The 476,807-nt window shown below is 29.9% G+C and overlaps 12 protein-coding genes, 1 long non-coding RNA gene and 1 pseudogene across 15 annotated transcripts; 5 read left to right on the top strand and 9 right to left on the bottom strand.

The window, feature by feature from the left end:
* Positions 1 to 4,525: 4,525 nt before the first annotated feature.
* Positions 4,526 to 6,801, bottom strand: LOC142229590 (vanin-like protein 1). Its single transcript, XM_075300159.1, has 4 exons — positions 6,660 to 6,801; positions 5,740 to 6,388; positions 4,833 to 5,526; positions 4,526 to 4,765 (listed from the first exon to the last, which is right to left on the bottom strand). Exons 1-4 carry the CDS (start codon positions 6,717 to 6,719, stop codon positions 4,582 to 4,584), a joined length of 1,587 nt encoding a protein of 528 aa, XP_075156274.1. The 5' UTR covers positions 6,720 to 6,801; the 3' UTR covers positions 4,526 to 4,581.
* A 33,536-nt stretch (positions 6,802 to 40,337) lies between these two features.
* On the bottom strand, positions 40,338 to 45,919 carry Btnd (Biotinidase). The gene is made up of 4 exons (XM_075298816.1): positions 45,784 to 45,919; positions 44,484 to 45,117; positions 43,719 to 44,424; positions 40,338 to 40,780 (listed from the first exon to the last, which is right to left on the bottom strand). The coding sequence occupies exons 1-4, from the start codon at positions 45,853 to 45,855 to the stop codon at positions 40,537 to 40,539; spliced, it is 1,656 nt and encodes a 551-aa protein (XP_075154931.1). The 5' UTR covers positions 45,856 to 45,919; the 3' UTR covers positions 40,338 to 40,536.
* Positions 45,920 to 53,764: 7,845 nt separating this feature from the next.
* Nsun2 (tRNA (cytosine(34)-C(5))-methyltransferase Nsun2) lies at positions 53,765 to 59,120 on the bottom strand. The gene is made up of 7 exons (XM_075298815.1): positions 58,964 to 59,120; positions 58,215 to 58,907; positions 58,009 to 58,151; positions 57,606 to 57,941; positions 56,912 to 57,546; positions 54,094 to 54,243; positions 53,765 to 54,031 (listed from the first exon to the last, which is right to left on the bottom strand). Exons 1-7 carry the CDS (start codon positions 59,021 to 59,023, stop codon positions 53,889 to 53,891), a joined length of 2,160 nt encoding a protein of 719 aa, XP_075154930.1. The 5' UTR covers positions 59,024 to 59,120; the 3' UTR covers positions 53,765 to 53,888.
* A 2,171-nt stretch (positions 59,121 to 61,291) lies between these two features.
* LOC142229209 (cytochrome b5-like) lies at positions 61,292 to 62,435 on the top strand (annotated as a pseudogene).
* A 9,720-nt stretch (positions 62,436 to 72,155) lies between these two features.
* Tip60 (Histone acetyltransferase Tip60) lies at positions 72,156 to 74,224 on the top strand. 2 transcript variants are annotated; one of them, XM_075300203.1, is made up of 7 exons: positions 72,156 to 72,313; positions 72,374 to 72,500; positions 72,569 to 72,810; positions 72,871 to 73,113; positions 73,163 to 73,743; positions 73,803 to 74,015; positions 74,105 to 74,224. In XM_075300203.1, coding segments are annotated over exons 1-7 (1,461 nt in total). In that variant the 5' UTR covers positions 72,156 to 72,259; the 3' UTR covers positions 74,106 to 74,224. The 2 variants fall into 2 exon arrangements, with proteins under 2 accessions (XP_075156318.1, XP_075156319.1); XM_075300204.1 differs by lacking the exon at positions 74,105 to 74,224 and having other exon boundaries at positions 73,172 to 73,743; positions 73,803 to 74,019.
* A 1-nt stretch (position 74,225) lies between these two features.
* dgt4 (dim gamma-tubulin 4) lies at positions 74,226 to 74,998 on the bottom strand. Its single transcript, XM_075300205.1, has one exon. It carries the CDS (start codon positions 74,895 to 74,897, stop codon positions 74,286 to 74,288), a length of 612 nt encoding a protein of 203 aa, XP_075156320.1. The 5' UTR covers positions 74,898 to 74,998; the 3' UTR covers positions 74,226 to 74,285.
* A 318-nt stretch (positions 74,999 to 75,316) lies between these two features.
* On the bottom strand, positions 75,317 to 75,777 carry LOC142231858 (uncharacterized). Its single transcript, XR_012720945.1, has 2 exons — positions 75,588 to 75,777; positions 75,317 to 75,530 (listed from the first exon to the last, which is right to left on the bottom strand). It is a non-coding gene; the product is annotated as an uncharacterized LOC142231858 (long non-coding RNA).
* A 1,663-nt stretch (positions 75,778 to 77,440) lies between these two features.
* On the bottom strand, positions 77,441 to 78,420 carry LOC142230288 (uncharacterized). 2 transcript variants are annotated; one of them, XM_075300940.1, is made up of 3 exons: positions 78,264 to 78,420; positions 77,908 to 78,201; positions 77,441 to 77,849 (listed from the first exon to the last, which is right to left on the bottom strand). In XM_075300940.1, the coding sequence occupies exons 1-3, from the start codon at positions 78,313 to 78,315 to the stop codon at positions 77,581 to 77,583; spliced, it is 615 nt and encodes a 204-aa protein (XP_075157055.1). In that variant the 5' UTR covers positions 78,316 to 78,420; the 3' UTR covers positions 77,441 to 77,580. The 2 variants fall into 2 exon arrangements, with proteins under 2 accessions (XP_075157055.1, XP_075157056.1); XM_075300941.1 differs by having other exon boundaries at positions 77,908 to 78,195; positions 78,264 to 78,401.
* A 652-nt stretch (positions 78,421 to 79,072) lies between these two features.
* Positions 79,073 to 83,001, top strand: LOC142229243 (uncharacterized). The gene is made up of 3 exons (XM_075299782.1): positions 79,073 to 79,493; positions 79,552 to 79,708; positions 82,553 to 83,001. The coding sequence occupies exons 1-3, from the start codon at positions 79,361 to 79,363 to the stop codon at positions 82,923 to 82,925; spliced, it is 663 nt and encodes a 220-aa protein (XP_075155897.1). The 5' UTR covers positions 79,073 to 79,360; the 3' UTR covers positions 82,926 to 83,001.
* A 2,911-nt stretch (positions 83,002 to 85,912) lies between these two features.
* On the top strand, positions 85,913 to 87,125 carry eIF3g1 (eukaryotic translation initiation factor 3 subunit g1). The gene is made up of 2 exons (XM_075299598.1): positions 85,913 to 86,045; positions 86,116 to 87,125. Exon 2 carries the CDS (start codon positions 86,116 to 86,118, stop codon positions 86,923 to 86,925), a length of 810 nt encoding a protein of 269 aa, XP_075155713.1. The 5' UTR covers positions 85,913 to 86,045; the 3' UTR covers positions 86,926 to 87,125.
* Positions 87,126 to 91,959: 4,834 nt separating this feature from the next.
* On the top strand, positions 91,960 to 461,126 carry Pde9 (phosphodiesterase 9). The gene is made up of 12 exons (XM_075299122.1): positions 91,960 to 92,109; positions 97,344 to 97,748; positions 128,026 to 128,099; positions 174,267 to 174,356; positions 305,997 to 307,849; positions 397,486 to 397,811; positions 428,237 to 428,388; positions 429,083 to 429,190; positions 455,273 to 455,399; positions 455,612 to 455,907; positions 455,963 to 456,338; positions 456,411 to 461,126. The coding sequence occupies exons 5-12, from the start codon at positions 306,160 to 306,162 to the stop codon at positions 457,824 to 457,826; spliced, it is 4,491 nt and encodes a 1,496-aa protein (XP_075155237.1). The 5' UTR covers positions 91,960 to 92,109; positions 97,344 to 97,748; positions 128,026 to 128,099; positions 174,267 to 174,356; positions 305,997 to 306,159; the 3' UTR covers positions 457,827 to 461,126.
* Positions 252,933 to 254,172, bottom strand: LOC142230746 (uncharacterized). Its single transcript, XM_075301375.1, has 2 exons — positions 253,255 to 254,172; positions 252,933 to 253,067 (listed from the first exon to the last, which is right to left on the bottom strand). The coding sequence occupies exons 1-2, from the start codon at positions 254,170 to 254,172 to the stop codon at positions 252,933 to 252,935; spliced, it is 1,053 nt and encodes a 350-aa protein (XP_075157490.1).
* LOC142230745 (uncharacterized) lies at positions 254,369 to 258,580 on the bottom strand. The gene has a single exon (XM_075301374.1). It carries the CDS (start codon positions 258,578 to 258,580, stop codon positions 254,369 to 254,371), a length of 4,212 nt encoding a protein of 1,403 aa, XP_075157489.1.
* Positions 439,887 to 442,322, bottom strand: Nep6 (Neprilysin 6). The gene has a single exon (XM_075299668.1). The coding sequence runs from the start codon at positions 442,176 to 442,178 to the stop codon at positions 440,055 to 440,057; it is 2,124 nt and encodes a 707-aa protein (XP_075155783.1). The 5' UTR covers positions 442,179 to 442,322; the 3' UTR covers positions 439,887 to 440,054.
* Positions 461,127 to 476,807: the final 15,681 nt, after the last annotated feature.

Genomic DNA, 476,807 nt, shown 5'->3' with positions numbered 1-476,807 from the left:
GTGCCTAACTCAACACTTTCGTTGTCTAAAGAAAACTAAGTTATGAATTAAAAACTGGGAGATTTTGAATTCCATTGCTTTCAAAGAAAGAGCGAAGGAGAGAGATTTTACTTTTTCTCTCTTTTTGATTATAATTAAACTAATCGCATTGTATAATCAAACAGTTCACAAAGGGATTTATCTATAGTGTTGTTGAAGACATACAACATTTTGTAGCATATTTTTAGGCTCATCGATATTATGATCATTGAATATTCGTGTTATCTTTGTCAAATATGAAACATCACCATTATTAAATTGAATTTTGAAACCAATGCCAATATATAGTAAAGACAATCAAGTTTTTAGTAGGGCATACACAATTGTAATCATTATTATCACATTATCTTCGTTTGAGGTTTATTAAGGCTCTATTATTAACTGATTAACGAAATGATCAACGACTATGAAAATAAAAATAATTTAAGCTATAAAAGTGGAATTTATTAGTTCCTCTTGAAGAAATGCTTTTTAAAATCAAACTCTAATATTATGTATAGGACAATTTTCCAAATAGAAACCACGCAGTGGAGGTTTATCTCCTCTAAGTAATTATTTTCAGATTTTCAGATTCTTTAAATGGATCTCGTATACTAGAGTATCGATAGAGAATAATAGTCTTTTACAATAGAACCCATAATGAACATTAAACTTTTACAGATCAAAAGTGAAACCACCCAGCAAAAAAATTTGGAAGTTCTCCCAAAGGCACAACTTTAAAATCACTTCCAGAAGATGCATTCCCAATGATGTTCTTTATTTTAACTACCCAGGAAGTTCTTTTAATTCAATTTTTTATAACTTGGTTTTTTCATACTTTTAATGGATAATTTTAACTTTTTTTTTCAAATAGGTTAAAAACAGAGTAAGAATTCATAAAATGGTAAAATCTTTTAAATTTTGTCGAAAAAAATGCTAAATCCAATCTGAAAAACACTGTGAATTTTTGAAAATATTTAAGGTCAAACGTTTCAGACAAGCGTTAGAATCCATTAAAAATTATAAAAAATTATAAAAATTATTTATTTGGCAAAATGACGAAGAATTTTTTAATTTACATCCAAAACATTGAATTCGGATCACATCTAAATAAGTGATGCAAATTCAGTGCAACGGATGTTGAAATGGAGGACTTCCGCCCTATGACAAGCCCATGTTAAATTCATCGCTTCTGCGTCAATTTTGCACCACTTCCGGATCCAGGAAGAACATTTTCAGTAGTTTTTTGGCGACGTTTTTTTTGCTGGGCAGCGTAGCCTTCGATTGGAACCGAAACGAACTATCAGAACATAATGACGACGCAGCTGTAGCGAATGACCGCAAACCCAGTAAGCCAAGGACATTCCAGTTATTTTAGAACTTCACAACAGATACAGTGATAACAGTTTTTACACAGATGTATAAAGGTTGGAAGAGAAGACTAACTGGAAGACCACGATTCTGCCGAAAGAATATAAACTGTGGACATTAGAGTACGATTGCGAACGAAAATAGTCCACAAACTGGTATTATTAGCCAGGGAGTAAATCGAGATAAACTTAGAAGTCCATAGAGTTCACGCCGTCTGCAATAAAGATAAAGATTTGGTTCCCTACGAACTACACACACGTAGTAAAACGGTCAAAAGAGAGAACACGAACGAGATGAAGCCCTAGATCAATAGTTTCTATAGAAATAAAATTTTGATAAAATTTTCTATAGAAATAAAATGTTGACAAAAATTTTTTATTGAAATAAAATTTTGGCAAAATTTTTTATAGAAATAAAATTTTGCCAAAATTCTTTATTGAAATAAAATTTTGACAAAATTTTCTATAGAAATAAAATGTTGGCAAAATTTTCTATAGAAATAAAATTTTGGCAATATTTTCTATAGAAATAAAATTTTGACAAAATTTTCTATAGAAATAAAATTTTGGCAATATTTTCTATAGAAATAACATTTTGACAAAATTTTCTATAGAAATAAAATTTTGACAAAATTTTCTATAGAAATAAAATTTTGACAAAATTTTCTATAGAAATAAAATTTTGACAAAATTTTCTATAGAAATAAAATGTTGGCAAATTTTCTATAGAAATAAAATTTTGGCAAAATTTTCTATAGGAATAACATTTTGGCAAAATTTTCTATAGAAATAAAATTTTGACAAAATTTTTTATAGAAATAAAATTTTGGCAAAATTTTCTATAGAAATAAAATTTAAACAACATTTTCTATAGAAATAAAATTTTGACAAAATTTTCTATAGAAATAAAATTTTGACAAAATTTTCTATAGAAATAAAATTTTGGCAATATTTTCTATAGAAATAAAATTTTGACAAAATTTTCTATAGAAATAAAATTTTGACAAAATTTTCTAGAGAAATAAAATTTTGACAAAATTTTGTATAGAAATAAAATTTTGACAAAATTTCCTATAGAAATAAAATTTTGGCAATTTTTTTTTATAGAAATAAAATTTTACAAAATTTTCTATAGAAATAAAATTTTGACAAAAATTTTTTATTGAAATAAAATTTTGGCAAAATTTTTTATAGAAATAAAATTTTGCCAAAATTCTTTATTGAAATAAAATTTTAACAAAATTTTCTATAGAAATAAAATTTTGGCAATATTTTCTATAGAAATAAAATTTTGGCAATTTTTTTTTATAGAAATAAAATTTTAGCAAAATTTTCTATAGAAATAAAATTTTGGCACAATTTTCTATAGAAATAAAATTTTGACAAAATTTTCTATAGAAATAAAATTTTGGCAATTTTTTTTTATAGAAATAAAATTTTGGCAAAATTTTCTATAGAAATAAAATTTTGGCACAATTTTCTATAGAAATAAAATTTATACAACTTTTTCTATAGAAATAAAATTTTGACAACATTTTCTATAGAAATAAAATTTTGACAAAATTTTCTATGGAAATAAAATTTTGACAAAATTTCCCAAAGAAATGAAATTTTGACAAACTTCCTATAGAAATGAAATTTTAGAACTTCACAACAGATACAGTGATAACAGTTTTTACACAGATGTATAAAGGTTGGAAGAGAAGACAAACTGGAAGACCACGATTCTGCCGAAAGAATATAAACTGTGGACATTAGAGTACGATTGCGAACGAATATAGTCCACAAACTGGTATTATTAGCCAGGGACTAAATTGAAGCAAACTTAGAATTCCATAGAGTTCACGCCGTCTGCAATAAAGATATTTTGTTCCTTACGTACTATACACACGTAGTAAAACGGTCAACAGGGAAAACACGAACGAGATGAAGCCCTAGATCAATAGTTTCTATAGAAATAAAATTTTACAAAATTTTCTATAGAAATAAAATTTTGACAAAAATTTTTTATTGAAATAAAATTTTGGCAAAATTTTTTATAGAAATAAAATTTTGACAAAATTTTCTATAGAAATAAAATTTTGGCAATATTTTCTATAGAAATAAAATTTTGACAAAATTTTCTATAGAAATAAAATTTTGACAAAATTTTCTAGAGAAATAAAATTTTGACAAAATTTTGTATAGAAATAAAATTTTGACAAAATTTTCTATAGAAATAAAATTTTGGCAAAATTTTCTATAGAAATAAAATTTTGGCACAATTTTCTATAGAAATAAAATTTATACAACTTTTTCTATAGAAATAAAATTTTGACAACATTTTCTATAGAAATAAAATTTTGACAAAATTTTCTATGGAAATAAAATTTTGACAAAATTTCCCAAAGAAATGAAATTTTGACAAACTTCCTATAGAAATGAAATTTTGACAAAATTTTCTAAAGAAATAAAATTTTTACAACATTTTCTGTATAAATAAAATTTTGACAAAATTTTCCATAGAAACAAAATTTTGACTAAATGTTCTATACAATTTTGACAAAATTTCCTAAAGAAATACAATATTTACAAATTTTGCTGTAGAAATAAATTTTTGACAAAATTTTGTAAAGAAATACAATTTTTACAAGATTTCCCATAGTAATGAAATTTTGAAAAAATTTTCTATAGAAATAAAATTTTGGCAAAATTTTCTATAGAAATGAAATTTTGAAAAAATTTTCTATAGACAGAAAATTTTGAAAAAATTTTCTATAGACAGAAAATTTTGAAAAAATTTTCTATAGACAGAAAATTTTGGCAAAATTTTCTATAGAAATAAATTTTAGGCAAAATTTTTGATAGAAATAAAATTTTTGGCAAAATTTTCTATAGAAATAAAATTTTGGCAAAATTTTCTGTAGAAATAAATGTTGGCAAAATTTTCTGTAGGCATAACACTTTGACAAAATTTTCTATAGAAATAAAATTTTAACAAAATGTCCTATAAAAATAAAATTAAAGCATATTTGAAACTGAACAGGTCCTGGGAACTTTTCATGTTACCTCAGAGTTACTCGAAAAAAGTCCCAATTTTTCTTCATCAGTTTCTTTTCATCCTTTTCTCTTATACCTACCAGCTAATTTAATTACGATTGTTTTTCCACATTTATTACAGTTCTCCTATATCTACTTACTAACTAATTTATGACTACAAATATAGATTTACTAATAGGATAATTAAACCACATAAAGACGAAAGAGTCAGAGAAGAAGCTGCATCACCATTACCATCATCATTTAAGCCATCACCATCATAGTAGTTGCCATAAATAGAAAAGGCCAATAGATTGCTAGTTGAGGTATTCAAACTATAGCGGACATTAATTTTATTACTGAAATGAAAAAGACCGAAACCGTTATTTAATTCTTCGAAGATCAAGGACTTCATTAAATACTCACTTTTTCGATAAAACCTCAGACCATTCAAATTCACCGACGGGAACAGGCATAAGATCATCTGCCTTTAAACTATTGGGCATTAATAGAAAACCATCGGTTTTGGGAAAGCTGGCCGTAATAGTGACATTCTCAAATGTGATGTCAGCATCAATGTCATAAACTTTACCACAATCTTTAATATCTTGGCCTATACAACTAATTAGGGCACAATTCATCAATTCATTAGTTTCAGCAGCCACCTCATTGCGAAGACCCTTATAGGCGCCCAGGCGATAGTAATAATGATGTGAGTCTGCTTTAAGGTCCACCGATTGCCAGTGTAGATCGAAGGAACAGCAAAAAGAGGAATTTGAAAAACATAGATCTTGAGATAAATTGGTGCCATTTGTAAGATCCACTAAGACACTCGCATAGTTTTCCAGATAATCCCGTTTAAGATAAATATTGGGTTTTGATAACTTAGCTGAGCCCTTGGGTATGGATCTTTTCACACGTTTCAAGGGATTTGTATATTTGGGTACTCGGGCCACGTAAAGATTTCTCTGGCCAAGACCCTGATTCATAACAGCCACTAGAATGCCATTACGACCATTGTATATACCTGACCCCGTACTACCCACCACGGGATCTGAAGCTCCTGCCGCCAATAGATTGACATCATTTCCATAGGCCCAGGCCTGATGCACTTGAACCGCTGCAAAAGATACAATACAATGTTGCTATCAGTACTTGCATTGTCACGTTTTAAGAAGTATTAGAGCGATATGTTATCATCGTTTGACCACGAAAACATAGGCTATTTTCAGGGCCTTTTTGCGATAAGCTCCTGATCATAAATTTTAGATAGATTTATTCTAAGATTCTTGTTTATATGGAATGTCTCTAATTGTTGGTGCTTATTACTCACCCGTTAGGAAGGGTAACTGCGAGAACCACATTGTGGGAAATATGAAATCTTTAATGCCATATTTATCGACCATTTCCTGGGCGGGGGAGTAGAATAGTATATCAAAGCAAATGAAATGACCAAAACGTACTCCAAAATCGGTATCGAACCAACCATACTCGGGCACAAATGTGGAATTTTTATTCTCGCCATATAAATGGACTTTTCGATAGCGGGATATTACCGCCCCTTGGCGATCAAAGACCACATTGGTATTGTAAATATTCAAACCAGAGCTAGCACAAGGTCTTGGATCTTCAGGCACCATGGAACATAATTCTTTTTCCGTTAAATTAATCACTATGTACTTGGAATATTTTCGAGCTGCACAAGATATCTGCTTCATCACCTCATCGTATTCCCCTTCCTCCTCGGAGTCACAGGGTATAATCATTTCGGTTTGGGGATTTGGTACAAAAGTCATTTGATCTCTATTATTCAAAGTACTCTCTGGAAAGATTATAATATCCAGAGATTGGGCTTCTTCTCGCTCCAATATTTCCATATATCCTTGTAAATTATCTTTGACCCGATTTTCACTGGACAAGGCGGCCGAAGGTCTAAATTCCACAACCCCTGCATTATAGTATAAATCTGTTGGTATACTAGCCTAAAACAATAAAAATCCATAAAAATGCCATTAAGTTTTATTCTCCCTCTTTTTTATGGGAACAATAATCCGATAACCGTATTGATGTCTAGTTATCAACTCAAAACAATGTTTGCAAAATTTTTTGTTTTTGTTTTGCCTTCATGATTTTGCCAATTTGCAGAAAGTCTCATGAGAGGGGAAGAGCGAGAGAGAGTTGAAGAGTTGAATAACCTTATCCGATTCAGAGAAAGTAAAAACAAAAAACTAAAACAATATTCAATAATCTAACCTGTGTTGCGAGATCGAGAAGAATAAACGCGCACAAACCAAAAAGAACCGATCGCCACATTTTCACACTTTTCACACAGAACCCGTCTATATCGTATCGAGGCAAAAATATAATTGACTGCTAATGGGCTATTGTTAACAAATTTAAATCCCCTATGTCCAAAGCTTTTTGGTTTACCAGGCGATTATTACCAATACTAATCTTATCTATTTGGAACGAATATTGAAAGGTAACCGTTAAATCTCTATTGTTATAAAATACATAAAATCAAAGCATACTTTTAGGCTTTATGTGTTTTAGAGTAAAGGGAAGCTATGATATATTCTGCTCTCTAGCAAAACGAAAGAGATGAAGAGTTCAAGATAAAAATCCATAGTGGTAAATATTAGATACATAAGCTCTTCTCGCTTACTTTTTTAACAATATAAAAATCCGTTAGCAATAAACCTCCATAATGGATGTTTGGTAATGACGCCTTAAAATTTAAAATTAAAATTTTAACAAAATTTTCCATAGAAATAAAATTTTGTCAAAATTTTCTATAGAAATAAAATTTTGACAAAAAATTCTATTGAAATAAAATTTTGACAAAAAATTCTGTTGACATAAAATTTTGACAGATTTTCTATAGAAATAAAATGTTGACAACATTTTCTATAGAAATAAAATTTTGACAAAATTTACTATTGAAATAATATTTTGACAAATTTTTCTATTCAAATAAAATTTTGAAAAAAAATCTATAGAAATAAAATTTTGACAAAATTAACTATTGAAATAAAATTTTGACAAAATTTTCTATTGAAATAAAATTTTGACAAAATTTTCTATAGAAATAAAATTTTGAAAAAAAAATCTATAGAAATAAAATTTTGAAAAAAAAAATTCTATAGAAATAATATTTTGAAAAAATTTTCTATAGATATAAAATTTGGACAAAATTTTCTATAGGAATAAAATTTTGAAAAAAAAAATCCTATAGAAAAAAAATTTTAAAAAAATCTTAAGAAGTAAAATTTTGACAAAATTTTCTATAGAAATAAAATTTTGACAAAATTTTCCATAGAACTAAATTTTGACAAAATTTTCTATAGCAATAAAATTTTGACAAAATTTTCTATAGCAATAAAATTTTGACAAAATTTTCTACAGAAGTTTAGGTTAGGTTAGGTGGCAACCCGATGTATCAGGCTCACTTAGACTATTCAGTCCATTGTGATACCACATTGGTGAACTTCTCTCTTATCACTGAGTGCTGCCCGATTCCATGTTAAGCTCAATGACCAGGGACCTCCTTTTTATAGCCGAGTCCGAACGGCGTTCCACATTGCAGTGAAACCACATAGAGAAGCTTTGAAACCCTCAGAAATGTCACCAGCATTAGTGAGGTGGGATAATCCACCGCTGAAAAACTTTTTGGTGTTCGGTAGAAGCAGGAATCGAACCCACGAAATTGTGTATGGAAGGCGCGCATGCTAACCATTGCACCACGGTGGCTCCCAAAAAAAAAAAATAATTTTGACAAAATTTACTATTGAAATAAAATTTTGACAACATTTTCAATAGAAATAAAATTTAAAAAAAATCTATAGAAATAAAATTTTGACAAAATTTTCTATTAAAATAAAATTTTGACAAAATTTTCTATAGAAATAAAGTTTTGAAAAAAAAACTTTAGAAATAATATTTTGAAAAAAGATCTATAGAAATAAAATTTCGAAAAAAATTTCTATAGATATAAAATTTGGACAAAATTTTCTATAGGAATAAAATTTTGAAAAAAAATTCCTATAGAAATAAAATTAAAAAAAATCTTATAGAAGTAAAATTTTGACAAAATTTTCTATAGAAATAAAATTTTGACAAAATTATCCATAGAACAAAATTTTGACAAAATTTTCTATAGAAATAAATTTTGACAAAATTTTCCATAGAACTAAATTTTGACAAAATCTTCCATAGAACTAAATTTTGACAAAATTTTCTTAGAAATAAAATTTTGACAAAATTGTCTACAGAAATAAAATGTTGAAAAATGTTTCTATAGAAATAATATTTTGACTCAATTTTCTATAGAAATAAAATTTTGACAAAATTTTCTATAGAAATAAAATTTTGACAAAATTTTCTATGGAAATAAAATTTGGACAAAATTATCTACAGAAATAAAATTTTAGAAAAATTTTTAATATAGAAATAAAATTTTGGAAATTCTTTTATATAGAAATAAAATTTTGACAAAATTTTCTATAGAAATAAAATTTTGAAAAATTTTTCTGTAGAAATAAAATGTTGCCAAAATTTTCTTTAGAAATAAAATTTTGACAAAAATTTTTATAGAAATAAAAATATTGACAAAATTTTCTATAGAAATAAAATTTTAACAAAATTTTCTACAGAAGTAAAATGTTGAAAAAATTTTCTGTAGAAATAATATTTTGACTCAATTTCTATAGAAATAGGACGGCCTTAGTTGGAACTTTCTCCTATGGACAGAGTGCAAAATGTGCTATTTCAAACACAAAGTGGTATGGATGGCAGGGTAAGAGATTTTCTCCTATAGATAGATCCAAACCCCCCAGTGCCATATTTGGACTTCCGCAAAACTTTTCTTTACTTCGGAAACATCCATCCCAAAACATAGAAACGGGCAACACTCATTGCAACGAGAGAAGTTCACCACCTCTAACACCCGGACTACAATGGACTGCATAGTCTATGTAAGTCTAAAAGCCAAAGTCGTTGGGACCTATTAGCTTCTCTTCACCAACGATTCCCTCCTTCCGCTATTCCATAGGTTCCATAGTCCAGGTCTCAGGAAACTGTATTAAAGTTTTTTTACGTTTAGTTGTTGTGATATTGAAAGTTCCTGCAATGTCAAGGACAGTTACCTGAGCCAACCTAACTGCTAGGTAGCCAACGATTTTCGTGTCAGATTTATTGCCCTCAATTAACATAAAACTTAGCATGAGTAGATAACTTTCTAACACCATTATGGCGATAACATAAACTCTTATAGAGCTCACTCTATAGCGATCGTTGCTTATCGTCTACTACCACAGATTTTTATTGATTTATAGACGCAGTCCCCTTCTACCCTGTTGGGCACTCCTGAGTATTATGATTGTTTTGAATAGATTTTGCACTTTTGGAATAAAAGTTGGGCCATTTACATTTATGAGTCTCATAACGAAAATTTCTTTAGTAGGAATTTCCATGCCTTCCGTAGCCTGGCCACACCCCTATATTCTTCTAGGGAATATTTTGATTTTATTTTAATTCACCTAATCTAATTCTATTCTATTCGTTATGAAATGGGTGTGGACTATGGAATGGATGCTTTAACACCCACCCACCCATCCTTCCTTCCATCCTTAGTAATATATGAATTTAACAACTTAACATTTGATGCCGTTCACTGTTATTTGACTCTGGGGAGCCACTATTTAAGGCCATTAGGATGTGCGTTTAGCTAAGTGGTTGTCTATGCGTTTCATGTCTGCTTAGTGGATGAGTGGCAAACAAATGGCCATTCAAACGTTTGTACACCGTTAAGTGTCTGTATAGACAGCAAAACACAAAAAAATGGCCAAATTGACAAAAACCTCCCTCACCCCAGCCATCCGAAAAATTGGGATTGGTCAAAGGCATCTCACTCTATACGCCTCAGTGCCATTGTCACCAAGAAGCAATGTTAATTATCTATGCCCTGACTTGTTATCCACTTGCCAGTATCAACTTCGTTGAATGTAAACTGGCTATCCAACACCCAAATATGACTACTGGACCATGTTTAATACCCCTCATCGTCTCCCAAAACATAACATAACAATAACAAAACGCTTTATCCTTCATCCTTGGAATATGTGTGGATGAAATACAATACCATCATGTATTCGATGTCAAGAGGATGTGTTATTTAGCTAGATTAGATTTAGGCACTTTCCTAGAGACTGGAGACCATTGACATAAACATGCTTTTTTATTGTCTATGCTTGGCTATTTGCTAAGTTATCAGTTAATGTCCATGATTTTATGATTAATGATGGGGAAATGTGTATGGTTTTATTTACAAAACATGCGATAGCAAAAGAATTTGGCAAGTTCGATGTTTTGAGGACCATTGTAATAAGAAATTTTGGAGGAATAAAATTTATGAATTTGATCGAGATATAATAACTTCGATCATAAAAGTTATTTAAAGTGTACGGATCCTCAGAATTTGATTCTGTAGGAGGAAATTTCACGAAAAATTTGTCCATAAATATATATAGGCCCGCCGAGCGCCCTAATCGACTTCTGGAGATTCCTGCAGGAGAAAAGTTATTACGAGCCGGTTGAAATTTGGTATGTGGTCCCCAGATTTGACTTCTTGATCCTCCTGTAGGAGCAAATTTCACGAAAAAAATTTGTCCATAACTATATATAGGCCCCATATAAACCGACCGTCCTAATCGACTTCTGGAATCTCCTGGAGGAGAAAAGTTATTACGAGGCGGTTGAAATTTGGTATGCGGTCCCCAGATTTGACTTCTTGATCCTACTGTAGGAGCAAATTTCACGAAAAAATTTGTCCGTAAATATATATAGCCCCACATAATCGACTTTTGGAGTCTACTGGAGGAGAAAAGTTATTACGAGCCGGTTGAAATTTGGTATGTGGTGTTAGGTTAGGTTAGGTTATGTGGCAGTCCTATGTATAAGGCTCACTTAGACTATTCAGTCCATTGTGATACCACATTGGTGAACTTCTCTCTTATCACTGAGTGCTGCCCGATTCAATGTCACCAGCATTACTGAGGTGGGATAATCCACCGCTGAAAATCTTTTTGGTGTTCGGTCGAAGCAGGAATCGAACCCACGACCTTGTGTATGCAAGGCGAGCATGCTAACCATTGCACCACGGTGACTCCCTATGTGGTGTTGATCACTTCTGACCGTTTTTTTGTCGATTGTTTAATTGAATTTCATCAGTTTTTCACAGTAAAGTATAGAATCAATCGTTTGAGCCACTCGTTCGTTTAATCGTAACATTCCGAATCGCCTCTGGTTTTATCTGACCATAAGTGTCCGTCCGTTCGCAGGTATCTCCATTTAATGCGCGCACAAAATAGATCGATATGTTTAACTAATCCGCTAAGTATCACCTCTGGATCCATTTTTCTCTGCCAGTTCATCCATTCGTGGTCCCTCCGTTTAATATTCACACGATAGTCCGTCCGTTCGTAGGTATCTCCGTTTAATGTTCGCACTGTAGAGATTTGTATTTTTAACTTATCCTCTAGTAATCACTTTGCTCTAGCAGTCCCTCCATTCAACGGTCTCTCCGTTTAACCCTCTAATGCCCCAATTTTTTGCCAGCTGATTAAATTTTCAATGTTAACGACACAAAATCAAGAGAACTAAGCAAGAAAAATTTAAACGGTAAAATTCAGCATATGCTGCAAAGCCTCTTGAATAGTTTCAAATAAGTTTTCTTTTTATTTTGCCCATTTTTGTTGTCTTAAAGCTAAAAGCTTCCTTATTAAATGAAGCCCGCCTAAAGGCGGGCTTGGGCATTAGAGGGTTAATATAAGTTAAGTTAGTTAAGTGTCCGTCCGTTCGTGGGTATCTCCGATTAATGTTCACACGATAGAGATTTATATTTTTAACTGATCCTTTAATACTCACCTGCGGGTCCATATTGCTCTAGCAGTCCCTCCATTCAACGTTCTCTCCATTTTATATTCACGCGATAGTTAGTTAAGTGTCCGTCCGTTCGTAGGTCTCTCCGTTTAATGTTCGCACGATAGAGATTGATTTTTCGACTAATGCGTTAAAACTCATCCAAAAGTGTCAGTCCGTTCATAGATCTCTCCATTTAATGTTAGCACGAAAGAGATCGATAGTTTCAATTGGTCTGCTAAGAGTCACCTGTGGGTCCCTTCAACGGTCTCTTCGTTTAATATTCGGGAAATGGATAGTTAAGTGTCCGTCTGTTCGTGGATATCTCCGATTAATATTCACACGATAGAGATCTATATTTTTAACTGATCCTTTAATACTCACCTGCGAGTCCATATTGCTCTAGCAGTCCCTCCATTCAACGGTCTCTCCATTTAATATTCATAGTTAGTTAAGTGTCCGTCCGTTCGTAGGTCTCTCCGTTTAATGTTCGCACGATAGAGATTGATTTTTCGACTAATGCATTAAGACTCATTCAAAAGTGTCAGTCCGTTCATAGATCTCTCCATTTAATGTTAGCACGAAAGAGATCGATAGTTTCAATTGGTCCGCTAAGAGTCACCTGTGGGTCCCTTCAACGGTCTCTTCGTTTAATATTCGGGAAATGCATAGTTAAGTGTCTGTCTGTCCGTGGGTTTCTCGTTCGCACGATAGAGATCGATATTTTTAACTGATACGCTAAGAATCACCTGTGGGTCCATTTTGTCCTGACAGTCCGTCCATTCAACGGTCTCTGCGTTTAATATGTGAGATAGATAGTTAATTTTGCAAGATTTTTCTCTCTGTGCTCTAAGAATCGACCGTAAGTGCCAGTCCGTTCGTTGGGTACTCTATTTAATGTTGGCACGATCAGTATTTTTGACTGATCCGCTAAAAATAACGTTTAAAACTCACACGATAAGTAGTTTTTTGTGGGTTCTTCTTGCTCTGGCAGTCCGCCCATTAAACGGTCTTCGTTTAATATTCCCGAGATGGATGATTAAGTGTCCGTCCGTACGTAGGATTCTCCATTTAATGTTAACTGATCCGCTACGAATTACGTGTGTGTTGATCTTGCCCTGCCAATTCGTCCATTCAACGGTCTCTCCGTTTAATATTCGCACAATAAGTAGTTTCCTGTGGATGCATCTTGCTCTGATAGTCCGTCCATTAAACGATCTCTTTGTTCAATATTCGCACGATAGGTACCCTATGGGAAATTGATGCGAATTGCCACTGACGGACATATCCGCTACGAATGACGTGTGGGTTGATCTTGGCCTGGCAGTTCGTCCATTCAACGGTCTCTCCGTTTAATATTCTCACAATAAGTACATTCCTGTGGATGTAGCTTGCTCTGATAGTCCGTCCATTAAACGATCTCTTCTTTCAATATTCGCACGATAGGTACCCTACGGGAAATTGATGCGAATTACCACTGATGGACATATCACGGGACGGGAACCGGTGCTCCAGTTTGTCGCAATTTTTAAATAGTCATAATTTATTGATTGTACGAAAGTTTTTCACTTCTGATGCGATTCGTGCCAAAAAGGAAACAGATTCCCAATAGTTTATCCGAGACTGGTTCATGAGTACTTGTCTATGGGGTGCTCCTACTAAATTGTTACACGACGTGTCCTTTAGGATGAGTCCAAGACGTGTCGTAAAGTGTAAATTTACCCCATCAATGACAAACCCATGTTAAAGTGACGGATCCCTTCCATACGTTTTGACCAGAACTGGGACTGGTACATACAAAACAGGGGCTAGTCCTGTACCGGTCCTGTGGATGATCCATTTTCCGTAGGGTAGTTAAGTGTCTGTCCATTCGTAGGTCTCTCCATTTAATCCGCTAAGAACCACCTGGGTGCCCATCTTGCCCTGTCAGTTTGTTCATTCAACGGTCTCTCTGCTTAATATTCGCGCCATGGGTAGTTAAGTGTTCGTCCATTCGTAGGTTTCGTTCGGTTTTTCGACTGATATGCTAAGAATCTGCCGTAAGTGTCCGTCCGTTCGTAGATTTCTGCATCTCATGTTAGTGCGATAAAGATCGATATTTGTAACTAATCCGCTACGAATGAGGTGTGGGTTCATCTTGTCCTGGCAGTTAGTCGAGTTAAGTGTCCGTCCGTTCGTAGGTTTCTCCATTTAATGATCGCAAGACGTAGATCAGTATTTTGAACTGATTCGCTAAGAATCACGTGTGGGTTCATCTTGTCCTGGCATTCAACGGTCTCTATGTTTAATATTCGTTCATTCGTAGGGTTTTTATTTAATGTTCGAACGACTGAAAGTGATATTTTAATCCGATCCGCTAAGAATCACCTGTGGGTCTATCTTGCCCTGACAGTCTGTTCATTAAACGGTCTCTCCGTAAAGCACTCGCCCGATGAATATCACATCACTCCTTGCTAACTTGTTTCGAGATGGAGGAACTCTACGAGTAAGATAGTTTAATAGGACAAGCGAAAAAAAACGCGAGTCGTGTGACATTCCTAAGCCTTTTCCACCAGTGCGTGATACAAAACTTAACATACCAATATTGCATACAGAGATGCAATTGCTAATTTCAAATACTTTCACCATACTTTTTCAGTTCACTGTATCGCATATAAACAGCTCTATGGATAGCATTTTCTCCCCCGAATTTTATTTCTTAAACACAGTTGTTTTTATTTATCTTTACTCCCCCCTATCCCATTCAAATATATGCCACAAGGGGCTAACACTCCATCAAAAGAGGAAGAACAAACAAATTGCAAAATATCCTAGATTTTTGTGGTCCCCCTATATTTCCTTTAAACGAGGAAACTGTCCTAGATTTATTTGTTAATATCCCAAAAAAAAAAAAACACCGAAATCTGGTTCAGATTTATGATGGCATACCAAGTCATTTTACAATAACCCATTTTTCCGATTCATCATTCATAGCACCCATTCCAAAACGGCTGACTGTCCGTCCTTCTTTCACATAAAAGTCACGAGAAAAAAAAACTGAACACTGAATTATTACCATTTATGGCAATTTCCATCAATTCAATTTAACTTGAATGATATCCACCATCCACATTGTTGCAGGGAGAATACTTAAATGGCAACGTCTGAATGACGGAAATGAAAATGTTGCGTCTGAAAAGAAATCGTAATCACATCATCATTGTTTGGATAAGTGGAAAATTCAATTTGCATACAGAAGATACCGCAGACTGAAAAACTCTACGGACGCGTAGACGGACGGATATACTAACAGCTAGTAACAAAATGTTTTCAAAAGATGGAAAGGACTGAGACATCTAGCGAGTCAACCAAACAAACAACCATTACCAACAACTATAGATTGGTGGTATTCTATAGGAGATTCCTTTGGCAGGCAAATGAAATTGCTATCGTTAAACCGCAACATCACCACTACTCTGGCATTTACACCCTCTTTCAATATGACTTTTATGCTATGGCCCTCCAACTGGCTGTGGATCTCTGGAAGTTAAGAAATATTGCAATGCTCCACCATATTGGTGGCATTCTCAGTCCCAGTTTCACTATTTGTGTCGGTCGGTGCATAACAATCCAAATGTAATTTGCCCTGCATTCTTGAAAACCAGGACCAACTACAAGCGCAGCGCCACTATTTAATGGCCGTAAGCAAAACCATCAGCATCACTCATAATACAGTGAGGAAAACAAATTCTAGAAAAAGCATCCTCGACAGCATCATAGTAAACAGTCCTGGTTGCCATCTATGCAATGCAGTTTCCTCAATGCATCTGTGGATAGTGCGAGTGGTCGCGTGTATGATGTGTTTGCCATTGGCATTTCATTGGATTGCATTGCTCAGAAATACGAAATGGGGGGAAAACACAAATATAAATAGAACTACTCGATATACGAGGGAGGTTACAGAAGTTTCTGTTATTGCTAGTAAGCAAAAACGACGAGGGTTCGAAATGTTCCACTTCCGGAAACGGCATCTATCTGTGGGAATCGGAAACCCATTAATGTTGTGGCGATCCATGATATGAAGCCATGTAAAGCCTGCAGTATACTCTAATGTGTGTTGGATAAGGATTACATTAGAAGTGAAAGTCGAGATTTGACTCCCCATGTTCCATCTTTGGTTTGTATCGGGAATAAAGTCAGGTATAGGAATGTGCAATACATAACTCATCAAGGAGCTAATAAAAGAAAAATCCTCCACGAACGAACGACATTTGCTACAGTCCCCGACCCTAGCATATCAAATTGATGTGTTATCATCTTTTTTTGTGTTGTGATTTTGGTACTACAGCTCAGATCGAGGTACTCTGTGGCAAAGGAGGGATTCGCTCAAAATAATCTGGTGGTAAGTTGGGTAGATATGGCTAGCATGACAAATGTCGTTTGGCCCTTGATTACAGATGGGACATATTTTAGCCACACTGCCATCAATCACTGATAAATATAAATTGAGGCGGCTGCACTAACCAGACCTTACTTGGGCCAAAACGTCTTTGGTCTGCCGTGGTAGGTCTCTATCCTCAGGTGCTAAGGGCTGTGGTCCGACTCCGAGATCAGTATCCTCATGAATTCTATTTAGACCTGCCTTGTATGCTGCCAGATCTAGAGACTGTTGCTGGATGACTCGCTCTAAGAAGTGTAGATCAACCCTTACATTATTGGGCTGTGGTTGTCTTTCCTCAAGATAGTGATAGGGATGGTTACTGCACTGACTACACAACAACATCTACCTACGAACCTACCATTGACCGGCCAATTATGTGCCGAGATCAGTATCCTCATGAATTTTGTTTAGGCCTGCTTTGTATGCTGCCAGATCTAGAGACTCTCTTGCTGGATGACTTGCTCTAAAAATTGTAGATCAACCCTTACATTATTGGGCAGTGGTTGTCTTTCCACAAGATAGAGATTGGGATGGTTAGGTTAGGTTATGTGGCAGCCCGATGTATCAGGCTCACTTAGACTATTCAGTCCATTGTGATACCACAGTGGTGAACTTCTGTCTTTTGGGATGGTTACTGCAATAACAACGCAACAACATGTGATTGTGTCTACTTACGAACCTACCATTGACCGGCCAATTACCTTATAGGGAGTCAACAAGGCTACTTTGTCCGCTGCCGGGAAGCGTCTTGAGAACCGCGGAGCTTACCACAAATTGCAGTAGCGAGTGAAAAAGACCTAAAAAGTCTGTGGAAAATGAGACCGAGAATCTTAGTCGAGATTGTACAGTGTCAGAGATATCACCCCACCTTGGGGAACTTTTTGTTTCTCTCTACAATGATTCGACCTTCTGTGTCTAAATTCCTCGTTCGACTGATGCCCGCACAAAATATTAATAACCCAATATTTGGTTCCTGCCGTGTTTAAGACCTTCGATAGGCCAAGAGCAAGCATGAAGACCTCCTGTGAAGCGGCTTGAATAGATTGATTCCTCCGTTTATGTATGCTGTAGGGGCATGCAAAGCTCTTTATGTGCCGAGAACTTATCCGTTTTGGTGGTAGGCAGCTGGAAAATGTTCCACTAGACTGGGGAGGAGTAATGCCTCAAATATCTTGGCGACTGTTGAGAGAAGATAGATCGGTCTGTACGATTCACCCTTGCTCGAGTGTTTGCATCAATTACCCTACCAAGGTAAAATGAGTGATTCCAGGTAAAAATTGAGGAGTCTGGCCAAGTATTCCACTACCAGTATTTCCAGATTTTTTCCATTGAATTTGGATTGGGCCCAGCACTTTGGATGCCTTTGCGCTGTTCCTCAACCACAACGGCGGTGAGTTCTGAGCACCTCGATAGTACCCATGGGTTTGACTCATTGGTCACCGGCTGCCACATCAGCGAGTTGCTTCACTTAAATTATGGATTGCTATTCAAAGTGGCTCCCACAACTGTGGTGCGATCGTGTGGCTCCGGAGAGTATATCAAACTCCCTCAGATTTTAACATTAATAAGGGGAACTTTAGACTTAACTGGCAAGCAGAGCCTGGCATATACCTATATAGTCCTCATGGACTAAACTTAGGTTCCCTAACTGTTGAGTTATGGTTAAACCCTGATAGGAGAGGACTCTGAAGCACAGATGGAACATCGTCTTATACGAGGATGTGAATTTTAAATGTCAATATCACAGAAGTGGTACATCGCCATGGAAAACAATTCGCCACCTTGAAGATCTCAAAGAAGATGGTACTCCTCAAGTTACTGATACCATTACCGGGCCCCAAAGGCTCCAGAACGATGAGCTTCGACGAAATCTAAGCTTTGATATTGAATCACAGGATTTATTTCGAGTTCCTTACCTGAGTTCTTGAAAATATTCCTAATGCAGGCAAGGATTAGAGTGAAAATGGAAGATCATCTCACATCACTCTCATGTCCCTAGCAAATTATATCTGAGGACGCAGGACGAATGTCGGGGGCTCCCAACTTGTCTAAGTGATACCGCATAATGTGTCACGCTATTCAGTCTCTAGGCAACAATATCAATAAATGTACGGAAGCTTTATAATTTTGGTCCTTCGACAACGAAGGATATATTCCAAATTTATTGTTGTACCCTCTTTACAGCCTCCCTATGCTCGAAATGTCATTACAAAAACTTGCATTTAACGTGCTATTTATGTTCTATCCTCTTCTCTTCAACACTCTATCCTCTCTGCTTTCGCGGATAGCACTTGTTCCATTACCATCATATTGTTGTGTGGTATCTTGCTGCCATGGCATATGGGTTTCCTCGAATGGTAAATTCATATTTATCGTCTTCATGGATTTGTAGTGGTACAAATGGTTAGAAATTTGTTTACGACAGCAACCAGTAGCAACAATCGTTACTCAAGTGCACGGGCAAATTTCCCCATTTCCCTTGCATGTGTGGTAAATGACAAGCAAACTTTGGAATGTGAACACCTGGGCTACACCGTTTTGCCCATGCCAAAGGCACCAAAATCTATCACAAAGTGCCATATAATGATGTGTCTACGATGTGGGTTTCCTGCAAGCCACTTCACAAAATACAAGACAGAGTCTATACAAGAAATTTGCATTTGCACTGGCACTTGGCTCCCAGAGACAAAAGTACGATCACAACGAAGAGGCTCAAGGTTGGTTGCAAAACTTATGCACTTGGATTTTCCGGTTAGTATGTCCTCCAAAAAACGAAACAAACAACAACGAACTATCCATGCAATGAATGGAACATATACATACCCCCATATACCCCGCGGAATTCACGTAGTCCATAAAGGACTTTGAATGAAGGAAGCCAAAGTTTCACATAAATATTATGATGAAGAGTAGTCCTGTGAGTGTATTTCCTTGTAATTTCAGTATTAAATTTGCATTTCTCCCGTTGCCATTTGTTTGTTTATGCCACCATTAAAGTGCCATGAACATGAGTTTTATGAAGTAATAATTTCCATATGAACTCTTTCGACTCCATATCTTCAGATTTTTTTTTTTTTTTGCAACAAACCCAAAAGGAGATGGATACAATTCACCAAATAAACCAATTTCAATCACTAAAGGAGAATAAGCTCTGATGGTAATAAATCTGAGAATTATACGAAACGCAAGGCCAATAAAGGGAATTTAAATAAGGAAATCGTTATTTCGTAAAAAGGCAGATTTAGGGAAGAAGTAATGTAGGCACAGGAAAGATAGCAAGCGAATTTATTTTCCGCTATTAAAGAGTATCTTTATCACAGATATTTCAAGGATAACTCGCATCTTGAGAATATTGAGCCATCTTCGATACGCTTCGATTTTAGAAGTGGCAAAAATATCTGTGTTTTTTAACCATTCTAGGAGTTTTATTGTCCAAGAGCAAGAAATGTGGGAAACAATAAAAGTTGATAGAACCCGGTTAACAAAGAGGGACATTTGCTAGTTACGGCTGCTCACACCTTTGTCATCGCCGCGTAACTGGAAAACTACTCAAGGAGAGTTAGACGACAGTCAGGACGATCCTGGGAATAACGACCGGGAACCTAGAATTGAGAGCACATATGTACCGAATAGAAGCAGCGGAGGATGGTGCATGTAAGGCGTGTTTTGAGGATGATGGGACCTGGAAACACTAGGAGCAGCAGTAGATGGTGCATGTAGAGCGTTTTATGAGGATGATGAGACCTTGGAAACCTACTTTTGTCACTACCCTGCCTTTAATAGGCAAAAATTTAATCATATCGGTGAAAAGGTGATGTGGGACCTGGTCACGGTTTCCACAGTTGGTACAATTCTACCAAAAATGGTTTGATTGATTGGTAGAATTCTTGATGTTTTGGTAGATTTTGCTAAATTTTCTATCGAAATTAAATTTTTAAAAACAATGTATAGAATAAAATTTTGAGAAAATTCTCTATAAAAAAATTTGAGAACATTTTCTATAGAAATAAATTTTTGAAAAAAATCTCTATAAAAAAACAAAATTTTTTGAGAAAATTTTCTATAGAAATAAAATTTTGAAAAAAAATTCTATAGAAATAAAATTTCGACAAAATTTTCTATAAAATAAAATTTTGAAAAAAAATTTCTATAGAAATAAATGTTTGAGAAAATTTTCTATAGAAATAAAATTTTGAGAAATTTTTCTATAGAAATAAAATTTTGACAAAATTTTCTATAGAAATAAAATTTTGGCAAAATTTTCTATAGAAATAAATGTTTGACAAAATTTTCTATAGAAATAAAATTTTGAGAAATTTTTCTATAGAAATAAAATTTTGACAGAAATAAAATTTTGGCAAAATTTTCTATAGAAATAAATGTTTGACAAAATTTTCTAAATAAATAAATGTTTCACAAAATTTTCTATAGAAATAAAATTTTGAGAAATTTTTCTATAGAAATAAAATTTTGACAAAATTTTTTATAGAAATAAAATTTTGAGAAAATTTTCTATAGAAAAAAAATTTTGGCAAAATTTTCTATAGAAATAAAATTTTGTAAAAATTTTCTGGAGAAACAAAATTTTGAGAAAATTCTCTATAGGAATAAAATTTTGAGAAAATTTTATATAGAAATAAAATATTCTATAGAAATAAATGTTTGACAAAATTTTCTATAGAAATAAAATTTTGAGAAATTTTTCTATAGAAATAAAATATTGACAAAATTTTTTATAGAAATAAAATTTTGAGAAAATTTTCTATAGAAATAAAATTTTGACAAAATTTTCTATAGAAATAAAATGTTGATAAAATTTTCTATATAAATAAAATTTTGAGAAAATTCTCTACAGAAATAAAAATTTTGACAAAATTTTGGCAAAATTTGCTATAAAATAAAATTTTGAAAAAATTTTCTATAGAAATAAAATTTTGAGAAAATTTTCAATAGAAATTAAATTTTGACAAAATTTTCTATAGAAATAATATTTTGGCAAAATTTTCTATAGAAACAAATGTTTGACAAAATTTTTTATAGAAATAAAATTTTGAGAAATTTTTCTACAGAAATAATATTTTGAGAAAATTTTCTAAAGAAAAAAATTTTGAGAAATTTTTCTATAGAAATGAAATTTTGAGAACATTTTCTATAGAAATAAAATTTTGCGAAACATTTTAATAGGAAACAAATTTTTTATAAAAAAAATGTTGACAAAAATTTTCTAAATTCTTCAAATTTTGCAAATTAAGATTTTTTTGTTTGGTAGTTTTTGGTAAAATTTTCTCAAAATTTTGGTAGATTATTTTTGGCACGATTGGCAACCGTGGACCTGGTCCAGCTTGGAAACAGGGACTGAAAATAAATTAGGCAATTCTTTAGAGACACAAGTTTCCTGGAATAAAAGAAGAATACGATGGATGAAAGCAATTAGAGGGCATAACATACCTAATACTGACAAGACTACCGCCATGAGACAGGGCAACCTGAATCCTCTTTTCAACATATCCCAACCTAAATTCAATAGATCAAAATACTTTTTTAAGCTTGTAAATAATCAAATGGACTGTCGCCGGAATACATCTATCAACTGTTAAACGAGCAATTTTAAAATGATAGGAAGCTGAACCTGCTTGCAATACAAGCAGTTTCAGCTTGCAATAAGTCATGCATATGGCTCTCAGTGTTATATCTTTAATTGTATTTGGAAAAATTTCCCCTACTACATTAAATGCACCATTTTTATCCTCTTCTAAACAGCATAAAATACTGTTTATAGTAACATTCCAAAATATTTCTCAGTTCTCCATTTGATATCTCCAATTGTATGTAGAAAATTTGCCATGACTTCTTGTGATAATCTCTCACATATTATTTCCTTATTGAATAATAGTATTTTTTATCAATAAGCATATAATTTACATTTTTTAAGGATATATATTTTTTGAAACTCTTGCTCAATTCCTTTTGATTTGGTTTTTTTGATTTGCTACATCAATATTAATTTTCGTTTTCAATATAATCTAAACATAAATCACAAATCCAATGGACCATACGAAAAATTTAAATTAAAATTTTCTATCTACAAATCATTGCCCTGAGGTCTATCTTCATTTTCCATCGAATACAAATGAATGTTGTTTGTTTCCTATTTCTCAAACGAAAAAAAAAACACAAAAATATCTCGAACCTATGAAGATGTTTTTCTTTTATTTTTTTTTTCACATCCCAAATAAAATATTATACGAAAACTTTCGATGATTTATTGATATAATTTCCAGTGGCCACTGGGCGTATGATTAATTTAAATATAAATAACTCATGTGTACCAAAGGTTGTATGAGTGTTCGTTTTTTTTTTTTATTATAAACAGTCATACGCTCCATGGGTCTTCTATTATACGATGACGGATTTTGTTTATTGGTCGAAACCTTCAGTACACACATATCCCCATTTATACGTCTAAGAAAATCTCTAGTCTATGAAATTAGCCTTGCCTTATTTTCATATGCAAGACATAACTTATTCCTTTTTTTATTACCTTAGGTGGGTTGATGTGTTGAAATTTAGCTTGACTATAGTATGTAAATATATGAGTATTTTTTGGTCATGGTTAGAGGTCATCACTTTAATCAATTTCGTTTTTTATGGATTTTGATGTCTTACTTGGGGCAATATTAGAGCGACTTTTTCCTTTATCGCAACACATAATAAATTATTTTGTATTTTTATGTTTCTTCTACAAAAACCCTGATAATAGAAAATTTTCCTTCACCGGATGCCTAAAAGATATATAATATCTATTTTAGAATATAGTAGTAAGCTTAGGAGGATATAATTTTTTTGCTAAGGTCATAAAAGACCAAAATAAAATTGTAGTCGTCGCCGTTGGACTTGTTATACGATGTTTTATAGCTCTAAGTTTCACCATAAGTTCCTAAGTCAAAAACAAAATTTTGGTAATTTTTTTATTAGAGTCAACTGGAAGCAAATCACACCAAATCAGAGGTATGGTGGTTTTATTTGTTATAAATTCCAATAAAGTAACTGGGCTCTCAAAGTGTTAAGGGACCTGATTGGCATTAACCAATCTTCTTTTTTTGTAAATCTCTGTAAAATATTTATAACTTTGATGTTAGTTTATTTATTTTTTTAAATTTAATGTACTTTAAATTAGGAATTAGAACACGTTTGCCACAAATGGTAGAATTCTACCAAAAATGGTAGATCTTTTACTGTTTGGTAGATTGGAAGAATACTTGATATTTTGGTAGATTTTGCGAAATTTTCTATATAAAAAAATAATTTTAGCAAAATTTTCTATTGAAATAAAATTTAGACAAAATTTTCATTAGAATTAAAATTTTAACAAAATTTACTAAAGAAATTAAATTTTGACAAAATTTTCTATAGAAATAAAATTTTGACAACATTTTCTATAGAAATTAAATTTTGACAAAATTTTATTTACAAATAAAATATTGACAAAATTGTCTACAGAAATTAAATTTTGACAAAATTTTCTACAGAAATAAAATTTTGACAAAATTTTCTATAGAAATAAAAATTTGACAAAATTATCTATAGAAATAAAATTTTCATACAATTTTCAATAGAAATAACATTTTTGAGAAAATTTTCTAGAAGAATAATATTTTGACAAAATTTTCTATAAAAATAAAATTTTGACAAAATTTTCCATAGAAATAAAATTTTTAGAAATTTTTCTATAGAAATAAAATTTTGAAAAATTTTTCTATAGAAATACAATTTTGACAAAATTTTCTATAGAAATAAAATTTTGACAAAAATTTCATTAGAAATAAAATTTTGACAAAATTTTCTATAAGAATAATATTTTGACCAAATTTCCTATACAAATAAAATTTTGACAAAATTTTCTATAGAAATAACATTTTTAGAAAATTTTCTATAGAAATTAAATGTTGACAAAATTTTCTATAAAAATAAAATTTTGAGAAATTTTCCCAGAGAAATAAAATATTGACAAAATTTTCTATAGAAATACAATTTTAACAGCATTTTCTATAGAAATAAAATTTTGACACAATTTTCTATAGAAATAAAATTTTGACAAAATTTTCTATAGAAATAAAATTTTGAGAAAATTTTCTATAAAAATAAATGTTTGAGAAAATTTTCTATAGAAATAAAATTGTGAGAAAATTTCCTATAGAAATAAAATTTTGACAAAAATTTTCTATAAAAATAATTTTTTGAGAAAATTTTCTATAGAAATAAAATTTTGACAAAATTATCTATAGAAATAAAATTTTCATACAATTTTCAATAGAAATAACATTTTTGAGAAAATTTTCTAGAAGAATAATATTTTGACAAAATTTTCTATAAAAATAAAATTTTGACAAAATTTTCCATAGAAATAAAATTTTTAGAAATTTTTCTATAGAAATAAAATTTTGAAAAATTTTTCTATAGAAATACAATTTTGACAAAATTTTCTATAGAAATAAACTTTTGACAAAATTTTCATTAGAAATAAAATTTTGACAAAATTTTCTATAAGAATAATATTTTGACCAAATTTCCTATACAAATAAAATTTTGACAAAATTTTCTATAGAAATAACATTTTTAGAAAATTCTCTATAGAAATTAAATGTTGACAAAATTTTCTATAGAAATAAAATTTTGAGAAATTTTCCCAGAGAAATAAAATATTGACAAAATTTTCTATAGAAATACAATTTTAACAGCATTTTCTATAGAAATAAAATTTTGACACAATTTTCTATAGAAATAAAATTTTGACAAAATTTTCTATAGAAATAAAACTTTGAGAAATTTTTCTATAAAAATAAATGTTTGAGAAAATTTTCTATAGAAATAAAATTGTGAGAAAATTTCCTATAGAAATAAAATTTTGACAAAAATTTTCTATAAAAATAAATTTTTGAGAAAATTTTCTATAGAAATAAAATTTTGACAAAATTTTCTATGGAAATAAAATTTTGATAAAATTTTCTATAGACAAAATTTTCTATAGAAATAAAATGTTGAAAAAAATTTTAATAGAAATAAAATTTTGACAAAATTATCTATAGAAATAAAATTTTGACAAAATTTTCTATAGAAATAAAATTTTGACAAAATTTTCCATAGAAATAAAATATTGACAAAATTTTCTATAGAAATAAAATTTTGAGAAAATTTTGTATAGAAATAACATTTTGAGAAAATTTTCTATAAGAATAATATTTTGACCAAATTTCCTATACAAATAAAATTTTGACAAAATTTTCTATAGAAATAACATTTTTAGAAAATTTTCTATTGAAATAAAATGTTTACAAAATTTTCTATAGAAATAAAATTTTGAGAAATTTTCCCAGAGAAATAAAATATTGACAAAATTTTCTATAGAAATAAAATTTTGAGAAAATTTTCTATAAAAATAAATTTTTGAAAAAATTTTCTATAGAAATAAAATTTTGAGAAAATTTCCTATAGAAATAAAATTTTGACAAAATTTTTCTATAAAAATAAATTTTTGAGAAAATTTTCTATAGAAATAAAATTTTGACAAAATTTTCTATAGAAATAAAATTTTGACAAAATTTTCAAAAAAGTTTCTATAGAAATAAAATTTTGACAAATTTTTCTATAGAAATAAAATTTTGAGAAAATTGTCTATAAAAATAAATTTTTGAAAAAATTTTCTATAGAAATAAAATTTTGAGAAAATTTCCTATAGAAATAAAATTTTGACAAAATTTTTCTATAAAAATAAATTTTTGAGAAAATTTTCTATAGAAATAAAATTTTGACAAAATTCTTCTATAGAAATAAAATTTTGACAAAATTTTCAAAAAAGTTTCTATAGAAATAAAATTTTGACAAATTTTTCTATAGAAATAAAATTTTGAGAAAATTTTCTATAAAAATAAATTTTTGAACAAATCTTCTATAGAAATAAAATTTTGAGAAAATTTCCTATAGAAATAAAATTTTGACAAAATTTTTCTATAAAAATAAATTTTTGAGAAAATTTTCTATAGAAATAAAATTTTGACAAAATTCTTCTATATAAATAAAATTTTGACAAAATTTTCAAAAAAGTTTCTATAGAAATAAAATTTTGACAAATTTTTCTATAAAAATAAAATTTTGACAAAATTTTTCTATAGAAATTAAAATTTTGGCAATTTTTTTTATAATTCAATTTAAGGTCAAGAAAAATCAACTTTTTGATTTTTTTTTTTTTTGTTTTTGTTTCAAAATTTGAAAAGTCGAATTTCGACTATTGGGTTTTTGTAACAGTCGGGTTGGGTTTTTGTATGTTAACTCTTAAACTATCTGATTTTTAAAAAGAAATTTAGAAAGTATACTGAAAAAGCAGTGAACCCACTAATAATTTTTAGAAAATTTTAACTAAGCAGTATTATAAACGCTGACATCACAAAAATAAGTAAATATTTTTCGACAAATTCAAGAAAATTTATTATTTATTCTACTTTTCGATTTTCAAAATATTAAAAATTGGACCTTCGACCATTCGTTTTTTTTTTTGTGCAAGTTGAATTTTTCCACTTTTCGATTTTTTACAAAATAAAAAACAGATTTTTCGACTTTTTAAATTTGAAAAAATTTAAATTCAAAAATATTTGAGGAAAATTTTACCAAAAATCTACCAAATAAAAAAATTTTATTATAATTATATATTTTTTTTAAATTAATATTTTTATTATAATTTCGTTTTGTTACTGCAGTATATGTTTCAGTTCGGGCGAATGAACTTTTCCACAGCGTTTAGTATAGATCTGGCTTGGAGAGATAACTCAATTTTGTTCCCTTTATGCTAACTTCTTATGGAGAAAACATTTGGGAATTTTCTTCTTACAAATTGAGAATCATCTTAACTCCCACTAAGAGTTTTTATTCTAATTATAATTTTTATTATTGTACATTCACATTTTTTCCACATTTAAATTTTTTGAGGCACAACAATTGTTCGTAAAAATTATGCAATTTCAGGTTCTTTCGAACAAACATTTTTTTATAATTACCCAGCAAAAAAATTTGAAGTTTTTCTAAAGGCACTACTTTAAAAGCACTTTCAAAAATGTTCTCCCAAAGATGTTCTTTATTTTAATTACACAGGAAGTTCTCGCTTTTTTCATATATTTAATAAAAAATTTTAAATTATATTGTTTTAACAAGGTTGAAAAGAGAGTAAGAATTAATAAAATGGTACAAATTATTGAAATGTTGACGAAAAAATCTAAATCCATTCTAGAAAAATTGCACATTGTAGAAAATATGTGAGGTCAAACTTTTAGATAAGCGTTAGATTGCATTAAAAATCATACAAAATTTTAAAAATTATTTTATTTATTTTTATAATTCACATCCGAAACATTAAATTCGGACTACACCTTAAGAAGTGATGCAGATTCAGTGCAACGGCAGTTTAAATGGTGGACATCCGTTCTATGACAAGCCCATGTTAAATTCATCGCTTCTGCGCCAATTTTGCACCACTTCCGGATCCAAAAAGCACATTTTCACTACTTTTTTGGCGACGCTTTTTTTGCTGGGTACTAGAAAATTTTGACAAAACTGCAAAATAAGATTTTTTATTTTTTTATTTATTATAAATTGTAATTTTAATAAAGATTTTAATAAATAAATAAATAAAATCTTATTTTGCAGTTTTCGATCAAATTTTTCTGGTTATTATAAAAAATGTAGCTATTGAATTTATAGAAAATTTGGCTAAAATTTAATTTTTTATTGACAATTTCATCAACATATTATTGCTATAGATAACATTCCTCCCAAATACGCCTATTATAACCTCCAGTTCACATCCAATTAGCATCCAAAAATCTTTTGAGAATTCTCCTACTCCAATTACATTACAGTGTTAATATTTTTCTTGGCCTACGGTTGTAACCATTTCTCTTTGTATCCTAAATGTTTTTATGCTCCTGAACGCCTCTCTCTTTGTTTGTTTAAGATCTACTAAAACAATGTTCTTAAACATTTTATAGTTCATCTTAAGGCTGGGTTTATATTCTGCCTCATTATATAGCCAATGATAATTTCATTCCAAAAATTCACCTACCAAATTATTGTCTTGCTGACTTGACCCCCCATCCAAAAGTAAAAAGGAAACTTTTTTTATGGGCTTTTCTTTTCATAACATTTTCACTGATTACAGGCAATTATATTTGAATAGCAGTGAAGTAAGAAACATTGCCAGTTTATTATAATAAAAAAAGACATTTTGATTTACTTTTTTTATGGTAAAGCCCCTTTTGTCTTGTTTACCCAGGCCAGGACCATTGAAGTGTTGGCCTTTCAAATGACAGAATATGCATAAAATGCCTATTACAGCAATATGACACACAGAAAAAAATATCACCAAAATATTTCCAATTAAAGAGTTAATTGAATTTGAAATTTTCTTCAATTAATAAATTAATTGGTACAATTAACTTTTTAATCGAGATAGAAACATTAAGTTAATTAAGTCAATGATTGAAAATTTTGAAATTTTTAATTAAAAAATTAATTGATACAATTAACTTTTAATCAAATTCGGAAGACTAAGTCAGTTTATGATGTTGATGAACATTTTTTTAAATTTTTAATTAATTTTTTTTCAAACAATCAATTGTTAATCCAAATAAAAATTCTAAGCCAACTCAGAATTTAATTGAAAATAGTTACCTTTTTTTAATTAATAAATTAATTGAGTTTTGCAATCAACATCAATTAAATTTTTAATTGAATCAATTAAAAAATTAATTGAAATATGGCAATGAAATCAATTAATTTTTTAATCAAGAATTTTTCCTATGCCCAATTAAAACTGTGATTGATACTATCATTTTCGTGATTGAAGACATTTCAATTAAAAAATTAATTGGATCAATTAATTTCGTGATTGAATCAGAAAAAAAATTTTTTGTGTGCACCATGACACAAAGACATTACACTCAGTTGTCTAAGGATAACAATCGACAAATTAACGCACGCACACCCACACAATCACAATTTTATGGTGTATACACACACACACAAACACATGAGCAAAATATAATATTAATCGAAATTAAGAAAATTCGTATACCATAAAATGGTGAAATTTAATCACATATTCCAGGTATTTTTATGGGGAAAATTTAACCAAAAAATTTTGTTTTTTGCTTTTCCAAAAGATCACCGAAAAATTTTCCACACAAAATGTTTGCTATTAAGGCCATGACAGGTCACGTTTTAATGGTACAATCGCGGGAGCTGGCCTTTTGCATACTAGTCACACTTATTACCATGAATATTTACATGGCCATGGTTGCTTTTGGCGTTCATCTGCTCAACCGTGTTCACTAACCTTCCTGGATGGTAAATAGCCTACGACGTGATACCATAGCTATGGCTTTATTACAATAAAACTGGGTATTCTAATGCGACACCTAGTCTTTTGTAAGGGATTGTATGTGACATTCTATATCTGGAAAACAATTAAAATTTTATTATATTACAAAAACAATCTACTTTGCAACAAAGGTTAAGGGGCCTAGTTGTGTTGGGATCAATATTTACTACAGGAAGGCTAAATTTGCAAAATATGCCTCCCCAACTTTGGTAGTTATTGTCTATAGAAATAAAATTTTGACAAAATTTTCTATAGAAATAAAATTTTAACAAAATTTTCCATAGAAATAAAATTTTGGCACAATATTCTATAGAAATAAAATTTTTACAAAAATTACTATAAAATAAAATTTTATCAAAATTTTCTATAGAAATAAAATTTTGACAAAATTTTCTATAGAAATAAAATTTTGACAAAATTTTCTATGAAAATAAAATTTTGACAAAATTTTCTAAGGAAATAAAATTTTGACAAAATTTTCTAGAGAAAATTTTCCGAGAGAAGATGTTGTCAAAATGTTATTTCTATTCAAAATTTTGTCAAAATTTTATTCCTAGAGAATATTTTATCAAAATTTTATTTCTATAGACAATTTTGTACAATTTTATTCCTCGAATAGATTTTGTCAACATTTTATTCATAGAGAATATTTTGTCAAAATTTTATTTCTATAGAAAATGTTGTCAAAATTTTATTTCTATAGAAAATTTGTCAAAATTTTATTTCTGTAGAAAATTTTGTCAAAATTTTATTTCTATAGAAAATTTTGTCAAAATTTTATGTCTGTAGAAAATTTTGTCAAAATTTTATTTCTATAGAAAATTTTGTCAAAATTTTATTTCTATAGAAAATTTTGTCAAAATTTTATTTCTATAGAAAATTTTGTCAAAATTTTATTTCTATAGAAAATTTTGTCAAATTTTTATTTCTATAGAAATTTTTTTCAAATTTCTATAGAAAATTTTTTCAAATTTCTATAGAAAATTTTGCAAAAAAATTTATTTCTATAGAATATTTTGTCAAAGTTTTATTTGTTTAGAATTTTTTTTTTTCAAATTTTTATAGAAAATTTTGTAAAAATTGTATTTCTGTAAAAAATTTTGTCAAAATTTTATTTCTGTAGAAAATTTTTTCAAAATTTATTTCTATAGAAAATTTTGTCAAACCTTTATTTCTATAGAAAATTTTGTCAAAATTTTATTTCTATAGAAAATTTTGTCAACATTTTATTTCTATAGAAAATTTTGTAAAATACAATTTTGTCAAAATTTTGTTTGCCAACATTTTATTTCTATAGAAAATTTTGTCATAATTTTATTTCTATAGGAAATTTTGTCAACATTTTATTTCTATAGAAAATTTTGTCAACATTATATTTTATGAAAATTTGGCAAAATTTTATTTCTATAGAAAATTTTGTCAAAATTTTATTTCTGTAGAAAATTTTGTCAAAATTTTATTTCTATAGAAAATTTTTCCAAAATTTTATTTCTATAGAAATTTTGGCAAAATTTTATTTCTATAGAAAATTTTGTCAAAATTTTATTTCTGTAGAAAATTTTGTCAATTTATTTCTATGGAAAATTTTGTCAAAGTTTTATTTGTATAGGAATTTTTTCCAAATTTCTATAGAAAATTTTGTCAAAATTTTAATTCTATAGAAAATTTTGTCAAAATTTTATTTCTATAGATAATTTTGTCAAAATTTTATTTCTATAGAAAATTTTATTTTTATAGAAAATTTTATCAAATTGTTATTTCTATAGAAAATTTTGTCAAAATTTTTTTCCAATAGAACATTTCGTCAAAATTTTATTTCTATAGAAAATTTTGTCAAAATTTTATTTCTATAGAAAATTTTGTCAAAATGTTCTTTCTATAGAAAATGTTGTCAAAATTTTATTTCTAGCGAAGATTTTGTCAAAATTTTATTTCTATAGAAAATGTTGTCACAATTTTATTTCTATAGAAAATTTTGTCAAAATTTTATTTCTATAGAAAATTTTGTCAAAATGTTATTTCTATAGAATATTTTGTCAAAATTTTATTTCTAACGAAGATTTTGTTTAAATTTTATTTCGAATGAAAATTTTTTCAAAATTTTATTTCTATAGAAAATTTTGTCAAAATTTTATTTCTCTAGAAAACTTTTTCAAAATTTTATTCCTAGAGAATATTTTGTCAAAATATTATTCGTAGAAAAAATGTTGTCAAAATTTTATTTCGATAGAAAATTATGTCAAAATTGAAAATTTATTTACCTCTTATGTGGAGAGGAATCTACCAAAACCGTTATCAATCCATGTCCTGACGTATTCCATTGAACATGGAATGACTCATTTGTTAGCTATACTATATGAGTATTAGTGAATGAATCTTACAACAACAAAACCAACTTTCTGTCAGGATGTAAGTTATACGCTTACTTGCCATTGCAAGGATTTAAATAACGACCAAAAAAAGAATAAGGACAACACGTCGATGGCAATCAAACAAGAAAAACCATCTGCCCCCCACAAAACGTGAGAAATCACATTTAAAGGACCGAAACGGAAATTAAATTTCTTTTATGCTATGAAATTGTATAACAAAAAGGATTCCCCATTTCCACTTGTTGCCCCCACCAACACAAAAAAACCCTATCGTTATTCCTAATGGTCGAGAATATAAGTGTCGATATATTTGTTGTCATCAAGATGTTTTTTGTAGAAAAACTTTTTTTTTTGTTTATTTGGGACCCAAATAAACAAATATTTTTTTGTCTTCGATTTCATTTACAAAATGTTAGCTGAAAGCTTAAGCAAAAAAGACTGAAAAAAATTATCGATTATTTCCTAATTTTATACAAATTTCCAAAAATGGTGACGACGACGACCCATATAACAAATTGTTTCCTTTAAATCTATAGATGTTTTTTTTTTTTGATCCAAGAACAAGAACAGGACAGTTTTTTTTTTGGTGATTTAAATTTTCTACTAACGTGACTTCGGGCATGTCTCCTTTTTTGGTGTCACCAAAAACATGGGTCATTTCCCTAGGGTCAAGGGGTTTATGGATATGAAAGTGAGATGTGAATAACATCAAAGATAAGAAGCAAATGCTTTTACTTGTATTGGGCTAATGAAGAAAATTAAAACAAAATAAATTCAAGGATAAAATTAAAAATAAACGGAGTAGTCACAATGCTATACAAGGTAGTGAATTGGATTTACATACAATGCTTCGGAATAGGAGTTCTGTATTAAATTTTTAACACGATTCGATTCAATTCATTCAGAATACTTCTATCATATGGTAGATGGCATTTTTTTTAATTTCACCATAAGATGGCCATGGGGGTAATAAGCTTGCCATTCCGTTTGTAACACATCGAAATATCGATTTCCGACAATATAAAGTATATATATTCTTGATCAGGGAGAAATTCTAAGACGATATAACGATGTCCGTTTGTCTGTCTGTCTGTTGTAATCACGCTACAGTCTTCAATAATGAAGCAATCGTGCTGAAATTTTGCACAAACTCGTATTTTGTCTGCAGGCAGGTCAAGTTCGAAGTTGGGCTATATCGGTCCAGGTTTTGATTTAGTCCCCATATAAACCAACCTCCCGATTTGGGGTATTGAGCTTATAGAAATCGTAGTTTTTATCCAATTTGCCTGAAATTTGAAATCTAGGGGTATTTTATGACCATAAAGAGGTGTGCCAAAAATGGAGAGTATCGGTCCATGTTTTGGTATAGCCCCCATATAGACCGATCTCCCGATTTTACTTCTTGGGCTTATAGAAACCGCAGTTTTTATTAAATTTACCTGAAATTGGAAATCTAGAGGTATTGTAGGACCACAAATACGTGTGCCAAAAATTGTGAGTATCGGCCCATATTTTGGTATAGCCCCCATATAAAACGACCTCCCGATTTGGGGTCTTGGGCTTATAGAAACCGTACTTTTTATCCAATTTGTCTGAAATTGGAAATCTAGAGGTATTTTAGGACCATAAAGAGGTGTGCCGAAAATGGTGAGTATCGGTCCATATTTTGGTATAGCCCCCCATATAGACCGATTTCCCGATTTTACTTCTTGTGCTTCTAGAATCAGAAGTATTTATCCTATTTGCCTGAAATTGGAAATCTAGAGGTATTTTCTGGTCATAAAGAGGTGTGCCGAAAACGGTGAGTATCGGTCCATATTTTAGTATAGCCCCCATAAGAACGATCTCCCGATTTAACTCCTTGGGTTTCTAGAAACCGTAGTTTTTATCTGATTTGCCTGAAATTGTAAATATTCTGGTATTTTAGGCTCACAAAAACGTGTATCGGATTAAGTTTTTATCGGTCCATTTGGTAATGCCTCCATATAGACCGACTTCACTTCTTGAGGGTGTAGAAGGCGCACTGATCATGAAAATTGCTTGAAACTCAATGTAAAATTTCCAGATTTTATTTCTACAGATTTAAGATTTCAAATCAAGACGTTATTTTATAATTTTCTTGCACACTTACAAGAGATGTTAATGATTCCTCTAAAACTCAAACAAAAATGGTTCTTATAAATCCAGAATCTGATATAGTCCTCATAAGTGAAATCTTTAAATTTAACTTCGGGAAGTGTCCTCAAGTCCTCAAGCCCTCCTGAAATTTCAAAGGAAATCCTAATATATGGTTCATGGTGGTGGGTATTTAAGATTCGGCCCGGCCGAACTTAGTACTGTATATACTTGTTTCACCATAAGATGGTCATGGGGGTAATAAGCTTGCCATTCGGTTTGTAATACATCGAAGACCATCTAAGGATGTCCGTCTGATCGTTTGTCTGCCTGTTGCAGTCTCGCTTCAGCCTTCCGTAATGAAGCTATCGTACTGTAAATTTTCTATAGAAATAAAATTTTGATCAAATTTTCACAAAATTTTCTATAGAAATAAAATTTGTCAACATTTTTTTGACAAACTTGTCTATAGAACTAAAATTTTTACAAAATTTTCTATAGAGATAAAATTTTTACAAAATTTTCTATAGAGATACAATTTTGACAAAATTTTCTATAGAGATAAAATTTTGACAAAATTTTCTATAGAGATAAAATTTTGACAAAATTTTCTATAGAGATAAAATTTTGACAAAATTTTCTATAGAGATAAAATTTTGACAAAATTTTCTATAGAGATAAAATTTTGACAAAATTTTATTTACAAATAAAATATTAACAAAAATGTCTATAGAAATAAAATTTTACCAAAATTGTCTACAGATATACAAGTTTGACAACATTTTCTATAGAAATAAAATTTTGTCAAAATTTTCTATAGAAATGAAATTTTAACAAACTTGTCTATAGAAATAAAGTTTTGACAAAATTTTCTTTAGAAATAAAATTTTGATAAAATTTTCTATAGAAATAAAATTTTAACAAAATTTTCTATAGGAATAAAATTTTGACAAAATTTTATTTACAAATCAAATATAGACAAATCTGTCTATGAAAATAAAATTTTGACAAAATTTTCTATAGAAATAAAATTTTGATAAAATTTTATATAGAAATGAAATTTTGCTAAACTTTTCTTTAGAAATGAAATTTTGACAAACTTGTCTATAGAAATAAAATTTTGACAAATTTTTCTATAGAAATAAAAAAATTGTCTATATAAATCAAATTTTGACAAAATTTTATTTAAAAATAAAATTTTACACTAAATTTCCTAAAGAAATAAAATATTGACAAAATTGTCTATAGAAATAAAATTTTGACAAAAATTTCTATAAAAATAAAATTTTGACCAAATTTTCTATAGAAATAAAATTTTGACAAAATTTTCTATAGAAATAAAATTTTGACAAAATTTTCTATAGAAATAAAATTTTGACAAAATTTTCTATAGAAATAAAAATTTGACAAAATTTTCTTTAGAAATAAAATTTTGACAAAATTTTCTATAGAAATAAAATTTTGACAAAATTTTCTATAGAAATCAAATTTTAACAAAATTTTCTTTAGAAATGAAATTTTGACAAACTTGTCTATAAAAATAAAATTTTGACAAAATTTTCTATAGAAATGAAATTTTGTCAAAATTTTCTATAGAAATTAAATTTTGTTAAGCTTTTCTTTAGAAATGAAATTTTGACAAACTTGTCTATAGAAATAAAATTTTGACAAATTTTTCTATAGAAAAAAGTTGTATAATGATAAAATTTTATTTACAAATAAAATATAGACAAATCTGTCTATGGAAATAAAATTTTGACAAAATTTTCTATAGAAATAAAATTTTGATAAAATTGTATATAGAAATGAAATTTTGTTAAACTTTTCTTTAGAAATTAAATTTTGACAAACATGTCTATAGAAATAAAATTTTGACAAATTTTTCTATAGAAAAAAGTTTTATAATGATAAAATTTTATATAGAATGAAATTTTGTTAAAATTTTCTTTAGAAATGAAATTTTAACAAACTTGTCTATAGAAATAAAATTTTGACAAATTTTTCTATAGAAATAAAAAAATTGTCTATATAAATAAAATTTTGACAAAATTTTATTTAAAAATAAAATTTTACACTAAATTTCTTAAAGAAATAAAATATTGACAAAATTGTCTATAGAAATAAAATTTTGACAAAAATTTCTATAGAAATAAAATTTTGACCAAATTTTCTCTAGAAATAAAATTTTGTCAAAATTTTCTATAGAAATAAAATGTTGACAAAATTGTCTATAGAAATAAAATTTTGATTTTGATTGTCTATAGAAATAAATTTTTGTCAAATTTTTCTATAGAAATAAAATGTTGGCCTTATATATATTTTTTTATTAATCATGGACATTCGTTCTTATTTTCTTACTCTACATCTTTGTGATTACATTGATCCATTTCAAGTCGCTGTAAATTAAAAATTAGTCTATTTGCTTATTTAATTTATTTTTAATTAATATTAAACAAAAAAAAACCCATAAAACTGTCCAATTAATAAACTTAAGTTTATCAATTCACAATTGAAAAGAAAAAAACATGTGAAATCGAAAAGAACTATCCGAAAATATTAAACATAACTAAATATTAAAGTATTTTTTTATTAACATTTATCATGTCCATTTAAATACATTTTAGTACAGGTGATGATGTAATTTCTTATTAAGCTTATCATTTCTAGTTTTTTATGGTGTTATAAAAATATAAAATGTCCAAAATATTGCAATAAATTCTTAAATGTGCATCAAAGCTGACAAATATATTTTGAAAACAAAAGACTGAAATATAAAGTCAACAAAATCTATTAATACAATAAAAATTACATCAATATTATAGTTAATGCTCAATACCTCTATTGAAATTATGCCTAAAACCAAACTAGTTTGCTTTTGTCTATACGAGCCTATGAAACATGAGCCTAAACCACATATCTAAAAACGCATAACCCAAATGATGTTAGGAGGGTATTTGATATGCCTGTGTTAACCACATTTTAAGTATAAATTTCACATTCATAATCCATGCTGAAATAATGGTATTTTAATGTACTTATACTAATATATCAATAGGATGATACAGCTAGTATTTGGTCTAGAGGTGATATGGGTTTTTAAGTGCATTACGAGTATGTGCGGCCCATGGGTTGTATGAGTTATTTTTATTGATTTTATATACGCTACCCGTGCCCAGTTTTTACCCAGTTTGTTATGTATACTAAATATATAGAATATGTATGGTAGATGTTCCCAATACATTTTAATTTTAAAGGTGTTAGAGATTCAAATAAGTTTCCAAACACACAGCGAGAAAGGGGATGGGCCAAAATTATCTAAGATTTACAAGATGTGATTAACATCGACTAACAGTGGAAGGATAAAATATCAAAGGAGCGAAATTCGTAATAAGTACCTATTGCTATCTTTTAAATTATACAAGCAATAAAAATGCGTCTGATAATTTTCATGGTTGAAATCTCTCAAATACAAATTTTAAAAACATTTTCTTCCTTTTATAATGAAATTCTAAAGAAATTTTCATTTCAAATTTTCTATTCGAATAATTTTTTTTGATTCGAACAAAATTTTTCTTTGGGCCATTTGAATGGCTGACTGGCTGGCTTTGAGGAGTTAGTCAAACAAACACACAACCCACTCATACATAAATTGGAAAATCAAATATTCAACAAAATGGTTTTTGGCTGTAAAAAATCCTCTCATCATTAAACAATCGAATGACCAGTATTTGTTTTGGATCGATTTCGTTGCTGTTGTTGTTGGTATTTTATGTCCAACAAAAGTTATGATATGAGCATGAACATCCGTATCCGTTTAAAGTATGACCATATGAGGCTTTAAAACGGTATTGTCTATAGCATCATGCTTGTTGCTGGTCCCGTTGGCCATGCTACATATTTATGGAAGAAGTTATCCAGGCACCATGAGGTTTCAAAGTGAACACACAAAAAAAGAAAAAAACGACGAATGGATAGGCCTACAATACAGCATACACTAAACTCACATACGTTATGTTTAAGTGAAAATCATCGGTACACATCTCCCACACCCCCCTAAAACACGTTGAAGGTTCTTCTTCTCCGTTGCTCTGTTGTTGGCTCTCTGTTGGCTTTATCTCAACAAAAATTCCTTGTTGTTGATATTATTGTAGGCTTTTATGCGAATATTTCAGAGTATTTAAACTGTGATATAAAAGTACTCAACAACAGGGCATCATACGCACATACATACACACTTGCACATACACAACACACTCATAACACCAAACCCAGGCTCGACGACCTAGTTTGTATTGAAAGAATTTCCTTCGTGCTTTGGTCGTAGCTTTGCAATGCCATATGCTAACGTGTGTTGGAGTTCGAGTGTGCGTGTGCTAGTATACATGTGCTTTTTGGTGTGTGTGTGTGTTTGAGTATGATGGGATATTTTGTGACAGGCCTTTAATATGTACAAAGGAACAACAACAAGAAAAGAAAAACATAAACAGGAAGAAGAAGAGCCTACATTCAGACAGACATGCCAAACAAAGTTTTTTTGTTTTTGTTTTTGTAACAAAAGCATCCTTCAGGAGCAACAATGGAGCTGATGTTTGAGGGCACACACAATCAGCCAGAATGAGGTACCTGTTGGAAATTTAATGGTACTTCAAATTATTATCTCATTCACATATTTTTGGAGACTACAAGAGAGCAGCATATCTATCAATCTTTCTCTCTATCTTGATTAACATACTCTCTCAATCTTTGATGTTGAGAATTTTCATTAGAGTTGTTTTTATTTTTCTCTTCTCTCTTAGAGATATGAGTAAAACGCATGCCTTGGAAAAGCTACAAGTTAATTAGTCCCCATAAAAGAAGCAACAGTCTGGCCATATCTCTCTCACGCAAACTGCAAGAGAGGTGAAGTGTGAGAGCAAGACAAGGACTTTCTTTACCACGTTACCTGGTGGATATTCCTCTTCGTTGTTGTTGTTGTTGTTTTTATAGACTTTGTTCATTTCTGGCGGCCGCCAAGCATTAATGATGCTGTTGCTGGTGGTGGTCCTGTTGTCTAGTAACATACCCGTTGCACATTAATTATTAATAATGGACTTGGTAAAAACAACAATGGCTGCTATGTTAGTCCACAAGAGGCAACTATAGCAACAATTTATTCTTTCATGAAGGTACAATAAAACTGTTGCAATCTTTGTTGTTGCTGTTCGCATGCCTCGCTTCCTGTTAGCTGCTGTTTGGTTCAACATGAGGTTAACATTGATTTCCAGCTTTATCATAACACCAGCAAAACTTATCTTTGTACATTGGGATATAACGAATATTTGAGTATAACGGACTCAAAGGTCACCGCCACTATCAATTTACTATAAGTTTTTGCTGTAAGTAAAACTTGACGACATATAGATAGCGTTGGTGATTGGTACATAATTAAGATAGAGAATAATTGTGAAATTAAATAAATTTGCGATAGATTGAATGCAAATAAATAATTTAAAAATGAATGAAATACAAATAAATGTTCTTTTTTTGTTGTTTTCGTAACGAACAAAATATATATGCGGTTCCATACCAAATATGTTTCACTTTCACTACATCCCATCCCAATAACATTATCTTAATACTACCTCAAAAGTATGAAATTCCCTTACTCACACACTCATACATCCATTCATTGGTATACAACATTTCAAGGTACAAGGATAAGAATATCCAATTTATTAACACGTGAATTTATAAGAGTTTTACATGACTATACGTTATGTCTATACGCCCACCCATTTGACCCACCCACTCGAGTGGAACCTTGTACAAGACCCCCAAAAACACTGGTAGTGATCCAACGTGAGTTTAATACAAAGAAGAAAGAAAATAATAATTATTCAATTAATATTTTAATAAGAATGCCAGTACTACAGCAGGCAGGACATTCACCAAAAAGCTGGCGCTGACTGAAGTCACGGCATTTGTGGTTGTATTCAAGGCAAGCATTGGCGGCTGTGCCATCATCATAGCTGTATCGAGATTATGGCTATTTTTTATGGTGCTATAGTAATTGGCCCAGATGCCAAAGGTTAAGAGATTCTGTTGCGGTGTTGTTAGATTTATTTCCACACGAGTTGAACCATTTCTGTAACAAAGAGGAATTATGGTAAGAAATAGAATTCATATAATCACACAAAACACTGCTAGTTAAAATCGAGCCAACGAAACACTTTCATAAATACAATGAAAAAGTTCCTTATTTTTAATTGTTTTTTTTTTTTATTAAAATAATGAATTATTTCATACTATTAGTGAAAATTTTCATTGTGCTAATAAAAATTTCACCTTATGGGAATGAACATTTTTCGTTGTCTCAATTTTAATAAAATTGTCTTGGTGTGTAGAAAATAATAACATTGTCCAGTTTTATTGTATATACTGAAATGGAAATTAAATTAAAATAAAAGAAATTATATTAAATGCAATATAATTAATTCAAATTCAATTATATCAGATTAAATAAAATTACAATTAATTAAAATTAATTTAAACTAAAATTACGATAAATTAATTTATTTAAATTAAAACTTAATAAAAGCAAATTTTCGATGATTGCACAAAAAAAATGTTGTTTTGGTTTCGTTAATTTAGTGATTTTTATTAAATAACGAAACATTTCATGCTAATTATGAACATTTTCATTGACCTAATTTACCGTAAGTTAACGAAATAACTATGGATCGAATGTGGGTGAGAGGACGGGATTGGGCGTATATGTGGAAATCCTTTTCCAATTACCGGACCACAGCACAATCCTGCAGGCAGAAGTGTGTGTCATAGCACGAGGCCACAAAACGTCAACTTTTTCACGCATTGCCAGAGGGCAATGAAGACAATAGCAGGCATTACGGTTCGATAGCCAACCGTATTGGAATGCAAAAGAATGATCAACGAATACTCGGAATACGACAGGATCCGCATTATATGGGGGGGCCAGAATAAGAAGAACATAAATACAAATAAACTGGTGAAAAGAGCTACGACACATAGGGAAGTCAACTTAGAGAACCCAAAGCCAATAGGGGCAACGCGGGCCCAGTTGGATAAATGGACACAGGAGAGACATAAAGCGATGTGGACCAATGGAAGGGTGGAAGGACGACGAAAATACTATGGGGTGACCCACACAAAAGTCTTAAGACTACTCCAGGGGAGTAGTACTATAGTCAGGGGGATCGTAATGACCGGAAACCTAGAATAGAGAGCACATCTATACCGAATAAGAGCAGCAGAGGATGATCTATGTAAGGCGGGTTTCGAGAATGAAGAGACCTTGGAACACTGCCTTTGCCACTGCCCTGAACCATATGGGTAAAGAGGTGATTAAGGACCTGGCCCTAACCAGGTATTGGAAACAAATTAAGGAATTCGTTAGACACACTGAATAAAAGAAAATTACGATGGGAAGAAGAATTTAGACCGTGTACTGACATAGATGTATGTCAGACGACACTAGACTAGGCAGCCTGAATTCAACCTAAGGTAACCTAACCTAACAAAGAATTGTCATTGGCTTAATTTGAAATGAAATTTTCTTTGTTTAGGAAAGAATATTTTCGTATAAAATTCAATTGAAAGTGAATTAATTTATTTTAAATAAAATAAATTATATTAAGTTAATTTTAATTAATTAAAATTGCGTAATATAAGGCCAAATAATATTAAAAAATAATAAAAACTAAAATTACCATAAATTAATTTTTTTTATATTTAAACTCAATAAAAACAAGTTTTCGTTTGAATACATAGAAAAAATATTTTTTTGGTTTCAAGCACAATATTAATTGATCCAAATAATTTTTAATTAAAGTTGACAATATAAAAAATTAATAATAATTAAAAAAATTACAATTGGCAATTAACTTTCATAAAAAACAGACTAAACTCTCTCTAAATTTTTTTATTTGTTAAAAAAAAAATAATATCCCCGTTGAAGACTAACGATATTAGTCGAAATATTGGATAATAAATTTAATAATTAATCAAAAATTGTAAAAACGAATTTTTATTAAAAGGACCTCAAGCCGAAATAATAATATAACAAATAATTAAAAAATTAAATTAATCAAATAATTTTTAAATGAATTCGGTTTTAATTAAGAAAATAGTTCACTAATGGCAATTAACATTAATAAAAAAACAGACGTAAACTCTCTCTATACTTTTGCTTATTTGTTAAAAAAAATTAATATCCCCATCGAAGACCAACGATGTTAGTCGAAATATTGGATAATAAATTTAATAATTAATCAAAAATCGTAAAATCGCATTTTTAATAAATAATAACATAACAAATAATTAACAATTAAAAATAATCAAATAATTTTTGTAAATTAAATTGGTTTTAATAATCAAAATCAATAATGGCAATTAACTGTCATTAAAAATTGATATAAACTCTCTACATTTTTTTTATTTGTTAAAAAAATGAATATCCCCGTCGAAGACTAACAATGTTAGTCGAAATATTGGACAATAAATTTAATAATTAATCAAAAATTGTAAAAACGAATTTTTGTTGAAAGGACCTCAAGCCGAAATAATAATATAAAAAATAATTTAAAATAATCAAATAATTTTTGTAAATTAAATTGGGTTTAAAAACCAAAATAATTCAATAATGGCAATTAACTTTCATAAAAAACACATGTTTGTTTGTTAAAAAAAATGAACATCCCCGTCGAAGACTAACAATGTTAGTCGAAATATTGGACAATAAATTTAATAATTAATCAAAAATTGTAAAAAACGAATTTTTATTGAAAGGACCTCAAGCCGAAATAATAATATAAAAAATAATTGAAAATTTAAATTAATCAAAAATTATTTTTTATTACTGAGTTTTTTTGTAACTGAATTTTTTGTTATTTTATTAACAAAATAATTCAATGAATTAAACATTTAAATGTTTTTATTATTTTTTTTTTTTCAAATTGAATTAAAGTATTTTTTATATATTTTCTGTGTATTCTATCTCAATGGTTTTTTTAATTTGTCTTTTAACAAAATATTAAGTTACTCACCTCTTTTCCTCCAACCAGGTATAACTATCAATGGTCAATGGCATCATTAAACCATCGACAGTGCTGGGCATTATCAAACGCCTTTTGGCCTCAACAAAATTACCCACAATTTTTATAGAATTGAAATAGTACTTATTTCCAACACGTACTGACTCCGGAAAGATATGACCACAAGTGTACAGTTCCGCTCCTGTACAGGCAATCAAAGCACAAACACTTTGATTGCTATTATCTATGCGTTGGAATGTCGTTTGGTTGCCACTGTATGCAGCCACACGATATTGATAGTTCTGATGGGCTGGTAAATCTTGAATTTTAGTGCGTTCTATGTTGAAATTACAACAGAAATTATTGTGGCAGATGGTTTCATTGAAGCGCGTTAATGTGTCATTTAGCAATTTCGTGCTGAAAATATCCACATTATAATCTCGTAGCAAAGAGAGTTTTGTAAAACGGGGTGTTTCCACTTTTGGTTCGAATAATGGTTTGAAAGTCACTGGATTTTGTTGAATTTGTCGCACATTACGTTTTGGTACTTTAGCTATTAGCAGTTTCGTTGTAGGTTCCTCATGGATAACAGCAGTTAGACGTCCAAAACGTCCAGCATATATACCCGAACCGGTATTTTGTTCTTGGGGATAACTGCCATCGGCCGCCAAGAGATTAACATTGTTGGCATAAGCCCAGCCTTCTTGAAGTTGAACGGCTAAAAGGAGAAATGTGCAAAAAAAAAAATCGAAATATTATCGAAACTCAAACGCTTACCTGTTAAAAATGGCAATTCCGAAAACCAATATGTGGGATATATAATATCGGTGATATTCATTTTCTCTACCAAAATTTGAGCTGGTTCATAGAATAACATATCGAAGCATATAAAATGGCCAAATGTAACACCAAAATCTGTAGTAAATGTAGCTAAATCGGGATTCTCCATAACATTTGTAGACCGCCATTCATAGCGATACAAATGAGTCTTGCGATAACGTGATATAACACGACCCTCACGATCGAAAACCACATTTGTATTATAGGTCTTTAGGCCATTGGTACAGCTGCCGTCTGTTGGCCAACATTTCACTTTCTCCACTACGTTTATGACCACATAAAGTTTTCGACTACGTGCCGAGCATGAAAGCTCTGTCAGAAACCAATCATAATTTGCCATTGCACATGGTGAAATTTTCTCCTTAGGATCTGGTACATAGGTCATCATATCATGATCATTCAAAACGAATTCGGGAAAAACTAAAATATCCAAATCATAAGTTCCATCCGATTCTATGATGGCCTTCATGCGTGATAAATTATCCTTAAGTCGCGCTTTTGCGGAACCCTCTTTGGCTGGTATAAATTCGACAACGCCAGCATTGTATGTGGGATCACTGGGTAGAGATATCTGGAAGGGAAGAAAACAAATTGAACACAGCACTGTCAATACATATCTCTACAGGGTGGCTGATATGTAATGCAAGAAATAAACCTATAGATTTTGCTCATTTTTTTTTTGTTAATTTTATTGTTCAACATCAGCAAATGTCGGAAATAAGATGAAATTTTAGAATCAATTTAGATTTGTTCGAATTGGAACGAATTATGGCCTACAAACAAGGTTGCCAAAGTTGCTAGAATTCTACCAAAAATCATAGATTTTTTACTGTTTGGTAGAATTTTTGATGTTCTGGTAGATTTTGCAAAATTTTCTATAGAAATAAAATTTTGCCAAAATTTTCTATAGAAATAAAATTTTGCAAAATCTACCAAAACATCAAAAATTCTACCAATCTACCAAACAGTAACAAATTTACGATTTTTGGTAGAATTCTACCAACTGTGACAACCTTGTTTGTAGGCCTACTATAGAAATAAAATTTTGCCAAAATTTTCTATAGAAATAAATTTTTTTCAAAAATTTTCTATAGAAATAAAATTTTGGCAACATTTTCTATAGAAATAAAATTTTGCCAAAATTTTCTATGGAAATAAAATTTTACAAAAAAGTCATTGTGGTTTTTTACATGACACTGGTTTGTTACACTTTATCGTATATTGCACCGTTATTTACCTGATACGAATTTATTATGAAGCTTCCAATGACACATACTATAAATATAGAATTTAAAATATACCCTGCCATTTTACTCGACAGCGAAAACGCAACTAAACCCACTTGGCAGCATTCGGTTCATAGAATACTTTTCCTTTCAAACCTACCTTTGAGATAAGTACTGAACATATAATAAAATATATCTTTTATAAGTAGACCAATTAAAACTGAAATGTTAACACACTTACCTATTTGAGCTTATTAAAATATATTTTGTAGGGAATTTACTGATAATGGAAAGAGTTTAAATATCATAGAACATCAATCCAACGAAAGACATATTGTTATAAAGGTTGGTTAAAATTTCAAGGGCCGATGTTGATTTTGAATAAAACACAAACTATTTAGGATATTATTGTAATTTTATTTTATTATGATATATTGGTATTACTCAATTATGTATGGAACAAAATATCGGCCAAATGGGCGCCGCGACCTCGGTGGCACACCTTCATCCGATGGTCCAAATTTTCGATGACGCTGAGGCATAATGGAGGTTCTATGCCGTTAATGTGCCGAATTATCTCATCCTTTAGCTCTTGAATTGTTGCTGGCTTATCGACGTACACCTTTTCTTTCAAATAACCCCAAAGAAAAAAGTCCAACGATGTCAAATCACATGATCTCGGCGGCCAATTGACATCGACATTACGTGAGATAACACGGCCATTGAATTTGTTGCGCAAAAGAGCCATTGTTTCGTTAGCTGTGTGGAAAGTGGCACCGACCTGCTGAAACCACATATCGTCCACATCCATATCTTCCAATGCGGGCCATAAAAAGTTCGTTATCATCTCACGATAGCTAACACCATTCACAGTAACTGCCTGACCGGCCTCATTTTGAAAAAAATACGGCCCGATGATGCCGCCAGCCCATAAACCGCACCAAACAGTCACTCTTTGTGGGTGCATTGGTTTTTCGATAATCACTTTTGGATTCTCATTCGCCCAAATGCGGCAATTCTGTTTATTGACGAATCCACTGAGGTGATGTGCCTCATCACTGAAGATGATTTTCTTCGAAAATTGATCATCCATTGCCATTTCTTGGAACCATTTGACACGTTGTTGGATTTTGTATCTCTCCATGGTTCAAATTGAGTAAGTCTGAAATAGAGAAATGTCAAATAAAATTCGGAAAAAAACTTGGCGTTTAGGTGTGGTTCACATTCAACATCGGCCCTTACAATTTAACCACCCTTTATAAAATATTTAAACTTTTTTATTAACAACTGTGGAATATCAACGCTCACAATAAATTTTTACTGTTCGGTAGATTGGTAGACTTCTTGATGTACCGGTGGATTTTGCAAAATATTCCTCTCCAACTAAATGAAATTTTTTATAGAAATAAAATTTTGACAAAATTTTCTATAGAAGTAAAATCTTGAAAAAATTTTCTATAGGCATACAATTTTTACACGATTTTCTATAGAAATAAAATTTTGACAAAATTTTCTATAGAAATAAATTCTTGACAAAATTGTCTATAAAAATAAAATTTTGACAAAATTTTCTATAGAAATAAAATTTTGACAAAATTTTCTATAGAAATAAAATTTTGACAAAATTGTCTATAGTAATGAAATTTTGACAAAAGTTTCTATAGAAATAAAATTTTGACAAAATTTTCTATAGAAATAAAATTTTTACAAAATTTTCTATAGAAATAAAATTTTGACAAAATTTTCTATAGAAATAAAATTTTGACAAAATTTTCTATAGAAATAAAATGTTGACAAAATTTTTTATAGAAATAAAATTTTGACAAAATTTTCTATAGAAATAAAATTTTGACAAAATTTTAAGTTTGACAAAAATATCTATAGAAATAAAATTTTGACAAAATTTTAAGTTTGACAAAAATATCTATAGAAATAAAATTTTGACAAAATTTTCTACAGAAATAAAATTTTGTCAAAATTTTCTATAGAAATAAAATTTACACAAAATTTTCTATCAAAATAAAATTTTAACAAAATTTTCTACAGAAATAAAATTTTGGCACAATTTTCTATTGAAACAAAATTTTGTGCTGTATTTTTTTTATATTTTGGTCAAACGATCATCATCTTTTGGGCAATATTTTTATGTTTTAAATTATCGCCCTAAGGATTACAAAAAACTGAAAAAAGTTTTTCTACATTCCAGTCCTCTAATATTTTTATGTTGTTCCCTCAAACTAAAACTTTTGTATTTGTTTCAATCAAACTAAAATCTAGTTATAAAAAAAATAACTTTTATACCATTCCTGTATAAAATTTCTGCTCATATTTTTTTTTGTACTGGTATAATAATTTTTAGTTATCCAACAATTGAAAATGTGAATTAGGTTCAATTGGAATTTAATATTCCATGTTTATATATCTCTTTATTAGTTTCTATATATGCAGGTGTTTTCAAATATTCAAAGCAAATGTTATTAATTGTGATAAATATATAATATCATATTTTTAGTATAGTATGGGTTCAATGAAATAACTTTAGGTAATGATCCCAGGCAAATGTGACAACAAAATGTTCAGATTTCATAAAAAAAATACGGAAGCTATAATTAACGTGACAATGATGGAACAGTGTTGGGGAAGACCTAAACAGTAATAGCGTTTTTTACAAAAAAAAGGGCATTCTTAGATCGTCTTACAATTTTACGCTTATCAAAAATATACATACTTTTATAACCTCAAATATATGTCTTGTTACAATCGGAATCCCAATCGGCAAACTGGATAAAATTTTATTTCTATAGAATATTTTGTCAAGATTTTATTTCTATAGAAAATTTGTTCAAAATTGTATTTCTATAGAAATTTTTGTCAAAATTGTATTCCTATAGAAAATTTTGTCAAAATTTTATGTGTATAGAAATAAAAATTTGACAAAATTTTATTTCTGTAAAAAATATTGTCAAAATTTTATTTCTATACAATTTTGTCAAAATCTTATTTCTAGAGAAAATTTTGCAAAATTTTATTTCTATAGCTAATTTTGTCAAAATGTTATATCTATAGAAAATTTTGTCAAAATTTTATTTCTACAAAAAAAAATTGCCAAAATTTTATTTCTACAGAAAATTTTGTCAAAATGTTATTTCTATACAAAATTTTGTAAAAAATTTTACTTTCATAAAAAATTTGTCAAAATTTTATTTCTGTGCAATTTTGTCAAAATTTAGTTTTCTAGAGAAAATTTGGTCAAAATTTAATTTCTATAGAAAATTTTGTCAAAATTTTATTTCTATAGGAAATTTTTATTTCTATAGAAAATTTTGTCAAAATTTTATTTCTATAGAAAATTTTGCCAAAATTTTATTTGTATAGAAAATTTTGTCAAACTTTTATTTGTATAGAAAATTTTATTTCTACAGAAAATTTTGTCAACATTTTATGTCTATACAAAATTTTGTCAAAATTTTATTTGTATAGAACATTTTGTCAAAACTTCACTTCTATAGAAAATTTTGTGAAAATTTTATTTCTACAGAAAATTTTGTCAAAATTTTGTTTCTATAGAAAAGTTTGTCAAAATTTTATTTCTATAGAAAATTTTGTCTAACATTTTTTATATAGAAAATTTTGGTAAATTTTTATGTCTATAGAAAATTTTGTCAAAATTTTATTTCTATTAAAAATTTTTAACATTTTATTCCTAGAAAAAAAAATTTGTCAAAATTTTATTTCTATAAAGCAGACTCTATTTTATTTCTATAGAAAATTTTGTCAAAATCTTTTTTCTATAGAAAATTTGGTCAAAATTTTATTTCTATAGAAATTTTTGTCAAAATTGTATTTCTATAGAAAATTTTGTCAAAGTTTTATGTGTATAGAAATAAAAATTTGACAAAATTTTATTTCTATAAAAAATAATGTCAAAATTTTATTTCTTAAAAAAAATCTTATTTCTAGAGAAAATTTTGCAAAATTTTATTTCTATAGAAAATTTTGTCCAAATTTTATTTCTATTAAAAATTTTGTCAAAATTTTATTTCTACAAAAAAATTTTTCAAAATTTTATTTCTAGAGAAAATTTTGTAAAAAATTTTACATCCATAAAAAATTTGTCAAAATTTTATTTCTGTACAATTTGGTCAAAATCCTATTTCAATAGAAAATTTTGTCAAAATTTTATTTCTGTAGAAAATTTTGTCCAAATTTTAGTTCTATAGAAAATTTTGTCAAAATTTTATTTCTATAGAAAATTTTGTCAAAATTTAATTTCAATAGAAAATTTTGTCAACATTGTATTTTATTCGTTTTTTTTTTTGTTATTGTTGTTTTTTTTCTTTGCTTTTGATTTCAGCTTAAAACCATGCATTGACGAAACTACAAGTGTAGCTTAACCGACAGAGGAAAGGAATGTTTGTCAAATTTATTTTGAAACAAGTGAAGAAAGTCTAAAGTCGGGCGGGGCCGACTATATTATACCCTGCACCACTTTGTAGATCTAAATTTTCGATACCATATCACATCCGTCAAATGTGTTGGGTGCTATATATAAAGGTTTGTCCAAAATACATACATTTAAATATCACTCGGTTTGGACAGAATTTGATAGACTTTTACAAAATCTATAGACGCAAAATTTAAGTTGGCTAATGCACTAGGGTGGAACACAATTTTAGTAAAAAAATATGGGAAACATTTAATTCTGAAGCAATTTTAAGGAAACTTCGCAAAAGTTTATTTATGATTTATCGCTCGATATATATGTATTAGAAGTTTAGGAAAATTAGAGTCATTTTTCGTCAACTTTTCGACTAAGCAGTGGCGATTTAACAAGGAAAATGTTGGTATTTTGACCATTTTTGTCGAAATCAGAAAAACATATGGGAGCTATATCTAAATCTGAACCGATGTCAACCAAATTTGGCAAGCATAGCTACAATGCTAATTCTACTCCCTGTGCAAAATTTCAACTAAATCGGAGCAAAAAATTGGCCTCTGTGGTCATTTGAGTGTAAATCGGGCGAAAGCTATATATGGGAGCTATATCTAAATCTGAACCGATTTCAACCAAATTTGGCACACATAGCTACAATGCTAATTCTACTCCCTGTGCAAAATTTCAACTAAATCGGAGCAAAAAATTGGCCTCTGTGCTCATTTGAGTGTAAATCGGGCGAAAGCTATATATGGGAGCTATATCTAAATCTGAACCGATTTCAACCAAATTTGACACGCATAGCTATAATGCTAATTCTACTCCCTGTGCAAAATTTCAACTAAATCGGAGCAAAAAATTGGCCTCTGTGTACAAAGGAGTGTAAATCGGGCGAAAGCTATATATGGGAGCTATATCTAAATCTGAACCGATTTGGCTGATATTTTGCAAGTTTTTCGAGACTCGTAAAATATTCGGATGTACGGAATTTGAGGAAGATCGGTTGATATACACGCCAATTATGACCAGATCGATGAAAAATATATATGGCAGCTATATCTAAATCTGAACCGATTTTTTCCAAAATCAATAGGGATCGTCTTTGAGCCGAAACAGGACCCTATACCAAATTTTAGGACAATCGGACTAAAACTGCGAGCTGTACTTTGCACACAACTCGACTCAGAATTTAATTCTAAGACGATCGGTATACTAAAAGAAGGGTCTCAGACTTTTCCTTCTTGGCGTTACATACAAATGCACAAACTTATTATACCCTGTACCACAGTAGTGGTGAAGGGTATAAAAAAGAGGAAGCACGCTCAAAATAAACCCAGCCTTTGAGTGCAGTTGGCTTGATGATTTGACGGTGGCAAAGGATAAGAGATATGTTTGTACGAATTTCGGCATAAGCCGGCTATCGTGTAAATCTTTTTTCGGAAGGTTCAAGTGTGGTTCACTTTTGGGTTTATTGAACTGCCTGAATTTATTCTGATAATTGGTTGATAGTTTTGCTGCAAGTAGAGGATGCTGATGAGGAATGTGATAATTCCGAAACGTGCGTCCATCCAACCATCTTGCAGTCTATAGGGCTTTGCCCAAATAAATTTGACAAACATTCTTTTCCTCTGATGGTTAAGCTATACTTGTAGTTTAGTCAATGCATGGTTTTAAGCTGAAATCAAAAGCAAAAATGTTATTTCTATAGAAAATTTTGTAAAAATTTTATTTGTATAGAAAATTTTGTATAAATTTTATTTATACAGAACATTTTGTCAAAATTTTATGTCTATAGAAAATTTTGTCAAAATTTTATGTCTATAAAAAAAATTGTCAAAATTTTATTTCTATAAAAAATGTTGTCAAAATATTATTTCTTGAGGAAATTTTGTCAAAAATTTATTTCTATAAAAAATGTAAAAATTTTATTTCTATAGATTTTTTTTTTAATTTTATTTCTATAGAAAATTTTGTCAACATTTTATTTCTATACAATTTTTTTTTCAAAATTTTATTTCTATAGAAAATTATGTCAAAATTTTATTCTACTCTACTTCCTAGTCTACTTTCTAGCCATCTGTATGATATCTCTAATTTTTATAAGGTCGAAATCTTTTAACTCGATTGTTTTGCAAATAAAATGGCAAAATGAAATGACTGATTAAACCAACCATCCTATGACGGACGTTTATAAAGATATATGGTAAAATTAAAAAGATTGTTACCGACATTGGGATTAAGTTTAATACTAAACTAAATAAATAAAACATCTCATACCTCAATTCTATTATCTTGAGGCAGATCTAAATAACAATTATTATTTACTTTGTCGGCAAATTCAGTCTCTTGAACTGGTAAAACATTTAAGATTAAAAATTATTGTGAAATTCACCAGCTTAAGTTTAATGTTATGACAATGCGCCTGAAATCATGACATCTTAAAAGACAAATTATTTGATAATTGAAAAAAAAAAAAACAATAATAACAGCAACAAATATCAAGAGATAAAAATAATCTTTATCGGAATATATGAGATATATGTGTTTGCATTTTTTAGGGCACAGTCTCGGCGAAAAAAGGAAAAGATTTTTCTTTATATTATTAGAGGAGAGACCTTCCAGTAATAAATCCCAAATTACAGCTACGTGTTTTACAACGACTTCTTCTTTTTTTCGTTTGCCCTTCGTGTTGATGTTTCTTTTTTCTTTCCCTATTTTGTTCGCACCGGAAAGCAAGCAACAGTTCTGTATTATTTCCGTTTTAATGATTGCTTGTCTTCCGGCTATTTTGTTCGGCACACTAACAAATTCTCCCAAACTGACAGACGTACATACAGACAGATAGTAACATTCAAGATTACATTCGTTGTATGGAAGTGAAAATGTTTGGAATCAAACAAGCATATGGCACATAAAGACAGCAACAGCTCATCCACATAGCCAGCATCTTGTGTATGTTTCCTCTCCCTACGACCTCTTCAGCTATTGTCTATTACATTACAAGTCACGTAAATGCAATTTTCTCACTCACATCTAACATACATATGCTCACTTGACTAGGGTTGTTGCTATTGCTAAACTATATGTAGCTGTGTGTGGGTATTTCCAAAGTATTGCTAAAATGGAATCATGCTTTCAACGGAAATAGGAAAATAACTTTGCTATAAACCTTATATCTGTGACTCAAACAGAAAATTCACGTATGATACACATCATACACCTAATTGCCAGGAAACTCACAAACTTTGACGCCATGCACAAACACACACACACATATCGTTCACCTTGCTATGGTGTTAAATCGTCTATTAACAAAGTTATTTTCGAGCTGTTACTACTTATTGATGGTTTATTTAACAAACTTACCTTTTTCTAAATTTATTTTTGATTGATCGATCAATATGGATAGGTAGCCTTTAATAGCTTTCGAGTAAAATTGGAATTTTGTTCATTAGTATTTTGCAATGAAAACGGATATATTTCATGAAATTGGGATGATCCAAGAGATTGGGCCAAAAAGTTACCTTGATCTAATAAATGGAAAATTTAGCAGAAAATTACTTTCGGATATTGAGTTTTATTGAAATTGTTGCCATGATACACAATACAAATGTATCAAGTCTAAATTAAATTAAAAAAAGAAAATATAGAATATAAATTAAACATAAATCCATTTTTAAATTATTCCACTATTGTTGCTTCATTTAGATTATTCTCAACATCTTGTAAGGCCTCTTCAGCCGCTATGGCTACATCTTCTGAAGTTTCTTCAGCGGCGGCCAAAGCTGCAGCAGCCTCCCTAGCCTTTTCGTATTTGTTAACCTCTGTAAAAATAACGAAATCAAATCAATGTCAGGTTTATTTTACAATGTCTTCCAAAACTTACCGAATTTACTAATATCGGCCCCTAATAAACGCAAAATGTGCAAAGTTTCACTGCTATCAACATAAGCACGCAGACTCGAGGTTCCACGCCAACCCACAATGTGCAAAGTGAAACGGTCATCGACATATCTCAATATACAACTACCAACACCTGCAAGAATTAAAAAAAAAAAAGAATTTAAAAACAAAAGAAAATTCTAAATAAATACAGGTTTAAGTCCTAAATAGATTGACTAGAAGATTATTAAAATTTTTGGGGTTTTATAGAAAAATAAAACAATTCTAAGGTCGCTTACAAGGACTAGAAAAATTTGTCGTCACTTATGTCTTCTTTCTTCAAACAACCAAAAATTTTACCAGAAATCGACCAAATCTATAAGGTCTGATTTCTTGTGCCCGCTTAACCCTTGTGCGAATTGCAGTTTTTTGTTTTCCAAAGCACTCAACTTGAAATTGAAAAGACAGGGAAAAATGTTAAAAATTAAAGAGGGGTTCTTCCTGATGTGATGCGAGTGAGTGACTATTTGTGGCAGTTATTTCGAAATGTGGGGACCTTATAGAAGAGACATCTGGAAAGATATCTAGAGATACGATCTAAACTGGGAAATGGCCTTCACACCTACCGATCAGGTTCGTGAGTGCATTGTTTTGGAAATCTAACCCAGAATTTTTTTTCTGGCGGCAGTCTGATGTGATGCAAGTGGCTATTTGTTGCATTTATTTCGAAATGTGAGGACCTTATAGAAGAGACATCTAGAGATACAACAGCTGGTAGAATTCAACCAACAGTGGTAGATTTTTTACTGTTTGGTAGATTGGTGGAATTCTTGATGTTTTAGGTTTTGCAAAATATTCCTATTCGCAAATTTTTAATAGAAATAACATTTTGACAAAATTTTCTATAGAAATAAAATTTTGACAAAATTTTCTATAGAAATAAAATTTTGACAAAATTTTCTACAAAAATAAAATTTTGACAACATTTTCTATAGAAGTAAAATTTCGACAAAAGTTTCTATAGAAATAAAATTTTGACAAAATTTTCTATAGAAATAAAATTTTGACAAAATTTTCTATAGAAATAAAATTTTGACAAAATTTTTTATAGAAATAAAATTTTGACAAAATTTTCTATAGAAATAAAATTTTGACAAAATTTTCTATAGAAATAAAATTTTGACAAAATTTTCTATAGAAATAAAAATTTGACAAAATTTTCTATAGAAATACAATTTTGACAAAATTTACTATAGAAATAAAATTTTGACAAAATTTTTTATAGAAATAAAATTTTGACAAAATTTTCTATAGAAATAAAATTTTGACAAAATTTTCTATAGAAATAAAATTTTGACAAAATTTTCTATAGAAATGAAATTTTGACAAAATTTTCTATAGAAATAAAATTTTGACAAAATTTTCTATAGAAATAAAATTTTGACAAAATTTTCTATAGAAGTAAAATTTTGACAAAATTTTCTATGGAAATAAAATTTTGACAAAATTTACAGAAATAACATTTTGACAAAATTTTCTACAGAAAAAAAATTTTGGTAAAATTTTCTATAGAAATAAAATTTTGACAAAACTTTTTATAGAAATAATTGTGTCTTAAAAAAGATTTTTTTTATTTGATAGGTTTTTGGTAAAATATTCTCCAAATTTTGGTACATAATTTTTGGCTCTTGTGGCAACCGTGTTAGTATTCCCACCTTGCATACAAAGGATCATGGATTTAATGACAAATTGAAGCGAACACCAAAAATTCCACGGGTAGATTATCCCCTCTCAGTAATACTGGTGACATTCCTGAGTGTTCCAAAGCTTCTATGTTTTTTTTTCGGATATTAAAACTGCGTTCGGACTCCACTATCAAAAGAAGGTCCCTTGTACTAGAGCTATACATAGAAGCGTGCAGCACCCATTGATAAAAGAGAAATTCACCACCTGTGGTGCCACAATGGAAAGAATACTTTAATTGAGCCTACAATAACAGGCTACCACCATACTTAAATTAACCTAAGATCCACCAAATGGATCGGTTTCCCATGTTTCAATATCAACACAACCTTGCCTCATGTGCGGAAAGCATTTAAAATATGAGCTAGGTATTCAGCACCATTTTTTTCAATACAGTTGGACGAAACATTAGCCACATAAAAGTTAATTACGAGGGAGACAGAACTTTACCATGAGGCAGCAATTTTTTTGGTTCCACCCTACTTGATAGTACGACTCATAGTGTCAAAGTCAAGAATAAAGTCGTTTTGCTATTCAGTCCCTCTCCCAATATTGGCTGTTGATTTATATAAAGCATGGTAGTTACCCCAGCGAAAACTATGATGATCCGTCAAAGAGAGGTATTTAGCAAATCTGTCACCAGAATTTTCGTTATAGGAGATGGAAGAGTAAATAACAACTGTTTTAGATGTACCAAGGCATCCAAACTATGATTCCGGAATCTGAAATCATTTCCTCCAATATACTAGATCAATATTACTTTGAAATTTGCATTCCAAACGAAATGCGAGCAATGCTGCTGGTAGAACGCTCCTGGTGGTGGGCCGAATACACTTGTCACGGTAAACTTCCAGGTGATATATACCATTCGGCTAACATATTAACAAAACAAAACTTTCTCGTAGACAATCCCCATCGAATTATAAACCCTATTTTTTGACTGATTTTGGTTTTTCAATAAAAATTAAACAAAAATAATAGACCTTTTCTCTGTGCATCCAAAATAGGTTTGACGGGTTGGAGGAAAGATTCAAAAAGAGGATACAGGTTTAATTTAATTTAAAAAAATTTTAACTCACCTAACTCTTTGCATCTTTGCTGCGTGGCTTCCTTAAGCTCTGTTGTTGATGGTGGTTTTGTGGGATCCGTGCAATTTAACTGCAATATTAAATCGTCTTTTTCAACTTCAATACGCCGACTGGCTCCCACAAAGGCATTTGTGGTTTGCAAACCCTCTTGGGCCAGACGGAATGGATGGTTAGTATGACGATTTTCACAACGCACAAAGGACTTAACTCCAGTATTGATTATTTTGATATTTGATTCGTTGAGTAGGACAAGATCTCTTATCAATTCCGAGCAATAGTAAATATTTTTCTTTTTCTCAGTAATGCAACGTGTCAATAGACAACGGCTATTTAAAGCTTCGTCTAAATCATAGAATTTCTTAATTGCCTCCCAATCGGCATCGTTTTCTTCAAAAAATACATAGGGATCTTCCTTATAGCCATGGAGACGTCTACGCTTACGTTGAGGGCCCCAAGGTACAGATTTTTCTTCGATAGGTTTGCCTTCGTCATCCACTTTGACTTCGGGTTTGGGTTTTTCCTCCAAATCCTTAACATCGTTCTTCTCAAAGGGTAGTTGGCATTTTTTGTGCAAAACAGCCACGAAGAAACCACCAGAATCTTGGAGATGAGGCAATATACGTATACTGCAAAAAATAAAAATGGCTTTATGTGGATTTCGCACAAATTCCCTGCTTATATTTACCATTTGTCCAAACCCAATTTATCCATTTCCTCTTTAGGCATAGGAAACATGTTTGGCCTTATAATAGTATGATATTTCTCAGGAACTTCATCAAAACTTGAGTAGATCTCATCTACTTCCTTAGAAGCTAATTTCCATTGGGTCATTCCAGGTTTGTACTTTAAGCCAGGAACCAAATGGGAAGCATCAACAAGTTCCAAGGCTCCCTTTGAGTCGGCCACAATTCGTTGCAATACAGCTTCGTTTTCTATGGGATTCAATGAGCAAGTGGAGTAAACCAAACGTCCACCCACTTCTAGCATTTCAGCTCCACGGCGAGTAATACGATATTGAACACTAAATTTAAAGAAAAAGAGATATATTTGAAAAATTCATTTACTTTAAAGCACAAAACTTATTTTACCCATGCAAGTTGTAGGCTTGCCCTAAATTCCATTTTCCCCAAATATCAGGATTTTTACGTAAGGTACCATCCCCTGAACAAGGAACATCGCAGAGAATTTTATCGAATTTTTGTATAGACTTGGAACCATCTGGCTCAGTTTTCTATATAAAATAAAAAGGTTAGTAGCAAGAGGCATTAGTACTTTATCGTTACACAGAACTCACCAACAAATTTGGGAAAAATGCACTGTCATGATTTGTTACCACAAAACATGGAGAATTCATACGTTTTGCCTGGTGCACAAGCATATAACAACGATTGTTGTCCACATCATTGGCCAAAACAAAGCCCGGAGGAATCTTATAATTTTCCGGCTCTGCGTGTAAGGCCTCAATGAGTTGTGCTGTCTTTGAGCCTGGAGCGGCACACATGTCAAGAACCTTATCTGTAGGCTTAACATCTAACACTAATGGTGGAATCATTGACACAGCCTCTTGGCGGCTAATGGCACCAGCATTTGTCTCATTGATAAGAAAGTTGTGCAAACGATACAAAGGCTCTGAGCGGCGTATATCCTTACGTGTTAGATCCAACTGATATGCCATTCCATTGGGATACCAAGGTAAACATATGGGTTTTTCCACTTCGTCTACTGTTTTTCCACGTAACTCAGCCACACCCCTTACATATTCCGTGAATAATTCATTACGAATTATATCAATCAATGCCTTTGCCTCACCTTTGAAACCTGTAACACGGAACGTAGCAGGCAGATTGGCACGTATGGAAGTCAAGAATTGTTGCCACTCGTCTTCGTCTGCACATATATCTTGCATTTTGTAATATTTTAGAAATGCCGCATTATCCCGTATAATTTCTTCATAGGGTTCATGTTGTCTCTCTGCCGGTTTGTCTTTCTGTGGGTAAAAGAATCTTTTAATAAAAACAAAACATTTTCACTTCATCAACTTACATTTTCCCGCCTTTGACGCTTTTTAGCTGCAAAAGGATTTGCTTTACCTTTACGACCCATTACAAAAGATAATTACAAAACTATGGAAAGAATAAAATGGTCAGTGGAAATCGCTTTAGTTCCAAAATTAAAATTTACAATAAACAATAACACGTGTTAGAAAAAGAGTTACCACACTTTAAGAGCACATATAACAGAGATGGGAAAACGGTAATTTCGTAAATAGTAACTGAATGGCCAAACATTTGCAGATATTCTATGTCACCCTGCAACTTCCTTATCAATGCAACCAAAATCAAATATTTTGCCATGTTTAATTGAAATTCCAAATTTTCAATGCATATATTGCTCAAATAATAACAAATAGGTGCTAGATCAATTATATAATTATATACAGCGTGCTTACTTTTAATTTTATCACTGCAACAATCGCCAACTGTGATAGTATTTTGCCACCACTATTCGCATGAAAGTATTTTGCTATCACTATTGTTACAAGAGGCATTTTATAATATTTTGTGAAACACCAAGCACAACTAGCTTCTAATAATTTATTTAAATAAAAAGTGCTGAAAACATAAAAAAAAAAAAAAAAAAAAAAAAAAAAAAATGCCTGAGTGAAGACGTATTTTTTGTCGGCGGATCATCTTTTGCTAATTAATCCATATTTCTGCAAAAATTCAATTGCAAACCTTCATATTTTATTCAAACAAGTTCCGGAGTTTTAATTTTGAGTGTTTTTCCCAATATTTTTGGAAACTTTTATGCTGTCAAAAACTTTGCCGGTTGCTGTTACATTGTCACCACCAATCGCCTTTGCTACAGCAAGAATTGGTTTATTTTTTTTATTGGAGTCGAAAACAACTTGAGTCATAACAATAAATAAGCCGGATATATTTGTGCATTTTCCATTGCTGGTATTGTCTTTTCCTGATTACGCGTTTCTATTTGCTACTGTTGACTGGTTGACGAATATTGAGGTTAGGTGTGCAAGATCACTGTCCATACTCATGGCTGATAAACAAAAGAACACTAAAATGCCGTCCAAGTGCATTATTTGCAGTAACAACTTGTGTAAGTCGAAGGGAAGTGTGAAATGCCGTTGCTGTGCTCAGTGGGCACATACAACCTGCACCGATCTCACCAGTGAGCAGCAAGACATTCTAATTGCTAATACGGCTCTTTCTTATGTTTGTCCATCCTGTGGTAAACAAGAAACTAATACAACAATTTCTACGAACGATACATCATTGAGTGATGAAGTCAAGAGTTTAAAGAAGATGATGCAAGATTTCATCACTAGAGCTAATGAGGAGCGCAACAGGGTTGATGAGGCCATGGATGCTATTGTGAGTATGAGGAAAGATATGGATGCTCTCGTTAAGGATATAAAATTTGAAGTTTCTGAATGTCGCAAGGAAATTAGTCATGTGGAGGCTGCTACTTCCAATCAATTTTCCTTAATGCAATTGGAGATTAATTCACTCCAACGAAAACTAAATCGAGGTGATGTCATTATAAGTGGTATGCCGAAAGGATTGACCAATCTAGTTGATCCCATTATTCAACTGGGAGATTTCCTTAACATATCGATCTCCAAGCATGATATCTGCGGTGTGCATTATATCAATGGAATGAAGTCTATCCTAGTTAAATTCAACAACTATTTCATGCGGGATGACGTAATTAAATTCTATTTTCAAGCTATTAAGACTAAACCACTAATGGTATCTCACTTGATAAAGTCGAATGTGGATAGCGTTAACAATAGTGTTGATATACATACGAGGGTATACTTAAATGAACACTTCACACCTGCTGCTGGAAAATTGAATGCACTATGCAAGAAACTTCTAAATAAAAAGTTAATATTCAAGTTCAAGGTACTTAATTATGACAACCCTAAAGCCAAGTTGTTGATGCCGGATGGTAAAGAATTGTATCTGAATGCTTTGGAATGCCAAGACATTCTCAATAAGGATAATGTAGCTTCCAAATAACATCTAGACTAAAACGCTTTCTGATTCCCTTATTAATTTTGAATTTTTGATCTCATGTATAGTTAATTTTTCTTTTTTTCCACTTTGTGGTAAATTCTATATATTTCTATCCAGAAGGAATGATATTATTATATATATATATAAAAATAGAATTACAATCTGATTAATATTGACTTGTAAATTTGTTTGAATTCAACTTGCTTTTGGTTTCAGCTTTAATAGGGCTGTTTTCTTTTTGCACTGATAACCAGTGCTAAAATAAAACGCAAAAAAAATTTCAGTTCAAATTTCGATTTTTATTGGCAACACTTGGTCGTCAAATGTCAAAATCACAGTTATTGTTTACAAATAAAAATAGGGGGTATACATTTAATAATCAATTTATAGAAATAAGTGTACCAAAAACGAAAGAGTGATTATTAATTTTAAAGGATTTGCTGCTTGCCTTTCAAAAACAAATGACTGCTGGCAACAGCTACGTGCGTGGAAACAGATTCAGTGCGTCATGTTTATCAACCAAACGCGTGGAAATATGGGAATTTGCTCAAGTGGTGGATTTACAAGTGGCTAATACCACAAGCATGTGTGGTATAGAAATGGATATGCCAATTGCATCAAAATCACAAAAGCCTAGTTAACGTAGAATTACAGACTTCGGCCAGCCATCACAAGAGGGAGAGAATATACAGGAAATATAATTCAACTTAATACCACAGGAAATATAATTCAACTTAATACCATGTCATCGCAAAATGTAAAATAATTTACCCACGCCGAAGTTGCCAAAAATATTACAAAAGAAAAGAATTGGTTCATAATCCACAACAACGTGTATGACGTGACCCCTTTTCTCAATGAGCATCCTGGTGGTGAAGAAGTCTTGATCGAACAAGCTGGTAAAGATGCTACAGAAAATTTCGAAGAAGTTGGTCACAGTTCATATGCCCGTGAAATGATGCAACAGTACAAAATCGGTTAACTGGTTGCTGAAGAGCGTACAAATGTTCCAGAAAAATCCGAACCCACATGGAATACTGAGCAAAAGAACGAGGAATCGTAATGAAGTCATGGCTGATGCCTTTTGTCTTGGGTTTAATAGCCACCTTGGTTTATAAGTTTTTCTTTGGAACGAAATACCAATAATTGTAGGCAGAGAAAAACATCACCACCACCAGCCACAAACAAATATCTCAAGTTTATTTGTATATTTGGTTGAGAAAGGGATTTCTTGCTGTTTTAGACCATAAAACAAGTCATACAAAAAACAAAAACAAAACATATACAGTGACTCACAAAAATATTCTTTTTTATATCTTGAAATCGCAAACCGCTTAACATTTATATGAAAAAGTTTTATTAAAATGTTTCCATGGATATACATAACAGCAAAACGTAAACAAAAATCGTGAAATTAATTTTATTGTATTATTTTTAATCATTAAATCAAAAAACTACAAAAAAAGCTCACAAAAGTATTCGTCGTATCAGTAATCACATTGTATGAGACATTATTTTGGTCCACTTAGTATTTGGAATAGTACCCTTTGTTAGCGCAAATGGCTTCCAGTCGTCTTGGCATCGACACGTTTCTTGAGAGATTTTGCCCCATTCTTCTTGTAACACTTTTTTAAGGGCTGTCCAAGATGAAATTTGGTTTTGTCCGATCCACGGTTCCAAATGAGATCCTAGTTTTCAATGGGGTTGCTACCTGGGCTTTGTGGTTGCGTTTTGAGATATTTAGTGTTGTGAAGGAGCCATATTTTCACATCCCAGGCCGTGTGTTTGAGGTGTTTGCTTGTTGGAACAAGGAGTCTTTATCACGAAATCCCATTTTAGAGGCGCTGGAGTGAAGATTTTCTTTCAAAATTTTTAAATATGTTAAAAAACATTTAGGCGTTCATGGTTCCATCAATAAAAAATAAGTTTCATTACACTTGTTTTTACATTTTTTATTTTCAAGGTTTCCCTAAGCTTTCGCCGTGAAAATAAAAAATGTCGAAAAGTGTAAGACAAAAGTTTTTATTATTTTAAAATGTATTAAGAAAATGCAACCATTAAAAAAATTAGATTTATTTTAGTTATCGGAATTATTATTTCTTCAGCAAATTAACTTAACTTTATTCATTTTTGGATTATGTTTGTATAATTAATCCTCTAATGCCCCAATTTTTTGGCCATCTGAATAAATATTTAATGTTAACGACACAAAAGCAAGAAAACTAAACAAGAAAATTTTATAGGTAAAATTCAGTATATGCTGCAAAGCCTTTTGAACAGTTCCAACTGTTTTCTTTTTATTTTACCCATTTTTATTGTGTTAAGGTGTGTTTTACTAAAAGCTTCCTTATTTATTGAAGCCCGCCTAAAGGCGGGATTGGGCATTAGAGGGTTAACTAAAGAATAGAAAAATTATACACAAATGAAGCGTAAATATCTAAAAAATTCATGAAAATTTTAAATTTTACCGCAAAATCCAAACCAAAATCATACTGTCTTGGTGAATATTTTCTAAATAATGATGAAGAAGGCAATTTTATTATATACTATTCCAAATGCTATTTTTATACCCTCCACCATAAGATGGTGGTTTTTTAAGTTTGTCATTCCGTTTGTAACAGATCGAAAAATTGCTCTAAGACCCCATAAAGAATAGGGTGGTTAAGTTTTCAAGGGCCGATGTTGATTTTGAATAAAACACAAACTATTTAGGACATTATTGTAATTTTATTTTATTATGATATATTCGTATTACTCAATTATGTATGGAACAAACTATAGGCCAAATAGACGCCGCGACCTCGGTGGCACACCTCCATCCGATGGTCCAAATTTTCGATGACGCTGGGGCATAATTGAGGTTCTATGCCGTTAATGTGCCGAATTATCTCGTCCTTTAGCTATTGAATTGTTGCTGGCTTATCGACGTACACCTTTTCTTTCAAATAACCACAAAGAAAAAAGTCCAACGGTGTCAAATCACATGATCTTGGCGGTCAATTGACATTGCCATTACGTGAGATAACACGGACATTAAATTTGTTGCGCAAAAGAGCCATTGTTTCGTTAGCTGTGGGGCAAATTCGGGCCATACAAAGTTCGTTATCATCTTACGATAGCGAACACCATTCACAGTAACTGCCTGACCGGCCTCATTTTGGAAAAAATACGACCCGATGATGGTCGGTCCGTCTGTTGAAATCACGCCAACTTCCGTTCGAAACAAGCTATCGACTTGAAACTTGGCACAAGAAGTTGTTATTGATATAGGTCGTATCTTATTGGAAAAGGGCCATATCGCATTACTTTACGTATAGCCCCCATATAAACCGATCCCCAGATTTGACCTTCGGAGACTCTTGGAGGGGCAAAATTCATCCGATCCGGTTGAAATTTGGTACGTGGTGTTAGTATGTGGTTTCTAACAACCATACAAAAATTGGTCCATATCGGTATTGGGCGGGGCCGACTATATCATACCCTAAACCACCCCATGCGAATTAGTAAACATAAGCAAGGGTATCATTGGTATAGGTTTGGGAGATGAACCGAATTTCCTTATTTATGAAAATTATGCAGTATACACTCAAAAAAAGGCATGTCCTGTTACAAAGATTTTGTCTTTACTTTAAAAATTTACTTTTTCCCTTTCCTTTTTTTCCTTTTTTTTTAAATCCGAGCCAAAGAAGCGGAGAATACTAGTAAGGATATTTTTAAGACACATTTTTTTTTAAATTTCGGTTTTGTGTACTTCTTTCTAGGAAGCGAATTTTAAGTTTTCATTTTTTCAGCTTTTGTTCTCTATATGCTATTAAAATCCTTTACAACGAGTTAACAACTTTATTTTCCAAATTCAGACTCGACTTCCAGTATACTCATAGAAAAGGTCTGCTAAAAACAGCAGTAGATGTCTGCTGTTATATTTTTGTACTTCACGGCCTAATGAACAATAATTTATAAAATTTTTATACCCTGCGCCACACTGTTGAACAGGGTATTATAAGTTAGTGCATATGTTTGCAACACCCAGAAGGAGACGAGATAGACACATGGTGTCTTTGGCAAAAATGCTTAGGGTGGGCTCCTGAGTCGATATAGCCATGTCCGTCTGTCCGTGAACACATTTTTGTAATCAAAGTCTAGGTCGCAATTTAAGCCCAATCGACTTCAAATTTGGCACAAGTATGTGTTTTGGGTCGGAATAGAACCCTATTGATTTTGGAAGAAATCGGTTCAGATTTAGATATAGCTCCCATATATATCTTTCGTCCACTTATACGGCCCTAGAAGCCAGATTTTAACCCAAATTTGGTAGAAATTTTGCACTAGGAGTACAATTGGTAGTATAGTCAAATGTGCCAAATTTTATTGAAGTCGGTTCAGATTTAGATATAGCTTCCATATATATCTTTCGTCCGATATGCACTTATATGGATTCAGCCTGAGTTTTACCCTGATTTGGTTGAAATTTTGCTCAAACATAACGCTTGGCCATATAGTCACGAGTGCAAAATTTGATTGAAATCGATTCAAATTTAGATATAGCACCGATATATATCTTTCGTCCGATTTAGACTCATATGACAACAGAGGCCAAAGTTTACTACCGATTTTTGTGAAGTTTTGCACAGAGAGTAGAATTAACATTCTAGCAATGCTTGGTAAATTTGATTGAAATCGATTCAGATTTAGGTGTCGTTATGTGTGTTGAATTTGGTTAAAATCTTTAATATTTTAGATATTTAAGTGTGTTAAGTTTGATCTGATTTGGTTCAGATTTAGATAAAACCCCCATATATTCGTGTTTCCAGTTATTACAAATATGACCAAAATTCCCACACTTTAGACAAAACTCTGTGATGATTTCCTCATATCTTAGTCATATCCTGTAGTGCCAGATTTTCCACAGATCAGTTGATTTTTAAATAAGGCTCCAAGTCGCTCGACTTGACCAAATAATATGTTACAACCCACACTTGACCACATATCTTGGCGAGATCTACCAATATCCTTTTAAAATCGCCACTGGTGAGTAGCAAAAATTGCAAATATTACTAAAATTTTCCTATATTTGGTATACATATGTATCGCCTGATAAATCATAAATGTCCTTTTGTACACTTGCATTAAAATTTCTCTCGCTTCATATTTCCCATATTTTTTACTAACATTGTGTTTCATCCCATGGTGATAGCCGATTTTAATTCTAGTGTTTTTGTACAAATATTCTCTTCATTATAAGTATTTGTATCTGGAAATGCAAACCTTTGCATAGCTCCCAGCAAATTTGAAGTAGTTAAGGTGGTAACACAAATGTTGGTATACATATTGGTGAAGGGTATAATATAGTCGGCCCAGCCCGACTTTAGACTTTACTTACTTGTTTTTTACTAACATTGTGTTCCACCTAACATTGTGTTCCACCCCAGGGCATTAGCCGACATAAATTTTAAGTCAATAGAATTTTGGTCTTAAATATATTGTCGGTTCAGATTTAAATGCATGTATATGGGAACATAAATCTTTATATATACCACTCAAAAAATTTGAAGGAATTCAGATGGTGTCGAAAATGTAGATCACAAAGTGGTGCAGGGTATAATATAGTCGGCCCTGTCCGACTATAGACTTTCCTTACTTGCTTTTCTATAGAAAAATTTGTCAAAATTTTATTTCTATAGAAAATTTTCTCAAAATTTAGCATATTTATTGAAAATGTATTTCTATAGTAAATTTTCATATAATGTTATTTCGTGCTGATGGTCACTGATTCTTAAAAAACCTCTAATATAAATCTTTCGACCGATTATAAATTCAATTTTGCGAAATTGCCTAAAAATGTATACCCTGCGTCGCACTCTTTATAGAAGTATTACAATATACATTGTCCAAATCGAGTGAGGTAAATAGCAACATAAACCTTTATAAAAAGCACTCAACAAAATTGAAGGATTGAGATTTTATCAAAATGTGGATCTAAATACAAAGTTGTGTATATTATAGTCTGCCCCGCCAGACTTCAGATTTTCTTATTATTATTTTTTTTTTTTATTTTTGACTAAAATTATGTTTCGTCCCATAAAGTTAGATTCAAATATTAAGTACATAGATTTTGTTGAAGTGTATACAATTTTGTCTAAATCGGTGCAGATTCAAATTCATGCATATGGGAATATCAACCTTTATATAGCTCGCAACAAACTTGAGATGGTATCAATGAATTTGGTCCACAATGAAGGGTATAATACATTATTTTGTTTTTAAACATAGGAACGACATTGGCCTGAATTCGAAACATAGAGTACAAGTACACACACTTTTTCATTAGAAATAAGTTGTTTTAGCACACTATACGAGTGCTGGAGATCATGATCGCACTGAATAATCCATGTAGACGGTATTTCCCGTGATTGTTATGGTAATATTACATGGGACAAACTGTTTTTGAAGATTTCCAAAAGCATAGTGCCCTCTATACTCTATAAATCGGAGCCATAACATGTCCAAAAAACGACCCCCAGACCATAATATTACCCCCACCATTGTTGAAGGAACTGTTTTTATTTCTTGGATTAAGACTTTTCTTTGGATCTTCGTACTAAACTTCCACCACCCGAGCCATGCAATTTAAACTTTGATTTGTAGGAAAATAAAACACATTTCACTGATTCTCATGCCATTTAAGGTGTTTTTGTAAAAATTTAAGGCGCGGTTAAATTTTTTCGAACTCCATAATTATTGTGAGTCTCACGAAATACAGAGAAGGCCTTTGACGAAATGTCCAAATGAAATCGTCACTTCCGTGAGAGTTCCTTTATTGGAAGTTGTTAGAGACGCTACATTTAAAGTTGGGCCACTAGATATTTCTACATAATTCGATACATATTCCTGTTTTTGTTGCAGTGAAACAAAATTTAAACAAATACTTCTGTTTTGTTTATTTACATTTGCTTTTGTTTCTTCTTCTTTTCAGTATGTGACATTCACTTGAGATGTGTTCCTCCCCAGTATTTTAGTTAGTTGCCAATTCATATTTTGACAACTACAAAATTCGCATATAATGGTGACTCTGGTGCGACTTGCACTGATAGTTGCACTGGATAGAACACCAGTGCAACGATTGCCATACAAAAGTTCTATCCAGTGCAAAAAGAAAACAGCCCTAATATTTAAATGTAAATTGTAATGTTGATGAAACAAACGTAGTGCCTATTCATATACTTATTTAAAGAAGTTACTTCAATATACATCGTTATACTATATATCTTGTTAGGATGATTCGTCGATATAATTATGAGCATAATAATTATTTAATTATCGTTATAATATGCGAATAATATGTATTGATTTTTACAATAGCTTTTTTAACCCCCTTGCCATAACATTATATCCAACTTATGATGTCTTTTAATGATAATTTAGGACCCATAGTAAGCAATTCTAGTCAAATTAAACATATTTTTACCCCTTATCTAACAAAACTCAAAGTAGGACACCTCAATTGTCGGAGTTTAAGGGCTGACTCAAAGTTAAATGAGTTGAGACAAATAGTCGGAACAGGTTTGATTGATATACTTGCGGTATCTGAGACGTGGTTTACTGCCGACACTCTTGACAGTGCTGTTATGATGGCTGGATATAAACTCTGCCGTAATGACAGGTTACTTGGGCGAGGTGGTGGTGTGGCCTTTTATATTTCTAATAATATTACCTTTAGGCCTGTTACGGTTATTTCTAATTCTGAGTGTGAGTCGTTGTTTATTGAATTGCATGTTCAGGATAGGAAAGTCCTTATTGGAGTAGTATACTTGCCTAGGGGTAATCTGGATATTTTTGAGAATTCTCATAGAGACCTTTTACTTTCGTATTCTAGTATCCTCGTAGCTGGTGATTTCAACTGCAATCTTTTTAACACAGTTAGATCGAGTTGTCTTCGTTCTTTGTGTTCACGGTTGCACTTGATGGTGACCCATAATTCGAGACCTACACATTTTGATCTTAGAACACGATCAACTTCTTTGATAGATTATTTTCTCTCGAGTGGAATCTCTGTTCTAGACTGTAATCAGACCCAATGTCCATCTATTTCAGACCACTCCCTTATTCTGGCCTCCTTTTCGATTGATGTTCCACATACAGCAGACTTCTTTGAATATAGGGACTTTAGAAATATCAATTGGGATGATTTGCTTACTTATATTGACGACTTTGATTCCTCTACGATTCTTTGTCTTGATGACATTGATTCGAAATGTGATGCTATTTGCAATTTACTTTGTGATCTTTTCTCTTTCGTTCCAATTGTGCGTAAACGTGTGGTATACAAGAATGATGCATGGATGAGGCGTAGCAATATCATTTTAGCTCAATCGTTTAGAGATTTGGCCTATAGAGCCTTTCTAAATGACCGTTCTGAGACCAATTGGAGGACTTACTGCAAACTTCGGAATAGAGCTAAGGGTATTATTCGCAAGGAGAGACGGACATTTTATACGGGTCTTTTTGGCGGCGAGAATTCGGCAAGATTTTGGAATATTTTACGCACGTCTGGCTGTGTTGGTTCGAGTCATAGGGATATTGCGTATGACGCTGATGAAATTAATGAATATTTCGCGGGTAATAACATTGATTTTCAAGACGATCAGGAGTTGGAGTCCTTTCCTGATTCTCTTAATGATTTTTCTTTCCGTTGCGTTTATGAAGATGAGGTTTATGACGCGTTGCGTAAAGTTAGGTCAAAATCATTAGGTGTGGATGGAATTCCGATATATTTTATTAAATTAATATTTCCATACGTTTCTTCTTACATTTTGGATTTATTTAATATGGTTTTTACTAGGTCTGTCTTTCCTTTAGCTTGGAAGACTGGACGTGTGGTCCCAATTCCTAAGGGTAGTCATATTCGAGGACCTGAAGATCTTAGGCCTATTACTATTGTTCCTGCTCTTTCGAAAGTATTCGAGAACCTTATGAAAGATCAGATTTTGGAATCTACTGGGTCGAAGATATATGAGTTGCAACATGCCTTCCGTGCCAATCGTTCTACGACGTCTTTGCTTCTCCAACTAACTGATACTATTCGTGAGAATGTTAATAGTAATATACCCAATGTGCTGGTTTCACTTGACCTTTCTAAGGCATTCAATTCTGTCAACTTTATGTGCATGGTTTCCAAACTGAGACATGAATTTGGTTTTTCATTCCAAGCTTGTAGACTTGTTTTTTCTTACCTCTCCGGTCGGTGCCAATTTGTTGCCCTAAGGGGTTCTCAGTCCGGAGTACTTCCCCTCCATTCTGGTGTCCCTCAGGGTTCCGTTTTAGGGCCCATTTTGTTCCTTTTGTATGTTAATGATCTGGCTCGGATGGTAAACTCACCTATGTGTCAAGCTTTTCTATTTGCCGATGATGTGTTCCTACTTTTTAAATGTGAACGTTCTGATTTATTTAGATTTCAGTATGATATTAGCGACACTTTGACTCGTTTTCTTGAATGGTCTGAACTTAACTCGCTTTGTGTGAATCGATCTAAAACTAAAGCCCTCTCTTTTGGTTTAAATGAGCTGTTTCTTCATGACTTTACAATTTCTTTAGGAAATACTCCAATTGATTTTGTTGATCATCATAGATGTCTTGGTGTTGTTCTTGATACGAGGTTGAACTTTGACCATCATGTCAATTTGGTATCTGGGCGTGTTTGGGCAGCATTGCGACGTATATATGCTGCTAACATATATTTACCTCTTCATGTCAGATTTAGGGTGGCGAAATCTCTCCTAATGAGTCACATAATATATGGCTTGGAGATTGTTTCGGGTTGCGGTTCGAATGTTATGAACAGGATCAGGGTAATTGTTAACACGGTCGTTCGTTTTGTCTATAATGTGGGTAGAAGGGAGCATATCACAAGTCATGTTAAGCGTTTTCTCGGTTGTTCCTTTGCTGATTTTGTGAGATTTAGAAATTTATCTTTTTTCTATAAAATAGTCAGGACGGGAGGTCCTCGTTCTCTATGTGGGAAATTTAAATTTTCGAGATCCACGAGGAACCCTCAAATTTTGATTAATAGGGTTGCTAGATCACTCTATGCAAGGGCCTATGTCGTTAGAATTGCACGTAGTTGGAACTGTTTGCCTTACGATCTACGAGTATTTTCTCACTCTAATAACGTGTTTCGCATTAAACTGTTGAATTATTATTTGAATGACATTTGATAACTTTTATTTCAATTTTACGAATATTTGCTTACTATAGGTACCTTATATCTCTAATATTTACTGCTATTTTTTTTTTTCTTTGTTTGTTATGGCTGGGGGTTCTGCTATTCTGCTACTGTTAATTATTATTGTTAATATTAGAATCAATTATTAGTCCGTTGTATACTCAGGTTTAAGAATACTATGTAATATATTTATTGGCCGCGAAGGCTTTTGTATTACATGTCTAATAAATGAAATGAAATGAAAAAATGAAATGAAGTGCTGAAAACATAGTTATTTCGCTTAAAATTGTGAAAGGTATATTGGTGAACAATTTCTGACTTTCCAAATGGAATAAAGGATAGTTTTTCAAATATTTTTCCAGACACACTGCCTCTATTGGGAATAAAAGCACTGGCTGATAGACGCTACAACATGTAACTTGTAACTCAAATTCAATCTTTTATTAATGCATACAAATATGTTAAATGTGATGTGATAGTCGTATAAATGTTATATTTATTAGAATTTATAATGTTTAATAAAATTAATAAACATCTAAACAATCGTGTTTTACTTGACCACAATGATTCTTTTACAACTATCTTAAAATGCACTTTGTCTGATTGTGTGAAGGGGCTCTTATTGGCGTCCTTCTAAATGTATCCAGGGCACCTAAAAATTGCACTCTTGCGATAATTTTTTGTAGTAACTTGGCGTGGTACAACTTCTCAATAGTGACGGAGCTTTTCCGAGGAGTTTTGGATATCGTATACGACGTAGTGTGGATTCTCAGAAGCGCCCCCAAATTCAAAAAATGTTGGCAGAGTATGATATACACGAAAAGTCATACAAGTACAAAATGAACGTCGCATTACCAATATAAAAAAAATCGTGGAATTCCAATCGCATTCCTAGAACTATGTATTTTCAATATTCTGTTTAACCGATGTCACCTTGTCTGAAAATGCACAATAATTAATTATTTGGCAACAATACTATGGAATACATCACAGCTGACGGGATTCATAAGAAAACAATCGCATCAAACAGAGCAAAAATTCTGGAAATTTTATAAATATTAAAATATAATTGCAATTAAAATGAAGCAAAAAACAGACATAGACGAAGATGTATCATCTATATGCGAATCCACAGTAAGTAACAAAGAAGAATACTTAAATAGCAAATTTTCATCGAGCCTTTTTGCAAACTAGGCATCTTTGACGGAAGGATGTAGACTTTCAGTAAGAATGCATAAAACAGACGACTGGCCCTTGGCGGAAATAGTCAGTATTAAGGATCACGATGGCAAAAGGCAATTTTATGTCCATTACGTTGATTGTAAGTTTTTTTTTTTTGTACAATATAAATATAAAACAGATGCTCCTACACCTTCTCTTCCTTAATAGTCAACAAACGCTTAGATGAATGGGTAACTGAAGAGGATCTGGACACGCGTAAAGTTCAATTTCCACGACGGGATGGTACACAGACAGGAGCCAGTACTGGTGTTACAACACCAAAAAAACTACTTTCAGTTACGGGTAGTGTTTCACGCCCCACTTCCCCTCAACCAACGGTGGGTGAACTGGTGAATGGAAACGCTGTATTGGCCGCAGCTTTACAAAAGAAAATTAACCGTAAAAGAAAGGTATGCCAACTAAAATAGTATCATATGGAATTGAATTTCATGAAATTTCCTTTATTTCAGATAATTCCCACGCCCTTACCTCCTGCCCCCGTAGTCCCCGTCCCTGAACCTGCCACTGTTCCACCCGTCGTTGTCCCGGCCAGTGAGGAAGTTTCTCAAGATGGTAAAAGTGCTACACCAAGACAATCCGGAAGTATGGTAAGCATACACCAGGACGATGTTGTAACACGTATGAAAAATATCGAAATGATTGAATTGGGCAAACATCGAATAAAGCCTTGGTACTTTTCACCGTATCCTCAGGTAAATTTACACATGCAGGATACATATGAAAATTTTTATGTTCATTTAGCATTTACAGGAAATTTGTCAAATGCCCTGCATCTACATTTGTGAATTTTGTCTCAAATATCGCAAAAGTAGAAAATGTTTGGAGCGACATTTGATCAAATGTAATCTGCGACATCCACCTGGCAATGAGATATATCGTAAAAATACAATATCCTTCTTCGAAATAGATGGTCGCAAAAACAAAGTATATGCTCAGAATTTGTGTCTATTGGCGAAACTTTTCCTCGATCATAAAACTTTGTATTACGACACGGATCCCTTTTTGTTCTATGTCATGACCGAATATGATAGTAGAGGCTTTCACATAGTAGGATACTTCTCAAAAGAAAAAGAAAGCACCGAAGATTATAATGTAGCGTGTATTCTTACGATGCCACCATATCAGCGCAAAGGATATGGCAAATTATTAATTGAGTTTAGTTATGAGTTATCAAAATTCGAAGGAAAAACAGGATCTCCAGAAAAGCCGCTTTCAGATTTGGGATTACTTTCGTACCGCTCATATTGGGCCCAAACCATACTGGAGATATTTATTAGTCAGAAACCCACCAGTGATGGTGAGAAGCCTACCATAACCATTAAGTAAGTTCGAATGATATACTTAGTAAGACATATTCTTACTAAATTTTAAATCTATACAGTGATATTTGCGAAGTGACCTCGATCAAAAAGGAGGATGTAATCTCTACCTTACAAAATCTCAACCTCATCAACTACTATAAAGGCCAGTACATTGTATGTATAAATCGTGATACAATAGACCAGCACAAAAAGGCCATGGACAAGAGAAAAATTCGCATAGACTCGAAATGTCTTCATTGGACGCCCAAAGATTGGTCGAAGCGATCAAAGTGGTAAATGTTTTTGAATCCCCCCATAACCTTACAAAACCCACCATTTTAGAATTCATGTATTTTTTATTTCTCTAAATCTCATTAAACAGAAGACAAAATGACATTTCCCTCCCTTCATATAGAAATCGAGTAGTGCACATATTCCAGAATGGTGAACTGTCTTTCATTCTCCAGAACCCGTTATTCGTCAATAAAAAATTAAAGCCCTACTTATAACTTGTTTTAATTTCTATTTATTAAAAAATAACAAAAGTACTAGAAACTGTGACTTTAATTTTCCATATCATTCATTTGGGCCAATTTAGGGAAATTATCCATATCCAATTCATAAGCAAAGAGGTCAAGACCTTGGTTGGTGCCACTATCCAAAGCTGCCTCAACGGCTTCAATAGAGGTCTGTATAGTTCTGGTGGCAGTTTTCAGTTCGGTCATTTCAGCCCGCAGCTTCTCCAGATTATCATGTTTCTCATGCGAATTCAAGAATTTCTTAAATTTTTCCAATTCTTGTTCGTCTATGTAGCCCGTGGCACAGCCACTACTTAATTTCTCTTTAATATTTCCCATATCCTTCATTGCCGTTGATAATTCGATTTGTTCTTGTCCATAGTTTAGGGCTCTCCTGGTAAGAGCCTTTTTCACTAAATCTACATATTTCGAATATAAACTAAAATACTCATGGCGAAGTTTTTGGAATGATTTGTAAGCCTCATCAATTTTTTGATTAATGGCATTTTCATTGTCCATCTTCCTCTTTAAAGCATCTAAATACAAAAGCATGTTTATATCATCCAAATTATGATGATGAGATGCTGATGTGGTCGCTTGAGGTTGTGATGTACTCTGTTTGGATTTTGTTGGAGTCAGAGGAGCTGCAAATGACATTTTTCGATATTTTGGTAAACGCGGGATGGATGTTCAAAATGTTTTATTTTGTATGAATAGCTGTGAATATGACAACCCTGTACAAGATGCGTTTAGTTGTGAATATGACAACTCTGTACAAAATGTAAACAAACGCCGTGTGCCAAATGTTGTGTCTATAACTACCCTGCCAACATTTTTTGAATTTGGGGACTCTTTTGAGAATCCCCACTACGTCGAAAACAATCATATACGACATCAAAAACTCGTCGGAAAAGCGCCGTCACTATTGAGAAGTTGTACCACGCCAAGTTACTACAAAAATGTTTCGCATGAGTGCAATTATTAGGTGCCTTTATAGATCAATTTAGAACGACGCCAATAAGGGACCCTCCAAACAATCAGAAAAAGTGCATTTTAAGATAGTTGTAAAAGAATCATTGTGGTCGAGTAAAACACGTTTGTTTAGATATTTATTAATTTGATTAAACATTTACAAATTCTTAAAAATATAACATTTATACCACTATCACATTACATTTAACATAATTTTTGCCATTAATGATGATGTTGAGTTACAAGTAGCGAGTTACATGTTGCTGCGTCTATCAACCAGTGTTTTTATTCCATGGAGGCAGCGTGTCTGTAAAATATCTGAAAAACAATCACTTTATTCCATTTGGAAAATCACCAAATTGTTCACCAATATACCTTTCACAATTTTAAGCGTATAATCTATGTTTTCAGAACTTTATTTTCGTTTTTATTTAATTAAAATATAACAAGCTGGTTGCGCTTGGCGTTTCACAAAAAAATGGCTTTTTAACAGTAGGGATGGCAAATTACTTGCATGTACTTTTTGATGTACCTTTTCATGATGGTTGAAGTGACATTTACGAGTCTGTGGTAACGATGAGGTTGAAATTGAACTTTGAAATGCTGGCAGGGTATGTGATGTCGCGACTACTTTCAAAAGTCCTAACTAAACACCAATTATATCGATGGGATTTTTTGTATCAGTAATCAGTTACTATCCACGACCTTCGGAAGTGTAAAGATACAACGTTTAAATTTGTATAAAAAATGCGAATGGCAATAAAAGTGATGCGTCTTAAATATACGACATTAACGGACCATTTAAACTTGAACATGTAAGTGAATCCAATATACTTCATAATCGAATGATATCAAAAATTGCTTTCAAATAAATGAATGGGCGGAATTTCTTTTAATGCCAATAACACAGTTTTGCCATGTATTTCTTATGGGAACAAAATGTATATAATCCATACAGCAATGCAATTCCTATGGAAATTCCAGCTGGAGGTATGTGGTCTTTATATGAAAATTTTCGCATGATATATTCACGTCCTTAACGAATTTCTAGGGAATAGGAGGGATATTTTGTCTTCGAGTAGTAAATATATACATTATAGAGCATTTCTGTTTACAGAAACAATTTTAGCGCAACACAATGCCCCCAAAAAGAATTGAGGTTAGGTACAATATAACTTAATAAGAGTTATTAGAGTGCACGATTTACTTTAATTTACCGAATTTTATACTGCAGAAAGCTTTAGAAATAAAATCTTGAGAAGAGTTTATATGCAAGCTATTACATATTGTGGTTGTATTTGTATGGTTTTCTGTGAATCTGAATAGTTTCAATAATCAAACTTCACATACAGAAATGATTGCCAATAACCATATCCTCAATTTATGGCCCAAGAACTCCTTCACTAGGGTGCCATTCAATGTGGTTATATGACCCAAAAGCACAACACTCTAATTCCTAACCGCTGAACTAATGGGCGTGAATGCAACTGAAATTTAGTATTTTCTGCAATTGCCAATGTAGTCCTACAATGGACTGATTAGTATGTGCTAACCTGATATATCCGGCTCGTATACGTATTACCTAGGTCACACGAAAACTGGCTAATGATGTAGCCGCTTTGAGTTGTTTGTACCAAAAATTTAGGAAAATATATTCCAAAGGGAGTTTTTGCAGTCCTTAGCCTAGGAGGTGCTCCTTTAAGGATCGTGGCTCAGGTGTATTAGGAATTATAGGAACCTATCTCATTGCAGCTAATACCCATCCCCATGAGGCTCGAAATCTACAAAAAGTGAATGCGAAAATCATTTTTTATAAGGCAAATGAAATCTAGTTAGAGTGGATTTTAGAAGTGTAATGATATATAAACTAACAATTACCACCCGAGACAAAAACAACTACAATATGCTGATATTTCCAAATAGCCAGGACATTGTCTAAACTGTTGTAGAGGTATTTTTGAAACAAATTAAGAGGCAACATGTTTATAACCCAAAGCCAAAGGAAGCAGTCTTCCTTTGGCTGCCTTGCATATGGTACTTGGAATGAGAGGGCTATCCAGTCACTAAATAATTTTACTCTGTGGCGGTCAAAAAGTAATCCAGAGGAGATAAAATCAATCTCGAATAATTAGCATTTTGGGTTCTTTAATCCATTTAATAAGTCGAAGTAGGACATATTCCGCCTCCTGATTTCAAGTCGTATTTCTCAGAATATACACATTTTAAAATTTATATTAATTACTAAAAAACTACATGTTTTAATGGCTGCTTTTATAATATAAAGTAGTTTACAATAAAAAAAGACACTAATCTACAAAGAGGATAAAATAATAAATAGACAAACGAAGAGTTTATATAAAGTACACATTTAGAAATCCTCAAAATCGGGCAAAGGCGATGACGGTGGAAGCATCAATGGTGATGGAGCACTAAAGATGTCATCTTCCGGATCAATGATTTGAGTGGTAGGGAATAACTTTGAATCATCAAAATCTGGTATATCACATCCAGAATCGTCGAAATAATAATGTTCTTTACTATCGTTCTCGCTTTCTTCATTCAGAAAACTGTCTTGTGTAATGTTACCAATTAAAGAATCATCAAACATATCCATTTCTGCCCATATTTCACGATCACCTAGATAAAAGACCATAGATATGAAAATGGGGAAGTAAATGTGCTACTATTTACTTACTCTTGTACGGCTTGGTGCAGCAACTCGGAGCATAATCGAAATATTTTAACATTTCAATCTCGGCATCTTCATTCAACAAACCAGCTGTGTGTTTAGTATGTGGCGATTTGATTTTGTTTTTGGGCCCTTGCTGTGTAGGTTTCAACATGCATTTCGACTTTATGATGCTTGGTTCATCGTACTTCAAAGATTTTGGCTGCAATTGATTATGAATGACATTTTTCAATTCGCCAAATACAGCCTTTTTTGCAGTGTGTTTCCGAGCTGTATCATTTTTAGATCCATGGGCTGTGACTTAAAACATTCAGAAATGAAAACCTAAAGGACAGCAATATTTCTATTCACCGCTAACTTACCTTGACCTTGATTTTCGTTATTGATATAAAAATCAGTTCTTAAACTCGCCATATTGGTCTATGCTCTTCAAAATCTATTGCTTAAATAATGTTTAAAGGCGGTCTCTATGGCGCTTTTTTGTTATTTTTCTCTATCCTAATTCAAAAGCGTTCCATCGTCTCCCTCACCACCAGGGCTGCCAATTATGCCGATTTATCGGCATTTTGGCGATTTTTTACTTACAAAATGGACAACTCCGATTTTTTACCGATTTTAAGGTAAGTACTATGTTCACTTTTCGCGAGTTCAATATAAACCAGACAAATTTACTCAATTGATTCGTAGTTTCTTGTTCCTCTAGATTTCGACAAGACTTTACAGGAATTACAATACATGTATTATAGGCCTTATTAGGCTTCCTATGTATTGATGTTTGAAATAAATTGAAATTGAATAAGTTTGTTTTCATTTATAATTTTGGTTATTTAAGGCCGGTATGCACCTCTAGCGAAAAATTTCATTCCCATAAGAAATGCATTGCTATTTATGCTAACGAAATTTTCGGTAGCGTTCAATTTCGTAAGCTGGTACGCACCCCTAATGAAAATAACAGGGTTGTCGAAAGCATATTTTGGCAGCAAACATTTAATTTATTACAATCATTGGGTGCGTAAAAGTTTTAAAAGGTCTGTAAGTAATAAACAATTTATTTGAGGAATATTTGGGACATATATTAACAATTTTTAAAAGCGATTAGCTGGTTTAAAATTTGTGTACACATCCCTATTTTATGTTGTAGACTTAGTGTGTAAATATAACCATAGCGATAGGCGGTAGGCGAACACTTATTTACGTGTATTTCTTATGGGAAGCCCAAAATCCACGACGGAATACCGTGACGGCTAGCGGCGTGTCGCCAAATTAAAATCTATTCTAATTTCATGGCGACAAGTAAGATTATGTTGCCACATGATCAAAAAAAAAAGTAAGTGCTACCAACATTTATATGTCATAATATCGACGTTTATAACGTCAATATTGTTTGAAAAATAACAGCGTCAACATAGTTAGACTCAAAAACAAAACATTTAAACGTGTAAATATAGTTTATTGAAACATGGACGAAGAAAAATTAATTGAAGCGGTGAAAAAATATCCGATTTTGTTTGACTTACAATGCAGGGAGTATAAAAATACTCAGAAGAAAGAAGATGTATGGAAGGGGATTTCGAATGAAATTGGCTGGAGTAGTAAGTTTTTTAACGAAATTTGTTTCATATTTTTATCAAATTTTCTTATTTTTAACAGCGGAGTTGTGCAAGAAAAAATGGAAAAACCTTCGTGATACCTACAAAAAAACGAAGCAACGTCTAAACATGCCATCCGGCAGCGGAGCTGAAGTTAAACGTACATGGAAATATTTCGAAAATATGAGTTTCCTGGATAACGTAAAAAGCAACCGCAGGTAATAATAAATCACATTTTAGTGACGTGAATCAATGTCAGTGGTAAGAACTAGGAAGAGATTGTATTGATTCTAAAAACTGAACATAGTGCTTACGTTTAGAGTTAAGGGAATCTAACTCTTGAACTGAAGTCAACTCGTCCTAAAACAAGTGAGTAAAGTAGATAGTCGCACGGGCCGACTATATTATACCCTAAACCACTGCTTCTGAACTAAAAATCCAAACATTTGAAAGGTATTATTAAATTAAGTTTTAGACGATGTAGCTGATGCTTCATACTTGCATATTTTATGTCCATTTTTAAGAACATTTTGGCGGTACATATTTATGGAAACTTTATCTAAATCAAAACCGACATATGTCTGATATTTTCCAATAAGATCAATAATAGTGTTTCACAGAGGTTGGTGATGGCAACAATCTATGTTTTTTGTTTCGCTTTGTATTGTATAAATATCCAACAGAAAAATGACTTCATTAGAAGCAGCAATTTTGGCAATGGCTCGAATATACAGGCAACAGGCATTAGATTCATGAAGGGCTACAATTTCAGATGCCACATATAAATAATTATTTTAATGCTGCACAGCATTAGGAACACACTTAATATCCACCAACATAAAGTTTTATTTGAAACATTTCGAAACAGGGTTTTTTATTTAATTATTTTTATACCCTGCGCCACACTGTGCAACAGGTATTATAAGTTAGTGCATATGTTTGTAACACCCAGAAGGAGACGAGATAGACACATGGTGTCTTTGGCAATAATGCTCATGGTGGGTCCTTGAGTCGATATAACCATGTCCGTCTGTCTGTGGACACATTTTTGTGATCAAAGTCTAGGTCGCAATTTAAGTCCAATCGCCTTCAAATTTGGCACATGTTCCTTATTTGGGTCAGAATAGAACCCTATTGATTTTGGAAGAAATCTGTTCAGATTTAGATATAGCTCCCATATATATCTTTCGCCCGATATGCACTAATATGGACCCAGCAGCCAGAGCTTTATACCGATTTGCTTGAAATTTTGTACAAACATAACACTTAGTCGTATAGTCAAGTGTGCAAAATTTGATTGAAATCGGTTCAGATTTAGATATAGCTCCCATATATATCTTTCGCCCTATATGGACAAATATGGTTCTAAAAGCCAGAGTTTTGGCCCAATTTGTTTGAATTTTTGCACTAGGAGTGCAATTAGTAGTGCAGTTAAGTGTGCAAATTTTGATTGAAATCGGTTCAGATTTAGATATAACTCCCATATATATCTTTCGCCCGATATGGACTAATATGGTTCTAATAGCCAGAGTTTTGGCCCAATTTGGTTGAAATTTTGCACAGGAAGTAGATTTAACACTGTAGCTATGCGTGCCAAATTTGATTTAAATCGGTTCAGATTTATATATAGCTCCCATATATAGCTTTCGCCCGATTTACACTCATATGACCACAGAGGCCAATTTTTTACTCCGATTTAGTTGAAATTTTGCAGAGGGAGTAGAATTATCATTGTAGCTATGCGTGCCCAATTTGGTTGAAATCGGTTCAGATTTAGATATAGCTCCCATACATATGTTTTTCTGATTTCGACAAAAATGGTAAAAATACCAACATTTTCCTTGTAAAATCGCCACTGCTTAGTCGAAAAGTTGTAAAAATGACTCTAATTTTCCTAAACTTCTAATACATATATATCGAGCGATAAATCATAAATAAACTTTTGCGAAGTTTCCTTAAAATTGCTTCAGATTTAAATGTTTCCCATATTTTTTTTTACTAAATGCTCCACCCTAGTGCATTAGCCAACTTAAATTTTGAGTCTATAGATTTTGTAATAGTCTATCAAATTCTGTCCAAATCGAGTGATATTTAAATGTATGTATTTGGGACAAACCTTTATATATAGCACCCAACACATTTGACGGATGTGATATGGTATCAAAAATTTAGATCTACAAAGTGGTGCAGGGTATAATATAGTCGGCCCCGCCCGACTTTAGCCTTTCCTTACTTGTTTTTTTTTCAATTTTATTTTAAGAAGATATAGCTATATACGTATGTCGGTAGACTTCACCCTCGAAGAAGAGAAGTCACACCAGACAATTTTGTGACATAGCACTCAACTTTACTTAAACAGATTCTTGAGAGGTTTGTGTTGGGCCCATAAAATCTAATTAGTGTTATTTTGTTGGTATCGTCTTATCATACCCACAACCATAAGATGGGGGGTATATTAACTTTGTCATTCCGTTTGTAACACATCAAAATATTGGTCTCAGATTAACAGAATGGTGCAGTGTATAATATTTTCGGCCCCTACCTACTTTAAACTTACTGTTTTTTTTTATAAATTGTGGGATCACACTCGAGTTCCATTTCATAAAAATTTTTCAGCAATAAGGTGGGTACTAAGTTCGAGTTTAGCCGCTAAAATCGCTAAAGTGAAATCTAAATCAGTAAGAAAAAGGCATAAAATTATACATATTTGTTGCAATTTTTTTTTTGTAACTTGATGGGGAAAAGCCGAAAGCAAATTTTCACAAAGTTTGTATTCCATAAAATGGATTATTAAAGAAAAGTAATCATGAAAAAATGACGATTTTAGCGGCTAAATTCGAACTTAATACCCACCTATAAGAACAAATATTTTGTCGAATACCAAGTTAATAATAACGCTGGGAGCAGAGTCAAGCTTATTTGGCTTGATTTAAAAGCTTTTCATGAGACTTGGATTCGGTGGTCACGGACAAATTTCATACCCATTTTTAGTACCAAAAATCTATATTTCTACGATTATACAATTTTTAGAAATAACTTATATATCTTTTTTCCTTTCGCAGGACAATTGGAAATATATTTGATGAGACTTTGGAATTAAATGAAAGTTATGAGGAAATCTCACCTCTGGACGATTATGACAAATCGATGTCTAACGATGAGGATTACAAATACCCACAACAAAAACGTAAGCGGGAAGACGATTTCCCTTCCATTTTGACTACGTTACGGAAAACAGCAGATCAAATAGCTAATACGACTACCAATAAGACATCGACTGAATGCCTTTTTGAATCCCTTCATCTGTCAATAAAAAATGCAAATTTGAGTTTGGAACAGACGAGTGAATTGGAAGATAAAATATTTGTTTTTGTAAAAAATGAGTTGGCAGATATACGACAACAACGTCTGATATTCAATAATACATATAATTAAATACAATAATTTGAATATTGTAAAGTAGATACTTTTACTTTTTATTAAAACAATAAATATTATAATTTTTGTTAAATGAATTGTTTTATTAGCGGGATAGGAAAGCTTTTAAAGTATCTCTCAGAGAGAATGCATCTGAAGATGATCTGTTCGCGTAAGTTGGAGTATATGATCTTAGAGTATTCCCAGTGTTCTCATAGCCGACTTCAGGATTGTAGCTTCCATCTTTTCTTGCAATAAGAAAATTATGCAGTGCTACTGTTGCCAGAACGATTTTATCGGCACTTTTGGGAGCGCTATTGATTGTAGTATGCAGAACACGCCATTTATTAGATAATATTGAATATTCTTCTATCTTCAGATAAATTATGGCCTGGATAGGGCGCATAAGATTAGTTTTGAGGGGAAACGCATTATCTCCAACGAAGTAGTAGGCAAACTCAATTATTGAATCTGGTAAATTTTGTGCCGGTGGAATGTTCAACACGTTATTTAATATTTTTTCCCAAATGCACTTCTGGCAAATACACCTCCATCACTTTGACTACCTAAGGCGCCCACATCAACAAAAGTAAATGAAAAATTTGCGTCACAGCACGCCATAAGTACAATGCTAAAGTGATTTTTGTAATTGAAATACAAGGATCCACTACAGTTTGGACCTATAATCTTTACATGTTTTCCGTCTATGGCTCCCAAGCAGTGTGGCATTCCCGTTTGTTGATTGAATTCCTCTGCAATCTTGTACCAGGTATTTAAATTTGGCGGGGAAACATAAATCCGGTTTAGTTCGTCCCATAAAACATCACAAGTTTCATAAACAATTTTTCTTACAGTGCACAATCTCATTTTGTGTGACCAAGCCAAGAAATTGAATGAACACCCATGTGCCAGATACCTAAATGGTAAGAAAAATAAGGTCGGATAAAACTATTTATATCTTTGCACCTAATGATGCCAAAACAAAGCTTTTGTTTGGCTGAAACAAATAAAGAATATTGGGTTGTTATTGTAAAACAAAACACATCTCTAATATATATTAGGGATACGTTTCAAAATCTGAAGTTTTCTCAAATCTCAATAGATTCTACGAACATTTGATGATTGGAGTACATAAAAACATTTGTAGTTACAAAACCGATGGTTAACTTTTTCGAACATAACAATTTCACAAATTATAGCAGAAAACACCAAATATCATTACTTGAGAACTCCTTTTTAAGGATACATTATGGTGTAATAACTAAATTCATAATGAGGAATTACTTACAGAATGGTTAATGATAAACGTGTTTCTGGGTCGATAGGTTTTCTATGTGAGTGTTTCTGTAGGCGCGTATGAATAATGTTCAATAGAGCATCAAAAGACGAGACACTCATTCTTGCTGCTTTGAAAAAATGTTCCATGTCACGGTCTTTTAATTGTTTCATGCAAGTTATAAAAAAACCAAATTCATCACGTTGCAAATTAACTGGTCGAACCCACCACCTTCTTTTGTTTGCCTGGAATATTCATTCAGAAATGTTCAATTAGTTATAATTATTACAGCGGTAACTTTCATAAGTCAACTTTCAATTTAGTCTAGTTTCCGGATTCTTCCGCGCCTTGTTCACAACCAGTCATTGTATTGCTTTATGTAGCAACCAGTATAAAGGGCGAAAGTTACTGGAATAATTGTTTAAAAAAGCAAATCAATATGTAATGTTGGCTCCGTTGGCTCTTCTTTAAATCATCTAAATAATCCCCGTATGTTGTCATCTGTACGTATATAAAAACTTACCGTTTTAATTGATTTGTATACATGTTCAGCAATCAATGCTATACATGTTATGTTCCACAATTTTAATAAAATTTTCTCGAACATTCCGATGTGTATATTATAAAAAACGTAAACAAATGAATGTAAACAAAAATAAAAAATCGCCGCCAAGCTTATTGTATTTGGCCGTCGCGGAAAAATCCTTCGCCTATCGCCTATCGCTATGGTTGTATTTACACACTTAAATAAATATTTGCTACCGAAAATTTCGCTAGATGTGCATACCGGCCTTTAAGGAAAAGTAATCGCAAAAATAAAGTGGTTTTCAACTACAAAACCGAACATATTACCTACCCTTAGGTTCGAGTTCAGCCGCTAAAATCGCTAAAGTGAAAACTAAATCAGTAAGAAAAATGCATGAAATTATACATATTTGTTGCAAATTTTATTGTAACTTGATGGGGAAAAGCCCAAAGCAAATTTTCACAAAGTTTGTATTCCTTAAAATGGATTAATTCAGAAAAGTAGTCGTGAAAAATGACAATTTTAGCGGCTAAAGGTGGGTACTATGTTCGGGTTTCGAGTTGAAAATCACTTTATTTTCGCGATTACTTTTCCTGAAATAATCAAAATTATAAATTAAAACCAAAACATTCCTGTAAAGTCTTGCCGAAATCTAGGGGAACAAGAAACTGCGCATCAATTGAAGTAATTTATCTGCTTCATATTGAACTGTTTTAATAAAGTAACCGCGAAAATTTCAACTCGAAAAGAGAACATAGTACTTACCTTAAAGGTTGGTATTATGCGCTTTACAGACTTACAGTGTGTCGGATCGATACGCCTTGTCGGCGATGACTAAATAATCGGTAAATCCCATAAACATGCAGCAGTATCGATTATGCCTTCGGACTTAACTTATAATGTGCACAATATATGGGATATGTTCGACACGAGCACTGTCGTCCGGATCGATACGCCTTGTCGGCGATGACTAAACAATCGGTAAATCCCATAAACATGCAGCAGTATCGATTATGCCTTCGGACTTAACTTATAATGTGCACAATATATGGGATATGTTCGACACGAGCACTGTCGTCCGGAATAACTGATAGTCTGTAAAGCGCATTAAGTGCGAGTTGCGTGCACATTGTTCATGTGTACGCAGCGTAAAATGACGGCGCATTTAGTTGTAATCTAGCTTGATTACATCAAAAACGAAGGCGCAATACAATTTTACTTCAACTTTGGACTCTGATTGACATTTTCTTTCTTTTTGCAAATTATCCATAATTTTGCCCTCGTGGATTTGTGATTTTTGTGTATAAAATACTATAATAAATACAAGATTCTTAAGGTATGTGCAAAATAATATAGATCTCCTGAAAAATTTGTTTAATATGCTTGATTTTCTGTAATGCGTGTAGATGCCACCAGTAGACATTAAATCTTCTTGGGCCGATGAGGTAGAGATTGACTACGGCGGTCTGCCACCACCAACTGAAGTGATCGAAAATGGCTTCAAATATGTGACGGAGTATAAATACAATAAGGATGACAAAAAAACAAAAGTGGTGCGTACATACAAAATCACAAAAGAGGTGGTGCCCAAGACAGTGGCCAAACGTCGAACATGGGCTAAGTTTGGCGAGTCAAAGAACGATAAACCCGGCCCTAATTCTCAAACAACCATGGTTTCCGAAGAAATATTTATGCAAATCTTAAACACCAAGGAGGAAGAGAAGAGTAGCGATCAACTATTGGATTTGAGTAAGAATATTGCCAAATGTCGTATCTGTAACGGTGAGCATTGGTCCGTTAATTGTCCCTACAAGGGAACCTCCATGGATACAAACCTTATGGAAAAGAAGGCTTCGGCTGCTGCAGCTGCCGCTACGGAAGCTCCCAAGCCTGGCAAATATGTACCTCCATTCCTCAAGGATAGCCAAAAAGGAGGCATGGGTGGTTTGCGCGGCCGTGATGACTCAGCAGCTATTCGTATTTCCAACTTGTCCGAGTCCATGACAGAACAAGATTTAGAAGAACTCATCAAACGTATTGGACAACATATCAAAATGTATTTGGCTCGCGACAAAAATACCGGCCTATGCAAAGGTTTTGCTTATGTTCATTTCCGCCAACGTAAAGATGCTGCTGCTGCAATTGAAATTCTCAACGGTCATGGTTATGATCATTTGATTCTTAGCGCTGAATGGTCCAAGCCCCAAAACAACTGATACACCGTAAGAGAATCCACAAATAGCACTAACAGTAAATAAAATAGAACAAGAGAAGTAGAGTGTTTTTTTACATTTATGAACTTTGAAAAGCGAAACCGTTGAGCATTTTTCGAAAATGGAAGCATGTATTGATGTAGCAGTCGAAAAGAAATACTACAGTTTAGAATATAGGGTTACAATAAAATCCGGTAACCGAATATGATCCTTGGTTTTTATTATGTACAATGATGGTTTAAATTGTGGTAATGTATGCGCATATCTCAAATATAATTTTATAGATATAGGAGATATGGGGTTTAATGATAAGTTCTAATGAAGGAAGCAATTTATATTATACCTCATTCACATTACACTTCCAAAATGCACCAGATTTCAACTGTCATTTGTCTTATGAAAAGGATTAATGTGAATGGGCTGAAGTCAACCTCCCATTATTATTTCATGTCAACGAAATGTCATCGAGTCTAGGAAAAAAAAAAAACGCCTGACGTGATACTAATTATACTCTATAAGAAAAATCTTTATGCCGAGCATCTTGTTGATCAAACTTTGTAAATACTTGTCTGCCCCTTAAAAATATAACCCTTAAATAAAAATATTTACTTTTCTGTTAGTTGTGGGATTGAATCCTAATCAATTTACCATAATGCCTCCTAGGTAGGGGTTTTTTCCCCGGGAACGGGATCCCGGGAATTCGCTTTTCTACTCCCGCTTTCCCGGGAATTAAGTGCGGGAATTCCCGGGAATTTTTCAATTCTTTATATAAAATGGAGGGATAAATACTACAAAAAAAAAAAAAACATTATTTTTAGTGCCATTGGGTAAATCATCATTCTTATTACACTTCCAAAATCTACTTCAACAATTTTTAACTGTATTTTTCTTTGTAAATAAGGGATTTCAAAACCATTTTTAGTAGATTGAGAGTCTAATGTGAATGGGGTTTAAGTTAGCCTAAGTATAGAGGAATATACAAAATACTTTAATTGTTTTTGGTACTTTTTTTTAGATAAAATAAACTAAGAAATGAAATAATTCAAGTAAAAATATCCAATTACTTTGGAAATTGCATTCTCCTGTTTGAATAAGGTACCAAGTAGTAATAGTTGTTTTGTCTCACATACATAGTTCTAGGCAATGTCCTAACGGACACCCAATTGTTTAAAAGAAGGTTGCTCTTCCTAATTTAGTATCGTCATATTTCTGTAAACCGACATTCCAATAGACTGGTAGACTAAGTAAACCTTTATAAACACTGGGTTATATAACCTTATATAGCCACATTTGCAATTGCATATGTCAAGTTATGGATGGAAAAGATTCAAGGCATTGGTTACGAAACATTTAATATTTCTAAATTAATTGATTCAAAAGTAACACTGAAAACAAACTGGGTTTCAGGTTGTAAAATGTACATAGTACTTACATTAAGTATACGAAAGCACCAATAATGCACCGAAAATATTTTCTTTTATATCCATTTTTAGGGAAAATAACACGCCATAATTTCCGAAATCGGATTGAAATTCAATTCACAAAGTAAAAATATCTTTTTTTTTTTTAATGATATTTTAAAGAAAAACAAATTTTGTATATATCATTACCCCCATGTAAGAATTTAATATACATTGGGAAATATTGGACAATTAAATAAAACAAAATACTATTCATTTGAAAAAAGAACCAAAAAAAATTCATTTATGTACTAACGTATTTCCTTAAATGCAAAGACACTTCAACTTATTTAGCAACGATAGTCTCTAATCTGTTTTATTTGGTGGTAATAACGAAAATTTTTAAAGTCGAAAAAATGTTATCTGTCAAAATTCTCGTTTTTGGAAAAATAAAACTATATTTTTCATCAAATCATAAAAAAGGTGAAAAAGATTCCTTAAAATTCAAACATTTTACCAATATTTCGTTCTAAGGGTATTAAACATCATTTTTACCTTATTACTTTGCTTTTAAAATTCTTATACCTCACGTAACGCCCATTAATGTCCTTATTTTACAATTTCCGTTAGAGTGAGAACGCACGACCGGCTATTTTCAATCCATCTCTTTTTCACAACCAGCTATACTTCCATTTATAGAAATAGGTTGAAGTGAATGTAGTGGTGCATCCGGCAGAGATGAGCAAATCTATTTACTCATACCATAATTAGTACTTTCTGAGACGAGTAAAAGCGAGTAGGAATAATTGTACGGTTTAGTTGAGTGAATATGGGTTATAATCGCATCGCAAACACGGTTGCCGCTCGAGCCAAAAATAATCTACCAAAATTTGGAGAAAATTTTACCAAAAAAGACAAAATTTTATTTCTATAGAAAATTTTTGCAAAATTGTATTTCTATAGAAAATTTTGTTAACATTTTTATTTCTATAGAAAATTTTTTCAAAAATATTATTTCTAGAAAATTTTCACAAAAATTTTATTTCTAGAAAATTTTGTCAAAATTTTATTTCTATAGAAAATTTTTCCAAAATTTTATTTCTATGGAAAATTTTGTAAAAATTTATTTCTATAGAAAATGTTGTCAATATTTTATTTCTATAGAAAATTTAGTCAAAATTTTATTTCTATTGAAAATTTTGTCAAAATGTTTATTTCTAGAAAATGTTTTAAAAAATTTTATTTCTATAAAATTTTTGTCAAAATTTTACTTCTATAGAAAATTTTGTCAATATTTTATATCTATAGAAAATTTTATCAAAATTTTATTTCTATTGAAAATTTTTTCAAAAATGTTATTTTTAGAATTTTTTTTCAAAATTTTTATTTCTATAAAAAATCTTATCAACATTTTATTTCCATAGAAATTTTCTAAAAAATGTTAATTCTATAGAAAATTTTTCAAAAATTGTATTTCTATAGAAAATTTAGCCAAAATTTTATTTCTATAGAAAATTATTGAAAATTTTTTCAAAAATATGGAAAATGTTTTAAAAACTTATTTCTATAGAAAATTTTGTCAACATTTTATTTCTATTGAAATTTTTTTCAAAAATATTATTTCTAGAAAATTTTCTCAAAAATGTTATTTCTAGAAAATTTTATCAAAATTTTATTTCTATAGAAAATGTTGTCAAAATTTTATTTCTATTGAAAATTTTTTCAAAATTTTTATTTCTGTAAAAAATTTTGTCAACATTTTATTTCTATAGAAATTTTCTAAAAAATGTTAATTCTATAGAAAATTTTTCAAAAATTGTATTTCTATAGAAAATTTTGTCAAAATTTTATTTCTATAGAACAATTTGTCAAAATTTTATTTCTATGGAAAATGTTTTAAAAACTTATTTCTATAGAAAATTTTGTCAATATTTTATTTCTATAAAAAATTTTGTCAAAATTTCATTTCTATTGAACATTTTTTCAAAAATGTTAGTTCTAGAATATTTTGTCAAAATTTTACTTCTATAGAAAATTTTTTCAAAATTTTATTTCTATGGAAAATGTTGTAAAAATCTATTTCTATTGAAAATTTTTTCAAAAATTTTATTTTTAGAAAATTTTTTCAAAATTTTTATTTCTATAAAAAATTTTGTCAACATTTTATTTCTATAGAAATTTTCTAAAAAAATGTTAATTCTATAGAAAATTTTTCAAAAATTGTATTTCTATAGAAAATTTAGCCAAAATTTTATTTCTATAGAAAATTTTACTTCTATAGAAAATTTTGTCAAAATTTTATTTCTATCGAAATTTTTTGTAAAAAATTTATTTTTTGTAAAAAATTTATTTTTATCGAAAATTGTGTACAAATTTATTTCTGAGGGAACACAGTTCTGGGAAGACAAGTTAATTCAAGAGACAATTCAAAGTGTTATTTCTATAGAAAATTTTGTCAACATTTTATTTCTATAGAAAATTTTGTCAAAATTTTATCTCTATAGAAAATTTTGTAAAACTTTTATTTCTTTAGAAAATTTTATAAACATTTTATTTCTATAGAACAATTTGTCATAATGTTATTTCAAAAAATAATATTTGTCAAAATTTTATCTCTATAGAAAATTTTGTCAAACTTTTATTTCTTTAGAAACTTGTATAAACATTTTATTTCTATAGAACAATTTGTCATAATGTTTTTTCAAAAAATAACATTTGTCAAAATTTTATTTCTATAGAAAATTTTGTCAAAATTTTATTTCTATACAAAATTTTGTCAAAATTTTATTTCTATAGACATTTTGTGAAGTACCTCCTAATTGGAGAGGAATTCTACCAATATAACAAACAGTAAAAAATCTACCATTTTTGGTAGAAATCTAACTGTGACAGCCGTGATTTCAAACCCAAATTCTTTTTCAAGTTGAATTTTTGTGCCTTGGAACCAAAACAAAAAAAAAAAATATTTTTCTCTCTACATACGGTAACTACATCTGAAAAACATATGCCTTTTTTATTTTTACACAATAAATAAAAGTTTATCCAAAAACGTATTTAAATGATATGGATTTATACAAAGGAAATATGAAAGTAAAAAAATTAAAAAAAGAAACACACAAATATTGTCAATATGAAGAAAAACTATGATATGTCCCACATACGCTCTCCATAACTTTCAGTAACGTTAGCTTTCTAGGGTCTAACTCCCGCTAGAAGAATAATCGGTTTTGTGGATATTTGTATTATATTATATATATTTTTTTATTTATTTACGACAATACAATAAGCCAGAAAGGCCAATAATAGCGCATTGCCTCTATAACTAATTAATTATATAAAGTCTAAAATAAATTTACTATTTAATTAAAGAAAAATATGAATGAATTTTTAGAAAAAGTGTAGTGCAAACGAAATAGGCAAATATAAAGCAAATAAACAAATAATCTGTGGAATTTGAATTTTAGTTTTATAGTTCTAGCAATTCCACCATCTATAGTTTTTTCCCAAAACACTGTGCCCTGCTACTTGCACATTGTACATTTTTTGGTACTATTCATTATATTTCCATCTCCGTTGTTCATACATTTTCATTTGTTCATATTTTCATGTTAATCGTCCAATCGAAACAGTACTTCGAACGTGTTCGAACGGTTAAACGGAGAAATTAAGAATTTCGGTGCGCGGTCGGCTTTCGTATTAAGAAAAAAGAACTAATAACTAAAACAAGTAGTGGTAGTGTTAAAAACAAAATTAACAAATTATGAAAATTAAACAATAACACCCAAGGGTATTTATCAATGAAACAAGATAGAGCGAGATTGAAGAAGTTTAATTGAATATAATATTCAACGATTTTTTATGTAAACGTTGCCCATTTTGTTCATAAGAAGTGTGTGTTCGGTGCATCAGAATTCGTTTTTTTGCTTTATGATACATGCATAAGATCCATGAACATTGGTTGGTTGGTTCAACGACTACTCTATACAAGTGCGTGAACGTCAAATGGATGGGGGTGGTGGTTAGGGAGAGTGCGTGTTTTGTGTGATTGTCACCAAAATGAAAGAAATATAAAATAAACAAAAAGTTTATCAATGAAAATACAAAGAAAAAAATGTGCATGTTAAAAAAAGAAAGATAGACAGACAAACATGGTGTGAAATAAAAACAAGCCCCAATTGTTGTTGTCATTTTGTGTGAGATGGAGAGAGTGTGGCAGTAGGGTGTTAGGGAGCGTACTGAAGTGGGTAGAGAACCTAGTGTATGAGACAACTGAAGCACTCTCAAGAATATTATCAATTAAGAAGCTGCTGCCAGTGGCATTAAGAGCGCAGTAGCTGAGCCAAGCAGCTGATTGGATTTATAAATGATTATTAGTTGATTATTAAACTCACTATGCAAATGTCAAGAAGCCCAAAGGGCGGTAATGTATTAAATTTTTGATAAGAAAACAAAGTTTCGTTAAATAGTTCTAGTTACTTTTCCTAATAAATTTTGTTATTGTTTCTTATGAATAGAGGACATTTTTTTAATAGTAAAAACAAGAAACAATTTTGAATATTAAAAATATTTAAATAATTTTATGACACGTTGTCTTTTTTAATTGCCAGGTATATGGATATAATTAATTGATTACGATATGAATATTAATTCTTTATATTTGTTTTCACAGAATTGAAATTTTAAATTATTGAAATTGAAATTATGGAACTAAAAAATATAAATAAAATAATGGAGGTATTTACATAAAAGTATACATCAAAAAAAAAAAAAAAATCCGTAGTTAAACTAATACTAAATTTAACTCACTTTTATTGGAAAACAATTATTTGTTTGAAGTTAAATTTAATTATTTTTTTTCTCGAAATTTTCCACAGTCCAATGATAATTTCCTTTTTTAAGTATGCCTCAAACATTTTATGAACTAAACGTGGGCATAAAGTTCAATGACCGTATACATAAGTTCCATATGAACTAAGGCAATAGAAAATGTGTATATGATTCCCAAAAATAGTAAGAATGAACTACTGTATGGTTAAAATGATCTTGATTTGGCTCTAATGATTTTTTCTTTACTTTTACTTCATTTTTTCTTTTATGACAGAGTGTACTTTCGTGAGTTGTAGTTAAAAAAGTACACACAAAATAATTTTTTTCTGATTCAATCACAGAAATGATAGTAACAATTAAAAATTAATGGAAAGTCAATTAAAAAAGTAATTGATCCAATTAAAAAAAAATTTGTGATTGATTTTTCTTTCAATTAAAAAATAAATTTATAATCGAATATTTTTTAAAACTCAATTAAAATGTTAATTGGAAAAATTTTCGTTAAATTTTTTTTTTCTATCTAGGACATTACATTTTCCAACGCTTTGTGGAAATCTCAAAATGTGGAGTATAATTTAGTTTAATTTTCGCACAACATAGTTCATTTTTGCTATAAAACTGTTTAGTTTTTTTTTTGGTTTATATTTGAAGATATTTTATTAAATTTCCCTAAAATTAGAATAAATAAACTTTCGAATTGAGTTAATTGATTTATTGAATTATCTATATAGTATGAAATAGATAATTTCCTCAGGGACAAACGAACCTTCGGAACTGAATAGCTTTAGAAGTCAAATTTAGGACCGGCTTATATGGTGGCCACATAAAGGGCCATTCAAGGGCCGATGTTGATTTTGAATAAAACACAAACTATTTAGGAAATTATTGTAATTTTATTTTATTATAATATATTTGTATTACTCAATTATGTATGGAACAAAATATCGGCCAAATGGGCGCCCCGACCTCGGTGGCACACCTTCATCCGATGGTCCAAATTTTCGATGACGCTGAGGCATAATAGAGGTTCTATGCCGTTAATGTGCCGAATTATCTCATCCTTTAGCTCTTGAATTATTGCTGGCTTATCGACGTATACCTTTTCTTTCAAATAACCCCAAAGAAAAAAGTCCAACGATGTCAAATCACATGATACTGGCGGCCAATTGACATCGCCATTACGTGAGATAACACGGCCATTGAATTTGTTGCGAAAAAGAACCATTGTTTCGTTAGCTGTGTGTCCTGCTGAAACCACATATCGTCCACATCCATATCTTCCAATTCGGGCCATAAAAAGTTCGTTATCATCTCACGATAGCGAACACCATTCACAGTAACTGCCTGACCGGCTTCATTTTGGAAAAAATACGGTCCGATGATGCCGCCAGCCCATAAACCGCACCAAACAGTCACTCTTTGTGGGTGCATTGGTTTTACGATAATCACTCTTGGATTCTCATTCGCCCAAATGCGGCAATTCTGTTTATTGACGAATCCACTGAGGTGAAAATGTGCCTCATCACTGAAGACGAAGGTGTACGATATGCATTTTGATTTGAACGCCCATTTTCATAATAAGTCTGGATAACTTTAACACGTTGTTTGATTGTGTATCTCTCCATGGTTCAAACTGAGTAAGTCTGAAATAGAGAAATGTCAAATAAAATTCGGAAAAAACTTGGCGTTTAGGTGTGGTTCACATTCAACATCGGCCCTTACAATTTATAAATATGGATCGATATGAACCAATTTTTGAATGGTTATTAAATGACCTATACTGACATTATATACCAAACTTTAACAGGATCGGATGAATTTTGCTTCTCCAGGAGGTTTCAGTGGGGTAATCTAAAGGGGGAGGGGCTCGATTTATAAAGGGGCTATATATAATTATGGGAAGACATGGACCAATTTGACATCATCAAATATTAACCGGAAATTCGATACTCCACGAGGCTCCAGAAGTGAAATCTGTGGGTTTGTTTGTATGGGGACATTATATAATTATGGTCCGATGTGGACCAATTTTTGCAAGGGTTTTATGAGGTATATGGATCGATGGTATTAATTTTTGTATGGTTGTTAGCATTTCTGAAACAATTCCTGCTTCGACCGAACACCAAAAAGTTTTTCAGCGGTGGATTATCCCACCTCAGTAATGCTGGTGACATTTCTGAGGGTTTCAAAGCTTCTCTAAGTGGTTTCACTGCAATGTGGAACGCCGTTCGGACTCGGCTATAAAAAGGAGGTCCCTTGTCATTGAGTTTAACATGGAATCGGGCAGCACTCAGTGATAAGAGAGAAGTTCACCAATGAGGTATCACAATGGACTGAATAGTCTATGTGAGCCTGATACATCGGGCTGCCACCTAACCTAACTATGGGAGCTATATATAATTATGATCCGATATGGACCAATTTTTTGCATGGTTGTTAGAAGACCTATACTGACATCACGTATCAAATTTCAATCGGATGCGAGGAAATTTGCTTCTCCAAGAGGCTCTAGGAGCGATATCTAGGGGTCTGTTTATAAGGGACTATACCTAAAAGTGGACCGATATGGCCCATTTGTAATACCAATCAACCTACATCAATAACAACTACTGTGCCAAGTTTCCAATGGTTTCCTTAGGAAGTTAGCGTGATTTTAACAGACAGACGGACATCGCTGGTTCGACTCAGGTTTCTACTAAGACAAAGGATGTGTACATGGGGTCTAAAACCATTATTTCGATGCGTTATAAACGGCAAAGTTAGTATACTCCCATCCTATACTCAAAAACGTTAACTTGGTTCCAAAGGTCTTGACTTGAGTATTGAATCCTAGTCAAAGATTCAACTTCTTTAAAATACTGGGGACAAGTCTCAAGGAAAAACTTTGAAACTTGTCGACTCGCCAAATTTGATCTCTCCGGCCCCCATTTTTTCGGGTAGACGAACGATTTGCATTAAAATATTGGGATAATTACAAAAAAAATATATATATTGGGTACCTGAATGAGTCTATTATGTTTAGCAGTATTGTCATACCGATAATTTCAGATTGACATTTCCATCATTGACAATAGATGTTAAACGCGAATAATCGTGCACTAAAGGCCGGTATGCACAATGAAATTTTCGGACCCATAAGAATTTGAGGCTTCCATCCAGAGAAGGAATAAGATCACACCAAACTTGTTTGTAGAGCACAATGTTATTTTTGGACGGCGAATAATGATAACGTTGTCCAAACCAAGTTATTTTATCGATAATTATGGTATCTGATTTTGGCAACCATGTATATTTTGGCCGAGAAAACAACATTTTTTGCTACACAAATGTTCCATGTTCACCATAAAAAAATTTTGCTCTTAAAACATATTTCGTCAAAAAATTATCGAAAAATTCTTTGTGCTTTTTGTAGTTCTTCCAAAATATGTTTCTAATCTCCAGTTGACATGATTTCAAAATCATATCTGTTTGCCTGCCCATTAAAATAATGGATAAACGTTTTCTGTAGTACCACTTTAAAGCATCCCTCTTAAAATTATTCTACCAAAAACAAAACAAAAAAAATCAACAGATGATTATTTGATTTTTGGTCATTTTTTATTTACTAGGCAAACACTAGCAATTGGGTATCGGTTTGTGGTAGATCATAGTATTTCGAAAAACCATTTCTCTATCTTCCAAAAAAACAACAAACAAACTCTGCGTATCTATACTCAGATCAACCTCCCTAAGGCGGGCGGCGACAATCGGCGTGAACGCATCAATAAATTTTACTTTTAATGGCATTTTATTCATTTCTCGTTTTTTTTTTTGTATTTTTTTTTATTTGAATGCCAATGCCAATTTGTTTGTTATTGCTAAAGTTAGGATGCTTTGCTTGTTGTAGGGGGCTGCTATCGCTGGCGTTTTTTCTCTGTTTCTTTCATTTTCATAAATGATTCCTATACATATTTCAATGTTTAAAGGCGCCTTTGATCTAGAAAATGATTAAGGAAATTCATTTATGGAAATCATCAACACCATTGGGATTTATATGGCACTGAAAAACAAAAAATACAAATAAAAATCCACCTCCCCTTATCCTATGAAAGAAAATCTATCTATCCGTGTCTATAGCAGATTTACTGAGAGGACGATACGCAAATTCTTTTTGTATAAATTATAAAATTTGAACCTATGATTGTCTGTTTCCAGAGAAATAAATGAATATAAAATTACGTGTGAAAAATCCAAAAATTTTCGAGTGGATCCAGATTCATGGTGTCGTGTCGGACAGAGTGTGCTGTTTAATATACAGAAGACAAGCGAAAACTACATCATATAGTGTGGGCATTTTCTGCGTTAAAATGCATTAAATTCTGACCGGGTACATTGAATAACCATTAAAAATTGTGACTACAACACAACAAGTTTTCCATAAATTCACTAAATACTCAAAACACCATATACGTATCGGAACAAGTTGAATTTTAACAGAAATCCCAGTTACATTGGCATACATTTGCATTCAGTTTAAGGGAACGAAGGAAGAGCATCATCGCAACAATCAGCATCAGCAGTAAATTTAAATGAATGGAACCTTTTTGTTCTTCACTTAAGGTAAGTCTCTACTTTCTGTGGTAACAGGCCTACATACATACATACGTATATAAAATATTTTATAAATACACAAATTGTAAATTCATTTGTGTCTACAAGGAAAGATTTTCATTTCGTAACACTGAGAATTACAATACAGATAAATTTATTCAAAATTTATTTAAAAATGCATTGGTAAACCAATGGACCGATAAAAAATGATAAAAACGAAAACATTTCTGGGAAGACAAGTAAATTCAAGAGAAAACTCCAAATTTTATTTCTATAGAAAAATTTGTCAAAATTTTATTTCTTTAGAAAATTTTTGTCAAAATTTTATTTCTTTAGAAAATTTTGTCTAAATTTTATTTCTATTGAAAATTTTGTCAAAATTTTATATATAGAATTTTTTTGCAAAAATTGTATTTTTATCGAAAATTTTGTAAAATTTTTTTCTGAGGGAAGACAGTTCTGGAAAGACAAGTTAATTCAAGAGGCAATTCAAAATTTTATTTCTATAGAAAATTTTGTCAAAATTTTATTTCTAAAGAAAATTTTGTCAAAATTTCCTTTCTTTAGAAAATTTTGTCAAAATGTTCTTTCTTTAGAAAATGTTATCAAAGTTTATTTCTTTGGAAAATTTTTGTCAAAATTTTATTTCATTAGAAAATTTTTGTCAAAATTTTATTTCATTAGAAAATTTTTGTCAAAATTTTATTTCTATAGAAAATTTTTCTCAATTTTTTTTTGTATAGAAAATTTTGTCAAATTTTTTTTGTATAGAATATTTTGTCAAAATTTTATTTCTATAGAAAATTTTGTCAAAATTTTATTTCTATAGAAAATGTTATCAAAATTTTATTTCGATAGAAAATTTTGTCAAAATTTTATTTTTATAGAAAATTTTGCCAAAATTTTATTTCTATAGAAAATATTGTCAAAATTTTATTTCTAAAGAAAATTTTGTCAAAATTTTATTTGTTTGGAAAATTTTTGTCAAAATTTTATGTCATTAGAAAATTTTTGGCAAAATTTTATTTCTATAGAAAATTTTTGTCAATTTTTTTTGTATAGAAAATTTTGTCAAAATTTTATTTCTATAGAAAATTTTGTCAAAATTTTATTTCTACCGAAAAATTTTTAAAAAATTTTTTTGTGTACAAAATTTTGTCAAAATTTTATTTGTGTACAAAATTTTGTCAAAATTTTATTTCTTTAGAAAATTTTTGTAAAAATTTTATTTCTGTAGAAAATTTTGTCAAAATTTTATTTCTATAGAAAAGTTTGTCAAAATTTTACTTCTTTAGAAAATTGTGTCAACATTTTATTTCTATAGAAAATTTTGTCAAAATTTTATTTCTATAGAAAATTTTATCAATATTTTATTTCTTTAGAAAATTTTTGTCAAAATCTTATTTCTATAGAAAATTTTGTAAAAATTTTATTTCTATAGAAAATTTTGTCAAAATTTTAGTTCTAGAGAAAATTTTGTCAAAATTTTATTTCTATAGAAAATTTTGTCTAAATTTGATTTCTATAGAAAATTTTTCTCAAAAATTTTTTTCTATAGAAAATTTTGTCAAAATTTTATTTCTATAGAAAATTTTGTCAAAATTTTATTTCTATAGAACAATTTGTCAAAATTTTATTTCTTTAGAAAATTTTTGTAAAAATTTTATTTCTATAGAAAATTTTGTCAACATTGTATTTCTATAGAAAATTTTGTCAAAATGTGATTTTTATAAAAAAATTTGTCAAAATTTTGTTTCTTTAGAAAATTTTGTCTAAATTTTATTTCTATAGAAAATTTTGTCAAAATTTTATTTCTATAGAAAATTTTGTCAAAATTTTATATCTATAGAAAATTTTGTCAAAATTTTATTTCTATAGAACATTTTGTCAAAATTTTATTTCTATAGAAAAGTTTGTCAAAATTTTATTTCTATTGAAATTTTTTCAAAATTTTATTTCTATAGTACAATTTGTCAAAATTTTATTTCTATAGAAAATTTTGTCAAAATTTTATATCTATAGAAAATTTTGTCAAAATTTTATTTCTATTGAAAATTTTATCAAAATTTTATTTTTATAGAAAATTTTGCCAAAATTTTATTTCTATAGAAAATATTGTCAAAATTTTATTTCTACCGAAAAATTTTTAAAAAATTTATTTGTGTTTTTGTCAAAATTTTATTTCTATAGAAAATTTTGTCAAAATTTTATTTCTATAGAAAATTTTGTCAAAATGTTATTTCTATAGAATAATTTGTCAAAATTTTATTTCTATAGAAAATTTTGTCAAAATTTTATATCTATAGAAAATTTTGTCAAAATTTTATATCTATAGAAAATTTTGTCAAAATTTTATTTTTATAGAACATTTTGTCAAAATTTTATTTCTATAGAAAATTTTGCCAAAATTTTATTTCTATAGAAAATTGTGTCAAAATTTTATCTCTATAGAAAGGTTTGTTAAACTTTTAATTCTATAGAAAATTTTGTCAAAATGTTATTTCTATAGAAAAGTTTGTCAAAATTTTATTTCTATAGAAAATTTTGTTAAAGTTTAATTTCTATATAAATGCCAGAAAACGGAGGCTTCCGTTTTATGCCATTCATAGAGTAGCAACCTACTTAGTGAAGGGTTATATGAACACGGAACTATGTCGAATTTAATGTTGAATTGAGAAAAGTCCTATCCCGACACCTACCATCTTGCCACGGTTTTATCGGCGGTCCAAGTATGCCAAGTTGAAAGAGACTGTTGTGAAATAAATCTCTGCTTTGCAAAATATTTGTGGTCTGGGTGAATATTTGTTGTACAATTTGTATTGCTAAGAAATAAAATGTTTGTAACACCATGTTATAGCAGGCCTAGTTTCGCAATGATAGTGAAGTTCCGTTAAGATTTTTCTTAATACTACATCTTAACAGAAAATATAGAGTATCGAAAAAATCAAAAGAAAGACCAGCTTTGTATTCTATAAAATAATTAATAAAGTATGGCAAAAAATATTCCATTTTAATTCGCATAAGATATAAATATAGTGAATTACAAAATGCCTCCAAAGTCCTTGACTGTCACAGACAATCCATCATATTTGTGTTTCCTAATTTGTGTAAATAATTTAAACTTTCAATTAGATCAATATTGATGTTGCTCTTGAATAACTACAACTAGCTTTCCACATGTTGTTAAGACATTGCCATATTGACATAACGTTTTTACACCTGTCTTAGGTTATTTGCTCTTCTCTAATCTTATCACACCAGTTAGAGTAGAGTTATTAATTTTGTTTTAGTTTTTGTTTTTTAATATATTTTTTTCGCTTGATTTTTTTTGCTTTTGCTATACACTTGATACTTGAGAGAATATAAAACAAAAATTTAAATGGGTCTCGGAAATAACACATTTCTTTGTGATAAGAATAAGGCACAAATGCTTGCCCAAGTAGACTGGCAGAGTGGATGGTTGGATGAATGGTCAAACGGAAGGACGGACACATTGATAGAGAGACAATCCGAATGTTAAGGCAACGATGTCTTCCTCATAGATATAGTAGACTCGTGTATATCTGAAGGCATTTATTATAATAATAATGCTTCCATAAATAATTGTATACGAGCCATTTCTTGTTTAATTAACATTAATGTGAAATTGAAAAAAAAAAAAAAAAACATCTCTAGGTCAGAGTCCGAAATTGCAATTAATCAAAATTCTGTTGTAGATTATGATGTGCAAAATATCGTAAATCGTAAGTTCTTGGAGTTTCGGTCGAACGAAAGTTCCTCATATAAGAAATCGATCTTAGGAGTCATTTTCTGAACAAACTAATCACAATATCGAGCAATCGTGAATGGAGAAAAAATCATCTTATTAAAATTTAATCTGACTATACAGGATTAACAGCAGTGCTAAGATGGTCTATATAGCTCATAAAGATATTGTAGGTTGTACGAAAAAATAAGGCTATCCATTCAAACGCCCTATCTGTTCTTTAATCTCACGGCAATCTGATGATGATTTTAGGCGCCATTTCCCTTTATCCATTGCTATTTACTCTAGCAGTGCTAAAGTGCAACTAGAAAAAATGAAATTGATGGTAATAACAGCAAAGAAATATGACAACAAAATAGCAGCTTTAATCACCATCACCAGCACAAGAGGAAAATCAACACCATAATAATAGCAGTCGTATCAAGAAAAAAAATCATTACGTTTAATCACATGTTTACCCATGTTATTCTCACTCCAATGCCAAAGTGTAGGATTAGAGCCAAAGAGCAAGAAGGATGAGAGGGGGTTTGTTGTCGTTGAAGCTATAGTTACTGTTGTTGTTTGATGGACGAGTCTCATTTGATAATATAATTAAATACTCGCTGTATATGCGACAAAAAAATAAAACAACAACAATAACACACATTAAAACACAATACCTAGCAAAAACATGTGAACACATACGCACAAACACATTCTTTAATATCAATACAGGGTGGTGGCATTCGACATAGGTAATATACCCCAACAAAAATATTTGAAAACAAATGAGATATCAAGACCAAAACAAAACTCAAACAACAACAATTTGCATTTTTATTTAATGCTATCATCCCCCCAACACCCTCTGGTGTTTCATGAGAAAAATACTCAGGGCAGTGACGTTCCATTCGCACTCGTCAGCTATTCATCACTTGTATGTGGTAGATCACTGGTCCCATCTAATATATGGGATTCTCTCCGAGGCTAATACAAAGACAGCATCTGTCGAATTTATTGAGCTTAATGAATGCATGAGAGAAGAATAATGAGAGTAATATGAATATCTCCCATTTACTCTCTATTAATGATTTAGCTTATAAGTCGAGCCTTCAATGAGATGCAAATTTTATTGTGTGACGTGTGGGACTTTTGTAAATCAATTTGATTAATTCTGATTTTTTCATTAGGTAGTTTGCAGAATGCTGGTTTTCTTGTTCTGTATGGAGAATGGAAATACATAAACGACGAATAAAAATATAAAATTCTTTGAGATAATTGTAAAGTCTGAAAGAAATAACATAATTTCACTTGTTGTGAATACCATACCATCAGCGTTGCCAGAATTGTTTCACTAAAAACCGCTAGATTTTCTTCAAAAAAAGCAAAAAAGGCCCAGAAAAAAATAATAGATATTTTTAATAGCAAAAGCCACGAAGGAAATTATTTTAGTGTTTGGATTGAGCTTTGAAATATGTGTAAACCTTATTCTGGCAGCAAGGGAAACACGTCGAAAATAAAAAAATAGACTAAAAACCCCTAAAACGGTCATGAAATTATTTTTTCATGGTTATTTTAAAAAAGCTAGATCTTGCGGGGTGAAAAACAAATTGGCAACGCTGCATACCATAGGTCGGATTTCTCTTAGTAGGGTAAACAACATTTGTATGTGCTATACAGAATATCGTTGCACAAGTGTTCTATGCAGAATATCTCAGTACTGAAAATCTTGACGGCATTGCCAGCTTGAATTTTAATAATAGGGCTGTTTTCTTTTTGCACTGGATACAACATTTGTATGGGCTATCCAGAACATCGTTGCACTGGTGTTCTATCCAGAACATCTTGTCAGTGCAAGTCGCGCCGATCTTGCCAGATTGTGTTTTGATAAATTGACGCTTCATCGATTCACAATAGCACTTTATTGTGACTAATTTATCGAAAAACATGTAATTCAAAGTGGTATAGTGTCATAAAAAATCGCAGCAGTAAATATTTATTACTAATTGCAGCATTTCATACATTAAAAATGCAAGATTTCACTTCTTTTCTGTGATTGTTTTTAAACAGCTGATGGCAGTGTTGCATATTTTTGGAGATGTCCAGGATAAACGAGTACTCTGTTTTCTTTTAGTCCTTCACGGCTTAGGGTATCCAGTGCTAAAAGAAAACAGCCCTAATGTGGAATTTTCTCCATTCGCAATAGATATCTATAGTGCATAATGTGATCAAAAAATTAAAAAATAATTCCAAAGACAAATTTTTAATAAATTTTTATATTAAAAAATTGAAAATTTAACTTACTTTCTGTGATTGTATTTAAACAGTTGATGGTTTTGGCTTCTGTTCGTTCTGGATAAACAAGTTCAAGTATTTTATTTTAGTCCATCATGATTAGTCCAGTACTAAAAGAAAACAAACTTTATGTAACGCCTAATAGTGCATTATCCACCACCAATAATGGCTTACATATTTAACCAGTGTTAAATATTTTACAACATCACATCGAATAAAACAAGACGACTCTCCACATTGATATAAACTATCATATATAAACTCAATTAATTTACGATATTTTGCACAAATGTGTTAATTATCTAGATACGTGAGTTAGAAAACCTGTTTGCAATAAATATATTTATGACGAAGAATTAATTTAATATGGGGCGAAAATGTGGAATTAGTTAGAGAGTTTGGAAACCAAATGGATGCATAATATTTATAGCAACCAAAAATGATTATTTTTAGAGATTAAGGCAAGGTTCAATTAAGGGTAAGCCTAGTAAACAGTATCAGCTACTTTAGTGTATTCACAATAAACAAAAGCACGTGAATAGCTGTGCGAATTGTGTTTGGATAGTTGCTACCTGAGTTTTACGGTAGCTCTCAAATTAACAATAAAGTCCATACATTTTGGTGTTATTGTGAATAGCACAAAAAATGTAGGATTAGAAAAACCGCAGAGAAAAACATTCACAGTTTTTAGAAAAATATGGATTTACCATGACGGAATGTTTACATTTGAAATAAAAGTATTGAAAAAGATTTCACCGTAACTTCCATTCACAATAAAGTAAAAATTAGAATAATGACCAACTATTTCAATGCCTGACATAAAAATTATTTATGACGCATTTATTTTGTGTTTACTTTTATCTTTATAAAGACCTCGTGTGTAAGCGATATTACAATGAACAGCTGATGACTCTTGTATTTCGATTATCTATTGTGCCCTTCACAATTGTTTTATTGTGAATGACATTCATGCTCTAGTACTGAATTTGGTTATCCATTAATGACTGGTTGGATTCAACATTAAAGATAACACGTGTGATAAACTTGTTTAGTGTTTAAAACAAACCTGTTCTCCTCCGAATTTTCAAATCGACCTTTAGTAAACTAAATGCGAATAGTTTACTGATTTACGACACATACTGTGTTTTTGAGGCATTTCATTTTTTGTTTGTTTTATGTTTTCTTCAATTTTTTTTTTGGCAAATGTTCAGAGAAATTAACATTAGTTTGACAAATTGAAATGATTAACATTTAATTTAATTCATGGTGTTTAATATTCGTCTGCCAGTGGAAAAATCAAGAATGTGGCGTAGTTTATTCGTGCCGCCAGAAGTGAGTGCAGATTATTTGTTTTCATGTTTTTTTTTATATCTCAAAATACTGAAATACTTCACAAGTGCTGGCCTCTCATATGTTATCAATAGTGAACTATGTGACCGTCACACAGTACACTTAAAATTCTGATGATTGAATGTAAAGTAAGGGCTTTAGGACAAAGCGGGTACTTAGTGGGAAAAACAATTCAGAGCTTAATGTCTTGTAAGAGGAACTTGTGTTCCATCTTATACATTAAACGATTTATGTAAGACTCTATTTAGTAACTTTTAGTGATATGAAAACAATTCAAAACAATTCAAACTATGCAATGGGCAGCAGTCGAAATGTGTTGGGGGTATTGTAGTTTTTTTTGGGCTAGGGAAAATATCCCGGAATGCTTCCACTCAATTACGTCTGGTGGTGCCTATTTATGACCAATGTTAATTGACTAATAGATTGGAGAATGTGGAATATTTGTGGTCAAACTCACAGCTTTGGAATTGTGAAATCTCACAGTTTGTTGGTTTACTTTCATTGTCGCTGTGTCTGTCGTTTCTTCATTGAATTGATCTCATGTTGCACTTTGCGTACATCCGGCTATTAATTCAAATTATACTCGCATCGTTGTTTGTATTATTACTCCGATAATAAATGGAGAGTACAAAGAGAGAAGAAAAAAATATAGGGCCTTGTCAATGAGAATCGGGCAGCACTCATTGCTAAGAGTATAATTCACCACCTGTGGTGAATTATACTCTACGTTCGCACTAGACACGAAATCCTCGTGAAGGAGGATTTTGGCCGAAATCATCCTAGATCTCAGTAGATTTGGAATAGGCAAATATCAGCTGGCTCGTAGAGGATTTCAATAAAATCACTTTCAAAATCCCCTTTACTGCCTTAGTACTAAAAATGGTTTTAGTACTAAAATGATTTTAGTACTAAAAATGGTTTTAGTACTAAAAATGCGTTTTTTGCAACCCTGCCCCAATTTTCCTTGTAGACGAATGTGTATATGCGTGTCCACATACGGGTTTGTATTGATATATTTACAAACAGCTGTTAAATCCTCAAATCTACGAAATCTCGTTATTTTGCCAGTCCGAACACTTGAGATTTGTAAAGAGATTTTGGTTCTAAATAGCGAGATTTCGTGTCTATTGCGAACGTAGTATTACAATGGTCTGAAGTGAGCCTAAAATATCGGGCTGCCACCTAACATACGGTTAAAACTTTAAGTATAAGACTATAGTATTTTCACCGCGACCATAATCTTTCCGCGATCACAATGCCCACTAAAAATAATATGAACAGTAGGGCTGTTTTCTTTTAGCACTGGATGCAATATTTGTATGGGCTATCCAGAACATCGTTGCACTGGTGTCCTATCCAGAACATCTCATCAGTGCAAGTCGCGCCGATATTGCCAGATTGTATTTTGATAAAGAGACGCTTCTTCGATTCACAATAGCAATTTATTGTGACTAATTTATGGAAAAACATGTAATTCAAAGTGGTAAAGTGTCATAAATAATCCCAGCAGTAAATATTTATTACTACTTGGGCACTTGATACATTAAAAATGCAAAATTTCACCTCTTTTTTGTGATTGTTTTTAAACAGCTGATGACAGTGTTGCATATTTTTGGAGATATCCTGGATAAACGAGTACTCTGTTTTCCTTCACGGCTTAGGGTATCCAGTGCTAAAAGAAAGCAGCCCTAATATTGGAAATGTTATAGTCTCAAATAAAATAATTTTTCCTAATATTGCGGTTGAGGGGATTTTTTCCACCTAATAACGCATGCCCTCGTCCTAATTGTTGTGATTGGAGAGACTTTTTCCAAGTAAAATCGTGTACAAGCCACTCATAAGGATGTATCGGTGATGTCCTTGCTACGTTTGATTCATGTATGCTTGAGACCTTTTAGTGTGCTATGAGAACCAGATTGATGACTAGGAGTTGGAAAATTTTTCCACGGGCTTGGGAATTGGTCTGGTCCGCTCATAAGGATATATCGGCAATATTCTCGTATCGATTGATTCTTGTTGGGAATTGGTATGGTCCGCTCATAAGGATGTATCGACGATGTCCTCGTATCGATTGATTATTGTATGTTCTAGAGCTGTGGTTATGCTATGTGATTGATGACTAGGAGTTGGAAAAATTTTCCACTGGCTTGGTATATCGGCGATGTCCTCGTATCCATTGACTCTGGTGTACTCTAGAGCTGTTGTTGTGCTATGAGATTTTCGAAAACCAGATTCATGACTAGAAGTTGAAAAAATTGTCCACAAGAGTGGGAATTAGACTACAGTATTCACTTTGTTGTTGCTTTAGCATTGAAATCACTATAGGTCTAGATGTCGGGTATTAGGACTCCATTCCATTTAAATCCAAATATTTCAGCTATCCAATATGTCAGCTGTGCGGTTCAGTCGATGCCATGAAGGCTTAAACGTTTCAGCGAAATTCGTCGGTGTAATTGTGTAAATGCCATTGGTTCGTAGACCGCGACGTTCAGAACCCAGGTTGATGGCCAGATCTTGGAAATTTTCCCTCAGAATGAAGACAAGTAGTGTTCTAAGTGTCTTGGGTGCTGATATCTAGGATATGTTTAAAGAATGACAAAATCTTTAGACCTTAGGTACAAGGACCTATTTCAGCGTTCACAAAATCTTTTTGGTACCTTTTGAGTAAAAAAGTCGAGTAGATCCCCCGGTAGGAACCTCCGCAAAGTGATCAGAATGTCATCGTAACATGCGAGAGAAAGGATATCATCCAATTTTCCGTGGGTGCTGTTTCATGACATATGTAACATCAGTTGTGCTAAATTGTGGATTCTAATCGGTTCAGATGTTACGACCCGACTAATATCATTCTTTGCCGGCCTAAAATTCTAGCACATCTCTTGAAAATTCTGGAGTACCTCTTCTAATTTGTAGTAAAAGTGAATAGTAATCTCTTTAGCTTTCTACCGACGTTCGAAATGTCTCCAATTTAGTAATACCAGACGTTTTGAGGCCTTGATCCTGTCTGCAAGGCCTTGGCTGGAAATTAGATTCTCACTTGAAGAATTCAAACAGTTGACGGCTTCTGATGTGTCGCTAGTACCTCTCAGCTTTAGTTCATTGATTGGTATTTCGTAACGCCAAAAGCTAGGAGGCCAAATATAGGACCCTGCAATTCCACTCCAATAATTTAAAGTTTAATGTAGTTCCAATTACCCGTTGGCAAAGCTTTCTAGTTCTTAGGTTTTACCTCGATGAGGCTAAATTCTCTGGATGGATTGTAAGTAGGAATTTTCTTGACACTTCTCTATGTAGATAATAAATATTATTTATCTTCATAATAGAAGCACCGCCTTTTTGTTATTTCAACTAAAAAAACACATTCACCCGCAAATTACGAAAATTAAACGTATAGCGATTTTCCCATTTATATGCTACAAACGAACCTTTGAAATTTATGCACAAGAACACAAATGTAATATAAGGTCTGGCTACCTATGTTGCTGGCGTTTATTGTTTACAGCCCATATAAATGTCTGGTTTGCCGGCCGTCTGTCTTTCTTGGTGATTTACTTTGCCCGCAGTACTGTCTTCCCCCCAAACATACTTCTTTTTCGTGGGGTCTGGTATATGCATTAATTTTTCGCCTAATTGTAAATAATGAATTCGCGAGCGTCATCTAAATGAAAGCGCGTTTAGCAACAGCATGTTTATGGATGTTAATTATTAGATAATTAATAGTTGGGAGGCCTCTCTAGCCTCGCTTGCTTCTCTGTGGGTGCCTCCATACCCCCTATGGCCAAATCGATTTGAAATTGGGTACTAATGCAACAATAGAATTAATAGACAACATAGCTATTGTGGCGACATGGTCTTTTGGGTGCAACTTCAATTGCTTCAATTGTGCTGTGGAATAGATTTCTGTAGAGGCACCACCATCAACATCACAAACCAAAGGAGAAAAAGTCGTAACGCATGTTGTGTTATTAAACATTTTTTTTTTCATCTTATTGTTTTACAGCTATTGTCAATTACTGGATAAGTATACAGACACATACATACTTGCATGGAAATGTTATAGTAAATGTGCTAGTAGCTAAATTATGAGGCCTTTAGTTGGGGATAATAGGTTGCTACATACACACCCATGAAAACATCAATGTTTCTTTTGATTTGTATTTGGAATGAGGATAATGGAGATTTGGAGAAAATCCAAGAACATAATATATTGAAGAAAATGTCTTTAAGTCTGGTTGCATTAAACAGGTGGCAACACTATTATTTGATGGTTCGGTATAATCACAATACTGAACACAAAATCAGCGTTGCCACAATGAATTTTTATTTTGGACCAACGTTTTTCCAAAATTGAATCAAAATTCGTACCAGCGGACTATTTTTCCAAATTACATTAATATAATTTAAAAGTTAAAATTTTTCGATAAAAAATTTTGTCAAATTTTTATTTTTATATATTTTTATGGAAAATTTTGTCCAAATTTTAATTCCATAGAAAATTTTGTCAGAATTTTATTTCTATAAAAAATTTTTTCCAAATTTTATTTCTTTATGAAATTTTGTCAAAATTCCATTTCTATAGAAAATTTAGCCAAAATTTTATTTCTAATTTGTCAGAATTTTATTTCTATATAAGATTTTGTCCAAATTTTATTTCTATAGAATTTTTTTCAAAATCTCATTTCTTTATGAAATTTAGCCAAAATTTTATTTCTATAGAAAATTTAGCCAAAATTTTATTTCTATAGAAAATTTAGCCAAAATTGTATTTCTATAGAATATTTTGTCAAACTTTTATTTCTATAGAAAGTTATCGCAAATTTTTTTCTATATAAAATTTTGTCAAAATTTCATTTCTTTATGAAATTTTGTCAAAATTCTATTTCTATAAAAAATGTAGCCAAAATTTTATTTCTAATTTGTCAGAATTTTATTTCTACATAAAATTTTTTCCAATATTTATTTCTATATAAGATTGTTTCCAAATTTTATTTCTATAGAAAATTTCGTCAAAATTTTATTTAGCCAAAATTTTATTTCTATAGAATATTTTTTATAGAAAATGTAGCCAAAATTGTATTTCTATAGAATATTTTGTCAAACTTTTATTTCTATAGAAAGTTATCGCAAAATTTTTTCTATATAAAATTTTGTCAAAATTTCATTTCTTTAGGAAATTTTGTCAAAATTACATTTCTATAAAAAATGTAGCCAAAATTTTATTTCTAATTTGTCAGAATTTTATTTCTATAGAAAATTTTTTCCAAATTTTATTTCTATAGAAAATTTTGTCCAAATTTTATTTCTATAGAAAATTTTGTCCAATTTTTATTTCTATAGAAAATGTTGTCCAATTTTTATTTCTATTGAAAGTGATCGCAAAAATTGTTTTTTTCCATATAAAAAATTTTGTTAAAATTTCATTTCTTTATGAAATTTTGTCCAAATTTCATTTCTCTAGAAAATTTAGCCAAAATTTCAATTTTATAGAAAATTAAGCCAAAATTTTATTTATATAGAAAATTTTGATAAAATTTTATTTCTATAGAATATTTTGTCAAACTTTTATTTCTATAGAAAGTTATCGCAAAATTTTTTCTATATAAAATTTTGTCAAACTTTCATTTCTTTAGGAAATTTTGTCAAAATTCCTCTCTATTTTATTTCTATTTTGTCAGAATTTTATTTTTATATAAAATTTTGTCCAAATTTTATATAAGATTTTGTCCAAATTTTATTTCTATAGAAAATTTTGTCAACATTTCATTTCTTTAAGAAATTTTGTCAAAATTCCATTTCTATAGAAAATTTAGCCAAAATATTATTTCTATAGAAAATTTTTTCAAACTTTTATTTCTATAGAAAGTTATTGCAATTTTTTATACCCTGCGCCACACTGTGGAACAGGGTATTATAAGTTAGTGCATATGTTTGTAACACCCAGAAGGAGACGAAATAGACACATGGTCTCTTTGGCAATAATGCTCAGGGTGGGTCCCTGAGTCGATATAACCATGTCCGTCTGTCCGTCCGTCTTTCTGTGAACACATTTTTGTGATCAAAGTCAAGGTCGCAATTTAAGTCCAATCGCCTTCAAATTTGGCACATGTTCCTAATTTGGGTCAGAATAGAACCCTATTGATTTTGGAAGAAATCGGTTCAAATTTAGATATAGCTCCCATATATATTTTTCGACCGATATCGACTTATATGGCCCCAGAAGCCAGATTTTTGGCCGAATTTGGTTGAAATTTTGCATTAGGAGTACAATTAATAGTATAGTCAAGTGTGCAAAATTTGATTGAAATCGGTTCAGATTTAGATATAGCTCCCATATATATCTTTCGCCCGATATGAACTAATATGGTCCTAAAAGCCAGAGTTTTGGCCCAATTTGGTTGAAATTTTGCACAGGGAGTAAATTTAGCATTGTAGCTATGCGCGCTAAATTTGGTTGAAATCGATTCAGATTTAGATATAGCTCCAATATATATCTTTCGCCCGATATATACTTATATGGACCCGGAAGCCAGAGTTTTATCCCGATTAGCTTGAAATTTTGCACAAGGAGTACAATTGGTAGTATAGTCATGTGTGACAAATTTGATTGAAATCGGTTCAGATTTAGATATAGCTTCCATATATATTTTTCGCCCGATATGGACTTATATGGCCCCAGAAGCCAGAGTTTTGGCCCAATTTGTTTGAAATTTTGCACTAGGAATACAATTAGTAATATAGTAATGATTGCCAAATTTGATTGAAATCGGTTCAGATTTAGATATAGCTCCCATATATATGTTTTTCTGATTTCGACAAAAATGGTCAAAATACAAACATTTTCCTGGTAAAATCGCCACTGCTTAGTCGAAAAGTTGTAAAAATGACTCTAATTTTCCTAAACTTCTAATACATATATATCGAGCGATAAATCATAAATAAACTTTTGCGAAGTTTCCTTAAAATTGCTTCAGATTTAAATGTTTCCCATATTTTTTTACTAAAATTGTGTTCCACCCTAGTGCATTAGCCAACTTAAATTTTGAGTCTATAGATTTTGTAAAAGTCTATCAAATTCTGTCCAAATCGAGTGATATTTAAATGTATGTATTTGGGACAAACCTTTATATATAGCACCCAACACATTTGACGGATGTGATATGGTATCGAAAATTTAGATCTAAAAGTGGTGCAGGGTATAGTATAGTCGGCCCCGCCCGACTTTAGACTTTCCTTACTTGTTTCTATATAAAATTTTGTCAAAATTTCATTTCTTTAGGAAATTTTGTCAAAATTCCATTTCTATAGAAAATTTATCCAAATTTTATTTCTAATTTGTCAGAATTTTATTTCTATATAAAATTTAGCCAAAATTTTATTTCTATAGAAAATTATGTTAAAATTTTATTTCTATAGAATTTTTTGTCAAAATTTTATTTATACAGAAAAATTACCGATGTGACGAAAATGGAAAATCAACCAAATTCCCCAAAAAGCGAGATTCCAGATTTCGTAGAAGTGTGGTCGCATTAAACTGGTAGTAACGCTATTATTAGATGGTTGGGTGTATTCACAATAGTGAATAGAAAATGCCCTTAACACTACGTTCAAATTATGCTAGAAATTTGAATTTGTAAGTCACCAAAAAGCGAGATTCCAGATTTCATAGTGTGAACGTAGTATAACATAGGATGACCATCAATTTGGAATTATCTACATGGGTCTGATCTCATAAATGAATTTAGTGGCGTTTTCTAATCTGCTGTCATAATGTATAATGAAATTTGATATGGTACAGAAGATACTTCCTGGAGGCTTAGAAAATAGTGATTAGGTTTTTAATACTGGTGATAAAGTTTGCACAGAAAAAAAAAATAATTAGCTCCCACAGACCTTTTCCAGGTGCAAATCGACTGGTGATATAAGAAGTTAAGATTAATGTCAAAATTGATCAGAGAAAATTAGCCACGCTTGCTGGTCCGACTTCTTTTCATAAAATTTCAAAAAGCAAGGCCTTCCCAATAGTATCACTGCACTATTGCATATCATCACTGAATATTCTGACTTTTCGCTTACATACTACTCAAACAAACTTATGTCCCTCTGGGATAAGTTTTGCGAGGACGATTAAAGAGTAGAAAATTATTTGCTTTAATGCAACCACATATTTATTTACACTCATATGGAGCATGGTATTTGAGAATTCTCCATGTATGTGTGTATGTATCTCAATATTGCACATTTTTCTGCTCATTTCGTTGACCACTGCCTTACATTAAAGATTAATGACCAGCTAGCTTTATTCTTTGGATGACGACAGCAAAAGCAGCAATAGAGACATGGACAAGCATAGGGAAGATGCAACGAGAGTAGAGACACAGAGAGGGAGATTGGGAGAGTGAGAGAGACCAAGCACATTGCTGCACTACATGACAATGTTATTACAATCAACATTTTACTGGACTAAACAACTCTGCTGCATGCAGGCAGGGTATATGTGTTGCAGTAACGTGCATTCGAATGACTAACCCCACCTCCGTTTTATTCTTTCGTTGATGTGCTTTCAAGTTTCTTGATGTTGATGTAGCACTGCATGTGCTTTTATAATGTTTGAAGAAGTTGTTTTCTTCTTATTTATGCAGGCAGTTGTCTTGTTATTCCAAATACATGGAAGCTCCCATGTACACTGGGGGAAATTACTTGAAGTTACTATAAGTTCAATTTAAGAAACTTAAATGGGGAAGAAATTGCAAAATACTTATTTTTTGTACCTAATACAATGCCTTTGGGAGAGGTGCCCGTAGATATTACCAATGTCAAGAAATTGCAAGAAGGATGCATATATGTGTATACCGAAAATCTTAAAAAGTAGAGCACAAATTTTATCTGTGGGTTTGAAGATAGTTTGTTTGAAGTAAGTGGCGTGCGAATCACGATTAAATTCGTAGACTTTGTACTGTGGATATGAACCCCCAAACCTATATATTGTTCACAAGCAGAGTCAAAGAAAACTCGTAAAAAATTGTGAGTAAGCTAAACGAAAATTAGATTTGTTGTGAGTACAAAAGTTAGCCGATAGATAGCAATGCAACCCATAGATTAAAGATTTAAATATATGAGCCTGTTTTCTCCGCGAAAAAATGTGTCAGTTCCAAAAATTATTTTCTGACATTTCGGTTTGTGTTTTTTTTTTGTAAAGAGTCAGTTCCAAACGTTAATTTTCCGCCAGTTGCTTATGTGTTGTCCATAAAGAGCAATGCTGCTCAAAATTAAATTTCGTATTTTCGTGGTTTTGGTCACAATTTTTTATTCAAATATAAACTTTTAATATAAACTTTTAATTTATCTATAAATCCTCTGGTGCATCATAAACGTTCTAATTTTGTGTAAAATTGGCAAACTACAAAAAGGAAAACGAAAGAGAACGTAAGCGTGCTCTTATTTTCTTTGTTTATTCTTAATCTTCGGAACTGCCAAACATCGTTTGACAACGATGGATCAAACATCACTAAGTTTTTTGTCTCGCATAATTTTGCTCTCTCATAGAAATTTTTGCAGTGTTGCCAACTACTGAGATGTCAATACAAAAGTCACCAAGTCTTTGTCTCACATAATTTTGCTCTCTGAGAGAAATCTGTATGCAGCATAATTTGCAGTGTTGACAACTATTGCGAAGCAAAAATAGCTAGATCAAATAACATGTAAAATATAGCCAAAATTATTGTGCTTTCGGATTTATATCGAATTTTACTATTTTAAACAAGAAAGTCTTCATTGTTGGTGTTACTCTGAGAATCATTAGTTTCAATATTTTTAAGTTAAATTTTGGATATAGAGTACGGATGGAAACGTAATAAATTTGATCAAACTCAAGTATGAGTTTCAATAGGATCGGATCAAATATAGGGCCCTCATAGTTCTAAGAAGTCAAATCGGGAGATTGGTTTGTATAGGGCCTATTATAATTATAGGCTAGGCTTAAACTAATTTTTGCATGATACCGGGTACTAATATCATAAGCCGAATTTTAAGCGGCTCGATGGAAAAGCGGCCCTTTGAGGCTCAAGAAGTCAAATATGGATAAAAAAATCATTTTGCGGACTCGGCAATTATGGCTGTCTCATTTTGAGAAGAGAATTTAGCTTCCAGGTCTCACAGCCAATTTTTTTTTGGTATTTCGGTTCATCGCCAACTATTAAGTTGGCTCATCTTAACTGAAATATAGCCGCCAATTAATCGAAATATATTTTTTTAAATATGAAAAATGCTTAAAAAATGTCTCGCTTTCAGCCAAAAAATCAAATCGTTTGCCCAAACTTATTTAAAACTTCGTTTCTATAATAATATTGCAGAAATCAAGCTTTCCAGACATGAACAAAATTTATATTTAATTGTAAGATATGTTGTAGAATTAATCCCATAGCGAGTCGGAAATAATTTAGTTTGATTTTTAATGGATAATTTGACGACACCGATTAGACATGTCTGGGTCTGATCAACCGCCGCCGTTCGTGTTAGCTACCACAAAACATGGGTTAATTTTTTTCAGAATTTGGAGGCAATTTTTAGATTTTTTGAGTGTGGTCAAGAATACGTCGTTAGGTTTAGGAAAAGAAGAAATTTTTCATATAAAAAATTTCGTTTTTTTTTCAGGATTGGCATGGAATTTTCAATTTTGTGGGAGGGCTCAGGAATTAATCTCCGTTTCGCTCTACGACATTTAGCTTAGCAGTGTTGAGCACAAGAAGCTTTTCATATAAAAAATGGGAATTTTTCAGGTTTAGGATGGAATTTTCGATTTGTTTTCATCGTTGATAAATACTTGCTGCAGCGTTTTATATTAGAGTTGCCAATCAAATGTAAACATCAACATCTCTTTTCACTCTTTTTGAATCATGCATGCAAATCCCAATTTAAAATTTCCATAGTGTATGCATAAACATTGGCTCTCATATATTAAAGTATTCATGCTTATAAAGTGGACTTATCATAGGCATGCCCAAGAGTGCTTCCACTCAAACATTATCTCCATTTGGCGTCTTAAAACTGCATTCCACTGAGTGCTTGTTTGTGTTTGAGTGAGAGAGGTTAGTTCATAAAAAAACGCAAACAGCAGCACCGGTAGCAGTTGCAGTTGCAGCGGAACATCAACTCAAGAGCTTGGTCAACGAACGATCTTGACCTCAGACATGAAACTGGCTTGAAGAAGGGTTTACCTCAAACATTTTGCCTTGGTAAGCAGGGGGAGAAAGAAAAACAAAAACTTGACTTGGTTGGACCAGTTTCCACTGAAGCTTTGACACTGCCACCACCACCACCACTAGTAGTAGCAGCATCATCAGCAGAAAGCGGCAACATGGTTGTTATTGCAGTTGGGACACAGAAACTATGCTACTGCCTTCACCTAAACTACCACTTACCATTGTTGTTGTGCATATTTGCCACAATATATATTTTTCTAGTTAATGCAACAGCAACAACAACATCCACTGTTACAACAAAAAGTTGTTTAGGAATCCCGTCATTATTTGTTTCCTATAGCCAAAGATCGATCGTTGCACTTGTTCCACCACTTGGCCATCGAATCAAATCGAAGGAATACCAAACTGGTTGTTAGCAATTGCATTTTCTTAAGGCTTTGCTGCACTCATTTCTTTGGCTTGCTTGCTACTAGGTTCTAGCATTTGGAGAACTCCTTTTTCTAGAAGACCATTCTAGAATATACCCCTCGCTAGTTGCCCGCATTAAGGTCGTCTGGCAAACGGACATATCCCCATGATCACCATCATCATCATCTTTAGCAATAACAACTAACAAGACACAATCCAAACAACCTGTCAGAATATATTTAGGAATGTATGCAGCTCACATCTAATATGGTTGATACTTTTGGTTTGATAGTTCTCCTTTTATGGAAAATTCTTTTTGTTAGAAAGGCAATGATTATTTTCCTTAGGAATCGGAAGGAATTTTAAAAGTCTCTTGACCTTTGGGCAAAAATTATGGAATGAGAGTTTCAATTGAAAATAAAGATGGATATCCTATTCTTTATAATTTCTAGTTAGAATCTGAGCTAAAGGAATCCAAAAGATAATTGGGAAGAGGGCTGATTTGGCCCATACTTGACCTCGATTCAAGCGGTGTAGAATTCTAGTCTACCTTGAATTTGAAATCGATTAGTTTATCCGCGATTTTTCTCCTTCTCGGAGTTCGGACGGCATTTCATAATGAGGTGAAATCATTTAGAGAAGCTTTGAAACACCAACATTATTGAAAGGAGATAATCCACTGCTAAAAAACTTGTTGGTGTTTGGTCGAAACTGGGATTGAAGCTATGACACCCTGTATACAAGGTGGGTATGCTAACCATTGCCTCCAAAAGTAGCAATGAACAGTAGTTTGTTCTCCTTACAAGAAAGTAGATTAGGTAGGGTATGTTTGGCTCCCTGTGGCTACTAACATACGCAGATCGTCAGAGGACATTAAGATACCCTGAATGATTGATAATTGGTAACAATGCTATAGTGACTCTCTATTCAATTCATTGACTCAACTACATTCAGGGTCAGTATAAACTGCCAACAAGGTACCTGTGGCATGTGGTAGCTTCTAGAACCATGATGGTCAAGGATATACAATGGTACAACCGTGAGGTTGTGAATGTGAGGTTTCAGAGCCTGAGGAATTTCTTTCTTAAGCCATTCTTGGTCGACACCTTCCGATCCTGTTAAAATGTCCATGGTCTGCGGTCGAAGTTTTTATGTGACCAGGACTTCTGTACTGTCCTTTTGCCTAGAGATGATCAGCGCTTTGATATTGTTTAGTGCCAACCTTACTCTTCAAAATGATCCAGACGCCAAAGTCCAACGGCTTGAGATCCAGAGATTTTGGTGGCCATTGTAAGGTAGAAATGAAGCGATGAACCTCCTTTTTAAGCCATTCTTAGTTGCTGAGTGTGTTGGTGCTGAGTCCTGTTGAAATGTCCATGGTCAGAGGCCAAAATGTTTGTCTTCTCTGGGCTTCTCTTTAGCACATTCTCTATAGGACATTTTCCCAATAATATTCAGAATTTATTTTGAGCGTACTGTTGATGAATACAAGCGGCGAGCCAGCATCGGTCGTTACAGCGGCCCACATCATTATCATTGGCAGCGTTTGAGTTCTAGTGTAGTGTAGAGCTGACCTTAACCCTATAACCGATTTGTTCACAAATTGCTCAATTTGGAGTAGCCTCTCATCGCAGAAAACTAAATTCGATAACTGGCCACTTTCGTGCCCATAAAAGTTGTCCAATCTAATTTTTTTTAGACGTCGCTGATCTCTGATTTCAGTCGCCACCGATCATTTATTTCAGTCGAAGCCGCCGCCGAATATGTCAATTCATCTCGACTCAAATTTTTTAATCAAACATATAAATTTAAATAAGAAAAATTTATTAATAATTATTTTATTAATTATAATTTTTGTATTTTTTGCCCAAATTTTAAAGCTTCCACCCACAATCAATCAATTTCAAGCTGGTATAATAGTTTTGCAAAAATTTAGCTCAGAAAATTTTAACGTAATGTAAATTTGATTGTATGAGATTAGTTGTACAACTAATCTCATTACCATTCGAATAACTTCAAATTGATTTTATAATGGATAATTGTCTGCCGCCGAATGGACAAATTTATATCGGCTTAACCGTCAAGACGAAGGCAAAAATTTAGAGTCAGTCGCCGCCAACAAAAATGGGTCGGCTTCATTCTCTGTGTGTGTACTGAGTGGGATGTTGCTGAGTCATCTTGGAATGTCCATGATCTGGCGCCGAAATGTTTGTTTGTCTAGGACTTCAATACAGTCTTTAGGACATTTATCCATTAATATTCGGTATTTATTTTGACCTCACGATCAATCAATACACTATTACATTTAAATTCCATCACCGATAATTTTACTTCTGAATGAATTAGATCAAAATGCTTTTGTATCCTTATCAAGGATAAAACGAGCTGTCACTGGAATAAATCTATCAGTTGTCAGAAGAATTTATCAGTTGTCAGAAGAGCGTTTTACATATCAGACACACTGTAAATGTTTTAAAAGTTATGCCAACACACACAAAAAAATAATTTTTGGATTCAATCACGAAATTAATTGATCCAATTAATTTTGAATTGAAATGCCTTCAATCACAGATATGATAGCATCAATCACCGGAATCAATTAAAAAATTAATTGATCCGATTAAAAAAGTAATTGCTATTATTAATTCTTGTGATTAATTTTTGTTTTAGTTAAAGAATTTGTTGAATCAATTTAATTATTTTTTGAATATTTTTGAATATTCAATTAAAATTTTAATTGAAAATATTTTGGTGAAATTAAAAAAATAAAGAAGTTTCCATAAGAAATTACAAACTACCAAACTGCAAAAAAGCTACCAGTTTGTGGCAACCGTGGTGGCAATACCATACCGCAAACTACAGTTGAATTCAACTTTCCCTAAGCCTATAATTTTAGTAGAAACATAATATTGGGTATACAATTTAAAAAAAATATAAATCCCCTCTACTATAAGAATGGCGAAGAAATAAGATTTCCAATTACTTAGCAATTGTTCTGGATTGTTTATATGCAAGCTCTATCTTTAAACCAAACCAGCAAGCTATCTCACAGTAAGCATTTGATTGTCTATGAATGTTTCTCTCTCTATTCATTTCAAACAATCTCTGTGATTACGTTGTAATGAAAAGGTGTGTGTGTGCGTGCGTGTGTGTTTTTTACTTACATCTTCATGGGTATTTGTTGTGAGGCTCTCGCTCTATAGCATTGGTCACTCTCTGTATATGGAAGAGCTTGCATTGTTAAGTGTATTTGATAAACAATAAAATTCCTATATTGCCAACAAGAAGAAGAAGAATTCTTAATGGAGAATTAAATGTAGAATGAAAATAAAATAAAAAAACCCAAAAAGGCAGGCAATCAAGTACTACAAACACATATTTTATTACATAAATTCCAAATACTTGACGACTGCATGTTGCCACTCGTAGGTATGTGGCAACGCATAACAAAAGTGCGTTGCTATGTGCTATGTGTTTTTGTTGTAATTGGCCTGAGATGGTGTTATCGTTGTATCATTCCCAAACAAGTTGAGCACGCGCTCTTTGTAACGTTTGGTTGCTTCTTTTTGTTTTTCTTTTTGCCATTACTGTCGTTAAAGGTGATTTTTTATACAAGAACCTAGCAATTTAGTTGTTTAATGAGAAGTAACATATGAAAAAAAAAAAAATAAAACGTTTTGGCAGCATTAAAAGTCGAGTTTTGTGGACTTTGAACATAAACTTGGAGGGGTGAATAAACAAGGAAAAATACGTAGTTTTCATATATTGCAAAGATTATTGTATATTAACCTTTAAATGTGTAGTGTATCATTTAAGATACAACCAGAACAAAATTCTTACGTATTAAAATTTTTAGCGGATTCTATGAAATCAAGTTTCGTGTATTTATTACATCATAACGCTATTTGTAAAAATAGGGTTTTCCGGAAAATTTGTTGTACTTCTGAGGAATCTGCAGTCAAAAATAAAACTAAAATTTTGATCAAAAATTGAAAAAAACTACAAATTGGAAGTTAAATAATATTTACCAGAGATAAAAGTAATTTTGATACAAAAAAAACTGTGTATTATAAATATATCTCTATTCTCTACTAAAATCGAATTGTTTATTTGTAAATAAAAACTTAGTTTACTTCACACCGTATATTTTAAGATACAATCACTATTTTTTCAAAAAACAAAAAAAACACAATTTTTTTTTTGAAAAAAACACATTTTTTTTTTTTGAAAAAAAATATATGCAGATGTTCTTTATTTACTATTTTGCACAATAGAATATATTTTTTTTCGAAGAAATCGGTGACCTTGTGCATTTAAGGGTTAAATTTGTTATGCTCATTTTTTTGAGGATATTTCCTCATTGATGTCAGGACATTTTTGTTCATATGGGAAATATTTTTTAAATGTAATTTGTCCATCGGTGTAGCTCTACATATTGTACTTTCTTTGTAAAGAAGGTCAATTAATTCCCTTTTCAATTCACCCCATTATAGATTAATTTCAATTTGTTTTGCTTTCCTAGTTTGTAGCAAAAAAAAAATGTTAGGTCCAACCAATCTCTGGGTCACAATCATTTGAATTCCCCAACAAATTTCACTCGCCATTAGTATTTCCATTGAGTTTAGTTCTAACGATTATTTAACTTTCCAATTTGAACTTTAGACAAAGATGCTTGGCATTAGGTTTGTTTTTTTCTTCCCCCCATCTCCTATGCGTATCAACGTAATATACCCATCATTTTGCCATGACAAATGTTTGCCCTGTTGTCATACATTCTTACTTACATCCACATAGGAACTTGGATCCTATTACTATGTGGTTCATTTGGATTTTTCAATTGATTTGTATTTTGTTGTAGTTTTTTATGTGCTTACTTGATTCCGCGCTAATATTTGCATAGTCGACATTGGTATTTGTCAAACAAGAGAGCAAATAGGGAACAGACTACAAGCATGCAAATGGAGAATTTGAAGTATGTATGTAGATCGCTTCAGACACATGAGCAATTCCCCATGGTTAGAGGGGAAAAAAGGGAATTAAATGTAAGGACACAGTTTAGGATTCATAATATAAAGGTGACAAAAATTAGTGCCATAGTGAAATATGGCCCTACAAACGGAGAACATGAGCAATTTCCTATGAATAGGGGGATTAGGGAACCACTTGTGAGGACACAAAGTAGGATTCATAATACCAAGGTACCAAATATTGCAATTATTTTTTTTTTTTTGAAAATTCGTACGTAATTTGGTTCCATTATATCCGGAAGAAAATGTGAATTTCTATAGTAAGACAATCAGAAATAATAATTTTGTAACATTTCGTACGATATTTGGTACTTTTATAACCGGGGAAATTATGTCACTACAAACGGACAATGAACTACGCATGTAGATTGCTTTAGACACATGGACAATTTCCCATGGATAAGGAAACCATTTATAAGGCCATAAAGTAGGATCCTTAATATAAAGGTACTAAATGGTACCAAATATAATAATGCAATTTCTTTTTCGTACTGAATTTGGTACAACTATACGATGGCGAAAAATGTCTCCCAATAGTCAACCAATCTGAATAGTACATTTTTGTGTCGTATCCATTAAACGTCTTACTGGTATTGATCATTTTTATACCCTCCACCATAGGATGGGGGGTATATTAACTTTGTCATTCCGTTTGTAACACATCAAAATATTGCTCTAAGACCCCATAAAGTATACACAGTCTTACACAAGTGTACATACGGTTTAAGAAATTGTATTTTCTTTAATTAATAAAATATAATAAAATATGGATATATATGCTTTAGATTTTGTAAATTAATTTGAAAAACAAAGTATTTGTAAATTTTTAAGAAGATTTTTTAGTCTGGATTATAAACAACAACAAGAAACATCTTTAGTTATAAGGTAAAAACCTCAAGGGTATGTAAACTTATGTGAGACTGTGTATATATTCTGGGTCGTGGTGTAATTCTGAGTCGATCTGAGCATGTCCGTCCGTCCGTCCGTCTGTTGAAATCACGCTAACTTCCGAACGAAACAAGCTATCGACTTGAAACTTCGCACAAGTAGTTGTTATTGATGTAGGTCGGATGGTATTGCAAATGGGCCATATCGGTCCACTTTTACGTATAGCCCCCATATAAACGGACCCCCAAATTTGGCTTGCGAGGCCTCTAAGAGAAGCAAATTTCATCCGATCCGGCTGAAATTTGGTACATGGTGTTAGTATATGGTCTCTAACAACCATGCAAAAATTGGTCCACATCGGTCCATAACTATATATAGCCCCCATATAAACCGATCCCCCGATTTGGCTTGCGAGGCCTCTAAGAGAAGCAAATTTCATCCGATCCGGCTGAAATTTGGTACATGGTGTTAGTATATGGTATCTAACAATCATGCAAAAATTGGTCCACATCGGTCCATAATTATATATAACCCCCATATAAACCGATCCCCAGATTTGCCTTGCGGAGCCTCAAAGAGAAGCAAATTTCATCCGATCCGGCTGAAATTTGGTACATGGTGTTAGTATATTGTCTCTAACAACCATGCAAAAATTGGTCCACATCGGTCCATAACTATATATAGCCCCCATATAAACCGATCCCCCGATTTGGCTTGCGAGGCCTCTAAGAGAAGCAAATTTCATCCGATCCGGCTGAAATTTGGTACATGGTGTTAGTATATGGTATCTAACAATCATGCAAAAATTGGTCCACATCGGTCCATAATTATATATAACCCCCATATAAACCGATCCCCAGATTTGCCTTGCGGAGCCTCAAAGAGAAGCAAATTTCATCCGATCCGGCTGAAATTTGGTACATGGTGTTAGTATATTGTCTCTAACAACCATGCAAAAATTGGTCGAAATCGGTCCATAATTATATATAGCCCCCATATGAACCGATCCCCAGATTTGACCTCCGGAGCCCCTTGGAAGAGCAAAATTCATCCGATTCGGTTGAAATTTGGTACGTGATGTTAGTATGTGGTATCCAACAACCATGCAGGAATTGGTCCATATCGGTCCATAATTATATATAGCTCCCATATAAATCGATCCACAGATTTGTCCTCCGGAGCCTCTTGGAGGAGCAAAATTCATCCGATCCGGTTGAAATTTGCAACGTGCTGTTAGTATAAGGCCGCTAATAACCATGCCAAAATTGGTCCATATTGGTCTATAGTTATATATAGCCGATCCCCATCATACAAAAATAGGTCCATATCGGTTCATAATCATGGTTGCCACTCGAGCCAAAAATTTTCCAAATTTTATTTCTATAGAAAATTTTGTCAAAATTTTATTTCTATAGAAAATTTTTTCCCAATTTTATTTCTATAGAAAATTTTTTCCAAATTTTACTTCTATAGAAAATGTTGTCAAAATTTTATTTTGTCAAAATTTTATTTCTATAGAAACTTTAAACTTAATTATATACGTATTTAATCGGCCTTTTTTAGTTTAATATATACCATAGTAATTCGATTGTGGATGACAGTCTTCAGTAGATGTTTCTACGCAATCCATGGTGGAGGGTACATAAGGTTCGGCCTGGCCGAACTTGCGGCCCTATATACTTGTTGTACCATAATATAGTGATATGTGGAAGTCTAGTACCATAGTGAATTATGGCCCTAACAAATGGAGGATTTGGTGTATGGATAAGATGGATTAAGAAACCACTTGTAAGGACACAAAGTAGGATCCATAATATAAAGGTACCAAATGTAGTAATATTTTAATTTGACATTTCGTACGGAATTTCATACTATTATAGCCGTGGACATTTTTTCTTTCTGAACGTCGTAATGATATTGATAATTTGTATACCACAATACACTGATACTCTAAAAATTTGGTACCATAATCGAAAATTTAGTACCATAGAAATCTACATGCATGTAGATTTCTTGAGAAACATTAGCAATTCGCCATGGATAAGGTAGATTAGCGAACCACTTGTAAAGACACAAAGTAGTGTTCATAAAGTAAAGGTACCAAATGGTACCAAATATAGTAATAATAATTGTTTGACAATTTGTTCCTAATTTGGTACTATTATAAGCTGTGGAAAAACGCATTTTTATAGGTAGCCAATCTGTGTAAAACCTTTTTGTATCGTATCCATTCAACGCCGTACTGCTAGTGATAAATTTTATACCATAATACACTGATCATCAGAAATTTAGTAACTACAAACGGATATTAGGACAGAGGAACTTGTAAGGACACAAAGTAGCATTCATGTAAAGATACCAAGTGGTACCATATATAGTAATAACATTTTTTTTAACAATTCGTACGTAATTTGGTACTATTATATGCTGGGGAAAAAGTGCCTTTCTCTAGTTGGCCAATCTGAATAGTACCTTCACCGTACTGGTACTGAAAAGTTGTATACCTCAAAACGCTGATCATCCTCAGACACATGACCAATTCCCCATGTATAAGATGGTCTTAAAATTAAAAAAAAAACAAACTTTATTATCTCACATTTAAATTCCATTAGAGAAAATTCTTCTTCCACTTAGTTTTCATATGACTCATATACAGGAGACCTTAAGCTTCATCCATGTATGTGGGTAGACGTAATTGGAAACTCGTATCTATTCATTGGTTTACCCGTATATTCCAGAAACCAAAATCATTCATTACTAAAGCGCCTTCATTGAAATTGAAACGAAGGGCAAGGTGTTATTATCATCATGTGTATAAAATGGAGGATTGCATTGCCTGCTTGTGGAAGATAGAAACATTAGGTATTCCTATATTTGTTTCATGGGTATGTACACGCACACACGCAGACATCTTACATTTTGTACACATACATACATATATAGCATAGCATTTCTATAGATAGTAGCTGTAATAACATTTATATTGAAGTAACATTTATACCTGTTTGTCAATTATTCAATTTGGTGAAATTTCTCAACAAAAAAACCTCGAGACATTGCATACAGAGATTTTTCTTGACATCCGTATGTGCCCAAACGAGAATGAAGATATTGGTAAATGTTCGTCTATATACGTATATATGAGCTGTATGTAAGTGACGATTAAAATATATATGTACTTTTATCGGTTGCACACTGTAAAATATTTGAAAATTACGTAATAGCTTTGTTGGCCCCGCGTTGGGCGCCAACAAGATAATTTACATAATAACACCCTTTAGACATGTTCTAACAGATTTAAAAAAAGCAAAGGAAGAAACATTGTGGGCCCAAGTTGGGCGCCAATATGATTAGGTCTAAAAGTTTTAAAAAGCAGGATAAAACTTTGTGGCCCTCACCTTGGGCGCCAATGCCACACGCTTTTAAAAAGCCCGCATTGAAATAAGATCTCGCCTTCTGGGTTCATGTGGCCATTCGTCTATCCATGTATTTTAATTTACCAAAACTTCCTCCTCGCCCTCCTCTAAAACTAATGAATTTCATCTCTAAACTTTACAGAAAAAAACACAAAAATTTCCTATTAAAGTTTGAATAGAGTTTTAAAAACTATTCAATTAAAAATTTAATTGATTCAACAAATTTTTTTAATTGAAACAAAAATCAATCACAAAAATTAATTGTATCAATTAATTTTTTAATTGACTTTCAATTAATTTTTTTAGTGGATACTATCATTTCTGTGATTTAAGACATTTCAATTAAAAAATTAATTGGATCAATTAATTTCTTGATTGAATCAGAAAAAATTTTTTTTTGTGTGTTCGACTGAGATCGAAAATTTTTAAAGGCAGCACATTGTAAAATATTTCAAAATTATATTAAAAAGGATTAGGGAAAGCATAAAACTTGTGGGTCACACATTGGGAGACAATAAGATAATTGACACTACAACACGTTTATAATTAGGATTTAATAACTTTAAAAATTAGGAAAATATTTACGAAAATATAACCCTGGCCGTCCTTCCTCAGTCCATGTATTTTTGTGCTTTCCTGATACAGATGGAATTCTGTTCTGGATATTGTGGAAACTTTATACAGAGATTTTATTTGAAGTAAAGACGAACGTTACTATATTTGACACAAAACGACTTCCCACTGGAGAGCAGTACTTTGGTTCCCAGCATCGAACTAGGGTGACTAAAACCTTGGCGATGCATTCGTCGATCCACGTATACTATGATTCTAAAACCTTCTTTTCACCCATCTTTAATCTTTCTGCAAAATGAATGAATGTCGTCTAGGTCTTGGACTGATGATGAATACTTTTATAGACAGCACGATTTAAAATGTTCAAAAATTACAGGATTAACAAAAATCATGAAACTTTATGGGCCCCACGTTGGGCGCCAATAGAATAACTTACATTACAACACAATTTTAATCATTGTCCAATATTTTAAAAAAAGCAAAAATATGTCGTAAAAAATATAGCCCTGGACGGCCGTCCGTCTGTTCGTGTATTTTTGTGCTTTCCTGATACAGATGGAATTCTGTTCTGGATATTGTGGAAACTTTGTACAGAGATTTTATTTGAAGTAAAGACGAACGTCACTATATTTGACACAAAACGACTTCCCACTGGAGAACAGCACTTTGGTTCCCCGCATCGAAAAAGGATCCCGTTGTTTGGGGTGAATAAAACCTTGGCGGTTCATTCGTCTATCCACGTATATTATGACTCTAAACCCTTCTTCACATCCATCCTTAATCCCTCTGCAAAATGAATGAATTTCGTCTAGGTCTCGGACTGATGATGAAAACTTTTATAGGCAGTACAATTTATTAACTAAATTATTAATAATTATTAATTAAAAATGTCAGAAATAACGAAAAGCATGGAATTTATGAGCCCCACGTTGGGCGCCAATAAGATAATTTACATTACATCACTATTATAATGGTTTAAAATAAATAAAATATTTTGTCCGTCCGTCCAAAAGTTTTAAAAAGCAGAAAGATTTTTGAGACAATATTCCAGGCTGTCAGTCCGGCCGTCTGTCCACATATTTATTTGCTTCCAAGGTACAGGTCGTATTTTTTCCTGGTTTGGAGTGTGAGTATTTATTTTTTTATTGATAAAATCGCTCACATAACCAGTAACAAATTATTTACCGAGTTGGGCGCCACTTGTTTATGTTCAGCAATCCCTGCTAAGAAAATTCGCCAAACTAAACAGAGAAATGATATCATATTTGATGTTTTTGGAACTTATCTTAAAATACAGTCTAATATGAAAGATTTATGTAAGCCCATTTATGTAAGCCCATTTTAAATTAATAATATAATTTATGTTTTTTTTTCTTTCTTTTTCAGATTTTATGTACATGAGTTGTTTAATAATGCCAATGGATCCTAATTTAAACTATAAAAAGATCTAGAAGTGAGAGGTAAGAACAAATTCCAGATATAATTCTTATTTATAAATTTTATGTGGTCGTCTTTATCTTTCTTAATTTTGTTTTTTTTTAATATATGATGCAATTAAAATACTAAAAAAGACTTCTTCTTCAAGAATTTAAAATCATATTAATCTCAAAGATATTTAGCATAATTTTGCAAAATCAAAAAAACATAACCACAGTCTAGGTTGGGCGCCAATTCCAGTATATTGTAAATTACAATTTTGGATCCCTAGTTATTCAATGTCTATTGCTATCAATTCCATACACTGATTGACATTTTTTTAATATATGGATAGTACGGGGGAGGGGAATTTTGTAGAAAAATTTTGAATAGGATTCTACAATAATTTGTGTTCTTATTCGAACCTATTCAAATTCTTCTCAGTGTTTAATCATTGTACACAATGAAAACATACTTTTACCGAAACGAAAGTTTACACAAAAAATAAAGAAAAAACTGATCACATTTTTAATATTTAATTAAGCTTAATTGTTTTAAAAAGTTTTCGTTAATATGTACACAGAACAAAAATATCACCAAAACATTTCAAATTAAAAAGTTGATTGAAATTGACAAATTTTTCAATTAATAAATTAATTGATACAATCAATTTTTTAATCAAGATAAAAACATTAAGTTAATTAAGTCATTTTTTTAAAGATTTTAATTTAAAAAATTAATTGTTACAATTAATTTTTAAATCAAACTCGGAAGACTAAGTTAGTTAATAAAAGTGATGGATTTTTCTTATTTTTAATTAAAAATTAATTTCAAAAAATCAATTTTTAATCAAACTAAAAGCACTAAGTCATTTAAGAAAGTGAATGAAACACTAAGTCAGTTAAGAAAATGCCATCAATATCAATTATTTTTTAATTGAAACAATTAAAATCAATTAAAAAATTAATTGAAATTTGATGTTTGTGTGAATAAATATTTTTCGTTTGGTTTTTCTTCTTGTTATGAATTTAAATTTTATTCTGTACCTATTTAATTTTTGCCCTGTATTTATTGGAAGCAGAATCACAAATAAGATTTACCCCTAGTCTAGCACTGTGTGTTTCCGATATATTTCCCTTCATTTTATTTATTTGATTTTTTACCTCTACTTATTAAAATTTTGCCCAGGGTTTCAATAACTATCTATAGTCTAGCACTGTGTATTTTCAATATTTGTTCTTCTTTTTATGAATGTGAATTGTTTTCTGTACTTATTAAAATTTTGCCGAGTGTTGCAATGGCCTAGAACCAAAATTCACCGACAAGATTTACCCCTAGTCTAGCACTGTGTGATTCGGATATATTTCCCTTCATTTTATGAATTTGATTTTTTTTCTGTACTTATTAAAATTTTGTCCAGTGTTTCAATGACTATGCCTATATACGCGAAATCACAGACAAGATTGACGTATAGTTTAGTACTTTGTGTGCTTGAAGATATCTTTTCGTTTGTGCGTATGTATGAGACTGTTAATAAATGTGTGATAAAAAAGGAAATACAGAAGGCAAGATGTACTATAAAGATAGGCAAGCAAGCATGATGGAAGGCAGACAGACGGACGGACGAATGAAAGGACAGACAAAAACCCATGAATGGAGCTATAAGCAGAGGTATAGGCAGACAGACGGACAGACGGAAAGATGGAATGACAATCTTATTTTTCGCATTAAGAGTAGTTTGTATTTAATTTGAGATTTGTGGCTTAACAGTGTCGTAGGGAGGGAGAGGGCTATGGCATGACGACTTGGGTTTTAGATGCAGTACAAAGGCAAAACAATTCTATGTACGTATTATTATGCCTACCCGGGAAATAAATGTGGTTCAATTGAGTTAAGTAAAATACTTTAATTAAGTAGGGTGGTAGCGGTGCCAGGTAAGGTTAGACTATCGATTATTATTCTTCAATGTTATGTCCAAGTAAAGCTTCTTAGAGGTCTTTAAAGACTACAACAAGAACAAACATCCATTTTCTATTCACGATTTACTCTAATCTTCTTTTTTGCATTTGTATAGGCCATGTGGTGGCTCGCATGTGGCCTGGAATAAAGAATAGCATTTTTTTATCTTCTTTCTACAACGATACCTTTTCGAAGCTAAAGTTTCTCAGTTGACATCACTCCCAAACAGGGATGGAAAATAGAATTTTTAAGAAAGTACAAAAAAGGTATTTTTTTAGCGAAAAAGTACTTTTCAGTAAATTTCAACAAAAATTCCATTAGAAGATTATTGTCAAGGTCTCCTTTAGACTGAATTTTGACAAAATTTTCCATAGATATAAAATTTTGAAAAAAAAAATCTATTTTGACAAAATTTTTTATAGATATAAAATTTTGAAAAAAAAAAATTCTATTTTGACAAAATTATCTATAAACAAAATTGGCAAAATTTTCTATTGAATTTAATCACGATTGCCACAGTTGGTAGAATTTGTGGTACTTCATAAATTTTCTATAGATAAATAAAACTAAAATTGTAAAAAAATTTTCTATAGAAATAACATTTTGATAAAATTTTCTATAGAAATAAACTTTTGACAAAATGTTCTATATATTTAAAATTATGACAAAATTTTCTATAAAACTAAAATTTTGACAAAATGTTCTATAGAAATAAACATTTGACAAAATTTCCCATAGAAATAAACATTTGATAAAATATCCTATAGAAATAAAATTTTGACTACATTTTCTATAGAAATAAAATTTTGACAAAATCTTCTATAGAAATAAAATTTTTACTAAATTTTATATAGAAATAAAGTTTTGACAAAAGTTTCTATAGAAATAAAATTTTGACAAAATTTTCTATAGACATAAAATTTTGACGAAATCTTCTATAGAAATAATACTTTGACAAAATTTTATATAGAAATAAAATTTTGACGAAATCTTCTATAAAATAACATTTTGACAAAATTTTATATAGAAATAAAATTTTGACAAAATTTTATATAGAAATAAAGTTTTGACAAAATTTTATGTAGAAATAAAATTTTGATAAAATTTTCCATAAAAATAAAATTTTGACAAAATTTTCTATACAAATAAAATGTTGACAAAATTTTCTATAGAAATAAAATTTTGTCAAAATTTTCTATAAAAATAAAATTTTGACAAAATTTCGTATAGAAATAAACATTTGACAAAATTTTCTATAGAAATAAACATTTGACAAAATTTTCTATAGAAATAACATTTTGACAAATTTTTCTATAGAAATAAAGTTTTGACAAATTTTTCTATAGAAATATAATTTTGACAAAATTTCCTATAGAAACAAAAATGTTGACAAAATTTCCTATAGAAATAAACATTTCACAAAATTTCGTATAGAAATAAACATTTGACAAATTTTTTTATAGAAATAAAATTTGACAAAATTTTCTATAGAAATAATATTTTGACAAATTTTTCTATAGAAATAAAATTTTGACAAAGTTTTCTATAGAAATAAAATTTTGACAAAGTTTTCTATAGAAATAATATTTTGACAAATTTTTCTATAGAAATAAAATTTTGACAAATTTTTCTATAGAAATAAAATCTTGACAAAATTTTCTATAAAAATAAAATGTTGACAAAATTTTCTAAAAAATAAAATTTTGTCAAAATTTTCTATAGAAATAAACATATGATAAAATTTCCTATAGAAATAAAATTTTGACAAAATTTCCTATAGAAACAAAAATGTTGACAAAATTTCCTATAGAAATAAACATTTGACAAAATTTCGTATAGAAATAAACATTTGACAAAATTTTCTATAGAAATAAACATTTGACAAAATTTTCTATAGAAATAAACATTTGACAAAATTTTCTATAGAAATAACATTTTGACAAATTTTTCTTTAGAAATAAAGTTTTGACAAAAGTTTCTATAAAAATAAAATTTTGACAACATTTTCTTAAAAAATAAAATTTTGACAAAATTTTCTATAAAAATAAAATTTTGACAAAATTTTCAATAAAAATAAAATGTTGACAAAATTTTCTATAGAAATAAAATTTTGACAAAATTTTCTAAAAAATAAAATTTTGCCAAATTTTCTATAGAAATAAACATTTGACAAAATTTTCTATAGAAATAACATTTTGACAAATTTTTCTATAGAAATAAAATTTTGACAAATTTTTCTATAGAAATAAAATTTTGACAAAATCATCTATAGACATAAAATTTTGACAAAGTTTTATATAGAAATAAAATTTTGTCAAACTTTTCTATAAAAATAAAATTTTGACAAAATTTTCTATAAAAATAAAATGTTGACAAAATTTTCTATAGCAATAAAATTTTATATAGTTATAACGTTTTCACTAATTTTTATATAGAAATAACATTTTGACAACATTTTCTATAGAAATAACATTTTGACAAAATTTTCTATAGATATAAACATTTGACAAAATTTCCTATATAAAAATAAACATTTGACAAAATTTTCTATAGAAATAAAATTTTGGCAAAATTTTCTATAGAAACAAAATGTTGACAAAAGTTTCTATAAAAATAAAATTTTGATAAAATTTTCGATAAAAATAAAATGTTGACAAAATTTTCTATAAAAATAAAATTTTGACAAAATTTTCTATAAAAATAAAATTTTGATAAAATTTTCTATAAAAATTAAAATTTTGACAACATTTTCTTAAAAAATAAAATTTTGACAAAATTTTCTATAAAAATAAAATTTTGACAAAATTTTCAATAAAAATAAAATGTTGACAAAATTTTCTATAGAAATAAAATTTTGACAAAATTTGCTAAAAAATAAAATTTTGCCAAATTTTCTATAAGAATAAAATTTTGACAACATTTTCTTAAAAAATAAAATTTTGACAAAATTTTCTATAAAAATAAAATTTTGACAAAATTTTCAATAAAAATTAAAGTTGACAAAATTTTTTATAGAAATAAAATTTTGACAAAATTTTCTAAAAAATGAAATTTTGCCAAATTTTCTATAGAAATAAACATTTGACAAAATTTTCTATAGAAATAACATTTTGACAAAATTTTCTATAGATATAAACATTTGACAAAATTTCCTATATAAAAATAAACATTTGACAAAATTTTCTATAGAAATAAAATTTTGGCAAAATTTTCTATAGAAACAAAATGTTGACAAAACTTTCTATAAAAATAAAATTTTGATAAAATTTTCGATAAAAATAAAATGTTGACAAAATTTTCTATAGAAATAAAATTTTGACAAATTTTTCTATAGAAATAAAATTTTGACAAAATTTTCTATAAAAATAAAATATTGACAAAATTTTCTATAGAAATAAAATTTTGACAAAATTTTCTATAAAAATAAAATTTTGGCAAAATTTTCTATAGAAATAAAATATTGACAAAATTTTCTATAGAAATAAAATTTTGACAAAATTTTCGATAGAAATAAAATTTTGACAAAATTTTCTATAGAAATAAAATGTTGAAAAAAAAAAAAATAAAATAAAATTTTGACAAAATTGTCTGTAGTACTGTGAAAAGTAACTATAGTACTGCATTTTCCATCTCTGCCCTCAACGTATTTTGTTGTTGTTGTTGTTGAGCTTACGTTCTGCTGTCAATTTCAATTTAGCACAAAAACGTTTTGAATTGAAATCAAATTGTCTCACTTGGTCTAGTATCGGGGGTTGGCAGCAGCAGTGGCGGTGGTCAATAGATAAGTTATTTGGTATTCATCAATCATGGGAAGCAAGTTTCACGCCTCGCAAGTTACTGGGTAAATAGAGAAGCTTATAAAAGTGTGCGATGGGTCTTCAAGTTTTATGGCCCTCATTAAAAGTGACACTTAAACGAAAAATAAAAAAATAAAGCTACACTAAAAACCGTTAAGGCATTAAATGCTTATTTCACCACTTTTGCAACCACTCACAATTGTTGGTTGTTTTATACACAAAACAAATAAAACCCTAAGACCCCACAAATCAAGACTATTAGTAATGGAATTTACTAGAGAGCACTTCATTCATACATTTTGATTTTGTCAATAATTTTGCCCAATGACCATTACCTCCAGGCATTTCTGGTGTGATCTTCAGAATAAGGCATGTTGGCATTTGAGCTGATATTCCAAACAACAAACAAAAACAAAAATGATGTCGATCAAATCAAAAACAGTCACACATTGGACTTGCAGCAAATAAATCGCCTTTCCTATAAGGTAGTCTAGAGTTGACTAGACAACGAACATTTGAATGAGACGCCTGACTTGCATATATATATATATTATTTTACAGTGTGTAGCGAAAATTTGTTAGCATGTGATTTTAAATTATCATAGATTAACATAAATTAATGGTAATACTTGTTCGGCATTTCTTTGAAAAAAAAAAACGCAATGTAATGCAAATAAATAAAGAAAAGTGAAAAAGGGCTATAGTCGATAATGCTGGAATGGTATTCCTAAACCAACAACGAAGTAAGAGTACTACAGACTTAGCCATATCTATGTACTTAGCCATATCTATGTACACTTCATTAGGATATTCTAAATTTGGGCAGAAAAAATTCAAAAAATATTGTACTTGGGATCAGTGGATTTGGTTAGGAATTTCCACAAATATGGGGATTTTTTCGAGAAATTGGTTTAATCTTGTTTAACAAAATTTTATTTCTATAGAAAGTTTTGTCAAAATTTCTATAGGGCTTTGCCCAAATAAATTTGACAAACATTCTTTTCCTCTGTTGGTTAAGCTACTCTTGTAGTTTAGTCAATGTATGGTTTTAAGCTGAAATAAAAAAACAACAACAATGCTTAAAGAACAAAACCAACAATAACAAAACAAAACAAATGGAAAAAGAAGAGGAGGCACGCTCAAAATAAACCCAGCCATGTGAATTCAAATCGATGATTTGACAGTGGCATAGGAAAAGAGATATGTTCGTTTCGAATTTATTTGGCATAAGCCGGCTATCAATGTAAAACCTTTTTTCGGAGGGTTCAAGTGTGGTTTTTGTTGGGTTTAATAAACTGCCTGAATTTATTCTGATAATTGGTTGATAGTTTTGCTGCAAGTAGAGGATGCTGATGAGGAATGTGGTAATTCCGAAACGTGCGTCCATCCAACCATCTTGCAGTCTATAGGGCTTTGCCCAAATAAATTTGACAAACATTCTTTTCCTCTGTTGGTTAAGCTACTCTTGTAGTTTAGTCAATGTATGGTTTTAAGCTGAAATAAAAAAACAACAACAATGCTTAAAGAAGAAAACCAACAATAACAAAACAAAACAAATGGAAAAAGAAGAGGAGGCACGCTCAAAATAAACCCAGCCATGTGAATTCAAATCGATGATTTGACAGTGGCATAGGAAAAGAGATATGTTTGTTTCGAATTTATTTGGCATAAGCCGGCTATCAATGTAAAACCTTTTTTCGGAGGGTTCAAGTGTGGTTTTTGTTGGGTTTAATAAACTGCCTGAATTTATTCTGATAATTGGTTGATAGTTTTGCTGCAAGTAGAGGATGCTGATGAGGAATGTGGTAATTCCGAAACGTGCGTCCATCCAACCATCTTGCAGTCTATAGGGCTTTGCCCAAATAAATTTGACAAACATTCTTTTCCTCTGTTGGTTAAGCTACTCTTGTAGTTTAGTCAATGTATGGTTTTAAGCTGAAATAAAAAAACAACAACAATGCTTAAAGAACAAAACCAACAATAACAAAACAAAACAAATGGAAAATTTTATTCCTATAGATTTTTTTTTCAAAATTTTATTTTTATAGAAAATTTGGTCACAATTTTATTTCTATAGAAAAATTTTATATTTATAGAAACTTTTGTCAAAATTTTATTTCTATAGAAAATTTTATCATAATTTTATAGAAAAACAGACAACGAAGTAACAAGACAGCGGAGAAAATCCTTGAAAACGGTTCCGACGAAGTCAACCGAAATATCGGAAAATAAAAAAACAAGAAAACAACAATTTCAAGTTTTATTTATAGACCTATAGCCGAGATTATGAGATAAAAAATCATAAAAATTAAAATAAAAAGGTCAAAAATATCAACAACAAACATAATTTTATTTCTATAGAAAATTTTGTCACAATCTTATTCCTATAGAAAATTTTGTCAAAATTTTATTCCTATAGAAAATTTCGTAAAAAAAATTTTCTATAAAAGTTTTGTCAAAATTTTATTTCTATAGGCAATTTTGTCTAAATGTTATTTCTATATAGAAAATTTTGTCAACATTTTATTCCTATAGAAAATTTTGTCAAAATTGTATTCTTGTAGAAAATTTTGTCAAAATTTTATTCCTATAGAAAATTTTGTCAAAATTTTATTTCTTTAAAAAATTTTGTAACAATTTTATTTTTATAGAAAATTTTGTCACAATTTTATTCCTATAGAGAATTTTGTAAATTTTTGTTTTCAATAGAAAGTTTTGTCAAAATTTTATTTCTATAGACAATTTAGTCAAAATGTTATTTCTATATTGAAAATTTTGTCAAAGTTTTATTTCTTATAGAAAATTTTGTCAAAATTTTATTTCTATAGAAACAATTTTAAATTGCATTTCTATATAGAAAATTTTGTCAAAATTTGATTTCTATATAGGAAATTTTCTCAAAATTTTATTTCTATATAGTAAATTTTGTCAACATTCTATTTCTATATAAAATGTTTTGTAATTTGTTTAATTTTTTTCAAAATTTTATGTCTATAGAAAATTTTGTCAAAATTTTATTCCTATAGAAAACTATGTAAAATTTTTTTTTCTATAGAAGTTTTGTCAAATTTTTATTTCTATATAGAAACTTTTTTATTTCTATAGAAAATTTTGTCACAAGTTTATTTCTATAGAAAATTTTGTCACAATCTTATTCCTATAGAAAATTTTGTCACAATTTTATTTCTATTATTTTATCATTATTTTGTAACTATTTTATTGATCAATCCAAATATGTTTAAAGAGTATAATTTTACTTTTTCACTAGGAACGTGGAACATTTTTGTTTTTTATTTATTTTTTTTTATTGAAAGTCTTTATTTCATTAATAATATATACAACATTTTGCCGTCTCTGCGCCTTATAGGCCTTTGTAGACATAATATGTTTGATGAAATCACATGTATAATTTCTGAAAAATAACATGGTTTTGACAAACATGTTACATGTTCCCTGTGATAAAGTAAAATTATGCTTTTGAAACTGTTTGGGGTGATCATATTCCTTTTCTGTGTGTATGCGCGATAACTTCCTCATTAAATAGGTTTGTTAATTAAATATGAAAAAAAACAAGTATATACGGCCGTAATTTCGGCCAGGCCGAAGCTTATGTACCCTCCATCATGGATTGCGTAGAAACTTCATCTAAACACTGCCATCCACAATCGAATTACTTAAGTTGCGGTAACGCTTGCCGATGGCAAGGTATCTTAAAACATCCTAACACCATCTTCTAAATTGTATGTAAGTCCATACGTGGTATATATTAAATCAAAAAAAAAAGATCGATCCAATACGTATATAATTCAGTTTGACAAAGTAGACATAAAATTTTGACAAAATTTTCTACAGAAATAAAATTTTAACAAAATTTTCTATAGAAATAAAATTTTCACAAAATTTTCTATAGAAATAAACTTTTGACAAAATTTTCTATAGAAATAAAATCTTGGTAGGTTATTTTTGGCTCGAGTGGCAACCATGATTATGAACCGAATAAAATTTGAACAAAATTTTCTATAGAAATAAAATTTTGATAAAATTTTGACAATGATGAAAATTTTATTATGAACCGAATAAAATTTTAACAAAATTTTCTGTAGAAATAAAATTTTGACAAAATTTTCTATAGAAATAAAATTTTGACAAAATTTTCTATAGAAATAAAATTTTGGTAGATTATTTTTGGCTCTAGTGGCAACCATGATTATGAACCGATATGGACCAATTTTGGTATGGTTGTTAGCGACCATATACTAACACCACGTGCCTAATTTGAACCGGATCGGATGAATTTTGCTCCTCCAAGAGGCTCCGGAGGTCAAATCTGGAGAATGTTTTTATGGGGGCTATATATAATTATGGACCGATATGGACCAATTCTGGCACGGTTGTTAAAGATCATATACTAACACCATGTTCCAAATTACAACCGGATTGGATGAAATTTGCTTCTCTTGGAGACTTCGCAAGCCAAATCTGGGGATCGGTTTATATGGGGGCTATATATAATTATGAACGGATGTGGACCAATTTTTGCATGGTTGTTAGAGACCATATACCAATATCATGTTCCAAATTACAACCGGATTGGATGAAATTTGCTTCTCTTGGAGACTTCGCAAGCCAAATCTGGGGATGGGTTTATATGGGCGCCATATATAATTATGGACCGATGTGGACCAATTTTTGCATGGTTGTTAGAGACCATATACTAATACCATGTACCAAATTTCAGCCGGATCGGATGCAATTTGCTCCTCTTTGAGGCTTCGCAAGCCAAATCTGGAGATCAGTTTATATGGGGTCTATATATAAATATGGACCGATGTGGACCAATTTTTGCATGATTGTTAGAGACCATATACCAACACCATGTACCAAATTTCAGCCGGATCGGATGAAATATGCTTCTCTTAGAGGCTCCACAAGCCAAATCTGGGGATCGGTTTATATGGGGGCTATATATAATTAAGGACCGATATGGACCAATTTGTCCATGGTTGTTAGAGACCATATACCAACATCATGTACCAAATTTCAGCCGGATCGGATGAAATTTGCTTCTCTTAGAGCAATCGCAAGCCAAATTTGGGGGTCCGTTTATATGGGGGCTATACGTAAAAGTGGACTGATATGGACCAATTTTTGCATGGTTGTTAGAGACCATATACTAACACCATGTACCAAATTTCAGCCGGATCGGATGAAATTTGCTTCTCTTAGAGCAATCGCAAGCCAAATTTGGGGGTCCGTTTATATGGGGGCTATACGTAAAAGTGGACCGATATGGACCAATTTTTGCATGGTTGTTAGAGATCATATACTTACACCATGTACCAAATTTCAGCCGGATCGGATGAAATTTGCTTCTCTTAGAGCAATCGCAAGCCAAATTTGGGGGTCCGTTTATATGGGGGCTATACGTAAAAGTGGACCGATATGGCCTATTTGCAATACCATCCGACCTACATCAATAACAACTACTTGTGCCAAGTTTCAAGTCGATAGCTTGTTTCGTTCGGAAGTTAGCGTGATTTCAACAGACGGACGGACGGACGGACATGCTCAGATCGACTCAGAATTTCACCACGACCCAGAATATATATACTTTATTGGTTCTTAGAGCAATATTTCGATGTGTTACAAACGGAATGACAAAGTTAATATACCCCCATCCTATGATGGAGGGTATAAAAAGAAATTAAAAAAAAAAAAACATAGCAGTAGGTCGCAAACGTTTAATTATGACATTAAACGTTTGCACACTTGATCAGGTCTATGATGGGGTTTAAACCAAAGAGTAGTCAAATTATTACAATGTCATAGTAAATTTACATCAATTCATTTAAGGATTTTATTAGGATAATACTAGGGTCCATATGAATATTAATTTTAATTAAATTACTCATACGCACAGATGTCCCAAAGTAGGTGTATTCTTTACTTAACTTTATTTTATATATTAGACAATGAAAAACTTGTACACATGATCGGAAACACAATAGGTTTAGAATAGAAGAACAACTAATGCGCAACAATTTTATAGTATGTGCATATCATTAGATTACTCATACGCACTGATGTCCCAAAGTAGGTATATTCTTTAAATAACTTTATTTTATATATTAGACAATGAAAAACTTGTACACATGATCGGAAACACAATAGGGTTAGAATAGAAGAAAAACTAAAGCGCAACAATTTTATAGTATGTGCATATCACATCGTTTGATGATTTAGGTTTCATATGAGTGTTAGTTTTTATTAGGTATGTTCCAACAAAGGTATAATTTCCATGTATTCTTAATTTATACATGTTTAAACATTCTACTATCAATATTTGCACATTATATCAAAACTACGATCAATTTTTAACCGGAGAGAAAACAAGAACATTTAATTACTTTTGTGGGTAATATTAGGGCCCATATGAATAATAATATTAATTAGGTTACTCATACGCACTACGGTCTCAGTTAAGGTATATTTTAATTTTATATATTAGACATTGAAACGTTTGCACACAAAACCAGAATCACAACTGGGTTTGAACTAAGGAGAAACTACAGCATTATAATTTTATAGTATTCCAATATCAATTAATTTAAAGATTTTATGTGGATTGTACTAGGGTACGTAGAAATATTAGTTTTAATAAGGTTACTCATACGCATAGAGGTTCCAATAAAGGCATATTTTCTATGGATTTTTAATTTCAATATTAGGCAATAAAAAGTTTGCACATTTTATCAAAACCATAATCAATTGTTAACTGGAAATAATCCAAAGCTAGATAATTTTATGGAATTTGGATATCAATTAATTTAAGGATTTTATGGAAGCAATAACTCGTACGTAAAGATATTCCAAAGAAGATTAATTTTATTTTACATTTTTAGACTAGAAATGGTTTCCACATTTTATGAGAAATTGTCTTCCCTCTTTTTAAAAACTGTTTTATTTTATAACCTTTCTGGTATGTTAATTCAATATAAATGTCGTCCTTTCATATTCCATATTTTCTCTTGATTATTATTTTTTGTTTTTCGTATTTCTTCCATTTGTTCTTTAAGTGCTAAATAATTTGTTTTTATTTTATTTTTATTTCATATAAAATTATAATGATCATTTAAAATTATGCTGAGTATATTAGGTTTTTAGTTGCGAAATGCTTTAGAAAAATTGCCAACACAACTTTGTGTCTCCACACAGCTTTTAATTTGTTGCCACAGGAAGAGAGTTGGTCTCTTTCTAATCGAAGTTTATGACTTTTGCATTTGGTACACCATCGAGGAAAGTATTGTGGCTAACTGCTTCAAACATAATTGAAAAAGATTTCAAGGCAAAATGGCCCAGTACACATACAATACAACTTGTTGCAACAATATGCTTCATGAATTTATATGGGTCACAAGAGATGCGAGGGAGATGGTGGGGAATGGGGGTAAGGGGAAGGATTTTGTGAAAGTCTTTGCGTACAGGGACCATTGGACACAAAATAGAAATACCACGACTGCCACCGCCACCACCATCACCATGACTAAGAAATGAGTTTGTGGCATTCATTCCACATTGTAGGATTAAATGCGGAAGCAACTTGCACACACATTGCTGAATGTGCTAAGGATTCGAGACAGCACGGTACACAGACATGGACACATTTACACTTTAGAACATTGCATATTTGCTGAAAGGGTAATAAAAAAAATACTAAAGCCATAAAACAGTAACTGAGAAAAAAATGGTATCAGCGTATATTGCTGGCAGCCAACAACAAAGTTGCAACTAAATGACAATGTGGCAGGGAAAACGGCATTGGATTGCCTGGAATGTTATGGAGGGGCGCGAAAGGCAGACAGGTGGGCTACTGCTATTCTATCTTTGAGCGAACATATAAAGCAAAAAGTTTTCATTTTTCGTTATGCATTTGGTTCGAAGTGGTATTCCTTTCTTCTGCTTCATTGTTCTGTTTTTTGTAGTATTGAAATATCACAATGCCAATATAGAATACTGGAGACATTGTTGCATCCAGATATAGATAAAAATGAAGAAGACAAAAAATGAGAACACATTCTTTCAATGGGGTAATGCCATTTTCATGGATCTCATAAATTCCAAAAGAATTTTAAAAGAATATCACCACGACGCCCCAAGTGGAAAAACATGGTAAATTAAAGACTTGACTTTGCCCTTGAATGTTGGTTGGCGTTGGTTTACTTAAAAAAAGGTTGCAAGAAGAACGCTATAGATCTTATATAAAGGGACAAGATTTTTTAATGGCAAAGTTATAATTACATTTGCCACTGAATATGAATGGAAAAAGTTAAAAGGGAACAAAAGTGATGTGAAGGCTATGATAAATAATCTTAAAGTTGAACATTCATAAAACGTTTGCACACTTTATCAAACCCTAGTATAATGGAAAAGTGGATAGACATATACCAATAGTTTTATAGTATATGTCTATCAATTTATTTAAGGGTTTTGTTATAGGCAGTACTAAGGAACGTATGAATAATATTAATTTTATCTGGATTACTTATACGCATAGATGTTTCAAAGATTTTGAACTGAAACAAAATTATGACATGATAATTTTATAGTATTGAAATATTAATTAGTTTTTGCTGGATTGTTTCAATATAAAATTTTATTTCTATAGAAAACTTTCCCAAAATTTTATTTCTATAGAAAATTTTGCCAAAATTTTATTTCAATAGAAAATTTTGCCAAAATTTTAATTCTATAGAAAATTTTGCCAAAATTTTATTTCTATAGAAAATTTTGCCAATATTTTATTTCTATAGAAAATTATGCCAAAATTTTAATTCTATAGAAAATGTTGCCAACATTTTATTTCTATAGAAAATGTTGTCAAAATTTTATTTCTATAGAAAATTTTGTCAAAATTTTATTTCTATAAAAAATTTTGTCAAAATTTTATTTCTATAGAAAATTTTGTCAAAATTTTATTTCTATAGAAATGTTTACCAAAATTTTATTTCTATAGAGAATTTTCTCAAAATTTTATTTCTATAGAAAATTTTGCCAAAATTTTATTTCCATAGAAAATTTCGCCAATATTTTATTTCTATAGAAATTTTTTTCAAAATGTTATTTCTATAGAAAATGTTTCCAAAATTTTATTTATAAAGAAAATTTTGTCAAAATTTTATTTATAAAGAAAATTTTATCAAAATTTTGTTTCCATAGAAAATTTTGCCAAAATTTTAATTTTGTAGATTATTTTGCCTACATTTTATTTCTATAGAAAATTTTGTCAAAACTTTATTTCTATAGAAAATTTTGCCAAAATTTTATTTCCATAGAAAATTTTGCCAATATTTTATTTTTATAGAAAAATTTGCCAAACTTTCCCAAAAATTTTATTTCTATAAAAAATTTTGCCAAAATTTTATTTCTATAAAAAGTTTGCCAAATTTTTATTTCTAAAGAAAATGTTGCCAAAATTTTATTTCTATAGAAAATTTTGTTAAATTATTTTTTCTATAGAAAATTTTGTCAAATTATGTTTTCTATAGACAATTTTGCCAAAATTTTATTTCTATAGAAAATTGTGCCAAAATTTTATTTCTATAGTAAATTTTGTCAAAATTTTATTTCTATAGAAAATTTTGCCAATATTTTATTTCAATAGAAAATTTTGCCAAAATTGTAATTTTGTAGATTATTTTGCCTAAATTTTATTTCTATAGAAAATTTTGTCAAATTATTTTTTTATAGAAAATTTTGTCGAAATTTTATTTCTATAGAAAATTTTGTCAAAATTTTATTTCTATTGAAAATTTTGTCAAAATTTTATTTCTATTGAAAATTTTGTCAAAATTTTATTTTTATAGAAAATTTTGTCAAAATTTTATTTTTATAGAAAATTTTGTCAAAATTTTATTTCTACAGAACATTTTGCCAATATTTTATTTCTATTGACAATTTTGCCAAAATTTTAATTCTATAGAAAATGTTGCCAACATTTTATTTCTATAGAAAATTTTGCCAAAATTTTATTTCTATAGAAATTTTTACCAAAATTTTATTTCTATAGAAAAATTTGACAAAATTTTTATGCTATAGAAAATTTTGCCAAAATTTTATTTCTATAGAAAATTTTGACATTTTATTTCTATAGAAAGTTTTGTCAAAATTTTACTTCTATAGAAAATTTTGTCAAAATTTTATTTCTATAGAAAATTGTGTCAAAATTTTATTTCTATAGAAAATTTTGTCAAAATTTTATTTCCATAGAAAATTTTGCCAACATTTTATTTCTATAAGAAATATGCCAAATTTTTATTTCCATAGAAAATTTTGCCAAAATTTTATTTCTATAGAAAATGTTGCCAAAATTTTATTTCTATAAAAAATATGCCAAAATTGTAATTTTGTAGATTATTTTGCCTACATTTTATTTCTATAGAAAATTTTGTCAAAATTTTATTTCTATAGAAAATTTTGCCAAAATTTTATTTCCATAGAAAATTTTGCCAATATTTTATTTTTATAGCAAAATTTGCCAAACTTTCCCAAAAATTTTATTTCTATAAAAAATTTTGCCAAAATTTTATTTCTATAAAAAGTTTGCCAAATTTTTATTTCTAAAGAAAATGTTGCCAAAATTTTATTTCTATAGAAAATTTTGTTAAATTATTTTTTCTATAGAAAATTTTGTCAAATTATGTTTTCTATAGAAAATTTTGCCAAAATTTTATTTCTATAGAAAATTATGCCAAAATTTTAATTCTATAGAAAATGTTGCCAACATTTTATTTCTATAGAAAATGTTGTCAAAATTTTATTTCTATAGAAAATTTTGTCAAAATTTTATTTCTATAAAAAATTTTGTCAAAATTTTATTTCTATAGAAAATTTTGTCAAAATTTTATTTCTATAGAAATGTTTACCAAAATTTTATTTCTATAGAGAATTTTCTCAAAATTTTATTTCTATAGAAAATTTTGCCAAAATTTTATTTCCATAGAAAATTTCGCCAATATTTTATTTCTATAGAAATTTTTTTCAAAATGTTATTTCTATAGAAAATGTTTCCAAAATTTTATTTATAAAGAAAATTTTGTCAAAATTTTATTTATAAAGAAAATTTTATCAAAATTTTGTTTCCATAGAAAATTTTGCCAAAATTTTAATTTTGTAGATTATTTTGCCTACATTTTATTTCTATAGAAAATTTTGTCAAAACTTTATTTCTATAGAAAATTTTGCCAAAATTTTATTTCCATAGAAAATTTTGCCAATATTTTATTTTTATAGAAAAATTTGCCAAACTTTCCCAAAAATTTTATTTCTATAAAAAATTTTGCCAAAATTTTATTTCTATAAAAAGTTTGCCAAATTTTTATTTCTAAAGAAAATGTTGCCAAAATTTTATTTCTATAGAAAATTTTGTTAAATTATTTTTTCTATAGAAAATTTTGTCAAATTATGTTTTCTATAGACAATTTTGCCAAAATTTTATTTCTATAGAAAATTGTGCCAAAATTTTATTTCTATAGTAAATTTTGTCAAAATTTTATTTCTATAGAAAATTTTGCCAATATTTTATTTCAATAGAAAATTTTGCCAAAATTGTAATTTTGTAGATTATTTTGCCTAAATTTTATTTCTATAGAAAATTTTGTCAAATTATTTTTTTATAGAAAATTTTGTCGAAATTTTAAATTTTATTTCTATAGAAAATTTTGTCAAATTATTTTTTTATAGAAAATTTTGTCGAAATTTTATTTCTATAGAAAATTTTGTCAAAATTTTATTTCTATTGAAAATTTTGTCAAAATTTTATTTCTATTGAAAATTTTGTCAAAATTTTATTTTTATAGAAAATTTTGTCAAAATTTTATTTTTATAGAAAATTTTGTCAAAATTTTATTTCTACAGAACATTTTGCCAATATTTTATTTCTATTGACAATTTTGCCAAAATTTTAATTCTATAGAAAATGTTGCCAACATTTTATTTCTATAGAAAATTTTGCCAAAATTTTATTTCTATAGAAATTTTTACCAAAATTTTATTTCTATAGAAAAATTTGACAAAATTTTTATGCTATAGAAAATTTTGCCAAAATTTTATTTCTATAGAAAATTTTGACATTTTATTTCTATAGAAAGTTTTGTCAAAATTTTACTTCTATAGAAAATTTTGTCAAAATTTTATTTCTATAGAAAATTGTGTCAAAATTTTATTTCTATAGAAAATTTTGTCAAAATTTTATTTCCATAGAAAATTTTGCCAACATTTTATTTCTATAAGAAATATGCCAAATTTTTATTTCCATAGAAAATTTTGCCAAAATTTTATTTCTATAGAAAATGTTGCCAAAATTTTATTTCTATAAAAAATATGCCAAAATTGTAATTTTGTAGATTATTTTGCCTACATTTTATTTCTATAGAAAATTTTGTCAAAATTTTATTTCTATAGAAAATTTTGCCAAAATTTTATTTCCATAGAAAATTTTGCCAATATTTTATTTTTATAGCAAAATTTGCCAAACTTTCCCAAAAATTTTATTTCTATAAAAAATTTTGCCAAAATTTTATTTCTATAAAAAGTTTGCCAAATTTTTATTTCTAAAGAAAATGTTGCCAAAATTTTATTTCTATAGAAAATTTTGTTAAATTATTTTTTCTATAGAAAATTTTGTCAAATTATGTTTTCTATAGACAATTTTGCCAAAATTTTATTTCTATAGAAAATTGTGCCAAAATTTTATTTCTATAGTAAATTTTGTCAAAATTTTATTTCTATAGAAAATTTTGCCAATATTTTATTTCAATAGAAAATTTTGCCAAAATTGTAATTTTGTAGATTATTTTGCCTAAATTTTATTTCTATAGAAAATTTTGTCAAATTATTTTTTTTATAGAAAATTTTGTCGAAATTTTATTTCTATAGAAAATTTTGTCAAAATTTTATTTCTATTGAAAATTTTGTCAAAATTTTATTTCTATTGAAAATTTTGTCAAAATTTTATTTTTATAGAAAATTTTGTCAAAATTTTATTTTTATAGAAAATTTTGTCAAAATTTTATTTCTACAGAACATTTTGCCAATATTTTATTTCTATTGACAATTTTGCCAAAATTTTAATTCTATAGAAAATGTTGCCAACATTTTATTTCTATAGAAAATTTTGCCAAAATTTTATTTCTATAGAAATTTTTACTAAAATTTTATTTCTATAGAAAAATTTGACAAAATTTTTATGCTATAGAAAATTTTGCCAAAATTTTATTTCTATAGAAAATTTTGACAACATTTTATTTCTATAGAAAGTTTTGTCAAAATTTTACTTCTATAGAAAATTTTGTCAAAATTTTATTTCTATAGAAAATTGTGTCAAAATTTTATTTCTATAGAAAATTTTGTCAAAATTTTATTTCCATAGAAAATTTTGCCAACATTTTATTTCTATAAGAAATATGCCAAATTTTTATTTCCATAGAAAATTTTGCCAAAATTTTATTTCGTTTTGTTATTGTTGGTTTTGTTCTTTAAGCATTGTTGTTGTTTTTTATTTCAGCTTAAAACCATACATTGACTAAACTACAAGAGTAGCTTAACCAACAGAGGAAAAGAATGTTTGTCAAATTTATTTGGGCAAAGCCCTATGGACTGCAAGATGGTTGGATGGACGCACGTTTCGGAATACCACATTCCTCATCAGCATCCTCTACTTGCAGCAAAACTATCAACCAATTATCAGAGTAAATTCAGGCAGTTTATTAAACCCAACAAAAACCACACTTGAACCCTCCGAAAAAAGGTTTTACATTGATAGCCGGCTTATGCCGAAATAAATTCGAAACAAACATATCTCTTTTCCTATGCCACTGTCAAATCATCGATTTGAATTCACATGGCTGGGTTTATTTTGAGCGTGCCTCCTCTTCTTTTTCCATTTGTTTTGTTTTGTTATTGTTGGTTTTGTTCTTTAAGCATTGTTGTTGTTTTTTATTTCAGCTTAAAACCATACATTGACTAAACTACAAGAGTAGCTTAACCAACAGAGGAAAAGAATGTTTGTCAAATTTATTTGGGCAAAGCCCTATGGACTGCAAGATGGTTGGATGGACGCACGTTTCGGAATACCAACCATCTTGCAGTCCATAGGGCTTTGCCCAAATAAATTTGACAAACATTCTTTTCCTCTGTTGGTTAAGCTACTCTTGTAGTTTAGTCAATGTATGGTTTTAAGCTGAAATAAAAAACAACAACAAAATTTTATTTCTATAGAAAATGTTGCCAAAATTTTATTTCTATAAAAAATATGCCAAATTTTTATTTCCACAGAAAATTTTGCCAAAATTTTATCTCTATAGAAAATTTGTTGAGTGAAATATTCTAACAATCTACCAAACAGTAAAAAATCTACCATTGTTGGTAGAATTCTACCAACTATTGCAACCGTGATTGCTGTTCCACGAAAGCTATTTTGTTTATAACTTCTTATTTTATAAATCACAAAATGAAACGTTTGCACACGTAATCAGAATCACAATAGGTTTTGAACTGAAGAAAAACTATATCATGACAATTCTATAATATTCGAATATCAACTCTTCAAAGAATTTTATGTGGATATTATTAGGATTCATGAGACCCTTTATTTTAATTAAAGGGTAATACGGTCAAAATTTGGTCAATATAAACTTGACGTATTTCTTTCAATTTTGCATTAAAAAACCTGAACACCCCTCATTTTGAAGGTGTGTGTGTGTAGAATGTTGCTCCTATTTTGATTTTGGAATTGACTCTTCAGTTGTCAAAATGCCGTCCAAGCAAGAAGAGCAGCGTATCAAAATTTTGCTCGCGCATCGCGAAAATCCCAGCTACTCGCACGCAAAGCTGGCACAATCGCTAAAAGTTGCCAAATCAACCGTTACAAATGTAATTAAAGTGTTTGGGGAACGTTTGTCGACAGCCAGGAAGTCTGGATCGGGGGGAAATCGAAAACCGGAAGCCGCTGAGACGACAAAGAGAGTTGCCGGTAGTTTCAAGCGAAACCCTAACCTCTCTCTCAGAGATGCCGCAAATAAGCTGGGTGTATCGTCTACAACCGTGCATCGAGCCAAAAAACGAGCCGGACTATCGACTTACAAGAAGGTAGTGACTCCAAATCGCGATGATAAACAAAATAGGACGGCCAAAGCGCGATCCCAGAGGCTATACACGACGATGCTGACGAAGTTTGACTGCGTGGTAATGGACGACGAAACCTACGTCAAAGCCGACTACAAGCAGCTTCCGGGACAGGAGTTTTATACGGCAAAAGGAAGGGGAAAGGTAGCAGATATTTTCAAGCACATAAAACTGTCAATGTTCGCAAAGAAATATCTGGTTTGGCAAGTCATCTGTACCTGTGGCTTGAAAAGCAGCATTTTCATAGCTTTCGGGATTGTCAACCAAGAAATTTACGTGAAAGAGTGTTTGAATAAACGTCTGCTGCCTTTCCTGAAGAAACACGGTTGTTCCGTACTGTTTTAGCCGGATTTGGCATCTTGCCATTACGGTAAAAAGGCCATGGAGTGGTACGCCGCCAACAACGTGCAGGTGGTTCCCAAGGACAAGAACCCTCCCAACACGCCAGAGCTCCGCCCAATTGAGAAATACTGGGCTATTGTCAAGCGGAACCTAAAGAAGACCAAAAAGACTGCTAAGGACGAGCAGCAGTTCAAGGCAAACTGGCTTTCTGCGGCGAAGAAGGTGGACAAGGTGGCTGTACAAAATCTAATGGCAGGTGTCAAGCGTGAGGCCCGGCAATTCGGGTTTGGAAAAGCGAAAGCCTAACTGAATATTTTTCCTGAATTTTATACTAATTGAACTTGAAAAAGAAATTTAATTTGATTTTTTAAATAAACGATTTCACCGATTTACACGCGTTTTCCCTTGACCAAATTTTGACCGTATCACCCTTTACATCGAGTTGAGATGATTTAGTTTGACGGTTTCCATGGAAACTCGAAATTCCCATTTACTCCAAATTCAAATATACACACAGTTTGTTCAAATAAATACCGCGATCAAAAAGGAAAAACATTTTTTAAGTTATTTTTACATCCCTATGTTTTTCAAAGCCTTTGTTTATTCGTTTTTTCTATGAAATTTATTTTAATAATTTGCCATATATTGTGAAAAGAGTATGTTCAGTTAGAGCATATTTCAAAATAGGGGCGTTTACATTATAAAAATGACGTGTTTTAGAGGAAAACTTGTGTTTTGAACTTGATTTTTTGTATGGGGAAAACGACTCGTTTTGAAATTCTTATAAAGGGAAAATATTTCAAACCCCAAAACATGCTTGGTGAGAACGCCATATTAGTGTTGAGAAATCAATTCATTGGAAAATTTTATATTTGGTTGTACTATGGGCCGTATGAATAATAAAAATGTATTTATGTTATTCATACTTCCAGGTGTCCCGAAGTGGGGAGAATTTGGAAAAATATTTATACTACGTAAATTATTTGTAAATTTTAGCTAAATACCAAAAATTACAAAACTTTGTATCAAGAAAATCTATAAAAATAAAAAATAACAGCAAACCTTTGATTAGAAATTTTTATAAAAAATCTATATTCTATGAAAATATCAATTTCCATTATTTTACTATTTTTTGTTTTTTTTGTACTAAATATGACCTCTTGCAATTAATTAAAATTACCCAAATGCCTTCAACCATTTAATATGCTAATGACAACAATTAATTATTTAAAATCATGGCGTTTTTATTGGTGTCGTTAATTGGCAATGGCGGAAAAATAAAAAAATAAAAAAATTTATGTCCTCCAATTTATATTTTGACCACTACCAACAGTTTCTTTTACAGCCAAATGACATGATGCCATGCTCACTTGCAAAACCATAAATTGATGCATTAATATTGTCAAAGCCAATGCAAAAAAGCTTTAAGTTGTGTGTGTGTTTTTTTTATAAAAATATAGGTTTAGCTGGCAGGAGAATGAAACAATCTAAAAATTGCGATAAAAAATTAATTTAATTGCCAGCTCCATGTTTCTACAGGAGTGACGTCAATATTTTTTGCTGGGTGCCACAACTAAGTGGTAAAGCTAATGAATGCTAGTTCGTTTGCCTTCTTTACATAGAAACGATGGCATAACACTAAGAATACCAACAAAACTTAAAACATAGTGATGATTAATCACTGCATTGTGTGAATACCAGCAAAATGGTATTTTTGTTTAAATGGTAGTCCCTAAAACTAAGGCAATATTTTCTAATGGGCCTCAGCCAATGATAATGACAACAAACAATGTTAGCATGGCATTGCCTTCGACAACATACTCAACACTTTGGGTTAATTAATTATATTTCATTAACCAACCATCCCTCCCACCCTAGCTCGAAATATTTAAGACATCGGGTAATCAACAGGTTTCCCAGGGTAGAAACACACACTAAATTATTTACTATGGCCTAAGTACCATGTTTATCGTTTCGAGTCAGTTATGCCTCTAACGAAAAACAAAAACCAACAAACAAACAGCTTATTAACCAGCCAATGCGACAAATATAGAAATTTCCCCTAAGCTTTAGGCAGGTGATATCATTTTATCATAATCAAAACATGATCCTTACATGTGCAAAGTCTTATCAGCTTAACTTTTTTTCTGGTTATTTTGTTTAAGATCCATGACCATTTGTTATAATGGGAGTGGAAAAGACACAGAGGGTTTTGGGTTTAATTCGCAGGGGTAATAAATTCGTGATTTAACAAAAAATAATCAAGAAACCAGGGGTTGTATGATTGATATTAATTTAATTAATATTACTTATCCACCATATAGGTCACTGGACCAAGATCATCTCTCTAGGGTAGATATCTATTTTTTTTTTTCATTTCAATCAACAAATGACCATGCGAAGGTTGTCATAAAATAGAATTGGACTGAAAAAGCCATACAAAATACCATTCATTGCAAAATCCTACTTAGATTTCAATTAAGAAATTTCACTTTCCATTCTTATATTAAGTCAGTAACAGCAACAAGTTGTTTTTCCCCCTGCCATTCATTTGTTATTGCTGTTTTCCTTATTCGCCTTGGCAGTGATTACAATTATAGGTCGTTTCCTATGCCAAGGATGGAATGGGGCAATTCCATTTATTCATTCATTCACCTCCAAAAAAAGAAAAAAAAAAAACACACACAGAGAAAAACAAAACACAATTATAATATTTTGCGGATAAACAAAGGTTAAATGACCGAAAAACGTAGAAGAAAAGAACTATAATTTCCGCCTTATTACATCTCATTAATGGGAATCATGGCATTCGTAATGATTCTGAGGTGATGGCTATTATGTTGGTTTTCCAGGCCAGTCCAGTCCAAGTAAACAACTTGGAGTGAAGTTCCAATCGGCATAGATGAAGCTACTATACCTTACAAAATCGATTATGTTAATGGAGACAGACGAACGAACAGAAGGCTCGACGAACAAACGGAGGGACAAATGGATAGAGGGACAGAAAGAGAAACGTACAGACAGACGAACAGACAGATCGGGGACCCAATGACGTCGATATGGACACACAAACATACATAGAGACGGATAACCAGAAGGAAAGGATAGAGAGACATACAGGATGACATCTGGACAAACAGATGGACAGAGAAACAGACAGACAGAAATGCGGAATGGATAGATAGATGCGCGGACGGACAATTGTCCATACACACAAAAAATTTTTTTCTGATTCAATCACGAAATTAATTGATCCAATTAATTTTTAATTGAAATGTCTTCAATCACAGAAATGATAATCCCCCATGTTCCGAAATTCGGAATCGCAAATCGCAAAAGTTTGTTTGGCAATAATTTCTTAACTCTGAAAATTTTATACTTAAATCTTGTCAATATATTTCTCTTTAATAAGAAGTTCAAATTAAAATTGTATTTGAGTCCGAGAGTATCTTTATTTTTACGTTACAAGAAAAATAAATTCTTGCGATTTGCGATTCCGATTTTTGGAACATGGGGGAATATCAATTAAAAAATTAATTGAAGGTCAATTAAAAAGTTAATTGATCCAATTAAAAAATTAATTGATACTATTATTTTCGTGATTGATTTTTGTTTCAATTAAAAAATTTGTTGAATCAATTAAATTTTTAATTGAATATTTTTTAAAACTCAATTAAATTTTTAATTGGAAAAATTTTCGTGAAATTTTTTTGTGTGTACAGACAGACAAATAGACAGACAGATTGACATCCAAACGGACTGACAAAAATACCGACCGGCGGCTTGACGTATAAACGGACAGACAGATGGACAAACAGACGGAAAGACTGACGGACAGACAGACCGACAGAATGACGTCCAGATAGACACACAAGCACACAGACAGACGGACAAACATATGGAAAGAAGGTTAAAGAGATATACAGGAAGGCATCTGAACAAAAAGAGGACAGGCCGAGAGACAAACGTACCGACAGACGGACATACAGACAGATTTAATGACGTCCATATGGATAGTGCGACATACGGGGAGACATCTGGACAAACAGACGGGCAGAAGACAGACATACCGACAGAATAACGTCAAAATGCACAGGCAAACATACAGACAGACAAACAGATAGAAAGAAGGATAAAGCGAAAAACAGGCATAGTGCTAGAGGACAGAAAGACCGACAGACAAACGTACCGACAGTCGGGCACACAGACCAACAAAATGACGGTATGGATAGATATATGAGCGGACGGATATACACCCACCTAGACGGACAAATAGACTGACAGATTGGCATCCAGAATAAAGTCCAGATGGACTCAAAAACATACAGACAGGCGGACAACCAGATGAAAAGAAGTATAGAGAGACATAGAGGAAGACATCTGGAAAAACAGGCGGACAGAGGATAGACAAATAGACCGTACAGACAGACCGGCAGTCCGACAGAATGACGGTATGGATAAATAGATGAGCGGACGGACATACACCCATAAAGACGGACAAATAGACCAACAGAATGACGTCCAGATGGACTGACAAAAACACAGACAATCGGCTTGAAGTATAAATGGAAAGACAGATCGACAGAATGTCGGAATGGATAGATAGATGAGCGAACGGACATACGTCCATACAGATGGACATACAAACACACAGACATACGGACAAACAAATGAAAAGAAGGATAGAGGGACATATAGGAGGACATCTGAAGAAACAGACGGACAGACAGACAGACAGACAATCATGGAGACAGAGGAACACAAAGACCGATAGAACGACGTATCGATAGACAGACAATCATACAGACAGACGGACAAACAAATAGAACGAAGGATAAAGCGCCATACAGGGGTCATGTGGATAAACAGACAGGCAGAGAACAGACAGACGGACCCACAGACCGACAAAATGACTTCCAGATGGACAGACAAACATACATACAGATGGACAAACAGATGAAAAGATGGATATTGAAACGTCATCTGGGCTAACAGAGGGACAGATGATAGACAGACCGACAGAATAACGTCAAAATGCACAGGCAAACATACAGACAGACGGACAAACAGATGCAAACAAGGACAGAGAGACAAACAGACGTACAGAGTAGATGAGTGGACGGACATTTGTCCATACAGACAGACAAATAGACCGACAGATGGACATCCAAACGGACTGTCAAAAATACCGACCGGCGGCTTGACGTATAAACGAACAGACAGATAGACAAACAGACGGAAAGACAGACGGACACACAGACCGACAGAATGACGTCCAGTTGAACGGCCAGACGGATAAACAGATGGAATGAATGATAGGGCGGCATACAGGGAGACATCTACAAACAGACGGATAGATGACAGACAGACCGACAGAATAACGTCAAAATTCACAGGCAAACATACAGACAGACGGACAAACAGATGGAAAGAAGGATAGAGAGACATACAGGGAGACATCTGGACAAACAGACGGACGGAGGACATACCTATGGACAACGTACAGACGGACGGACACACAGACCGACGAAATGACGACCAGATGGACAGACAAACATACAAACTGACGGACAAACAGATGAAAGGAAGGATAGAGAGACATACAGGGAGACATCTGCACAAACAGACGGACCGAGGACGGACAGAACGACAGAATAACGTCAAGATACACAGGCAAACATACAGACAGACAGACAGACAAACAGATGGAAAGAAGGATAGAGAGACATACAGGCAGACATCTGGACAAACAGACGGGCACAGGACATACCTACAGATAGACGGACACACAGACCGACAGAATGACGTCCAGTTGGACAGTCAGACGGACACACAGGTGGAATGAATGATAGGGTGGCATACAGGGAGACATCTGGATAAACAGAGGGACAGATGACAGACTGATCGACAGAATAACGTCAAAATTCACAGGCAAACATACAGACAGACGGGCAAACAGATGGAAAGAAGGATAGAGATACATACAGGGAGACATCTGGACAAACAGACGGACCGAGGACGGACAGAATAACGTCAAGATACACAGCAAACATACAGACAAACAGATGGAAAGAAGAATAGATAGACAAACAGACGTACAGGGGACAGACAGACAGACGGACACACGGACACACAGACCGACAGGATGACGTTCAGTTGGACAGCCAGACGGACAAACAGATGAAAGGAAGGATAGAGAGACATACAGGGAGACATCTGCACAAACAGACGGACGGAGGACAGACAGACAGAACGACAGAATAACGTCAAGATACACAGGCAAACATACAGACAGACAGACAAAGAGATGGAAAGAAGAATAGAGAGACAAACAGACGTACAGAGGACAGACAGACGGACACACAGACCGACAGAATGACGTCCAGTTGGACAGCCAGACGGACAAACAGGTGGAATGAATGATAGGGCGGCATACAGGGGGACATCTGGAGAAACAGAGGGACAGAGGACAGCCATACATAAGGTAAAAGAGCCACCGTGGTGCAATGGTTAGCATGCCCGCCTTGCATACACAAGGTTGTGGGTTCGATCCTTCTTCGACCAAATTCCAAAAAGTTTTTTCAGCGGTGGATTATCCCACCTCAGTAATGCTGGTGACATTTCTGAGGGCTTCAAAGCTTCTCTAAGTGGTTTCACTGCAATGTGGAACGCCGTTCGGACTCGGCTATAAAGAGGAGGTCCCTTGTCATTGAGCTTACCATGGAATCGGGCAGCACTCAGTGATAAGAGAGATGTTCACCAATGTGGTATCACAATGGACTGAATAGTCTAAGTGAACCTGATACATCGGGCTGCCACCTAACCTAACCTAAGGTAAAAGAAAGTGATACGTCCATTCAGATTGACAAACAGTCCAGATGTACTGACAAAAATACCGACAGACAGACGAGCAAACATATAGACAGACACACCAGGAGACATTTTGACAAACAGATGGACAGACGGGGAAGATATAATCAAATGGATAGATTGATAGGAAGGTGGGTATACAGACGGACGGACAAGCAGACCGACGATGACGAACAATCAAGATGGACTATATTATGGGAGATTTTTCGAAAACAAAACTTAGAAGGCTTAGTCTATTCCATTTTGGAAAATTGGGCCGGTGAATTCCGATGCCATCAATAGTCATGCTAACGGTTGCATCAAAGTAACCCCCAAGTTTTTAGCCATTTCGGTGATTTGTTACAAACGACATGGCGAATGGACTATACCTTCATGTTCCCTATTCCATGGTGGCAAGAAAGACCAACAAATTATTGACAACCACACCAAAAGCCAAATAAGTCCAAAGGAATAAAACATCAACATAAGGTCATAGCATGATGGTCTAATGGTCGGGCCATTTGTATGTCATCTTGGTAAATATTTTGAATCTTGGTATACGTTTCTTCATTTATCCAACTGTCTGTCCATTGGCTTGACCGTCCCTCCGCCCGTCCATCCTTGAATCTGAGACGTATTGTGAGATTTTCTCATTAATTTTAAGAGTCCTTCGTTTACCCTTACTTCTAGGTGGATTTGTATTTCGGACTTGTTTTTCTGCTGTAAGTTCTGTTTTTGTGTGTGTTTTGGTCAGGTCATTTATTGTATTTTTCTACCACGCAATTGAAAGATTATGCATGAGGGCAGAACATTGGTCAAAAAGCGTCAAAGCGGCCAGGGATGGATAAGATGAAGAAGATGCACATTAAAAACAGAACAATGTAAACCTGAAATGTATGCAAGGAATTGGCGGATTTGTAGGTTTGAAGACAAAGAGCCTTTGTTCCGATTTAATTGTGCGGAAATTAAGTTCTCCAGCATTATGAGTTTTGCATGCCCCGCTTTCCTACGATGATTTTTGATTTCAAAAGTGTTACAGACAGTTACAATGCCTGTAGTACTCTTTCATGCAGGACCTCTTGGTTTATACTATGCCGTCTTTCTCTCCCTCTCCCTCTCCCTCTCCCTCTCGTTAAGGTCTTTTGTTTGTTCCATGAGTCATTCATTTTGTTGTAGCTGCTATCATTTTCTGCTCTGCATATTTATCCATTGGATGAATATTAAAAATTATTTTTATTTTTCTTCTTTTTTTGTGGCGTTTTTTCTTCTTGTCTTCCAAATGTTTCAAAGGATATCTGTCAAGTCTGTTCTCCTTTCACCAGGATTCTATTTCTTATTGGCTTTTGTAACTGGTCTGGTTTTTTTGTTGGCCGTCATCATCAGCATTCTCATTGTAAATGTCGGTGACTTTTTCACTGCAAGCCAACCCATTATCCTGTTTTATTTAAAAAACAAAAAATTTCGTTGATTGTAGCCTTTGAATAGCGGAAAAAGTTTCGCATATAAAAAAAGAGAAGGAATATTTTGGATTAAAAAAAAGTGATTCGGTCTATTATTGTGACCAGTTAAAAAAAAAGGTTTCCCAAACTAATTTTCTAAACTTTTTGTGCAAATACACCTCAGGTGTTGCAAATCCATGTAAAACTTCTGGTGAGAATTTACATATTGGGAATTTATAAATATTGTCCTCCAACAGGAAAATAAATTCTCATGGACAATGGAGAGAATTTATTTGAAAAATGTTGAAAAGTTCTCTTTTTGTAGTAGCAGAAATTCTGATAGGGTCAAAGATCAGCCAGACAGATGGACAGACAGTGAAACAAATCAATGGATAGATAAACAGGCGAACCGATATACAGATGGACGGACAGATTGGCAGGCATATGGACAAATAGATCGAAAGAAAGATAAATGGACACACAGGAAGGCATCTGGATAAAAAGACGGAACGACAAAAGTACAGATGGGCGGACAAACTAACTGACAGATTGACATCCAGATGGACCAACAAACATACAGACAGACGGACAAACAGATGGAAAGAAGGATAGAAAGAGATACAGGGAGACATCTGGACAAAAAATGGACAATTTTTGAAGTACCTCTTTGTAAAAGAAAATTTTGTCAAAATTTTATTTCTATAGAAAATTTTGTCAAAAATTTTATTTTCATGGAAAAATTTTATCAAAATTTTATTTCTATAGAAAATTATGTCAAAATTTTATTTTTATGGAATATATAGTCAAAATTTTATTTCTATAGAAAACTAACTGACAGATTGACATCCAGATGGACCAACAAACATACAGACAGATGGAAAGAAGGATAGAAAGAGATACAGGGAGACATCTGGGCAAAAAATGGGCAATTTTTGAAGTACCTCTTTGTAAAAGAAAATTTTGTCAAAATTTTATTTCTATAGAAAATTATGTCAAAATTTTATTTTTATGGAATATATAGTCAAAATTTTATTTCTATAGAAAATATTGTCAAAATTTTATTTCTATAGAAAATTTTGTCAAAATTTTGTCATGGAAAAATTTTGTCAAAATTTTAGTTCTTTAGATAATTTTGTCAAAAATTTTATTTCCATGGAAAATTTTTGTCAAAATATTTTCTATAAAAAATTTTTTCAAAATTTTATTTCTATAGAAAATTTTGTCAAAAATTTTATTTCTATGGAAAAATTTTGTCATAATTTTATTTCTATAGAAAATTTTGTCAAAATTTTATTTTTATAGAAAATTATGTCAAAATTTTATTTCTATAGAAAATGTTGTCAAAATTTTATTTCTATAGAAAATTATGTCAAAATTTTATTTCTATAGAAAATATTGTCAAAATTTTATTTCTATAGAATATTGTGTCAAAATTTTATTTCTATAGAATATTTTGTCAAAATTTTATTTGTATAGAAAATTTTGTCAAAATTTTATTTCTATAGAAAATTTTGTCAAAATTTTATTTCTATAGAAAATTTTGTCAAAATTTTATTTCTGTAGAAAATTTTGTCAAAAATTTATTTCTATAGAAAATTTTGTCAAAATTTTATTTCTATGGAAAATTTTGTCAAAATTTTATTTCTATAGAAAATTTTGTCAAAATTTTATTTCTATAGAAAATTATGTCAAAATTTTATTTCTATAGAAAATATTGTCAAAATTTTATTTCTATAGAAAATTTTGTCAAAATTTTATTTCCATGGAAAAAGTTGTCAAAATTTTATTTTTATAGAAAATTTTGTCAAAATTTTATTTCCATGGAGAATTATGTCAAAATTTTATTTTTATAGAAAATTTTGTCAAAATTTTATTTCCACGGAAAAATTTTGTCAAAATTTTATTTCTTTAGATAATTTTGTCAAAAATTTTATTTCCATGGAAAATTTTTGTCAAAATATTTTCTATAAAAAATTTTGTCAAAATTTTATTTCTATAGAAAATTTTGTCAAAAATTTATTTCCATGGAAAAATTTTGTCAAAATTTTATTTCTATAGAAAATTTTATTTTTATAGAAAATATTGTCAAAATTTTATATTTTTTTTATAGAAAATATTGTCAATATTTTATTTCTTTAGAATATTTTGTCAAAATTTTATTTCTATAGAAAATTTTGTCAGAATTTTATTTCCATGGCAAAATTTTGTCAATATTTTATTTCTATAGAAAATTTTATTTCTATAGAAAATTTTATTTCTATAGAAAATTTTATTTCTATAGAACAATTTGTCAAAATTTTTCAAAATTTTATTTCTCTACAAAATTTTTTCACAATTTTATTCCTGTAGAAAATTTTGTTTAAATTTTATATCTCTAGAATATTTTATCAACGTTTTATTTCCACGGAAATTTTTGTATATATTTTTTTCTATAGAAAATTTTGTCAAAATTTTATTTCTATAGAAAATTATGTCAAAATTTTATTTCTATAAAAAAATTTGCCAAAATTTTATTTCTATAGAAAATTTTGTCAAAAGTGTATGTCTATAGAAAATTTTGTTAAAAATTTATTTCTATAGAAAATTTTGTAAACATTTTTTTCGTTAGAAAATTTTGTCAACATTTTATTTCAATGGAAAAATTTTGTCAGAATTTTGGTTCAATGGCAAAATTTTGTCAAAATTTTGATATCTATAGAAAATTATGTCAACATTTTGTCAAAATTGTATTTCTATAGAAAATTTTGTCAAATTTTTATTTCTATAGAAAATTTTGTCAAAATTTTATTTCTATAGAAAATTATGTCAAAATTTTATTTTTATAGAAAATATTGTCAACATTTTATTTCTCTACAAAATTTTTTCAAAATTTTATTTCTATAGAAAATTATGTCAAAATTTTATTTCTATAGAAAATATTGTCAAAATTTTATTTGTTTAGAAAATTTTGCCAAAATTTTATTTTTATAGAATATTTTGTCAAAATTTTATTTGTTTAGAAAATTTTGTCAAAATTTTGTTTCTATAGAAAATTTTGTCAAACTTTTATTTCTATAGAAAATTTTGTCAAAATTTTATTTCTATAGAAAATTTTGTCAAAATTTTATTTCTATAGAAAATTATGTCAAAATTGTATATTTATAGAAAATATTGTCAAAATTTTATTTCTATAGAAAATTTTGACAAAATGTTTATAGAAAATATTGTCAAAATTTTATTTCATTTTATTTTCATGGAAAAATTTTGTCAGAATTTTAGTTCCATGGCAGAATTTTGTCAAAATTTTGATATCTTTAGAAAATTATGTCAACATTTTGTCAAAATTGTATTTCTATAGAAAATTTGTCAAAATTTTATTTCCATTAAAATGTTGTCAAAATTTTATTTCTATAGAAAATATTGTCGAAATTTTATATCTATAGAAAATTTTGTCAACATTTTATTTTTATAGACTTTATAATATTTCTTTTGGTAAAATTTTCTTCTTTTTCACTTTTCAGAAATTATTCCCCAAGTTGGTACTTGAAATCAATTCAAGCTCACTTTCACATTTCCCCACCAATATTACAGTTTTCGATATTTTTCTCTCAAATAACTCACAGTTTCCGGAAAGAATAAAAGCATCAAAGCATTTCCAGGAAATATCTCTCGTTTTCAATTAGTCCATGATATTTTTATCAATATGCACATAATTTTTTTCGTAAAATTTTAAGGAGAGTTTATTAATATCTAGGGTTAAAATTCAATTAATTTCCTTGCATTATATTTACTAAGACCCGGGGGAGGGGCGTGGGAAAACAGTATGTCAATGTATTGCCTTGCTACTGACAACTGCATGATATTGATTCTATAATTAACATTGACGATGACAACCATTTTGCGATGGTCCCACTCATTCTCGATGGCCATCTAAAGAGATCCTTGACTCTTGTTTTTCTCTGTTTCCCATAAATTATCGATTCATATTTTTGATAGATTGATTTAATTAAGTCAGTTTTTATTTTCGCATGCAGTTTGTCAGGCTACAGTCTGGTGAAAATTGCCATAATTTGATGTAAAGGTCATTTGCTTCACAAAAACACTTTGGAACGTCTCCCACATACATATGAGAGACAAAATTTGAATCCTAAGATAACTCCATCCATCATCATGTTATGGAAAACAAGATTTGTTCTCTTTTTAATCTATGGCCTTTGCAGACAGTTAGACAGACCGACAGACAGACATTCATGTCTTTGTATCTTCCTCCAGGGGATATTGTCATATCCACCCTGATTAGCCGTTAGCATAGAGGGCAAATGAAAGAAAAATGATGACTCTCGGAAAAAAATTATGACCTTTGAATTATAATACCCATGTCTCAATGGTTTTTTCCCCATAGCTATAGCATTGAGCATAAAAAAGGGAGTGGCCAAAGGGCGAAGAAGCAAAAAAATATCAAGAATATCAGATTCACCAAGGACATGCAAATGTTATTGATTTGTCATTTAAATTTACCAGATTTATTTATTCAAGCGAACCTTTAACCCGCATCAACATTATACCCAACATCATCATCGTCATCATGAATATTCCAGGCATCCTTTAGTTCCCCTTCCAACCAGCCTATCATTTAGGCTTTTGTATTAACATTTTCATGTCAGTCATCCGTAGGCATTCATTGATATCTGCAAATAAATTTTCTGTCTGTCTGTCGGTTCGTGTGTCCGTCTTTCTGGGGATATAAAAATTGTTAACATATTCCATTGTACATTTCCAGCAATTTTATTGACATTTGTATTACCAACAATTGACAGATGGGTTAAAACATGGTTAAGTCAGCTCATCACTATTCAGCTCAGTGAGGCGAAGGCATTAATAACTAGGCCACGAAAAAGGAGTACATATTTTTTGAAAAAAATTTAACCGAATAAGTAACCTACAATTTTTATACTTTAAACCATCATAAAATCAGGGTATAATGAAAATCTAAGTGAACATATGCCAAGCAAAAATATCCTCCATTTAAATTACTGATCTATTTAAAATCACTATTACTGCAGGGAATCACAAAAAAAGTTGCATAAAAGCTGTCTTTCGTAATTAAAAAGTTTCTATAGAAATAAAATTTTGAGCAACATTTTTATAGAAATAAAATTTTGACAAAATTTTCTATAGAAATAAAATTTTACGAAAATTTTCTATAGAAATAAAATTTTGACAAAATTTTCTATAGAAATAAAATGTGAGAAAATTTTCTATAGAAATAAACTTTTGACAAAATTTTCTACAGAAATAAAATTTTCTATAGCAATAAAATTTTGTGAAAATTTCCATAGAAATAGAATAATGACAAATTTTTCTATAGAAATAAAATTTTCTTTAGAAATAAAATTTTGACACAATTTTCTATAGAAATAAAATTGTGAGAAAATTTTCTATAGAAACCAAAATTTTGACAACATTTTCTATAGAAATAAAATTTTCTATAGCAATAAAATTTTGTGAAATTTTCCATAGAAATAGAATATTGACAAATTTTTCTATAGAAATAAAATTTTCTATAGAAATAAAATTTTGACAAAATTTTTCTATAGAAATAAAATTTTGACAAAATTTTCTATAGAAATAAAATTGTGAGAAAATTTTCTATAGGAACCAAAATTTTGCCAAATTTTCTATAGAAATAAAATTTTCTATAGCAATAAAATTTTGTGAAAATTTCCATAGAAATAGAATATTGACAAATTTTTCTGTAGAAATAAAATTTTCTATAGAAATAAAATTTTGGCAAAATTTTTCTATAGAAATAAAATTTTGACAAAATTTTCTATAGAAATAAAATTGTGAGAAAATTTTCTATAGAAATAAAATTTTCTATAGCAATAAAATTTTGTGAAAATTTCCATAGAAATAGAATATTGACAAATTTTTCTATAGAAATAAAATTTTATATAGAAATAAAATTTTGACAACATTTTTCTATAGAAATAAAATTTTGACAAAATTTTCTATAGAAATAAAATTGTGAGAAAATTTTCTATAGAAACCAAAATTTTGACAAAATTTTCTATAGAAATAAAATTTTCTATAGCAATAAAATTTTGTGAAAATTTCCATAGAAATAGAACATTGACAAATTTTTCTATAGAAATAAAATTTTCTATAGAAATAAAATTTTGACAACATTTTCTATAGAAATCAAAATTTTGACAAAATTTTCTACAGAAATAAAATTTTCACAAAAATTTTCTATAGAAATAACATTTTGACAACATTTTCTATATAAATAAAATTTTGCGAACATTTTATATAGAAATACAATTTTGACAACATTTTTCTATAGAAATAAAATGTTGATAAAATTTTCTATAGCAATAAAATTTTGCGAAAATTTCCATAGAAATAGAATACTGACAAATTTTTCTGTAGAAATAAAATTTTGCGAAAATTTTCTATAGAAACCAAAATTTTGACAAAATTTTCTATAGAATAAAATTTTGATAAAATTTTCTATAGAAATAAAATTTTGACAAAATTTTCTATAGAAATAAAATTTTGACAAAATTTTCTATAGAAATAAAATTTTGACAAAATTTTCCAAAGAAATAAAATATTTAGCAGCATTTTCTATAGAAATTAAATTTTGAGAAAATTTTCTATAGAAATAAAGTTTTGCGAAAATTTTCTATAGAAACCAAAATTTTGACAAAATTTTCTATAGAATAAAATTTTGATAAAATTTTCTATAGAATTAAAATTTTGAGGAAATTTTATATAGAAATAAAATGTTGCGAAAATTTCCATAGAAATAGACAAAATTTTCTATAGAAATCAAAATTTTGACAAACAAAAAATTCTAAAGAAATCAAAATTTTGAGAAAATCTTTCTTAGAAATAAAATTTTGACTCAATTTTCCATAGAAATACAATTTTGACAAAATTTTCTATAGAAATAAAATTTTGAAAAAAAAAAAATTCTATAGAAATCAACATTTTGAGAAAATTTTTCTTAGAAATAAAATTTTGACAAAATTTTCTATATAAAAAAATTTTGACAAATTTTTCTTAGAAATAAAATTTTCACAAAAAATTTCTATAAATATCAAAATTTTGAAGAAATGTTCTATAGAAATCAACATTTTGACAAAATTTTCTATAGAAATAAAATTTTGACAACATTTTTTATAGAAATAAAGTTTTGAGAAAATTTTCTGTAGAAATAAAATTTTAATAAATTTTTTTATAGAAATAACTTTTTGGTAAATTTTTTATAGAAATAAAATTTTTGCAAAATTTTCTATAGAAATCAAAAATCTTACAAAATTTTCTATAGAAATCAAAATTTTGACAAAATGTTCTATAGAAATTAAAATTGTGACAAAATTTTCTATAGAAATAAAATTTTTATAAAAATTCCCATAGAAATACAATTTTGACATAATTCTCCATGGAAATAAAATTTTGACAAAATTTTGTATACAAATCAAAATTTTCTATAGAAATAAATTTTATCAAAATTTTCTATAGAAATAAAATTTTTACAAAAATTCCCATAGAAATAAAATTTTGACATAATTCTCCATGGAAATAAATTTTTGACAAAATTTTCTTTAGCAATAATTTTTTTACAAAATTTTTTTTAGAAATAAAATTTTGAGAAATTTTCTATGGAAATAAAATTTTGAGAAAATTTTATATAGAAATAAAATTTTGATAAAATTGCGATAGAAATAAAATTTTGAGAAAATTTTCTATAGAAATAAGATTTTGAGAAAATTTTTAAAGAATATAAAATAAAATTTTGACAAAATTTTTTATAGAAATAAAATTAAGCCAAAATTTTCTATAGAAATACACTTTTGACAAAATTTTCTGTAGAAATAAAATTTTGACCAAATTTTCTATAGAAATAAAATATTGATCAAATTTTCTATAGAAATAAATTTTTGACAAAATTTTCTTTAGAAATAAAGTGTTGAAAAAATTTTCTATAGAAATAAAATTTTGACGGAATTTTCTATAGAAATAAAATTTTGAGAAAATTTTTAAAGTATAAAAAGAATTTTTTGACATTTTCTATATAAATAAAATTATGACAAAATTTTCTATAAAAATAAAATTTTGAGAAAAATTTCTATAGAAATAAAATTTTCAAAATCATCAGTCTATCTTGCTGTCATTGCATCTAAGACAATAGATGCAATGACAGTAAGATAGACTGCACCACGGGAGCCACCGTGGTGCAATGGTTAGCATGCCCCCCTTGCATACACAAGGTCGTGGGTTCGATTCCTGCTTCGACCGAATACCGAAAAGTTTTTCAGCGGTGGATTATCCCACCTCAGTAATGCTGGTGATATTTCTGAGGGTTTCAAAGCTTCTCTAAGTGGTTTCACTGCAATGTGGAACGGCGCGCCGTTTGGACTCGGCTATAAAAAGGAGGTGCCTTGTCATTGAGCTTAACATGGAATCGGGCAGCACTCAGTGATAAGAGAGAAGTTCACCAATGTGGTATCACAATGCACTGAATAGTCTAATTGAGCCTGATACATCGGGCTGCCACCTAACCTAACCTATCTAAGACAATATCGATTACCATTTAGTTTATATAGTCACCATGTTTTTTTATGTCCGTCTTTCACTTTTATTTTCACCCCTTTCACCTTTCTAATTTTGCTTCCTTTGGCATTTTTTCAACCTTTGTTTTTTTACCAACTTTTCAACCTCTGCTATTCCTCACTTATACTCAGATTGTATCGTATTTTTCTTTTAAATAAAAACTTTGCATTCATTCCATAAATTCATTTTTATTTTTGTCCAATCTATTTGGAAAGTTTAGGTGTCAATTTCCATAAAATTCTCCTAATCGATGATTAAGTTTGCATATAACTCAATTTTATTTCAATTTATTTATTTATATATTTTTTTTTTTTGAAAAGGATACAAAGAAAGTAAAACTAATTTTCAGCCCAAAAATAAGAAGGGTAACTGAGGAGAACGATTTCAATGTCATTCAAGTTTCGGTAGCCATTGCTGTCAGCTGTTTGTGAGCAACAATATCTTTGTGAGAATTACAGGATTTAACTTGGTGACCGTTTCATGAGATTAGCCTAAAGGCATATGTCTTTATCCATGGCAAGGGAAGGAGGGCGGTAGACAGCCCTTTAAACAGGCAAGAGAAATGACAAATGGACTGTTGTCAACACTGTCATCATCAAAGACCGCATCAAGGGAATTTAAAATGTTTTTCTACTCCCATCTTGTAGATCCTTGTCAATTTGTTGTTGCGCTTTTGTTTGGTCTGTGATAAATTGTTTAGTAATAAATTGACCATGTTCTTTAGATTTCCCAGTGTCACTAGAATTCTTGGTCTTGGCTTGTTCTTTTTTGTTGTTTTTGCTTGGCCCACAAAAAGGCTTTCGAACAGATTGCATGTGGCAATTGTTTCCGTGGTATTATCGCGGAGCTAAGAAACAGGAAACTTAGACTAATTTGTTATCCTTACAAAGATATATACAACTCAACATCCTTTCCAATTTAGGATTGAAAATCAAGGAGAATGAAGGTAATGAAATTTTGTGTACATGTATGTGTGTGTCTGTGTTTCAGTGTTTAGTTTTTTAGCGTGTATGGCATACTAATCAGTGTAGGAAAATTTTCCAGGCTCTAAGAAGCATGTAATCTATAACCTAAGGAAACAACAACAACAACAATAACATCAACAAAACCTAAATTCATTGAAATGAGTGTTGTTGTTATTGTTGAACATGCTGTTTTTATACCATGTTTCGCTCTGTGTTATATTGTATTGTCTCGGGCTTCTTTCGACTAGAAATTCCCCGTGGGCATAAGAAACTTTATCATCCTGTCACCTAACAACTCAAAATGCTATTTTGTTTCTTAGCTTTGACTCCCTCGAAAAACTCCTACGGCGATTTCCCGCTGCCCTTTACAGAAGGTCTAGGGAATTTTTGCCTTTTTTTCTTAGGCTATATGGTAGCCATGGTTTCGTGGCACAGTGGTATTGAGGAATAAAATTTAAAATTTTTTGTTTTAATATCAAAATCATTTGGATGGTCGTTTCTGCATATCCTTATGGGGTTATCCTGGTTTCCTACAAGTTCCGTATAATCGCCTCATTTCACCAATCTCATAATACCAACAAAAAGAATTTGGTCGGTATTACTAGATGGGTGAATTCTGGAGGAATTTCTAAGTATTTCAGTCTTGTAAGTGGCGTGGGACTCTGTTTGGACTCTCCACTAAGAAATAATTCACTTCCATATTAAATGAAAACAGAATCAGAAGATACCACTTTGTGGATCGCGATATCCTGGAAGTCATTACTACTAACGCCCTGGCGTTATGGATATGGGTTCCATGAAAATTAGCCTCAAAATAAAATACAATTGTGATCAACTTTTCAATAGAAATAAAATTTTGACAAAATTTCTATAGAATTAAAATTTTAACAAAATTTTCCATAGAAATAAAATTTTGACAAAATTTTCTATAGAAATAAAGTTTTGACAAAATTTTATATCGAAAACTAATTTTGACAACATTTACTGTAGAAATAAAATTTTGACCAAATTTTCTATAGAAATAAAATTTTAACAAAATTTTCCATAGAAATAAAATTTTAACAAAATTTTCCATAGAAATAAAATTTTGACAAAATTTTCTAAAGAAATAAAATTTTGACAAAATTTTCAAAAGAAATAAAATTTTGACAAAATTTTCTATAGAAATAAAAATTTGACAAAATTTTCTATAGAAAAAAAATTTTGACAAATTTTTCTATAGAAAAAAAATTTTGACAAAATTTTCTATAGAAATAACATTTTGACACAATTTTCTATAGAAATAAAATTTTGACATAATGTTCTATAGAAATAAAATTTTAACATAATATTGTATAGAAATAAAATTTTGACAAAATTTGCTATAGAAATAAAATTTTGACAAAATTTTCTATAGAAATAAAATTTTGACAAAATTTTCTATAAAAATAAAATTTTGGCAAAATTTTTTATAGAACTAAAATTTTGGCAAAATTTTCTATAGAAATAAAATTTTGACATAATTTTCTATAGAAATAAAATTTTGACATAATTTTCTATAGAAATAAAGTTTTGACAAAATTTTCTATAGAAATAAAATTTTGACAAAATTTTCTATAGAAATAAAATTTTAACATAACGTTCTATAGAAATAAAATTTTGACAAAATTTTCAAAAGAAATAAAATTTTGACAAAATTTTCTATAGAAATAAAATTTTAACAAAATTTTCCATAGATATAAAATTTTGACATAATTTTCTATAGAAATAAAATTCTGACAAAATTTTCTAAAGAAATAAAATTTTGACAAAATTTTCTATAGAAATAAAATTTTGACATAATTTTCTATAGAAATAAAATTTTGACATAATATTCTATAGAAATAATATTTTGACAAAATTTTCAAAAGAAATAAAATTTTGACAAAATTATAGCAAAAAAATAAAATTTTGACAAAATTTTCAAAAGAAATAAAATTTTGACATAATTTTCTATAGAAATAAAATTTTGACATAATTTTCTATAGAAATAAAATTTTGACAAAATTTTCTAAAAAAATAAAATTTTGACAAAATTTTCTATAGAAATAAAATTTTGACACAATTTTCTATAGAAATAAAATTTTGACAACATTTTCAAAAGAAATAAAATTTTGACAAAATTATAGTAAAAAAAACTTTGACAAAATTTTCAAAAGAAATAAAATTTTGACAAAATTTTCAAAAGAAATAAAATTTTGGCAAAATTTTCTACAGAAATAAAATTTTGGCAAAATTTTCTACAAAAATAAAATTTTGGCAAAATTTTCTATAGAAATAAAATTTTGGCAAAATTTTCTATAGAAATAAAATTCTGACAAAATTTTGTAAGGAAATAAAATTTTGACAAAATTTTCTATAGAAATAAAATTTTGACATAATTTTCTATAGAAATAAAATTCTGACAAAATTTTGTAAGGAAATAAAATGTTGACATAATTTTCTATAGAAATATAATTTTGACATAATTTTCTATAGAAATAAAATTTGGACATAATTTTCTATAGAAATAAAATTTTGACATAATTTTCTATAGAAATAAAATTTTGACATAATTTTCTATAGAAATAAAATTTTGACAAGATTTTCTAAAGAAATGAAATTTTGACAAAATTTTCTATAGAAATAAAATTGTAACATAATATTTTGAAATAGAAATAAAATTTTGACATAATATTCGATAGAAATAAAATTTTGACAAAATTTTCTATAGAAATAAAATTTTCACATAATTTTCTATAAAAATAAAATTTTGACAAAATTTACTATAGAACTCAAAATTTTGAGAAAATTGAAATAAAATTTTGAGTTTTAAAGCTTGTTAGATTTTTAGTAAATTTTTCTTCACATTTTGGTAGATTATTTTTGGCACGAATGGCAACAGTAAGTAGGACCCCAAAAAATTATGTTGAAAACAACAACACCAAATTTTCTTGTTGTTTTGGCCACTAATTTAATTTTATTTTTTGACCCGGGTTGTCTTATGAAAGTAAGCCCCAATATGAAGAATTCAAATTTAAAATAAGTGGGGCCTATTTTCGCATTATGGAATTTGACAAAGGTGACAAGTATACACACTTTGTTTTTGTTCTGAATAGCATTGGTGGTTAAGTGGTCAGCTTTTGGCAGGGGTTTTAAGGCCTTCTCCTATGGACAGAGTCGAAAGAAATTCGTACTCAGGAATATTTATATGGCGTGTTGGGAGGGTTCTTGTCCTTGGGAACCACCTGCACGTTGTTGGCGGCGTACCACTCCATGGCCTTTTTACCGTAATGGTAAGATGCCAAATTCGGCCAAAACAGTACGGAACAACCGTGTTTCTTCAGGAAAGGCAGCAGACGTTTATTCAAACACTCTTTCACGTAAATTTCTTGGTTGACAGTCCCGGAAGCTATGAAAATGCTGCTTTTCAAGCCACAGGTACAGATGGCTTGCCAAACCAGATATTTCTTTGCGAACTTTGACAGTTTTATGTGCTTGAAAATATCTGCTACCTTTCCCCTTCCTTTTGCCGTATAAAACTCCTGTCCCGGAAGCTGCTTGTAGTCGGCTTTCACGCAGGTTTCGTCATCCATTACCACGCAGTCAAACTTCGTCAGCATCGTCGTGTACAGCCTCCGGGATCGCGCTTTGGCCGTCATATTTTGTTTATCATCGCGATTTGGAGTCACTAACTTCTTGTAAGTCGATAGTCCGACTCGTTTTTTGGCTCGATGCGCTATTGTAGACGATACACCTAGCTTATTTGCGGCATCTCGGAGAGAGAGGTTAGGGTGTCGCTTGAAACTACCGGCAACTCTCTTTGTCGTCTCAGCGGCTTCCGGTTTACGATTTCCCCCCGATCCAGACTTCCTGGCTGTCGACAAATGTTCCCCAAACACTTTAATTACATTTGTAACGGTTGATTTGGCAACTTTTAGCGATTTTGCCAGCTTTGCGTGCGAGTAGCTCGGATTTTCGCGATTCGCGAGCAACATTTTGATACGCTGCTCCTCTTGCTTGGACGGCATTTTGACAATTGAAGAGTGAATTCCAAAATCAAAATAGGAGCAACATTCTACACATACACACCTTCAAGATGAGGGGTGTTCAGGTTTTTTAAATGCAAAATTGAAAGAAATACGTCAAGTTTATATTGACCAAATTTTGACCGTATCACCCTTTATTACGATTTATTTTCATTAGTTAGGGTTCATTTCTTTTAAATCGAAAATGAGCCCTAATTTTAGTTTTGGGTCGATTTTCATGTTTCAGTTACATTTTGTAGGGGGTCATGTTCATTATTCATAGACCTATATTAATATTCATTATTCATAGCCCAACATTTGTGGCCCTATATCATTTGGGTCGGGTTGGATTGGAGTAGCCGTTATATGCTTCACCAACTAACTCTAAAGCGTATATTTGATTTTTAATTTGGGATTGAACCACAACCCTTTATATGCAAGGCGGACATGCTAACCGTTGCACCATGGTAGTTCCCATAGACAAATATGTTATTACATTTTTAGTATTATCCCTCTTGAGGTTTAGAACTGTTCCTTGTTTCAAAATAGGGCTATTTTTGGTAACTAAACCAACATTTTTGGCATTTACTTTAGCTATTGCTCATAGTTACCAACTTTAATTCAAATTCCTTGTATCTGTTTAGAGAAGTAGCTCTGACAATAAAGTAGTTTTTCTTTCTGAATTATAATTAAACTTTTGTGAAAATACTTAAATCTCTTCCTTGACCGATTATTTCTCCTAAAACATGTCCACAAAAAAAAAATATTCGTTTTTTCAAACGACTCTGTCTTTTCTGCCTATAAGACAATCCTAGGGCCTATTTGTTAATCATTGTCTGATAATTATTGCAATATGGTTTCCTCACACATGGCACGAAGCTAGATGCTCAGCTAACATCAATCTACTCTTATATATTTTTTTAATATTTCATAAATAAACAATATCTTCGTCACTTATGTATTTCATTTTGCTTTTGAATCTTAATACCACTGTTCAATTTAGATCCTACCGTAAAATAAAAGCCAAATATATTAAAAGATATAATGAAATGTTGAAAGTTTTAGGACCATCATAACATCATCAAAAACACTAAAAGATATCCAATCAGTGAGACTAAGACAACATACAAACTTTACGTCTTACTGACCATATAGTCGTGTTGAATATTCGTCCGTCTGTCTGTTCGTCCATCTATCTATCCATCTCAACCACTATGGGTAAGATGAAATATGTACATTATCATTATAAGCACTTATATGCAAATAAATGCTTTCGTTAAAAGCCCTAAAATATGCTTCATTGTTCGTTCGTTATTATTATGATGTTAGCATCCATTATAAAGACTACCACCACACGCACTAACACTTGGGGTGTGAGAATGAATGAATGTTCGATATACAAGCTCTCACACACAGAGATACATACTCTCCGTAAAGCAAACCATTTTTCTACGCTAGTTGGAAAGTGTAGTGTGTGTGCGTGTGTGGCGAGCGCCAAGAGTGGAGAGTGTGATATTCTCTTCCTCTCTTCTTTTTTTGGTTTTGGTTTAAGCTTACACACCACACACACACACTGACACGCTCTTACTTAGCTTGCCCAAGAAAAGGAAGGAAGCACAGACAAACAGACCATGCATTGAATTTTGACGTTACTGTCGAAAACAATAAACTGTTTGTTTGTAACTCTCGGTTAATACAAATGCTAGGATGCCTATGTATGTGTGTTGAGATGTTTTTTTTTTTGTTTACTTATTAACGTATGAGTGTTCATGTGAATGTGTCTGCTGCTTGTGTATTTCCTCTTGTCATGTGGATATGAATGATTGCTTGTTGTTGTTGTTTTTTATTTTCTGTTATTGTTGTTGTTTTTCTTAAACATTTAAACGTTTTACAAAGCCATTGCTCAGAAGCAGAACGGCATAAACAAGCAGAATGTAAGAATAATAATGAATCAAAAAACGAAAGAAAAAAATTATAATAAAAAAATAAAATTACAATTATTATGAGGCTGTTATTGAAGTTTATTAGATCATGATGTTTATGTTGCCAGAAAGCATGGAAGGCAAACACATGGAATAGCTACTGCCATGGGCCATTCAAAATCTTTAGGCATTAAGAGGGCACGGAAAATTCAACGAATTACTGAGAGTTCAATGCCGTCATGGGAAACAAAGAAAATGGGCTTTTTATTATTTTCAACTTGACTTTTTTCAAGCTTCAAGTAACATTTAATAAAGCAAAGAATTAAAGGAATTGAAATTTAGCCAAACAAAATGTTTCAACTTTTAAGCTGAAATTCTTGAGGAATACTATAACAAAAAAGTAGGCGAAAATATAAGCCATTACCATGGGGAAAAACATTCCAAAGTAACTTGTTGAAAACACTTCTACCTATACGAGATAAGAAAACTTTAGAAACTTAACCCATATAGGTCATTAGCTTTATTTAGTGTTGTCATTTTACCCCATAGCTTTTACTTGAACTACTCCCACAATGGTTTTCTATTATAGCCCTCATAACTTCCCACGAAAGTGGTATATGATACTCCGTAAGTGCATACATTTTACCAAGCATTCTTTTAATATAGTCCATGAATTAATTTCCATTTCATTTTCGAAGGCAAAGTTAGAAGAGACTCGTCCGCAGAGAGTATACCAAAATGAGAGTATTAAGTTTTTGTGTATAACTATTAATGAGAATAGCAGAGAGAAAGGGAGAGAGAGAGCGAGAGAGACGATGTTATTTCGAATAAGAGTAGAGAAGCTCTCCATTAGGAAAGGACCAAAAGCTTTTTATACAAATGGCTATAAACAAGGCAAAAATTTAGTAGGGTTGCCAAGTAGAACTTAGGAAATTGGGGCAATTTTTTATTGCTTAATAATTCGAAAAGGCTAGTTTCCTACAAATATTGAGTTTTTTAACATAGCTTAAAATTGTTATTGGATTTCTGTAGAATTAAATAATTTTAGTTGGCATACCTGCACTCTATTGATATAGAATGATAAAAAAAATTCCTCTTAATATTAAACCCTTAAAATTTTTTATACTTTCAGATTTATATTTGTCTCAAAATGCTTTATTGAAGTAATGAATGAATTGATGGGTGTAATATTTGATATATACTGAATTGTTTTGCTAAAAAGGTAAGTCCATTTAATTATTATCATATAGTAAACCCATATATGGTTAGGTTAAAGGGTGATACGGTCAAAATTTGGTCAATATAAACTTGACGTATTTCTTTCAATTTTGCATTTAAAAAACCTGAATACCCCTCATTTTGAAGGTGTGTGTGTGTGTAGAATGTTGCTCCTATTTTGATTTTGGAATTCACTCTTCAGTTGTCAAAATGCCGTCCAAGCAAGAAGAGCAGCGTATCAAAATTTTGCTCGCGCATCGCGAAAATCCGAGCTACACGCACGCAAAGCTGGCAAAATCGCTAAAAGTTGCCAAATCAACCGTTACAAATGTAATTAAAGTGTTTGGGGAACGTTTGTCAACAGCCAGGAAGTCTGGATCGAGGGAAATCGAAAACTGGAAGCCGCTGAGACGACAAAGAGAGTTGCCGGTAGTTTCAAGCGAAACCCTAACCTCTCTCTCCGAGATGCCGCAAATAAGCTGGGTGTATCGTCTACAACCGTGCATCGAGCCAAAAAACGAGCCGGACTATCGACTTACAAGAAGGTAGTGACTCCAAATCGCGATGATAAACAAAATACGATGGGCAAAGCGCGATCCCGGAGGATGTACACGACGATGCTGACGAAGTTTGACTGCGTGGTAATGGATGACGAAACCTACGTGAAAGCCGACTACAAGCAGCTTCCGGGACAGGAGTTTTATACGGCAAAAGGAAGGGGAAAGGTAGCAGATATTTTCGCAAAGAAATATCTGGTTTGGCAAGCCATCTGTACCTGTGGCTTGAAAAGCAGCATTTTCATAGCTTCCGGGACTGTCAACCAAGAAATTTACGTGAAAGAGTGTTTGAATAAACGTCTGCTGCCTTTCCTGAAGAAACACGGTTGTTCCGTACTGTTTTGGCCGGATTTGGCATCTTACCATTACGGTAAAAAGACCATGGAGTGGTACGCCGCCAACAACGTGCAGGTGGTTCCCAAGGACAAGAACCCTCCCAACACGCCAGAGCTCCGCCCAATTGAGAAATACTGGGCTATTGTCAAGCGGAACCTAAAGAAGACCAAAAAGACTGCTAAGGACGAGCAGCAGTTCAAGGCAAACTGGCTTTCTGCGGCGAAGAAGGTGGACAAGGTGGCTGTACAAAATCTGATGGCAGGTATCAAGCGTGAGGCCCGGCAATTCGCATTTGGAAAAGCGAAAGCCTAACTGAATATTTTTCCTGAATTTTATACTAATTGAACTTGAAAAAGAAATTTAATTTGATTTTTTAAATAAACGATTTCACCGATTTACACGCGTTTTCCCTTGACCAAATTTTGACCGTATCACCCTTTAGGTTAGGTGGCAGCAATTAGACTATTCAGTCCATTGTGATACAACATTGATGAACTTCTCTCTTATCACAGAGTGCTGCCCGATTCCATGTTAAGCTCAATGACAAGGGACCTCATTTTTATAGCCGAGTCCGAACGGCGTTCCACATTGCAGTGAAACCACTTAGAGAAGTTTTGAGACCCTCAGAAATGTCACCAGCATTACTGAGGTGGGATAATCCACTGCTGAAAAACTTTTTGGTGTTCGGTCGAAGCAGGAATCGAACCCACGGCCTTGTGGTTGCAAGGCGGGCATGCTCACCATTACACCACGGTGGCTCCCATATATAAAATATGCAAGAAATCGTCCAAGTTGCTCTTGAGGGAATTTTTACTCACGAAAGGGAAAAGTATGAGTCACAGCATTTCTCCTTAGTTATGATTTACCAACATTTTCGTAAATCACAAGCATCGTGAGTGTAATTAAAATCGTGGGGGCGATGAAAATCGTTATAATTTCCAACAATATGGCGGATAACCAGGAGTTCCCCGTCCAATTAGTTTTGTTATCATGGTCATTTCATCATTTAAATCATTTTTGTATCTTCCCCAAGTAGGGAGTTTTTTTCTTCAATTCACTATTGTCTTCACTGATTCGATTGTTCCCTTGTCTCCAGTGTGTTACCGTACACGTTTCGGTTACAGAAACACCCAGAAAGTGTTTTCATATGTCGTCATACTCGGCTCTGGAATAATCTTGTTTCGCTTGTTGTCCGTGAGCAAATGGTGCACCAATTGGGCGGACAACTTATTCCTATACAAATTTCGTGCAGAAAATTACACTCCCGATCATTTGGAATGACTATTGTACAATGATTTTACCATACGCTAAAAATATACGGCCTCGTATTAGACAGCCCCTGGGATAGGTTAGGTTAGGTATAGTGACAGCCCATTATTTAGGATCAGTCCATTGTGGTACCACAGTAGGTCAATTAGAACTTCCCCTGGGAGCTAAATAAATACAATTTTGATAAGATTTAAATTTAAGAACAAAATTAAAAAAAAAAAAAAAACTTCTAGGCCATTTAAATCTTAGATTAGGTTGGGTATAGTGGCAGCCTGATATTTCAGGCTCATTTAGTCTATTCAGTGATACCACAGTCGTGTACTTCTCTCTTAGCAATGAGTGTTGCTCGATTTTATGTTTAGCTCAATCATAAGGGACCTCCTTTTTATACCAAGTCCAATGCGTTCCACAGTGCGGTGATGATTTGAAACCTAAAGAAATGTCACCAGCATTACTGACAGAGGATAATCCACCGCTGCACTCTCTTTGTTATTTGGGCGAAACTGGTCGTATTGAACCCATGACTCTTTCGGGTTTTATTTTTATGGATGATTAAAACTTTTCCAAACTAAACTCACTAAAACTGTAGTGAAGCAGGTCGTATGAGTATTATTATTTTAATGTAGTTTATATACCTGGGTTCGTATAAGTAATAATGTTAATAGAAATTACTTATATGTCAGAGAGAAAGAGATGGAAAAACACCTTTTTGAATATTTTAAAATAAATTTTTGTTTTAATATTTGTCTCCAATTTCCGGTATTCGTTTTTAAATTAAAATTAATGATGATTAAAAATCTTTTTTCCGATTGCCTTTTTTATTTTTAAGGGTGATGAAAACTTATTTAAATATTAGTGAGGTAGATCGTATGACTATTATTATTAAAATGTCTTCTAAATACCAGGGCTCGTATAAGTGATAATATTAAATGCAACTACTAATATTCCAGAGAGAAGAAGATGGAAATTCTTCTTTTCGAATATATTATTATTTTTTTTAAGTTTTAAATTTCGGCTTTGCTTTTTATATTTAAGTATGTTACAAAATTTTCCAAACGTTAGTGGACCAGGCTGTATGAGAATTATTATTTCAATATTCTTACATAAAAATTTCCTTTAAAGATAAAATTGAATTTTGATAATAATAATATTCAGAAATAATTTGATGTTATTTTTATACCCTCCACCATAGGATGGGGGGTATATTAACTTTGTCATTCCGTTTGTAAAACATCGAAATATTGCTCTAAGACCCCATAAAATATATATATTCTGGGTCGTGGAGAAATTTTGAGTCGATTTAAGCATGTCCGTTCGTCCGTCTGTTGAAATCACGCAAACTTCCGAACGAAACAAGCTATCAAATTGAAACTTGGCACAAGTACTTGTTATTGATGTAGGTATTGCTAATGGGCCATAACGGACCACTTTTACGTATAGCCCCCATATAAACCGGACCCCAGATTTGGCTTGCGGAGCCTCTTGGACGAGCAAAATTCATCCGATCCGGTTGAAATTTGTTAAGTGGTCTTAGTATATGGTCTCTAACAACCATGCAAAAATTGGTCCATATTGGTCCCTAATGTATAGCCCCCATATAAATCGATCCCCAGATTTGACCTCCCGAGCCTCTTGTAGAAGCAAACTTCATCTTATCCGGTTGAAATTTGGTACGTGGTGTTAGTATGTGGTCTCTAACAACCATGCAAAAATTGGTCTAAATCGGTCCATAATTATATATAGCCACCATATAAACCGATCCCCAGATTTGGCTTGCGGAGCCTCTAAGAGAAGCAAATTCCATCCGATCCGGCTGAAATTTGATACATGGTGTAGCTATATGGTCTCTAACAACTATGCAAAAATTGGTCCACATCGGTCCATAATTATATATAGCCCCCATACACACAAATTTTTTTTCTGATTCAATCACGAAATTAATTTATCCAATTAATTTTTAATTGAAATGTCTTCAATCACAGAAATGATAGTATCAATTAAAAAATTAATTGAAGGTCAATTAAAAAGTTAATTGATCCAATTAAAAAATTAACTGATACTATTATTTTTGTGATTGATTTTTGTTTTAATAAAAAAATTTGTTGAATCAATTAGATTTTTAATTGAATATTTTTTAAAACTCAATTAAAATTTTAATTGGAAAAATTTTCGTGAAATTTTTTTTTTGTGTGTATAAACCGTTCCCCAGATTTGATCTCCGGAGCCTCTTGGAGAAGCAAATTTCATCCGATTCGGCTGAAATTTGGAACGTGGTGTTAGTATATGGCCGCTAATAACCATGCCAAAATTGGTCCATAACGGTCTATAGTAATATATAGCCGATCCCAAATCACACAAAAATTGGTCCATATCAGTTCAGTTCATAATCATGGTTGCCACTCGAGCCAAAAATAATCTACCAAAATTTTATTTCTATAGAAAATTTTGTCAAAATTTTATTTCTATAGAAAATTTTGTCAAAATTTCATTTCTATAGAAAATTTTGTCAAAATTGTATTTCTATAGAAAATTCTGTCAATATTTTATTTCTATAAAATATTTTTTCAAAATTTTATTTCTATAGAAAATTTTGTCAAAATTTTATTTCTATAGAAAATTTTGTCCAAATTTTACTTCTATAGAAAATGTTGTCAAAATTTTATTTTGTCAAAATTTTATTTCTATAGAAACGTTTGTCAAAATTTTATTTCTATAAAAAATTTTGTCAAACTTAATTATATACGCATTTAGTCGACCTTTTTTAGTTTAATATATACCACGTATCGACTACCTTGCAATTTAGAAGACGGTGTAAGGAAGTTTTAAGATACCTTGCCATCGGCAAGTGTTACCGCAACCCAAGTAATTCGATTGTGGATGACAGTCTTCAGTACGCAATCCATGGTGGGGGGTACATAAGCTTCGGCCAGGCCCAACTTACGGCCGTATATACTTGTTTTGTCTAATATATACCACGTATGAACTAACTTAAAATTTAGAAGACGATGTCAAGAAGAATTATTATAACTTAGCATCGGTAAGAATTACCACAACCCAAGTAATTTGATTGTGGATGACAGTCTTTCGTAGAAGTTTCTACGCGATCCATGGTGGAGGGTATATAAGATTTGGCCTGGCCGAACTTACGATCGTATATATTTCTATACTTGTTTTGTCTAATATATACCACGTATGAACTAACTTAAAATTTATAAGACGATGTCAAGAAGAGCTATGATACCTTGGCATCGGTAAGTATTACCACAACCCAAGTAATTCGATTGTGGATGACAGTCTTTCGTAGAAATTTCTACGCGATCCATGGTGGAGGGTACATAAGATTTGGCCTGGCCGAATTTACGGTCGTATATATTTCTATACTTGTTTTGTCTAATATATACCACGTATGAACTAACTTAAAATTTATAAGACGATGTCAAGAAGAGTTATGATACCTTGGCATCGGTAAGTATTACCACAACCCAAGTAATTCGATTGTGGATGACAGTCTTTCGTAGAAGTTTCTACGCGATCCATGGTGGAGGGTACATAAGATTTGGCCTGGCCGAACTTACGGTCGTATATATTTGTTATTTTTAATTTTCGGTTTTATATTTTGGATTTATGAGTATTATCATATCAATATCTTCTATATACATGGTATCGTATAGGTAATAATGTTATTTAAAATTATTTATACGTCAGAGAGAAAGAGATGCAAATATTTTTTTGTTTAATTTTACTTAAAAATATTTTTACGGTTACCATTTTTATTTTTAAAGGTGATTTTAACTTCTCCAAATGTTGGTGAGGCAGGTCGTATGAGTATTATTATATCAATAACTTGTATATACCTGGTGTCGTATAAGTAATAATATTAATTAAAATTACTTATACGTTAGAGAGAAAGAGATAGAAAAGCTTATTTTCGAATATTTTTTTATTCATAATTTTTGATTTTATTTTTCGTGTGTCGGATTTTAATTTTAAATGTTTGACTTTATTTTTAGGGTGGCGGATTTTAATTTTAAAAATGATTAAAAATTCTCCATACGTTAGTGAGGCAGGTCGTATGAGTATTATTATATCAATAACTTGTATATACCTGGTATCGTATAAGTAATAATATTAATTGAAATTACTTATACGTCAGAGATAAAGAGAATGTTTGTTTTTTGAATATTTTAAAATATTTGTCTATTCTTTTATATTTCATACGAGAATACGATGATGACACGAGAGAAATAATGTTTCAATTCATATAACAATTGAAAAGTTATATCTTTTTTAGTTACGCTCACTCTCCCTCTCTCTCTCTCTCTCTTCGAATATGTTTCTCATTATTCATTTGTATTCATTGTGCAACATCAGGGCATATTAACCAAATATTGGTTGCTCATTTGTTGAATGTGCCAATAGCCAACAAAAACCGAAAAAAGCTTTCCCATATTTCCTTGGAGGGTTCTTCACACCTATCTATATCCATGTGCGAGCACTCCAAAGCTCCTCTCATACAACACACCATGGAGTAAGGACCAGCATATGAATTCGCTAAAGCTTTCATTTGTCAACCAGTTGGAATTCATCTACAGTATAGAACAGTACTATCTCTCCGAAAAACGCTAGATAATACAAACAAAAAAAACGCGGCCGTAATTAAAAATCCATATTTAAAATACAAACAGACATAGTTTTGGATGAAACAAAACAAAAAAAAATCCAAAATCTATACACAAAAAAATATGAGAAACTATAAAAGGCTAGAAAATCAAATGTGGTTTAATAGAATCCCAATGTGAGTGTGTGTGAGAAGTATGTGCGAGAGAGTGTTGGTTAGAAGTATGGGTGAATTTATGTAAATCCCAAGTGAAAGGATTATTTGCGAAGCATTCTTATCGTTTGTCGGTTATTTGAAGAAAACTTCTCGTACGTAGTAGTAAGGTGCATCGAACCTATAAGCTTTGGCTTTTGTGGTGTTGTTGTTGGTGCTGCTGCTGCTGCTGTGCATTAGTTTCTGTGTTGGTAGTTGGTGCTCATAACACAGTGATTGCTGGTCATTGTGCATGGCTGATGACTAAAATATAGGTTAAAATAACAGTAAATATTGGCTTTCTGTCAGCCACAAACGGAAATACACCAACACACTCATACGCATACACTACTACATCCGTGCGCTTCTTTATAAAACTAAACCATCTGAGTAAAAGTGACCACTAACACAGTGGGCATTAGTAACCTAAATACAGGCGGAGGCATAAAAATAAAAATCATAACAGCAACGTCATTTCAATTCAATCAAAAGTGATTACTTAGCCTTATTCAGTGCGCGTCATCATTGTCCTGCGGTAGGCTATAGAACAGAAGTGAAAGAACAAAAAAAAAAAAACAGAAAATAGAAAATACTGAAAAACGTGTTCCGTGTTCGTGCTACAATCATTTCAAAAGTAGTTAGCACTCCGGGCCATGTATTGTGTGGTGTCTCTGGAAATGTGTCATTTTGTTTTCATTCAAACTACTAGACTGGGTTGCTAGCAAAAACGAAATAGAAAATCAAATAACGTGAAATACCAAACTGAACTAGAAAGTGTGGTTGATTGTCATTCCCTGGATCTTTGGCGCGTAGAACTTTGTCGTACATGCTACTCTCTAGACTCGCCTGTTTACAGTGGAAAACACGCATCTAGGCTTCACTCGCCTTTGTGAACGTCTAACATTCAAACAAAAACCTAAAGTTTCGTGTTATTCACTTATGCCCGTTCTATATTTAAATGATGGTGATGGTGATGTTGTTGGCCTAAGGACAAAAATAACCGGAAATCCATACTGAAAAATACTCGAGACCATTTTATCGCTAGCAAATTGTAGTGTATGAGTGTGTCATCCACCTTTGTCATTAACTTTGATTTAAATTCGTCTCTTAAGAAAAATAAAGGAAAATATAGTAGCAGAAATTTGCAGATTTTATAAAAGTAAGAGCAATTTTGTTTATGTTTGTAATAATTTAATAGATTTAAAACTAGTATATACGACCGTAAGTTCGGCCAAGCCGAATCTTATGTACCCTCCACCATGGATTGCGTAGAAACTTCTACGAAAGAGTGTCATCCACAAATTTCAACTCACTCGGATGAAATTTGTTCCTCCAAGAGGCTCCAAAACCAAATCTCGGGATCGGTTTATATGGGGGCTATAAATGATTATGGACTGATATGGACCACTTTTGCCATGGTTGTTAAATATCATATACTACCACCACATACCAAATTTCAACCAGATCGGATGAATTTTGCTTCTCCAAAAGGCGCCGGAGGTCAAATCTGGCGATCGGTTTATATGTGAGCTATACATAATTATGGACTGATAGGAACCAATTCCTGCATGGTTGTTGGATACCATATACAAACATCACGCACCAAATTTTAACCGAATGGGAAAAATTTTGCTCTTCCAAGGTGCCCCGGAGGTCAAATCTGGGGATCGGTTTATATGGGCCTATATATAATAATGGACCGATATCGACCAATTTTTGCATGGGTGTTTGAGGCTATATATTAACATCACGTACCAAATTTCAACTGAATCAGATGAATTTTGGTCTTCCAAGAGGCTCCGGAGGTCAAATCTGGTGATCGGTTTATATGGGGGCTATATATAATTATGGACCGATGTGGACCAATTTTTGCATGGTTGTTAGAGACCATTTACTAACACCATGTACCAAATTTCAGCCGGATCGGATGAAACTTGCTTCTCTTAGAGGCCTCGCAATCCAAATTTGGGGGTCCGTTTATATGGGGGCTATACGTAAAAGTGGACCGATATGGCCCATTTGCAATACCATCCGACCTACATCAATAACAACTATTTACTTGTGCCAAGTTTCAAGTCGATAGCTTATTTCGTTCGGAAGTTAGCGTGATTTCAACAGACGGACGGACGGACATGCTCAGATCGACTCAGAATTTCACCACGACCCAGAATATATACACTTTATGGGGACTTAGATCAATATTTCGATGTGTTACAAACGGAATGACAATGTTAATATACCCCCATCCTATGCACTATGGGGCCAATGGTCAGTTTTTGAGGCAATAAATCACAGGAAACAGCTAGACCTTTAAAATGTCGTACAGATGATTATAATGTATTCTTAAGACTTCAGTAAAAAAATTAAGACATTCGGGCAGTGCCACGCCCATTTCCAGTACTGGTATTAAAGTGCTTCTCCAGGTGGAGACCCCTGGAAAATAATTCTTGAAATTTAGCGATAGCACTGCTCTGAAATGAAATCCTGTTTTAGACGAAATCAGCTGATCCTTATGTAAAAGGATCTCCTGAAACAGAATGACTGCCCATTTTGTCCCATCATGCCTAGTTTTCGAGATATCCCTGAAACAAATTTTTTCTGACATTTTTCATAAATAAAGAAGATATCTCGAAAACTAGATGTGATAGGGCAAAACGGGAAGTAAATTCGGATTCAGGAGATCATTTTACATAAGGATCTGCTAGTTTGGTCTAAAGAAGGGCTCAAAAGATGATTTTTGCAGAACAGTGTAATTGCATCATTCTGTGGGTGATAACATTTATTTATCAACTAGCTCTAACGGCCATTTTCATGTAGCTCCGTTAGGCTTTAACTGCCAGTTAACAGAAAGTAAATTGCAAATATCTTCTCTCCGGTTAACTTTAACTGAACATTTTTCGTCAGTTAAGTTCCTAACTGGCCTATGGAATATAAAGGCAAGATTACAGCTGCGTCTATAATACGGTTTAAAAGTTGGTTAGTTAACGGAACACTAACGGAGCTTTATGAAAATGAGGGTAAATTGCAAACTAATTTATATTAATACATTTCAAAAAATTACTTTTAAAATGAATCAATTTCTTGGTGTGAGTGTTTAAAACATACTGGGTGTTTGGATACAATATTCAAAATTTAATCAATCTAAAAATAGAGAATTTTGTTAATACTCGTATATACAAAATAATTGGCTTTTGTACAAAATTCTTACTTGAAAATTTTCTGTTTCATCAACTTCTAATTCAAAATTAAAATGAAATGGATCCTCTTCGTAATCTTCAGAATCTGAAACATCTTTATTTATAGCTGCACTTGACGTACTTGGCAGTTGATACTCAGGCATATCCGGAATTTTTAAAAGAGAAATAACATCTCTTGGAAGCTGCAAACTTCTCTTTTTTGAAAGACGATTTTTCAGATATATACTTGATAATAACGGGTCTGAAGAATCCAGGGCCCTGTTAAAAATATCCATTATATTATGCTCCCTAGAATCCTTTCGTGCATGCTCAATGCGGTCCTTTTTGTAAAATTTATTTCTCGCCTCAGATGCATTTTCACCACCACATCCGAGAGGTACGATTGACGCTTGCAATATTTGGAAAGAATGTGCTAAAATTTTATGCAAAGTCGCTGACATTGGGTACCACTCGTAATGTTTAAAATATATCTCTGCAGTTTTATAGCAAAATTGTTGCAAGTGGTCGGCACTTATTTCAAATTCAGAGTTAATTGTGATAAGAATTGTATGTAAATGTTTTAAAAGTTCGATATTAAAGTTGGTTATAGAAGAAAGTAATTCCGGATTAAAAAATGATTTTCGTGCCGCATTACCGACATTCGTGCACCCGCTCCTATTGCTTTTCGGCTTGTGGACATGAAGGCCCATTTTTTGCCAAAATTGTTCTTGAATTTCGCGCTTTCTCTTTAGCATAAGGACTTTCTCCTCAGCACTCCGAATTTGCCATTTTTTAATATTAAGTCTATATGAAAGATTAAGGACAAATTCAAAACATCGAATCCAGGCGTGTAATGGGCTTATATCACATTTTAATGCATTCGATTTGGGCTGAAACACCGATGAGCTTAAATTTTTTATTGACAAAAACTGTTTTGGATTTCCACCACATATCGGACACGACTGAGTACCCTTTGTTTCCGTAAGTACGTTCAAAATTATTAATTTGTTTTTTCACTGTCGTCATAGAGTTTTCATAGACACGTCTGTTGAATTTCGCGGAAATCCAGTTGGTAACATTAATGGGTTTGCTATCATTTTCCAACCAAAAGTTAAATATATCCAAATTTTTAAGTTTTACGTTATCTGAAAATAGATTTTTATAAAATGGTGCAGATTGGAGCAGCTAATTTTTCCAAAACCTAATAAAGGGTGATTCTTTTGAGGTTAGGATTTTCATGCATTAGTATTTGACAGATCACGTGGGATTTCAGACATGGTGTCAAAGAGAAAGATGCTCAGTATGCTTTGACATTTCATCATGAATAGACTTACTAACGAGCAACGCTTGCAAATCATTGAATTTTATTACCAAAATCAGTGTTCGGTTCGAAATGTGTTTATCGACAAATTTTGTTCAGCGATGAGGCTCATTTCTGGTTGAATGGTTACGTAAATAAGCAAAATTGCCGCATTTGGAGTGAAGAGCAACCAGAAGCCGTTCAAGAACTGCCCATGCATCCCGAAAAATGCACTGTTTGGTGTGGTTTGTACGCTGGTGGAATCATTGGACCGTATTTTTTCAAAGATGCTGTTGGACGCAACGTTACGGTGAATGGCGATCGCTATCGTTCGATGCTAACAAACTTTTTGTTGCCAAAAATGGAAGAACTGAACTTGGTTGACATGTGGTTTCAACAAGATGGCGCTACATGCCACACAGCTCGCGATTCTATGGCCATTTTGAGGGAAAACTTCGGAGAACAATTCATCTCAAGAAATGGACCGGTAAGTTGGCCACCAAGATCATGCGATTTGATGCCTTTAGACTATTTTTTGTGGGGCTACGTCAAGTCTAAAGTCTACAGAAATAAGCCAGCAACTATTCCAGCTTTGGAAGACAACATTTCCGAAGAAATTCGGGCTATTCCGGCCGAAATGCTCGAAAAAGTTGCCCAAAATTGGACTTTCCGAATGGACCACCTAAGACGCAGCCGCGGTCAACATTTAAATGAAATTATCTTCAAAAAGTAAATGTCATGGACCAATCTAACGTTTCAAATAAAGAACCGATGAGATTTTGCAAATTTTATGCGTTTTTTTTTTTTAAAAAGTTATCAAGCTCTTAACAAATCACCCTTTAGTACACATTATTACCTTTCTCCACACATAAATTTTTTCACGGATACGCTCGGATAAAGAAAGTTCTACTCCACAGAACATATGGACGACAACAAAAACTACACAAAATAGACAGCACATGTGACACAAAAAACTATTCATCAAATCAATTTTTTTTTCTTAATTTAATCACATGTTGCTTTACATACCTTTACAAGTGTATTCCATTTTACAAAATTTTTATAATTTTAAAATTTTTTGCTTGACGGCCAAAATGACTTTGTTGTTTGTTTATTGTTGAATATCAGAAAATGTAGCAAAACAAAATATGGCAACTTTGACTGCTCGGCATGTCATCATGAGGTGTTACCTGATTTTAATATTTGATATTTGGGTGTTTCAATGTGTTTTATGTAAAATTCCGTTATTATTATTTTTAAATAGTTGACTTAAAAAATTGACTTTTTGCCTCAAAGACCTGTCATTGGCCCCACAGTGCTATGGTGGAGGGTATAAAAAATTATGCCAAAATTTTATTTCTATAGAAAATTTTGTCAAAATTTTATTTCTACAAAAAATTTTGTCGAAATTTTATATCTATAAAAAAATTTCCCAACATTTTATTTCTATAGAAAATTTTGCCAACATTTTATTTCAATAGAATTTTTTACAATTTTATTTCTATATGAAAGTTTTTTCAATATTTTATTTCTATAGAAAATTTTGGCATAATTTTATTTCTATAGAAAATTTTGTCAAAATTTTATTTCTACAAAAAATTTTGTCGAAATTTTATATCTATAAAAAAATTTCCCAACATTTTATTTCTATAGAAAATTTTGCCTACATTTTATTTCAATAGAATTTTTTACAATTTTATTTCTATATGAAAGTTTTTTCAATATTTTATTTCTATAGAAAATTTTGGCATAATTTTATTTCTATAGAAAATTTTGTCAATTTAAATCCGCTCTACTGCCACTACTTTCAGTCTGAATGTAGTAGGCAAAATTTTGTCATTGGCATATAGAATCTTTCAATCCCAGCGTCTTGGACAATTTTCTCATATATTAAAAATTAAATGTTTTGTGTTTTCTTGGAATTTATAGAATATGTCTTCATTTATTTTGGAGTATAGTCATAAATTAATTTTTTTTAATACAGATGCATATATTATAAATAGAGTGCGTATAAGTAATATTAATTATTAACACAAAACAATAATTCATATTACATCGAAATTCATGATTTTATTTGAAAAATACTTTTTAATTAACATTTCAAAATTCATATCACAAATTTCTTCATTTACGAGAACATTATTCCAAATTATTACGATTCCTTAGCATATAGAATATTTGTTCATTTATTTTTGGGTAAATCAAAAAATTTTAATAAGATATCTATGGTGCGTATAAATAATATTAAATATTAACACAAAACAATAATTAAAATTACGTCTAGACTTATGTTTTGTTTAGAGTTTTCAATTGTTTTCACTTTTATTCTGCAAAATTTCATTCGATTACCAAAGGCATTTAAATGAAATGAATCTTTGAAAAACAACTAAATCAGTTTTTGAGGTTTAATAACCTTAGGCGGTGTCCTTACATCTTAAATGTCTGGATATATTTATTTGTTTAAAGAAAAAAATAAATGACTATATGATATATTTCAAATAATTCGAATAAAATGTGATTTATAGAAATACGTGCTTTGGTTGCATAAAATTCCAATAAATCTGAACATAAAATAAAATGAACCTTAGAGGGGCATAGGGTGATAGATTTTATAGCTTCATATATTTATAATGGCTTTAATTGCCTAGGTGGGTTATGAATAGTAGTCGTATGAGTTATATTAAATCCGATTGAACCACGGTAGCGTATGAGTAATAAGGTTTGTTTGGGCGTATGAGTTATAATTATTAATAAATGCATTTAAATAAAGCTAAAGCTAATATTTTGGATATCTTGGATTAAATTTGCAATTATTTGGCAATCTTGGATTAACCAAGATATCAATTTACTTTGGTTTAATATATTAAGTTTTTCTTATTTCATATTTATGCCCTACTATCGTTTCCTTGCTTTGGAAAAATCTTTTCGATTTTTTTGTATAATTTTTTATTTTTACAAACTTGTTTTTATCAATTCTGTCTAGGGTTATGTACGGTTGTCGTATGAGTTATATTAAATCCGATTGAACCATGGTAGCGTATGAGTAATAAGGTTTGTTCGGGCGTATGAGTTATAATGATTAATAAATACATTTAAATAAAGCTAAAGCTAATATTTTGTAAGCCAAATAATTGTAAATTTAATCCAAGATATCAATTTCTTTTTGTTTAATGTATTAAGTTTTTCTTATTTCATTTTAAGGCTCTTCTATCGATTGCTTGCTTGGGAAAAACCTTTTTAGATTTTTTTGTATCATATTTTATCCCTTCAAGCTTGCGTTTTTCAATTCTGTCTAATTTGAAATTCTTAAAACAAAAAATAAATGTTTTCAAATCCCCAAAGGCTCTTTGGATAGGGTCATTTGTCCAACATCATTTTTTAAGGTTTGTTTGTTTTGCTATAAAAAAAAATCACCAATCTTCTTACTCCAGATACATTTTGGTAACTTTCTTTGTTAAATACCAGTTCAAAAGATGAATGACAGTGGAATTATATTTAAGAAAATATATTCGCCCCAATAAATTTGAATTTTGTATAATAATTTTAGTATGCCCTTAGGGAAGGGCTAAAGCTATTGGCAGTTTAATCTCCTTTTTAATTTGCTTGCTTCCCGGTCTCTCTGGGTCATAAAGCTCTTGGTATGTGATTAAAGTTAAGGCAGGCTGGTGCAGCCTTAGGTTATGGGATTTTATGACCACATTACTTGTTACTTTATGCTTGCCAACGGAATGGAATGCATCATAAAACTGGCCCCAGGAATGAATGCCTTTGGCCCCATTTTCTTGCAGTTTGACTTTTTGGTCACGCCTTTTGCCATGATTTCTATCAAGTGCTCGGGACAGGATGATTTCGTTTTTGTTTTGTTCTTCTGTACAAGGTATTTTACCTTTTATGGTTATGTTCATTGTTGCTGTTTTTTTCTCCCATTTTCTTATATTCCAAGTAGGTTAAAACAGCAGGAATGAGAGGCCAAAAGTTGGTGAATTAGTTTATTGATGTGATGCTGTTTATGTTTCATATGTTATGGGCCAATATCAGTTATTTGTACAACATCGACCTCCTGGTAGTGTGTCGGAGGAGTATTGTGGTTATTACTTAAATACTTGATCTAATAGGCTCAAGCTTTAGGTTATAGGTCATATAGCCTACAATATGCCAGTTTTTTTGTTGGCCACATACCGTGCATTTTATTATGTCTATGTATATTTGTTTGTCAGCATTTTGTTTGTTTGCTTTTATACAGGAGTTTTATGGATAAGGAAAATCAAGAAAAAAAAAAAAACAAAAGAAAAACTCCAAAAACAAAGAACATACCTGTTTATGAAAATGAAAGAAAACGAAAAAAAACTTCTAATTACTTTAGCCTTCAATTTTGAATATAGCTGCAGGACACATGTAAAACAACAACTTGTAGTTAATAAAATTTAGGCCTACGATGGACAGAATCAATTATAAATATAATTGATTTTTCTGAGGCTTTATTAAGATTTTGGGTCATTAGGTAAGAGGAAAATATTAGATAAAATCGATTATATTTGAATTGTTGTATGTTAAATAAATATAATGAAATATTTTTTTATTTACAACGGTTGATTTTCTAGAAAATTTGGCAAAAATTATTTCTCTAAAAAATTTTGTACAAATTTTATTTCGCTTGAAAATTTTGCCAAAATTTTATTTTTATAGACAATTTTTCCAAAATTTTATTTTTAAAGAAAATTTTGCCAACATTTTATTTCTATGGAAAATTTTGCCAAAATTTTATTTCTAAGGAAAATTTTGCCAAAATTTTATTTCTATGCAACATTTTGCCAACATTCTATTTCTATGGAAAATTTTCCCAAAAATTTTATTTCTATGGGAAAGTTTGCCAAAATTTTATTTCTATAGAAAATTTTGTCGAAGTTCTAGAAAATTTTTTGTCTAGAAAATTTTGTCCAAATTTTATTTTCCTAGAAAATTTTTCCAAAAGTTTATTTCTATAGATAGTTTTTCCAAAATTTTATTTCTATGGAAAATTTTGCCAACTTTTTATTTCTCTAGAAAAATTTACCAAAATTTAAGATCTCTAGAAAATTTAGCCAAAATTTTATTATACAAAATTTTTATATTTCTAGAAAATTTTACCAAAATTTTAGATCTCTAGAAAATTTTAGATCTCTAGAAAATTTTGCCAGAATTTTATTTCTATAGACTATTTTGCCAAAATGTTATTTATGGAGAAAATTTTGCCAAATTTTTATTTCTATAGAAAATTTTGCAAAATTTTATTTCTGTAAAAAATTTTGCCAAAATTTTATTTCTATACAAAATTTTTGCAAAATTTTATTTCTATGGAAAATTTTGCCAAAATTTTATTTCTATTATAGAAAATTTTGCCAAAATTTTATTTCTATAGAAAATTTTGTTAAATTTTTTTTTTGTCTAGAACATTTTGCCAAAATTTTATTTTTATGGAAAAAATTGCCAAAATTTTATTTCTATAGACAATTTTGGCAAAATTTTATCTCTACAGAAAATTTTGCCAAAATTTTGCAAAAATTTTATTTCTATAAACAATTTTCCAAAATTATATTTCTATGGAAAAATTTGCCAAAATGTTATTTCTATAGAATAGTTTGCCAACATTTTATTTCTATAGAAAAATTTGTCGAAGTTTTATTTCTCTAGAAAATTTTGCCAAAATTATATTTCTATGAAAAATTTTGTCGAAGTTTTATTTCTGTAAAAAATTTTGCCAAAATTTTATTTATCTAGAACATTTTGCCAAAATTATATTTCTATGAAAAATTTTGCCAAATTTTTATTTCTCTAGAAAAATTTGTCCAAATTTTATTTCTCTAGAAAGTTTTGCCAAAATTTTATTTTTCTAGAAAATTGTACCAAAATGTTATTTCTATAGAAAATGTTGCCAAAATTGTATTATCTAGAAAGTGTTGCCAAAATGATATTTCTATGAAAAATTTTGCCAAATTTTATTTCTATGGAAAATTTTGCCATTATATTTCTCTAGAAAATTTTACCAAAATTTTAGAACTCTAGAAAATTTTGCCAAAATTTTATTTTTATGGAAAATTTTGCCAATAATTTATTTCTTTAGAAAATTTTTTTTAAATTTTAAAGTTTTATTTATCTAGAAAATTTTGCCAAAATTTTATTTATCTAGAAAATTTTGCCGAAATTATATTCCTATGAAAAATTTTGTCAAGATTTTATTTTTCTAGAAAATTTTTCCAAAATTTTTGTTATCTAGAAAATTTTTCCAACATTTTTGTTATCTAGAAAATTTTGCCAAAATTATATTTTTTTATGAAAAATTTTGCCAAAATTTTATTTATATAGAAAATTTTGCCAAAATTTTATTTATCTAGAAAATTTTGCCGAAATTATATTTCGTTATTGTTGTTTTTGATCTCAGCTTAAAGCTATGCATTGACTAAACTACAAGTGTAGCTTAACCAACAGAGGAAAAGTATGCTTGTCAAATTTATTTGGGCAAAGCCCTATAGACTGCAAGATGGTTGGATGTACAGCTGTTTCGGAATTACCACATTCCTCATCAGCATCCTCTACTTGCAGCAAAACTATCAACCAATTATCAGAATAAATTCGGGTAATTCACTCAACCCAAAGTGAACTGCACTTGAACCTTCCGAAAAAAGTAGCCGACTATCAAGGCTACTTCCTAAACAAATTTGCAAGCATATCTCTTTTCCTTTTTTCGGAAGGTTCAAGTGCAGTTCACTTTGGGTTGAGTGAATTACCCGAATTTATTCTGATAATTGGTTGATAGTTTTGCTGCAAGTAGAGGATGCTGATGAGGAATGTGGTAATTCCGAAACAGCTGTACATCCAACCATCTTGCAGTCTATAGGGCTTTGCCCAAATAAATTTGACAAGCATACTTTTCCTCTGTTGGTTAAGCTACACTTGTAGTTTAGTCAATGCATGGCTTTAAGCTGAGATCAAAAACAACAATAACGATTGAAGAGAAGCCAACAATAACAAACAAAAAAAATTTATTTCTATAGAAAATTTTACCAAAATTTTATTTCTGTAAAAAATTTTTCCAAAATTTTATCTCTATAGAAAATTTTGTCGAAGTTTTATTTCTCTAGAAAACTTTGTCAAAATTTTATTTATCTAGAAAATTTTGCCAAAATTATATTTCTATGAAAAATTTTGCCAAAATTTTATTTCTCTAGAAAATTTTGTCCAAATTTTATTTCTCTAGAAAATTTTGCCAAAATTTTATTTATCTAGAAAATTTTGCCGAAATTATATTTATATGAAAAATTTTGTCAAAATTTTATTTTTCTAGAAAATTTTTCCAAAATTTTTGTTATCTAGAAAATTTTTCCAACATTTTTGTTATCTAGAAAATTTTGCCAAAATTATATTTTTATGAAAAATTTTGCCAAAATTTTATTTCTATAGAAAATTTTGCCAAAAATTTATTTATCTAGAAAATTTTGCCAACATTATATTTCTATGAAAAATTTTGCAAAAATTATATTTCTATGAAAAATTTTGTCAAAATTTTATTTCTATAGAAAAGTTTGCTAAAATTCTATTTCTATGGAAAATTTGCCAAAATTTTATTTTTCTAGAAAATTGTACAAAAATGTTATTTCTATAGAAAATTTTGCCAAAATTTTATTTATTTAGAAAATGTTGCCAAAATTTTATTTATCTAGAAAATGTTGCCAAAATGATATTTCTATGAAAAATTTAGCCAAAATTTTATTTGTATGAAAAATTTTGCCAAATTTTATTTCTATGGGAAATGTTGCCAACATTTTATTTCTATAGAAAAGTTTGCCAAAATTTTATTTCTATGGAAATATTTGTCAACATTTTATTTCTCTAGAAAATTTTGTCCAAATTTTATTTCTCTAGAAAATTGTGCCAAATTTTTATTTATCTATAAAATTTTGCCGAAATTATATAAAATTTTATTTTTCTAGAAAAATTTTATTTTTCTAGAAAAATTTAATTTTTCTAGAAAATTTTGCCAAAATTTTATTTATCTAGAAAATTTTGTCAAAAATTTTATTTCTATAGAAAATTTTGCCAAAATTTTATTTATCTAGAAAATTTTGCCGAAATTATATTCCTATGAAAAATTTTGTCAAAATTTTATTTTTCTAGAAAATGTTGCCAAAATTTTATTTATCTAGATAATTTTGTCAAAATTATATTTCTATGAAAAATTTTGCCAAAATTTTAGTTTTAAAGACAATATTGCTGAAGCTTTTTTTCTATAGACATTTTTGCAAAAATTTTATTTCTCTAGAAAATTTTGCCAAAATTTTAATTCTCTACAAAATTTTACCAAAATTTTAAATCTCTAGAAAAATTTGTCATAATTTTATTTCTATAGAAAATGTTGCCATAATTTATTTGTATAGAATTTTATAAAAAGATTGTCAAAATTTCATTTCTAATGAAAACTTTCTTAAAATTTTATTTCTATACAAAATTTAAGTTCCTCTTAGTTGGAGAGGTATATCTCGCAAAATCTACCAAAACATTAAGAATTTGTCCAATCTACGAAACAGTAAAAAATCTACCTTTTGTGGTAGAATGGTATAGTATTTGTAGTAATGCATAAAGTTAACCAACATCTGTCCCTCAGTACTACCGTACTGTCACTTTTGTCTAAAATTTGTCATTTTTTAAACGATAATAATTTTGTATCACAAAATGTCCTACTTTTAACATTTTTGTGCCATCTTTCTGGCACAAAGACTTCACACAATAAAAAAAATTGGCAAAAAAATTATCAAAAAGTAAAACAGTCATTCCATACAGACAGTTTCCATCATGTCATCAAGCAATTCTCTTTGAAAAGGGTTGATCGGATAGGGAAATCTGTTTGCCTACTATTACGAACTTAGATATTAGCATACTTTTAGGCGGATACATATATAAATGGCATACGTGGCACAATTTTAAAAAAGAGTATCATAAAATGATAAAAGTCTTTTGTGCTACCTTTTTTTTGGCTTTTATTGGACATATGAAAAAAAACTGTCTAATGGTGAAAAAATGTTTGTCTACTTTCAGGAAGAAAAATATTAGCATACTTTAATGTGCAAAAAAATTTGACAAATTGGCAAAGGCTATTTTGCCTTACGTTGGATATGTGAAAAATGACAAATTTTTCACAACTACCATACTGATTTTGGTAAACTTTTGTCATTACAGAATCCTTGCCTGTTTCTATAAAATTATTTAGTTAGGAAAACTAAATACCATTGTAGTACCGCCATGACCTTTCCAATTTAAATTTCATTATCAAAATCAGTTAGCATAGTTTGAATCTGTCAACATCCCCTGATAATGCAGAATTTTACCTTGGTATTTCACTTAATTGTTTATCAGTATTAATTTTTTTTGATGGCCAAAAAAAACTCCGTATGTGAATTTGTTTTTTGTTTTCTGTTTATTTTTTACATTTTCCCTTGACAACCATAGGAATGTCAACAGGTATTTTTCCCAGATTATGGCCAATTAAAATTTATGTAATTGTGCCACTGCTGTCTACTTTGAAGGCGAAAAACAAAAATATCGAATTAATTTTCATTTTATCATAGGGGTGGCATAAGTATTGCTTGACTGACTTCAATTCAACAATTCGCAATGCAAAATAACATTTGCTGAAGCCATGATGATGGCTCATCAAAGCAAAAAAGCGCGTTCATGTAAATTTTCATTTGAAATAAAAAAAAAAACAATTTAAATGAAAAAGAAGCGAAACAAAATGTTTGGAGGAAATTTCAAAAAAATTCCCCGAATGCAAATTTGTTTTATGGTTAATGTCTTTTGTTCTGTTTTTGTATGTTTTTATGTAAATATTTTGTACACTTGTAGTAGAGTCAGTCATTTATTTTATTTTTTTTGTTTTGTAACGTTTCATTTCTGGTTGTCATTGCTGCTGTTATTGTTGTTGTTATTGTCACATTATTTCCTCCTCCTTGGGCTCTCATAAATGAGAAGATGTCCTGGAGGGCGAAGACAAATTCACACAAGATTGATGCCGTGCAACAAAAACTTTGGCAGCCTTTTAAATTCGTATAGGAATTGATTGCAAATACACATTCGTAAGCATATATAAGTGGCGGAGTGTGTGTGTGTGCATTCCCCGTTACATTTGTAAATTTTATAAGCAATAATATTTAGATTTATTTGCATACAAAAGACCTATTCTCTCTCTCTCCCATATACTCAGTCGCCTTATATTTAAAACAGCATTCCCTTCACACACACACCACTATACGTATTTAAAGGCATATACGTAAACATTGTAGGCTTTGACAAAAAGGACACAAAAGCGGATATATTTTTATTACGGTACAGTGATTTTTAGTTGTTTTGTTATTTATGGGACGAAATGGGTACAGTGGGATGTAAAAAATATTCGTTAAAAATCTAAAAGAAATTGAAGGAAAAATGTGAAACTGAAAAGAAATAATAAGAAAATAAAAACAAAATTAAAAAAAAAGAAAAATTGGAAAATAAAATATTAAAAAAAAAATTTATAATTTTTTTATATTTTCGTTTCTACTATAAAAAAACTAGCTACACTGGTTATTGATTAAAATTCTTTTAAAAATTGATTTTCTAAGCAACTCAAGAAAACTTGCTAAACAAATATTAAAAAAAAATTAAATATGAAAATAAAATATAAAAAATAATAATACAAATAGAAGAACTTAGAAGAACTAGTAAGAGAGAAGTTCACCAATGTGGTATCACAATGGACTGAATAGTCTAAGTGAGCCTGATACATCGGGCTGCCACCTAACCTAACTTAACCTAGTGTTGTTTTATTTATTCATATTTTACTATAATTTAAAAAAGTTGCTAAACATTAAAAACACTAGCTTTAAAGTTTATTGGCTTATTTGGCGTATAGCATCAATGGTTTTTGAAACAACAACTGATTTTTGATAACCTTCATGAAATTCGTCTTGAAGTCATTTACGAGCTCGGTTGAATTCACCGATAAAAACTGATCCTGGATGCAACAAAAATGGAGTTAAGTTCATCGATGCACTGTTGTTGAGTTAATCCACTTCGAAAGTTGTAAAAAACTAATCGCACGAAAACGTTCACTATTTAATTCCACATTTTTGGGCGAGACGAATCTCTTAAGTTGCTGCAAACTACACTTAAATGTCCAAACGTTTTGTCCTCAAAAATGTCAAGTTTTACGATAGAGCTGTCAGTTGGTAGATTGCAACACTATGGTTGTCCAATCCCGAAATATTAACGGCAGCCTCGTATACTTCTTCATTTTTCTACTATAAGAAATTCTGGTATCATTTCTGAGAAATTAATAAGAGATAAAAAAGAAGTTCCTTTTGCACTCCGATCGACGCTTTGGTTCATATTGCTCAGCATGCACGGTTGCCACAGTTGGTAGATTTCCACCAAAAATGGTAGATTTTTTACTGTTTGGTAGATTTGTAGAATTATTGATTTTTTTTTTAAGATTTTGCGAAACAATCTCTCTCCAACTAAGAGGCACTTCAATTCTTAAAAGAAATACATTTTTGACAAAATTTTCTATAAAAAAAAAATTTGACAATATTTTCTATAGAAATAAAATTTTGAAAATATTTTCTATAGAAATAAAATTTTGAGAAAATTTTCTATAGAAATAAAATTTTGAGAAAATTTTCTATAGAAATAAAATTTTGACAAAATTTTCTTTAGAAATAAAATTTTTACAAAATTTTCTCTAAAAAAATAAAATATTGACAAAATTTTCTATAAAAATAAAAATTTAGCAAAATTTTCTATAGAAATAAAATTTTTAAAAATTTTTCTATATAAATAACATTTTAAAAAATTTTTCTATACAAATAAAATTTTTAAAAATTTTTCTATATAAATAAAATTTTGAGAAAATTTTATATAGAAATAAAATTTTGACAAAATTTTCTATAGAAATAAACTTTTGACAAAATTTTCTATAGAAATAAAAATTGACAAAATTTTATATTGAAAGGAACGTTTGACAAAATTTTCTATAAATAAAAGTTTGACAAAAAATTGGGATATGCAAAAAATTTGGGATTTTGTAATTTGATAGATTTGTGGCAAAAGTTTCTTCAAATTAAATTAAAATTTTAAACAAAATTTTCTATAGAAGTAAAATTTTGACAAAATTTTCTATAGAAATAAAATATTGACAAAATTTTCTATAGAAATAAAATTTTGACAAGATTTTCTACAGAAATAAAATGTTCACAAGATTTTCTCTAGAAATAAAATTTTAACAAAATTTTCTATAAAAATAAAAATTTTTAACAAAATTTTCTATAGAAAATAAAATTTTTACAAAATTTTCTATAGAAATAAAATTTTGACATAATTTTCTACAGAAATGAAATGTTCACAAGATTTTCTCTAGAAATAAAATTTTAACAAAATTTTCTATAAAAATAAAAATTTTTAACAAAATTTGCTATAGAAAATAAAATTTTGTCAAAAATTTCTATAGGAATACAAATTTGACAAAATTTTCTATAGAAATAAAATTTTGAGAAAATTTTCTATAGAAATCAAATATTGACAAAATTTTCTATAGAAATAAAATTTTGACAAAATTTTCTATAGAAATAAAATTTTGACAAAATTTTCTATAGAAATAAAATTTTGACAAAATTTTCTATAGAAATGAAAGTTTGACAAAATTTTTGATAGAAATAAAATTTTGACAAAATTTTCTATAGAAATAAAAGTTTGACAAAAAATTGGAATATGGAAAAAATTTGGGATTTTGTAATTCGATAGATTTGTGGCAAATTTTTCTTCTGTAAATATAAAATTTTGACAAAGTTTTCTATAAATATAAAATTTTGACAAAGTTTTCTATAGCAATAAAATTTTAACAAAATTTTCAATAGAAATAAAATATTGACAAAATTTTCAATAGAAATAAAATTTTGAGAAAATTTTCTATAGAAATAAAATTTTGACAAAATTTTCTATAGAAATAAAATTTTGGCAAAATTTTTCTACATATTTTCTATAAATAAAATTTTGACAACATTTTCTATAGAAATAAAATTTTGGCAAAATTTTTCTACATATTTTCTATAAAGAAATAAAATTTTGGCAAAATTTTTCTACAAATTTTCTATAAATAAAATTTTGACAAAATTTTCTATAGAAATGAAAGTTTGACAAAAAATTGGGATATGGAAAAATTTGGGATTTTGTAATTTGATAGATTTGTGGCAAAATTTTCTTCAAATTTTGGTAGATTATTTTTGGCACGAGTGGCATGGCCTCTATGGGCCTTGCGTTGTCTGTGTCTCCTAGTAAGGTGATTACCCTTTATGTGGTCCCTTATCCAATCTCCCATGGTATGGTTAGGTTATGTGGCGGCCCGATGTATCAGGCTCACTTAGACTATTCAGTCCATTGGGATACCACATGGGTGAACTTCTCTCTTATCACTGAGTGCTGCCCGATTCCATGTTAAGCTCAATGAAAAGGGACCTCCTTTTTATAGCCGAGTCCGAACGGCGTTCCACATTGCAGTGAAACCACTTAGAGAAACTTTGAAACCCTCAGAAATGTCACCAGCATTACTGAGGTGGGATAATCCACCGCTGAAAACCTTTTTGGTGTTCGGTCGTAGCAGGAATCGAATCCACGACCTTGTGTATGTAAGGCGGGCATGCTAACCATTGCACCACGGTGGATCCCAAATTTTCTATAAAAATAAAATTTTGACAAAATTTTCTATAGAAATAAAAGTTTGACAAAAAATTGGGATATGGAAAAAATTTGGGATTTTGTAATTTGATAGATTTGTGGCAAAATTTTCTTCAAATTTTTCTATAAAAATAAAATGTTGACAAAGTTTTCTATAGAAATAAAATTTTAACAAAATTTTCTATAGAAATAAAATTTTGACAAAATTGTGTATAGAAATAAAATTTGGACAAAATTTTCTATAGAAATAAAAATTGACAAAATTTTCTTTAGAAATAAAATTTTGACAAAAATTTCTATAGAAATACAAATTTGAAAAAATTTTCTATAGAAATAAAATTTTTATACGATTTTCTATAGAAATAAAATTTTGACAAAATTTTCTACAGAAATAAAATTTGGACAAAATTTTCTATAAAATAAAAATTGACAAAATTTTCTACAGAAATAAAATTTGGACAAAATTTTCTATAGAAATAAAAATTGACAAAATTTTCTATAGAAATAAAATTTTTACAAGATTTTCTATATAAATAAAATGTTGAGAAAAATAAAATTTTGACAAAATTTTCTTTAGAAATAAAATTTTCTACAGAAATAAAATGTTGACTAGTTTTTCTATAAAAATAACATTTTGAGAAAAGTTTCGATAGAACTAAAATTTTGAGAAAGTTTTCTATAGAAAAAAAATTGACATAATTTTCTATAGACATAAAATTTTGACATTTTCTATAGAAATAAAATTTTGACAAAATTTTCTATAATAAAATTTTCTATAAATAAAATTTTGACAAAATTTTCTATAGAAATAAAATTTTGATAAAAATTTTCTATAAAAATAAAATTTTGACAAAAAATTGGGATATGGAAAAAATTTGGGATTTTGTAATTTGATAGATTTGTGGCAAAATTTTCTTCAAATTTTGGTAGATTATTTTTGGCACGAGTGGCAAGCGTGTCCGCATGGTCTCTATGGGCCTTGCGTTGTCTAAGTCTCCTAATAAGGTGATTACCCTTTATGTGGTCCCTTATCCAATCTCCCATGGTATACAAATCCTGCTCTATCATGAGTACTCCTTGATCTTGCCTTTGGATTCCTTTACGCGGCCTTTGTCAGATATATGAGTCCCGACCACACATACCGTTACAGGTGATTGTTTGAACGTTTATTACATTTATGATAATAAAATTTCTTTCCAACAAAATGTTAATATAATAATTCAATATTAATTCAGTATCCCTAAAAGTATGCTGTACTTTCAATTATTAACATACTTCACCTTAACTTCAAAAAGCAATTTTGATTGAAAAATCCCTTAAACAATTAATTAATGTTATTCCTTGAAAATTTTTGAATCACTTATCAACCTTTATTGTCTTTCGATTATGGAGAAAAAAAAATCAAAATTCATCCTTTGGCATTTCTTGAATGAATTCATCATGGTCCCCTTGCGAAGCTTCTCTTTCATGGCCTGAATGCATTCTCTTCTTCTTTTTTACTCCTCGGAAAGAGACTAATAAATTCATTTTTTTTTCATTTGAAATTCCATGGCAACAAATATTTAACCAATAACATCTCTCAATATCATAACTGCAAAAGATTTCCCCCCAGAAGAATAGCAAAAATGAAAAATTCCCAGAATACTGATTCAGTTGCCATAAGACAAAAAAACAAAACAAAAAGAAAATCTGAAATTTTAACAAAATATGATCGATGAAAATGTTACGACCAGAAATGCTTGTTGCTTGATTGTCCCACTCCATTCCAATCTGGCCATACATATCATTCAAAGGTACTTTCATTGTTCCTTTTTTGCGGGGGGAGGAAGGACATCACAGAGAAACGAGACTCAGTGAACCCATTGGAATGTTTCTTGATTATAGCCTTTGGCATTGTCATGTGTCATATCATAGTCCTGTCATGCCAAAGCACTGCCGTTATTGCCTTCATTTAGGAGGGTTTTTGTGTGTTGAAATTAGTTTTTTTCGATTTGTTTAACTTTCATCATGAAATTCTGCTCATAGCTCTCTACATTCTCTGTTAGATCCTTGAAATTGTCAGGAATTTGGTATTTTTCTGTTAATTGCTTGAAATGTTTTTGTGAAATAATTATGCTTATTAAGCTCAGTTTTGTTTGTTTGCAATTGAAGTAGGGGAAAAATGGCAAACGGGAAAAGAGAACTTTCTCAGTATATGTCATATGGGGTCATATTATTAGTTAGATGGAAAGAAAAACATAAGAATCTAAGGTATATGACTGACTATTCTAGACCTCAAAGATGGAATTTTAGGGGCTAACGAAGACATAGGACATCTTATAGTTCAATAAACAATTTTCTCTTAAACGGAATGGTATCATAATGGAATATCTTCATTTTCCCCTGATTTATATCAGGGGAATCATTTTATTGTCTGTGAATACCAAACCTCTTATTTGAAATCCGTGAACATTTCTTATTTACTGATTCTTGTCCTTATGGTAACAATTTTTATTTATTTTTTTTAATTTTACAAAACTTTTCTACTTCAAGGCCAGATGTAAAAATTGACACAATTTGGACCCTAAAAGTATGATTCTAACATATATTCTCGTCGGTACTATTGAATATTTATTAACTATGGCAAAGCTTTACTCTATGATAAATCTTAATCGCATTGTATTCTCGCTTATTATTTCAATTTGGTTAGCTTTATTGTTCTAGAAAATAATCGCCCTTAGATCTGTGGCTAATTTTAGCAAACTGCCACTTATAAATTTTAAAAACATTTTCTATAGAAAATAAATTCTAACTAGATTGCAAATAAAGTTTGATTTGAGTTGAGTTTGAAAAAAAAAATAAAATAGAAACCCTTGACAAAATTTTCTATAGAAGTAAAATTTTGACAAAATTTTCTATGAAATAAAATTTTGCCAAAATTTTCTATAGAAATAAAATCTTAACAAAATTTTTTATAGACATAACATTTTGACAAAATTTTCTATAGAAAATAAATTTTGACAAAATTTTCTTTAGAAATAACATTTTGACAAAAATTTCTATAGAAATAAAATTTTGACAAAATTTTCTATAGAAATAAAATGTTGACAAAGTTTTCTATAGAAATAAAATTTTGACAAAGTTTTCTACAGAAATAAAATTTTGACAAAGTTTTCTATTGAAATACAATTTTGACAACATTTTCTAAAGAAATAAAATGTTGACAAAATTTTCTATAGAAATAAAATGTTGACAAAATTTGCTATAGAAATAAAATGTTGGCAAACGTTTCTATAGAAATAAAATTTTGACAAACGTTGCTATAGAAATACAATTTTGACAAACGTTTCTACAGAAATGAAATTTTGACACAATTTTATGTAGAAATAAAATTTTGAAAAAATTTTCTAACAAAAAAAATATTTACAAAATTTTCTATAGAAATAAATTTTTAACAAAATTTTCTATAGATATAAAGTTTTGACAACATTTTAGATAGAAATAAAATTTTGGCAAATTTTTTTATAGAAATAAAATTTTGACAAAATTTTCTATAGAAATAAAATGTTGATAAAGTTTTCTATACAAATAAAATTTTGACAAAATTTTCTACAGGAATACTATTTTGACAAAATTTTCTATAGAAATACAAATTTGAAAAATTTCTCGAAATAAAATTTTAACAAAATTTTCTATAAAAATAAAATTTTGACAAACATTTCTACAGAAATAAAATTTTGACAGAATTTAATGTAGAAATAAAATTTTGACAAAATTTTCTAACGAAAAAAAATTGTACAAAATTTTCTATAGAAATAAATTTTTAACAAAATTTTCTATAGACATAAAATTTTGACAAACGTTTCTACAGAAATAAAATGTTGACAAAATTTTCTAAAGAAAAACATTTTTTACAAAATTTTCTATAGAAATAACATTTTGAAAAAAATTTCTATAGAAATAAAATTTTGACAAAATTTTCTATAGAAACAAAATTTTGACAAAGTTTTCTATAGAAAAAAAAATTTTACAAAATTTTCTATAGAAATAAAATGTTGGCAAAATTTTATATAGAAATAAAATTTTAACAAAATTTTTTATAGACATAAAATTTTGACAAAATTTTCTATAGAAATAAAATTTTGACAAAATTTTCTATAGAAATAAAATTTTAACAAAATTTTCAATAGAAATAAAATTTTGACAAAATTTTCTATAGAAATAAAATTTTGACAAAATTTTCTATAGAAATAAAATTTTAACAAAATTTTCTATAGAATTAAAATTTTGACAAAATTTTCTATAGAAATAAAATTTTGGCAAAATTTTCTATAGAAATAAAATTTTGGCAAAATTTTCTATAGAAATAAAATTTTGGCAAAATTTTCTTTAGAAATACAATTTTGACAAAATTTTTCTATAGAAATTTAGAAATGCAATTTTGACAAAAATTTCTATAGAAATACAATTTTAACAAAATTTTTATAGACATAAAATTTTGACAAAATTTTCTATAGAAATAAAAGTTTGACAAAATTTTCTATGGAAATAAAATGTTGACAACATTTTCTATAGAAATAAAATGTTGACAAAATTTTCTATAGAAATAAAATTTTGACATACGTTTCTACAGAAATAAAATTTTGACAAAATTTTCTAACGAAAAAAATTTGTGCAAAATTTTCTATAGACATAAAATTTTGACAAAATTTTCTATAAAAATAAAATTTTGAAAAAATTTTCTATACAAATAAAATTTTGACAAAATTTTCTACAGGAATACTATTTTGACAAAATTTTCTATAGAAATACAAATTTGAAAAATTTCTCGAAATAAAATTTTAACAAAATTTTCTATAAAAATAAAATTTTGACAAACATTTCTACAGAAATAAAATTTTGACAAAATTCAATGTAGAAATAAAATTTTGACAAAATTTTCTAACGAAAAAAAATTGTACAAAATTTTCTATAGAAATAAATTTTTAACAAAATTTTCTATAGACATAAAATTTTGACAAACGTTTCTACAGAAATAAAATGTTGACAAAATTTTCTAAAGAAAAACATTTTTTACAAAATTTTCTATAGAAATAACATTTTGACAAAAATTTCTATAGAAATAAAATTTTGACAAAATTTTCTATAGAAACAAAATTTTGACAAAGTTTTCTATAGAAAAAATAATTTTACAAAATTTTCTATAGAAATAAAATGTTGGCAAAATTTTATATAGAAATAAAATTTTAACAAAATTTTTATAGACATAAAATTTTGACAAAATTTTCTATAGAAATAAAATTTTGACAAAATTTTCTATAGAAATAAAATTTTATCAAAATTTTCAATAGAAATAAAATTTTGACAAAATTTTCTATAGAAATAAAATTTTGACAACATTTTCTATAGAATTAAAATTTTAACAAAATTTTCTATAGAATTAAAATTTTGACAAAATTTTCTATAGAAATAAAATTTTGGCAAAATTTTCTATAGAAATAAAATTTTGGCAAAATTTTCTTTAGAAATACAATTTTGACAAAATTTTTCTATAGAAATTTAGAAATGCAATTTTGACAAAAATTTCTATAGAAATACAATTTTAACAAAATTTTTATAGACATAAAATTTTGACAAAATTTTCTATAGAAATAAAATTTTGACAAAATTTTCTATGGAAATAAAATGTTGACAACATTTTCTATAGAAATAAAATGTTGACAAAATTTTCTATAGAAATAAAATTTTGACATACGTTTCTACAGAAATAAAATTTTGACAAAATTTTCTAACGAAAAAAATTTGTACAAAATTTTCTATAGACATAAAATTTTGACAAAATTTTCTATAAAAATAAAATTTTGAAAAAATTTTCTATACAAATAAAATTTTGACAAAATTTTCTATAGAAATAAAATTTTGACAAAATTTTCTATAAAAATAAAATTTTGACAAAATTTTTCTATAGAAATTTAGAAATGCAATTTTGACAAAATGTTCTATAGAAATACAATTTTGAAAATTTTTCTATTTTAACTAAATTTTTTATAGACATAAAATCTTGACAAAATTTTCTATAGAAATAAAATTTTGACAAGTTTTCTACAGAAATAAAATTTTGATAAAATTTTCTATGGAATAAAATTTTGATAAAATTTTCTATGGAATAAAATTTTGACAAAATTTTCTATAGAAATAAAATTTTGACAAACGTTTCTACAGAAATAAAATTTTGCCAAATTTTCTATAGAAATAAATTTTTAACAAAATTTTCTATATACCTAAAATTTTGTCAAAATTTTTGATAGAAATAAAATTTTGACAAATTTTTCTATAGAAAAAAAAAATTAACAAAATTTTCTATAGAAATAAAATTTTGACAAAATTTTCTATAGAAATCAAATGTTGACAAAATTTTCTATAGAAATAAAATTTTGACAAAATTTTCTATAGAAATAAAATTTTGACAAAATTTTCTATAGAAATAAAATTTTGACAAAATTTTGTATAGAAATAAAATTTTGACAAAGTTTTCTATAGAAATAAAATTTTGACAAAATTTTCAATAGAAATGAAATAAAGTCGTTGTGAAATTTTGGTAGATTATTTTTGGCACGAGTGGCAACCGTGATCCATAACCTAGCTAGTTTATGGTATAAAACTTTTTCCAATTATATACAACGGCCAATTATATACAACTAACTTTCGGAAAAAGTTTTATACCATAAACTAGCTAGGTTATGGATCACGGTTGCCACTCGTGCCAAAAATAATCTACCAAAATATCACAACGAATTTATTTCATTTCATTTCATTTCATATATATATATATATATATATATATATATATATATATATATATATATATATATATATATATATATATATATATATATATATATATATATATATATATATATATATATATATATATATATATATATATATTGGCTCTACTAACAGTATGCTATAAAATTTTGATAAATTAAAATATCTTTTACAGAGCTATACTCTTTGATAAAATCTAAACTCTTTGTATTTCCAATATATATATATATATATTATATAGAGCCAATATATATATATATATATATATATATATATATATATATATATATATATATATTGGCTCTACTAACAGTATGCTATAAAATTTTGATAAATTAAAATATCTTTTACAGAGCTATACTCTTTGATAAAATCTAAACTCTTTGTATTTCCTCTATTTCTAGTTGCTTATTTTTCCATTTCTAAATTATAAAATCGTTTATACTAACAAAAGTATATGTCGATATATGTACCTTATACACAGAGTTCTATATAAATTTATTGAATTGCTTTTGTGGTTAGTCTCCTAGTTCGTTTATTTGCAATGCCATCAATGGTGAATGAATATGAATGATAATTTGCACCAATTGTTTTTTTTTGCTGTCTCTGATTTTCCCTTTGCATTGACGTGCAAAAGTTAATTGAGATTATTTTTTCCACTCACACCACATAAAATGTCTGGTGCAGACAGAAGAAAGGATTTCTATAAAAATGAAATGGAGCGTTTGATTTCATAATTTTGTTATCCTACTCAATTCTCTTTTTTGATATTTCGATTGAGGAATTAAGAGAAGCAGATGACAGAAGGGCTTAACTTAGTTTCTTGTTTGTGGGTCCTGGTTATTGTTAATCAAGAGTTCTTATAAATATGCACATATATTGGCATATTAATATGGATTTAGTATACAGAACCACAAGCAGTGTAGAATCCTTTCGTATTTTTTTTTTATTTTTTCCCATACTGTGAAATGAAATTCTCAAAAGAAAATTGAAAATTGATTTATCAGATATGACAAATATGACGGGTGAATTTAATCAATCAATCAGCATTAATTTGTTTACATTTCGCTTTATTAAATATCAATAACAATTTGGTTTTTTTTTTGTCCATATCCAATATAAAAACACGCACTATGAATAGATATATGTATATGGTAAATATACTATGCTATAGGAAAAAAATATTTTTTGTTATTATAACTCAATGCCAATAGATAGGCTATGAAAAGAAAAGGCCTTGCTATAGAAAAAAAAAACTAATAAAAATTATGACAAATCTATTTATACAAATTTGAATAAATACATGTTTACTGCTTATGCTAAAGTTTCTTTTTAATACCTCAGCCTGGAAGTATGCTACACATATTAAGAAAAATATCTTTCATATAATTTCATATAAAAGCTCTGAATAGTAAAGGAATGGAAATTGAAAAAAAATATTAGAAATGAATTTATACAAATTTTTGTTTATGAATAAATACTTATTGCTTATGCTATAGTTTCTATATAATACGTTAGCCTGTGAGTAGCATACTCTATATTTCAAAAAATGTCTTTCATATGATTCTGTAAAATATTTCGAAAATTGATAATTAAAAACCAATTAATATAATTTTGCCATCTTTATTGGCTGTAAGATCCTTGAGATATGCTTTAAATTATAATAAAAATTCTTCCCTTGAAATATGCAATTGATTTGACATTATAAATATGGAAATATTTTTAAATATATATGTATGCTTTCATTTGCCATATATTTCTGCATGGAATGCCATACGAAAGATTAAATAGTTTTCCCAGAAATATCTAATTGATTTGAGGAAAACCTAAGAATTTTATGACAATAAAAATGTTTAATAAATCGAAAAATCTACTTTCAATATCCTTAATGACAACATTTAGTATATCCTTTTGCTGTATATAGTTTTAGTTTAATATTTAATACGATTCTAGGAATTTCTATAGCAACACCCTAAAATATGCAATATATAGTTTCCTTAAAATATGCAATATATTCTTCATTGTTTATTATATACCTTTATTTAAAGGCCTTTCAAAGGCTATCTGCCTAGCTATGCCATGGAATATCATAACTCATGCTCACTCTCATGTTCTAGATTTTCGAACATAAATCAATACAAGCCTATTTAAATGGTTACAGTAACCTATCACAACGTTATAATGGTTGGATACACCATGTGAAGGGCATAGCAAAGAACCACTCATGATGACACCATAAAATATAAAAGTAAATGGATTCTAGTAGGGATAATATCACATTTGATGGATGATAGGCAACAAGGACTAAAGAGTATATTTTAGAGTTTATTAATATTGCAGTACATAAATATGTAGGGTGATTTATTAATAAGGCATATAAATATTTTTTATTTTATTGGATACTTCGTGGTTAGTACCTATATTAAAATGCTTTAAATGAAAAAGCCACAACATTGTGGTTATTTAGAAATTTATGAATACAATTTTAAAAATAAGTAATAGGCAAATGCAATTTAGTAAATTAAATTAATAAAAAAATAATATAAAAAATAAACTATAATCAAATATAAAAAAAGTAAAATAAAAAGAAAATAAAATAAAATAAAATAAAAATAGAACAAAATTTATATAAAAGAGATTAAAACGAAATAAAATAAAATAGAATAAAATAAAGTAAAGTAAAATAAAACTAAAATTAAATTAAATAAGTAAAATATATATAAAATAAAATTAAAATTAAATAGAATAAAAAAATTAAAATGAAATGAAACGAAATAAAATAAAAACTAAAATTAAATAAAATTAAATTGCAATAAAATTGAGGTAAATAAAAAAAAATAAAATGAAATAAATTGATATAAAATAAAATTAAAAGAGTAAAATTAATATAAAATAAAATTAAAATTACATAAAATAAAATAAAACCAAATGAAAGTAATAAAATGAAACGGAATGAAATAAAATGAAACAAAACGAAATAAAATAAAATAAAATAAAACGAAATGAAATAAAATAAAAATTAACAAAATTTAGGTAACATTAAATTAAACAAGTATATACAGCAGTAAATTCGGCCGGGACGAATCTTATATAACCACCACCATGAACCAAATATTAGGGTTTCCTTTGAAATTTTAGGAGGGCTTGAGGACACTTCCCGAAGATAAATTTAAAGATTTCACCTATGAGGACTATAGCAGATTCTGGATTTATAAGAACCGTGTTTGTTTGAGTTTTAGAGGAGTCATTAACATCTCTTGTAAGTGTGCAAGAAAATTATAAAATAACGTCTTGATTTGAAATCTTAAATCTGTAGATTTTCACCCGAGAAGTAAAATCTGGAAATTTTACATTGAGTTTCAAGCAATTTTCATGATCAGTGCGCCTTATATACTCTCAAGAAGTGAAGTCGGTCTATATGGAGGCATTACCAAATGGACCGATTAAAACTTAATCCGATACACGTTTTTGTGAGCCTAAAATACCAGAATATTTACAATTTCAGACAAATCGGATAAAAACTACGGTTTCTAGAAACCGTAAATCGGTAGATCTTCTTATGGGGGCTATACTAAAATATGGACCGATACTCAACGGTTTCGGCACACCTCTTTATGGCCCGAAAATACCTCTAGATTTTCAATTTCAGGCAACTTGGATAAAAACTTCGGATTCTAGAAGCCCAAGAAGTAAAATCGGGATATCGGTCTATATGGGGGCTATACCAAAACATAGACCGATACTCACCATTTTTGGCACACCTTTTGATGGCCCTCAAGTACCTCTAGCTTTTCAATTTCAGGGAAATTCGATAAAAAACTACGGTTTCTATAAGCCCAAGAAGTAAAATCGGTAGATCGGTCTATATGGGGGCTATACCAAAATATGGACCGCTACTCACAATTTTTGGCACACGTATTTGTGGTCCTACAATACCTCTAGATTTCCAATTTCAGGTAAATTGAATAAAAACTGCGGTTTCTATAAGCCCAAGAAGTAAAATCGGGAGATCGGTCAATATGAAGGCTATACCAAAACAGGGACCGATACTCACCATTTTTGGCACACCTCTTTATGGTAATAAAATACCTCTAGATTTCAAATATCAGGCAAATTGGATAAAAACTACGATTTCTATAAGCCCAAGACCCCAAATCGGGAGATCGGTTTATATGGGGACTATATCAAAACCTGGACCGATATAGCCCATCTTCGAACGTGACCTGCCTGCAGACAAAAGACGAGTCTGTGCAAAATTTCAGCACGATTGCTTCATTATTGAAGACTGTAGCGTGATTACAACAGACAGACAGCCAGACAGACAGACAGAGTACAGACGGACATCGTTATATCGTCTTAGAATTTCTCCCTGATCAAGAATATATATACTTTATATAGTCGGAAATCGATATTTCGTTGTGTTACAAACGGAATGACAAACTTATTATACCCCCGTCACCATTCTATGGTGGTGGGTATAAAAAGATACATAAAAAATAAAATAAAATGAAATTGCAATAAAATTGATGTAAATAAAAAACAAAATAAAATAAAATTAAATTAAAAAAAATAATAACAATAAAATAAAATAAAATAAAATAAAATAAAATAAAATAAAAGTAAAATTAAAATAAAATTAAAATTATATAAGTAAAATTTATATAAAATCAAATCAAATAAAATTAAAATGAAATAAAGTAAAAAAAAAATAAAATGAAATGAAAGTAAATAAAATGAAACGGAATGAAATAAAATGAAACAAAATGACATAAAATAAAAACTAAAATTAAATAAAATTAAATTGCAATGAAATTTAAGTAAATAAAAAATAAAATAAATTGCTATAAAATAAAATTAAATTAAAAAAGTAAAATTTATATAAAATAAAGTAAAGTAAAATAAAACGAAATGAAAAAAAAATAAGGAACATTAAATTGAAAATGACACATAAAAAATAAAGTAAAAAACAAAGTAAAAAAAAAAAATAAAATGAAATAAAATTCAAGTAAATAAAAAATAAAATAAAATAAAATAAAATAGAATGACATAAAATAAAGTAAAATTAAACTAAAATTAAATTAAATAAGTATATAAATTTATAAAAAAATAAAATGAAATAAAATAAAAAAAAAATTAAAATGAAACAAAATGAAATGAAATAAAATAAAATAAAAACTATAATTAATATTAAATTGCAATAAAATTGAAGTAAATAAAAATGAAATAAAATAAAAAAAAAAAATAAAATAAAATAAAATAAAATAAAATAAATTAAAATAAAAGTAAAATTAAAATTTATATACAATCAAATAAAATTAAAATGAAATAAATTAAAACAAAAATAAAATAAAATGAAACGGAATGGAATGGAATAAAATGAAACAAAACGAAATGAAATAAGACAAAATTTAAAATAAAATAATACGAAACGAAATGAAACAAAAATAAACAAAATTTAAATAACATTAAATTTAAAAATGATACATAAAAAATAAAATGGTATTTTATTTAATAATAAGACAAATAAATTAAAATAAAATTAAATTAAAATAAACAAAATAAGAAAATAAAATAAACTAAAGTGGTACTTATTTTGATAATAAATATAATTAAATAAAAATAACTAAACTTTAAATAAAATGAAACAAAAATAAAGTAAAATTAGATTAAAATAAAAAACAAATAAAATAATAATGTTATTTAATAATAATAGTAAGGTTTTATAAAAAATTGTAATAAATAATTATGTTATTTTATTTTGTATTTTTTAAATATTATTTTATTCGTTTTGTTTAGTTATTGTTGGTTTACTCTTCAATCATTATTGTTGTTTTTGATTTCAGCTTCGTTTTTTTTTAGTTTAATTTTATTTTAAGTTTGTTTTAGTTTATTTAAATTTTAGTTCTTTTACTTTAATTAATTTTTTTTATTTGAGTTAATTTATTTTATTATAAAATGGAATACATTTTATTTTATTTTTTTTATTTATTTTATATTAATTTGAGTGTAATTTAATGTTATGTTATTTTTGTTTTATTTATTCTTTTATTTTAATTATTTAAACTAAAATGCTATTTCATCTAATTAAATTTTAGTTGGCTTCAGTTATGTTGTTTGTTTGTCCATAACAGGTTTCATCCTTTTTAATTCGTTTTGGCAGTTTTCACAAAAAATTGTATTTGTAGCTTTTAGTATCTTCAGAAGTTTGAGAAGAAAGTTGGTATATCTATTTCCTCTATCGATAAATCTTCTTTTTTTGTTGTTTGCTTAACAATATGCAAGTCAATTTTCTTTCTAAACAAAGGATTTCTGTTTTTAAACTTTTCGATTTATTTTGCTAACATGTCCTGGAAAATATTTCATAATGGTTTAGTTTTCTAAGGATTTTGTTGTTTTCATACCAGCATGATTTGCTGGAGTATAGGTATATGCCAATTTATTTTTCTTATTTTTAAGAAAGTTTCTTTTTTATAGACAATCTTAATTGGTGTAGTAACAGAAAAAAGTTTTTTTTCTTGATATGAGCTAAAGATTCCATGGTGAGCATGGGCTTAAGTTCAATAGTTGGTTATGGAAAAAGGAACATTTAATTGAATATAAGAAGTGGGAAATTTAAAATTGAAAAGATTTTTTTTTTGAGACTATAGAATTCCAGGTATTTTTAATGGAAGTTATAACTGTGGTTGGCATATTTTCTACAATCACCAGTTAAATATTACATGAAATATAAATATAAAATATAATATTGAAGATAGAAAAGAAAACTTTAAAAGATTTTTTTTATACAATAATGGTTATAATAAAATTATATAAAATGTCCGAAATTTTTTTTCGTTTCTTTAATATGTTATATATTGTCTAGAAAATGGATATGAAAGGGAAAAGTGTATTGTAAAGAAAAAAATTGCAAAAAAATGTAAAATATTTTTTTTTTATAAAATAAATGTTTTCTAAGACCCTTCCTTACTATTAGCCCCATATTCTCTATACGCTAATGTATATCGATTATGGTAACCACAATTTATAACCTCATCGTTGTTCATGATTCATGAACATCCTGAAAAATGCTGTTGTCATTTCAAAAGGTATTTAACGAAAATTTAATCAAGTTCCGAACATACCGACATATTGATATTCACTTACATGCATATGGCGTGAATGCACCTCAAAGGAGAATATGCACATCAACAAAATTTTTGCTATTCCACAAACTGTCGGTAGCAATAATTTTTGTTTATTTATAGTTGAGCTGTAGTGTGTGAAACACATTGGGTGGTTTTTCATAGTTGTGTTGTGTGTAGGATTTGTATTGTTTTGCTTGTGTGTGTGTCATGGACAACCACGTATTACAAATTTCGTGATTCCATTACATACGAAGGATTGTGGAGGGATATAGTTTTAGTTTTACATTTCTTTTTTGTGTTCTTTGTGGTAGATTCTGGTTTATTCATAATACTTGAATTGGGTTAAAATGTTAGACAGTTCAAGAAATAACTGCGAAAGTAGGAATAAAGTTTAATAATTATTGTGGAAATCTTAAAGTATACCTCTAGTGTAAGGATAAACCCTAAATGAGTAGTGTAGGGTACATAGGCCACAGGGCTTAGCCTTAATCTTTCCAGCATCAACTACAAATTCAAAATTCCTATGCCATCTGAAAAAAATTCTTTATCCACCCCATGTTGATTGATTGTAAATAGTAAATTATTTATTGGTTCTAGTTCTTTTGTCTGTGTCAATTAATGTGGTACTAAATTTGGTACCAAGATCTTGTTTTTAAGATCTTTTGACAGACTTTTGGTTCGGTGTCTATTAATATGGTATTAAATTTATTACTAAGATTAAAATCCTAAGCTCCTTTGGAACTATTTTCGTACACTGTCTTTTAATATGGGACTAAATTTAGTACCAATATCTTGTTTCTAAGCTCCTTAGGTATCATTTGCTTTATATTTGCTGCACTAATAATTTTTCAGCATTTTTTAATGTAATTTCAAAACATCTCTCACAAATTTTATTACTAAAATTTGGTTTTTGAGTTTTTTTGGTACATTGTGGCTACTAATATGGCACTAAATTTAGTACCACTATATTTCACAAATTTTATTATAAAGGTTTTGGTTTTTAAGCTCGTTTGGTACTCTTTTGGTACATTGTGCCAATTAATATAGCACTAAATTTAGTACCAATATCTTGTTTGTAAGCTCCTTAGCTATGATTTGCTTTATTTTTGCCGCACTAATAATTTTTTTGCATTTTTTTATTTATTTTCAAAACATCTTTCACAAATTTTATTACTAAGATTTGGTTTTTGAGCTTTTTTGGTACATTGTGCCTATTAATATGGCATTAAATTTAGTAGCAATATTTTGTTTCTAAGCTCTTTAGCTATCATTTGCTTTATTTTCAGCATTTTTTTATTTAATTTTAAAACATCTTTCACAAATTTTATTATTAAGGTTTTGGTTTTTAAGCTCGTTTGGTACTCTTTTGGTACATTGTGCCTATTAATATGGCACTAAATTTAGTAGCAATATCTTGTTTCTAAGATCCTTAGCTATCATTTGCTTTATATTTGCTGCACTAATAATTTTTCTGTAATTTTTTTATTTATTTTCAAGACATCTTTCACTAATTTTATTATCAAGATTTGGGTTTTAAGCTCCTTTGGTACTCTTTTGGTACAGTGTGCCTATTAATATAACACTAAATTTGGTAGCAATATCTTGTTTGTAAGCTCCTTAGCTATCATTTGCTTTATTTTTGCTGGATTAATAATTTTTACAAAAAAAAAAAAAAACAAACTTCCACTATAGCAATAGAACATGTTCCCAAAAAGCAGTACAAAATTTAGAACTAATAAGGTGAATTCAACTTTTTTAACTATATCCCCCTTATTGTTTTTCGTTTTAGGTAAAAAGGCTAATTGGTTTTCTATTTGTAAGTATTTCGTATATTTTTATAGAAATTTAAATTAACTCATTAAAGATTTTTTAATCTATCATTTGTATAATAAGTAAAGTAGAGGTGGTACAAAATTTGGTAAAAATATTAATTTTGTACGATTTTGATAATGAAAAATATTGCGGTAGAAAGTCCGTACTATTCTGAATTAATAGTTACAGATTTGTAAATCCAATTTCGTGTCGAATTGGTACTCGGAGAAAAAATATGATCATCAGTATCATTTTCGAAGAGCAAAATAATGTGATACACCCAGAAAAAAGCGGCTCTAATGCCAACTGAACTTTATTTTAAGTCATGAAGATTAGTTGATTTTAGTTACATTTTGCACAATATGAGTAAATGTTTCTTATTTGAATAATTATTTGCTAACTTTAATGACGTGAACTAAAAATAAGAAAAAAAGTTGTATACAAATATAGTGCACAATTTTACTAAAAAATAAAATAGTTCATATTTTCCTAAAATGGCAGAAGTTTGCTTAAATTGAGTTCATAAGACACATATCCTAGATGGTTATGGTGATCATATCCATACCAAAACGAGTTTACTACGATTTAAGGATTTTGACATTTCGTTAGGGTTTTTGCTATTTATTTTGAGCCAAAGATGCTGTTTCTATAAAATAAGGACTTGTTTTTGAGAGCTATCTAGCTATAAACCTTAGTGTGGAAAGTGCGTATCCTCAAACTTAGTTTCCATATTTTTCATTTTAGGTCGAAATTTTAACAAATAACTCAAAGTAAAAAAATGTTTTCTTAATTACAAAAAAAAAAAACTCAAAAGAAGTCCTAGCCTATATTTGAAACTTTTTTATTTTTTATTCCAAAATTAAATATCTCAGTTAATTTAAGCTTTGCCTTATTTTAAAGACATACGACTTTAATCGAGGGACTCAAATTCCTCACAATGGTCTGAATAGTCTAACGGAGCCTGAAAAAACGGACTGCCACCTTCAAATATTTTTAAAGCAAAAATTAAGGCAGACACACAACTTTACCCGAGGCACACAAATTTAGAAGATTCGTGTTCTACATCGAAATAATCCTCTTTTTCCAAAAAGTAAAGAAATTTGTCCGTAATAGTGTGGAAAGTGCGTATCCTCAAATTTAGTTTCCATATTTTTCATTTTAGGTCAAAATTTTAACAAATACCTGAAAGTAAAAAAAATGTTTTCTTAATTAAAACCAAAAAAAAAAATACTCAAAAGAAGTCTTAGCCTATATTTGAAACTTTTTTTTTTGATTTTTTATTCCAAAATTAAATATCTCAGTTAATTTAAGCTTTGCTTTATTTGAAAGACATAGGATTTTAATCGAGTTACACAAATTTCTCACAATGGTCTGAATGGTTCAACGGAGCCTGAAAACACGGGCTGCCTCCTACAACTATTTTTAAAGCAAAGATTAAGACAGACATACAACTTTACCCGAGGGACACAAATGTAGACGATTCTTCTTCTACATCGAAATAATCCTCGTTTTCCAAAAAGTATTAGCCTATATCTGAATATTTTTTTATCCCAAAATTAAATATCTCAGTTAATATAAGCTTTGCTTTATTTGAAAGACATACGACTTTAATCGAGTTACTCAAATTTCTCACAATGGTCTGAATGGTTCAACGGAGCCTGAGAACACGGGCTGGTCCCTTAAAATTTTTTAAAGCAAATATTAAGACAGTCATACAACTTTACCCGAGGGACACAAATGTTCTACATTGAAATAATCCTCGTTTTCCAAAATTTTTAAAACAAACCTTATGAACTTTCTTTTTATTAAAATTGGTTTATTTTACAGAATTTTGTCCGTTTTTTTTCTTTGTACCTGTTGCTTACTTGGTATACAATTTTCACAAACCCTTCATATAAAACCTATTTTCATTCTTAATTGTGAGATTTACTTTACAACCTGTTAATCACTTACAGAATTTATAATAAAGAAATTCCCAAAAAAGTTATTTTCTTTAGCAATATTGAGTTACGAAAAAACTGTATGCCTCTTAAAAACCCTTAATTCAGCTAAATTTTAATTAACCAGCACTTTCTAAAATTAACTTCGTTTATCGCGTTGATTTTTTTCACATTAAACCAAAAAAAAACTTATTAAAGATTTAAAATTAATTAAATATTTCCCGGTTACGCCTCACATTAACAGTTTCCTCTCCAAAAAACCGCTAAAGTGTGCATATGTGTGTTATTAAGTGTGCATATTGTGTGGTATTTGTATACATGTGTGTGTGTGTGTGGATGTATGTGGGTGTGTGAGTAAATGTGACAAAGTTTTCACATGTGGCTTTTAAAGTTAATGAATTTCAAAAGTTGTTTAATTGTCTGTTAGCATTATGTTACGCCTTGCATTTTAGGAGAGCTAAAGAGTGTAGGAGGAGAGTATTATTATACGTGCCTTAAAATGCGTGGTATGCCTTCTCATATAGTGGTTGAGAGATCTATAATGGAGAGAGTATATGGGTGAGATTATTTTTATATGGAATTTAAAGCACGTTAAATGATTTGGAGTGATAGAGATTTGTGATCACAAATTGTTTTCACATTTAGGAAATTTATATTTTTTGTGATTATTGGATAAAAATACAGGTTTTATATTAACATTTTAGGGGGGTTTTGTAATATTTTGTAGGAAAAATATTGTGATCATGTGGCTTTTAAAGTTAATGAATTTCAAAAGTTGTTTAATTGTCTGTTAGCATTATGTTATGCCTTTGCATTTTAGGAGAGCTAAAGAGTGTAGGATAGTATTATTATACGAGCCTTAAAATGCATGGTATGCCTTCTTATATGGTGGTTGAGAAAGCTATAATGGAAAGAGTATGTGGGTGAGATTATTTTTATATGGAATTTAAAGCACGTTAAATGATTTTGAGGGAGAGAGATTTGTGATCAATATTTTAAAATTTAGGAAATTTCAATTTTTATTATTATTGGATAGAAATACAGGTTTTACAGTAATCCCTCGATTACGTCGTGATTGGTTCCGGAATTTGACGACGTTAATCGAAACTACGTAAACCGAATTAAAAATTGCTCATAGTTACTCCTAAGTCCATTTATGTATGTATGTGCGTGTACATAAGAAAAAACTTCAAAAATAAAGGTAATTTAGTAATTTCGGTAAGAATTTCAGAAAACATGTTTCGATTCCATCATTATCGTTGATACATATTTTACATATGGAAGGCGTTTCTCATAAAGTGGGCAAAAAATCGACGACGTAAATCGAATGGCGACGTAAATCGAAGTTTGATGGAACAAACAATTTGACGACGTAAATCGAAACAACGTAAATCGAGACGACGTAAATCGAGGGATTACTGTATATTACAATTTTGAGTGGTATTTGTAATATTTTGTAAGAAAATATTGGGATCGAAATCGTTGTGATCATGTGGCTTTTAAAGTTAATGAATTTCAAAAGTTGTTTAATTGTCTGTTAGCATTATGTTACGCCTTGTGTTTTAGAAGAGCTAAAGAGTGTAGGATAGTATTATTATACGTGTCTTAAAATGCGAGGTATGCCTTCCCATGTGGTGGTTGAGAAAGCTAAAATGGAGAGAGTATATGGGTGAGATTATTTGTATGAAATTTAAAACATGTTAAATGATTTGGAGGGAGAGAGATTTGTGATCAGTTTTTTAAAATTTAGGAAATTTCTATTTTTTATTATTATTGGATAGAAATACAGGTTTTATATTAAAATTTTGAGTGGATTTTGTAATATTTTGTAAGAAAAATATTGTGATCGAAATCGTTGTGATCATGTGGCTTTTAAAGTTAATGAATTTCAAAAGTTGTTTAATTGTCTGTTAGCATTATGTTACGCCTTTGCATTTTAGGAGAGCTAAAGAGTATAGGAGAGTATTATTATATGTGCCTTAAAATGCGAGGTATTCCTTCCCATATGGTGGTTGAGAACGCTATAATGGAGAGAGTATATGGGTGAGATTATTTGTATGAAATTTAAAACATATTAAATGATTTGGAGGGAGAGAGATTTGTGATAATTTTTAAAAATTTAGGAAATTTCTATTTTTTATTATTATTGGATAGAAATACAGGTTTTATATTAAAATTTTGATAAACTTTCGTAATAGTTTGCAGGAAAAATATTATGATTGAGAGGCTTGGGGTAGTCTTTGGCCGTCAGTAACATTCGCATAAGCTCATTTGTATATTTTCCGACATCTCTCTCAATCTGAGTAGAACTCTAAGGGGATCTGGTGGCTGACATTTGAATCTGATTGAGTTCTACCTAGTGCAGAAGAGTATTACGCCCCAAAGCGTTCAATAATTTATACTGGATTATTATTTACTTTAAGTTATTATTGCTTAAAATTCATTATATATTAATTTTTATTCATTATTTATTATTAATTTGACAATATGAGACCTTATGTATCATATTAATTTATTTAAAAATATATATTTCATTAAAATAAACTTGTTTTAGTTAAGGTATTGTGTGAATAAGGACACATTGCTGCCTTGGGCCAACAACAGATGTTGAGGTTTGATCATTAGATTTGTTTTTATGGCATATGATTAATTCCAATAAAACGTGAAGCTTGCATGTGTATATAAAAAGTGAGTTGGAGTTAATTGTTTTATGGCATATAGAGATGATATTAATAATTTGTTATTCATAAATTCATTTGTTATAAAAGACAAACTAATGTATATGCAAATTAGTAAGGGATATACAAAACAAAAAAAAAAATGCGAATAATAATAACAATTTATGTATTCATTACCTAATAATTAACTATATTAATTTAACATAAATTCATAATCCTGCCATCAGGATTTCAGAGCATTGAAATTTATATGAGAATAAGAAAAAAACACATATAAGCTATAGCTAAATAGGATTAGCATATTCTTTAGACTAATTTGTGTAGCAGTGTAGAAAATACTACAGTGGCTTGGAAACTATGGAGCATGCCGGAAAAAACAATGGAAGTTGCTCTAAAGGCACAACTTTAAAAGCAGTTCCAATAATACCATCCCAAAGATGTTTTTTTTATTTTAACTACACAGGAAGTTTTTTTAATTATATTTGTTATAACTCGCTTTTTTCATAGTATTAATGGGTAACTTCAGAAAAATTGTGAATTTTTGAAAATATTTGAAGTCAAACTTTTCAGACAAACGTTTAGAATCCATTAAAAATCACAAAAAAATTTTAACAATTATTTATTTGGTAAAATATCACAAAATTTTTTAATTCACATCGAAAACACTGAATTCCGATCACACCTTAAGAAGTGATGCAAATTCAGGGCAACGGTTGTTGAAATGGTGGACATCCATTCTATACCAGCAAAAAAAATTGGAAGTTCTTCTTTAAAAGCACTTCCATAAATGTCCTCCCAAAGAAGTTCTTTATTTTAACTGCACAGGAAGTTCATTTGAGTCAATTATTTTATAATCCTCTCTTTCCATATTTTTAATGAAAATTTAAAATTTTTTGCTTCAAATAAATTAAAAATAGATTAAGAATTAATAAAATTGTAAAGATTATTTAAATTTTTGCCGGAAAAATGCCAAATCCATTATAGAAAATTTGCGAATTCTTGAAAATATTTTTTCATCAAACTTTTCAGACAAACGTTGGAATGCATCAAAATTAATAAAAAAAAATATAAAAATTACTTATTTGGTAAAATATTACAACATTTTTTAATTCACATCAAAAAACCCTGTATTCCGATCCCACCTTAAGAAGTGATGAAAATTCAATGCAACGGCTGTTGAAATGGTGGACATTCATTGCTTCTGCGGCAATTTTGCACCACTTCCGGATTCAAAAAGAACATTTGCACTACATTTTTGGCGAGTCTTTTTTTACTGGGATGTTAAAATTCTCGTAATCGGCTTAAAACTTTTCATTAGAATGGAAGTCTTGAAAATAAAGTGAGTCCATCAGGGCCTTAGATGGGACTAAGTCAATCACTAAGAATGAAACTCTTCTGAAGCCTAACAATTTCCAATCAAATGAAGTTTTATCTCCTTTAAAGAGCTCTCTAATTAAAGACAGATAGAACTATTGTGGGCTTGTGCGACATATATTTCGACTTATTGTACTCCTATATATACCAAAAAAATTAAATTTAGGATTTCTTAGACCAGTTCAGTTGATAATGTTTCTTTAAATCGTGAAATTTCTTCTCAATCGGTTCCACAGACTTTCTATACTATTATTAATAAAAATATCAATAAAAGTTTGAATTTTTCCCGTAAAATAAATTCCATTTATTTATTAAATTATTATTTTAATAAAATCATTTTCAATCAGTCAATCAGCTTTTACGTCTTTCCTATTGAGGTGGCGTATGAGTAATATTAATAAAGATAAATATAAATAAATGTCAATAGTTTTTTTAAGCTTGAGATCGTAGTTATCCTTTATTTATTTTTAATTTATCATTCCTGATATTTCGCTATTTCACTGAATTACTTCTCGTCTGCTTTATCTACTGCACTGATAAAGCAGCAATATCGAATGCCTCTGAAGAAGCAATTCAGTGAAATTGCGAAATATCAGGAATGATGAAATAAAATTAAATAAAGGATAACTACGATCTCAAGCTTAAAAAAACTAGTGACATTTATTGAAAGAAAAAGATCGAATAAAAAAAATATATTTGTCCCTTAAACTAATCCCAATTATTTATTAAATTGTTAATTTTACTCAAATCTCTTCATACAGTATCTATTCCGTTTTGGTGGCGTATGAGTAATATAATAAAGTTTGCGTATAATTAATATTAATTAGAATTTTTATAGTTTTCCCTTAAATTAATTCCATTTATTTAGGAAATTATTAATTTTAATATTAATTTAGTTATTAATGTAAAGTCTTTGCAACTATGAAAAAGTTGTGTATGAGTAATATTAATAGATGCATGACCAATAATGGCGTATGATTAATATTTATTTGAAGTTTTTTTTTTCTGTTTTCCCCTTAAACTAATCCCATTTAAATATTATATTTATTATAGTAATTTTAATAATTTTTTGCATTTTATATACAATCAGCTTTTAAGTCTTTTTTTACTCTGAAAAGGCTTATAAATCGTAGTAATAATTTTATATCGTGTGAGTAAAATTAAGGATATCTATGTTCGGTTGATTCGGTGTTTTATTTTTCTCTGAGACTTTTCAATTGGTTCCAAGGATTTTTTACAATCCGCTTTTATGTCTTTAGCTTTCTGAAGAGGTTTAAAAACAGTCATCGAATAAAAACGGAAAGTGAACAACTTTTTCTGTTTTAGTCGCGGATGAGTAATATTAAAACAATGTGGCGTATGATTAATATCAATATAAAGATTTAAAATTTCCCTTAAACTTGTCGCACTTATTTATTAATTTATTAATTATAACCAACACCATAGAATGATGAGAAATTCTAAGGCGATATAACGTCTTAATGTTCTTCTATCCGTCTGTGTGTCTGTCTGTCTTAATAAAATATTTATACACTTCACTACTACTGTGGTACAGGGTATAATAAGTTTGTGCATTTGTATGTAACGCCAAAAAGGAGTAATCATAGACCAACCTTTTAGTATGCGGATCGGCTTAGAATTAAATTCTGAGTCGATTTAGCGATGTCCGTCTGTCTGTCTGTCCGTCTGTCTGTCCGTCTGTCTGTCCGTCTGTCTGTCTGTCTGTTGATGTATTTTTGTGTGCAAAGTACAGCTCGCAGTTTTAGTCCGATTGTCCTAAAATTTGGTATAGGGTCCTGTTTCGGCTCAAAGACGATCCCTATTGATTTTGGAAAAAATCGGTTCAGATTTAGATATAGCTGCCATATATATTTTTCGCCGATCTGGTCATAATTGGCGTGTATATCAACCGATCTTCCTCAAATTCCGTACATCCGAATATTTTATGGGTCTCGAAAAACTTGCAAAATACCAGCCAAATCGGTTCAGATTTAGATATAGCTCTCATATATAGCTTTCGCCCGATTTACACTCATTTGCCCAAAGAGGCCAATTTTTAACTCCGATTTGGTTGAAATTTTGCACAGAGAGTAGAATTAGCATTGTTGCTATGCGTGCCAAATTTGGTTGAAATCGGTTCAGATTTAGATATAGCTCCCATATATATGTTTTTCTGATTTCGACAAAAATGGTCAAAAAACCAACAATTTCCTTGTAAAATCGCCACTGCTTAGTCGCAAAGTTGTAAAAATGACTCTAATTTTCCTAAACTTCTAATACATATATATCGAGCGATAAATCATAAATAAACTTTTGCAAAGTTTCCTTAAAATTGCTTCAGATTTAAACGTTTCCCATAGTTTTTTTACTAACATTGTGTTCCACCCTAGTGCATTAGCCGACTTAAATTTTGAGTCTATAGATTTTTTAAGGAAACTTTTGCAAAGTTTCCTTAAAATTGCTTCAGATTTAAACGTTTCCCACATTTTTTTTACTAACATTGTGTTCCACCCTAGTGCATTAGCCGACTTAAATTTTGAGTCTATAGATTTTGTAGAAGTCTATCAAATTCTTCCAGATCGAGTGATATTTAAATGTATGTAGTTGGGACAAACCTTTATATATAGCCCCCAACACATTTGACGGATGTGATATGGTATCGAAAATTTAGATCTACAAAGTGGTGCAGGGTATAATATAGTCGGCCCCGCCCGACTTTAGACTTTCCTTACTGGTTTTTTACTAACATTGTGTTCCACCTCAGCGCATTAGCCGACTTAAATGTGAAATCTATAAGTATTGCAGAACTCTGTACAGATCTGCTCAGATATACAGAATATATGTGTATGGATTCATATATACACATTGGACGGATTTGATATGGTATCGAAAATGTGGACTTACAAAGTGGTGAAGGGTATAATATAGTCGGCCCCGCCCGACTTTAGACTTTACTTGTTTTTTTTTTATGAATTTCATTTTTCGTCTATGCTACTCTTAAGGGACTTATAAATAGCTATCGTAGTATTAATTTCTTATCCATTGATTAACGTTCTATTATCTTTGTGGGGGGCGTATGAGTATTATGACAAATGCTGGCGTATGATTAATATCAATAAGTGTATGATTAATAATAACGTATGATTAATATTAATATGAATTTTTATTATTTTGCTTAAACTAATTGCATTTATTTATTAAATAATGCATTTTAATAAAATATTTTCTTTTTATAACACAAAAATTCAAATGCTCAAAAAATAAGAAAAACATTTATTAATTTATGTTTCATCTTTTTTTTTTTTAATTTTCAATTTCATCTCAATTGTACTATCATTACTACACGACTCGTATCCATTATTATACATTACCATTATATTTCATCATATTGTTGTTTGTATAAATTCCATTGTTAAATATTTGCTATAATAACTACTATTATGAAATGCCAATAACATTTTGAATATAACCGCAGCATTTGCATGACATTGTTGTGAATGCCATGGATATATTGTTTTTATGATAAAAGTTAATTGAATTTATTTAAATATAACGGTATACATTGGATTACGCATCTGGTTTTATGGGGATTATTGCAAGGACATTTGACCCCATAAAGTTTAATAGAATAAAAAAATTAACTTAGTATTTTGCCAAGGGGCCATAAGAAATAAAATAGATTTTTTTAAATTTGTTTTTAATATTTCAAATTTAAAAAGAGTTTATGTTGTATAGAAAATTTCAATATTCTTGTAGTTACCCAGCAAAAAAAGCTTCGCCAAAAAAGTAATGAAAATGTTCTTTTTGGATCCGGAAATTCTTATTTGATTTAAAAAAAATATTCATTAAGAAAATACTAAATTAAAAAGTTTAAAATAAAATTCTTGAAAATACTTTGCACACGTTTATATAGTTCTTGGTTTCTCCACATAAAAGAAAATATCACTAGAATTTTTAATTAAAATTTTTAATTGATTTAAAAAATATTAAATTAAAATCTTTAAAATAAAATTATTGACAAAATTATTGATTATATTTTTTTTTATTTTTCCACACAGAAGAAAATATCACAAACAATTTTTCAATTAAAATTTTTATATGATTTTCAAGAATATTCAATAAGAAAATATTCAATTTAAAATTGGGCCTCTTTTAATTAAATCAGAAAGATGAGTTAGTTTGTAAGTGTCAATTAAACCATAGTTAAATCTACTTACAAAAAAAAAAAAACTTTGAACATAGGAAAGGACAACTCGCCCCCGCCCCCCTTGAAGGACACTTGATATCATGAAATGTGTCTACAATAAATCTCATTAACCAACCATTCAGCCAAGTGTAATTATTGGGTCCAATTGGTTGTGGCCAATATTTCAACTTGACCGACTACATATTGCTCTCGAGAATAAATATTAAATATTTCTTTGCCTTGTGGGTTAAAGTGATTCGGGCGTTTGATCTATACACATATATTCTTAAAATTACACATAACATATGTTATGCGTATGTGTATCTGTGTGTGTGTGTGAGTGGGATTATTTTCCAAGAATTCTGGAGCAATCACTTTGAAACTCTCAAATGAAATGCCATAGTTTAATTAAGCATTTTCACTCAACATTAAAAGCAATCGAGTGTATGTAAACGTTAATGCCTTGCAGTTATTTCTGACCTCCAGTCTTCTTATAATAATCCCTACTCCCCCCATACACCCCCAATTTATGCGTGTATATAAATAGCTCGCTGAATTGCCTGTACGTTGTGGAGATGAGTATTAACGTGTTTACCATCAATAATACTCTCTTAAAGCTGCCCAATTAATTGATGCAATTCACACACAAACACACAGACACACACTCTCATATATTCATAAATGGATATACACAATAATGGCTGATGCTCTTAATGAATATGGTGATGACGATGATGATGGTGGTGGTGGTAGTAATGATGATGTTTATTATTATTGGACTCTGGCCAATAGCTAGTCCAATACCTACGTAACATATTCATATTAAGGAAATGTTGTCATCAATTAATTACGACGCTTGTAGTGTTTTTGTTTTTGTTTTTTATACAAAAAGCTAACGGCTTAACATAAATTAAAGGACTTGGGTTTTTTTATGTAAATGTATAAGGTCATTTGGTGGGCTATTAAAATATATGTATTTGTATAAGGATTTAAAATTATTGATGATGTATGTTACGCGTTCATTGTCGCATTATGTTGTCACCATCGATTGAGAAGTATTTTGGAATTGTGGAAGGAAATATCCTTAGCAATTATTTTGTGGCCAATAAGGATTTATATTATGGTTTTATTTATTTTAATAAATAACCTAGCAAAAAATGAGATTCAAAGAAGTCGTTGTATTTTATATATTTCATGTTTTATTTTATAACTACCGAAGGAGCTAATCTAAATCTAAAATGAGTTCTGAGACGTAGCAAAATATTAATAGAAAATATGTGAGATATTAAAATCTAAGGCTATGTTCATGTAATTTCACAAAAACTCATTTATGATATATCGTGCAATACGCATGCATTAGAACTATAGGTAGACGTAAGGCATTTGATTGGCAGTGGCGATTTTACAAAGCTATATTTCGCCAATATAGGGACAAATTGAGGGTTTTAGGGTCATTGTTGTCCAAATTGGGACACCAAAGTAGACCCAATTCGGGGCACTTAAATGGAATTTTAAACTAACTCTCAATTTAAAAGATGCTAAATGCAAAAATTTCTACCAAATTTTCCAAAATCGGGCGCATATGGGAGCTATATCCAAATCTGAACCAATTTCATCCAAAATGTGTAGGGTTCTATTCTGCCGATTGGACTAAAACTGCGACCTAGACTTAAGATAAACATAAATAAAAATAAAAAAATGTGTTCACCGACAGACGGACATGGCTAGATCGACTCAGGGGCTGAGCATTATTGTCAAAGACACAATGTGTGTCGTCTTCTTCTGGGTGTTGTAAACATATGCACTAACTTAGAATACGCTGTTCCAGAGAGTGGTACAAGGTATAAAAATGTATAGAGGATCCCGGGTATGAAACTTTATTTTTTTTTGGCTGGGAATAAAAGCTAATAAATTGAGTTAAAATTAAATTATTATTAAATTAAAATTATGCAAATTTGACCCAAATAATAATTAACTAAAGAATCAAGACTTATGTTATATTAATAAATTTAATTCATAATAAAACAAGTAAGGAAAGTCTAAAGTCGGGAGGGCCGACTGTATTATACCCTGCACCACTTTGTAGATCCAAATTTTCGATACCATATCACATCCGTCAAATGTGTTGGGTACTATATATAAAGGTTTGTCTCAAATACATACATTTAAATATCACTCGATGTGGACAGAATTTGATAGACTTTTACAAAATCTATAGACTAAAAATTTAAGTTGGCAATGGACTAGGGTGGAACACAATTTTAGTAAAAAAATATGGGAAACATTTAAATCTGAAGCAATTTTAAGGAAACTTCGCAAAAGTTTATTTATGATTTATCGCTCGATATATATGTATTAGAAGTTTAGGAAAATTAGAGTCATTTTTACAACTTTTCGACTAAGCAGTGGCGATTTAACAAGGAAAATGTTGGTATTTTGACCATTTTTGTCGAAATCAGAAAAACATATATATGGGAGCTATATCTTGGGCCAAAACTCTGGCTTCTGGGGCCATATAAGTCTATATCGGGCGAAAAATATATATGGAAGCTATATCTAAATCTGAACCGATTTCAATCAAATTTGGCATACATGACTATACTACCAATTGTACTCCTTGTGCAAAATTTCAAGCCAATCGGGATAAAACTCTGGCTTCTGGGTCCATATAAGTGCATATCGGGCGAAAGATATATATGGGAGCTATATCTAAATCTGAATCGATTTCAATCAAATTTTGCACACTTAACTATACTACTAAGTGTTATGTGTGTACAAAATTTCCAGCAAATCGGTATAAAACTCTGGCTGCTGGGTCCATATTAGTGCATATCGGGCGAAAGATATATATGGGAGCTATATCTAAATCTGAACCGATTTCAATCAAATTTGGCACAAATGACTATATTACTAATTGTACTCCTAGTGCAAAATTTCAACCAAATTGGGCCAAAACTCTGGCTTCTGGGGTCATATAAGTCTATATCGGGCGAAAAATATATATGGAAGCTATATCTAAATCTGAACCGATTTCAATCAAATTTGGCACACATGACTATACTACCAATAGTACTCCTTGTGCAAAATTTCAACCAAATTCGGTCAAAAATCTGGCTTCTGGGGCCATATAAGTCCATATCGGGCGAAAGATATATATGGGAACTATATCTAAATCTCAACCGATTTCAATCAAATTTTGCACATTTGACTATACGACTAAGTGTTATGTGTGTACAAAATTTCAAGCAAATCGGTATAAAACTCTGGCTGCTGGGTCCATATTAGTGCATATCGGGCGAAAGATATATATGGGAGCTATATCTAAATCTGAACCGATTTCTTCCAAAATCAATAGGGTTCTATTCTGACCCAAATTAGGACGATGTGCCAAATTTGAAGGCGATTGGACTTAAATTGCGATTTAGACTTTGATCACAAAAATGTGTTCACAGACAGACGGACGGACAGACGGACATGGTTATATCGACTCAGGGACCCACCCTGAGCATTATTGGCAAAGATACCATGTGTCTATCTCATCTCCTTCTGGGTGTTACAAACATATGCACTAACTTATAATACCGTGTTCCACAGTGTAGCGCAGGGTATAAATAAATGGAAATTAATTTCAGAAATTATTATTATTAAATTAAATTATATGAATAAATTAAAATAATAAAATATATTAAAAATTTTTATAATGTAACATTTTTTCAAATTAAAATAATTTAATTGAACTTGATTTATTTTAATTAAACACAATCTGTTTGCTGGGAATGTAAAACAAAATGAAAGTATGTATATGATAAATATTTAATTTAAATTATTATTAATTAAAATTCAACTTGAAAAAAAATTAACTAAACAATAACGATTTATATTAGAATCTATTAATTTTAATTAAAAATACAAGCAATTGGAATCAAACAAAAAAAAAATAAAAACAAAAATAAATAAATAGGTAATTAGTTCCGATTAAAATAGAAGATTATTCTTTTTAAATTAATTAATTAAATTAATTAATATTATAATTAGTTATTAAGTTTTTCTTTTTATCTATGTTATACAATATTTTTGTAGCTTTATTGTAAGTTATGTTAAATTAGCCACCTGGCTTCAAATTACAAAATAAAGTCAAATTAACTTAATTTAAATTTAAATATTTATTAATTTAAATCAACGAAAAAATAAGTTCAATTAAATTAGGTTCAAATATTTTTAAGTAAGTTTAATTAAACAAATTAAAATTAATATAGTAATACAATAAATTAAACATATTATTTCAATTCAATTAATTTAATTGAACTTTATTTTATTTGAAATAAACTTTATTTTTTTGTTCAATTTAAATTCTTTAGATTCTTTATTTACTAATAAAAAAAAAATATTATTCAATTTAAAATTAATTTAATTTATTTATCATTTGTTGTTACTAGCAACTAAAATTAATAGATCATAGTAAATATCACAATGGACTGAATAGTCTAAGTGAGCCTTAAACTAAATCGGGCTGCCAATTTAACCTAATAGATCATAATACAAAGTTTTATTGAAATATTTTTTAAGTTAAATTTAAGTTAATTTAATAATAATTATTTTTTAGATTTATTCCATTTGTTTTTATTATTTATTAAGATTAATAACTCATAATATGAATTCCTGGTTTCGCTTAAATTAATTAAATTAACTTCATTTCCATTATATCATAAATTTTCATTAAGCATTTAAATAATGAATTTTATTTTTATTATAATTTATATTTGCCTGAAAACATCAAACACTTTTAACTACGAAATCAGTGATTCTATCTATCTTTTACTGTTGAATAGATAACATTATTTAATTTACTTAATAGCTTTTTTATTATTTTAGAAAATTTGTTTCACTCGTTAAATTAAATTTAAAATAAATTATCACAAAATAAATCGAAAATAAACTAAATTAAATTCAAAGATGGTGCGGCTTATATTTTCAACATATATGGATACTCGCAGATATTCCTTTTGTATGGGATGCATTAAATCCTATGTACTCCTTTCCACCATGACTGTAGGGGGTTTGCTATGGCAAAGTGTAAGCATGGTTTTGTTGTTACTTTACTCTCAATGTGAGGTCCAAATAACAAAAGTGATTGGTTTTTATGATTTAATATTTGCACATGCCATATAGATTCCAGGGATACTGTTATTTCTATTCTATATCCTGACTATGTAGGTGTATGAGAAATCTCACAATAGGATGGTATTGAAAATGTTTCTTTAATATCCTTGAACATACGCGCACACATGCATGTGCTATTATTCTCACTTATACTTTTACCAATACTATTCGAATAGCTATTATTTTGCATTCCATGCTTAGATCCTTTTAGCCTTACTCCTTACCATGTATTGTTGTACAATTCATACTTACTACATAGTGTTTTTTAAGCCTCGAACTATACAAGAAAATTTTATTTAAAATTTTATGTTAGTGTTTTTTTTTATGGGAAAAATTTTGTATTTCTCGATTGAAAAGTGACAATGCCATAAGAATGTCATTCATTCGATTTAGTTGAGTGTATATGTAAATTTGGTCTTGTATTAAGAATATTGAAAGCCATAGACTTAAGGATTTTATTAAATGTTATAGTCCTTGAACGGAAAGATACATAATGTAGTGGTGGGGTTTGAAGAGATTTTAGAAGCTCTGCTGTAGATTTCATATCAACTTAACAGGTATTCTTCAACTAAATCCCTTCACATCATCATTTTTACTCTCAAGGATTTCTTTGGAAGCAATTAAAAAGTTTTTGATCTTTCATTTTTCATTAAAATTCTAATAAATATGATGTCGGATTAATTAACTTGAAAGGAAATTCATGGTAAATTAAAACCCCATATACCAACTGAAGAGCCGTACTCACTTTTAAAATGAATTAACAATTAAAGAATTGTGGTTGTGGTTAAGATTAATGATGTTGGCAAGTATTTAACGTACAAATGTTGTCGATATTACTTAGTTACAAATATAAGTGGTCGAGTGGCTTATGGCCTAAAATTCCCAATTTCCGATAATAAGAAAATTATATTGAAGTGTATATAGGTAATTCAAATTATATTTATAACATTACTATCGTTATGAGTAACTTAAACTCTTATAGAAACAGAGAGCTAAAGTTTGTCTTGTATATGAGTCCACCCAATTCAAAGATCCTGAATTTTGCCAATTCAGGATCTCGGTCTCGCAAAAATTCTCACCTAAAGCATTCTACAATTCAAATTATTATTTGTATTAATTTTCTTTATTTAATATATTTTTCGACGTCAGGGAATCAGGTGGCGTATGAATATTTTTAAATAATGGCCGCCATTGCGTATGACTAATGTGAATATAATATTACTTATTATATCCTCCACCATAGGATGGGGGTATATTAACTTTGTCATTCCGTTTGTAACACATCGAAATATTGCTCTAAGACCCCATAAAGTATATATATATATATATATATATATATATATATATATATATATATATATATATATATATATATATATATATATATATATATATATATATATATATATATATATATATATATATATATATATATATATATATATATATATATATATATATATATATATATTCTGGGTCGTAGTGAAATTCTAAGTCGATCTGAGCTTACCCGTCCGTCCGTCTGTTGTAATCACGCTAACTTCCGAACGAAACAAGCTATCGACTTGAAACTTGGCACAAGTAGTTGTTATTGATATGGGTCGGATGGTATTGCAAATGGGCCATATCGGAGCCCCAAATTTGGCTTGCGGAGCCTCAAAGAGATCAACTTTCATCCGATCCGGCTGAAATGTGGTACATGGTGTTAGTATATGGTCTCTAACAACCATGCAAAAATTGGTTCACATCGGTCCATAATTATATATAGCCCCCATATAAACCGATCCCCCGATTTGGCTTGCAGAGCCTCTAAGAGAAGCAAATTTCATCCGATCCAGCTGAAATTGGGTACATAGTGTTAGTATAACAACCATGCAAAAATTGGTTCACATCGGTCCATAATTATATATAGCCCCCATATAAATCGATCCCCCGATTTGGCTTGCGGAGCCTCTAAAAGAAGCAAATTTCATCCGATCCGGCTTAAATTTGGTACATGATGTTAGTATATGGTCTCTAATGACCATGCAAAAATTGGTCCACAGCGGTCCATAATTATATATAGCCCCCATATAAACCGATCCCCCGATTTGGCTTGCGAGGCATCGAAGAGAAGCAAATTTCATCCGATCCGTCTGAAATTTGGTACATGATGTTAGTATATGGTCTCTAATGACCATGCACAAATTGGTCGATATCGGTCCATAATCATATATTGGCCCCATATAAACCGATCCCCAGATTTGACCACCGGAGCCCCTTGGAAGAGCAAAATTCTCCCCACTCGGTTGAAATTTGGTACCTGATGTTAGTATATGATATCCAACAACCATGCAGGATTTGGACAATTTAGAAAACGATGTTAAGAAGACAATTTAGAAAACGATGTTAAGAAGTTATAAGATATCACAACCCAAGTAATTCGATTGTGGATGACAGTCTTTCGTAGAAGTTTCTACGCAATCCATGGTGGAGGGTACATAATATTCGGCCTGGCCGAACTTACGGCCGTATATACTTGTTGTAATTATTTTTTGCCAATTCAGGATCTCGGTCTCGCGAAAATTCTCACCTAAAGCATTCTACAATTCAAATTATTATTTGTATTAATTTTCTTTATTTAATATATTTTTCGACGTCAGGGAATCAGGTGGCGTATGATTATTTTTAAATAATGGCCCCCTCTGCGTATGACTAATATTAATATAATATTACTTATACCATATAGCTTTGTATGGAGTATAAAATCTATGAAATAATAATAATCTATAAATTATTAATAAATAAAATAACTAAGTTTCATTATGAATATTCTTAAATAATGGCCCATTGCCTTTGCTTAATTTATTCCAAAATGATTTCTTCTGAAATACAGAAGGAAAATGTGCTGTTTTACGGATATACGTTCTGTGTGAAATTCAGACGCTTATGATTTGAAGTTTAAGACATTTGTATAAGTAATTTTAATACAATAGTATACTGAAATACAAAAGAATTTATTGACTCCTAGGCCTACTTTATGAGTCCAGCAAAAAAGCGCAGTCCAAAAAATGCAATTCGATTTGTATTTATTTTGCATCCGGAAGTGTTGCAAAATTGGCTCAAGAGCTTTGATTGTTAAAGGACAGAAGTCATCTTTGTAAGCATCCGTTACATTGGTTTTGCATTAGGTTCTCAGATGCGATGTCACTTCATTATTTCGGATTTCTATAAAAAGAAAAAAAAAGAAAAATTTCGTACCTTTATCGACTCTTGGTTCTTTATCGCGAATATCACCTCAAGAGAACTTCTTATGAATTTAAAATTAAGTCGATCTCTAGTACACCATTTGTGGATGTACATTAAAAGTAATGACTTAGGATTATCTTCCAAATTGTTTGCTAAGAGCCATTTTTAAATTTTGAGCTATGTTGCGTATGACTAATTTTAATATGAAAGAATTTGAACTTAAGACTCTAGCAGTGAAAGCTTACAATTATATTAATAATTTTATTCTAAATCTACTTAATCAATAAATAAAATAATTTAAACTGACTTCGAGGATCGTTTATTTTGATTTTTTATTTATTAAACCCAATTGCTTATTTAGTGGGTCTATAAAGGAAACCCCGATTTGAAATTTGAATAAAGTCTTTTTCAATTTAATGGAAAAATTTACTTTTTTAATTAATTCAAGATGCACAAAATTATTTTTAAATGATAAACAATTCTGTGCATTTTAAAACAGTTGCAAAAAGATTTGCTTATTTGTAATAGTAAGGTGGTGTATGATTTATTTTAAATTATGGCCTATGTAGAGTATGGATATTTTTAAATCTGAACCCATATGGCGTATGACTAATTTTAATATAAAATAATTTAAACTGACTTCGATGTTCGTTTATCTTGCCTCTCTTTATTTATTTTCCACAACTTTCCATGTTATGAATTGTTTCTTCAGATGATCTATAACGGAAAATCTGAATTATTTCATTAATTCAAGTTGCATAAAAATATTTTTAAATTATGGCCTATGTTGCGTATGACAAATTTCAATACAAAATTATACTAAAACACACACAAATTGATCTCCATCAACTTACAGACTTATATTGTAAGCCTTTCAAATACATCTGATTTTTGATACATATTAGCCTGAAATTAGAAAAAAATCAAAATAGTTTTAAAACAAAGTTGGCGTATGATTATTTTCAAACAATGACCTATGTTGCGTATGCCTATTTTTAATTTTGGTTCTCTTTGCGTATGACTATTTTCAATATAAAATAATAAAAAAAATATTTTTAAATGATGCGTAGGACTTATGTAAGTACAAAATTATACTGAAACACAAACAAATTTATCTCCATCGACTTGCAGACTTTTTATGACCCATTGAAGTGGATGTGATTTGTTATACAAAAAGCCTGAAGTTAGAAAAAATCAACCTATTTTTAAGTTATTTCGTTTTTTTAAGTTTGATTATTTTCAAACTATGGCCTATGTTGCGTATGACTATTTTTAATTTTGGCCCATGTCGCGTATGATTATTTTGAATATACAATATTTTAAACAGAGCTCCAAAGATTCTCCATGTATATTTTTTAGTCTATGGGTTTCTTTAGTTTAAAATCAAATGTTTGCATTTTTAAAAAGGTTTTCTTACTCTATCTAACATTATATTAACTTGAAAGCCTTGTTATTTTATCTATCCCTGCTTTCAATGACCTTTTTTCTTGACAACTCCTTACACTATCCTTGGCCAGAAGCCCATTTAATCATTTGGCAGATTCGTTTTTTTCTACTTGCGAAATATGAAAAGTGTTGATATTGTCACGATTAAGACATCATGGTTCACCTTAAGTGTAAATGGTAATGCATTTTAAATATAAAAATTTTTCTTGCCAACCAATAAGGACTCTTGGGATTACTCAGAAGGATGTGTCTAGGTTTCAATGGGAAATTTTATCAGCAAGTATCCTAGAAAAAATGAAGCAAAAAGTTTCGTAAACATTTTGCTTTATGCGATAATACAGAAACCTTGAAGGAGTAGGTAAGGAGATCGAAAGGAATTGAATTGCAAAAGTTGTTCACTAAATGTTGACTGCTATTTGATGACTTCATTATTTATCTAGAAGTACGGAGCAGTCATCAGTTGTAGTAAACATATAAAGGATCAAACCATAGCAAACCAATGATGTTGCTTGTTGCCCTTCCACGCTTGGTGTGGGAATGATTAGAGATAGAGAATTACTTTTGATTATATTTTCAGCTTCCCATGAACCATAGGAGGGGTATTGTAAATTTGAAATAGTGGAGCTTTAAAGAAAGCTCTCCGGAATGGGCGAAAGCCTCATGGCTAAAGGATTTCTAAAAACTCCCACTTTTCGTGAGTTGGAAACTTTTTCGTGAGTGGGAAACTTATATTAAAGTGCATATAGGTAATTCAATTTGTATTCTTACCCTTAGTTTTGTTTTGAGTGACTTAGACTTTAACAGAAATAATAAAGAAAGAGTTAAAGTCGGGGGTTTCTATGAATCCACCAAGTCAATGAAAATTTCCATTTAACATCAACTTTTTTTTTAATTTTATCTGCCAATTTTGGATCTTTGTACGTCTATCTACCATAAAAGCATCTAATGTTTTTTATTCATTTTCATTGTTATATATTTATTTTTCGTATGTAAAGACTCAGGTTGCGTATGATTATTTTTAAATGATGGCCCTCTCTGCGTATGACTAATTTTAATATAATATAACTTATACAACATAGCCTTGTAACATATGAAGAATATACTTCGTAGGTGTAACAACATGTAATTAAACATGGACCCGTATGAATATTTTTAAATAATAGATAAAGTCGGGATTGCAAATTTGAAACAGTGAGATTTTATGGAAACTCTGGGGACTGGGAATGTCATCGAAAGTGACAAAAGAATTAAGAAGTTTTTCAGTGGTGAAGTGTATTTCGATTTCTTTTAAAAATTTTCACAGATCTATGTGACTGGCTTTACCGTACATATCTCTTTTTATTGGCATCCCTTATCATTTGATATTTTGGAAGTATTTTAGCTGAATGACAGACAACCACTCAGATAGGCAGGCAGAAGAGTAAAATGTTGTCGTTATATTTCTTCTGCAACCTTTCTTTTATTCTTCTTCGTTACAAATGTCCAAGAATGGCATTTTCTGATGGAAAAATCCTTACAACATTATTTTCTCCTCTATACTCTATGTCATGAGTTTCATTTCGCTTGATGCCTTATGGTAATTTTTTTTTCTTGGGGATTTTCCATTTTACATTTGTATGAATTTTTAATGGAAAAACAAAAGGAATTCAAAACATACGAATAAAAGTCTGAAATAGAATATATATTTTTGAGTTGTGTTTCTGATGTGATGCCCAATGTATTTTATTACTCTGACAAATTGAAGGCCTGTTGTGTTTAGATGAAATTCAAATTAATGTAAATAATGCAAAAATACAAAAAATTGAAAGTCATGGGAGATTTTTCAATATATATGCTGTCAATAAAAAGTATAAAATTCTCGAAGCACCTTTGGATATTAAGACAAAATATTTAAAACGAATTTCATTTAATAAAAGTTAACATTTTTTGGTGTATACATTTATAAATTAGTTTTACTGTATACAAAAGGATTTTACAATGTGATTTTTTTTTTGAAATTTAAATAACAACCAGTTTATGTTATCTAAATATATCAGAGAAATGGGTTTTTGTGTTTTTACTAGATATAAAAATAGCTTAAGTAGCAGGCAATCGTAAGCGACATGGATATGTTCGAATTGTATGGCAAGAGATTTTAAATAGTGAGATCATGAATGACAAGGGACCTCCTTTTTATAGCCGAGTCCGAACGGCGTTCCACATTGCAGTGAAACCACTTAGAGAAGCTTTGAAACCCTCAGAAATGTCACCAGCAGTACTGAGGTGGGATAATCCACCGCTGAAAAACTTTTTGGTGTTCGGTCGAAGCAGGAATCGAACCCAAGACCTTGTGTATGCAAGGCGGGCATGCTAACCATTGCACCACGGTGGCTCCCCTATAGCACCTAAAATATATTAGATTAACTCCTATATATATGCTATAATTTTGCTAAATATTACTAAATAATTGTGAGAATGTGTTTTTTTCCTACCATGAGGTCGTGCTCTCTATTTCCATCAACATAAAGGTGGGATTTATTGTTCTAACACCTATATCTTTTGAATTTTTATTCACATTTGTTATTTCTTCAATCATTGTATTTTCTTTTCAATATCACCGAAACAACACAAAATGAAATTATGAGTTATTTACAAAGCCTAAAAGTATGCAATATTTTAAGAGAAAGAAACTACATAAAAAAGTTTTACACATATACTCTGAATTTTTTTTTTGCAATTTCTTGTGTTTGTATGGAATATTTTGATTATTTCCTTACCATTTTTATTGATATTTTTTAAAGCCTCAAAGTATACAATATTTTGTACGTCATAAAAATACAAATAAATTTTATGGTAGCTATTCTTCGGTTTTTACATAACAAATGTATAAAAACAAAACTTTTTAAATGCTTACAGTTACTACATATTTTTATGTTTGGAAATAACAGTCAATTAGGAAATTTATTTATTGAAGGGAAATTTCAAACTGTTCAGTTTTTTGAACACATGGAAAAATAGACCACAAAAATAAAAATTAAAATGGTTTATGCAACATATAATAAAATAATTTCGTTTTCAGAGGTGAAATTAAATTGTGAATTTTTATGAACAATTTTTATTTCATTAAGCAATTTACAATTATATATTTTTTTATAAAGGCCTAAAAGTATGCACTATTTTAAGAAACTATTTTATTGTTTTAATATAGGAAATATTTTGAATACTTCATGTTTTATTGTTGATTATCGTACCATTTTTATTGATATTTGTTAAAGCCCCAAAGTATGCAATATTTTCTACTCCATAAAAATGCAAATATATGCCATTCTTACTAATCTTCGTTTTTGCCTAGCAAAAAAACTTTTAAAATGCTTACAATAGCTACAATTTTTTTATGTTTGTAAATAACAGTCAATTAAGAAATTTATTTATTGAAGGGAAATTCCAAACTGTGCAGGGGATTGAACACTTTTGGGCCATATTTTTATGTTTTTGCATAACAACAAATAAATACTAATAAAGTTACTGGTTTCATAGAAGTTTCTCAGTTTTTCTACAAGTCTAGATTTACAGTGATTCCTATAAAATTAAAAAAAAAAAAACATCCTTATCTGATATCAAATTGACCGTAATTTTTTATGTATATTTGTTATTTCTTCATTTATTGTATTTTATTTTCGTTATTTTGGAAACAAAACAATTTGCAATTATGAGTTATTTACAATGGCCTAAAAGTATGCAACATTTTAAGAGAAAAAAATATAAAAAAATTTTAAACATATACTCGTAAAATTTAATTTTAAAATTTCTTGTTTTGTTAACATAAATGGAATATTTTGAATATTTTCATATAATTTTTATTGAAATTTTTAAGGCCTCAAAGTATGCAATATTTTGTATGCCATAAAAATGCAAGTAAATGTTATGGTTGCTAATCTTCTGTTTTTTGCAAAAATAAATACATAAAAAACTTTTAAAATGCTTACAATTACTAAATTTTTATATTTTTGGAAATAACAATCAATTAAGAGATTTATTTATTGAAAGGAAATTTCCGAGCCTTTAGGGGTTTGAAAAAATTTTTTCCATGTTTTTTGTTTCTCCGTGACACCAACTAAATACTAAATTTGGGAAGTTAATAAAGAAAGCTGTTGTGTTCATAGAAGGTTATCAGTGTTTTTTTAAGACTAGATAAGAAAAACTACAAAGTGCAAAATAAACCACAAAAATAGAAATTTAAATTATTTATATAAAATTAAAAATCCTTATCTGAAATCAAATTGACTCTTTGTGAATTTTTATGTATATTTGTCATTTCTTTATTTATTGTATTTTTTTCGTTGTCTTTGAAATAAAACAATTTACAATTATGAGTTATTTACAATGGCCTAAAAGTATGCAATATTTCAAGAGTGAAAAAATATTGAATAAAATAAGTTTTACATATATATTAGTAAAATTTGATTTTACAATTTCTTGTGTTTATATGTTATGAAATATTTTGAATATTTTCATATAATGATGCATAATGCAATATTTTGTATGCCATAAAAATTCAAAAATAAATGGTATGGTTGCTATTCTTCTGTTTTTTGCAAAAACAAAATTCATAACAAACTTTGAAAATGCTTACAAATACTACATATTTTTTATGTTTGGAAATTACAGTCAATTAAGAAATTTATTTATCGTAGGGAAATTCCAAAGTGTTTAGTCTTGTGAACACTTTGGGCTACATTCCTAATTTTGGGAGGTTAATAAATAAAGGTTCTCTTTTCATGGAAGGTTCATATTTTTTTTTTTTGTAAAAACCGAAAGAAAACCACTTGAAGTAGTTTATACACCATTTACTAATTTCGTGAATGTTTGTGAATTGTTTTTTTTTTTTTTTTTAATCTATTTATTACAATTAACTTAAGATTATTAATTGGAAGAAAGGTTGTTCCTTCATTAATTGTATTTTTTTCGATATTAAAACATGCAATGCAAATTTCAGTTATTTATAAATTCCTAAAAGTATGCAATATTTTTATAGAAAAAAAACATATATTCAGAAATGCTTGCATAATCTATTTAAAAAACATTTTTAATTTATAAATAGAGGCCTAAAAATATGCAATATTTTAATCAAAAAAATGTTAAGATATGTCTATAGGCTTTGATAATATATTTTAAAATTTTTTTTACAAATTTATTTTTTAATAAAATGTGTATGGATATTTCTCTGTCATTTCTCGATTTAAGTCCTTTTGCTTTTCGTGCCAAACTAACCTCATTTGTTTTCAAACTCTTTATGTTCTGGTCTGTTGCTCTTTCCATTTATTTTTGGTTTTCATTTTAAACTTTTGTATTATACACATTTTTTTGGAAGGGAATAGCATATGGCATTTGAAAATTCTACCTCAGACATTACGGGAAAGACACCAGAAGAGTTTACTCTACCCAAAAACAACAAAGAGTTAAGTCTATTCTTGTTGGAAACCCCATATTTTGCATACTAACTTAAACATCAAGTCAACATCAGAATATGAATTAAACAAATGTATGCATATACAGATGTATTATTAAGGGATTAAGAATTGTAAGGAAGGATTGTAAGTTGAATTTTAATGCTTCATACCAAAAAAGGAAATGGAAAATTTCTGTAAAGGATTTAAGTCACAAAGGCTTGTGGTATGGTAAGAGCCAATGTTTTACGTTTCTAGGACACCATGCAATATTTATGATTAATGTTTATTTGTTAATGTAGGAATTAATGGAATTGAGTTTTGATAAGCTTTAGTTAAGGAGTAAGTATAAAGTTAAAATTTGTAAATTAAATATTGGTTTTTATATTTGTGATCCTTTCTATTTTTGTTTAGAAATAAAAAGTTTTTCTGTTATAGAAAAGTTTGATATATTTGAATACTTTCAGACGGCTCATATTTCTGTGGATAAAATGTGGTATCGCAAGAGAATTTAGGCTTTTACGTGAGTAAACCTTTCTTATATTAAGGAAAGGCTTAGAAATATTTGCATACTTTCAGGCGGAACATAATATCAAATAAGGTTAGGTTAGGTTAGGTGTCAGCCCGATGTATCAGGCTCACTTAGACTATTCAGTCCATTGTGATACCACATTGGTGAATTTCTGTCTTATCACTGAATGCTGCCCGATTCCATGTTAAGCTCAATGACAAGGGACCTCCTATTTATAGCCGAGTCCGAACGGCGTTCCACATTGCAGTGAAACCACTTAGAGAAGCTTTGAAATCCTCAGAAATGTCACCAGCATTACTGAGGTGGGATAATCCACCGCTAAAAAACTTTTTGGTGTTCGGTCGAAGCAGGAATCGAACCCACGACCTTGTGTATGCAAGGCGGGCATGCACCACGGTGGCTCCCTGATATCACATAAGGAGACACGGATAAAATCTGGTATCGTAACCACGATTGTAGTTAGTAGAATTCTATCAAAAAAAATTTGTAAATTTTGCAAAATATTTCCCTCCAATTAAGAGGTACTGCACAAATTTTCTATAAATATAAAATTTTCTATAAAAATAAAATTTGCTATAAAAATGAAATTTTAATAAAATTTTCTAAAGAAATAAAAGTTTGACAAACGTTTCCATAGAAATAAAATTTAGACAAAATTTTCTTAAGAAATAAAAGTTCGACAAAATCTTCTATAGAAATAAAATTTCTATAAATATTAAATTTTTATAAATTTTTCTATAAAAATAAAATTTAAACAAAATTTTCTATAGAAATAAAATTTTGACAAAATTTTCTATAGAAATTAAATTTTTAACAAAATTTTTTATAGAAATAAAATGTTGACAAAATATTCTATAGAAATAAAATTTTGACAACATTTTCTATAGAAATAAAATTTGTACGAAATAAAATTTTCTATAGAAAAAAAAAAGTGTTGACAAAATTATCTATAGAAATAAAATTTTGACAAAAATTTCTATAGAAATAAAATTTTTACTAAATTTTCTATAGAAATAAAATTTTGATAAAATTTACTATGTAGATTTTGGAAAACATTCCTCTCCAAGTAAGAGGTACTTCACAAATTTTCTATAAATATTAAATTTTTATAAATTTTTCTATAAAAATAAAATTTAAACAAAATTTTCAAAATTCAAAATTTTATTCCTATAAAATTTTGACAAAATTTTCTATAGAAATTAAATTTTTAACAAAATTTTTTTATAGAAATAAAATGTTGACAAAATATTCTATAGAAATAAAATTTTGACAAAATTTATAATTTGTACTAAATTTTCTATAGAAATAAAATTTTCTATAGAAAAACAATTGTTGACAAAATTATCTATAGAAATAAAATTTTGACAAAATTTTCTACAGAAATAAAATTTTAATAAAATTTTCTCTAGAAATAAAATTTTGATAAAATTTTCTATGTAGATTTTGGAAAATATTCCTCTCCAATTAAGAGGTACTTCACAAATTTTCTATACATATTAAACTTTTATAAATGTTTCTATAAAAATAAAATTTTAACAAAATTTTCTCTAGAAATAAAATTTTAACAAAATTTTCTATAGAAATAAAATTTTAACAAAATTTTCTATAGAAATAAAATTTTAACAAAATTTTCTATAGAAATAAAATTTTGACAAAATTTTCTAAAGAAAAAAAATTTGACAAATTTTCTATATAAATAAAATTTGACAAATTTTCTATAGAAATAAAATTTGACAAATTTTCTATAGATATAAAATTTTGATTAAACTTTCTATAAAAGCAAAATTTGACATAATAATCTATAGAAATAAAATTTTGACAAAATTCTCTATAGAAATAAAATTTTAACAACATTTTCATAGAAAAAAAATTGTTGACTAAATGTTCTATAAAAAAAATCTTTTGACAAAATTTTCTGTAGAAAAAAAAATTTTACAAAATTTTGTATAGAAATAAAATTTTGACAACAATTTCTATAGAAATAAAATTTTTACAAAATTTTCTATAGAACAAAAATTTTGACAAAATTTTCTATTGAAATAAAATTTTCAATAGAAATAAAATTTTGACAAAATTTTCTATAGATATAAAATTTTGACAAAATTTTCTATAGAAAAAAAATTTGACAAATTTTCTTAGAAAAAAAAATTTGACAAATTTTCTACAGAAATAAAATTTGACAAATTTTCTATAGAAATAAAATTTTGATAAAACTTCTATAGAAATAAAATTTTGAAAAAAAGTTTATAGAAATAAAATTTTGAAAAAAAGTTTATAGAAATAAAATTTTGACAAAATTTTTATAGAAATAAAATTTTGGCAAAATTTTCTATAGAAATAAAATTTTGAAAATTGTTTGCTACAAATAAAATGTTAATAAAAATTTCTATGGAAATAAAATTTTGACAAAATTCTATATAGAAATAAAATTTTGACAAAATTTTCATAGAAAAAAAATTTTGACAAAATTTTCTATGGAAATAAAATTTTGATAAACAATTCTTTGGGAATAAAATTTGATAAAGTTCTCTATAGAAATAAAATTTTGACAACAATTTCTATAGAAATAAAATTTTTACAAAATTTTCTATAGAAATAAAATTTTGACAAAATTTTTTAATTGAAATAAAATTTTCAATAGAAATAAAATTTTGACAAAATTTTCTATAGAAATAAAATTTTGACAAAATTTTCTATAGAACTAAAATTTTGACAAAATTTTCTATAGATATAAAATTTTGACAAAATTTTCTATAGAAAAAAAAAATTTGACAAATATGTCAAATTTAAATAAAAATAGAAATAAAATTTTGATAAAATTTTCTATTGAAATAAAATTTTCAATAGAAATAAAATTTTGACAACATTTTCTATAGATATAAAATTTTGACAAAATTTTCTATAGAAAAAAAATTTGACAAATTTTCTTAGAAAAAAAATTTGACAAATTTTCTATAGAAATAAAATTTGACAAATTTTCTATAGAAATAAAATTTTGATAAAATTTTGATAAAACTTCTATAGAAATAAAATTTTGAAAAAAAGTTTATAGAAATAAAATTTTGAAAAAAAGTTTATAGAAATAAAATTTTGACAAAATTTTCTATAGAAATAAAATTTTGAAAATTTTTTGCTACAAATAAAATGTTAATAAAAATTTCTATGGAAATAAAATTTTGAAAAAATTTTCTATGGAAATAAATATTTGGCAAAATTCTTTATAGAAATAAAATTTTGATAAACATTTCTATGGGAATAAAATTTGATAAAATTTTCTATAGAGATATAATTTTGACAAAATTTTCTTAGAAATAAAATTTTGACAAAATTTTGTTAAGGAATAACATTTAGACAAAATTTTCTATAGAAATAAAATTTTGAAAAAAATTCTCTACAAATAAAATTTTGATGAACATTTCTATGGAAATAATATTTTGACAAAGTTTTCTATAGAAAATATTTGTTTTTGACAAAATTTTCTATAGAAAATTTTTTTTTTGACAAATTTTTCTATAGAATTAAAATTTTGCTAATATTTCTATAGAAATAAAATTTTGCTAACATTTCTATCGAAATGAAATTTTGATAAATGTTGACAAAATTTTCTATAGAAATAAAACTTCGACAAGATTTTCTATAGAAATAAAATGTTGACAAAATGTTCTTGACATATCAAGAATGCAGACCTCCTCACCACATTATGCTAAGATTCAAGAATAAAAAAAAAAATAAAAATCTATATTGATTTATAAAGGGTGATTCTTTTGAGGTTAGGATTTTCATGCATTAGTATTTGACAGATCACGTGGGATTTCAGACATGGTGTCAAAGAGAAAGATGCTCAGTATGCTTTGACATTTCATCATGAATAGACTTACTAACGAGCAACGCTTGCAAATCATTGAATTTTATTACCAAAATCAGTGTTCGGTTCATTTCATCATTGAATTTTATTACCAAAATCAGTGTTCGGTTCATTTCTGGTTGAATGGCTACGTAAATAAGCAAAATTGCCGCATTTGGAGTGAAGAGCAACCAGAAGCCGTTCAAGAACTGCCCATGCATCCCGAAAAATGCACTGTTTGGTGTGGTTTGTACGCTGATGGAATCATTGGACCGTATTTTTCAAAGATGCTGTTGGACGCAACGTTACGGTGAATGGCGATCGCTATCGTTCGATGCTAACAAACTTTTTGTTGCCAAAAATGGAAGAACTGAACTTGGTTGACATGTGGTTTCAACAAGATGGCGCTACATGCCACACAGCTCGCGATTCTATGGCCATTTTGAGGGAAAACTTCGGAGAACAATTCATCTCAAGAAATGGACCGGTAAGTTGGCCACCAAGATCATGCGATTTGACGCCTTTAGACTATTTTTTGTGGGGCTACGTCAAGTCTAAAGTCTACAGAAATAAGCCAGAAACTATTCCAGCTTTGGAAGACAACATTTCCGAAGAAATTCGGGCTATTCCTGCCGAAATGCTCGAAAAAGTTGCCCAAAATTGGACTTTCCGAATGGACCACCTAAGACGCAGCGGCGGTCAACATTTAAATGAAATTATCTTCAAAAAGTAAATGTCATGGACCAATCTAACGTTTCAAATAAAGAACCGATGAGATTTTGCAAATTTTATGCGTTTTTTTAAAAAAAAAAGTTATCAAGCTCTTAACAAATCACCCTTTATAAGCTCTTTGTCTAGATATTGCTTATTTGGGCTCTAAACAATTTTCTGGGATAATTTTTAATTTAATCTAAAAAATCCTATTTTAATATTTTCATTTCTTTTTTATTTACAGGTAAAAAAAGGTCAATCCCTTTGCCATTTGTAAGTATTTTGTAAAGTGTTATTTATCTCTTGGTTTCGTAAAATATTTTTTGCTTTATAAAAACCATCATAAATCTACATTTGGGAATCCTTAAAGGTTTCATTTCCTTTCTTTTCCTTGTTTGAGTTTCTAGCTGCTTTCTTGGGGTTTGTTAGTAGCCAAATTATATATTTTTGTTTGGAATTTCTTGGAATATCATATAGTTTACCCCCAAAATGTTAACTGTCTGTATGGATATTAATAAATTATTTCATATCATGCTGGTTTGTTATTCGTTTTGCATTTGATGATTCATTCCAAGTCATTAAGGCTAAGTGGCTTATATATTGAAATGTCATTCAAACTAGCTTCAGAAATTTACAAAATAATATAAAAATCCAAACGACATTTATATGTTAAAGGGAAGCTTATATGAAGGGTAAATTGAAAAATCTTGAAAAATTACAATGACTGCATAGATTTTTTACCTAGAAAATTGAACAATGAAATTGCTTTTGAAGACATTTGCATAAAATTGGAGTTTGTTATTATTTTTGGGTTTGTTCTTTTGCAAAAACACAAAGGAATCAAGATAATCTATTCAAAACAATCGACAAATAATTTTCTTTTCATCAATTTGAAGTTAATAAGCTTTATTTAGTTTCTTTCTCTCTTTTTCTTTTTCATTGTCTTGTGTAAATTGTTTGGTTTGTAAATCCTTTATGATATTGTTATGGGCTACAAAGAACTGCATATCTGTAAAGGTCGATATCCTTTTTATTTGTAAAGTTGAAATTGAACTCAAAGTAACCACAAGTATATTTTGTATGCTTTGTTGGGGGAAAAATTTGTATTGATGTATGTGAAGATAAAATGAACTTTAAAACGTCCCTTGCAGAGTATTTAGTTGAGACATAAACCAACGAACCAATTTAATGTTCTTTGTTTAACTCTATAGTTTTATTTATTTTTCCTATATGAGAGGAAATTCTAAATCACACTTGATTTGAAAATTAAATTAAACCGATTCGATTGATATTAGATCAAATTTTATAAATTCGATAATTATTATCTTGTATTGATGTAAAATACATCCTAGAAGTATGCTTTAAATTTAGCATCGAAATATTACCAACCATGGTCCAAGATAATTTAATATTTAATATATAAGTCTGATCACTTCAAAGACTCCGTCTATTGTCTTTGATATTTGACAATGCCTCGGATATTAATGCGGAAATTAATAAGGTCATCCCCTCTCAGATAGAAAACGATAAGGTTTATGTGAAAATCTTGAGGTTTTTTATTGCTTTTAAATTGGCGGACCTGATAATTAAAAATTTAATTGTATATCAACTGATACTACTTCTGAAAGTGCAATATTTTAAAACATTATTTTAAGAATGGCGCCTAAAAATATGCTAAATAATATGTTTTTAAAACTCTCCCAAAAGTATGCTATATTGGCATAATGTTTTTAATTACTGTAACTTTTATAAAACAAAATTATAAAAAATTGTAACAACAAAAGATTGCAAAATAAATGAAATCTAGAGATTTATTTATTTATTTACATGATATATTTCATAAAATAAATGTATGAAATATGGTTAACAGGCAATGGAAATCTAGAGGTGTTTTAATCCTTTGTTAAAAAAATCTAAAAAAAATCTGTTTGGAATCCTTATTATGGAATACATTTCCAAAGACTTGAAAAATCCTTATCAATTAAAACTGCATTGTAATATTGGATTAGTGTGGAAAATGTATAAACAAAAATTTTTGGAAAATAGCCTAAAAGTATACTCAATATAAGGCTATCAAAATTTTCCCAAAAGTGGATTTTAATTACTATAATAATAGTAAATTGCAAAATAAATAAAATCTATAAGTTTGTTATATCTTTTGTGAAAATCTAGAGGTTTATAAGTGTTTTTCAAGTGGTAGATAAAACAATTACAATATAACATTATCCAATATTGCTGTCCAAAATTTATAGATGTTTTTACGAATGGAGCCTAACAATAAACTCAATATAAGGTTTTCAAAACTCTCCCAAAAATAGACAATATTGGTAAATATAAAGCTTTTAATACATATGGCCTTTATAAATAATTTTATATTTTATATTTTCTGTTTTTTTTTTTTTTTTAATAAAGATAAATTCTAAAATAACGAAAATTAAAATAAAAAAATTAAAACTGAATTGTATCTCATCCAATATTACAGTGGAAAATGTGTAGAAATGAAATTATCTATGAATCGATCCTAAAAGTATGCTCAATATTAGGGTTTTCAAAACTCTCCCAAAAGTAGGCAATATTGATATAAAGCTTTTAAATGTTATGAATAATTTTATAACATTTTTCAATTCAAATAAACTCTAGAGGCTTCTTAATACTTTTCAAGTGGAAGAAATAATAATTAAAACTGAATTGTACATCATCCAATATTATTGTTGAAAATTTCTTAAAAAAATATTTTACGAGAGTATTTTTAAAGTATATCCAATATTAAATTATTCATTAATATCTCCAAAGTAGGTAATATTAGTGTACAGATTTTCATTACTAAGGCCTCTTTAAGCAATTTAATAAAATTTTTTATTGTTACTACAAAATTTTATGAAATTAGTCTGTAAAATAAACTCTAGTGGTTTCTTAATCATTTTCAAGTGAAAAGAAATAATAATTAAAATTGCATTGTTTATCATCCAATATTACTGGGGAAAATGTATAGAAAAACTCTTCATGATTGAAGCCTAAAAGTATACTCAATATTCGGGTTTCAAAACACTCCAAAAAGTATGCAATATTGGTATAATTTCATAAAATTTTGTAGTAACAATAGTCTGTAAAATAAATAAACTTTAGTGGCTTCTTAATCCTTTTCAAGTGGAAAGAAATAATAATTGAAAATGAAATGTTTATCATCTAATATTACTGTGGAAAATGTATAGCGAAAAATGCTTATGACTGAAACCTAAAAGTATACTCAATATAATTTTTTCAAAACGCTCGCAAAAGTATGCAATATTGGTATAAAGCTTGGAATTATTATGGCCTACTAGAAATAATTTTATACAAAATTTTTAATAATACTAAATTGAGGTTTACTTTTTCAAGTGAGAGAAAAAAAGATGAAAATTTAAGTGTTTACCATGCAATATTACTGTGTAAAATGTATAAAAGTTTTGTTGTTGTTATGAATGGAGCCTAAAAGTATGCTCAATATTAGATTTTCAAAACACTCCCAAAAGTAGGCAATATTGGTATAAAACTTGAAACTACTATGAACTTCTGTGAATAATTTTATCTAAATTTTTAAAATAATAAATTGTAAAATAAATAAATAATTAAAAAAAATTAACAAAAAAATATTTATTGTATAATTATTTATAAAAATTATTTTTTTAATATATATATATATATATTTAAAAAGTAATTTTTTATAATAATTTTCATTATTTATAAAGAAAACTTGGTTATCAAAATATTGCGTATAAAAGCCTTCTATTTTTGTCTTGTTTTTTTTTTCGTCTAAAATACCTCAATTTATTTTCTATGTGTATATAACCTCAAATTTGCTCTTTGTTGCTGTTGCTTTCATTTTACATTTACTTTGGACCCTTTTATCCTTTTGTCTCTTATGGTTTTTGTAAAAGGGGGTTCATGACTACCTCTCAGGTATAGTGTGTATGGTTTGCTTTACGTTAGTAGCATCGAAAACGATCGATATGGATGCTTACCCTTTGATGGTGAATAAACTTTATGAGACCAATCACCAATGCCATAGGAAAAGGCAATGCCACCAGTGGCAACCACAACACATTGTCATTGACAATATATGGTATTTTTGTTGTTGGAATGTTTTACGTATATTCTTGCGTATTTATAAAAATAAAATTTTATTTTTATCTCAACAAATAATCAATAAAAAGCAGGAAAGCAAAAAAAAAAAAAAAACACACATAAAAGCCAATTGGGGTTAAAGGACCTCTTTGCCAGACAAAAAGCAAACCCATATGGGAATAATTTAATTGAAATTAAGAAAAGGTTAATTACAAATGTCATAGATATTCCACATAGTGAAAAGGGAGAATAGAAAGGAAAGTTGTTTATACTGAAGAAGGAAATGTATTATTTTCTTTCATATAAAGCCCGAACAAAGAAAACAAACACATATACCCAACAAAAGACGCACAAAGTTATGTACTTCAAAGGACATAAATTGTCTCATAAAGTCTGTTATGAATGCAAGGACATTTGTATATGTCTTTAGTTTAGGTACTTAGAACACTGAGAAAATAAGTAGAGGGTATATAAAATATTTCGTTTGCAAAATTTTAGCCTAATATTTTTTTAATATTTCTGAGAGCCTACTTCTAGGTATGGTAAGGTTTTTTTTATACTTTGCATTATAAAACAATTAATAAAAATTTTTATTAATAATAAATAAATTGTAAAAAAAATAAAATCTAAAAGTTTATTAATTTTTTTCAAGTGGAGAAAATTGCAATTAAAACTGAATTTTACATTATCCAATAGTACTGTGGAAATAAAACAAAAAAATATTGTCTATGTTTTGTTTATAGATGAAGCCTAAAAGTATGCTCAGTATTTTATTTTTGAAAACCCTCCCAATAGTATGTACTGCGGAAATTAAACAAAATATATTGTTTGTTTTTTTTTTTTATAGATGAAGTCTAAAAGTATGCTCAGTATTAGATTTTTGAAATCCCTCCCAAAACACTGAGAAAATAAATATATATATAAAATCTAAAAGTTTATTAATTTTTTTCAAGTGGAGGAAATTGTAATTAAAACTAAAAAAAATTGTAATAAAACTTTTGCATTATCCAATAGTACTGCGGAAATAAAAAAAATATTGTTTCTGTTTTTTTTATAGATGAAGCCTAAAAGTATGCTCAGTATTTGATTTTTGAAAACCCTCCCAATAGCACTGCGGAAATTAAACAAAATATATTGTTTATGTTTTGTTTATAGATGAAGCCTAAAAGTATGCTCAGTAGCCTAAAAGTATGCTCAGTATAATATTGTTTATGTTTTTTTTTTTATAGATGAAGCCTAAAAGTATGCTCAGTATTAGATTTTTGAAAACCCTCCCAAAACACTGAGAAAATAAATAGAAAGTCTATGAAATATTTCATTTGCAAAACCTTAGCTCTTAATAATTTTTAAAAATTTCTACTAGGCTACTTTTTGATACCATAAGGATTTTTATATTTTATATTACGAAATAATTTTATCAAGATTTTTTTATAATAAAAACTTGTAAATTAATAAAATTTAGAGATTTTTAAATCCTTTTCATGTGGAAGAAATAGTAATTGGAAGTAAATTAGACATCATCTAATAATAATGTGGTAAATTATGTTTGTTTTTATGAACGAAGTCTAAAAGTATGCTCAGTATTAAAATTTTTGGAAAACCCTCCAAAAACACTGAAAATAAATAGCGCGTCTATGAACTATTTCACTTGCAAAAACTGAGCTTTTAATAATTTTTAAAATTTTCTAAGATGCTACTTTTTTCGTTATGGTATATAAGGATTTTTATACTTTATATTACTAAATAATTTTATCAAAAATTTTTATAAAAATAAATTAAAAAATAAATCTAGAGTTTTAGTAATCCTGACAGAAATTGTAATTAAAACTTAATTGTACAAAGAAAAAAATTTCACGAAAATGTTTCCAATTGAAATCTTAATTGAGTTTTAAAAAATATTCAATTAAAAATTGATATAAATTGAATCGTAAAAATTTTTACTTGAAATAAAAATCAATCATAAAAATTAATAGTATAAATTAATTTTTTAATTGGATCAATTAATTTTTTAATTGACTGCCAATTAATTTTTTAATTGATTCTTTCATTTCTGTGATTGAAGACATTTCAATTAAAAAATTAATTGGATCAGTTAATTTCGTGTCGAATCAGAATGAATAATACTGGGGCTTTATGCTGTAGTCAGGGGGCTACGTAAGAAGAAGAGGGGCTCCAACACACTGGCTGACTATGATGATGGAGCTGGATGTGACGGGTTGTCTGTTGTTGTTGTGGACTGTATTTCTATTTCGCAGAGATCTTCTAATCTCACCAGAGCAAACGATTGGCTATAGGAGACAAGAGGGGTTACTTGTGGAATAGAGTCTCACAGGGAATTCAATCCACACAAGTAAATAAACCCAAGTGGAGGAAACAAAGAAATAAAAACACCAAGAGGAGTCAATTCAATATGTAGTTTATTGGAGCTCAGGTTCCTCACCAGTAAGTTTGTAGCTTCTTCTGCGGTTGGTAAAATAAAAGTGAACAAATGTAGGTTACCCTACCTACCAAGAAAATTAACAATGGCTATATGTATCTTTTAGTACTTAACAATTCATTTTGTTGACATTCGTTGTCAACCTTAAATATCTTCAAAAGTAATTTTCAAACTGTAAGATTTTACACTAGCTTAATTCAAAAGGCCGTTAAAACTAAATTCAAATTCAAATGTATTAAGTGTAAACCCATAGGTTTATACATGGCGCCGGGCCTAAGGTTTGGCCGAGCCGTGGCTTGCGCATAGCACCGAAGCAAGTGACCGGATCGCGTCCGATAGCACATAAGGGTCAATGGTTGGGTTGCCGCTGTTGTTCCGGTTGCCTACTGATGACGTCTTAGGATGTTGGTTGGCTTGACGACGTGCAGTTTTATTGTTTGCCTTCCGTTTCTCTTTATTCATTCGGTTTGAGCGTAATTCAGTATTCCGTTGCCTTTGTTGAGCAGCCTTCCGTTTAGCTTTGGGATGAGAAGACACCGTCTCACGCTGTGGATGCAACATTGTGTGGTGGTAGTTCCTGCACTTTCTACATTTGTTGCTGGATGTACATTTGGCTACCGTATGACTTTTTGCTAGGCAGTTGATGCAGTATTTGTGAAGCCTTACGGTCCGACTCCTTTCTAGTGGCATCATTTTTATGAAACGGGGACAAACTCGGATGCTGTGGAAGCCTTTGCATACCATGCAACGATATAGATTAGACTTGGGAATAGTGCTGCAAGGATATAAATTCAGATATCTGTTAATGGAAATGAGTTCTTCACGGACGTGAAGTGCGTGAAGATTATGTTAGTACTTGATTGTTAGGAGTTTTCGGTGTTTAAAAAAGGTAGATGACAAAGCTTTACAATGGGACGACTAACGAGTCCTGTCGCTGTACGAACGTCAACAATTCGTATGTTACCATCTGGTCCCGAATGAGTTTGTTCAATTCTTCCTAATCGCCATTCACTTGGAGGCAACAAATCGTCGATTAATACTACTAAATCACCGCTTTTTACATTTGGGTTCGGCTGCTTCCATTTATAGCGTTTCTGTAGTGATTTGAGGTAATCATCTTTCCACTGTATAGCGAATTGATGATGCAAAGCTTTGAGCTTTGTCCATTTATTAATTAGAGACATATTTTGGGCGAGTGGCTCTGGTAAAGACAACATGGGAGACCCTTTTAAAAAGTGACCAGGTGTGAGGGCTGTCAGATCCGATGGATCTTCTGATATCGCGCTAATGGGACGAGAATTAAGCACCCCCTCTATTCGAGCCAATATCGTTGCAAATTGTTCGTAAGTAAATTTATAAGACCCAGCAATTCTCTTAAAGTGGTGCTTGAAACTTTTAACGGCTGCCTCCCAGAGGCCGCCCATATGTGGCGCATGAGGTGGAATAAAACTCCACTCAAATCCATGAGTAGCATACTTGTCCGATATATCTTTTGTAGTAGATTTTATAAATTTAGAAAATTCTCTCAAAAGTACCCTGCTGGCGCCCACAAAATTACGCCCATTATCCGATACTACCCTTCTGGGTAGTCCTCGCCTCCCAACGAATCGAGCGAACGTGGCCTCAAAAGCTGCTGACGACAAGTCAGAACAGGGCTCCAAATGTATGGCCTTTGTTGAGAAACACACAAATACTGACACATAACCCTTTACAATCGGAGCTTTTCGTAAATGGGATGTCTTGAGCTCAAACGGACCCGCGAAATCGAGTCCGGTTACGTGAAACGGTGGAGTTATGGTACACCTATCAAGTGGTAAAGGCGCCATTATTTGTGAACATGACTTCTGTTTAAAAATAGTACACACTTTGCACTTGCGGATAATGGATTTCACTCTGGGTTTTAATCTTGAAATATAGAATTCTGTCTGCACCATTCTACACATGAGCAGACAGAATTCTATATTTCAAGATTAAAACCCAGAGTGAAATCCATTATCCGCAAGTGCAAAGTGTGTACTATTTTTAAACAGAAGTCATGTGAACTAGGAAATTATGTAAGTGTGAAAGGAATAAACTGCAAAGCCTAGAATTCCCGGGGAGAATTATTGGATGGCTCTCATTGTATGGCAATGCCGAATGTGCTAGACGACCGTTCACGCGAAGTATGTCATCTCGATCTATGAAGGGATTGATTGGGATCAATGGACTATCTTTCGGTAACGGATTTTGCAGCAAAATAGCATCATACTCCCTTTTGAAGTATAGTTTTTGGCTTAGACGTATTAATCTTTTCTTTGAGCATACGATTTCGTTATGAGTTAAGTCAATGGAGTAGTCGGTGTCAACATTGACATTTCGACGCAGTCTGTTATAAAACCGGAAAATATAAGATACCACCCGTAAAGCCTTTGAGTAAGACGAGAATCTGTCTAGTATATCAAAAGTTTCCGAAATAACATTAAAGGCCTGAAAGTTTCTACCGGTTTCGGGAGAGGGAACCGGATTGCTCTTTGGCCAAGTTGTTGGTGGATTTGTCAACCAAGATGGCCCATTCCACCAAAGTAAGTCGTTCTGAAGATCTTGTGGTCTACAACCTCTTGTGCCCAAATCAGAAGGGTTGTCATGTGTGGACACATGTCGCCACTGTGCTCGTGGAACAAGGGTGTGGATCTTGGATGTACGATTTGCAACATATGTTTCCCAAGACCACGGAGGCTTTGAAAGCCATCCCAGAACAATGGACGAGTCTGTCCATAGAATTATATCAGAGTCCTTGAATTCAAATAAACTGACCACATAGCTTACGAGTTTTGCAAGCAATTCTGCTCCATTGAGTTCTAATCGCGGTAAACATATTGTTTGAAGTGGAGCAACTTTGCTTTTTGCAACGAGAAGGTTTGAGTACACAACGTAGTCAGAAACTTGAACTCTAACATAGACACATGCACAATAAGCTGCCTTAGATGCGTCAGAGAATCCATGAATCTGGATTTGATCGGATGGCATGTATTGGATCCAACGAGGAATCCGCAGAGAACTCAAATGGGAAAAGTCGAAATGCAACTGTTCCCATGATCGACGGGAATCTTCGCTAATCATGTCATCCCAACCACCGCCTTCTAGCCACAGTTGTTGCATTAATATTTTGGCCCTTATTATAATAGGTGTTATCCACCCGGCTGGGTCAAAGAGCTGAGCCACCATTGATAATATTTTCCTTTTGGTCAAAGTTGAGGGACTTTGAATTGGGTTTATCTCATAAGTAAACGAATCCGTCAACGCATTCCACTTAATACCAAGTGTTTTGGTTGAGCTTGCTTCATCGAGATGCAAAAAATCTAAATCATATAAGTCCTCTGGTGGCAAATGTTCCAAAAGTTGAGGGTCATTTGCTGTTATCTTCTTTAAGGGGAAGCCTGCCGAAGATAGGGTGCTTATGAGCTGAGATTGGAGTTGTTTAGTTTCAGCAATAGAGTAACCACCTGAAAGAATATCATCGACATAGGTTTCGTTACGCAATATCGATGCTACCTTTGGGAACTGCCGCTCGCAGTCAGAAGCAAGTTGTAATAACGACCGTATAGCCAGATATGGAGCGCAGTTTAACCCGAAGGTCACGGTTTTAAGTTGGTAGTCCTTAACAGGGCTATCGGGAGATCTCTGATATACAATTCTTTGATAAGAGCGGTCATCGGGATGTACAAGTATTTGCCTGTACATTTTTTGTATATCTCCACAAAAGACAAATTTGTACCTTCTCCAATTCAAAACCGTGGAGATTAAATCGGTTTGAAGTGTTGGACCAGTTAATAAAACATCATTTAAAGAAAATCCTGATTTGGATTTTCGGGAGGCATTAAACACAATCCTCACTTTTGTGGTCTTGTGTTCGGGTCGCACGACGGCGTGATGTGGAAGATAGAATGAGTTGTATTTCCCATTAGAGGTAATCTCGACATTCGTTGTTTCTTCCATATGCCCTAAGGAGAGGTACTCTTCTAAAACAGAATTGTATTGAGTTTGAAGATCTGTATCCTTTGACAGAGATTGCTCGATTCTTTTAAGTTGACCCAGAGCGAAAAACCGGGAAGACCCCAGATATACTGAATCTGGAAAATCTTTACTAAAAGGTAATCGTACTATGTACCGTCCGTCTTCGTTTCGGGTAGTTGTTTTCGCGTAAAGCTCCTCACAGTATTTCGCATCATCCGAAAGTGGTTTTGACTGAGGTATTTCCTCAATTTCCCAAAATTTCCGCAAAATTCTGTCCAGTGAGGGAGCGTCGCTTGTAACTACATTAGTAGTAAAAGAATGAACCGTCTCAGATTTCATGGGACCACTAAGAACCCAACCGAAAACTGTATTGTAGGCGGAGGTGTTTCCACAAACGTTCTTCTTAACCCCCTCAATGTTTATAAATCGTTCCGAATCGTTCCCCAAAACGAGATCAATTTGAGCCGCTTCATTGAAGCATGGGTCAGCTAAATCGATATCTCTAAGTTGTTGTGAGTTGGGGATCGTAAAAGATATATCCGGTAAACGTTGAGTTACTTTTGGTAAAACAATAGCGTTCACAGAGAATTTCAAATCAAACCGATAAGAATATAAGCAAATCTCACATTCTTTGTTGGCTGTTTGATTTTTACCCCCGATACCAAAGATCTCAAACTGAGCAGTCTTCGAGGGAATTTGTAAAAGTTTCATCAGTTTCTCTGACACAAAAGTTCGTTGTGAGCCGGGGTCGATAAGTGCACGTGCTGTGAATAATTCTCCCCTAATCTCAATCTGAACCAACGCAGTTCTTAGCAAAATCACTTCTCCATCTGAGGCAAAATTCGAATGTACCTTTGGTACCTGTTTCGAAGTGGAAGGACTGTTATCTGCGGACCCTCTGTCGGATCTATTCGTAGAATTACCTTCCACAGAATTGCCACCTTGTGATTTGGCTTCCGATTTATTTAAATGTAGCAAAGAGTGATGCATTTTGTGACATATAAAACAAGTATTCTTACCCGTGCATTTCTGCTTTGAATGATTTGAGGAGAGACAATTGTTGCATAATTTGTTCTTAAATGCAAAATCGATTCTCTCCTGTTCCGAAAATCTTCTGAATTTTGGGCAGATACGTATCGAATGATCCGAATGGCAAAGTGGGCAAGACGAGCTCAATTTCTCTTGAGACGAGTAAGTCTGAGCTCTCTGAACGCCAGAATCTTTTGTACCGTATCTATCTTTAGTTGACTTTATACTAGCCAATCTTTCAACAATCTCAAATCGATTAATTAAAAATGCATCTAGCTGAGACCACATTGGCAGCTCATTGTGGGTTTTGAGAGATTCCTCCCATAGGGAGAGAGTCTTATCAGGAAGCTTTGTGGAAATCAAGTAAATTAGAATGGGATCCCAGTGATCGATATCAACTTCTAGTGTCTTCAGAGTCGCTAAACAATCATTTACAGTAGATTGGATTCTCTGTATGGATTCACTAGTTTCTGTTGTGGCCGTTGGGATATTGAAAAGTATCTTCAGTTGATTGTCCACGAGCACCCGCTTATTCTCGTATCTGGCCTTTAAAGCATTCCATGCCAAGTCAAAGTTATCATCACAAAGCGGGTACCGTTTTACTATTGCCCCAGCTGGGCCTTGTGTCTTATTCCTGAGATGATATAACTTCTGGGCCTTTGTTAGCTTTGGGTGGTTTCCGTAGACCGCCGTGAACATGTCACGGAATGACGGCCACTCTTCGTACCCACCCTCAAAAATCTGAGTATCACATGGAGGAACTTTGATAAATACCCCAGGAGAATCAGTGTGTTGATCTGAAAAGCTCTGACGAGGGCTTGGAAAATCATTGGGGGATATGGCTAATCGGGACGCTTCATTTCTAGGATTAGAAGAAGCTACGACCTTCGACAAGTCGAATAGTCGGGACCTTGCAACGTAATAAGTTTCCAAGCAAATGTTGTAGTTCACACTTGCGTTGTCTTTGAGTCCTTTGGGGACATCTGAAGCTGGCGATAACATCACTGCCTCATATGATGTTTGAACCTTTCGCCATCTTTGCTCCAGATCATCCACTCTGACTTGAAGCAATGATTCTGTTTGTTCCAGAACATTGAGCTTCTCTACCGCAGTGCATAGTATGATCAATTGATCACAATCGAATAAAAATTTATCCTGCATGACGGGGTTTTCATCTGACACAGACACACTATCACCCGTTGGTTCAGACATCTTTCGAACCAGATCGTCACTCCCGAAGAATTATAGGGAAGGGAAAGCAAGAATTTGCCGACAGTAGTTCGCGATGATTAGGTAAGGAAATTGATAAAAAAAAGTGTGACGCACTACTATATGTAGATAAATCCAAATCGGAACAAATTGGCCCAAATATCGTTATACGTACAATACACTTCCCCAAATTAGGAGACACATCTATATAAATGAAGATCGATTACTTATTCGAAGCACAAAAATTCCCAATGAAGATATTTTGTCGTTGAAATCAGACTTTTATACGATTTTTAAACGGAAATTCGTGCAAAAGAGAGATCGTTCTCATAAATAAAATCAAACCCCAAAAAAAATTGTCCCTGCACTCGACGGATTTCACTTGAAACAAACCGACATAAATTATGCGTATTGTCGAGACCCAGTTGCGTTATGATCAAAAGCCTAAAACCCCACGATTGATTCGAAACAATCGTGAAAGCACAAACACAATTTTCTCGAATCCGCGTGAATATTCCAAATGCAAGGATAATGGAAATAATTGATCATAAATCATAGATTCTAGTTTAGAGTTTTCTAGTATGAAAATCTCTAAAAATGTCTATTTCAGACAGTTTATATAGATTTCCGAGGGTGACTATGAAAATTCTGGTAAACCAATTAGAATCATACGTAAGAACAAAATGGCCCAAGAAATATCCCGAAATTACAAGCAATTCCCATGAATAAATTGTAATTCCCTTCAGGGTTACCATGCAAAAATCCAGGTGACATTCAGTAGAATAATATCGTATAGTTTTCACAGGGTTACAATACAACCTTTGACATAAATTGGGTAAAAATAAAAATGTATAGTTTTCACAGGGTTACTATACAACCTTTAGTACAAAATTGGGTAATATAACACAGTATAGTTTTGACAGGGTTACTATACAACCTTTAGTGTAAAAATCGGGCAAAAATAACCGTATAGTTTTCACAGGGTTACTATACAACCTTTGATGTAAAATGAGCAAAATTAGAGAGTATAGTTTTCACAGGGTTACTATACAACCTTTGACGTAAAATAAAGCAAAATTACACTGTATAGTTTTCACAGGGTAACTATACAACCTTCGGTTCACAAAGTCAGAATACAAAAAGTGATTGGCAGAAGCCTTTTGAGTGATCAGATAGATCAACTTACAGCTTTTCCGGGGAAGCTATTAACCGTCGATATCAGAACCGTGGTTAAACGAATTTTTAGAAACGTAGTTAAACGATTGCTTGAGGTTTTCAAGACTCAGAAATTCCATTAAGAAACCCACCGTGACATGAAGAAACTGGCGATACAAAACACGAAACCGGTGATTTTAAAACTATCGTAAGTTTCCTACAATCTATAATTACTCGCGAATGGGGTTTTCTCAGGAGTAATAAATTCCTCGATATCACTTGAAACGAAAATCCGCCCCCTCTTTAAATCATGAAGTACACCGTAGTTTTACGTTCATGAGAAACCATTTCGATATTTAAATTAACATAATTGTTATACGACGTTAACTTTTAATAGTTGGTATGCGAATTATCGATTTATATTCCGTGTAAAAATCATGAGAAAAAAATTGTTTTTTCGTTGACCATTAAATATATCAAATAATCATAAAAAAATTATATTGATATCAAATTAAATTTAAAACAGAGCAACCAACTTTAGTTAGTTACCGTTCTAAACTAGAGTTAGTAGTTAATGTTAGTTTATGTTTTTGTTTATATTGTGTAGAAATAATTATTTTTTAAATAATCTTCCAAGTTTTAGAATTTTCCCCAATCGATTCATCGATAAATTCTTTCCAAATGATGCTTCTTCTTTATGTCACTCAACTCGAGTGATGAGATTTGTTTTTGTGGATCGTAAGCGAATGTCTTCTTTGGTATGAGTGACACTCACTCTTATTTTAAGAGAATGTTTTCTGATATATATGTGTATGTGTGTAAATGATAAGAGATTATTCCACAGCATGTGTATACAAGTGGTGTAAATGTTTAGAGAATATTTTGTGGTATTTATGTGTATATTCAGGTTTGATTTTAAGAGATTTTCCAAAGCATGAGTGATTTAATGTAGTAATGATGTAGCCGCGAAAACTTTTGGTGTGTGTAACGATAACAAAATTATCTCTATTTATTCTCTAATTTATCCAAATTCTTCTGTGTAGTTTATGGTTGATCTCTTCTTGTGATGGGAAGAAAAAAGCAAATAATATGTGCTTGTGAATTTGATATTTTTTCCCTTTTCTTTGATATTATGATAGATCTTGATATTGCATTTGTATTAGGGTGGATGTTAGTAAAATTTAGTGAATAAACAAAATTATGATTACCTTTTTTTAATGAATAATACTGGGGCTTTATGCTGTAGTCAGGGGGCTACGTAAGAAGAAGAGGGGCTCCAACACACTGGCTGACTATGATGATGGAGCTGGATGTGACGGGTTGTCTGTTGTTGTTGTGGACTGTATTTCTATTTCGCAGAGATCTTCTAATCTCACCAGAGCAAACGATTGGCTATAGGAGACAAGAGGGGTTACTTGTGGAATAGAGTCTCACAGGGAATTCAATCCACACAAGTAAATAAACCCAAGTGGAGGAAACAAAGAAATAAAAACACCAAGAGGAGTCAATTCAATATGTAGTTTATTGGAGCTCAGGTTCCTCACCAGTAAGTTTGTAGCTTCTTCTGCGGTTGGTAAAATAAGTGTAAACCCATGTATTAAGTGTAAACCCATAGGTTTATACACAGAATTTTTTGTGTGTCTAATAGAAGGCAGGAAAATTTTAGGATTTGTTTTTTTATGTATGACGCCTAAAAATATGCTCACTATTCGGGTTTTCAAAGCCCTCCCAAAAGTAGGCATTATTGTTATAGAGCTTTTAAGTGCAATAGACTCTACAAATTTTATACAAAAAATTAAAAAAAAAAAACTGAATTAATTCTGACTTTCTTTTAAATTAAGAAAAAAAAAATCCATTGATCTATCCATTATAATTTCGATTTTTAAAGTTACATTTAAATGCTCGTAGAATATAAATAAAACGTTAAATTATATCTCAAAAATATCTTTATTTTAAAACTATAAGCTGGATCTTAGGATCGCTATCAATACCATAACCTTTAAGTGAAAGTAAACATCTTTGAATCCACGCCTAAATGATGAATGACGCCTAAAAATATGCTCAATATTCGGGTTTTCAAAACCCTCCCCAAAAGTAGGCAATATTGTTATAGAGCTTTTAAGTGCAATGGCCTCTACAAATTTTATAAAAAAAATTTAAAAAAACTGAATTGATTCAGACTTTTTTTTAAATTAAGAAAAAAATTTTCCTTTGATCTATCCATTATAATTTCGATTTTTAAAGTTACATTTAAATGCTCGTAAATGGTTTTGTTAATACATCGCAAAAAGAAAATTAATAAAACGTTAAATGTTATCTCAAAAATATCTTTATTTTAAAACTTTAAGCTAGATCTTAGGCTTGCTATGAATACCATAACCTTTAAGTGAACGTAAACATCTTTGAATCCATGTATACTTTTTTTTTTGAGTGTATCCATAGTTTTGTTTTGGAATTTATTGTCTGCGAATAAATGAGTATGAGTTGGATATGTGCAAAGAGAAAAAAGAACAATGTAAGTGCATTGGGGACAAAAAGAAAAAGAAAAAAAATACACAAAGAAATGATAACAAAAGCGAAAGCAGTCTAAGTGAAAAAAGAGGTCACAAAAGGACAGACGATATTAGGGAAGGAAAAGTGAAATTAACAGAATAGATACAAGGATGAACAATCTTGGCCAAGAGTTTTAAAGACCTCAAGAAAATTACATAAAAAATCTAGGCAATGGAATAGAGGACCAAGTGGAATAAATTGATGTAACGCAGTGGTAAAGAAGAGAAAGGAAACAATAAAATACAGACTATATAAAGGAAGAAGGTAAATATAAAAAAAATCCAGAAAATTTCGGTATATTGTTTTTTGTTTCAAATCAGTTAACAACAGTGTAAGAATTAATAAAATAATAAAATTACTAAAGTTTTGTCAAAAAAATGCTAAATCCATTTCACAAAAATTGCAAATTTTTAAAAACTATTTGAGGTCAAACGTTTAAGATAAGCGTAAGAATGCATTAAAAATTATAAAAATTATTTATTGGGAAAAATGTGAAAAATTTTTTTGTATACACCACCAAAATACTGAATTTGGAACACACCTTTAGAACTCATGCAAATTCAGCGAAATGGCTGCTCAAATGGTGGACATCTGTCCAGGATGTATTTAGCCCGTAAATTCATCGCTTCTGTGCCAACTTTGCACCACTTCCGGTTCCAAAATGAACATATATTGCTAACTTTTTTTTTTTTTGCTGGGTAGTCATGGCTAGATCTTGCTTGATTATCACTAACATAAAGAAATTTTACCGTGTTTTCGTATGGTTTTAAAGAAAATACTTGTCAACAATCAGCCAAATATGATTACGTTTTTTCAGAGATGTCCCATATAATTCATAAGAATAGATAATGGAAATTTCCACAAGGCAAAAAATCTTACTGTTTAACAATAAGCCAAATATGATTTCGTTTCTTTTTTTATATATAATTCCTAAGAATTGATAATGGAAATTTCCAGTTACTATGATATCCGTCCATTAACAAAATTGTAATGAGCTTCATAAGTTTTTCCGAAAAAAAACCCCATTGACAAATTAAATTTCCAATTCCATGAACTAATTTATTGTGACCACGAACTGTGGCCTCAGTCTGATATCCGGTTTACAAAGAACAAATGGCATATGTGGTGGGATTTTGTTCGATTTTCCAACAATCTGGGTAATGATAATAAAACTCTTTAGATAATTGCTTAGAGAAACAGAACGAAAATGAAAAATCAAAAGCTCTTATTCGATTAAATAGCATCCGTTTATGTTTTCTTCTCGATTTCTTTTTTTTATTGTTTCCGTATCCAATTGGTTAGTTAGTTAGTGTGTGTATGTGTGTCATTGACTCTGAGTATGTGTATGTATGTGAGACAATGAAGATCTACACAATTCAGTTCGAATAAATGTCACCTACATATAATAGTGTACATATGTTTCGTTTGTCTCTTGCAGCATCCCCTTGTTTCTTTTATTCTCTCTACTATGTCCATTGGCTTAAAGTGTGTAAATCGACTACTAATCCTTTAAGTAAGACAATACCATTAATTTGTAGCTATACGACATGACTATGCAATTGAAGACACAGATGCATATAAAAGCTATGACAAAATCCCCAGACAAACGTTCTCATATGCCACAATTGCACAATGTATACACATACACACACACACCCTCCCACCCACACACGCTCGTGCTGACACTCATCTATCCTATAAACTCCCACGTTGATAAAAAGCCTTGCGTATGTCATTTCATTTGCACAGATTGTAAAATATATGTTTAACCATTGGCAAAGAGAAAATGAGCGGGAGAGTGCGGGGGAAGAGAATACGTATGTGTGTAGAAGATTAGAATGACCATTAGATTGATTTGGTTGGTGTATGAGTGTTAAACTAACAGTTTTTAAGTGTGAACAAGTATAGAACCAACATAGTGACCCCTCTTGAGACAGGGAGAGTAAGAGAGACACAAACACGAATGAGAGTATGTTAAAGTGATAACCAGATAGACAGTAGCTAGCTAGCTAGTGTAAATCAAAGCTATAATATCACACTTCGTAAAAAATACACACATACACCTTAGTGCTCATTCTATTCTATGGGGTATTTGAGTTTGATTTTTTTTTAGTATTTACTTTTGAGATACTCTTCATGTGAGTAAGTTGCAATCAGTTTCATGTCTATTAAAATGAAAATTAAATGTCACCATGTTAAGTTGGCCAAGAGATAAAATAGAAAATAATAATAGAAACCAGAAGACCGTCATTCATTTAATTTAGTTGTAATGTTAGTTTGTCATTGGCTTAGTCATCAATGTTTGATGAGGAAGAGAATTTTTGGATTTTAAATCGTTTACATTCGCATTGCAAATAGGGATTGTAATGAAGTCGAAAAATCAACATTTCGATTATTTTAAAATTGGAAAAAAATCGATTTTCTATCTAATTAGAAATCAGTGTATACAGGTAAAGAAGTCGCTCGATTTTCGACCTAATTAGAAATCAGTATATACAGGCGAAAGAAATACGCAATGGACCCAAGAATAGTTGATCGTCGACAACGTAGGACACTAACATTTTGGATTTTAAATTGGACAAGAAAACCAATAATGCCGTGTGCTAATATTTTTATAGGGAGATATTTTTTTTTTAAATACTAAAAGTGGGGGGTCTGAATGTCGAATTCCTACATCGCGTTTAATATATAACTAGCTCTGTCTTTGGATGATTTATTATGGACACCTCAGTGTCGCCAGTATTAGTAATTTTTTCCCAAATTAGGTGGGAACGACATTTTTGATTTGAAGACATGAGGATTTAATAGATGACTTTATAGAAATTTGGGAATTTGCAAGACTTACTATCGACACCATTTTCCCCCTCAGTGTCGCCAGTATTGGGGATTATTCTCTAAATAGGGTATAGACGAAATTTTTGGATTAAGGACTTGGGATTAAATGTGAGAATTTCTATAAATGTGGGAATTTCTATCGACATCATTTTCCCCTCACCTCAGTGTCGCCAGTATTTTTCCCCAAATTAGGTGGGAAGGAAATTTTTGAATTGAAGACTTGGCGATTTAATGGAATGGCGGTATTTCTAGAATTTGCAAGATTTATTATCGACACCATTATCCCCCTCAGTGTCGCCAGTATGAGGATTTTTCTCCAAAATAGGTGTAGATGAAATCTTTAAATTAAGGACTTGGGATTAAATGTGCGAATTTCTACAAATGTTGGAATTTCTGTGATTTACTTTGGACTCCATTCTCCCCACACATCAGTGTCGCCAGTATTGGGAATTATTCTCTAAATAGGGTATAGACGAAATTTTTGAATTAAGGACTTGGGGATTAAATAGGAGAATTTCTACAAATGTGGGAATTTCTATGATTTACTATCGACATCATTTTCCCCTCACCTCAGTGTCGCCAGCATTGGGAATTTTTTCTCATATTGGGTGGGAACGAAATTTTTGAATTGAAGACTTGGCGATTTAATGGAATGGCGGTATTTCTAAAATTTGCAAGATTTACTATCGATACCATTATCCCCCTCAGTGTCGCCAGTATGGGAATTTTTCTCCATAATAGGTATAGATGAAATCTATGAATTAAGGACTTGGGATTAAATGTGAGAATTTCTATAAATGTGGGAATTTCTCGGAGATAGGAGAATTTCTACAAATGTGGGAATTTCTATGATTTACTATCGACATCATTTTCCCCTCACCACAGTGTCGCCAGCATTGGGGATTTTTTCCCATATTGGGTGGGAACGAAATTTTTGAATTGAAGACTTGGCGATTTAATGGGATGGCGGTATTTCTAGAATTTGCAAGATTTACTATCGACACCATTATCCCCCTCAGTGTCGCCAGTATGGGAATTTTTCTCCAAAATAGGTATAGATGAAATCTATGAATTAAGGACTTGGGATTAAATGTGAGAATTTCTATAAATGTGGGAATTTCTCGGAGATAGGAGAATTTCTACAAATGTGGGAATTTCTATGATTTACTATCGACATCATTTTCCCCTCACCACAGTGTCGCCAGCATTGGGGATTTTTTCCCATATTGGGTGGGAACGAAATTTTTGAATTGAAGACTTGGCGATTTAATGGGATGGCGGTATTTCTAGAATTTGCAAGATTTACTATCGACACCATTATCCCCCTCAGTGTCGCCAGTATGGGAATTTTTCTCCAAAATAGGTATAGATGAAATCTTTGGATGAAGGACTTGGGGATTAAATGTGAGAATTTCTACAAATGTTGGAATTTCTGTGATTTACTTTCGACTCCATTCTCCCCACACATCAGTGTCGCCAGTATTGGGGATTATTCTCTAAATAGGGTATAGACGAAATTTTTCAATTAAGGACTTGGGGATTAAATAGGAGAATTTCTACAAATGTGGGAATTTCTATGATTTACTATCGACATCATTTTCCCCTCACCTCAGTGTCGCCAGTATTGGAGATTTTCCCCCAAATTAGGTGGGAACGAAATTTTTGAATTTTGAATTGGGTAGTATTTCTAGAATTTGCAAGATTTACTATCGACACCATTATCCCCCTCAGTGTCGCCAGTATGGGGATTTTTCTCCAAAATAGGTATAGATGAAATCTTTGAATTAAGGACATGGGGATTAAATGTGAGAATTTCTATAAATGTGGGAATTTCTCGGAGATAGGAGAATTTCTACAAATGTGGGAATTTCTATGATTTACTATCGACATCATTTTCCCCTCACCTCGCCAGTATTGGGGATTCTTTCCTAAATTGGGTGTTTTCGCAAATTGTATGGGGACGAAATGTTTGAATTGAAGACTTGGGTTTTTAATAGGGAAAATTTCTAGAAATTTGGGAATTTGAGATTACCGATTGAGATACGAATATTTTGGTGACCATTGTGTGGGAGTGCGATCGTGCTGAGTATATTCCAATTTCCTCAATTGGATTGGATTTTCCTATTAAATCTTATATTTAAACCTATAAGGATATATCCTTCCATTAACCTGTTTTTGTGACTTAAACACATGAGCTATCACTATCGTAAATTGAATGAATATTCGTATTTTTTGCTAGCTGACTTGTTAAAACCCCCGGGAGATGATGTGACAACGATTGCTAAATCACATTTGAGTAATCTTTCAACGCTTTTAGTTGAACACATTCGTCCTCTAATCCATTAAAAACTACACACAGAAGGCGGTCTGCCATTGCCATCACCAACAACGATGGTGATGATGATGATGATGATGGCAAACGCAATAGTGAAAATTAATTTAATTAAAAAAAATACATGCTGCAGTTTGAGTTTGATATACGAGTGGTTTATCCTATACCTGTTGGCTTAGTTTATTTACTCACCCTGGAACCGGAACGGGAAAACATTTTAAATTGTTGTTTCCTTTTAATCAGTTTTTAAGGTTTGGATATGTTGTTGAAATAAATAATGATTATTTAGACAATTAAATGCATTAGGGCTGATAATGTTTGGACATAGGGTGTGAATACAAATGGTTTTCGAGTCATGGAAGACAAGGGATTAAAGATTGGATGGAGCATAGCAACTGGAGAATGGATTTTGAAAATCACTTGTAAAAGTTTATAAAAATTATTGAATTTTTATATAAAACTTTAAATTTCAGCCTTGGAGTTATATAAATTTTGGGCTCTGAGAAATAAGGCCCTCTGAAATAAATCCTCAAAACCATAAATGAGATAAGTTCTCAAAAAAGGGGGGAAATATGGCCCCATTTAATTTTTTTTTGGGGTTTTATTTCATGGGAAGTCGTATTGCTTGTAGGCACCTCGAATTAAGGCCTCCTGAAATAAGACCCCACGATTATAAATGAAATAAATTCCTAAAAATATGCTAAATATGGCCCTTTTAATTTTTGGTTTTGGGGTTCTATTTCACCTCAAAATAAAGTTCCCCTGACATAAACCCCCAAAACCATAAATGGAATAAGTTCACAAAAATTGGGGAAATATGGTCCAATTTCATATTTAGTTTTGGGGTTTCATTTCCTAGCAAGCCGTATTACTTTTACGCATCTCGAAATAAAGCCCTTTTAAAAAAATCGCAAAAACCATAAATGAAATATGTTCCCAAAACTTGGGGAAATATGGCTCCATTTCATGTTTTGTTGTGGGATTTTATTTCATGAGAAGTCGTATTATTTGTAGGCACCTCGAAATAAAGCCCCCAGGAATAAATCCCCGAAACCATAAATAAAATAAATTCCTAAAAAGTGGTGAAATACGGCCCCATCTCATTTTTATTTTTGGGAGTTTTATTTCATGGGAAGTCATATTATTTGTAGGCACCTCGAAATAAAGTACCCCTAAAATAAATCCCCAAAACCATAAATGAGATAAGTTCCCGAAAATGGGAAATATGACCCCATTTTATTTTTATTATTGGGGATTTATTTCATATTACCCCTAAAAGAAATCCCCAAAATGATAAGTGATATAAGTTCAGTTGGGGAAATATGGTCCCATTTTATGTTTAATTTTGGGCTTTTATTTCATGAGAAATCGTATTATTTGTAGGCACCTCGCAAAAATGCCCCCTGAAAAAATTGCAAAAAACATAAATGAAATAAGTTCCCAAAAATTGGTGAAATTTAATTTGGGGTTTTATTTCATGGGAAATCGTATTATTTGTAGGCACCTCGAAATAAAGCCCCCTCAAATAAATTTCCAAATCATATATGAGATAAAATCCCAAAAATGGAAAATATTACCCCATTTAATTTTTATTTCTGGAGTTTTATTTCACGGGGTATCATATTACCCCAAAACCTTAAATGATATAAGTTCCCAAAATTTTGGTAAATATTGCCCAGTCATTTTTATTTTTGGGATTTTATTTCATAGGGACTTATTTCATAGAGCCTCCTTGAACTCATTAATTTGCTGTACATTATGTTGTACTTCTTGAAATCATTCTTCTTATAGCCTGGAATTTTAAACCCACAGTCTTTGAAATCGAATTTCTTCTTAAAAATGCACTTCTTCTAATTTGAGATATTCTAAAAACCAAAAACTGCTCTTTATTATTTTCTCACTTCATATTGGATATCATAATCCATTATCGTTAATCTTATTCCAGCTACTTTATAGCGATACCCATAGATAAATATTACCTTTATATTTAATAAAACTTTCATGAATTGAATTGACCTAAATCAAGAGGCTTTCAATTAATCTAACAAGACATGATTCTCAACAGAACAGATTTTTCCAAACTCTAATGAGAATTTTCATATTTTTCTTTTTGCCTCCTTCTTAAATGATTAACTGAAAATCCTTAAAAATCTTACAATTTTTCTTTACATTGCGTGTGTTTTGTTTTTGTCTGTGAATGTTTTCTCCGAAGAATGAAAGTATCCAATGTTGCTACGACTTTTGTGTTGGAAGCTGATCTTTGTCAAATGTGATTTATCATTTTGGGCTAGGGCATTGTTATGGACGCTGTCCTTTGGGTATCATTATTTACAAATATCACAGTGATGAATGAACGTTTCCATCTTAGTTGAATGGAAGAAATTCTCTATAGGAGTGTTGAAGATATATAAATTATCTCATACCTGTACTGATAACAGGTAAATGCTCAAGGCGATGAGCAACCATTAATATTGGGTGAGTTTTATAAAGGAATAAGGATAGAGGATTTTTTTTTCTCCAGAGAAGGTGGGTTAATTTAGCCGCATGATTAAAAAAAGGAATTAAAAATAGCATTCATTGCATACCCTTGAGGCGAATATATTTAGAGCCTTTCTTTAACATGACATTGCAGATACATAATTCCATCCTTTATAAAAAATTATCCAAAATTATATAGTATTACTCTAAGAAATTTCTCAATTGCAATAAAACATTTTAATTAATAGAAATCGTAGCAATAATTCCACAAAAACAAAACTAATCAATAAAGCATTCCTTAAAACCAAATATAAAAATAAAATCCCTATAAAGTCATAGCATACCTTGAGGCGGTTAGGTTAGGTGGCAGCCCGATGTATCAGGCCCACTTAGACTATTCAGTCCATTGTGACACCACATTGGGGAATTTCTCTCTTATCACTGAGTGCTGCCCGATTCCATGTTAATCTCAATGACAAGGGACCTCCTTTTTATAGCCGAGTCAGAACGGCGTTCCACATTGCATTGAAACCACTTAGAGAAGCTTTGAAATGTCACCAACATTACTGAGGTGGGATAATCCACAGCTGAAAAACTGTTTGGTGTTCGGTCGTAGCAGGAATCGAACCCACGACCTTATGTATGCAAGGCGGGCATGCTAGCCGCGGTGGCTCCCTACCCTGAGGCGATTAGTGAGGCAGTTAGTGATATTGGATAGTCCGAAAATATATACCACTAAAAGTAAATTCTTTAATATAGTATTTCTTAAAATAAAATTTAAAAAATAATACCTACAAAATTATAGCATACCCTGAGGCGGATATAAGTGTACGGTGCCTCATATATAACGAAAAATAAATTAAATCGCTACTTTCATTTTTTAAATTTAATTGTTCAAAAGAACTTAGAAAGTACTTTGATAGTATGACCTAACACGACAATTAAAATTTTAAAAGATATTGAATATATCGAAAATTATGTCAAGATTTTATTTCTATAGAAAATTTTGTTAAAATTTTATTTCTATAGAAAATTTTGTAAAAATTTTATTTCTATAGAAATTTTTGTCAACATTTTATTTCTATAGAAAATTTTGTCAAAATTACATTTCTATAGAATTTTTTTCAAAATTTTATTTATGTAGAACATTTTTTCAAGATTTTATTTCTATAGAAAATTTTGTCAAAATTTTATTTGTATAGAAAATTTTGTCAAAATTTTATTTCTATAGAATTTTTTTTCAAAATTTTATTTCTATAGAAAATTTTTTCAAAATTTTATTTCTATAGTTTTTTTTTTCAAAATTTTATTTCTATAGAAAATTTTTTCAAAATTTTATTTCTATAGAAAATTTTTTCAAAATTTTATTTTTATAAAAAATTTTGTCAAAATTTTATTTTTATAAAAAATTTTGTCAAAATTTTATTTTTTATAAAAAAATTTGTCAAAATTTTATTTTTATAAAAAAATTTTGTCAAAATTTTATTTCTATAGCAAATTTTGTCAAAATTTTATTTCTATAGAAAATTTTGTCAAAATTTTATTTCTATAGAAAATTTTGTCAAAATTTTATTTCTATAGAAAATTTTGTCAAAATTTTATTTCTATAGAAAATTTTGTGAATTTTTTTATTTCTATAAAAATTTTTGTGAAATTTTTTATTTCTAGTGAAAATTTTGTAAAATTTTTTATTTCTATAGAAAATTTTGTGTAATTTTATTTCTGTAGAAAATTTTGTCAAAATTGTATACAATATTTTCTCAAAATTTTGTTTCTATAAAATTTGTCAAAATTTTATTTCTATAGAAAATTTGGTCAAAATTTTATTTCGATAGAAAATTGTGTCAAAATTTTATTTCGATAGAAAATTTTTTCAAAATTTTAGTTCTATAGAAATTTTTTTCACAATTTTATTTTTATAAAAAAGTTTGTCAAAATTTTAGTTCTATTGAAAATTTTGTCAAAATTACATTTCTATAGAATTTTTTTTCAAAATTTTATTTTTATAGAAAATTTTGTCAAAATTTTATTTATATAGAAAATTTTTTCAGGATTTTATTTCTATAGAAAATTTTGTGAAATAATTTATTTCTATTGACAATTGTGTCAAGAAATTAATTTCTATAGAAAATTTTGTCAAAAAGTTTACTTCTATAGAAAAATTTCTGATATTTTTTCTTTGGAAAATTTTGTCAAAATTTTATTTCTATAGAAAATTTTGTCAAAATTTTATTGCTATAGAAAGTATTGTCAAAATTTTATTTCTATAGAAAATTTTGTGAATTTTTTTATTTCTATACAAATTTTTGTGAAATTTTTTATTTCTATTGAAAATTTTGTAAAATTTTGTATTTCTATAGAAAATTTTGTGAAATTTTATTTCTGTAAAAAATTGTGTCAAAATTTTATTCCTATACAATATTTTCTCAAAATTTTATTTCTAGAAAATTTGTCAAAATTTTATTTCTATTGAAAATTTTGTCAAAATTTTATTTCTATAGAAAATTTTGCCAAAGTTTTATTTTTATAGAAAATTTTGTCAAGATTTTATTTCTATAGAAATATTTTTCCAAATTTTTTTCTATAGAAAATTTTGTCAAGATTTTATTCATGTAGAAAATTTTGTCAAAATTTTATTTCTATAGAAAGTTTTGTCAAAATTTGATTTCTATAGAAAATATTGTCAAAATTTTATTTCTATTGACAATTTTGTCAAAATTTTATTTCGATAGAAGATTTTGTCAAAATTTTATTTCGATAGAAGATTTTGTCAAAATTTTATTTCGATAGAAAATGTTGTCAAGATTTTATTCATATCGAAAATTTTGTCAAAATTTTATTTCTATAGAAAGTTTTGTCAAAATTTTATTTCTATAAAATGTTTGGTCAAATCTAGCAAACCATTAAGAATTCTACCAAACAGTAAAAAAATTTTGTAGAATTCTACCAACTGTGGTCATAACCTCTCGCGTTGTCCAACTTTTCCAAAGCCTTTTTTACATGCAATTGTCGTATCTGATTCACATTTGATCTTCTCTTACCATCCGCTTCAGAAATAATTTGATTTAATTTCGTTTTAGAAAAGAATACCAAGTGTTAATGTAGTTGATCGGATTATACTTCTGCGCACCTGTTACCAGTACGTAGATAAATATGAACCCCTAAAAGTATGCAATACGATTTGTAGTAAAAACACAACCATTATTATTTTTATTGGGAATTGCGTGTGGTTGTTGCTTTTTTTTTTGCCTTTTGGCATATTTTGATAAAGATGTTTTTTCTCCTTTGCTTTATCTACTCTTGATATTTGTCTCTGTGGTCGTTTGGGGGTTTTTCGCTCTTTTCTTTCCCATACATCATTTGGATGATGTATTGTGCCGTTGTGGTTAAAACAAATATAAGACTTATAGCTATTTTCAAAGCTTCAATGGAAACAATGGGCTAATGTATTAAAGTGTAGGGAATGGTGATATAGTGTGTGTGTGTGTGGTATCCTAAGATCCTGTATTGGCCTTTGTTGTTTTGCTTTAGGCTTCCATTGTGGGTTTGTTATTCATCAATGTGAATATATGCGTATGGTTGTGTGTGTCTGTATATGAGTTATCAATCATTACTGAGATGGCTAATACAATATGTAGTGCAATTGTTGTAGTTGTTTGTGTTATTTTACAGAATTCCAGATATCCTTCTTTGTTGATATCTTTGACAATACCCATGTAGCAGCAGTTGTATCAGCTGCTTTCTCCTATGAAAAAGAGTTTACTTTGTAAATGTAATCAACATGTAAACAATCGTTCATTGTATTTACACAGGACAAAGTGTGTAGAACAGACCGCCTTGGCTTGTTAACTTCTTAACGCCTTTATAGCCATAAGACATTTTGGGTTATTTACTTTATTACAACAATATTGCAACTGTATAACTTTTAACCAAATACATATTTATGAAATACAGAGAAAAAGAGAGACCGAGCGGGGGAGAGGAAAAGAGAATTGGAACAAGAACCTATATAAAGTTTTAGCGAGGGGAACAGACCATGTGGTTACAGTGGTTTAGATAAATGATCACCCCAAAAATATTATTGTACTATTTTTCTACGGAAAATGTAATCCTTATTTGAGGAATATCATAAATATTTAGCTTGTGACGGATAATGTGTGGGATCACTTCTCTATAAATTTTCTTGGGAATCAAATAATGATTACCAAGAGCATATAACCGATAAATCGACGGACGGACCAATGAACTAGTGGCCTTTTATAGATCCACTCGGGTGATAATTTTATATCGACCTACATACTGTTGGCTATAGATTCTGCTGCAGAAATTCTTATATATTTTATATATTGATTGGAGAACAAATGTTTGTATCCAAAGCCTTTTCTGTTACCACGTCTAAATAATAACCCTTCTCTCTCTTGATCGACTTTTTCAAATATCAGTGGAAGCATTGCCGCAAAAACTTTGTACACTGATCCTTGCAGGACAGCTACTACCTGTCTGGCTTCTTGATGAAAAATCAAAAAATATCTATAAATGAAAATTGTTGGGAAACGTGGAAAATGCGATGAGAAATGGGTTCCTCATTTGGAAGGAGAACAAATAACGTCGTTCGATTTTTTAAATTATTTTGTTTAAAATTGTCTTCTCTGTTTTAATTGAAATTTGTCGGTAACGTAAAGAGTTACCCTGTGTAAGAATAGGGTTATTTCCGTTTTTGAACTAAGCTGGGTAGGGCCCGTTTTGCTCACTTTTGGTAAAATCAAGTTATTATATTCCCTGAATTCTGAAACTTCGAATAGAATGTAGATGCTGGTCATGAGTAATTTGAGCTTAACTAGGAAATTTTACATAGGTTCTGCGGTTCAAATAGAATATGGATAGAGAGGGGAAATTTTCTATAAAAAAATTGACAAAACTTACTATAAAACTACCAATGTGGTATCACAATGGACGGAATAGTCTAAGTGAGCCTGATACATCGGGCTGCCACATAACCTAACCTAACCTACTATAAAACTAAAATTTTGACAAAATTTCTATAGAATAAAAGGTTGACAAAATGTTGTATAAAAATAAAATTTTGACAACATTTTTTATGTAAATAAAATATTGACAAAATTTTTATAGAAGTAAAATGTTGACAAAATTAAATATAGAAAAAAAATTGTGACAAAATTTTCTATAAAAATAAACTTTTGACAAAATTTTTTATAGAAATAAAATTTTGACAAAATTTTCTATAAAAATAAACTTTTGACAAAATGTTTTTATAGAAATAAACTTTTTATAAAATTTTTTATAGAAATAAAATTTTGACAAAATTTTCTATAAAAATAAACTTTTTACAAAATTTTTTATAGAAATAAAATTTTCACAAAATTTTCTATAGAAATAAAATTTTGACAAAATTTTCCATAGAAATAAAATCAAAATTTGGAAAAACTTTTCTATAAATATACAAATTGGACAAAATTTTCTATAGAAATAAAATTCTGACAAAATTTATAGAAATAAAATTTTGACTAAATTTTTTATAGAAATAAAATTTTGACAAATTTTTCTATAGAAATAAAATTTTGACAAATTTTTTTATGGAAATAAAATTTTGACAAATTTTTCTACAGAAATAAAATTTTAACAAATTTTTCTACAGAAATAAAATTTTAACAAAATTTTCCATAGAAATAAAATTTTGACTAAATTTTTTATAGAAATAAAATTTTGACAAATTTTTCTACAGAAATAAAATTTTAACAAAATTTTCTATAGAAATAAAAGTTTGACAAATATTTCTATAGAAATAAAATTTTGACAAATTTTTTTATAGAAATAAAATTTTGACAAATTTTTCTACAGAAATAAAATTTTAACAAATTTTTCTACAGAAATAAAATTTTAACAAAATTTTCTATAGAAATAAAATTTTAACTAAATTTTTTATAGAAATAAAATTTTGACAAATTTTTTTACAGAAATAAAATTTTAACAAATTTTTCTACAGAAATAAAATTTTAACAAAATTTTCTATAGAAATAAAATTTTGACTAAATAGAAAAAAATTTTTCTATAGAAATAAAATTTTGACAAATTTTTTTATAGAAATAAAATTTTGACAGAAACAAAATTTTAACAAATTTTTCTACAGAAATAAAATTTTAACAAAATTTTCTATAGAAATAAAATTTTAACTAAATTTTTTATAGAAATAAAATTTTGACAAATTTTTCTACAGAAATAAAATTTTAACAAAATTTTCTATAGAAATAAAATTTTGACGAAATTTTTATAGAAATAAAATTTTGAAAAATTTTTCTATAGAAATAAAATTTTAACCAAATTTTCTATACGAATAAAATTTTGACAAATTTTCTATAAAAATAAAGTTTTGACAAATTTTTCTATAAAAATAAATTTTGGCAAAATTTTCTATTTTTTTGACAAAATTTGCTTTAGAAATAAAAACAACTTTTTCTATAGAAACTTTTGACAAAATTTTCTATACAAATAAAAATTTTGACAAAATTTTCTATTGAAATAAAGTTTTGACAAAATATTCAATAAAAATAAGGAAAAAAATTCTGACAAAATTAATAAAAATTAAATGTTGAAAAAATCTTCTACAGAAAATTAAATATAGAAATAAAATTTTGACAAAATGTTCTATCAAAATAAACTTTTGACAAAATTTTTTATAGAGGTAAAATTTTGACAAAATGTTCTATAGAAATAAAATTTTGAAAAAATTTTCCATAGAAATAACATTTTTGACATAATATTCTATAAAAATAAAATTTGGACAAACTTTTCTATAAAAATACAAATTGGACAAAATATTCTATAGAAATAAAATTCTAACAAAATTTTCTATAGAAATACAATTTTGACAAAAATTTCTATAGAAATAAAATGTTGACAAATTTTTTATAGAAATAAAATTTTAACAAAATTTTCTATAGAAATAAAATTTTGACTAAATTTTTTATAGAAAGAAATTTTTAAAGAAATAAAATGAAATAAAATTTTGACAAATTTTTCTATAGAAATATAATTTTGACCTAATTTTCTACACGAATAAAATTTTGACAAATTTTCTATAAAAATAAACTTTTGACAATATTTTCTATAAAATTAAATGTTGACAAAATTTTCTTTTTTTTTTGACAAAATTTTCTTTAGAAATAAAAACAACTTTTTCTATAGAAGCTTTTGACAAAATTTTCTGTAGACAAAATTTTCTATACAAATACAAATTTTGACAAAATTTTGTATTGAAATAAAATTTTGACAAGATATTCTATAGAAATAAAATTTTGACAAAATTTTCTATAGAAATTAAATTTTGACAAAATTATCTATAGAAATAAAATTTTGATAAAATTTTCTATACAAATACAATTTTGACAAAATTTTCTATAGAAAGACTTACTTAATACCAACCATGCTATACGGATGTGAAATATTTGGTAACTGTGACAGCAGAGACTTCTCAAAATTAAATGTTGCTTATAACAATATTGCCCGGTATGTGTATAAGAGACGTCGTCGAGACAGCATATCTTCTTTTGCGCACAGAATTTTCAACTTATCATTTGAAGATCTTATTAAAAGCAAATGCTTACTGCTTCTTCACAAAATAATATATACTAAGGAGCCTGCACACATCATATTCGTTTCGCCAGATCAAATATAGGAATGAAAATCATACCCCAAAGAATAAAGACTCTTTTATCGGAACGACAATTTTTCATATTCAGCATCCGTCTGTGGAACTCTCTACCATCGAATTTGCAAACAATTAGCAATGCTAACACTTTCAAAATAAAATTAAATGATTTCTTGAACTCTCCGTAAATAAAACACTTTTATTTTTTTGTTAATTTGTTAATATTTATTTTTTATATATTTTTATACTTGTTTTTATATCTATATACATTTACTTTTGTTAATTTAACATTATTTTACGTTGTCTTATCACAAAATTACTTTCTGTATCACAACTTGAAACTAGCACTGTCACTTATAAGATATAAATCTTATTGTGCTGGTTTATCAAATAAATAAATAAAAATAAAATAAATAAAATAAAATAAAATTTTGACAATATTTTCTATTGTTGACAAAATTTTCTGTAGAAGTAAAATGTTGACAAAATTTTTATAGAAATAAAATTTTCACAAAATTTCTATAGAAATAAAATAATGACGTTAAAATAAAGTTTCTATAAAAATTAACTTTTGAAAAATTTGCTATAGAAATAAAATTTTGATAACATTTTGTATAGAAATAAAATGTTAACAAAATATTCTATAAAAATAAAATGTTCATAAAATTTTGTATAGAAATAATATGTTAACAAAATTTTCTATGGAAATTAAATTTTGACAAAATTTTCTATAGAAATAAAATTTAGACAAAATCTTCTATAAAAATTAAATTTTGACAAAATTTTCTATAGAAATAAAATTTTCCGTAGAAAGAAATTTTTAAAAAATTTTCTATAAAAATAAAATTTTGCAAAATTTTCTATAGATATAAAATTTTGACAAAAGTTTCTGTAGTAATAAAATTTTCACAAAATTTCTATAGAAATAAAATTTTGACAAAATTTTTTACAGAAGTAAAATGTTGAAAAAATTTGCTAGAAATAAAATTTAGACAAAATCTTCTATAAAAATTAAATTTTGACAAAATTTTCTATAGAAATAAAATTGTGACAAAATTTTCTGTAGAAAGAAATTTTTTAAAAAATGTTCTGTATCTATAGAAAATTTTGACAAAATTTTCTACAGATATAAAATTTTGACAAAAGTTTCTGTAATAATAAAATTTTCACAAGATTTCTATAGAAATAAAATTTTAACAAAATTTTCCGTAGAAATAAAATTTTGACAAAATTTTCTATAGAAATAAAAATTTTTAAAATGTCCAACATTATAAAACCCTTCGAACTATTTTGAATAACTACTGTCTGTGGGCTCTAAATGCCAGAAACGAAAATTTCATTCTATTAAAACGAACCACCAAAAAATACTCTGCAATAGATGTGTGCTGCGTAATGGTGATTGGTTATTCTTGTGTGTGTGTGTGTGTGTGTGCATATCTGTGTGAGTATTTAGCGTATTTACTTTGTCGGTTACTAAGTCGAGTGCCCCTTTTGGCTTTTGTGTCCCTAAACAAGTGCTGTATAAATAGATGAACGCCAGAGTTTGGAGTCCCTGGACAAATGCTGGTACTATGTTGGCTCTAGACCATGGATGGGTGCTCTTCTGCTTTGGCTTTGAATAAGCTACCATGACATGGTGGTGTTGAGGTATGGTGATGAACTTAACACTAGGCTAGGATTATAATAGAGTTACTGGGGGTAACTAGCGATGATGATGTTGATGGAGGGCTATGATGGTGATGGGCCATAATTGTGGCGAGAAGCACAATGACAGAAATTTCCATTGAGCTTGGATGTGGAGTGTGTTCGCCATTAGAACGAAATCTATTCATAAACGAATTACAAAACTTTTGTAGTGGGGGGTTTATTTATTTTATTGATTATGTTTACCCAGGAATTGTGAAGTAGTGTTATAGTTACACAGTAAAAATTATTTACTTAAGGTAGGCAAAAAAAAATAATAATAATTTAGGTTCCCCTGAAAAGGGGATACCAATAGCGATAGCCCAAATTTTCATTCCATTTCTCTTGCTTTGGAAATATTCTCTGGCCCTTTAACGCATTTTGGCTTAATATTTTGTTGTCGTAGTTTTCGTTATTAAACACCAAAAGTGTTTTGTTGCAAACGATGACGATGGTGATGTTGATGATAATGATGTTTGTGAGTACGACGATGACAATATTTTCGTAAATTGTTTTTCCACATCTGCCTCCATGTGGGACAAACCCAGTTTTATTGCGGAGGCTTTGTGACACAAAAATCGATTTTGGGCTTCATATTCACTTAGAACATTGACAGCAGGTGCTCCTGTTGCATACGCCCAACTCTCCGCCTCTCCAACTATCCCCTGTGGTTGTTATGATCTACCTCTAGGACCCTTTATTGAAATGAAAAACTTCATGGAAACGAAACCTGCCTCAATGTCATAAACATTCAATGCACATGCGATTCCTTGAACATCCATTTGCATTGTGGTGGCTAGGAGGTAGGATGGTAAGCAATCAATATTCGTGAATTCTACTTTATTTTGCTTGAATTTCTTCTTCTTGTTCTCCTATTTTTTGTGGGGCAACCTCAAAAACACCAAATGCAAGTGAATGACTTTGTGGCTGGATCTTTTGGGCTCAGCTATGGCAGTCAAACTTGACTATTTTCCCAAAGACCCAAAAAGCATCATTGTTCAATTTTATGCTTTGGCCAAAGGAGTATAGAAGAAGAAAAAAACTAACCAGTCATTGACATCCTGTTTGCCACCACAGGTTTGCAATGCCCAACTTTGTTTGAAAGGGAGCAAAAATACATGGTTTCATTTGCCATTGCCAGGTCACAACCACTAACGTAAAATAACAATCTTTTATGGTTGCACATATCCCTTCTCTCTCTATTCATCTGGCATTAACTCCCACACCCGCTTCCTCCTCCTCTATGGGAAACCAACTTTTCCATATGTATACAGGATTTTGTGTGCAATTTCGGATGTCTACTATATGTAAACCATAATCTAGCCAAGGAGGATGATTTGGATACTATTTCTATTGGGTTTCACACAGCAAGAGATATTGGTAAGAGGGACTAAATTGAGCTTATTAAGGGCCTCCGTATAGGAATTTTAAGCACCTGGATAAAAGTCCACTTGTATCGATGGATTTTCCCGATCTTGGCTGAGGTTAGACACTCGGAGGACGGGGTACGTCAAAGAAATTAATTTTACAGACTGAGATAAGGAAAAACCCCGGTTAATACGATTTTAAGGTAATATAGTTAAAATTTCATAGGAGAAGATGGTTGGGCCAGATCTTATGGAGCCTTCCTGGCTGTGGTTATGACGGGTTGTGGATCTCTGGATGCTGATGAGCGAGACCAAAAGGCCTTCAACTTGCTCGAATCTTGCTAGGCAATCAGCAGCTCTCTACAGATGTAGTTGTGATGTCTTGACCGAGGGGAGATGTGAACACGACTCCCTTGGGTCTTGGGACAGAAGGTACTGGAACGTCGTATTTCGGTGAACATGTGGGTCTCTGGACGTGGTTAGAGCGGTCGCACACTCCTAGCTGAGAATAGGAAATCAATGTGGAAGTGGAGGAATACGGAATACTCGTAAGCCGAGGTACATCACAGAAATTTATTCTACAGACTGAGTTAAGGAGAAGGCACGGTTATTACGGGTTGAAGGTAATAGGCGTTATTACCTTATATTTTTTTGTATTACAAAGTTAGAATAGGAGAGGATGGTTGTACCAAATCTGGATGTGGTTTTGACGGGTTGGGGATCTATGGATGCGGTAAGGCGAGACCTAAAGGTCCTCAACTAGCTCGAATCTTGGTAGGCAATCGCCGGCTCTCAACAGATGTCGTGGACGAGGGGAGAGGTGAACACTACTCCCGTGGGTCTTTGGCGGTGTGAGACGGAACGAACTGGAAAGTCGAATTTTGGTACTTAGGGTGGTCGCACACTCCTAGCTGAGAATAGGAAAACAACGTGGAAGTGGAGGAACACGTGGCTAGAGTGGTCGCACATCTCTATCTGAGGAATAGGATGTAAGGAGGTATAGGGAGGAACACGTGACTAGAGAGGTCGCACACCACTTACTGTGCAATAGAAAAGGATGAGGAAAAGAAAGAACACGTGACTAGAGTGATCGCACGCCTCTAGCTGTGGAATATGAGAGAATGAAGGAACGGAGAACACGTGGCTCGCACATCTCTAGATGAGGAATATGGAGGAACACGTGGCTAGAGTGATCGCACACCTCTATCTGAGGAATAGGACAAAAGGAGGTATAGGGAGGAACACGTGGCTAGGGTGGTCGCACACCTCTTACTATGGAATAGGAAAGGGTGAGGAAAAGAAAGAATACGTGGCTAGAGTGATCGTACACCTCTAGCTGTGGAATAGAAAAGGATGAAGGAACGGGGAACACGTGGCTCGCACATCTCTAGATGAGGAATATGGAGGAACACGTGGCTGGAGTAGTCACACGCCTCTAACTGGGGAATAGGATAGAAGGAGGAATATGGAGGAACACGTAGCTAGAGTGTTCGCACACCTTTAGCTGAATTATTTATCTTACCTTTCGTTTCTCTCTCCAATATCCTACAATTCCAAAATAGGGCATACACTGCCTTATGCATATCTCAGCCGACATACTTAGTTTTAAGAAAAAAATCCAAATTTACCACTGGCGCCCGTGCATAAAATGCATGATCAAAAATTTTTGGACTTTGGACTGCTTTGGGCTAATTTTGAATTTTTGAACAAGGACTAGGCCTTAAGGTTTTACATATATCAAATACAATGGCCTCGTGCATGAAATTCTTGACCCAAATTTCAGCTTCCATGATGGGACTGTATTTCCTATAGGCTATCGCTTGTGGACTGTTTTGGGCTAATTTTGATCTTCAAATTTTTTGGATATGGAGTTGACTCTATATTTTTTGCAAAACTTCATTAAATACAACTGTGATGGTTTGTCGAAGCTCCTTAAGTTCATTGGTGAATTTCACCGCTGTATCGATTCGAACCGCAGGGTACGGCTGTTACGTGTATCCCTCAACTTTCCTCTCTGAGAGAGGAGCGGTAACTGACTAAAAGGGCGAAGCAGTCCAAAAAGGTCTCCTTACCTCACTAAAAGTAGTCCAAAAAGGCCTCCTTACCTGTCTAAAAGCAGACTAGAAGCAGTCCTGCTTTACTTTCTTCTCGTGCAGGGACGATCAGAGGCTATTAAACCGGGAGGTTGGTCGAAGGCTGGAGCAAATCTTTCTTATCAGCCATAGACTTTAATGTTACCAGCCTACATATCCAATGATCAGTATGCCAGTTGAATGCAGATAAAGAAGATCTGCCACAATTTTGCATCTGTAGGGACTTCCAAAAAGGCCTCCGTACTTAACAAACACATGTCTTTCTTATCCTCTGCATCTCAGAGCAAGTTAACTGTATATCAACTACAAAAGGGCATGTGAATTGACTTCCACACATATGTGTACACTTATGTAGGAACAGCCTCCCATTTCGATTAAAAAGAGTCAGGTTATATACACGAATCCGTTTACAGTGTCCCTCATCCTCATAGCCACTTTGGAAAATACCAAATGGGTTCTAGGCAAAGTAGACTTTTTTCGAGAAACACAAACATTTTCCATTCATTGTCATTTATGATCAATTATCGAACAAATTGAATGCAGTTTTAAGTGAGGAGAGTGTTTTTCGTTTTCTTTTATGGGTTTTTCCTCCTATTGAAAATTGCCACAATTTTTATTTACCCCATCTTAACACTCTTCACAGTAAGGACTTTACACTTGATAGGATATTGTGTGGATTTTGTTACTATAGAATGCCAATAAAGAAACCAAATAGCTACAAGGATACAAGGACAATATGTGAAAGCCTTTCGGACTTGAGGCATGCAGATGCAGAATGGCTAGTATGAAATAAGGTTATATGGTTAAGAAATTATTAGATTCATGACTAAATAAATCAGGAATCATAGAAAATCGATAGAGAGGACTTTGAGGCTTCAGGACTGGTTCTAAATTTGTGACTAATTACTAAAGAATATTAAATACATTATAGCAAAAACTTAAATTTAGTACGATGATAAATGTGAATACAAGAAAATACAAAGGGAAGATGAGCAAGGGTTTTTCACATAAATTTTTTATGAAAATAAATTATTGACAGGGTCAAAGATTATTGAATCCTGTCATTGTATCAAGAGGATTTCCGATGGGTTGTAATGCGCAATATCAAGTCATGATGAGCATTTCAGGATTTATTTCATTATATCCTATCTCCAAATTTTCATTCTCTCTGCTGTCCGTATGTATCACTGGCCTTCCACACTCCACATGTCCTGCCTTGTGGACGACCTTCCGTTTGATTTTCTATCCATATACCTATATCCTTACCTCCGTCCGTCATTTGCTGCATAATCGCCCAATTAATCTCACTTTGTCCGTCCCTGTGCCCGTGCGACGCATCATACGTCCCATCCCTCAGTTTGCTCCTTGGTTCGATTCTCTTAAACTTCCTCCACCAAACCCATTTCCTTCAGTTCGATCCTCTGTCCGTCTCCCGTGTCTTCCTCCCTACAAATGTTGCTCCTTCAGAACGTTCCTCCACACATGCTTTCACGGTCCGTGGCTTCCCTCTTCCCTTCATTTAGCTTTCCGCCCATCTATCCGTTCATTCTTACTTCCTTCCGTCATATCCTCCGCGATTTCATCCAAGTAACGTTCGTCCACCCTTCTATCTTTCGTGCATTCATACCTCATGTTTCCCGTACCTCTTAACTATCCTTCCTATGAATCCTCTTCCCCTTCGTAGGCGATTTTATCTTTGGTGCATTTATAACTCATTATTCCCCGTACCTCTTAACTATCCTCCCCCCAAACCGTCTTGCCCTGCGGAAGTGTTTCCATTTGGCTTTATGCTATCTATACCCTATCCTAGTTCGTCATTTCTAGCGTAATCCATCTGTTAACCTGAGGTAGTCCGTCCTTCAATACGTTGTAACGTTCGTCTCTCTTAAATATCATTTCTCAAAACGTCTTAGCTTGCGGATGCCGTTGCGGATTTCCTTCCGCTTTCTGTTGATTTATCCATTTATTTTTACCTCATTTCTTCATGTCTTCAATAGTTTAATCCATGCAAACGTACGAGCGTTCTTTCTTTCCCTTATTTGTTTCCGTGCCTCCTAAACTTGCTGCTTCCATACGTTCTTCCGTTTGGATTTGCGTCCATCTATCCTTTATTCTTACTCGCCTCCGCCATATCATCCGTAAAGCCGTGTATTTAACGAGCGTCCCTCCCTTTATATATATCTTGTATCCCCCGTTTCGTATCCCGCATTTGGTTCTTTCCTTCTTGAACTTTCTCCCTACGATCCGTCTTGCCATGCGGATGTCTTTTCATTTGGTCTTAGTGCCAAATGAAATCCTTACTCTCGTCCGCCATTCAATGTATATGCCATATCTTAACCTCCCTTAGTCCGTCCTATCGTCCATCGTAACATTCGTCCCTCTTAATCTTCCTACCTCGGAACGTTTTTCGTTCGGGATGATCTTCCATTCAATCTTTCATCCGTCTATCCGACCATCCTTACCTTCGACGGTCGTTCTTCTCCGTAAGACCGTTCATCCATATCAACGTCCGTTCTGTAGTAGAAAAGGTATTTGGGCCGAGCGAAAGAAGGAAAGAATAATCGATAGATCTTCTATCTATTCTCATTTGTCGTTAGACTCCGTGTCCGTTACAACTTCCGTATTTCTTTGCCTACATCTTTACCCCCGTTGTACTGTCTCATGACCTACAACCGAAGTAATTGTGCGCTTAATTAGTGTTTCTGTTTGATAAAAATAAATATAAGGGACTCGAGGTAACACCGGATTCCATCTATTAATTTACAATTTCGTCCGCCTCTCCGTATTTTCTTCTGTTCGTTCGTCTCTCTGACTATTGCTTTATCAGTTTCTCCGTCTTTTGTCACTTGATTTATCTCTTCGTATGACCATGCTTTCGGCTATTTCATCGATATCCACGCCCGTTACAACTTCCGTATTTCTATCCGTACATCTTTACTTCTGTTGTGCCGTCAGTGCTTCTTTTCAATGGAATAATTGGGATTGGAACTTTTCGCATGGACATTCAGGAATCGAGAGAATTCCGTACTCCATCTGTTAATCTACAACTCCGTCCGTCTCTCCGTCTGTTCTTCCTTTCGTCTGTAGCTCTGACCATTCATTCATCAGTCTCCTCGTCCCCTACTGCTTCCGCATTTCCGTCCGTGTATTGTTACTTCTGTTGTACGGTAACTTGTGTATTTAAAAAGTTTTTCTTTTCGGCGAAATAATGAGACTTGAATTGGAACTTTTCAAGAATCGTGTGAACTCCGTCTTTCTGTCTGTGTATCTTTTGTTCCATTTTACAATAGTGATTTTCGACTAAATAATATCGCAGGGAATCGAGGGAACTCCGTAAACCATCTTTTAATATTCTATTCGGTCTGTCTCTTCCTTTAGGCTTTCTGATTATTCCTTCAACAGTACCCCCGTTCGTTTCTGCTCTCGTCCTTCCGTATTTCTGTATGAGCAACTTTACATCCGTTGTACGACTATTCGTATGCTTAAATTTCGACGAATATTGAGACTGGGATTGGAACTTTTCTTCTCTCTAACTATTCCTTCATCAGTCTCGCCGTCCGCTACCGCTTCCGTATTTCCGTCTGTGTAATGTTACTTCTGTTGTACGGTATCTCGGGTACTAAAATAGTTTTTCTTTTCGACAAAATAATGACACTTGAATTGGATCTTTTCTCATGGACATTCAAGAATCGTGGGAACTCCGTCTCCACGTACATTTTTTCCATCCGTCCGTTTCTCTGACTATTCCTTCATCAGTCTCCCCGTCCGCTACCGCTTCCGTTCTTCCGTATTTTGGTTTATGTTCCTTTGCTTCCCTTGCGGGGTAATCGGTGGGCTTAACGAATGTTTCTGTCTTTCCTCCGTAATCCATGCGTTAATTTACTACCGCGTCCGTCCCTCCGTATGTCCTTCATTCCGTTCGTCTCCCTGACTATCCTTCACTAGTCTCCGCTTTCGCTACTGCTTCCGTCCATCCGTATTTTTGTCTGTGAATCTTTACTTTCGTTTTAAATTTTACATTGACACTGGGATTAGAACTTCTCTTCTCTCTAACTATTCCTTCATCAGTCTAGCCGTCCGTTACCGCTTCCGTCTTCCGTATTTCCGTCCGTGCATTGTTACTTCTGTTGTACGGTATCTCGGGTACTAAAATAGTTTTTCTTTTCGACGAAATAATGAGACTTGAATTGGAACTTTTCTAAGACATTCAAGAATCGTGGGAACTCCGTCTCCACGTACATTTTTTCCATCCGTCCGTTTCTCTGACTATTCCTTCATCAGTCTCCCCGTCCGCTACTGCTTCCGTTCTTCCGTATTTTGGTTTATGTTCCTTTGCTTCCCTTGCGGGGTAATCGGTGGGCTTAACGAATGTTTCTGTCTTTCCTCCGTAATCCATGCGTTAATTTACTACCGCGTCCGTCCCTCCGTATGTCCTTCATTCCGTTCGTCTCCCTGACTATCCTACACCAGTCTCCGCTTTCGCTACTGCTTCCGTCCATCCGTATTTTTGTCTGTGAATCTTTACTTTCGTTTTACATTCGTCATTCGTGCGTTTAAATAAAGTTTCTTGATGGCGGAATAATGATATGGGTATTGCAATTTTTGAAATAAAAATTCTTTATTCACTCCTTAGTACACCCGTTAATCCGCAACTCGGTCCGTCTCTCCGTATGTTCTTCCATCCAATCTTTCCTAAATCAGTGTGTATGTCCGTCCTTCCGCCATTGGCTGTGTTCTTCTTCCAGTTCCATGGAATAATGGGCATTGTGCACATAAAAACCCGTCCTTTAATCTGTCCGCCCGTCCGTCCTTCCCTTTGCAAATCCATCTGGATTTTCACTGCATATGATCTATTCTTTCAGTTTACTAGATTTTATTACTTTCAGCACTTCTTTAAAAATCGCTTTAATATTCTAAGATTACTTTATAGCTATAATTAATCATTGTTCTTTTAAACTTTGGGCTAAATATTTGTGGTCCAAACGATTCACACGAATTTTTTTTCGTACTTTCCAAAATTGTCTGAATTCATGACGATATTTTTTGTTTATAAAATTATTTTCCAAATCACATAAATTTTTCTCCACCACCAAAAGAAAAATGAAAACATTTTGACACACTTCCGCATCTATGGGGCGTATGAAGCTAATACAGCCTAATTCAATGGGAGAGTTTACCAAAAATAAATGTATTTTTTTGAGGTATTTGTATTCTTTTTCTAAAACTACGTGAAAAATAAATAAAAATATTTTCCATGAGGATTTACGTCATTGCATCCAGAGAGAATGCATTACGAAAATTTGTAGTAATGTAGGTGATAGAGGAAAACCCGAAATAAAGAAGGTGGCAAAATGTGAACAATATGATTTTACCTACTCCATTTGTCTCTCTTTCTCTCTAGCTCTGCACTTTATGGCAGGTATTTTTTTTTTGGGACATTTTATTTAATACGAAAGCCTTAGGAGGCATATCACCTTTTTGCTTATTTCTAGGAATAAGAAAGACATTATGCCACATTCATAGAATTTTTGTTTGTTTATTAGTTTATTTTTGGCCATCACCGGCTGACAGGTTGGCTGGTGGGCTGTTTAGCTATGCTGGTTGTTGAAACGTGTCCTCAGTTTCCATATTCCCGGTGGCCGGGGACTTGGAAAAACATGCGTGTCATTCACCTGAAATGATAATGTCATGTAATATTCATGTTAGGTTTTCGCATTTTGTGTGTGTGTGTTTGTTTTCCTTTCGTTTTGTGGTGGGGCATGACATGACAAGGCGCTGGGGAAACTGGGAATATGATCTGTTAAATATGTGATGCCTGGTTTTCCAGTAATTTGATTATCATCCTGGGAAACAACAGTGTCAGTGAAGTGAGCGATACTAGGCAACTTAAAATAAATGGTTGAGGGATTTTATGAAGGAAGGGAGTGGGCATGGGTCAGTAACAAACGTAAATGATGGTTACTTTAGCATATCTTGTTTATGCATAGGCCCCAATTTGGCATTTTGAATACATTTCTATTTCCGTTTCCGGTAAAATTTTCATTTTCATAAATAAACAAGTTTTGTCTTCGATTTTGTTTTTGTTTGTTTATTATTTTTATGGGTCGATTATTTATTATTTAAAAGAAAATAAATATCACAGGTCTCTAAGGGGCCACTCCTCGCTCTGTATTCCTTCCACCCAGGGACACAATCACAGCCACAGAATATAAGCAAAAAACGAATAAGCTCATAATAGCTTTATGTCTGTTTTGCCTCCGCAGTCGAAATGATAGAGTAGCTTTCCATTAAGAATAGAAGAGCTATGAGCCATTAGAGCCACTTTTATGTTGATCTAGAGTTTGTTTTTTTACATTTTTGTGCCATCATTTTTTCATCTTGTGCCACTTTTTATTTAATTCTATTGTATCCCCAATGAATCAAGGATAAATGTAGAAATTCGTTCTATTAGCCGAGCTATATGAGGATTATACAGATATAAGTACCAGGATTATCGAAAATGAAAAATAGCTGATTACGAACACTAGCCCGATAAAAAATGAAAAACTTTTACGGACGTCTACGTGGCTTTAATGGAAAAATTTCCCTCTTTGAGCTATGACATTTTTGTGCCACTTTTATATTGGCCTACTTAATAGAAATTCGTTCTATTAGCCGAACTATATGAGGTTTATACAGACCAGGATTATCGAATACGAAAAAAGCTGATTACGAGTACGAGCACGAGCCCGATAAAAAATGAGAAACTTTGACGGACGTCTGCGTGGCTTTAATAGAAAATTTTCCCACTTTGAGCTATGGTATTTTTGTACCACTTTTACATTGGCTAAATGGTATACTTTTTTACATTTTTATGCAACATTTTTATAATATTGTGCCACTTTTTATTTAACTCTATTGTTTCTTAGCTAAAGCAAGGATAAATATCGAAATTCTGTTCCATCAGCCGACCTATACGGAGATTATACAGGCCTATGTGTCAGGATTATCGAATATGAAAAATGCTTTATTACTAGCACAAGCCAGACGAGGACGAATATTTTGCGGGAATACAAGAGTACGATGATAGACTTATCTGGTATCACTGATTGCAAATTTACCACCTTTTTCGATCCATGATATTTTTGTGTCACTTTTATGTTGGTCCACAAAATTGGATTCTTTTTACATTTTTATGACACCTTTTTTCATCTGGTGCCATTTTTTATATAATTTTTTTTTTTGGAAAGTTTCAACCCTATTCCTTTTATGAATACGGATATGATCGGTGTCTTAATAAATTTTTTTTTTTGGCGTTCATCACTAAATTTATGATCACTTTTCCGATAGTTTCAGTGTAAGGCCTGAAAACATGCCAAGAATTTTTTATTGGTAAACTATGTTACTCCTATGAACTATAAAATTCAATGAGTGATTTTCAATAATACAGAGATCAAATAATTTTTAGGTAAAATAAGATCTAATTTGGAAAAAGTATTGGGTGAGCAAATTAGTAATGCGGGATTGACGATAAATGCCGTACTTCGGGATATACAGTGTGGCTGATATGTTTTGCAATAAGTTTCAGGTTATTTCTAAATCGGTCTTCTGACAGCTAATAGATTTCTTCCATTGAAAACTTATTTTATTGTTCTCACGTGTACAAAAAGAAAATGTTTGCTAAAAATTACGGATAAATTTGACTTCAAATACCTCAGACTGGCATATATAGGGTGGCTAATATGTAATGCAACAAAGCAAAGCCCCATATACATATATTTGTTTTTCATTTGCCACTCGAGCCCAAAATAATCTTCCAAAATTTGGAAAATTTGTTACCAAAAATCTACCAAACAAAAAATCTTAATAAAAAAAAATATTTCTATAGAAGAATTTCCCAAAATGTTATTTCAATAGAATTTTTTTTTTCAATTTTATCTCTATAAAATATTTTGTCAAAATTTTATTTCAATAGAAAAATTTTTAACACTTTTATTTCCATAGAACGTTTTGTCAAAATTTTATTTCTATAGAAAATTTTGTCACAATTTTATTTCTATGGAAAATTTTGTCAAAATTTTATTTCTGTGGAAAATTTTGTTAAAATTTTCTTCTATAAAAAATTTTGTCAAAATTTGTATTTCTATAGAAAATTTTGTCAAAATTTGTATTTCTATAGAAAATTTTGTCAAAATTTGTATTTCTATAGAAAATTTTGTCAAAATTTTATTTCTATAGAAAATTTTGTCAAAATTTTATTTTTGTAGAAAATTTTGTCAAAATTTTATTTCTATAGAAAATTTTGTCAAAATTTTATTTCTATAGAAAATTTTGTCAAAATTTTATTTCTATAGAAAATTTTGTCAAAATTCTATTTTTATAGTAAATTTTGTTAAAATTTTATTTCTATAGAAAATTTTGTTAAAATTTTGTAAAAATTTTCTTATATAGAAAATTTTGTCAAAATTTTATTTTTCTAGAAAATTTTGTGAAAACTTTATTTTTATAGTAAATTTTGTTAAAATTTCAGTCTTTAGAACATTTTATCAAAATTTTATTTCTATAGAAAATTTTGTCAAAATTTTATTTCTATAGAAAATTGTGTCAAAATTTTATTTCTATGGAAAATTTTGTTAAAATTTTCTTCTACAGAAAATTTTGTAAAAATTTTCTTCTATAAAAAATGTTGTCAAAATTTGTATTGCTATAGAAAATTTTGTCAAAATTTGTATTTCTATAGAAAATTTTGTCAAAATTTGTATTTCTATAGAAAATTTTGTCAAAATTTTATTTCTATAGAAAATTTTGTCAAAATTTTATTTCTATAGAAAATTTTGTCAAAATTTTATTTCTATGGAAAGTTTTGTTAAAATTTTCTTCTATAGAAAATTTTGTCAAAATTTTATTTCTATAGAAAATTTTGTCAAAATATTATTTTTATAGTAAATTTTGTCAAAATTTAATTTTTCTAGATAATTTGTCAAAATTTTATTTTTATAGAAATTTTTGCAAATTTTGTTTTCTATAAAAAATTTTGTCAAAATTTTATTTCTGTAGAAAATTTTGTTAAAATTGTATTCTTTAGAATATTTTGTCAAAATTTTATTTCTATAGAATATTTTGTCAAAATTTCATTTCTATAGAAAATTTTGTCAAAATTTTATTTTTCTTGAAAATTTTGTCAAACTTTTATTTTTCTAGAAAATTTTGTCAAAATTTTAATTTTAAATTTAATTTCTATAGAAAATTTTGTCAAAATTTTATTTCTATAGAAAATTTTGTCAAAATTCTATTTTTATAGTAAATTTTGTTAAAATTTTATTTCTGTAGAAAATTTTATCAAAATTTTGTAAAAATTTTCTTCTATAGAAAATTTTGTCATAATTTTATTTTTCTAGAAAATTTTGTCAAAATTTTATTTTTATAGTAAATTTTGTTAAAATTTCAGTCTTTAGAACATTTTATCAAAATTTTATTTCTATAGAAAATTTTGTCAAAATTTTATTTCTATAGAAAATTTTGTCAAAATTTTATTTCTATAGAAAATTTTAGTCAAAATTTTATTTCTATGGAAAATTTTGTCAAAATTTTATTTTTATAGTAAATTTTGTCAAAATTTACTTTTTCTAGATAATTTGTCAAAATTTTATTTTTATAGAAAATTTTGCAAATTTTGTTTTCTATAAAAAATTTTGTCAAAATTTTATTTCTATAGAAAGTTTTGTTAAAATTGTATTCTTTAGAATATTTTGTCAAAATTTTATTTCTATAGAAAATTTTGTCAAAATTTCATTTCTATAGAAAATTTTGTCAAAATTTCATTTCTATAGAAAATTTTGTCAAAATTTTATTTTTCTTGGAAATTTTGTCAAACTTTTATTTTTCTAGAAAATTTTGTCAAAATTTTATTTTTGTAGAAAATTTTGTCAAAATTTTATTTCTATAGAAAATTTTGTCAAAATTTTATTTCTATAGAAAGTGTTGTCAAAATTTTATTTCTATAGAAAATTTTGTCAAAATTTTATTTCTATAGAAAATTTTGTCAAAATTTTATTTCTATAGAAAATTTTGTCAAAATTCTATTTTTATAGTAAATTTTGTTAAAATTTTATTTCTGTAGAAAATTTTGTCAAAATTTTATTTTTCTAGAAAATTTTGTCAAAATTTTATTTTTATAGGAAATTTTGTTAAATTTCAGTCTTTAGAACATTTTATCAAAATTTTATTTCTATAGAAAATTTTGTCAAAATTTGATTTCTATAGAAAATTTTGTCAAAATTTTATTTCTATAGAAAATTTTGTCAAAATTTTATTTCTATGGAAAATTTTGTAAAAATTTTATTTTTATAGAAAATTTTGTCAAAATGTTATTTCTATAAAAAATTTTGTCAAAATTTTATTTCTATAGAAAATTTTGTTAAAATTTTATTTCTATAGAAAATTTTGTTAAAATTTTATTTCCATAGAAAATTTTGTCAAAATTCTATTTGTATAGTAAATTTTGTTAAAATTTTATTGCTATAGAAAATTTTGGCAAAATTTTATTTCTATAGAAAATTTTGTCAAAATTCTATTTTTATAGTAAATTTTGTTAAAATTTTATTTCTATAGAAAATTTTGTCAAAAATTTTTTTCTATGGAAAAATTTGTCAAAAATTTTTTTCTATGGAAAAATTTGCCAAAATTTTATGAAAATTTTCTTCTATAGAAAATTTTGTGTAAATTTTTATTTTTATAGAAAATTTTGTCAACATTTTATTTCTATGGAACTTTTTTCAAAATTTTAGTTTTATAGAAAATTATGTCAAAATTTGATTTTTATAGAAAATTTTGTAAACATTTTATTTTTCTACAAAATTTTGTCAAAATTTTATTTCTATAGAAAATTTTTTAAAAATTTTTTCTATAGAAGATTTTGTTAAAATTGTATTCTGTAAAAAATGTTGTCAAAATTGTATTTCTGTAGAAAATTTTGTTAAAATTGTATTTCTATAGAAAATTTTGTCAAACTTTTATTGCTATAGTAAATTTTGTTAAAATTTTATTTCCATCGAAATTTTTTTCAAAATTTTATTTCCATAGAAATTTTTTTCAAAATTTTATTTTTATAGAAAATTTTGTAAAAATTTTATTTTTATCTAAAATTTTGTTAAATTTTTTTTCTATAGAAAATTTTGTCAAAATTCTTTTTTATAGAAAATTTTGTCAAATTTAGATCCACTTAGGAGGTGATTCTGGGTCGATCGGTATATATTTTATGGGCTCTGAAATCAATATTTCTGTTAGGCACATTTTTTTTGGCACATCAAAGTTTTTATACCATGAACACTATATGGTTTAGGGTATAAAAATATTTAAAGGTAAATCAAATACTTACGGTACTGTCACACTGGGCAAATATTTAACGAAAATCAAAAGAAAAGATTTGGCCGCCACAGTCAAACCAGTAAACATTTTTAGCCCATATTGGGTATACAAACATTTTTAGATCATATTGGGTATATAGCATCGGTAGTGGAAAAATCATATACAGATATTTTAAAAAAGGTCCTAGAAAAAAAATTTACACTCTTTATGGGCCTAGAAAGAAGTAAAACTTCTTTCAGTGTATAGAATTCCTTTTACATGTTTCCATAATGATGACTGATTGACCCCCAGGATTTCCATGGTTTCATAAACTAATTTATCTCACGGTTCTAAATTCTCCTTAGAGGGGGATAATACAAATCAAACCAGACTCTATGAATCCCCACTTACATGGTAGGGAATGTTCAACGTGAATTTTAATTTACATGCACATACACCCCCATACCCACACCTCTACATTTCCTTAATCCTGTGAGTGTTATATGCTCCTCCTGGGAGCAAGAGCATGAGCTTTGTTAATAGGAATCATCGTAATTATCCTCATCATGGTAATGATTGTGTTGATGATGCTGATTATTAAGTTAAGATAATGATAATTTGTATATATTTCAAATTTTCAAAGTAATATCCTTGGCCCTCTCTCTCCCTCTTGCTCCCCCCTCTCCATACCTAGAGGGGTAAAAATGAGATGAGCTTGAAACTTTAATGAAGGACCGTAGGAAAAGTTTTGGAAACCTTTAAAGCATTAACAATTTCAACTTTGATTTAATTCATAGCAACTCAAATCTCAACCTCAAGATTCTGGGATATGGACTCCTCCTATTCCTCAGTCTCATTTTTTGACTTATGGAATCTCTTTGAAGTATATGGTGGAAGGCATTGTCTTTTGTATCTACAAATTTTGGGTCAGGGTAATTGTTAAAGTAATGTAGGGCGGGAGGGGGTGGAAAACAATGTACTCGAAACTAATTAACAATACTGCTCCGCCATTTATCTTGGCCTCCAATGAGAATTTGTCTGTATTTCACACTCATATAAATAATTTGAATAAACTTAAACCATGTCCTAGCCTTTGTGGTTTCATTCTTATCAATGTTCAGGCTGATATGATATCAGGGTGTTAAGGTGTTTCATCTTCCTTTGTTGGTTGTTGTGAGAAAACCCAATTTAATGCCGTCTTCATCCATCATCAAAGGCGAGGTGGTGAACTGTAAGTACGCTGCTGCTGTTGCTGTTCCTATTGCTCGTGTTTGCCATTGTAGGGGCTTTATTATAAAGTTACTTAATTAGATTGCACAGCCATGGTAATGTGTTTGCGTTTGATGATGTCTCCCATAGACTGAGTGCCAAATTATTCTAAATTACAGAGATGAGATCAATATCGTGAAGGAATGGGAAAAATAGGGGAAGAAATATTCGTAGAACATTAATAAAGTGGAGAATTTTGAAGTAGCGCCTTGTTTCTATGCGCCTAGTATTCATAATATTTCATAAGGATTTATGATGAATTGCAAATTGCTGAAGGCATGTGATTTCGAGTACTCTCAGAAAAAAATTACTTGGATACCAAGATTTTAATCTTCACTTAAATTTTTTTTTTTATAAATTCTTAGCCAAAGTCCTGGCTTCTTTGCGAAATCCTTTTTGATTTCTGTCAAATATTTGCCCAGTGTGACAGTACCGTAAGTATTTGATTTACCTTTAACTATTTTAAATATTTTCATACCCTAAACCACATAGTGGCCAATGTGTAATAACACTGATGTGCAAAAACCCCATACAATATAAAGGAGATAGACGGTACACGGTGACACAAGGACGAATGCCATTGAATAAAAATCTTCTCAATTAAAATTTTTACAAAAGACATTTACAAAATTTTCTTTAGAAATAATATTTTGACAAAATGTTGACAAAATTTTCTATAGAAATAAAATGTTGAAAAAAATTCTATAGAAATGAAATGTTGACAATATTTTCTATAGAAATAAAATTTTGATAAAATTTTCTATAGAAATGAAATGTTGACAATATTTTCTATAGAAATAAAATTTTGATAAAATTTTCTATAGAAATGAAATGTTGACAATATTTTCTATAGAAATGAAATGTGACAATATTTTCTATAGAAATGAAATGTTGACAAAATTTTCTATAGAAATAAAATTTTGATCAAGTTTTCTATAGAAATAAAATTTTGATCAAGCTTTCTATAGAAATAAAATTTTGATAAAATTTTCTATAGATATATAATTTTGACAAAATTTTCTATGAAAATAAAATTTTGACAAAATTTTCTATAAAATTTTGACAAAATTATATATAGAAATAAAATTTTGACAAAATTTTATATAGAAATAAAATTTTGACAAAATTTTCTATAGAAATAAAATTTTGACAAAATTTTCTATAGAAATAAAATTTTGACAAAATTTTCTATAGAAATAAAAATTTGACAAAATTTTCTATAGAAATAAAAATTTTACAAAATTTTCATTCAAATATAAAATTTTGACAAAATTTTCTATAAATATAAAATTTTGACAAAATTTTCTATAAATATAAAATTTTGACAAAATTTTCTATAGAAATAAAAATTTAACAATTTTTTTTAATATAAAATTTAACAAAATTTTCTATAAAAATAATATTTTGACAAAATTTCCTTTAAAATATAAAATTTAACAAAATTTTCTATAAAAATAAAATTTTGACAAAATTTTCTATAGAAATAAAATTTTGACAAAATTTTCTATAGAAATAAAATGTTGACAAAATTGTTTATAAAAATAAAATTTTGACAAAAATTTCTATAGAAATAAAATTTTGACAAAATTTTCTATAAATATAAAATTTTGATAAAATTTTCTATAGAAATACAAATTTAACAAAATTTTCTTTAAAATATAAAATTTAACAAAATTTTCTATAAAAATAAAATTTTCACAAAATTTTCTGTAGAAATAAAATTTTGACAAAATTTTCTATAGAAATAAAATTTCTATAGAAATAAAATTTTGACAAAATTTTCAATAAAAATAAAATTTTGATAAAATTTTCTATAGAAATACAAATTTAACAAAATTTTCTTTAAAATATAAAATTTAACAAAATTTTCTATAAAAATAAAATTTTGACAAAATTTTCTATAAAAATAAAATTTTGACAAAATTTTCTATAGAAATAAAATTTTGGCAAAATTTTCTATAGAAATAAACTTTTGACAAAATTTTCAAAAGAAATGAAATTTTGACAAAATTTACTATAAAAGTAAAATTTTGACAAAATTTTCTATAGATATATAATTTTGACAAAATTTTCTTTAAAATATAAAATTTAACAAAATTTTCTATAAAAATTAAAGTTTGACAAAATTTTCTATAGGAATAAATTTTTGACAAAATTTTCTATAGAAATAAAATTTTGACAAAATTTTCTATAGAAATAAAATTTTGACAAAATTTTCTATAGAAATAATAATTTAACAAAATTTTCTTTAAAATATAAAATTTAACGAAATATTCTATAAAAATAAAATTTTGACAAAATTTTCTATAGAAATAAAATTTTGACAAAATTTTCTATAGAAATAAAATTTTGACAAAATTTTCTATAGAAATTACATTTTGACAAAATGTTCTATAAAAAAATTTGACAAAATTTGATAAAAAAAATCTATAAAAACTTACCAAAACTTTCTATTAAAATAAAATTTTGTTGTTTTTTTTTTTTTTTTTTTTTTGATCTCAGCTTAAAACCATACATTGACTAAAACACAAGTGTAGCTTAACCAACAGAGGAAAAGAATGTTTGTCAAATTTATTTGTACAAAGCCCTATAGACTGCAAGATGGTTGGATGGACGCACGTTTCGGAATTACCACATTCCTCATCAGCATCCTCTACTTGCAGCAAAACTATCAACCAATTATCAGAATAAATTCAGGCAGTTCATTAAACCCAACAATGAACCACACTTGAACCTTCCGAAAAAAGGTTTTATAATTATAGCCGGCTTATGCCGAAATAAATTCGTAAGAACATATGTCTTTTCCTTTGCCACCTTCAAATCATCGATTTGAGTTCAGTCGGCCGGGTTTTATTTCGAGCGTGCTTCCTCTTCTTTCCTTCATTCGTTTTGTTTTGTTATTGTTGTTGAATCATTGTTGTTGTTTTGATCAAAAAACAACATTTGTTGCTGAGATCAAAAAAAAAAAAAAAATAAACAACAACAATCATTAAGTAGTGCTGCAAGTAGAGGATGCTGATGAGGAATGTGGTAATTCCGAAACGTGCGTCCATCCAACCATCTTGCAGCACCAAATAAATTTGACAAACATTCTTTTCCTCTGTTGGTTAAGCTACACTTGTGGTGTAGTCAATGTATGGTTTTAAGCTGAGATCAAAAAAACAACAACAATGATTAAAGAACAAAACCAACAATAACAAAACAAAACGAATGAAGAAAATAAAATTTTTTCAAAAAATTCTATAGAAATAAAGTTTTGACAAAATTTTCTATTAAAATAAAAATTTAACAAAATTTTCTTTAAAACATAAAATTTAACAAAATTTTCTATAAAAATTAAAATTTACCAAAACTTTCTATAAAAATTTACCTAAACTTTATATAAAAATAAAATTCTAACAAAATTTTCTAAAGAAATTAAATTTTGACAAAATTTACTAAAGAAATAAAATTTTGACAAAATTGTCTATAGAAATAAAAATTTAACAAAATGTTCTTTAAAATATAAAATTTAACAAAATTTTCTATAAAAATAACATTTTGTCAAAATTTTCTGTAGAAATAAAATTTTGACAAAATTTTCAATAGAAATAAAATTTTGACAAAATTTTCTATAGAAATAAAATTTTCACAAAATTTTCTATAGACATAAAATGTTGACAACATTTTCTATAGACTTTAAAGTTTGACAAAATTTTCTATAGAAATAAAATTTTGACAACATTTTCTATAGAAATTTTGAAAAAATTTTCTATAGAAATTAAATTTTAACAAAGTTTTCTCTAGAAATAAATTGCTGACAAAATTTTTTATAGAAGTAAAATTTTGACAAAATTTTGCATAAAAATAAAAAGTTGACAAAATTTTCTTTAAAGTATAAAATTTTAACAAAATTTTCTATAAAAATAAAAATTTAACACAAACTTCTATAAAAATAACATTTCGACATAATTTGTTATAAAAATAAAATTTTATCAAAATTTTCTATAAAAATAAAAATTAACAAAATTTTCTTTAAAGTATAAAATTTAACAAAATTTTCTATAAAAATAAAAAACTTTCTATAAAAATAAAATTTTCTTAATAAATACAATTATGTCAAAATTTACTATAGAAATAAAATTTTGACAAAATTTTCTATAGAAATAAAAATTTAACAAAATATTCTTTAAAATATAAAATTTAACAAAATGTTCTTTAAAATATAAAATTTAACAAAATTTTCTATAAAAATAACATTTTGTCAAAATTTTCTGTAGAAATAAAATTTTGACAAAATTTTCTATAGAAATAAAATTTTCACAAAATTTTCTATAGACATAAAATGTTGCCAAAATTTTTATAGAAATAAAATTTTGACAAAATTTTCTATAGAAATAAAAAATTTGACAAAATTTTCTATAGAAATAAAATTTTCACAAAATTTTCTATAGAAATAAAATGTTGACAAAATTTTCTATAGAAATAAAAAAATTTGACAAAATTTTGACACAATTTTCTATAAAATTTGGCAAAATTTTCTATAAAAATAAAATATTGACAAAACTTTCTATAAAAATAAAATTTTGACATTCATTCATTCTTTTGCCGGTCTGTTGATCTGTCGTTCTATTCTTCTGTTAGTAGTTTTCAACTGGAAAATCATTGCATTGTCTGTTGCTGCAATCCAACTCTTTAGCTCTTAACATACAAATATAAATTTTACTAAAGTCAGATTTTATTCTTCATGCAATTCAAAATCAAATATGATGAGTATACAACCTATAAAATAATTCATGTTTATGCTGCCCCATATCAATTTCCACTTAATAATTGTTGAAATGTATACGCATAAATTAATTGCTATCAAACATTGCCACAATAGGCGTATTTTAGTTTCAATTTATTTACTCGAACACCCATAATTTTCCGCCATATGTGCAAACTTTAAAGGTATTTACAAGGGCGGTGTGTAATTATAGAACCTTATCATGCAAAGAGAAATGCATGCGATAGTAACCTTGTTTTTGAAATTAATCGTAACAATTCATGCTAAAAATACGAAACTGATTGAAAATGATTAATGGCATAATAAAAATTTTAAAATACTCTAAATAACACTACTCTATATGGATAGGGAAATTATTAGGAAAAAAAAAACAAAAAACGTTTTGTGTATATGTAATAGGATATCCTTTGAGTTACCCATAAATAATAGTTCCTGTGGTAATCATTGTTTTGAAATCACAATTTCATCTCATTTCATATGTAAATTATTTGGAATTGGAAAATATAGTATGTAATGGGTTTAAAGCACGAACATTTTGATTTAGATTCCTAGATGAATTTCAATGTTTATTAGTAAATCTATGGTACCATGGGTTGTATGAGTAATAATAATAAAAATTAAAAAATATCAATGCATACTTTTATGCATTATTTACAACTAACACTTCATGATTTAATAGACACTTTTATTTATAGCTCTATAAAATGTCTTTTGTTTTAAAAACTTAAAATAGTCCGATTTATATATTTAAGTTAGTTATATAATTTTTATTTTTAAAGTTATTTATATCACAACTGAAATAAATTTAGATATCACATAGATGTCTGTATTTATCTTCTCTTTAGATATGAATATTTATTGCAAAATGTTGTCATTTTTGCTAATGCATGTTAAAGGACCATGTGTTGTATAAGTAATAATAATTTTTAATAAAAACATAAAAATCATAGCATACTTTTAGGCAACCATTACTTTAGAGGGATCATTGAGGGTATTTTGTATTAATAAACTTTATTATATTTTAAAAATGGAATTTTTATGAAATATTTTGTGACCCATAATAGATATATTGAACATGTATTTTGTCTTAAGAAAGCTTTCTTGTGGCTTTGTTTTGTTATATTTTTGGGGGGCCATAAGTAATTATTTTTTAAGTATAAAAAGTCACTTTTTATTTTTACCATAATAAAGACCATCACATGCCTATTAAAATATAAACCTTGAGGCCATCATCCACATTTATTTTCATATTTATATAAAATTTATGGTGCTGATCACAAAGAACCATATGCATATCATAGAACCATATTCTTTGGTTTTACATTACTTTTGTCTTGTTTGCCAACATTGCATGTATTTTTTTTCCAAACGGAGGGTAACAAAATTTCTGTCCCTGTTTGTAAATGCAGCCAACATTTCACCTGACCTGACATGGTATCCATTAAAATGGAATTTCTGTTATCCAGGGATAAAAAGGAACAGGAAAGCAAAGGGGCGATCCATAATACCCATCAGCCATGTCAGCGATGTTGTTGTCCGTAAAGTGAATAAAAAAGAAATGACCGAAGCTTGACCGCATTTTTTTTTGGTTTCATTCACCCAACCATATATCCATCCATATCTGTCCAAGCGTTTGTCTATTGGTCTATCGACATGAAATTTGTATTTGTAAATTTTTATTGATCACTTAGAGCATCGATAGAACCATGATGGTAGTGGAAAATGACAGCTGAAACGAAATACAGAAAAATGGCATTTATGGCTATAGTACAAAAAAAAAATTGCATAGCAATTGGAAATGAAAGAGTGTATTTTTGGGGGAAAAGGAAAACAGCTTAAATGTTATTTAAAAGAAAAATAATTTTACAAAAATAAAATTTAAAAGAAAAATAATTTTACAAAAATATCCTGGAAAAAAATACATTGGTCATGTGATTGAATATGGAAGAAATATTACCAATATTTTTAAAATTAAAATCTTAGTTAAATTAAAAGAAACAAATATACAAGTAAAAAAAATTGATTCTGTTTTTGATTTTTTGACCAACATTCATGGTTTGGAGCCCTTAATTCCTGGCTAAAATTGATTTTACGTAATACTCGAAACAGCTAGAACCGCAGATCGAATTTTGGTTTTTGGCAAAATAAATATGCATGACATAACAATGGCCAACGAAGGGTCTCAGGTTTTTTTCCACACAAGCTTATTTATTTTCGTCATACACATATATATGTATTTCGGCGTTATTTTCGTATATATACATTCATGTCAGCATTTTGGTCCTTTATTGATTTCAATAGCTGTGGAATTTTCCAACATCAATATTGAATTGCCTGACCAGTGTGTCGATGATGATGATGGTTGCACTTTTTGTTTTGGGCATTGGCATTTATAATGGAATATTGACAGAATAGTATTTGCACATGGTTTGTCAAGTGGAAAAACTGTAGATGTAAACTTCGGACATAAATTTGTATAGGGTAGTAGAAAGCGATATGCAGCTGTGTATTATCACTAATGAAGATCTCTATGTTTTTTTTATGAAAAAAAAACTTATTTTTTTATAAACTTAATTGTTGAAAAAATTCTATTCTAAGAAAATAGTTTTACATATAAAAACCATAATTTTATATATTTTGTTTATTCGAGCATCAGATAAATTTATTTATTATTTTCTATGTTTGTTTATTTGAATGAAAACAAAAATATACGAAATGTTATTTATGAATAGTGTCTAGCAATTTCATTACGTATAAACTACAATGCAAACAATTTAGCCTTTAGAAATGATATTGACCAAATATACAATGTTTATAAATCAGTTTTGGGGTTTTTGCTATATAAAGAAAAAAAAAAATACAAACAAATACTTTCTTGCATTATAAAATACCAAAGAAATTTGGTATTAAATTTTATGGATACACCTTAAATTCTTTTATAAATAAGAATTCAGCATCTGAGAATTTGAAAATCAAAATCTATTTGTCTGTGACTAATCATAATGGAGTTTAACAATACAAGCTGAAAAGTACATGGTGAAGTATAAGTAATGCCTGAGTATTTGCTATTTAAATTACGTATACAACCTAGAGTATTTTATATTAAGGTAAATTCATAATTATAAAATATTAGGTTTAGGTTTAAAATAGCTTAAGCAATTGATAAGAACCAACTGTTAAATGTTTTTAATTAATTGTTTCTTTCTCTACTAGAAAATGTTAGAGTTGTTAATGTGTGCAGTGTTGGGTATAGTAGAAAGAGTTGTTTTTTAGAGGTACCTACGAAATGTCTAGTCTAGTCCCTTTTATAAACATGAATTGAGAATCTGAAAATTTTTAAATTCATTTGTCATTGATATGCTCTTGTAATAGGCTTTATTAATATCTAAACGATCTGAAAAGTACATGGTGAAGTATGAGTAATATCTGAGTATTTTCTATTTAAATTACGTATACAACCTAGAGTATTTTTGTTATTGAAGTATACTAAAATTTGATAAATATTTGAACTCAGACAATTGTTATAGACCAAATTTAACAAAATTTGAAATATGTATGGTTTTCTCTATGGGAATATCATGGATCTATCAATGTGTGCGGTTCGAGTATTTAATTTATTTGGTATTTATAAATGTTTTTTTTAATTATGAAAATTTATTATTAAAAAAATATTCAGACCTGTCTCACTGAGACATTCAGACCCTCACGAGTTTTTCGAGCCTACTCTGCTCTCCCTGAGTTCTTCCGAGTTCACTGATTTTTTCACATCTTCAATTCTCCCACTAAGTTCTTCGGATCTACAGTTCCACCACTTAAATCAAATCTACACTATCTTCCCTGAGGTCTCCAGGTGTACCGTTCTTCCGCTGAATTTCCGGAATCTGCAGTTCTACCACAGAGATCTTCTGATCTACTGTGAAAAACACTTCTCCTATTGAGGTCTTAGGAGGTACATTCTTACCACTAAATTTTTCGAATATGCATTTCCAACACTGAGATCTTCGGATCTACAGCTCCAATACTGCACAGTTCCCTCTCTGAGTTTTTCGAATATATAGTTTTACCACTGTATTCTTCGTTCCATCACAAAGTTATTTTGAATATGCATTTCCAACAATGAGATCTTCGGATCTACAGCTCCAACACTCCACAGTTCCCCCATCTGAGTTTTTCCAGATATATAGTTTTACCACTGTATTCTTCGTTCCATTACTAAGTTTTTCATATCCACAGCTCTACAACTGAGTTCTTCGGATTTACAGTTCCCGCACTGAGGTTTCGGATTTACAGTTCTTCCACAGAGTTTTTGAATCTATTGTTCCAATACTGAGGCCTTCGTATCTACAGCTCCAACACTCCACAATTCCCTCTCTGAGTTTTTCGGATCTACAGTGCCGCCACTGAGTTTCTTGGATCTGCAGTGGCACCACTGAGACCTTAGCATCTACAGCTTCACCACTGATATAAGATATGCTAACATAGCGTATCAGAGTTGCGTTTACGGGGAGAAATTCCTTTTCGAAGTTCGTAATCACCACTTTTATACTAAAAAACGATTTCAATTGTCTGAAATGGAGATTGTGTATGAATTTCCATCTCAGAGTACATGAGGTGGTATGAGTAACATAAATAAATTTCCCATTTAAATTACGTATACAACCCATAGTATTTTGTTGAAAGGAATATGGCTAATTTTAAAATATCTTAGCTTTAAGCCCACAACTAGATTGCACCTCTTTTTAGACGGTATTAAGATTTATTATGTGTGCAGTATATTTTCAATTTTATACTACAACACGATTTCAATTGTCTGAGATGAAGATGATTGAACTGTATAAATACATGGGGTGGTATGAGTAACATAAATAAATTTTCTATTTAAATTACGTATACAACCCAAAGTATTTTGTTGTAAGGAGTATTTGTAATTTCGAGATATCTTAGCTTTGAGAATTGATATCACGCTAACATAAAATAAGCCCACATCTAAATTGCACCTCTTTTTAGACGGTATTAAGATTTATTATGTGTGCAGTATATTTCCAATTTTATACTACAACACGATTTCAATTGTCTGAGATGAAGATGATTGAACTGTATAAATACATGGGGTGATATGAGTAACATAAATAAATTTTCTATTTAAATTACGTAGACAACATAGGGTATTTAATGTAAGGAATATATGTAATTTCGAGATATCTTAGCTTTAAGAACTGATATCACGCTAAAACAAAATAAGCCCACAACTAGATTACACCTCTTTTTAGACGGTATTAAGATTTATTATGTGTGCATTATATTTCCTAACTTTTTTTTATACATTAAGAAAATATTAATTTTATTTATATGCCTATCAGGTCTCCACTTCGTCTCTTGGTGTGTATTTCTTTCATAGTTTATGATTATTTTTGGCCAATCAAAATATTTCAAAGACCTTGATGAGAATATTGCCCACAAATATGTCACTCACCCTTTGTGTATGCTTGAGCTGTAATTTAATTTCTCTAAAATTATATGGAAAATTCCCACAAATACACAATATATTTTTTTGTGGCTAATAAATCAATTAGCATTGGTTGGCTCTATTTGTGTTTTGGACCAATATGCAAAATTTCCATTCAATCATCACATGGGGGGTGGCCACATATAATTATGCAAAAAAAAAAATTTACATACGCACAAATAAGTTTTTACGTCCTTCCCCCTCCAAAAAGGAGGACAAATTAGCATAGCAAACAAGGGGATGGAAAAAATTGGGAGTGTGTGAAATATGAATGGATATAAATAAATTTGCACGTGACCCTATTTTTGTGAATAATATATATCCATATTGAATTGGCAAGTAAAAATAATTTATTTTCATTCGCTCTCTCTCTCTCTCTCTCTTTGCAGATATTGCCTTTGGAAATTTTTGACTATGGTCTAGGCCAAAGCTATTTTGCTAGGCATTTTGTCTATCAAAAATACAATCAGCATCATCATCATTATCAGCATTTTGTCATTTGTCGCACGTGATCCCTGGCTATCACGCTACACGTCGCCTCAACTCATATAAATGTACAAGGACAGCAGCTGCCGTAGCAGCCCTCAGCCACCGTCAACAACGAACGTCGCTGATCCAAACTCGGATAGAGCGACAGTGAGTACGTCCACGTCTTTATCTCAGGGCCAACCATCTACAACAACAGCTAGCATTGCCAGTAGTTCTTCTACAACTACAACAGCAGCAACTACCATACCGCCTCATGTCCACACAGCCACCGTAGAAGACGACGAAGAGGACGGCTTCAGTTGTCCCTCAGAATCGAGCAGTGACTCTGAATACGAAATTCATTCACGTCCCTCCACAACCAGCACCACCTCGACCTCATCGTCGTCGACAGCGGCAGCCGTTGGCCTTACAACGGGTGTTGGAGGCCCCTGTGCAAGACGTCACAAACGTTCGGCCACCACCACAGCCGCATCGACTCAGCGCTATCACAGCAATTCCGATGTCCGTATTCTACGTAAAATTGGCTATATAGCTTCACGAGTACGTTTTCTAGCCCGAATCTATGCCGACTTTAAGCTTGTGAATCCCTACACTCCGGCCAAGCAGAGACGTCTACTGCAATACATACTCCTCAAGCATTCTCTTATCGATCCCGATAAGGAATTGGCCAAAGCCGCGGAAAGTGGCTCCAAAGCGAAACCTTCGGGAACTCCTTCCGTACGCAGTCTAACTCCAGCCAGCAGTCACAGTGGTCTGCCTCAGACAGAGAGCTCTTTTGAAGACGATACGGTTACGGGTACTGTACGTCGCAAGTCTTCGACCTCGGTGGCAGCTTCGCCATCTATTGTGCTATTGGAAGATCTTTTGGTGCAATTGTATGAAGATCGACGTAACAAATTAACCCTAATAAGGAGAAGACGTAGCAGGCGCAGTAGTGCCGGAGCCACAACGGCAAAGACTCCCCTAAATCAATTGATCATAATGAGCAGTAAGACCACCAGCAGTAGTGTTGAACGTTTATTGCAATTAGACAACGAGGACGAAGGTGTCAGTGGTGGAAGTGGAGCTGGTGGTGGTGCGGGAGCATCATCAGATATTGGTAGCACTGAGAGACTTACCAAAGGCAATCACATTTACAATGCAAACATTACGAGTTCTAGTCAGCAACAACAACCACAACGTAATAGCTCCATATTCCTACAACCATTGGCAGCCAGTGGCGATGAGAATCTAAGACGGCGTAGGGCCAGTGATTGTACCCCACATCCATGTCAACCCATGGCAAATCAACTGCAGATTACACTTAAGAATAACAATTGCACAAAGCTTCCATTGCATCGTGGTAGCTGTGGAGCAGCTGGTGATCATCTATTGGCTGCCAATTCTATAGCCAATCGCCAAACCTTGATATTAAGTAAATCTTGTGGTAACGTAGATGCTGGAGTGGCCAGTAGCAATCCAGCCCTTTATGGAAGTGGAGATATACGAGGTACGAGTAACAATGGCATAGCCACCATGGGAGGCAATGGCTCACAGACCTCAGGTCCTGGTGGTGGTGGCGGAGTTGGAGGTGGTGGAGGAGCGAGTTGTAGTACCATGGGCACTGCAGGCCAAATCAATGGCAATAACGAGTATAGTATTGTCCAGTTGAACAATACCATCATCCAGTGCCATTTTAATGATGAAGACTTTAGAGCCTTGGTAAAGGACCTCAAACGTAAAGTCGAGTATACGGAGCGTATGAACTGGTTATGTAAGTACAACGAGATTTATATATATAGAATTTCCTTTTTTTATTTCTTATTAGATTTGGAATGTTTTTCTTGTTTTTTTGATGGATTATAGAAAACTCTCGTGTGTATGTGTTGAATTTTTTATAGTTGATGTAAACAATTACAATTTATTTTATTATCTCAATGTGTAGATAATTTTTTTTGAATTTTTTATGTCTATAGAATTTTAAACAGACAAGTTTCTAGGTTCAACAAAAAAACATCTAGGACAAAGAACACACAATGGTCCGATTTTTACCACAATCAAAATGTTATAACGATTAGAAAAAATAGAAGGATTTACACAAAGACAGACATACAAACGGGCAGACAGACGGACAGAAGGATAACCGAACAGATTTATTGCTGATTAAAATAAAAGCCCACCTGGATTAAAAGTATTCATATTTCATCCTAATAGCATATTGCCTCAACTCACTCCTCTAGACGTGCTCAAGTGATGACAATTTTTGTGTCAATAAATGCCAACATTTTTGTACCACCTTTCTGTCATGTATTTATGTATCCCTCTTATGCGGTAATCATGATTGCCTCTCGTTTCAAGAAAAATAAAAAATTTTGTTAAAATTTTATTTCTATAGAAAATTTTGTTAAAATGTTATTTCTCTAGAAAATTTTGTTAAAATTTTATTTCTCTAGAAAATGTTATCAAAAATTTTATTACTATAGAAAATTTCGTCAAAAATTTTTTTAATATAAGAAATATTGTATATATATTGTCAAAATTTTATTTCTGTAGGAAATTTTGTCAACATTTTATTTCTATAGGAAACTTTGTCAACAATTTAATTTCTATATAAAATTTTGTCGAAATTTAATTTCTATAGAAAAATTTGCCAAAATTTTATTTCTATAGAAAATTTTGTCAAAATTTTATTTCTATAGAAAATTTTGCCAAAATTTTATTTCTATAGAAAATTTTGCCAAAATTTTATTTTTATAGAAAATTTGGTCACAATTTTATTTCTATAGAAAAATTTGCCAATATTGTATTTTTATAGAAAATTTTGTTAAAATATTATTTCTATAGAAAATTTTGTCAAAATTTTATTTCTATAGACAATTTTGTCAAAATTTTATTTCTATAGAAAATTTTGTCAAAATTTTATTTCTAGAAAAAATTTTGTCAAAATTTTATGGAAATTCTATTTCTGTATTGTCCATTTTTTTTTCTCTAGAACATTTTGTCAGAATTTTATTTCTATACAAAATTTTGTCAAAATTTTATTCTATTTTGTCAAAATTTTATTTGTATAGAATATTTTGTCAAAATGTTATTTCTCTAAAAAAATTTTCGTCAAAATTGTATTGCTATAGAAAATTTTGTCAAAAATTTTATTCTTGGAGAAAATTTTGTCAAAATTTTATTTCTAAAGAAAATTTTGTCAAAATTTTATGGAAATTCTATTTCTATATTGTCCAAATTTTATTTATCTATAAAATTTTGTCAACATTTTATTTCTATAGAAAATTTTGTCAATATTTTATTTCTATAGAAAAGTTTATGAATTTTTTGTTCTATAGAAAATTTTGTCAAAATTTTATTTCTATAGAAAATTTTGTCAAATTTTTATTTCTATTTTATGATTTTTTTTTCTATAGAAAATTTTATGATTTTTTTGTCTATAGAAAATTTTGTCAAAATTTTATTTTTGGAGAAAATTTGTTCAAAATAGAAAGTTATCGCAAAATTTTATTTCTATAGAAAATTTTGTCAAAATTTTATTTTTATAGCAAATTTTGTCAAAATTTTATTTCTACAGAAAATTTTGTCAATATTTTATTTCTATAGAAAATTTTGTCAACATTTCTTTTCTATAGCAAATTTTGTCAAAATTTTATTTCTATAGAAAATTTTGTAAAAATTTTATGGAAATTCTATTTCCATATTGTCCAAATTTCATTTCTCTAGAAAATTTTGTCAAAATTTTATTTCGGTGTTGTTGTTTTTTTTTTATATCAGTTTAAAGCCATGCCTTGACTAAACTACAACTGTAGCGTAACCAACAGAGGAAAAGAATGTTTGTCGAACTTTGAATGATCCTTGGACACATAATGTCAACGTCGTTCCAATTGTATATGCCGGATGTTGTTATTGTCCTAATGTAGATATTTAAATCATGTCCCAAGTCAAATTTATCATTTATTTTGATTTTCCAAGTCAACATTGGATTACAAACAAACAGCATTTTAAACGCAAATAATTAAAATTCAGTTTTGCACATCAGCTGATTGTTTTCTTTTACGATGATCCTTGTGCCATTGATCTCAGCGTCGTTGCCATTTTTGTAGTCTTGGAAGCTTTAACTTTCCTCAAATATATATATCCACATTTTTTCCGCGTCAAATTAAATATTTTTTCTTGATTTTCCGACTTAGAATTGCGTCAGAAATAAAAATATTTTAAACCGAAAAAATTAAAATTCTTTTTTTGCACATCAGCTGATTGTTTTCTAGTGATATCGGCCTTTTATTACCGAGTATTGTAATTGGTACAAAAAGTAATCGTCGTCGTCGCCGTCGCCACTTCGCAGGAATACCAAATGAATGACGAGACGACTTAAAAACAGACGACAAAAAGCGACGGCGAGAGCGAGGGCGACTTCAGGAATAAGTGTGAATGATTAAAGAAAAAAAAAAAAACAACAATAACAAAACAAAACGAATGAAAAAAATTATTTCTATAGAAATTTTTGTCAATATTTTATTTCTATGGAAAAATTTCCCAGTATTTTATTTTTATAGAAAATTTTGTCAAAATATTATTTCTATAGAAAATTATGTCAAAATTTTATTTCTATAGAAAATTTTGTCAAAATTTTATTTCTAGAGAATTTTTTTCAAAATTTTATGGCAATTCTATTTCTATATTGTACAAATTTTATTTCTCTAGAACATTTTGTCAAAATTTTATTTCTATAGAAAATTTTGTCAAAATTTTATTTCTCTAGAAATTTTTGTCGAAATTTTATTTCTATAGAAAACTTTGTCAAAATTTTATTTTTGGTGAAAATGTTGTCAAAATTTTATTTCTATAGAAAATTTTGTCAAAATTTTATTTCTATAGAATATTTTGTCAAAATTTTATTTCTATAGAATATTTTGTCAAAATTTTATTTCTATAGAATATTTTGTCAAAATTTTATTTTTGGAGAAAATTTTGTCAAAATTTTATTTTTGGAGAAAATTGTGTCAAAATTTTATTTCTATTGAAAATTTTGTCAAATTTTTATTTCTATAGAAAATTTTGTCAAAATTTTATTTCTATTTTATGATTTTTCTATAGAAAATTTTATGATATTTTTTTTCTACAGAAAATTTTGTCAAAATTTTATTTTTGGAGAAAATTTTGATAAAATAGAAAGTTATCGCAAAATTTTATTTCTATAGAAAATTTTGTCAAAATTTTATTTCTATAGAAAATTTTGTCAAAATTTTTTTTCTATAGAAAATTTTGTTAAAATTTTATTTCTATAGAAAATTTTGACAAAATTTTATTTCTAGAGAAAATTTTTTCAAAATTTTATTTCTAGAGAAAATTTTGTCAAAATATTATGGAAATTCTATTTCTATATTGTCCAAATTTTATTTCTCTAGAAAAATTTGTCAAAATTTTATTTCTATAGTAAATTTCGTCAAAATTTTATTTCTATAGAAACTTTTGTCAACATTTTATTTATATAGAAAATTTTATCAAAATTTTATTTCTATGGAAAATTTTGTTAAAATTGTATTTTTATAGAAAATGTCAAAATTTTTATCCTATAGAAAATTTTGTCAAAATTTTATTTGTATAGAAAATTTTATCAAAATTTTATTTGTATAGAAAATGTTGTCAAAATTTTTATCCTACAGAAAATTTTGTCAAAATTTTATTTGTATAGAAAATTTTGTCAAAATTTTATTTCTACAGAAAATTTAATTTTTTTCTGAAAACTTTATACTAATCGTATTTCTAGCAGTTAGGTTTCATTGTCACGCGGTCTTTAAAATCAAAATAGAAAGAGAACTTTTATTTTGGGGTCGAATTTTGATGCCCCAGAAAATTTAACAGAACTTTTTTTGGGGCTTATATTAATTATGAAGCGTCGTCCCACATGTGTGGCCCTGGTTTTGGGCTCATTCTCCTGGGGTATATTTTCATAACGCCCCATTGTAGACAAACACGATGAAGAGCCATGTTTAATATGTAACGATGAAGAGCATAATAATATGTTTTTTAATACTGTTTGGAGCACAAAATTTTTTTAATTAATTTTTTGTGAAATAATCAAGCTTCTAGATCAAAGAAAACAATACTAGAACACTTTAAAAAAGTTGTCCAATCACTGTTTAAAAAAAAAAATCTTGACTGCGCCTAAAAGTATGCAACAAATTCAAATACCATTGTAGGCAAACAGGATTACTCCATTGATTTATCAGTTATCAGAAAATATAAACGTTTATAAAATCGAGGTAAAATGACTAGTAGCTTAATTTATATTTAATTGGGAAAGTAAAAAAAGTGTATTTTTTTCTGTGTTAAAAAAGGTGGCATATTTTTTTAAATAGATGCTTTTTTGAACAATAATATTTCTTCTTGATACTTTTCAAAAGTAATACTCTTCTTGTCAACTTTCCTATGTTTATTAAACCGTATATTCTAATAGATTTTCATTTTAATCTTCTTTAATATTTTCAATTGACTTTGGATGGGCGAACTGAAAGATCCCCTTCAGTTCAGTTAACAATGCCTTAAGGTAATTCATTCATGATTTTGAATTGCCTCTTTGTTAGCTTCCTCTAAAACAGAATTTTCACGGATTTTTTCTCTTCTTTAACACATACACAACACCAATTCCCACACTTGGGTATATGCTAATACACATGTATCCTTTTACTCTTCGTTGTATATTAGAAGCCTTTTTTTGTGCTTGGAGGCAATTTTATACTGGGTTTCGTCAACGGATATGATGGTTGACTGACAATGAAGGTCTCTCTGTCTCCCTCGCTCTCTCTCTCTCTCTTTCGCTCTATATCGCTGTTGGTACAATTTATGGTCGTAATTGTTTCCTTGAATGATTATGGCTCTTTTCTCCTCGTGCAACGTAAACCAACCAACCAGCCACTGTGTTGAGTTAATATGGCCATTTTACAGCTTCATTCTTGCCTTTCCCTTTTTCATGTGTTCTGCTACTGCAATTCGGAAGTAGACACTTGTTGGCAACACCATCATCAACTACAACATTTTAATTTATGGTTCTTTATTCCGCCTTTTTAACCCCCCCACAAAGCTGCATAGTTAGTGCTGATGGTAGTAGGGCCTAGCTTTGTTGTAGAATTTTATTCTTTACGATACTGAGAGAATTTATTGCAGGCATATGGTGGCTATGGACTCTGGAAATTATCGCTTTGAAAAACTTCCACAAAGCTCCTTATTTCTTCTCTCGACCACTCCTAATGTAGTGACATTCTATCCACTCCCGCCCGTCCCTCTCTTGGCTTACTTTATTGTTGATAATTTTATAACTATGGATTATTTCAGTTTTGTAATTACATTGCAGTTTTTATGGCCAGCGCATAATTTTGCAAGGGAATTTCTGTGAAGGCAACACAATGAGAGTGTAAAATATTTATCTTTGGCCAATAAGCTTGAAGTTGCTTGGCTTGGCATGTTGTGGAATTTTTCGATCCAGCGAGGGAGGAGGGCGAAGGATAAATGGAGCCCAATAGTTTTATGGCTTATTCTGGCTATATGGGTGGTTAACGCAGCATTTGCAATGGGTTATCATTAAAATACTTTGTAAACTTATCAAAATAATCCGGCATTGCTTAAGGACATCTAAAACATGGGGGAATTTCATATCTTTTATTAATCATCCTTAATAATCCACAGCCATAATAAGTGGTTGTGGCATAGAGAGAGAAATTTAAGTGTTGGCTCTACATCCATTTGATGGCAATCAGCAAAGTTTTGGTTGTTTATTTTTTTTATTGCATATTCCATGCTCATTTGGAATCAAGATTTTGATTTTTTATTGGAAAATAAAAAAAAAAACATCAACTCAATTAACTGATTCACAGGCATTGTAAGACACACAGGCTTCTCTGACATATGCTTTATTGTTAACTTCATTTCGTTGGTGCTGGGGCTTTTGTAGGTGGTACTTCGTCACCAGCATCAGCAGCACCCGTAGTTGATTTTATTCTTCAAAAGTTTATGCTGTCGTAGTGTTCTTTTCTTGCTGATGTCTTCAGTTTTATTCTCCTCCCTGTGTTTATTCGTTATGCTTTATTAACAACTTTTTTATGTCTGGCTTCATGGGCTTAAATCGCAGCTGATTAAAGTAATGATTTCTTTTAACTTCCCGTTTTTGTTGTTGTTGTTGTCTTTTCCCCTTCCTGGCTTACGCTTTTGTTAAAGGATTCTCTTTTGTTGGCATTCGGATATAAAATGCTTCCATCATCATTTACATGGCATACCAGGAATGTTGGTAAATTAGTTTTACCTTACCTTGCTTTCAGATAGTGATTTTACTCATAATAAAGTTGTTTTTTTTTTTTTTTGTTGATATGGAATGAAACTTTAATGTTATCCCATTGTGATTTTATGCTATAGCATAATTAGGTGCTCTAAATGAAATATGACCCATAAATTTTTAAAGGAAAATCATGTAATTGAATTTGATGCAAATATTCAAAAAAAAGTTTAATGATTTGGCGAATTTTTTAAATCAAAATAAAAATCAATTACAAATTTTAATGGACATTTTCTTTTCTTTATTTAATATTTAAATAAAATTTTATTAGATTTAATTAAATAATAAAAAAATCAATTACAAATTCTAATGGATTCAATTAAATGTTTATTTTGAAAAAAAAAACTTTATTTAATAATAAAAAAAAAAATTAGATTTAATTAAATAAATAAAAATAAAAACTCAATTCCATATTTAAATTGAATCAATTAAACTGGAACAATACTTTTTGTTAATATTCAATAAAATTTATAACTTTATCCTTTTTATACTTTTTGTTAATATAAAATAACAAGTAAGGAAAGTCTATAGTCGGGCGGGGTCGACTATGTTATACCGTGCATCATTTTGTAGATCCGCATTTTCGATACCATATCAAATCCGTCAAATGTGTTGGGTGTTATATATAAAGATTATGTTTCCATATACATACACCCTCAAAAAAAATCGCTTCTCTAACATATGTTCCAAACATATTTTGCAGGAAGCACATATATTATTGGATACCGCCGAAACATTAATATGTTTGTTTTATGTGAGCATATTATATGTTTGGAAGCATTTTGAGTCCAAAAATAGTATATGCTTGGAAGAATTCCCCAAAGAAGATTGTGTTCATTCCCTCACATAATTTTCACTTCCACGAAATTTTTTAGTTCTTCGCATCTTTTTCTGTAATACAAATATGTCGGTTTTTTTTCAAATGTCTATTCTCTTGGTTCCGAATGTCTATTCTCTTTATTCCGAATACTCCTTCTAATATTCAAATTAAATAATATTTAGACTTAAGCATATTAAATTTTTGGCCTTATCATGAAACAGTTTTCCGAAACAACATACAATCGGTTTCACAGAAATTGCTCTCATTTCATTCTCTCGCTGTGTTATGTTGATACTTTTTAATCAACCCTCCCGGTTTCCATCTCTATTTCTTTCTCTATACTAAGCAGTCCATCTCTCTCTGTCGCTCTCTGAATAAAGTATCACAACATATATATGTTTACTCGAAATTTGTAAATTTATATATGTTTACATTCACACATATTATTTTTATGAAACATTCATGCCCCAAACATAATATATTCTAACATATTAACATATGTGTCCCAAACATTTTGTGTTAGTTTAGGAACATTACATGTTTGCACTTAAATATATTGTGTTTAAAAATTGTGCCCGAAACACATTTTGTTTATATCCGAACATATGAAAAACATATTTTTCTAACAGTGTATATTTAAATCTGACTCGATCTGGACAAAATTTGTTAGGCTTCTGTAGACTTAAAATTTAAGTCGGCTAATGCCCTGTGGTGGAGTAAAATGTTAGTAAAAAGTCGAAAGTCGGGCGTGGCCGACTATATTATACCCTGCACCACTTTGTAGCTCCACATTTTCGATACCATATCAAATCCGTCAAATATGTTGGGTGCTATATATAAAGTTTTTTTACATTTAAATCTGACTCGATCTGAACAAAATTTTTTAAACTTCTATCACATCTATAGACTTAACATTTAAGTCGGCTAATGCCCTGGGGTGGAACACAATGTTAGTAAAAAAAATTATGGGAAACATTTTAATCTAAACCAATTTTGAGGCAACTTCGCAAAAGTATATTTATGATTTATCGGTCGATAGATATGTATAAGAAGTAAAGGAAAATGTAAGTCACTTGTACAAGTTTTCGACTTAGCAGTGGCGATTTTATAAGGAAAATGTGGGTATTTTTGCCATTTTTGCCCAAATTGGAAAAACATATATATGGAAGCTATATAGAAATCTGAACCGATTTCAACCAAATTTGTCATTCATAGCTAGAAATTTGTAGCTAAAAATTTTTCAATAAAATTTTTTATTAAAATTGCATAATTTTAACTAAAAAAGTATATACGTCCGTAAGTTCGGCCAGGCCGAAGCTTATGTACCCTCCACCATGGATTGCGTAGAAACTTCTATTAAAGACTGCCATCCACAATCGCAACCTTGGGTTGCGGTAACACTTGCCGATGGCAAGGTATTATCTTAAAACTTCCTAACACCGTCTTCTAAATTGTAAGTTCGTCCATACGTGGTATATATTAAACTAAAAAAAAGGCCGATTAAATACGTATATAATTAAGTTTGACAAAATTTACTATGGAAATCAAATGTTGACAAAATTTTCTATAGAAATAAAATTTTGACAAAATTTTCTATACAAAGAAAATTTGAACAAAATTTTCTATAGATATACATTTTTTACAAAATTTTCTATAAAAATAAAATTTTGACAATATTTTCTATAGAAATAAAATGTTGACAACATTTTTTATAGAAATAGAATTTTGATAAAATGTTCTGTAGTAATAAAATTTTGGTAGATTATTTTTGGCTCTAGTGGCGACCATGATTTGACAAAATAAAATTGTGACAACATTTTCTATAGAAGTAAAATGTTGACAAAATTTTCTATAGAAATAAAATTTGGAAAAAAATTTCTATAGAAATAAACTTTTGACAAAATTTTCTATAGAAATAAAATTTTGACAAAATTTTCTATAGAAATAAAATTTTGACAATATTTTCTATAGAAATAACATTTTGACAATGTTTTCTTTAAAAATAAAATTTTGGTAGATTATTTTTGGCTCGAGTGGCAACCATGATTGTAAACCGATATGGACCAATTTTTGTGTGATTGGGGATCGGCTATATATAACTATAGACTGATATGGACCAATTTTGGCATGGTTGTTAGAGACCATATACTAACACCACGTACTAAGTTTCAACCGGATCGGATGAATTTTGCTCCTCCAAGAAGCTCCGGAGGTCAAGTCTGGGGATCGGTTTATATATTGGCTATATATAATTATAGACCGATGTGGACTAATTTTTGCATGGTTGTCAGAGACCATATACTGGTGTTAATTTCCGCCGGATCGGATGAAATTTGCTTCTCTATGTGGCTCCGCAAGCCAAATCTGGGGATCGGTTTATATGGGGGGCTATATATAATTATGGACCGATATGGACCAATTCTGGAAGGGATGTTAGAGACCATATACTAACACCACGTACCAAATTTCCACCGGATCGGATGAAATTTGCTCCTCTTTGAGGCTTCGCAAGACAACTTTGGGATCGGTTTATATGGAGGCTATATATAATTATGTACCGATGTGGACCAATTTTTACATGGTTGTTAGAGACTGTATACTAACACCAAGTACTAAGTTTCAACCGGATCGGATGAAATTTGCTCCTCTTTGAGGCTTCGCAAGACAAATCTGGGATCGGTTTATATGGAGGCTATATATAAATATGGACCGATGTGGTCCAATTTTTACATGGTTATTAGAGACTGTATACCAACACCCTGTACCAAATTTCAGCCGGATCGGATGATCTTTGAGGCTTCGCAAGACAAATCTGGGTATCGGTTAATATGGGGGCTATATATAATTATGGACCGATGTAGACCAATTTTTACATGATTGTTAGAGACTGTATACTAACACCAAGTACTAAGTTTCAACCGGATCGGATGAAATTTGCTTTTCTTTGAGGGTCCGCAAGCCAAATCTGTGGATCGGTTTATATGGGGGGCTATATATAATTATGTACCGATGTGGACCAATTTTCGCATGGTTTTTAGAGACCATATACCAACATCATGTACCAAATTTCAGCCGGATCGGATGAAATTTGCTTCCCTTTGAGGCTCCGCAAGCCAAAGCTGGGGATCGGTCTATATGGGGGCTATATATATAATTATGGACCGATGTGGACCAATTTTTACATGGTTGTTAGAGACTGTATACCAACACCACGTACCAAATTTCAGCCGGATCGGATGAAATTTGCTTCTCTTTGAGGCTCCGCAAGCCAAAGCTGGGGATCGGTCTATATGTGGGCTATATATAATAATGGACCGATGTAGGCCAATTTTTGCATGGTTGTTAGAGACCATATACCAACACCATGTACCAAATTTCAGCCAAATCGGTTGAAATATGCTTCTCTTAGAGGCTCCGAAAGCCAAATCTGGGGGTCCGTTTATATGGGGGCTATACGTAAAAGTGAAGCGATATGGTCCATTTGCAATACCATCCGACCTACATCAATAAAAATTACTTGTGCCAAGTTTCAAGTCGATAGCTTGTTTCGTTCGGAAGTTAGACGGACGGACGGACATGCTTAGATCGACTCAGAATTTCACCACGACCCAGAATATATACTTTGTGCTACAAATGGAATGACAAAGTTAATATATCCCCCATCCTATGGTGGAGGGTATAACAACTATGAATTTTAATTTTTAATTGTAACAATTAATTTTTTAATTGGCGTGGAGGATTGATAAATAAATAAGAATAAATATTCTGTTTCCATAGAGTTTGTTCGTATAATCAGAAAAAAAAAACATAGCTGGCAATGTTTCAATTAAATTTTTTTCTCATTAAATTTGCATATTTTTATTTAAGAGACTACAAGGGCCATGTGATAGCCGAAAAAATCATAACTGGAAATTTTTCAATTAAATGTTTTATTAAATTTGTTAGTCATGAGAAGGGTATATGATTTTTATCCTAGCCGAATAAATCGTCATTATTATTCTTTTGTAATAAATCGATTTTTTTTTTATTTTATAACCATTGCAAAAAATTCAAATATTTGATTGTGAACATGGCTTAATTGAAAAATGGCTTTTGTTTTTAGTCAACACCCTCAAAAAAAATCGCTTCTTTAACATATGTTCCAAACATATTTTGCAGGAAGCACATATATTATTGCATACTACCGAAACATTAATATGTTTGTTTTATGTGAACATATTATATGTTTGGAAGCATTTTGAGCCAAAAATATTATATGCTTGGAAGAATTTTTCCCAAACACGATTGTGCTCATTCCCTAACATACTCGTAATTTTCACTTCCACGAAATTTTTTAGTTATTGGAACCTTTCTCTGTAATACAAATAATGTTGAAGAAATTATTCACTTTTATAAATTTTTTAAATTTTACCTTTCGCCTGCACGGAGAATCGAACCGAGGACCATACAGTTTGTAAGCCAACACACTATCCACTGGGCTACGTAGCTGTTATAGTCACCAGTAGATAATTATCGTTTTAAGTTACATTTATATAGCATAGTTTGCAGCGCCCACGAGCCCATGCAAACATAACATTATTTAACAGAAACATACATTTGTTTGCCACGTGGAGCAGTGGTTAGCATGTCTGCCTTGCATGCAAAGGGTCGTGGGTTCAATCCCTGCTCCGACCGAACATTTTTTTCGTTTTTTTTTTTTTTTTTTAATTTACACATTTATATTTATACGATATTAATTTTTTTTAAATGAAACTTCGAAATGTGTGTTATTAAAGATTTATACTCAGTAACAGTTCTTGATATAAACGAAATTGACTGATTTTTGGATAAAATATTATTTTTTATTGCAAAAATAACAATCTTGTAATAAAAAACTGTTTTTGTACAAAACTTTAAAATTTGGAAGGAATTCAAAAACTAACAAAAGAAGAACGTGGAGTCGAGTATAAACATACATACATAATTTTATAATATAAACATAAATTTATTTAGGAGTGAACAGTTTTTTACTAGCATTTAACACCATCGCTCTAAAATTCCTTTTATTTTTCTTTAATAATTCATTTTAAAGAAAATAAACTTTTTAAATTGTTTTAGCTGTAAAACTCGAACTTAATGCCCGCTTTTATATTTGATGGTGTCCGTCAACTCCTCGTGGACTACTTTTTAATAAAGAGGAACTAAAGTTTGTTTTTTTACATTTTACTGTGTAATTTTTCACTATTTCCTCCTTATTTAATTTTACTGTCCCAACTCTAAAAAGAGTATAGTGCCCTTTCGTTATTTTTATGAAGACCCCTGATTTCTTTTAACGAACCAAGAAAAAAATTGTGCCCATAATGCCAAAATGATAAACAAAACACATGTCCACACATACATAAAATGCTGCTCTCAAGGCGAAAACATAAGCTGTTTGTTTTTCAAATGTCTATTCTCTTGGTTCAGAATGTATATTCTCTTTATTTAAATTAAATAATATTTAGACTTAAACATATCAAATTTTTGGCTATAATAAAACAGTTTTCCGAAACAACATACAAGCGGTTTCACAGAAATTGTTCTCTTTTGACTCTTTTGCTGTTTTATATTGATATCTTTCATCAACTCTCCCGGTTTCCATCTCTATTTCTCTCTATACTCTCTCTGTCGCTTTGAATAAAATATCACAACATATGTATGTTTAGTCGAAATTTGTAAATTTATATATGTTTGTATTCACACATATGATTTTTATGAAACATTGATGCCCCAAACATAATATATTCTAACATATTAACATAGATGTCCCAAACATTTAGTGTTAGTTTAGGAACATTACATGTTCGCACTTAAATATATTGTGGTTTAAAATCGTGCCCGAAACACATTTTGTTTATATCGGAACATATGAAAAACATATTTTTCTAACAGTGAATGACTACATTTTATTGGGCTAAGCTGTTGATGTCCCAATTTTTCCCTCAGGGCTAATTGGTGGAAATATATTGTCTATTGTTTATTGATTACAATCTATACAATGACAAAAAAAATCCATTACAATAAACTATTTAATTATTTTTTGTTGAATTTCTTTTTTTAAATAACAAAGAGATTTCTGAAACAAACGATTGAATGATAACAAAAGTTTATGTTTTTTTGTTTCAATTAAAGCAAAAAAAAAAATCTCTTATTGTTCTATAGAATCATTTTCAAATGTTTTTCTCTTCTATGGCTCATCCGTATGAATAATAATACAATTCCTAGTTATCCTACTTATCACAGAAATGCCTGAGTGTTTAATGGAGCCCTTTGACATAAAAGCTAGTATGAGTTTGCATATGTGTGCATATTCATATTAAAATGCATACTCTTTGTACAGATTTTCCATTTCGTTGTGGTGTGAGAGAAAATTTATTGGTACATGTTTTCTATGGCATTATCAGCATGCTAAAGTAGAGTAAATGTTATAACCACAATTGAAATCTATGTCATTCATAATACAAGCACTTGTTTTGTCATTTCTATTTATTTTGCCTTGTGGCCTCACTTCATCTCTTCCTCTCCTTCACTCTCGCTCTCCCACTCTCTCCTAGAGACATAACCCTAGCTAGAATTTAGTTTTTATAGTATATAAAGCAACCAAGAGTCAATAGAGAATAGAAATCCTTTGCTCAATGGCAGAGTCAACGACTTTCTCGTTATACAAATAAATCGTTTAACTACTACAGCTGAGACGAATGTTTGTGATGTATGAAATGAAATTTGTCCAATTTAAGCATCAACTCCATTGAGCATATACACATACACACATATGAACAACAAATATTTATGAGAGCATAAGTATGGCGCAAGTGGTACATATAGATAAATAGCACTGGTTTTCAAAAACGATGATTACTACACAAGAAGAATTCATTTTTTGGGAATAAGGTATTTTTGTTAAAGCCAAAGTAACCTTAGAATGTAATGATACCAGCAAAAAACCAAAACAAGTGTTGTTGCAAAAGGCAATACAAATTTTTCTAAATCGACGCATTTTACACGGGCTTGTTATAGGGCCGAAATCATCTTTTAAGCATCTACTGCATTAATTTTGCATTAAGTCTTAAGACGGGATTATTTTTTAGTATTTCAAATTTCATTTGAAAACAAGTAAATAATGTAGAAAGTCGGGCGGGGCCGACTATATCATGCCCTAAACCACCCCTACTGAATTAGTAAACGTTGTTTGTGGGGTATGAATGGTATAGGTTTTGGGAGATAAACCGCATTTCCATATTTAAGAACATTAAGGGGTACATGTTTATGGGAGTTTTATCACAATCTGAACAGAAATTCCTGATATTAGGAGCTTTAGAGTTAGTATGCTACTAATATTGAGTCCATTATTAACTAAACAAAGAGGAAATCGCTCAATTAGTATGGGTAATAAATCCAAATTTTTGAAAATCAGGAAAAATATTAATGTAAGAGCTACACAGTCTCACATAAGTTTACATACCCCTGAGTTTTTTACCTCTTAATTAAACATGTTTCTTGTTGTTGTTTATAACCCATACCAAAAACATCTTCTTGAAAATTAACAATTTGATTTTCAAATTAATTTACTAAAACGAAAGGATATATATGCATATTTTTTTAAATTTGATTATTTAATGAAAATATAAATTATTTAACCGTATGTAAACTTGTGTGAGACTGTGTACATGTCAGTCTAACTACGATCAGCTAATACTTCAAAATTTGAAATTTTAGTAACATTGTTTAATAAATAAGAGTATTATGGCCAAATTTGGGAAAATCGAGCGATGCATATATATGGGAGCTATATCTAAATCTGAATCGATTTGGATTATATTTTGCAGGTTTAGTTGATATTACATGTGATTACCTTGTGCTGAGATTGAGTAAGATCGGTTACTAAATACGGCCAACAATAAGGTTATTAGGGGGAAATTCTTGAAAATCGAGCGATACTTATATATGGGAGCTATATCTAAATCTGAACCGATTTGGATGATATTTTGCCGGTTTAGTAGATAGCTCATGCTAAATACCTTTGTGCTAAATTTGAATAAGGTCCGTTAATAAATAAAGCTATTTTGACGAAATTTTGCAAAATCGGGCAATACATATATATGGGAGCTATAGCTATATCTGGACCGATTTCTATGATTTTTTGCGGATATAGAATGTACAATAGAAAATTAGATTTGGCCAACTTTGAGTAAGATCGGTTGATAAATAAGGGTTTTTTGCAAAATTTGGAAAAATTGGGCGATACATATATATGGGAGCTATAGCCTAATCTGAACCAATTTCGATGAAATTTTGCAAACTTAAAGGGAGGTAAATTAGATTACTTTGTGGAAAATTTGACGCCGATCGGTTAGTAAATGAGGGCGATACACATATATAGGAGCTATATCTAAATTTGATCCGATTTTTTCCAAATTCAATAGCGTCTGTCCTTGTGCCAAAAAATGCCATATATCGAATTTTACAAAAATCGGTTAATAAATGCGACCAGAACACTGCGAACTACAAATACATGGACAGAAGGACAGACAGACGGACGGATACCAAGGGCTAGATCGACTCTGAAGGTGATTCTGAGTCGATCGGTATATATTGTATGGACTCTAAAATCAATATTTCTTGTAAGCATATTTTTTGGTTATTATAGGGTATAAAAATGGAAAATATTAACACAAAAAAATAAAAATTTTCCTTATAAGGTTGGATGACAAACCCGAATGGTAGAGTTCACGTTGATTAAAAAAATCAATTAATCCGATTTTGGTAAGAAAGTGACGATATATACTCCTAGTGTCTTTGGTGAATATTCACTTTCTAGTTCTCTCTAAGGCCGTCCGTCCATCTGCCCGTGTGTTATATATACACTCGTCTTCTTATGACTGCTCTTTTTCTCTATTTGGTCCTTCATGTTATATCTCTTCCTGTTGTTAGTAACAAAAGCAATTTTTCAGTTGATAAAAAAAAAACTCTAGAGGAAAAGCAATATAAATCTTGCATTTTATATATATTTAAAATTTTCTATTTATTTACTTATACCGAGAAGAGTCTCTTTAAAATTTATGCTAACAACCAATTGTTGCCAGTTTACCTGCCTGTCGAGCAATCAACTACAATGCATGCCTACTTTCCAGGTGTTCTTTTTGCCTGTCAGGCTTTTATCTTTAGGACGTTGAATAAAAGGAAGCTCAAGAAAATTGTAGCAACACTGAACGTGCAAAGATATTGCCCTGACATTGACATGGCAAATGGAGCAACGGAACAGTACTTGTATGATAACCACGACCATGCCAGTAGCTATATTACTTTTTCCATTCACCTTGATATGGTTAATAGGCTTTCTCGGGAAATATTGAACGTTGATCCTTCTATTATAGAGTTATTTTCTTAGAAAAATCTACTTATAAGTAACAAAAAAAAAAATATGCAATCATTGTTTTCATTTTAGTTATTTTACAGAGGCCAATTTAAGAGAAAATTGAAAATTGTAAGTAAATGATATTGAATTTAATGTAGGCATGATACGGTCCGATGTTGATTCTTAGTAAACTTGTATTAAATATTGTGTAATATATAATCATGGGGTAACATACAAAAAGGAGGACATATTCCAAAAATTATGTCCCATTAAATATGGACAAAAATTCCAATTATATCACCAGAACATATAATAAGGTATTTCCCGTCTTCAATTCAATTTTCCCAGAAAAAAAAATCAGTTTTAGGGACCATATGATCGTATGATTATTATAAAGGAACCTCAAAACCTATCAACAAATCGATGCACACATTAACATATTTTCTAATTAAATCACGGGAAGATATTGTGAAGTGTTTTTTTTGGCATCAGATTTTTTTTTTGAATCAATTCAATTTTCTCAAAAAACAAGTATTGCGAGCCACCGTGGTGCAATGGTTAGCATGCCCGCCCTGCATACACAAGGTCGTGGGTTCGATTCCTGCTTCGACCGAACACCAAAAAGTTTTTCAGCGGTGGATTATCCCACCTCAGTAATGCTGGTGACATTTCTGAGGGTTTCAAAGCTTCTCTAAGTGGTTTCACTGCAATGTGGAACGCCGTTCGGACTTGGCTATAAAAAGGAGGAGAAAGGAGGTCGTTGAGCTTAACATGGAATCGGGCAGCACTCAGTGATAAGAGAGAAGTTCACCAATGTGGTATCACAATGGACTGAATAGTCTAAGTGAGCCTGATATATCAGGCTGCCACCTAACCTAAACCTATGGCAGTAAGTTCGGCCAGGCCGAATCTTATGGATAGCGTAGAAACTTCTACGAAAGACTGTCATCCACAATCGAATTACTTGGGTTGTGGTATCTTAAGTCGTTTTCTAAATTGTGAGTTAGTCCATACGTGGTATATATTAGACAAAAAAGGTATGTGTAGGTAAGTCTACAAATAATTACGAATCGATATGGACTTTTGCACGGTACGTAGGGAGCCAGAATGGAAATATGGGGTTCGCTAATATGGGGTCTATATACAATTATGAACTTGATATGGACCAATTTGTGTGTGATTGGGGATCGATTTATCTGAGGGCTATATATAACTATAGACCGATATGGACCTAGTTAGGTATGGTTGTCAACGGCCATATACTAGCACACTGACTCGGATGAAATTTGTTCCTCCAAAAGGCTCCAAAACCAAATCTCGGGATCGGAACTGATATGGACCACTTTTAGCATGTTTGTTAAATTCATATACTACCACCACGTACCAAATTTCAACCAGATCGGATGAATTTTGCTTCTTCAAAAGGCACCGGAGGTCAAATCTGGGGATCGGTTTATATGGGGTTATATATAATTATGGCCTGATATGAACTAATTCCTGCATGGTTGTTGGATACCATATACTAACATCACGTACCAAATTTCAACCGAATCGGACGAATTTTGCTCTTCCAAGGGGCTCCGGAGATCAAATCTGGAGATCGGTTTATATGGGGGCTATATATAATTATTGACCGATTTCGACCAATTTTTGCATGGGTGTTTGAGGACATATATTAACACCATGTACCAAATTTCAGGCGGATAGGATGAAATATGCTTCTTTTAGAGGCTACGCAAGCCAAATCTAGGGATCGGTTTATATGGAGGCTATATATAATTATGAACCGATGTGGACCAATTTTTGCATGGTTGTTAGAGACCATATACCGACATCATGTACCAAATTTCAGCCGGATCGAATGAACTTTTCTTCTCTTAGAGGCTCCGCAAGCCAAATGTGGTGATCGGTTTATATGGGGGTTATATATAATTATTGACCGATGTGGACCAAGTTTTGCATGGTTGTTAGAGACCATATACTAACACCACGTACCAAATATCAACTGAATCAGATGAATTTTGGTCTTCCAAGAGGCTCCGGAGGTCAAATCTTGTGATCGGTTTATATGGGGGCTATATATAATTATTGATCGATGTGGACCAATTTTTGCATAGTTGTTAGAAACCATATACTAACACCATGTACCAAATTTCAGCCGGATCGGATGAAATTTTCTTCTCTTAGAGGCTCGGCAAACCAAATCTGGGGATCGGTTTATATGGGGGCCATATATAATTATTGACCGATGTGGACCAATTTTTGCATGGTTGTTAGAGACCATATACCGACATCATGTATCAAATTTCAGCCGGATAGGATGAAATATGCTTCTGTTAGAGGCTCCGCAAGCCAAATCTGGGGATCGGTTTATATGGGGGCTATATATAATTATGGACCGATGTGGACCAATTTTTGCATGGTTGTTAGATACCATATACCAACACCATGTACCAAATTTCAGCGGGATCGGTGAAATATGCTTCTGTTAGAGGCTCCGCAAGCCAAATCTGGGGATCGTTTTATATGGGGGCTATATATATATTTAGAATCGATGTGGACCAATTTTTGCATAGTTGTTAGAGACCATATACTAACACCATGTTCCAAATTTCAGCCGGATCGGATAAAATTTGCTTCTCATAGAGGCTCCGCAAGCCAAATCGGGAAATCGGTTTATATGGGCGCTATATAATTATGGACCGATGTGGACCAATTTTTGCATGGTTGTTAGAGACCCTATACCAACACCATGTACCAAATTTCAGCCGGATCGGATGAAATTTTCTTCACTTAGAGGCTCCGCAAACCAAATCTGGGGATCGGTTTATATGGAGGCTATATATAATTATGAACCGATGTGGACCACTTTTTGCATGGTTGTTAGAGACCATATACCAACACCATGTACCAAATTTCAGTCCGATCTACATCAATAACAACTACTTGTGCCAAGTTTCAAGTCGATAGCTTGTTTCGTTCGGAAGTTAGCGTGATTTCAACAAACGGACGGACGGACATGCTTAGATCGACTCAGAATTTTACCACGACCCAGAATATATATACTTTATGGGGTCTTAGAGCAATATTTCGATGTGTTACAAACGGAATGACAAAGTTAATATACCCCCCCCCCCCCCCCTCCTATGGTGGAGGGTATAAAAAAGAAAAAAATTCAAGGAGCGGATCGAATGATAAATAAATAGACATATGAGCATGGGATCGAAAGACAAGCCAAAAACCATAAAAAATGGGCACACATCATCAAGTTTCCCAACGAAATCAGGAGAATGTATAGTGAAGAATTTTCTGTCTTCAGTTTTGTTAGATCACTTCAATTTTCTTTAAAAAAATAAAATTTTCAGTTTCAGGAAATATAGGATCGTAAAATTATTATAAATAAAGAGGCATACAACCATCACATAGCTCCTCAAAAAGGCATATATTGAATATAATAGGCATATATTCGATTCCTGCTTCGACCGAACACCAACAAGTTTTTCAGCGGTGGATTATCTCACCTCAGTAATGCTGGTGACATTTCTGCGGGTTTCAAAGCTTCTCTAAGTGGTTTCACTGCAATGTGGAACGGCGCCCCGTTCGGACTCGACTATAAAAAGGAGGTCCCTTGTCATTGAGCTTAACATGGAATCGGGCAGCACTCAGTGATAAGAGCGAAGATCACCAATGTGGCATCACAATGGACTGAACGTGGTGCAATGGTTAGCATGCCCGCCTTGCATACACAAGGTCGTGGGTTCGATTCCTGCTTCAACCGAACACCAAAAAGTTTTTCAGCGGTGGCTTATCCCACCTCAGTAATGCTGGTGACATTTCTGAGTGTTACAAAGCTTCTCTAAGTGGTTTCACTGCAATGTGGAACGCCGTTCGGACTCGGCTATAAAAGGAGATCCCTTGTCATTGAGTTTAACATGGCATCGGGAAGAACTCAGTGATAAGTTCACCAATGTGCTATCACAATGGACTGAATAGCCTAAGTGAGCCTGATACATCGGGCTGCCACCTAATCTAGCCTAACCTAGGATCGACAAAAAAATATCTAAACGAGAAAATTTCTTTGCACACACCATTAAAATTGGAAAATTAAACGAGTCAATGATATAGCAAAGTATTATTTGTCATCAGTTTCTAGAAATCAATTCATATGTTTAAAATACTAACTAACATGCACACATCAACAAGACATGGTAATTCTCAAAGGCAATGAATCTAGAAAGCATTACAGGTATTCCTTGTCATTCGTTCAATTACTATTTTCTTGAAAAACACATATACAATTTAAGGAGCATAAGATCCTATAATTATTATAAATATTTTACTATCCGACAACTTCATAATTGTTATAAGAACATTTTAGCAATTTCTTTGCCCTAAATGACATTTAATTTGGGATTTAACACTATCACATACCACATAAAAATTTCCCATTACAACTATCAGTTTTACCCAACGTCCTTTTTCTTTCACATTTATATTCTGGCAGACAAGTTGACGTGTAAAATATACGGGTGTATACAATTGGGAAATTTCGATTGTTATGTGAAGGAGGACACATAATTCTCATGTTAATGTACTCAAAACTATAGCAAACTTATTCAAACTTCCTTATGCCACTAGACACACACATACACTGGCATGCAAACACCTACGATTATCCAAATATGTAAACAATTTCTATTCCAACAGATAACCTATATAGCACATGAGGTCCTGAATGTGTAATGAACCATTGTAATATCCTGGCACAACTATGACAACAAGAATTTCAGTCAGGAAGTGTAGTGGTGTGACAACCATCTAAAATTATTTGCAATTTGTTACCTTAGTTGTATTGGTGATATAAGTATGGATATGTGTATACTCACACTTGTGGTTTGTTCTTGTATATATATAGTTATAATGTATGGGTGTGTATGTGTGTGTGTGGATAAGTGTGTAGGAGGAGACATTTGCTATTGATGAAATTATTGTGTTAATTTCAGTGTATTACACTCTGTTATCATTAGCCCAGGTAAAGAGCACTTTCTATTGAAGCATTAACCTCTAGGTTAGTTGAGGTTACTGGGGTTACACTTTAATGATGGGAAGCCAAAGACTTCAACCTTCAATGTTAATTAAGAGCAAGAATCACTGAGACCACAAGTAATTGAAAGAGCAGACGCCTTTTAAGGATACCCCCAAAAGGTCTTACTCTCGTTCGTTGTTAATTTGGAAAGCATTACATATTCACTGCAGTTTTGAGAGAAGTGTAGGGTTTAAATCAAAATGGAAACTTAAGAGTTTTTTTCTTATTTGATTTAAGAGCTCCAGCAAATGATTCTCATAAAAAAGATATGGATTTTATATTTGGGAAGATAAACCTTGCCGAAAAATGGTAATCATCATAAGGTAATAATCATATTACTATGATTCTCTATGGCTTATTTTTGTTGTGAATAACTTTGGAATACTCAATAAGACATAGGATTCAAATAGATTTCAACCAGATTTTTTTATATTTTTTTAAATATATGACAGCACAGCAAATAACTACTAGCACACATGAAAAATGTTGAACAATTAACTCAAGCAATTATCCTGAGAAGCATTTCATGTCCTCAGATCCCTTGGATCAATTAAATTTTCTTGAAAAAAAGGGATTAGTTTTAGCGGACATTGGGACGTATGAGAATTTTGAATATTTTTTTTTTCATCATTTTTTTTGAATTATGAGTATACACACATGGAAAAAATTACACAATTAACTCAAGCAATGTAGCTAAGAAGTATTTCATGTCCTGAGATCGCTTGGATCAATTAAATTTTCTAAAAATTTCTAAAAAAACCTATTTGTTTTAGCGGATATTGGGTCGTATGTGTGTTTTTAATATTTTTATTACTACACACACGCATTTTGCTTTATTATGGACATGTACACATGAAAAAATTACACATTTAACTCAAGAAACGCTATTAACGGCCAATTTCATATAGCTTCGTTAGGCTTTAACTGCCAGTTAACAGAAAGTAGTTTATGAATGTTTTCTCTCCGGTTAACTTTAACTGAAAAATGTTCAGCAGTTAAGTTCCTAACTGGAATATGGGATATATGGGCAACATGACAGATATGTCCATAGCACGGTTTAAAATTTCGTTAGCTAACGTAGCACTAAAGGAGCTTCATGAAAATGGGGGTAAGAAGTATTTCATGTCCTCAGCTCCGTTGGATCAATGAAATTTTCTTAAAAAAGGGATCAGCTATGGCGGATATTGGGCCGTATGATTATTATAATTAATTTTGTTAGCACATAAATGCATTTCTTATATAATTTCGTTATCTAAACGACCTCTGATTTTGAGTCTAACATCTATCACCGTTTCCTCTGGGATCGTTATTGAGTACTTAATTGTTTTTTTTTTTTAAGAAAATTGAATTGGCCCGAAAAATCTGAAGACAGAAAACACTTCACAATACCTTCTCCTGATATAACTGGAAAAATTGTTGATGTGTGCAAATATTTATAGATATGTGTTTGGGGCCTTTATAATAATCATTATTTATAATAATCATACAATCTTATTTTCCTAGGAATTATAAATATATAGATATGTGTTATGGTTCTTTATAATAAGCGTACGATTATATGTAACTGAAATTGGTATCTTTTTTTTAAAGAAAATTGAATTGATCCGAAAAAACTGAAAACAGAAACTACTTCACAATACCTTCTCCTGATATAACTGGAAAATTTGTTGATGTGTGCAAATATTTATAGATATTTGATGTGATTCTTTATAATAAGCGTGCGATTATATGTTCCCTGTAACTGAAAGTGTTATCTTTTTTTTTTAGAAAATTGAATTGATCCAAAAACAACTGAAGACAGCAATTACTTCACTATACCTTCTTCCTATTTAATTGGGAAATTTATTGATGTGTGCATATATTTATTGATGGGTGTTGAGTTTCCTTTATAATAATCATTATTTATAATAATCATACGATCCCATGTCCCCTGAAACTTAAATATTTATTTTTGTTTTAAGAAAATTGAATTGGCCGAAAAAATCTGATGACAGGAAATACTTCGAAATACCTTTTCCTGATTTGATTGAAAAGATGGTTAATGTGTGCATATATTTTTGGATAGATGTTGAGCTTGCTTTATAATAAGCATACGATTGCTTTATAATAAGCATACGATCCTACGAGTATGTTCTCTGGAACTGAAAATTTTATTTTTGTAAGATAATTGAATTGGTCTAAAAAAACTGAATACAGGAAACTCTTCGCAAATACCTTTTCTTGATTTGGTTGAAAATATTGTTAATGTGTGCAAAGATTTGCTGATGGGTGTTGAGGTTCCTTTATAATAAGCATACGATCCTATGTTCTCTGAAACTTTAATTTTTACTTTGTTTAAGAGAATTTAATTGATCTAAAATAATTGTGTGTGTGTGTCACACAATACATTCTCCTGATTTAATAGAGCCAAAAGGACCTTAATTCGTGACCACTCCCAAAAATCAAAATTTCGATGAAAATCCTGAAAAAATTGACATTTTTATATGAAAAACTTATTTTGGCCATAACTCCTTAAATATGCGTCCTAGTGCCAAAAGGACCTTAATTCGTGACCACCCCCAAAAAATCAAAATTTCGTTGAAAATCCTGAAAAAATTTAAATTTTTATATGAAAAACTTATTTTGGCCATAACTCCTTAAATATGCGTCCTAGAGCCAAAAGGACATTAATTCGTGACCACCCCCCAAAAAGTCAAAATTTCGATGAAAATCCCCAAAAAATCAAAATTTCGATGAAAATCCTAAACAAATTGAAATTTTTATATAAAAAACTTATTTTGGCCATAACTCCTTAAATATGCGTCCTAGAGCCAAAAGGACCTTAATTCGTGACCACTCCCAAAAAATCAAAATTTCGATGAAAATCCTGAAAAAATTGAAATTTTTATATGAAAAACTTATTTTGGCCATAACTCTTTAAATATGCGTCCTAGAACCAAAAGGACCTTAATTCGTGACAACCCGCAAAAAATCAAAATTTCGATGAAAATCCTGAAAAAATTGAAATTTTTATATGAAAAACTTATTTTGGCCATAACTCCTTAAATATGCGTCTTAGCTCCAAAAGGACCTTAATTCGTGACTACCCCCAAAAAATCAAAATTTCGTTGAAAATCCTGAAAAAAATTAAATTTTTATATGAAAAGCTTATTTTGGCCATAACTCCTTAAATATGCGTCCTAGAGCAAAAAGGAACTTAATTCGTTACCACCCCCAAAAAGTCAAAATTTCGATAAATATCGTGAAAAAATTTAAATTTTATATGAAAAACTTATTTTGGCCATAACTCCTTAAATATGCGTCCTAGAGCCAAAAGGACCTTAATTCGTGACCACCCCCTAAAAATCAAAATTTCGATGAAAATCCTGAAAAAAATTGAAATTTTTATATGAAAAACTTATTTTGGCCATAACTCCTTAAATATGCGTCCTAGAGCCAAAAAGAACTTAATTCGTGACCACCCCCAAAAAGTCAAAATTTCGATGAAAATCCTGAAAAAATTTAAATTTTTATATAAAAAACTTATTTTGGCCATAACTCCTTAAATATGCGTCCTAGAGCCAAAAGGACCTTAATTCGTGACCATCCCCGAAAAATCAAAATTTCGATGAAAATCCTGAAAAATTGAAATATTTTTGGATATATGATATTTTTGGATATATGATGAGGTTCCTTTATAATAATCATACAATCCTATGTTCACTGAAAGTTTTATTTTTTTTAGGAAAATTTAATTGATCCGAGAAAAACTGAAGACAGGAAATACTTCACAATACCTTCTCCTGAATTAGCTGGAAATCTTTTTCATGTGTGCATATATTTACAGATATGTGCTGAGGTCCTTTATAATAGTCATACGATCCTATGTTCCCTGAAACTGATATTTTTATTGTTTTTAAGAAAATTTAATTCAACCGAAATAACTGAAGACAGGAAATACTTCATTATACCTTCTTCCGATTTAATTGCAAAATGTGTTAATGTGTGCATATATTTTTGATAGACGTTAAAGTTCCTTTATAGTAATCAATATTTATAATAATCATAACCCGGAACCAAAATTTTTATTTTTGTTTTAAGAACATTTAATTGATCAGAAAAAACTGAAGACAGGAAATACTCCCCAATACCTTTTCCTGATTTAATTGAAAAAGTTTTTAATGTGTGCATGATTTGTTGATAGGTGTTGAGGTTCCTTTGTAGTAATCATACGATCCTATGTTCCCTGAAACTTAAATTTTTATTTTGTTCAAGAAAATTGAATTTATCTATAAAAAATTTAATACAGAAAATTCTTTACAATGCATTGTCCTGATTTGATTGAAAAAAATTTTAATGTGTGCAAAGATTTGTTGATGGGTGTTCCTTTATAATAATTATACGATCCTATGTTCCCTGAAACTGATATTGTTTTTAAGAAAATTGAATTGATCCGAAATAACTGAAGGTAGGAAATACTTCACCATACCTTCTTCCGATTTAATTTGGGAAATTTGTTGAAGTGTGCATAAATTTTTTTTGTCTTGATTTAATTGCAAAATTTGCTCATAAATGTTAGATATCCTTTATATTAATTATACGATCCAATGTTTCCTGAAACTGAAATTTTTATTTGGTTTAAAAAACGGTTCTGTGTATTTCTGTTGCAATAAAATAATAACAATTATCAAACGATGTTTTCAAATATTGAAATAAATTTTTGAAAATGAATTCCAAGAAAAGTAAAGATTTAAACTGCTTCGGAGTATCATTAAGAACTTTCTTTAATAACATCAACCATTTTCTGATCTCTATATTATTAATGAATCACATGCTTTAGTCCTTCAATTATTACCAAAATATTAAACCTGAAATTTTATAATAATTATCCCTGAAATATCCTTCTCCTTTGTAAAACATTTCATTTAAGTTAATTCCACTTAAGACTCCATTAGTTAATTATAAAATACTTACTATACAGCAATTTTAAATTTGGCATTACATAATGGCAACAATTCAGAGTTGGTGATGGTGGAAAGTTTTGCACTTATTTCCTAGAATTAGCTACTTAGTTGCCTCTGGCTCTAAGGATTACTCCTTAAGGTTTATTATTTATAAAGATTTTAAATGCTATATTAAAGTCTTATTTTTGTTTTCTTATTAAAATAATATGAAAGTTAGCTTTTAGTGTCCCCCCCCCCTCCCTTCAACCAGAGTTCCAAGATTTCTCCATTTAATGTATCTCTCGTAGGTTTTTTTGTTTGGTTCTTTGTTTAAAAATCATTTCACTTTCATGTTGTGGTTGCTGGTTCTTCTTTGCATTTTCTGTTTTTTTTTTTTTGTTTCTGACAATCTTACCTGTAATGGTTGGGGTATGCCTTTAACTAAAAATATTTGCAGTTGTCTGACTTTAGAGGTTTTCAACGAGAAAGTTTCTGGGAAAAACTTTGTTATTGACGTTTTTTGTTTTGTATTGTTAATTTAGAAGTTTTATCATTGTTGTTGTTATAGTTTGTTGTTTTATATACATATATTGGTGTGCAAGTGTATTTGTGTAAGTAAACACTTAGTATGCATGCATACATTTCTATGTTTTCTCTATGCATTTAAAACAAAACTTTACACGGTTATTTTATAAAGTGTTGTCAGATGTGTGTGTGCGTGCTTTTGTCTGTGCGTAAGTGTGTGTTTGAGTTATTTCTTGGTTTCCATTTGTGGTATATGTTGTTGTTATAGTTTTTCTATATTTTTATAAAACTATAAAACTCCTTAATAGACTGACGCATTGTATACAAAATGGGTTTAACACTGCTCATTATTTTAATAGGTTTTCATTTTCGTATATTCTTTTGAATAAAATGATTTTAAAAGAAGACATGAATTGATATGACGTACTGAGTACAAATAAAGGTTTGATATAAGATTTAATTTGTACTTGTCCCTTAGTCTTTTGTGTGTGCAAAGCATTTTGCGAAATGCATAAAATGTTTGCATTTTATGAGTCGTTAGGTATTTACTACAAAAGATCACCAAAGAAACGATTTTAAATTCAATCCATGGAATCCCCAGGCACTTTTCACTGGAGTATGGAATCATTCACCTTTTTTTTGAGTAAATATTTACTACGAAAGATCCACTCACATCTCATATTTGGGAAAATATATGCAAAACCTTTAGATATTGGTAGACACAAAAATATACATTTTATTTTCAAAAAAAATGTGTCTTTTTAGTAAAATATAATCGAACAATAGCAGATTTTAGTGAATTACTTACCCTTCTTTAAAAAATGTGTTTATTTTATTAAAATATCACCGAACCCACAAGGGGTTCGGTGGGGGTGAGTTACCAACATCAGAGATCCAAAAAAGTGCATGGAAAACCTTGACTGCAAATAATGATGGGTTCTATATCAGTTTCGGCGGAACCCCATGGAACTATAATTCGTGAATGCTTTGAATAATTTGTCAACGCTTTTCTGATTATAGGAAATTAAACTTTCAATATATGCCTTCTTGGACAATTATGTGATGGGTGCGATCCTATGTTTTTTTCCAACTGATTCATGAAAATTGAATTGATCTAACAAAACTAAAGACAGGAAATACTTCAAAATGCTGTTTCCTGATTTAATTGGGAATTTCGTTGATGTGTGCACATTTTTTTGATAGCTGTTGGTGTTCTTATCGATGCCCATGTTACTCTTTTTTTATAATGGGATCTTATGATCCCATGTTCCCTTAAAAATTTGTTTTTTTTAGAAAATTGAATTAATGCAAAAAAAACTGCAGGCACGAAATACTTCACAATTCCTTTTTCTGATGAAATTGAAAATTTTATTGATGCGTGCACATCTTTTTGAGAGTTGTTGAGGTCCCTTTCGATGCGATGGTCATGCATCTCTTGATTTATAATAATAATACGATCCTATATTCTCTGAAACTGATTTTTTTTAATGGAATTGGTCCAAAATATTTGAAGGCATGAAATACTCCATATTATCTTCTACCGATATAATTAGAAAATTTGTTGATGTATGCACATTTTTGTGATAGTTTTTGGTCTTTCTTTTGATGCGATGCTCATGTTGCTCTTTATTTATGATAATCATAAGATCCCATGTTCCCTTAAACATTTTTTTTTTGAAAATGGAATTAATGCAAGAAAACTGAAGGTACAAAATACTTCGCAATTCCTTTTTCTGATGTAATTGGAAATGTTATTGATGTGTGCACATTTTTTTGAGATGTGTTCATATGTTCCCTTTAACTGATTTTTTTTTTTAAATGGAATTGGTCCAAAATATTTGAAGGCATGAAATACTCCACAATATCTTCCACCGATATAATTAGAAAATTTGTTGAAGTGTGCACATTTTTGTGATAGTTTTTGGTCTTCCTTTCGATGCGATGCTCATGTTACTCTTTATTTATAATAATCATAAGATCCCATGTTCCCTTAAATATTTTTCAGAAAATACAATTGATCCAACAAAAACTGAAGGCAAGAAATACTTCCCAGTAACTTTTCCTGATGCACTTGGAAATTATTTTGTTGTGTGCACATTTTTTTGATAGTTGTTGGGGTTCCTTTCAATGTGATGCTCTTGTGCACCTTTATTTATAATAATCATACGATCCTATGTTCCCTGAAAATTTTGTTTATTTTTTTAAGAAAATTGAATTGATCCCAAAAACAAAACTGAGGGGACGAAATACTTCATAATACCTTCTGTTGATTTTGTTGAACCATTTTTAGATATGTACATATATTTTTTGTTAGTTTTTAAGGGTTCCTTCGATGTGATGCTCATTTGCATTAATTAACCCCAAAAAACCTGAAGGCTCAAAATAATCCATAATACCTTTTCCTGATGTAATCGGGAAATTTCGTTATGTGTGCATAATATTTTGAAAGTGTTTGGGTTTCCTTTTGATGTGATGCTTATATGACTCTTTATTTATAATAATCATACGATCCCATGTTCCCTTAAAAATTTTTTTGAGAAAATTGGATTGATCCAACAACAACTGAAGGCAAGAAATTCTTCACAATACCATTTCCTGATTTAATTGGACCATTTTTAGATATTTGGATATCTCTTTAGATAGGCGTTGACATTTATTTCTCGTTGCTGAAATTTAATAAAATTGTTTTAAGGTTAGTTAAATTTATTATATAGGCTTTTCCAGTTGACTCTTCATTTTTTAATAATTATACGATCCTATGTTCCCTGAAAAACTTTTGTTTTTATTTAAGAAAATTGAATTGATCCAAAAAAAAAAAAACTGAAGGCAAGAAATACTTCACTATACTTTTACCTGATGTAAGTGGGAAATTTCATGATGTGTGCACAGTTTTTTTATTGTTGTTGGTGTTCCTTTCGAAGTGATGTTCATATGACTCTTTATTTATAATAATCATACGACCCCAGGTTCCTTAAATTTTTTTTTTAAATTTGATTATATCTAAGAAACCTGAAGTCAGGAGATACTTAATAATACTATTTCCTGATTTAATTGGATTTTTTTTAGATATTTGGACATCTCTTTAGATAGGTGTTGACATTTATTTCGCGTTGCTGAGATTTAATAAAATTGTTTTAAGGTTAGTTCAATTTATTATATCGGCTTTTCCAGTTGACTCTTAATGTTTAATAATCATACGATCTTATGTTCCCTGAAAAACTTGTGTTTTTATTTAAGAAAATTGAATTGATCCAACAAAAACTGAAGGCAAGAAATACTTCACTATACTTTTACCTGATGTAAGTGGGAAATTTCATGATGTGTGCACAGTTTTTTGATTGTTGTTGGGGTTCCTTTCGAAGTGATGTTCATATGACTCTTTATTTATAATAATAATACGACCCATGTTCCTTTAAACATTTTTTTGAAAAATTTGATTAGATCTAAAAAATCTGAAGACGGGATATACTTGACAACACTATTTCCTGATTTAATTGGGAATTTTTTAGATATTTGGATAGCTGTTGACGTTAATTTTGGGTAGCTCAGATTTATTAAAATCGTTTTAAGGTTACTTAAATTTATTATACGGGCTATTCCAGTTGACTCTTAATTTATAATAATCATACGATCCTACGTTCTCTTGAAAAAAATTGTGGTTTTATTTAAGAAAATTGAATTGATCCAACAAAAACTGAAGGCAGAAAATACTTCGCTATACTTTTTCCTGATGTAATTGGAAATTTGTTGATGGGTGCATATTTTTTGATAGTTGTTGGTGATGTTCATATGACTCTTTATTTATAATAATAAGACGACCCCAGGTTCCTTTAAACATTTTTTTTTTTAAATTTGATTAGATCTAAGAAACCTGAAGACAGGAGATACTTAACAATACTATTTCCTGATTTAATTGGATTTTTAAAGATATTTGGATATCTGTTTAGATAGATGTTGACGTTTATTTTGGGTAGCTCAGATTTATTAAAATCGTTTTAAGGTTGCTTAAATTTATTATACGGGCTATTCCAGTTGACTCTTAATTTATAATAATCATACGATCCTACGTTCTCTTGTAAAAATTGTGGTTTTATGTAAGAAAATTGAATTGATCCAACAAAAACTGAAGGCAGAAAATACTTCGCTATACTTTTTCCTGATGTACATGGAAATTTTGTTGATGTGTGCATATTTTTTTGATAGTTGTTGGGGTTCCTTTCGAAGCGAGTCACATATGACACTTTATTTATAATTATCATACGATCCCATGTTCCCTGAAAAAAACGAACATTTTTTCACAAAATATATTTTGTGAAAAAAAAACTGAAGATAGGAAATACTTCACAATACCATTTCCTGATTCAATTGGAATATTTTTTGATATTTGCATAACTTTTTAAACAGGTGTTGACATTTATTTAGCGTTCCTCAGATTTATATAAAATTTTTTAATGTTACTTAAATTTATTATAGATGCTTTTCCATACTGAAATATATTCCCAATCAAAAAACAAGCCCTCCACTCCAATTCTAGCATGTCTTATCCACAATATTTCCTTTATTTTTAAAAACAGAACCTATTTGATTGATTTGTTTACCTATCCATGTTCTATGCAGTATGGCTAAAGTCGATGGTTATTACTACCTAGTGTGTGCCAAATGAAAATGTCAAAATGCAACAAAGAAGAAGAAAAAAACAACACAAATCGACAAGTATGAACAAGTTTTTCGCAAACTTGTACGCATGCCACGTTATTGTCTTCAATTCAAAAATACGAGGACTTGGTTGTCGTACCCGGTGTTATATCTAGAGGAAGACTTTTTTTGTCATTTCGTGGTTTTCATCAAATAGACTTTATAACAAGCATATATGACATTCCCAGGTGTATAGTGTCAATGCAGGCTGGAAGGAAGACATCCAAGCAAACACACAGACAGATAGACAAACATAAAGCTTGTGTGGCAATGTGTGTTTTTCGCCTCAGTTGAATGCCAAAGTAAAATATTGTCAGTAACAAAGTAAAAGAACTTGGCATATGGAAAACATGCTAATAGAAGGAGTAATTCAATTCAGTTTACCTTTATTTATGTGTATGTCAGGCTTTCAATTTTACACAAGTGTTGGGAACTCTTCGCCATCTCCCGCGCGCTCTCTCTCACACTCTTTGGCTTTTGTATGCTCCCCATTTGTTAGCCAATTTATAACAAAAAAGAAACGTGTATAACTTATCTGTCATAGTAGCTGAGTTGACATTTAATGTTTTGATGCATGTGTAGTATATATATATGGGTGTGTGTGTTAAGAAAATCATATGCATTTGTGGAGAGAAACATGCATGACTTGGCCTATGTGTTTGTGTGTATATATGCCTTTAATATTCATTTTGCATTCAATGTTTTCGTTTGTAGCAGAATATCCCATAAAAAAAGTTCACAATTTTTAATGAAAATTTTCATCCTTCATTTTTCTTCTGCGTACTCTCTCTCCCACTTCCTCTCTTTGTCTTATTACAGGTAAGTTAACGCACAAGGAAATCAATAGTAAGTTTTTAATTTTTTTACGTAGAAAATTTTTTTTATATATTTTCCAATTTTTTCTTAACCACTATCTCTTTTTGGGCCATTGATTAAAAAAAATTGCATAAGTTATTTATCTTTGGGTAATGTTGTTGGCTAATGCAAGTGTAGGTGTTAGTTGGTTAAAATTTCATGGAATTTTTTTCCATTGTAAGTCACAATGAAACAATGGTTAATATTTCTGATGAAATTGACAGTTTATCGAAGGAAATTAATGGGAAAAAGTAGATTTCCGTCCAACCAACATACTTTGAATTCTTCTTATTTTGAAAAAAATGCTTGTTTTTACACTAACAGGTTGGCTGATAAGTCCCCGGTCTAACAAAGATAAACACATTTTTTGTGTCAAAATTCGTTTTTGTTATTCAACATAGTTCCTTTGGAGAGCGATACAACGATTATAATGACCTTCCACTTTTTTTAAACCATTTTGGTAGTACTCCTTCGGTTTTGCCTCAAAATAGGCCTCAGCTTCGGCGATCACCTCTTCATTGCAGCCAAATTTTTTCCCTGCGAGCATCCTTTTGAGGTCTGAGAACAAGAAAAAGTCGCTGGAGGCCAGATCGGGAGAATACGGTGGGTGGGGAAGCAAATCGAAGCCCAATTCATGAATTTTTGCCATCGTTCTCAATGACTTGTGGCACGGTGCGTTGTCTTGGTGGAACAACACTTTTTTCTTCTTCATATGGGGCCGTTTTGCCGCGATTTCGACCTTGCCATATAATAGTCACAGTTGATGGTTTTTCCCTTCTCAAGATAATCGATAAAAATTATTCCATGCGCATCCCAAAAAATAGAGGCCATTACTTTGCCAGCGGACTTTTGAGTCTTTCCACGCTTCGGAGACGGTTCACCGGTCGCTGTCCACTCAGCCGACTGTCGATTGGACTCAGGAGTGTAGCGATGGAGCCATGTTTCATCCATTGTCACATATCGACGGAAAAACTCGGGTGTTTACAGCTGCAAACAGCGCTCAGAATCATCAACACGTTGTTGTTTTTGGTCAAATGTGAGCTCGCGCGGCACCCATTTTGCACAGAGCTTCCGCATATCCAAATATTGATGAATGATATGACCAACACGTTCCTTTGATATCTTTAAGGCCTCTGCTATCTCGATCAACTTCATTTTACGGTCATTCAAAATCATTTTGTGGATTTTTTTATGTTTTCGTCGGTAACCACCTCTTTCGAGCGTCCACTGCGTCCACCGTTCTCCGTGCTCATTTCACCACGCTTGAATTTTGCATACCAATCAATTATTGTTGATTTCCCTGGGGCAGAGTCCGGAAACTCATTATCAAGTCAAGTTTTTGCTTCCACCGTATTTTTTCCCTTCAGAAAACAGTATTTTATCAAAACACGAAATTCCTTTTTTTCCATTTTTTTTCACAATAACAAAAGTTGATTCAGAAAAGACGCTCTATCTCACAAACCAATTGATTTACAGATGTCAAATTTCGACACGAATCATTTGAAGGTTGGTACTATATAAAAATAATAAGCATTTAATACTAGCAACGCCATCTATGTGTCAGACCGGGGACTTATCAGCCAACCTGTTAAGGCTTTTGTATGGATTCCAAGCCACAGATGACGCTTTGTTTTCTAAATAAAGACATTTTAGAAAGCTCTGGGCTCTATTAAATTGAAATTAGTCCACAGATCTCATATATCGATTTTGTTTTCTTTTTTGGCTGCAATATATTAACAAGACTATACGAATAAATGCAAGTTTCAAAATCCCAATATTAACAGATACTTTAAAGTAAATAATATTTTCTTAATAAAATTATAAAAACTTAAACCAAAAATGCAAAAACCTCAAAATTACATTTAGACAATATTGGAAGTTTTTTTTATCTTCAACTCCAAGATTTAATATAATTTTATTAAAGCAACTTCATTTAGTATTCCCTCGACTTTATTGTACTATTAGACGTATAAGTAATATAAATTCATTCCGTTTAATAGTGTCACTGGGCGTATAAGTAATATAAATAGGATTTGTTATATACTATGGTGCCTATTTACTTCAATTGTTGGGATATATAAGGAAATTGACAATACTGCATACATAGAGGCGGTTTCCAATCATTTCCTACATTTCTTCAATATTAATATCTTATTGATATCACTCATACGATCCCTTATAATCTTACACAGAAAGTTTTTTCTATATAATTTTTCTAAATATATTTTTTTTTATTTTATTAAGTATGCGGACAATAGATTTTGATTAGAAAAAAATATAAAGAGCTAAATCAAAAAGATATATCAAATATGGTGTGGAGCTCTGACCATATTTGTTCTAAAATTATCCATTCAATGGTATATCTTCGACCCTATCGTACTATTGGCGTATAATTAGGTTAGGTTAGGTTAAAGTGGCAGCCCGATTAAGATTCAGGCTCACTTAGACTATTCAGTCCATTGTGATACCACATTAACTAAAAGTACCTATTACATATGGGCACTTCTAGTTTTAACCGTTGAACCTTCTCGATTATTTTCTTCTGTTGAACCAACCAGATTATTCCAAAAACATTAGCAGACTGCTTAAGTTAACGTTTTCCAGGTCCGCTAGTAATCTGAAGCTATATGCCCCTAAAATTTGCTTACGCCTTACACAAAATGCAGGACACTCACACAAGAGGTGTTTTATTGATTCCTTTTCCTCCGCATCATGACAGCTCATACAATAGTCATTATACTTCACACCAATAGTTTTTGCAAAATCGCCTATCAGGCAGCGACCCGTTATAGCAGATATCAGGAGTGATATCTGGCGTCTCGAGAACACTAGCATATCTAGTGTACGGTTTAAGTTTAAATGGGGCCATATTTGTTTGGTGTCGTTACAGCCCTTGCAATTCTCCCATCGAACATTTGCCATCATAACAGCCTTCTCATGCAGCATGAGCTTGCAGGTAGCCAGAGGCATACCAACAGATTCTAGTTCCCCTGGAATATGTAAGGTAGTCCCTAGCCTTGCCAACTCATCCGCTTCGCAGTTCCCCAGTATGTTCCTATGGCCAGGCAGCCATATTAGGTGAATATATATAATTAATATATAGATGTTTTATTATATTATGGTGCCTCTTTACTTCAAGAGGCACCATAATATATACTGCATAACATACATAGAGGCGGTTTCCAATTATTGCTCCTACATTCCTTCAATCTAAGTAACTTATGAATAGGTATAGCCCTCTGTTTATAGCCGTATACTCTTAAATATTTTATATATCTTTTTATATAAAAATATTTAGTATATTTTCCAAATGAATGCTACTATCTTCGCTGATATACGTTCGATCCTATTGTACTATTAGACGTATTAGTAATACAAATACCTTCCTCTTATAGTGTCTCTGGGCGTATAAATAAAATAAATAGAATTTTTTAATATATTATGATGTCACTTTACCTCAATTTTTTGGGATATATAAGAAAATTGACAAATTGGAAACCTCATTTATGTCTGCAATATAAAGGAGGTTTCCAATTATTCCCTTTATATTTTTTTCCAATATAAATAACTTATGGATATCTATAGCCCCTATGTTAATATCACTCATACGAGCCCATATACCCTTGCACAGAAAGATTTTATTTATAAAGGGTGATTCTTTTGAGGTTAGGATTTTCATGCATTAGTATTTGACAGATCACGTGGGATTTCAGACATGGTGTCAAAGAGAAAGATGCTCAGTATGCTTTGACATTTCATCATGAATAGACTTACTAACGAGCCACAACGTCGAATTTTCAGTGAATGGGCCCTAGAAAAGTTGGCAGAAAATCCGCTTTTTTATCGACAAATTTTGTTCAGCGATGAGGCTCATTTCTGGTTGAATGGCTACGTAAATAAGCAAAATTGCCGCATTTGGAGTGAAGAGCAACCAGAAGCCGTTCAAGAACTGCCCATGCATCCCGAAAAATGCACTGTTTGGTGTGGTTTGTACGCTGGTGGAATCATTGGACCGTATTTTTTCAAAGATGCTGTTGGACGCAACGTTACGGTGAATGGCGATCGCTATCGTTCGATGCTAACAAACTTTTTGTTGCCAAAAATGGAAGAACTGAACTTGGTTGACATGTGGTTTCAACAAGATGGCGCTACATGCCACACAGCTCGCGATTCTATGGCTATTTTGAGGGAAAACTTCGGAGAACAATTCATCTCAAGAAATGGACCGGTAAGTTGGCCACCAAGATCATGCGATTTGACGCCTTTAGACTATTTTTTGTGGGGCTACGTCAAGTCTAAAGTCTACAGAAATAAGCCAGCAACTATTCCAGCTTTGGAAGACAACATTTCCGAAGAAATTCGGGCTATTCCGGCCGAAATGCTCGAAAAAGTTGCCCAAAATTGGACTTTCCGAATGGACCACCTAAGACGCAGCCGCGGTCAACATTTAAATGAAATTATCTTCAAAAAGTAAATGTCATGGACCAATCTAACGTTTCAAATAAAGAACCGATGAGATTTTGCAAATTTTATGCGTTTTTTTTTTTTAAAAAAAGTTATCAAGCTCTTAACAAATCACTCTTTATAAACAATTTTATTATAATTTTCACAAGAATGCTATTATTAAATATACGAACATTCTGATTGGATTCATATCAAACAAATAAGTAAGAGGAAAAAAAATGGTGTTCAGCTCATACCATATTTGTTCCCTATTCAAAAATATTCCTCTAATATACTTTCGACCCTATTGGACTATTCGACGTATAAGTAATACAAATGTGTTCAGTTTTATGGTTTCAATGCACAGCAAAAAATTTCACGAACATTTTTCCAATTGAAGTCTTAATTGAGTTTAAAAAAATATTCAATTAACAAATTGAAGCAAAAATTAATCACAAAAATTAATAGTATGAATTAATTTTTTAAATGGATCAATTCATTTTTTAATTAATAACTATCATTTCTGTGATTGAAGACATTTCAATTACAAAAATTAATTGGATCAATTAATTTCTTGATTGAATCAGAAAAAAATTTTTGTGCGTAAGAGTATAAGTAATATAAATAGAATACTCGTTTAATATATTTTTGTGGCCATTTTACTTCATCTTACATAAAGGAGGTTTCGTATTAATGAATATCAAAGAAAAATTGAATCCATATATGTCAATAGTCTAACTGATACGACCTAGTGTATTCTCTGAGGATATAGTATAAATCATACGATCCATAATACTTGTCTACTATCAATACTAAATCTAAAACTTGTTACGAATTGCTATTTGACATTCGGAAACAAGCTTGATTTACCGAACGTTTAATGTACTTGAAAATAGGATATCTGTCTATGTGTACAAATTAAAATGTATAGAAATTGGAAATTTAAAATGTGTGCAAATTAAAATATATAAAAATTGAAAATTTATTAAATAAATTCACTAATATTGAATGTTAAATATGTGAATATAAATATGTTGCAAGTCTCCGATTCCACCTTATTTTAGGCTTCATTTGATAATTATATTACACTAAAACAAATGATTAACTTTTTTAACACATGGGGGTTGTCTTTACTTTAATTATTTTGCTATTGATTACGAACCCAAGAGTTAGGAAATTACACTCATATACCCTAAAGATGCAATTCATTTTAAAATGTTGGCTCTGTGTTCATGATATTAGGCCAAAAACCTTTATTGAAAATGGATTTTATCATGTAATATCAAAGTTCGTCATAAAATTCAAATTTGATTTTAATAAAATAGATTTTTTAAAATAAAGTCATGAAAATCATCTTCCAAAATTCCTGTATTTAAATATCTCATTTAATCCCAAAATTCTTCATAAAATTCAAATTTGATACAATTGAAGTTTTAAAATAAAGTCATGAAAATCATCTTCTAAAACTTCTGTATTTAAATAAGTCATACAACCCCCTGTACAGAAAATCTATAAATCCCTTATTGATATCACTTATACGATCCCCCGAGCTCTTAACCAAAAATTTAACATCTTTATTTATTTATTTTAAAGTTTAAATAACTCATACAACCCCCTATAATGAAAATCTCTAATACCTCTATTAATATCACTCATACGATCCCACTGGCTCTTAAGCAAAAATTTAACATCTCAGTTATTTTAAAGTTTACTTACTCAACGGCCATGAAAATATGGATACATCTAAAATGTTTTTCTTTAAAGAATATCCGTAATTTTAATTCTTATATATTTATTTGTATATGACGATATGAGTAATGTATTGTAACATATATCATATGGAGCCCCATTAATTTCATTATGTGTCTCTAAATATAAACTCTTTAGAAGTCTTATGAGAAATTTTATAGACCCATATATAATTCATTTTTCAAAAGTGCTAAACATTTTTCAACGATTATCATAGTGTGAAAACTTTTCTATATCACCCATACATCCAATAGCTCTCATAGTTTCCTTGAATATTTCACATTACAAAAGAATCTAATAAGGCATTTGTATTAGTTTTTATGTCATATATCGCATTAGTATCTGTCTCGGTATGAGTAATGTATTGTAACTATGTCTCATTTATATTTCCATATCCATGAGTTTACACTATTTCCATATACCTACATATGTATGTATTTGTGTGGGCATATACTCATTTGAATAAAACATATTACGACTAAGAGAGTAACATATGGTTGTATGAGTAATTGTCTTTATGTCACTTTATAATTATGTAAATTACTCATACCCATTTCTTCAGACACTCAAGATTTTTCTCTGGAAATTTTTGTGAACAAATACATAAAAAAAACCTAGCATAGCATATGGGACCCCCATTAGTTTCTCTATATTTAAACTCTTTAGAACTATTAAAAAGTTTACTATTGTATTTTATTTAAGACACATACATAATTCAATTTGCAAAAGTTTTCAAAAGATTATCAGAGTGTGGTATTGTTTCCAAAGAATATATTATTTGAAAATTTTCATACTATGTGTTTTATGGCTTATACTGGTTGCAGAAAAGACTGGGTGTGGTGGTATGAATAATATTTCACTTGTAATTAATAATAATTCTACATATATTTTGTATTTAATATATTAAGGAATTTCATTTCATTAGTTTAGCAAATATTTGGTTGAATACAATTTAACACAAAGAGAACAATTTCTTGTTTAAACATAATAGAAATATATATTTACCATAGACATATACAAGAGCCACAAAAATTTGTTATCCTAAAAGGAAACTATATTTTCCCTTCACATAAGAATATTTATGGTAATTTACTTTGAAGAATAATACAATAATAATTAAAAGAAAAATTCAATTTAAAAATTGAAGAAGATATTTTATTTTTTATGGATATATTAGCCAAAGTCTCCTGACACAAATATATGTGAGTTGTATCACACCAAAAAATTTTTTTTTTTATTCAATCACGAAATTAATTGATCCAATTAATTTTTTAATTGAAATGTCTTCTTTGATTGAAACCTTTACTGTTAGGGCTGATGTTTTGCCATCGTAAGAATTTTATTTAAACATACCATGTATTGAATTTGATTGAAGGTAATATCTGATTGAAGGTAATATGACCTAGTGTACCCTCGGAGGAAAAAAAAAACTCATACGTTCCATGCAATAAATCGTAATGTAGCAATTTTTTGAATTTTCTTTATATATGATTAATTTAAAATTCATCAGAAATTGATATTCTACAACATGGGACTAGTTTGATGTACCGAGGGTTTAGTCTACCTTAGAAAAGAATATTTGCCAATGTGTGCAAATTATAATTTATATAAAAATTTATTTTTGATTAAAATTTAATAAATTTACACAGAAAACAAGTATATACGGCCGTAAGTTCGGCCAGGCCGAAGCTTATGTACCCTCCATCGTGGATTGCGTAGCAACTTCTTCTAAACACTGCCATCCACAATCGAATTACTTAAGTTGCGGTAACGCTTGCCGATGGCAAGGTATCTTAAAACCTCCTAACACCATCTTCTAAATTGTATGTAAGTCCATACGTGGTATATATTAAATCAAAAAAGATCGATCCAATACGTATATAATTCAGTTTGACAAAGTAGACATAAAATTTTGATAAAATTTTCTACAGAAATAAAATTTTAACAAAATTTTCTATAGAAATAAAATTTTCACAAAATTTTCTATAGAAATAACAATTTTGACAAAAATTTCTACAGAAATAAAATTTTGACAAAATTTTCTAATGAAATAAACTTTTGACAAAATTTTCTATAGAAATAAAATCTTGGTAGATTATTTTTGGCTCGAGTGGCAACCATGATTATGAACCGATATGGACCAATTTTTGTGTGATTGGACCAATTTTGGTATGATTGTTAGCGACCATATACTAACACCACGTTCCTAATTTGAACCGGATCGGATGAATTTTGCTCCTCCAAGAGGCTTCGGAGGTCAAATCTGGAGAACGTTTTATATGGGGGCTATATATAATTATGGAACGATGTGGACCAATTTTTGCACAGTTGTTAGAGACCATATACCAATACCATGTACCAAATTTCAGCCGGATCGGATGCAATTTGCTTCTGTTTGAGGATTCGCAAGCCAAATCTGGAGATCGGTTTATATGGGGGCTATATATAATTATGGACCGATGTGGACCAATTTTAGCATGATTGTTAGAGACCATATACCAACACCATGTACCAAATTTCAGCCGGATCGGATGAAATATGCTTCTCTTAGAGGCTCCACAAGCCAAATCTGGGGATCGGTTTATATGGGGGCTATATATAATTATGGACCGATGTGGACCAATTTTTGCATGATTGTTAGAGACCATATACCAACACCATGTACCAAATTTCAGCCGGATCGGATGAAATATGCTTCTCTTAGAGGCTCCACAAGCCAAATCTGGGGATCGGTTTATATGGGGGCTATATATAATTATGGACCGATATGGACCAATTTTTGCATGGTTGTTAGAGACCATATACCAACACCACATACCAAATTTCAGCCGGATCGGATGAAATATGCTTCTGTTAGAGGCTCCTCAAGCCAAATCTGAGGGTCCCTTTATATGGGGGCTATACGTAAAAGTGGACCGATATGGCCCATTTTCAATACCATCCGACCTACATCGATAACAACTACTTGTGCCAAGTTTCAAGTCGATAGCTTGTTTCGTTCGGAAGTTAGCGTGATTTCAACAGACGGACGGACGGACGGACGGACGGACATGCTTAGATCGACTCAGAATTTCACCACGACCCAGAATATATATACTTTATGGGGTCTTAGAACAATATTTCGATGTGTTACAAACGGAATGACAAAGTTAATATACCCCCATCCTATGATGGAGGGTATAAAAATATCACCAAAATATTTCCAATTAAAAAGTTAATTGAAGTTGAAAAAATTTCAATTAATATATTAATTGATACAATTAACTTTTTAATCAAGATAGAAATATAAAGTTAATTAAGTCAATGATTGAAAATTTAAAAATTTTTAATTAAAAAATTAATTGACGCAATTAACTTTTTAATCAAATTCTGAAGACTAAGTCAGTTAAAGAAAGTGATGAATATTTTTTTAATTTTTAATTAAAAATGTATTTCAAACAATCAATTGTTAATCCAAATAAAAACTCTAAGCCAATTCAGAATTTAATTGAAAATAGTTACATCTTTTAATTAAAAAATTAATTGAGATCAACATCAATTAAATTTTTAATTGAATCAATTAAAAATTAATTGAAATTTGCTAATGAAATCAATTAATATTTTAATCAAGAATATTTTCTATGACCAATTAAAACTGTGATTGATACTATCATTTTCGTTATTGAAGACATTTTAATTAAAAAATTAATTGGATCAATTAATTTCGTAATTGAATCAGAAATTTTTTTTATGTGCACAAATATTAAAATTAAACAAATTCCCTAATATTGAATATCAAATAAATAACAACTTAAATCCATACAATACGACCTAGTGTACGCTCTGAAGATGTAATATAAATCATACGATCCATAATCCATTTGAAATTAAATATAATGGTGGCATAAAATAACCATGTTCTACTATCAATGATAAATTTAAAACTTAAAACGAATTGACATTTGAAATCAGGGTATTATTGTGATTTAACAAGTGTTTAGTGGCTCTTAAAATGGGATATCTGCCTATGGGTGCCAATTAAAATAAACACAAATTGAAAATTGACTTCAATTAAATACATTTACTAATATTGAATATTATATAAGTGAAGAATTGAATCTAAATATGCTGGCAATCTTCGTCTTCTCCTTAGTTAAGCTTTATTTCATAATCATACTATACGAAAAGTAAAGATTACGAACACAACTTAAGCTAGTTTTTTGCCCTTGTGAGAATTCTTTTAAAACTTATACTGTACTTAATGTGTTTTATGGTATTATAATAAATAATACGACCTATTGTACCCTCTGATGGTATAATATAACTCATACGATCCATAATCCATTTGAAGTTCAGTTATAATGTTGACATCAAACAAATATTGTCTATTACCAATGCAAAATTTAAAACTTACTACGAATTGATATTCAAAATCCAGAAGCTACTTTGATTTAACGAGTGTCTAGTGCACCTTAAAAAAATATATATTGGTATGTGTGCAATTTAAAATATATAAAAATTGAATTTTTATAAAAATTTAATAAATTCAATTAATATAGGATATCAAATATGTGAGAAATTGTATTCGGATAAGCTGAGTTATGAAACTATTATCTAGTACCAAAGTACCAAGAGCTGATTTTTTGTAACATATTATTGAAAATAACTCGACCTTGTGTACCTTCTGAAGATATAACATAACTCAGTTAAAACTTACTACGAATTGCTTTTTAAGATTCGGAAACTTGCTTGATTTACCGAATGTTTAATATACCTGAAAATTGGATATCTGTCTATGTGTGCAAATTAAAATGTAAGAAATTTGAAATTTTATTAAATAAATTCACTAATATTCAATGTTAAATATGTGTAACAATATGTGAATCTACATATGCTGTAAGTCTCCGATCTCACCTTATTTACGCTTCATTTTGTAACTATACTAGACTAAAACCAAAAATTAACTAGTATTAAGTTTTTTTTTTTCAATAAAGGGTTTTGTCTTTACTCTAACCCTCTTTAAAAAATACAGTGCACTTTAAACTAATTTGTTATTTACAAATAAACATTTTGATTTTAGTGGAGAAAAGAAAATAGATATATTTTTACACTATGATGTTTTAAATGTAACAAACTTGATTTCATAGAATTCGGTCGAAATTTTAAGACATAAGAATTTTTTCTGGTTGTATCTTAAAAGATACTGTGCCCATTTAAGGGTTAATTATTTTAATATAACTCGTGTGGTTTATAGTTGATGAATCAATTTAAATGAAATAAATTGTACTCTGTCCTGAAAACGAATTTAAAAATTTTTTTGAATTGATATTGAAAATCAGTGAACTACTTTGAATTGTAGAGCTTTTCTTAGATAGTAGAAACACAGTTTCCTATATGTGTGCATAAATCAAAATATACCACCATTGAATTTTGATTGGACACAAAATTATCAAACAAATGCTCACGCGCTAAGATGAGGTAACTAACACAATGGACTGAATAGTCTAACAGAGCATGAATCATATCGGGCTGCTACTTTAACCTAACCTAACACATTCGCTGACATGTTCAAACGCATCGAAGTTCTATGGGATAAGTAAAATTCACTTTTTTGCGTGCGACCACAATAGAATTTCTAAGAGGTCTCAATGAATGTATCATTTATAAAGAAAAGGGTCATCATTCTTTTTAGAGAGCGGTTGAAGATGGAAGTTTACAGCTTTTGATCTTAAACTTAATTAATTATAATAAATTCTATTAACATTACTTGTACGCCCAGTGAAACTACGGAAGGTATTTGTATTACTTATACGTCTACAAGTACTATAGGATGTCCGGTAACTAGAAAAATTTTTTATTTTACATATTATTAAAATTTTATAAGAGCTTATTGGACAAGAAGATGAATGAAATCGGTATTAACTATAAAGCTATTGAATAGAAAATATCAGATACCAATCAATCATATGCAACTAAGTATCATATGCGTAAGTAATTTCCATTAGAAATTAGTATATAAGACCCAAATTAGATCAATACTGAAGTACATCAGATCTATACTGAATATATCTATATGGAAATTCAATTTCGCCGGCGATTAACCAAGTATAGCTAGGGTTGTGTAGCTTGATATATGGTATTTTATTTTCAACAATTTAATAATACCAATTCCCTTCATCTTCTTGTACAATAAGCTCGCATAATATAATAAAAAAATGAGACGTATAAGTAATAGAAAAATCTTCCATCTAATAGTGTCACCGGCGTATAAGTAATATAAATATAATTTTTAATATATTATGGTGCCGCTTTATTTCAATTGTTGAGATATAAAACAAAAATTATAAAGAGATAATATTGCAGACATAAAGGCGGTTTCCAATTATTCCTCCTCCAAGTTCTTCAAATTAAATAACTTATTCAACCCTTCTGTATAGAATATCTGTAACCCCTCCATTGATATCACTAATACGCTCCCATATACTTTTAACCAGAAAGATATTATTTTATATACCAAATTTTAATATAATTTTCACATTAATTTTATTATCTTATTTTTCCTTTCAACTTTACAATCATTTGTCTTTTTTGTACTCGTATTAATTTCATATTTTTGGAATAATTTTTTCCTGCGACTAAACAAAGAAAAATATCATCTATAAACTGCTTTTGTTTTGCTGTGAAGTGAAAGTTTTTGTTTTTCATTGTTTGCTAAATTAGCATTTTTACATTATTAGTGTATATTTTCTTTGTATAGGTTTTGTTTTTATTTACTTTTGTTTTGCATTACACATTTCTCGGGCTTTTGATAAGGTTGCATATATAATTGTGACAAACTGGTCACTCACTCTCCCTCTAAATGAAACAAACACAAAACCTCCTAACCAACTTTCAAGTTTATTGTGGCTTTTCTTATTAAGAAATGCGGTTTTAATTCTTCCACCGTCATTTCACAAAGTCACTGCTCTCTCATTAGCAACAGTTGCCATGTGAAAATGTAATTAAAAATTAAATATTCATTTGCTTTGTGTAATTTTTTTTTTTGTTTTCGTTTGTTTTCTTCTTTGCTTCTAGACTTGATTACAAAATGGAGCTATGCCAAATACTTGACTGACTAAACAGACCCTTGGGTTTTCTTTTTCGTAACAGATAAAAAATATGTTTAATATTTGACCTGTGGCGGTTTTTCATTCGTTTTTTTCCTCCAAAAAATTAATGTTTTTCACATAGACTTGAAAACAAATTTGTTTTTACAATAGAGGACAAAATTGATCTTTTATAATAAAGCAATTCTCTTATAGATTATCAAACCCTACTAAGTAAAAAAAAAAACAAATTATGTTAATATTTGATCTTTGTAACACTTTTCAGTCGAACTAACACATTGTGTAGTCGACTGATTCGTCCACGAAGAAAGAAAATAATTTAAAATAAATCATACGTCACATAGCCCCATAGCATGTACATCACCTATAAGACCAACTATCCGACCTTACATGTCCAATACGGATGTGCTATAATATATTTCAAATAGGTGCCATAACATTAAAACTGCAATAATTTTCATGTATCGCCAGCATAGAATTTCAAGCACTCATACGACCCCATATCCCAAGTGACAAATTAATATCACGTATACGATCTACGGTTCCAAGAATGGCATTGAAACTACGGTTGCCACTAGAGACCAAAATAATCTTACCAAAAAACTACCAAACAAAAAAAACTTATTTTGCAAATTTTTATGTATATATCCCAAGTGACAAATTAATATCACGTATACGATTTACGGTTCCAAGAATGGCATTGAAACTACGGTTTCCACTAGAGACCAAAATAATCTTACCAAAAAACTACCAAACAAAAAAAACCTTATTTTGCAAATTTTTATGTATATAGAAAATTTTCTCAAAATTTTATTTCTTTAGAAAATTTTCTCAAAATTTTATTTCTATAGAAAAAATTGTCAACATTTTATTTCTATGGAAAATGTTATCAAAATTTTATTTTTATAGAAAATTTTGTCAAAATTTTATTTCTATAGAAAATTTTGTCAAAATTTTATTTCAATAGAAAATTTTGTCAAAATTTTATTTCTATAGAAAATTTTGTCAAAATTTTATTTCTATAGAAAAATTTTGTCAAAATTTTATTTCTATAGAAGATTTTGTCAAAATTTTATTTCTACAGAAAAATTTGTCAAAATTTTATTTCTATAGAAAATTTTGTGAAAATTTTATTTCTATAGAAAATTTTATCAAAATTTTATTTCTATAGAAAATTTTGTCAAAAGTTTATTTCTATAGAAAATTTTGTCAAAATTTAATTTCCATAGAAAATTTCAAAATTTTACTTCTATAGAAAATTTGGTCAAAATTTTATTTCTACAGAATATTTTGTCAAAATTTTATTTCTATAGACAATTTTGTCAAAATTTTATTTCTATAGAAAATTTTATCAAAATTTTATTTCTATAGAAAATTTTGTCAAAATTTTATTTCTATAGAAAATTTTGTCAAAATTTTATTTCTATAGAAAATTTTGTCAAAATTTTATTTCTATAGCAAATTTTGTCAAAATTTTATTTCTATAGAAAATTTTGTCGAAACTTTATTTCCATATAAATTTTATCAAAATTTTATTTCTATAGAAAATTTTGTGATTTTATTTTTTATTTTGTCAAAATTTTATTGCTATAGAAAATTTTATCAAAATTTTATTTCTATAGAAAATTTTGTCAAAATTTTAGTTCTATAGAAAATTTTGTCAACATTTTATTTCTATAGCAAATTTTTTCAAAATTTTATTTCTATAGAAAATTTTGTCGAAACTTTATTTCCATATAAATTTTGTCAAAATTTTATTTCTATAGAAAATTTTGTGATTTTATTTTTTATTTTGACAAAATTTTAAATTTTGTCAAAATTTTATTTCTATAGAAAATTTTGTCAAAATTTATTTCTATAGAAAATTTTGTGATTTTTTTTATTTTGTCCAAATTTTATTTCTGTAGAAAAATCAAAAATCTTTTTCAATAGCAAATTTTGTCAAAATTTTATTTCTATAGAATTTTTTTTCAAAATTGTATTTCTATAGAAAATTTTATTTCTATACAAAATTTTGTTAAAATTTTATTTCTACAGAAATTTTGTCAAAATTTTATTTCTAAAGAAATTTTTTTCAAAATTTTATTTTTATAAAAATTTGTCAAAATTTTATTTCTATAAAAATTTTTGTCAAAATTTTATTGCTATAGAAAATTTTGTCAAAATTTTATTTCTATACAAAATTTTGTTAAAATTTTATTTCTATAGAAAATTTTGTCAACATTTTATTTCTATAGAACATTTTGTCAACATTTTATTTTTATAGAAAAATTGTAAAGTACATCTTAGTTGAAGAGGATTTGTAAAGTCTACCAAATAGTAAAAAATCTACCATTTTTGGTAGAATTCTACCAACTATGGCAACCGTGTTTGAAACACATAAAATAAAAATAATATTCTGTATATGTTAAATCTTTTAGGGACATTAAGTACTAATATGAGGAGGAGCCTCAAACGGATATTTATTTGAAGCTAACCTCGGCTCATAGTCTTAAACTAAACTAAAAATGAATTATACGTACAATTTCTCATATGAGAAAATTAGAAAAATATTAACTAGAAAAAAGGATACGATATGTACTTGATCTCCCTTCTCCATTTATGAATATTGTCACCTTTTTATATTTTATCAATTTTTTTATTATTTGTGTTTTAAAATATCTTGTTTTCTTCATTCCAATAGCAACCAATTTTGACTCCCACTTTAGCAGTGGCATTTTTCTAGTCCATCTTCTTCACTTAATTCCATGTTGTGTAAATATTTGTAAATACCCTAAAAAGCCCATCAGTTCTTTTTTTTTGGGAATGATTTTAAATTTTTTACAGGCTTCATAATCCCACAAGCTTTCTTCATGATTATTTGACCAGGATTATCATTATCCTTAATAATAAAATTTACCTATAGATTGTGCTCTTATTAATTCTCTAAATGAATACTGGCAAAGATTGTGGGCCATACGCGAAATTGTTATCAGAGTCTGTAAAAAAGGCAAATAATAAATAATCTTAAGGATATTTTTAAAATTAATTATTAAGATTCTTGCCGAAGGGAATGGCTATAGAAATCATAAAACGAATTTATAAAAAAAAATATTTCTTTGTCTTGGTAATGGTAAATATATCTGTTGTTTATGAGGGTTTGTGTAGATCTAAAAATAATGAAGAGGCTGTAATATATTTTTATTTTTGTTATATATATTAAGGAGATTAATAAGGAATTTATATAACTCATAAGCTCTCTAGACCATTATTCCTTTCTGAATATCTCATACGACCCTATGGACTGTATTATTTAAAATAACTTATACCACCCATGGTCCCCAAAAAGTTTCGAGTAACAAAATCACATTACTAAAGCAATTTTATTTGTGCCAATTTGTAGTTACTTCAAATATGGAAAGGGGAAAATACAATAGAAGTTTGTATGAATTTTAAGATGAATGAGAATATAAAATTGCGAAAAGGTATTAGATGGTCCTCTTTCGTTGGTATATAGTATATTAATTTTGTATATTTTAGTATTTTAATTAGGGAAAAAATAATCGAACTTTTTATATACTCAAAAATATCGATTATACTTAATTAGTAGATTTAATACGAATCAAAAACATTAATTAGTATAATACTTTAATAAGTAGATTAAATACGAGTCAAAGTAACTCATACGCTCACTGGCCAGTAGGCCTATATAAATATCTTATACGATCCCATGTTCCGAATTATTTAAAATAACTCATACCAACCAGGGTCTTAATGAGTTTTCAATACCATGTTCTCAATATCGAAGGTAAGTGTTTTGTCTAGATTTAGAACTACAAAAGTAAGACCTCACATGTTAAAAGGGCAGACTGCGATAGGAGTATTTATAGCATTTAAGATCCATTACCCAAAAAAGGCTAGATGGTATTTTTCGTAACTCTGGCAACATTATTTAAAATAAAGAATTAAATATTAAATATATTCAAAATATTTCCATGTTTTTTCTATTTTTTTTAACTGTTAAAAAAACATACATTTATTATAAAATCCCTTGTTCGCCATTGTTTTTATTTGCCTTTATATAAATTAATATTTGCAGAAATATTCTATATTTATGATAATATTGCAGTAATATTTTATATTAACGAAATGTTAATAAAATATTAACATTTCGTTTAATTATCCCATATAATTAGTGCCTATAATAAGTAAGAGATTAAGAAAAAAAAATTAAAATAATTCATACGATCCTATGTTCCGCATTATTTAAAGTATTTTTAATAACTCATACCACCCAGGGTCTCAATGAGTTTTCAATACCATGGTCTCCATATCGAAGAGATTTGGAATATCAAAAACAAGACCTCACATGCTAAAAGGACAAACTACGATCGAAGTATTTATAGTATTTAAGATTCATTGCGAATATGAAATTTCCAAAACTAAGGTTAGATGGTAATTTTTCGTATTTCTGGTAGCATTATTTAAAATAAAAAATTGAAAATTGAATATATCCAAAAATATGGCCATGTATTTACTTCAATATGATACTAAAAATTTTAAAAAATTTTAATTAAAAAAAAAAAAAAAAAAAAAAACAACCATTCAATATAAAATTTTTTGTTCGCCGGAAAATTCACAAAAATTTATTCAAATCTAATTAAAACATTGTGTAGTCGTCTGGTTTGTGCATGAAATAAAATTGAAATAAATTAAAGTAACTCATACGTCACATAGTCCCATAGTACGTACATCACTCATACGACCAAACATTCGATATTGGAATACAATATAAAATTTCAATATTTCAAATTTCATTCAATATAAAATCTCTTGTTCTAACTTTATATAAATTAATATTTACAGAAATAATTAACTTTTATGTAATTGAAATATTTACATTTCGTTTAATTTTTCCATATAATAAGTAAAAGATTAAGAAAGAATTAAAATAACTCATACGATCCCATGTTCCGCATTATTAAAATAACTCATACGCTCCCCGGTTAACCATCCCAAATCAAATAACTCATACGACCCTGCGTTCGGCATTATTGAAAATAACTCATACCACCCAGGGTCTCAATAGCTGCAATAATTTTTCTCAATATATCCTCGAATTTGTCCCTAAATTTTCCTAAAAGTTTAATAAAAATTTTTGGATTTCATAGTCCCCCATCCAATCATTCTTTCAGCATTGTCTTTATTCGTTTTTTTTTCTATCGTTTTGTTCTTATCACTTCTCATTGTTATTCATATTTATGTGGTGAATATATTTTGTTTCCAAGTTCTTCTATTGCTTCTCTCCTGTCATTCTCTCTTCCCCAAAACTGGTCTCAATGATTTAGCAAATTGATATAAAGTATCAATAGTTCCATTTCGTGTCAAGACCAAGTCAATAAATCCTGCAAACGGATTTGCCATAACTCAATAATAACTTTCTCAGTATGTAAATGTGACTGTGGTATATCTACATTGTAATGTGGCATAGATTAGATTTGTCTATGATAGCTGGGGAAAAAGTAACAATGACTGAAATAACGTTTCCCTTCACAAAATATTTTAACACAATGGTGATTTTGTCCTGGAAGGACGTCGAAGAGAAGTAAATATTCAATGCGTCAAAGTTTGTCTTTGAAGAATTCATACATATTTATCAGATTTTGCCACGTATCTAACGATAATTGGGAAATTTGTTAAAAGGCAAATAAGAGGAAATCTGGCTATGTTGCTATGGTTACAGTAGAGCTCCTCTCTTATCATCTACAACCTCCCCTAGGAGTAGAAGATTTAAGCTCTGTATTTTATTTTATTTTGCTGACGTCATTGTAAGCATTTTTTTTTTTTGCCTTGGTATAGAATATATTATGAGAATCTTTCAATAAATAACAGTGTCCGGAATGAGTGTAGGTTTTTGGCCTTACACAGACACATATTCTCTCTAAGGTATCTAGTACATGGTTGGTTGGTGTAATAATAATAATCATAATATTAACACGTCTTATAGAAATATGAAACTTGAATGGAACTTGATGGTTCTGGCTTTCACGGTAGAGGGTACCCCCCAGACCTGAATATTTGAATGTATTTGTGATGTCATGTGACATGCCTCGGTTTGTAATAAAATCTTTGGAAAATTCATAAACCCACCGCGTAGAATTTACGTTTGCATTTCTAGGATTTTATTTTGTATATTTTCCTCTAACTGTCTATGTGGGAGGAAGTATGTTGAGTTTTTTCTATGTTAACAAGGTATTTTAACAAGTTGCCGTAGTAGCACCTTGGAAATAGCTAACAGCAATTGTGTGTGGGTAGATATGAGAGAACATTTAAGGATGTCAAGTATTTTATACTGATATATGTGTGTGTGTGAGTGTAAGTAGAACAAGAAGAAAAACAACAACAACCAAGCAACATAAATAATAAAAAACAGGTTAAAATGGGAAATAAAATAGGGAAGACAGTTTTAATGGGGAAATGAGAGGTCATAAAATGAGGCCTCTTGTTTGAAACACCAAAAATAAAAAAATAACTCATACGCTCTTTGGTCCATTATGACCTGTTTAAATATCTCATACGATCCCTTGTTCCTAATTATTTAAAATAACTCATACCACCCACACACAAAAAATAATTTATGGATTCAATCACGAAATTAATTGATCCAATTAATTTTTAATTGAAATGTCTTCAATAACCGAAATGATAGTATCAATCTCCGAAGTCAATTAAAAAAATTAATTAATCCAATTAAAAATTAATTAATTGATACTATTAATTTTTGTGATTGATTTTTGTTGTATTTAAAAAATTTGTTGAATCAATTAATTTTTTTATTGAATATTTATGAAAAATCAATTAAAATTTTAATTGGCAATATTTTGTTGAAAATTGTTTCTGCGCAGGGTTCCAATGAGTTTTCAATGCCACATTCTTACTATTAAAAATCTCTTTTGTCCAGCTCTGGAATTACAAAAATGAAATATAGAAGCTTTTGCAAAAAAAAAAAATATATAATTATAAAAATAATTGAAATTTCGTCTGTAGCCAATAATATTCGCATATTTCTACAATATTCACGCAGGGTTTCCTTAAATTTTCCTAACAGTTTAATTTAGAGTTCTCCATTTAACACGGGACTAATCTAAGGTCTGTTTCACCATAATATTCATTTTTTTTGTCTCATTGTAATTCATATTTGTGTAATATAGATTATCTCTTCGATATAATTAGTGCCTATAGTAACAGGTTACCAACGTATTAAAATAACTCATACGCTCCCTGGCCCACAAGGTCTGTTTAAATACCTCATACGATTCCATGTTCCGCATTATTTAAAATAACTCATACCACCCAGGGCCCGAATGAGTTTTCAATACCACGTTCTTAGTGTTGAAGAAATCTCCTTTGCTCATACTTGGAATTATAATAGCGATTTTACATGGCCTTAAAGACGAATGCGAAACTGAAATGCACAGAAGTTTTAAATGATCTTTATTCATAATTTTGGTAGCAGTATTTTGAAAAAATAATTAAAATTTTGTATATTCCCAAAATTAGTCGCATTTGTTTCTCCAATATGTCCTCCGATTTTTCTTAAATTTGCCTAACACTTCAATTTCAACAGCTCCATTCAATAGCCCCCCACAGTTGCCACACGAGTCAACTACCAAACAAAAAATGTTATTTTGCAAACTTATATTTCTACAGAAAATTTTTACAAAATTTTATTTCTAAAAAAAAAAAAAATTTGTCACAATTTCAAATTTTGTTAAAATGTTATTTCTATAGAACATTTTGCCAAAATTTTATTTTATATATTTAAAATAACTTATACCAACCAGGGTCCCAATGAATTTTATTTCTATAGAAATTTTTGTCAAAATTTTATTTCTATAGACAATTTTGTCAAAGTTTTATTTTATATATTTAAAATAACTTATACCACCAAGGGTCCCAATGAATTTTATTTCTATAGAAAATCTTGTCAAAATTTTATTTCTATAAAAACTTTTGTCAAAATTTTATTTCTAACGAAAATTTTGGAAAAATTTTATTTTTATAGAAAATTTTGTAACAATTTTATTTCTAAAGAAAATGTTGTCAAAATTTTATTTCCAAACAAAATGTTGTAAAAATTTTATTTTCTATATTTCTATCATTTTCTCAACATTTTATTTCTATGGAGAATTTTGTCAAAATTTTATTTTATCAAAATTTTATTTCTATAGAACATTTTATTTAATAAGAAAATTTTGTCAAAATTTTATTCATTAAGAAAATTTGTCAATTTAGTTTTGTTAAAATTTTATTTTGACATAATTTTATTTCTATAGAAAATTTTGTCAAAATTTTATTTCTATAGAAAATTTTGTCAATATTTCATTTTTATAAAAAATTTTGTTTTTATTTATTAAGAAAATTTGTCAATATTTTATGTTTATAGTAAATTTTGTTAAAATTTTATTTTGTCAAAATTTTATTTCTATAGAAAACTTTATCAACATTTTATTTCTATAGAAAACTGTATCAAAATTTTATTTTTACAAAAAATTTTGTCAACATTTTACTTCTATAGAAAACATTGTCAAAATTTTATTTCTATAGAAAATTTTGTCAAAATTTTATTTCTATAGAAAATTTTGTCAGAATTGTATTTCTATAGAAAATTTTGTCAAAATGTTGTTTCTATAGAAAATTTTGTCAAAATTTTATTTTTGTAGCAAATCTACTCAACATTTTATTTCTGTAGAAGATTTTGTTAAAGTTTTATTTCTATAGAAAATGCTGTCATATTCTATTTCTATAGAAAATTTTGTAAAAATTTTATTTCAATAGAAAATTTTGTCAAAATTTATTTCTATAGAAAATTTTGTCAAAAATTTATTTCTATAGAAAATTTTGTCAAAATTTTGTTTCTATGTCTATTGTAAATTTTGTTAACATTTTATTTTGTCAACATTTTATTTTAAACTTGTTTTTATTGTATTCGACCTGTGTTTGATTTTTCCAATTAATGAATTGTTGATTGAAACGAGCTCGAGGTCTGTATTTGCGTCTGTTGTCATAGTATGACAGCAGACGCTGTGTCGTTAGGTTCTACTCAATAGTGGGTGTAATATTTTTGTTGTTTTCAATAATTTTCCCGATGAAGTCTTTCAATGAAAAGACGAAATATTGAATAAAAAAATAAATTAAAAAATACAGACCTCGAGCTCGTTTCAATCAACAATTCATTAATTGGAAAAAACATTTTATTTCTATAGAATTTTTTCTAAATTTTATTTCTATAGAAAATTTTGTAAAAATTTCATTTTTATAAAAAATTTTGTTAAAATTGTATTCCTATAGAACATTTTGCTAAATTTTATGTAATAAGAAAATTTTGTGAAAATTTAATTTATTAAGAATATTTGTCAATACTTTATTTTTATAGACAATTTTGTCAAATTTGTATTTCTGTAGAAAATTTTTATTTTTATACAAATTTTGTCAAAATTTTATTTCTATAGAAAATTTTGTCAAAATTTTTATTTTTATACAAATTTTGTCAAAATTTTATTTCTATAGAAAATTTTTGTTAAAATTTTATTTCCATAGAAATATTTTTCAAAATTTTATTTCTATAGGAATATTTTTCAAAATTTTATTTCTATAGAAAATTTTGTCAAAATTTCATTTTTATAAAAAATAATGTGAAAATTGTATTCCTATAGAACAGTTTGCTAAATTTTATTTAATTAGACAATTTGGTGAAAAAATTATTTATTAAGAATATTTGTCAATGTATTTCTGTAGAAAATTTTTATTTTTATACAAATTTTGTCAAAATTTTATTTCTATAGAAAATTTTGTCAAAATTTTTATTTTTATACAAATTTTGTAAAAAATCTTATTTCTATAGAAAATTTTGTCAAAATTACATTTCTGTAGAAAATTTTCTAAAAATTTTATTTCTATAGAAAATTTTGTCAAAATCTTATTTCTGGAGAAAATGTTGTCAAAATTTTATTTCTATAGAAAATTTTGTCAAATTCTTATTTCTGGAGAAAATTTTGTCAAAATTTTATATTTATAGAAAATTTTAACAAAATTTTTTTCTATAGAAAATTTTGTCAAAATTTTATTTCTATAGAAAATTTTGTCAAAATTTTATTTCTAAAGAAATTTTTGTTAAAATTTTATTTCTATAGGAATGTTTTTCAAAATTTTATTTCTATAGAAATATTTTTCAAAATTTTATTTCTATAGAAAATTAAGTCAAAATTTCATTTCTATAGAAAATTTTGTCAAAATTTTCTTTCTATAGAAAATTTTGTCAAAATTAATTGAAATTAATGGGATTTAGGAAAACAAATTCCCCCATACAAATCAAACTCTCTTACAAATCTATTTTTCCCAATAGAAATCCCTTACAAAAAAATATAACCGAAGTTTTATTAAGATGCTTGCTGTTTTGTTATAGGAATTCCTTTTTTTCTTCTTCAGTTTGTCTTTGATGAAGCCTCCACGTGAGACATAACACAAAGTTTTCTTCCCAAGAATGTTGAGTCAAGCAAAACATTGACGTTAGTTGTTTGCTATTTGGTCTTTGTATGTCGTGGCTATGTACTTGTGACGGTGACTAGGAAACGTTTGTTTTTTTGAATCTGTAAAAGAATATTTCTTCTAGCCCATAACTTGGGCAATGAAAACGTCAAATAGATGGTGGTGGTGGTGCTGCCATACATGTGTGTCAAGTATAAATGACAATCGAGAGCATTTTATCATGTCTCCAGTCAATCTAATAGAAAAGAAAACTTTGCTGCTAAATGTTTGTTAAGTCACTTAAATTTGTTGCTGTTGTTGCTTGTGTGTTAGACATGGGTGTGTCGATGTGTGCGCCTTTGTTTCTTTGTTGTAGGATCCTTGTTCGTTTTCATTTTCATTGTCTATTAAGACAATTATATAATTTAATAAGAAATATAATTAAATGTTCTAATAGACTTTGTTCGCTAAGCTATTCGCCATGACCTGGCGTTGTTTGGAGTGGAATTTGTGTTTTTTTTTTTTTGGAAGTGAAATGAGTGGGACAATAATAGAAAAATTTTATAAATCTTATTATGTTTTTATTTTGTCTACTAATTGTTACATATATACAAGGAAAGCTTTGTTATTTAATAAAAAAAATATGGAATTATATTGAAGATTTTTCTTGTAAAACAAACGTATAACTATACGATTTTAACTGCATACTAGAAAAAAGTTAAAATAAATAAACTATCTAATTAAAGTTCATTTTGGCCAAACCTCCTAAATTGTCCACCATGGATTTGAATTAATAAATTCTATAAAGTTTTTTATAACTGACAAGCGGATGGAAGAGACATTTAATTAAATCAAACTTAAATTAAATAATAAGATTTAATTTATTAAAAAAAAATAAAATTAATTAAATTTTGCATAGACCGATATAGAGACAAAATTTCCTATAGAAATGAAATTTTGACAAAACTTTCTATGGAAGCAAAATTTAATCAAAATTTTCTATATTAATGAATTTCTGACAAAATTTCCTATAGAAATGAAATTTTTTACAAAATTTCCTGTAAAAAGTAAATTTTGACAAAATTTCCCATAGATATGAAATTTTGACAAAACTTCTTATAGAAATGAAATTTTGACAAAATTTCCAATAGAAATGAAATTTTGACAAAATTTCCAATAGAAATGAAATTTTGACAAAATTTCCTATAGAAATGAAATTTTGACAAAATTTCCTATAGAAATGAAATTTTGACAAATTTTCCTATAGAAATGAAATTTTGACAAAATTTCCTATAGAAATGAAATTTTGGCAAAATTTCCTATAGAAATGAAAGTTTGACAAAATTTCCAATAGAAATGAAATTTTGACAAAATTTCCCATTTGAATGAAATTTTGAAAAAATTTCCTATAGAAATGAAATTTTGACAAAATTTCCTATAGAAAGGAAATTGTGACAAAACTTCCTATAGAAATGAAATTTTGACAAAATTTCCAATAGAAATGAAATTTTGACAAAATTTCCCATAGAAATGAAATTTTGACAAAATTTCCTAACGAAATGAAATTATGACAACATTTCCTATAGAAATGAAATTTTGACAAAATTTCCTATAGAAATGAAATTTTGACAAAATTTCCTATAGAAATGAAATTTTGACAAAATTTCCTATAGAAATGAAATTTTGACAAAATTTCCTATAGAAATGAAATTTTGACAAAATTTCCTATAGAAATGAAATTTTGACAAAATTTCCTATAGAAATGAAATTTTGACAAAATTTCCTATAGAAATGAAATTTTGACAAAATTTCCTATAGAAATGAAATTTTGACAAAATTTCCTATAGAAATGAAATTTTGACAAAATTTCCTATAGAAATGAAATTTTGACAAAATTTCCTATAGAAATGAAATTTTGACAAAATTTCCTATAGAAATGAAATTTTGACAAAATTTCCTATAGAAATGAAATTTTGACAAAATTTCCTATAGAAATGAAATTTTGACAAAATTTCCTATAGAAATGAAATTTTGACAAAATTTCCTATAGAAATGAAATTTTGACAAAGTTTCTTATAGAAATGAAATTTTGACAAAATTTCCTATAGAGATGAAATTTTAACAAAATTTCCTATAGAAATTAAATTTTTACAAAATTTCCTATAGAAATGAAATTTTGACAAAGTTTCTTATAGAAATGAAATTTTGACAAAATTTCCTATAGAAATGAAATTTTAACAAAATTTCCTATAGAAATTAAATTTTAACAAAATTTCCTATAGAAATGAAATTTTAACAAAATTTCCTATAGAAATTAAATTTTAACTAAATTTCCTATAGAAATTAAATTTTGACAATAGAAATGAATTTTTTTATTAAATTTCCTATAGAAATGAAATTTTGACAAAATTTCCTATAGAAATGAAATTTTGACAAAATTTCCTATAGAAATGAAATTTTGACAAAATTTCCTATAGAAATGAATTTTTGACAAAATTTCCTATAGAAATGATATTTTGACAAAATTTCCTATAAAAATGAAATTTTGACAAAATTTCCTATAGAAATGAAATTTTGACGAAATTTCTTATAGACATGAAATTTTGACAAAATTTCCTATAGAAATGCAATTTTGACAAAATTTTTTTGTTTCAGTTAAAAATTTTGTTGAATTAATTAAATTTTAATTGAATATTTTTAAGACTTTAATTGAAATTTTTCTTTGTGAAAATTTTTTCTGTGTTTAGAAGAAAAAATTGTGCTTAAGACTAAAAGTTGTAAAATCCAGAAATTAAAATTTAAAAAAATACAGAATTGTGACCATATTTCGAAAAATGCACCGCTCATTTTTGTCAAGTCGAGTTCTTCTCATCCCAAAATCGGCAATTTTTAAAAAAGAACAAATTTTGTTTTAAAAAATTCTTATTTGGCAAAGCACGGATTGCTAAAGCGATCCCTTTTCGAAAAAGCCTTATGTGTCCACTAACTAACTGTGAAAGGTTTCAACATTTGATTAGTAAACAGCTGAAAGATATACAAATTACCAAAAATAACGTTTTTTAATATATGTCCCCACTTTGGGGATTTTGAGGAGTTTTGTTACTAATTTTGGGAATGGTGTATTCAGCAATGCTTCTGAAGAGAATTTTCTCTTCAAAAGTCATAACGATCTCATAACTAGTTCAAATGTTGTAAATGTTTCCATTCATATTTTTAATTCCCAAAAAAATTGGAATTTTTGAAAGAAATTGTTCCTTGCCCCAAAAACTTAAATATTTGTTTACATAGAAATAAAGTTCTCAAATACCTTTCCAACAATATATTATATTTAAAATTCGCCAAAAATTTGCACTAAACCTGACTAACTCGGGTGAAATAGTGCATTTCTGAAAATGTACTTTTATATGGGGGGCTATAACTAAATCTGAACCGAAATTTGGCATAATTAATGATAATATCAAATATACTCCTTGTGCAAAATTTGAAGCAAATCCTGGTTTCGAGGGCCTTATAAGTGCATATCGGGCGTAAGATATACATGGGAGCTATATCGAAATCTGAACCGATGTCCACCAAATTTAGCACTTAACTAACATATATCGCCAATTTTACTCATTGTGCAAAATTTAAAGCAAATAAAAAAAAAATCTGGCTTCTGAAGCCGAACTTACAGCCTTATATACTTTGTATAAATATTTATATATTTATATTTATTTTGGAATGAGCTGAACAAAAAAGAAGACTTTCTTTTGTTTCATTCTTTCGAAATCAAAATATTTTTCGCTATATTTACCTTCTAACGTTTAGCTCGCCTGATGCAGCAAAGGTTAAATGAATAATTTGACTTTTTGATATGTTTAGTCCTTGTCTTTATTCTGGGGATTATATAGCCTACGCTCTTGCTCACACACAGACAACTAAACACAGCTACACATTCATTTGCATATAATCACTAGCTCTCCTTCTCTCTCACTCTCTAATACGAATGATATTTCAATCCCCTTAGCTTGCCACTTGAATATTTACCACACACCACTTCCATATCCCATTATGGTGAATATAGCGCTTCAAGGAATATTGATTAATGCTAATATATGTGATATTTAATGTCTTTACTTGTGGTCGTCTTGTATTGCTGTAACCCTGGGGTTATACAAAAAGGTTAAACGAATCATTTCCTTACATTAAACAGATGATGGGGATAGTAAGCATCAATAAACCAAAAAAAAAGAAGAGAGAAAACACCACAACAACATCACAAGGATCACAGGGAAAAACATTTTCTTTAGCATCAACATCATCATTGAATAGCAGGACCTTTAGTATTTGTAATGAAATATATTTTCCATGAGGACATGGCGTAGCAGCAGTAGTAGTAGTATTTCGTCTCAAGTAATGGATATTTGGTGTTCTTACCGGGGGTCTTATATTTCGTTGTGTTTTTTCTCTTCCTAGTTAATCAATTTTAATTATTGATAATTTTTGTTTAGTTTTTTTTTTCTTTATTTTATTTATAATGTGTTTGTGAGTGTTGATGCATTCCAGTATATTTGACTCCCTCTGTTATATTTACTACATCCTTTGTGCTAAATATTTTTACTCTATGTACTCTCTTAGAGAATATAAGAGACTCTTTCCCCATCTCATTCATTGTGATATAATGGAGTTAATTAACTGAGTAATGAGCAGTGTTTATGGTAAATTATTACTATTTAACCAAAGACATAGTGAAGGAGCATGACGAGTTTTGAGAATGGGAGACTCGTGAAGGTTGTAATCACTAGTGAATAAATTAAACAACAACCATGACTAAAAACCTAAATTGAAATTCCAAGGAAAACTAAATAATGAAATTTTGCAAAAAATTTTCTATATGTTAGAAATAAAAATTGTGACAAAATTTTCTATAGAAATAAAATGTTGACAATATTTTCTATAGCAAAAAAATTGTGACAAAATGAAATTTTCGTTTTTGTTTTTTTTTTGTTGGTTTGCACTTCAATCATATTTGTTGTTTTGATCTCAGCTTTAAAACCATTGCGTTGACTAAACTACAAGAGTAGTTTAACCAACAGAGGAAAAAAATGTTTGTCAAATTTATTTGGACAAAGCCCTATAGACTGCAAGATGGTCGAATGTAAAGCTGTTTCGGAATTACCACATTCCTCATCAGCATCCTCTACTTGCAGCAAAACAATCAACCAATTATCAGAACAAATTCTGGTAGTTCACTTAACCCAAATTGAACCACACTCGAACCCTCCGAAAAAAAGTTTATGATAGTTGGCCTTTGCCTAAATAAATCTTTGTACAAACATTTCTCATTTCCTTTGCAACCGTCATATCATCGATGTGAATTTTGACAAAATTTTCTATAGAAATAAAATTTTGACAAAATTTTCTATAGATATAAAATTTTGACAAAATTTTCTATAGAAATAAAATTTTGACAAAATTTTCTATAGAAATAAACTTTAAACAAAATTTTCTATTGAAACAAAATTTTGACTAAAATTTCTATAGAAATAAAAATGTAAACAAAATTTTCTATAGAAGTAAACTGTTGACAAAATTTTTTGTAAAAATACAATTTCGACAAAAATTTCTATAGAAACAAAATTTTGTTAAATTTTTCTATAAAAATAAAATTTTGATTAAATTTTCTATAGCTATAAATTTTGACAAAATTTTCTACAAAAATAAAATTTTGACAAAATTTTCTATAGAAGTAAAATTTTGACAAAATTTTCTATAGAAATAAAATTTTGACAAAATTTTCTATCGAAATAAAGTTTTGACAAAAATTTGTATAGAAATAAATTTTTGATTTTTGTCAAATTTTCTATAGCCATAAATTTTGACAAAATTTTCTAAAAAAATAAAATTTTGACAAAATTTTCTATAAAAGTGAAATTTTGACAAAATTTTCTATAGAAATAAAATTTTGACAAAATTTTCTATAGAAATTAAATTTTGACAAAATTTTCTATAGAAGTAAAATGTTTGACAAATTTTTTTTGTAAAAATAAAATTTTGACAAAAATTTCTATAGAAATAAAATTTTAACAAAATCTTCTATAGAAATAAAATTTTGTTAAATTTTTCTATAGAAATAAAATTTTGATAAAATTTTCTATGGAAATAAAATGTTGACAAAATCTTCTATAGAAATAAAGTTTGACAAAAATAAAATTTTGACAGCATTTTCTATAGAAATAAGACTTTAACAAAACCTTTTATAGAAATAAAAAAAATTTTGACTAAATTTTCTATGGCAATAAAAATTTTGACAAAATTTTCTATAGAAATAAATTTTTGACAAAATTTTCTATAGAAATAAATTTTGACAAAAATAAAACTTTGACAAAATTTTCTATAGAAATAAAATTTTGACAAAATTTTCTATAGAAATAAAATTTTGACTAAATTTTCTATAAAACTAAAAATTTTGACAACATTTTCTATAGAAATATATTTTTGACAAAATTTTCTATAGAAATAAACTTTGACAAAAATAAAATGTTGACAAAATTTTCCATAGCATATTCTATAGAAATAAAACTTTAACAAAATCTTCTATAGAAATAAAATTTTGACAAAATTTTCTACAAAAATAAAATTTTGACAAAATTTTCAATAGAAGTAAAATTTTAACAAAATCTTCTATAGAAATAAAATTTTGACAAAATTTTCTACAAAAATAAAATTTTGAAAAAATTTTCAATAGAAGTAAAATTTTGACAAAATTTTCTATACAAATAAAATTTAATAAAATTTTCTATAGAAATAAAATTTTGACAAAATTTTCTATAGAAATAAAAATTTTGACAGCATTTTCTGTAGAAATAAAACTTTAACAAAATCTTCTATAGAAATCCAATTTTGATAAAATTTTCTATAGAAATAAAATGTTGACAAAATTATCTATAGAAATAAAATTTTGACAAAATTTTTTATCGAAATAAAATTTTGACAAAAATTTTTATAGAAATGAAATTTTGTTAAATTTTTCTATAGAAATAAAATTTTGAAAAAATTTTCTATGGAAATAAAATGTTGACAAAATTATCTATAGAAATATAATTGTGACAAAATTTTCTATAGAAATAAAATTTTGACAAAATTTTCTATAGAAATAAAATTTTGACAAAATTTTCTATAGAAATAAAATTTTCTCTCTCACAAACAGACTCACTTTCACTTTTTAAACGGACCTTAAAATTGTATTCAGGAAACATCTCACCCGAATAAAAAAATAATTATACATTCACTCTAACAAATTAACCACTGAGGTTTTTTTAGTTCTCGTGTATTATTAATTCATGTTCCATAGTTATATACTTTGCATTTTTCATCACAATTTATGTCACAACGGTGTACAACTTTTTTTAGCTCACTGTATGTGTAGATCATCCAGGCCTAAATCAACTCAGATAGTGACACTAAATGAATAGACAAGATCAAATAGACGTTTATAGCATACGGGCCAAAATGTATAAATGTGTGATTTCTGACTACATTCTAATCTGACCCCTTAGTGATTAAGAATAAACGAATTAGTAATAATAGAAGCAAACCCCTTAATAAATATTTTTTTGTTCAATTTAACCTCCCATATAAGCAACTCAATTAGCCAAGGCTGATTTCTAATCAACCTTCTCCGGCAGACTCATTATATGCAAACACTTTGCTATGGCTTCTACACAACAACTTGGAGTTATCTATAAGCAGCAGTCTGTGTCAACCAAGAATAGCGAAAAGAAAGGGCAAAAAATAAAGAAAACCCAAGCACTACTCATTCTTTGTAATTAATTACAATCCATTAATTAATTAGTTTAGTTACGCTTTATTACTAAAGCAAAGATCCTATACAGAGATATCTTCATGAGTGGAAGAAAGAGAGAGAGATAGAGATACACCACTCTCTTAACGTAGGCATCTTGAGTGCAGACAATATAATTTCCACTATTGGACCTTTATAATACTTTGTGATAATGGCGAAATAAAGAAATTGGGTACCATATCACAAACTTGTACACATACACACACACACACACCCAGATAAGGGGTTATTTAGTCTGTGTGAGTATTTGGTTATATGTCAAGTACACTCATTGTGACACACAAATAAATTTGCTCATTTGCTTTGTCATTTTTTTTTTGTTTTCTCCTTCGCTTTGTAGATATTTGCTCACACTCTTATCCACACGCACACACAGAGACATGCAAACACTTAAGACAGCTTACAATCAAATGCATATGTTTAGGCCGATGCAAAAGCTTTATTGAGACGATGTTTTCATTTACATGTCTGTTTGTGTAATGCCCTTAAGTGTTAAAGTAATACCAATTGATCGCTTTAAGTTTCATTAAAATTCAAGTAAATGGATTTCAACAATAAAGGCTTTTACGTTATTGGGGAGTAATCGAATAAGGCCATTTTACTGGGCGGGGGAGGAAGGACAAAGATTTTATAAAAAAAATACCAAGATTTACTGACACTGCCTTAGTCATTTATTGAAAACTCATTAAATTAAGAGCTAATTTAGGATGTTGTTTTAAGTGAAGATTTTAAATGTGGGGACATAAGAAATAACATCAGGTGTAGTATATATTATTATTATTATTTTTCCTAATCAATTAAGCTTTTATTGATACTGCAATTTTCGTAGTTGCAAAAATTTTAGTACCTTAAAAAAGTTATCAACAAAAATGGCTAATATTTGGCACAAATCCAATAATTCTGGCTGTGGTAGTTAAAGTCTTCAATAATGAATTTCTCATAATTTCTCCTTTTAGAAAATTTTCACCGCCAAATTTTTTGTAGTAAAAATGTATATACATTTGAAAAGATAGGTCATCTATCACACTTATTTCTAAATCCATTGTTTTTAATTTTGACAGAAGGAAATCCTTTAAAGCCGTGTCCCCTTTGATTACAGATAGCATACATCCAAAAATATAGACATGTTTTCTTCCTGATCGGAAATCTACTCTTTGTCTATACATTTTGTGTGGGTGTGAAATAATTTTCTGCTTACGCGTCCCTATCTTAAATTTGATGTTTATTTTTTATAAATTTATTTTTCTCCTTTCTTCATCGTTTTAATCGTTCAAATGATTGACATTTATATCCTCTTTGTTTATACCCAAACCCACAATTTAATTAAATATGTGGTTTGTTTTAATTAACTCCTATTCGTTTTGTTTCGAAACCCAAAAATGTTACAATTGTTTATTCATTTTGGGTATAATAAAGTCTATTTTTTTGTTTTGTTTTGCAAATGCTTATATATTGCTTTGTAGTTGTTTTTAGATTTAATTAAGCAAAATAATTAAATGGCTATTTGTAAGGAGACATCATTTGTAGGTATGGTTTTGTCTTATCTTTATATTATTGATTTTTTATCACACAACTACCTATAAAAATTAATACTACAAAATTTTATTTCTATAAAAAATTTTGTCAAAATTTTATTTCTATAGAAAATGTTGTCCAAATTTTATTTCTATAGAAAATTTTGTCAACATTTTATTTCTATAGATTTTTTTTTTGAAAATTTTATTTCTATAGAAAATTTTTTGAAAACTTTATTTCTATAGAAAATTTTGTGAAAATTTTATTTCTATAAAAAATGTTGTCAAATTTTTATTTCTATAAAAAATTTTGTCAAAATTTTATTTCTATAGAAAATTTTGTCTACATTTTATTTCTATAGAAAATTTTGTCTAAATTTTATTACTATAGAAAATTTTGTCAAAGTTTTATTTCTATAAAATATGTTCTTCAAATTTTATTTCTATAGATAAGTTCGTCAATATTTTATTTCTATAGAAAATTTTGGCAAAATTTTATTTCTCTATAAAATTTTCTTCAAAATTTATTTCTATAGAAAATATTGTCAAATTTTTATTTCTATAGAAAATTTTGTCCAAATTTTATTTCTCTAGAAATTTTTTTCAAAATTTTATTTCTATAGAAAATTCGTTCAAATTCTATTTCTATAGAAAATTTTGTGAAAATGTTATTTCTATAGAAAATTTTGTCAAAGTTCTATTTCTTTAAAAAATGTTGTCCAAATTTTATTTCTATACAAAATTTTGCTTAAATCTTATTTCTATATAAAATTTTGTCAAAATTTTATTTCTATAGAAAATTTTGTCAAAATTCTATTTCTATAGAAAATTTTGCCAAAATTTTATTTCTATAGAAAATTTTGTCCAAATTTCTTATCCATAGAAAATTTTGTCCAAATTTTAATCTATAGAAAATTTTGTTCAAATTTTTTTCTATAGAACTTTTTGTCAAAACTTTATTTCTATAGAAAATTTTGTCATTATTTTATATCTGTAGAAAATTTTGTCCCAATTTTATATCTATAGAAAATTATGTCAAAATTTTATTTCTATAGAAAATGTTGTCCAAATTTTATTTCTATAGAAAATTTTGTCCAAATTTTATTTCTATAGAAAATTTTGTCAAAATTTTATTTCTATAGAAATTTTTGTCAAAATTGTATTTCTTTAGAAAATTTTGTCCAAATTTTATTTCTATAGAAAATGTTGTCAAAATTTTATTTCTATAGAAAATTTTGTCAAAATTTTATTTCTATAGAAAATTTTGTCAAAATTTTATTTCTATAGAAAATTTTGTCAAAATTTTATTTCTATAGAAAATTTTGTCCACATTTTATATCTGTAGAAAATCTTGACCCTATTTTATATCTATAGAAAATTTTGTCAACATTTTATTTCTATAGAAATTTTGTCCAAATTTTATTTCTATAGAACTTTTTGTCAAAATTTTATTTCTATAGAAAATTTTGTCAAAATTTTATTTCTATAGAAAATTTTGTCAAAATTTTATTTCTATAGAAAATTTTGTCCAAATTTTATATCTGTGGAAAATTTTTACCCTATTTTATATCTATAGAAAATTTTGTCAAAATTTTATTTCTATAGAAATTTTGTCCAAATTTTATTTCTACAGAAAATTTTGCCAAAATTCTATTTCTATAGAAAATTTTGTCCAAATTTTATTTCTATATAAAAGTTTGTCCAAATTTTATTTCTTTAGAAAATTTTGTCAAAATTTTATAATTTTGTCCAAATTTTATTTCTATTCAAAATTTTGTCCAAATTTTATTTCTATAGAAATTTTTGTCAAAATTTTTTTAATTATTGAAAATTTTGTCAAAGTTTTATTTTTATAGAAATTTTTTGTCAAAATTTTATTTCTATAGAAAATGTTGTCTAAATTTTATTTCTATATAAAATTTTGTCCAAATATTATTTCTATACAAAATTTTGTCAAAATTTTTTATCTTTTGAAAATTTTGTTCAAATTTTATTTCTATAGAAAATTTTGTCAAAATTTTATTTCTATAGAAAATTCTGTTCCAATTTTATTTCTATAGAAATTTTTGTCAAAATTTAATTTCTATAGAAATTTTTGTCAAAATTTTATTTCTATAGAAAATTTTGTCAAAATTTTAATGCTAATAAAAATTTGTGAAATGCCTCTTAATTGGAGAGGAATATTTTGCAAAATCTACCAAAACATTGAAAATTCTACCAGTTTACCAAACAGTAAAAAATCTACCATTGTTATTTTGTTAGAATTCTACCAACCGTGGCAACCGTGTACGAATTACGTATATCAGTTCCACATATCCGTGGTTTTCCAGTACACCATTGTGTATGAGTAACATTATCTTAGATATCCCCTATACACATAACTCATACGCACTGTAGCACACTCAATGGGCACGTACACACTCCAATTTACCTTTTAATTGAAATTTCTACCAAAGGGGCGCAAATTAAGAATTTACTAATTAAGTCTCTCATATATGTTTGCATTACCAAAAAAGTGTGTGTGTGTATATAAACCATAAATATCCCGCATATAATATTTAATATTAATTATATTTCATTCTTTAGGTGTTTTGTAATAAACTTCCGCTATGTGGCTACTCTAACTGATGTTACGTGATTTGCATTGAATTTGACCGATATTAAATCGTAAAAACGAATTGTAGACCTTTTTTTTCTTTATGGAAAAGCTTTTCTAATTCGAATGAAATTAATTATCCACACATTATGGAAAGCGTTCGTGCATATAAATGAATTTGCACGATATAAGACAGTGATGAGTTTGTTTTTGTTCCCACCCCTTCCCTTGGCCGACATCATTGATTATAATGTCCGTCTTTCTGTAGACTCGTCCACCTGTTTATGATGTTAGCTATTATGTAGCGATTTTCTACCTTTATCAAGGCCATGTGTTGTGGTATCAGTGAGTGTGAGAGAGGGCATGTATGTGTGTGTGTATGGTTATGTATTTATGTTAATGTTCTTCGCAGGAGAATAAATTAACATAAATGTTTGTTTGGGCATATATTTTTCTCCAAATGTATATGAAAAGTGGGTGTTCTTGTAAATGTGCGAGTTCGCGTATGTGTGTGTGTGTGTGCAGTATTTATATTTATTTACAGCTCTTATTCTTCTCTCTCTAGGTAACGCTTCAAGGTTTAAGTTAAAATGGTAGGATTTATTTATTATTACTGTTACTGCTGCCGTTGTTCTCATCGAATCGCTTGTAGCTTTACCCCCACGCTCTTTATCTTGCACGCGCCGACTTATAAGTACAAAGGCGTTAACTTTTAAATTTGAATTTTATGAAAAGCATCAAAAGCCAAGGCCAAAAAAATTTTGCCAAAGAAATAAATAAACAATTTTGCACTCATACTCATACTTCCAGCCTAAGGCAGGGGGTCTCATATATTTACATCCGCACACACAGTCTCTTTATCTCTGCCTCTCTCTCTCTCTCCCCATTATAAAGAGCTACATTTGTTTCTATTTAAGGACTATAAATTGAAGATCCTAGCAAATAATGCTCCACATAAAAGTAAATATTTTCTTAAAAAGCCTAACATGAAAATGTTCTAGGTGAACATTGTTGTTATCAACAAATTTAAAAGAAATCGTTGAAAATACTGGTGATTTATTTGGGGTTTAATTTTTTTTCGCCACGATTTTGAGTATCTATTAAATATTCTATGAAAGAAATAAGGTTTATAATTTTTAGAACATATCTCAAGTAATTATATTTTAATTGCATATATTGCTGAAGGACGGACTAAGAAACCTTAACTATCAAGAATATTTCGTGAAGTGGCTGACAGTTGTCTCTAACGGCCAGCATTAAGTTGGCATTATCGCGCTAAATTGGCAATTTTGTTACGGTTACTTTTCTTTAATAATTAATTTCACCGAAAACAAACATTGTTTTTAATATTTGCATTGGATCATTCCCCATCAAGATATAATAAAATTTGCAACAAGAAGATATAATTTTATACATTTTTTGCACATTTAGTTTTGATTTTAGCGGCTAAACTCGAACTTAGTACCGACCTTAAGAACAAAATTTCTATGAAATTTTCTCCTCCGACAAAATTTATATTAAATTTTTTATAAAGTCACATTTTCTATGAAATTTTCTCTTAGGACAAAAAAATATTTCTATAATTTCCATGAAATTTTCTCAAAATGTGATATGAGATTTTGTAAAGGTTAAATTTCTATACAATTTTTTACTAAAGACAAAATTTATATAAAAATTTATCTTAAGCTTAAATGTTCATAACATTTTTTTCAACAAGCAAAATTTCTATGAAGGTTTCTCTAAAAATAAAATTTCTAATTTTTTTTGCAAGCACAACATTGTTAAATTTTTCTTTTAAACCAAATTTTTCAGAAATTTTGTCTAAAGTCAACATTTCTATAAAATTTTCTGTAAAGACAATATTTTTAAGAAATTCTCTCTAAAGACAAAATTTCTATAAAGAACAAATTTCTTAAGAACAAAATTTCTATGAAATGTTCTCCTCCGACGAAATTTATATTAAATTTTTTATAAAGTCACATTTTCTATGAAATTTTCTCTTGGGACAAAAAAATATTTCTCTCATTTCCATGAAATTTTCTCGAAATGCTAAATGTGCGATTTTTTAAAGACTAAATTTTTATGAAATTTTTTACTAAAGACAAGATTTATATAAAAATTTCTCTTCCCACCTTAAGAACAAAATTTCTATGAAATGTTCTCCTCCGACGAAATTTATATTAAATTTTTTATAAAGTCACATTTTCTATGAAATTTTCTCTTGGGACAAAAAAATATTTCTCTCATTTCCATGAAATTTTCTCGAAATGCTAAATGTGCGATTTTTTAAAGACTAAATGTCTATGCAATTTTTTACTAAAGACAAGATTTATATAAAAATTTCTCTTAACCATAAATGTTCATAACATTTTTTTCTACAAGCAAAATTTCTATGAAGGTTTCTCTAAAAATAACATTTCTAATTTTTTCAAGGACAACATTGTTAAAAAATTTTTTTAACCAAATTTTTCAGAAATTTTGCCTAAAGTCAACATTTCTATAAAATTTTCTGTAAAGACAACATTTTTAAGAAATTCTCTCTAAAGACAAAATTTCTATAAATTTTTCATATTTCTATGACATAAAAACAAAATTTTGAAAAAGTTATATGAAATTTTCTCTAAGTGCTACGTTTCTATGAAAATTTCTCTAAAGACTAAGCTTATACCAAATTACTAAGTAAAGACAACAAAACGTTCAAACATTTCCCTAAAAATAAAATTTCGAATTTTTTTCAAGAACAAATTTTTTTTACATTTTTTTTAACCAAATTTTTTAGAAATTTAGAAATTTTGCCTAAAGTCAACATGTCTATAAAATTTTCTGTAAAGACAACATTTTCAAAAAATTCTCTCTAAAGACAAAATTTCTATAAATGTTTTCATATTTCTATGATATAAAAACAAAATTTTTAAAAAGTTAAATTTCTCTAAAGACTAATCCTCATATTCATAAAAGTTAAAGTAAACTTTAAACCTACTATTACCATACGAATTCCTTCCATAAACTGGCAGTAAATTATTATGAATATGGGCATTAGCTTATACCAAATTACCAAGTAAAGACAACAAAACTTTCAAACATTTGCATGCAATTCTCTCTGAAGGCAAAATTAATTTGAAAATTTTTCCAAAGACTCAGCTTATACAAAATTTTCTCTAAAAACTAAAATTCTATGAAGTTTTCAGTAAGGTCAAAATTTCTATGAAAAAATTTCTAAAGACAAAAGATCTTTGAAATTTTCTATAAAGATAAAAATTTTATGACATTTTTTTAAAGGCAAAAGTAGAATGAAATTTTCTCTAAGAGCAAAATGATAATTTCTTTAAAGACAAAATTCCTTGAAATTTTCTCTAAGGAAAGAAAATCCTTGAAATTTTCTCTAAGTACAAAAATTCTTTGAAATTTTCTCTAAAGACAAAAATTCTATGAAATTTTCATCGAAGGCAAATTTTCCATAAAATGTTTCCTAAAGACAAAATTTCTATTAAAATGTTTGCCAAAGACAAAATTTTAATGAAATATGGAATTTTCTCTAAGACTAAACAAAGAGACTATGGAATTTTCTCGGATGGAAAAATTTCCTTGAAATGTTTTTCCAAGTCTACATTTCTCTGAAGTTATCTCTGAAGGCAAAATTTATATATTAAAGACTAAGTTTTAATTAAATTTTCTCCAAAGGCTAAAATTCTATTAAGTTGACTGTAAAGATTTTTTAAGATAAAAATTATATGAAATTTTCGCAAAGGACAAAATTCCTATGCAAAACCTATGAAATTCTCTCTGAAGGCAAATATCCCATAAATTTTGTATGAATTTTTCTCCAAAGTTTATATGAAATTTCTTCTACAGACAAAATTTATAGAAATTACACAAAATTTCTATGCAATTTTTTCCAAAGGCAACTAGTCTATGAATATTTAAATTTATATGAAATTTTGTCTAAAGACTAATGCCTGTATTCATAATAATTTACTGACAGTTTATGGAAGGAATTCGTATGGTAGTAGTAGGATTAAAGTTTACTTTAACTTTTATGAATATAGGGGTAAGTTTATAACAAATTTTCTCCAAAATTTTATGAAGTTTTCTGAAAAGACCAAATCTCTATGAAATTTTCTCTAAAGAAAAAATTTTTTGTATGAAATTTTCTATAAGGGCAAAAGATCTATGCAATTTTCTCTTGTATTTTTTTCTAAAAAAAAAAAATACCTTCTATACAATTTTTGTAAACCAAATCTAAGAAAACAATTTCTATGAATTTTTTCTTTAAAATTTAATCTTAAATTATGAAATTTTCTCTGACGGCAAAACATCCATAAAATTTCCTTTAAAACAAAATTTCTATAAATTTTTTTAAATACAAAATTTCATTGGCTATCATGAGTTGACGACGTATAAACTTCATCGGCTTGAGCTTAAAATTCTGTTATAAAATGGTCTTACAGCATAATACAGCCGGTTAATTAGCCGATCCATGCTTCATGGCCCTTGGCTTGCTCGTAAAAATAGCCAAACATACCCTGTAATGAAATATGTCATCCTTTGCCCCAAAGGCCAAAAATTTTATGTAGATAATGGGGAGAGGCTCTTTGACATTGGCAATTCGGATAGTCAAAAGTTTGTAGTTCACATGATGAATGTATTGTTTTTTGTAAATCCTTAAAATTGAAATTTTTATTTCAAATCATATATTGTTGCATATTTTTAGGCTCTAAAATTACTACTTGAAATAGCTATGATATGAGAAGGGGAACATTCGTAATCCTATTGGATAAATGACAAAAGGTGACACAAAATTTTTAATAATACGACATTTAGTGGCATAACAAAAAAATTGGCGCAAAAGTATCATCGCATGGCAAATTTTCCAACAAATTGGTATAACGGTAAATAAATCGGGCTGTCATTTTAATCTATAATGGCAGCCCCATAAATTTCAGGCTCACTTTGACTATTCAGTTCATTGTGATAACACTGGTCCCATCTGACTAAAATTTCATCGATAGGCATTTATCAGAATGTTCTATGGCCTAAGGATACTTTTACATCAGGGTGTCAGTTTAATTACCCCTATTTACTACAGTTTGAATTTCATGCCCTCACGAAACAAGGGAATTTGAAGTTTTGATTGATGTGCTCATTTAATTCAACTTATCTAATATCTTTTTGGAATCCTGAGCTAATATAAAGCAATAAGCAACAAGTCCTCTGGAATGCCTAAAAGCATTAAATCTCCTTGTGCTTTGGAAATGTATGTATGAAAATCCTTTGACTTTATTTCACTACATGAATCATTGGATTGTCTTATGGCCCTCGGTATAAACATCAGACATGTATCATCCGCTAGGCTATCCTTGGGCATGTTGTAGAATTTGGCTTACTCCTTACGCTTGCTATGAATTCTAAGGGTTTCATTTTTATCATATTCTGGAGGGTGAGAGATAGAGAGCGGAGGGGGGATGAAGGGCAGGTAGCAGTTTGTAGCTCACATGATGAATGTATCGCTTTTTGTAAATCCTTAAAATTGTAATTTTTATTTTTTCATTTCGCTTCATCGCTTCCGTTAACACTCAAAGCAAATCCAGAAATTTGTTTCATTTCATTTTGGCCTTTTCGACCCCTCTCCTACTCCCTTTTCAATTCATTTGTTGGATTTTTTATTTAAGGTTTTTTTTTTGTATGGCTTTGGTTTGTTTCAAATGCCAAGCAACGGCTGATTGACTCAAGCTTTAAAGTGGTGGCTGCGAGGGGTATTTGAAGGCTTGTTTGGTTGATTCCTGGAATTCCAATAATTTTAATGAAATTTTCTCTGATAACGCGTTGGCATCATTAAGACTCGGAAGACAAGGTTATCCTGAAATGGGGATGCCTGCATGATCTGCGATTACCGTCGCAACCATTCATCTTAAGGAAGGAAGCAAATACCGTATGTCGTTGATGATGATGATAATGGGGAGATGATGATGGTAATGGTATTTTCTGGGGATGGGGATTGGCCTTGGTTGTTCAGTTCAGTTTTGTCTTGGCGTTATCTTTAGCTCCTAAAAATCCAAGTCAATTGCTTTTGGCCAAGGCAACACGATTTTCTTGTTTGATCTGGCAGCTAAAAAAACACCTTCATATACAACGACAAGTTGGGGACGGTGGGGGAAATTAACAACAGCTACAACAAAAGCGACTTTTGAATCCAGAACATAACACACAAAAAATAAATTTCTTGTTCGAATTTTATGTGTAAAAAAGAAACACGTAAATGTTATGCTCTGTTGCTCGGTAATTTAGCATTGGAAAGTAAGGGGGAACAAGAACAAGTCCAGCATTACATACAGGGGTTTGCAAAGAGAAAAGGAATTTGAGGTTGAGGATATAAAGGACTCAAAAGCAAATTTTAATGAAATTAAAAAAAAAAATCTATATAATTTTCCATAGATAAATAAAATAAATAAATAAATAAAATTCGTATAGAAATTAATTTTTTTAAAAATTTCCTATAGCAACAAAATGTTGACAAAGTCTTCTATAGAAATGAAATTTTGACAAAAATTCCTATCGAAATGAAATTTTGACAAAATTTCTTATAGAAATGAAATTTTGACAAAATTTCCTATAGAAATGAAATTTTGACAAAATTTCCTATAGGAATTGAATTTCGACAAAATTTCCTATAGAAACGAAATTTTGACAAAATTTCCTATAGAAACGAAATTTTGACAAAATTTCCTATAGAAACGAAATTTTGACAGAATTTTCTATAGAAGTGAAATTTTGATAAAAATTACTACAAAAAAGAAATTTTGACAAAAATTCCTATAGAAATGAAATTTTGAAAAAAAAATCCTATAGAAATGAAATTTTGAAAAAATTTCCTATAGAAATGAAATTTTGCAAAATTTCCTATAGAAATAAAATTTTGAAAAAATTTCCTATAGAAATGAAATTTTGACAAAATTTCCTATAGAAATGAAATTTTGACAAAATTTCCTATAGAAATGAAATTTTGACAAAATTTCCTATAGAAATGAAATTTTGACAAAATTTCCTATAGAAATGAAATTTTGACAAAATTTCCTATAGAAATGAAATTTTGACAAAATTTCATATAGAAATGAAATTTTGACAAAATTTCCTATAGGAATTGAATTTTGACAAAATTTCCTATAGAAATGAAATTTTGACAGAATTCTCTATAGAAATGAAATTTTGATAAAATTTCCTATAGAAATTAAATTTTGACAAAATTTCCTATAGAAACGAAATTTTGTCAAAATTTCCTATAGAAATGAAATTTTGACAAAATTTCCTACAGAAATGCAATGTTCACAAAATTTCCTATAGAAATGAAATTTTGACAAAATTTCCTATAGAAATGAAATTTTGAAAAAAATTCCTATAGGAATTGAATTTTGAAAAAATTTCCTATAGAAATGCAATTTTGACAATGTTTCCTATAGAAATGAAATTTTGACAAAATTTCCTATAGAAATGAAATTTTGAAGAAATTTCCTATAGAAATGCAATTTTGATTAAATTTCCTATAGAAATGCAATTTTGACACAATGTCCTATCGAAATGAAATTTTGACAAAATTTCCTATAGGAATTGAATTTTGACAGAATTTTCTATAGAAATGAAATTTTGATAAAATTTCCTATAGAAATGAAATTTTGATAAAATTTCCTATAGAAATGAAATTTTGACAAAATTTCCTATAGCAATTGAATTATGACAATTTACCTATAGAAATGAAATTTTGACAAAATTTTCTATAGAAATGAAATTTTGACAAAATTTCCTATAGAAATGAAATTTTGACAAAATTTTTATAGAAATGAATTTTTTTATAAAATTCCTATAAAATCAATTTTTTATAAAATTTCATATGAAAACAAAAATTACATTAAATTTCCTATAGAAATAAAATTTTATTAAAATTTCCTATATAAATTAAATTTTGAAAAAATTACCTATAGAAATGAAAATTTGGTAAAATTTTTTATAAAAATGAAATTTTGACAAAATTTCCTATAGAAATGAAATTTTGACAGAATTTTCTATAGAAATGAAATTTTGATAAAAGTTCCTATAGAAATGAAATTTTGGCAAAATTTCCCATAGGAATTGAATTTTGACAGAATTTTCTATAGAAATGAAATTTTGATAAAATTGAAATGAAATTTTGACAAAATTTCCTATAGCAATTGAATGACAATTTACCTATAGAAACGAAATTTTGACAATGTTTCCTACAGAAATGAAATTTTGACAAAATTTCCTATAGAAATGACATTTTGACAAAATTTTTATAGAAATGAAATTTTTTATAAAATTCCTATAGAAATGAAATTTTTACAAAATTTCATATAAAAACAAAAATTACATTAAATTTCCTGTAGAAATAAAATTTTGAAAAATTTACCTAACATATAGAAATGCAAATTTGGTAAAATTTTTTATAAAAATGAAATTTTGACAAAATTTCCTATAAAAATGAAATTTTGAAAAAAAAAAAATCTTTAGTAATGGATTTATGACAACATTTTCAGTTGAAATGGATTTAAGACAAAATTCCTTACAGAAATGAAATTTTTCTAAAAATTCACATAGAAAGAAAATTTAACGAAAATTTAATTAAATTTTAACAAAATATTCTACAGAAATAACATTTTTACAAAATGTCCTATAGAGATACAATTTTGCAAAATTTCCTATAGAAATGTAACTTTGACAAAATTTCCTATATAAAAGGAATGTAAAAGTCGAAAGATGTCGACTTTTCCACATTTTCAAAAATTCGACTGTTTTATTCAGAGTCCCTAAACCTTATGGCACGTCGTTGATAAATTTTTCTTACAATATCTGTTGAGTTAGAGAACAAATTCCTATTTTTTATAAAATGAGTTTTGTTCTATATTTTGGGTTTCCCCAAGCCTTTGCTATCCCAACTGTCATCCCTTGGTGAACCGTAACCAAAGCAACCAAAACCAAAAAACTTCGTTGCTGTTGGTGTTGGCGGTTCCTTTGTTTGAAATGAACTTAAATTGATTGTTGTGTTCCTGTCAGGTGTCTAAGGATGAGCCCTGGTGCCCTGTGGATATATGGATAAGGATGAGAAGAAATTTTACCAGGTTTGTCTATATGCTCTTAGTCAGCCCTTGTTGCTTCTGGGTCCTTGTTTGCTCCTTGTTGGGTTTCGTAGCTGTTGTTCCCTTTTTTCGTTTTTTGTTGTTGTTTGTTTGATGAATGTGCTCCTTGATGATGATGATGATGATTGTGCTACAAAATGAAATTGTGTCTGTTGCGGTATAAGGACTTGTATTACGTTTAACACTTTACACCAAAGGTGTTTAATCCACCCGGGCCTTAACCCTTAGCATCATCCAATGATTGTTGGAATTTTCCAATGGTTACCGGCTCAACTTTTTTTTGCTGTGTTTTTCTGTGGAACACCATCTTTTAATAATGTGGCTTTGGACTTTTGTTTAATGAAGAGCGGTTTTCCATCCTACTATTAATGTTGGTAACATTGGCAATGCATTTGTTGCTCGCCAGCATGACCAAGTTTGCCAACTTGGGTTTTTTTTGAATGACTGAATCTCATGCAAATTTAATGATGCATTTGTGGTAAAAAGTTTAAAAAGTTTACCTCTTTATGCACGGAAATCCAATGGTAACTTCTGCTTTTGGCATTTTTCCCAGACCAACTGAAATTCAAAGTTAAACATTTGAGGTTGCCAATATGCGAGAGAGGGGGTGGGTGGGGAGCATTGTATGACGTTAAAACAGACAGCTTATTTGATTTGTATGCCATTAGAATTGACTTGTGTTCATAAAAAAAATTATTGGAATTCACTAAAGAGTTCACGAAAATTATGGAGTCTTTGGTCGGTCAATTTATGAAAAGTAGACAGACAAAGCAGACAAAAGACTCATAAGAAAATTGTTCTTGAAATAAAATTTTGTAAAAATTTCTTATAGAAATGAAATTTTAACAAAATTTCCTATAGAAATGAAATTTTGACAAAATTTTCTATAGAAATGAAATTTTCTATAAAAATTAAATTTTGAAAAATTTTTCTATTTTGACAAAATATTCTATAAAACTGAAATTTTTAAAAATTTCCTATAGAAATGAAATTTTGACAAAATTGCCTATAAAAATGACATTTTGACAAAAATTCATACAAAAATGAAATTTTAATAAAATTTGCTATAAAAATTAAGTTTTGGCACAATTTCCTATAGAAATGAAATTTTGACAAAAATTCCTACAGAAATTAAACTTTTACAAATGTTCCTATAGCAATGAAATTTTGACAAAATATCCTATGAACATGAAATTTTTAAAAATATTTTAATGAAATAAAGGTTTGACAAAATTTCCTATAGAAATAAAAATTTGACAAATTTTCCTATAGAAACGAAATTTTGACAAAAATTTGCTATATAAATGAAATTTTAACAAAAATTTCCTATAGAAATGAAATTTTCTATAAAAATTAAATTTTGACAAATATTTCTATTTTGACAAAATCTTCTATAAACATGAAATTTTTAAAAATGTTTTAATGAAATAAAAGTTTGACACAATTTCCTATACAAAATGAAATTTTGACACAATTTCCTATAGAAATGAAATTTTGTCAAATTTGCCCATAAAAATGAAATTTAGACAAAATTTCCTACAAAAATGAAATTTTGACACAATTTGCTATGGAAATGAAATTTTGACAAAATTTCCTATAGAAATTAAACTTTTACAAATTTTCCTATAGCAATGAAATTTTGACAAAATATCCTATAAACATGAAATTTGTAAAAATGTTTTAATGAAATAAAGGTTTGACAAAATTTCCTATAGAAATAAAATTTTGACAAAATTTCCTATAGAAAAGAAATTTTTACAAAAATTTCCTATAGATATGAAATTTTCTATAAAAATTTAATTTTGACAAATTTGTCTATTTTGACAAAATCTTCTATAAACATGAAATTTTTAAAAATTTTTTAATGAAATAAAAGTTTGACAAAATTTCCTATAAAAATGAAATTTTGACAAAATTTCCTACAAAAATTAAATTTAGACAAAATTTCCTAAAAAAAATGAAAATTTCACAAAATTTCCTTTAGAAATGAAATTTTGACAAAAAATTAAAAAAAAAATCTATTTTGGCAAAATATTCTATAAACATGAAATTTTTAAAAATATTTTACTGAAATAAAGGTTTGACGAAATTTCCTATAAAAATGAAATTTAGGCAAAATTTCCTATAAAAATGAAATTTTGACACAATTTCCTATAGAAATTTAATTTTGACAAAATTGCCTATAAAAATGAAATTTAGACAAAATTTCCTACAAAAATGAAATTTTCACAAAATTTCCTATAGAAACAATTTCGTATAGAAATGCAATTTTTGCATAATTTCCTATAGAAATGAATTTTTTACAAAATTTCCTATAGAAATTTTAACAAAATTTTCTATAGAAATGAAATTTTGACAAAATTTCCTATAGAAATGAAATTTTGACAAAATTTCCTATAAAACTGAAATTTTGACAAAATTTTCCATAGAAATGAAATTTTGACAAAATTTTCCATAGAAATGAAATTTTGACAAAATTTCCTTTAGAAATGAAATTTTGGCAAAATTTCCAAATTTTTACAAAAATTTCCTATAGATATGAAATTTTCTATAAAAATTTAATTTTGACAAATTTGTCTATTTTGACAAAATCTTCTATAAACATGAAATTTTTAAAAATTTTTTAATGAAATAAAAGTTTGACAAAATATCCTATAAAAATGAAATTTTGACAAAATTTCCTACAAAAATTAAATTTAGACAAAATTTCCTAAAAAATGAAAATTTCACAAAATTTCCTTTAGAAATGAAATTTTGACAAAAAATTAAAAAAAAAAAATCTATTTTGGCAAAATATTCTATAAACATGAAATTTTTAAAAATATTTTACTGAAAAAAAGGTTTGACGAAATTTCCTATAAAAATGAAATTTAGACAAAATTTCCTATAAAAATGAAATTTTGACACAATTTCCTATAGAAATTTAATATTGACAAAATTGCCTATAAAAATGAAATTTAGACAAAATTTCCTACAAAAATGAAATTTTCACAAAATTTCCTATAGAAATAATTTCGTATAGAAATGAAATTTTTGCATAATTTCCTATAGAAATGAAATTTTTACAAAGTTTCCTATAGAAATTTTAACAAAATTTTCTATAGAAATGAAATTTTGACAAAATTTCCTATAAAACTGAAATTTTGACAAAATTTTCCATAGAAATGAAATTTTGACAAAATTTTCCATTGAAATGAAATTTTGACAAAATTTCCTATAGAAATGAAATTTTGACAAAATTTCCTATAGAAATGAAATTTTTACAAAATTTCCTATAGAAATGAAATTTTTACAAAATTTCTTATGGAAATGAAATTTTGACAAAATTTCCTATAGAAATGAAATTTTGACTAAATTTCCTATAGAAATGAAATTTTGACTAACTTTCATATAGAAATGAAATTTTGATAAAATTTTCTATAGAAATGAAATTCTTAAAAAATTTCCGAATTTATGTTTGGAAAAAATTTTCTTTAAAATTAAATTTTGACAAAATTTTCTATAAAAATTAATTTTTGGCAAAATTTCCTATAAAAATTAAATTTTGATATATAGAAATGAAGAAATGAAGTTTTGACAAAACAAAAGGCCCAATGCTTTGGTCTCTCCTCTCTATACTCTTCACTTGTTCTGTGGTACATCCATTAGTACTTTAGGGATGTCGATTGTGTGATCCCACACTCCCGACGTGTCTCTACCAACGGAAATTGGATTGAGCTGTTATCTGGAAGAAAGTTATTCACCAACTAACTAACTTAAATTTACTCTCTAAAACCGAATATGTTGATGTATGACAGTAACCGGGCTTTAATTTCTCTTCATGATTAGAAGAATAGAAGCAGACTTTAAATTCTTGTTAGCTCGAGAAGCGGAATCTAATTTTGCATTGGGAAATATGGAAAGTCTTTACTAAAATACCTCAAAATCGTATATAAGATTTATTTTAAAACTTAATCAAAATCTTCTAAACAAAACTTAAACTTACAGTGTCGCCAAAATTATTGAAAAATTAATTTAAAACAATTTACTTGCCTCCATAATTTTTGAAAAATTAACTTTAAAATTCCCGTTCTGTCTTTTTTATGTTATGCTCATAAAATGTTGTAGAAGACTCACTTTAGACCTCATTCACATTATACTTCCAAAATCCACTTTTCTCAGATTTCAAATATTATTTGTCTTAAAAAAAGGGATTTGAAATGTACTACTTTTAGTAGATTTTGAGCATAACGTGTGTGGACTATTAAATGTACATCAAACCGTTTAAAATATAACTCAAATATAAAGACTTTCGAAATGTTTCAAAAATAAAAATATACTTTTTTTGTAATCATAACGCAAATCTTCCGATTTTGCCATATCATCCATCTGAAGTAAATATTTCCTTCCTAGATTCATTTTCGCAGTATATAGTTTAAATCTTCTACATTAAATTAAAAAAAGAATTCTCTTACTGACCCATGTAATCCTGATTAAAACCCCGGCAACCATAAGTGCGATGGAGTTTTCTGTAACAATATTCTAACTATTGTTTGCTACTACATCCCCAGGCATTCACAGATGGTCGTACTTTTTATTTTTTTTTTTAATCTGGATTTAAGGTAATGACTTGCATCATCAACATTTAACTGTAACATCTGCAATTGAAAGAAAATTTTCCCTGTATGGAGATGTACATTAAGGTGGAGAGAAATTAATGTTAAAAAATGCAATATGTTTTTTGTTTTTTTTTTTTTTTTTAGTTGACAAAATCTCTTGAGCATTGTGAAATTGAAGTAAATTTAGCCTTTAGCCACTTTTAACTCATTGTGGAAAAGTCAGAAAATTTAAACAAAATTCAAAAAATTTAAACAACTGTTACGTCCATGCAATCTTCAACATTCTGATTCAAAATTACGAAGAAAATAAAAAAAATCAGGGATACATTTCCCAGACGACTAATACACATGTTTCGTTAAAATATAAATGCCTTATATTTAAATTAGGGAGCCACTGTGGTGCAATGGTTAGTATGCCCGCTTTGCATATACAAGGTTGTGGGTTCGATTCCTGCTTCGACCGAACACCAAAAAATGTGGATTATCCCACCCCAGTAATGCTGGTGACATTTCTGAGGGTTTCAAAGCTTCTCTAAGTGGTTTCACTGTAATGTGGAACGCCGTTCGGACTCGGCTATAAAAAGGAGGTCTCTTGTCATTGAGCTTAACATGGAATCGGGCAGCACTCAGTGATAAGAGAGAAGTTCACCAATGTGGTATCAAAATGGACTGAATAGTCTAAGTGAGTCTGATACATTGGGCTGCCACCTCACCTAACCTAACCAATATTTAAATTAAAGCAAGGTCAGTGAAATCATCATCGGGATTTAGTCAAAATAACAAATGCCTTCAATAGTTTTTTAATTGTAATAGGAAAATCTTAGGTTGAATATAACACCTTGCGTATCCTATTAACTTTTTAATAGGATATACTCGTACATGGGTCAACACAAAAAGTCCAAATATAAATTCCTAAAATTTAAATTAAAGCATTATCGCTAAACGCATCGTAGGGAGATTTTCTTCTCTTTGCACACAAAAATGTTGATAAAAATTTCCTGAGAAATGAAATTTTGATAAAATTTCCCATGGAAATTTTGATAAAAACCCCTATGGAAATCAATGTTGGCTAAATTTCTAATAAACTTTAAATTTTGATAAAATGTTCAATAGAAATGAAATTATGACAAAATTTGCTAGAGAAATGAAATTTTGACAAAATTTGCTAGAGAAATGAAATTTTGAAAAAATTTGCTAGAGAAATGAAATTTTGATAAAATTTCCTATAGAAAATAAATTTTGACAAAATTACCTAGGGAAATGAAATTTTGACAAAATTTCCTAGGGAAATGAAATTTTGACAAAATTTCCTATATGTTAGAAATGAAATTTTGACAAAATTTCCTATAGAAATGAAATTTGCTACAGAAATGAAATTTTGACAAAATTTGCTACAGAAATGAAATTTTGACAAAATTTTCTACAGAAATAAAATTTTAGCCAAATTTCATATAGAAATGAAATTTTGGCAAAATTTCCTATAGAAATGAAATTTTGATAAAATTTCCTATAGAAAATAAATTTTGACAAAATTTTCTAGGGAAATGACAAAATTTGACAAAATTTCATATGTTAGAAATGAAATTTTGACAAAATTTCCTATAGAAATGAAATGTGCTACAGAAATGAAATTTTGACAAAATTTGCTACAGAAATGAAATTTTGACAAAATTTTCTAGAAATGAAATTTTTGCAAAATTTCCTAAAAATGAAATTTTGACAAAATTTCATATAGAAATGGAATTTTGACAATTTTTTTTATTTCGATTATTGCACAATTTATTATATATCCATTACAATTTTTGGCCCAGTGCCACAAGGCATTATTGGGCTATGTTAGTTGGCTAACAAAAATTCATGATTGTACAAAAGTTTGCAATAGTATCTCACATAATTACAAAACTTAGAAAATCAATTAAACTACCTTAATTTAATGTAAAAGTGTTTCAACTGTGTCGAGAATATAATTTTTGCATGATCTTTTAAAACTTGAAATACTCGTATGTGCTTTTATTTCAGTTTTGTTTCAATTTCCTATAGAAATGAAATTTTGACAAAATTTCCTATAGAATTTTGACAAAATTTCCCATAGAAATGAAATTTTGACAAAATTTTCTATGGAAATGAAATTTTGACAAAATTTCCACACAAAAATGTTGATAAAATTTTCCATAGAAACAAAATTTTGATAAAATTTGCCATGAAAATTAAATTTTGATAAAATCCCCTATGGAAATAAATTTTGGCAAAATTTCTTATAGAAATTAAATTTTGATAAAATGTCAAATAGAAATAAAATGTTGACAATATTCCCTATAGAAATGAAATTTTGACAAAATTTGCTACAGAAATTAAATTTTGAGAAAAAGCAATGAGATTTTGACAAACTTTCTCAGTGAAATGAAATTTTAGCAAAATTTCCTATAGACTAGGTTAGGTTAGGTGGCTGCCCGATGTATCAGGTTCACTTAGACTATTCAGTCCATTGTGATACCACATTGGTGAACTTCTCTCTTATCACTGAGTGCTGCCCGATTCCATGTTAAGCTCAATGGCAAGGGACCTCCTTTTTATAGCCGAGTCCAAACGGCGTTCCACATTGGAGTGAAACCACTTAGAGAAGCTTTGAAACCCTTAGAAATGTCACCAGTATTACTGAGGTGGGATAATCCACCGCTGAAAAACTTTTTGGTGTTCGGTCGAAGCAGGAATCGAACCAACGACTTGTGTATGCAAGGTGGGCATGCTAATCATTGCACCACGGTGGCTCCATTGCACCACGGTGGCTCCTATAGACTAAAAGTTTGACAAAATATAGAATAAATATTTGAATAAATATTTGACAAAATATATAGAATAAATATTTGACAAAATCCTCTATTGAAATGAAATTTTGACAAAATTTTTTATAGAAATGAAATTTTGACACAATTTTTTACAGAACTGAAATTTTGACAAAATTTTCTATAGAATAAACATTTTACAAAATCTCCTATAGAAATGAAATTGTGACAATTTTTTTTTATAGAAATTTAATTTTGACAAAATTTCCTACAGTAAAGAAATTTATTTCTTGAGAAAGTTTTGTAAAAATTTTATTTCTATAGAGAATTTTGTCAAAATAGTTTTCATTTGTCAAAATTTTATTTTTCAGGTCTTGAGATAATTTTTGTTAATTAATGTGTTAAATGTTTTCTCTTATTTTTTTAAATTAAATTTCCTGAGGACGAGCATCGTAGATGTTTCGAAATGAAATGTTGACAAAATTTTCTATAAAAAAAAAAATTTTACAAAATCTATAGAAATGAAATTTTGACAAAATTTTTTATAGAAATTAAATTTTGACAAAATTTCCTAGAGTAAAGAAATTTATTTCTTTAGAAAATTTTACTTGTATAGAAAATTTAGTCAAAATTGTTTTCATTTGTCAAAATATTTATTTTTCAAGTCTTGGGATAATTTTTATTAATTAATGTGTTAAATGTTTTCTCTTATTGTTTTTAAATTAATTTCCCTGAGGACGAACATCGGAGATGTCTCGAAATGAAATTTTATCAAAATTTTTTATAGAATAATAATTTTACAAAATCTCCTATAGAAATGAAATTGTGAAAAAATTTTTTTATAGAAATTAAATTTTGACAAAATTTCCTACAGTAAAGAAATTGATTTCTTGAGAAAGTTTTGTAAAAATTTTATTTCTATAGAGAATTTAGTCAAAATTTTATTTTTCAAGTCTTGAGATAATTTTTATTAATTAATGTGTTAAATGTTTTCTCTTATTTTTTTTTAAATAATTTCCCTGAGGACGAGCATCGGAGATGTCTCGAAATCTTGGATATTTGTAAATAATATTATAACTCACAAAAAACAACAACACCTACTTTTTCATTACCATGATTTCGAGCAGAACTAAACAATTATAAAATGTTGTTTCTATAGAAAATTTTGTCAAAATTTTATGTCTATAGAAAATTTTGTCAACATTTTATGTCTATAGAAAATGTTGTCAAAATTTTATGTCTATAGACAATTTTTTTCAAAATTTTACGTCTATAGAAAATTTTGTCAAAATTTTATTTCTATAAAAAATTTTGTAAAACTTTTATTTCTATAGAAAATTGTGTCAAAATTATATTTCTATAGCAATATTTGTCAAACTTTACTTTTTTATCTATAGCAAATTTACCATGTATTCTACCAATCTACCAAACAGTAAAAAGAACTACCATTTTTGGAAGAATTCTACCATATGTGGCAACCACACAACAATGTTGATAAAATTTTCCCTAGAAATAAAATTTTAATAAAATTTTCCATGAAAATTAAATTTTGATAAAATCTCCTATGGAAATGAAATTTGGCAAAAATTCCTAGTAGAAATTAAATTTTGATAAAAAGTCAAATAGAAATAAAATGTTGATAAAATTCCCTATAGAAATGAAATTATGACAAAATTTCTACAGAAATTAAATTTTGAAAAAAAAAAAAAATTTATAGAAATGAAACTAATGAAATGAAATTTCCTAAAGCAATGGAATTTTTACAAACATTCCCAGAGAAATTAAATTTTTGCAAAATTTCCTATAGACTAAAAGTTTGACAAAATTTCCTATAGAATAAATATTTGACAAAATCCTCTATTGAAATGAAATTTTGACAAATTTTTTTTTATAGAAATGAAATGTTGACAAAATTTTCTATAGTATAAAAATTTTACAAAATCTCCTATAGAAATGAAATTGTGACAAAAATTTTTTATAGAAATTAAATTTTATCAAATTTTCCTACAGTAAAGAAATTTATTTCTTGAGAAAGTTTTGTGAAAATTTTATTTGTATAGAAAATTTATTCAAAATTGTTTACATTTATCAACATTTTATTTTTCAAGTCTTGATATAATTTTTGTTAATTAATATGTTAAATGTTTTCTCTTATTTTTTTTAAATAATTTCCCTGAGGATGAGCATCGGAGATGTTTCGAAATCTTGGATATTTGTGAATAATATTATAACTCACAAAAAACAACAACATCTGCTTTTTCATTACCATGACCTAGAGCAGAAGTAAACAATTATAAAATTTTATTTCTATAGAAAATTTTGTCAAATTTTTTTTCATAAAAAATTTTATGTCTATAGAAAATTTTGTCAAAATTTTATGTCTATAGAAAATTTTGTCAAAATTTTATGTCTATAGAAAATTTTGTCAAAAATTTATGTCTATAGAAAATTTTGTCAAAATTTTATGTCTATAGAAAATTTTGTCAAAAATTTATGTCTATAGTAAATTTTGTCAAAATTTTGTGTCTATAGAAAATTTTGTCAAAATGTTATGTCTATAGAAAATTTTGTCAAAATTTTATGTCTATAGAAAATTTTGTCAAAATTGTATGTCTATAGAAAATTTTATAAAAATTTTATTTCTATATCAATATATGTGAAACATTATTTTTTTTATCTATAGAGAAATTACCATGAATTCTACCAATCTACCAAACAGTAAAAAGAATACAAATTTTTGGAAGAAGTCTACCGACTGTGGCAACCGTGATTACAATACTACGATAGCCTCTGTAGGCGGATATAAAACTAAAAAAAGAAAATATTTAAAATAGAGGAGTAGAGAAGTTGAGAAACACAATTTTATTTTCTTTAAAATTCAGTCTACAGGAGCTCTAACAACAATATTCGAAAGGATTTTTTTTTTGAAATCTAGTGAAAAGTACTTCTTCCAAAAAATACCTTTTTTTTACTTTCTTAAAAATTGTATTTTCCATCCCTGTCCCATACTTACTCCTCCCTCTGTCACTATCTCTCTAGCATTTACTCTCTTTAAGGGTTTTCTAATTTCCCATGCTCTTTAGAAACTTTGTTTCACTTATGCATCTCCTCTCGAAATGGATAAAATTTCCTATAGAATAAAAATTTGACAAAATCTTCTATAGAAATGAAATTTTGACAAAATTTTTTTATAGATATGAAATTTTGACAAAATTTCCTACAGCAAAGAAATTTTGCCAAATTTTTGTACTAGTTTTGTTTTTGTATTTAAATTTTTTATCTCATCTCATCTTAATACACATTGATGGACTTTTGTTTATCCCATACTTACTTCTCTCTCTGTCTCTCTCTCGCATTCACTATCTTTAAGGGCTTTCTAATTCCTCATGCTGTGTAGAAACTTCGCTTCACCTAATGCATATCCTCTCACCCTAAGCAAACCAATATCCTTCCATGTTTTCCATCCATTAGCGTATTAATAGTAAAAACATTTCACCGTAACTTAGGAAAATTCCCGGGGTAAAAACAGTGCACAGCAATCACCTTGCGAAGGATGATGGAGAATGGTATACTCGTCTAATTACCATGCCTGGAAAGAAATGGGAGATAGATGAATGGAATTTTTTTCTAGTTTAATTTTGTTGTTGTTCATAGTTGCTGGAATCTATGGTCGATTTTGCTATTTTAGAAACATTGATATATGAGAGTGTATGAGTTCTCTCCTCTTCTGGGGTGTTTTGTGTGTATGTGTGCTTTTTTATAGAGCCATTCATTATTCGCTCGTCTTTGATTTAATTATTTTGCCTAGTGGTTTGGCCAACCATCAACCAAAGAGACAATTCAAGCAATCCTCCAACAATTGTCAAGAGCTAGGAGGGTCGCTTGTGGCAAGCCACAACCAAAGAAACCAAATGGAGCTATGCTAGAAATTCAATCAATGCCATGGTTTATGTGTATGGTGGTGGTAGTTGGCCTTTTAGTGGAAAATTGAATGGAATTTAATTTTTGTTCTGCTTTTTGTTGGCTAGAACAAAAAACAAAACAATTTTTTTTTGTTATATTTCTCTGGTCCCGTAGAGAGGAGATTGGCTAATGTCACCACAAGCTTTTTGTTGTTGTGACTATGTGTTGAAAATACAGACAACAACAACAACATCGCCTAAAGCTATAGTTTGCAACAACAGAGTTGCATTTAAATTTAATTTCCGTTTTCAATTGGCCTTTGTATTTCCTGTTATGCCGGTAGTTGATATTGAGGTATCATGCACTTGCACTACTACTCCAGCAACAGCAGGAACAACAACATCCTGCTATCAAATATATGGCTTTTTATAAAGCAGGATATTTATGATAACTAAGTTTCTTGGGTTCGCAAAAAGGTTTTTAGAAGTAAAGTAAAAAAAAAATCGGGGAAATCTTACTGTCTCTCTCTCTCCCTCTTTGTATCTATCAATGATGTCCTTTTTGTTTGAAAAAGGATACTCCAATATAAATAAAGGAAATAAATATTGTGTGTTTGTTTTTCTTCTTCTATTTCAGGTCTTTCCAAACGTCCTATGGGTCCTCAGAATCGCAAGAGTAGCTTGCCCAAGCATCAAGAGGTTAAAAAACGTTTCCTGGAAATTTGCGATACCACCTTCTCGGAAGAGGTGCGCAATGCTTTGCGTTTGCCTGCCTTCGATTCGTATGAGTGGGGCGATGCCGATATCATTCATTTGATGCAGACCATGTTCATAGAATTGGGCTTTATAGAGAAATTCAATTTACCCGTGGACACATTGCGAGAATGGCTGTATGAGGTGTACAAGCACTACAATGAGGTGCCGTTTCACAATTTCCGGCATTGTTTTTGTGTTGCCCAGATGGTAAGTACAGAAAATCCAGATACCCCAGCTCTTACTATGTCGCTGACCCTATGACATAGGCAGTAAGCAATCAATTTGAATTTCAATTCAATTTTAATTTTACTCTTCACCAGCTTTTGTATGTCAAAAAAAAGAAAAACTAACAAAAAGGGAAAACCCTTATCTTTGGCAAATCACAGGGCAAAAAAAAAACTTTTCCATCCCTTATTAAGGAATTTTTCTTCTTCTTCTTCGCTTTATGCTAAGGTGGTCTGAAGTATTCAAATAGCCTTATTGCCTGTCATTTAAAATTATTTTATTTGCCAAACAATTTTTTTCTTCTTCTTTGTGGCACTTTAATTCTATTTAGGATATCTGGAATTTCGGGTAGTTTTTTTTCTGTTGGCAAGGGGTAACCCCTTATTGATTGCCATCTTTAACATTTGCCACTGCAGAAAGTTTAAAATTCAAAGCCATTGGCGGTTTTTTGTGAATTTCTATTAACAATGATAGACAGCTGCAAATTAGAAAAAGGATCTTTTTTGTATAGCTTCCTCTTCTTGTTTTTTTTTTGTTCTTTGAACACGAGCCAATTGATTTTTGATTTCCTGTTTTTTGGAAGAAGTCAAAAACGAATATGAACCACCCACTTACTAATCATGTTATCCTGTATATATGGGGGAGGGGCTTCGAGTTAAAGTTTGGGGTTAACATTTATTGACATCTGTTCTATTAGAATGCTAATTCGCTGGTAGTGTGGAGTCGGGGGAGGGTTAACCACAAAAAAGCTTAAAAATATACCCAGTATCAGCCAATTAAGCTATATATTTTTCTAAATTTGCATCAAACCAAAATGAAGAAACGATTTTGAGTGATCTAAATTGACATAAAATAGATTTCTAAAAAATAAAATTAAATCAAATAAATTTGAAAGAGAAACAAGTAAGGAAAATCTAAAGTCGGGCGTGGCCGACTATATTATACCCTGCACCACTTTGTAGATCTAAATTTTCGATACCATATCATATCCGTCAAATGTGTTGGGGTCTATATATAAAGGTTTGTCCCAAATACATACATTTAAATATCACTCGATTTGGACTGAATTTGATAGACTTCTACAAAATCTATAGACTCAAAATTTAAGTTGGCTAATGCACTAGGGTGGAACACAATTTTAGTAAAAAAATATGGGAAACATTTAAATCTGAAGCAATTTTAAGGAAACTTCGCAAAATTTTATTTATGATTTATCGCTCGATATATATGTATTAGAAGTTTAAGAAAATTAGAGTCATTTTTACAACTTTTCGACTAAGCAGTGGCGATTTAACAAGGAAAATGTTGGTATTTTGACCATTTTTGTCGTAATCAGAAAAACATATATATGGGAGCTATATCTAAATCTGAACCGATGTCAACCAAATTTGGCACGCATAGCTACAATGCTAATTCTACTCCCTGTGCAAAATTTCAACTAAATCGGAGTTAAAAATTGGCCTCTGTGGTCATATGAGCGTAAATCGGGCGAAAGCTCTATAATGGGGATATATCTAACTATGACCCGATTTCAACCAAATTTGGCACGCATAGCTACAATGCTAATTCTACTCCCTGTGCAAAATTTCAACTAAATCGTAGCAAAAAATTGGCCTCTGCGGTCATTTAAGTGTAAATCGGGCGAAAGCTATATATGGGAGCTATATCTAAATCTGAACCGATTTCAACGAAATTTGACACGCATAGCTATAATGCTAATTCTACTCCCTGTGCAAAATTTCAACTACATCGGAGCAAAAAATTGGCCTCTGCGGGCAAATGAGTGTAAATCGGGCGAAAGCTATATATGGTAGCTATATCTAAATCTGAACCGATTTGGCTGATATTTTGCAAGTTTTTTGAGACTCATAAAATATTCGGATGTACGGAATTTGAGGAAGATCGGTTGATATATACGCCAATTATGACCATATAGGTGAAAAATGTATATGGCAGCTATATCTAAATCTGAACCGATTTTTTCCAAAATCAATAGGGATCGTCTTTGAGCCGAAACAGGACCCTATACCAAATTTTAGGACAATCGGACTAAAACTGCTAGCTGTACTTTGCACACAAAAATACACCAACAGACAGACAGACGGACAGACAGACAGACAGACGGACATCGCTAAATCGACTCAGAATTTAATTCTAAGACGATCGGTATACTAAACGATGGGTCTCAGACTTTTCCTTCTTGGCGTTACATACAAATACACAAACTTATTATACCCTGTACCACAGTAGTGGTGAAGGGTATAAAAATGGAATGGAAATACGAGTTGTAGTAGTTGCTCTGCATTATGGTGGCTCTTTTTTATGCCCTACTCTTCTAGAAAAATTTGGTAAATGAAAGCAACGAAATTAAATTAAATCCTTTGGACATTAATGAGAAAATCTTCCCTTTAACTTTTTAAGGAAATCACTGCTTGACGCCGCCTTTACATTTGTCTTGATTAATTTTTTTTTTTAATTATTAAGAGCGATTAATTTAAGGTACACGCTATATGAACTCCGCACCGGCAGAATTTGTCCTTTGTTTACAAATATAGCGAAATTGTCCTCACTTAGTAACGGGAGGGCCTTTAACTCAATTGACTGTGTTTAAGAGCCATCTCATAGATCAAAGTCATAGCTATTAAGGATATTCAGAAGAAGCCATTAACGATATTCAGAAGTATATACTACTATTGAAAAATCAAAATTTTTATATCAAGAATTTATTTTACTCATATCTTCTAGCTAAGCGTGCTAGGGCAAAACGAAGGTTAATTCGTGATCACTCTCAAAAAATTAAAAATTCCATCGAAATGCTTAAAAATTTCAAATTTTTTAATATGAAAAACTTTTTTACTCATATCTCCTAAGCTGGGAGTCCAAGAGCGAAATTACGGTTAATTCGTGACCATCCTAAAAGTAATCGAAAATTTCATCCAATTCCTAACAAAAAAAAAAAAAAATATATGAAAATCTTCTTTTGCTCATATCTCCTAAACTAAGTGTTCTTGACCGAAAAGAACCAAAAAACTAACAAAAAACAAGTATATAAAGCAGTAAGTTCGGCCGGGCCGAATCTTAAATACCCACCACCATGAATTAAATATTATAGTTTCCTGTGAAAATTTCAGGGGGATTTCTTCCCGAATATAAATTCAAAGATTTTACCTGTGAAGACTAGAACACATTCTGGATTTATAAGAACCATATTTGTTTGAGTTTTAGAGGAATCATAAACATCGTGTGCAAGAAAATGAAATGAAAATGAAATAACGCCTTGATTTAAAATCTAACATCTGTAGATTTTTACCCCCATTATTTAAATGATTACCAGAAGTAAAATCTGGAAACTATAATTCAGTTTCAAGCAATTTTCACTATCAGTGCACATGGACTGATATTCACCATTTTCGGCACACCTCTTTATGTTCCTAAGTATTTTAGGATTTAAAATGTCATGCAAATTTGATAAAAACTATGGTTTCTAAAAGCCCAAGAAGTAAAATCGGGAGATCGGTCTATTTGGGAGATAAACCAATACCATTCAAATCCCCCAAAAATTCAAATTTTTATATGAAAAAATTCTTTTGGCTATATCTCCTTAAATATGCGTACTAAAGCGAAAAGGACGTTAATTCGTGATCATCCCGAAAAAATCCAAAATTCCATCTAAATACTAAAAAAAAAGTCCAAATTTTTATATGAAAAACTTCTATTGCTCATATCTCCTAAACCAACTAATTTGTGATCACCTCCAAAAAAATCGAGAACTTCAACAAAATCCTACAAAAATCGAAATTTGTGTATGAAAGACCTTTTTTTACTCATATCTCCTAAGCGCAGTTGGTGAATTCGTGAGCACTCCCAAAAAAAAAATTAAAATTCCATTCAAATCCTCAAAAGATCCGAATTTTCGTAAGAAAAACTTTTTTGTTAATAACTCAGAAACTAAGCGTCCTAATGCGAAAAGGAGGCTAACTTGTGATCCCTCTCAAAAAATTTAAAATTCCATCGAAATCCTCAAAAATTACAAATTTTTTTATATGAAAAACTTTTTTTTACTAATATCTCCTAAAATGAAAGGATTGTTTAATTCGCGAGCACCCCAAAAAATCAGAAATTACATCCATTTCCCGACAAAGTCTATTTTTTATATAAAAATCTTATTTTGCCCATATCTCCTAAACTAAGAGTCCAAGAGCGAAATAAAGGTTAATTCGTGGTCACCCCAAAAATAATCGAAAATTTCATCCAATTCCTGAAAAAATTTAAAATTTTTATATGAAAAAGTTCATTTGCTCATATCTGGTCCTTGAGCGAAAAGAAGGTTAATTTTTGATAATCCAAAAAAGCGAAAATTCCATTCAAATCCTGAAAAAATGAATTTTTATACGAAAAACTTATTTTGCTTATATTTCCTAAACAAAGCGTCCTAGAGAGAAAATAAGTTTAATTTGTAATGACCAAAAAAAGCAAAAATTCTCTCCAAATCCTGAAAATTCATATGCTGATATCTCCTAAACTAAGCGTCGTAGAGAAAAACAATGTTAATTTCGAATCGAATCGAAAATTGAAGGTTAATTTGTAATGACCAACAAAAGCAAAAAATAATTTTTGATCACCCAAAAAAAGCGAAAATTCCATTCAAATCCCGAAAAAACGAATTTTTATAAGAAACACTTATTTTGCTTATATCTCCTAAACAAAGCGCCCTAGAGAGAAAATAAGTTTAATTTGTAATGACCAAAAAAAGCAAAAATTCCCTCCAAATCCTGAAAAAATCATATGCTGATATCTCCTAAACTAAGCGTCGTAGAGCAAAAACAATTTTAATTTCGTATCGAATCGAAAATTGGATCCAAACCCTAAAAAAATGCTTTTTTATTAAAACCTTGTTTTTTGCTCATATCTCCTAAACAAAGCGTCCTAGAGCGAAAAGAATGTTAATACGTGACCACCCCCAAAAAATCAAAAATTCCATGCAAATTCAGAAAAATCTGAATTTTGCTCAATCTTTTATACAAAAAACTTATTTTGCTCCAAATCTTCTAAAAAATCCATTCAAATCCGCAGAGAATGTGAAATTTTTATATGAAAAACTTATTTTGCTCTTATCTCCTAAACTTAAAGAAGTCCTAAAGCGAAAATATGGTTAATTCGTGAGCACCACAAAAAAAAATCGAAAATTACATCCAAATCCGGAAAAATCAAATTTTTTTATAAATACTTATTTGGTCATATTTCCTAAACTTAAAGTCATAGAGCGAAAAGGTCGTGATCACCCCCAAAAAAATCGAAAATTCCATCCACATTCTGAAAAATCTGAGAAATCTTTCTATGAAAAAGTTCTTTTGCTCAATTTTTTCTATATATAAAAATTTATTTCACTCATATCTCCTAAACTACGGGTCCTAAAGCGAAAAGAAGGTGAATTCGTGAAATTCACCTTCTTCCCAAAAAATCGAAAATTCCATCCAAATCCTGAAACCCCCGCAATTTTGATATGAAAAATTTATTTTCCTCATATCTCCTAAACTTATAATCCCAAGTCCTCAAAAGTCCTAGTAGCTTTCTTCTCTTGTAGTTAGCTCTTCCTGATTAATTATTACTTGCAGCTGGAAAATCTTAAATATTTCATTAAAAAAAAAAAAACAAAACAAAACAAAAAAAACGAAAACGAAAACAACTTAAATCCTTTTACTACTTAGACAATGAAAAATATTTGCAATATCTTTAGAGAATAACAAATATTTGATTTATGAAATACATACATACGTAGATTTTTTTTCTCTAATTCAATTTCCCATTCGTGTCAACTTTTCAAGCAAAGCATATTTTTTTCGAAAAGCCAAAAAAAAAAAAAACTTATGAAAAAAAAACTTATGATATTTACATTGCTTGGCAAACTTATGGATGCAATGCAATTTCTTTGTGTGAACTTTTCCTTTTGTTTTATTTTTCCCATGAACTGTGTGTGTGTGTGTGATGCCATAATAACATAGTTAAAAAAGAATTTCAAATTCACTAAGCTTACCCTCTTAGAAAAAATGAAGAAAATAAAAATATTCTACAAAAGAATGCAAACACACACATACAGAGATAAAATTTTCAGACCTGCAACACCACAAATATGAACTTGGTTATGTTTTATTGATGAAAGTTTCGGTTTAAGTGTCACAACGTTGAACTTTTTCATTTTGTTTTTCTTCAACCATAAGAACAGGTTTTTGATGCCATAATCATTTTCCATTTCAATTTAGTTCGTTTTTCTTTTGTGATTTCCAAGAATCTCGTCTTCACATAGTTTTCCTTGATCGTTGGCAAAGTAAGAAGCTCGAAACTATAAAAATCTAGAAGCTAGTTGGCTAGCTTATATATTTTCGTAGTTTCGAACCATATATTAAACGGAAGCGTTTATTCAGAAACGTTGTCTAGTGAGAGGAGAATGATAAAAACAGAGAACATCAGAGTCTAGAAGAAAAAATAACCATAGACAAAGCAAATTGTATTATGGTATCTATTGGAGGACCAATAGATACCATAAATAATGCAAAATGGTATAATTAGCTGATTTAAATTCCGATAAAAATTAAAAATTAAAAAAAAAACAATTAAAAAAAAAATCAAAATAAAATCGTAAAATCATAAAATTTACTAGACTATAAAAAAAAATATATAAATCATATTTACAGCACCTCTTTATGGCCATGCCTTAAAATTTACTCAACTACAAATTGCTACTTTTAGAAGTGGATCATTCTGAAAATCTAAAGAAACAACATTAATTTAAAATATGACGCCAAAAATAGGGTTGGAAAAGGACTACAGATCCTGGTCATTATTTAGAAGAAACATACGCTCCAAATGGAGTTTGATTCAATACCAAATTTCAGGACAATAGCTCAATTATTGATGACGAATGTCTCATTACATATTGAGGACGATAGTGCAGTTATAGCAAACAGACAGACGGACATGAACTACTTTTCCCTTTGAGCCTGATGTATCAGACTGCCATTGCTAACACGGTTGCCCCTCGTGCAAAAATAATTTATCAAAGTTTGACCAAAAATTACCACAATTCTACCAATTTAAAAAATATATATTTTTTTAAAGTGTTTGATCAATATTTTTTTTTAAATTTTTTTTGCAATGGATTATCCCTTTTATAAGCGAAAATTTTTTGGTTGTATAAATATATTTTGTATAGTAAATGTTTTAACGATTTTAGCTTCCACATTGTAGCTTGTATGAAAATTAAAATCTTGTCAAAATTTTATTTCTATAGAAAATTTTGTCAAAATTTTATTTCTATAGGAAATTTTGTCAAAATATTATTTCTATAGAAAATTTTACCAAAATTGTATTTCTATAGAAAATTTTGTCAAAATTTTATTTGTATTGAAAATTTTGTCAAAATTTTATTTGTATACAAAACTTAATGAATTCTTGATTTGAAAGGAATGTTTTATTTGTCAACATTTAATTTCTATAGAAAATTTTGTCAATTTTTATACCCTCCACCATAGGATGGGAGTATATTAACTTTGTCATTCCGTTTGTAACACATCGAAATATAGCTCTAAGACCCCATAAAGTATATATGTTCTGCGTCGTGGTGAAATTCTGAGTCGATCTGAGCATGTCCGTCCGTCCGTCTGTTGAAATCACGCTAACTTCCGAACGAAACAAGCTATCGACTTGAAACTTGGCACAAGTAGTTGTTATTGATGTAGGTCGGACGGTATTGCAAATGGGCCATATCGGTCCACTTTTACGTATAGCCCCCATATAAACGGACCCCCAAATTTGGCTTGCGATTGCTCTAAGAGAATCAAATTTCATCCGATCCGGTTGAAATTTAGTACATGGTGTTAGTATATGGTCTCTAACAACCATGCAAAAATTGGTCCATATCGGTCCACTTTTACGTATAGCCCCCATATAAACGGACCCCCAATATTTGGTTTGCGATTGCTCTAAGAGAAGCAAATTTCATCCGATCCGGCTGAAATTTGGTACATGGTGCTAGTATGTGGTCTCTAACAACAATGCAAAAAGTGGTCCATATCGGTCCATAATTACATATAGCCCCCATATAAACCGATCCCCCGATTTGGCTTGCGGAGCCTCTAAGAGAACTAAGTTTCATCCGATCCGGCTGAAATTTGGTACATGGTGTTAGTATATGGTCCCTAACAACCATGCAGAAATTGGTCCATATCGGTCCATAATTATATATAGCCCCCATATAAGCCGATCCCCAGATTTGAACTCCGAAGCCTCTTAGAGGAGCAAAATTCATCCGATCCGGTTGAAATTTGGTACGTGGTGTTAGTATAAGGCCGCTAACAACCATGCAAGAATTGGTCCATATCGGTCAATAATTATATATAGCCCCCATATAAGCCGATCCCTAGATTTGAACTCCGGAGCCTCTTGGAGGAGCAAAATTCATCCGACCCGGTTGAAATTTGGTACGTGGTGTTCGTATATGGTCTCTAACAACCATGCAAGAATTGGGCCATATCGGTCCATAATTATGTATAGCCCCCATATAAATCGATCCCCAGATTTGTCCTCCGGAGCCTCTTGGAGGAGCAAAATTCATCCGATCCGGTTGAAATTTGGTACGTGGTGTTCGTATATGGTCTCTAACAACCATGCAAGAATTGGGCCATATCGGTCCATAATTATATATAGCCCCCATATAAATCGATCCCCAGATTTGTCCTCCGGAGCCTCTTGGAGGAGCAAAATTCATCCGATCTGGTTGAAATTTGGAACGTGGTGCTAGTGTAAGGCCGCTAATAACCATGCCAAAATTGGTCCATATCGGTCTATAGTTACATATAGCCGATTCCTAATCACACAAAAATTGGTCCATATCGGTTCATAATCATGGTTGCCACTCGAGCCAAAAATAGTCTACCAAATTTTATAACAAAAAAATTTTATTTTTATATTTTATAATTTTATTTCTATAGAAATTTTTTCCCAAATTTTACTATAGAAAATGTCAAAATTTTACTTTGTAAAAATTTTATTTCTATAGAAACTTTAAACTTAATTATATACGTATTTAATCGGCCTTTTTTAGTTTAATATATACCACGAATGGGCTATGTGGTATATATTACGTTGTTAGGAAGTTTTAAGATACCTTGCCATCGGCAAGTGTTACCGCAACCCAAGTAATTCGATTGTGGATGACAGTCTTCAGTAGAAGTTTCTACGCAATCCATGGTGGAGGGTACATAAGCTTCGGCCTGGCCGATCTTACGGCCGTATATACTTGTTTTCTTCTTTTCTATTGAAAATTTTTTTATTTCTATAGAACATTTTTTCAAAATTTTATTTCTATAGAAAAGTTTGTCAAAATTTTATTTCTATAGAAATATTGTCAAACTTTGATTTATATAGAAAATTTTGTCAAAATTTAATTTATATAGAAAATTTTGTCAAAATTTTATTTCTATAGAAAATTTTGTTCAAATTTTATTTCAATAGAAAATTTTATCAACATCTTATTTCTACAGAAAATTTTGTAGAAATTTTATTTCTACAGAAAATTTTGTAAAAATTTTATTTCTATAGAAAATTTTGTTCAAATTTTATTTCAATAAAAAATTTTGTCAAAATTTTATTTCTATAGAAAATTTTGTCAAAATTTTATTTGTATAGAAAACAATTTTTGATTTGAGAGGAATGTTTTGTTTGTCAACATTTAATTTCTATAGAAAATTTTGTCAATAGAATTTTTTTTTTCTATAGAAAAGTTTGTCAAAATATTATTTCTGTACAAAATTTTTTCAACTTTTTATTTCTATAGTATTTTTTTTAAAATTTAATTGAAATAGAAAATTTTGTTGAAAATTTATTTCAATAGAAAATTTTGTAAAAATTTTATTTCTATAGAAAATTTTGTCAAAATTTGATTTATATAGAAAATTTTGTCAAAATTTTATTTCTATAGAAAATTTTGTAAAAATTTTATTTCTACAGAAAATTTCGTCAAAATGTTATTTCTATAGAAAATTTTGTCAAAATTTTATTGCTATAAAAAATTTTCTCAAAATTTTATTGCTATAGAAAATTTTGTCAACATTTTATTTCTATAGAATATTTTGTAAAAATTTTATTTCTATAGAAAATTTTGTCAAAATTTTATTTCTATAGAAAATTTTGTCAAAATTTTATTTCTATAGAAAATTTTGTCAAAATTTGATTTATATAGAAAATTTTGTCAAAATTTTATTTCTATAGAAAATTTTGTCAAGATTTTATTTCTATAGAAAATTTTGTCAAGATTTTATTTCTATAGAATATTTTGTAAAAAATTTTATTTCTATAGAAAATTTTGTCAAAATTTTATTTCTATAGAAAATTTTGTCAAAATTTTATTTCTATAGAAAATTTTGTCAAAATTTGATTTATATAAAAAATTTTGTCAAGATTTTATTTCTATTAAAATTGTGCCAAAATTTTATTTCTATAGATTTTTTTTTTTTTATTTCTATAGAAAATTTTTATTTCTATAGAAAATTTTGTCAAAATTTTATTTCTATAGAAAATTTTTTCAAATTTTTATTTCTATAGAAAATTTTGTCTACATATAATTTTTATAGATTTTTTTTTCAAAATTTTATTTCTTTCTATATGAATTTTGTCAAAATTTTAATTCTATAGACCAACTTGTCAAGATTTTATTTCTATAAAAAATTTTGTCAATTTTTTTTTTTAAGAAAAATTTGTCAAAAAATTTTTTAGAAAATTTTGTCAAAATTATATATTTCTATAAAAAAAAATTTTTATTTCTATAAAACATTTTGTCAAAATTTTGTTAATATTTTATTTCTACAAAAAAATTTTGTCTACATATAATTTTTATAGAATTTTTTTTTTGTTTTAATTTTATTTCTATATAAATTTTGTCAACATTTTATTTCTGTAATAGACAATGTTTCAAAATTTTATTTTTGTAGAAATATTGTCAAAATTTGATTTATATAGAAAATTTTGTCAAAATTTTATTTCTATTGAAAATTTTGTCAATTTTGCTTCTATAGAAAATTTAAGGAATTCTTAATGTGAGAAGAATGCTTGCAAAATCTACCAAAACATCGAGAATTTTACTAATCAACCAAACAGTAAAAAATCTACCATTTTTGGTAGACAACTCACCCTCCTTTTATGGACACACAAGTATATACAGCAGTAAGTTTGACCGGACCGAATCTTAAATACTCACGTTCATGAATCAAATATAATTGTTGCCTTTGAAAATTTCAGGGGGGTTTAATGACAGATATTTTCCCAAGCAGATCAGTTCAACCAGTACTCTTCCCGAAGATAAATGTAAAGATTTACCTATGAAAACTAGATTATGGATTTATAAGAACCATTTTGAGATGTAGAGGATTCATAAACATATCCTGTAAGTGTGCAAGAAAAGAATGAAATAACGCCTTGATGTGAAATCTAACATCTGTAGATTTTTACCCCATTTATTTATATGAATACGAGAAGTAAAATCTGGAAATTTTACATTCAGTTTCAAGCAATTTTCATGATCAGTGCACCTTCTGTACCCTCAAGATTTGAAATCGTTCTAAATGGAGGCCTTGCCAAATGGATCGATAAAAACTAAATCATATAAACTTGTTTGTGGGTCTAAAAAGCCAGTATATTTCCAATTTGTGACAAATCGGCTAAAAACTACCATTTCTAGAAACCAAATTGGACAAAAATTATGGATTCTAGAAGCCCAAGAAGTAAAGTTTGGAGATGGGTCTATATGGAAGGGGGGGCTATACCAAAACATGGACCCATACTCACAATTTTCGGCATATCTCTTAATGGTCCCAGAATACCTCTAGATTTCCAAATTCAGGCAAATTTGATAAAAACTACGGTTTCTATAAGCCCAAGACCCCAAATCGGGGGATCGATTTATATGGGAGCTATATTAAAATCTGGACCGATATAGCCTATCTGCGAGCTTGACCTGCGTACAGACAAAAGACGATTCTGTGTCAGGACGATAGCTCCTTTATTGAAGACTGTAGCGTGATTACAAGAGACAGATAGACGGCCAGACGGACATGCATATATCGTCTTACAATTTCCCCCTGATCAAGAATATATAGAATTTGCATAGTCGAAAATCCACATTTTGATGCGTTACAAACGGAATGACAAACTTATTATACCCCCATCACCATTCTATGGTAGTGGGTATAAAAAAAAACTATATTATCAACCCCTTCCAAGATTTGATTTTTATTATACTTTACCAAAAGTTTGGAGTTTTCATTTTTCTTTCATATCTCCGAAACTAGTATTTTTTTCAGTTTTTCATAGATTTCATGGAAACGAATGCATTGTCATCATCATCATCATCATAGAGTCACACTTGGTTATATAGTAGCAAAACTTTTGCGTTATCCTTAAAGTATACAAATGTTTATCTTAAAAGTTAACGTCTAACAAAAGTCCTTGAAGTTGAACAACTTTCTGTTTTTTTTGCGCTTTCTTTCTCCAACTGCATCAATCTTTACTCTAGAGCTTGGTTATATTTTCATTTCAATTATGGCAAATGACACTTATGACAATTCATTCTTCGTGGAACCACAGCTTTGGATGACAGGCAATCAAGCAGAGTACTCAATGATAGACTGCTGCATTAGTCTAAGAAGAAACGAAGAAATGTCAGTGGCATTTGCAAACGTGAGACCCTTACCCCATACACAGTCACATGCATTGTGGTCTGTAAATCAAAGTGCCTCTTTAGGTCATTTAAATTGTGGCTAGAAATGGAAAATTAGCATTAGTGTCGTTTGAACATGACATTAACAGATCACCTATACAACTATGCCCACGAGTACAGTTACAGTTGGACTAACAGCCTCCAAAGATAGGGTTGCTCTCACTTAGACTTTGGCCCATTATAATAGCACAGGTGATGGACTTCTCTCTTGCCTCTCTCTTATCTCTCTACATTTATATCAATGATAGGGGACCTCATTTCAGAAATATAACCAGTATTGCTGAGATGATTACCCACTTTAAATATAAAATTAAATATTTTTTTGCTTTAATTATAATTTTAAAAATAAATTTTAATTTTGATATTATCTTAATTTATATTTGTTTTGAACTATTTCACCAATTTTCCTAAATTGTGGTTCTTACATATCTCTAATGTGTGCTTGTTTATGAAAAGCTTTTTTCTCCAAAAAGCTCTGCCACTAATTTATATGTATGTATGGCAAGCAGTAAAGATGTGTACATTAGCCACCAGCATATGTGGTTTGGTCTAATGCCACATTAACTTCACCAATCTAAGCAAATGGTGCGTGAAATGTGCAAAAATAGATAAACAGCTTCAGCATGCAAATCGACCAAATATGCTACTTTCCTCTAAAAATCGTTGCATGGCAGTCCCCAATGTGTGTGTGTGTGTGTTTGTGTGGGATAGTAATGCAACGCTTTGCCATATATAAACAACCAACAATTTGAGACTTTTAGCCATAATTTTGTGGTTACCAGTAGCTTTCACTGATGCCTGTTGCAATTTCAAATATGGGACTACAGATGCAACAACAACAACAACCAGAAAGAATCAAATAAACAAACCAAATCACTGCCTAAAGCTGATACTAATCTGCCTAATGTTCAACGCTAATGTCGAGAACCACACAAAACAAAGAAAAAAAAACTCATCCTGTCAAAACGTTCATTGTTGTGGAATTTTTGCAATGTCAGATTAGATTTTATGATGCCTGTGGTAGCATAGAAAAATGTTAGCATTAAACTTGGTTTTTGGTTCTCTACTAAAAATCACGTAGCAATGATATCAATTATGGATGGGAAAAATGTTTATATGGGTTTACGAGTGAGCTTATAAAGGCAATTACAGAAATTCGCATAATTTCATAAAAGAAAAAATCTCGGAGGCCTTTCACGGGGTTTAAGTGGAGGTTGAACGTTATTAATAGCAAGGGGATAGAAGTTGAAGACTAATATATAAAATTAACCTAATGAGCCCTTTGAAAATGATCAATTGAATGATGAATATTATACAACGTAGAGTAAAGGGAGTTAGAATGGATACTCCACCAAAATGGGCTACAATATTAAATTGAACCTAAAATAATGGACTGCCGCTTTAAACCAGAAATCAAATCTAGAGATCATTAGGAAGAAATTACATTACTTAGCTTAAACAAGCATACTGTAAATTCCGGCGAATAGTGATACAATAAAAGCTTAAAATCTTTTTTTTATCAATAACTTTTATTATCCTAAATGAATACCTTGGGTGCGTATAATTAATGCGTTTTGCTAGTATCATACGCACTAGAGTTCAATTGTATTAATATTATTCATACGCTACCCCAGACAGAAAATTCATATTTAATACAGAATTAAATTTTGATTCGCATTAGTTTTGGGCTATAATCGAGACGGGTTCTTGAACCATCAGTCTATTGGGTTACATCTCAAAATGTGTACCACTATCATTCCAACATTGCAATTTTATATATTCTACAATGATATCAGTCCGTCTGTCTATATATTTGTCGGCGATTTTAGCCTAGAAATAAAATCTGAAGATCGGTAGGTAGAAATATGAAGCCTATGTTTGTATTTCTTCTAAAGGTAGAGTGATCGTAATAGTCGGTCGGACGGACTTCAGACATAGTGTTCAGACTAAGAACATTCTCAATATATGGTATTTCAAGATAATGGAAAATATAGTATAAAACCCTATTGCCTTTGTTTATGCCAAATAAACACCAATCTTTTCCCCATTTTTCGTTAACGCCCTAACATTGAATTCCCTATTGGGATTTCTAAAATCTCTATTTACTTAAAAGATACAGCTAAAAATAAATCGATAACAATACAAAATGACAACTAAACTTAACGATACTGTCAAGCAATGTCAAAGAACAACTTCCGTAAAAATCATAAAATCATTCTTTCTGTTTGAAATCAACATCCATACTGGTAAGAAGTCCAATGAAAAGAAATAAATCCAATTTTGTACAACCCATCTAAAATCAAACCTTTTGTGTTTTCTTTCGTTCCACTGTACTACTATTGGATCGTTTCCTACCATCTGGAGTACAAAGTCAACTATTACTCCAAATAGATTTGACTTTATTTCGGCTCACGAGATTCCACTTCTAACAGGTTGATCTTACTCCCACACACATACAGTTTTTGGTCCTTCGAACCGGATTCCATCAACTCTGTGGCAAGCGCTCTCTGAGAATTCAACTCCACGTATTGGTCTACTCATCATCATCGTCATCATTGAAAACAGGTTAGTTGACGTTTTCTGTTTTTCTATATTTCATTGTGCAAGTAGAACTCTGTGTGATAACAACATACGCGGAATAATCGAGTTATATTTGAATTAAAAAGGAGAAATAGAACAGAATTATATTCTTGAATTTCGGAAATATTGCTGATTGCGAAGCTAATTTAAATTTCTGCCAGTTTGCGCTAAAAAATTTTTTGGAATACGACATGAAAGCCAGGTGAAAATTGCTACAGATTTAATGAGTTGGAAGAAATAATTGCCGGGGAAAGAAATCGAATTAGGACGATTCGAGCCGGTTATCATCAAGGGCTGCCATTATTCGTAATATACGTAAAACTTTTCATATTCTTGGTTGCTTGGTGAGTCGCAAAATTTTCTGAAAGAAAAATAAAAATTCCCTATACCCTCCTGTCCACGTGCTTTCAGTCCTCTTTTATATGACACATTATGTATGCCCATAACAGAGGCCTGCTTTAATGGTTAACATGGCTCTGTTATGAAGTCATGCTTATGTTATTTTTTCCCCTTTACAGCTCCATATATCCATAATACTCATAGTTATAACATTTCCATGCTCTCCATTTGCACTCTCCTTTATTCATTTTCCCCTTACCTCTAAACAAGAAACCCGTAAGCGCCTTTACCCCTCCTATTGCACTTGCAACAAAACATTTTTTTAAGCCGCGGTATTCAACGTTTCCCCTTCACATATCACGTTCCCTCCTATCTACCACCAAATCCCCACTACAGTGCAACCTCATCCACTAATATAAATACTGATATTCTCCAAATCGTATTTTTTTTGTATCAAGTTCTACAATTATTTTTATTTTTTTTTTTTTAAACTCTTTACTCTTATTCTGTAGAATTTATTTCATATTTAGTATTTTCCTTCTGTGAGACTTATTTGGTATTTTATATTTTTATTCTGTGGGATTTATTTGATATACATATGAGTTTTCATTCAGGGGAAATTAAATTCGAGTTATATTTTTTGTGTTTTTTTCCGATGATTTCATGCTTTTGGATCGTTGAGGTGTGAATTTTTTATGTTGCTGTAGGCAAGATTCTGAATGCATGCGTTTAGTACAATTTATTATTTTCTCTGCAAATGATTTTTAACATACACGTATTTGTAGAGATCGCTCTGTAGATCTTTCCAAAATTTGGAACCAGTTTTTTTTTTTTGTTCGAACACACCTTCGCTAGCTCACGTTTGGTCTGGGATTCTCTCAAGCATTCAACTACATTTGCATATAGCTTCTCCAATACTCACTGAGTATTCTCCGCTGTCAGCAGAATACATTTTTTAATCTCCCGTTCTCTTACTCTCTCCATCACAGATACTCACACTATCACATAGTGTGGGCACAGAGAGACTCGTCTCTCTTCCATTCTCTTAGCATCCATTGTTTTTTTCCTTCTTGTGGAACCCATTTTAGTTCTTTTTGTTTTGATCACTTTGATATTCCATATTATTCAAGGTCGATGCCCTTTACTTTCACTCCGTTTTCTTTTACTTTCGAAACAGCTGATCTGAGGCAAAACTAGGTCGTTGGGTTTTCTATCTATTGAATGCTAAGTATCTTTTTGTTGAATGAAAGTCGATTAGGATTGTCGGAACGGATTTTTTTTGTTTTTTGTCAAACGAGGGGACAGAATATTAATTCGATTTTTTGTTGTATTATGTCCCTTAGGACTACTCACTCCTGGAGAAAATACATCTGGGTTTCATTTCTTTATAGTGAGATCTCATTATAATTCTGGTTAATGCATTTGGATTTGCTTTTAATCCTACAGTTTTAATACCGCCCTGTTTCTAAACAAAAAGTTTGTTTTATACCCAATATACATCATTGCATACGGAAAAGTATTACCAAATTTCTTTCAATTTGAATTTTGATTGGATTTCAGAAAGGGAATATGAAGGTGCCAGTTTAATTGATCAACTCAGGTTTTTTATTGTGATACAAAGTCAATCCCGAGATTTAGTTGTGTCACTCAACTATTTAATTGTGTCGATTAATTTTTTTAATTGACATTGGTGAGTGATACTATCATTTCTGTAATTGAGAAAACTTCAATTGAGAATTGGTTGGCTCGCCTCATTCCGTGACTGAAGACGCGAATTTTTAATTTTCTGTATGATCATAGCTGTTTTCGTGTCGTTTAATTGAAGTTTCGTTCGATCTTGGGGATCAGGGTTTTATTAAACTGTGTTATACAAGTCTGTTCTCTCTTTTTCGTTATTTGATTTGCTTTACCATGTCCCTTAATCGATTTATCCGTATTTCGGACAGGTTGGTGGAATTTGAAGCCAACCTTAATGATAAGAATGCCCCTTTGTCGTCATCGCTCCTCCTCGAGGCACATCTAGAGGAATTGAAAGGATTGTGGGGAGAAGTCAAACTCTCCTACGATAAATGCCTCCAAGATATCGAGGCCGAAGGTGAGGAGGAGGATGAGGACAAAGATGGCGACAAAGGATTTCCGTCCGAATTGGAAACTGTTAAGGGTAAATTCCAAAGTGCCTATATATCGTATTGTCGGTGTAAAGTACGATTATGTGAGCTTTTATCCGATTTCTCTTCTCCAATGGCGAATCCAAGCCAGCAGCCTATCTCGTCAAATGTGATTGAAAACATTCCGATACCAGGGGCTCCGTCCGGTTTTAAATTACCGCCATGTGAAATCCCAAATTTCAAGGGCGACTTTTCAACATGGCCCACGTTTAGGGATATATTCACAGCAGTTTGCTTGAATAATCCCAGGTTGAGCTCCGTTGAGAAATTGTTCCATCTCAACCAGCGGACACAAGGGGAGCCTCATGATATTGTTGGCAAATTCCCCCTTACTAATGGTAACCTTGAGATAGCATGGAAAAGTCTTTCTACGCGTTACGAAAACAAGCGGGTCCTTGTGAACATTCAACTTAAGAGCTTGTTTGGTCTCCCAGCCATTGCAACCGAATCTGGCGCTGCCCTAAAACGACTCCAAAGGGATATGAATACCATTATCTCACTTCTGAAGCAGTATGACATACAGGTCGACACATGGGACCCTATCTTTACATTTATATGTTCAAACTGTCTTCCAGATTCTACTCTCACCTTGTGGGAGCAAACCCTTTCCGATAAGACGGTTATTCCTAAGTGGTCCGATTTGGATTCATTCCTGACAAATCGTCATAAGACTCTAGAGTCTGTGTTTGAAATCAGGAAACAGGATCCAAACTTCACAAACAAATCCAAGCATCCAACTGGGAAATCTGGTCCATCGAATGTCAAATCATTCCAAACCAACGTCTCGGAACCGAAGTGCATTCTGTGCCCGAAAGAGTTCCATATAATTAGGAAATGTCCAAGATTCTTGAACATGGATCATACCCAAAGATTTTCCGAAATTAAAAAGAGCAATATGTGCATAAATTGTTTCTCGAAAGTCCACACAGTCAGGACTTGTAATAGTAAATACTCCTGTCGTGTTTGTGGGAAAAAACACAACACACTGCTTCATAATCCACAAAGTACCAACAGTGCCAATACTAATTCGAATGTTACAACAATTCCTTCTGCTTCTAAATCCATACAGTCCACGAATTCATCTAGAAGTGAGGTTGTGCATTCATGTTTTGCGGCCGGTTCTCAAGGGGTTCTGTTAGGTACCGCATTGGTAAAAGTTTGTCATCGTGGTTTGGTTTATATCGCCCGAGCTTTGGTTGACTCGGGTTCGGAGGGCACTTTTGTGTCCCAAAAGCTGTTCAATATCCTTCAGCTGCCTTTCAGGCGTACCAACGCGAAGATATCAGGGTTAAATAACACCATCTCCGCAGCTGTTCAAAAGGAGTGCTCACTTGTACTTGGGTCTAATGTTGACGAAAATATCCAGTTGCCTGCGACGGCACTTGTTGTTCCACAGCTCTCAGGAAAACTTCCGTCCAGCACCATCAATAGTAATTTCATTTCGTCACTTCCCAATCTTCCATTCGCGGATCCTAAGTTTTATGAGAAGTCGACAATCGATATCCTCTTAGGAGGTGATATCCTCCCATCCATAATGCTTCCTGGACTTCAGCGCCAGATCTGTGGTTCCTTAATGGCACAGGAAACCGTATTTGGATGGATTTTAACCGGGCCTATTCCAGATACTTCCACAAATCCATCTCCAACTATAGTATCGCATTTCTGTGAAATCTCACTAGATAAGGAGATTTCACGTTTTTGGGAGATAGAAGATCTTCCTAGGAAGAAATTCTCTTCATCTTCGGACAATTTTTGCGAAGAATTGTTTGTTCGCACAACGAAAAGAAGTAGCGAAGGGAGATACATTGTGTCTCTCCCATTTAAGGAATCATATCCAAATGAGATCACCATGGGCCAATCACGAATGATTGCAATGGCCCAGTACTTTCGAAATGAGGCTCGGTTGATCCGTAATCCATCTTTTAAGGACGAATATGACGGCGTCCTGGAAGAGTATGTCACTCTTGATCATATGAATCGAGTTTCTCCTCCTCCGGATGCTAGTAGTTTCGTAAGTTATTATCTCCCACATCATGCCGTAATAAGGCCCGAAAGTTCTACTACCAAAGTCCGTGTAGTGTTTAATGCTTCGGCTCCTACATCCAATGGAGTAAGCTTAAACGATGTTCTTCATACAGGCCCAATCTTGCAGAATGAGCTCATAATACTCATTTTGAATTGGCGACTATTCCGATATGTATTCAACGGTGATATAACCAAAATGTATCGCCAAATCTTAGTAAATCCAAATCAAAGGTCCTTTCAGCGTATCCTTTTTAGGAACAACCCGCAAAGTCCTTTGGAGGATTTTGAATTGAAAACAGTCACTTTTGGAGTAAATTGTGCGCCTTATTTGGCAATTCGCACTATGCTCCAATTGGCTGACGATGTCCAATCTAAATTTCCTAAGGCTAGTGAAATTCTTAGAAACTTCATGTATGTTGACGATGCTTTGGCAGGTTCTCATACTATCTCTGAAGCAATTGAGTCCAGAAATCAGCTTATCTCCGCCTTGAACTCCGCTGGTTTCGAAATGAGAAAGTGGACATCTAATTCCAAGTTAATTTTATGCGATATCCCACTATCCGATTTGTTAAATGCAGAATTCTTAGATTTCGACCACTCTAGTACTGCTAAGGCCTTAGGTATACGTTGGAATGCCTTATCTGATTCATTCTTCTTTGCGATCCAAAATTTTCCAACCTCGTCCACGTATACTAAAAGGGAAGTACTGTCACAGATTGCCAAATTGTTTGATCCAGCGGGGTGGTTGGCACCTTGCATAATTGTTGCTAAAATTATAATGCAGCAAATATGGATTGATGGTACAGGGTGGGATGAAAGGATAACGGCGGAGTCCTTAAGAAAATGGACATCTTTCCAAGCCAATTATCCTTTTGTTAACTCTATAAAAATTCCAAGATGGTTTAACTATTGTCCTGATAGTGAGGTGGGATTCCATGGTTTCTGTGATGCCTCGGAAAAGGCATACGCTGCTGCTTTGTATATCCGCATAAAAACTAAAAAGTCCATATCCACCCATTTAGTTGTTTCTAAGACTAAGGTTGCCCCAATAAAAACTCTGTCAATTCCAAGACTGGAGTTATGTGGCGCAACATTATTAGCGGAAATGATCGACCATATTATTCCACAGCTACGAATAAAGGACTTTACGATAAATTGCTGGACTGATTCCACAATTGTGCTCTCCTGGCTTTCTAAACCTCCGTGCTTCTGGGCTACTTTTGTAGCCAATAGAGTATCAAAAATCACGCAAATTGTACCGCCACAGAGATGGCACCATGTAGTGTCTGAACTCAATCCATCTGACTTGGCAAGCCGCGGTATGCACCCGCAAGATTTGATAGACAATGAGCTTTGGTGGCAAGGGCCACCATTCCTTAAGAATCCTGTGGCTAATTGGCCAATTTTCGATTTTGCCAGCGAGGCAACTCTGGATTTGGAAAGAAGGCCAGTCAAAGTAAACTTTTCCTACTTCAATGATTTTGAGGACGTTTTGGACAGGTTCTCATCACTTCCAAGAGCAATCCGAGTGATAGCTTATATGTTTCGTTTCTTTTATCGAACTCATCCAAAATATAAATCCAATTTCTCCAGACCTGTCAAAGATATATCCACATTTGAAGTTCTTTCAGTCCATATTAGACTTCAAATCATATGTCAAAAGTCCCATTATCCTACAGAGTATCATTCACTTTCCTGTAAGAAACGAATTTCGTCTTCCAGTTCTCTATTAAGCTTGAATCCATTTGTGGACGATGAAGGGATAATGCGTATCTGTGGGCGTCTCTCAGCTTCGCCAGCTTTAAGATACAATGAGAGGCATCCTATTATCATCCCTTACAACTGTCAGTATGCACGGTTACTCGTTAGATTTATTCATGAAGTTTGCCTTCATGGTGGAAACCAGTTGGTCTTACGACTAATCCGAGCGCAATACTGGATACCGAAAGTAAAAAATCTTATAAAGACAACAATAAATAAGTGCAAGCCGTGCATACTTTACAAACATAAATGTCAGACTCAATTGATGTCCGCTTTACCTCCTCAAAGATCCGAATTTTCTCGTCCATTCACTCACACAGGTCTTGATTTCGCTGGCCCCTTTGACATCAAGTCCTATTCTGGTCGATCATGTCGTATTTCTAAGGGATACACTTGTGTCTTTGTTTGTTTTTCTACTAAGGCGATCCATTTGGAAGCCACATCCGAGCTATCCACATCTGCTTTTTTAGCAGCCTTTAGTAGATTCGTTTCACGTCGTGGCTGCCCATTGCATCTCTACTCCGACAATGGGACGAATTTTATTGGTGCATCTAGGACACTAGCAAAAGAGTTCTTACAAACATCCAATCAATTAATTGCTTCCAATTATGCCCATCAAAATGTGACGTGGCACTTTATTCCTCCAGGTGCACCACATATGGGCGGTCTTTGGGAGGCAGGGGTGAAGAGTTTTAAGGCTCATTTTAAAAAGGTAGCAGCAAATTTTAAACACACGTTTGAAGAATTCCAAACGCTTCTTACGAGAATCGAAGCATGCCTAAATTCGCGACCTCTTTCCCCTTGCTCCCAAGAACCATCCGACCTTTCCGCTCTCACTCCTGGGCACTTTTTAATAGGGGCTCCAATTCTGGTTCCCATTGATCCTTCGGTGCAAGAAAATCCCATTTCCATTGTCAACCGTTGGCAAAGACTTAAGGCAATCCACCAGCACTTTTGTAATCGTTGGAAGGAGGAATACCTTAAGGAATTACACAAGCGTCATAAATGGCAACGACCCACCGACAACTTGCAAGAAAATACTATGGTAGTTATTAAGGAGGAAAACTTGCCCCCAAACTGTTGGCGCCTTGGGAGAATCAAGAAAGTTCATGCTGGAGCTGACAATCGTGTTCGTATTGCAGAGCTTATTACACAAAAGGGGACTATAACGAGACCGATTACGAAACTCGTCGTTCTCCCATTTGAAAATTCTGATAATTCAAAATAAAAAAATAAAAAACCCCGTTTTCAGACTTCCAATCAACCCTTCTTCTTTTGTAGTTCAAAAATGCGTGCCAACAAACGTCATCGTGGACAATCGACCAAACAGTCATATATTTGCCGGCTATGCAGAAAACCTCATCCTTTGCGGAAGTGTAAGCGATTCTTGAACTTAAACACCTTGAAACGGCAGGAGATTGTTCAAAAGTACGGCTACTGCCCTAACTGTCTGGCGCATGAGCATTCTGGAAACTCATGTTTCACGACAACCGGATGCCGATATTGCAAACAGCCCCATCACACATTGCTGCACGCTCATACACGCCTGGATAAGAATGCCAGCAACAAAAAACGGAATTCTAGTAAATCTGCGAAATCACCTTCTTCATCTGCGAAACCACCATCTTCCACCAAGTCGAAATCCTCTTCCATCGCCGCAAGCGCTGCAACATCGTTTAATTCGCCGAACACGACACTTTCGGCTATACTGAAGCAAAATGCTATCACTTTGCTGCCCACTGTTGTAGTCTCAGTTGCTACTAAACACGGAAACCGCACTTTAAGATGCCTCCTGGACTCCGGATCTAAATCCAGTTCTATCTCATCTACAGTCGCAGATAAGCTTGATCTGACCACGCTTACTTTAGAAGAGGAAACTATCTGTCCACTTACGTTAACGTCCACGCACAACGCAGATATTTATATCGAAACTGTTTTAAAGGTTAACAATCGGATATCCATTCATACTCCAAGCAAATCACTTCCGCGGTCATATGGCCAACATTTTTCCAATATGCTACTCGCCGATAAGGAATTTTACAAATCTGCTCCTATATGCATTATTTTAGGGATTGACGTGTATTCACAAATAGTAAGCGAAGGTTTCTTTAATAGAGCTGGCTTGCCAACAGCTCAAAACACAATCTTTGGTTGGTCTCTTTATGGCACTTGCGCTAATTCATGAACCTCTTATGTCGTATCAAAAATTCTTTCCCTGAAATTTTATATCACACACAAAACAAAGCACAGAAATATTGAAATGAAAACGTGAACTACCTAGGTTGATATATTTATCTATATATCCATTACCATTTAACTTTATTTCTTCTATGAATTGAAATTTCTTCTATTAATTCTAAATACTGAACTTAAAATATTAGATATAGAAATAATGTAATGAACTAATACTGTACCTAAATAGGAAAATGGAATTATTATTGCCTATGAATCGCTATTATATATTAATTGAAATTTTTCCTAAGGACATTGTTTGACAGCTACAATTTTATTGACTCACTTTGTTGCAGGCGCACTGCAAGGGGGGCGCAAATGTTTATGCCAAATAAACACCAATCTTTTCCCCATTTTTCGTTAACGCCCTAACATTGAATTCCCTATTGGGATTTCTAAAATCTCTATTTACTTAAAAGATACAGCTAAAAATAAATCGATAACAATACAAAATGACAACTAAACTTAACGATACTGTCAAGCAATGTCAAAGAACAACTTCCGTAAAAATCATAAAATCATTCTTTCTGTTTGAAATCAACATCCATACTGGTAAGAAGTCCAATGAAAAGAAATAAATCCAATTTTGTACAACCCATCTAAAATCAAACCTTTTGTGTTTTCTTTCGTTCCACTGTACTACTATTGGATCGTTTCCTACCATCTGGAGTACAAAGTCAACTATTACTCCAAATAGATTTGACTTTATTTCGGCTCACGAGATTCCACTTCTAACAGGTTGATCTTACTCCCACACACATACAGCCTTGAAGATAAAATTTTTGAGCCATTGGTAAGAGGGAATTGCAAGTCCATACTGCTATTTGTTGGAAAGTAGTTCTGATTTTAATAGACGGATGGACAGATAGACAGACTTCAACCAATATTTGATATTGCAAGATAATATTTTAAATCATCAGTTCATTGGGCTACAGCTCAAAACTATTATCATCTCTATATTCAAATTTTATAAATTCTCGCCGGACGGGAAGAAGAAATTTAAAGCAACTATTTCTATTTTTTTCAAAAGTTTGCTGGACTTTAATAGATGGATGGGCGCACAGATGAAGAACTCAATATTTGGTATTTAAAATCAAAACCAAATTTCAAGTCAAAACCTCTATTTGTTTGTAAACGTGACTTTAATAGGCAGACTGACGGACATACATACATAGAACGGCTAAGAAGCCCACCAATATTTGGCATTGCAAGATATTGCCAAAGGACGCGTAATCCTATTCTATAGCGAAAAGAGAAAAACCTTTTGCAATGAATATAAAAATGTTGAGTCGGTTAGAGAAAATTTCCAGCCAATAGAATGACATGGCTGATTAAAAATTTAACTCCATATCCTAAGCACGGTTGCCACAATTGGTAGAAATCTTCTAAACCTGGTAGATTTTTACTGTTTGGTATATTGGTGGAATTCTTGATTTTTTAGTAGATTTTGCAAAACAGTCCTTTCAAAATAAAAGCTACCTAAATTTTCTATAGAAATAAAATGTTGACAAAATTTTCTATATAAATAAAATTTTGAAACAATTTTCTATAGAAATAAAATTTTGACAAAATTTTCAATAGAAATAAAATTTTGACAAAATTTTCTATAGAAATAAAATTTTGACAAAATTTTCTACAAAAATAAAATTTTGAAAAAAAATTCTATAGAAATAAAATTTTAAAAAAAATTTCTATAGAAATAAAATTTTCTATAGAAGTAAAATTTTGACAAAATTTTCTATAGAAATAAAATCTTGACAAAATTTAAAATTTTGAAAAAATAAAATTTTGACAAAATTTTCTATAGAAATAAAATTTTGGCAAAATTTTCTATGGAAGTAGAATTTTGACAAAATTTTCTATAAAAATAAAATCTTGACAAAATTTTCTATAGAAATAAAATTTTGACAAAATTGTCTGTAGAAATAAAATTTTGAAAAAAATTTCTATAAAAATAAAATTTTGAAAAACTTTTCTATAGAAATAAAATTTGTTTTGTTTTGTTATTGTTGGTTTTGTTCTTTAAGCATTGTCGTTGTTTTTTTATTTCAGCTTAAAACCATACATTGACTAAACTACAAGAGTAGCTTAACCAACAGAGGAAAAGAATGTTTGTCAAATTTATTTGGGCAAAGCCCTATAGACTGCAAGATGGTTGGATGGACGCACGTTTCGGAATTACCACATTCCTCATCAGCATCCTCTACTTGCAGCAAAACTATCAACCAATTATCAGAATAAATTCAGGCAGTTTATTAAACCCAACAAAAACCACACTTGAACCCTCCGAAAAAAGGTTTTACATTGATAGCCGGCTTATGCCGAAATAAACTCGAAACAAACATATCTCTTTTCCTATGCCACTGTCAAATCATCCATTTGAATTCACATGGCTGGGTTTATTTTGAGCGTGCCTCCTCTTCTTTTTCCATTTGTTTTGTTTTGTTATTGTTGGTTTTGTTCTTTAAGCATTGTCGTTGTTTTTTTATTTCAGCTTAAAACCATACATTGACTAAACTACAAGAGTAGCTTAACCCAACAGAGGAAAAGAATGTTTGTCAAATTTATTTGGGCAAAGCCCTATAGACTGCAAGATGGTTGGATGGACGCACGTTTCGGAATTACCACATTCCTCATCAGCATCCTCTACTTGCAGCAAAACTATCAACCAATTATCAGAATAAATTCAGGCAGTTTATTAAACCCAACAAAAACCACACTTGAACCCTCCGAAAAAAGGTTTTACATTGATAGCCGGCTTATGCCGAAATAAACTCGAAACAAACATATCTCTTTTCCTATGCCACTGTCAAATCATCGATTTGAATTCACATATAAAATAAAAAAATAAAATTTTGAAAAAATTTTCTATAGAAATAAAATGTTGACAAAATTTTCTATAGAAATACAATTTTGACAAAATTTTCTATAGAAATAAAATTTTGACAAGATTTTCTATAGAAATAAAATTTTAACAAAATTTTCTATAGAAGTAAAATTTTGACGAAATTTTCTATAGAAATAAAATCTTGACAAAATTGTCTCTAGAAATGAATTGTTGACAAAAAGTTCTATAGAAATAAAATTTTGACAAAATTTTCTAGAGAAGTAAAATTTTGACAAAATTTGCTATAGAAATAAAATCTTGACAAAATTTTCTATAGAAATAAAATTTTGACAAAATTTTCTATAGAAATAAAATTTTGACAAAATTTTCTATAGAAATAAAATTTTGACAAAATTTTCTATAGAAATAAAATTTTGACTAAATTTTCTATAGTAATAAAATTTTGACAAAATTTTCTATAGAAATAAAATTTTGACGAAATTTTCTATAGAAATAAAATTTTGACAAAATTTTCTATAGAAATAAAATTTTGACAAAATTTTCTATAGTAGTAAAATTTTGACAAAATTTTCTATAGAAATAAAATTTTGACAAAATTTTCTATTGAAATACAATTTTGACAAAATTTTCTATAGAAATAAAATTTGACAAAATTTTCTATTGAAATACAATTTTGGCAAAATTTTCTACAGAAATAAAATTTTGACAAAATTTTCTATAGAAATAAAATTTTGACAAAATTTTCTATAGCAATAAAATTTTGACAATATTGTCTATGACAAAAAAATCTATAGAAATACAATTTTGACAAAATTTTCTATAGCAATAAAATTTTGAAAAAAAAATTTCTATAGAAATAAAATTTTGACAAAATTTTCTATAGAAATACAATTTGGACAATATTGTCTAAGAAAAAAAAAAATCTATAGAAATACAATTTTGACAAAATTTTCTATAGCAATAAAATTTTGAAAAAAAATTTTCTATAGAAATAAAATTTTGAAAAAATTTTCGACAGAAATAAAATTTTGACAAAATTTTCTATAGAAGTAAAATTTTGCAAAATTTTCTATAGAAATAAAATTTTGCAAAATTTTCTATAGAAATAAAATTTTGCAAAATTTTCTATAGAAATAAAATTTTGACAAAATTTTCTATAGAAATACAATTTTGACAAAATTTTCTATAGTAATACAATTTTAACAAAATTTTCTATAGAAATAAAATTTTGACAAAATTTTCTATAGAAATAAAATTTGGACAAAATTTTCTATAAAAATAAAATTTTGACAAAATTTTCTATAGAAATAAAATTTTGAAAAAATTTTCGATAGAAATAAAATTTTGACAAAATTTTCTATAGAAGTAAAATTTTGCAAAATTTTCTATAGTAATAAAATTTTGAAAAAATTTTCTATAGAAATAAAATTTTGACAAAATTTTCTATAGAAATAAAATGTTGACAAAATTTTCTATAGAAATAAAATTTTGAAAAAAAATAGAAATAACATTTTCTATAAAAATAAAATTTTGTATAGAAATAAAATTTTGAAAAAAAAAATAGAAATAACATTTTCTATAAAAATAAAATTTTGTATAGAAATAAAATTTTGAAAAAATTTTCTATAGATATAAAATTTTGACAAAATTTTCTATAGAAATCAAAATTTTGAAATAAATTTCTATAGAAATACAATTTTGACAAAATTTTCTATAGTAATACAATTTTGACAAAATTCATCATGACATTTTTTCCCCCAAAAATTCTCCTTGTGTATGTGTGACATATAATTTTATGTACTCGTATATTTTTTTCTTTTTTGTTCTCAAGCTTCTTGCGACATACTTTTTTTTCGTCCGTTATATACACTTTTAAGGCCGTTTTCCCCCTTTTTAGAACTGGGTCAAAATGCTTTTGCAAAGAATACTCAAGTCTTTGGCACTGATGGTTGAGATAGAGACGTCCTTTAGATTTTCGGTGGACGAAGAACATAAAAGATTATGATGTTGTGTAATATGTCGGTCCATGTATAATCACTATAGAGGATCTTTAGTGTTGCAGTAAAATGCTTTTGCCCCCCTCTTTACACCACCACCCAGCCCCGCTAAGGCTCATATGAATACATTGGATATAGAGTAAGACTTGCAAAAAACGATTATGGTGATGATGAGAAGAATGGCAGACCAAAAAATACAGAAATGAGAAGCACAAAAATAGCGACCATTGTAAAATGTAACTATTTTTATATGAAATTTCTTTTAAAAATAGCATTGTCAGGTACTTGAATTTAATAATCTAGATGAGAGAGGCATTTCTATATGTATACCGTTTCAATAGAAGTGCATGAAAGGACGAACAGGCAAATGCCAGGAAATGACCAAAATGATTGTGTGTGGGAAAAAATTCCTTCATGTGTGTGGGAAAAAATTCCTTCATCGTATCTGAGTTGTTGAAAATATTTGTGGAATTTCCGTTTTGTTTTTTCATTTTAAAATGGAGTAGCCAATTTTTAATTTTAAGATGATATAATTTTCTTACGGATATGCCGGCATACTTGACAAATACAAGTGGGCAGTTTGTAATTAAAAATAACTAGAATAGCTTTTAATGATTTTAATGGTTTTGATTTTTGATATAGGGGATAGATTTATCATAGGGAAAACGAGTGAAATCCCTAATGCAGAAATTAAAAATTTATTTTTAAATTTTATTTCTATAAAAAATTTTGTGAAAATTTTATTTCTATAAAAAATTTTGTCCAAATTTTATTACTATAGACAATTTTGTAAAAACTTTATTTCTATAGAAAATTTTGTCAAAATGTTATATTATATAGTATATTAATATTGACCATATGACCCCATTTTTAATTAAAAATTAAGGGGTATGCAACACGGTTGTCACTCGAGCCATAAATAATCTACCAAAATTTGGAGAAAAATTACCAAAAAAACTACTAAACAAAAAAAAAAAATTCTATAGAAAATTTTGTCAAAATTTTATTGCTATAAAAAATTTTGTCAAAATTTTATTTCTATAGAAAATTTTGTCAAAATTTTATTTCTATAGAAAATTTTGTCAAAATATTAGTTCTATAGAAATTTTTTTCAAAATTTTATTGCTATAGAAAATTTTGTCTAAATTTTATTTCTATAGAAAATTTTGTCTAAATTTTATTTCTATAGACAATTTTGTCAAAATTTTATATCTATAGATAATTTTGTCAAAATTTTATTGCTATAAAAAATTTTGTCAAAATTTTATTTCTATAGAAAATTTTGTCAAAATTTTATTTCTATAGAAAATTTGTGAAGAACCTCTTAGTTCGAGAGGAATAATTTGTAAAATCTACCAACGTATCAAGAATTCTACCAATCTACCAAACAGTAAAAAATCTACCCGTTTTGGTAGAATTCTACCATATCTGGTACGCAATCTTACAATTTTGAGGAATACCGGTCCAGACTCAATTTCGACTTAAAGTCCTTTTGGTTACATATGTTATTTATCTTCGTCTTCATTTTTCCTCGCTAAAACTTAAAGGCTCATTTTTAATTTTTGGTAGATTCTTTAGCTTCCATATATTTGATTTGTTGAGATCTCAATTTATTTTTTAGTCTTTATTATAAAGACTCCATATTTTTATTTCACTTAATAACAATTTTAAATATTTTCTTATTACAGATGTATGCCATAACCCGTCAAGCCAATCTATTACAACGTCTGGGTGATTTGGAATGTCTAATCCTGCTGGTATCCTGCATTTGTCACGATCTCGATCATCCAGGCTACAATAACATTTATCAGATAAATGCCCGTACAGAATTGGCATTACGGTAGGTATCTGGTAGCCAGTAACATAAGTAGCTATATATGGAACAAAACCACAATGTCCTTCAGAGGACACTCCATATGTCTACACTCTCATGTGATGACATGTGGTGATATCCTTCAGGCATTAAACGCATTGTCCCATCTCAATCAATAAATGTCAATCAAGCTCAGATGCAGTTTAGGCTACATGCTATGGTATGGTATGGTCACAAAATGAAAGCCTTAGGATTAGGAGCTATGGCTCTAGGGATTTATGTGTTAGCAGGCGAAAATTGCATAAACATGATTGTAACGAGGAGCATGGCTATGCAGATTAGTCCATAAAATCCATAGGATTGCAAAAATTTCGTGTAACGAAATAACTTGGATGACTACATGGTGAATGTCTTGCCTGGGGAGAAACACTTTTTAAAGGTCTTTAAAACAGTCATTCATTTGCAAATAAGGGAAAGGGAGAAAGATTTTTGGACGAAATCAATTATTGTGTATATTTCCCAGAAAATATATTTTTCAAAATTACAAATAGCACTACTCTTGAAATATTGATAATGGTAAAGTGCTTTTAAATGTCTGTCAAAGTAAGACTACAAGGACATTGCTATACATATATTCTCAACACTTTTGTGGTCACCATTGCTCTTGTATTCCCTTAAAGAATTTTATATATTTTTATGTATTTTGTTTTCTTTTTTGCAGGTACAATGACATATCGCCTTTAGAGAATCATCATTGCTCGATAGCATTTCGTTTATTGGAACATCCAGACTGTAATATATTTAGGAATTTTAGCCGAGAAGCATTCAAGTAAGTAATTGCCACATCACTTTTTATTTAAGCCAGCATACATTTTAAATTTAAGACACAAAACTTAAAGCAAATGAAAGGATTTAAGACACAAAATTTAAAGCAAATGAAGGGATTTATATTTATGAAATTAATTTTTGGGTCATGTATCGTATGAGTTATAATAAAAGAATTACTCATGGTTGCGTATGTTTACTTGAAAAATACAATGTTCATACGTTCTGATGCAGACTATAAAATATTTGCAAAATTAGGCCCAGAAGTATTTTGGAAAAAGTAGTGACCCACGATTTCATGTGTCTATAAGGAATTCAAATCAATTTTAAAAATGTTGGTTGTCCAACATTTGTTATTTGTATAACATTTAAAATTAAAGGGCACTTTACTATTAAAAACTCCCCATTTATGCGAGTTTTAGTTTACTTGTACAGTGGATTGTATGATTGTTATAAATATAATTGACCCTGGATGCGTATGATAGATAAAAATGTATACGCACCCATATCCAAGATAATTTATATTACTTATACGAAACCATGTCTATTTAAAATGTACAAATTTAATTTAGCCTAAAATCACAAAATGCTTAGTTTTCTTTACATGGAATATGACATTTGTACAACATTAGATTTGTCTAAGAATTTTTGAGGTCAAGAACTAAAACAAAAAATAAAAAATTAACCTCAATAACATTATCCCTATATATATATGAAATCCTTCCATCCATCTTAAATCTTTCCAAAAAAAAATATGAAAATAGTTATGCCACAATTATTTTCTTTTCCATTTCCCATTTTTGTTATTCAATATTTATCTCTTTAGTGGTATTGGTTACAGTTGAATGGCTATGCTTGAACGAACAAGTTTTCCAAATCCTTTTTGGCCATTCCAATTTTATTTGTTGAAAGTTGACCCTTGTTTTGTTGTGTGGATAAAACTAAAAGTTTTCGGTAAATATCCTTGACAGCATGCAAACACATGCAAATTTAATTTGCAAATTTTGAGAGATATACAATATAAATTGTGAAAATAAAAACTACGCAACAACAGAAACACTTGAAAGGTATAAAGAAATATATAATCCAATCAAAAAAAAAAATATATAAATCAAATTGGCATATATGGGAGGTTAAGTTTGACTTCAACACCAATCACAAAAAAGACAAAGAGAAGAGGTATCATTCAAGTCCAAAAAACAAAATGCGATGCTTTTGATATCACCAAATATTTCTATTTGCCTTTGCCCTTAAATATCTCAAATTAGCTCACGATCTACAGAAGATATTGAAATTTGAAAAATCTTCCCAGTTTTGATCGTAGAATCTGCATCCAATAATAATCTGCTTGGAAAACCAGGGACATTTTCGGTCATTTATAGATCTTTGCTTAGTTTTCAGCATTTTAATAATGACTCTTTCTCTTTAGTCAAATTAAAATAAAATAAAATCAAGGACAATGGTTCGTATGATTATTACACATATAAATAAAAACATATTTCATCCGCACCCTTGTTCAATGAATATTAATATTACTTATTTGCTTCTATTTCCCAATTATACTTAGTAAAAGCTAAGCCAAGATAGGCTCATCGGCAGGTATCTCAGAATCCTTACAGAAGGAAATTTACATTTCTAATAGGAACACATTTTCCGTAAATACTGGCCCACTGAATCTGGGTATCATTAACTTGCTGACTTATTGCTACACCCCATAAATATATTCCTTTCAATTATTTTATTATTAATTATTTTAATAATTAATAATAATAGAATAAATTTTATTAATTTATCGTATTATTTGAACAAATTAAAAATGTTAAGACCAGCGTGCGTATAATTATTGTAATAGAAATATTTCATACGCACCCTAGTTCAATTAATATTAATATTACTTATTCGCTCTTATTACCTAAAAAACTTAGTAAACTTTATAGGACTTTTTAAAATTAATAATCGCTATAGATTTGTTTCGCTTCATCAGACATGTCATCGAATTATATTCCAATTATAGTCCCATTTTAATTATTCCATTGAAACTTTCAATACACTAACAAGTACACGAAGCCCTTCAAAACACGTTCATTAGAGACCCATTGAAATATCACGAACTTGGAAAATTATGTCGAAAGCTCTTCAATGCCTACTTCAAATGTAGTAAGTTCACAAAAAAGTAGACTCATTTCCATGTAAAATCCATATAATTATCATGTCTTCGTTTTTAAATCTTTTTATTATGTTACAAGTGATTTTCAGAAATTACCACCAATTAATAGCTATAATAGGTCTAAGCACACACACACGCTCGTGCTGAAAATGTATGTGTGTGTTTTTATTCAATTATAACAGTTTATGTAAATTTTCTCATTAAATGTTAAAATGAAAAACTTTTTCTCCCTCTCTCACACACTCTCTCTCTCTCACTGTTATCCTAAGTCTTAATCTCTTTACAAGCCTCTTCACACGCATACAAAAACAGTATGGCTTTACCCCCTCCCCCACCACTTGAGTTGGGAATCTTTTGAGATTTTTTTCTTATCTAAATCGTTATTTTAGAATGCCTACTAATACATACATACATATGTCTTACCAGAACATATACAGATAACCATACCTATTAGCATTTCTAAATTGCATTTAGGGCAAATTGAATTTCTTCAAATTTTGCCAGCAAATTGCATTAGCATAGGCAAGCACATGCATAAGTCAAAGGAAGGCAAAACTTTGTCTAAAGTCATAAATTTAATTTTGTATGCAATTAGATTTAAGTGTAAACTTATGCTTATGCTAACTTTGGGATATTAGAAGGGGGAGATTAAAAAATCTAAAATAAAAACAAAACTAAAATTAAAAAAACTAAATTAAAGAATTTTTATTTAAAAAACTTTCGATTTTTTTAGACTATTTCTTTCCACTTTAAAGGTGGATATTATGTTCTAGTTTAGGCGCTAATATCATAATTTTTTCACTTACTTTAATAATCAATTTTAAAGAAAGAATATAAACTTTATTAAAAGTTCCTTTGGGCTCTTCCCCATCAATTTATATTAAAATTTGCATCAAAGAGTTATACTTTTATACTTTTATTTACTGATTTATTTTTAATTTTAGCGGCTAATCTCGAAGTTAGTACTCACCTTAATGTCTCAAACATATGAACCAAATATTTTATCTTTTAATTTCAAACCAAAAAAAGAAGAATGTCGTATTTTATATCAGAAGAGAAATAATTTTATTTTAATATGAAACTATTTTGGGATCTAAGTTATTTCATTTTGTAATTGTTTTATAAGGTACAGTAAATATGCTGGGGGGGGGGGACAAAAATGGAAATGAATCAACATATATACAAATTATTGTGGACATAGTTGAAACCAGAGGTTCATTTTTTTAATTTGTAATAATTTTTCCAAAATTCAAATTAGAGCTTTTTCCTAATACATTCAATGCGCCTCTTGTCACTAACTAATGCATAAATATGCTTTTGGCCACCAGGACGTATGAACATTCTTTATTAGGAAAAGTTACAAATTATTGTAGACATAGAATGGGAATTAGAAACCAGATGTTCATTTTCTTAATTTGTAATAATTTTCCCAAAATTTTTCTAATAAATTTAATGCGCCTCTTGTCACTAATTAATGTATAAATAGTTTTTTTGGCCACCAGGGCGTATGAACAATATTTATTAGGAAAATTATACTCACCAGTGTACCCGAGTATATTATTCATACGCACCCATAGCCCGTAATATTATTTTGAAAATTTCTTAATATTTAAACTGATATTAAAACAGTAATATGAACAATGTAAAAACCAGAGGTTTATTTCCTTAATTTGTAATAATTTTTCAAAAATTCTAGTTAGAGTTTTTTCTAATACATTCAATGCGCTTCTTGTCACTAGCTAATTCATAAATTTTTGGCCTCCAGGACGTATGAACATTATTTGCTAGGAAAAGTTACAAGTTATTGTGGACATAGTTGAATGGGAATTAGAAACCAGAGGTTCATTTTCTTAATTTGTAATAATTTTTCTAAAATTCAAATTAGAGATTTTTCTAATACATTCAATGCGCCTCTTGTCACTAACTAATGCATAAATATGATTTTGGCCTCCAGGACATATGGACATTATTTATTAGGAAAGGCATACGCACCAGTGTACTTGAGTATTTATATTATTCATACGCACCCATAGCCCGTAATATTATGTTGAAAATTTCTTAATATTTAAACTGATATGAACAATGTAAAAACCAGAGGTTTATTTTCTTAATTTGTAATAATTTTTCCAAAATTCAAATTAGAGTTTTTTCTAATACATTCAATGCGCCTCTTGTCACTAGCTAATTCATAAGTTTTTGGCCTCCAGGACGTATGAACATTATTTGTTAGGAAAAGTTAAAAATTATTGTGGGCATAGTCGAATGGGAATTAGAAACCAGAGATTTATTTTCTTAATTTGTAATAATTTTCCTAAAATTTAAATTAGAGTTTTTTTCTGATACATTCAATGTGCCTCTTGTCACTAACGGATGCATAAAGAAGTTTTTGGCCTCCAGGACGTATGAACATTATTTATTAGGAAAAGCATACGCACCAGTGTACCTGAGTATTTATATTATTCATACGCACACATAGCTCGTAGCATTATTTAGAAAATGTCTTAATTTTTAGAGGTTTAGAGGTTTATTTTCTTAATTTGTAATAATTTTTCCAAAATTCTAGTAAGAGTTTTTTCTAATACATTCAATGCGCTTCTTGTCACTACCTAATTCATAAGTTTTTGGCCTCCAGGACGTATGAACATTATTTGTTAGGAAAAGTTACAAATTATTGTGGGCATAGTTGAATGGGAATTAGAAACTAGAGGTTCATTTTCTTAATTGGTAATAATTTTTCTAAAATTCAAATTAGAGTTTTTTCTAATACATTCAATGTGCCTCTTGTCACTAATTAATGCATAAATAGGTTTTTGATCACCAGGACGTATGAACAATATTTATTAGGAAAAAGCATACGCACCAGTGTACCTGAGTATTTATATTATTCATACGCAATATTATTTAGATTTTTTTTTAATTTTTAAACTGATATTAAAAAAGTAATATGAACAATGTAGTAGCATACAACACTACTACAGTTCATACAATCAATATTCGAGACACCCAGAATTAGTCACCTTAGAAAAACTCAAGAAAAAAAAGACCAATTTTGTAATAATTACTAGTTCTTTAATATATGACTAATTAATGAAGTTTAAATTATTTTTAATTTAGATTCATTAAATTAACTTTAAAATAAATACCTTTTAAGTTTTCCAGGCAACAACGCAAAAAGTTTTGTGTGCAAAGTTATAATGTTTTATCATTAGAATAGAGCTTTTTTGGACAAATAAGGTGAAAAATTTTATTTCTGAAAGTTACTCAAACGAAGTTGCCTAATTCAAAATTTTAGACCTCGGTATATATTTCAACACTGACAGAAAAGCGTTTCGATACCCTCAAGTATAGGTATGGCGGTGCGAGATTGTTTATTTATGTCTTATATGCTAAGATCTCCTTATATGCTAAAATCACCTTTAATGTTAATTTTTGTCATAACAAACACTTTCGATTTTTGTCGTAAACAACTTTGAAAGCAAAATTAAACATTTCGATATTTTATGTGATCTTCATATTTGGCAATAAGCTTCATCATAGCTTATGTTAAAACTGCTATAGTAACTCGATACTCTTGTAAAAGTTTAAAAGCATACAGTATCCGCCACCAGAAAAGATACAAAGTCCTTAGCAATGAATCTCTTTCGGTCATGCAATTTAATCTGCTTAATTGAAAGTGTTTACGATTACTTTGTCATACTATAACAGATAAAAGAATATTTTATATTGAAAGCTGCTACGATTAACGCAACAACGAGGAGCCCCCTCCCCACTTCTCTTTTCCAAACTTCAGAGAAAGCCAAAATGTCCTTAAGGAATTCCAAGGACGCCACAGGCCAGCATCAAGTAGCGTTTTGTTGCAATACTGTTGACGAAACTATGGGATTTGTGTCGCTTTTTATGGCCAATGGCTGACGATGGCTATGAACTTGTGCTGGTTTTCCATTTGCTTGTGTGGTAGCTTAAGCTCAAAAGCCATTTCGAAATATATATATTTCATTTTCTTTTATGACAGTTTATTTGCTTTTTCCTACAGTTTTTCTATGCATTTTCCTTCTACCTCCAGAGAGCAAGAAATTTTATGGCAGAGCACAATTGCAAAAGTTGCGCTTCTTTGTCATTCCCTCGATGATTTTGCTTTTCATTTTGGTGAATTTTGTCCATTGGCATCATAGCAATAAAATTTAAGTTTCAACTAAATTGTTAATGGGGTTTATTTTTAGTTTAAATTGCATATAAGACAAAAGTGCAAATTATCCCTTTTTTTGTACATGATTATTGACGTAAATAATATAATCATAAAAATATCTATGACGTCAAAGAAAACAAAAGGGGGAAACTAATGGTTTTGAATACTCTAAATATGTAACATTTATAGAGTTAGTTCGTTTTCTTTATTTGATGAATTATACGCACCCCTGGGCATACAATTATTAACGCTTATACGCTCCCTAAGGTCAAAACTATAAATTAAAAAAATTATTGTATCAAGACAAATTAATATAGCAGAGAAGGGAAATCTTATCTGCAATCATTCTAGCATTGAAATTTTCTTAAAAGATTTATTCAAATAAATTATTAACTATGGCGTTATTCTTCTTACTTGAAATTATTTTTGTCCACACATGCGTATGAGTAATCTTGCATAGAGCAATCATACGCATTGATAAGAATAAATTTTATTAATATAACTAATACGCCCCCTTAGTCCTCTAATTTATATTACTAATACGCAACCTAAGGTCGGCAAAAATAAAGCAATATTGTTAATCCATAGGAATTTATCTGTTAAATATACTAACAAATTTATTTTTATAATAGCCTAGATGATCTTATTAAACTACAACTTGCCATGTGTGCATGAACTTTAACATTATAATAAGGAAATTTTGTAATTATAAATAATTGCAAATAAAAACAATTTTTAATTAATTTCAAAATTTTTGTATAAGTTCTATTAGACTCCAATTCTTGCAAGGGTCTGTAAAACGTCTAAACCCCTTATCATGCATTACAAGTTTTTAAACAAATTTCCCAATATATTTTTAGTTTATTTTTGTATTAATTATATCACTACCAAATATATATTTACAAATAAACACTCAAACTTTCTCAACAAGAATGTATTCAAACAAATTATTAACTATGGCGTTATTCTTCTTACTCCCATTTTCATGAAACTCCGTTAGTGATATGTCAGCTAACGAACTTGTAAACCGTGATATATACATATCTGTCATCTTGACTATATATTCGATATGCCAGTTAGAAACTTAACTGCTCAAAAATTTTCAGTTAAAGTTAACCGGAGAAGAGATTTTTCCATTTTTTTGGCAGTTAAAGTCTAACGGAGCTACATGAAAATGACCGTTATTCGTATATTAATTCCTTAGTTATTTTAAATTATTTTTGTCCAGACATGCGTATGAGTAATCTTGCACAGAGTATTTATACGCATCATTTTCAATTTTATTTATATAACCAATAAGCCCCTCCAATTCATAGTACTAATACGCAACGTATGTTCAGCAGAAATAAAGCAATATTTTTTTATTCATAAAAATTGATCTTTCTAATCTACCAACTAATTTCGTTTTACAATAACCTAGACGATCTTTTTCAACCTCATCTTACCATGTGTGCATGGTTTATAACATAAAAATGAGGGAATAAATAAATACTATTAAAAAACAATTTTAATTAATTTTACAAATTTTATATATGTTGTATTAGACTCCAATTCTTCCTTTAAAATGTCTTAAACCCTTCCCAATTCCTTAGTTATTTTAAATTATTTTTGTCCACACATGCGTATGAGTAATCTTGCACAGAGTAATTATACGCATCATTTTTAATTTTATTTATATAAATAATAAGCCCCTCCAATTCATAGTACTAATACGCAACGTATGTTCAGCAGAAATAAAACAATATTTTTTTATGCATAAAAATTGATCTTTTAAATCTACTAAAAAATTTCGTATTACAATAACCAAGACGATCTTTTTCAACATCTTCCTACCATGTGTGCATGGTTTTTAACATAAAAATCAGGGAATAAATAACAACTATTAAAAAAATAAAACAATTTTAAAATTTTAAATATGTTGTACTAGACTCCAAATCTTCCTATAAAATGTCTTAAACCCTTCTGATGTATTACAAATTTTTACACAAAGTTCCCAATATATATTTTTTAATATTAATTATTTCACAACAAAATGTCAATTTATTTATAATTCTCATTAATTATTCGCCCCCTTTGCGTTCGAATTGATATTAACAGGTTGGCTAATAAGTCCCCGGTCTAACAAAGAAAAACACATTTTTTCAAAATTCGTTTTTATTATTCAACATAGTTCCCTTTAAGAGCGATACAACGAATATAACGACCTTCCAATTTTTTGATACCATTTTGGTAGTACTCCTTCGGTTTTGCCTCAAAAGAGGCCTCAGTTTCGGGGATCACCTCTTCATTGCAGCCAAATTTTTTCCCTGCGAGCATCCTTTTGAGGTCTGAGAACAAGAAAAAGTCGCTTGGGGCCAGATCTGGAGAATACGGTGGGTGGGGAAGCAATTCGAAGCCCAATTCATGAATTTTTGCCATCGTTCTCAATGACCCGTGGCACGGTGCGTTGCCGTTTTGCCGCGATTTAGACCTTCAAACGCGCCAATAACGCCATATAATAGTCACTGTTGATGGTTTTTCCCTTCTCAAGATAATCGATAAAAATTATTCCATGCGCATCCCAAAAAACAGAGGCCAATACTTTTCCAGCGGACTTTTTAGTCTTTCCACGCTTCGGAGACCGTTCACCGGTCGCTGTCCACTCAGCCGACTGTCGATTGGACTCAGGAGTGTAGTGATGGAGCCATGTTTCATCCATTGTCACATATCGACGCAAAAACTCGGGTGTATTACGAGTTAACAGCTGCAAACACCGCTCAGAATCATCAACACGTTGTTGTTTTTGGTCATATGTGAGCTCGCGCGGCACCCATTTTGCACAGAGCTTCCGCATATCGAAATATTGATGAATGGTATGACCAACACGTTCCTTTGATGTCTTTACGGCATTTGCTATCTCGATCAACTTCATTTTACGGTCATTCAAAATCATTTTGTGGATTTTTTTTGATGTTTTCGTCGGTAACCACCTCTTTCGGGCGTCCACTGCGTTCACCGTCCTCCGTGCTCATTTCACCACGCTTGAATTTTGCATACCAATCAATTATTGTTGATTTCCCTGGGGCAGAGTCCGGAAACTCATTATCAAGCCAAGTTTTTGCTTCCACCGTATTTTTCCCTTCAGAAAACAGTATTTTATCAAAACACGAAATTCCTTTTTTCCATTTTTTTCACAATAACAAAAGTTGCTTCACAAAAGACGCTCTATCTCACAAACTAATTGACTTATAGACGTTACATTTAGACACGTATCATTTGAAGGTTGGTACTATACAAAAATAATATGCATTTAATACTAGCGACGCCATCTATGTGTCAGACCGGGGACTTACCAGCCAACCTGTTACTAATACGTAACATATCTGCAGCAGAAATAAAACAATTTTGTTTATCCTTAAGAATTGATTTTTTAAATCTACTAACAAATTTATTTTTACAATAATCTAAGCTATCTTATTCCATCATACCATGTGTGCATGGGTTTTCACATGAAAATAAAGGAATCTTGCAATTAGAAGATATTTTTATATGAGGCAAATATAAACCAATATCAATATAATTTAACATTTGTATATACTTAAATTAGACTTCAATTCTTCCGAAGATTTGTAAAGTGTTCAAGAACCTTATAAATTTTTTTTCCGACAAGTTCCCAAAATGTTTTTAGTTTTTTTTAAAATTCTTTCATAACAAAAAGTACGTTTGCAAAAAATCAATTTATTTACAATTCTCATTAATTATTCGCCCCCTTAGTCCTCGATATAATATTACTAATACGCAACATATGTTCAGCAGAAATAAAACAAGTTTGTTTATAATTAGGAATTGATCTTTTAAATCTAGTAGCAAATATCTTTCTACAATAATCCAGGCGATCTTTTTAAAGCCCATCTTTCCATGTGTGCATGGATATTAACATTAAAATAAGGGTATGTTGTAATTAGAAGATCCCTTTATATGAGGCAAATATAAACCAATTACAATCTAGCATATACATATATTTTAAATTACACTTAAATTCTTCCGAAGGTTTGTGAAATGTCCTAAAATCTTATACATTTTTTGCGACAAGTTCCCAAAATATTTGTATTTAATTTTAATATTATTTCTTCCACAACGAAAAGTGTACTTACATATAAAAATTCAAATTATTTATAATTCGCAATAATCATTCGCCTTCTTATTCGTCGTATTTACGAGTATGTTGCTAATACGCAACATATGATCAGCAGAAATAAAACAATATTTTTCTATCCATAAAATTGATCTTTTAAATCTACTAACAAATTTCAATTTACTATAATCTAGGCAATCTTATTAAATCCCATCTATTCATGTGTGCATGGATTTTAACATTGAACATTAAAAATTTTATTTTTTTATATTGGAATCTCATCTCATACACTACAATCTTTTTCGCAACATTTTTAATATTATATTTTTTTTATTTGATATCATTTTTCCATTCACTACAAAAATTTTACTTACAAACTAAATTAACAAAATGTTCCTCCATCACCAAATGCGACACTTCTCCTCAGGATGTAATGGCGTTGAAGGCTTACATTTATAGATATCAGCAAATTCCATAAAATTACCCAAGACATTATTAACTCTTTCCTGGTGACTGGCATGTATACGTATGCTGGAACTACTGGCTCCCGATGCTCCACACCATGTCTGGGCAAAACTAAGGAAAAACAATTTCAAATCATCTTGATCAAATGAAGGACCCACCTCAGAATCCAAAAGGGTCTCTAAGGCCAAACGTAAACCTTCAGAATCGGCAATATTCTCATTTATGGTAGAATGACCATCACCATAACGTTCATTTAGATAACAATTGGATTTAACACCAAATTTGATAATGGCTTTGGGACCCCAGCCGTTATTGGTGTTGCCCGATTTGCCATAATTCATGCCATCATAATCGAATCCATGGAGAATCTCATGGGCCAACATATAAACAAAACCCCCGTAGATTTTGGCAGGTTTTAGACACCTGTCATATAAAGGGGGCCTTAAAATACCTATAGGCAATTCTATGGCATTTTTCTTTAAACGATAATAGGCATTTACATCCAAGGGTCCATAGGTTTGATCCAAATACAGCGAAGATAAAGATAAATTGGGATCTGTATTTATTTCGCCAATATCACTGACCATATGTGGAACCAATTGTTGGAGTTGAAGTTTATTCTTCAATTTTGTCAGGGTAATAAGGTTGAGATCATAGTTATCTTTCATTTCGGTTAACAATTCAGGACTCGAGTTCTTTTCCAATTTCGGTAATAGAAGACGCATATTTCTTATTTTCTCTATACTAAGATTTTTCGAATAGACATCTCTTTCAAAAACACTTGTGGAGTTAACCAATTTTTCAAATTGAATTTTGAGTTTTTCAAAAATTTTCTGCAAATGCTCTTCAGTATCCCGAAGAAATTCTTCACCATTGCCGTATTGGAGTCTTAGAAAAATTCTGGTTAATTCCGAAGGCATGAAACCATTCACCTGCATCAGGCATTTCTCCTTCTGCTTAAAATAACCGTCATCATCGTGAAGATTAACTTCGAAGTTTACCAAGAATTGAACCAGGAAATATTTGCCTATAGTATCCGTTTTACTTTGATCCAGGAAGCGAACCAATTTCCTTAGATATTCCTTATTGGCCACTATCAGCAATTTCTCTTCATATTTTTCGGGCAAAGTGAAATCTTGTAAAATTATTTGGAAATATTTCTTCAAATCCACTTGGGGTAATTCCAGAGACAAAGAGGCCAGGCTCTGGGGCTCCTTGAGCACCGTAGCATATTTGCTGTCGTCCAAAGCCAATAAAGATTTCTCAAAATTGATCACTTCATTGGCTATCAAATTCGATTGCCGTACCCTCAAGCCCAAATCCATCATAAGCATTTTCACATAACGCTGATATAGAAAGGCGGATTCCTCATCGAAGCTGGTATCCGATTGGCGAGCCTTTAATAGCTCAAAGGTAGGAGGCATAAGGTAGACAATCAATTGCTGGGAACTTTGCCAATTTGGTTGGATCATTGTTCGTATTAAGGCCTGAGCTCCATAGCGGCGCATATGACCGGCCACATGCTCCCAATTGAAATTCTTCTCTGGAGTGGCTGCATTTTTCGGCTGTAATATGGGCCAATAGGAGCTAAAATTACCCAAAACATCGGTATACAATCGTATGGATAACTCATCTTGAGCTCTAGAGCGTCGGGCCATATTGTCCAGACAAGATTTGTAAAATTGCACAACACTTTTCTCAGCCAAATCGGATGCTTCCACCTGAGCATGGCCCTGTTCGGCTTCATCGAAATGTTGCATAAGCAAATATTTATTGGAAGCTTTGACAGCGGTTAGAGTATCGGTGGGTTTTAGGAAACGCAAACGATGTGGTACACGCCAATTGCCACAGGCATATTCCCAATAATCATAGCAGGGCGCTTGGAGTATATCAATATAATCTTCGAATTGTTCCTTGGCCTTAAGCCAATATGAGGCATTGCAGGAGTGCTTTGGAGATGTCAAATCTGGAAGTGAGGTTGATGTCGCCACATCTTCTGCCTTTACTGCCACCAATGTGGTCGATAAACAAAGAAGAATTAGGAACATTATCGTAGACATCTATCACAGTTCAATTTTTGCTGAAACTCTTCTTATGTACGATTGGCGACAAAATGTCCCCATCTACATAGATTTTCTAATATAATCCGAACAACAGAACTCCCCAACGTTTTCAATCCTCTCACAAGTAAATCGTCATTTAAACTGATCTGAAAATCTTGGTATTCATGTTCAGCATTCATGGGTCTAGAGGTAAAATCTCTCCCAGTTTGATTTTGTTATTCTTCAGTTTACTGATAAGAACAGCCGTTTTTGAAAGCTTCTTTAGAATTTGCAATAAGTAATCCCCCAACATATTTGTCTGACTGCTGCTGCCTGCCTGGTGTAACCAATCAATTGATGAGCATTTCATTTTGCACTGTAATCATTTCCATAATTTTTATTAAAATTTAAAAACAATTGATAATGGGTTTTAAGAGAACCCTGTTTTCAACATCATCTCTTATCCGTTCTCTTCACATTTGGTTGGATTATTCACATGTTGGGTTTATTGGCTTGAGTTCAATCGCCCAATGAAAATATGTGACCGATTGTTTAGTGCTGATAAGGTGATGGTGACCAAGAAATGTGGGGATTTATTTTTAAGAGTTTATATTTTTGAATACCTTAATTGACAACCTTGAAAAAATTATGAAAGGAAAGCCAATATAGCTGCCGATCCGTGTGATGAGATAAATTTACCACATGAAATGTTATTCTACACACAAAGAAAATTTCCTTCAAATTGATGAGTCAATGACAATTTTTATTGGCATCATGAAAACTTTTCTTTAAGCCAATGTATGGATTCATTAATAATATGAAACATTTCCTTACTTCCTTATATTTCCATTCATTACATTACATTACTATAAAACTTTTCATTATAATAACGAAAAGTCTCATGGTATTTATGAAAGTTTTTCATTGTCTCAATTTTAATAACAAATTTTGTTAATAACACGAAGCTTTTTCAATCACGTTACAATCTAAAAAGGGGCCAACAATGGACATAGAAACATACAAAGAAAATATCATCATATTGGGTCAACGAATTTTTGTTATACCCTCCACCATAGGATGAGGGGTATATTAACTTTGTCATTCCGTTTGTAACACATCGAAATATTGATCTAAGACCCCATAAAGTATATATACTGGGTCGTGACGAAATTCTGAGTCTATCTGAGCATGTCCGTCCGTCCGTCCGTCCGTCCGTCCGTCTGTTGAAATCACGCTAACTTCCGAACGAAACAGGCTATCGACTTGAAACTTGGCACAAGTAGTTGTTATTGATGTAGGTCGGATGGTATTGCAAATGGGCCATATCGGTCCACTTTTACGTATAGCCCCCATATTTGGCTTGCGTGGCCTCTAAGAGAAGCAAATATCATCCGATCCGGCTGAAATTTGGTACATGGTGTTAGTATATGGTCTCTAACAACCATGCAAAAATTGGTCCACATCGGTCCATAATTATATATAGCCCCCATATAAACCGATCCCCCGATTTGGCTTTCGGAGCCTCTAAGAGAAACAAATTTCATCCGATCCGGCTGAAATTTGGTACATGGTGTTCGTATATGGTCTCTACCAACCATGCAAAAATTGATCCACATCGGTCCATAATTATATATAGCCTCCATATAAACCGATCCCCCGATTTGCCTTTCGGAGCCTCTAAGAGAAACAAATTTCATCCGATCCGGCTGAAATTTGGTACATGATGTTATTATATGGTCTCTAATGACCATGCAAAAATTGTATAATTATATATAGCCCCCATATAAACCGATCACCAGATTTGACCTCCGGATCCTCTTGGAAGACCAAAATTCATCTGATTCAGTTGAAATTTGGTACGTGATGTTAATATATGGCCTCAAACACCCATGCAAAAATTGGTCGATATCGGTCCATAATTATATATAGGCATAATTATATATAGACCGATCCCCATATAAACCGATCCCGAGATTTGGTTGTGGAGCTTCTTGGAGGAGCAAATTTCATCCGAGTGTGTTGAAATTTGTGGATGACAGTCTTTCGTAGAAGTTCCTACGCAATCCATGGTGGAGGGTACATAAGATTCGGCCTGGCCGAACTTACGGCCGTATATACTTGTTTTTTTTTTTTCATTGATATAACGAACATTTTTTATATAAAATATGAAAATGTTCGTAAATAATATGAATAGTTTCATAATTAAATAGAATAACCATTATATTAACGAATAATTTCATTGGGTTTATGAGATTCATTCATTAGTTCAATTTCAATGACAAATTTCGCTTTTTCTACCAAGACAGAATAAAGAGGATTTCAAGAATTCTCAATTTTAATGACAATATTTATTAACCGAACCAAGATTTTCTAGCAGTGTAGCGTAAATAAACGAGCCACTATAATGTAAGAATTGGAGCAATTATTGTCTTAGATATTCTTACACTTAAAAAAATCATAAAATTAAGCCAACCAAATTTATTTCATTGACCAAACATTTAGATAATGAAAGTTTTCATTAATACAATGAAAATTTTCGTAATTGTATAGACGAATCATTAAATTAAAGAAGAGTTTAATTGTATTTTTGAAAAATTTTCCTTGGCTCAATTAAATAATATAATAAAAAGAGAATTTTAATGACGGCTTTTGTTAATACCACCAAGTTTTTCTTGCAGTGTAGCATATAAAAAAGCCACCATAATACAAGGTTTTGGGGGTTTGCCCTAAACATATACAAGTTATTCCTACTGTTTAGTGTAGTTTTGAAAATATTGAATTAAACCTTGAATTAACATTGAATTTCTATTATAAACATAAATTAAAATGAATTTCCCTTTTTTTGACTAGTCGTTAATATGTAATAGATTAGAGTTTTAAGCTGTCATAATTTTAAGTAGCAACCCTGCTTTCTATTCGCTTCCCTCTTTCTTCTTTTCTGAAAAAAATACTTTGAATTCATCTGTCAAATTTAGTCTAAGGTTCCGGCCTCTTTCTTCATCCAGCCATCGACGGGATAACATCATCAATAAAATAGTATATCTCAACGAAATTTCTGTTGTCTCTCTCTCTCTCCTCTTACAAAACCGGCAAATCCCATGTAAGTATTCGTTGTGGGAAGGTAATAAATTAAATGACCCATTAGCCCAGGAGCCTAAGTTCCATCGTCCAAAGCATAATCTCGAGGAACCTTAGTTCCCCATTTTTCCACTCAACTTCTCATCTTGAGCTTTAGCTCTTATATTAAAACCCATAATATATTATTCACCTACCAAAAAATCATAAAGTTAAGTCAACTAAATTTATTTCATAGATATAACGACCATTTTTTTATTTATATAATGAAAATGTTCATTAATGGTATAAGATAAATCATTATTTTAACGAAGCATTTCATTATATTTATGAAATTGTTTCATTAGTTCCATTTCAATGACAAATTTCAGTTTTTATTCCAGTGTAATAAAGAGAGATCTGAGAATTCTCAAGTTTAATGGCAATATTTGTTAATACTATGAAGCTTTTCCTGTCAGTGTACAGTATAAAAAAAGAGTACAATGCAAGAGTTAGAGCAACTGTCGTGAACGACTTAGATATTCCTACACTAAAAGAAAATTTCATAAAATTAAGCCAAAGACATTTATTTCATTGCAGAAATGAACGTTTTTTATTTGAAAAATGAATAATATGAAATGTTTCATAACTAACTAGAAAAATCATTATATTAACGAAGAGTTCCATTGTGTTTAAGAAAATTTTCCTTGGCTCTATTTCAAAAACAAATTTTGCTACACTGTAAGAGTAGAGTAAATAGAATTCTGAGAGTTCTCAATTTTAATGAAAATTAATAGTATGAAGCTTTTTCTAGAAGTGTAGAATATAAAAAAAAGAGTCACTATAATTCAAGAGTTGGAGCAACTATGGTGGAAGCCTTAGATATTCTTACACTTACAGATACAAAAAAATTCATAAAATTAAGTCAACAAAATTTATTTCATTGTTACAACGATTTTGTTTTTATTTAGACAATGAAAATGTTCATTAATATTATGAACATTTTCGTATTTAGATAGATAAATCATTAAATTAAAGAAAAATTTCATTGTATTTATGCAAAATTGTCCTTTTCAAAAACAGATTTTGCTACACTGGTAGAGTAGAATAAAGAAAAATCTGAACATTCAAAAATTTTACGAAGTTTTACTCTGAGGATTTCTTAAATTCTTACTCCATTTTTTTTTAAATAGGAAATTTTCTCAAAAAAAAAAAAAAAGAATTATGCTTAATAAATTTTCTTGAACTTGTTGAAAAATATTATTTATTTCATAGCACATAATTTACGTTTATAGATTAGTTAAATAATTATAAAACAGACCAACATTTTATTTCTCCGGTAGCTTTAACTTTATTTTTCAGTTTATATTTTCTTGTACACCAATATTCCTTTTAACGTCAATTAATGTTTCTAAGTAACAACCGTGACTAACGAGCCACTCTCCACTCACTAATACATTATTTATTGAACAACTGCTGCTTGTCATTATTAGTCCGGAAAATCATATAAAATTTCTGATTTGAAGGAACATTTCCCTTATTCTGTTCTATATCATGATGATGAACATCTTAAAACTTATTATTATCAATTATTCTATGGAAGAACACTCCAAAGGATATATAAACATTATTTTAACTATAAAGTACACGTGTGATAAGAGGTCTACTTTGAAGCATGTACTTCTCAGAAACTTCTTACATAGAGAGAGATGGAATTTCTTCTTATTTGTTACATCCTAGAACGAACTTTCAATTGACTTTCCTAAGATCTTTGAGTACAATTCAAAACATCAAACAAAACCCCAATTCAACATTACGAATAAAAATAGTTGCCTATGGCAATGGAGGGACAACTATCTACCAAGTGAGCTTAGTAAAGAAAAAAAAAAGAACAACACTTTAAATAAACAAAGAAATTTATATCTTGTTCCTTCAAAGTACAGAATTATTTATTGAGATTATTTAAAAAATATAATATTCAATACTTTAATAAGGAACAATAGAAATTTGTGTAATTGTAGGTAATATACAGAAAAGGCCATCTTAGACTCATAGTATCTTAGTAGGTCCCATATCATTGAAATGAAAATTAAATTAGGACTGAATTCTTCTCTTGGTTTCCCAGGGAATTTTGGAGTATTATTTAGGTTAGGTTAGGTGGTAGCCTGATGTATCAGGCTCACTTAGACTATTCAATCCATTGTGATACCACATTGGTGAGCTTCTCTCTTATCACTGAGTGCTTCCCGATTCCATGTTAAGCTCAATGAGTATTATTTACATTTAATAATAATTATATATGTAAATACAATTCTTTATAAATCATTAAGCTAACAATCTCTATAACTATCTCCCTTTTCCCGTTGCGGAAGCATACACTTTTCAAGTAAATCAAACTAAAGACACACAAAAATCTGTTTTCCCCACCAATATCCTGTTGTTTTTTGGTGAGGTTTCCCTTTCATTATGTTGCAACAGCATTATACGCTAGTTATAATGTTCAGTTACCACAAAGCAGCTTAACTTCAAATCTTTTCAAATTTACAAAATCTCTTATAATCCTGTGGTATCGACAAAAACACGCACACAGATATATTATTTGGTTTAATTAGCCACACTGGAAATTAATTTAGCATGAAAATGTTATATTAGTATTGTGGCATAGAGAGTGTGAGAGAGAGAAAGGGAGAAAGTGGAGATTATCGAATCACTAGCTACCAACAAAACAGTGCTGTTGGTTATGCCTTTATCAATGATAGAAGGCATAAAACTTTTAATTTTATCTATTTTAATTCGATTTATTTTATTGTAAATTAATTTATTAAATAATTTGATTTTTGACCTCTTCTTATAATCCTTAAACTTAATACATGGTGGATGATATTTAAGGCAGGGGTAGAGAGAGAGAGAGAGAGAAAGAGAGCTACAAACAAATCAGATTTGTTTGTTGTGTCATTATAAAGGATAGATTTAATTTTATTTCATTTATTTTAATCTGGTATTATTTTTTTAGTTAAAATATAATTCGTTTTATTTTATTCCAAATACATTTATTAACAAATTTGATTTAATTTATTATATTTGCTTGCATAACATGAAGAAATGTGGTTCTTTATATTTATAACATATGCACTGAAAAAATATTGTCGTGAGGTCAAAGATTTCATGTCTTTAACATACGAATGCAAATTTTCTTAGCATAGAAGACACATTTGTCTAATATAAAGTTTTGTTTCCTTGTCCAAAAGTCGATAAACTTTTCAATGAAGTCGTATTGTCCTTATAATTAAGTGGTTTCACTTAACAATGGATATCATAACATGAAAGAAAAAATATTTGGGCTAAGGTCAACTGGACTTTAATAATTCAGAAAAATTCTTTAAATTTAATGAAATTGTCTTTAAATTTGTTGTCTTTTTGCATCTTGACTACAAAGCAAAAAATCGTTCAAATATAGGACGTTTTTTACTTGAAACATAGCATAATTTTTACTGGAATTCGAGTCTCAATTTGTAAAATAAAGTTGTTGTTAACTCGTTTTTAAAGGACTTTGATAGCATATGAAGAAAAAAAGGCTGAAAAAGCGAAAAATTAAAATTTGCTTCCGAGAAGTACACAAAACCCAAATTTAAAAGAGAATTGTGTCTTAAAAGTATCCTTACATGTATTCTCCGCTTCTTTGGCTCGGAATCAATACCCAAATTTTTAAAGTAAAGACAAAATCTTTGCTTTTTTTCAGTGTGAGACAGAGCAAAAGAGAACGACAGATAGAAAATTAGCGACGAACTCAATAGCTACAAACAGGGTTGTCATTTTGGTCCGATCGGAATTTGGTTGATTTCTGTCCATTTTCGTCAAATCGGTAATTTTTTCAAAAAATAAATATAGAAATAAAATTTTGGGAAAATTTTCTGTAAATAAAATTTTGACAAAACCTTCTATAGATATTAAATTTTAACAACATTTTCTATAGAAATAAAATTTGGACAAAATTTTGTACAGAAAAATTATATAGAAATAAAAAAATTTTATATAGAAATACAGTTTTCAAAAAATTTTCTATAGAAAAAAATTTGGACAAAATTTTCTATAGAAATAAAATTTAAAAAAAAAATTTCTATGGAAATAAAATTTTGACAAAATTTTCTACGGAAATAAAATTTTGACAAAACTTTCTATAGAAATAAAATTTTGACAAAATTTTGTATAGAAAAAAAAATTTAAAAAATTTTCTATAGAAATAAAATTTTGACAAAATTTTCTATAGAAATAAAATTATGACAAAATTTTCTATAGAAATCAAAATTTGACAAAATTTTCTATAGAAATAAAATGTTGTCACAATTGTCTATAGAAATATAATTTTGACAAAATTTTCTATAGAAATAAAATTTTGACAAAATTTTCTGTAGAAATAAAATTTTGACAAAATTTTCTATAGAAATAAAATTTTGACAAAATTTTCTATAGAAATAAAAGTTTAACAAAATTTTCTATAGAAATAAAATTTTGATAAAATTTTCTATAGAAATACAATTTTCAAACAATTTTCTATGGAAATAAAATTTTGACAAAATTTTCTATAGAAATAAAATTTCAAAAAAAAAAATCTATGGAAATAAAATTTTCAAACAATTTTTTTAGAAATAAAATTTTGACAAAATTTTCTATAGAAATAAAATTTTGACAAAATTTTCTATAGAAATAAAATCTTGACAAAATTTTCTATAAAAATAAAATTTTGACAGAATTTTCTGTAGAAATAAAATTTTGACAAAATTTTCTAGAGAAATAAAATTTTGACAAAATTTTCTATAGAAATAAAATTTTGACAAAATTTTCTATAGAATTAAAATTTTGACAAAATTTTCTATAGAAATAAAATTTTGACAAAATTTTGTATAGAAATAAAATTTTGACAAAATTTTCTATAGAAATAAAATTTTGACAAAATTTTGTATAGAAATAAAATTTTGACAAAATTTTCTATAGAAATAAAATTTTGACAAAATTTTCTATAGAAATAAAATTTTGACAAAATTTTCTATAGAAATAAAATTTTGACAAAATTTTCTATAGAAATAAAATTTTGACAAAATTTTCTATAGAAATAAAATTTTGACAAAATTTTCTATAGAAATAAACTTTTTACAAAATTTTCTATAAAAATAAAATTATGACAAAATTTTCTATAGAAATAAAAGTTTAACAAAATTTTCTATAGAAATAAAATTTTGTCAAAATTTTCTATAGAAATACAATTTTCAAACAATTTTCTATGGAAATAAAATTTTCAAACAATTTTCTATAGAAATAAAAGTTTAACAAAATTTTCTATAGAATAAACTGACCAAATTTTCTACGGAAATAAAATTTTGACAAAACTTGCTATAGAAATCAAAATTTTGACAAAACTTTCTATAGAAATAAAATTTTACAAATTTTCTATAGAAATACAATTTTGACAAAATTTCTATATAAATAAATAGAAATAAAAAATTCGAATAGAAATAAAATTTTGACAAAATTTTCTATGGAAGTAAAATTTTGGAAAAATTTTAACTTTTAAATGATATTAATTTAATTTGGAAAAATGGCCCGCTGGTACGAATTTTGGTTCAATTTTGGAAAAATGTTGGGCCAAAATAAAAATTCATTGTGGCAACGCTGGCTACATACAAAGCTGAGCTATTGGTTATGTCAATATCAATGACAGATAGTATGAACGATTTTATTCATATTATTTTAATATTATTTGCTTAACTTGAATATAATTTAATTTAAATAATTAGATTTTTGATCCATACATATGAACAACTATACCTCTTCATCCAATCCTTAGACCTAACTTTTGGCATTCCGATTTTTATATTATTAAAGGTTTTGTATAACACAGCCTTATGTGATTTAAATTCATGGTGAAGGATATATGAAGCAGAGAGAGAGAGAGAGAGAGAGAAAGAGAGGGAAAATTAACGAAACAATAGCTACAAATAAAGCCTTATTCGTGGTTATAAGGATTTTTGTTAGTCTTTACCAAAGAAAGAGATTTTTTATAGAAATATAATTTTGACAGAATTTTCTGTAGAAATAAAATTTTGACAAAATTTTCTAGAGAAATAAAATTTTGACAAAATTTTCTATAGAAATAAAATTTTGACAAAATTTTGTATAGAAATAAAATTTTGACAAAATTTTCTATAGAAATAAAATTTTGACAAAATTTTGTATAGAAATAAAATTTTGACAAAATTTTGTATAGAAATAAAATTTTGACAAAATTTTCTATAGAAATAAAATTTTGACAAAATTTTCTATAGAAATAAAATTTTGACAAAATTTTCTATAGAAATAAAATTTTGACAAAATTTTCTATAGAAATAAACTTTTTACAAAATTTTCTATAAAAATAAAATTATGACAAAATTTTCTATAGAAATAAAAGTTTAACAAAATTTTCTATAGAAATAAAATTTTGTCAAAATTTTCTATAGAAATACAATTTTCAAACAATTTTCTATGGAAATAAAATTTTCAAACAATTTTCTATAGAAATAAAAGTTTAACAAAATTTTCTATAGAATAAACTTTTGACCAAATTTTCTACGGAAATAAAATTTTGACAAAACTTGCTATAGAAATCAAAATTTTGACAAAACTTTCTATAGAAATAAAATTTTACAAATTTTCTATAGAAATACAATTTTGACAAAATTTCTATATAAATAAATAGAAATAAAAAATTCGAATAGAAATAAAATTTTGACAAAATTTTCTATGGAAGTAAAATTTTGGAAAAATTTTAACTTTTAAATGATATTAATTTAATTTGGAAAAATGGCCCGCTGGTACGAATTTTGGTTCAATTTTGGAAAAATGTTGGGCCAAAATAAAAATTCATTGTGGCAACGCTGGCTACATACAAAGCTGAGCTATTGGTTATGTCAATATCAATGACAGATAGTATGAACGATTTTATTCATATTATTTTAATATTATTTGCTTAACTTGAATATAATTAAATTTAAATAATTAGATTTTTGATCCATACATATGAACAACTATATCTCTTCATCCAATCCTTAGACCTAACTTTTGGCATTCCGATTTTTATATTATTAAAGGTTTTGTATAACACAGCCTTATGTGATTCAAATTCATGGTGAAGGATATATGAAGCAGAGAGAGAGAGAGAGAAAGAGAGGGAAAATTAACGAAACAATAGCTACAAATAAAGCCTTATTCGTGGTTATAAGGATTTTTGTTAGTCTTTACCAAAGAAAGAGATTTTTCATATAAATTAATTGAAATTCTCATTTTTTTTACTCTAATTTAATTTTTTATTCATTAATTTATTTATTTTAGTTTTTCCATACTACTAAGATGCTACCAAAATGTGTGCCTTTTTCATCTCCGTCAACTTACTTCATCTTATTCCGATCTTTAGGGTATTAAACATTTCTAAATCAAAATCCTTGGTAGAGGATATATCAGCTTCGGCTTGGCCTACTGTAGTTATCACAACCAAATTTGCTTTTGTTGTACTATTACCATAGCCTCATTGTAAAAAAACTAGAAAGTGTTTAGTTACAAGTACCACAAACAAATTATTCTCATAATTACTAACATAAACCACAAAAACGTTTTTATACAACAACTAGTTTTTTTGTGGGGTTTTTGTAACTCTCGTAGCCCTTTTTTGTTGAAGGTTTTCAACTAAATGTTGGATTAGGACAAAAGCATATGGAAATACCAGTTTTTCACTTTTATCGCCTTCCTGAAACAACAGAAAAAGCTAAATGTGGTGCTAAATTCTTTTCATAAAATTTGCCCTAGTTTAGTATTTAATTGGCTATTTAATTAAAAACGCTAAACAAATAGCCAACAATAGTTTTTGTTGTTTTTATTTTGTTACTTCTTCTTCTAGCTAGCCATTAAATGTGGGAGGGCAGTCATAGTAGGTCCCTAATTTCTCTCCATTGGTTTCTTTGTTGTAAACCAGCAGGTTTTAAACAAAATGTTGCTCCATTAAACAAAACTTTCAAACATAACAAAGGTATAGCAATACGACATAGAATAGAAAGTCAGCGGAAGCCTATAACGCTTCCATATAGGAATGAACGTTTCATCCTGTTTCCGGTATACAGTAAAACCTTTGAAAAGTGTACAGCCATAGTCACCTCAATAGTTCGATTTTACGAACTATATTTGCCAACCAAAGGGAAATAAATTTTCCATAGATGTTGCGAATTGCTTTAATTTTTTAATTGATTATGTGCTTTATTTTTCTTATTGTTTTAATTGATTATGTTTTAGCTGAGAATTAATTGTAATTGTAATTTTTTAAAAGTAATGCCGCTGTTATCATTGTTGCCTTAGTTTGAGTGGTTGTTTATTGTGTTTGTTGTTGGCTTTTGTAATTGTGCTGATATGAGAGCAGAGAACTTAGTTTTGAAGAGAGTGAGTTAAAGCAATGACAATACTATGTTAGGTTTTTGGAGTTGTGCTGCTATGAGAAAAAGAGCTGGAGAGTCACTTTGATTTGAAGAGAAAAAGAGAGAGAGTTAAAGCAATACAACATTAGCTTAGTATTTCTTATAACCGAACAATGATTACAAAAGGTGGCGAAAGGGAGAGTGGAGTGGGATAGTTTGGATGAATTTAAATCTTAAAATGATCAGGTAGCAATATTATAAAATTATTGCTAATAATTATAGTTGTAATAAAAAATATTTCTGTAAAGAATATGTAGATATATAAATCACTATTATACGCATTCAAAGCTGTAATAGGAATGTTATATGGGTATGATATATAGGTTTGCTGCAACAAGGTTATGTTGTGGCTGATGACAAAATGCGTTTGAAAAGAGAAAGAGAGAAAATTAAAGCAATATAACAATAACGCATTTAACACTAGCTTGGGCATTATTTACAATCGTAAATATTTCATAATAAAGAGATAAAGTAGATAAAAATTGGTGCAAGATCTGGCGTTAAAGCTGTAATAGGGATGCCATATGGGGATATACCAGGTATACCGGTATGAAGTTAGCTACAAGGTACAAAAGTCTCGAACATTCGTTATGAACGAGCCCTTATTTTTTTCGTATGTTTGCTATGACATCTGCGAAAAATATTTAGAATAACATACATGAACTCACTGAACATACAACATCATATTTTATTCATCGTGTCGAATGTCGAATTTTGTACCAGAAAGTGATGATTTGCGGAAAGCATTAATTTTAAATAAATCTAAATTTAATACTGCAGAGTCGCATCGAGTGCTTGTCGAAGCATATGGTGATCATGCTCTATCAGAAGCAAGATGCAAAAGATGGTTTCAACGTTTCATTTTTTGATGTGAGAAATGAAGAACGTGGAAGACAACCAAAACAGTTTGAAGACGCCGAATTGGATGGAGATGACAGTGTGAGTCAAAAGGAAATGACAGCAATGTTAAATGTTGTACAACAAATAATTTCTGACAGTTTAAAAGCTATGGGAAAGATTCAAATGTGTGGCACCCATTTGTCACATGAATCATTTCATACCGATATACCGTATAAGATACCAGTAACAGGGTTATATTGGCTGGTGGCAAGTCACTTGACTAGGGGCGATTATAATAAAAATAAATAAGATATAAAATAAAGCAAATATACATAATTCAACCAAATTGGAAGCTTGTTTTAATAAAATTAATGAGTGTAATTACGTTCACGCTTCTCCTTGGTCAGAGGGCAATACTAAACCAGTCAACATTCCTTGTAGGACACATTTTCATTTTCCATTATTCGGGGAATTTTCACCCAAAAATTCCACAACTAAACAAGAACCACTTATGTAAACCTCATTCGTTTTGTTTTTCACTAAGTGAGTAATTATTTCATTGTAATTTTACACTTGCAGTGCTTTGAGAACAGAAAATGTGGATTTATGCCACTCACACATTTACACAAAACTTTTGACAAACACAATTCAAATGAAGTTAAACAAGGTCATATGAGATGCGTACTTATTAAAGAGATGTTTTTGTTTCTCTCTTCTTTCCAGCCAAATACGTGAAGGCATTATACGATGCATTCTAGCCACCGATATGGCTCGTCATAATGAGATATTAACCCAATTTAAGGAGGTTACGCCAATCTTTGATTATTCCAATCGAGCCCATATTAACTTGGTATGTATAAGGAAACATGGGAATAAGCAAATCGATAGGGACATCTGGTGGGAATAAATAAAACTCCTATCAATACGATCTTAAAAAATTATATATTCATTGAGTTTATAGTACTTAAAACTTAATGTTACCTTCACCTCTCCCTCTCTGGGAAACTTTCCCTAAGAATTAATGCAAATTTTTATTTTCCACCTCTTTTTGTATTCCCTTAGCTTTGTATGATCCTTATTAAAGTAGCCGATATTTCCAATGAAGCTCGACCCATGGATGTAGCTGAACCTTGGCTGGATCGTCTTCTGCAGGAATTCTTTGCCCAGAGTGCAGCCGAAAAGACCGAAGGTCTACCGGTGACTCCTTTCATGGATCCCGATAAAGTCAGTCGAACTGGCTCACAAGTACGTTTCATTGGTCTAGTCATTTTACCCTTGTTCGAGGCATTGGGAGATCTGGTGCCAGAAGTCATAGACATGATTATAGTTCCTGTACGTGTAGCTTTGGATTATTACAAGTAAGGGCAATAAGATTTCCTGAAACAGTTTGTTTGATTCTCCTTATCGTTCCAGACGTTTAAATGATGCTCAAAATAAATGCCGTAAGTCTTTGGCCGATAGTATTTCGGCTGCTGCTTCGGAAAATACCAGTGGTGGTTCAGATGCCAATGCTGGCTCATCAAGTACGGCTGGTGTTTCGCCAGGTGTTGGTGGCGGTGGTAGTAATATCGGTGCTGCAGGCAGTGGTACGGGTAACTCTGGCGGCAGTATTTCACCCCAAATGCCCCGTTCCCAGTCCGGCATTAGTGTGAAGTCCCGCCGGAGTATACCCTCCCAGAAATCGGCCTCCCGAACTTCGGTTGATGAACCGGGAGGCATGCCAGCTGAATTACATGATTTACCCGAAGGAAGTGAAAGTGGTGATTCGGAAACAGCCACTGAAGTTGATGTGAGTGTTCGTCTTAGAGTCTCCCCTAAATTCCCATAATTCATACTTCTAATCGAATCTCTTTCATTTTAGGTGGCCGAGAAAACCTCCAAGTTTAAGGTGGATACCGAAGGCACTAGCAATCGTTCGAAATCTTCGCATTCTGCCTCACGCAAATCATCTCGTGAGAAACGCCCCTCCATGATTGGTGAAATGTGCAGCAGTGGTAGTGGCCAACGTATACGCAACTCCTATGGCAATATCCATGGCTATCATTCCAATCGCAGTCACTTTGGCTCCAATCGGGCCGTTAGCCTAGATCAGTATAGCACCAATAATCGCCGTCTCTCCGATGGCCTGCAACAGGTCATCTCGGACAGCAATGTTTTCTATAATCGTCACAATCGCGGTAGCCTTGAGGCTTCAACGGTGAATTGCCGCCTAGTCGAGGATATGAATATGAATGCCACGGGTATTGTTACCGTTTCACACACTTCAGCTGCTGTCTCGGGAGGTGCTGGTGGCAGAGTGGGAGCTGGCAGCGGTTCCCTGCAACTGAACACTTCTCAAATTGTGCCAAATAATGACGGTGCCACTTCCAATGCGGGTACTTCGACCAATATTTCAACAACTACTTCAAATACCACTGCCTCTTCTGCAGCCACGCAACAACAGAATATCATGTGTATCTCAAGATTCTCCAATGGAAACATATCGCCCACACAGCTGCAACAGCCCCAAAGACATCATTGTTGTGCGGCCGCAGCGGCCGCGGCAGCTGCAGCAGCAGTTGCAGCCAATAATGGACAAAACGGCTTGACAGGTGTTGGAGGTAGCGGTAGTGCAGAAACTCAGACGGCTTCCAAGAATTCCTGGAAGGCCCGCCTCAAACAGTTCTCCGATTACTTTAGCTTCTCGTTCGATAAAAGCTCAAAGCGTTTTAGCAGTACTCGAAGCAGTCCTTGTTCAGTGCGTAATAATAATGGGGCCCAAGATAGTGGGATAGACCGGGGTGGTGCTGCCACATACATTGATCCTCTAACGGGAAAGCCCACGGCCATGTGTTGTACCATCTCGAATAGTCTGCAGTCTCCGGGTCTGAGGCAGAAACATATTTCCCACCAACACGATTTGATGACATCGGGTCGTCATCGAGCCTATAGCCTCGATGTTCCCTGTAATCGTAGTAATCCACGTTACAGCAGCAGCAGTGGAGGAGGTGGAGACAGTAGTCGCAAGTCATCGCGGCACGATGGAACCGTCACCGGGGATGAGAATAATAGCAACAATACGCTTCACAGTAGCAGCGGAGCTGGTAGTGATATGCCCACCTGTATGCCCCCACCCATACGCATTGGTAGTGTCGATGCCAGCGATACAATACTCATAACCACCGGGATCCTGCCCAATGCTTTGCCACCCGCCAGTTTGGGAGAAGCCGAGCCGAGTTTGAGCATTGATTTGGGTATGCCAAGCAACTCATCGTCGGCCGATCCACCGAAAATATGACAACGTGGTAGCTCAGAGACGACCACCAACTCCTCGAATGGAGCCTTTGCAGCCTTGCTGCAACAGCAACAGCAAATGGATGGGAATCGCCAGACAGCAGCATCGGCGGCCGTGCAAACGTCCAGCTGCAATGTATCATCCTCCATGTCGATGACGGTGTGGTCGGCTTTGGGCCAGCGTCTAAGTGCTTTGGTCTGTCATTGTTGTGAGCGGAAATTGCCAGAGCCGGAAAATGTGTAAAATGAAAAGAGCATAAGAAAGAGAGAGAGAGAGAGCGAGAGTAGGAGATACATACATATTCATTAATGCTAATACACTTAAACAAATTATTGATAGACAAAACAACTAAACCCCAAGAAGATCATTCAGGTGCATTGATTTTCGCCAAGAATTTTTTAGTCCTAATTATTGTAAACAAACAAACAAAAACACAACAAAAACTTTACTTATAAATCCTTTAAAAGTGTCTATGTATCTTGTATGTATCCGTTTGTGTGGCTACTTGAGTGTGTATGTATGTATGTGTGCGTGTATCTGTATTTGTGTGTGTATGAGTTTGTTTTGCTACATTGTTTATTGTAAATATTTTTTTCGACTGTCGCTATCATTTTCTGTAAAAAAAGCATAGAACCTCCATTTTAAGGTCCCCCTCACATAGATTTTAGATGAATCGTAACCTCTGATTAGATCTAAGTCTAAACTCCTATACAAACCAACAAAAAAACTGAACAAACCAAAACATTATTAAAATCATACTATAGGGAAAATGCAAAAAAGAATATTTGGGGAAATTGTTACATAATTTCTTTTTCGTTTTTAAGTCATATGAAACATAAAGAAAATATCCATAAAAAAATTTAATCAATTCTCTTTTCCATTGAAATTGAATGGCAAATATATTTACTAGAATTGTTCTCAATCCTAGATATCAACAGATATCGGAATAAAATAGGAAACATAAAGAAAATATCCATAAAAAAATTTAATCAATTCTCTTTTCCATTGAAATTGAATGGCAAAAATATTTACTAGAATTGTTCTCAATCCTAGATATCAACAGATATCGGAATAAAATATGAACATCCAGTGTTAGTTATCAAATATTGCTACTTTGAATTACCCTGTAACACTATTGTGAATTCATTTTTATATTTTATGCTATACCATAAACTGCACGCCTCAACTCAATTCACAGGACGTCTCATATCCATTCACAATTATTTCATTTATTTTCCGTGCGTAGTCGTTGCACTCAAGTGCTCAGTCAAGTGACTCAATTTCATTTTGGAGAACGAGAATTGCCCTACAAATCAGTCAGAAATAGATATACAGCATTTTTATTAGTTTACAAAATCTGGGGTTTTTTAGTTTGTCTGCACACAGTAGACTTTTTCCTCTCACTCTTTCCTCTGCAAATGAGTGAGTTTTTATATCAATTAACTGTACAATATTGCTACTTTGTTACACTATTGTGAATTAAATTTGTTACCTTAACCTATACCATAGATCAAGAAATCTATAGACGTCTCAGTTAATTCACAGTGTTGTTTTTCGTCTGCTCAATATACCCTTTTCATTGTATATATTGGGGCTGTTTTCTTTTAGCACTGGATGCAACATTTGTATGGGCTATCCAGAACATCGTTGCACTGAACATCTCATCAGTGCAAGTCGCGCCGATGTTGCCTGAATGTATTTTGATAAAGTGACGCTTCTTCGATTCACAATAGCAATTTATTGTGACTAATTTATCGAAAAACATGAAATTCAAAGTGAGACAACGCCATAAATAATTGCAGCAGTAAATATTTATTACTAATTGGAGCATTTCATATATTAAAAATGCAAAATTTCACTTCTTTTTTTGTGTGATTGTCTTTAAACAGCTGATGACAGTGTTGCATATTTTGGGAAATGTCCTGGATAAACGAGTGCTCTGTTTTCTTTTAGTCCTTCAAGGCTTAGGATATCCAGTGCTAAAAGAAAACAGCCCTATTAACTTATTTGCATAGCAATTTTTGTTCTCCAAAATGGAATTGAGTGAATCATGGGCGCAATTCACAAAATCATTGTGAATTGACTTGAGACATCTATAAATTCCTTAGTCTATGCCTATAGAATAAGGAATTTAGCACTAGTCATTTAAAAAAAGGGATTGTTACTTTTCGTTTATAGAATTGTCTGCATAAAAAGATCTATGGCGTGTTGCCGTTCCAATTCAAGTTTTTGTTTTGTTTTTTTTTTTTTTTTTTTTTAGTTTTTTAGTTAAACTCTTCAAAAAATGTTAAGTTTATTAGTCGCAGTTGAAGATTCGACTTGGAGTTGTTTACAAAAAGACGATTTTTGTATTCCTAATTCTGTTGTTCAGAGACAAACCGATGTCTGACCTTTGAATTTTCTTTGGATCAACAACTGTGACTTAAGCCGTAAAAAATAAAATCGGAAAAATCAGAGAGAAAATATTGGTGTTAATCTATATATGATCTATAATATGAATATGATACCGCATGGTAATATTCTAATGACATACTTACGGGCATTTGCGTGTTTGACTACGTTTGACTTCATCCGGTTAAGATTAACTGAAAAAAAAATGCATCAATTAATTTTCTGAGTGGCATATGAATATATAGACAAGATGACAAACATCAATTTAGAATATATAAAGTATAATATTTGCTATTTGTTCTTTCCTTTTTCATTGCATTAATAATTCACAATGGTATGCTATTGTGATTCGATAAATTCTAATTTGAGAGAAATTCTTTAAATCTTAGACAAAGTGTTTGCTTAAGCACTTATGCTAGACTACGCTTGTACCAATAATCATAGTGATAACCCCAAATTAAATCATCTGCATTAATTTAATAGGCAAAATTTATGGTGAATGCCTTCTTTAAAATATTGGATCTAAATTACTGGGCTCAACATTTCATGTAAATGAGAATTAAATTATTTTTTCTCTTACAAAGCAAAATACCACAATTATAATGATCATTATATACACGAGCATTTTTTTTGTTTTAATTAAGCTACATATATTTTAAGTTTTAATTAAGCATACAAATATTTATCCTAGTTTAAATTAGAAAAAAGAGAACAATTAATGGCATTGTTTTTATTAGAAATACACATCTACTATAATTTGTTGCTATAATGATAATTTTGTTCATGTCTATATATTTTAACATACTATACACATCACATTTGTAAAAGTATTTTTTCTTTGTCATCTATTTACATTATTATTATTGTTTTTCAATAAATAAAGAAAAGAAAATTGTAAAACACACACAAAAATGCGGTTGATATATTTTTTATTATTATTTTTTTATATAAATATGATTAGTAATTTTTTGTAGTACATCACTAAAGGTTTACATTTTACCATTCACAATAGCTCTTTAGTAGCTACTATGCCAAGATGAGTTTTACACTCAATTGACTCAGTCTTTTTGGAAAACGAGAATCCCTTATAAATCAGTCAATTTGCATTATAAAATGTTTGGTTGTAGAATTTTTTATATTCTTTTACCAAACATGCTATTTTTTAAGAGATAATTCATGAAAAAAATTTAACCGAATTTAATAATTCGTTGGAAGATCTTCCATAAAAATTTTTTCAACATTTTATTTCTAGAGCAAATTGTGTCAACATTTTATTTCTATAGAAAATTTTGTCAAAATTTTAGTTCTATATAAAATTTGATCAAAATTTTAATTTCTATAGAAAATTTTGTCAAAACTTCATTTCTTTAGAAAATTTTGGCAAAATTTTATTTCTATAGAAAAATTTGTCAACATTTTATATCTATAAAAATTTTGTCAAAATTTTATATCTATAAAAATTTTGTTAAAATTTTAATCTATAAAAATTTTGTCAAAATTTTATTTCTGTAGTAAATTTTGTCAAAATTTTATATCTATAAAAATTTCGTTAAAATTGTATATCTATAGAAAATTTTGTCAAAATTTTATTTCTTTAATAAATTTTGTCAAAATTTTATTTCTTTAGTAAATTTTGTCAAAATTTTATTTCTATAGAAAATTTTGTCAAAATTTTATTTCTATAGAAAATTTTTTTTAACATTTTATTTTTATAGGAATTTTTGTTATTTCTATGAAAATATTGTCAAAATTTTATTTCTATAGAAAATTTGATCAAAATGTTATTCCTATTGAGAATTTCGTCAACATTTTATTTGTATAGAAAGTTTACATATTTGCTTCAAAAAAATTCTTTGCAACTATAAAACATGAGTTGAAGTTAGATTATAAATAAAAAAATACTTATATTTCATGTTAGCCTGATACCGAAACAGGCAATTGACGTCCAAATGCATTATATCTAATTGTACAATTATTTTTCGAGCTTTATGGACAGATATAGATTAAGGAACATGGTTATTAGAGCCATTGAAAAGAAAACGCCAGATACAAATCTAGCTTTCTAAAAACAATTATAAGGACCTTCCAATTTTTTGATACCATTTTGGTAGTACTCCTTCGGTTTTGCCTCAAAATAGGCCTCAGTTTCGATCACCTCTTCATTGCAGCCAAAGTTTTTCCCTGCGAGAATACGATGGGTGGGGAAGCAATTCGAAGCCCAATCTTATTTTTATTTCGTTTTGTTACATAGTAATGCAACAACACGAAATTTATTTTTAGAAAGAATTGACCACTTAGGTGAATTCTAACAAATTAGCTTTCTAAAAATAAATTTCGTGTTGTTGCATTACTATGTAACAAAACGAAATAAAAAAATAAGATTAAGGGACTTGTAAGTTATATGAAAAGATGATGTACAGTGGGAGAAAAGATGATTCAATTTGTAAGAGGAAAATTCCCAAATGTCTTCTCCATAAGGAGTTAGCATGAAGGGCCCAAAATTGAATTATCTCTCTTAGCCAGATCTATACTAAAGGCTGTGGAAAGGTTCATTCGCCCAAACCGAAACATGTACAGTCCAGGCGTGTATAGATTTGTATCTGGCGTTTTCTTTTCAATGGCTCCAATAACCATGTTCCTTAATCTATATCTGTCCATAAAGCTCGAAAAATAATTGTATAATTAAAAATACTTTTTTGTCTACCCAATAATTTCCTTCGTCCTAGATGATAATTGTGCATTGAGGCAGTATATTTCGCCAACCGGCTTTCCAGCAATATGTTTCCAATATCTTTTCTAAATGTTCCAGTGTGGACTTTGTCCAATGGTCCCTGCTGCCGATTTCCTATCTAAAACTTGGCTAATTTTTGGTTCGGTACCGAAATGCTTAAAATTTTCCTCTAACACCCATATAACATGTTGGCTAATAAGTCCCCGGTCTAACAAAGAAAAACACATTTTTTTTGGTCAAAATTCGTTTTTATTATTGAACATAGTTCCCTTCAAGAGTGATACAACAATTATAAGGACCTTCCAATTTTTTGATACCATTTTGGTAGTACTCGTTCGGTTTTGCCTCAAAATAGGCCTGAGTTTCGATCACCTCTTCATTGCAGCCAAAGTTTTTCCCTGCGAGAATACGATGGGTGTGGAAGCAATTCGAAGTAGAGGTGTGCACGTGACACGAAATTATCGTGACTCACGAACATTTTCGTGATTCGTGCGTGAGTCACGCTCATGAAAACAGCGTGAGTGTGCGTGAGCGTGATTAACAAACCAAAATGTCGTGCGTGAGCGTGAGTCACGAAAATAGTATCTTCGTGATTGTGCGTGAGTAACGAATTACACTCACGAAAATATTCCTGCTCACCAACATAAAACGCTTAAGAGTTAAATTCAATTACAATTTTAGTGACACCTGGGATGTTAAGAGTTTAATAACACTCTCGATTTTAATAATGCACATGTTTTCCGACACTTCGGTAAGGTGAATTACTCAAAAAATTGTTCGTGAGTCACGACATTTTTCGTGAATCACGATATTTTTCGTGAGTCACGGTATTTTTCGTGATTCACGACGTTTTCGTGCGTGAGTGTGCGTGAGTACAAATTTTCTTTTCGTGAGTGTGCGTGAGCGTGAGTACTACCAAAAAATATCGTGCGTGAGTGTGCGTGAGTATGATTTTTCAGTCGTGAGTGTGCGTGAGCGTGAGTAAACTATTACTCACGTGCACACCTCTAATTCGAAGCCCAATTCATGAATTTTTGCCATCGTTCTCAATGACATTTGGCACGGTGCGTTGTCTTGGTGGAACAATACTTTTTTCGCGGCCGTTTTGCCGCGATTTCGATCTTCAAACGCTGCAATAACTCCATATGATAGTCACTGTTGATGGTTTTTCCCTTCTCAAGATAATCGATAAAAATTATTCCATACGCATCCCAAAAACAGAGGTCATTACTTTTCCAGCGGACTTTTGAGTCTTTCCACGCTTCAGAGGTGGTTCACCGGTCGCTGTCCACTCAGCCGACTGTCGATTGGACTCAGGAGTGTAGTGATGGAGCCATGTTTCATCCATTGTCACATATCGACGGAAAAACTCGGGTGTATTACGAGTTAACAGCTGCAAACACCACTCAGAATTATCAACACGTTGTTGTTTTTGGTCAAATGTGAGCTCGCGCGGCACCCATTTTGCACAGAGCTTCCGCATATCCAAATATTGATGAATGATATGACCAACACGTTCCTTTGATATCTTTAAGGCCTCTGCTATCTCGATCAACTTCATTTTACGGTCATTCAAAATCATTTTGTGGATTTTTTTGATGTTTTCGTCGGTAACCACCTCTTTCGGGCGTCCACTGCGTTCACCGTCTTCCGTGCTCATTTCACCACGCTTGAATTTTGCATACCAATCAATTATTGTTGATTTCCCTGGGGCAGAGTCCGGAAACTCATTATCAAGCCAAGTTTTTGCTTCCACCGTATTTTTTCCCTTCAGAAAACAGTATTTTACCAAAACACGAAATTCCTTTTTCCATTTTTTTCACAATAACAAAAGTTGCTTCACAAACTAATTGACTTACAGACGTCAAATTTTGACACAAATCATTTGAAGGTTGGTACTATATAAAAATAATATGCATTTAATACTAGCGACGCCATTTATGTGTCAGACCGGGGACTTATCAGCCAACCTGCTACAAACAAGTTAACGTAAACTTTTAATCTAATTTACCATACAAATTCCTTCGTCAGTAAATTGTTTTGAATATGGATACAAGGCTCTATATGATAAAAGTTTAATGAGATTACTTCAACAATGATTTGACAAATTTGTATTTTATTAAAATTTTTGTTTATTTATTTTTTGCTGATTTGTTTGCGTTTTTTGGTTAATTTTGCTTTTAATCATATAAAAACTATTATTAAATTTTTTACATTTATAGTACCAACAATACCTCTAAGTTTTAAATTAAATTAGTTTGAAAAAAAATTTCACACTATTGTGAATTAAATTTTTATAGTTGTTTAATAATGTTTGTTTTTTTAAGAAGGCTTTTAATAATATTATTTTTGGAACAATCAGGTTGGTTCAATAGAAGGAAATAATCGGGTGGGCTGAACGGTAAAAAGTGCCTATATGTAATAGTTACTTTTAGTTAATATACACACAAACATTTTTTTTTCTGATTCAATCACCAAATTAATTGATCCAATTAAGTTTTTAATTGAAATGTCTTCAATCACGAAAATGATAGTATCAATCACAGTTTTAATTGGGCATAGAAATAATTCTTGATTAAAAAATTAATTGATTTTTTCAGCAAATTTCAATTAATTTTTTAATTGATTCAATTAAAAATTTAATTGATGTTGATTGCAAAACTCAATTAATTTATTAATTAAAAAAGGTAACTATTTTTAATTACTTTCTAAATTGACTTAGAGTTTTTATGTGGATTAACAAATGATTGTTTGAAATACATTTTTAATTAAAAATTTAAAAAAAAAATCAGCACTTTTTTTAAACTGAATTAGTCTTCCGAATTTGATTAAAAAGTTAATTGTATCAATTAATTTTTTAATTAAAAATTTTAAATTTTTCAATCATTGGCTTAATTAACTTAATGTTTCTATCATGATTAAAAAGTTAATTGTATCAATTAATTTATTAATTGAAAACATTTTCAACTTCAATTAACTTTTTAATTGGAAATATTTTGGTGATATTTTTTTCTGTGTAGTATCACAATGGACTGAATAGTCTAAGTGAGCCTGAATCAAATCGGCCTGCCACTTTAACCTAACCTAATATGTTATCAAAAATATTTTTGAATAATTTCCATTTATAGTGGCTACAATACCTTTAAGTTTTATATTAAAATTTAAAAAAAAAACTGCATACTATTGTGAATTAATATTTTTATGTTTTTTTAAGTTTCTTAAATTTTTTTCTTCTAAATTATGCCTTTGTTCATAAATATTAAAGATATATATTTATATTTATTTCTTTTTGTTTGGTCACATTTTAAGCGGCATTTTCTACTGGCATTTCCCGGTGACAACAATGTTACAAAATAACGTGGTTAATTTTTTTTCTAAACTATGTTAAAACCCAAAAAAATATATTAATTAAAACTTTGTAGGACCAAGCTGGATCTTGGTTATAAAAGAATGGATGATATACTATATAGAGAAAATGAAAGATACTTATTAAATTAAATTATGGAAAATCAACAATAGCCTAAGAAAAATATAAGAAAAAATAATCATAATAAATGTCCTTAATAAATGTATAAGTAGTTAGAATAATATTTTAATTTGTTTTTGTTTGTTCTTCCCAATATGTGAAAAAAAACAAGAAAAAATAACAGCAAAACCAAAACAAAAAGAATCATTTTTTTTCATATAAATTTAAAATCAAATTAAAAATACATAAAAAATTTAGAATAAATAATATACATATATGATATTATTACTAAAACAATAATAATTATAAAAAAAATATCTTACAAAACAAAATAAATTTTGTATATAATAGTAACAATATCAAATAATATTTTCTTTGCTTATTTCTTTGTTATAAGTTTTTAATTTTAAAACAAACAAAACCAACCTAAAACTTAAAAGACTTAAGCCTGAATTTATGTATGGAAATTTTTCGAAATAAAAAAAACGTAAATACTATTAAAAAAAATAGAAACCAAACGATAAAGTCCTCTCTCTATAAGGGAAATTTTATTCTTCGTGAATAACGATTAAATATTTTTATGCTTCCTCTAAGTTATACCATGTTAAATAATAACCAGGATAGGAAATGCTGTAATAATTAGGTGACATCACCCAAGCTAGTATTAACAAATTTTCTTCTCAGGCATGACCCTTTGGTACAGGGCAATAAAGAGTTCCTCTATTAACTTCCCAAAGCTGTTCCAAAAATATATATATTTCAAAGTATCTCAGAAATTTGAAGGTTCACATAATTTTTTTCTTTGCTGGCCAAGCTATTGTCCATAAAGCATCTATAGATCTGGTTTCCTACTGTGATGTCACATTTGAGCCAATTTTTTATAATTCGCTTTTTTCATATTTGTAATGGGAAATATTTTTTTTGTTTCAACTAGGTTAAAAGCAGATTAAAAATTAATAAAATCGTAAAAATTTGTACATTTTGCCGATAAAAATGCTAAATCCAATCCAATTCAATGATGTCAAATGTTCCAGACAATCACTAGAAAGCATTAAAAATCATAAATTGTAAAAACTATTTATTTAACAAAATATTAAAAAAAAATAATTTCTAAAGAAAATTTTTGTCAAAATTTTATTTCGATAGAAAATTTTGTCAAAATTTTATTTCTATAGAAAATTTTGTCACAATTTTATTTCTATAGAAAATTTTGTCCAAATTTTATGTCTATAGAAAATTTTGTCAATATTTTATATATATAAAAAATTTTGTCAAAACTTTATTTCTATAGAAAATGTTGTCAAAATTTTATTTCTATAGAAAATTTTGTCAAAATTTTATTTCTATTGAAAATTATCTCAATATTTTATTTCTATAGAAAATTTTGTCAAAATGTTATTTCTATAGAAAATTTTGTCAAAATTTTATTTCTATAGAAAATTTTGTCAAAATTTTATTTCTATAGAAAATTTTAACAATATTTTATATCTATAAAAAATTTTGTCAAAACTTTATTTCTATAGAAAATTTTGTCAAAATTTTATTTCTATAGAAAATTTTGTCAAAATTTTATTTCTATAGAAAATTTTGTCAAAATTTTATTTCTATAGAAATTTTTGTCAAAATTTTATTTCTATAGAAAATTTTGTCAAAATGTTATTTAAAAAAAAATATATAAAATTTTTATTTCTATAGAAAATTTTGTCAAAAATTCAATTTCTATAGAAAATTTTGCCAAGTTTTATTTCTATGGAAAATTTAAATTCTATAGAAAATTTTGTCAAAATGTTATTTCTATAGAAAATTTTGTCAAAATTTTATTTCTATGGAAAATTTTGTCAAAATTTTATTTCTATAAACAATTTTGTCAAAATTTTATTTCTGTAGAAAATTTTGTCAAAATTTTATTTCTGTAGAAAATTTTGTCAAAATTTTATTTCTGTAGAAACTTTTGTCAAAATTTTATTTCTATAGAAAATTTTGTCAAAATTTTATTTCTATAGACAATTTTGTCAAAATTTTATTTCTATAGAAAATGTTGTCAAAATTTTATTTCTATAAACAATTTTGTCAAAATTTTATTTCTGTAGAAAATTTTGTCAAAATTTTATTTCTGTAGAAAATTTTGTCAAAATTTTATTTCTGTAGAAAATTTTGTCAAAATTTTATTTCTATAGAAAATTTTGTCAAAATTTTATTTCTATAGACAATTTTGTCAAAATTTTATTTCTATAGAAAATGTTGTCAAAATTTTATTTCTATAGAAAACTTTGTCAAAATTTTATTTCTATAGAAAATTTTGTCAAAATTTTATTTCTATAGAAAATTTTGTCAAAATTTTATTTCTATAGAAAATTTTGTCAAAATTTTATTGAAAATTTTGTTAAAATTTTATTTCTATAGAAACTTTTGTTAAAATTGTATTGCTATAGAAAATTTTGTCAACTTTTTTTTTTCTATAGAAAATTTTGTCAAAATTTTATTTCTATAGAAAAGATTGTTAAAATTTTATTCCTATAAAAATTTTTGTCCAAATTTTATTTCTATAGAAAATTTTGTCAAAATGTTATTTATATAGAAAATTTTGTCAAAATGTTATTTATATAGAAAATTTTGTCAAAATGTTATTTCTATAAAAAATTTTGTCAAAATTTTATTTCTATAGCAAATAGAAAATTTTGTTAAAATTTTAATTTCTATAGAAAATTTTGTCAAAAATGTATTTCTATAGAAAATTTTGTCAACATTTTATTTCTATTGAAAATTTTGTCAAGATTTTATTTCTATTTCTATAGAAAATTTTGTCAAACTTTTATTTCTATAGAACATTTTGTCAAAAATTTATTTCTATAGAAAATTTTGTCAAAATTTTATTTCTATAGAAAATTTTGTCAAAATTTTATTTCTAAAGAAAATTTTGTCAAAATTTTATTTCTATCGAAAATGTTGGTTAACATTTTATTTCAATAGAAAATTTTGTCAAAATTTATTTCTATAGAAAATGTTGTCCAACATTTTATTTCTATAGAGAATTGTGGCAATATTTTATGTCTATAGAAAAGTTTGTCAAAATTTTATTTCTATAGAAAATGTTGTCTAAATTTTATTTCTATAGAAAATGTTGACAAAATTTTATTTCTATAGAAAATTTTGTCAAAATTCTATTTCTGTAGACAATTTTGTCAACATTTTATTTATATAGAAAATGTTCCCAAAATTTTATTTATATAGACAATTTTGTCAAAATTCTATTTTTGTCCAAATTTTATTTCTATAGAAAATTTTGTTACAATTTTATTTCTATAAAAAATTTTGTTAAAATTTTATTTCTATACAATTTTATTTCTAGAATAATTTTTTATTTGAAGGAACTTCAAAACAAATACTATTGGTGTCCCATAAATAATATAATGAGCTGTGAATAAAACATGCAGTTGCAATTTCTAGTTCGACAGATATACCCGTAAGAATTCTTTGGATTTAAAGATAAATTTAAATTGTTTATAAATATTCAGTGAATGTCTATTAGATTTATATTATTTTAGAAACGACCCAGCTACACTGATAGAAATTTCATTATATTAACGAAGTGTGTCATTAAAAATGAGCCAATGAAACACATCCATTCATATAACGAAAATTTTCTTTATTATGTTATAACCAATTTTCGGTTAATCAACGAACCGATTCGCACTATTAACGAATATTTTCATTGTCCGAATGAAAATCATTCATTATGTCAATGGCATGTTTTCGTTGGCTAAATTTTAATGAAATTTTCTTTGTGTGTATCTTTAAAATAATATTCAGACTCCTTCTGTGATGTCATCTTATTATTACAACATGATAATAACCTGAAAATACTGTCAATTATAACCAACTAATCCCAATTTTCTCATATACATTTTTTTTCAAAATCTGGCAATACCATAACTATATCATTCACCACCAATTTTACCACAGTGATGAGACAAATCATTCGTCGTAGAAAATACAACACTGAGAATTGATATTATAACGTTTTTAGAGAAACAAACGAAAAATACAAGCAAATTCAATATAGAGAAAAATATTAAACAAAATATCATAAGAAACGAAAGTAAAAAAAAATAAAAAAAAAAACAATTAAAGAGAACCCAACAATAAACAATAACTACCTGTAGAGCACTTATCATATTCTCATGAACACAAACCCATAACTTTCGAGCATGCATTCATGTAAGGGATAAATATGTATAGATCAACAAACAAAACCACTACTTTAAATTGGAAATTCAAATGAAATTTGAATTTCAGACAACTACTAACAACAACTATAGTAACAACTAGAAAAAGTAACTATGACCTACCTAAAAACAACATAAATAAAGCAGAGACAAGAACAAAAACAAATATATAAATTTACCTACCTACTACCTAATATTAAAGTACGTGTACGAATACAATATATATTGTTATATACTACAAATACAAATATCTATATATACATATACATGTATAAATAGCTACACCGATAATTATTAAAGATATTTAAAACGGATATTCTTACCAATATTTGTATTCACATACATCTATGATATATCGACACACTATCCCCTAATTCCCACTTATAGAAAAACAAATATGGACCAATGTATATACTATGTAGTTTCTTAGTCTAAGGATTGCTGTAAATGCTTAAAGGAGAAGACACATTTCGAGATAAATCATTGGCCAATTACAGGCGTCAGTGTTACCAGTGTGCCAGTTTAGTGACACATCGATTTTTTTCATGTGGTTCTATTCTTAATAATTTAATATGGATTTTTTGTTTTTAAATATTTTTAGTCCGCATCTCGTTAAGATTGATGTCTTAACAAATCTTCGAGTTGAAGCTATAGTTCTTCACTTCTTTTACATTATACATTCCAAACGGATATTTAACTGTCTAAAAGTATGCAAGGAAAATGAACTGTAGTAGCAAAACTGAGTAACTTCCACGGTTGCCACTCGAGCCAAAAAAAAACAAAAACCCTATTTTGTAAAATTTGATTTAGATAAAAAATGTCAAAATTTTATTTCTATAGAAAATTTTGTCAAAATTTTATATCTATAGAAAATTCTATCAAAACTTGATTCTTATAGAAAATTTTTGTCAAAATTTTATTTCTATAGCAAATTTTGTAAAAAATGTATTTCTATAGAAAATTTTGTCGAAATTTTATTTTTATAGAAAATTTTGTCACAATTTTAGTTCTATAGAAAATTTTGTCAAAATTTTATTTCTATAGAAAATTCTTGTCAAAATTTTATTTCAATAGAAAATTTTGTCAAAATTTTATTTCTATAGAAAATTTTGTCAAAATTTTATTTCTATAGAAAATTTTGTCAAAATTTTATTTCTATAGAAAATTTTGTCAAAATTTTATTTCTATAGAAAATTTTGTCAAAATTTTATTTCTATAGAAAATTTTGTCAAAATTTAATTTCTATTGAAAATTTTGCAAATATTTAATTTCTATAGAAAATTTTGTCTAAATTGTATTTCTATAGAAAATGTTGGCAAAAATTTATTTCCATAGAAAATTTTGTCAAAATTTTATTTCTATAGAAAATTTTGTCACAATTTTATTTCTATAGAAAATTTTAACAAAATTTTATTTCTATAGAAAATTTTGCCAAAATTTTACTTCTGTAGAAAAGTTTGTCAAAATTTTATTTCTATAGAAAATTTTGTCAAAATTTTATTTCTACAGAAACATTTTGTCAAAGTTTTATTCCTATTGAAAATTTTGTCAAAATCTTATTTCTATAGAAAATTTTGTCAATATTAATTTCTATAGAAAATTTTGTCAAAATTTTATTTCTATATAAAATTTTGTCAAAACTTTATTTCTATAGAAAATTTTGTCAAAATTCTATTTCTATAGAAAATTCTTGTCAAAATTTTATCTCTATAGAAAATTTTGCCAATATTTTATTTCTATAGAAAATTCTTGTCAAAATTTTATTTCAATAGACAATTTTGTCACAATTTTAGTTCTATAGAAAATTTTGTCAAAATTTTATTTCTATAGAAAATTCTTGTCAAAATTTTATTTCAATAGAAAATTTTGTCACAATTTTAGTTCTATAGAAAATTTTGTCAAAATTTTATTTCTATAGAAAATTCTTGTCAAAATTTTATTTCAATAGAAAATTTTGTCAAAATTTTATTTCAATAGAAAATTTTGTCAAAATTTTATTTCTATAGAAAATTTTGTCAAAATTTTATTTCTATAGAAAATTTTAACAAAATTTTATTTCTATAGAAAATTTTGTCAAAATTTTACTTCTGTAGAAAAGTTTGTCAAAATTTTATTTCTATAGAAAATTTTGTCAAAATTTTATTTCTACAGAAAAATTTTGTCAAAGTTTTATTCCTATTGAAAATTGTGTCAAAATCTTATTTCTATAGAAAATTTTGTCAATATTAATTTCTATAGAAAATTTAGTCAAAATTTTATTTCTATAGAAAATTTTGTCAAAACTTTATTTCTATAGAAAATTTTGTCAAAATTCTATTTCTATAGAAAATTCTTGTCAAAATTTTATCTCTATAGAAAATTTTGTCAATATTTTATTTCTATAGAAAATTTCGTAAAAATTTTATTTCTATAGAAAATTTTGTCGAAATTTTATTTCTATAGAAAATTTTGTCAAAAGTTTAGTTCTATAGAAAATTTTGTCAAAATTTTATTTCTAAGAAAATTTTGTAAAAGCTTTATTTCTATAGAAAATTCTTGTCAAAATTTTATTTCTATAGAAAATTTTGTCAAAAATTTTATTTCTATAGAAAATATTGTCAAAATTCTTTTTCTATAGAAAATCCTTGTCAAAATTTTATCTCTATAGAAAATTTTGTCAAAATTTTATTTCTATAGAAAATTTCGTAAAAATTATAGAAAATTCTTGTCAAAATTTAATTTTTTACAAAAAATTTTGTCAAAATTTTATTTCTATAGAAAATTTCTTAAAAATTTTATTTCGTTTTGTTTTGTTATTGTTGGTTTGTACTTCAATCATATTTGTTGTTTTGATCTCTGCTTTAAAACCATTGCATATACTGAACTACAAAATAAACCCAGCCAACTGCACTCAAATCGATGATTTGACAGTGGCTAAGGGAAAGAGATATGTTCGTACAAATTTATGTGGGCAAAAGCCGTCTATCATAAACCTTTTTTCGGAAGATTCAAGTGTGGTTCACTTTCACTTTTAGTGAACTGCCTGCATTTATTCTGATAATTGGTTGATAGTTTTGCTGCAAGTAGAGGATGCTGATGAGAAATTTGGTAATTCCGAAACGTGCGTCCATCCAACCATTTTGCAGTCTATAGGAGTTTGCCCAAATAAATTTGACAAATATTATTTTCCTGTGTTGGTTAAGCTACTCTTGTAGTTTAGTCAATGCAATGGTTTTAAAGCTGAGATCAAAACAAACAAATAACATTTTATTTCTATAGAAAATTTTGTCATAATTTTATTTCTATAGACAATTTTGACAAAATTTTATTTCTATAGAAAATTTTTTCAAAATTTTATTTGTATAAAAAATTTTGTCAAAAAAATTGTCTTCTATAGAAAATTTTGTCAAAATTTTATTTCTATTGAAAATTTTGTCAAAAAAAAATTGTCAAAATGTTATTTCTATTGAAAATTTTGTCAGAATTTTATTTCTATAGAAAAATTTGTCAACCGTTTTTTTCTATACAAAATTTTGTCAAAACTTTATTTCTAAAGTTTTGTCAAAATTTTATTTTATAGAAAATTTTGTCAACATTTTATTTCTATAGAAAATTTTGTAAAAATTTTATTTCTGTAGAAAATTTTGTCAAAATTTTATTTCTGTAGAAAATTTTGTCAAAATTTTTATTTTAATAAAAATTATTTGCAAAATTTTATTTCTATAGACAATTTTCTCAAAATTTTATTTTTATAGAAAAATTTGTCAAAATATTATTTCTATAGAAAATTTTGTCAAAATGTTATTTCTATAGAAAATTTTGTCAAAATTTTATTTCTATAGACAATTTTGTCAAAATTTTATTCCTAAGAAAATTTTGTCAATTTTTTTATTTCTATAGAAAATTTTGTCAAAATTTTTTTTTCTATAGAAAATTTGTGAAGTACCTCTTCCTAGTTGGAGAGGATTTTTTGCCAACACCTTCCAAAACAGCAAGAATTCTAGCAATCTACCAAATAGTAAAAAATCGTTCATTTTTGGTAGAATTCTAACATCTGTGGCTACCCAAACTGTCATTTTTAAGGAGTGATTTTTAATAAAAAATAAAATCCTTGTTTTTTAAAGACCACTTCACAATTCTATAAAAATAATATAAATATAAATAATTCATCTCTAAAAGTGTGGCAAAAATGTTATAAATATATTTTTTTTTTCAATTTTATTTCTATATTTATATATATTTTATTTCTAATTTTGTCAAAATTTTATTCCTAAGAAAATTTTGTCAATTTTTTTATTTCTATAGAAAATTTTGTCAAAAATTTTTTTTCTATAGAAAATTTGTGAAGTACCTCTTCCTAGTTGGAGAGGATTTTTTGCCAACACCTTCCAAAACAGCAAGAATTCTACCAATCTACCAAATAGTAAAAAATCGTTCATTTTTGGTAGAATTCTAACATCTGTGGCTACCCAAACTGTCATTTTTAAGGAGTGATTTTTAATAAAAAATAAAATCCTTGTTTTTTAAAGACCACTTCACAATTCTATAAAAATAATATAAATATAAATAATTCATCTCTAAAAGTGTGGCAAAAATGTTATAAATATATTTTTTTTTTCAATTTTATTTCTATATTTATATATATTTTATTTCTAATTTTGTCAAAATTTTATTCCTAAGAAAATTTTGTCAAAAATTTTTTTTCTATAGAAAATTTGTGAAGTACCTCTTCCTAGTTGGAGAGGATTTTTTGCCAACACCTTCCAAAACAGCAAGAATTCTACCAATCTACCAAATAGTAAAAAATCTTTCATTTTTGGTAGAATTCTAACATCTGTGGCTACCCAAACTGTCATTTTTAAGGAGTGATTTTTAATAAAAAATAAAATCCTTGTTTTTTAAAGACCACTTCACAATTCTATAAAAATAATATAAATATAAATAATTTATCTTGAAAAGTGTGACAAAAATGTTATAAATATATTTTTTTTTTTTCAATTTTTAAATTATTACTGCGTTTTTGTACGACAGAGTCTATTTCATTATTTATTTTATTTATTTTTTTTTGTTTCATAAAAAGTTAGCAAAAGTTCATTTTCGATTTTTTCAGGCATTTTAATTTAAATTGAAGATTTTTGGGGATGAAAGCGTCCCAATTCAGGGTTTAGAGCCAGAAAAATGCTGGTCCAGACACTGATCGGCGCCCAATCGCACCGGCGAATTTAGGTGCTGCCGACTATTTGTGCCAATGTCTAATTTTTAAACTTCTACGTTGCAAACGCCCTTCTTCCATCACTAGATAGTCATCTGATAACCGATATCGATATCGATAATTGTGCCACTTTAGATGTTAAGGAGCACATATCCTTAGGGTATCATGTAATGATTGCAATAGAAGACATTCTGCCGCCAAACCTGAAAGCTGACATCTGGTTGATTTGACAAGGAGCATGTGTTGAAAATCCATACCCAGAGGAAATTCTTCACCTATTGTAAGATAACAGTTTCTAGTCCCAAGTCGATAGTAATCTTATTCACATTCTAAAAGCTGGAATCAAGCAATGCGTGTGTAAAAATCCCAACTCATAGAGAACTGGCCCTAAGTAGCCTTATTCACAGCCTGAAGGCTGGTATCAAATGAGAAACAGTGAAGGGATCATTCTAAGAACCAACGAGTCAATTGGTAGCGCTTTTATTAATTACCCCGGCGCCCCCCAGTTGGACTCTCAGAGATCTCCAAATGGTCGAAAAAACTGTAGCCGCTGTTACTCCAAGGAAGCGGAGCACCACGATCTCTTAGTAAAACGCCTGCATCTGATCAAGTGCAGTGAGGTAGTCTACCAAAATCATGTCACCTTTAGGTGAAAGCTCTCTGAAACAACCGAACTTGACGCGATGGAAATTCAATCAATCGTTAGTCGAGGACAATTGGCATGAGGAAATACGGGATACGACGAAAAAGTAGCCGCATGTCTTGCTGATAAAAACAGACCTTACATGGGGGTTATAAAATAGAGTTATCTCGCTATTTCGAACTGGATACTGTTGCTTGGAAGGTTTTATATATAATTTTAAAATGTCTTTCTTTACCTCGAATCTCATGGGCTACAGAAATAACAACACCTGAGGATAAGCAAATCTTCAACTTCATGTCTCTAACAAAAATTCCAAATCCACAGCTGAATACCGAA

This window comes from Haematobia irritans, chromosome 3 (assembly GCF_050003625.1).
Source record: "Haematobia irritans isolate KBUSLIRL chromosome 3, ASM5000362v1, whole genome shotgun sequence".
NCBI lineage: Eukaryota > Metazoa > Arthropoda > Insecta > Diptera > Muscidae > Haematobia > Haematobia irritans.
This window is presented reverse-complemented; position numbering and strand designations above follow the sequence as displayed.

Excerpts from the sequence above, each read along its gene's own strand:
- LOC142229590 (XM_075300159.1), bottom strand. The coding sequence starts at position 6,719 with ATGTGGCGATCGGTTCTTTTTGGTTTGTGCGCGTTTATTCTTCTCGAT. Across the intron at positions 5,527-5,739 it reads GCAGTTACCCTTCCTAACGG|CGGTTCAAGTGCATCAGGCC; the intron begins GTGAGTAATAAG and ends TATCTTTTGCAG. Across the intron at positions 4,766-4,832 it reads TCTGAGGTTTTATCGAAAAA|TAATAAAATTAATGTCCGCT; the intron begins GTGAGTATTTAA and ends TTTTCATTTCAG.
- Btnd (XM_075298816.1), bottom strand. The coding sequence starts at position 45,855 with ATGGCAGGGTATATTTTAAATTCTATATTTATAGTATGTGTCATTGGA. Across the intron at positions 44,425-44,483 it reads GGAATTGCCATTTTTAACAG|CCGTTCAACTTCAAGAAGGC; the intron begins GTAAGCGTTTGA and ends TTCTCCTTTTAG. Across the intron at positions 40,781-43,718 it reads ACCTGGTTGGAGGAAAAGAG|AAATGGTTCAACTCGTGTGG; the intron begins GTGAGTAACTTA and ends TCTTTGTTACAG.
- Nsun2 (XM_075298815.1), bottom strand. The coding sequence starts at position 59,023 with ATGGGTCGTAAAGGTAAAGCAAATCCTTTTGCAGCTAAAAAGCGTCAA. Across the intron at positions 58,908-58,963 it reads AGCGTCAAAGGCGGGAAAAT|AAAGACAAACCGGCAGAGAG; the intron begins GTAAGTTGATGA and ends TTTTACCCACAG. Across the intron at positions 54,032-54,093 it reads GGCCGATATTAGTAAATTCG|AGGTTAACAAATACGAAAAG; the intron begins GTAAGTTTTGGA and ends TTATTTTTACAG.
- Tip60 (XM_075300203.1), top strand. The coding sequence starts at position 72,260 with ATGAAGCAAAAAACAGACATAGACGAAGATGTATCATCTATATGCGAA. Across the intron at positions 72,314-72,373 it reads CATCTATATGCGAATCCACA|GCATCTTTGACGGAAGGATG; the intron begins GTAAGTAACAAA and ends TTTGCAAACTAG. Across the intron at positions 72,501-72,568 it reads TTATGTCCATTACGTTGATT|TCAACAAACGCTTAGATGAA; the intron begins GTAAGTTTTTTT and ends CTTCCTTAATAG.
- dgt4 (XM_075300205.1), bottom strand. The coding sequence starts at position 74,897 with ATGTCATTTGCAGCTCCTCTGACTCCAACAAAATCCAAACAGAGTACA.
- LOC142230288 (XM_075300940.1), bottom strand. The coding sequence starts at position 78,315 with ATGGCGAGTTTAAGAACTGATTTTTATATCAATAACGAAAATCAAGGT. Across the intron at positions 78,202-78,263 it reads TAACGAAAATCAAGGTCAAG|TCACAGCCCATGGATCTAAA; the intron begins GTAAGTTAGCGG and ends GAATGTTTTAAG. Across the intron at positions 77,850-77,907 it reads CTGCACCAAGCCGTACAAGA|GTGATCGTGAAATATGGGCA; the intron begins GTAAGTAAATAG and ends TCTTTTATCTAG.
- LOC142229243 (XM_075299782.1), top strand. The coding sequence starts at position 79,361 with ATGGACGAAGAAAAATTAATTGAAGCGGTGAAAAAATATCCGATTTTG. Across the intron at positions 79,494-79,551 it reads GAATGAAATTGGCTGGAGTA|CGGAGTTGTGCAAGAAAAAA; the intron begins GTAAGTTTTTTA and ends TATTTTTAACAG. Across the intron at positions 79,709-82,552 it reads AACGTAAAAAGCAACCGCAG|GACAATTGGAAATATATTTG; the intron begins GTAATAATAAAT and ends TTCCTTTCGCAG.
- eIF3g1 (XM_075299598.1), top strand. The coding sequence starts at position 86,116 with ATGCCACCAGTAGACATTAAATCTTCTTGGGCCGATGAGGTAGAGATT.
- LOC142230746 (XM_075301375.1), bottom strand. The coding sequence starts at position 254,172 with ATGGCGCCTTTACCACTTGATAGGTGTACCATAACTCCACCGTTTCAC. Across the intron at positions 253,068-253,254 it reads GACTCGTTAGTCGTCCCATT|CATCCGAGTTTGTCCCCGTT; the intron begins GTAAAGCTTTGT and ends AGGCTTCCACAG.
- LOC142230745 (XM_075301374.1), bottom strand. The coding sequence starts at position 258,580 with ATGTCTGAACCAACGGGTGATAGTGTGTCTGTGTCAGATGAAAACCCC.
- Pde9 (XM_075299122.1), top strand. The coding sequence starts at position 306,160 with ATGTACAAGGACAGCAGCTGCCGTAGCAGCCCTCAGCCACCGTCAACA. Across the intron at positions 397,812-428,236 it reads GTTTTTGTGTTGCCCAGATG|ATGTATGCCATAACCCGTCA; the intron begins GTAAGTACAGAA and ends TTCTTATTACAG. Across the intron at positions 455,400-455,611 it reads ATCGAGCCCATATTAACTTG|CTTTGTATGATCCTTATTAA; the intron begins GTATGTATAAGG and ends GTATTCCCTTAG.
- Nep6 (XM_075299668.1), bottom strand. The coding sequence starts at position 442,178 with ATGTCTACGATAATGTTCCTAATTCTTCTTTGTTTATCGACCACATTG.